The following is a 576,716-nucleotide window of genomic DNA, read 5'->3' on the forward strand; positions in this document are numbered from 1 at the left end:
AGAAAGGGATATCACGCCTTGTGAGCGTCTTCCCAAGAGAACCAATCGCGGTCGACTCCCGGCTCGCTTCTTAACAGATTAAGCCGTGAGTCAACTTATGATAGGCGCGTGTGCCGCCATGTTGTATCGCGTGATCGCTGAGGGCGCTGCGCGCGAGTCAGTTCGGTAGCCGACAGCTTTGTGTATAAACGTATGCGCGTATCCGACCCTACGACCGATCATAGCTTTGTTCAATTGTAACAGTTTTAGTATTTTAATGTGTAGTGGACTGTTGTATCGTAATCCGTGTACTTTAAGTTTAATAAACTGCTTTTAACTTCAGTGCCGACTATTACTATACCCACGCCCGCTATAGATTGGATTTTGTATGTAAGTGTGTGAGAAGTGCGACTGTGTGCACCTTTCCCCCCGCGAAAAATGGCAGAAAGATTTGTACGGTGAGATATCGCTTGGGCCCCTCCCTTCCGATGTGTCGGAAGCCGGTGTTGCTCGAAGGTAGACATAATTAAAGTCACGAAAGCTCAAGATCTGGCCAGGGACACCTAAAAAGGTTTCACAAAACGTCTCATCTGTCATAGCCTCCTAAGGCCCAAGTTCCTACCTATAGTACTTACCTATTCAGTTTGAGGAAATTTAAATCACATTCAATTGGAACAGAGTCGCATTTGTTTTTTTTTGTTCAATTTTCAAACAAAACCAAAATCAACTCTATTCCCTGCACTAAAGCACTAATTTCTTTGTAGTTTTACATGTATGTAAAATGTATAATTATTGATGCAATAAAGAATATTTACTTACTTACTTACTTACTTAAAGGTTCAAATTTCAGTGACAAATTCTGGATTTTTCATTTGTATGGCTGGGCCTTAGGAGGGTAAGTATAGGACCGCGAAATAGTTAGCTGCCTTAGCTGGACATTTGAAAGGAATCAGCCCAGGTCCAGCCTAAACTAGATGCTGGTTCAACCAGCCAGCGTAATGCGTGAGCCGGGTATAGACCCCGGGATACCCCGGCTCGCCGCATTTGTTTCCGAACGACACGACGCCTATCTGCGTCCAGCGCCCGTTCACTTGCAGCATCAGCGGGCCACCTGAGTCACCCTGGAATGGATAAAAAAGAAAAAAAAAATCACATTAAAAAAAACAGAAATCATTTAAGTTAAGTGTAGATATTCATTGTAATGTAATGCGCATATCAGATCAAACATGGAAATTGCAGCGGTCTACTACAGGCGACTTGACGGGACACTAGGCCAGGCCTCTCTGTTCAGCTATATAGCGAGTGGTGCTCCAATCGAAAACTGTTGCCACTAAGTTGAACTCACGGATATTTTGGAATAAGGACTAACCTGACACCCATCAACGCCGCTAATCGCATACCCAGCGCACAAGAACGCCTCAATGATGGGTTAGAAGTAGGTACGCCTTGTCGCAGTTCTCATTCCTACCTACTTTAACTTTCAGTCCTGTCGTAGTGAGTGGTGCCCTAACTGATGACTGCCACTGAGTCGAACTGTGAGACTGACGGATATTTTGAAATAAGAACTCACCTGACACGCATCAACGCCGCCTCTCGCATACCCAGCGCACAAGAACGCCTCAGTGATAGGTTGGAAGTACGCCTTGTCGCAATCTTCATTCCTCCACACAGGAAGCTTCGCTTCCAGCTGTCTCGAACTTTCTGTCCCGCCGTAGCGAGTGGTGCCCCAACCGACGACGGTCGCCACGGAACCATCGAACTGATGCCTGTATAGGTCGGCCGTGGGTAGGCAGATGGGAATCACGTATTTCGATTTTTGGACGTTTTCTGGAAATGAGAATTTATATGATTCATAGTAATCATGTAATCAAAACTACAATGTATACATTTTGTGTATTTAAAAATATTTGAACATCTTTGTTCAGTCAAATGACGAAAACTGGCAAACTGGATGTCTCATGTCTCAAGAGTGAACAGTGATAATGTCCAAAAATACCGCCCTTGGCTAACTGGAAAAACTTAATGACGAAGAGTACGATTAATGCGTAATTAATCACAAATCTTTGAGTTCATTTTCTGACCCACGACAACGGATCGGAAAGGCATTTTATCCTGGATAGCACCAACATCGAAATTCAAAGAACCTCCGTCTATTACTAGTACAATATTTGAGCGATAGAGTCGCATATAGACGAATTTTTAATCCCCTACACCTAATACATTATCAACTCACCGCCAAGCACGAGCACAGCGATGTCATTGTACTTAGTATACTCTAAAGAACTGCACGTGAGCACGTAGAGTCGCTGCCCTGGACGGCTCGTCTTCTCGGAACAGATCCACGTCTCCCAGGCGCACGCTGAACTGACGTGTAGTTACATCATGAACTTACCACCGAGAACCAGCACAGCGATGTCGTTGTAGTATCCCACTCTAGAGAACTGCTCGTGAGCCTTCACAGCTACCACGCGTAGAGTCGCCGGCCTGGACGGCTCATCATCTCGGGACAGGTCCACGTCTCCCAGGCGCACGCTGAATTGACGTGGTGGGAATCTGCAAATGATATTGGCACTTTTAAACCAATCATGTTGGTTTGCTGGCAAAATTATAGTTGGTGTCCAGAGTACTCCAGAGTACGGCACAACCTTTTGTGGCTTTTCAGTTCGTGTGGCAAAGGAAGTCTAATTATCTATCCAATGCCTAATTATGAATGGACCCACATTATAACGCCACAACCCACAGTTAAACTACCTAAGATTGTAGTGATTATTGATCGTTCAGAAAGGTGAGAATTACGTCTTCTGCTAAGTATCTAGTAAAATACACTGCTATAAGTAAGCTCATGTATTGTGCCAACAAGATACCCCCGCACAAGGATTCACTACTCTCAATGCGGTAGGAATGTTCCAACCACTCGCGCCTAAGCTCCTGACTGCGATTACTGATATTTATGGTCGGTTACATCAAACCGTTTGTCACCTTTAAAACGCTGAGTGGCGTTGATCAGTTTATCAATTGTGGTTGAATTGAAGTAACACTTATAAAGAATGGTAACACTTACGGTCTTTGCTTAGAGTCCCTGGTGCAATGAGCAGCTGTAAGCACATGCCTCGTGCCCACCAAAGTGCCTCCGCACCAGAACTCTCTCCGCTTATTCCCGTGAAGGTAGATGGCGACCATCCACGGCCAGGCACCGGGCGCAGACTCCGTGCCGCCCACTATGCGGCCGCCTTCATCTTCGCGCTGTCCGCACTCTGGAATGGACGTTGTGTTGGGGTTAGGAAGGTTTATAATTGAACTTAGACGTGCTGGATTGCGAGCAGATTGTTTATGTAGTTTATCATTATTGACAGTAGAGTCCGTCTACGATAAGTCTACACCAATTTTGATGTGTGTGTTTTTAAAGTAGTTACACTACTATATATACATTTATAAACTAAAATAGATGTCATACCTATACTAAAGAGAAAGTGACGATGCCCTCCAGTGGTGGAGGCCTGGAGGCCGGATTGGATCCGGCGGCGGCGTCTATAAGCTATCGCGGCTAACGCCAAGCACCCCAAGGCTACTTCGTCACGTACCAGTCACTTTAAGTATTCCTTTCTGAGGAGCTACCACGAACCACGTTCGACGTGTTGCCTCTCTGTCGCACTTGTAAATTCGTACGTAAATGTGACAGGGTGGCAACACGTCGAACGTCGTTTGCGGTAGGCCCTCTGATACCTAATGGTATATTTTTCCTTTAAAAACAAAATAAATTGACGAGAGACTTCAATACTAAGAAAAACACATTAAGTAAGTGTGTACTTAATTACCTCAAAGCTCAACAACGTAGGTAATGGCAGGTCATGGCACAATGGCACTAATATGACTAATTTTCTATTTGGGACTAGGTACATTTACCATTTAAGTGGTTAAAATACTTAAGATTACGAAAACAACACTTTGTCAAGATATTGCACCTAAGGATCATTACGAAGATATCAGCGTTACCTAACCTTATTTACCTACTTCGCCAGTCATCTATATAATCAAATTTTTTTTTAAACAACAAAATTGTCTTAACCATTTTTTATAAAATCCTAAATTTAACGAAATGTAACTTACCGCTTATATCAACAATGTTTGAGAAGTTAGCGATAACAGGAGGCGGTACTGTTGCGAACGTAGTCGAAGGCGGTCTAGCAGTCGTCACGCTCGTAGGCCTGTGCGTCGTCGCAGGCCGTGGCCGTTTCGTCGTCAACACAAGCACGGCCGATGGCCTCTTAGTCGTCGTCGGTTTGGACGGCCGAGGAGTAGTCACTGGAACTAGGTAAGTCGGCTTGCTAGTTGTCGCTACCACCGGTTTTTCGACTGCTGGCGTTGTCACTATAGCGTTTTTAGGACAGCAGACTCCAGGCACAAATAAGTCTTTGAAGCAGAGGGATTCACGAAGACTAATTAAGTTTAGAAGTAATTGAGGACAGTTACTCAAGTCCTCACATATTCCTGCTTCTCCTTCAGGCGTCGTACAGGATTTTGAGTCCTGCGTATCTCCTGTAGCAATTTTAGTTATTGGTGCATCAGGCAGGACTCTCGGTAGCGCCTTTTTAACTATAGGAGCTATTTTGTCTGTCACGTTTCTGCCAAGCACATTCTTGCTTATGGTGTACAAGGCTTGTGGAAGTTGTTTCAGATTGGGATCGCTTTCGTCTTTCTCTTCCTCATTCACCATGTCAACGAGGTAATGGCCTACTGTGTTTATGGCACCTAAAGTTTCTGATATCCTGGTGAAAGCAGAATCAGAGAGCAAACGTGGATCGCTTGGGTTGTCTCTGGTTTCTGAATTAATAAGGTCAATGGAACTTCTGCTTTGGTAATTATGAGGGCCTTGGTTCTGGTAACTTTGGTAGTTTGGTTGAAAATTTGGTGCGTTACCAAAGGGGCCATGGTTGTGTGTAGTTTGTGTGTTGTAGTATATTTGCATGGAGTCTGGGGACCTTTTTCTTGGTGTTGAGAACTGCCAGGGTGGGTTTCTGGGCTGGTGCGGATTGTGCCATTCAGCCGGGGTTTGCGCGAACGACACTGGAAAAGAAAAAAGTTATGGAGCCGTAGATAAGGATTTTGTAGGTTTATATTAAATTTTAAAGCACGCCTAAATAAAGAACAGATTAATATAAATCCCATAATAAAATAAAACAGGGTTAAGTGACAAATCTTTTAAAATATATGTACAGTTTAAACATGGACTGCAAAGTAAAAATTCGTACAAAAGTAAGGGAAAAAATTCTGGGTCTGAAGTAGACACATTTAGTAAGGTATCCTTATTTTAGCAACAAGAGAGACGGATTAGAAATTACAGCCTAAACACAGCATGTTTGATCATACATCATCTTCCAAAGATCTTATCTCGCTTTGCCATTAATATCAGTGTTAATTACTTAACATTATTAGCACGTTGACGTTATACCAGCCTGTAGGGATCATAATGTTGCCATCAGTAGTTTCCGATAAGCAAGGGGCTGGCAGGGGCTCTAAAAGTTCCAGGATAGTTACAATTTAATAGGTTTAGTTTCAGAGCCATAGCTAGAGCGTATCTAGGTTATTAGGCACTGCATGGGTATGTAATGTTGGTACATTAATGCTCGTTAAACATGTTGGGCCAAAGTAAGTCCATCTAAGGGACATCGTTCCGCATTAAGGGGTTGTTAGTTTTTTACATATACCTTTTTACAGGACACCTTCTGTTATAGTCGGACCAAGAAAAGTCTGCAGCGGATTTGATAGCCCACGCAGTGCAAGTATCATTTATACGTCATAATTTCATAGAAGTTTGACATTTAAAATAACACGTGCACTGCGTGGGCTATCAAATCCGCTGCAAACTTTTCATGGACTGACTCTGTCTATTTTTAACCGACTTCAATTTCATAGAAGGAGGAGGTTCTGTATTCGGTTGTGGCTATTTTTTTTTCTATGTACGTTCACCGATTACTCCGACATCCGTAGTCCGATTTGAGTAATTCTTTTTTTGTTTGAAAGGAGCTACCTCCGAGTTGGTCCCATTTTAATTTGGTTCTGTTCTGATGATGGGATCCATGAGGAATTGAGGGAACTCCTCAATTTTTAAAGGCACATGCATGGTGTTTTGGGCGTTTTCTTAAGCAACTCGAGCATTTTCTCCCGAAAACCACCAATTTGATGAAGTAGACCTGATGATGATGATTATTTTGATGATAATGATGATGATTTCTTTAAATGTAAGTATGTTCAGCGATTACTCCGGCACTTGTGATCCGATTTGAGTAATTCTTTTTTTGTTTGGAAGAAGTTACCTCCAAGGTGTTTCCGTATTATTTTTGGTTCTGGTCTGACGATGGAATCCATGAGGAATTGAGGGAACTCCTCAATTCTTAAAGGCACGTGTAAAGTGATTTCGGTGTTTTCTAAAGTAACTCGAGCATTTGCTTTCGAAAACCACCAATTTGATGTACTGCAACTGTAGCCTTACCACGAGTTTGACATTGACATATTTGCTAACGTCTTATGCATCTAAATGTAACTTTTTATGCATCTCGCTCACACTAAGGTTAGTACGAGCGAGATGCATAGGAACTAAGTTACATACATGCTAGCGAATATATCAATGTCAAACTCGTGGTAAGCTGGTAAGGCTACTGATCGGGGATTAGGGTTAGGAGTTAAGGGGTCAGGGATTAAGGGGTCGGGGAATGGCGGTTGAAGGGTTGCTGGTTCAGGATCGAGGGGTTCCTGGATCAGGGGTTGATGTGCTGTGAGGTTGAGTGATCGGGGGGCTGAGGGATTGGGTCAGTGGCGGGGCGGGCGGATGGATTTAGTTGACAGGAATTATAATTTCCCAGACGGACTCGAGAAAATTCCTGGTTCAGGGTCGAGGGGTTCCTGTATCAGGGGTTGATGCGCTGTGAGGTTGATTGATCGGGGCGTTGAGGGATTGGGTCAGTGGCGGGGCGGAGGATGGATTTAGTGTAGTAGTGAGTGTAGTGACATGAATTATAATTTCCCACAGGGATGTAACGGATGTGGTTTTATCGGAACCGAAAACGGAAACAGATGTTTTCAATTTAGTTTAACGGAACCGAAAACGGAGACATAACCGAAAACTGTAACGGAACCGAAAACGGACCGGAACCGAAAACGGTAACGGAACCGAAAACGGAAACGGAACCGGAACCAGAATCGGAGCCTGACTTTTTAACGATGTAGTCGTTTTCCCCTTTCTAGAATAAACCTTCAGACAAAGTTTACACTTAGCCGTGTCCCCACTAACTTCATCAAAATAGTTCAAAACCGAACTTGATTTCGGCTTCATTGTGCGTTTTTTTATCTGTGCTGATCGTAACAGACGCGTTTTGTTAGAGAGTGAGTCTTCAGTACCCAGTACTATTATTTATTCTGTGACACTACACACAGTCAGTAGTCAGTATACAACAGAACACATACGATTTTAATTTTAATAACACGAATAAAACAAAGTATACAAACAAACAACAAATTAGCGTAGCACGTGGCAAGCGGGGCGATGAGCGAATGACTGGTATGAACGTTTGTTTTTGATGTACGCCGCCGCCGCGCGAAGCATTGACATCCGTTATAACTTCCGTTTCAAACATAACGGAACCGGAACAGAAACGGATGTGTAATACCAAACGGAAGTTCCGCCTTAACGGAAACGGAACCGGAGCTCCGTAACATCCCTGATTTCCCAGACGGACTCGAGAAAATTCCTGATTACATAAATTTATTAAAGTAATAGGTACACGAATTTAGTGTTACACATGATCTTGTTTTTTATTCATGTGTCGCGCTCTTAACACTGCGTTAAAACTAAAAATGGAAAAATAAAAACTTTTTACAAAAAAAGCAAACCGACTTCAAAAAGGATGAAATAAAATACTTATTATCCTTTTTGAAGTCTATGCGTTACCAACTGATATGTTTGAAGTCGGTGCCAAGCCAAGTAGTAACAATACCAGTCAAAAATAATCAGCTTTATGGCTATAAATCCCATTAGAACTGTACTAATAACTATTAGAAATGTGTAAGTAATTCTGTCTGCCTCTTTGTCGCCTTTCCATGGCTAAACAACTGAACCGCTTTAGGTGAAATTTGGCAAGGTAAATTTCTAGAATTGTTTTATATTTTGAAATGTAGTCCTCTGGATAAGGGACGGGAAATTACTCAGTCCCAATCTCACACTTGCGTGCTATAGACTGTTCGAACATTAGTAAGAAATGCTCTTTAAAAAATATGACGGAAAAAAAATGCATTGGATTTCCACTAATGTGCCGACATACATGGTACAGACTGCGCCAAGAAGGTTTGATCGTATGTTCTGAGGTTCGTTCTTAGATACAATCGACGTCAAAGATATGTTTACAGTTACACTTTTGCACCTTACTCCTTTGTAATAAGGCGAAAAGTGTAAACATATTTTTAACGTCGACTGTACCTACAGAATGTACGTTCATTGTCGTCGTGTAAGGCAATCCAACGTAGGTACATCCTTATCGAATCGCACCAAAATCATGATATACTTCAAAATTTGGCTTGGCACCGACTTCAAACATATCAGTTGGTAACGCATAGACTTCAAAAAGGATAATAAGTATTTTATTTCATCCTTTTTGAAGTCGGTTTGCTTTTTTTGTAAAAAGTTTTTATTTGTTCTAAGATCTACATGATCGGCCCCTCTCAGCAGAATGTGTCCTACAAAAAGCGACATGTATTAAGTTTAAGAAAACAAGCGATATTGCTATCTCGATCCGATGCATAGATAGATGTGTTCCCTTTGTTGACTTATGTTGGCCTAATATCTGTACCGCGTATGTTACAGATACGGTACGTAATTAGCTATTGCCTGTACGGTTTATATTTACCTACTTATATGCCGGATTATTATGTAAAACTTGAAGCATTGATGCATACCTACCCGGGTGAAGAGCTGGATACTGGCATCTTATTTGGGCTAGGACATTTAGGAAACCTGAAACAATAGAAAAAGAGTCATTAGTCGTCTTGAAAAAAAGATTTACATAACATACTTAGATCATTTGATGGACCTCAAAGAACAATGGCAAAAAATTTTATTACATTCTAAAGTCACAGACTTGTGTTCTAAAGTGCACTTTAATAAATTAAGGACAACATTCAGATTCAGATTATTTATTTGCGTTAAGTACAAGTACAGGATGTATACATAATTATTCACAATATTTACATTACCTTAATGATTTTTTTATTCTATCCATCTAACAACCATAATTTTCATAGGATTTACGTAATCAATGACTTTGATTTTTTTACCAATGACTCATCCCAATTGCCGCAACAGCCCATAATTTTTTTCGACATCATACCCATAAAGGATCCTCTGAGAGAAATCTCTCCTTATCGGGAGATCGTTTGCCGAAATTAGAAACCCCAAGTCATGCTGCGTCCCACACGCTTCCTAATTGGTATATGATACCCAAAGTGTTTTTAACGTTGTGAACATAAACAGCCAAAGAAAGTAAACTGATATTTTAACCCGCGACGGAACGGAGAAGGTTTATCCGTTACATAAGTACCTACATCGTTTTTGTTTTAATTTGATAATGTAGGCATCCAGGGTCTCGAACTATTTTTTAAAGCCTCTATCAAACAAAAAGAGCAAAACAACAACATTCCCAAGTGAAGTAATAGCAAGGTCCGGTCTTGTGTAACTCGCGCATCGCTCTCACTGTTGACTCACTCTTACAATTATTACGTGCTTTCCAGTTATTTACAACTCTTGTTATCGGTTTCGGAATTGTATGTCAATTGTTTTAAAGTTTTTTGGTTGTTTTCAAACCGATTAACCCCCTCTACTCAAATTCTCTGCGTGCTCTAAAATATTTTTGTATGAGACCATGTTATGTGCAATCAAAACTTTAGATAACCATTCGTTGGAAACTTATTATTGTTACGACACATTACCATGATATAAAAAAAAGAAAAACACATCACACAAATTTTCGATACAAATTTTTATTGCAGACTGTACTTGTTTTTTGTCTTGTACTGGTCAAGACGAACGAATGAAACTCGATGATGTTTTATGATGATGATGTCGATCGATAACTTCGTTCTCAACACTCGACCGAGATAATAGACCAGTAAATGGCTGAATTAAAAATTCCTTTTTACCGAACACCGCGGAAACCGGTTCAAATCTTAAAATATTTAAACAAGCAAACATTGTGAGTTCTATTAAAGCTTGAATAAAACGAAAATTCTCTCATGGCCATGAAAATAAGAATACCGTCAACAAATTACGCACCCTAACCCAAAATCTACCACTTTTGTCAATAACGATAACGTTCTAATTCTTTCCCGCTTCGCCGAATACGAATACGCGTTGCATAATGCCAAGTGACCCAGATCGGTTCGGAAAATACGCCATTACCATACACTTCAGTGTCAGTGAGCATTGAAAAACGGCTCATTACTGATTCAGTGTTGGTAATCATTAATCACATTGTTTTGATTGGTTTGAGGATGGCAATGAACTCTTTTAGGCTTGGGGCTGATGTGAAGACGGGATTAGGTACCTCAGGGTTAAGACTGTCTGTCGGATGTTAAGTAAACTGCAAAACGTAATTCAAGACCAAAAAAAGTAAGACAATGTTGCCACTGCAATAATTTGTTTGTAAAATAGTGTGATAAATAATCACGCTAAGATAATTTATTTATTAGTAATTTTACTCCTACGATTTAAAAAAGTACTTTTATTTACTTATTATTACATCAATACAAGACGCGCTAGTAAAAAGTGGCAACATTTTCTTACCTTTTTTGGTCTTGAATTACGTTTTGCAGTATAGATACTTTTCCTTCCGATGTATTTTCTTAATAATTTGTGGGTAGGGTTTGCTTTTGTTGCGGTTCTAAAGACATCTATCTATCTTGTTTTGATGTAATTGTTATACGAAATATTTATAATCACTTCTTTGTTTGATTTTGGCGATTGCAACTTATAATATGTGTGTAGAGTAGATAAAGCAGTGTATTTATGTACTCGCTTTCAGCTCGTTTCGCACTCTTATTTTAATGCCTTTCATAATGTAGCAGTCACATAAACTACTATTTGATTGAGTCAGTACTGGACCCTAAAAGGAACGTAGTTTCATCAGAATCAATAATAATTAGCCCGGTTAGCCTACATATTTGAACTAGATACAGTTTGCCAATGGAGTAATAACTAGAAGTTCTGTAATACTTACGCTTCAAATACTACTACTACTACTACTCTACTTTCATACATAAATACTTACATTAAAAAATTATGCGGGCTGAGTGTACAGTCAGCAACAGAAGTAGCGGATCAGGCTACGGGTCAAAAGTATCTATCATTCTCTAATAGCTATGCATAATATGTCTCTGTATGTAGAGTAGGTTTCGTAAATACTTTTGAACGCGAACTGTAGAGATACTTATATATATTTGGAGAAGTATTCGCGGGTGACTTTTTTTGACCCTTATTGTTATTTAATCATATATACAAATGACCCGACCTGACCTTTACACACAATCCATTACAAATAACAATCAAAGGAACATCATCAGAGAGTCAGTAACAAACGCGAACAGCTGACATTCACCGTTGCGCAAGAGTGACATCACATCGCTTTCACTCGAACGTTTGCCGGTCAATGAGTCAGCCGATTGCGGTCAGATCCATTTAGATGTCATGGTTCGAATTTGACTGTGTGACGTCACGTTTTTTGCACGGTTTTACGTATTACGACCTTGTTCATGACGTGGTATATGAATTGTTTACTGTGTAGGTACTTGTAACACTCCTCTGCCTACGATTTAGATCGCGTAGGTAACTAAAAGTCATTAAATGTATTTGATCCCGCTTAATCTAGTACTAGCTCTTGTATGTACAAACTTTCTACCCCTATACCTGGTGTCTGAAATAAATATTTTAATTTTTTATCTTCCTTCAAAGATGAAATTCAGGATAAAATTATTGTTTGTTTTTATTCCAGTGGGCGCAGCACGGTTCCATTTTTATCGTCTATCACTATGCGCGTCCCTTTCGCACTTACGTACTTGTTAGAACGTGACAGGCATGGTGACAAGGGATAAAAACGCGACCGTGCTAAGCCGCCTGGTTATAATAGTTATTTTCACCACACCAGCTCGGAAAGGCTTACTTTGCACTTCAATAGTTATGTGTTTTACAAGGGGGCAAAGTTGTTGTTTAACCGCTAGTGCTAATATTGATACCCGAGCAAGCGAAAGATTCCAAAATCGAAAAACGGAATCTTAAGCGTTGCGAGGGTTTCAAAGCACGAGGGTTAAACAAAATTTGCCCCCGAGTGAAATACAAAATTTTTCACCACACCAACCCGAAGCAAATATTAAATGTAAAATATCAAACAAAATCAAATTCAAATGAATGTTATTAAATATTTATTATCCAAAATCATCATTTAAAAGTCAATTCTACCAGCAAACATAAGAAAACAACTCAAAATTTGTATTTGATTACTTTGCCTCACATGTGAATTACTGATAGCAAAGTGCAACTTTGCTATCCGTTTTTGAAGTGCAAAGTAAGCCTTTCCGAGCTGGTGTGGTGAAAACTATATTACCGTGCCAAATCATAACTGTTTTATCCAAATCCGTGATATCTGTGCTACAGTTATTGTGTAATTGAACACCAAACATCTAAACATGCGAACTGTCACATTAATAATATTAGTAGAATTTAAGCTATTCAGTACCTACTTCAGTAGATCAATTAAGCTTGTGCACTACATATTTTGCAGTTTAAAACATAAGAGACTCGCTTCATAAATTAAACTAATTTCAAAACAAAAATAAGTTTGCTCCCTAAGCCTAGTGGTCACAGCTAACGCTGCAATAGTTTCAGTTTTCATTTAGTCCCACCATGAAGCTTGCTCGTTGCCAAATAAGCCGTATTGTGTAATATGTTGTTAAGTTTTCCAACCCAGCAATCTCCCTGTTCGTGACAAGTTGTTATTGTTTCCTTACAGAGCATAAATATTGTCTCGTTACCTCTATATTGTGCAAGTGGATAATCCCATATGACTTGGACGAAAATTGCAACATTTTCACGAGATACAGCTCCATTTCTTAAGTGAAGTCTTAACAATTGATAATGGGCGCTCGCCTATTTCTCGTACGTTACAAGTCTTGTAATACAAGTGTGTATCTATGGTAACGCTTGTATTTCAATATTTTTACAAGTTTCCGTTTCACGTAAATGTATAATTGTTACAAGAGCGGGGATAAAAGAGTTTTCACAAGTGTTGTTGTTTCACAAGTTGACAAACACTAGTAGATATTATATACTAAAATAGTTATTTCGTTTCTCAAAAGCTGTACTTTACACTTGTAGCTTGTGACTTATCACGAAATAATGAGGAGTCTCTATAAACTGCTAATATGCGTTTTTGGTAAAAATCGATTAATAAATAAATGAAGATATTGCATTTTTAAGTTCTCAAACGTGTAAGTTTTGAATGCACTTCGTTAAAATCAGTAATATTATTAAAATTTAGCTTTTATTCTCCAAAAAAAAACAGTAAACTCATTCCTATGAAATTATTATAATTGGTAATTATTATAACCAGTAAATGACCAATAACATAATAATTTTGTAACGAATTCACCCGTAAGTATTATAAAAAAAACTGACGAAACTGAGTTTGATTTTACACTTGTAATTGATAATTTTGAGAAACGCTTTTCATTACTACTTGTATTATTATACGCTTGTATATTCCGAAAACACAAGTCAGCCATTTTATTTTCCTCTTATTAAGATTATGATGCATAACAGTGACATTGACATTAAGATAACATTTATAATGGCCATTGCGTTTCCTTTTTGCATAGTAAACAAACCTATTTTCTAACTTTAGACAGCCGCCTTCTAGCACTTGTAGTAATCATTCCTACGAGAAACAGAATGGGGTTGGCCGGTGGAAGTTTTAGCAGATGGCGCCATCATAGCTTGCCCCGTCAATCCCTAGAATTGTGTCAAATTTTTGTTTTTTTAATACCCTGGATGCCAGCTCTTTAAGCCAAATCTCATAGAAAAAGGGGCAAGCTATGATGGCGCCATCTAGGCAAACCTTTGACAGTTGCCAACCCCATTAAAACACGCTTGTACAATGAAATTTTAAATGTAAGCTTGTAGACTTGTGAACTTGTAACGTACGAGAAATAGGCCCCTAGTTCATATTTATTACTTAACTAGTGCAGTGACATGCAAGAATATCATGCACAGCAATACCTACGCTTTAGTAGATTGTTAACCAAGGGTTGAAAGGCACCTATTCCTGTCGAGGTAGTTTGGCGCTCGAACGCTGTGAGAGCGCCAATAGTCCGAGACGGAAATGGTGCCTTTCACCCGAGTTAAACACTCTACTTTTCAAATCGAATGCAAGGAAACCAAACAAGACAAGACAATTTCGCAAAATCAGTAATTGAAGTACCTACCTAATAGACCTACGGCCATGATTTATTTTCCTTAGGACTTACTTGCAATCGGAGACTTTACATGTGTGAAGATTAATAACCCCTAGCGAAAATCATTTAGATTGCAATATTCACGAAAACACACATTTTTTAACAAACTGCAGTAATTTTAAAATTATTTGTTCAATAAAGTATGAAAATCAGCGGGATTACCTCTTACTTTTTAATTTTATACTTTTTCGTTCTAAAAGCCGCAACAGACTACCGGACCGCACCGCGACATTGGTGCGCCGCACCACGAAATAACATAATAAAAGTATTTTAAATATTAAATAACAATTTAATTAATAATATAAGAAATGTTTATCTTGTATTTTATTTTATTTTCATGAATATAGTGCTAAATAACTTTAAAAACCAATTTATTATCGTACAAACGTTTAACTGTGGCTGTATAAGATTTTGCCTTTGCTCATTTACGCAAGTGTAAGGTTTAAAAAAATATTTTTGGTGCATTCCTTTAGGTTCCCGCCTTATGAAATCGAGTAAATAGAATTCAACGAAAGAAATCAAGAATAATTTGTTTTTAACAATTTACTTACATCATTTTTTATAAAAAAAGGATTAACGTGGGATTAGTAAAATTATACGATTACCAATTGTTCCAGGCGAGGAAAAAAGACACTATTTTTCCTTTTTGTTTCCACCCAGTTGTTCGTGGGACGGAGACGCAGAGGAGTACACCACTTTTCTGCGCTAGAGCATAAACGTATCACTTTCTGCGCACCTTTTAGAACAACAACGACCCACTTTCAGAGCATGAGATATGAAAACAAATATTTCACACACTCTTATTTTACAGAGCCGTCGTAAGAGCGTATCATGTAGGTACAATCACCTGCAATGATATTTTACTCTTCGAAAGCCGCAAAAATATGTGACACTCTCTTATGGCTCTACTACAAACAAGATCGTGTCAGATATTTTTGCGGCCTTCGTTGTGTTACATATTATTGCAGGTGACTGTACATATTTTTTTCTACGTCGATTTTAATGAATTAAGACTTTATAGAGCAATTCCATACTTTTAACTATGGAGCTCCCGATCCCAAGTCAACTATATGACACAACGAAACGATTTTGTGAACTAATATGACTTTGGCCAATCACGTGTACCGCGGCGGACTAAACTAAACCAAACCTTAGAATAAAAGACATCAACAGACGACGAACCATTAAACGCGCACTTCATTTTGACGATACTTCGTTTTTCAATTATTTCATGACACGACTTCACATTTTAACACATTTTACACATTTGTTAAGTTCAGAACCCCTAGTGTAAATTTTATTTGATAGCGTGAAGAGCGTTCGCGTTTGCGTTATGTCTATTTTTGTATAGGATTTTGTACAGCGCACCAAGCGGGACGTTTTGGAAACTCAAAATCCCATACAAAATGACACTTAACGCAAACGCGTACCTACGTCACGTCACGCTATCGAATGTACACTATAGTTCGTTTTTTTTAGCATTAGAAATAAGGTAAACAATCTTGATGTGTCTTTTAATTGAAAAACACATTTTAAAAATAAGTTACGGCAAATATGTAACAATTATGAATCTAATACGATCATTTATATCCTTCTGCTTTCATAAATAATAGTTACTGATTTTTAAAAAGCGTTTTTCTATTAAAAGACATGTCAAGATCGCTTACCTTCTTTCAAGTTCCTTGAATGCTAAAAAAAACGAACTATAGGGGTGCAGTATATTAAATAATAGCTGTAAAAGTTCACATTTCGCCATGACCATGATTGTCACTTTTACATAGTCTGAACTATGTGCATAGCTTAAACCATATCCATAGTCTAATAAAACATGGTCTTCCATTCCCAGAGTGACACGGGCCTACGTCACAACAACATGGCCGCTATATATAGCGCTATCGCATATTATCATATAGCGCTGTCGCATGATGACGTAGGCCCGTGTCAGTTAGGTGACCTAGAAAAGACGGGAATGGAGTACCAGGCGGAGTATATTATTATACCATGACCATATCCTTTCACATCAGGATATGGGTAGGAGGTTTGTAAACAAATTACACAATGAATGATGCACCGATGGATGTCACAGTGTCACAACCGGAGTCACAACCGTAATGAATGTGACACACTTGCTGTGACAACCGCTGAATTACATTAGCCTGTATGAGGTAACTTATGTTATTGTTACTAGTAGGTAAGCAGTTATGTAAGTTGGGGTTTTCTTGAATTAGATGTGGTTAAAATTTTGCGGTATCTAAAGTTATTTTACACGATTATGGCAAAGCTAAAAGAAGAGTTGTGTAAAGGTTTGAGTATGAAGGTTCGTTTTTGTTGGTATCCTTATTAATTAGGTTCCATCGTTATGTAAACTATTTTGATTATTGTGGGGTGATTTGACGGCCTCCTAGCTTAGTCGGTAGTAGCAGGAGGTCCCGGGCTTGAACCCTGGTAAGGGCATTTATTTATCGCTTCAGGCAAGATTCGAACTTGTGACCTTTTCGAACACCAGTAGAATCGCTCTCATCCAACTTTTGTTTACACGTCTTAGGGAGGCGCATAACGACACCCACCGTAAGAATGTTAGGGTTCCGTACCTCAAAAGGAAAAAACGGAACCCTTATAGGATCACTCGTGCGTCTGGCTGTCCGTCTGTCACAGCCTATTTTCTCCGAAACTACTGAACCAATTAAGTTGAAATTTAGTACCCATATGTAAGTCTGTGACCCAAAGACGGACATGTAACGTAAATTTAAATGAATTTTAAACATAGGGGACACTTTTGGGGAGTAAATGAGACATTTAAAAAACAAAGTTTTGCAAACTATGTACATATAAGTATCGTAACGTGTTATACATATATCAAATGAAAGAGCTCGTTTGTGAGAATCTCAAATATATTTTTTTATCATTAAAGCGGAACCCTAACATCACTTTTTTATCCTCTGCCGTATTTTTTATTTCGATTTTTCGTTAAAGTTCACTGACTCCAATTACGCTGGTGTTTCGACCCACGAAATACTGCTTTAAAAGTTTAAAACATAATTCCCGCTCATTTCGCTTAGTCTTATTTTATTTGCGATAATATCTGGGGTGCTGTTCCGAACGCTTACTGAAACCAAGGCTCGGGAATATGAATGTCATTCTGCAATTACGTGTTAGCAATTTGTTACTGATAATAATGATTATGTTGGTAGGTATAGTCCGACAAGAAATTGTAGAAAATAAATGAGAGTAACTTAAGCCACTTCCAACGTAACTGTCAAATCTTTGATGTAAAATGCTTAAAAATGCATTAGTATGGCAATATTTTAGTTCCATTTCATTTAATTTCTACTATTTTATGTCGCACTTACAGAGACTTTAATTCTCGGAGTTCTTAGCTTTAAGACTTGACTGTTTTTACCCCCTTTTTCATAAAACTTTACAAGCCTAAATTAATTACCTAATTTACGATTTATCCCTTTCTTACAAATATATAGAAAAGTCGATTAATAGCTATAGTTGGTCAAGCAGATCTTGCCAGTAGAAAAAGGCGGCAAATTTGAAAAAGGCGCGAAGGGATATGGTCTCATAGAAAATTTGAATTTCGCGCCTTTTTCTACTGACAAGATTTGCCTGACCATCTATAATTGATACTTGTAGCCACGTTTATGAATAACACCATTAGATTCTACTAGTAATTAGTCGGAACTTTGTGTTACGTTCTGTGCTTTTTGAATTGACAATCTTCTGAATAAAATATACCAAAGAAGGACTTGGTAATTTTTTTGAGTTGGGTTCTTTACATAAAATTTAGACTTTTAAGTCTTAAATTCTTACTAACTCCATTCACAGACTAGTTAACTACCGAGAGAGAAAAATTTCGCGCTCTTTCATATGTATTCGTGTGAAAGATGAAGATAACAACATTTTGATTTACGTTTTTCTCGGTAGGAGTTAGATCACTTAATAGACCAGGTTCCAGTGGTTACCCTGAGAACTGTCGTAACACTCGTAACTCGGGCGATTGCTTGTTCCCAGAGATAACTTACAATGTACTGGCCACTTAGGACGTGTGCACACGTTTATGGCGCGATTAATGTTGCCAGCCTAATTATGCGTCCTAAACTCACTGACTAAATGTTGTAAAATGTGATGTTTAACTACGCTGCTATCCTTTAGTATACGGGTGCTATAATTTTAATATTAAATTGCGTCTAGGTTAAATTAGGCTAAGTTGAGACAGGAATTCGTTTACATTTCGTAAAGAAACGAAAATATAGCAAGATTAGCGTGATACTAATTTATTTCCTATGAAACTATCTCATTTTACGTAAAATTTGGATTGTATTATACGGCCCGATTCGAACCATGCTTATAAGAAGTCACAGCGGTTCGATACCGATATGTCAGTGACAAAAGTGACGTTTTGGTTGAAGAAATAAAACCGTCACTTTTGACGCTAACATATCCGTTATTCATAAACGCCTCTCAAGTCTTACAGGCCCTTGATGATTGTTTGTCCATCCTTATATGTCATTTTAATATTTGTGTTCCCAAAGATGCCCTAAGTTTCATTGGACGACGTATAGCAAGCTATCGGATAAGTTTTGAGAATAGCCGCTAAAGTTTGATGACCGTTGAACCGGCTTTATGCATTTTGGGCAGCGTTGCGCGTGCAAGTTACTCATGCAAGAGGTGTGAGGGGCAGTCGTGGTCTTAAATATATTGAGGCGGCAGCCATTCTGATCAGGAGCCCGATTCTGATATGGTATTTTGTTACGGTTTTTATCTTATTCTGATACGACCTTGGAGATCGCTTACGCTGATTGGGGCACGCGTCATGGTCGTATCAAAACCAGTTCAAAACCAAAAGATTACATTTGAATTGATCTCCTTCTCGGAGCTGTGCTGTAAGGCAGAAGCCAGGTTCACTAACTTTCTATACCTACTTAGGTTTATTGCAAAAATAAAACAACTAATTAAGGGTAACGCGAAATGTAATCTTAGATCTTTGAAGATGCAGGCCATCAGCCGTAAAAGTGCATGGCGATTTTATCAATTGAATTCATTATTTTCATAATTCATAATTTCTCCATGCAATTTCGCTGCTCACTGTTAGGACTACTATGTAGGATGACTATCACTATCCACCATCAAAGCTAACCGTCATAAACAGTAACTACCTGTCATAATAATAGTCGTCAAAAAGCCGTAAACAACGTAATATGGGTAAGCAATGCTAAATCTCTTAAGTGATAAGCATTATGCTGACAAGCACGGGCCTCGAAAGCGTAGCTACTTGGAGGGAAGAATGGTGTAAGCGACATCAATGTTGGTATAAATGGGCCGATTTTTATATTGTTGTCGCGATTAATTTTTTGTCAGTTTTCGAATAAAATTGGTGGAAGCGCAATTTCACCGTAGATATTTATGTCCAAAAAATCTTCCACTGAGTTACGAAATTTTCGTGTCTCAATGGAAATTTACTTTTTTTTTGTCCCAAATTGGGATTTTGTATTTATTCCACCCAGAATGAGGAGCTCATCAAGCCAGCCAAATTTAATCCAAGTGTAACAAAAAAAATCGGCAAATGACACCTAGTACGATTTTTTCGAAAGTTAAACTAAGCTGAGGGCCTACCGTAATAATCTAAAATCGAACTTTCGTTATATTGGCTCTCTATGAAATTTGGAAGAGCGGTAGAGAGGCAGATAACGAAATTCTGTTCCCTCTGTTGTAATCCTCTAGCCACGCAATCAATATCTATACCCGAAAAAGAGAGGAAAGGACAGCTCCGGCAGTCTATAAATAGTTTGCGCTCTACTCTAAGGTAAACGGCCCCAAGTTCGTGTTAGTACGTTATTTCGTTAGTTTTGTTTCTGGCGCAAATAATAAGGAATTCAATTATTTTTTATTCTAATTATACATATGAAAAAAATCTGTATTATTTAATCTCTTCAATAAAGTAATAACCAATATTTTAGTAATTAAACTGAGAGTAATACGACGGTCGAAACTGTCAGAGGGCCGCGAACAGCTGTGTTGTATGCGTGCACTTTTTTTAGGCGTAAGGTGCGCGCTCTCACTTGTTAAGCTTATAGGAAGGAAAAGCTAAACCCATTCGAATAAAAGTTTTTGGGAGTGTTTCTGTGGGTTCCTTAGTAATTGATTTGATAAGAAAAAAGATTGAATATATGCATAGAAATAACTTAAAATTGCAATAAATCGACTCACGAAATAGCGGTCATTTTATTTTTCGTGTGTCTCCTATTTCGTGCCACTAACGAATCAAGGATTTTCTAGATACATTTTGAGTGCTTGTTTTTAAATATAACAACGAAGATAATTAAAAAAATAAATTAGTAAACAATTAATGTATTTCATGAAGTTTCGTATGAGCGAAATTCGGTATATGTTTTTTTCACTAGAATTCTCATAAAACGAGTTTGAATGTGACCCGAGTTAAAAATTTTAAGGTATATTCCACGTATATTCTCATATTAACTACTAGCACAATTTTATTTATTATTCAATTTATTTGATTTATTTTTGTGTAAGTATGTTTATATTTAACGTATAAGATAGTAAATTATTTTTTGTAAATAATTTTTATTTTTTTATTTATTTTAATTTTAATTTTAATTTAATTATTTAAATAGTTTGGCTCTTAATCACGTATTAAAGTACCCATATGGTTTACAAAGTCTTAATTCAACCATTAAAGACGACGAGTACAAAAAACTATAAGCTAGCTCTCAAATTATTATTTTTTTAATATTATTTTTAATTTGACCATATAATTATTCGTAAGTAGGTAAGACCGTTAAATATAAATGATTATCAGCAAATTATCACCAATTACTCTAAGAAAACTTTATGCCGAAACAGGGGACACGAATTCACGAACTTAGGAGCTGACCTAAATTTGTATCACGAAATGGGAGCCAAATAAGAGGTTCACGACAAAATCATATAAAATAAAGTTTCAACTAAAACCCTACAGTTTATACATTAAATTATCAACAAAGAACTAATATAACTTATTCAAAAGCTTTCAAGGTAATGATATGCTTAGTAATATTTAAAAAAATTATCAAACTCTCAACTCACTCTCAAGAGCCTTAACCTGCCGAAACAGGGGCCCTTTACCTTACCTATATAGTTTCCATATTTAGGATTTATCAATGAAGATTACAGTACCTACTTAGGGACTAAATAAAAAACCCAGGTTACTATCACGAATCACGTAAATTATATAATATATTTGATCTCCATTTTCAGAATTGCAATGGCAAATTTGACTAAATAAAGCATTTGGTTGTACTTAAATAAATAAAGACCAATTAGAATTTTGAAATGGAGGAGTATGTCAGTTGGCTAAATGTTTCTTAAGCTATTCTGCCACCACGTGCCCCGCGAAAGCTAATCCACAATTAAGTGAGTTACGTGCGTTTGTCTATCAGCGTTTGTTGTCCTAACCTTGTTCTCTAGTTTCTCTCTTTGCTCGAAAGGTTTGTTGTCTATGGAAAGTAGTGTGTACCAAGTTTCGCCAGTGTAACCTTATATGTAAAAGTACCATATTGGTTTATTTGTTTTTGCGATGTTTCCGCCATTCACGTATAAACTTTTAAATTTGCCTTGATTTTTTTCTTTTGCTTTTCTTAGAGTTTCTAATATTGGCAAAACCGGAATATTATAATTTTGCCATTGTGTTTTAATCCTCAATGTGTCAGGGAATAAATAAATAATGGTTATAGGATATTTTTACACAGATAACACAATAAGGCTTGTGTTGTGGATACTAGAGGACGATAGGTAAGTATATAGAATGTATAGTTATATATAAAAATCCATACCTCAGGAACAAATATTTGTGATATGCGGTTATGCGCACAAATAAATGCCCACCAGGTAACCTCTACGTCTCGAACGAATCATATTCAAAAGTTTACATTATCCGAAAAAATATTTAAAAAAACTCTAAATTTCCCAGACATCATAAATCTACGATCAGAAAGCGTGATATACCCACAGATTTGTGTGTGAGATACCACAATCTAAAGTCCCCAGACAAACTCCGTGCGACCGTTCGTTATCTGGTAGATGTCAACCAGTTACCTAACAGTGACAACTATTGCTAGTCACAATGGTCCTCGGATTTTTCTCTTAGAAACCTGATGTTTAATTACAATTAAGTTTCACCGCGTGCGACATAAACGTGGTGTTACTTGAAGCGGGGAGAATGTGTAAATAATAGGTACTTTTATAAAAAAGCAAATGACCGTTTTGGTAAACCCTTTTTTTGCTAGCTACGTCGTCAAGATTGCGATGATGGAATTCTAAAGGAATGGGGTTACTCCAATCTTCAAATTGAAATTGAACTTTATATATCAAAAAGTTTTCTTCAAATATTACCTTCTTCAACTGCGGAAGGATGACGATGATTGTTAAAAACTATCCTATTTATCTCATACCTTGGGCCTCAAACTATCTCCATACCAAATTTCATCTAAATCGGTTCAGCGGTTTGAGCGTGAAGTGGTTACAGACAGACAAACAGACATCATTACTTTCGCATTTATGATATTAGTAGGGAGTAAACTGTCAGTAACCTACTAATATAGCTTGTTCAATTTAACTTAACTTGTCTACAATGTCTATGGTTATGTCTTTAACTGACTAAACTATAAGTTACAAGTGGTTATAAAAACAAAACATCATCGTCCCCAACGAAAGAAAGTTTATCGTCGCCGTTGTACTTGACAAAGCCCTTTAAAAACAAAACACAACCGCTCGCAGTGCGCCGCGCCTAGACAATGGAAGCAAGAAAGAAAAGGTGGAAAGCGTTTCAAAACGCACTATGGAATGAAACTTTTTATACTTCGTTTTTTTTTAGGTTTAGGTTTAAGATGTTTATTTCTCAAAAGATTACAAGAATAATCACTTCATGAGAAATAAATGTTTACACCAACATAATACAAAGGAGATGGTAATTAATAATTATACAAAAAATACAAAGCAACTAAGTATACAACTATCTAAAACTATTCTATTACTTGTTAAAAATAAATGAAATCGTTTATTCACAATGAACATATGGTATTATAAGATCTTAAATTACAAGCATTGCGTCCTACATTAAGTCTAGGCAGACGTGTGAAAACAGTTGTCAGTGATTAGATCACTCTGTCATAATTTAAAGTTCATTATATTATATTTACAAGATTAATTATCATTTAGCATCAACTAACAATATTTAAAACATAAAGTTTAAAGCGGGTAGATACGTATAAGCAACGAGACAATTTTAGCACTTGAAAAAGGAGGGTAAATAAACTCGAACATTATTAAACGTTAAAATAGTACCTATTACTTATAAAAACAAAAGAATGTGTCCCCTAACTTTTGATCGGGTCCAATGGTAATAAAAATAACATGCGAAAATTAAAGTGCGGTAGGGTATCGACGAGTCCTCGTAAATATTTAACTTGCATTGTAACGCAGTGAATGTCTACTGTCTGTTCCATACTTAATTACTAATACTCTACGCGATAAAAAGATCAGGCACCATACAAAACGTAATTACGAGAATCCAATATGGCCGCCGACGGAACTAAACTGATTTCCAAGGGAAGGCTCCAAAGGTCGAAGCTAAGTGGGTTTTTATTGATTCTTTTCAGTTTCAGAGCTACACTTTGTAAATAGATCATGTCTCTGAGGGATAAAGGTGTATCCAGACTTTCAAAATAATAATTGATTTCAGTATTGAGTCATACATTGCCTTCATAGGTTATACATAGGAATAATGCTGTAATGAAATAAACGCCTTTGTACCTATTTGTATTTTGAATAACGAACAGCTATGAACAATTTAAGTGGGTGAAACACATTTCAGAAAAAGGTCAGTTCAGTGGACAAAACATTAAAAGTGAATAAACCCAGGTATATCGTTCACAGGTTTATCGTTTTTCTTATTTAAGTCTCAAGTACTAAAAATATATGCGGCCTTTACACCCTTCCGTCAAAAAAATGGCTTAACTTTGCGATGTCTACAGAAAAGACGCGAATGAGTTAAGCGTACGATAAAGGGTGTAATGTGTATGACCAATGGGCACTGCAACTTACAACACACACTACTTAACAACATTCAATTCTTGAGTAACTAACTAATAACTAATAACCAGTGGTCGGACAAATCATCGCAAAACCATCAAAAATCATTTATATCTCAAAATGGGACAAGAATTATTAAACTCATATGATGTACGCAGTATCTTTATAAAATTTCCAGATTATACTCAAAAACTGCAGTTCAAAATTGTTAAAAAAATTGTATCATGTTCCATACAATATTTACATTGCGAGAAATTGTCCGAACTCTGCTAATAACACCTATTTGATACTTCAAAAGTGATATCAATGTCGGTCCTAACCCTCGCTCGCACTTATATTATTGATATTGACGTGAACATAATTACAGATTAATATTAAGTCAATGGAATAACATAAATATGAATTATGAAACAACCTCCTTTAGCTACTACTCACTTCGACCCCCTCATTTTTGACGCTTTGTAAATTTCCATACAAATTGACCTTTTTAATTTCGCTTAAGTGTGCGCACGAGTCTGATTAGACAACACAATGTGCTTCACTCTCTAACGTAAACATGATCACTTCCCGCAAGAAAGGCTGGTTCAACGGCCGTCGCGACAACATAAATCAGAGCGAGGTGATGCGTGCGCGCATGTACACTCACACAAGGTAATGGAGATTGACTTCCAATAAAATATAAAGGGTCTCACTTTTCGAGTTCCCAAAAATTCTAAATTTAAATTGTTTTTCAAAGAAAACGTCGGTTCAACGGCCGTTGCGGGCGATATCGTAAATCAGCGGGATGCGTTGGCGCGTGTGCGAATTTCGTGTACACATAAAGACAATTCTTTTTTACATGGACGATGGCTAACAATCGCACGGCAAGCGGATACCGCAGTGGCATATGGTCGTTACCGTCTCTTATGTTTACTGATTCTTAGTTTTGACAGGTTACCAAGAATTTTACATGGCTAAAATAAATAAAGCCTCAGACTTAACGTAACTGTACCCTTCGGTAAGATCGTTAGGTATATCGCTTTTTATATAATATTTTTTTTATATTATCGCTTACAAGTTCATTTAAAAAGTCTTCACTCTGTTGTATTAAAATCGTGAATTCAAACCTCGGTCCTGCTATATAGAGTAACAATAATTCTTAAAAAAAAAAAGATAAAAAATAGCTGGTGTGATGAAAAAATATAAAATATCATATTGCGTACGATGTTTGTCCGCTTAAGTATCACCAACATTGCACGCGAGTGTACCATTGATGATGAACGTAAAACTTTTTGTGATAATTGGTAATACGTTACCTAATAACGCGTAACATAGTTTAATGCTTACGGGTTACGTGGGTTGTTTATTGGTTTAGATGAAATAGTATAAACAGGTAGTATTTTTTTAAACTTAATAGGCTGTAACGTAGGGGTTGGTAGAGCATATATGTTATTAGGCCTGATGTTTGTCTATTGTATTATTCTCAAAATCGTATAATTTAAAAATAATTTATTTATTTATTTGTTTATATCATCTTTATTGCACAATACATTATAGTACAAATGGCGGGCTTAAAGCTCCGAGGCATTCTCTACCAGTCAAGCAATGGTTTTCTGTTTCTGGTTTAGCAGAAAGCTTAAGTAGGTGCAGGGTTCCTGTAACCGGATTTCGATAAAGATGATACTTACAGGAAATACTTTTGATTACAATATTGTGAGCGCATCCGGACTGTAACGGATCAAAATACTATTTTTTGTCGTAAATATGAATAAAACCTGACAGTAAAAAATGAAAAAAGAATTCCAGAGAAGTCTATAAAAAATTCGATTCTACGCCAATTGGAAACAATGTGAGCCCACATGTAAATGGCGGGAATTCGATTGAATATATGAATAGGAACGGTTCCCTTGGTATCTTTGGCACTGGAGCATGTACAATATACCTACATATAAATAATAACAAAATATAAGTAGTTCGAAATTACAATATTCCGTATATTGCAATTTCCAATGAATAAAGGAGGCAATATTTTTATGGTGTTCTCATTTTGACGTGTGTATCTTAATGCGTAAGTCTTTCTATGCTATCGTAGCTTCCAAACGATTGAACCGATTTGAATGAATTGAGTGTGTCGGTTTTTTTATTTAAATTTATACATACTTTATATACTTAACAACAATTTACCCCTAGACGATTTCAAACTTGAAAAATGTATTAAAAAAAACACAAGCACGCACTAATAATGTGTATTTAATCTAATTACATAAGTTTAAATATAAGTTGAAAATTTTAATTACTTGTGCTGCTAAAATTAATTGAGTAATTATATTTAATTACTACGTGTCTTATTATAAAACCATCGACCATAAAATTACATAAAATAACAAACTCACCGATGACAGTAAGACACTGCGTTCCAAAACCGATTTCCGTCATGTCTGCTCCGACCGTAACGTTGCGTCACACCACTTTCACCTCAACATACTATAACACCCACAATTATGAAACGCTGCACTCCACATAAAGGTTAGCCGCTATTTGAAAATAAATTCAAAAACCTTTTTTAAAAAGTTGACTGTCTATGGTTTTTGGCGGGAGATTTGGACATTTAACTTTTTTAAATACGTGTGGCGCGCTCACTTTCGTGGGCTGTTGTGAGCGTGCGTCGTTCAGCCAAATGCTTTTACTTTCCTGGGCCAGTGGGGATTACGGATTTGGTGTAAGAGCTCCTTTGAGATCTGCCATTAGGATCGATGATCCACACTGATTATCTTCAAAGATGTAAGAGTTGCGATCTATACTCGCATGGTCTGTACATACATCTAAAATAACATAGGTCTTTGCAAGTAAGTAGGCGATACATAGGAAATCATTCACAAACTTATACACACTATTTATAAATAGGTACTATACTATAAACATATATATTTCAAGGTGTATATCTGCATGCTTCTAAAAAAAATCTGGAATTATTCTCTAATTTTTCTTGTTTTAATTAAATCGCATTTACTTACTTAAAATGGGTTTTACATATAGGTAAGTTCAATAAGTTAATCTTCTTATTTATTACTTCTATCCTGAAGGGTTTACTTACCTCAAAAGTAAGGTACCACCATCATCTGCCTTAGGTAACCTCCTGTCTGTAAGTATATAAGGAATTAAGGATCCTGACCGAATTTTTTTTAATCTGTTTTTTAAAGGATGGGGTTTAGTCACGCAGTGACGATGTCCCCCCAATCCAATTTTTTTAATTTTTACTGAGAAGAAATTTTCTACTCTATACAGCACAACCGAGGTTTTAACCCACGATTTTTGACCACTACACACATATGAAAGGTTAAATTAATTTGTTTACCCAGCAGAACACTCTGCATTTAGTCAGAGGACAAACCAAAATTATGAAACATCTCCGGTGTCCGTAGTTTTGCAACGTTTTCAAGAAATGGACATTTTGTGCAACACAGTTGTGGGGGTTTACATCTTGTGTTGGCCATAACGAACTTTATTTTCCCTAAACCTTGACCTCTATATTTTTTAATTTTTATGTGGGCAGTGGATTACTCATTGTGACATTGAGTCTTTCTAGAAATATATATCTGCGGGTTATTATTGTATGCATTATTACTTAAGGGGCCCGGCTCACTGATTACCAGTTCGCCGGACGATATCAGCGTGTCAGTTAAACGCAAAAGGTGACAGTTCCGAACAACTGACAGGCTGATATCGTCCGGCGGACTGGTAACATAGACCTATATAATAGGGACAAGACATATTGTTCTATACGTACAATTGCTTATAGAAATAGCACCCATTTTGACGGCACACACATAAATATATATCTATCTCGTTTTTACTCAGTACTGTAACCCATAGCAAAAAAAGGTGACAGTATTTCAGTACGGACATAAAGTGTTCCATGAAAATACGTAAATACCTAATGCGGCCGAAAATCCGCCATGTTTAGTCACCCAAATGTCATTGTCTGTCAGTTCAGCCGGTACTTGTCCTGTCAAAAAGTCGTGGTGAAAATTAAAATTATTAATTATCTTTCAATATTTTGCTTGTGATTGAAAATAATTGAAGCCAAATGTGAATAATTACGTCGCGAATATGCCAGTGTGTAGTGTATTAGGGTGCGGCATAAGAAAACCACCAAATCAGCCATCTTTAACCATACACAGGTACGCTATAATTTACATGAAAAATATTGGTTATTGTTAATGTTCCTGGGAAATTTAAGGATGTTTCACATTATAAATAGCAAGGTTCTTCTGTGCAGTTATAGATCATGAAGTGATTGGATTTATTTAACTATATTTTTACGCTTAAATAATGTAAACATTTCAGCTAGGGTTGTACTTTATTTATCGACTTTGATATCGATATATTATGATTGCCTATTTATATTTTCTTATTATATCATGCTACCCCTCTTCAAACCAACTAAATTATCTTAATTTAATAATTAAATCATTTTTATAGCTTACCAAGAAATGAACATAAAAAGAAAGAGCTGGAGATGGAGACCCTGACCGACTCTCGGGAGCACTCGGGTCCGTGGGGTCGTTACTCCACAAGCTGCCCTGCGGGCTTTTTTATATCATTATTAAAGTATTTTTATATAATTCGACATTAAGAGACCATATACATATAGTTGTAATTTATAAAATGGTTAATGTATTGTTATTATTTTTGCTTGTATGTAAATTCAATGTTGACGTATAAAAATGCCCTTGTGGCCTATTTGCTGAATAAATGTTGAAGAAGTTGAAGAGCGGAAGTCATTCCTTATTTTTGTAATAAAAAAATGTTCTGAAGGTGTTTTGTTTCTTTTCACCCGTCGCTTAATAAGCTTGAATTTTGTATCGCTCTCACTTATAGATACGGCGCACCAAGGTCGAGGTGCAGTGCGGTAGTGTGTTACAGACTTTAGGATTAGCAACACAACAAAATTGATTGTAATAGAGAGGTAAAGTCCAAGAAAAACACGTACACTTATTCTGACATCCAAAACAGATGGCGCTGTACTGCGCCATGTGTTTTGCGGTCACTGTTGTCAAACGTCAACTTTTGAAAATCAGTGTTACCGCAAAAATCGCAATATGTATTGAGTAGTACAGCGTCATCTCGTTTACCTGTCAAATTTGAAGCACGAAATTGTCCTAGACTCCACACATCTTACTCAATCAAAGTATCTTTTCACATAACAATATACTAATAAAGAATTTTTATTTATTTACTTACTTCCTATTAAAACATAAACTGCACAAATAATTACATACTTAGTATTTTAAATAAAATGAGCCGAGAACGTTAAAAAGGTATCGATGTATCGATAAAACCTAGTAACAGTAAAAATCTTCTGGGCAGCACTAAAACCGCCATGTTTAGTCCTAAGATGACGTCACAGTGGCACGCATTATTCGTTGACGTTTCACTTCCATAGGTTTCATATTTCAGTGACTGGTAATCAGTGGGCCCCTTTACTTCGGACTACCTAAAGTTTGCTTGAAACCTTATTTAATAGTACATAGGTCACTAGATAAGTTTTGCAATACACGAATATAAAACAAAGAGGTGTCCTATCATATCACATATACTATTTAAAAATATATTTCCATATACAATGTTTAGCGGGAAAATATTTACTTTCTTTTTAAATTTGCTTAAAAAAATAGTTTACCTATAAAAAATAGTTTATATGTATAAACTTTGTATGAAATGAAAGTATGTATTGTATAAAACATTTCGTAAGTCGTCTCTATCCCACTCTGATATTTTCTAAGTTTAAGGTCTCTAACGAGCGCTTTTTCAACGCGCGTTAAAAAAGAGCTTGATCCGTCCGCACGCATAATAACGCTTAAAGTCGCTATCGCCATCATGTGAATAAACACGATACCCATTTGTGTCATTCAAACGCTTTTTTAACGCGCGTTTAAAAGCGCTCCTGCGAATGAGACCTTAAAACTTTGAAAATGTGGGAGTGGGATAGAGACGACTTACGAATATTATATATGTTGTATAAAATATTTCATTTCATACAAAGTTTATACATACATATATAAACTATTTTTATAGGTAGTCTAATTTCAAAACTAAGATGAAATTTTATTTTGAGTTAAGAAACAAACTTGACTTAACTGAAGCGCGGCTGCCAAGACATACAAACAGATGCAAACTCACTTCGGAGCCATAAAAAATAGTGTATTTGCTGCCTACAATTAGAGTACATACGGTGCATACCCAATTAAAATGCTTTACGTACATTACTTATGTTAATTAACTATACGTAAAATAAATCAGTTATTTCCTTACTAACGAAATAACGTAACTAATGGTGCGCATTTTCTTCCTCGACTACTTACCCAATATCTTTACATTTTCGCCATGAATCTAGTATTTAACTGGATCAGGCATGAGTGGTGGGGGGAACTGACAGACCGGTATAGTCTTATGTATCTTTCAGTAGGAGTAGCAGCGAAAGCGCTATTATTGTTTGTCCTTGTCACAGACTCACTTTTTTTTTAATTCCCCACCGTAAATTTAGTATGTATGGTGGGCAACAAATAAATTCGACCAATCATATTGTCGCATTGCGTATGTTTTATCCCTCACGAAGGCACGCGTATAGCACTTCTATAGGATCCTACCTTCTATGAATTTCCCATTCTGTTCTAATTATATAATTACATAAATAAACCAGCAAAATTAAAAAATCATATTTTCACTAAACACCCTCTGTACGAACGTCACGCCTCTTATATGTTTGCAACACAATCACGTTTCACCCGCAAAGCGGCTGGAAATTTTATGCGAGCAATACTGCTATTCAGCACCTTACAATCTTTTGTGCAGGCGTCGAAATATGAATACTATATGAAAGGTTGAAGAGGAACGAGGCAATATGAGTGAAGCACCGATTTGCATTTTTATTCAAATTGCTTCGGTATTTACTTGCTTTCGATCTTAATATAAAAGGCGTGGAGGGTTTCTCAAGTACTGTTTGCTGCCAACTCTGTTTTTAAATGCCATCTTTTTGAAATGCGGTTAACTGTTGAAGTGTAATCTGAAATCTGAATGGAAAAGTCAATTTTGTTTTCGCGATCTTAGAGATTTTTAGGGGAACAAACAAAGCTTACCCGTGCTGTTTTATAGAATTTTATTTCACTTAAAATTTATATTTCGTAGTACCTACTTATGTACCTGAATTATTTTTATTTTTAATTACCTAACATCATTACAAATATTTGTAATGCATACCTTAATGAGTTGTCCTTGCACAACCTGAACCTAAACTACTTATTAGTACGATGACTTTAACCTAATGAATAACTTACGATTTCGAAGAAAAACAAACTTTTTGATTACTTCGGCCAAATAGTAGTACCTGTAGTAACCACCCCAATTATGGACAGATTAAAATGTCTATTAGTAGGTACGCTACGATATGATTAAGTACCCTACTATGCAATATACTTTATGGCTACGATACTTACCCATCAAAGTTGGAGCTTGTAATTAAACAACATATTTCTCTCGCCTATCAAATTTTTCACTCGCCTCCGAAAATCATATTTCAGCATTCCAATTTCAGTTTTAGGTGGTTAAATAATCTCTTGCCTTTAGCCAGGCAGAGGCAAGGCAACTCAATTTGCCGCCGGCGCCTCCTGACGCCGGCACGTGGCAACTTTTTGTAATTGAGCACGGCTGCCGCGTGCGAGAACTAAGGGGTTATATTTAAGTGACAAACTTAAACGGTTTTACAAATTACACAGATTACTTCAATCAGCGTTATATTACATAATATAGCGGTGGAACAGAATGAGGGACTTTTATGTACCGATATAGCTTTCAATACATTTTTGTCACCAAAAACGGTCTAGTAGGTACTGAAAGTTATCCCTTCTCAGTAAATAAATATACCCCCGCTGCAGCTTTCAATATTATCAATGCACCATTTCCCGCTTTTATATTATAACGTTGTGGTCAATAAAAGTTTTGATGTGATTAAATAAAATTCTACATGATTATGTCACACCTCTTACGCGGCATTACCTACAATATGGGACGTTATCGACATGTGTACTGTACAGTTGAGTACAGTCACCTGCAATAATATGTTACTCTTTGAAGGCCGCAAAAATATCTGACGCGATCTTATTTGTAGAGCCATAAGAGCGTGTCACATATTTTTGCGGTCTTCCAAAAGTAACATATTATTGCAGGTGACTGTACAGCTCTAAGCACAATTCCCGTGGGGTCATTTTTGAACTCTAATGATAGAGCTAGTAAGGTATCTCCGCTTGCGGCTATTTCTTGCACCGTACAGGCGAGTTTGTGTCGAACTCGTCACCATGCCACACCGCCTTTTACATACCGTGCTACACAGACTTTATATTATCCTACAAATACGTGCATCTGATAACATTTTACCTTTTCGTGTTAAAGGAAACTGGAAAATTCACCACACAGAGCGAGACTCCCACTTGTAACCTTTTGGTACATCTGTCCAACACAAAGCTACAGTAGTTTTTTCGTTGTTAGTACAGTTGGACTAGTATACAAAAAGGTCACAAGTACAAACTTCGTCGTTTTTATAGTATATGTATAAATATTTTAAGCCAACACCATCTCGAATACATAACTTTACTGTCAAATCGACTTCAGAGTTTCAGATTCCTTTAAAACTGTGTTTTAAACGCACAAAATAGCCAAGGATTTTACACCTTCATTTACGCTCAATTGTCCTAATGATTCTCGTGATAATTTGTCTGGAAGAAAAAATGCCTTTTGTTACGTTTATCCTGACCTACATTACGTAATGAAGGGTTAAATAATCACCCTCATATTTTTTAAGTCGGTTAATAAATGTTTCTCGTCAAGTCGTCACTGTCATCCGAAAACTGCAACTTTTTCAATTAGTAGGTACCATAAAGAGGAGCTCGATTCACATTTACCAACTTGTTACGGGTTTGATCTCATTTTGATAAGACTTTAAAGATTGCTAACGCTGATTGGTGGATGTGAGATGAAGGCGGTTATCAGTCGTCATTATCACACTCCTCCGCACTTCGGAGCGGCGTCCGGTGCTGCAATTTTTAACTTAGTACCTACTGTAGAATTTTGATTTGTATGCAAAATCCACATGGCATAACACACTGGCATCGCCTTTCCGTCCGAATGTGCGAATCGCACGACGGTTGGCGCTTTCGGACGTAGATGCTGTGCGCGCAGGGTATGCCACACCGAGCTTCGTAGTATCGTACGGATTTTTGTACTTACATAAACGCAGCTCTGGACGGAGATACGAAGCTGGCCCCGTAGACAAAATGCCAATCTGTCACTGTCACACTAATATGGAAGAGTGATAGAGAGACACAAAGCGATTCGATGGCGAAGCGCAAGCGATCGTCATTTCGCTAGGCCGCCAGTGGTGCGACGCGAATTCGTCGCTCCGTACGCCGTAACGAAATGCGGCGGCAGTGTGATAACCGCCAAAATGCAAAATGTGATAAACGCAAATAGCGATAGCGGTACAGCCTGAAATTCGAGAATCAGCTGCAAATGGTGTTAAAGGTATGAAAATCGGCACGATTAATCTGTAGGCCATTTGAATCAATTTGACCCGTAGCACCAAAAAAAAACACAAACGGAAAGGAGGATTACAAATTGTGAACTATCAATGTATCAATGAAACGGCCTCCTAGCCTAGTCGATAGTGACCCTGCCTATGAAGCAAGAGGTCCCAGGTTCGAATCCTGGTAAGGGTATTTATTTGTGTGTTCATCATCATCATCACACAAATAAATGCCCTTGCCAGGGCTTGTATATATGTGTATACGGGCATTTATTTGTGTGATGATGATGATGAACACACAAATAAATACCCTTACCAGGATTTGAACCTGGAACCTCCTGCTTCATAGGCAGGGTCACTATCTATCGACTAGGCTAGGAGGCCGTTTCATCGATAGATTGATAGATCACAATTTGTAATAATAAAAAAAATTAAAAAAAAAATTAAAACTAAATATTTTCGAAATTAATTTCTTGGTGTTAGATACGGGGATATTGGGTATTACTTGAGGTATATTTTACAAAAAATAATTCAACGGTTTCGTATCTGGAGGAGCCCAAACTTGGTATGTTTTGAAAATTATTTTAATTTTAATTGAATGCAAGTGACGGAAATATAATAATGTGATATATTTTTAGAACCGGCTCAAAATGCCCTTTCATTTAATACCACACACGATAGGTTTCTGAACAATTTTATTTTCCATACAAAAAAAAGATGACGTCATAAATCCTATCCGTTTGATTTTTTTTTTGGTGCTACGGGTCAAATTGATTCAAATGGCCTAAAGATTAATCGTACCGATTTTCATACCTTTAACACCATTTGCAGCTGATTTTGGTCAACCGCTAGTACTAAAAGATGCGCGTCTATCACCAAGACGATCGTCAAGGTCATATCAAAACCATCACAAATTGTTAAATTGGGATCGACACCTTCTCTGACACCGATTACAGCATGATTAAAGACTCGGGAAGCGATTAGGAAGTTTTGAGTGATTAAATGCCTTTCCGGGATAATGTAATAAAAATAACTAGGTTAATAGATTACTGAGATGGCTTCCGTTTTAATACCAACTTAAAAGGGGCTTATTAAAAAGTTTTAATTTTGATATCAGAGCCTGAGTGGTTTAGTCAAGAAAGTAAAGTTTCTATGTCTGCCGTTATAAGGTAACTAAGTAATTAGAATGAAGTAAAACTTAGCAATATCAAATTAAAATTTAATTATTTGGTCAGAAAAAAGATTTTGATAATTATAAAAAAACAACGGGTTGCACTCCGGGAGTGCCGGCAGAAGTGAAAACTCAATGACATTGTAACTCAAAATATTAATAACAGCGCCATCTAGTGCAAAATGTCTGCAGCACTATGTATAATTGAGGTTAACGCCATTTAGCGTTATTTCGTCGCATTACTTGAAACCCCTAAGCACATCACTGTGAGTACTAGAGTTATATTAGTACCAGTTTGAGGGAAACTCACTGATGGCATTTAAATCAAAAAAGAAAAACTCAATGACTTTGTAACAGTCTCCGTCACACGTGAAGCCACGTCTTACGTCTTACGCTCTCGCGAGTTTAACATTTTTCCCCCATCACAAAAAGTGCTCAGCGCCGCTAAAGAAGTTTTCACTTCAAAAAATAGTAATCTGGTCGGAAGAAAGGTTTAAAAAGGTTATACGTACGTACCTTACTTTGCAGATAAGAAATAGTTGAAAAACGAAACGGATAAACCGATTTTGATAAAACAAGTCCAAGAACTGCTGGTTCTTGGACTTGTTTTATCAAAATTGGTTTATCCGTTGGCTGGCTGATATCTTCCGGCAAACTGGTAATCTGTGGGCCCCTTAAGGGCATCCGCTACTGCAGGCTCTATGATTAATTTTTTTTATCGATTCGGTTTTTGGAAACTTTTCAAAATGGTGGGTGGAATGGTCGTGGTGGAATGACTGTGGACATTTTTTCAGTTTTAAGATATGCTCAGATCTCGCGAGCCACTGAGCCACTAGTAACATAGCGAAACGATCAACTGGTGGCAGTTTAAGTTTCCGTCAATCGCCTTGAGTCACGTAACTGCTCTTGACAATCGTTTTAATCGGGGTCGTAAACCAAGAACGGTAGTAAGATATTTCGAACGATGAAACGAAATCCCTGCCGAGGTTTTCACGACGGACTGCTGTATAGGGTTCTTATGACCAGTGTTGGCCGAACGTTAATGCAATTGACCATTAAAAATTTAAAACCATTGAAAAGGTTAATTGCCATTAACCATTAACCATTGAAGGAAAATTAATTATCAATTGCATTGAACATCAATTTGCATTAATATTAATTTATTTCGAACCACTAACAATTAAAAAGAATTAATGGTTATTGCTTTAAAAATGTGATTGATAATTAACAATTAACAAGAATAAATATCGTAATTTTATAAGGCGTCCAAGGGATCAAAGGTCTAGTGGACCTCAGGTTTGGTGCAACATAGGCACACGCTATTTTGGTCATCTGACTCGTCTTGATGAACACTTGGGAGAGCAGATTTAGATTAGACCAAAACGGCGTGTGTCTATGTTAAACCGACCTGGAGTTCCACTAGGTACCTACTGCCAGGGTTCAGGGTCATTTTGTTAAGTCTCATTTCAAAATATCACGATCTGATAATTCACTGAGCTTGTATTAACATGGTTATTTTTATTTATAATTTTAATAGTTCCAAGCAAAAGTAAAATTAATTATTAGTTTATGAAAAAAATATTTAATTCCATTAAACGTTAATGCAATTGAGAGTAATTCTAATTAATTTTTTGAAACGTTAATGCCATTAAATAGGCAATTAGATTGACAATCAATGTAATTAAACGTCTCAAAATTCAATTCTAACTAACTTTAATTAAATTGATGCGTAATTCAATCGATTATTTGCGGAATTCATGGTTAATGCAATTGATTAATTTTTAATTAGAATTAACCATTACGGCCAACACTGCTTATGACCCATACGGCCCGATTCGAACTTTAACATACGTCAGTTAATAGATCTAGAAACGATATGGATTAGAAATGTCAGTGTCATTCTTTTAAAATTATGGCTTCAGCTCAGTGGGGCTATTTCGCCAGTATCAAGGTCGTAGTAGCAAGGTAATACGATTGAAATTGTACGGTTAGTACAAGACAGTGTACGGTGATTATCATAAATTTACGTTTCTTCAAACAAAAACGTCACTTTTGATACTGACACATCTAATCTATATCGTTTCTAGATCTATTAATTGACGTATCTTAATGTTCGAATCGGGCAGATAGTATTTATTTTATAATTTATTTATATTCTATTGACAAACCTGTAGAATACTGAAACCCTCAGATAAGACGTAGTGTAGAAACAAATTAAAAATGGAAAAATTCACTGTCTTAGGTGGGACTTGAACCCACTAACACTGGTGCTCTGCCATCTGAGCTACCAGGACCGTACCCAATACAGCGAATATTTGCACCATATGTGACATTTGTCACCATGTGTGGCCATATATGGACTTGTGCATCCTACCAACATTCACATACGCCTGCCAGACGTGGAGTTTAACGAAAAAAACGCTCAAAAAATTTCGGTTTGTCAAAGGGCGAAGGAAAGAAGCCTACTCAATGTCAAGATTAAGGACAAGATCAAAAATAAGAACATTCGGGAAAAAACTAAAGTAATTGATGCATTACAATACGTCAAGAAAATGAAGTGGGCAGGACACATTGCACGCTACGATAACTCGAGGTGGGCGAAACGAGTGACAGAGTGCAGAGGACCAGGGAGTGGGAACAGACATGCGGGACACCCGCTCAAGCGCTGGGTGGATGACATCAAGAAAATTGCCGGCATGGGGTGGCCACAAGTGGCCCAAGACCGAGACAGGTGGCAAAAGCTGGAGGAGGTCTTTACCCAAGAGGGGATCCCAAAATAAATAATACTTAGGCTTAGGATACGAAAAAACATTATTTTCAATATGTTATTAAGGGATCACAAATAAAAGGCTTTTTATTTTTTTTATTTTATGATATTTGTATTGGCACTATTGGCATTTGTTTTTATGCTTAATAGCATCGTTCGCAGACGTGTTTCTGCTTGATACAAAATTAGTACGTAGGTAGTGTTTAGCGGATGGTGACTGTGTTGTACGGGATGTAATAAACCTGCAATTACCTACTAAAGGTCGTAGGTCAGACTTTTGTCATATTAGTTTTCGAACATTGCACGAGATACCTAACACGTGTACATTTGGCATTTACGCGTAAAGGTCATAGAGAGATGGGGATCCTGATATAATTGATTGTACAACATACCTTATACTATTGTACCGTTCCCCCACGTGTTACCTTTGTTTAGAAATTTTACTTTAAAAATGGCCGATTTTAAACAGATTGACCTCAAGTCCCACATTAAGCTCAATAAGGCGTACTAGACGACGATATATATAATTAATACATACTTATATGTATAGATAAGCGTTCATACAAAATAAGACATCCATTTCTCAGGAACAAATATTTGTGATAAATAAAATGCCTATCAAATTCAAATTCAAAATGATTTATTTCCTATGAGAAGTATTAGAACAAATTAAATTATTTTTAGATTCAATTAATTAAATATTTTAATTTGTTTTTATTTCAAGCTTTCTGCTGCTATATAAATTATAAACTGAAATAAATGCCCCAGGCTGGAATCGAACCAGCGTCCTCTGCTATCGCGGCAGGTGCCTGTGCCATTCGGCTACATTACATTCTTAGTACCTATATGACATTTATTTTCAGTTTATAAATATTTAAAATGCCTGTCTGTCTGTGAAGAGGTGACAGACAGACTGCTGTTAGTTACCTCTTCACGCAAAACCGCTTAACCGATTTAGATACAATTTGGTATGAGTTTGAGGCCCGAGGACATAAGATAGTTATTATCAATCATCATCATCGTCCTGCGCAGACGAAGTCGCGGGCAGAAGCTATGAGTACGAATCGGGATTTGAACCTTTGGCCATCCGTTTGAACGGCCGCGCGCCTTATAGCTGAACTACCACCTTCGTTTCATTTCTAAATTATTCATAACTCCGTGTAAATTTCATTGGATAACGTGACGTGCGTTCGCGTTAGCGTTATGTCCAGTTCTTGTATGGGATTTTGAACAGAGCGCCAAGCGCGACGTTTTGGAAACTGGACGTGGTGGAAAATCCCATACAAAATGACACTTAACGCAAACGCGTACCTACGTCACGTCACGTCACGCCTCCGTCGATATCCACGTCTATCTAATGAAATTTATACTACGGTACAGGTTGGCGCTGAAAAATGAAATTTTCTTATATTTTTCTCATCCCGGACCACGCTTAGCATTCAGCATCAAATTCAATTTATTTGATTACTTTTCTCCACGGGTTCTGTCTGGACCAGGCTTTGCAAGTTAATTCTGACCCACTTCCCCGGGAAAAATGCTCGTTATTATAATTTAATATTTTCGTTTCGACCGCGATATGTACTTATGTTATTAGTGGTCGGGAAACAGCAAACTCAGCCAAACTGGAGGCCAGTTTGAACTTGCATTTAGATAGGTATAATTTTGTTAACATTCTCGATTGCATTTGGCTCGTACCTACCTGTTCGTACATGTATTGGAGTGAGGCGCACGGATGAATTATATCAAATGAAATCATTTCGACATCTAATTGTGGTGCGCAACTTCGCGGAAGGATCGTGTAGGTATATAACGTTATGCGACATTCGCTAAATATATGTATAATATGTACATACAGGGTGATTCATGAGACGTGAGCAGGACTAATCCTGCACACTCATAACTGATAATTGATCGATCACCTTCGTATTTAGGTGAAACAACCACACATTTTCCTATGTTTTAACTTTTTGGTGAGGACAAGACCTAATTAATAGGTAAACATAAAACCTCTTTAACCGTAATGACAGCATTTTGATTACGAAGAAAATAAACTATCAATGCCGAGTATCAATGCGAATTTTCAAAAGTAACCAGACCGTGATGACAGTGATGACATTCAATTTGATACAGAATATCGGTAGTTTAGTATTCTAATTGTAGGGTGACCATGCATGTCGTAAATAAATTAATAACTTTTTTTTTCAACACGACTAAAAATTAACGTTAACCTCACTGATACGAAACAGTTGCTAATAATTTACGAAATGCGCAGTGTTAATCCTGGTCACGTCTCCTGAATCATTCTGTATATTGTATTTCCACACATGTTTGAGAAAACTTCTATGTATACTTCGGTGGAAACAGGTATTTTCTGACTCGGACCTTTTGCCCGGCCTCGGCCTGTAAACCGTGGCAAATAATCGTAGTACAGGAAGGAGGAATATGACTAGACGTGGTACACGTATTGTTCTTTACAGGGATCGGATACCGGTATTTTTTATATGGGAACGAAAACGGTATTTTTTCGTTCTTTGTTAATAAGTAAAACACAACTGAGTCCTATTTTCCGAGTATAAAATAAATTCAAAAAATATGGTTAAATACGGTTTTGCCAAAAACCGGTTCCGATCCCTGGTTTTTCCTTTTAATATAATCTGAGAAAATGCCTTAATTGCAACAAATTTTCTCAAGCAACTGTCAACTTAACCGTTCTCATTATGAATATTATTTCATTAACATTTAAAATTGCTCAATACATCATGGAGGATATAAAAGTAATCAGCTTTTAACATTGTTTAATGAGATATTTATACTAGTGCCATCCATCAAAAGGAGTCTCGGCGGCTGTCATCAATCTTACGCAGGAATTTTGGGCGAAAGTCTGCATTTATGATGCAAATTTACGTTGTCTCTATTTTAGTGTCAAATGTAACTGGCGGGAAAACATTAAATATTAAACTATTTCACTTCTTCTTCCTCGATTCCTCATGACTGGGGGTCGCGATCACATGAGGTCGTCATTTTGTGCACCAAGGCTCTCCATTCTGCACGATTTTCCGCGTTCCTAATAATAGGTGCCTGTATAGATCTCTAGCAGGCCTTCTTTACAGTGTCCACCCACTAAAATATAAAATAGTATTTCACTAAATACAAGTAAATTTACTTATTATTTTTTTAACGACATTGAACGTTTTTTGCTGCGAATTACCCAAATCTTCACAATATTAAGCTAATTTTACGGTTTAACTGGTGTATTTTTTTCCCTCGCGCGACATGTAACCGTAGAACTAACTTAATGTTAGTATGGCTTACGACAGTACGTTTAGGAATATTTTTTTATAAAATCAAGTTACACACATCTAAATATTCCATTTCCATAGGGTATCGCATCGTAATAAGAGGTCAGACACAAAACAACACATTGTGTATGGATATGAAACAGTTATAGCTATTCAATATGTTTAATTATTATCTTTAAACTTTTAAGCTGCGCGTGTAATCTATTCAATAAGCATTCATTTTATACGCCTCTTCTTAAATTTCGAGACGTCATAGCTGAGGCCTGTAACAACATTCTGGTGCCTAACGCTTTTCACTACCGATACCAATCTTATTGGCAAAGGTATATTAGAAAGAAATGCTAGTATTAAGTCATTAGATATTGTATAACTTTAATTGACGCAATTCACTTGAAAACAAACAAAGAAATCATTAATTTTACTTTTTTTAAATACCTCTTTTGTTTTATTGTTGTCTGTCTAGTCAATGCCTAATGATGTGCAAAAACGAGATCTAAAGAGTCTGCGCAGTGAATCTGAGTTCATATCTAGTACCAAATAGTGAGTTTAAGTGCCATTTTCAAACCTCATATATTTTTTAACTATTTCCCGATTAAAAAAGGTACACGCCTGAAAGCCTCAGTGGTCCATATGATCGTTTGATAGGTCTATTTATAGCTGGGTCCAGAGGCTGCGCGGATCAATACGCCATCCAGTACCGCGCCCGGGCCCGAGCGAGTGGCACGACACGGAACATGGGATTGGGATAAGGTGAGTCTATAACTTAAATAAAACCTTTTTTGGATAATTTTTAACTTAAATAATACTCCCATGTTTAATGTCTAGTGTGGAATTATAAAAAAGAGAGGGTAATTGTGATTAAAATGTGGTCTGAGGAATGACGAAGGATTTTTGGTCCTGTAATTTTTTTAGTCATGGACTAAATATCGATTAAATATTTATTAATTAAAAATTACAAAATAATTATAATATTATTTAAAAACATTATTAAATTAAACACCAATTTAAGTTGGAGGCGAAATGCAAACACAATATTAACGGTTTAAAATATTATTACTTATAAACGTTTGTGAGATTTGGCTCTCGAAATTATAACGAGTAACTTAATTTATTATAAGTTAATGCAATAAATGGATTATGAATTAAAAAGGGCTCTTTATAATATTTTCGATTTGTGAAAGAAAGCAGGCTAAAAAAATCCTTTCTTATAAAAGTTATAAATGTAATTCTGTAAATAAATTACTAAGCATTAACATACTATGAAGAACTACATCTGATTTTCTGATTTCATTTCATTTATTTCTTACAATCAAGGTGTTTACAGAATGATCATTTAACTACTTATTTTACGCGCGATTTTTGTTCTGTGAAACTGTGTCTAAAGGGGCCCACTGATTAACAGTCCGCCGGACGGTATCGGCCTGTCAGTTGTTCGAAACTGTCAAAATTTTGTTCTAACTGACAGGCCGATACCGTCCGGCGGACTGTTAATCAGTGGGCCACTTAAGGTTCTGACGAACTAACAGGCTGGCATCGTCCGGCGAACTGGTAATCGGTGGGCCCCTTTACTAGATGACGATACGAATGTTAGAATTCTATACAACGCCCTAAAGCTTGGGCCTCCGTTCTGACCTATGACATGATGGTTTGAAAGCCGTTGACAGTTGTATTCATATTTTATGGGTGTGTCAGAGGGGCTCTAGTCGATCATTCGTCTCTTTCTGTCAAGTATGCAAGACAGAGATGAATGCTTCATCTTGTTTACGGTTCGGTATTTAATATGCAACAACCAGAGCTTCACCACCTGCGTCAACGTTGGGTAAGATAATGCTTTTATGAAAAATTGAGACTTCTCGTTGGGACTGGCACTGACGGGTCGTTGATGGTGGACGCTGCAACTTTGATTGTATGGGAGCGGCTTTTTAGCAGCGGGTTCGTGCGATTCTTAATGCGTGATATTTGTGATAGGTTTTAATCGCGTTCGATACTACTACTCTTAAATACTACAAGCGTACATAGGATCCGTTGGCCGCTCACCATCACGTAAGTCCGTAAGCTTGTTTACCACCGCCGTGGTATAAAATAATGTAAGTTAAGTAACTCACTCTGAGTTAGTTAGAGCCCCATTTTCTTATTTGGGTACATACAAACGCTATAAGGGGTAAAGTTTTCAAACTGCTTAACTTAATTTACCGAAAAGAAGTTTATGAATTGTTAACGTCATTAGCAACGTTAATACATTACTTAAGGTGGTTCGCTTTCCATACAAAAAACAATTTCGTTATATTAAGCATCACGCAAAAAACGTTTTATTATTTATCAGTGCAATACCAAAATAACGTTTATGCGTGATTTATGTATAAAACAAAGTTTTACTATCAATTTAGCGCAAATAAACATTTGAAAGTAGATAGATGTGCACATATGTATGTAGTAAAAGTGTGTAATTACTTAATATAACGCAATTGTTTTTTGTATGGAAAGCGAACCACCTTAACCATTAATTCATAACATAAAAGCCAAAACTATGATTCATAAAGGCACTGCTACGAAACGCGTAGCGGCTACGAAAGGCTACGAGCAGAGGGGGGTCTGAAGTTAACTACCCCTCCACGCACGATATAATTCTGAAATATTATAGATACATATATTTCATGCAATATACCATGAGAATGATTACATACATAATTATACAAAATGTATGTGTATTTGTATCAACTATCATTTGCTGTGTTGGCTACTTTGTGACGTATCTGAAACGATTGTTAGCGCTCACACTTGACTCGTGAAGGATTGTGCCAATAACTCCGATATCGATACTTTTTTACTACATTCCTTACTTTGCATGAAAAATAATCGAGCTTATTTTCTTTAATGCAACTTTTTAGTTTTTCCTGTATTTATACAGTTTGTACTTTGTACAGTCGTCATCAGATATATCGGAGCGGCCAAGGTGTTCACAATATCACACGCACTCTAACGCCTTGACAATAGAGGCGTGTTCAGATATTTGTGACAGCCTTGACCGCTCCGATATATCTGATGGCGACTGTACTATAATTTGGCAAGCCATTTCCGTCGGTAGAATAAGACGGTAAATTAAAAAAAAATGTAGGCGCTTGAATTTCGCGCCTTTTTCTACTGACAAAGTTGTTTGACCGGCTATATAAATATAATTATTACATGTATAAAACAATATTTTAAAACTAAGCATGGCATTTGCAATGACAAAATTTGGTAATAATGTCATTATTACTATCAATTTTATATGAAAATATGACGTTTATAATGACCCCTCTCACTTCGTTCTCTTCAAGTCTGTGCAAAGTTAGCTTAGACGGACTCATACGAGATATCTTTTTAACTTAAAAAAAAGTACAAAATTTACATTGCGGATGCGCGAGAATTTTCTTCCTGCATCGGGCAAAGGTTGGTCCCATTCTGCCACCGGCGCTCCAACCAGTCCAACCGGCCAGTAACCAAACAGCCGCCACCGAGGCGGGTCGCCGCTGCCGTTCCATATTCAAACTTTACGAAAACTAAATACCATAGACAGTTTTGTTTTTAAATACCTGCTGTGGAGTTATTTGAGCTATTTATACGAGTGAATTTGGCACGCTCTTGAATTTTGTTTATTTATAAACGTAGTCGGGTTTAGTGCAGTTTTGAAGATATTTCACGTGTGTTAAATAGTTTTGGAGTTACGGTACAATAAAAGGTATGTTTTGCTTTTAAACTCCTAGCTATTCATTAAATATAATTATATTTTTGTTTTATTTTGTGGTTTAAAAAACATGAAACTGCAGTGCTACATAGGTACCTACATATTAAACTCAAACAAATTGTATGAGTTGCGTCAAAAAATGTTTCGTTGTCTTGTTTTTTGTCCTCAAAAAATGTGACGGAGTGGAGCCTTTTGTATGGGGTGAAATTCAGTTTTTAATTTTTTCTCAAGAGAATTATAATCCACAGCTAGTAAGACATGCAATAGCACTCAACTTTTTTTATTCATTTTATAAAAGACAAAAATAGAAATAGAAGCGTGACAGAGTGGTCAGAAACGAGACAGCGAAAATAATTTTGACCCGGTTAATGAACTTAAAAATGTATAATTACCTACTTTTAAAATTACGCAAACCGTTTTTTACATTGTTGCCAATTCTAACGTCACAATGGACGGCGTGGTGATTACCAGACAGTTAACTCTAGGCCGATAATTATCTACTCTGGCGGATTTCCAATCACAATGCATGTGGCTACTTGAACTATTTAAAGTCATGAATGTAGCTATTGTAAGTAGCTATTAAAAAATATCTTCTTCTTGTCCTTGCCCATATTCCCAGTTCATCTGGGGTCGGGCCTCCTTGTGCAGCGGCGCCAGGACCTTCTGTCCCGGGTTATCATTGGCGAAATGTCTTGGGCCTTTAGATCCCTCTCGACAGTTGACCACCACGTGGCTGGTGGCCTGCCTCTTCCCCTGGGCTGTGTTTTGATGTTGAGCACAGTCTTTACAGAGTAGCTCTCCTCCCTTCTCATTACGTGGCCATACCAGCGGAGTCTCCCTTCTTTCAGCTTGTCGATTATTGGGGCTACCTTAAAGGATCCTCTGACGTATTCATTTCGGATTTTATCCAAGCGTGTTACCCCACCTGCCCATCTCAGCATCTTCATCTCTGCCGTATGCACTTGTTGTTCGTGCTTCTTAAGTGCAGTCCAGCACTCCGAACCATACAACATTTTTCAAGTGAAGTGATGTTATCATTATGAACTGTTGTTTCTCCGACACATAAACCAGCTGTTGTTTTTTATATTTCTTCTTCGATTTAAGGTGCAGAAAAGTCAAATCTTTATACAATTCATTTTATGAAATAGTGTAAACGTATTGCGATGTCAACGGTAATGTTGCAATTTAAATTATTGTTTTAAAGCTTTTAGACAAAGCTATAAAAATATATTTAATGATAATCTTTACAAAGTGAGAAAGACTAGGCACTTGAACAGGAACTCAAATTACTGATCCGTATTGCACCTATTACTCTATTACCTTCAGCCCAAATGTAAGCTTTAGAGTAGGTATAGATAGGTAGGTACACAGTTTTTAGAAATATTATTATTAACTTATTTTTTACTAGCGCTAGTACAACATGTACTGTAAAATATGATAATAAAACCAAAGACATATGTAACTTCGTATAAGACGAATAAAGTCTAAGGAAAAAACGTGCCTCGGAATTCAAGTAAAAGTCATTCTCGAATAGATGCCGCACACACCTTTAGCCTATCCTCGGCTAGATGGCGTGACGACACCGTTTCATATTTAACAATTTTAACACATAGATATCAGTGAATGAACATGGATCAAAATGATATAAAAATAATAAAATCATTTATCCATATATATACATTTTTTGATAACTTTATACGTTTTCATTTTGAGTTTTAGTCGTGTGTCGATAGATGGCAGTAAATTTACAGTGACTACAAAATTTACAATGACAGGACCCCTCTATACCATCTATTCTTTTTGATAAAACTAATCAAAACTCCATAAAATTATGACCCATAAATTCAATTTTTAGCCATTTCTCATAGATATAGTTGGTCAAGCAGATCTTGTCAGTAGAAAAAGGCGGCAAATTTGAAAAATGTAGGCGCGAAGGGATATATCGTCTCATAGAAAATTTGAATTTCGCGCCTTTTTCTACTGACAAGATTTGCTTGACCATCTATAGTTAGAAATATTTATAAAATCACAATTCATGTTAAAACTAGGGCAGGACCAGTAAGTATTACAAATCGAGCCCGGAAACCAATTTTTAATCAGATCATAAATCAGCCATATCGTTAATGTAACACAAATATTCCACACAATATTTATATTTTTTATTAAGTCCATTAACCCAGTGTCCGCGCTGACGTATGACAAATGAGCCTATACGTTATTGATGTTAACATCAAAGTGTACGGTAAATAACCAATGTAGTAACGGTTAAATATCTGCATCTTCTGATATAAATGAATTAGTAAACAATAAATAAATACATATACATATGAAATATATGTACAAAATGTATTATTGTATTATCTAGTTATAAGTATAATGCTTTAAATGTAAATTTATAAACCGACTTTTAATGATGTTACTAATACATATTTTCTTTTCTTTTCTTCTGCTGGAAGTTACAAAACTTGCATTTATTGCTGAATATGATAACTGTGATTTCATATAACACGCCGATTTCCATATGTTTAAGCTTAAGCGCAACACAAGAAATAACAGTTTCGCTTTCGGTTTTGGTATAAAAATCATGTTTCGGTCGAAGACTAAGACCGGCAGAAACTAGAGCAAACCAAACCTTCGGTTTCGGTTTAAGCAAAAAATCCGGTTTTGGTCGGACACTACAAGTAGTAACAGTTTAGGCTTAAGTTACTCTACTTCTGTCTATCTATCAACTCTGTATATTATTATAATCTTAATTTCTAATTAGTCTCATTAAGCGTAGTTGCTGAAGGTTTCGAAGATACATTTATGCCGGCATAGACATGGACGTCTAAAAAGCTAATCAGGTCAACATGAATGCAAAGAGCTCTAGTGTTATAGTTAATTGGAACTAGTACATAATTTCATCATCATCACTAAATTATACTTTCTAGGAAATAACTCGTTAGGAGTTAAGTGTGGTAGGCGAGCGCCAATCCGCCTTCGTGAAGAAAAGGCAGTAACTTTGTATGCTTTTCATAATAGTTAGTATATTCTCAATTGAGTGACAACAATTGGTTCAATACTTTAAGTGCCGGGGACCGTAAGTGAACAATAAACGCTCGAACCTCTATAACACGAATCTCAAGGTAAACACTGATTTAAACTTTCATGATTTTTACTTATTTACGTCGGAGGTAAATTTAAAACTCAAGGAAAACGCCAAAAACTTGGTGTTAAAGAGGTTTCGAGTTACAGAGGTACAACGATTCGTATTGTAGAGGTAATTTAAGTAAACTCGTAAAATATCATTGCTCTCTTAGTTACAGAGGTTTGTTAGTAAGTACTTAAATAATCTCAAGATTATTGTCATTTTAAAGCATGTCATTGCATCTAAAACGTTTACATGACGTTTACTAAATAACTTGCGTTTTTACAAAAAAAATGCCTCATCAACGCTCCAGTTATCGAAGTTTCACTATAAAGTTAAAGCCAAATAAATCTAAAACAACCCTCGTTGACCATGGCAACATCTTTTTGTGTGTGTATATGATGCAACAGAGTATTATAAATATTATCATATCAACTATTTTCTCGCTCTAACTATTACTTAACTGCCCAACTCTAAAACAACATTCCAGCACCGTTACCAAAAACCCAGCAGCTGCAGGAACTTTTAAAAGCCCCTCGTTGTTTGCGCAGTTTCCCGGCAGGCGGCGCTAATGCGCTCGCTTCCGCTGCTATTTCCGGTGACATGGCGGTCCTGATTCAATTTTCGCGTGCTTCGGAGACTTAAGCTTACAAATATTTACGCGCTGTTGTTTAGTATGTTTAGTGCTTGTTAAGAAATGTGAGTCATTTTGTCATTTAGACCTGAAAAGGTTTTAGATTTAGAGAATCGAAAGGAGTTATTTTTAGACTCATTGGCCAAAGGAAATTACAGATTGAGATAAACAGGCCTAAATTATAGAGGAGTAAAAATAACTAATAAAGGTTGTCTGGATGAGAGACCGCCTGTTGTTACCTATTCATGTACTTATTATGTGTGTCTCTCTGTAAATGTATTTTTAGGGTTCCGTACCCAAAGCGTAAAACGGGACCCTATTACTAAGACTCCGCTGTCCGTCCGTTCGTCCGTCCGTCCGTCCGTCCGTCTGTCACCAGGTTGTATCTCGTGATCTGTGATAGCTATACAGCTGAAATTTGCACAGATGATGTATTTCTGTTGCCGCTATAACAACAAATGCTAAAAACAGAATAAAATAAAGATTTAAGTCGGGCTCCCATACAACAAACGTGATTTTTGACCGAAGTTAAGCAACGTTGGGCGGGGTCAGTACTTGGATGGGTGACCGTTTTTATAGATAATGGTACGGAACCCTTCATTTGCGAGTCCGACTCGCACTTGGCCCTTTTTATTATTATTTAAATTCAACCGCTGGATTTCGTGTTTTGCGTTCAGTAATATCTCCACTACCTAGGCATTTAAATTATATTATTAGAATTGAAAATGAGTGATCAATACCACTAGTATCTCAATTTCTATCGCTCGTTTTTCAAAAAATATCTTTTCGCCGTTTTCCACCGATTTTCGTGTGACAAAATCGAGCGATCGAAATTCAAAAATCGCCCCCTTGATCCTTTCGGACATTCTCGGCTCCGTTCGGCTCAGTTTTGCTACGAGCAATTATTAGGGTTGGCACATCTTGCCGTCGCTTTGCGTGCACACCTGCAAATAAGATTTTTGACAACCCTAATTATAATTAGTCGAAAGGGATAGTGCCATGCATTAGAAAGGGACAACATAATTCGTCCCAGAATCAAACTTCGGTTTCGTATTAGGAAGTGTCATTTCTGTCCTACTATTATTTATTCTGTGCTTAGGCCTCCACATTAAAGCATTTTGATCAACCCCCGGGCAATTAAAGTGGCTCATTAGTAAATATGCGACCTCTGTCAACGCTTGGTACCCTCATTTGGGGTAGTACCTAATATATTCCTTACAGTCTACTTAACCCAACCCAAATTAACACACTTGACCTAATTGGTTAAGTCATTATGAATTCTATTCATGCCTTTATTACATCTGATAATTGTAAACTATATGGAGTTATCTGACTTCATGTTCAACAAATTAATGTAGAAAGTGAACATTTACTTAAAAAGATCTTGCTGACGGAAACGGTTGCTACTGGGAACAGCTTTAATATCTTAAGTCTTCATACGAGGCTAACGCTATTACCTCTACGCCAGTACCTACTACGCCATTTTTTTTGGTGTTCGGCGGCACAGGACATATTCTTTATTCTTTAGTAAAATATATGCCATATATGGTATCTATTTCAGATTACAAAAATTCAGCTATAATATATTTATCTAACAAAACCTTGAAAGTAACGTATGTTACACTTGAGTTAATGCACTTCGTGAACATTTCAATCTTCTTCTTTATACCTATTTATGACAGACCAGTAGACAGGTCGACTGGCAGGTGTACTATTCAATATTCCTAAATACTTAAATAAATACCCTAAAAAGAATTTCGACCTGTTGTTCTTTAGCATTGTATCCCTTGTGGCACTCGCTGACACTAACACCACTAGACAGTTGGCACTTAGCACTTGGCACTTGACGCTTGGCACGCGCACCACTCATTCCCAGAGGATTTACAGTACTACAGAAAATAACTTCATAAAACGAATTAACTCGTTTCAAAATTTGCGATAAAAAGTGGAAATTGTTTGAATAGCTGAGTTGTTACAAGTTTTAATTAAAAATGTCGGGAAAATTACATATTTTATACATTCTTGCGTTTGGGTCGTTTCCTTGGCGCGTGCCGGGGGTGAAGTAAATTGTTTGTTAAAATTTCCATTCTAAAATAATTATCTGTATTTCCATAATACTGAATATAAGTAATAACACAAAATAAACAATGTTCAAGAATTTGTTAAACATATCAGTTGAAAAATTCCACGATGAAATATTAATGTAAGGTAAGTACCCCTATTAACCGAGGGGGTTAAGCAACTTTTACAAAGACAGCCAAAAATGAAACATAAGTTGGCTCTGTATGAACAAAGACATTTTTTTTATGATAGTTTGTACATCGAATTTTATATTTCATTCGTTTATGGACTTGTTTGGCCAGTTATACAGAAAAAAATAATTATTAAACCTAAAACGTCGAAATTGCCTATTACCGTGGTAATTGATCTTTGCTACCCAAATACCGCGGATAAGGGTTCCTTTTTACGAGGGTAAATAAACCCATCGCATTTTTAGTTCCTTCTTTATATACCTACTTATATGTATTTGACAGTAGTAGGTAGCTAAAAAAATAGTAGGTATTATATTTAATCAGATTTCCAATCATAAGATTCAATTAATTTTTTTTAGGTTTTTTTCTATAAGGAAAAATAAGAGGATTTCTAGTAAAACATAATCATGAAAGTGAATTCCTTTGAGTCTACATACACCTACTAACTACACTCAGATAATAATATATATGTGGTCGTATAAAAATACATGCTGTATACAAGTATCTACATAAAACAACATAAATAAATAAATATAAGGGGACATCTTACACAGATCGACATGGCCCCAAACTATGCAAAGCTTCTACTATGGATACTAGGCGACGATATACATACTTATATAGATAAATACAAATACATACTTATATACCTACATAGAAAAGACCCATGACTTAGGATCAAATAGGTACCTATCTGTGTTCATCACACAAATAAATGCCCATCAACATCAAATAGATCCAATGATACAAGGTATGTGTGAAATCAAATATTAAAATAAATGAATATTGGATGTACTGCATCTTTTATTAATAAGTAATAACACATAATCCAAACGTAATTTTAAATTAATTAAAAACTAATACTAATTGAATATAAATATAAACTAAATATGTATAAAATAAACAATCTACTAAAACCCGTCCCGGGCTGCCCCCGAAGCAAAGGCCCATCACGCTCGCTACCTGCGTTGCCGCGTTGGATTGCGATTGTATGTTGGTGTATTATTATGTTTGTGTATTATGGTTCTAATTAAAATAATACAATAGGTTTTATAATAATTATATTATGAACCTATTTATTTCCTACAAAAGGTGTAGGTGGGTCGGTATTGGGTACCCATACATCTTATTACCGAGTGATGTCTTTTGTAACCATCGCTAAACGGTTTAATTCACATTATTGTAAAACTCATTTACGAGTAATAAAAATAAATAAAGATCGCGTATATTTTGAACACTATCAAAACGGAAGATATTAAATATTACGAAACATTGTATAAAACAGACTTGACAGCCATGCTTTTGTTTTTATATCAATATTAAAACAAGATTCTCATATAATGGTTTCTAAGGAAACCTCCAGTTAAGTGCTTAAAACTATAGTCAAAATTAAGAGATCTTGAATAGATTTCATACCACGTTAATAGCTCTTTAGCTTTATAGATAGTTAAATATTTCAATAACATCAAGAGTTAAGGAAATATGAATTTACATATGAATATATAACCCTTCGAACTTAAAATACCGTGTCCGCTATTACCGAGTTATACCTCGAAATTAGGAACCACACCAAAAAATGGAACCCAACAACGAGGTTTTTAATTTCCTGTTTTTTTACTATTGGCAAGCAAATATTTACAAATTGAGGATTAGGGAACCATAAATATCATAATTAAGAATTGATATAAAGTCTTAGTCTTTCTATAATATTCACGATTACTATGAAAATCACTACATAAAATACGCGTTTGCTTACTTGAGGTGTTGCGCGTTAGTATGGAGCATTCAAATCCTGCGCCCCGATGAGTTAGTTTACGATTTTTCGAATGGTTTACTTTGTGTTTCTTTACTACTTTATAGAGAAGGCTTTATTTGTGTGTACTTCAATTTAAAAAAAGTCAATAGGCTTTCTTATAAAACGCCTTTTTGTACATACCGCGGTAATCAGTGCCGATTTTAATGGGCTCGTTAATAGGGGTACTTACCTTACCCTATCATTACATGTCCTATTCTTAAATATTCTATGACGAAATACAAATTGTAATCTAACCTAATCATAACTTATTATCTTCATGGAACCAACCATTTACAATGGTCCAGCCAAAATGCTTGAAAAAACACATCTCTAAGTTGGTTTTATTGCTGGTATCTTTTCTTATTACTTATTTTTTCAACATTTGGTTAACCCTTTGAACATTATTTTCGAAAAACACAGTCTTTATTAAACTTCCGTATATATAACCGTATAGGTAGGTAATCGTCTTAGGGCCACTTGCACCATCCCACTAACCCGGGGTTAACCAGTTAAACCAGGAGTTACCATGGTTACCAGTACAATTTGACACTGGGTTAACCCCGAGTTAGTGGGATGGTGCAAGTGGCCCTTAAGTGGGCATCCGGACGGAACAATCAAATTGCCAATTAGAACAAAAATTAAATTGACAATTTGATTGCCAGTCTCATCTAGCGTCCCGTACACAAGTTCAGAGTGGAATCGGCGAGCCAATATCTTTTAATTTCATTTTTGCGTCCATACCACACAATTTAAATTTAATCATAGTGTCCGAAAAATGACCATTCGACTCATTCAGCTCACCGCGATTCGCGCACGAGTGTGGAGCGGGCTTTTGCTTTATAGTCTAGCGTAACATTTAAAAAGTAAAATTATGGCAAAGGCATGTGTCATACAGCCGTATCGCGTGTTCAGCCCGAGCTCTAATTTGTGCAACTTCATCAAAACTAAACGATGCGTTTAGTTGAGATGGGGGGAAATAAGAAAGGGTTTCATAACAAAAGGCTTTTAAGAAAACATTAAGGCGAGAGTTTATAGGCGCTGAGCATGCTCAGTTTTATTTTCTTGTAAAAAAATCTGAAAAAGGTACAAAAAAAGACTAGAATATCCGGGCTAGTTATTAATCGGAGCGGATCTTATTATCTCTGTCTTCTTCTTTTTCAAAGTACGTCATTTTAGTCTGACAGAATTCTTAACCTTATAGGTATAGGTTTTTTAACAGATTCGTCATAATTTCATTTTTTATAAAATAAAACTATATAAATTCATTACTGGAATTCCGATATTTCGATATTGATCCTCTTATATTTCGGTATTGAAATATCGTAAAAATCGGTCCGATATCCCGGTATTTTGGGAATCCGGAATACTCAAGAGTGCCTTTTCTTGTAAATCTTTAGCTTTATAAAAAAAATAGGTTTATGACGGTAATTAACGTGTGGCTGCATTTGGGGAAACTTAGTAAAAAAACTTTTATTCGTACATTTCATAATATACCTACTGTTCAGCGTCTTCATATTTGTAATCTTTTGATATTTGTAATATTGTATATCTTTCTATGGACCCGATCCTGATTTAATTTGTTTTTGTCTTGTTTTGATACAACTATGAAGATCGCTCACGCTGATTGGTACGTACAAACAGCAACACTCCTAACTGTACATCGGTGGACCTTATTACAAAAGGCATAAGGTCCACCGATGTACAGTTAACAGTCTGGACGGTGGTACGAAATGAAGTGAAAGTCCTGTGCGTGAGATGCGCATCAATCACCAGGACTATTGTCAAGGCCGTGTCAAAACCAGATAAAAACCAACAAATTACTAAATCAAAATCGGCCTCTATGTCTGCTAATTGTTCAACAAAACAATTAGCTGAAAAAACAGGCGAGCCAACAATTTGTGGCAGTTTTAGCCTTTGCTTTAAATGGCGGCTGTTCATGCAATGACTTCTACAATACATGTCGTGACATGCTGTGATCACGATTAATTCCCAAGTGGGATCATTGTTTCAGTATGTGAGTCACGATTTCGCCTGTATAGGTACCGCCGACGAAACTGAATTACGCACGCCTACCATGAACTAAACCGAATTAAGCACGACATTTGAGTCGCTTAACTTCAAACTCGGGTAAATCCATCTGTCAAATTATGCAACTTTGGTATTAAGAAAAGTTAATAGGGTAGATATTTGCTGAGAGGGTCGAATGGATTTACCCGAGTTTGAAGTTAAGCGACACATTTACGCTAGCGACTGCGTGAACTCGGTCGCATTCCCTCGCGATCGCACCAATATACATAATATAAAAATAAAAAATAATTTAGCCTATATACGTCCCACTGCTGGGCACAGGCCTCCTCTCAAGCCCGAGAGGGTTTGGGCTATATTCCCCACGCTGGCCCTATGCGGGTTGGGGACTTCACATACACATACGGCTTCGTCTGAATATCAGGTTCTGAACATGTCTGCGGCGGCGGCGGTCATAGCCATTTTCTATTTATCACAACTTTAACACATTCACTGCCAGCGTCCCGCTAGGCCGGTTCTCCCTTCGTATAAGCGCTCTTCGCTACATACGCTTTCCCCATATTAACAACTACCTACACACCGCACGTAGCGCATAGCTCGCGCTGGCACTGATTGGGTTAATATGATTTTCAGTGTTTGCAGGTAATTACGCATGCATAAAACTGACATTTTATTTTTAATATAGAAATGATCTGCTACCAAGATATATATTTCCCTTATGCCAACGGCATAAAGGGAAAAGCTTAGACACGTGTATGATCGTAACTACACCTTTAATAACACTCTTATTAACGACCCAACTCTGCAATTAATGCCTTCGCCCTTGATATGACACAAATTTAAGTAACAAGGAATTACCCATATCTGTTTGATGGCACAAACACAACCTTAGTCATGTGTAATTACGGTGCATATTCGCGATGAAAATGGAAAAGAGCTATCACCCTACCCCTCGTTTTTTTTGATTAAAGGTACCTATATCATTCATAGCGTATTGTAAACAAGGTGGAATAATATTGTAAATGATGGCAGGTGGTCGAGGCAGTGACTAATGATCGCTCTGACATATAGATGTCGCTTTAATGATTCTTGGCAGTTGCATAATTGCTGCGGACATGTTGTTTATCATCAGTATAACTCTAGGACATATTTAGTACCTACTCTTTTACACGTTTAATTCAGAATGAATGAATTTATACGTCATTAGAGTTAGACCAAGATATAATAATAACTCTAGTTTGCACTGCATACGCTATAAAAATCATTGCATAATTTTTTTTGGTCTAACTCTATGAACAAGTTTTTAAATTCAACTTTAAAATGGCAATACTAATTTGACTGTTGCATACATTTTCCAGGATTCGATGTCAATTGTTTTCATCACCTCGCAGGACCGACCCAACACCCAACGTAAATGTATATCAGAAAAGGGTTACGTTATAGCCAGACCATTTAGAAGGTGAAATGATTTTTTCTTTGCCATAATTACTTTCACCTCCTATTACCTGTTAACCCTAATTCTTGGTACCCTCATCAGCAACTGGGTCGAAGCTCCGTCGCTACATTATAAATAAAGTGCAGCGGACATCGACACACGGTCAGCCTAGGCCTTATTCTCTACATCTATCAAAATGATAAAGAAATCGTATCGATTGCGACTATTGCGAGCGCTTGTTCCCTCTAAAGAATGATCATATGTGTTAGCGTGACACTGATATATTATGAATTGGAATGATATTGGTTTTCAATTTTCGTTTCTGAATTTGGTTTTTGGACCGGCGCCATAGGCGTGTTGTCTACGAGAGAAAACACGTGCAATTTCCTTGAAAACTATTTACTCGTACGAGACATAAGGAAAGTATCGGTTAGCAATGATTTGCACGCAATGACATTTCAAAGTTTTACCTGTACGTGTAATTACAGGCTTTTCTGAAAAATTCACAGATTTCGTGCCTCACACGACTATAGAGCACATTGGAAATGAATCTATGGAATTCGAAAAAATATTGTCGCTGAGCGACGAGAAAGTCTGGATAAGGAAAAAGCTACAAAATAAAACTACAACGTTGAATGATAATTATTTTATTCTTAAATTAACACAAGTATCCTGGACATAACGCATGTGAACAAACAAATTGCAAAATTTCCACACGCGTATCGAAGTTTGAATAATTGTCGCCGTGGCGCATAAGTATAGGTACATATTTCATTTTTCGATTAATAAGCAGGATATATTAATGTTCAAAGTACAAGAAAATTATTACACGGCAAATCCGTAGTCAACTCGAGAAGTGGTAGCCACATCGCCGTTATCGTCACTCGAGTCTTGATCGGCAGCGGCCCATTTGCTGCAAGATATGAAATTTTCTTGACAGCAGTTTGACGCGACGAGAGATGACCATAGCAGCGTTTGTCTATGTTGCACCAAACCTGAGTTCCGCTAGGTACAACCAGGGTTCAGCATCAGCTCTATCTTGGGTACTACTCTCCTAAGTGCTCATCAAGACGAGTCGGATGACCAAAACAGCGTGTGCAACCTGAGTTCCTTTAGGTACAGCCAGGGTTCAGCATCAGCTCTATCTTGGGTACTACTGTCCTAAGTGCTCATCGAGACGAGTCCGATGACCAAAACTGTGCTTATGTTGTATTAAACCCGAGCTCCACTAGGTACTGCCAGGGTTCAGCATCAGCTGTCTGCTAGCAGCCGCCAGCAACATGCTGAGGTGAGACCATTTCGTGGCACTTTCTCTTTTTAGGGTTCCGTACCCAAAAGGTAAAAGACCCTATTACTAAGACTTCGCTGTCCGTCCGTCCGTCTGTCTGTCACCAGGCTGTATCTCACGAACCGTGATAGCTAGACAGTTGAAATTTTCACAGATGATGTATTTCTGTTGCCGCTATAACAACAAATACTTATTTATTTATCGTATGGCAATAGGTACACACACTTATTAAATTTACACTTAACATCAAAATTTACAATTCCGCAGATACAAACTCGCGTTTATTGTCAGGTTTTTAAAATCCTCAACTGGGCCATTATATCTGGTAACAGGGCACTGAAATACCATGTGATGTATGGTCTGTTCTGGGTCTCCACACTCGCACGCCGCCGACTCGCTCCACCCCCACTTGTGCCAGAGGTACGCACAGTTGCCGATACCAGTCCTTAGACGGTTCAGTGCACACCATATTTGTCGGCTTTCGTTAAATCCTTTGGGCCGTTCCTGTGTGGTAAACTCAAAGATAGAGTTGTCTACATTGTGCTGCTGGGATTCCCAATCTTTTTCCCATGTTTGCCTATCATTCCATGCTAGGTCATGTGTATGGAAGGTTTTGGCTGGTGGATTTCGGGACTTGAGTCGGCTATTTTTTAGGTTGTCCAGGTCTTGATGGATGGGCAGCAATAAGTTTCCAGACATTTTGGTGATCTCTCTTGATAGGCATTTTTGTCTGCGTATTCCTGGTGGTGTAATGCTGCTTAGAGCCGGTAGCCAGAAAATAGGTGTTGGCATGATGCAGCCCGAGATGATTCTCATCGTATGGTTGAGCTCGACGTCAACTCTGGCCACGTGTGCACTGTTCATCCATATAGGTGCACAGTATTCTGCCGTCGAATAAACGAGGGCCATAGCAGTGGTTTTTAGGCAGGCAGCGCTGGCGCCCCATGACGTTCCTGTGAGCTTCTGGATGATGTTGTTCCTAGTCTTGAGCTTTCCAGACAACAAATACTAAAAACAGAATAAAATAAGGATTTAAATGGGGCTCCCATACAACAAACGTGATTTTTGACCAAAGTTAAGCAACGTCGGGCGTGGTCAGTACTTGGATGGGTGACCGTTTTTTTTTGCATTTTTTTACCGTTTTTTTTCTATTATGGTACGGAACCCTTCGTGCGCGAGTCCGACTCGCACTTGCCCGGTTTTTTATTTATGTTTCTCTGTATAAGTTTTTATTTTGTGTTTGTGCTCACGAATAAAATTATTTCTATTTCTATCTCTACCTCTACCTCTACCTCTACTTCTATCTCTATCTCTATTTCTATTTCCACCGCCACAAGAATGCATAGATTATCGAATAGTGAACACGTTATCTACGCCCGTCTCAAACAGGATAGATAGAGTTAGACCAAGAAAAATCTGCAGCGATTTTGATAGCCCAAGCAGTGCAAGTGTTATTCTGCCGTCATAATCCCGATAATTCACAACAAACACCGACAACGAACTCTGCGAAACATGAAGTCATAAATGTCATGTGAAAAATGTCGTTCTGACTTTTTGACTATTTTAAGGTTAGGCTACAGGGCAAACTCTTAACCCGATCGTCTTTGTTTTAGGCTCAAATTGTAGCTGACTAAATTGTCCAGAGCCGTTTTTCTCAAAATTTTGATATCATTCTTCGTTTCCAAATTATCGAGCACCAAAATCAAAAATTCAGAAAAAAATTAATTTTATTTTCACTATTTCGACCATAACTTTTTTCGTTTTTGACTTTCTCGAATAATTATTTTTGCACCTTACAGCTCTCGTGATTATGCGTCTTTTGAGGCTTTTTTTAATATCATATCTTCACAACTTTCCGAGATATAAGGGGATCGCACTTTTTCGTGAAATCGGACCCTATACTGGAGCGAACGAAAAGACATTTCCAATGTCAAAACCCAACATTGTACCTAGTCTTGAGAAAATCTCCGCAATGAAACCCCCGTTTTGTTTTGTCATTATTGTCATTCATATATTTGTGTAAATATAAAAAGGCGAGCTTTTATGGAAATTAGTTCTTTACTTTCTTGTATTCGTGCACTGTCCTTCATGTCAGGGGTCTCCAACTTTCCAATCGCTTCACACATCTTAATTAATTCAGAATCATAAACATGTAACCGCTTTTAGTATTTAAGAGTCTGACTGGAACTAGGAACAATTTTATTAGGTGATGCCTACTTATTAGTTAGGATATCAGTTAGGAATGTTAGGACGACTGAATCAAGTATATAAGGAGTGTGAATCGTTTTAGTATTGTGCCAAGAAAAATAAGCGAGAGAACCAATAAAAAATTTACGGAGCGGGCGCACCCACGCGGGTGCCATTGTAGGTAAAATCCGACGCACGCGTCCGCGTCAGAACCGCATTTTTTTTCGATAGCGTGACGGACGTACGCGTTTGCGTTAAGTCTCTTTTGTATAGGATTTTAAACAGCGCGCCAAGCTTGGAAACTGAAAATACGTTAGGTATTAGTAAGTCCCATACAATCTGAGACGTACCCAAACGCGTACGTCATGTCACGCCATCGACTGAAATTACATTATGGGTACAGTTAGCGTTGCTCATACTATTTTTCGTTAACACTTAGTAGTTGAGTCATAGTGTGGGTTGCTTGTTCCAGACGGAGGATGGACGTGTCGCGGCCATCATGCGCCGCCTTCTTCTGCCTGCTGCTCCTGTGCTTCACACAATTTGCAGAGTGAGTACCTACTACCTACATTGAGATAAAATTATAACATGTGAATATAATGAAATCTCAGTCGTCAAGAAATGACAAAATTCATTTTTTTTCTCCGTGGCTACCGTTCCTTAACCCACCTACGGTACGGCAGATAACTCGCACGAAGCTTCATTATATCTACAACTCCCTTATATGTCGCCCGGAAAATCAGTTGCTGCATTAGGGCTGACTAAAGGGGCCCACTGATTAACAGTCCGCCGGACGGTATCGGCCTGTCAGTTAGAACAAAATTTTGACAGTTCCAAACAACTGACAGGCCGATACCGTCCGGCGGACTGTTAATCAATGGGCCCCTTTAGTTTAGCCTGCAAATTCACTTTCGTCCCAAATAATAAAAGGAGATCGCGCATAGAAACGTTCTGATTTCATAAAACCTTGAGAAATTCGCCGACACGGATATTTTTATTACAAACACCAGTAGTGCGTGCGATACCATCGACTATTAGGGTTAATTCGGGGCACAATCAACCCTTTATTTTAGTTTCATGTTTAACAATCGGGTTTCCTTTCGTTGATGTAACCGTCGCGAACGAGGTGAACAATAGTTAACACATTCAACACCAAGAACCCGACTGTCGGGTACACTGTTCGTAGCGACTACGCGCTACATACGACGAAACCGTGGCTACGCGCTACGAGCGTAACCCGTAGCACTTAGTGGTATTGAATGTGTTAACTGGCGTTATTTGTATTTTAAGTTACTGAAAGCCATTTTAAATACACTTGAAATAGAGGAATTTTTTCTTAAGTTTCATCGCTTGTGGATTTGATAAGTGATAGTTTCTACGAAGATCAATTTTATAAAGTTATTCGTAATAACGAAAGTTGGCTTTTATAGATTTGTCCCAAATCTTATATCCGGGAATTAATTTGTACTTTAGTGTGTTTAATATTATTATTTATTACAATTTAAAATGAGACTTATGAACTAAGTAGGTACCTATGTTTAATGTTATTTAAATTCGGAAAAAGATAATTAAAACATGATAGTAAGATAATCGTTCAATTTAATTATTGCAATTACAAGCTTTAAATATTCAATAAATATAATATAATATAATAAATAAATATTGTGATAAAAATTCCGATGTGTCGGAAGCCGGTGTTGCTCGAAGGATAAAAACATCATTTTTAGGGTTCCGTACCCAAAGGGTAAAACGGGACCCTATTACTAAGACTCCGCTGTCCGTACGTCCGTACGTACGTCCGTCCGTCCGTCCGTCCGTCCGTCCGTCCGTCTGTCTGTCACCAGGCTGTATCTCACGAACCGTGATAGCTAGACAGTTGAAATTTTCACAGATGATGTATTTCTGTTGCCGCTATAACAACAAATACTAAAAACAGAATAAAGATATAAGTGGGGCTCCCATACAACAAACGTGATTTTTGACCGAAGATAAGCAACGTCGGGCGGGGTCAGTACTTGGATGGGTGACCGTTTTTTTCTGCCGTTTTTTGCATTATGGTACGGAACCCTTCGTGCGCGAGTCCGACTCGCACTTGCCCGGTTTTTGAAAAACCTACGTCAGTTTTTTAAATAAAAAATAACAAAAACTCTTAAACAAACAGTCAAATAAATCATATCACAAATTCCACGGCATCGTATACGAGTAGACTGCTCTCTCAATGTCATAAAATGTAAAAAATGTCGTTGAGGATTGTCTGGAAATTATCACAGGCCTAGACAAATGGCGGGAGCATGGGTTTGACGTTAAACTACAGACAATGTCGAGTGAGGACGCGACGGAATTCGACCACTAAACGCCGGATATATTGTGTTATCTTTGAATTTATACTGGTTATAGGTACCTAGTGGACGTAATAATGTGGTGTTGTTTGAAAGGTAATGCTAATGATTGAGATATATCTGTGGTTAGTTATGTAACACAACAAGATTTGTATTAACATTACAACTTTAGTGCAATGGAACCTAATTACCAATCAATGACGGTCGTTGATGTGACTTTCAAATTCTACCTAATACTTACTTATATCTAATTCTTCCAAAAAATGCATGAAACCGGTGTGAAAAGTATTGTTAGTAAAATCCATACTAATGCTATAAATGCGAAAGTATGTCTGTTACCTCTTCACGCTCAAACCGCTGAATGGATTTTGTTTAAATTTGGCATAGAGATATTTTGAGTCCCGGGAAAGGACATAGGATAGCTTTTATATCGGAAGTCAACCCTAATGAGGGTGAAAAGGGGGGTGGAAATGAGAAAATTAATGAATTGCTTGTTAATTGGTGTAAGCAATTAAGCATGTTATGCTCAAAATTATTGCCATTCGATTTTATCCAGGCGCTATACTTACCTACTCTAACTCTGGAACTAATTCCACGCAGACGAAGTCGCGGGCAAAAGCTAGTAAGATTATATTCGTAAATGTAAAACACGAATCCGAAAGCATAACATACAGCTACTATTTAATGTACTTGATACATATTTATAATGGTTGATAAATAGTCAAATGAAATACTAGGTACTGGTTTCTTGGGGAACGGTTCCGTAACCGTTCCCCAGGTTGTAGGACCGTTCCTACAACCGTAATTACTAGTTCTTTATTTCTGTCCGCGTAGTTAACACTCGTACCGCGTTTCAGTGGCTGAACTAGACAGCGTGCCAAAACATTTCCAACTATACTACATATTTATTGTTTCATCGTTTTGTTCTTCGCTCGTAACATAATTACAGTTTTGATTAAAAAAAGTTCATTGATCCAGCCTAAAATAGTCATGTATTTAACTTAATTAACTTTTGGTATACCAAAAGCTAATAAAGTTATAGTTATACTTTCAAGCATTTTATAGTGTTAATAATAAATAAGTTTTTGTATTACGTGCATCGTCTAGTAAAAACTAGTTTTCACTTAAATACATTTTTGAACAAGTAGTGAAAACTAGTTGTCGCAAATTGCGAAAACTACTTTCGACTGAATAATCATAGTTAAAAGTAGTTTTTACGGAGACGTAGTGAAAACTAGTTGTCACAGGCAAATTGCGAAAACTACTTCCGACTGAATAATCACAGTTAAAAGTAGTTTTTACGGAGACCTTACGGAAAACTAGTTTTAACTAGAGAAAACGCGTTTTCACTAAAAACGGGTTTTTACGGTACCACCTATAAGATTTAAGGAGTTCCTCGTGGATTCCATCATCAGAACTGGATTTTGACAAACAAAAAAATATTTTCCCAAATCTGTTCTCAAACGACGGAGTTCTGAGGTAACAACGTACAAAAACAATACAGTCGAGATGATATCCTCCTACCAGAACACACTTACGTGTGTAGTTTTTCCATCCTATTTCCTCACAAACGTCTCGTCTAGTTAAATCCTGGAGACATGAGATATTTTAATCAGGGGTAAAATAGAAAAAAAATTTTTGTAGTCATTTATCAGTCGTCACGGCGCCCACGATCGGCGGGCATTTCAGCTATTTCTATTTGTTACTGATATTTCATTATTTAACGTGCTTTTTGTAAAGGCATAGAGAAACAACAAAATCTGTACGAGATTAAAAATGAGAGATAAAAATTTATTTAGAACTTTATGGTTATCTTTTAAATTAATTTAAAAAATGTTTAAATGAGCTCCAAAAGTTCTCCCTTTTTTTGGTTCTGTGTCCAAACTAATGAGACTAATAAATCATAAGTTAGTGCAACTAAGTAATTTGTTTCCTTTATTTTGAGAGATTATTACAAATATCATACATATATTAATATATAAAACAACAAACACATTAACAGATGGTGGAACACGTAAACCATACCCTATTTATTGACCGAAGCGAAGCGAAGGTCTACGTTTTGACTCGGGCGTTTTGGTTTTGTATGTCCGAATGTTCTCTTCTACAGGTCGCAATTCTTAACCGATTCTCGTGAAATTTTGTAACCGAATTCTATGAACCGATAAAAAATTTTTGTCGAGCCGGATTTCAAAATTTTTCCAAATGGAAAAGTTGTGATAGCTCGCGCTTAAACAAATAGTCGTATCGGTATTATAAGAGTGTAATGTTTACAGATTAAATGGCCAAAAATTCAGAAATTTTATTTCGCTGGTTTTGGAGGTATTAAGATATTTAGTTTTTACTTGAGAATGAGTAGCTAAATTTCGTCACCTCATGTAAGAACTATCATGGTGTATTTTGCAAACGTTCGCTTTTTTTGTTTGCACGGAAGGTTTGGGTTCGATCCCCAGTAATTACATATATGCTGAGATATAAGTTTTTGTATTTTTTTACACTTAAATTTCATATCAATTGTTGTTTTTTATTTTATTTTTTTATTAAAAAAAATTAAAAACTTCGTATTTTTTATTTATCAAGCGCGGGCTAAGCGTATTGTAAGCAGGTTCGATAGATAAGGTTTTAATTGTCAAATTAGATTCTCTAAATTCTTCTAAACAACGGCGTCATACATTTACTCAGTTTTAAGCTCTGCTCGCGAGGTCTACAGCTCACAGAGCCACTAGTTAAGTTCGTCTCCTAAAAGAGTTAAAATCCTCTCTGTCCAACAGATGCGTGAACGCGAAGATAAACTTCAGGGAGAAGGAGAAACAGATCCTGGACCAGATCCTCGGGCCGGGGCGGTACGACGCGCGCATCCGGCCGTCCGGTATCAACGGGACTGGTAGGTGTCTTCTTGACTTACAAGATAACCTAAACTATCGGGCATAGCCAATTGGAGCACGCTTCAAACATTGTGCGCGAAACACGAGGGAAAGCTTCGGACGAACGCGAATCGTGAACCAATGAAAAGAACGGTGATAGTATAGTGTTTTTGCTTTCTTTGACACGGGATAAAAAAGGTACCTACCTACTAAAAAAGGGGACCAGGTCCACAATTTCGGTTTCACGCCGTGATTCACGCACGAATGTGGAGGGACTGTATAATCGTTTATAGGAAATGCCACTCGAAACTTAAATGATATATATTATGTAAAGACCACGACACATTTTGATTTACCCATCGATTGGACTGTGACTATAAACGATTGTCATTTTGGCTATGTGTCTTAATGCAACAAATGGGTGTCATTTCGAAAATTGTACCCGTTTTTTGCACTCGACTATTATAAACTATAATTAACAACTGTATACATACTTTTTCTATCATTTTAAGTCTTTAAATTAGAAATAGATATTCCAATCTCAGTTGACAGGCTTTATATCTTAAAATTGTATTGTTTGCAAAAGTTCTAAACTAAAAGGGCTTTAAACCGGCTGATATTGGGCACTGATAAATATTTAACTCTTCAATTACCTTGAAACTTATAGAGGTATATTTATAGACACTTGCTATTGCCCAACATCGGGAATAATAACTATTGTTGCTAGTCACTGTTCGTACGGGTTCCATATCGTAGGAGTAATTTAGGCATAAGTTACGACAACTAAAATAGATTACCTACCTACGGCAATATTTTTCTATAAATTACTTCTACTTAACTATTGTATATGTCGTATATCATATATGACTTACCATATATGAAAACCTACAAATATTTCCCGGCATGAAAGTGAAACTAATGCCTAAATATAAAATTACGTCGTTTACTTAATAGTTACCTAAATAAGAATCGATGACGAAAAAAGTTTGCATTAAATCGCGGTCATAGTCACAATATATTTTTAATCTTATGACATTTGTGATAAATATATACTCTTTTCAAAATATACGTAGGTACATTATTGTACATAATACCTTCCGTAATATATCGGCGCAAGAATCAAAGCTGAGAGGTGTCTTCCGCAATAACCTTTTAGTGGAAGCGACAGGAAGGTGCCGAGGGAAGGCATTACCTTAAGTACCTACGTGAAGGAACGCGGTGAAAAATGCCTTCCTCGTTCATTTTTTAGGAGGTGCGGCTTTCACGTGCGTGTATTGGCCCTTTTGATACAGTAAATAACTTAAATGGGAAGGTATATAATAGACTTTAAATACTTGATTTTTTTGTAGCTTACATGACTTTCGAATGTGAATTGAAAAATTCGAGGATTTGAATTTTCTTTTTATCCGAAATCTTAGCCTTTTCTCTTTTTACAATATTCGTGACGTTACTGACCTGGAACCAGGGAACAGTTAATATTTTTATTCAAATATTAATCGTACACGCACGACCTTGTTAATATCAAATTATATAGCCAAATAAATAAAGTAATACAAGTTAAACGACTATTTTGCTACTAAAATTCAACTAGTTGACGACAATTTATTACTCTTTAGATACAAAATAATAAACACCGTACAATATAAATGATAATTGATGAAATTCAACAGCAGACAATTTGTCACTTTAATAATATCGCAAAAAAGATTGTAAGAAACTTTTCACGGCTGAAGCGCTTTTCATAACTTAGTACTTATTTTCAGCCACGTCATGTACCGACAAAAGCATTCCTTTAAGCAAGAGCTCTTTAGACAGAACCGCCAGTCATGGCGTCTGGTTATTCTTAGATTAATATGAGAGTGTTAGAGGAAATCCTACACTTTACTTAAATAAAGGATGACAGGATGAATTGAAAAGATTTGTAGGTTGAAAACCTTTTTACGAGAAGCAACGGTTTCTATTTTGAATGGAAAATGGTGATTGTTTACACAATGTTTTGATAACCGACCACATACTAGCCAAAACATGAACCACGTAGAAAAAACAATAGACAGTCTGCCGAATCATTTATATTTTGAAGTCAACAAAAAAGTAATAAATTTGGTACCTATGTTATTTCTAAGTATATAAAATGGAATAGCGGTTAAGAAATTACTGGTAAAATTCAGTTCACCCGATTAATCACAAATGGGTTGATGTAAATTGATTCAGGTGGCCGTTTACTATTTACGCCAGTCTGGAACCATTTGTCACGTCGATGTCTTCATAATGCTCGCGTTTGGTGCGTATCGATCACTCTGCCTACCTTTTACTACAGAATTTATGACGAGACATTATTAGTTATGTTGTGGTATGGTTCCCTGTAAACGGTTTGTATATGCTTTGCAATTCTTGGCAATTGGCAGGTCTTGACTATTTACTTAATATGCTGATTAGACGGTACTAAGAAGTAAGTTTGCTGACTAACGTACTTGCTACTGCATATAACCTTTTACCAATCAATCAATAATGTGTCGAAAAAAAAGAGTCCTGTAATATAGCTGAGTTTAGCTATTAGAGTTTAAACCAGAGTCTCATAGTAAAAGCTTGGAGATGGCAATGTGTAGTACCTGACGGATCGCTCTAGGGTGGCGAGAGTGGTTCGCACTCTACGGCTACTGCTTAACGCATATTTCTGGCAACATACCATCGAACTCTCTCCATCCTAACATAATGGGCTGAAGCCGTCCTAGGTACTATTAATAAGGAGCATTCTCAAAATACATTTTGCTGTTGTACTATGTTTATCGCCAGATGGACCCGCTGTCGTTAACATAAATATCTTCGTACGAACAATTACTACCATAAGCGACATAAAGATGGTTAGTAAGACGACATCATCGTTGTTCGTAGTCGGTAGCGCTTCACGAGAACTCGATAAATTATCACCGAAACGTGATACATTCGGAAAGGATTTGTAAGGAAAATTTAATGTTTAGGTGATATTTTTTTGGAATTTTTCGAGTTTTTCGTGCCTTAGAATACGCACCGCTCCGGGCGAATGTCAGGGTGATTCAACCCAATAAGGACTGTTCAATAAATATTGACGAAAGGACTGGCCGGTCATGCTATTCAATCGCAAAAAAAGAACTATTCTGCGTTACAATTTTCTATCTGACGAGTAGACACTATTTAGTTTTTCGTAGTAGATCTAAGTACGAACACATTTTCAAGAAATAAAAATAAATACAGGTTACAAGTTGTGTTTTTCGTCAATATTGGGATGGTTAGGTGGGCGGTTGAACCACTCAAGCATTTCTCGCGACGTGCCGCCGGTTGTGGTTGCCGCTCGACGACAAACACAACTGACAATGAGTTTTGTAGTACGGGTTACGATTTTCTGTGTTTTTCATCTATTTTTGTGTGCTAGGTAACACAGACTTTCAAGATGAACGTTTTAAATATCCTCGCTTTTAAAATCATCTTGAGCGTCTGCCTACATGATGTTTTTTTTTGATATTAACATTAGTTTTCACATTTAGTCAGCCTGTGAGAACTCTTGTTACCTGTAATTAGAGATAAATAGGTATTTTGTATATTTTATGTTGCTACGAACCGCTCGAGTGCGGGCGAGCCTGAAACACCAAAGAGCAAAATTATCTTTTCATTAGATCGCGGCGTCTCGGTAAAAAAATATAAATATTTTAACGGATAACAATCGCTTCTTTTATTTTTCGTTCGAGTTTGCGGGCTTTTCTCTTCGCACAGTTTTTTGCACATTTCTAACCGGGGTTGTCAAACTTTATTTGATAAAAACAAAAAAGGCCGTTATATAAAAGGGTGTTGTATGATTTTTCCGTGGCATTTATAGGTAAATAACCTTTTTTTATAAACATACGCTTCATTGTTAGTTTTGGGTCCATGATCCGGTCTTTAAAGTGAAAATAAGTTATTTTTTATTAACCCCGACACTCCGACGCTAAAAAATACTTAAATATTACGCGAGCGTAAAATTAAATAATGTGTTTCGTGTAATCCGTTTAAAGATTTTTATTTAAGTGAGCCAATTATTGTACCAACGATGCCACACGCTGTTATTACGATCTATAAAGCGGAAGGAACCAGATTCAGATCTAACAATTTGTTATGGTTTTGAACTGGTTTTGATACGAGTTTAAAGAGCGCTTACGCTGATTGGTATTGGTACATACAAAATGAAGTGATAGTCTTGCGTCAGATGCGCGTCAATTTCGTATATGTGTCGCTTAACTTCAAACTCGGGTAAATCCATTCGACCCTCTCAGCAAATATCTACCCTATTACCTTTTCTTAGGACCGAAACCGCATAATCTGACAGATGGATTTACCCGAGTTTGAAATTAAGCTACTTATGTCGTTTTGGTCGTATCAAAACCAGTTCAAAACCATAAAAAATTGTTAAATTATAATCTACCTCAAGGTGTACTAATATCTACTTATTGTGCATCGTCTGTACATAATAATCTGATACTATATCATAATATTCATTTTCTCATAGTCTATTATTACAAAATACTTTATTTCTTTTTATGCAAATGTTTGAAAATGATTGTTGCAATTAAATGTCCATGTCCAAACACTATCTGCTTCAAAACGGTAAAAAATGCAGTGCTATTAAAAAATCGATGTCAGGTTGTAAACACGCGACTTTCATCAAGTTCTACTCACATGTAGGTCCCTGTCATGTCATGGGGTGATATTAATATTCAGAGGTTGCCCTTAAGTAGTGGAAAATGTCGGTTAATCCAGCCTGAGCCGTGTTATTCGTACTCGCACGGTACGGGAACAGTAATTTCCGTTTCATGTCAATCTAGTTCATATCCGGATTTCGTGGAGGAGTTTTCTTGACACGAGGCTTCGGATACATAACACGAAACAGCCAAACATAGGTATTTGTTTACTGAAATGGAGCCGGAACAGAAATGTGTTTGATGAAACTTTAAATGTAGCGCTTCCTCATTGCCTGATATTTTACCCGATAAGGCTTATTGTACCCTCAGAATTAGTAGGATTGTAGCGAATTGATTCGGTTAGCGTGTATAGCTTTTTAATCCCTTAAAAGCTTTTCGTGATGTAAATTTGCTACAGACAGCCCTACATTTTTCAATCTGAAGCCCGCGCACAGCTAAACTTGTGTAAATATGCCTCCGACAGCGCTCAGCTAGATGAAATTTTCTTTTCAATTTTAAGATTAAATTTCTGCTCTATTTATTACACTAACACAAATTCCTATAAACAAGCAAAGTCCGTCGATGGCTTCTTTAACCCCGGTGTCCATCCGTCCACGTCCTGTTTTGTTTCAATTCACAGATTGAGTTCCATTTCGATGTTTATTTTCCATCAGTTCTCCCGCACGCGCGGGTCCAGGTGAGTCGTTGCTAACATGTTATTTTCAGAGCGACATCACGCAGGGCACATAAAAATCATTATCGTTATATTTAGGGCTAGCTCCATTAGTCTGATAATTATTTATCAACCGATATATTTTGCTTGGTACTTAGATGGGCCTGCGGTTGTGAGCGTGAATATATTTGTCAGAAGTATATCAAAGATCGATGACGTCACGATGGTAAGTCTCCCGAGCGGACACACTCGTACTCGTATTTAGCCTAAGTACATACATTGAGTTACCGGGTCGCGAGGTTACAAGTCAAATGAATGGGCAACTCTCTCCGCTTGAGGAGAGGCTTACCCGCGTTATGTGTAATGTTCATTTTTATATTTATAATTTTTATTCTTCTAATGAATCCCGTTTGGTGTTAACGACCAAAATCGTTTTTTGACACGCGTTAACTGTTCCTGTGAACGGCTCCGTGGTCTCGGTCGAACGACCGGTCCGCTTTTCACCCTTGAGAGCATTGGAAGGGATTTTGTCTTCTAGAACATAGATTTTTTGTTTATTTTAGATTGGCTGGTTGTCCTTATGGTTTCATATCAAGAGGCATTTAGCTCGATGAAATGGACTGAATATGTTCGAAGTTAGAAGAATACGTTGGGTCCATTTTATGAAGGTGTAATGTAGCAGTTGGTTTTGAAGTAAACCTACTTATAAAATTTTTGTAAATACTTAAGTAACTACTATATTAATATTTTCTCCTAAAAAAATCGAACCATTATACATAACTTTGACTGAAACCACCTGGTAAGATTGCACCCAAAATTTTTAGCATCTGACATTAACTCATCACCCCTCAAAAACTTTTTTTCCTTGACTGGTAGCGTAGGCGCCTAGGGGCATACTACATGTCGCATCATGGCTAGGGCTAGGCTGACACAATCCTTATAAAGTCTAAGTTTGATATTTTTTGTCACTAAAGGCGAAGCTCCCACGTTAGTGCGAGTCAACCTGTATCTCCGATCCATCAGCAAAATAGATGATTATAAAATGGTGAGTGACTGCACATAACCAAACGATTTTAATACTGACACTTTTATTATTAACAAAGTCGACGGAAACGTCATCAGTGACTGAACCTCTGAACTGTAGAAAAAAAATTGAACACACTGCTTACAAACTAAATAGGTGTACAATAATGGTATCACGATAGGGATGGGTGACGATATTGTAACTTTGTTTATAATAAAACTGTAATGTTCTTTGGATATTTGGCAATTGCACTTTGCTGAACATTATCAAGCTACCGTGTTTGGATATGTGATTGTGTTTTGTTCCTTTATTTACTTTCTTTTATTTACTTATGTTTTCATGGATGTTTTGAGTTTTGCACTGTCTTTATGGTTTGAGACTATCATACTTTCCGTATTAACAAAGAAGCATTGATTGAACCTGCTAACGACTTTCTTGCGATTTTGTCCCCGAACTTTCGTAAATCGTGTTGAAGATCCCCGTCTGTAACCAGTACGTGTCGTGGTTTGGAAAGGGACCACTTTGTCATTGTCACTTACAGTTTTCTATTAAATAAAAGTCGTTGAAAGTTGTAAGCGAAGGATGGAGTGGCCAATTTTCTACCGACTCACCTACAGACCCTTCTCGATGTGAACTCTGAAATAACCAACATTTTATTTTGATTTCACGGTGCGGTGCCGTTCACCCTTTTGTTTATATCAAGTTACCTTCAAAACATTACTTAAATTCTTTCTAAACTCACGATCGGCTTTCAATACAAACTCCGTTTTAACTATTTTAGTTTGGTTATGTTTTTTATTAGATTTATTTTTAATTATTTCTTAGTCACATAGGAAAAGACACATGAATTCAAAATTTTGTAAAAACACAAACTGAGGGACAATTGGCACAGGTAGTGAGCACTGAGAGCTAAATTTTTATAATTAAATTTTGAATTGTGTAAGTTAAGGTTCGCACTTACCGGTTGGCAGGACCAATCCGGACCGCACCGAGGGCAGAGGGAGTAAAGTATGTAGTTCACGTTCATCCAGTCGGAAGACGGCACTTGCTCGCACGCGCCCTCTCTGGGCGGCGTAGTACTCGATCAGCACTTACCCACAGGCGAGACCTCCACCGGGAGCGACCCTCGAATCAATACACAGCTTGGAGAGCAACGCGGCCCGCACCTTTCATCTCATGCTTTTATTTCCCTTATATTACTTTCGTATCATGCTTTATTTAACACCTTTCTGTTGTCATGCATTTGAAGAGGATATAAAAACTATTTTGGTCGTATAATATGTACGTGCCGTTGTTACTATTGTCTTGTTCATGTGAATTTGTGTTGTGTAAAAATCGGGATGTACGCCGCGCCCGCACTCGGCAGCTTGTGTCGACCGTCCGACGCTATGTGACCCGCCCCCCCAACGACCGCTAGACGTATCGTAGCTCTAGTTAAGCTGGCAGATAACCTGCATGCAGGTAACACGATTGACAAGCATTCCATCGACGAGTGCTCGAGACGGTGAGTAGGTGCGCTTCGCTTCGTCGCACTACCGCCCACTAGCACACTACAAGCATTTTTCCTTAGCGAGGTCGATCTTTAGATTATTCCAGCGAGTTGTACAAGTGGGCACACTAAACACTCTCTTGCCTGCTCAATACTTCCAGCTTCTGCGCAGGAAAGTGTTTATTCTAGCTCACGATCGCTACTAGAACTTAGTAGACACTGGATCAATATCAACTTAACGGACTTACTAAAAAAAGGATTGCTATGCTTTTTAAAAAAGAACACTAATCTTTTAGTGTGCTACAGGGTAACTCTTACACCTCAGCACGCGGGCTGATCCGTCTTTTTTACACAAACTATACCCTCAATGTGCGAAAGGGATGCGATAAAACCGTGTGTTCGGTTTAAGAGCAAGCACGGCGGCTTTAATTGATCCGGAGTGGCACTTACAAACAACACAATGCACTCATAATACAATTACTTTGTGAAACACCAACAGTAGAGCTAATGGCACTAGAGAACTGCCTTCCTCATCAATTAAACGTTGGCTAAGATTCGAAACTAGATTGATTAGGCCACTTACCAAGTGATGCGTTTGCCATTTGCAAATGGGCAAATTTTGTATTTATCCATCCCATCTGGCAAATGGATCAAAGTAAACGAGGCATTACTAAAGATATAAATAAGTAGCTTTATGCGACATATAAGCAGTATTTATTTGAACGTTTCGATTCTTTTTTCGTGATCCTTGATTCGATTTTGTCAGGTCTAAACCCTCTTTTCTAGCTTGTATATACCGATATGGGAATTAATTTGTGCTGCAAAATCAGAATGAAGGAGCACCGCCTGCATAATGACGCGCCAGGTACAGCCGTGTCCGACAACTGTAGCCTGGTGGTCACCGCTAGCGTCGTAATGCACGGTATGAGCATGTGTTTGTGTGTGTATTGACAGTATAATGCCCTCGACCAGCCTTAGATTAGACGAAGGAAAAGGCGAACGTAAAGGCCCCGCTGGCAGCGCGCCAAATTGACTAATACATTCATGATCCCAAATTCATCAATGTCTACGATAGCATCGTCATGCCTCCTCCTTCCTATGAAAGCATAATCATCTACCTCCATTTGTTTACGCTGCTTGACCGACTTTTCTTTCTCAAGAACGAAAAGTGAGTCAAGTTTCGAGTAGAGCATGTCGTAGTCATTGATTTTGCAAGCTTGGTTTCGTTGTAAAACTAATTCATTTGACTTGCTCCTGACGTGAGGGACGTGTCCTTGACGTCAGACTAAATTGTTGAAATAACCTCCGGCATCCCTCCTCCCATTCTAGTGTCTGAAAATATGTGTTTATGTAATATTTGTGTCAATACGCGCCTCGCACTAAATTGTACATTCGCTATTAGGTGCGTTTACTCTAATAACACACGTTTTTGAGTGTCTAAATTAAATTGTAAATAGTATATTATTGAGAAACGCGCATAATAGTTGCACATATTAATTCATCTTAGATAACTTAGCTTGTCCATTGGCAACACGTTTTAGTAGGCATATTATTGGCACAAATAACATCACCAGTGAAAGCTTTGCGAAAATTGTACAAAAGTAGACATACATTTGGTATCTAATAGCTTTCTGCATAAACAACAATTAAAAAAAAAAAAAAAGATAAAAGCTTCTAGACATTTGCACAATAAAGCTGAGAGATAATAGCGTTTAGTAAAGAAGAATGACTTAAGAAGTAGGTCAACATAGATTTAGACGAAACGAGATATCTTCAAGGAGCGTTTTAAAGTCCATTTGCTATTCGCCTTGAGGGTATGTTGTTGTTTACTTTACAAAGAGCAACTGCTTTATCTGCTTGTAATGTTTTAGGAATACTCCGTTCAGCTGACGTTCAGAGAACAATGGTTAGACGAACGGTTGAAATTCAACAACTTGGGCGGTAAGTAATTCATTTAGTCTAGCTTGGTGTTTATTATTGATGGATCGTTTACAATATTGTATTTCCAAAGAGGATAATAAGATCTTGATATTTATTTTTAGCTTTTCATTGTTATCCCTGTTGAATATTTTTCACGATCTTTATTTGGTTAATTTAGGTTCTAATCTATGTCATTTTCTTTTGTTTTGTTGTGAATCACCCTTTTGCATACTCGTAGTTGGGATTATTTTTTGGAGTACCAACTTTATAATAGGTTGCTTTTTGAGAAGTTATTATGTTATTAACTTTTGACGGCTACTATGTAATTAGTAGTTACTGTGTGTACTTACGCTAGATAGTTACATAGTAGTAGCATCAATAGATCGAGAGAAGATTTTTGCCCAACCAGTAGTGGCTTCATCTTATCATTAGCTTATGTAAATAATCTAACGGAGTTTCCCACAGGCCGGCTCAAATACCTAACCCTCACGGAGGCCAACCGTGTGTGGATGCCGGACCTGTTCTTCTCGAACGAGAAAGAGGGCCACTTCCACAACATCATCATGCCGAACGTCTACATCCGGATCTTCCCCAACGGCAACGTGCTGTACAGCATCCGAATCTCGCTGACTCTGTCGTGCCCCATGAATCTGAAGCTGTACCCGCTGGACAAGCAGACTTGCTCACTCAGGATGGCCAGTTGTGAGTAAATGTGTTTATCTAGCTATGATTTAATGATTCCATTTTTGAAGTGAAAACTTCTTTAGCGGCGCTGAGCACTTTTTGAGGTGGAGAAAAAATGATAAACTCGGGACAGCGTAACGCGAAGGCGTCTCTCCTCTCTTTCTACCGCACGGCGAAAATGTATGCCTGAGCCGGCTGTTTCATGTAGGCGGCGCAGGGCACCTGCGTGACTTATGTCATGTGTGACGGACAATGTTATTCACCAAAGAACTTTAGTCATAACGTATCATAATCAGGTCAATTATTTAAAACTGGACTTTTATATTAAGCAATAAAGCTCAATGTTCTAATCTTGTACGGGCTGAAATACGAGGATCTCACAGTTACATTCTAACTTTATATCACTCCAATATAATTCAATAAAGTCTCATCTTGATGAAATCGCTAATAAAAGTGAACTCTAGTACTGGTTAATAAAACTCAAAATATCATGACCAAATATATTTAGATGCGAGGTCTGCAAGGTAACTTTACAATTTCTATTCGAATTTTAAACAATTAACGCTACAAATTTAAGTTCACTGGCCAGCAATTTCGGAACTAAAGTTTTTCAATAGAAAGGAGGATGGGTCAATTATACATAGTGCTGCAAACATTTTGGACTAGTTATTGAGTTTTCACTTCTGTCGGCACTCCCGGAGTGCAACCCGTTGTTTTTTTTCCATCTCAATCGGTCATAGGGAACCCATTTGAATATTCCTTTCAAGATTTTACATGAACAGTCTTCAAACAAACAATTATGAGCTAGGTAAATATAATCTTTTAAATTAGACTAGTTCTATTACAAAATACCTATTATAACACAGAACAAGTACATGCTTAGTAGCCGAAACCTCAAAACCTTCTTTCTAGAAATCTCCCATGTCGCATACGTTACAACATAATGTTGTTTCATTTATAAATTCATTTGCAGTACCTAAACTGATTTACCAAGGAATAATTTGTCAAATTTACCGGCCGTATTTTAAAATAAAACGTTAACGACATTGATGCCGTGAATGCCGTGATGCCATATGGTGTCAGTGCCAGCCATTCGTATCCTTTGATAAAATTTACGAGTTTATTACCCAGCAGTTATACAACGTTCGGTAATATACAAATTACCATTATACAATCGTAAAACAATGCAGTAAAAGGTATAGGACGTTTAACTATTTTTATATTACATGTATTTCTAAATTAAAAAAAAAACTTTGATTGCTTTATTTTTGTCTGTTAAATTGATAATACGAATAAATGAATTACATACCTATCGAAAGTATTGTCCCTATTTATAATTTGTTGACAATTTAGTTGGTTTAAGTTTAAAGATAAAGAAAAGAGAGAGAAAAAATAGATGAAAGAAAGAAGTGAGAGAACGCAGGTACATAGAATCTTGTCCTGAATTATACTTCTCTTGCAATTCTCTCTATTACTATTTTGATTGGAAACAAAACTCGCTTCGCATTAACTAGAAACACTTACATCATCAAGTAGTCGCTCTTATAAAAATAATGGCAAAAAATAAAAGAAACGCTCATCATATTCCAGACGGCTGGACGACAGATGACCTGGTGTTCCTATGGAAGGAAGGTGACCCAGTGCAAGTCGTCAAGAACCTACACCTACCGCGCTTCACGCTCGAGAAGTTCCTCACTGATTACTGCAACAGCAAGACTAATACTGGTAAGTCCTGTGACCAATTGTCTACAGTCTATATACTCGTAAATGTTCAAATGTGTGTGTTGTGTAATTGATCAAAGGCGCCTAGCCTTTCAAAGAAGCATATACTCAAGAATTTGGGACGGGTACCGCCTGGCCGGGTGGTCTAGCGGTCAAGACGTTAGCTGAAGATGGCGTTCTATTCTGGCGTCGGCCACTGGAGCGCTTGGTCACTTTTTCTTTAGTATATGACATATATTTCAGTTTATTAAATAAATGTTTTAACTTTAATGTTATTGAAATTAAATTAACTTTTTTCCTATAACGATTTACTGCAGAAACTTTACAGGATTTCCGAAACATCTTGTTAAGGTTTGGTTTCCTCTACATCCTTGCCATCTTAGATTAAAGGCTGCATTTAGAACCTCGCTTTACATAGTGTATGTATACTTTTAAAAACTAGAGAATTGTAGATTTACAGATTTCGGGTACGTCGTTTCCATAACCATGTGTCTTTTAAAACGGATTTTTCCTATTCTTCTTTATGTCTTGGTCCGCTATTCCAGGTGAATACAGTTGCCTGAAGGTAGACTTGCTGTTCAAGCGCGAGTTCAGTTACTACCTGATCCAGATCTATATCCCCTGCTGTATGCTGGTCATCGTGTCCTGGGTGTCCTTCTGGCTAGACCAGGGCGCGGTCCCAGCCAGGGTGTCGCTAGGTAAGTCACACCAGAGTCAGATCAGGCCTACTAACAGCGCTGCCTACTCGATGTTAACCGTTTTCCACCCCTCTACAACGGCCCAATGAAAGGAGCTTCTGCTAGTAATTACTTCCTAACCCTTTGTTACGAAAAATTCTCACTTTTTATTTTAAATTCTGCATTTACTGACTCTTTATGATTTCTCCTCGCTACAATCCTCTCCTTTGCCGCTAAAGTATTCGCGTTTGCAAATTTGAGTTGCATATTAAATGATATAAATATTTAACCTATAAGGAGTAACAACGCTCCTGACGATGGCGACCCAGTCGTCAGGGATCAACGCCTCCCTGCCTCCCGTCTCCTACACGAAGGCCATCGACGTGTGGACGGGCGTCTGTCTCACCTTCGTCTTCGGAGCGTTGCTAGAATTCGCTCTAGTGAACTATGCGTCCCGCTCCGATATGCACAGGTATGGTTTGGATGTAAAATGAACATATATTGTACAAACAGGAGTAACAACGCTCCTGACGATGGCCACCCAGACGTCAGGCATCAACGCGTCCCTGCCGCCCGTCTCCTACACCAAGGCCATCGACGTCTGGACCGGCGTCTGTCTGACATTCGTCTTCGGAGCGTTACTGGAGTTCGCTCTGGTCAACTATGCGTCTCGCTCCAACAAGCACAGGTATCGCTTGTACATATGAAATGACATGATAGTGCACTTAACGGGGGTGACAGCACTCCTTACGTTAGTGGCTCAGTTAGACGGCATCGGCATTAGCCTTCCCTCGTAGAAAACCATAGATGTCTGGATTAATGCAGAAAATTATTGGTGAAAATTCTTTTGATATCTAGATTATTCTACATTATTTTTTTCGAATTTATGGCGGTAGTTATTTAAAAAACATAAAGATAATTTTGTCGGCCCTAAGAAAATTGGCAAAGACAAGTTATCATTAGTCTAGATTGGAGCTTTTCGCAAACTTGGAACTATTCGTAATCATTAAACAAAAGCTGGCCTGAAGAAGGGATGCATGATTCAGATACTTAAGACAAAATTAAACAAGAATAAATAAATGCCCATTTTACGTGTCCCTTTATCAATCAGTTATTGCATCGAAAACGACACTCGAATTAGGATTCATTATTTATGCTGAAAATCAACGCATGATGTGACATTCTATAGATTTAGACTTAGAAGAGAATGACTAGACTAGAGATGCTGTGCCTTTAAACTGGTTTCTCATCATACCACAATAGTAGCATAGATTACATGAATTCATGGTGCAATCTTCCATTTGTAAAAAGTTCTTTATACTTTATAATACTTAGTCTCATGTAATCGCTAAAGCTGGTCATGGTATTGGTATAGGTACTGCATTTTCAATTTAGAATGCATTTCTTCCAAAAATCGTAGTGTATTCAGAATTTTTTAAATCTTATTTCACCTTTCAGACACTTTAATCTTCACAAAAATATTAGTTCTTCATATAAAAATCCATAAGGCCACCGCCTAGCGGTAAGAGCGTGCGACTTTCAATCCGGAGGTCGCGGGTTCAAACCCCGGCTCGTACCAATGAGTTTTTCGGAACTTATGTACGAAATATCATTTGATATTTACTGGTCGCTTTTCGGTGAAGGAAAACATCGTGAGGAAACCGGACCAATAAGGTCTAGTTTACCCACTGGGTTGGATGGTCAGATGGCAGTCGCTTCCGTAAAAACTAGTGCCTACGCCAATTCTCGGGATTAGTTGCCAAGCGGACCCCAGGCTCCCATGCGCCGTGGCAGAATGCCAGGATAACGCGAGGAAGATGATAAAAATCCATCAAACATTCGTTTTAGAAATTTGCGTTCAGTCTAATGATAAAAAAATATTGTCAAAATATTGAAGGTATGGTAACCAAAACTCATACGCATTTAAAAACGATGCTGGAAAGCTTCGTTGTATAGTTAAGTTCACAGGTAAGTTCATTCCTTTTAGTTAAATCGTATTTTCAAAGCTGTATGATAAAAATAAAATACATTCTGTCTAAGCTAGAGTTAGACCAAGAAAAGTCTGCAGAGATTTTGATAGCCCATGCAATGCAAGTGTTATTATAAACGTCAGACTTCTATGAAATTATTACGTATAAATAACACTTGCACTGCATGGGCTATCAAATCTGGGCTATCGCTGCAGACTTTTCTTGCTCTAACTCTATCTTCGATCTTCGCACCGATTTGAATAAAACAAAGTGAGGGAGTTTCATTCACATCGGTGCATAATAAATGACATATTTTGTATAATCTGACACTAACGATGACACTGCCACTTTTTCATTGCGAATGCCATGCATAGTTAGCTTATTGGTCCGAATCTAGTTTTGTACGTGACTTTTTCTACTTGTACCCTAACTTAAAAGTTTCCAAGTGGCGTTCGCAGACGTCTCTAAAAATCGATTTCATACTCAGAGACGAGTATTTCTAGAAGTCATTGAAGTTCTAAGAGAAATAATTAATGAACAATTGAAATAAGGCCATGGAGCCTCACCTTTCATGAGAATAAAATTGAGTGTTCATGAATAGTAATGCCATCCGTAGATCAAACAGCAGGCTTGTAAATTCAAAACGTATCGTATGTATATATGTAGATAAAAACGTATATATGTAGATAATAACGTTGTTTTTTCTTATTAGGCCTAAGAGAATAGTTACAAACATACAATTAAAGTGCTTTATAATGTAGATGAATTAACACATTGAGTGCCGGAAACTCGCTTAGGTTCTATATAGGTCTTCCCTCTACAAAGCGGGAAAACGCTGTGATCGGGCACGAGCGTAGCACTACGAAAACGTTGGCAGTGAATGTGTTAAGTAGCTATTTTCGGTGCCATCGAGCTCTATGACAATTACCCTAAGGTCATGTGGGGTAGGAGAAACATAGTTTATTTTGCTCGGGGCAAGAGGAACAGTGTCAGGATTAGAGATGCAACGGATACCGGATATTCGGCCTGATCATCGGCCGAATATTCGGAACTATACCTACATTTCGGTTTTTCAGGTGCGCATTGTGCAGGTTTTGAGCTGTTTCCTAGTGAACGTTGGCGTGGACTCATTTCTCGGTTCGAAATGAGTGCGCGTGCAAGTCAGTGGAATGTTTAAAATAATAAACGAGTACGATTATGACCGTGACTGTTTCTTAGATCCAATTTATTTACTTCGAAATCAAGCAATGTTACTATCCGGTATCCGGCCGGATAGTAGGTCACAATCCGGTATCCGGCCGGATATTAAAATAATGGTCAGATAGGCCGGATACCGGACAGTAACCGAATATCCAGTGCATCTTTAGTCAGGATCCCCTACAATGTGTTTCTCTTGCCCGAATGTTTTACCCCATCTAACCTTAACAACTTCTTTGCCGAAAATGTTTACGCCATAAGCACAATGTGAGATAAAATTTTACTTTTCAGGACTATTCCTGAATTTGGTAGTCTGTTTACCACCAACCACCTCCACCAATCACCAGAAATTTGGTAAACAGACGACCAAATTCAAGAAAAGTCCGGAATAGTGAAATTTTGCTAAAAGTTTTGCAAAGTTCCTTCAAAATCCTTCGTAAGCTATTTCGAAGCAACTAAAAATCAGGTCACAGATAGAATTTAAACTAGCAACATTATGTATAAGATAGTTCAGAATTTTTCCTCTAGAAATTTTAGTGGTTCATACACATATTTAAGGTTCTACTTTATCTATTTTTAATTGTTAGGACATGAGGAACATTTAATATACCCGCAATTCCGGTACAAACTAAATTAATATCTTGATTAATATATATTTAGATTTAAATTTTTAAAGTTCAGAGCCAATCATTCAGGCTCTCGTGTCCTAAACAGTTGAGATTAGAAGTTTTTTTTTTAACTTACGCCCTAGTTTTCAAAGAGTGCATGCTTATCTTTATCTGCCCTTGAACTACTTAGCTAGCTGCAATCATAGGACCTATGGTCCCGTAGTACGTTTGACTAACTATGTGCAGAGAGAACCTGAAGAAGACGCGCAGGGAGATGGAGGCGGCCACAGCGAACCTGGACGCCGCCTCGGACCTGCTGGACACAGACAGCAACGCCACCTTCGCGATGGTGAGATCGCATTTGATTTGGATACATAATTAATATCTACTGAGAGTCAGAGCGGTTAGTTTATGGAAATGCTTATGCCGTTCAAAGGCATAACATCAAGTTCAATGTGCTTATTCTTCAAACAGCTTTATCTTTACTTTGGCGCATTCTGACTCTCAGACCAGTTTATTTTATAGTATAATATATCTAAGTCTATACATATACAAATTAGTTATCGACATAACTAGAGACATGTTACATCTCATTTAGCTACGTATTTACTTTCCACATATGGGGTCATCCATTAATTACGTCACACGTTTAGGGGGAGGGAGGGGTCAAGAAAATGTGACATGTTGTGACATGGGGGAGGGGGGAGTCACAAACATTGTGACGTCACTTTAACTTCATCAGTAACCGAAAATTAATTTATATTTTTTTATTCGCTGTACAGTTAAATAATGAGTTTTTGGAAGTAATTTTCGTTCCTAATTGGTTTTGTGTTATAAAATTACCTTTTACCAAAAATATTTTTTCATTAAAAAAAATAATGCCGAGTTACTATTACCGATTTCGTTGAAAACAAAATTGCCTAAAATGTGACGTCACACCAGGTGGGGAGGGATTTGCAAAATGTGACCAAGTGTGACAAGGAGGGGGGAGGGGTCAAAAAACCTAGAAATTCGTGTGACGTAATTAATGGATGATACCTATGCCTACTGGTTAGTTTTTTTTCTAAATACTTAAATATCACATTTTGTTATATTTCTCAGAAATTATAATACTACATGACTAACATTGCGCAATAGATCCAAAACTACTACTACCTTGTAATGTTTATATACAAAACCCTACAATCATTAAATAAGTAGAAAACACTCTTTCGAAATCATAATTTTGTTTTTGCCTCTCCGCCATTATAAAGATGCCAATTACTTATTACTGATGGATTATTAGACGAGAAAACTTAGAAAGGTTATGCCTCATTATGATCTCTAATACTTGTATGCTTAATCAGCGATGAAACCATTTTTGATTGGCATCCAAAAACTAAAAATTTATTGCCATTTACCCCAAGCAAACTGTTGGGCTAGTTGCATCAAACACAATTGATGAACCTTGACGCCAATCTGCAGTCATCTATTACCTTCCTATACAATAAAATTTTGCGAACATTTAACTGTGACGAACGGTATGGTGCAACTGACCCTTAATGTCATAAGTAGTTCCTAACATACCGGTACCAAATGCACCCTGTCCGTCCTCCCTGACTGGTCTGCAACTGCAGAAACCGCTGCGCGGCGGCGAACCGAAGATGCGGCAGTGCGAGGTCCACATGAACCCCGCGCGCAAGAACTGCTGTCGCCTGTGGATGTCCAAGTTCCCCACCCGCTCTAAGAGGATAGACGTCATCTCAAGGATCACCTTCCCGCTGGTCTTCGCCCTCTTCAACCTGGCCTACTGGTAAGTCCTTTCACAGTTTTCACACTAGCTATCAGATCCTTGCTACAGCTGCGCCTACACCAAAACCAATGTCGTCGGTCGGTATTGTTACAATCTCTTGTACAGGTTATATTGATTCTCCAATAGTTCGATGTCACTATTTTACTTATAAGACAAAATTATAGTGCACCAAAAGTGTGAAGGTCAGTGCCAATGCTATAATATAGCAAAATTATTAACTATTTGCAACCGTTAGTAAAGTTATTTAGTTTAGATTACTCCTAACAAAGAGTAGAAGTAGTAGCAGTGGTGTAATTCTTTCCAAGGCTAAAGTTGATTCATTTATATGTAGCACCCAGCAGTCCAGTACCTGCTTTAACTTTTTGTAATTGAATGTATTTCCTCAGGTCAACTTACTTATTCCGCGACGAGGACGAAGAGAACTGATTCGCGCGCGACGCCGCCGCGGCCCCGCAGCACGGGCGGCTCGCCGTCGCCGTGCTCGCGCCCTACGCGCTCTTCGCGCTCGCCTACGCGCTCTTCCTCCGCCAACGGCCTCTCTCCGAAACGTTCTGTCCCTGCTACTGCCCTGGTACTTGTACGGATTGGCGGAGCAAGCGGGGGTCCTCTCCGGGCTCCAGTATTATGCTCACTGTTAGGATGGAGAACGATGAGCGAGGGCGCAGGTCTTAAGCCTTAAGGACTGTAGTTTATGACTTGCTGAACCACCGCCCTGGTTGCCCAGATTGGCGAAGTCAACGGCGGTTGTCTCCGGGCTCCAGTGCCATGTTTAGTTGCTCACTGAAGAAGCGCGGCATGAGGGCGCAGGTCCTAACGTTATTAGACTCGTGAAAGGCTTGTAGTTTGTGACTTGCTGGGAAATAAGAAATTTTTACAAGGTCAAATTAAAGTTCTCATGATCTTACTACAGCTACCTTTCTGTTCTGATTATTTGCACCTACTAGTAAAATGATTATAGTCGTATGAGCGAGCGAAAAAGTCATAATCACAGACTTTTGAGCTTTTCTTGTTTAACTGGAGCTGTGCCAATAGGTTTAACTATTCTAATATATCAGTCCAGTATCTACGACTCAGTACTTCGTAGCAAGAGCATAGGTACGAATTAATTGAGATTGAGGGACACAAGATTAGTTAGGTTAGGTTAGGGACAGTGGGACTAACAAGAGGCTACCATTAGTTGTTAGGTGGGAAAGAAATATTCAAAATCCTATGTTGAGAAGTTTCCAGGTTGATATGATAATAAAATCATGATAATTACGAGTAACCTAAGCAAGTCATAAACTAGACGATATGAAATATTTGTTGTGATAATAGTACCAATAACACCAACATTATTCGTTCTGTTATTCAAGAATCAAACAAGTTTCACACTTGAATATTCGTGTGAACTTTCCACGGCATAAATCGATGCAAATAAATCTTTGTCTTCATTTTGAGTCTGAAAAGCCATTCTGAAATTGGATGTAAATATGAAATATGACAAGCTTAAAACTAAGGCAGGCGTCAGGCGCGGGATAATATAGCCTAAACATAACCTCACGTTTACGATTTTGGTTCACTACGTTAGCGTTAGGTCACTTATACATTTACAATATGTATAAATAAGATAATAATATGTAGATAGAATTATAGATTAATCAAAGTAAAGGGAAGGGTATGTTCCCTTCGACGGCGGCGGAATGAGTGACATCTGAATTAGGTATAGGTACAAAACATTTTCGTTTCAGAAAAGTTTTCGATAATTTTACCAAAACTCCATGAACGGAGACTTACAGACGTAAGTAGGATATATGATTCGGTTTGCCAGATACACACGAGATTTGAATCCGTATCCCATTTGAAATACCGTTCAAAATCGTGTGACATACGGTAACCGCCCTATAAAAGCGTGCATGAATGTGTGAATGTAGGAGTATATTAAGGGTCAGTATATTAACTTATTGATACCCATTAAACTACAGTATGAACTCGACTCTATCTCTTCTAACATAGAGTCAAATATCCATCTCTTGGGAGTAGTCGGAAAACATATTATTATAAGAAGGCCTAGTAACGGTAGGTTTCATTCATAATCTATACTAAGTTCTCGTCTATAAGACAAAAGGAATTTATAAAACAATTTAATCATTACCTATAATATATAGAGCCTAGATAAATAAGGGTCATGCATTTCTTATTAAAACCTAAATCCGGCTCGAAGGACCATCGTTAAAATGAATATCATCTGAAGATGCCATTTTATTTTTTAGTAAGAAATGCAAGAGGTATGGTGTAAATAGTTGGGCCTACAAATTTCTACACCTGTGTCGCTCAGTGTACAGAACTCTGTTATCTAAGATGTTTATTAAATTACTAAAATACTCGTAAAATATGTTAAGGTATTTCGATATTAATTTATAATCATCTATACTTCGTGTCACTGTAAATAATTTAGACTACGTTAGCGACTCTACTCAATGTTTCCTACGTATCGATGTTTTAATTAAATACACTTCTTCACGTTTAAAATATAAACACACATTCTCACTTACAATATATTGTGAAAGTATCACTAAAGCTGTGTTCGTTCGATGTCGGCGTCGACGCCATTTTGATGCACCATCGTTTGCTTCCGCGATTCAGTCGCTTATGTTCCATTTACATAAATCGAATTACAGAATAAATATACTATTTGCTCATCTTTCTATTTCCGTCCCTTTTTATTTCCATGGGTCTTGAAGTTTGGGTTGTAACATGGTTATACTAGTTGATATAAGTAGTGAATACTGATAATCTAGCATGTATTCTTATTTACTTAGATATGTCCCTTATTAGATATTCTTGGCTGTGATGGCAACCTTAAAAGTTTCGATATACTTGCCTAATAAAAAACTTATGATTTTTATGGCCTGGCAACACAAGTTTTGATACCAATTTGAATTTATCCGTTAAGTCAATTAAAGTTTTCGAAAACACATCTACATATCGATACTACAAAGGAAAAAGGCAAAAATAAATCTACAGCTTGGCAAAAAAAGAGTAGAAATTAAAAAGTGGCAACATTGTAGTGTCGTCCCTTTCATACCAATTTATATAAGAAAACGGGACGACACTACAGTGTTGCCACTTTTTAATTTCTACTCTTTTTTGCCAAGCTGTAACCAAATATTAAATGTACAGGATAATAATTATGAATGAAATACCGGAACGTTAGTTAATATTTAATGGGCGAATACTTTAAATGATCATCACAAACAAATGCCAGGAAACAAATAAATTTACAAAACTTTAGTTTCTGTAGTAATTTATAAAGTCTGTGTTCTTTGAATTTTAAGTTTTAATCAATACCTAATAAACAATGTTTAGTGATGAAAAATATGAGTTTGCAACTGAGACAACGCTAGGAAGATGATGATGATGAAATAATAAAGATAATGAAAAACGGCCCACTTAAAAAATATGTATAATCAGCAAAATATAAACTTGAACTGCTACATAATGCAACGTGGTCATATTATACATACCTAATACATAAAAAAAGTATCTAGTATAAATATTACTTATAGATACAAAATATACAATATATTCTTTTATTTACCTTAAAATTCAGAGAACCAGACTATTCACAGAATTTTAGAACAAATGAGTTTTTAGTAAATTTTAAATAAAATGTCAAATGATGTAAAATGAAGTGCAACAAATATCCAGCCAATATCCGTTAAGTCATACGATTCGACCAATCAGCGACCGTAAAAATATCGTTGACCAATCATGATCGTCCAATGACTAGCACCTCAATTCACGTCACTTTGATGACCATAAATAATGGTATATTATCCTTGTATCTGTGGTAAGTAATAAATAATGGAAGACATAGGTTTTAGAAATATTAAAAAGTATATGTAAAAAAAATTAATTGAAAAGACAAAGCGCAGAATCCCTTGCTCTGTTTATAAAGAGAGTTATAGATATGTGCGAGAAAGATATGACAACAGATCCAATGGATAATATTCAAAATTAATTATTACTTTAGCCGTTTAGAACCCTTTAAGTTAAAAAGGACGGCATAATGAAATGCGAATTTCAAAAAGTGATTTTTAATAAATGTATACCCATCTAAAGTGTGTTTTACTTCTACTTGATAAACTACTTCTAGAACTATATAAATAACAGCGTGGGTCGTCGTGTTTTTGCGGGGCGTGGTCGAAGAGTTATTTTTGACAAGTTAGCATCCTCTCTGCTTCACTCTGAAAAAGATAAAAAAGTACAATTTAATAAATTATCATATGAAACACCAACACCTACGTTACGTCATGGGGTCCCTCGGTAATTTCATTCCGAGATAAGAGCAGAAGAAATAATCAAGTGCTAATTTCTTAGTTTAGTGAGCTATGGGTTCGTCCAGAAATCATGTGATCATATTTGGCCTACTTCTAACACGACGGTTAGTGGCGGATGTCTGCAAACATTATATGTATGCACCGTGTGAATTGATGTGATGCGCTCATAATATGCAGTTATCAGATGGACAGCTAGGCTACTACTAGGTAATATGCATGGCCCTTGCATCTATAGCTAGGTATAACTTTGAAGGTTGCAGTAGAAAAGGTGCCACAATTTCATCAATATATATATATAAATGTACGAGCGAATTGTGTAAGTGACGTCAAAATAGGATTCAATCTAAATTAAGAGAATAATAGACGACGGCTTCTCTATACAAACGTAACTCCATGTTCCTCTATGGATATTGACATAATGAAAGATATTTTTACACAATTTGATTTATTTTAGCCATACCTAACAGGGCACAGCTGAAGTAAGCTATACAAAGGGCCGATTCTATTGTCATAATTGTCATCCATTTTTGGTCCTTCGAACCGGATCAATATCCAAAAGTACAATGCTCAATGTTCACAAATTGTACAAGTTATAATATAATATAACATAAGGGAAGACTTGGAAGAGTGACTTATGAAACTGCTGTTTTAAAAGAGTCACTAGTGTCGCGGATGTTTCTAAATAAATTTAGTACCGTTTTATTTATTTTTTAAGTTGTCCATCATGCATTTATTTACTTAAAAGATATAGGGTAATTGCGCTAGTTTTCGTCCAGCTCTAGTTTTCGTCCACTTGACGAAATTTGAATATAAAACTACATTGCTGCACAAGTTTGGACATATGCCAAACTTAATGTGTAAACAATATAATCTATAAACATAAAATAATAAATATCTATCTACATAAAAATGATATTTCGGAAGTAGCAAATTAAAAATGTAAAATATTTTTTGCTAATCCGTCAGGCTGACGAAAACTAGAGCATGGACGGAAACTAGCGCAATGACCCTATACAGTGGTACTACTAAATTAATAACTAGCTTAAATCTAAAATAGGGGCCAATATTTGAGGCATTGTACCAAGGATGCTGGCGGCATTTCGTCGTAGTTTTGTATTTGCTAGTAGTTTAAAAAAAAATCTCTTTCATGCTACGTTTTCTGACAGATTTAGGACCGAATCAACTCAAACCATTAACAAATAGCCCTAATACGAGTACACCCACAAGGTAATTATTGAATTTGCCCTAGTAGCGCATTTTTAAGCGTTTTTTTTTTTTTTTTTTTCAAAATCAAATATTTTATTGCATTTCATGTGTACATTTGATGCTTATTTAAAAATAGCTTAAAGCTAAGTACAGTCTCAACATGAACCCTGAGAGGGTATAGCAACATTAAAAATATGAATAGACAATATCAACTAATTCAAATCTTAATAATAACAATAATTTTCACAATAATTATAGCGACTATCGACTTATACAACTGAATAATCTATTACTCGCTTAAGAATTCTTGTATGCTATAGTAGGATTTGCTGATTAAATATTGTTTTAGTTGTGTTTTAAATCTAAGGACGTTGGTTTCTACCTGTATCGACTTTGGAATTTTATTGTATATACTAACTGACATGGCAAATGGACCAGAGTGTATCATTTTCATATTTGAGTTAGGCCGTGCTAATCTGGTAAAAAGTAAAGCGTTAATGGTAAAAAGTAAAGTATTATTGATTGCACATATATTTCCTTACATAAAAATCATCGAAAAGCTACATATATAATTAGCGTTAAGCATGACTCGCGCTAGAACGGTCCGGGTCCGGGTCCGTTTCGACGCGTCCGACTCTTCGTTTTCTATAGAGAGCATCACATGATCACTTAAATATAGCAAAACTAATATTAATTTAGTAGCAAATTATGTGATTTTAATGATTAAATTAATGTCATATCTTTTACTGTACTAAATTGTTTCGTTTAGAATTGACATTTGTACCTAATGTAAGTACCTATTATTATTCTGATTTAATAATAATTATTCTACATGACATTAAAGCTCTCCAAGGGGCCTCTACGTGTTGGATCTATATCCCCACGCAAGCCTATCAAAAGACCGGGATTTATAGGCCCGTGAAATCCAAGGAGATACCTACAATATTACTAATTACTTTCAATATTTAGATACCTATATTTAAGTTATTTTTGTATGATTTTTTATATACCATTAACCTTTTGTATAAATAAATTATTTTTCTTTCACATCTATATTTAGTAGCTTTGTAATACAATCTTAGACTTAAAAGATTCAGCTAAGCACTGTAACTAGCATGTAAGATTTATTTGTATGCAATAGTATAAATTTTAAATTTTTCTATTTTTTTTTTACTTTAGCAATCACCCGTAATAGAAAACGCTGGCGGACGCTTCGACACCGACCCGGACTTTTCATGCTTTTTTAGGCGTTGCACATAGCACATTCACAATTCAAAAAAGACGATCATAAACCTACCTCAATCAGCTTATAGATGGCCAGTAACGTCTCCCCAGGTTTACATCCGTCGTCTCTTCCAACGGCCCTCTTTCCCCAGTTGGGCGTGAACGTCAACTGCGCCTGCGTCATGGCCAACATGGCCGCCAGCACCAATAGAAACACTCCGCGCATTCTACCAGAGACAATGACAAGTTTCCCGCGCGCTTACAGACTAGAGAACTTTTCACCGCTAGTCCAGACTTCGGAATGAGCGCTTTCAGCCACACGCGGGTTTTTATATGCCGAAGTGATCATGAAGTTTTTATCCGGCTTCGCAAATCAAGTGAAGCCTATGTCCAAGTTTTAATTGGGATGCAATATCGTGGGCAGTACGTTGTCGTAATTAGATTTCTTATTTAAGTCTTCAGCGGTTGAAGACTGGATGTGATAAATAATCATACCTCTACAAATTTTGGTAGGTAAAAAAAATCAAAACAATTCGTTTTCCTGTAATGATCAAAATTCTTAGTGGCACCTATTTTCTTTTGAGTAGTACAGTCAGCCAAGAAAGTGGTCTACCACTTTTCGACTCTATCATCTGATTGATAGTCGAAAAAAGTGGTCGACCACTTTGACTACTTTGACCACTTTGATGACCGTACCTATATAACGACTCGATCCTTGTGTTTTAATAATTTATATTTTGCATTTCAGTGCTTTAAGCATCTACAATACGTACACAAAAGGCTAAAAATATCGACGAGGTTAACATTGAGACACATATTTTTTGAATTTACTGTAGATTAGATATACTACAATAATATTTCGTCTGTTGTTATCCTTTCATCTCTATAAATATTATATTTACAATTCCAGAATCCAAATATCCAACACATTAGTTTTATTAAAGTAGCTTTGTAATGAAAACATATTTTATATGAGTGGGATGAACCTTTCTTCATAAAGTATTATACTTCCCAGTACCAATTTTCTCGACCTGGCGTATTTGATTTATCAGATATTTTCTTTTCGGTATCTAATTAATTAAGAACCAGGATTTCGTCGAGGAAGCTTCATAAAAAATAATCACCGATAATTTGACATGCGTAACATACTGATATTAGCCATTACATCTAATCAGGTCGATAAACTAGTGTACCCCCTAATTTTTGCTGTTATCAAGTTAGGTAATTGTCAAGGTCAGTTTCGGGAAATAGAATGAGAAAAAAACCGGTCAAGTGCGAGACGAACTCGCGTCCCAAGGGTTCCGTACTGCACAATTCGAACGAGCGAAGTTCATAAGTACATTCAACTGTTCATTCAATTTTTCCACACACGGCTGGCTATAATATCTTTAATTTTGTTCGAAGTTCGCAAATTGCTGACATCTCACTCTGTCACTCTAATTACGGTTTCATTGGAGTAAAAGAGAAATCCCCGCAATTTGCGAACTTCGGTGTTCGCGGTAAACCTTCTGATATACGGCAGTTCAGCCTTCTCATTTAGCAACTCGTACTTAAACCAATTATTTGTTCTGTTTGAGCACTAACTTCCTAAAACTCATCCTTCGACCGTGCGTGGAGGCGCACCTCTCTTGGATGCTTCAGGCCTTCGGCCCAACGCAGGGCTCGGCCTTCGACCTTCGCACTACCTGTCCACACCACGTTTCACGTAAATCAATTGCGGTTGTGGCCCTGATAGAGCTTATCCGCAATTCTTATTCTTAAATCCGGCTCACGCTTAATTGCAGATAATGGTCATGTTTTGCCTATTTTCTTAAATAACTTCAAAACTATTTCATATAAAATTATAAAGAAAATATATTTGAGATCCTCAAAATAAGCCCTTTCATTTAATATGTAACACGATATGGTTTGCAAAACTTTGTTTTTTAATTTTCCAAAAAAAAGAGCCCCCTATGCTTAAAATTCATTTGTTTTTATTACATGTCCGTCTTTGGGTCACAGACTTCCATATGTGTACCAAATTTCAACTTAATTGGTCCAGTAGTTTTGGAGCAAATAGGCTGTGACAGACGGACAGACAGACGCACGAGTGATCCTATACTATAAGTGTTCCGTTTTTTCCTTTTGAGTAACGGAACCCTAAAAAATGTAAGCTCTAAAGGGCAACTTTAAGACCGTCATCTAAAGGAACTAAATACCTATTATTTTTACAGACCGACTCTATAATTCTAAGCTCTCTACATATAATATAACTGTTGCTATCTAAGAAATAAATAATAATAATGATGATGCCTAAGGAGAACTTAGTTTTCCATTGTTTAAGTTATATTTATAATATACTTAGGTAACTATGGAAGACTACTGTATCAAAATAAGTTTTTGGCAAAAATTTCATTTTTGGTACAAGCTTTTATCGCTGACTGTACTTTTCTTACGACAGACAACTAATACTCATCGAGACAATTCTAAAAACCCCTAACACAATTAGGTTGCGTTGTTTCATCACAGAGTTCCTATGGCCACCTCCTGTCTCCATCATCAGATCAGTTAGACAGTACCATATTATTGTATTGTCATCAGAACTACATACAGCTGCCAATTTTCATGACGCTACGATCCTTGGAAGATGGTTAAATTAGTTACCGTAGATTCCATTACATAGTTAGTTACATACAGGTCGAGAGTTCCTATGGCCACCTCCTGTCTCCATCATCAGATCAGTTCGACAGTACCATATTATTGTATTGTCATCAGAACTAAGTACATACAGCTGCCAATTTTCATGACGCTACGATCCTCGGAAGATGGTTAAATTAGTTACCTTAGATTCCATTACATAGTAGCGCTACGTCGTAGCCGATAACATGGATTTCCAGGTATGTAGCGTAAATGCTTCGTAGAGGCAAAGCGACAACGTGCCGTGATTAAAATTAACTTAGGTACGAATGGCTGTTAAAATAGAGCCAAAGAAAGGTAAACAGAATTTATTTCAGCTCATCTTGTGTCGAGGATTTTTTAAGAAGCTGTTTTCGACTGGGTTTCATTTTATACACGCATCGCCTCTTGTTTCTTGGTCGTAGGGTGTAGGTACAAGTATGATACGAGTAAATTAAAGTTACGCGAATATTATATGCGTTAATTTTATCCCGTGACAGCTAATCACGCTGATATGTTATCATTATCATTATTATCCTGCACTAACTCCCTGACAGCTACTGATTAAGGAAGACTCACGCTAGACCGGGCCGGGCCGGGGCCGTAGCTTCAGGCGCTTCATATTCTATGGAAAGCACCACGTGAATACCGATCAGCCGTCATAGAAAATTACATGTCGGATCCTTTAACCAAAGCATGAGTGACCCATTCGATGAATTTTGTTTGGGCGACGAAGAGAACTTTGTAACATTGCTTTCGGTTTGGTCCCGAGACCTCCGTGCTTCAAATCGAACGTATGAATATCACTAATATCAGTTTTAAATGTAGAACTCGTGGTTAGCTCTATAAAACACAAGGAATGTACCATGCTCTTTATACGGTGAACCTATATGACTATATGTAGTTCAAGCATAAAATTATACCTGCAAAATGTTCTGTTCTTTACAAGGAAAAGAAATGCAGTAAGTAATGTAAGTACCTGTTAATTTAGGTACTTACAAAAATTTCCACGCGGAAAATCACATAGCTTTACTTACCTAAAAACCTACATCGGACCATTGCTTCAATCTCATTTCTCCCATCATTAATTGGCCACAATGTATGGCTTGACCATGCGTCACAGCCGCGTATATAACCCGTATCTCCCGTCGTCACTCCATCACAGTCACCCCATCGCTCCCGTGCCGCGGTCGTGCGCCATCTCGAAAAATGTACAAGTTTTGTCTACTGCTGGTGTTGGTGGCGTGCGCCCTGGTGCTCACGGAGGCGCAGCTAACGTTCACGTCGAGCTGGGGAGGCGGGAAGAGATCCTCCGCGCCGAACCCTTGCAGGAGTGATGATGCTGTTGGTCAGATTTATAGAATGATACAGGTAACAATAATAGTTTTATGCCCGAGGTTGTTCTTATAAGTATGTGAGTAGACTCAAATCATTTATTTACGTACAATATATATATATATACAGTGGTACTACTAAACGAAATTAATAACTAGCTTAAATCTAAAATAGGCCGCTGAGGCATTGTACCAAGGATGCTGGCGGCATTTCCTCGCTGTGAGTAGATTAATATGCGGATCATGTTAATCGTGTACATAATATAATGTAAAAATTATTTGCAAGCGCACATAAGTTGTTAGCCTGAGTCGGCTGAAAATGTATGTTATGGATCATCCAATATATTTCTATAATAATATAATTTTGACCTTAATAGTTATTTAGATACTTAGAATTGTTTGTTTTTCACTTTGAATACAAAAACAGCCTAATGGTAATATAAGTTAATAAGATAAACATAATAATTATGTTTGTATGCACTAGTAACTACATTCAATAAAGCTTATCCAGTTAATAAGTACCTAATAGTTTGTTTCAATATTAGCCGACTAAGTGCCAGTTGCACCAACCACATTTGACAGACTGATCAACATCAGCCGGCGCGCCCCGGCGCTTTATTATGAAACTTTCCATACATAAAATTTTAGCGAACTCTTTAACGATACGAACAGTTTGGTGCAACCGACCCTAAATATTACACGATAAACCATTGTTAAAGCATATTATCTTAATTACGTCGTAGGTATTTCTAATTTTTATTCACTAAATAGGTACCTACTTAGTAAGAAAAATATTTTAGGTCATGAAAGTGGGACTTGCAGAATGTATGGGCACGAATAAAATATTGTTTAAATTATTTATCTAAATTTTCTCCGATAAGCGATATAAAGTAGCTGTTCTACCTCGGACAGATTTTTCTTTTGTGAATTTTAGAAAAAAAACTAAAGGCTGCAGAATTATTGTTTATCCGATATTATAAGATACATTAATAAACTATCTAATACTATATAAAATTTAAAGATTAGTTTATTTATTTTGATGAGATACGTTGACGAAAAAAAAAGGGAAAAGTGTCCAAGGAACAACACTCCTGATGTACCTTGGTCATTTCCCGTTGGACCTCGGACATGATAATTTTAATTAATAAATTTATAATATAATCATAGAAATAATATTTATATATGAAATCACAGATATTTTTAGCATATTTACGCCATTGAATATATTTTTCTAGTACAATTTCCTTAGAAAAATATACTTTGCAATGGTCATTTTTTATTTTTGCCTAAAACATTTTAGGCATTATTTCTAAGATCGATTGCTTGATAACTTATAACGCAGATAACTAATAATTAGAAATACCGCAAATATGAAACATTAAGTATAAAAAAAATATTTACAGTAGTAGCAAGTACGGACCAAGGTACAACATATTTTCGGTGTCCGAGGTACAACAAAGCAACTTTTTGGACATGTAAGCTTCGTAATAACACTTTCAATTGAGATTAGGCTGAAATGATCCTACCATCAAGTAGCTAATTAACTTAACTTTAACTTATTGTATTACGTTTTATTATCTATTAGCAAAATATGAAATAATCATCCTTGACGTAAAGTTCGAAATACTGACTTTTCATAACACAGTTTATATTTTAATTTTTTTCTCCAGTTACCGGCCGCTCTCAAGTTTGGTTGATAGCTTGTTTTTTATACTTATATAATAATAACGTTTCAAATAATATAAATGAAATATTTCAATAACCGTGGCAATGTGGAAATATTGCCATTTGTTCGAGGTAAAACCATGTCCAAGGTACAACAGTTTCCCCTAACTAGTAAATAGAAAGCCTTACATAGTTCGTGATCAGCAAATTTATCTAAAACATTATAATAATAACATTAAGGACTAATTTTAGATATATATTTTTTCAAAAATATCTTTACAATTGTGATACAACAATACAATTAAATTAAATTCTAAATTAAATAAAAGCACGATTTAAAATAACACAACGCAACACTCGAGTGCTACGACGTAGGCCGTAGAGACATTTTCCCGCTACGTATCTTTAACACATTCACCGCTGAGCTACGGTCTACGACGTCGCAGCCGATAACATGGGTTTCCCGTATTGTAGCGAAAATGCTTCGTAGAGGCAAAACGGCAACGTGTCGTGATTAGCGCTGAATGGGTTAATTTTGATTCGTTAAATATCTATATAGAACTTTCACGAGACGACGGTTTGTTCGGGGATTTTACCCTACTGCGGAAACGAGAGAATTATGTTTTTGAATTAAAATTTGTTTTTTTTTTTTCAGGCGGAAGCAGAAAGACTACTCCTCTGTCAGAAGCCCTGAACACACATCTAACAAGGACCGCCAACTTAAACCTACTTTAAACCAGTATCTAGTTAAGTGTTTATACGAGCAGTTAGAGCCAAACTGTGTTCCTTACGCATGTTATTTTATATCACGTTTATAAATATATAATGTAGTTTTCGTTGTGTATGTTATTTGGAAACCCATAAATCCCATGATACAGTTAGTATAGGTCAAACATTGACACATCCAAATAATATCGAACGAGATATGAACCGTAATTACCTTTTGTATTGTTTTAGAGCTCCCGATATTTCGACGCAGTTACATCGGGTTGTGTTGTTCAAAACTGTTACATCCCAAAAAGGTCAATGCGACCAAATCAAATGTGAAAAAAACTCCGTACACGAAGCGCTTCTTTCAAACAATAATAGGTAGGTACACGATAAATAAATAATAAATTTGTGTATGGGATTTTATACAGCGCGCTAAGCTACGTTTTGGAAACTAAAAATCCCATACAAAATGACACTTATCGCGTACCTACGTCATTTCTGCTTCACAACGCATACTAACTATAGATGGTCAAGCAAATCTTGTCAGTAGAAAAAGGCGCGAAATTCAAATGTTCTATGACACGATATCCCTTCGCGCCTACATTTTTCAAATTTGTCGCCTTTTTCTACTGACAAGATCTGCTTGACCAACTATAGTTACCTACCGTGTAGAATGATGGCCTATGACAGTTTCTTCAAGTCTCTTCTGGTTGAGCTTAATTTAAAAAAAATAAGAATATTACTTAAATATGTTTTTACCAATCGTAATTTAATTTTACTTAATTATAAGTATAACAGTAACAGTTTAAAAATAAATGAATGTGCTAATCTTCCAAAAATGTCTACTATAGTTATTTGTACAACAAGAGATCAAAGTTTGATATTTTTTCGAGTGCTTATTTTGAGTCCCGTGCAAGCGAAAGATTCTATAATAGATTCACGAGCGTAGCGAGTGAATCTAATTTAGAATCTTGAGCGTAGTAAGGGATTCAAAAGCGCACGAGATGTAAATAACTTTGATCTCGTGTAGTACACAAAATTTTTCACCCTAAGCAGTGAGAACATACCTAGAGGGACAGAGATAATAGAACCCAAGTAATTCGAACTTGTATTAGACCCCGCATGTTGAAATGACATTTGACTATAAAGGTCACTTGAATGTCATTTTGTCTCACTCCTTGGATGGACGGATGTCCTTGATAGGGCCGCGTTAGAAAAACGAAAACACCTCAGGGAAATGCTAACTAGTGCACGAAAAGATGGGAAGTACGCGGTGATCAGGAATAATAAGCTTTACATAAACGGTTTGGAATACAAAAACGAAGGCAAAGCAAGAAAATCCTCACTAGAAAAGTCTAGCGCTCCACCAGCCTTTGTCAATACTCCTACCACGTCCGCATGTCGAGAGGAAAATGAATTACCCCCTATTACTGCGACTGCTGGTTTAAGCCCCAGCCCTAGCCACCGAAACTCGCCCATTGAAAACTCAGACCGGACATTTCGTTAACAAAGACATGATTATTTTCCAAAATATGCCAAGTATTTTTAACAAACGGGACATTTTACAGGCATTTCTAGAAGATCTACGCGAGCCCCTACTAGCCTTCTGTGTTTCGGAGACCTGGCTCACCCAGGCGAAAGCTGAACTCATTCACTTCGATAACTACCACATAGCAGCATCATTCCACCGAGAGACTCACAATGGAGGAGGCGTTTGCATATTACTACGCGATAACGTAAACTACATCGAGCGAAAGGAAATAATGTCCATGTCCGTAGAATACGTAATAGAAATTTGCGCGATAGAACTTCTTGATTTAAATCTTATATTAATTGTATTATATTGGAACAATAGAGAGAATGACATTTTTTATGCCCAATTTAAATCAATGTTGGAATACTTACAATCAAAATACTATAACAAAAAAATTATTATTGGCGGTGATTTAAATATTAACGTTTTAGAAAAATCGAGGCAAACAACTAACTTATTAGATTTAATGTTACAATATAATTTTAAACAATATATTACTGAACCCACGCGAATAAATAAGAATACTTCAAGTTGCCTAGATTTAATCTTTACAAACTTTACAGAAAATTTCGAAATTTCGATAACAGAACTGGGATTTTCTGATCATAGCTGCACTACTATCACTTTAGAAAACAAAAACACAAGTAACATGTGCAAAAAGTTTTGGTACCAAACAAAGCGTGTATACAACGAAAAAAATATAGAATCATTTAGAACAGAATTGGCGATGGTAGACTGGAATAACTACATTTCCTCAAACAAATCCGTAAACGAAAATTATAATTTACTAAATAAAAAGCTAGGAGAAATTTTAAATAAATCTATACCTAAACAACGCCTTAAAATAAAACCTCCGAAGACAAATCTTTGGCTAACGCGAGGCATAAAAACATCTTGTTTACACAAACGATTCTTACGGATCCATGTTATCTCGTCCAGAGATCAAACATTAGCAAAACATTACAAAACGTATGAAAAAATGTTAAAAAAGATTATCCAAAAATCGAAAAAATTACAATTCATTACAAAAATGCAAAAATCATCAAACAAAATAAAATGCATGTGGCAAATAATAAATCAAAATCTGACTAAAAAAGCTACACAAAATAAGGAAACTATACAATTACTTATCGACAACAAATTGACGTCCGATCCTATACTGGTCTCGAATGAATTCAATAACTTGTTTGCTATTGCCGGGCGGTCGCCGTCAGCGGCGGACGCCCGGGATGCACCGCGCGGCCGGCCCGTAATGCAACCTTCGGTAAATACAATGTTCCTGCGGCCGGTGGAACAACGCGAAATTTACTGCCTAATACGAAGTTTAAAGGCCAAATCGAGCTGCGGTATTGACGAGCTACCACCGATATTAGTAAGGGCTTGTGCATTGGAACTAACTTCACCGCTCACGTATATCATAAACCAATCTTTCTCCGAGGGTGTGTTCCCTGATTCGCTAAAACAAGCGGTAATAAAACCCATTCACAAAAAGAATATAAAAACTGACCCAAACAACTACCGCCCGATCGCCCTGTTGCCCGCGATATCTAAAGTTTTTGAAAAGGCAATGTGCAACCGGCTGTACTCGTTTTGTGAAAAATACAACATCTTTACGGATTCACAAAATGGTTTCCGGAAAAAACGGTCTACAACGCTAGCAGCCTATAAATACATAAATGACATTTTGGATATCTTAAATAATAAAGAGTATGCAATCGGAATTTTGTTCGACATGACAAAAGCGTATGAAAAGGTAAAATATAACATCCTACTTGAAAAATTATATGGTATCGGGGTGCGCGGAATAAGTTACAAATGGTTCCAGTCTTATTTAAGCAATAGAAAACAATACGTAGACATTGTGTATGCAAGTGAAAATTCAAGAGAAATGACGACTATCAGATCAGATGTTCAACCTGTTGTAGACTCAATCCCCCAGGGAAGTGTCATCGGATGCTTACTATTTATAATTTACATCAATGACCTCCCTATATCTATAAACGAGAAATGCGTCATGTTCGCGGACGACTTCTCCATTCTACTGTCGTGTGAAAATATTACAAACCTAGACGAAAAAATGTATCTAATTATTAAAAAAATTATAGACTGGTTAAACGATCACAATTTAGAAATTAATTTCACTAAGACTAAATTAATGCAATTTAGGCCTCACCAAAAAATAGAACTTGACATAAACTTTTCTTACAATGGAATTAAATTAGAATGCGTTTCATCTTTTTCACTCCTTGGCATAACTATTGATACCCATATAAATTGGAAAGACCATGTACAAAAAATAAAAACAAAACTTAGCCAATTTATTTTTGCCTTCAGACAACTGAAAAAAACTACCAACCTACAAACCGCATTATCGGCGTATTACGCATTTGCACACGCATGGCTTAGCTACGGTGTGACCCTATGGGGGAATAGCACAGATGTATCTGAGCTATTTATCCTGCAGAAGGATTGTGTCCGGATACTGTCAAACATCAGACGTCCAGCGAGCTGCCAAATGCACTTTAGAAACCTTGGTATCCTTACCTTGCCTTGCATCTATATCCTAGAGTCGTGTAAATTTATTAAAAATCATCCTGAATTGTATACTAGAATCGGAGATGTGCCCCGTCGATTTGAATCCCGCCAAAAAAATAATCTTATACAAATAACATCAAAGCTAGCAATAGATAAAAACGGACCTTATCCCTCGTCAATAAGGATTTTTAATAACCTGCCGGATCACATAAAAAACGAGCAAAATCAAAATAAATTTCAAAAAGTGTTGAAACAATATCTAGTAGAAAGAGCCTATTACTCGGTCGACGAATACCTACAGAATAATAATAACTAATTACACAAATAATATTCCGGAGAAATACAGGCATCTCTCTATCTTTCGTTCCTACTCCTATTCTGTAAATGTAAATTAATGTAAATTGACATATAATAAAAATTATAATATTGTAACGAAACAACTAGTTAATAAGTGACATATATATTTTGTTAATGCATGATAAATTGATGGCGACTGTACTATATCATTATTCATATCTATATATATTTTATCTGTAAGTGAATTGCAGTGCCCTCTCAGGGTTGTGTTGAGACATAATTTATTAATAAGACCTACTGTACACACAAAGCAAGGAAATAAATGAAATGAAATTTTGTCTCACTCAGTGAGCAAAATGCGATTTTGCTCACTGGGTGATACAAAATGACTCAGTGAGCAAAATCGCATTTTGCTCACTGTTTTTAAGAAGCAAAGTACCCTTGTTCGAGCTGCTGAGGTGAAAAACATATTACGTGACAGCTACTTCCTAAATTGCAATAAGATTCAAAATGAACATATAATTTGCCACTTCTTGTGTGGTCTCTCTACGGTTACTGAGTGCCGGCGAGTCGAGCGCTAAAATAAGGCGCGTTATCGGAGAGCGCACCTACACTTGTTTTTTTTAGGCATTGGACTAGCCCGCCCTCAGGTGCCAATTAGCATTTATACAATCCTTTTTTTGCAAAAAAAAGACAAAGGATTAGCCGTTCGGGGCCAGCCACAAATGTAACGACCATATATACTTAGGGCTTGTGCACAAATCACGCGAAATTCGATAGGGGGGGTTGGGGTCACGAAAAAATCACGACAGATCACGTTTCACGTGTATTTTTCTACAGTGAAAGAAACTAAGAAAAAATATCTACCACATGAGTAGATACTTTTTGTCGGTTTCGATAAACATAAATCTTCACTCCACACTTCAAATTTCAAAATAGCGAGTCTATTTTACGAAATTTTGGAGCGCGTGAAAAAAAATACACGTGAGGTTATGTTGGGGAGGGGGGTACCTAGCCAAAAACCTCACCAAATATCACCAAGGGGGAGAGGGGGTCTCGCGTGATTTGTACACAACCCCTTAACTGAAAGTGACGATCGAAAACCCATTCAATTGTTTACCGTTAGGTATCTCGCACAAAAAGTTCGAACTTTTTCAATGTCACTTACAGCTTTTATGTCAACATATTATTGCAGGTACATAGTCACTTAGCCACAGCGGGGATTGAAAGCAATTGCCATTAAATTTAACCCCTAGTGCGAAACATCGTTCACTTCGTGCTTCAGACAGGAATCAAAATGAATCCTAATAAGGAAGTTTATTTAACGCACTAACCATATAAAGACCAAAAGCCTACTCAAATTCTCAACACATTTTGGTTTTATTTCGACATAACTCATATTGGTGTAAGTACTCCCATTTTCCCCGCCCTTTGAGACCGTACCATTCACGAGGCGGGGAGAGATCGGAATGATTGTATAGTTTTTTTTAGTTGGTAATTCTAATTAAAGAAAACAAACTTGGTTTTAAGTGTTTTATTGATAAAACCATTTTTCTTCTGTCATGTTACATACCGAAAATAAAATATAAAAGAATAAGTCAATTCTATTTAGGTATATCTAACTCTAGTAAATATAGTAATTCATGAAGGTTCACCTACTTCAACCTACGTTTATATTAGGACAATACAAACAATTCTGTGCCCCTAGTGAATAAGGATCAAGTCTCAGCAGCGTAGGTGTAAAAGGGTGTAAGTTCCACGTAACACTTAAGCCCTTTTACACCTAAGCTGTGTGAGCCTTGTATCCTTTTTCAGTAGGTCTACAGAATTATGCTTAAGAATTAGGCTGACCATCATGAATGAACATATTTCTATGCCGTTGAATATTACAGTGGCAACATACAGCTGACAAATAAACCTGCTTTGTCATTTATAACTTAGATTTTTATTCTTAAGACCTTTAACCTTTCGACCGCCAAAGACGTCAACTGACAGGCGTGGCTACAGCCCAATATCAACGTTCGTGCATTCCGACAAGGCTCATGATGACGCGCCGCACACGGTAGGCGTGGCGTTCAAAAGGTTAAAGATTTTTGTTCTGTATTATACAACAGCATACCAAAATAAAATTCTATAATCTAAGAAGCGGAGGGTGAAAGGACTTGTGTCACTCCACTTGTATCTAGGGACATCCTCGTGTGTCCGGTGTACACCAAATCATCTTCATCCAGCGCCTCCCGCATCCGTCTCTTGTATATCTCACTGTCCGGATTGTTCTCTTCATTCCGACACCTGTCCAGCTTCTTGTCAATGATTCGCACGCGCTCCCGAGCTGGACTTTCCACCATTTTCACCATAGACCTTATTTTACGTACAGCTTCAATCAGGATAGCCAACTTATCTGGACCAGCATCTCGGAAAAGCATGTCTGTAACGTAACTGTCCAAGTTTTCTTGCTCCTTAGAGGCTGCGTGGAGTACTGCTGCTAATGCTATCTGAGACGGTGCATATAATAAACAAGCGTCAGTCAAAAACACTTTTTCTAAAAATTCATCAATACCGCTGCGAAGGCGCTCTGGATTAGCAAGGCTGCACCTTGTTTTAATGTCAATCAAGAACCCTTCCACTGGTCTGAACGGATTGTGTATGGTTAAATGATAGTTTAACTGCTGCATCAATAACAGTTCATTGTTTAAGATAATGTCTGATGCTTTATCCCTATCTCCTTTAATATTAGCCACAAATTGTCCGATAGAAACATTGAATTCTTCAACTTTGCACGATAAATACACGCAAGTGGCCAGGATTTCCTTAGGGTGGTAGTCCATCGCGGAATTGTAGAGGTAGAAACGTTTGAAGTAGTGGAATGCAGTGCCGACAACGCCTTTGGGCATTGGCGGGCTGAATCTTTTGCAGAACTCTTTCAGGTGCAACTCATACTGCCTAAGAAGCAGTCTTTCTTCTTCTGGGGACAGGAACACGTTGTACCGCTGGTATTCGTCTACATGGGCCCCGTGCTTTGCGATGAACTCCAAATTGTGCTTCTCCCGCAATTGTGCAAGCTCGTTCTCATCGTTGAACGTCCAAAATTTCCTTTGGGAACTCGTGGAAAACATTTTTATGTTAAATATTTGTCTTAAAACTAGTGAAGACAGTCAATATTTATATTTTAACGGCCAACAAGAGAAGCAAAGAAGAAACGCTTTCCTCGTATTTTTTTATGGAAGTGATGTGACAGCTGACTGACAAGACGAACTTTTTTGAGTGCGTTCGAATACAATACATATAGAAAGATTGGAGTTAGACCAAGAAAAGTCTGCAGCAATTTTGATAGCCCACGCAGTGTCAGTGTTATTTATACGTCTTAATTTTATAGAAGTTTGACGTTTAAAATAACACTTGCACTGCGTGGGCTATCAAAATCTCTGCAGACTTTTCTTGGTCTAACTTCTAAATGCTTTTAAAACACCAATTCTTTTTATTAATGTCACAGAGAAATCCTTGCTGATATTGTAATAGTTTTCACAACTTTTTTGGCCTTAAGCGGTATCCAGACGGGATGATCAAATCGACCGATTTTATCAGAAATGAAATTGGCGTCAATCTCCAATTTAATCACCAATTTTAGATTTATGGTGATATTAGAGCCCTCTAAATTGAAAAAATGCCCCAGAACGAAAATACTGGCGTCACAAATTGGTACTGTTGCGTCCGCACCTCATTTTATCGGTAATATCGGTCATTATCGGCGGTTGAATTCGGCGAGCCAAATTGGCGTTTGCGTCCGCACGTCCTAATTCGATCGAGCAATTTAATCAGATTGGCAAAAAATTTACTAAACACTGATTTAAACTTTCACGATTATTAAACATTATCAAACTCACACATCATTCACTAAACACTGATTTAAACTTTCACGATTATTAAACATTATCAAACTCGCGCGGCTAGAAGATGTTGATGTCAACTTGAGCCAGTCTTCTCCGAGACCACGAGGACAACGCCGTCCTCGAAACGTCGGAGGTAAATTTTAAAACTTAAATACGCGATTAAGTCCCGAGTGCAGTTTGATAAAAAAATTACTAGCCTGGATACGCTTTAAACAAGTGAACAAGCTTCACAAACTTGATTTATTTTTTAGGAGGTTCCGTAAATTGTATAACGTTTCAAGAGGGTTCCGTCAACAGAACAGGGTTAAGTTAGCTTATCTGTGTATCCCCCATGAACTGTCAAAAGTGTCAAATGTAGATTCGATTCTGTAGAGGAAGTTAGGTTATGTTATGAGATTGTTGTAGTGAAATAGAAAAGAAGAATAAAGTATACCTTTGGAAACCAACAGATTTAAAATGCTTCCCCACAATTCTCTTTTAAAACGTACACTTCCTGTAGTGGTTCAATGCGCAGGTGCTCACCGAAAACCCCGCTGGCTTCCTGTCGCAAAAAGCAAAATTTACCGAATCCCAAAGCACCCAGAATTATCAGAGGAGGAACGTATAGAGTTGCTACGAATCAACAACAATTATCACACACAAATGCGGGCTATACGGCGTTTTTATCATGAAGAAATGATTAAAGAGAAGTCCACATTAGAGAGTGCTAGTTCAGAGATGTCTATCAAAGTGGAGGCTGAGGAATGGGAGCGGTGCATCAAGGTGAACGAGGAGTGGAACGCGAAGGTAGCCGCGGAGCGCGAGGAGCGCCGCAAGCAGCAGCTGGCGGAGCGGGAAGAGTACATCCTGTCCCGAATGCAGAAAAAAGACGAGTTGATGAGGCAACGCATTGAAAAGGCGTCGCAGGAGATTAGAAAACAGAAGGTAATCATTCAGGATATATTAAATACTAACTTTAACAGAAAAGTTATACATTCTTTCCCAATATTGACTCTTAGGTGAAAGTAAGTCGATATAAACTATGATTAGACAGTGTATGCCCAAACCACATTAGCTTTGGTGCATTGGGCATGACTCCTCATCCATTTAGGTGAACAATAGATTAAGAAGATGACCATATTATTTATTTATGAGTCAAACTTTTCATCATCATCATCATCATTTCAGCCTATATACGTCCCACTGCTGGGCACAGGCCTGCACAGGCCTCCTCTCACGTGCGAGAGGGCTTGGGCTATAGTCCCCACGCTAGCCCAATGCGGATTGGGGACTTCACATACACCTTTGAATTTCTTCGCAGATGTTTGCAGGTTTCCTCACGATGTTTTCCTTCACCAAAAAGCTAGTGGTAAATATCAAATGATATTTCGTACATAAGTTTCCAAAAACTCAGACGAGCCAGGATTTGAACTTTTCATTTTTAAATATCAATGTTGAATTAAATAAGTGTAACAAACACAAATTCTAATCAACATACATCTTTTCCAGGAACTAAGTGCCACATTCATCACCCCAGAGACCCTGGACGAGGCCATCGAGAGAGCCCTGGCCAACCCTATTGACTACAACTTTGCCATCGACCCGCAGGGCAACCAGATACCCGGCAGAGAAACACCAGTGCCTACCAAGGAAAAAGCAAAAGCTGCTAGTACATCATAATAATGATCTTGTGTTCATTAATTCTTCAAATACCTATTTATATTGCAAAGTTAAAACAGTACTATTTTAGTGGAGACAAGTTCAAAATGCATTATTTTATCTTTTGCAAGTAATGTAATGTAATGGATGAATTTTATGAGATACATTGAGGTCATTCTCACATACACTAAAGACTTCAACAACCTGAATGTGTTGTGGAAAGCAGTTGAAACACTGTGACAATGAGCATTTAAATTCTGTGAAAAAATTCTTGAAGTGCATCCAGATCTAGTAAATGGACAAGTGTGCATGCATGTTTGCTGTAGATTATGCAAGTCTTGCCAGAGTGGCGTTAGAAATCGGAAGCAAACATGCTTGGCCCTGGACGCACCCTTAGGTTGGCAAGTATTTCCTATATTATCAACAATGCTCCAACATTAACACATTCAGCACCAAGAACCTGACACTGTTTGTAGCGACTACGCGCTCCATACAGCGAAGACGTGGCTACGAGCGTAACCCGTAGCACTTAGTGGCAATGAATGTGTTAATGTAATGAAAGTACCTTCTGCTTTGAAACCCCTTTTCTACATGTATTCCAAATATATTTTGAAACTAATCTGACATAAAATAGTTAACTGGTTACAAACATTAGGTTAAAGGAGTTAATAAAATATGTAAATAATAACTTAACATTTGTTTTATTATTCATACAAAAGTATCACTTACAACAACACTTAATTATATTTACATAGATAAACATGCTGTTTAACATTTATATTTACAGAATTTCTTTTTTCCCATAAAATGGACTCACAAGTTTAGTGACAATTTGTCAAAAATTTGTCTTGCTTTCTTTAAATAGTCAATGTAAAATAGCTATTCCATTTACATTACATGTAAAAAAATGCAAGTCTCGCAACACACTCGATACACATACATATAGGTAAATATATCTATAAGTAAGGTAAACTGTATGTGATTGCCAATTAAGTCATTCCATTTAATTTATATAGATTCATCATCATCAGAGCGACATCTGTTCGCCACGGGCACATTACACCTGCCAGGCCTGTGGACGGGTGTGCCGTTCCCGTATTGGCTTACACAGCCATCAAAAACGTTGTCGCCCTACCTGACACAGTTTATATAGTCTGTAATAGACTTTAAGGCCAATGTATGTTTTTTTAGCCACCTTATATGTAACACTATTTATGGTATAATTGTATTTGAACACTAGACAGGCATATCTTGGAACATGGCTTCCCAATCCGGCGTGAGATTGAGTTTGTGTTGTAGGGGTCCCAAAGAGATCATGTTCGCGGAGCGCGAGGAGTCGTCTGCGGCCACGGACACTGCTTCTTGGTAGAAGGCTGCCTTTGTACCGGTGCTGACCTGCAAATTATATTAAATGAGCTAAATGCTGCAAGCAGAGGCAACAGTATAGGAAATTTGTGAGTCGAAGCGTAAGAGAGAAGTAAGGTGAAGAGAGATGGGAATGATTCCTTAACTCACGCATAGATGGGAACAGAATAGACACATACAGACAAACATGACATACACAGATAGATGTTAATAGTTAAATTCCCAGTATAGGAAATTTGTGAGTTGAAGCGTAAGAGAGAAGTAAGGTGAAGAGAGATGGGAATGATTCCTTAACTCACGCATAGATGGGAACAGAATAGACACATACAGACAAACATGACATACAGAGATAGATGGGAATACTTAAATTCCAACTGTGACTGTGGGAACAAATGGGAATGAAACTATAGGTAGGTATACAATAACTTGTAACTAACCTCAAAAATGGTGTCCCCGAGAGCGAGCGTGACGCGGCCGGACGCGTGCACTCGTAGCTTGCCGATGCGGCCCTCCTCCAGGTCACTCAGGCGACACCTGCCCTCGGTCGGCTACAATAACAAGATATATTAAATTACCCCTTCACAGGTAAACATAAGTGCATGCTAGTAGAGGCTTGACCATTCATCTGTGCCCGCAAGTCAGTGTGACGAAGACTTTACAGGCAACGACCGCTTTACACAAAATCTACGAGTTGAGTTTATGGTAAAAATAATACACGTATACTCTGGCACACCCACTTTGTCAGTAGAATGGGCGGCATTTAAAAAAAAATTAGGCGTCGAGGGTTGATTTGAATTTCGCGCCTTTTTCTACAACTTTGTCTGTAGTTTCTACTCTTTGGGTGTGGCAGAGCATAGTGTTCATCATGAATAACCGCGTGAAAGAATAGAGACGGTAAACGAGCTCACCGGCCCTTCTTCCTTGTTGTCCCCCGCGGAGCCCGAGGTGGAGGGCTCCGGCTCGCCGCCGCCGCTGCCGCGCCCCGGCAGAGAGTCGGGTAACTGAGGGAAAGATATGGCTTCATTCATAAACGCGTTACTGGCCTGAATTACCTATAAATCGTTTGTCTTTATCTGTAATTTTGAGTTATGTATTTGTAAGAAAGGGAGACATAATTTAACTAAATCAGGCCCGTAAAGTTTTATGAATAAGGGGGTTATTCTTTTAGTTTTAAGTCACTTCGCGCAACTTGTTTCGGAGTCTTGGTTCTAAGCAAAGATAGCCTAACTAGGTGGGTTGGATCCCTACGCTACGAGCATATAGCGAACTGCGCGCCGAGCGGCAGTCCACGGTGCGCTGTTAACTAACATTTAAACGATATCTTGGCTATTACAGTTAGACCAAGCTAAGTTGGCAGTGATTTTGGTAGCCCAGACTGTGCAAGTGTTATTTTAAGCGTGACCTCTATGAAATTATGACGTTTAAATAACAGTTGCACAGTCTGGGCTATCAAAATCGCTGCCAACTTAGCTTGGTCTAACTCTATTTAGTTATCCAATATGCATGAAATTGTACAGGAGGATATGTAGTTCAGATAAATACAAATTTAAGTTGGAATAGGTCATGAGAACGATAGGCTTGGAGGTTATAGAATTAGAGGAACAAATATTTATTTCAAATCAAATCAAATGTAAATCGAATGTTACCAAATTAATCAAAACAAAACCTTAAATTATACATTAATAAAATATGTCTACAATTAATCCAAATAAAACGTAACCTACACTAAGCCTAACCAACCCTGCATCGTACCTGGCTAAAAGGTCCCCATAATGCCTGCAGCATTCCCCCGCTGAGCTGCTATGGAGACCTGTTGAATTTATTAAGACAATCCAGAGCGAGGATCACCACCAATCGCCGGCCAATTTCCCCAAAAAGTCGGGATTATACAATACACATCTCATTTTCATATTAAAAATAAAAGGTCAAAGCTAAATACCTGCAACAATATGAGCGTCGGTTGGTCATTCTTGAGCAGGTTGACCACGATCGGGGCGGGCACCGTCGCTACTGAAAATACGTTATTCTTATGAAACTCGAACTAGGAATGAGAAACTAGGTTCTAATAATTAGAAGCCCCCTTTATTCGCTACGTTAATAATAAAAATGTAGCTTTCCTTCAGAGCCGTCTCCTTAGGCCTCATGTGCATAAAGACATTTCCATCAGAAAGGGCTTATCCACATGGACTATAAGGACCTTTTCTGATAGATAGAAAGATAGAACCTTTGGTTGGTATTCCAGCTCTCCAATTTCTTGGTCCAATGTGCATTTCGACTCACTCTCTGACCAAAATGTGAGACGCAAATACACATTATAAAGATGGAATACCACCCTTATGGACATGAAGCATAAGGTCCCTTTTCGAATGGCTAGCCACAAATTATAACTAAGGAACGCGTCTATTACAATTACCGTTGCATCGAACTGCGTGTCAAGAACGAATGAAGAATGTTTAAAGTTAAATATCTTAGTTTGAACAACCTTAGTTTGAAATGGTAGCTAATATTGAGCAATTTTACGGTACGTTTAATCTAAATTTGTAAAAGAACCACCATAATAGGTATTTGAGGTAGATTCCCGCGCAGTGGTAAATGTAATACATGAAAGTAAGCAACTTATAAAACCAGGTTCCGAATACACAATGTAATGCATCGAAGGCCCCCTCTATTCCTATATGTTATTTTATTCTGCATCTGTTATAGCCGTTCCTGTCAGCCGACGCCATGTTGGATCCGGCCCTCCTAGGAACTGCAACGTTACGACCTACCGTTTAACTGAGAAGTAGGCAAATGCGCAAACTGGGTAGGGTTGATACAAGAACCAAATTATTCTCATCACGAAAAAAATAACGATTTTACAGAACTCGCTTGGTTAATTAATAACTTACTTACTTACTAACGGTGACGCAACGACCCAAAGTGAGTCCTGTGCCCTGTTTATCAAAAGCTTGTAACTTGTAATACAAGCGGAAGTCCCTTTCTAACAAAAGCTGTCAAAAAGGGACTTCCACTTGTATTACAAGTTACAAGCTTTTGATAAACAGGGTACTGGTCTCCAACACCACATTACGCCACCATGCCTCTCGATCTTGCGATAGTTCTCGCCAGTCGCCATGGCCGAGTTTGATCATTTAATTACATCTAATTAATAAAAAAAATATTAGTTGTACTTTTCCTCGCCCTGGTATACGCATTTACCCTAAGAAACCTCAGTCCGGCGGCCTAAATAGGGTTCTTACTGGTGCTCTCCGCGTCCTCGCCAGGCTCCGCCTTCACGACCACCTCCTGTTTTACCTGCACCGGCTTTGGGCGGTCCAATGCTATAAATATTCACGGTTAGGTTTAGATATGCCTAGGCGAGGGTTTGCAATCCGAATATTCCGATATTAAAAATATTCGAATATCCGCCAATAAATAATATTCGAATATCCGCAAATAATAATTTTCGAATTATAAAACTCAAAATATCCGAATAAACAGATATTTTAGATAACACAGAAATAACCTTTTTAACCCAACCAATTTCAAATGATTACTATAATAGCTTACATAATGTTATCTTAAAAACCTAGGGGTTGAACTATGAAACTAATGAAATAAACACATAGAAGTTTAATTATAAAATCTGATTAAGTACAACACCTAGCATTGATAATTCAGGCAGGATGTGCTGAACAAAATTCTGTTATTACATCTTTAATGTACCACATTCAAAGAAATAAATAAATGATTGATTGATTGATAATTTTTTTTATTCTTACCTCCGGTATCCATGGGCAGCTTGATGGGACCATCTTTTTCAGAAACCAGTTTGAAGTCCTCGTATTCCTCATCCTCGGGGCTGTCATGGCCCATGACTCTTCTTATTTTCTGGTCTTCCAGGTCTTTGTCAACCTGAAGGCTTACATTGGTTAAGAGATATATAGAATTTTTACTTTTTACTATACTATTTGATAATAAAATTGTTCTAATAAAGAAAAAGAGAGCAAGGCCTCTAGTGCCTAGGGCTTGGAATCTTCTGCATTTGCGGCAAGATTGGAGGCCTTGGTCACTTTTCTTTCATATATGATATCTATTTCAGTTTATAATTTATATAGTAGTGTTTATACTTAAAAGAACACACATCAAAGTATTTTCATAAAATAATTTGATATGTTTCCTAATAAAGTTGTTGTTATTTTTTTTTAATATTCTACTTAAAGTATGAATAAATAAATATGATTAATTCATAATAAAGTACTAAAGCTAGCAATGATACATACTTTGACAAAGTCTCTGACTCTAATGGTAGGTTTCTGAAGAGTAGCAGCGGGTGTGCCTCCACCATCCCGGTTGCCATAAGACCCGAAGCGTCCGGGCTGCCTCTCCACTGCCCCCAGTCCTGATTAGATTTAAAACAAATTTTGTTTAAATATATTCAACAACGTGATCATTTAACTGTAAAAAAAAAAGTTTATATTATGCTAACATATGGAATTGAAACAGAATTGAAGAATTATATGCTCTTAATAACCCTTTCCGCACACACACGTTGTGTGTGCGGTAATCAGACATACTACCTGTTCCTTTACATGCTACATCTAGGTAAATAAGGGTAATAATAATAGTAATAGTAATACCTTCAGAGAAGACCCCAGAAGATTTGATAACATTTGGTCCATTTTTAATGTTCCTGTTTTTATCGTTTTTACGGTCCCTCTTGCCTTTGTCGTCTCTTTTGTGGTCTCTAGCTGCGTTTAAGTTCGGTCTGTAAACATTCGAAACATTTAATCACACACAAACATTTGGTTCACAATAAAATGTTCATGTACACGCACAGTACCTACTTATTACGAACATATACACAAGTCTGTACGTTATGGACTCTTGAACACGTGTTATTTTATTAAAGTATTAACCACTTACCCCTTGTTTTTGTTCCTAGCCACGTTTAAATTCGGTGTGAACACTTTTTTGTTAGGTTTTACTCCGCCCAAGGTAAGGTCTCGGGTTGGTTTTAACGACGCCAGCCTCTGCTGCGGATCTGGAGCTAAGCCGTTTGATGTTGAAGACTTTTCTCCGTCATTAGACATTTTTGTAATTAAATAAATTAAAACTAAATATTTTTGAATCCAGCATGCACTAATGTTTAGAAAATGTATGTAGCTGTCACTGTCAAGTGTACCGTGTACCGCATAGAAGGTAGCATCCTATAGAAGTGGTATACGCGTGCCTCCGTGAGGGACAAAACATACGCAATGCGACAATATTAAAAACACGTTTTAACATTCCTGACAATATACCAAAAACAATCTACGTAATTCGGGCGGGTTATTTGTTGCCCACCATAAACCATACTAAATTTATGGTGGGGAACAAACAAAACGTGAGACTGTGACAAGGACAAGCTATTGCTTTATATTACCGCTTTCTCTGCTACTGCTACTGAAAGTTCCATAAGTGCATCTCATTTAGTCATTTGGCCCCTCCCCTGTTTCATCTCTATTAGAGATGCACCGGTGCATCTCTAGTCTTATGTATCTTTCAGTAGGAGTTGCAGCGAAAGCACTATTATTGTTTGTCCTTGTCACAGTCTCACTTTTTTTTTATTCCCCACCATACATTAGTATGGGTTATGGTGGGCAACAAATAAATTCGACCAATCATAGTGTCGCATTGCCTATGTTTTGTTCCTCACGGAGGCACGCGTATACCACTTCTATAGGATCCTACCTTCTATGATTTTTATACTTAGCCTGAGACTTTGTTAAAATAAGCCTTTAATTCGCAATTAGATTAAACGAAATTAACTGTTGTTTAAAATATACTTTATCTCAATATCTATACTATGGAAAAAAGCGGAAACTTGTTTAAAAGCCATAACACACTACCGCACTACACCGCGACCTTGGTGCGGTGCGGTAGTGTGTTATGGCTTTAAAAACAAAAAATCTATTAGTCTATGGAAATCAAACTGACAAATTTTGAAGTTGAATTTTGAATTAAATCAACGGCACAAGCAAAGCAAACTACTAGTGAGCGTTAAAGCAATCTATTACAATTTTCCAGTTTCCATTTCGATTAAATCGTTATTTTTGACAAAATTCATCATGTCTGAGTTATTCAACATCTTTGGAGACAGCCTGACGCGCCAGCCAACGAAAAATGTCGCGCGCCAACCGCTATTCAACATCGGTATGTTATCATTTTTATATTGTTAATATTTTATTTAATAATGTATGTTGTCAACGCTCGAATTCCCTCTGAATGTAATGTGTTTTTACAGAGAATATGGGCAAATCCGTTTCAACGGGCCCAATCAAGCCCAACGAGCCGTTGAAAAAGGGCGCCGAACCGAAGAAGACTTTCCTTTGTAACAAGGGGAAAGCCCTACAAAGCACGCCTATGCGGCAGGCATTCACGCCACGGGCGGTCAACGTCGGAGCCCTAATCTACAAGGACGCTGACGCCAAGTCTGACAATGCTGTAAACTTTGAAGAGTTGGAGTTCACTAAACCTGTTTACAAATATGGTAAGGAAAACCATTTTCATTTTAATGCAAACAAATCTGAACCATGATAGCAGATTCAGATGTTAGATTTTATTGACCTTAAAGGCAGGTTATACTAAGCATAATTAGCAGCATAGGATGAATTTTTTGGCTGAAAAACCTTAAAAGTGATAGTAATGAATCCTGTATCTTAAACACGTGTGACCCATATGGCCTATGATCGCACACTGTGGAGACGTAGCATACATGGTCGCTATTATTCACTAAACATCTTTCTTGTCATCTGTCTCACTAAAACTCACAATGTAGGAGGTATTATTTGCATATTTCAGACAATTACACTAAAGACTGGCTTGACTACCTACCCTTGCCAGAGCCCGAGCTGAAGCGGCTGTCGCTGACGCCGCCGCGCACGCCGGCGCCCGACACGCGCCGCACCAGCCTAGACTTTGACTGCTCCTATCAGGATGAATTCTTCACAGGTATGTTATTACAACTGAATTAAAAAGATACTAGTGGCTCTGTGAGCTGTAGACCTCGCGAGCATAGCTTATTGGGACCAATCGACGGTTTGATCAATCGACAATACAAAATTTTTAATTTATTAAAAAAAATACGAAGATTAAGTGAAAAAAAAAATACAAAAAGTTATGTCTTACTGGGGATCATACTTTCTGTGTGCAAAGAAAAAAAGCGAATGTTTGCAAAATGCACCATGATAGTTCTTAGCTAAGCTGATGAAATTCGGCTACTCATTCTCGAGTAAAAACTAAATATCTAAATACCGCCTAAACCAGCAATACAATTTTTCTGCATTTTTTGCCATTTACTATGTAAATATGTCTCAAAAAGAAAATACTCTTATGATATAGATACGACTATTTGTTTAAGCACGAGGTATCACGACTCCTCCATTTTAGAGAATTTCCAAAAACTGGATTGACAAAAAAAAATTTATTTAGTGGAAGCAGTTATGAAGTTAACCCAAATTTTTTTTATTAAGCTATGAGTTTCATCACATATGTTCCTTGAGTAAATTATAAGCATTTCAAGTCTGGGAGGCAATAAGAAATGTGCGTCTAGTCGGGGAGGGCGGGGTACAAAGATGGCCGCCACCCGTCATCTTTAAAAAAAATCTATTCTGGTCCTGGTGACCACTAGGGCAAGTTTGGTATCATTTTCGTATAAACCGGAGACGTAGAATTCATTGCCGATATTAGTTTTTTTCGGTTTCATAGTAATTTTACAAGAAAAACATCAAAAGGTGAAAATATTGGTTGGAGATTTTTGCTTTGAGAGCTAATAACTTTTGTATAGTGACCAAAAATATCATACAAAAAATACTATAATAAAGCGCAATTCATGCAGATTCTAAAACTATACACGTCTAATAATATCCTAATCCAAAAAGATGGTGAAAAATTATATTAAATGGCCACAGTGCGGGAAGCTGGACTCGCGCTAGGCGGCGTTTATCTTACAAAATGAGTATCTGCTTATATTTACTTTGTTAAATTTTATGGTTTCAATTAAAATACTTTCTATATACAGCAGGGCCTCTTTAATGCGAACACCCAAAATTTTTACCCTGTTCGGACTCACGGAGCGTTCGGATTATAGTATGCAGAAATTTTCATAGTAATTTTTGTTCAAGTGTTAGCGTCACATGTTTCTTTTTCTCGACGTCGAAGCCATGATGAAAATAACTATGTAATTCGATAACAAAATGCCTAACGGACGCGTTGCGGACGATAAAACAATACGTGTAACACCTAAAACGCACTTCGTGGCACTGCAAGTTAGGCTTGAGTGGGTCCTGAACTAAGAACTATTAAGAATGAAATCCCATCAAGGACCGAAAGGAACTAAATCTTTTTGCACGCTCTTAATCGGACTTTAGGTCCTTTAGTTCAGTAGGATTCGAGAGCGCTTGACTCAGTGAAACGTAAAATGGACGGAACGAAACGGTTGTCAATGTCGCTGGCACGAGTGTGAACGAGATGAAAGAACGACGTGACACTCCTAAGCCCGTAAAATATGAAGGAAAATCAAATATATTTCGACATATTTGATATTTTATTAATTATGTTAAGGTGTGTTAATGTTTAATACCGACACATCGTATCGTACAAGTTGAATTGGATTCAGTTACCAAAGATTGGAAAGAAACCAATGAAAAATCGACTCCTATTCATTCCCGGCTCTCAACGACCGAATTGAACTAAAGGAACTAAAAGACCGAACTAGTTCGATTGACCGAGAGCGGAGCGCTCTCTGTAGTGACCGAGCAGGCACAAGCCTACTGCAAGTCAGAACCTGAGCGAAATGGCGGTTGCGCGGGTGGAGAGGGGGGTCGTTCGGATTATAGAGGTGTTCGTATTAGCGTGGGTACGGATTAAAGAGGCTCTGCTGTATTTGTATAAAACAATTTCACACAATAATTTTCTTTTAATGCAGTTGCAACGATTTTTGCAACCTGTCTTGCAGCTGCAACAAGTGAGTTCCAGGCACACACTTGCGACATCGGGTAAATCTGACCAAACAGGAGTCCATTCACTGTCTTCCATTCTCCAGCCTCAAGAAGAAGGACTCTGAAGCTTTTGTGGAGGCACTAAGGCTTGTCCCCAGACATGGACGTACACAGAATTGTGTCTGTGTACCGGATATTGCGGTCATTAAATTGTTTTAAAAAAAATATAGAAAGTATTTTATTTGAAACCATAAAATTTAACAAAGTAAACATAAGCAGATACTCGTACTCGACCATTTTGTAAGATAAACGCCGCCTAGCGTGAGTCCAACTACCCGCGCTGCGGTCATTTAATATATTTTGTCACCATCTTTTTGCATCAGGATATTATTAGACGTGTATAGTTTTAGAATCTGCATGAATTGCCCTTTATTACAGTATTTTTTGTATGATATCTTTGGTCACTATAGAAAAGTTATTAGCTCTCAAAGCAAAAATCTCCAACCATATTTTTCACCTTTTGACGTTTTTCTTGTAAAATAACTATGAAATTGAAAAAAACTGATATCAGCAACGAATTCTACGTCTTCGATTTATACGAAAATGATACCAAACTTGCCCTATTAGCCACCAGCATGAGTGTAGATTTTTTTTAAAGATGACGGGTAGCGGCCATCTTTGTACCCCGCCCACCCCGACTAGACGCACATTTCTTATTGCCTCCCAGACTTATAATGCTTAGAATTACTCAAGGAACATATTATTTATTATTATTATTTTTATTTATTACGTGTAACACATGGACACAATTTTTATTAGTAATGCTTACAAACTAAGGGGTTAGTAGGTACAGGGTTATTTTTTAAAACAAAACAACACTGATGGGCGAATGCAATCCCTCACAGTGTAACAAGTAGGGACAGTCAACCCTATCCGCTATCATGCGAAGGAGGCTGTTGGGACTGCCAAGCACACGGCGCACCAGGGATGCTGCGCGTGCACGCATGGTAGTATAGAAACAATCCACGCGCGCCGCCGCGAACATCCCTGATGCGCTACAGAAACGAGGCAGTCCCATCAACACCCGGAACGCATTATTGTACTGGACCCTAAGGGCCCCATATGCCCGTTGCGTATACTCCGCCCACAGATTGCAGGTGTAGAGGGAAGTGCAAAACGCCTTAAACAAAGTGACCTTCACCTCTTTAGAGCACCTTGCAAATCTGCGGGCGATCATATTCGCCCTGACCGATAGGGCCCTTCGTTCCCTTTCCATGTCCAGGTCGTCTTTGAGGTCGGTCGCGATCACATGGCCTAAGTACTTAAAATGGTCCACTCTATCTATAGGGGTACCATTGAGGCAAATGGCAGGAACTTCCATTGTCTTCTTGCGACCGCACTCAAACACCATGAACTGGCTCTTGGTTGCGTTATATTTAAGTCCATGATCTGAGACATACGTTTCGCAGATTTTTAACAACTTGCGCAGCCCACACACCGACGCGCTCAGCAGCACCATGTCGTCTGCATAACTTATGTTGTTGACACAAACTCCATCCACATGACAGCCGACATGGGTTCTACTGAGCGCCTCGATTAGTCCGTTAACATACAGGTTAAAGAGCGTAGGTGAGGTCAACCCCCCCTGTCTCACCCCGCACTCCAACCTGTACTCATCAGATAGCACGTCTGACCATCTAACGCTGTTGACCTGGTTTCCATACCAATACTTAAATATTCGAATGGTTTCCTGCGGTAAACTGGTATTTTCCAGCTTCTTCCACAGTATGTCACAGTATGTGATGAAGCTCATAGCTTAATAAAAAAATTTTGGATTATGTATGGGAGCGATGCATAATTGCTTCCGGTATACAAATTACAGGTCCTTATAAAACAGCTCTTTGCATTACAAAAGTTTACAATGCTCCACTAGTCAATAAATGTTACCAGCAACTTATTAAAAATAAAACATTAAAAATTGGATTGCATACAAAAGCAGGAGAACAAAAATGTGTGTATTACTAAGTTAATTTAATTTTTTCTTCATTAGAACTTCTTTTTGTTACAGATGATTTCTCAAATGTGAGTATCCCAGATCCAAATGACAGTGACCTGGGCTTGCCGGACATTTATTGAGTTGATTTATTGTCTTAGTGTGTAATGTATAGTTTTAATAAGTATTGTTTACATTTTGGACACAGTATTAAACAAGTTTAGACATAAAGTAATAAGTTGTGGACTTTCTATACTAATTAATTTCAAGATTGCAATTTAATAATTTCTTGCCTGACTGAATAATTTTTACCTATATAATAAGATTGGTTTATAATATTACACAATACACAGTATAATTTTCTCAAAAATGGACGGCAAAGTCGACTTTGCCGTTTAAAAAATAGGTTGCGAAGCGCGTAGTTTATGGTCAGTCAAAAATTAAAAAGTTAAAAACATTGCAGTCTCGATTTTGGGACTGCAATGTTGCATACAAATTCCATTATTTGTCGAGTTCCAAACTTTTTAAAAGTTGAAATGGCCATATCAAATGAAGGCACAGGCCCATTAAACAGCCAAACAGATGATTAGTACCGCGACTATTTAGCTGTCTCAAATAGGTTGGCGTATTTTCGGCAGAAAAATACACTTCTATTGTATTATTAAAAAAATAAAAAGGCGGCAAAGCTAATTTTTTCAATTGTTTCTACTTTTTTCTGTGAAAATATATACGTAAGAAAGTTGCTTTTGTAAAATATTTCTATGATATTTATATTTCTTGCACCATTTTTGAGAAAAGCACTATATATGACTCGGCTGGAAGGCTACTTGCTGGCTTCGGATTCAATTAAACGGACTCCCAAGGTCGTCCGTTTAAAACGAATCCTCAGCCTGCAAGTAGCTACTTCCGAGCCTCGACAATAATGTACTATTATTTAACCAGTACAAGATTTCCTAAGTCTTGTAGTATTCCAATGGGAGATTGTAAAATGTAAATCTTTCTTATCGTATTGTTGCATATTTTTAATTAATTTCATTTGATTTAATTTCTATTCATATTCCTATTTTCTATAAAATACTTACAATTGTAAACTTGAAAGTAGTTAGTATATAGAAATGATACTGATATGCAAAAATTAATGGTTCTCCATCAAACACATTTTATGTCATGCATTGTTGCAGTTTAGAATATAATTGTTTTAAGGAAATTAATATAGAACTAGATGTATTGTGCATGTATTTTTCTAGCTTAGCTTGGATGAATATAATAGTATATTTAAGTGTTTTCTAATGACTTGTGATATTTATTACTAATTCTTTGAAATGAAAGTAATTTGTAATTAAGAAATGTCTTTAATTTTAATGTACATACATTTTTATTTACAGACTTAAAAAGAGTATACATTTTATAATATTAATAATCTATATAGGTTATATTAACTGAAGTTGCTTGTGTGCAGGGGCAAACATATTTACATTTTGCACAAGCATTTTACATAATGAACATGATAAGTGGTTTATGTTCAGTTTATATTGAAAGTAGTGATAGTTCCTCTGGAGAGAAATAGATACAAACCCTCATATTGGGCTTGACCCAATTACTATTTCCTTGATTTATTTATGAAGGTAAACAATGATTATCATTTCAACAGCAGAACCATTTACACCTTGCTCAGTAGAGAGTTAGCCTTACAAAGATGTTTCTGGTGTTAGCTATGGAATATTGGTCGATTGCATAAAAAAATCAAGCTCCGAGATATCTAGTGTGAACTGAAAACCTTCATATAAATATTGCTTAGCATTTGCCTTGCAGCATAGCCTTTCAACAATAAATTAACTAATAATATCAACACTTATGGACTATGTTAGATACTTCTTCCCTAAGAACTGGACCTTCTTGTCAAATGCAGGGAGTGTGATGGGCGTGTCCTCTTTATAGAATGGATTCAGCATCAGCTTGATGTACGCTTCATACACATCTGTGAAGAAATTCTTGATACCATCTTCATTTCGCGCATCATGGACCATTATGAAGCGCATCTGTTGAATAAGACATTTTTGTTATTAAATTAGGTATTATTAACAAAGACCAGATGAGCCTATATCAAAAGAAAGGGTTTACCTGACTAGCGGTGACAAAAGCAGACACAAACCACTGGTTGAACTTGTCCACAGACTTCAGGTAAGTGTTAGTGACCTTCCACATATGCTCATCTACGAGATCTAGCGCTGCGTGAGCAATAAACTGGTTCAAGTGCCTGTTGTCCTCTTTCTGGAAGAAATATTGGCAGTATGAAAAATACTTCACTAAATCGGTGTTATATATTTTTATGTAATAACCATTGAGATGAGTGACTATTTATAGTAAAGACTTTAGACTGCTTAGAAGCAGTATTTCAACAGAAAAATTAAAAAGTACCTTAACCTCCTTTGGAACAGGGATGAAATCTTTCTCAAAAATAGGATTGTCCGAATGACCTACAATTACAAAATAGTACGTCCCCGCCATTTCGGGTGGAAGACTTGTTTTGTTAACAAAATAGAAGTGAGATTTATGGCTCAATAAACGAGAAATCTAAATATTTACGCCTACAGAATGATGAGACTCGACTGACACAAATGTAACAAACATTCGGTAACCATACTAACCATATTTATGGAAACAGTAAAAACCTACATTCACATAATTGTAAGATTGTAATACAAATAGAACTTCTTGTTAGAAATTTTAGTAAATTTAATAAAAAATAATGTTTTACTACACTGTTTATGCTGAAGTAAGCATCATAATGAAAATTAATTATAAAATGTAGTAGATACGCATTTAGTTTTAGAACAGACTTGACACTTGCAAGAGCTGTCAACTTGTCAAGACATGGTTGACACGACTATAGTAGCGTTCAATTTAAACAATTATAGTTTGTCAAAGGACAGTCTCATTTTAATTATAGACAGAATGAAAGAAGTATACTATAGAAGTAGACGTATACTATCTTTGTCTTAAACTAGTACTAGCACCCAAAAGAAAAGCATGAGTATATTATAGTTTTCCTGGTTGTTACTGACTGACAAATTTGTTTGACCAACTATACATAACTCAATCGCTCAGTGACTTATTTGAATTACCTGAACGAGACCTGAACAGCTGTTTTAATGGATTGGTTCCTGGCTGAATCTGATGACAGCCCAAATGGGCTGGTATATGGCTGGTATCCTGAGCGGAACAATCAGATTTGAATTGGGAAATTTGGAAAATTTCGCAGTCAACCTCACTACATTAATAATTTTATGAATTGTATCGTTTTACCTATGGCGTTCATACTCATATAAAAAAATTAAATAACTTTTGGGCGGGAAAAAAGTAGAAAAAGTTTTATAAAACAAAAATGAAACAAAACTTGTAACAATCGTAACATTGAACTACTGCGTACTTAAAACTGCAGAACTTCCGTAAAATAATGGAAAGTAAGTAGAAAATGCTTTATAAATTAATATGTCAAGTCTCAATTAAATCCTTATAACAAAATTTTATATTTTTCAGATTCGTGGTCTACATCGATTGAAAAGTTGATGGTATGGCGGGCAGGTAGTTGGAATAAATACGATTCTAAAATTACGAAGTGGACACTGAGAATGGTCTACGATGTTCTTATAATTGCATCAAATACAAAAGTATATGAAACACTAAGCCTATACAATAAAATTAAAGGGTTTTATAAAGGCGACGTCTTGATACTAATTGTAAGCAATCCAGCTCAAGAGGTAAGTGCTTTATTAAAATAAATATTACTACATTATAATAATATTACTATACTAGTACTTAGGTAGGTATTAAGTTTATTAAAAGTATATTATATAATAATTGTCAATATGTTAAATATATGTTTTAATTAATAAAATAAAGGTAAGAAAGATTAAGTTTCAAATCAAAAGCGACGTTGCTGAAAGTCTGAAGAAACTTGGACAACATTTTCCAATTATTAGTCACAGTTCAACGACAAATGAAAAGGTATTTGAATCTCAGTATCGGAATATAGAAGAGGTGATGAAGAATGCTGTTGAAGCCATAGGTATGATAAGATTGATAAGTTCATTTGTTTATTGTTTGAACAGCGTTGTAATAATAATAATAACCAACCCATTTCTTTCACACGCAGGTAAAACCGGCACTCTCGACTTACCTACAGATTTCAATAGCTTCGTAAAGCTATGTCTCTTGGACCCAAAAATGCCTTTAATAATTAATGAAACGCAGAAAATTATAGAAGAATTAAAGAAAATTTAAAAGTTTTTAGATTATAGTTTTGATGATTTTGTTAAATTATTTGTATTTATGAACGCATCATTAAAGTTCTGGCTGTAAACTGTCAAACAACAAAACAAAGCTTGAAATTTGTAACTGCCGTTGGCGATATAAAGTGATTTGTGATTATTGTTTTATTGTCGAATTAGTTACAATTATTATAATATCTAAGTGAACAATAATTTATTATGATCCCTACAAGATTTGTCCCGGGGCAGGCTCCCCGAAAATCAAGGTAAGCTTACTCAAAACGTTCCATACAAATATATCTCGAGATTCACAGTAATTAACACCAGTTTTCTTTATATTTAATAAACTGATTAAGCAAAAAATATGTGAAAAAATGTTCGATAATACAGAATGGAAGGCAGACAATCGTTCTTGCCCCGTCGCCTTGGTTCTACCGACCGTCTGTCGGACTCGCGGCGGCCGAGCGGCACGGGGCCGCGGTCCAGCAGCGCCGAGCCGGGGCGCGCCTCGGTGGCCGTCAGCCGGCTGAGTCGCGAGGCTTCGGCTACCAAGCTGCCTGTCAATAGGGTAAGTAAAAAAAAAGCACTGCAGGTTTTTTTTTAATGATTAATATACTGCAGTTAGATTAATATACTGCAGTGCAAAGAAAAACAAAGTTGGATAGTCCTGTTCATTAAGTACTTGATCAAATTCTCCCATTCTTTTTCTCATCATGCTAAATTCATGTTTCCTCCTTGGCAATGTTTTTCAAATAGCTTAATTGCTTGATGTAACCGCAACCTAAATATTGAATGTTGATGTTGCTATGATATTAACATTTTCCAGCGGTCCCGCTCCCAGCAAGGAGACTCCCGCTATGGCCAGCCTACTACTACCCCACTCAGAAACAATCAATACTTGAGGCCTACTACTACACCTGTGGTATGACTGTAACACATACTATTTTAACATCTATGCTTTGAACATGCTATTTATAATCTTTACATTGTGATCATAATCAAGAGATGAGTATAAGACTGTCACCTAAGTCAGTCAACTATTCAACATATTTCTGCAAACCATTAAACCATATTTAAGTAAATCGTTAAGTGACAATCAAAATCAATTGCAAAAAAAAATTATTAAACAAAAATCAACCTTATTTTTGTATTTCCATAAGATCAATATGGCTCTGAAGTAGTAATTAGTTTTGTATGTCATCTGACAAACTGTAAAAATCTCAAACCCCCATCATACAAATACCTTAGAACACTAGACTTATATAGACTGGGACACAGCATAACTAATAGTACTACCATGCAGAAATGACACTTCCTACAAAACAGAAGTATGACAGCGATTCGGGGTTGAATCATGATATCCTTTTCTAACTTATGGCACTATCCCTTTTGACTATTAAATAAAATAAAATAAAAATCATTTATTGCAGATCAAAGATCCATCTATTTAGGGATGTCAAAATTCAAGTAATTATTTTATCTGTGGTCGTGCAGCAAAGAGACGTCAAGTTGAGTCAACCCTAATAATTGCTTGGAGCAAGGCTGAGCTGAACAGAGGCAAGCTAGCCTGAAGTCAGGAGTGTCTCCCCACTGACTGGGATATGGACAGTGATTACCTTTTTTAATGAAACTAACCGTGAATCATTCAAAACTGTTACCTCAGAACACTTCACTAAAATGCGCTTCTCATCACACGATTTTGTTATCTTCATTTACAGCGCACTCCATCAGGAGACAGATCCCGTGGCTGGGAAGCATCTCTTGACAGGGCTCTTGCTTGTGTAACTGTTAAGGATCAAAGGTAAGAATTATCATTTTTCAAATAAGAGTAAGTAAGATAAGAATCAAAACAGCTTTGTATTATTAGGTCTACTTACATTACTCTGGCTTAGACCAACTTTGTTATGATGCTCTTTAATTTTATTCTATTGTAACCTCTAGCAACCCACTATGTATATAAGAAAAACCGGCCAAGTGCGAGTCGGACTCGCGTACGAAGGGTTCCGTACCATTACGCAAAAAGAGGCAAAAAAATCACGTTTGTTGTATGGGAGTCCCACTTAAATATTTATTTTATTCTGTTTTTAGTATTTGTTTTTATAGCGGCAACAGAAATTTGTGATAATTGTAACTATCTAGCTAATTACGATTCATGAGATACAGCCTGGTGACAGACAGACAGACGTACGGACAGACGGACGGACAGTGGAGTCTTAGTATTAGGGTCTCGTTTTTACCCGTCGGGTACGGAACCCTAAAAACTGACAGTCAAACAACTAATCAGTGATCATTTAACAGACCAATCGCAAACATAGCGTGGCAGCGCGCGGAGCTCCTCCGCGTGCAGGAGGCGCTGGCGGCGCGCGGCGAGGCGGGCGCGGCGCTCGTGCGGCCGCTCACCATCGCGCGCTTCGTGGACGTCGCCGGCGCGCTGCTCACCGCCATCACCGGCGACGACAAGCTCAACAACGACAACTATGTCACGAAGGTAAACGACTAACCCTCATTCGATCAAAGTCGGTTCAGTTCCTCATTTAAAAAAAAAGAGGCAGAACAATGTATTAACTTCCTGTCATCTCTGATGAGGTGGTACACGACCTACTACAAATGAGACATTATAAGCTCTAATAAATAAATAAGTAGTTTTGAAAAGCATTTAACTTTTAAGGTATTAAAAAGAAAAAGTTTTTTATCTGAATTCACGGCTTGTTACAAAGTTATCTAAAATCTAGACGGATGAACTCAAAATTATACCATCTAGAATATGTATATAGTTACTAGGCGGGCCCGCGGCTCCGCTCGCGTAAATGAAATAAAGAGTTTGTCTTATGTTTATTTAAATATCGACATTAAATATTATGTATTCAACCCTGCCAGGGTTCATAACTCTGTGAAAGGGACTTCTTATTTGTAACCGTTATTTGGATAACTTAGTTCGCATATTTCTCAATAAATAATGTCATTTGAAAAAAGGCAAGATTGTATTTTTTTAAATTATTATTTATTTTTATAAGCTCATATCAGTCCAGTCACCAAAAACGTTCATTAGATTAATTTCCGCCTTAAGATGAATGTGGACGACCACCGCCCATAAATCGCCTTTTCATGCAAACGTAGGTAGTCCCCATTTACCATTCCGGATATTAATAATACTTACTACGGTGACGCAACGACCCAAAAAGAGTCCTGGCCTCTGACACCAGATCACGCCATGTTTCTCGGTCTTGCAATAGCTCTCGCCAGTCGCTATGGCCGAGGTTGAGCAGGTCTTGAGTAACGACGTCATTTCTGCGGTACCTAGGACGTCCAATCGGGTGTCTCTCATTTCGTTGTCCCAATTACGCTCTCTTCACGGCACGATCCTCTCCCATTCTCTCTGTGTCCGAGCCACGGAAGCTCAGCCGCTTTGGTCTCTCCAATACCCAAATATATCGCCAAATATATCGGAACACATCCTTATTTCTATGGCAACAAAGTTATATTACGATATATTTGGCTACTTTAGCCGTCACTATCTATTTCATACTGACTGTACATTTGCTTTATGAATGTGTAGTCGCCATTAGATATATATCGTAGCCACCAAGGTCGCTCAAAAATATCTGAACATGCACTTTAATTACATTATACATAATTTACATGGTTCAGATATTTGTGAATACCTCATCCGCTCCGATATATCTGATGGTGACTTTCAGCAAGAAGAAAAATCTTACCTGGTCGAGTCGTATCGTATTACGCGAGAAAACAGTTCCCGAATTGATTATATCTCTAAAGTCATCCCTTGAACTGATGGACTTCATATTAACGTATCAACTTTTTATTTTTTGGGCTTTCTCGGCAGCCCGTTCCCCGGACGAATGGCAATGGTTGCCGAAGCCGTAAAAGTCAATCTGAATAAGTATAAGTATGTTAGTGTGGGATGCTACCTGCGTAGACACACTGGCACCGTCCCACCTCCAACGGACTACTGTAAAAGCGGGCGGAGCGGCGGAAAGCGCCGAAATTCTAAAACGTAACAAATATAAGAGCCTCGGTAGAGAGTACCATTTTGTACCATTTGGAGTTGAAACTCTAGGTCCATGGGGTCCCAGCGCGCATAAGTTGTTCGCAGAAATCGCGAAGCGTCTGGTTGACGTAACTGGTGACCGAAGAGCTGGCGGCTACCTCGCACAACGTATCAGCATTGCGATACAGCGAGGAAATGCCGCCAGCATCCTTGGTACAGTCACCTGCAATAATATGTTACACAACGAAGGCCGCAAAAATATCTGATACGATCTTATTTGTAGAGCCATAAGAGCGTGTCACATATTTTTACGCCCTTCGAAGAGTAAAATATTATTGCAGGTGACTGTACCAAGGATGCTTACAATGCCTCAAGGGCCTATTTTAGATTTAAGCTAGTTATTAATTTCGTTTAGTAGTACCACTGTATATATATTGTATGTAAATATCTGAATAATATAACTCGAAAAGAAATTTAAAACAACGAAATGCAAATTATTAGTAATATATTAATACAAATATGATGTCATAAATATGACAGAAGTCACTCGTATGGGGGCATACATATACCAAGGTTGACATTGACAGCACTTTTTATTTTACTTCGAGTAAAAAAAGCCGAAATCACTGCATACCAACATAACAATAGTTATTTGTACAACAAGAGATCAAAGTTTGATATTTCTTCGAGTGCTTATTTTGAGTCCCGTGCAAGCGAAAGATTCTATAATAGATTCACGAGCGTAGCGAGTGAATCTAATTTAGAATCTTGAGCGTAGTAAGGGATTCAAAAGCGCACGAGATGTAAATAACTTTGATCTCGTGTAGTACACAAAATTTTTCACCCTAAGCAGTGAGAACATACCTAGAGGGACAGAGATAATAGAACCCAAGTATCGAACTTGTATTAGACCCCGCATGTTGAAATGACATTTGACTATAAAGGTCACTTGAATGTCATTTTGTCTCACTCAGTGAGCAAAATCGCATTTTGCTCACTGAATGAGACAACTCAGTGAGCAAAATGCGATTTTGCTCACTGAGTGAGACAAAATGACTCAGTGAGCAAAATCGCATTTTGCTCACTGTTTTTAAGAAGCAAAGTACCCTTGTTCGAGCTGCTGAGGTGAAAACATAATTTTGGTTATTTGAAGTTCGAAACGAAACCAACCGAGAGTTTCCGAAAATAGCCGATAGTCGTAAAATGAAGAATGTTATGAAAATTTATTTTGCTTATTGTAAATTAAATCAAAAGCGATAGTTATTATGCTCTAGTTCTATTCTCATATGTAGATAATAGATTAGAACAGTTTTTTCTTATCATACGTGCGTCTTATTCGTGAAACGTGTCAAAAACTTTTTTAGAAATTTGTTAGGCGTCATCTCTCTTCTTCCCTCGTTTTTTATCCCGTTCTGGTTTTTCGATTTTATATATATGATAGTCTGTCCGCTTTTCTAAGATCAAGTGCGCCATGGTAAATCTATGGCGAACTTGATCTTTGAAATCGGACAGGCTACATAAAAATTCATCATATTTTGAAACTGCTTTTTTCTTACAGCTGCCGCACATGTGCAAGCGCCTGCTGTACCCGGGCACGGTGTCCAAATCCTGGCTGAAGGCCGTCAACACACTGCACGCCTTCCCGCAGGCGTTGGCGCTCATCGCTTACCTGTTGGATCTTCTACGGCGGATTGTACGTATACTAAGCAGTGATTTTATTTCACTTGCCCTGTTGGTATGTTAGTGTGGGTCAAATCTTATAAGCTAAAAACCACTTTCCGATTTCCGATTGATCTGAAATTTTGCATACATATATGGTCTGCTGATGAAGACAGGAGGTGGCCATGGAAACTCTGTAATGAAGCAACGCAAAATAATTGTGTTTGGAGTTGTTAGAATTGTCTCTATGAGTATTAGTTGCATGTGGAATCAAAAGTACCTACAGCAGCATTAATATGATTTTTTTTCCAAAAACTTTTAGAGTATAAAATTATATGAATAGTAGGAAGTGACAAAAGGTTCACCGGGGTCGAACAAGCTTTGTGGTGAACCGCTTATGTAAATTAATGTTACCAAGTATCAATATCAATATTATCAATATTAAAGTGTCCCTCGGTTGACCGCAGGAAGCGCCAGTGAGCGACGAGTGGCTGTACGGGGACACCGACGATCTGAGCCAACTGAGGCGCGAGTACCTCCGCAAATGCTTCATCAGGTTCGTATATTATACAGGGTGAAATTTTATTCACCAGCCATACTCTGCTTCTAGTTGTTTACTCTATATTTATTTTTTGATAACTTTATTTAAAAAAAAAACAATTACTTTCACTTTTTGTCACGTAATATTTATGACACAGGTTCCAAATGCCGGATGCTGAATACGAAGATTTAACAGAGGAGTACCTCCAGCAACTGAAACAGCTGCTCGGCACCGATGATGAGAAAATACGAGAACTCGAAGAAGCTATCAAACGTGAGTATCTCACATAGGGTTGTAAAAAAACGGTTTTTTTTCTAACTTGAAAAAAAAACCGTTTTTTTTTCTGGAGTACGTTTTTTTTCAAAAGTATGAATACTCAAAATTTGCAAGGCAGTTAATACTTTTATACGGTTGTTTTACTTGTTTTAGACTTTATGTTAACCATTAAACCAATTTAATTTAACAACTTTGATTAATAACAACATAAATGAAATCTGTAGTGGTAGTTATCGCAATTTACTGTTGGCAACACCAACGCCTCTCGTCGCCGCATCGGGCCCATACAACCATTTCCAGTCGCCGTTACGACGCGGTGTTGACACATCTTGTGTCGACACCGTCTGTTTCGGTCACAATTCCAGTCGCAGAGTCGTCGCCGTGTCGACACAGTTACCAGAAATGGGGAAGGGTCGACACATGACATAAAGTGTGGTCGCCGTGTGCACACATTGTTTCGGGTTTGCGACTACTTTATGCCAAAATCATTCGTTCATTCGTTCATTTTGTTCCTGTCAAATGGAAACTGTCAGATGGAAAAATACTTAAATAAAAATAAGTGACATTAATACGCCATCTCTAAAACGGATTACAAGACGTAATTATATATTGTTTGCATTTATATTACAATAGGACTTAAATTATTATGGGGAATTAAACTGCTCGAGTGATTTGATAAACTAAGTGTAATATAATCAACGCGCCACCACATTGTTTTAGTTTAGCCGGAAATGAAATTGTTTACTTCTCAGTGCCTGTGTTCATAACTATATTATTTGAAGCATTTTTAGTACTTCGATGCGTATACTATACTTAAATAACAGAAATAACGCTTTACATACTACGAAACTTGTTAATTATGATGTATAAATATGGTTTAAGGCTGAGAAATATTGCAGTCACAAAGTAGTTGCAATGTTTCGACTTTGTGTCGACTCTGTGTTGACACATGACACGCGCTGTCAAAAGTAATAACAAAGTTACTGGTATGTTACTGGATTTGCAAAATGGCTCCTTGTGTTGATTTGTTTTCAGATATTCTCAAAGTGTAAAAATGCCGTGGTCAGAGATGGGCATTAATCGATTAACTGTTTATTCGACTAATTAATGGAATAAAAAAAGTTAATTCTCAAATTTTAATCGCGATTAGTTTAGTCGACCTAACATAGATTGAAATTGAATTAATCTGAATATTAATCGAATAAATTATCGATTAAATCTCGATTGAAAGTTGACAGGGGGCCATTTTTGTACGTAAAAATAATAGAAATGTCTTGCATGCAGATGGTAGCAAAACACTTTGTCATAAAAGTCGAGATGGGTGTCGATATATAGGTTTTAGGGAGTGCCGATTTCGAAAATAATGACCATTTTGGAATCCGAAATGGCGGCCATGCACTGTGTCATAAAAGTCGTCATGGGTGTCGTTTTATACGTTTTAGGGGGCCCCAATTTTGAAAATGATGACCATTTTGGAATCCAAAATGGCGGCCATGCACTATGCCATAAAAGTCGTCATGGGTGTCGTTTTATAGGTTTTAGGGGGCGCAGATTTCGAAAATGATGACCATTTTGGATTCCAAGATGGCGGCCATGCACTATGTCATAAAAGTCGTCATGGATGTCGTTTTATAGGTTTTAGAGGGCCCCGATTTAGAAAATGATGACCATTTTGAAATTCAAAATGGCGGCCATGCACTATGTCATAAAAGTCGTCATGGGTGTCGTTTTATAGGTTTTGGGGGGCGCAGATTTAGAAAATGATAACCATTTTGGATTCCAAAATGGCGGCCATGCACTATGTCATAAAAGTCGTCATGGGTGTCGTTTTATAGGTTTTAGGGGGCGCAGATTTCGAAAATGATGACCAATTTGGATTCCAAGATGGCGGCCATGCACTATGTCATAAAAGTCGTCATGGATGTCGTTTTATAGGTTTTAGGGGGCGCAGATGTCGAAAATGATAACATTTTCAATTTCAAAATGGCGGCAATGCACTATGTCATAAAAGTCGTCATGGATATCGTTTTATAGGTTTTAGGGGGCGCAGATTTCGAAAATGATGACTATTTTGGATTCCACTTTTATGACAAAATACGTAGCCGCCATCTTGGATTATAAAATGATCATCGTTTTCGAATTCTGCACTCCCTAAAACCTATAAATCGACATCCGTGACGACGCAAGTTATCTTTATTTTCAGATCTAACAAATTGCTACAGAATACAAAGGACAAAAAAGAAGCGAGGAGGTAATGAAACAAGCAAAAATACAGATGATTCCTCGACGCAATTGGGTGATTCTTAAATTGTGTCCAGATTTTTTTTGTCATAAAAGTTTTTATTTTTCACATATTACTCTCACAAGTTCCGTGACATTTCGACCTTGTAATTTTTTAAGTAAATGTTTTTGTTTATCTATGAGGATCTCACTAGAATAGTATAATCAAGGTATGTTTATATTTGATGAATGAAATAGTAACGCAAAAAAAAAATATATTTGTGTCTTATATTCCTGCCGAAGACTTTTATTTTACCTTTTCCTACTACACAAGTTTGGCCAAGTAATAAGAATTTAGGGCTCTCAATTTTATTTTGACTTCTACAACAGTAAAGCTACGAGGCCATGTTTGGTATCGTTTTCGTATAAATTCGCAGTACCAAATTTAGTTAAGGTATCACATTGACACCATTCCGAAGTAAAAACATATAAACTTATTAAAATACTTTCTTTTAAACTCCTCTTTACGCTTAAACTGCTGAACAGTTTTAATTTAAATTTGGTACACATATATTTTGAGTCCCGAGACAGGATATAATAAGTTATCTCAAAAATCATACTTTAAAGGTGTGAAATGAGGTGTAGGGGGGAATTCAGAATTGACTTCTTGAAGTTAATACTGTTTAAGTTTAGGTTTGAAGTCATGTTTTTTCATCATTTTTAACTAAATCAAAGATGTAGACCATCCCAAATTTCATATAAATCGGTTCAGCGGTTAAGCGTCAAGAAGAGTTTCAAAAAAACCGGCCAAGTGCGAGTCGGACTCGCGTATTAAGGGTTCCGTACATTAAGTCCGACTCGCGCTTGACTGCACATTTCTAATAGGTTTTCCTGTCATCTATAGGTAAAGAACTATTTTGTGTATTCAGACGGACATACATACAGACGCACGAGTGATCCTATAAGGGTTCCGTTTTTTCCTTTTGAGGAACGGAACCCTAAAAAGATTTATTTTTATTTTGTGGAATGGTGTCAATGTGATATCTTAAATGGATTCAGCACCCCAGATTTATACGAAAACGATACCAAACACGGCCTAGCACCTTCACTGATATAGATATATCAAGATAAAATTGAGAGCCCTAAATAAACTTTCAAGAGCGGATATCTCAAAAACTATTCAACATATCGAAAAACTTTACTGAATAAACTTGTAACAAATTAAATTAACTTTCATTTTGTATAAGTGGCCATGTCGCTGAGATGCATAGTTTCCGAGATATAATCGAAAAACGGGAAAATGGGACCTTCAAAGCCCCCTCTCTCCCCCCCCGCTCAAGGGCTACGGCCGGGGACTTTTGATATGTTCACCTCCTAACTTGTCAAACCGAGTTACGGAGTCAAAAATTGTGTTCCGAGCATTTCCCTCTACAACTTTTGGAGCATTCGTTGCCTGACCTAAGTAGCTTATTGAATTTCTTTAAAAACTTTTCTGTAAAAGGTTGACGGGTGTTGGGTGTTTATATGGTTTCGGTCGATTATTATCATTTGCATTGCCCATGATGACTTACTAGAATTACGAGCACACGAGACACTAATAGTAGTTTGACAAACCTTGGTTTTCAAGAGGTATTTTATATTGACATTTGCTGTCACAAATTTGCTGTCAGATTTAGTCGCAAACCGCACGCAAAGTGCACACAAATGTGTCGACACCTTGTTACGGAAAAGTGTAGACACTTTGTTTCGAAACAATTCTAGACACATTGTGTGGACTCTGTTACGACACATCTGACATTTAGTTACCACTTTGTGATTCTGCGACTGGAATGGTTATATGGGGGGAATTCAGGGATTCCCCAAAAATTACTTAGTTTTAAGTTTCTTATATAAATAAATCACGAAAGACCGTTATTGTGGCATATTTTTGTTTATCTGAAAAAAAACCTAATTTAGAAAAAAAACCATGGTGCCAGGTTTTTTTTCATAAATTTGAAAAAAAAACATTTGGTTTTTTTTTCTATTTGCAACCCTAATCTCACAACCTCCTCTCCTAATCTAAATAAATAAATATTAGGGGACATCTTACACAGATTAACCTAGCCCCAAACTAAGCAAAGCTTGTACTATGGGTGCTATAGGCGAAGATATACATACTTATATTTTTTTTTTTTTTTTTTTTATTATTTATTCAGAAACAAACAGTCATACATGGATTATGAACATATTTTAAAGACAATAAGAATAGACCTATAGTTTCATAACAGAAAAACATATAAATAGGTCCGTGGCTATTAACTATATAAGAGAAAGACTTAATTTGTATTATTGCAATTACTATATACTAGAAATTTGTAAATCTATGATTTGATACTTTGTCAAAAATACATTTTAAGTGCGTTAAGCAAGTTATAAATTTAGTTAAATTCAATATTTAAATGCATTCTTAAGTTGTGTTAGTGTACAGTGAAAGAAGTCTACATCATTAAGTTTAAGGTTTTCATTAAATAGTTTACATGCGCGTTTAATGAATACGTTTCTACCGTAGCCAGTCCTGCAGAATGGTATAGAAAATAAGTTTCTTTTACGACAACGGCGCTCTCGTCTTCGCGGAACTCTAAAACAGATTTTATGTAAAAGAATAGGGGCATCTAATTGTGAACGGAAAATTTTGAAGAGCAAAACGGAATCATTAGCATCACGACGGTCACTAAGAGTTTGTATATTTAGACGTTTACAAGTATCAGTATAGTCAGCGGTATAGGTTAGTCCAGTCCTGAAGGCCAGTGATTTAATAAATCTTTTCTGGAGTCGCTCAATTCTGTCAATGTGTACTTTGTAAAAAGGTTTCCATACTGAGCTACAAAATTCAAGGTGACTTCGAACAAAACTATTGTAAAGAATTTTATATGTTAGGCGGCTTTTAAATGGTTTGCCAACACGCATAATGAATCCTAACTGTTTGTATGATTTTGCTAGCATTTTGTCAATGTGTGGGATAAAAGTGAGTTTGCTATCCATAATCACACCGAGATCTCTGATTTCGGTTACTCTGTTTAAGGTTTTACCGGATAGAGTGTAGGAATAATTAATTACATTTTTCTTTTTTGAGAAAGTGATGACATTGCATTTATCTAAGTTAAGAAACAGGTTATTTATTTCACAGTAGCTAACTAAGTTGTTTAAATCATCTTGCAATTTTTCGCAATCGCTAATATTTTTAACTATCCTAAAAATCTTTGTGTCATCTGCGTAAAGTAATACTTTAGAGTTCTGGATGTGATTAGTCATGTCATTCACATAAAGAGTAAAAAGCAAACGACCTAAGTGAGAGCCCTGAGGCACTCCAGAACTGACAGACATCCATTGAGATTGATAGCCCAACAAGACAACCGCCTGACTCCTGTTTTCAACGTAGGATTTGATCCAGCGAAAGAGGTCGCCATGTATACCAAGCCTCCAAAGCTTAGACAATAGCGTATAGTGACAAATTTTGTCGAATGCCTTGGAAAAATCAGTATAAATAGCGTCCACACTATAACCATCATCCATTGCACTATAAATTTCATCAGTAAAGGTTAGTAAATTACTGTCAACAGATCTACCCTTATAAAAACCATGCTGATTTGGAACTATATGGCGACGTACAACATTAAATAATTGGTCAGTAACAATTTTTTCAAGTAACTTACCAAGAATACATAATTTAGAAATGGGAATAGGAGTGACCCATGCTTGTTTCCAAGTTTTGGGCACAACGCCGTCTTTAATTGACTTAGTATATAGTAAGGTGATAGGAGTTGCAAGGGTAGAACTGCAAGATTTGATTAGAAGCGGATGAATGCCATCGGGTCCAGCACCTTTATGGACATTAACTGTTTTTAAATATTGTAAAACTGTGTTGTAATTTATCTCTATGGTACCTAGATCGATAATAGAATCAGGCGCTGGACTATTTATTATGTCACCCAGGTCTAGATTAATAGGTTTTTCAAAAACTGATTGAAAATGACAATTGAAAAAATTACATATCTGTTCGCCGTCAGAACTAGTTATGCCTTTATAGTGCATTGATTGAGGTGGTTTATTTTTAGAGAATATAGACTTTACGTAAGACCAGAAAAAATTAGGATGACTTTTGATTTTACTTTCTGAATAAGATATATAATTATTATAACATTCCAGCTCTAATTTGTTGGCTCGTTTGCGCAGAGTACTAAAAGTCTGATAGTCTAAGGGGTTGCCGTATAATTTCCAACGTTTATGATATTTTCGTTTTTCTCTTAATATCTTACGTAGGGGTGAGCTATGCCAAACAGGGGCGGAACAAGTAGGCTGACGAACAATTCGTTGTGGAATATACTTGGAAATTAAAGTTTTAATCAAGTTATTAAATTTAGTTAGACAGTCATCTATATTCATGTTTTTAAAGAAATTAAACCAATTAATAACCGAAAGTTCAGCATTAATTATTTCAAAATTACCAGCATGAAAGTTATAAACGAAGTGAGGCGCCGGCTTTAAGTGAGATGAAGTATTAAATTTTAAGTCTAAACAAATAGCTCTGTGGTGTGCATCTTCCGGCGTGAGTGGTGAATCGCAAGCTGATAAGCGGCAGTCAGTGTTAGAAAAAATTAAATCTAATATTCGGCCATTGATATTAGTTACGGAGTTATACTGTTTAGTTCCCGTATATGATAAAAATTCATATATTAATTGAGTACCAAAACCACAACACACCGTCAGATCCATCCCAGATGTTGAATTCATAGCCCAGTTCGCCTCAGGTATATTGAAATCACCAGAAATTAAAAACAGGTCATCCGGCCGATCGACAATTATTTGACTAGCAAGGTCAACGAATGTGGTCAGTGCATCTCGGTAATTGGGTCCATTAGGAATATAAATACAGGCTATGTTAAGATAAGATTGTTTTTCATTATGATAAGGGAACGAAGATGTCATGTCGTGTTTATTACGTGCAATGGGAAGTGAAACCCATAAACATTCACAATGGGCGAGCGATGGAACAGGCCAGTCGCGGCGCAGTGGCTGGTACTCTGAGCGCACAGCAACCGCGACCCCTCCGCCCCGCGATGCACCACTCGCCTCACTCGCCTATATGCATAGGATATAAATTTGTATATGTAAATAAAATCTAGGTCAAGGATTACACTAGTTTTTGAGTATATTAAGTTAATTGGGATTGGTCAATAGTTTGTTTCACCATTAACATCAGTCTTAAATATTAATTTTCACTTCTCATGCTCAAAAAGTGCACCTTTATGTCGTGCGTAGACGACATAAAATCGCATTTTATGCTCTAGAGCATAAAGTAAAATCATCTATTACGACCCTTATTGACTTAGCAATAAAGTCCAAATTCTGCCATACAAACTGCCAGCCCTGCCGGCGCGCCCCCGACCGGCGCTCTCCCGATCGGCGCGCCCCGCGCCTCCGACCGGCCTAAGAACAATTTTCTTTAGTCTTGAATAATAGTACATTATTGTCGAGGCTCGGAAGTAGCTACTTGCAGGCTGAGGATTCGTTTTAAACGGACGACCTTGGGAGTCCGTTTAATTGAATCCGAAGCCAGCAAGTAGCCTTCCAGCCGAGTCATATATAGTGCTTTTCTCAAAAATGGTGCAAGAAATATAAATATCATAGAAATATTTTACAAAAGCAACGTTCTTACGTATATATTTTCACAGAAAAAAGTAGAAACAATTGAAAAAATTAGCTTTGCCGCCTTTTTATTTTTTTAAATAAAAAAAAAAAGAAGTGTATTTTTCTGCCGAAAATACGTCAACCTATTTGAGACAGCTAAATAGTCGCGGTACTAATCATCTGTTTGGATGTTTAATGGGCCTGTGCCTTCATTTGATATGACCATTTCAACTTTTAAAAAGTTTGGAACTCGACAAATAATGGAATTTGTATGCAACATTGCAGTCCCAAAATCGAGACTGCAATGTTTTTAACTTTTTAATTTTTGACTGACCATAAACTACGCGCTTCGCGACCTATTTTTTAAACGGCAAAGTCGACTTTGCCGTACATTTTTGAGAAATAGTACATTATTGTCGAGGCTCGGAAGTAGCTACTTGCAGGCTGAGGATTCGTTTTAAACGGACGACCTTGGGAGTCCATTTAATTGAATCCGAAGCCAGCAAGTAGCCTTCCAGCCGAGTCATATATAGTGCTTTTCTCAAAAATGGTGCAACAAATATAAATATAATAGGAATATTTTACAGAAGCAACGTTTTTACATATATATTTTCACAGAAAAAAGTAGAAACAATTGAAAACGTTTGCTTTGCTGCCTTTTTATTTTTTATATTTTAAAATAGAAGTGTATTTTTCTGCCGAAAATACGCCAAGCTATTTGAGGCAGCTAAATAGTCGCGATACCAACATTATAATAATTATTACTAATCATCTGTTTGGCTGTTTAATGGGCCTGTGCCTTCATTTGTTATGGCCATTTAAACTTTTAAAAAGTTTGGAACTCGACAAATAATGGAATTTGTATGCAACATTGCAGTCCCAAAATCGAGACTGCAATGTTTTTAACTTTTTAATTTTTGACTGACCATAAACTTCGCACTTCGCGACCAAATTTTTATACGGCAACGTCGACTTTGCCGTCCATTTTTGAGAAATAGTACATTATTGTCGAGGCTCGGAAGTAGCTACTTGCAGGCTGAGGATTCGTTTTAAACGGACGACCTTGGGAGTCCGTTTAATTGAATCCGAAGCCAGCAAGTAGCCTTCCAGCCGAGTCATATATAGTGCTTTTCTCAAAAATGGTGCAAGAAATATAAATATCATAGAAATATTTTACAAAAGCAACTTTCTTACGTATATATTTTCACAGAAAAAAGTAGAAACAATTGAAAAAATTAGCTTTGACGCCTTTTTATTTTTTTAATAAAAATAGAAGTGTATTTTTCTGCCGAAAATACGCCAACCTATTTGAGACACGAGAGTGAACAAGGTCGGCGTACCGCAGGGGAGTATCCTGGGTCCTCTGCTTTTTTTACTGTACATTAACGACCTACCGAATGCGATAAATTTTGACTGTATACTCTTCGCGTATGACCTATCGGTCGTCATACCATGTAGTGATGACAAAACGTATAATAGTGACATAAACAAAACAATCGCTGATGTAATAAACTGGTTGCATAGGAACAATCTTCAAGTAAATATATCAAAAACCACATTTGTCCAGTTTATAAATAGAAATGGCAAAAAGCAACAACTGACTGTAACTTTCGCAGATCAGGTAATAACGGAATCAAGTCAGACAATGTTTTTAGGCATTTGTTTAGATGACAGATGTTCTTGGGGTGAGCATATTAATAAATTGTGCAGTAAAATTAACACGTTTGCTTATGCGCTTTGGAAATTGGCTAAAATTAGCACCAAGCAGACCGCAATACAGGCCTATCACGGCTATGTTTGCTCACTCCTCAGATACGGCGTTCTCCTCTGGGGAAATTCAACCCATGCAAGACGCGCACTTTTAGCACAAAAACAGTGCATCAGGGCGATCTGTGACGTAGACGTCTTAACATCTTGTAGGCCGCTATTTATAGACCTGAATTTATTGACTGTGCCATGTATCTATATCTATGAAGTTTGTTTATTCGTTAAGGCCCACCCAGAACTCTTCAAAACTTTCAAAGATATATGCAACTTTCCTACAAGGTACCCAAATCGTCTGGCTGGTCCTGGCCGTAAGACACAATTGTACAGCAATAACGCATACTGTAAGTCCATTGACATATTAAATTGCCTACATGATGACATTAAAGATTTGCCTATCAGTTTATTTAATCGTAAACTTAAGAACTGGCTCATTCAAGAATGTTTTTACTCTGTTGAAGAATATTTTGATTACTTTAGACATCAAACTTGACATTTTATGATATAAGAAATTAGTTATTGAATCTGTATTGTAGTTATGACATTAGTAATTTAATTGTAATTTTGACATTTTAATAATACGCTAGATATAAGTGCACTAGATTGTTAGATTTAAGTACTCTAAGTACGTACCGTTGCATGCTTCTTTTTATATTTAGGTATTTTCTAGAATAGTTTTGCATGCCAGCTTTTGGTGGAATGTGTGTGACCACGATATACTTTTATAACATCTTTTTGTACCACATTTTAAAGCGAAATAAAGATATTTGTATTTGTATTTGTATTGACAGCTAAATAGTCGCGGTACTAATCATCTGTTTGGCTGTTTAATGGGCCTGTGCCTTCATTTGATATGGCCATTTCAACTTTTAAAAAGTTTGGAACTCGACAAATAATGGAATTTGTATGCAACATTGCAGTCCCAAAATCGAGACTGCAATGTTTTTAACTTTTTAATTTTTGACTGACCATAAACTACGCGCTTCGCAACCTATTTTTTAAACGGCAAAGTCGACTTTGCCGTCCATTTTTGAGAAAATACGTTAAAATAACCTTAAAATATTTGATATTTTGTATATTTTCCTCGCAATCGAAGTGAAAAGCAGAGTGTACAACAAGGGCATAAATGTCCATTTTTACCCTCGTCTACTATTTTGGTCTTCGCTTCGCTCAGACCAAAAAATTGCCTCGGGTAAAAATAGTTCACTTTATGCCCTTGTTGTACAATCTACTATTTCTCAAACATACTCCAAAATGTATGCGTTAATGTCACGAAATGAAGACACGAAGTTGCTCATTTATGGCCTCGGCCAAGAAGTAATGTAGGGAGTTAGTATGAAACGTACGTATTGTCCGCTGCTCTAACTTTTTAAATTTGCTCACTAAGATTAGACTGACGAAGGAAATATTACATACAGCCAACGACCACTCTCTCTGTTGCGACAAAAAAAAAACATTTTTATTTTAGGTTGTATTGTAGGCACAATTGCTTCATAAGTCAGAAACGCGCATGTGACACCCATAATATAGGAACATCCATAGACTAAAAAACCGCTTAGCGTTACTTGTTAGTCTCCATAGGTTACGGTGGCTAAAATCGAGAAAAAAACTGTTTAAAAATTGAATTTAGCGCGGAGCAAGTACCAGGGCCTCATGAGTTACGAGAAGGTGTCGTTGACCAATGCGCCGGGCGCGGCGGCCGGGACGCGTGCCAGTATGAAGGTATTGCGGCTGGTCGCGTATCTTAGCTGTATACTTTGGTTAGTTTACCTATATGATTCCACTAGTTTAAAGTATTATTATTACTTGATTAAATGATTACTTAGTATTTATTTTAATTATAATATTTTCTTACAATGTTTGAGAAAAACACTATACAAGCCTTGGCCGGAACAGGGAACGACTCGGCCGTCTACCGCAATCTCGTCCTGCAATCCCTTACTTCACGGCCTCTGCAGTAATGTGCTATTTTATTGAACAGAACAAGAGCAAGCCCTATCCGAAGAGATGGAGTCGTCAGCGTGCGCCCGCGCCAGCGAGGCCAGCCGCGCGGCGCGCCGCGACGCGCGGGCGGCGGCGCTGCGCGGCGCGCGCATGAACATACAGAACGGCCGAGCTATGCTGGAAGCGGCCCGAGCTGAGGCCAGGGACAAGGCCAATGAGATTAAGGCTGTGGACGTCGAAATTGCTCGTGCTACGTAAGCAAAAACACTTTTTCCATGTTAAAATCATGAATTGTCTTTTTAATGAAGTGTGTCCGAAATGAGCGACTGAAGACAGCTATTTCATGACAATGACAGTTCCATTGGGCTATGTAATACCTACCTTTCGAACTCCATGTCTGATGTAGTTGAAATAGTACATTATTGTCGAGGATTCGTTTTAAACGGACGACCTTGGGAGTCCGTTTAATTGAATCCGAAGCCAGCAAGTAGCCTTCCAGCCGAGTCATATATAGTGCTTTTCTCAAAAATGGTGCAAGAAATATAAATATCATAGAAATATTTTACAAAAGCAACGTTCTTACGTATATATTTTCACAGAAAAAAGTAGAAACAATTGAAAAAATTAGCTTTGCCGCCTTTTTATTTTTTTAATAAAAAAATAGAAGTGTATTTTTCTGCCGAAAATACGTCAACCTATTTGAGACAGCTAAATAGTCGCGGTACTAATCATCTGTTTGGCTGTTTAATGGGCCTGTGCCTTCATTTGATATGGCCATTTCAACTTTTAAAAAGTTTGGAACTCGACAAATAATGGAATTTGTATGCAACATTGCAGTCCCAAAATCGAGACTGCAATGTTTTTAACTTTTTAATTTTTGACTGACCATCAACTACGCGCTGCGCGACCTATTTTTTAAACAGCAAAGTCGACTTTGCCGTCCATTTTTGAGAAATAGTACATTATTGTCGAGGCTCGGAAGTAGCTACTTGCAGGCTGAGGATTCGTTTTAAACGGACGACCTTGGGAGTCCGTTTAATTGAATCCGAAGCCAGCAAGTAGCCTTCCAGCCGAGTCATATATAGTGCTTTTCTCAAAAATGGTGCAAGAAATATAAATATCATAGAAATATTTTACAAAAGCAACGTTCTTACGTATATATTTTCACAGAAAAAAGTAGAAACAATTGAAAAAATTAGCTATGCCGCCTTTTTATTTTTTTAATAAAAAAATAGAAGTGTATTTTTCTGCCGAAAATACGCCAACCTATTTGAGACAGCTAAATAGTCGCGGTACTAATCATCTGTTTGGCTGTTTAATGGGCCTGTGCCTTCATTTGATATGGCCATTTTAACTTTTAAAAAGTTTGGAACTCGACAAATAATGGAATTTGTATGCAACATTGCAGTCCCAAAATCGAGACTGCAATGTTTTTAACTTTTTAATTTTTGACTGACCATAAACTACGCGCTTCGCGACCTACTTTTTAAACGGCAAAGTCGACTTTGCCGTCCATTTTTGAGAAAAGGTATATTAAATGTTGTTAAGTACGGTCTGAGGGACAGAAATGTGTAATGTACTTAAACTAGATTTGGCTGTTTACTTTCTTTTAACTTTGTTAATTATGTCTGTTTTTATGGGGCGACATATAGCTAGTTTGTTAGTGCGCGACACCTTGCAATTTGTGACTATGCGCTGAAACTTGGCACAGTTGATTCTTAGCTGGTCATGAGCAGACACAGACCGGGAGACCTCGAGAGCCACGTCTCATTTAGTGGGAGGGGAGGGGGGGAAGTTCGACGCCGCCGCGCTTCACTTGGAGCAACATTTCTCTAAAACTGTACCTATTAGGGCATGTGATATATCATTTTCGGATAAATTAAGGATGAGGAATTTTTTTTTGGAACCAAAACAATGCACTTTCTAACAAAAAAAAAACATAAAGTAGAAAAGACAAAAAAACGTATCTTGGATTTTTTCATAATTCCCAATTTTTTTTAAAGTGTAGTAGGAATCTGAAAACAAAAAATATAGTTGTAAAGCTACACTTTATTACGTTTATGAAAATATATAGTTTATTATACAAAACTGTTGTTACATGGGAGATAAAAAATAATATTAAGCGTGGGCCAGAGTGATCTCAATACAAAATATTATTAATGTGGGAAAGTTACTTATAATTTGTTCTACAATCGTTTATTTTTTTAGTTTTTCGTAAATAGCTCGTAAACGGTAGCCCACAGCAAAAAAATATCTTGTACGTAAATAATCTGTTTCAGATTTCTTATAAAATAAGTACTACTGTTTTTCGCTACCATCAATATTAAAAAAAATATTGAAGGGAGAAAATAAATACTTAGGTCCCCTTTTTTAATCATTTGTAAATAACTCGTAAAGGATGGCCAATAGCAAAAAATATTTTAACACATGAATAATTAGCATAAAATTTCCTACAAAAAAGGTTATTCAAACTTTTTCGCTAGGATCAATATTTAAAAAGGGGACCTTAGAATTTATTTTCTCTCTTTAATATTGATCCTAGCGAAAAAGTTTGAATGACCTTTTTTGTAGGAAATTTTATGTAAATGATTCATGTTCTTAAAAATTTTTTGCTATTGGCCATCGTTTACGAGTTATTTACGAATGATTAAAAAAGGGGACCTAAGTATTTATTTTCTCCCTTCAATATTTTTTTGAATATTGATGGTAGCGAAAAACAGTAGTACTTATTTTATAAGAAATCTGAAACAGATTATTTACGTAAAAGATAATTTTTTGCTGTGGGCTACCGTTTACGAGTTATTTACGAAAAACAAGAAAAATAAACGATTGTAGAACAAATTATAAGTAACTTTCCCACATTCATAATATTTTGTATTGAGATCACTCTGACCCACGCTTAATATTATTTTTTATCTCCCATTTATCAACAGTTTTGTATATTAAACTATATATTTTCTTAAACGTAATAAGTGTAGCTTTACGACTGTAATTTTTGTTTTCAGATTCCTGCTACACTTAAAAAAAAAATTGGTAATTATGAATAAATCAAAAATACGTTTTTTAGTCTTTTCTACTTTATGCTTTTTTTTTGTTAGCAAGTTCATTGTTTTTGTTCCAAAACTAGATTCCTCATCCTTAATTTATCCGAAAATGATATATTACATGCCCTAATAGGTATAGTTTTAGAGAAATGTTGCTCCAAGTGAAGCGCGGCAGCGTCGAACTTTCCCCCTCCCCCCCCCACTAAATGAGAGGTGGCTCTCGACGGCTCCCGGTCTGTATCTGCTCAAGACCAGCTAACAATCAACTGTGCCAAGTTTCAGCGCATAGTCTCAAAGTGCAAGGTCCCCATACAACGGTGTGCAGTAACAAACCAGGCGATATTCGTTCAATCGAAAAAGCCCCTTAATAAAGAAAAAAAAAATTTCTTCAAAATTTATTCGTTCAGATTTTTTAGAACAGCCTAATTCTTAGTAAAATGTCTAAGGGAAGTCGCTGACCCACTGGGCTGAAATTCGGCGCTCATTGACATAGAAACCAAAGTTGTTATTTTTAATATTATTTGATTGAAATAGGTTTTGCCCAGCATTATTATGGGTAACTTTTGAATTTGGGACGATTTGGCATAAAGAGTGTCCACTTATGTCTTTTTTTTTTCAAAAAAAATATATGGAGCAGGCAAAGAAAATCTATTTATTTCAAAAACCGCAATGGATATTATTGATAGATACTACGAATTATTTGTGATTTTTTGGCATACTACATAATTGCGTTTTTTTTTAATACCGATAATTGTTTCTATGGAAAAATGGTTATATTGGGCCAACGGCCCCTGTAATATTGGGCCAGCGAAGATCTACAGTACTTTTTTTAAAGGCAACTCGTGTCATTTTCAGCGCTGAAACGGCGCAACTGAGAAAAGAGTTGGAGTCGCAGAGCATGTCGGTGGAGGAGCGAAGCCGTCTGTTGGACGAGGTGGACTACGCGGCGCGTGTGTACGAGTCCAAAAGAGTTCTGGCCGAACAAATTGCTAAGGTAAGATACAAACTGCAACACTCTTAACTGTCAATCGGTGGACATTATGCCTTTTGTAATAAGGTTTACGAACTGTCTGTTAAAAGTGTGGGACATGGTACCGTTCTAATAGGGAATATTACGCGAAACTCTGCGTAGGTAGCGCCACCACCACTGTCTGTCACAATCTGGGGGTCTACCGCGAAACATTCTTGTATCGCGGTAGATCTAACCTCTCTATCACTCTCGCATATTCGAGCGATAAAGAGGCAGATAACTAAATTTCGATTTTCGTGTTTACCGGTAGGCCCTTGTTAACAAACCGCATTGATGCATCAATGTCATATTTTATTGTCTGTGAAAAATTGTCAAAAATCAGTTTAAGGCACAGTATGTATAAAGTTAGTCTATGAATTTACTGGAGTCGGTAGTGCTGCACTCTGGCGTCAGAACATTGCAGTAATATCCCCTATTGGCTAATATTTACATGTAACAAAAATAGTGGGGCTCCCTTTAACCCATTCATGGCCACGAACCGCCGAGCGTACACAATACGCCAGGCCACCATACAAACCGTTTTTAGCTAAAACGTATGACTCAGCTTATGGGTCTCGAGCCTGGCGCGAACGGTAAATAAATCGCCGCTTATGAAGCCGGCCAGTTGGACAGCATTATGCAAAATTTTTACTAACCACCGATTTTCTGTGCCTATCAAAAAAGAAACTAATTATTGCAGTTTGTAGGAGTGAATATTTTTACTTTCTACAAGCTTTTAATGTCTGACCAAGCTAAGTTGGCAGCAATTTTTATAGCTCAGCCTGTGCAAGTGTTAAGTTAAACGTCATAATTTCATATAAGTTTGACATTTAAATTACACTTAGGTACTCAGCCTGTGCTATCAAAATCGCTGCCAACTTAGCTTGGTCTGATTCTATTTAACTTGCCGTGTTTTTTGTTGTTGTTTTTTGGGGCAAATCTTGGAAGTTAAATTAGACCCGTTTCCCGATATCCCGATCCAGTTCATAGCACAGTCGGTCAGGTTAGGCGGGTTCAAATTCCGGTAATCCATAGCCATGGTCACAAAATACGAAATCACTAAACAGCACAGGAGGAGTATGAAGTCGCCAACGAATAAATCGTGACTAAATAATATTTTCCATGTTACTCCAAAATACATCTCTAATGGGGGATGGGATGAATCACATCTTGAACTCTTGTGACAAATACCACATGAAAGATAATACCGCCGCCGCCGCTCGGATGCATTCCTTGTTTATTGTCCAAGTGTGTCCGATAAGCTTACACCTGGTTGGTCATGTATCTTTGTTTTGGTAAACGCCATTATATTAGTAATAATAGACAACTTAAAATTAGGGATGTACCGACTAGTCGCCGACTAGTCGGGAAAGCCGACTATCCGGCCACATTTGTAGTCGGCGATTAGTCGGCGACTAGTCGGCAAAAATGGCCGAAAAACCGGGCAAGTGCGAGTCGGACTCGCGCACGAAGGGTTCCGTACCATAATGCAAAAAAAAAAACAAAAAAAAGCAAAAAAAAAAACGGTCACCCATCCAAATACTGACCACTCCCGACGTTGCTTAACTTTGGTCAAAAATCACGTTTGTTGTATGGGAGCCCCATTTAAATCTTTATTTTATTCTGTTTTTAGTATTTGTTGTTATAGCGGCAACAGAAATACATCATCTGTGAAAATTTCAACTGTCTAGCTATCACGGTTCGTGAGATACAGCCTGGTGACAGACGGACGGACGGACGGACGGACGGACGGACGGACGGACGGACGGACGGACAGCGAAGTCTTAGTAATAGGGTCCCGTTTTACCCTTTGGGTACGGAACCCTAATTAGTCGGCATTTTATTGGTGAAAGAAAAACAGAAAAAAAAGAAATCAACAGTCAATATTTACCATATGTTTATGTTTATTTTACTAAAATACCTATTCAGGGTGTATACGAAAACTTTTGTTCATATACCTCTACTTAATTGACCGTTTGGTCGTTATCGTATGTTGGTGGGCTGGTGTTTTCCTCTATAGGTCGATCTCAACTGATTCTCGTGTAATTTCATGGCCAAGTTCGATAGTTATTTTTTTATTATTATTCAGTTTTTGTTTTTTTTTAATGGTGGAGCTATGAGGAACTATTAATGTTATTGCAAAATTTAGAGACTTAGTCAGGCCACGTTGCTCGTAAAGACGCTGGCCACAGACTACGTACGGGAAATAGAGCCTTGGAAATACCTCCTACAAGCTGTACTGACGGTCTGCTCGGGATCGAAAAATAAAAGAACTGAAGACAGAAATTGAACGAGGATTCTTGCGGTATATAACACATTTTAGCCAAGCTAAATTATAATGAATAGCGCAACCAAAGGAGCAAAACTATTGTTTTTCACTCGAAATTATACGAAACTAATGATCTGGCCGACTAGCCGACTAGTCGGCCGACTAATCGGCAATTCGAGCGCCGATTAGTCGGCTAGTCGGCCAAATCAATAGTCGGTACATCACTACTTAAAATGTATTATAGTACTTACTTTCTAATCTGCCGTAGAAACCACGATGTTTGAAAAAACTTGTAAATATTTGTCACAAACTATTTGTAATAATCAATCAATCAATCAATCAAAATATACTTTATTCATGTAGGCCTAGCAACAAGCTCTTATGAATCGTAATTAATCTTAATCTAATTATCAGAGCAATTTATTGATGTTAATATTATTCCATAATAAAATTGGATTATTATACATATCAAATTTAACACTAAAAATTTCACAAAAGGATCGTCAAACATTAAAAAGATTGTATAAAAAAATACTAGTCTAGAATTTCTAGAATAAAATCTAAATGTCAAAAAAAAAGCATAAGTAACAAAAGAAGTAGATAGTATTACATCGGAATATCCATTTCCTCATCATTAATCAAATATGCCTAATAAATAAATAATCATTTCGAATAACAATTAATCCCACGTTGTAATATCATTCATGTAGTCTTGTGTGGTATAATAAGCTTTAGAAATAAGTTTACGCTTTACATAATTCTTAAATTTATTAATAGATAATTCAGTAATATGGTTTGGAAGTTTATTATAAAATCTTACACAATTACCCATGAATGATTTTTTAATTTTATGGAGCCGAGTGAAGGGCACTGCGAGCTTATGTTTATTTCTAGTATTAATATTATGAATTTCACAATTTTTCCTAAAATTTACAATATTTTTATGTACATACAGAATATTCTCATAAATGTATTGACAGTGCACTGTCATTATGTCAATTTCCTTAAATTTATCTCTAAGTGAGTCTCTATGGTTCATTTTGTATATTGCTCGAATAGCCCTCTTCTGCAGAACAAAAATGGTATTTATCTCTGAAGCACCGCCCCACAGTAAAATACCATATGCCATAATGCTATGGAAGTAACTAAAATATACTAATCGAGCTGTTTTCACGTCAGTTAACTGACGGATTTTGCTCACTGCAAAAGCTGCAGAGCTCAGTCTATTCGAAAGAGTAGCAATATGGGGACCCCACTGGAGTTTAGAATCTAAAGTTATACCAAGAAAAACTGTACTATCAACTAATTCCAATTCCTCATCCTTCACAATGACACTTGTTTGCACATGCCTTACGTTACTACTAGTGACAAACTTAATACATTTAGTCTTTTTCTCATTTAACAATAAATTATTAACATTGAACCAATTTACTACTTTTGAAATGGCATTGTTTACATCATTGTAAGCTTGTTGCTGTCGTTTGACTTTGAAAATAAGTGAGGTGTCGTCTGCAAACAATACTATATCATGGTGGGTCTTAACAAGGAATGGCAAGTCATTTATGTAGATAAGGAACAGGAAAGGCCCCAATATTGACCCCTGTGGTACACCCATAGAGACCAATGACCCAGGTGATCGCTGTCCATTCACATCGACCCTTTGTATTCTACCATTTAAGTAGGACTTAAGTAAATTCAGTGCCGATCCTCTAACTCCGTAATAATGAAGTTTCCTGATTAATGTTTCATGACAAACACAGTCGAAGGCCTTAGATAAATCACAGAAGACACCTAAAGCATCTCGTGACTCCTCCCAGGCATCGAAAATATGCTTAATTAGCTCAACACCGGCATCGGTTGTTGAGCGACCCCGTGTAAAACCAAACTGCTTATTATGCATCAAATTATTAACGTTAAAATGTCGTACTAATTGAGAAAGAACTAATTTTTCAAAAATCTTGCTAAATGTTGGTAGCACAGATATCGGTCTAAAGTTAGTGGGGTCAGAGCTGCTACCAGATTTAAATAAAGGAATTACTTTACTATATTTCATTAGATCAGGAAACTCGCCGCAATCAACACTGTTGTTAAATATAACTACCAAGTCAGGCGCTACAATTTCTACTAAGGATTTGACAGCATGGACAGAGACTCCCCAGAGGTCATTAGTTTTTTTGACATTAATTGATTTAAACGCCTTTATTACATCTGAGGTACAAACATGTTCAAAATGAAGGTCTCCACAACACTCTGGAGCGTTATGTTTTAATAATGTAACAGCAGATGAGGGTGATGAATTTAAATCCTTAGTTGTGGATAATGGTACCTCGGTGAAAAATTTTTCAAATTCTGTAGCTACTTCTAAATTGGAATCTATAATTTTGTTATCAATGTTTAGTTTAAGCTCTTTAATTGTGTGTTTAGAGCGACCAGTCTCCACATTTATAACTTTCCAGGTTGCTTTAACAATGTCGGAACTACTTTTTATTTTCTGACTTAGATAATTTCGCTTAGCTATATGACAATCTACTTTAAACTTCTTCGAATACTCCTTCACATGTTCTTTAAATTCATCACTCTGATTAAACCGCCGTTCCTCATATAAGGCATACAGTTCACGTCTTCTTTGATGTAAGTCCGCAGTAGCCCACTCACTAAAAACTGATGCACCACTAACTACGACCGATTTTGAGGTGAATATCGCATTATAATGATCCATAAAAGTGTGAAAGAATGAATTATACATACTATTAGGACTCATATCGGAAGACAAAAAGGGTAGCGCCTGAACTAAACTTAGCTTCATTCTTTCCACGCGGTCCGAGGTTACTGGTACAAAAGTTATTTGTTTTCTCATGGTATTTTTCCTTAATGCCTCAAATACCATTAATTGACCTAAGTGGTCTGATTCTAAATTGCTGATAACTTTTTTAGCAATAGGAAAAATATCTGTGAAAATATTATCTATACAGGTTGCACTAGTAGCAGTCACTCTAGTGGGCTCCATAAACATGTGGTTGAGATTACAAGATTTAAAAAGATTCAATAATCTACAAGACATTGTTGAATTTTCCATAATATTTACATTAAAGTCGCCGCATATAAGCAATTTCTTACTAGAAGATGATATTTTACAATACATATTAGTTAGTGGTGACTGTTACAACCGCCTTGTTCTATATTGAAACGAAAAAAAATTAACCTTAACATCATTGTTAGTAGGTAATTGCCTAAGATACAATACAACGATCACCAAATATTATGACATAAAAGTACAGTGGGAGAAAATCCTCGTTGCCTTACCCCTCATACAAAACAAAATATTATTATACTACGGCTTGGTTCCTACAAATTGTTGCTTACCATCATCCAAACAGTAATCAGTTGTAAAATGGTACAATATCAAACAGCTTCAACATGAAATAAGCTTTAAAACCAGCCAATAAAGTTTATTTTAGCCTGCTACGGAAACATAAATATAGATCTTTCTGTTTTCTTGCATCGCATTATGTATCTAGAATTTCAGTATATTTACTATATTGCACTGATAGTAAATCAAACTTGAATATTCGAGACCCTGTTTTCATTTAAAAAAACGTGTTTATAATTTTTTATCCTAATATGCCTTATAGAAATGGTTGTTAGCTTATATGATACTTACGTTATTACATCAAATTACGTTTCGTTTAAGTTTAAATCAGAATTTATTCAGGACTCACATGTGAGTCACTGGCCCTGCGGAACTGTTTGAGCATGACCCATACGCTGAGTCGCTGGCCCTGAATGGGTTAAGGGCTTATTTGGTGTCGTATTCTCATTAGGAAAATGTAATGGATAATTTTTTTAAATTATAGTTTGGCTGCATGTTAAAACAATGCATATTAAATAAAGATTAATATGTTCACAGATGGTGCATAGCAGAGAAACGGAGCTGGCTCTGTGGCAGAAGAAAACTCTGGACAGTTGTGTGGAATACAAGCAGGGGCTCATCCATCTCAGCGCGCAGTTCCCGCAGGTAGCCGCGATGGCCGTCGACGAAACGTGAGTAAAAAAATAAAAATAGATCGTAAACGAACGTGAGTAAATAGATCTTGATAATCTTGATATAGAACCCTTTTCAAAAAAAAATACTTTAGAAAATAGAAAGACGATTGAAACGAATATTAATACAGGAGTAAAAAAATGGAAATACTTTAAAATAAAATGAATGATTGGATTTACTAAGAGACGGTTTCATGATGTATTTATGTATATACTTCACAACGCGTAACAATCGTCATAAAATATAGGTGACTATGTTTTAAAACCTTGTTCTACGCGCAAACTCCAGATGAGTTTGTAACTGTCGTAGATAAGCATTTTAAAGCGGGTGTTTCTATTTACAGCAAGCTGATGGATCCGTCCAGTTTATCAGCGGCCAGTTCAGCGCTAGAAGCCCTGAAACAGCTGTCTAGCCAACTCACACAACGCCGAGCCCAGCTCGCCAGGACTCGCTCCAACCTCGCCATGCAACGGCAGGCTAAACTGGTATGTTGAAGTGTCTTTTCTGAATACCAAAACCGCATAATCTGACAGATGGATTTACCCGAGTTTGAAGTTAAGCGACTCAATTTTCAACCGTAATACGGCTGGATTGCATTATAAAAGTACAAGCTAATATTATTTTGTATGTAAAATCACTAATAGTATTAGCTTGTATTTTATTATGCAATAGGCCCCAGCAAAGGAAAAGTCTTGGAGTCAAGTGTCTCTTAAAAGTGAATATTTGAATGTTCCAAATATCTTGACCTAGTTCTCGTAAAATTTATCAGAAATGTTCGGTTTAAAGATTCTTTATTCTCATAAGAATTTGTACAATTCACTTAAAATGAGAACTTAAATATATACATTTTATTTACATATTATGTCACAAAAGGAGCGACAGACATTGATTAAAATAACATTTTTCATTTAAAATTACACAAGCATTTTATTATATTGCCGGTAAGTATGATTACGTTTTTGTATTAGGAGATTTTGGATAATGTTGTGATAAGTATATATTAACTACAACTTGTAAGTTGTTGTTGTAACTTTTTGTCTATTTAAGTTACCATGGAAATCTATTTTTCATAGCATCTTCATGAAGTAACATTCTGTGCAGATTGAAAATTTAGCTTGTAATACAGTTATTTAAATTTAAACATATTTATTATTTACTTGTAATCTATTATAATTTGGTTTGATTTGCAGATTATGATATTGTAAATTGATATTTTTGATAGGGTCTTTATTCGAAATCATTAACATCAACTCCATAAATATTTAACCTTACAGGAAGAAGCCCGAGTTGCAATAGCAGACTTAAAAACAAAAATCCTCGCAGCGGAACAAGCTCGCGAGGCCGACACCACCGCCGAGGCCGCTGAAGAGGCCGCCGCGGCGCAATGTGAGGCCGAAGCCACCGCTAAGCTACAGGCCTATAAGGAAAAGGACGAGGAGTTCAGGAAGGTGCATGAGGAGATGGTGTTCTGGAAGAAACAGGATGAAGCGTAAGTATAGAATAAAGTACAATTATAAGACAAAGATGACCGAGGCCGCTGGAGAAGCCGCCGCGACGCAATACGAGGCCGAAGCCACTGTCAAATTACAGGCCTACAGAGAAAAATATGAGGAATTCAGGAAGGTGCATGGGTAAGTTGCACGCAGTTATGTCTCGTTTCAGTTTTAAAATTGTAAGTGTCATAGTTACAGATGTAGTGCATAATTGTTTTCCATCGTGTTTTCCATAGTGCATAATTGTTTTCTCGGAAACGATCGTATTTGTCATGCTATGATAGTTCAGTCAAAGTCAGTACTTTTTGTACCGAGACAGACTGAAATAGCAAGACACGTAAGTTTCCGTCAAAATACGACGGAATAAGTTGCTATGGCCGATGGCGGAGGGGAGGGGCAGCTGCCCTCTGGCGACGCCCATTAGCCCTCCTAATACTTTTATTTAGAAGATATAATTTATTTCCCAGTTGGAAGGCGAAGTTGTCGGCCATGCACGAATACATCCGCTCACTAAAGGAGACCCTGCCCACAGTGCTTCAGGAGGCCTACAAAGCGAGGGCCGAGCTGGTGGCCGAGAGCCTCGCACAGTGGAAAAACACCGCCGGCCTCGCCGAATAACCTATGTATATGCCTTAGTTATGTGTACTTGTATTGTATTTTTATTTAGGAATAGATTTGTGAATTTAAGAGTTATTTTATTCGATATCTGAAAAATATCTTTCGTTTATCAAATACTAAAATTTCTTCCTACTCTAATGCGTTAGTAAGACGTCTATATTTTCCTTTTCTACCCACTCCCATTTCTTCGGCATAAAATAACCTACAATTTTACTATGGGTGTGCTATGGGCTATGTGCGCGTATGATGATGGTGATTGTCCTTCCCCAGGCCTCAATCACTATCCATAGCAAATTTCGTTTTAATCAGTTCAGCGGTTTAAGTGTGAAGTGGTACCAGATAGAGAGACGGAGTAGGAATGTTAAGCGGCAAATAGAAGAATAGTATATATAGTATTTAGAAAAAAAAAAGTAAAATAACTAACATTCACATTTATTCACTAAACGTCCACAATCACCTTTTCTTCTTGAGCAATGCAAAGTCAACCTCATTCAAATTCACTTTGTTCTCAACATCTTCACACAGCTGTTTGAAGTCGTGCTGAGCCCACACGTGAGTGGGGGGCACTTTAGCTTTATTTCTGGGCTTGGGAGGGGGGATGGACGGTTTAAACGCCATTTGGGACCCGTCGTACTGTTCGAAGATGTGGACAGCCGAGCTGTAATCATAGAAACGGTTTGGTATGGACTTTTGTATGGATGTTATTTTGGTATTAGCCTTTCATATGTGTGGTGGTCAAAAATTGTGAGTTCAAACCACGGTTGACAGATTCAGATTTTTTTTTTAGAAATTGAAGTACAAAGGCGAACTTTAATTTTTTTTTATTCCTTTTTTTATTTGAAATTTTAGTTTATTTGTTGTTGCCGTATAGCGTCGATGTGAAGCGGTTTTTCGCAACAATGGCCTGTCTCTCGCGGTTCCTTCCCGCGGGCCAAAAGTAAGCTAATTTGGACCGCGGGTCGTAGTTTAGAGACCCCTAACAAAGAAAAACCTGCAAGAAGGTTTACAAACTTACAGTTTACTATCACTCTTGGTGACGGCCTGCTGCACGGCGGGATGGTAGTGGTGCTGCAGCACACACAGCTCGGTGAGCACGGCGGAGCGCGCGTGGCAGTGCGCCGGGGACTCGAGGGTCGGGTCGAAGTGCCCCGCGCCGGATTCTGGGTCGGGCTCGAACAGTGATTCCACGGCTTTGCTTTGCTGTAAATAAAAAAAAAACCGGCCAAGTGCGAGTCGGACTCGCACACGAAGGGTTGGGTTCCGTACCATTATCTTTATCTATAAAAACGGTCACCCATCCAAGTACTGACCCCACCCGACGTTGCTTAACTTCGGTCAAAAATCACGTTTGTTGTATGGGAGCCCCACTTAAATCTGTATTTTATTCTGGTTTTAGTATTTGTTGTTATAGCGGCAATAGAAATACATCATCTGTGAAAATTTCAGCTGTCTAGCTATCACAGATCACGAGATACAGCCTGGTGACAGACGGACGGACGGACGGACGGACGGACGGACGGACGGACGGACGGACGGACGGACGGACGGCGGAGTCTTAGTAATAGGGTCCCGTTTTACCCTTTGGGTACGGAACCCTAAAAATTAAGGACATTCATATTTGGGAATTACTATTATTTTTTCCAAGTGTAGTCGAGTTGTAAAATCCGCCATAGGGACCGTGCGCGCTGGAGGGTTTGCCATCTTGTGGCTCGAATCGGAAACATAAACTAAACATTGACAACGTCAATGCAAGTTTGGCCCTCTACAGGTCACGTATACGTTTTCTTGTGCATTGTAGGTTCTGCCATCTTGTGGGCTACATTGGAAGATTTGGAAGCTTAGACTTGACATTTACACTTCGCGCCAATAAACAGGGCTCCTGTGCTGCCTCCTACAGTTCATGCACGGCCCCTATTAAGCTAATAATTAAGTACATATAATTTTCATCTACCTGAGCCAATTGATGTAACAGCGTCAAACAGGCCAAAGCTCCATTATGTTGCAGTTGTAACGCGAGAGTGGCCAGGCGCTTGGCGAAGGCGGCCAGCTCGTCGGCCGACACGCGCCGCGCCCGCGCGCAGATCTGCGCCACGGATTCTAGCACGATCTTTGCGTCGTCGTGCGTTTTCCCTGGAATTGGTTTATTTGTCTATTTATTTAAAATTATATTGCACAAATAAACAAATGCATTCTCTGCCAGTCAAAGCCATTAAGGACCGATACAGACGGACTGCAAACTGCAACCCGACTGCAACTTGTATGGGAACTGCACGTCGACGTTGCAGTAAGCGTGCAGTCGGCGTGCAGCTCCTATACAAACTGCAGTCGGGTTGCAGTCCGTCTGTATCAGCCCTAAGTCAAATAGAAACATGAAAATTGGTGCAAGAAAGCTTCCATTTAATAAGTTTTCTAAATTTTTAAACGGACTTAAATATGAAAGCATTTTAGCCCATGAAGCAGAAATAGACGCTTCGCGCTCGCTCGGTCATTAACATACCAGCATGTACGGTGAGCATGGCGGCGTACAGCGCCGTGTGGAACCTGCCCGGGTCCACGTTGATGGCGTCGCCCGAGCCCGCCAGGATGGCGAGCACGCAGCGCACACACAGCAGGCGCTCGCGGGACCCGATCAGCTCGTCCTGGGTCAGCCGGGCCAAGATGGCGACGAGATCGGAGTAGTATTCGAGGTTGATTACGTGGGTGAATCTGGAAATATAAAAATATACACTCAGATCGTACAAAATGTTTGTCCCAACCACCTTAGATATATTTTTACTTTGATAGCGCGATTCTGAAAAGCAGCGCCACCTAGCGGTAACTGTTTGCCCAATCCAGTTGGATTGTCGTTAAATACAAAATCATACATATTGAAATAGTAGGCAATCAAACTATCATTTCAGGGTTAGGTTAGGTTAGGTTAGATTTTAATTTGTTCGTAAGGAATTTAAGTTTAGATTATTGTATATTTTTATTTTGTCATGGAACCTAATTATTTGTAAATTTGTCACTTCGTCTTCTATGGTGTAGCAGTAGCGTGCACAGAGATTTGGGACTGGCTAGGCAAAATTATATCAGAAAACCGGGCAAGTGCGAGTCGGACTCGCGCACGAAGGGTTCCGTACCATAATGCAAAAAAAGGCAAAAAAAAAAACGGTCACCCATCCAAGTACTGACCCCGCCCTACGTTGCTTAACTTCGGTCAAAAATCACGTTTGTTGTATGGGAGCCCCACTTAAATCTTTATTTTATTCTGTTTTTAGTGTTTGTTGTTATAGCGGCAACAGAAATACATCTGTGAAAATTTCAACTGTCTAGCTATCACGGTTCGTGAGATACAGCCTGATGACAGACGGACGGACGGAAGGACAGCAGAGTCTTAGTAATAGAGTCCCGTTTTACCCTTTGGGTACGGAACCTTAAAAAATGAGAGCTACTAACTCACCAAAAAAATTGCGTGATGGTTTTCATTTTGTTGTCAAGTCTTTTCAATTACTTCTTTTTTTGGCTAAACGAAAGCTTCGAAAACGCATCATTTTTAATAGTTTGCACACACACACACCCACACCCACAACTTTCACAGATAAAATTATCCATTTTTTCACTAATCGCACTTTATAATTTCCGGCAACTGTTAACTGTTATCTCATAAACTCACCAAAACAAACAAACAATGGCGACCGAATAAAAAATGTAAATAAACTTAACCAAATACTGTAAACGAATAAAAAAATAGTCTCGTTTTTGCACTAAATTACCATAGCAAATGCTACTTTTTAAAATAGTCACGTAAACATCGGAACTATTCGGAAACTTTCGGGCGTCATTCGTTTATGTTTGGTACGAAAGACACTGCCTATTGCGTCTAAATGTGTGCGTTACTTGTATAATTGTGTGCTCGTACTTATAGGAAGGTCCACTACACTGTAACCGCGTAACGACGACTCACGGGGAGGCACACATAGAAAGATTTAGACGGAAATGTTTTCTGTCTTTGCCGTGCAAGGCACGTAGCGGCGCTAGTGCCGCGTGGTGTAAACTTCGTCGCGTAGAATTATTATAGATGATGACTTGATGACAAAGCTTAACCGGTAGATGGAGCGCTTATTAATTTTTAGAATGTTTTAAGTTATATCGATTACTGATAGTACGATCAGGTATAAATTAAATTAAGTAGTTTAAGAGGATAGACATCGGAATTATAGTAGGGTAGGCAGTGCCTTTTTGCCTTTATGAAGTGCACGCCACTGTGGTGTAGTAAATGAAGTTTAGTCATTTCAGTATCTGGGATATAAAAACTAAGATTACTACTCACTTGGCTAGTCCGTCCAGCGCCGCACACAGCAGCTTAGATCTCGGCGCCGTCTTCAGCAACCGGAAGTAAATGTGGAACACGGTCTTGGTGACTTCCGTCAGCTGTTTCCGGCGGGAGACTTCGCTCTCTTGAGCTTCTGTCTCTAGAAGTTCTCGTTCTACTTCTTTGAGCTTTTTCGCTCGCTATAATAAACAAGATATAGTAAGTAAATAATAGGAATGTTGCCTGTACCGTGAACCAATAAACAAATTCCGACTAGACCTGCGCTAAGCGAGTGTAGGCTAATGAAGTGGTTCTATTGGTTCTCAACAAAGTAACAGACACATCCCTCGCTACGCATCCTAGCGCATCTTTGGTGGAAACGCAGCCTTAATCTAGAGATGAGATTAGGCCAAAATTTTCCACATAAATAACTCAGAAATTTACAAAAACTTTTCGACCTTTTTTGAAATTTTCTGCATACTGAAATTTTCTGTACAGTCAGCATAGAAAATAGCTAAGCAAGCCAGGTGTTTTGAAATGATCGAACTTGTGTTCAGATAATTTTAAACACCAGAACCACCCATATAACCATTCCAGTCGCAGAATCACAAAGTGGTAACTAAATGTCAGATGTGTCGTAACAGAGTCCACACAATGTGTCTAGAATTGTTTCGAAACAAAGTGTCGTCGCCGTGTCTACACTTTTCCGTAACAAGGTGTCGACACATTTGTGTGCACTTTGCGTGCGGTTTGCGACTAAATCTGACAGCAAATTTGTGACAGCAAATGTCAATATAAAATACCTCTTGAAAACCAAGGTTTGTCAAACTACTATTAGTGTCTCGTGTGCTCGTAATTCTAGTAAGTCATCATGGGCAATGCAAATGATAATAATCGACCGAAACCATATAAACACCCAACACCCGTCAACCTTTTACAGAAAAGTTTTTAAAGAAATTCAATAAGCTACTTAGCTCAGGCAACGAATGCTCCAAAAGTTGTAGAGGGAAATGCTCGGAACACAATTTTTGACTCCGTAACTCGGTTTGACAAGTTAGGAGGTGAACATATCAAAAGTCCCCGGCCGTAGCCCTTGAGCGGGGGGGGAGAGAGGGGGCTTTGAAGGTCCCATTTTCCCGTTTTTCGATTATATCTCGGAAACTATGCATCTCAGCGACATGGCCACTTATACAAAATGAAAGTTAATTTAATTTGTTACAAGTTTATTCCGTCAATTTTTTCGATATGTTGAATAGTTTTTGAGATATCCGCTCTTGAAAGTTTATTTAGGGCTCTCAATTTTATCTTGATATATCTATATCAGTGAAGGTGCTAGGCCGTGTTTGGTATCGTTTTCGTATAAATCTGGGGTGCTGAATCCATTTAAGATATCACATTGACACCATTCCACAAAATAAAAATAAATCTTTTTAGGGTTCCGTACCTCAAAAGGAAAAAACGAAACCCTTATAGGATCACTCGTGCGTCTGTATGTATGTCCGTCTGAATACACAAAATAGTTCTTTACCTATAGATGACAGGAAAACCTATTAGAAATGTGCAGTCAAGCGCGAGTCGGACTTAATGTACGGAACCCTTAATACGCGAGTCCGGCTCGCACTTGGCCGGTTTTTTTGAAACTCTTCTTGACGCTTAACCGCTGAACCGATTTCGTTGAAATTTGGTATAGAAATAGTTTGCGTCCCGGAACAGGACATAGGATAGATCTTATAACCAAAATCATCTTTTGAAGGTGTGAAAAGTGGCGTGGAAATTTGTACGGGAAATCAATAACCGCTGAACCGATTTATATGAAATTTGGGATGGTCTACATCTTTGATTTAGTTAAAAATGATGAAAAAACATGACTTCAAACCTAAACTTAAACAGTATTAACTTCAAGAAGTCAATTCTGAATTCCCCCCTACACCTCATTTCACACCTTTAAAGGGTGATTTTTGAGATAACTTATTATATCCTGTCTCGGGACTCAAAATATATGTGTACCAAATTTAAATTAAAACTGTTCAGCAGTTTAAGCGTGAAGAGGAGTTTAAAAGAAAGTATTTTAATAAGTTTATATGTTTTTACTTCGGAATGGTGTCAATGTGATACCTTAACTAAATTTGGTACTGCGAATTTATACGAAAACGATACCAAAACATGGCCTCGTAGCTTTACTGTTGTAGAAGTCAAAATAAAATTGAGTGCCCTAAATTCTTATTACTTGGCCAAACTTGTGTAGAAGGAAAAGGTAAAATAAAAGTCTTCGGCAGGAATATAAGACACAAATATATTTTTTTTTGCGTTACTATTTCATTCATCAAATATAAACATACCTTGATTATACTATTCTAGTGAGATCCTCATAGATAAACAAAAACATTTACTTAAAAAATTACAAGGTCGAAATGTCACGGAACTTTTTTTTTTTTTCCTTTATTAAGGGGCTTTTTCGATTGAACGAATATGTCACACCATAAAAAACAGACTTAATTAACAAAGTTAAAAGAAAGTAAATAGCTACATCTAGTTTAATTACATCCCACATTTCTGTCCCTCAGACCGCACTTAACAATATTTAGTACCTTTTCAACAACCTCAGACATGGGGTTCGAAAGGTAGGTATTACATAACCCAATGGAACTGTCATTGTCATGAAATATCTGTCTTCTAAGTCGCTCATTTCGGACACACTCCATTAAAATATGATACACATCCTCGACGCGATTACATAAGGTGCATAATTCCGAATTCACTTTACGCATGAGGTAGGCGAACTTATTCAATGGAATGTGTCCAGAGCGCAATCTCAATAATAAAACTAGATCCTGCCTACACAACACACTATTATCAATCCAAGGAGAATTAAAGGGTTGTGGCTGTATTGTCTTATACCAAATACCTTTGTCCCTAGATCTCTCGTCGAAATATTCCTTCCACAATTCGCGACACTTTAATTTGACTAAATGTAAACAGTCATTATTGCCCCCATATAATGTTTCAAGTGAAATTCAATGCCATCGCTGCATGCCTGTTTTGCTAATGCATCAGCTGTCTCATTGCCACTTATACCTACATGCGATGGAATCCATTGCAATATTATAACTTTTGCCATAGATTTAGTAATATGTGAAAAATATAAACTTTTATGACAAAAAAAATCTGGGCACAATTTAAGAATCACCCAATTGCGTCGAGGAATCATCTGTATTTTTGTTGCTTGTTTCATTACCTCCTCGCTTCTTTTTTGTCCTTTGTATTCTGTAGCAATTTGTTAGATCTGAAAATAAAGATAACTTGCGTCGTCACGGATGTCGATTTATAGGTTTTAGGGAGTGCAGAATTCGAAAACGATGATCATTTTATAATCCAAGATGGCGGCTACGTATTTTGTCATAAAAGTGGAATCCAAAATAGTCATCATTTTCGAAATCTGCGCCCCCTAAAACCTATAAAACGACATCCATGACGACTTTTATGACATAGTGCATGGCCGCCATCTTGGAATCCAAAATAGTCATCATTTTCGAAATCTGCGCCCCCTAAAACCTATAAAACGATATCCATGACGACTTTTATGACATAGTGCATTGCCGCCATTTTTAAATTGAAAATGTTATCATTTTCGAAATCTGCGCCCCCCAAAACCTATAAAACGACACCCATGACGACTTTTATGACATAGTGCATGGCCGCCATTTTGGATTCCAAAATGGTCATCATTTTCGAAAGCGGGGCCCCCTAAAACCTATAAAACGACATACATGACGACTTTTATGACATAGTGCATGGCCGCCATCTTGGAATCCAAAATGGTCATCATTTTCGAAATCTGCGCCCCCTAAAACCTATAAAACGACACCCATGACGACTTTTATGACATAGTGCATGGCCGCCATTTTGGAATCCAAAATGGTTATCATTTTCTAAATCTGCGCCCCCCAAAACCTATAAAACGACACCCATGACGACTTTTATGACATAGTGCATGGCCGCCATTTTGGATTTCAAAATGGTCATCATTTTCTAAATCGGGGCCCCCTAAAACCTATAAAACGACATCCATGACGACTTTTATGACATAGTGCATGGCCGCCATCTTGGAATCCAAAATGGTTATCATTTTCGAAATCTGCGCCCCCTTAAACCTATAAAACGACACCCATGACGACTTTTATGGCTTAGTGCATGGCCGCCATTTTGGATTCCAAAATGGTCATCATTTTCAAAATTGGGGCCCCCTAAAACGTATAAAACGACATCCATGACGACTTTTATGACACAGTGCATGGCCGCCATTTCGGATTCCAAAATGGTCATTATTTTCGAAATCGGCACTCCCTAAAACCTATATATCGACACCCATCTCGACTTTTATGACAAAGTGTTTTGCTACCATCTGCATGCAAGACATTTCTATTATTTTTACGTACAAAAATGGCCCCCTGTCAACTTTCAATCGAGATTTAATCGATAATTTATTCGATTAATATTCAGATTAATTCAATTTCAATCTATGTTAGGTCGACTAAACTAATCGCGATTAAAATTTGAGAATTAACTTTTTTTATTCCATTAATTAGTCGAATAAACAGTTAATCGATTAATGCCCATCTCTGACCACGGCATTTTTACACTTTGAGAATATCTGAAAACAAATCAACACAAGGAGCCATTTTGCAAATCCAGTAACATACCAGTAACTTTGTTATTACTTTTGACAGCGCGTGTCATGTGTCAACACAGAGTCGACACAAAGTCGAAACATTGCAACTACTTTGTGACTGCAATATTTCTCAGCCTTGAACCATATTTATACATCATAATTAACAAGTTTCGTAGTATGTAAAGCGTTATTTCTGTTATTTAAGTATAGTATACGCATCGAAGTACTAAAAATGCTTCAAATAATATAGTTATGAACACAGGCACTGAGAAGTAAACAATTTCATTTCCGGCTAAACTAAAACAATGTGGTGGCGCGTTGATTATATTACACTTAGTTTATCAAATCACTCGAGCAGTTTAATTCCCCATAATAATTTAAGTCATATTGTAATATAAATGCAAACAATATATAATTACGTCTTCTAATCCGTTTTAGAGATGGCGTATTAATGTCACTTATTTTTATTTAAGTATTTTTCCATCTGACAGTTTCCATTTGACAGGAACAAAATGAACGAATGATTTTGGCATAAAGTAGTCGCAAACCCGAAACAATGTGTGCACACGGCGACCACACTTTATGTCACTTTGTGTCATGTGTCGACCCTTCCCCATTTCTGGTAACTGTGTCGACACGGCGACGACTCTGCGACTGGAATTGTGACCGAAACAGACGGTGTCGACACAAGATGTGTCAACACCGCGTCGTAACGGCGACTGGAAATGGTTGTATGGGCACTGAACTACTTCTGTTTCTGACTGTAGGTAAATAGGTATTAAGGACAGACCATACCTTCTTCTCCTTCTTAGACAAGTTAACGATCCTCTTCTTGTGTTTCTCTTCCATTTTCTTCTTGTGTTTGACATCGGCCTCCGCGTCGAGGTCGACGTCCCTTATCTTGAGGCTCAGGAGGCAGCGCAAAGCGGTGGGCTTCAGGCGTTCCCCACGTCGCTTTACTAACTGGTTGATTAGTCGGACAATCTGAGAAAAATAGTAGTTTGTGTTACAAGGGACCAAAATGATCTATTTCCGTCAAGGGCGTACATTGAATCCTGAGCGTAATGAGAGATTCAAGTGTTAACGCCCAAGACGAAATAATTTTGATACCGTGTGACACATACTGCTTTTCACATCAACTATGAGGAAAATAAAAAAATCTTAGTGTTGACACAATCTGATGCTTAAACAGATTATTTAAGCTAAAAAAATAATAAGCAAAAAAATGAAATTATAGTGTGCTAGAAAAGAAAAGTGTTACTTTGATCCCTCCTAGCAGGGAAGAAAAGTGCCACTTTGATCCCCCCTAGCAGGGAAGAAAAGTGCCACTTTGATCCCTCCTAGCAGGGAAGAAAAAGCCCTTTTCCGAATAAGTGATGTGAAAAGATAATTTCAATGTAAACTCCTCGCACCTCGCAGGCAATTTTCGACCCCTGGAAGTTACAAGCTACGGTAAAATGTTGATAGCGCGATGCAGCGCAAGGAACAGCGCCATCTAGCATGAAATTGAATAAATCTACCGTTAGAGTGATTTCTCCTTTAGAATTTCGGAACACGGTGTGTGCGTGCTTGATAATATCGGCCATCTTAGTGTGCGACCTTTATACAACCTACAGAAAAATGTTGATATCGCGATGCAGCGCAAGGAGCAGCGCCATCTAGCATAAAATTGAGCAAACCTACCGTTAGAGTGATTTCTATTTTAGAATTTCGGAACACGGTGTGTGCGCACTGCTTGACAATATCGGCCATCTCAGTGTGCGACCTTTATAGAACCTACAGAAAAATGTTGATAGCGTAATGCAGCGCCGGGCACAGCACCATCTAGCGGACGATTGAGGAAACTCACCGTTAAAGTAATTTCCCCCTTATTATCCTCCTGGAACACGGTCTGTGCCCCCTGAAAGCTACAAGCTACGGAAAAATGTTGATAGCGCGATGCAGCGCAAGGAACAGCGCCATCTAGCATGAAATTGAATAAATCTACCGTTAGAGTGATTTCTCCTTTAGAATTTCGGAACACGGTGTATGCGCACTGCTTGATAATATCGGCCATCTTAGTGTGTGACCTTTATACAACCTACAGAAAAATGTTGATAGCGCAATGCACCGCCGGGCACAGCGCCATCTAGCATGAAATTGAACAAACCTACCGTTAGAGTGATTTCTCCTTTAGAATTTCCGAACACGGTGTGTGCGCACTGCTTGACAATATCGGCCATCTTAGTGTGTGACCTTTATACAACCTACAGAAAAATGTTGATAGCGCAATGCACCGCCGGGCACAGCGCCATCTAGCATGAAATTGAACAAACCTACCGTTAGAGTGATTTCTCCTTTAGAATTTCCGAACACGGTGTGTGCGCACTGCTTGACAATATCGGCCATCTTAGTGTGTGACCTTTATACAACCTACAGAAAAATGTTGATAGCGCAATGCACCGCCGGGCACAGCGCCATCTAGCATGAAATTGAACAAACCTACCGTTAGAGTGATTTCTCCTTTAGAATTTCCGAACACGGTGTGTGCGCACTGCTTGACAATATCGGCCATCTTAGTGTGTGACCTTTATACAACCTACAGAAAAATGTTGATAGCGCAATGCACCGCCGGGCACAGCGCCATCTAGCATGAAATTGAACAAACCTACCGTTAGAGTGATTTCTCCTTTAGAATTTCCGAACACGGTGTGTGCGCACTGCTTGACAATATCGGCCATCTTAGTGTGCGACCTTTATACAACCTACAGAAAAATGTTGATATCGCGATGCAGCGCAAGGAGCAGCGCCATCTAGTATAAAATTGAGCAAACCTACCGTTAGAGTGATTTCTATTTTAGAATTTCCGAACACGGTGTGTGCGCACTGCTTGACAATATCGGCCATCTCAGTGTGCGACCTTTATAGAACCTACAGAAAAATGTTGATAGCGTAATGCAGCGCCGGGCACAGCACCATCTAGCGGACGATTGAGGAAACTCACCGTTAAAGTAATTTCCCCCTTATTATCCTCCTGGAACACGGTCTGTGCGCACTCCGTGGCGATGTCGGCGGCGTCCGCGTTGCCGCAGTCCATGAAAGGCACGGTGGTCTGCGCGATGTTCGTGGCGTAGTTGAACTGTGGACGGGCCACTAGCAGGCCGCAGAGGCACCGGAGGGACACTAGGGCTAGACTGACGGCTGCTTGGTCTGGTTTTCTGTACATAAAAAAATTGTCATGGTACTTCAGTCAACCTCAGTACTTTTTGTACCGAGACTGACTGAAATAGCGAGACACGTTCGTACGTTTCCGTGAAAAAACGATGGAAAATAATTATGCACTACATCTGTATTAAGTAAGTACAGCTATCAGAAACAAGTGAATAGATACAGAGATTAAGGTATCTCGTGGATAAAAACCGGACAAGTGCGAGTCGGACTCGCCCACCGAGGGTTCCGTACTTTTTAGTATTTGTTGTTATAGCGGCAACAGAAATACATCATCTGTGAAAATTTCAACTGTTACTAGCTACTAGCTATCACGGTTCGTGAGATACAGCCTGGTGACAGACGGACGGACGGACAGCGGAGTCTTAGTAATAGGCTCCCGTTTTACCCTTTGGGTACGGAACCCTAATTAAAATTAGCCGGAAAAATACTTTAAGCAAATTTAAATAAATAAATATTATAGCACAATTTTTGACACAGATCGACTTAGACCCACAAAAAGCTCAATAAGGCATTAAGGGTTAAACATAGTAGTAGTAAAAGCCTTTATTTTATGTATTTTTTTCACAATTTCATTGGATTACAATTTATTACATTTATTTGCATGTCGCGAATGCGGAGAAGGCCTCCCCCAGTTTTTCTTATTCTGTGCTATTCTCCACCAGTATCTGTCGAAATTTCTTAGCTCATCTCTCCATCTTGTATTTGTTTTTATTTGTTTTCTCGGTGTGTCAGGTTAAGCATAACAAATTCTTGTTTCCTTATGATATTGTAATAACTCACCTTGTATCTCCTTTTTTGGGTCTTAGAACTGTACAAGCTTTTTCAAGCCTCTGTAGATATCTTTTGTAGAATTCTAGTAACTCCTTTTCGTATTTGTATAGAGATAACGTGTCTTTCTTTACTGTAATACAAATGAATAAAACAAAACATTAGTATATCCTCGTAAGGCCCAATGTGCATTACAATGTACACTCCGTTTCAATCTAATTAGAACCTTTCATAAACCAAATAAAGTAGCATTTCTTTTGTCTCATGGTTTTCTCAAACAAACGAAATTCACCCCAATTTACTATAGTACAAGAACAAGGTTCAAATTAAAAATAGTTTAATTAAGAATAAATCCCTATTATATGAGTCGCTTAACTTCAAACTCGGGTAAATCCATCTGTCAGATTATACAATTTTGGTATTAAGAAAAGGTAATAGGGTAGATATTTGCTGAAAGGGTCGAATGGATTTACCCGAGTTAGAAGTTAAGCGACACATATATGGTTTGGTAAATAAGTCCTGATTCGTCAAATACAGAAATAAGACAAGAATTGTTTAGCTTCCGTTATATCTATATAGTTCGTTTTTTTTAGCATTAGAAATAAGGTAAACGGTATGAGTCTAATACGATAATTTATATTCTTCTGCTTTCATAAGTAATAGTTACTGATTTTTAAAAAGCGTTTTCAATTTAAATACATGTTAAGATCGCTTACCTTCTTTCAAGTTCTTTCTAATGCTAAAAAAACGAACTATAAAATATTATGTTATTTTTCGAATTATATTTGGTAGGACTGGCAAAAATAACATACATTTAACATTGGAATAGTTTTGATGTCTGATCTGGTACTCAGGCAGTATGTCCTTCCTTGAACACCTTATAAGCGCCGCCTACAACTTATCTGCTTTGCCTAAAGGTTGACTGGTAGAGAATGCCTTATGGCATTAAGTTCGCCTTTTGTACAGTGTATTTTCTTATGTGCAATAAAGATTAACCCCCTTATTCATAAACATTTACTAAAGTTAACAAGCCGATAATAATCGTTTGTCCCTTTCCATCATACGTCGGAAAGGGACAAACGATTATTATCGGCTTGTCAACTTTAGTAAACGTTTATGAATAAGGGCGTTAGTTGGTAATGGTAATTGGTAACTTACATTTAATGTTCGAGTAGTCTTGGTGTCTGATCTGGTACTCTGGCAGTATGTCCTTGAACACCTCATAAGCTGACAGGGTGGCGATCTTGCGTACTGAGTGGAGGTTCAAGGTTTCGTCCTTTAGACGCTCCTCCATTAGGTACAGGATTGGGTACAGATTTTTTAGCTGAAAGGAATAGTTATCAAATTGTAATTGATAAGTATATTGATAAACTGCCAATATTTGTTAGTTTCTTTAGAAGACATCTTTCGAGCAGGAATTAAACCAGTTCCTGAAATTCCTGATATCCAACCTACTCGTGGAGGGGATTTCGCATACCTACACCAACATTGACAATGAAATCAAACTAATTCACTCGATTACCTTAGTGAAATAAACTTTGATAATATAATGTCACATACGGATCCACTATACATAGCTGTACACTTAATTAATAAACTTACGGAATCCTTGGAGATCGGTAAAACAAATAAAAATATCCCAAGAAATCTACGTGCAATTAAACCTTGGATTACACCAGGGATCCTTAGATGTATCAGAAATAGGAATGAGTTACAACGGAAAGCTAAATCGGATCTTGGCAATGAGATTCTGAAGGTCACATACAAAAGATACCGCAATTATTGTAATAATTTAATTAAAAAAATAAAACGGAAATATGACAGGGATCAACTTGAAGCAGTAGCTAAAAACCCCAAGGCCTTATGGAAAACTATTAAAAAGATCACCCACTACAAAGCCAAAGATAACAACAATAGTCTGGAACTACTCAATACTAAACCGTCTCCCCCTGAAGCTGCGAACCATATCAACCATTTCTTTGCAAACGTAGGGAAAGACCTGGCTGAAGCAATCTTAAAAAGCCATACAACTGACAAAAACACGGATGTCGTGACAATTGCATCAAACCCCTCTTCTTTCGTTCTATTGGATACAGACGCCGCGGAAGTGGATACCATTCTTATGAACCTGAAAAACGATAGTGCTCCGGGATGGGATGGAATCCCCACAAAGTTTCTGAAGCTTGCTAGAACAGTTATTGTCCCAATCGTAGCTCGACTGGCCAATCTGTGTTTTGCTACAGGAACATTTCCAGAACCTTTAAAACAGGCTATTGTAACACCTGTTTATAAGTCTGGGGAGACAGACAATGTTAATAACTACCGACCTATATCTGTGCTACCCTCTATCTCCAAAATAATAGAAAAACTGATAAATAACAGGCTTACTAATTATCTTCACAAATTCAATATTCTTTCAGAGTCTCAGTTTGGATTTAGAAAAGGAAAATCCACAGAAGATGCTGTCTTGGCTCTTACAACTGAAATAACACGACACATAGACAAAGTATTCATTGACCTACGGAAAGCTTTTGACACCGTCTCTCTTCCCTTACTCGTAAATAAACTGGAAAAAATAGGTATTCGGGGAAAGCCGCTAGATCTATTCAAAAGTTATGTACAAGGCCGTTCCCAAAGGGTAAAAATTGGTACGTTTTTGAGTGAGGAGAGCCACATTGCCTATGGCGTCCCCCAGGGAAGCGTCCTAGGCCCCACACTCTTCCTTACATATATTAATGACCTCACAAACCTCAAGGTTGACGGCGGATGCGTGTTCTCGTACGCCGATGACACAGTGGTAGTTTTCAACGGGAGCTCATGGGACGATGTGTATGAAAAAGCTAATAACGGACTGCACAGAATAGCTTCATGGCTGAATTGTAATCTGCTGACACTCAATAGCACTAAGACTAACTATATATGTTTTTCGAAGTACGAGAACACGCAACCACCACATTTTATTATATTTTTTATTTTATTTGAAAAATGTTTACATGACCTTACAGACAGATCCAATGCGCCATGAAACTTAACATTAACATATACCAAAGGTACATATAACAATCAGGTACAAACAAACACTTACAAATCACTAGGTCCTTATCACATCCACAATTATACCTTAACGGATGTAGGCCTCGCATCCATCACCTCACAGAATCTCATGCATTCATTTCTCACAGACACCCAACGCCACGCAAACAGGTCGCACTCGGGTACTGATGCCAAGAGTGCATTCAACTGTGTGAGGGCACGGAGCAGCGGAGAGTTCAGTCGTGACACGGTGCGTCCCGCTGGCAAAGCCAACAGATCGCGTCGCCGCGGTCTGAGGGCTATCCTGGGGATGTCTGGCACATGTAGTCGCACAAGTCGACTCACCAATTCTGGACAGTCCGAATCACCGCGCAGAGTCCGACACGCCAACGTCAATAAGCTTAGGTTACGTCTCACCTCCAAAGAGTTGTAACCTAAGGCCCCAAGGAGATACTTTGTCGGATAAAGAAACGGGTAATATCCAAACATTTTTTTGTATAAAAACCTTAAAAAGGCTTTTTGTACCTTTTCAAGAAGCAAACTGTAGGTAGATTCGTAGGGATGCCAAACGATCGATGATGTCTCAAGCTTGCTTCTTACAAGTGCATTATAGACAAGCCTGATAGCAACAGGATCGTTAAACTGACGAAGGTTGCGTGTAACGAAGCCCAGTCTTCGAAAGCAGTTGGCAGCAAGCGTCGAGATATGCTCATGATAAGTGAGCCGCGTATCGAAGACCACACCCAGATCTTTAATAGAACACACGCGGTTTATAGGCTCGGACCCCAGCACATATTGTGCATGCAACGGCATATGAGCACGGCTGAAAGTGCAGACGCAACACTTAGCCGGGTTGAACAGCAGCTTGTTTTCGGTGCTCCAGAGAAAAACCGAGTCGATGTCCCTTTGTTCAGTTCAGTTCAGTTCAGTTACTTTATTGGTAAAAATATTTTACAGGTCACACAGGTACATTTGAAATAAGATAATAAGAGAATAAGATAATTATTATAATTCTAGATAAAAAATACTACATCAGTCAAAGTTTACAAATCTCTAAATATGATAATAATGATCGTGCAATAATTGTTAATATAGTAAATTTTATAATAATTTATTTCATAAAGTCATCAACAGAATAACATGCTTGGTCTAGAAGTAAACATTTGAGTTTTTTATTGAATATTGAGTCGCTATCTGTAAATTTAATGTCATTAGGAATTTTGTTATATATTTTAGGCCCGATAATACTGAGAGACTTTCGGGCCTTCGCGAGTCGTTGCGTAGGAGCGACTAGCATGGGCAATCTGCGGCTGTTTGCGTCGCGGGTACAGGTTTTTGTGTATGTTTCAAGGTTTGCCCTAACGTATCTACATGCTTCTAATATATAAACGGCTGGTAGTGTTAGTATTTTATGGGTCTTAAATAGTTCTTTGGCAGGGTGATCAAACGGTTTGTTGGAAATTATGCGCAGAGCTCGTTTCTGTATTTTGAAAACCTTGTCGCGGTTTGCAGCCAGACCCCACATATCAACGCCTCGGATAAGGATGGAGTGGAAGTATCCGTAATAGGCCTTTTTCAGGTTACTTGTAGATAGGCTTGGAGCGAGTCTTGACAGGGCGAAACATGCTGACGAGAGTGAGTCACAAACATGGTCTATGTGTGAGGACCACGTTAACCCTGAGTCAATGACATATCCCAAGTACTTAGTTTGATCCACTTGTGGAACTAGAATATTATTTACTTTAATATTTAGGGGGGTTTTTTTGATGTTACGTAACTGAAAGTGAATAATGTTAGTTTTTTCTAAATTTAAAAGCATTCCATTTGCCAAAAACCATTTGTTGATTTCGACCATTGCTATATTAACTTTAGATTCAAGGCAATTATAATTTTCAGCTACTACTATTATGCAAGTATCATCAGCATAAATTACGTATTCTAATTCAGGGGATGCCGCAGTTACGTCATTTACGAGCATGAGAAAGAGGTTATTTCCCATGCTCGATCCCTGTGGTACGGCACAGTCTCCTATAGATTCTAGATCAGATCTAGCATTGAGGACGCAGGTAGTTTGTTTTCGGTTTTTTAGGAATGAGACAATGGTGCTGTAAAATTTGCCTTCAAAGCCATATCTCGCTAGCTTTTTCATTAAGAGGGAGTGATCTATCATTTCGAAGGCGCGGGACAAGTCACAAAAGATGGCTGCAACTTGCCGCCCGCCCTCGAGGTGCGTCAGTACACGCGAGATCACATCACGAGCTGCGGCAGTAGTAGATCGGCTAGGTTGGTACGCGTATTGTTGTTCGTTAAGCAGGTTATTACAGGTAATATGTCTCATTATTTTAGAACTCAGCATGTGTTCAAAAATCTTCGATATTATTGGGATCAGAGATATTGGACGAAAGTTTTTGGGCTCATTCATTTCGCCTTTGCCTTTGTATAGTGGTTGTATTTTAACTAATTTTAATATGTCCGGATAAATTCCCGCGTCGACACAACGATTGAATAACATAAGCAATAGCGATATTAGTGTCGGTGGTAGATAATCTAATATACGCGTTGACATATCGTTAATATCCTGCGAATCTTTACGTTTGATATTTTTACATGCTTTCACCATTTCACATAAGGTAAACTGTTCATAATGGAATATAGGCGGCTCCTGTAGCAAATATTTATCAAGATATTGTAGGGCGGTACGGCAGCACGGTGGCCTATTGTTATTATTTATGTCTATGTAGTAGTGGTTTAGGAGTGTAGCGGCGGCCGCGGCGCGAGTAGCATCGCAGTTACCAGACGTGTTGCTAGCGAGTATGTCGAGCGCTCTGTTTTTATTTTTATTATCACTGCACGTCTCGGATGATATTACGCGCCATACACTTCGGCACATGTTATCATTACAATTTTCAATCGCTTTGTTTACGTAGTGGCTGCGCGTATCTGCTAGTTTTGTCCAGTATAAGGGCTCGAGTTTTAGAAGTTCCGAACGTAACTCAGTATCATCTGGATTTAGTGATAGCTTACTTTTAATAGTTCTTATGCTGTTTCGTAATATTTTAACACTTTCATTTAGCCACGAACTCGCATTTGTTTTTAATGGTTGCTTTTTCACAGGAAAATGTACATCAAAATAGTGTTTAATCACATACAAAACTGATTCAAAGGTTTTATTGGGGCACTTATTTTTATGTAGTAAATTATCCCAATCATGAAATTCCAGACTTTGAGTGAAACTTAGCTTGTTGTTATTAGTAAATACACGCTTTAGGACATGTGTGGTTGAAGATTGATTTCTTTGTATCAGTATTGTAGTGCTCACACATAAGTGGTCGGAAATATGAAGATCAAGACAGGATACATTTTTTATGTTATGAGTTGGTAAATTAGTGTAAACATGGTCGATGCAAGTTTTTGTTGAGTTTGTAATTCTAGTTGCGGATTTGTTTACAGCTTTAAAACCATTTTGTCTAAGCAAATTTAATAAGTACGTAGTGTTGTTACATTTTGATAGTAAATCTATATTAATATCACCGACTAATACGACATTGTAGTTTTTATTAGCTTGTAAACTTAACATTTCGTTCATCTTTGAGAAAAACAGTGATATATCGCCACTGGGGGGTCTATAAACACACACAATTACAAGGTCCAGTCCGATACATTCCACGGCGCAGGATTCAAAGTGCATCTCCACCGATAGTCTTTTAAATTCGGTTCGCTCCATGGTGACTATGTTAGGCTTGACATATATGCAGGCACCACCGCCGCGGCGAGTAACGACTCACAGTCAGTACTTTGCTCCACTCCATACACCAACTTAAGGTCATCTGCATATAGAAGACACTGAGCCGATTGAAGGACTGAACTGAGGTCGTTTATCATGATGCCGAACAAGAAAGGACCTAATATGGAGCCTTGACTAACCCCAGACCGGGTATGGTATGGGGCCGAGACAAAACATCCATGCTTGACGTACTGCTGCCGATCGCGTAGATAACTAGCGAAGAAAGACAACAATGCGGGAGAAAAACCAATCCGATCTAGTTTCGCCAACAACACATCGTTATCCACGCGATCGAAAGCCTTACTGAAATCAAAATAAAGGACATCGACTTGGATACCTCTATCTAGGTGCTCAGATATGCTATCAGCCAAAATTAATAGGTTGGTGTTAACCGAGCGACTATGTCTGAATCCGTGTTGTGCGTCACATAAAAACGGTTTTACCTGTGCACATAGAGTTCGGTGGACTATTGACTCAAAGAGCTTGGCCAGAGTGGAAAGGACGGCAATGGGCCTATAGTTTTCCACGATTGTAGCGTCATTTGCCTTTGGTATAGGTCTCACCCTCGATAGTTTCCAGCGAAGAGGGTACGACCCAGTCCTCAGTGCCAAATTAAAGATGTAGTGTAAAGGGGCTTTAAGGCACATGACCTTACAATAAAAACACATGTATGTGACCTAGTCGACACACGCATCTGCCACTGCCAAACTATTGAAAAGGTTCCATTGGGCAAGTATCTGGGGGTTATTCTAGACCAGCGTCTCTCATGGCACAGACACATAGATTATCTAAATGGTCGAGTCCGAAAGCTCATATGGTTATTCAAAACTCTAAAGCATGCCGCTACTACAGAACTTCTCACTCAGATATACACGGCACTTGCCCAGTCCATCATGACATACTGTATTCCAATTTGGGGCGGAGCCAATAAAACCAAGTTTCTGGAAGTTGAAAGAGCACAAAGGTGTTTGCTAAAAGTTATGTTTTCTAAGCCCTATAGATACCCTACTGATGACTTATATAAAGAATGTAACTTACTATCTATAAGGAAACTATATGTATTGAGATGTATTACAAAACTGCATGTGTCAATTAAGTACATAACTACGTCTAGGATTAGAAGGCGAAAACCTAAAGCTGCACTAGTGCCAGCATTAAACTCAAAATTCGCAAAAAGACAGTTTCACTATCAATCACCTAAATTATATAATTCTATTAACGAACGACTAGATATATATCCTCTACAAATGCATGAATGTAAGATAAAGGTCATAGAATGGTTAAAAACCCTACACTATAACGAATTGGAAGCCATCGTATGATAAATAGAGAATATAAATATATACACACAAACACACATACACACACACACACACACACACACACACACACACACACACACACACACACACACACACACGCATACATACACGCGCGCGCTAGCTATAAATTAGGTTAAGTTAGTTAAATATGTAATATTATTAAGTATATTAAGTTCGAAATAATTTTATAGCATGTCTTATAGTAATTATAAGTAACATACTTTGTTGTAACATACTAAATTATATTATGGATTGTACCCTCTCAAATTATGGAAGAGCGGGGCCTTCTGCCACAAGTATATTTTATACTTAAAAGAAGGTTCCAACCTTATTACTATTGTAATGGAAATTGTAACCCTTAATAAACAATTTTTCATTTTCATTTTCATTTTCATAATTGAAGTTGAAGTTGTCAAAATCAGCTTGATGTTAAAAATGACTCAGATAAATTTTTCATTCCATAAAGAAAAACCGGCCAAATGCGAGTCGGACTCGCGTTCTAAGGGTTCCGTACATTACACTATTTTTAACAATGTATTTTTTTATGTGAAACGTGAATGAAATGTCTTTAAAAAACCCGTAAGGGTCAGATCAAAAACTAAGTAATGAAGTCCGACTCACACTTGACTACACATTTCTAATAGGTTTTCCTGTAATCTATAGGTAAATACCTATTTTGTGTATTTTTTTCAAAATTATAGACCCAGTAGTTTCGGAGATAAAGGGGGCGGAAAGGTAATTTTTTGCCTATTTTCTTGAATAATAACTTCTAATCTCTATATCTTAAAATTATGTTTAAAAAATATATTTCAGATTCTCACAATGAGCTCTTTTGATTTTGATATAATTTGCAAAACTTTGTTTTTTAACTGTCTCATTTACCCCCCAAAAGTGCCACCTATATTTAAAATTCATTTAATTACGTTACATGTCCGTCTTTGGGTCACAGACTTACCTATGTGTACCATATTTCAACTTAATTGGTTCAGTAGTTACGGAGAAAATAGGCTGTGGCTGTGACAGATGGACAGACAGACACATGAGTGATCCTATAAGCCTTATAGTATAAGGGTTCCGTTTTTTCCTTTTGAGGTACGGAACCCTAAAAAAGTCGCGTATACTTATTGCCAATTTTTTTATCCGATTTTTATTGATTATTGCTCTTTACAAAAATAAATAACAGACCTTTTTTTCCGGTTCCTCAAGCAGAGAAGAGCACAGAGCTCCAATCCGCAGCTTCTCATGATTCAGCCGGTCTCTCCTAGCAGCCATCAGCTCCACGGTACTGACCACCCCACCCTCAGGGGTCTCAGTTTCTTCTTCACCCGTTCCTTCCATGCCCGAGTCGGAGTCTGAGCCCTGGGGTTCTTCTTCTTTTGTTTGTACTTCTTTTTGAGGTTCTGGGTCATCCTCTCTTTCTGATTCTGTGTCTGTAATTATGAATAATAATGGATCTGGTAATTTAGAGATTACTTTTACTGGGGGTAAAACTGATAATTATTAGATGTAATTTTTTGGAAAGACACCAACTAATCCTCTATTAATATCTACCATTGAATTTATACAGTTTGAATGTAAAGTCAAAAATGGTGGATTGTATTGGATTGTGTTTTAAATAAGGCCTCGAATTGATTATTATTTTGGTGTTTAGGCAAAGATTTACTGACCATAGTGTTTTGTTAAACTAAAATTCAGAAACAGTAGAAGTAAGCTTAGCAAGTGAGCTGTTCAAAATGGTCAAGAATTAAGTTGTCTTCAGATTCTTTTAACACCTCATCCACTTAGCTACTTCTGCTGCTAATTGTACATGCAAACTGCTACAATACCTGCATACTCCTCAGTCCTCTCCATAAGCCCCTGTTTGGTCTTGATAGGCAGCAGTGCCCGCATCCTTTTTGCCGGTCTCTCTGCCATCTCCTGCTCATACTTTTCCTCAAAGTCGCTCTCAGATGCGGATTCACTCTCCGCACCACTGTCACTTCCTACTTGGGGCCTTTTCTTTGGAACTTTCTCTTTGTCAATTTTCCTGCGTTTTCTGTTTGATCTAATGGCAGTTGAAATTAGGATTAGTCACAGTCAGACAATCTGAATGTCTAAGTTAATTTTAGGGTAGGGTATCTTTTTCAGTAACTATTTAAACCTTTACATATCACAGTCTATAATATTATATAGCAAAAATAACAAACATAATAACATCATATTTTTGTAAAAATACAAAAAGATGATGTACAGTATAGATGTAGTGCATAATCCTTTGCCATAATATTTTTTTGGAAACATTCGTATTTAGCATGATAAATACAAGAATCCTTCAGTCAACCTCAGTACTTTTTGTACTCAGACTGACTGAAATAGCATAACCTGTTCACGCGTTTCCGTGAAAATACGATGGTAAAAGAATATGTACTAAATCTGTATAAGTTTCTTATCCAGACTTATTTGGACTATGGACTTCTAGGTGATTACAATGTTTAATTGTGGGTCTATTAAAGTGTTAATTTGTCAATAGACTTGTATTACAGGCTCATGGAAGTTTAAAGTATGAAATCAATTATAATTACAGCACACACAATGTGTCCAGCCCCAACTATGTAAAAATTTCTTCACTCACTTGTTCTCATCCTCTTGTTCCGGCACATCAGCCAGGAACCTCGGGTTCTTCGCCAGCCTCTTCATAATGTACGTTTTCTCCTCGTCATCCAACATATCGCCCCACTCGTCGGCCGACTCCTCGCTCTCACTGCTGTATTCGATCTCGGGCTTCGGCGGCGGCTGGTTCTGCTTCTGGAGCTTCGCGCGGTGCCGCTGCAGCTTCATCGTGCCCTGCTTCTTCATTCTGTTCGTGGTCTGGTTGTTTCGCTTCACCTTACTTACTTTTATTTTGCCTTTTTTCTGAAAAGCAAAGTATAATTTTTGTTTGGTTAGAAACTATTTCAACAGCGTAAGTTTTACGTTTAGTTTTATACTTACAGCCATGGTGTATATTTAAAGTAATTAGTACTGATTTATAAAGCTTCCGTAATTTATTTTGAGGAAATTAAAACAACGTGGATTTGACAAACGAAGCACGGTAAATAATTTTGAGAGATGAGATGACGGATCAGAGAAGTATATTTGCTGTTTAACCATCAACACAAAATATGCTTTAAATCAAATAAATTTTACCTTAGTTGCTATTGAGTGTTGTTGAGTGTATTATATTTTGGGGCTAGTTAAATTATTTGACTTATTTATTATTCTTAACAACGCCATTTTTTATTTCAAATTAAATAAAGTAACTTCAAATTAAAATACGCCTTTGTTTTTGGGTGCGTTCATATTTGCGATGAATTGATATAAATATAAAAAATAATATTTTAAAGCAGTAGTATAATATACTCACAATACAATGAGAGAAATATAGTAAAAAAATATTTACGAACTACTTGGGTTATATTCAGACGTCAGATTAACTTTAAAGAAGTTGCAGTTTTGTTGCAGTTGCAAGTCGGTTACAGTATTTAAAAAAAGCGAACGCACTCAAACTTTCTAAATGTCAGTTACGGCAAGACCTCGAAACTTTCTAGTTTTTCTAGTTTTCTTCTATGAAGTTTCGCCTGGGGCTATTAATTAGATCCCATATCCGGCGCGCGTTCTAATTCTTTTACAACTTACGATGAGTATTTAACAAAGCCAGTGTCAGTGAAAATGGTGCCCCAACAGCAAAGAAGAAGGAGGAGAAGGGCCGCTTTGGTTCGAACTTCGGAGCGTCGTGTTGTGGTCGCGAGAGGCCCTGGAGGGTTTGGGTTTACTATAGCGGGGCAGCGGCCTTGTGTAGTGTCTGCCGTAGCGGCTGGAGGGCCGGCGGAGCGGGCTGGTCTGCGCGCAGGGGACGCTTTGATTGCTGTGGACGGGGCGAACGTAGCGCGAGCTCCTCATGCCTCTGTGGCTCGGCTGGTGGCAGCAGCGCCGGGGGCGATCGCTTTGAGCGTGGCGCCGCGGGAGGCTCCGCCGACGGACACGGAGGATACTGAGCCAGATGAGCGGGCGCGGACTAGGCGGCGGCACCCACCGCCAAGGCGCCGCCCGCAGCCTACTATGCTACACCACCCAGGTCAGTTCATCAGGAAGGTCCCCATAGGATCGTTTAATTGACTTCCAAAATGATTTAACATGTATTGCGTTGTGTTTATGATAAAGTGAATTTGTTTTGTTGTTAAACAGATATATTGTTTATATCTGTTTAACAAGAATATTCATATATTGTTTTGTTTGCATTAGTCCTAAATACATTAGAATCAAGACGGGTTTTCCTACTTTTGCCCTCTTGCTTCTGTAAGTATAGTCTTTAATATTTTAAATTTCTAAATACTGATTGTGGTTTCCAATTTCTTTTACATTTACTTTCTCTACGGTGGTGGTCTTGCTTTGCAATAATGTATAAAATAGCCTAATCTTTATTGACAACCAATTTTCAGTTAAAATTTATTTTTGTTATTAAAATATAAAGTGCCTAGCATCTTAAAACCTTAATTTTTGCAATATATTTATCAACCTAAGTCTTGAACTTACAAATCAAGTAATCATTGGTTTACCATTTCCTTGTTAGTTAGAATGGCTGGTAGATATAGAACCGCAAGATGAGAAAAACCTCCTAAGTTCCTGAATTTTTACACAATGGCAGAAAAGACAAAAGAATAAGATTGCAGTAGACCTCTTGTGCAGTTGTCATCAGATATATCGGAGCAGCCAAGGTGTCTACAATATCTGAACACGCGCTCGAACACCTTGACAATAGAAGCGTGTTCAAATATTTCTGAGTGCCTTGGAAGCTCCGATATATTAGATGGCAACTGTGAATAGGACAGCATAAAACAATAATGGTTGTGTCTTTATTCCTTTTGCAGATGGCTAGTCAAGCTCCTTAATTGGTTAATGAATGACGAGTAAGTGCTGTGAAATATTCTTGCACTTATATGTGTTGTGTTTGCACTAATTTTGTATTCATCTTACATGTGTTGTCATTGTTTTATGTTTGTTATTTTTGTAACAAGGATAATTTTTTAATTGATAAAATAAAACACTGTTTAAGGTCTCACAAATATTGTATTCATGTGGTCCTTTTCCTGTTTATTTGGTGTGTAGTATAAATGTTATTCATCTATAAGTCACTTTAGATGATTAAGCGGTTTTTTAAATAACCCGTTAAAATAGTTTAATTTTATTTACAATTTTTACGTAAAACAACTAACCCAGAAGTTAAAATGCCTTGGTTCCTAATTTTTAAAGTTAATAATTAAGTCATATGCATGTTGAACTTACTTAACCCACAGTGCACATTTAATATTAATCATTGTATCCATAAAACCTTATATTACTTAATTTTTGCTAGTATTTATTGCCAATCTCACCATAGATGGACTGTTTGAAGCTCAGGTGTAATGCTAGACTTTGCTAGACTCAGACTGTCTGTAATATAATTATGTAATAAAAAATCTTTTCACACATGAAGTTGCTGTGGGGCCCGCACTTCTTCAGGTTGTCTTTCTATAGTCATCCTTATAAAATCTATCTGGAACATTCTATTAAAATGCTACTAATGTATGTTATGTAACCAATAATAAGTCCTGCTTTTTTAACATGCACTTGTTCTCTAATCAATTCAATAACACTACAAATATCAGTGTGATTTATGTACTCTTCCATTGTTTAACATATCTCTAATATGCTATCTTTTTTTAAATCATTTTTTTTAAGAATGGGGATTCGTCACACAGTGACGATGTCACCCCCGTAATAATATGCTATCTTACGTATTGCAATATTACATGTTCCACAATAGTCCCTAATTATCCATTATAATTTTCCAGCATGCCACGCTCCAAGCACATCCAACGACATCCTTCAACTCAGCCGCGCGCACCTCACGCCGGCCCAGGCCGCGCGCCTCGAGTGCCGCGCCGTCGTCGGCTACCTCGGCACCATCGAAACCCCCAGCGCCGCCGCCAGCACTGCCCCTGGCAACGTCCGCTCCGCTGTACGCAAGCTCAGACAGGAACGACGACCAGCCACACCTGTGTTATTATCTGTGTTACCTAACGCGTTGAATCTTAGACGCCCAGGCGGACAGATCCTTGCCCAATATCAAAGAGAAAGAATACTCTACGCTGGATGCGGCTCAGACGCTGACAGAAGATATTTTGGACTTGTAACGGCAGCGGAAACCGAAGAAAACCTCGAAGCGTCACATAGCTGCCATGTTTTTGCTGTAGACCCTAGAATGGCTGAGCATGAAGCGCATATACCTCGAGCTAGAGAGTTCCAACTAACTTGTACTAGAGATGCGGTAGCTGAGAGGTGTTTAGAGTTCCCACCGTCAGCGGAGTATGTAGTTGGAGTTGTCAAAGGAATGTACTCCTTACCGGCTGATGATAACAGCCCAAATCTCGCGCAGATATCTAAGCTAGCTATTAAAGGCGATAGTCCCGCGTTTGGTAACTTCTCTAGATGCAATAGAGCCGTTTTTAGAGTGCCCAGAGAAAGACGGCCGTGTAGGCACGATGATAGACTAGAAAGGCTTGAAGGTCAAGAATTCATCGCTAACTCTCCACAGCCAAGTAATCATAGCGAGATAACGACTACGTCTTCTAACAGTGATTCTGGTATAGGCTTTCATAATGACTGTAGGAATATTGCTGACCGGATATTGGTAGTTGATTTCGCTGGGCCACAACCTCCGGTGAACAGGTTTAGACAGGAGATGCCCAGGCGTCCTTTAGGGCTGGTTGGCTGTAGTTTCGAAGATGGTTCCTTCCTGTCTAACACAACTCCTGTAGTAGATGGCTTTGCCGGACAAGGCAGGCCGTTGAACTCGGATGATGTGCTTAACTCTGATCTCCAAGCGAGACACGTGAGCCCTAGAAGTGAGGAGGATAATTACAACTACAATGCGTATGGTGTTGCTTCAACTTCGGGCTCTAGGAGTTTCCAGAATGGAGTAGTGTATGATCAGGTATGTTTAGTTTAACTCTGAATTGCTCAAAAGACTAAAGAGATATACCTAACCTTGTCACTATGATTTCTTAATTCCTCAGGGTTTCCATATTGTTTGCGATCAAGGTTTGCAATTTGGTTACAAATTGTATGGAAGATCCAGATCTGATCAGACAATGAATAATTTCTCGATAATAGTAACGCAAGTCATAATACTCATAATTTAATTGCATGTTCCTTCTCTTCATGTTTCATCCTAATTTAAGTTTTAATGTATCTCTAAATAAGTGTTAAATCTTATCCCTAGATATATTTGACGCTTAAATTTGCATCATTAATTAAAGTAGTAATCATGTCTCGCGTTTTTCGTGTAATGACTGGCGGTTATGAGTAACATATGTGTTGCTTAACTTCAAACTCGGGTACATCCATTCGACCCTCTCAACAAATATCTACCCTATTACCTTTTCTTAATACCAAAATCGCATAACCTGACTGAAGGATTTACCCGAATTTGAAGTTAAGCGACTCATATGGGTCTTGCAAAACAATTTTGTCAATAGAAATAGTCGGTAAATCACAAATAGGTTTGCCAATCTGTAACTTCAATGTTTTCAACCAAAATTAAAAAAAAACTATTTCTCCACAGGTGTACACAGAACCAGAAACACACCACTACGAGCTCCCAGACATCCAACTAGTTCGCGTAGCCGAAGCTTTCAACTCTGTCGAAATATACGAAGAAAAAGACAAGCCTGCTTTCAACTCTGTTGAAATATATGAAGAGAATGTCTCCGACAAACCTTTCTATTCTGTTGAAACATATGAAGAGAAACATTCTGGGAATACTTTTAATTCAGTTGAGATATATGAGAAGTCAGTTTCCGACAAGGCTAGCATGGATAGCATGTCCATGTCGGAGGCGAGACCGATGGGGAGGAGACAGGCATCGTTGGATGATATACTTGTACTAGGCCGCCCGCCTAAGAATGATGATGATCATTTTGTGCATCCAGCGACTGTGAAAAGCAAGGTATGTATATTGTAGAAGTAGTTAACCATTTGTAAATATAATTTTAATTCGATAAGATTTATCAATGGTCAGCTAAAGTACGGACGCTTAGCACGAAGAATCGTACATTGACCCGCCTGTTCCTATCTCTATCGCACGCGCATATTTATATAGCTGTCCCGCCCATGACGCCGGCGGTCAATGCAGATTTTTTTTTTAAAGTGTTATTGTTATTGCTATAGTAGTATGGGATACAACATTCCTTCAAAAAACTTTGTTACTGTTGTCCCCTGGTTAACGGGACATGTGTAACAATTTGTAACAACAAACTTTTTCTTCCAGGTCCGCAAAATAAAACCCCTGAACCTACTCTCAAAAACGAAGCACATCCTCACTGGGCGAGAACGAGACAAAAAACTGGACAGAGAAAGAGCACGCGCGCTCAGCGCGAGTGCGGGCGACGTTGCCGCTCCGGGCGCCGCGCCGCACGAGCTGCCGGGCGCCGCTAGCGAGCCCGACTTGAGACAGGTCAGTGCCCACCATAGTTGTAGAAATAACCCTAGAAAATAACTACCATGAAATATTTCACATCGTAGATCATGGCTTCCATCTTTGATTTTACCTCATGATTTAATTTAAAAAAAACAGCGCAAATATGACATTAAGTCATTATTACATACAACGAAAAAACTAGATACGACGTACTAGTACTACAAGTATTTCGACTATATCGGCATCGGATGTTAGACCTGTTTATAAACTAGCTTTGAAATACCTGTTTTGTTAATCCTACCTGTCCTGTTTTCAGATTTCCTTTCCTTTCCAAGGAATTATTTCCTCATTGTAGAAGTCCCGTTCCTTTCCCGACTGCGTAGTGCTGAGCTGAAAGTAGAAAAAGTCTCGTCATCAGAAAAACCGGCTTCCGGCTATAGTTTGCTCTCTAGATCAGTGGATTTAGGGCTCGTGGTAGCCCTGCCGCCACGTACAAGTGTATGAGCAAAAGGAATTGATTGTTATAGAGAGGTAGTCTAAGAAAAAAAACGTGCCGCTTAGTTTGACGTCCTAAACAGATGGTGCTGTGCTGCGCCATCTGTTTTGCGGTCACTGAATTGTCAAACGCCAACTTTTGACAATCCAGGGTTGGGCAAAATACTGGCTTCCACGTATTTCAAATACAAATTACAAAATACATTTTTAAAAGTATTTGAAATACCAAATACCAACTACTTTGGTGACTGGTATTTGAAATACAAAATACAAATTACAGTGTTTAAAATAATGTATTTCAAATACAAAATACAAAATACTTTTCTTTTTTTTGTTTAATCGTTTAGTTTTTTTTAACGAATATCCTTTCCTAAAAACTTATAGGGTCATTGCGCTTGTTTTCGTTCTTCTCTAGTTTTCGTCCACTTGACGAAATTTGAATATAAACCTACATTGCTACACAAATTTGGACTGATTTCAATCCTTAGCTAAACAATATATCTGTCTACATATAAAACATATATTTCGCAAATAGTAAATTAAAAATGAAATATATTATATGCTAATCTGTCATGTGGTCGAAAACTAGAGCATGGACGGAAACTACTACAATGACTCTATCCCCTGGCTGTTGACGAAAAGTTCTGCGCAGAATAGCTCGCGCAATGTACCTATTTGCGCTCGTACAAGTCGTACATTATATTTAAAAAAATGTTCCATTTTAGGATCATAGAATTTAATAAAATGTATTTTGTAGAAATGTATTTTGAAGCTTGAAGTATTTGAAATACAAAATACAAAATACATGTGAGTGCAGTATTTGAAATACCAAATACAAAATACTTTTCCAGGTAGTATTTGAAATACAAATACAAAATACTAAAATGTATTTCAAATACGTATTTCAAATACATGTAATTGAAATACTGCCCAACCCTGTGACAATCAGAGTTACCGCAAAATGTATGCAGCTGTACAGCGTCATCTCGTTTACCTGTCAATTTTGAAGCACGAAATTGTCTTAGATTTATACGCATCTTACTCAATGTATCTTTGGTATGAGCAAGGTTTCTCTAACCAAACGTATAAGTCCACGTATGCCTGATATTTACATTTCTTATTTCTTAAACATATTTCTGACGCGCAATCGGGTCAGTCTACCCTTACAGTCGGTATTTCAGGAATTTAAGCTCCATTTTTAATAAACTAAAGAATGATGAATTTTGTAAACACTCCATTACTTAAACAATGTACACTAAACTTACAGTCCTACACAAGTATGAGACTTTAACACAAATGAACGTCTTTATTTCAATTACATAAGAGCTATATGATATATAGTTATAGATAAAGGACACAAATACGTACGATGTAGAGCGACTGTATGTTTGTATTCTTTGTATTAGTATAGCTATTAATAGTCTAGACATCGTCTAAAGTGTGTATTGTGCATACTTGCATAGTATACACAAGCTAAATAGTAGCTAAAAGCTATTATAAATGTTGTATGACTTAGTAAATTTGTGTAAGATTGTCCCCTAAAACTTTGCCATTGCATTGTGAGTAAGGTTATGAATTTATTTGCCATTTCGGGTTCATTTGGGTTCAAATTATTAACGAATATTTTTTTTTTACACTGACAACTTTTCATACTTGGCCATTTCTTTTGATAGTGAATATTGTGATTTGATTTAGTGAAGGAAAAAATCGCGAGAAAATCGGATTAATCCCAATAAGGCCTCGGGCCTCGTGTTGGTTTGGATAATTATTAGATGGCTTTCGTAAAAACTGGTGCCTGCTCCAATTCTTGGGATCAGTTGCTAAGCGAGCCCCAGGTTCACAGGACTCCAAGAACGAGTAGAAGAAGAATGAATATTGCGATTTCTGAAGTCGCAATGGCGTCGCAATATATATCTCCTTTTCATTCAGCTTAACTGCGTTTCGATTGAAATATTCATTTAATATTCTCAATTCTGGTAATGGGCTCGGTTTCTTTTTCCTCTTAACGAAATGCTATGACTGACACACGGTTTGGTGCATCCGGCCTTAAGTTGTGACTCGTCATAAGTAAACATTGCGTCCTACTAGTAGGAGTATGACAGTTGGAAGTGACCGATGAGTAATTGTCAATTGCATGTCTCATCAACTAGCAAGGCTAATGTAATCAATAATCATGTTACTATTAATAGTGTACTAACTAATGTCCTTTGAACACATTAACTAGGCTAGTAGAATACTAATAATAGAAGTATTACGTAGGGTTTCTAATCAATTATTAACTGAAATAGATGTCATATACTAAAGGAAAATTGATGCTGTAAATAACACATTAATTTGATTTATCCAATTGGTATTCTGACCGTTCAAATAAAGTAAATATAGTTCATATATATTTTGTGTTTATTAAGAGTATAGTGGACGACCGCCTCTCCATACAAACAGTCCCCATTTTCCTCCCAGGATATTGACATTATGGAGAATATTTTTACACAAGTTTTTGTACATTAACCCATTCGCATTAGCTATTTTGTCTTTTCTCGATTATATTGATTAGAGGTGACATATGTATCAGGTAAACTATTCTGTCAGATATCTTTATTCAGTGCAAATGAGCCCCTTCAGTCGTGAGCGGGCTTAAAAATCATAAAAAACATGGTTCAAATCAAATATCAAATCAAAGATTGTAACAACGTCAGTCGAGGGTGCGCCGACCCCCTTTGCCAATCAAGACTCGTTGAAATAATGACGGTATTCATTGTAGTTTATTATCCGTTAATAGGCTCTGAATGTATCCGGCTCGAAGGACCATTAATGGGTCTTGATTCTTGATAACTTGTATAATTTATTCCGATTGATTTTATCAAAGTTTGTCATGATTTTATGATCGAGGAAGAATTTTTTGTCTTATTTTTGCCCTAAATACACATACATATGTAAAAGACAAATACGGAAAGCTAATCTGACTTCCATGTTGCATACATAATTATGGATGGAGTAATTAGGTTTCTGGCAAAAAAACGCACACTAAATGATTGCCGACTGTACCTACGAAATGCCCTCAAAGAATTTCACTCCGTTAAAACTAATCATATGAGCCCAATCTCGAGGCCTTCGAAGGTAGTCTTACAAATTTTGTAAATTAATGTGAACATTTTTGTTTGGTTGTCAAACATCAACATTTATTCAGCAAATAAGCCACAAGGGCACTTTTACACGTCAATTACAACGTTGTTTGTTCCTCCCTCACTTAAAAACGTCTTACCGGAAGGGATTTTGATGATATTTGGTACCGACGAACTCCTAAAATAGTAACTTAGGAACGCGGACGAAGTCACGGGAAAATGCTAGTTCAATAGGAAAGCAGTTCCAACTTTGGTGCAAGAAAAGCTCACATTGAGCGGCGAGCGGTCATCGCGCCCGCACCAATAATTTACCTCTAATTGAGCGGCGTCTGCGCAAGTAGCGACGATGAGGATTGGCTCGTGGTAAAAAAAAGTTAGTAAATACATATGTTCATGTCAGTCAATGTTCGTTGCGCTTTGTTTTAATACAATGTAATACAAATACTCTATTGCACAATTTAATAGAAGAAAAATACAAAAGAAAATATAGCAACACAAGCAGATGCAGAGGTAAACAACTGGCGGTCTTATCGCTAAAAAGCGATCTAAGATGTTTTAATGACAGGCTTCTCTTTTTTTCGATCTCTCTCATCTTTTCATTGTTAATAATGTTATAACAGCCACTACAGACTTTAAGTCCAAACGTGAGCATGTTAAGCTGAGTTGACATCTGCCAAATACTATGAAATTTGGGCACGAGAGTATACATTTTTGCCACTTGCCAAGCAAATTGTACTAATCATAAACCAGCTGGACTCTCACGACTCACTCTGGATGGAAGTTCATTTTAATAAAAATGTTAATTCCTAATATATTTAGGCCCCTTCCCGCAGCCACGGTCCCTTTTGTTGTGTAGCAATTTTCTCCTAAGTCAAGTCTCGTAAAGACATCATCAGCTTCTCGTATGTCATGTCACAAAACAATAGGCTAAAAACAGCTGGTCCACGAGCCAATGTTAGCGGCGTGCACTACAGTGATCCCGTCGATTGATACCGGCGCGGGCGCTCCCAGTCTCGCGCGGGCGGTGCCCACTACCGTACCATAGACAAACAACAAACATACTTGTTTTGTGCAATAAAGTGTGTGTATTACTTATACTGGGTCAAGGAGATCTTGTCAGTAGAAAAAGGCGGCAAATTTGAAAAATGTAGGCGCGAAAGGATATCGTCCCATAGGAAATTTGAATTTCGCGCCTTTTTCTACTGACAAGATCTGCTTGATCATCTATACTCTTACTGCACACGAGAACCAATGTGAATAATTGGATTTCATAGAGAGGTTAGTTTCGCTGGGGGCCTAGCCAAAGTGACAATCGTTTGCAGAAAACGAAAAGAAACGTTATCAGTTCCATACATTATTTACGTTTCGTTTCGCTTTCTGCAAACGATTGTCATCTTGGCTAGGCCCCTGGTCTCATGTAGGGCCGGTCTTAAAGTGTCATTCTATGGAACTCGGTAACTATGTAAACAAACCGCCATATTGAAATTTTCTCCGAATGATGAATTTTACTAGTGACTTTTGTTTACATAGTTAGCAAGGTCCATAGAATTACACTTTAGAGTAGCGCACCTCTTATAAACTGGGCGAGTACCGAGTACCGTACCATAGACAAACCGTGTATAGGTACATGAAACATTGACAACAATTTCTTAAAAAAATACTTACACAAATTGTATCATTCGATATAAAATAATAGTAGATTTGTATGATTCAATTTGACTGAGTACTTAGTTATTAGGTAAATCACATTTTAAATTTTGTCCCCATTCACCCCAGCCATCCCTATTGAATTCACCCCTGTTGACGATATCTCGGTATATTAGTCTGTCATCAGTGTCATTACATGTCTCGTTTTATATCTGATCCGCTAATTAAATTATCTAAAAACGAATGAGGAAACACACAATAAAGTTAATTAGGATTGTTAAATTTAATTTGGGTCGGATAGTTCTGATCAGTTTAGCGAAACAGAAACTGTCACTTCCTAGGTTAAATATAGATTGTGGGAAAATTGAAATTGTTGTTTTTTAAACACATTCTATTATGTTAGTCTGTCTGTCAGTTTTATATCGTGTTTTACCTCCCATTAACCTTTTCGACGCCGTGTCAAACACCAAAGCTGTCACGCGGACGCCACGTCACCGAGGTGTCAAAACTGAAATGAACCTTATGCATATGCACGTAGGTCTATGTTGCTCTGTGGTCTGTGACCGATTAATCGGTCTTTGGCGTTGAACTTGCGGTGCGGATATATCGGTCATAATGGCGTCCAAAAGGTTAACCGTGTCGGGGTCCTATAGTCGCATTACATTAAGTGAAGTGGATAAATCAGCCGGGGAACTTTCTTTTACAGTTTAAATTCCGGTAAAGTTGTTTTATTTCATGAATAACTATCACGGTAAACGAAGACAATATTCGGGTTACTTTTTTTAACATTATTAGTGTTACTGCGCTACTAGATCGATCAAAGTTTGGTGTTACGATCGCGATCGACATAAAATCACCCTAATTGAACATTAGGACTTAGTAGGCTTAATAGTAAGGTCAGCTTGTGATTGTATATTGAATTCAATAGGGATAAGCCAGATAACCTACTTTGGAAATATGTCGAGGTAACGTTACTTTGATGCACGTAAAATATAGCATAAAACTGTCTCCGGTAACAGTTATTAATATTCTTTATGGTTATGTTACGACCATAGATAATAAATATGGCGGGGACGACGTAATTAAGTGTTAATTTTACTTTTATCCGCTGATGGCGCAGTCACGATCGGCCGGCACGTGTATAATCTGTGACGCCATTATGTTAAAATTAAAGGTTACGTTTTTGTTGTATACTTTTGTATTTAGTTTCTTTTACCACAAGTTGTAACCAGTTTTTAAATAAACATGAGATAAAATGATATATCCTTAGAGCTTACTTGCTCTGAAACTGCAGCTACTTTTCGCCAAGAAGAAGATGAAGATGGAAATGTTGCCGCGTGTAATTTTACATTTCCCTCGTCACCACTTTGATGGCTGGCAGTCCTCAACTGTGCTTTTCTCCAGAAACGTCCTGCCTCGCACAGCTAAACTGTGGAATGAACTGCCGCCCGCGTTATTTCGGACCGATACAGCCTTACACCTTCCTGAAAAGAGCGCACTCCCATCTTAAATTTCCGGCAACGCACTTGCAACCCGCTCTAGTGCTTACTACTAATAGTTGCTTACTTGGTGTCAAAAAGTTTTGAGACCCATGTCATAGATACCGACTTCGTTTTGTTTGGAAAATTTGCCCACGTCTCAAGGAAATATTGAACTGTTTTTTACAGTAGGTACATATTGGTCCTACTTTCCGTGCATAATGCATATGTTAAAAGTTTAAAGGGCCATACTTATGTACTGTAAAACGTTGTACGATACACGTGCGAATAAGTAATTCGCCACTCGTTTCGAATTTCCTCTTTTCCGCACTTGTATCGTAAATAACTACTTTTTAATTATTAATTAACAAAGAAGAGCCAGTTTTAAAATCGTTTTTCTAGAAACTGCTCGACGGATATCGCACGAAATCTTTAAAAAAAAAAAACGAAATACTGAGGTATAATAGAATTAAACAATACCTAATTATAAAAAGTTCCCGGAGTAATATCCTGCCTATTATTAATGGTCTAATATCTACTTTGCTTGAATACTCGATGAGGAACTGCGGCTAAACTCGCACGTCGCCGGAAAATGCGTCATTTCCTTTAGTTAGGTACATCTGATAATCTTTTAAGAAATAACTTGATGGACCACCGTAAAACCACCGAACGAGTCCAGTATTAAAACTATTGATCCACAAGTTCATTGCGTAATTTTAAGTATCAATACCAATCTTATTAAAACAGTGATATGTGAGTTTTTAGGGTTCCATACCCAAAGGGTAAAAACGGGACCCTATTACTAAGACTCCACTGTCCGTCTGTCTGTCACTAGGCTTCTCATGGACCGTGATAGCTAGACAGTTGAAATTTTCATAGATTATGTATTTCTGTTGCCGCTATAACAACAAAAGGGGCTGTCCATAAATTACGTCATCGATTTCCCCCCCCCCCCCCCCCCCCCTTCAAATCGTCCAAAAATCATGCTTCGAATGACCCCGTTTCCTCCTACGTCATGCTACCATCATCGGATGTCCAGACCCCCCCTCCCCTAATTTGAAATGACGTAATTTATGAATAGCCCCTAATACTAAAAAGTACGGAACCCTCGGTGGGACAACTAATCCCAAGAATTGGCGTAGGCACTAGTTATTATGAAAGCGACTGCCATCTGACCTTCCAACCCACAGGGTAAACTAGGCCTTATTGGGATTAGTCCGGTTTCCTTACGATGTTTTCGCTCACCGAAAAGCGACTGGTAAATATCAAATGATATTTCGTTCATAAGTTCCGAAAAACTCATTGGTACGAGTCGGGGTTTGAACCCGCGACCTCCAGATTGAAAGTCGCACGCTCTTACCGCTAGGCCACCAGCGCTCTTATATATCGGATTTTAGATGAAATTTGGTAGTTCACTGACTTCACTGTATTCAAAGTATTTCTTTACTGACTAACTAGCCTTCGATCGCGAATCGTCCGTGTATTAAATAAGTGGATGGGTCTCATTACATCATTTCTTATACTCTGTATCTTTAGGTATTTAAATAAAAGTAAACAAATTCTACTCTCAAATGACTCATTAAAGCCAGTTGAGGGTAGATGAAAACATTACACGATCAAATATTGTAGGTTAAAGTCAGGTCGTTCAGTGACTGTTCAGTGATACAGGCGATTTTGTACCTAATTGGTCGGTTAACCAATAAATGTTATAACTACTGGAAAATGTACAAATTATTTGTTTACTTTTATTTAACCCTTTACCAGGCTGAGGGATATATATTTCCCACATACGGCACTTCAAACATGTGTTCTATTTTTGATGAGTAAGACTGACATTCGATTGTCATTTTTGAAATGTCAGCCTGGTAAAGGGTTAAATACGTAAAGATACAGGCTATAGTTAAAGCCTGACCAGTAATAAATGATCATTGTCAAGAAAGGGCTGATTCTCATGTAAGGGGTGACAGTTCTGATGAAAAAATTAGATCAGCGAAATTCCGCAACATGGCGCGTGATTATAATCATATATTACTGGTCAGGCTTTAAGCTCGATAACGAGTAGTATCCTACTATCAACGAGTTCGGTTCTGCGTTGTTTGTCAATATAACGCGAGTAACGCGACTGATGAAACTACTTGAAATGTTACGAAAACTGAGACGTGTAAATGTATTAAATAGTCACTGCTCCACAAATTTAAGATAAATCTCGATTGTTTGCCATGATAACTCATATTTCAGTGCAAGAAACCTTTTATCTCTACAATTGCAACACTATTCTATTTTTGTACTGTCTGTATCGTTATCAGTTAATTCCAACAATGCTCAGGTAAGAGGGCACTAAAAATAGATTCCCTTAGTCACCAGAAGGACGTGTGTTTATAAAAGTTTGTTTATCTGTGATTTGGTTCAGAGAAATATTGTCTATGACAAAGAGGTTTTGATTATTTCGATTTGATTAGGATTCCTTGTTAGTTGTTTGCGTAGTTAGACTGGTAGAAATTAACGTAGACGTATGGCGTTAGAAGGATCTAGAGAAATATGGCGCTGTACTTTAAGAGGGGGCGTAATGCCAGGAAATAGGAAGGGAATAAAAAATGGCTAGATATACGAAACTTGCGACGGAAGATACGACCATCGCGCAGGTTTTAACTTATATACCTAGTGTTTCCGCCCGGGTGCCCCACATACGCTCTTCTCACAGCACGATCCTCCCCCATCCTATCCAGGTGACCAAGCCAGCGGAGTCGTGTGGCTTTGATCTCGCCAATTATATTGGGCATCGCAACCAGCTCCTCTAGCTCCCTATTTTTCCTTCGCCTCCAAGTTCCATCTTCCTCTCTGATAGGCCCCAGAATCTTCCGCCAGATTTTCCTCTCCGCCACTAAGAGCTTGCTCTCTTCTTTCTGAGTCAGCGTCCAAGCTTCACTCCCATACATCAAAATTGGTCTAATTACAGTCTTGTAGACTCGAATCTTGGTTTGTCTACTGATCAGCTTGGACACTTAAGACTCGATGGAGCGCTGCCGAGCATCTTAGGGAATAGAATAGAATAGAATAGAATAGAATTGATTTATTCGTAAGCACAAACAATCGGTACAATACATTACATTATATAAAAGAAAACATAAAATAAGATTAAAGTGCCACAAAATGGCAAGAACCAAATGGAAATGAAATGGAAGAATGGATGGATATATGAATGGAAATGGAGTAGGGCGTTTTGGATTCGAATATCTATCTCTTCCTCCCTTCGGTTGGTATCAGTTACTGTGCAACCAAGGTACCTAAAATGATCGACACCTTTGTAGGTGGTTGCTCCGACTACTAGGTCTTCTCTTTTCACTCTGGTCTTCTTGTACCTTTTCATTTGGAGATATTCTGTTTTCTGGTGGTTGATTCTGAGACCTATCTTCTCCCCTTCCTGCTCCACAATTCTAGCCATGGCCTCCAGGTCCCTTTTGTTTTGAGCCAATAGTCCCAGGTCATCAGCATAGCCAATGATCTTATGTCTGCCGTTCAACTCTACACCCCCATCATACATAAGCAATTTTCGGACGTCCGTCTGGGCGTCCCAGATACCGCTGGAGTGACGAAGCCCAAAAAGACCTGTCCGCCCTCGGAATACCCAACTGGCGCGAAGTGGCGCAGAATAGGGCAGAGTGGCGCTCTCTTGTGTCAGAGGCCAAGATCCTCTTTGGGTCACTGAGCCAGTGATGTATGTATGTATACCTAGTGTTTAAAATTTTGCTCGTCACGTCCCTCGTCTATATCACAAGTTATTTTATACTAAAACTAGTATAGCTTACAGACTAGCTATTATTAACTTTTTGATGTTACAAGTATCCCCGCTATCTCCACGATTCCCGATAATTTTTAATAAATAAAAATGTAGAAGTTCTTTTATACGTGTCCCAATTTCAATGAACTGGTGCAATGATATCGGATGCCATCTCTGGTTCTATTTCCGCGGCAATCGGGTCAGTGCGGCCTCGCTCCTATAACTCGTATTACTTACTCGACTTTACAGTTTATCTATCAATCATTTTAGACTTACATTTATTAACCGACTTCAAAAAGGAGGAGGTTCCTGTTTGATACGTTGGGAAGTGGGAACTTTGTGTATTTCCCGATTTCTCGAAGCCATGTCAGGATCATAGGGAACTCATGCATTGGCTTTAACAATTAAACTAGGCTTGTGCCTGCTCGGTCACTACAGAGAGCGCTCCGCTCTCGGTCAATCGGTCAAACGAACTAGTTCGGTCTTTTAGTTCCTTTAGTTCAGTTCGGTCTGAGAGCTGGGAATGTATGAATCGATTTTACCTTACTTTTTTTTCTAAATTTTTGGCAACTGAATTACGATTCAAGTTGTACGATACTATATGACGGTTAAACATCAAAAAGCTAGACACAATAAAATAAAATAAAAAATATAGAAAAAATATTTGATATTTTTTCATATTCTTGAGGTTTAGGACTGTTTGTCACTCTTTTATCTCGTTCGCACTCGTGCCAACGTCATTGTGAACCATTTATTTCAGTCTATTTTCTGTTTCACTCATGTCAAGCGCTCATCAATCCCACTGAACTAAAGGACCTAAAGACCGATTAAGAGCGTGCAAAAAGATTTAGTTCCTTTCGGTCCTTGACGGGATTTCATTCTTAAAAGTTCTTAGTTCATGACCGACACAAGCCTAAATTAAACATATAGTTTTACATTTTGTTGTTGTTGTGAATTTGTTGAAGTGAAACAGTGCTGATGAAAACCAAAAAATGATAACATAGTGAATAGAATCAGGCGTTACTTTGCGGAACTCCATATTAATTAAAACCAAAATATTACTTTGCTAATCCGCGAAAAGATAACGTAATAACGTGTTCTTTTGTTAAACTTTATTTCTTTGAAACTTAATGCCGTCCTTTATCTTTTCAATTGTGTGTATTCAATATTTGAAGCAGATGATTTGTTAGTATTTATTCAGCACTGAATCACTGAACCGTCCATTAGTAATCTATCAGTGAACCTAAGTAAACACATCTTGTTATTTGGACAATATATCATTCAACTTCAAAATTGACAGAATCTCGGGAGGGACAAAGGAACTGAAGATTCAGATGTTTTTATTTACCTATTATTTAATGAATATGCGCCTATAATTACTTTTTTTTTCACACATTTATAACTTTGACTGTGCCTACAAATTCTGAAATGTTTTTTGAAGTGAAAACTTCTTTAGCGGCGCTGAGCACTTTTTGAGGTGGGGAAAAAATGATAAACTCGGGACAGCGTAACGCGTAACGCGAAGGCGTCTCTCCTCTCTTTCTACTGAGCCGGCTGTTTCATGTAGGCGGCGCAGGGCGCTTGCGTGACTTATGTCATGTGTGACGGACAATGTTATTCACCAAAGAACTTTAGTCATAACGTATCATAATCAGGTCAATTATTTAAAACTGGACTTTTATATTAAGCAATAAAGCTCAATGTTCTAATCTTGTACGGGCTGAAATACGAGGCTCTCACAGTTACATTCTAACTTTATATCACTTCAATATAATTCAATAATTTCAATAAAGTCTCATCTTGATGAAATCGCTAATAAAAGTGAACTCTAGTACTGGTGAATAAAACTCAAAATATCATGACCAAATATATTTAGATGCGAGGTCTGCAAGGTAACTTTACAATTTCTATTCGAATTTTAAACAATTAACGCTACAAATTTAAGTTCACTGGCCAGCAATTTCGGAACTAAAGTTTTTCAATAGAAAGGAGGATGGGTCAATTATACATAGTGCTGCAAACATAGTTATTGAGTTTTGACTTCTGTCGGCACTCTCGGAGTGCAACCCGTTGTTTTTTTTTTAAGCAAAGTGGGCAAAGTGAACTTATTAATCATGTTGAAGAGCTATGTGCGCATTATACAAATACATTATTGTGGACGTGCACGGGACGTACCTAAATGTATAAAATGTCATAAAGTATGAACTAAAGCACATTGGATGGCAATGGCAACTCAGAAACATATTAGCCACACAGCAAAGTACCGGAGATAATGGTCATCAGTGGTCACTGGTCATCAGCCGGGTCGCGTGAAGGTCGGACCAATTTAGGAGTCCACCCACTGCTTGTTTGGCGATGAGTGGATGGTTTGGAAAATTGGAACTTCCTCGTTTTTTAGCCGATTGCGGCAAAAAGAAAGGGTTTTGTTTTAAAATTACCGTGTTCAAGTTACTGATGTGCCGTGCCGTGTGGGAACTTCTCATACTTTTGTATGGGAATCTAAATTCCATTTCATTAGTTAAAGTTTCCTTGCATGGTTACCTGTAAATTTTCCCTAACATTTCCGGAAATTTTGGGAACTTTTTGGAAACTTTCCGCAACAGATTTGCCAAAACAGAAACAGAGTCGCACTGTAAGGGTTTCTTTTTTACCTTTTTGGTACGGGACCGAAAACGAAAGAAATAGAAAAGACTTTAACAAAATAATTATAATGTATGGTGAACTGTCGGCATTATTATAATACTTATTGACACGTAGCGAAATCGGTATAATTTGCTCACTCCGGAAGGCGCTTCATAGGATAGGTTGTAGGTAGTCTGTTGTATATGGTTATCTTTTCCGTTATCTTCAATTTGTTAAGGCCGTAAACAAAAAAGGTACCTATAATTAGAAGCCTGGAATTTGAACTCACTTCAACGCTACCTGAGATTCGCGTTAACCTCTTCAACACTTGATTAAGACATTGCAGACGGCTAAATCCTTGGTCCAACTGCAGACAAGTGACGATAACCAGGTCGATCTTCGTAATTCAAATTTGGAACACCAATGAGGCGTATTTCCGCGTCCGAATGCTATACGCATCGGGATGTTAACCTCTTTACGGCGAGGTCGTGTTTGGTTATCGCAATGAATGACTCCTCTGTTGGCGGTTATCGGGTTTATTTTAGGTGACCTTTTTAATAATCCTTTTCTGATTTTTGTTACAAGATGATTTCATTATTAGGTGTTATTGCGACTTCTGAAGGATAGTTTAATATTGTGCGTAGTTATGTTTCATAACTTTCAAAGAAGGTATATGCATGAATGACCTACCACGTAGCTAAACTTGTAAAACCAGCCGACATGAAAGGTATAGGTACCTTTTATGTTAGATACTTATCCTAGAATGTTAACTTTCTTCAAATAACATTGTTATTTTAAATAGGTTATTTATACAGTAGCTCACTAATTAATTACACATCATGTTCGACGTTCGACGTTAGAAAATCATAACAGTGTATTCAAGAATCTTCATTATAGGTACTATCTCAACATATTCCCAATTTGTGGGTACGTCATAATGGCGTAAGTACCTTCCTATAGGCGCATGGCATTGTTTCAAGACCGGTGCAATATAGTTTTATATTGACATTCCCGTATGAGCGGTGGGAATAAGACGTAATCAGTCTCTCTCCGGCGTCCGTTCATGACTGACGTGAAGTTCGCTTCAATTACGCTGAAAACCATGTGATAATTAACCGTTTCGTAACTTGTTACGCCATTTGGATTCTTAACTATCTAACGCTACGATTCAAAATCAACTGTGCGTCGTTGAGTTAAGGTGTATTTGTGCAAGCACGTGTTTCATTAGTTCTGAATTTAAATTTGGAATGTGGGGGTTGTCAGGCGGGAAAATATAAACAGATGTGGTGTTTTGTTTAGTGTTTTTGTTTTCGGTGATCAACTAGAAATGGCCAACAGAGTCATGGGATACGTGATTTGTGGGTACAACTCCGTCGATAATCTGCTGGTGAGTTTCAAACTTAAGTAGGTACCTATTTATTAAGAAGAAAAGTGGCTGTAACTGAAAAATAATATAGGTCTTGTCGAAAGTCCTTGCGTTCCGTCGCGACCTGCCGCGAAAAACGAAAATCGAAATAAAGAAAACGACTTTAGTTTTCGCGGTAGGGCCTCTGGAACGACGAGGTAAATAAATGAATAACCACAAGTGTATAAGACCATAGACTTTGAGTCATGCGTTACTGTACACTCTATAGAATTATTTGCCATGTTAATAGCAGGCACCTATAGTTGGTCAAACCAATTTGTCAGTCAGTAAGAACCAGGAAAACTATACTCATCCTTTTCTTTTGGGTGCTAGTACTAGTGTAAGACAAAGACAAAGCGTCTATGATGATTGAAAATGAGACAGTCCTTTGACAAACTATACTAGAATTTCGTATCGTAATTCAATGGTCAGTAAGTAGGTTCTTTCTAGACTTCTTTTTTTTATACCTAATAAAAACATATATAATAGGTATTAACCCTTTACCAGGCTGACACTTCAAAAATGACTATCGAATGTCAGTCTTACTGATCGAAAATAGAACACATGTTTGCAGTGCCGTATGTGGGAAATATATGTCCCTTAGCCTGGTAAAGGGTTAATAAAGCAACTTTAGATGCGGTAGGTAGGCACGACGTGGTTTAATTTCTAAAGTCTCAAAAGTCTGTAAAAACAGATCACAGCTCAATATGATAGGTTAAAAAAAAAGCTGACATGTTTACTTAGCAGCAAGTCTGCGTTCTATTTTTGAATCTAACCAATCGTTTGTGGTTTAAAGCTTTGAAGGTAAAAATAACTATTATGCCTGTTGCTATACAATACATATTCTAATTAATTAATTAACTTCTTATGTTTCTTTGATCCTTGCAAGCAAAAGGCGTGTTGAGGAAAACGTTTACCTATAGCTTAGCTACTCTCAAGCAGTGTCGGTAATTTTTCAGTTATTGCAAGCATTTCCTGTTTCCTCTATTGTTTTCTGTTCAGCTGAATAATAAAATTAATTTAATAACTGCTTGTTTATGAAGGAAATTGTGGCGAAAACGCGTTCTTTGGCCAGTGCATTTGCACTTGCTTTTACATATTTTATGCTTAGTTTTTGGGTCGGGTGTTAGATATGAGCGCTTATATTTTTTATTTTATTTTTGTAATTATTTTTCGGTATCTCTTAGTCACAATCGCCAGTACTTTCGATACGGACACGAAAAAAAAATGTCTTAAAATGTATTTTCCTTCTCGTTTCATCAATTTTATTTATTTATTATTATCTATGTCGGATGCAGTCCGGCAACTAAATAATTAATAAAAAAGTTTTTACTTCCTACATTTTATATGAATTTTCCAGGGTTCGCTATTTAATAATGTTCAAAAAACGTTGGAAACTGTCCTAGACAATTGTTTTCATCGCCTCTCCGTATGAGTAATTCCTTGACATCATTTTACCCGCATGGTCCATGGGAACACGACACTGATGACACATCCAATTAAGCGACTCATGTTTTGATCCAATTTTATCCATAGATACGTTATATTGTCTGTCTGTTATCTGTCCAACATCAGGGATTCACCTCCCTTAAGTATTTAAAATAATATTCGCAATTCGCAATAATCGCATTTTTTCAAACTTACCTATATCGTTAATCTTACGAAGTATTCATGGCATAACTTGATTTGCATATTATAGCATGTAGTAAAGTATTTTAAAATCTAAAAAATATAGTCGAGCCAATTTTAATCGGCTACAAATATAATGACCACCAAAAAATACTTTGGTACCCTAAATAAAAAAATCATGCTTACCAAAAAAAATTAGTGAACACCAAAAAAATAAGGCCTAAAAATACAAAAGTACCACCACTTTAATTACGACTGCACTTCAAATTGTATTCAAATACCAAATATATTGAATGATCACCAAAAATCATTAATGATCACCAAATCTTGAAGACCAAATTAATGCGATATTTTCACATAAATAAACCACTATGATTACCAAAAAATTTATACATATTACCGAATAAAGTAAACTGATGCCGAAATTACTAGCCCCTCCCGCTCAACCCCCCGTAGCCCGCACCGCATACCTAACTAACCTAATCTACTTTTCTAGTAGCATTTCGTTATGCTACTAGAAAAGTAAGTTAAACTGCTATCAGTTAAGTAGGTTAGGTTAGGTTAGCACTGCGACCCTTACAGAAACGAAATGGTACTAGAAAAGTAGGTTAGGTTAAGTTTCAACTGCTACCCATACAGATACGAAACGCTACTAGAAAAGTGGGTTAGGTTATGTTTGAACTGCGACCCTTACAGAAAAGAAATGCTACTAGAAAAGTGGGTTAGGTTAGGTTTGAACTGCGACCCATACAGAAACGAAATGCTACTAGAAAAGTGGGTTAGGTTAGGTTTGAACTGCGACCCTTGCAGAAAAGAAATGCTACTAGAAAAGTGGGTTAGGTTAGGTTTGAACTGCGACCCTTACAGAAACAAAATGCTACTAGAAAAGTGGGTTAGGTTAGGTTAGAACTGCGACTGTTACAGAAATAAAATGCTACTAGAAAAAGATGACGAAGTGGATTAATTAATTTAATAGGATAACGATATATTCAATGATTGCACATTTTTAATTAAAATGTGGTTACAATTTTGTGATCATTTACTATTTTTGCGTTTACAATGATTATTTTGGAGCCATTTGCTTTAATAGGATAGCAAGATTTAAAAATTTGGTTATCATTTTACATTAAAATGGAGTTCTAATTTTGGCGGTCATTTACTATTTTTGGGTTTACAATGATTATTTTGGTGTCATTTTCTTTAATAGGATAGCAAGATGTAAAAATTTGGTTATCATTTCACATTAAAATGGGGATTGAAATTTGGTAATCATTGACTATTTTTGGGTTAATAATGATTATTTTGGTGTCATTTCCTTTAAAAGGATAGTAAAATGTAATAAAATTGGTAATCATTTCACATTAAAATGGTGTTATAATTTTGGTGATCATTCATGATTTTAGGGTGGTAAAATAGATTTTTTTGGTATTAAATTTTACTAAATCTGGTGATCAGTTAAATAGCAGCCATTTTAATCGATAATATACCGTGTTATAATTAATTGAATCCGGCAATTAACCAACAAAGAGTGTGCAATAATATAACTAATAGACGTTATTATTGTGATTGTCGTTGCGGCAATCTGAGGGCCTAGGGGTCATCCATTAATTACGTCACACGAATTTCAAGGTTTTTTGACCCCTCCCCCCCTCCTTGTCACACTTGGTCACATTTGACAAACCCCTCCCCCCCCTGATGTGACGTCACATTTTTTCAACGAAATCGGCAAATCGAATTAAGTATTATTAATTTTTTGTCAAAATATTAGTAAATTTATAACCCAAAACTGATTATGAAAAAAAAATTAAACTAATAAAAACGATTATCGTTCCAAAAACTTGTTTTTGAACTGTACAGTAAATAAAATGATTAAAATAGAATTTTGTTTACTGATGAAGTTAAAGTGACGTCACAAAGTTTGTGACTCCCCTCTCCCCCTTGTCACAACATGTCACATTTTCTTGACCCCCTCGCCCCCCTAAACGTGTGATGTAATTAATGGATGACCCCCTACCGCGAACACCGAAGTTCGCAAATTGCGGGCATTTTTCTATTTTACTCCAATTTTAGGCGGAATTAGAGTGACTGAGAAAGCCCTCTGCCACCGACCACCATTATATGCGCGTCACAGATGTCTACTGTTTTGTCAACACTCAACGCTTCGTTTCACTAACTAAGCTATGTTTTGAAAACTATATCGTAGCACAGGTCAAAGAGTAGTACATACAATATATGCACAGGTACACAGCTGAAAAATGATAAATAAAATGTTAACGACAGATACATTACAGCCAACATCATAATATCATAAACGATATTTTAAAAACAAAATAATAGAACGTAAATCTATGCTTTTTATTTTTTTAACCTTTCGTCGCGACATGGTATGTCAAGGAGCGTCTGGCTGAAAATACGATAATCCGGGTCCGAAATAGACGGCATGAATGAACGGGTCTATTTAAAGATGAATGAATGACTGAATGTACGCATTGTTGTGAACGCGGAAACGTTGTGCAAGTGAGATCACTGACTTTCACTGTGAAAAGGGTTGAACTCTGTAAAGTGTTGTATTGAAGATTAGAATATTACTTGATTTATTTGTTTATAATTGTCTTATTCATAATACAGTACATAATATAATGTTCTTGAATGTAAATAAATAAGCATTTTTATCTCGATTACAAAACCTTTTTCGATATACATACATATATTACCTACCTATGTAATTTATAATTCCTTCATTTTAATAAATAAATAAATAATAAATATTATAGGACATTATAACACAAATTGACTAAGCCCCGCGGTAAGCTCAATAAGGCTTGTGTTATGGGTATTTAGACAACGATATATGTATATATGTAATACATATAAGTATAAATGCCATGCTTCTTCGGCCATGTTTCTCGTCGTGGTAATAACTCCATAGAGCGTCTCGTAGTGCAGGGAAAGGTCGAAGGCACCAGGCCACGTGGTAGATCACCAATGAGATGGACAGACCAGATCAAGGCCGCAACTAAGTGCTCGGTTTACGAATGTACCCGGAAAGCTGCAGTCCGCGACGAATGGCGCCGTATTAGCAAGATCATCACTCATCGAGATTCACAATGATGACCACGACCACTCTGGCAAGAGTGTACCGACTAAGAAGAAGAATAAGTGTAAATACTTATACACATAGAAAACAACCATGACTAAGTATAGCTAACTCTTGAAATAAACGTCGTCATAAACATATTATGAAGAGCTGTCATTAGCACTTTCTTGTCAATTTACTGTGCTGTACATTGCTGGCAATTAAAGTTTTGTTAGAAAGTTAATAAAGTCTGAATTTTAGCTTAATTAATTAAATTAAGGTCGTGGTTAAGTTAAAAAACTATGTTACTTTACCCTATTTAAAAAAAAGCTCACTTGCCGGTAACAGACTGTATATAATAGGTAGATACATACATATTTATAAATACTTATATACATAGAAAACTCCCATGACTCAGGAACAAATATCTATGTTAATCACACAAATAAATGCCCTTCCCAGGATTCGAACCCAGGACCATCGGCTTCACAGGCAGGGTCACTACCCACTAAATATTAAATCGTCAATTGTAGGTAAATATTAGTGTTTCGTGAAAAACTTTGTTTACGTTGCACTTATTTTTATTTATCTTTACAATTTTGTGTTTCGTGCATTTTGCGTTTTGTGTTGTTGCCGTTTTTACTTCGTAAATGATATCATGTCCAATACCTGATAAAATACCCGCTACTCGTAGTTACCAGAGCTTGTAGATTGCATTGAAATAGACCAGATCTAAATGACTGCTTCAAATACTTTGCATTCCTCAGTTGCAGGTTTTGCGTAGTATTTTCCACGCACATTGGCCCGTTACGGACTTATTGATGTTTATTTTGTCTGTTTTCATAATCATAATGGTGACCAAACTACAAAGAGATCATTGGGGGACTGACGTGGTAGTATTTTCTTGCAAATACCAAAACAACTGATTGACGATCCCTCCATATCAATAATTCCTCGAGTTCAAAGTTGCCTAAAAAATTAAAAATACTAAAAAGGTTTTTATAATTACTGATTTTAATTCAAATGACATATATCATGGTAAAAATAACAACCTGTGGATGAGATTAGCTCAGGACCGGGACAAGTGGCTTACTAGAAAAGAGGCCAGGCCTATGCTCAGCAGTGGGCGATAAAGGGCTGATATGATGATGATGAAAATTATCAATTTATTTCATTATCACAAACCCGTTTTCCAAAGCAAAAAAGCACGTTTATAACGGTCACGTACGATGAAGAATTTAAACCCAAAAGACTATTTTTACCAATCAATTTCGACCATAGATAAGCTAGGTATATCGTGGGATTATTCCAACCACTGCTTTTACGTGTGTGTCTAATCTGCGTTTATCTGTTGCAGCGATGCACTACATTCGTTGTCCTGATCTCCGGTCATTCACACCAATCTTTTCCAGAATACCAACCTACAAAATTCACTCCACACATTTTATTGTTTTCTAAATCACGTTGGGCATCAATTGCGTTTAAAAAAGAAAAGGGTTAGCCAACTGTCAGACTATTGTACTGCAGTTTATTTTTAACAACCATTATTTTCAGCCAGCATTCTATGCATCACATTTGAATAAAAACTAAATTTATCGGTAAAGGTAGCTAAAGATGTATAATTTTAACATTATTTTAACGGTCTCATTTGAATAAAAACAAAGTGAGGCGATATTTTTGCGCGAATTCCACAACTAAGTCACTTATGAGAGTTATGAGTAGATATGAGACTGTTTTGTAATGAAATGAAACTTGTATTTGCAGCAAGTTTCAGCGCAAAATAAAACGCAAAATTATTTAATTAAATAGGTTTCATGGTCTAATAAAACATGGTCTTCCATTCCCAGAGTGACACGGGCCTACGTCACAATAACATTGCCACTTTATTTCAACATAACATGTTACATGGGTACATTATACCTATGGTTAATAAGTTAAAATATTTCTTTATAATTTTATAATTTTCATTTATATGTATTTTAGCTTAAATTTTACAATAACACGTCATTTTTAATTACTCGTTAGCAATATCTTCAGATTCACGAAAGAAATTTCAGACTTTCGGGTAATTCTGTTTATACTACTGGCAACACAGGATAGCGCTGTGCACATTTGACAATTCGGATCTAGATAACTTCATGCCCTGACCGTCATCCTTGTCGAACGCGTGTTAATTGTTATTTCCTTCTCGCTCAGTGTCAGCAGTCGCAGTGCTTTCCAAACTTTTCACGTCGTAAGCTTGGTAATTAATGTGTAACTGTGAATTAGTTTTTTAATCGTTTGTCTTGTATAGATAAATAAAGTTTAATTTAATACATTAGATTTGTTTTATTTTACTATGTTTCTACATGAATAACTTAAAATTAATGCCGTTAAAATAATTTTCACCGTTGGTTAAAATTCTCCCACATTTCAAAGTTTGAGAACCTGTAAACAGCATGATGACGTAGGCGCGTGTCAGTTAGGTCATACGCGAATCTCGGAATGGAGTACCAGGCGGAGTATATTATTATACCATGATAGGTTAGAATTGTAGCAAACTGGTTGGTAATTTAATGTTTCTTCCCTTTCCAATTTCCAATATGCAATAAATGCAAAATTTTGTTGTGTACGACAGCATATAATGAGTTTCGTGTCTTCGTAAACAAAGAAATAAATTACGTTGATTGTTTTCATATTAAATTACATTTTATTATAATTTTTTATGGCTCACATAAATGCTTAAATTTCAACTGTCTATCTTTAGGGTTCGTCAGTTACAGTCTGTTGACAGACCGAAAGACGCACAAGTGAAGGATAGTAATACTTCGGCTGCTTCGGCACCCTTCGGGAACTGAACCCTAAAAGTATTATTAAAGTTACAAAACATCAACGTTCACAAGTTTCGTTTGTACTACTTATTTGTGCATGTGGCCTAGATAAAAAGTTAGTATTTCTCAAAATGGCCAATGAAACAAGTCACTGTCAAGATAAAATTGTAATTAAAAAAAAAATATCTCGTCAGATAACATTTAAATAGTTTTTGGACTGATTTTGTACACCGAAACTAGGCTATCGGAATGCTAACAATTTACATAAAGTAGGTAACATAAATATTTTTACTTTGTCTAAAAATAACTACATAACGTCTTGTGGTTTTATTTGTTTACTTATTCCTACATTCTGTTAATTAATAATTTAAAAAAACGCTCTTTCACGCCTTACCCTCTAGACGGTCACAAACCAAAACCTACCATCAAGATAGCACTTACCAGTGCTATGTATCTTTATTAGTCTGAAAAAAAAAAACTAAATTCAATCAATGGAAGGGCGTTTATTTATAGTCGACCTGCAATTATTTAATGATAATAAGCTTTATCAGCATTATCTTAGCTCCCTGGTTCCAAGAATTGGCGCGTGCACATTTTTTTTACGAAATCCCGTTGAAATTGCAAAATAAAATGGCGACTGTCAAACGGGTTCACATTTATTATCTGTGATACCGTAACCACTGTATCGCACAGGGCAAAAAACGCAACGGTAAGCGGAAGTGGGATGGGCTGATCTGGTGTTGCAAGAGTGAGAGGGAGAGAGGGGATATTATCTCAACCTTCATTCTATAAGTTGGTGTCTCCCCATATGTGAAATAGTGAAGAAATGTGGATATGAACGACCATGGCCTTGTGTGCGGTATATGGTAGGTATATACGAGCATAGGCAGGGATCTAGGTAGGTACAGTCAGCATCAAAAGTAACGGATCCGACTACGCGTCAAAAGTATTTAGAGTTAGACCACGATAAGTCCGCAACGATGTTGATAGCACACCTAGTGTAAGTGTTATTTCTACGTCAGAAGTTTCAAATCAAATTGTCAAATTCAAATTGTCAAATCAAATTGTTGCAGACTTATTTTGGTCCAACTCTACCATTCTCTAATAGCTTAACAAAAAGAGAGTCTCTATACCGATGTAGAACAATTAGACTGTGAAAGATACCTAGAACACGAACTGTAGATATATATCTCTATTTGGAAAATATTTCCAGGGTGGCAGAATTGGCAGATACTTTTGGGGCGTTGTTCTATCCACCACTATTTACTTATATATTGATACTGTCTATCTATGTACCTTTAACTTGCTTAAGTTATAAGACGTTGTCAAAACATAGGTAGGGATACCGATTAGGAGAATTATTTTGACTTTACCAACCAAACACCAATAATATATGGCAATGCTTCATTTGCTGTATATCACCGACATAACACGTTTACTGCTACTAAACGGTTGTTTAATTGCCGCTCAGATACGACTTACGAGTACATAACAGACTAATAAATAATACCGACTGTAGGTTGTAGTCTTTAAAGACTTTTGACGACTGTAGTCCATAACAGACTGCAATGTTGTATCCGGCAGCACTTCGGGAGGGAAGCGTTAAGATTATAGATGTGCCGTTCTCGAAAAAATTCTCTATTTACTATGGGAAATAATATTATAGCGCGAACATTTCCCATACAAAAAGGAGAACGTTCTCGAGAACGGCACAGCTTTAGTTAAGATCCGGTTTTAGACGCAGTATTCGGAGATAACACGTTTGAATAATGTAGGACGATCAATCGATCCGAATATTCGGAGATGGAGAAACCAAAAAGCTGTTACATGAATTTGACCCATTAGTACGCTAAAATTGCCTTTTAAACTGGCTTGATCCTTCTCAATAATAATAAATTCGGTAGCTACCACGGTGTATAAAAGAAGACAATGCCTTTGCGTTTGAGTCGAAAAAATCATGTCGGAAAATTTCAACTACTAATATCTTACGCCACGCCACGCCATCTACAACTTCGATGACTTGACTTTGTAATCTTTGTATGTAGATTGTTAGTCATTCTTTTTAACTTGTCTCTGGTAATAGATACGGCGTGGGAACTGGGTCCAGAGACATGTGAACGATCCGATTAGATCGGTTGCTACAGACTTTTACATGGTAAGGGCCAGTTCTTGCAACGTAAAGCGCTCTAGAGATGAAACGATTTGATCGCCAATCTGCTGATGTTATGTTACAATGTGTACGAGATGGAGATAAAGCAGACTGCACTTTCTTGTTATTTCTTTATCTTTACTTTTTTACGCTGATATAATCCTATTCATGACTGTCGCGACAGTCCCCACAAATTAATTATACTCGACTTAAACACGGTCTCCCAACAGCCATCAACGCGATCCGACTCACAAATCAAGCAATTGAGTTTCGTCACGCCACCATGCTCAAACGGCGGCTTCCGGTCAACGATTTAATTTGTTTTTTTTTTCTGACTGTGGCGTTGTTTTGTGCCAGTGGGTTTGGGGAAAACAGCTGATTTTGCGATTGGGATATTGTTGAGATAACAATTGTTTTGAAGCTATAGTCTGGCAAACACAACTTGTCCGTCAGTAAATCTATACTCGTCCCTTTTTTTGGGTGCTAGTACTAGCGTAAGACAAAAACAGTATGATTGATTATCTCTGTCTATGTTTGAATTGAGACAGTCCTGGGCCAAACTATAACGTCAAAACCTAAATATTTGCCCTGGAGGGCAAATTTGCTCATTGGGAAATCATGGCATATAAATAACGGATAATTAATTATTAATTAATGTATTAAATATATTAAGAACGGGTCACTCACGTATTTTAAGACGAAAAACGCTCGACATATGTTTCACTCCGTACCGAGGAATATCATCAGGAGCTTGCGTTTTTCGACTTAAAAATACGTGTGTGACCCGTTCATTATAATATATATTTCATATGGCTGTGTCTCACGGAAGTTCTTTAAGTTGGTATTACCTACACTCCTTCAAACCCACTTTGTCAGTATAAAAAAGCGCGAAATTAAAATTTTGTGTGGAAGACCGACTGTTCGCGGCTACATTTTTCAATTTTGCCGCCATTTTCTACTGACGGAATTGGCTTTGCCAAACTATACTTAGGCACGAATCGACTGTCTATTAATAACAAACTTTTTTATTGTTACAGGTATGTATGTTTCAAGCAAAGTAGTTACAAGCAGTCATAGTAAAAGTTGTTATGAAACTTTTCCCGTGATTACAAGTAAGTACCATAAACAATAACGCGCATACAGTAATGCGCTTTTTAAAATCTTGAGAAACTGAAATGAACCTAATTTCATTAAGTATAAGGAAGTGTTTCATCTGACCGGTACTTCAGCGTGACAATATGTCAACGCGAAATCGCAATTAGCGTTCGATTAATCGAAAATAGATGCCAGACACATCTGCATGCTCTCGAATTAACATGCAACCCATGCTGTTGTGTGTTCCTATTGGCTGAACGACTGAGATTCTTGGTCAATCCAGGGTAACGTGACCTCGAGATGCGTAACAATAAAAAAGTAAACCAGAGGTCTGGGTTCCCTTTACCGCGTCCAGCTACTTATTGGATAAGTAGAAAATACGGGTTTACCGGAGGTGTAGGTATACACAATATTACCGTACATCTATCACTTTCTCACTCTCACTTTAGCGTAACATCCTCCTGCTTTTGCAGGACCGTGACGTGAGTTATTTAAGCTGGTTACAGATGTAGGTAGTGCAGAATTGTTTTCCATCGTATTTTCACGGAAGCGTACTGTAAAAGTAATAGTACTGAGGTTGAATGAAGTAGCATGACAAATACGAACGTTTCCGAGAAAATACGATGGAAAACAATTATGCACTACTTACATCTGAACCGATTTACCTGTTGTATGGCCACGCATGGCGCTCGCTCGGTAACCATCGGAATAGCAACCCAGCAGTCGAATTGCGCTTTATACAGTGTTCGTGACATTCGGTCGTGAATACTTTGATTAAACAACTGACTGTCGTGATTTTTAATGAAATGATACTTCATTAGCAACCGGTACCTAACTAAACTAACGAAACTAAAATAAAGACAACGATTTTCTAATGGTGGTCCCACAGTGGTTGTTATAAAATTTTATATATAACATTGTGTGACAGGGACACACAATGAAACATTATCAATACTGTCATGTTGTCTCTGTCACACAATGTTATATAACAGCCAGTGTGGGACCACCATAATAAACCCATTTCAATAGAGGAAACAGAGTCATTACATTAAGCGAAAATATTTAGTTTATATTTGTTTGCAAGAGTTTCTGTATACTTAAATACCAAAGAGATGCTGTTACAAACTTGCACCGGCAATTTTAATTAAAAAATGTAAAATTCAAAAATATATAGTATACTGGCAACATTGCTTTATCCCTCTCACACGCAACCAAAACTAGTGAGACAGGAACATACGGTCAATTTCTCTGTTGATGAGAGGCCATTTAGGCCCTATTAGCGGGTAAGTGCTTTAATTAAGGAAGCTGGAATGGACACAAACTCATTCAGTAAATTAACCGTTTAATTAACTTGAGGACTTTCTAATTAAATTAATTATAGTTTTGTACTATTTAGAATATTGTGGGTAGTACCTATTTTTACTATTTTACTACACTAAAGTCAGTAGGAAATGGCGGCAAATTCGAAAAATTTAGGCGCAAAGGTTTTCTCTCTCTTATAAATATTGTATTTTTCAAATCGGTTTGCCGGACTATTAAAATAAAGTAAATTAGAATTAATACTAATGATTATGAACTTTAATTCGTTATAGTCGAAATATTCTTGATAAATACATATTTACACTGCGTTTTTCATTTTAAGGAATGAAATGAATGAATCTGGGGGCACGGCAGTGCCCCCGCCAAGTCGAGCAAAATAAAGAGGCACGGCCGTACCATCCTTTTCCCGAAGCGATTCAGGCGATTTTCGACGTCCTGTGATTTTGTGCTGGCTGAAGATAGAACCCTGAATTTTCAGTGACATATATAGGACTTAACATGCTTTAGATATATTCTCAAAAACATTCAATTTGAACTTGTAGTTTAAGAATTATTGTACGTCAAAGTTACTTAATTTCGACACTGACACACTCACTCACTCACTCACGATCATCATAATTCTAAGGTACTTCGAGTATACCCACAAGCTTCAAATTTTAAACATAAGTAGTTTTCAGCTTATCAAGCCATAGAAAACCTTAAAATGTTGCAATATCACTCACGTTTTAAAGATTTAAGAACTGCATAAGTAAGTTTGTAGTCCCATATAAATATATGGTATTACAAAGTTACTGTTGCAGTACCAACAAATAGTAGGTAAAGTAAAGGTCTGTGATGTACGATGTGAGTATGAAGATGTGTATAGTACGAGTAGGTATGGTATGGCTATGAGTATGGTAAGGATATGAATATGGCATAGGTATGAGTGCGGTATGGTGTGGGAATTGTAGGATGGGTACTTGGGTATTGAGTATTGTATGATGAGTACAAGTATAGTTTGGTATGGCCATGAGTATTGTATAGCTTTGATAAAAGTGGTAGCTGACGTACAAGAAGTGGTACCCGAAAAGAAGGACTACCTACAAAAAGAGATGAGATCCCATCAAAAACATTACATGTAAAAAGATGCAAGTCTCGCAATGCAATTCTTCAACTACAAAAAAGTTTTGAGATTGTGAGTGTTAGGCCCTATCTTCATACATCGCAGCGGGGTGCGCAGGGGGGGGGAGAGTGGACTGTAGAAATTCTCGTAGGCGGCAGAGGATGGAGCAATAAAACAACGCAGCTGGCTTCTTCAGATGCAGGAGGGTCGAGGTTGGAGAGGTTTCTTCTTTTCCTTTTAGTTGTTTCCTAGTCGGCTGCTGGCTCTGGACTGACGCTGAGCGGGGCGACGTACCGGCTTTTATTACTGCCTATTTTATGTACCTCGTCCCCCGCTACCCGCGTGGCGCGCATGCGCGGATCGAGAGAGATCGGCGCATGCGCGCAGACTTCCTATCTCTTTCTAATAAGATACCTCTCTTTCTAATATGATACCTCTCTTTCTAATATGATACCTCTCTTTTCCTCGGCCCTCATGCTTTCTTTATTTAAATATTTATTAATTTACAAGTTTTATTTCTTATGCTATTCTACCTAACTTATTTTTCTAATTAGACTTTTTTCCTAATTAGCCTATTATCACATTCTTATTTGAAAGGCGCAAAGTGTGTGTCGCCGCCGGCGACCCACACTTTGCCCCTCCCGTTATGCAGAGTTACGTAATGAAACACAATAGGAGGATATTTTATTATTAACAAACTTTGGCTTATCTAAATTATATCTTAATTATTTTATTATCTAGTTACATCTTATTAATCTAAACGCGCGTCGTGTACATTTCTCCCGCCGTCGCTTCGCGAACCTACTGGTAGCACGACGATCTTCTTTGTCGGCCTCCTCAGCACGTGTCCCTTGCTCGTAGAGACGTCCACGACTCGAACCACGCCATCCTTGCCCGGGTACGTCTGCGTCACTATCCCCCGTGGCCATGTGTTACGGGGGAGGTTGGAGTCGCAGATGATGACGACGTCTCCGACGGCCGGGGCGACTCCTCCGTCGTAGGGCTCCCGCCGGTGTTGGAGTAGCGGCGCGTACTCGCGAACCCAGCGCTGCCAGAAGGTGTCGGCGAGCTGCTGGGCGCGCTTCCAGTGTTGTCGCGCGTTGGTGTCGCTCTCCTCGAAGGTGCCGGGTGCAGGTGAGTAGCAGTCCGGCCCCAGCAGGATCATGTTCGGGGTCAAGGCCGGCGGGTCCTCTGGATTCACGGCCACGTAGGTCAGCGGTCTTGAGTTGACGGTTGCCTCCGCCTCCGCCAGTAGGGTCTGCAGGGTCTCGTCGCTCGGGTACTTCTCGTGCAGCGTAGCCTTCATTGCTTCTTTGACGGTGCGCACCATACGTTCCCACACGCCCGCCATGAATGGGGCGGCGGGGGGAAGGAAACGCCAATTGATGCGGCGTGCGTGGGCGGCGTCTCTCATTGCTTCCGCCAGCTCTCGGTGTGCACCTCTGAAGGCAGTCCCGTTGTCACTCCACAGTTCGGTAGGGCACCCGCGCCGAGCGATAAAGCGGCGCAGTGCGTTGATGGCGGAGTCGGTGCTCAGTGAGGCAACCATCTCCAGGTGTACGGCCCTCGACGTCATACAGGTGAACAGTGCGACGTACCTTTTCTCTCTATGACGGCCCACTGTAACTTCTTGCGGCCCGTAGTAGTCCAGACCCGTGTATGTGAAGGGCCTAACGTGATGTGCTAGGCGCGCCGCTGGCAGGTCACCCGTAGATGGCGCCGCGGGCTTGGCGCGACGCAGGCGACACTTTGGGCACTGGGCGATCACTTGTTTCACTGTCGGTCTTATTTTCACTATATGCACACGCTGTCGCAGATCGTTAACCACTATTTCGGTGCCGCCGTGATGTAACTGTTCGTGAACGTGAGAAACATATAACTTTGTATAGTGATGTTTCCCGTGTAGCACTATAGGTCGCACTGTCTCTTCTTGTAAGTCGCCGGCCGCTATTCTGCCCCGCAGACGTATAATGTGGTCGCCGTCCATATAGACACTCAGCTTGGCCAGTCGGTCGTCCTTGTCTGGCGCGCGGCCGCTTGCTATGCGCCCTCTCTCTTTTTCGTAGCTATCTTCTTGTGAGGCGCGTACTAGTAGTTTCTCGGCGGCACTTAGGTATTTGGCTTCTAACACTAAGTACTTCTTATCTTCTTGTGGCGGCGTAGCGGCGATCTTGACAGGTGTGCGTGTGTGAGTGGCACGCTTGTTCCAGGCGCCGTCTTGTGTCTCGTTTGCGCGCGTTCGTTTGCGCCTGGCCGCCGCGATAAGTTGTGTCGCGGGCCGGGCGGGGTCACGGGGTCGAGGGCGCACGAGGTCGATGAACTGTAGCACACGTGCGGTCGCACGTAGTAGTCGCGTCCACTTTGAGAAGCGCTCGAACTTAGGTATGGCCGCGTGTTTATTTTCAGGCACGGCGGCTGTCGCAGCACACGTCTCTTTTTCTTCACCGGTCACGGGAACTTCGACTTTATTCTCACGGGGCCAAGTCGATTCTTCATTGTACAGGAATGACGGGCCAACGAACCATCTGTGGCTCGTATCGAAGTCAGCTGGTGTGGCGCGGGTCGCGTCGTCGGCTACGTTGTGTGCTGTCGGTACCCATCTCCACTCGTTTTTCTTAGTGTGATCTTCTATCTCGGCGAGTCTGTGGGCCACGAACGTCTTGAATGTACGGGGCTCGGCGCGTATCCATGCTAGCGCCGTGCGAGAGTCGCTCCAGTATATTTTTGAAGCGATCTCGAAGTCGTGCTCTTCTATCACTGTTCTTGCTAGCCGTACGCCTAGGACGGCCGCCTGCAGCTCCAGTCTAGGTATGGAGATAGGCTTCCTAGGTGTGACGCGACTCTTGGCGGCGGCCAGGGCTATTTTGACTGACCCGTCGGCTCGCGTCATCCTCCAGTACACGGCGGCGGCGTATGCTTCTTCACTAGCGTCGACGAAAGTGTGTAGCTCGCGCACGGCGGCAGGCGTTGCGTCGTAGCATCTAGGTATTTTTAGGGTACCTAGGTCTCGCAGTTGTTGTAGCCACTCGCTCCAGCGCTCCCGCAGATTTTCGGGTATAGCTTCGTCCCAGCTCGTGTTATGTTGCCACGTGTCTTGCATTATTCGCTTGGCCGGCGTAGTGATAGGTGAAATCAGGCCGAGCGGGTCAAATATTGACATTATGATGCTTAGGGCTTCTCTCTTCGTCGGAGGCCGGAGGTCATTGACCACCTCGGGCTGAGCTCTTCTAGTGTTGAGGCGAAACCGGATGCTATCTTCGTTTGTGTCCCACAGCAGGCCGAGCGTTTTTTCTATCTCGCTCCCGCCGATAGGGACAGTGTTTCCCTCTCGCTCTTCGCTGCCGACGACGTCTCTTATTGCTTCATATTCGTTCGTAGCCCACCCACGCAGCTGAAACTTGGCTTGTTGGTGTACATGATCGACGTCTCTTGTCACTTGTCTTGCCTCTTCTATTGTGTTGAAGCTCTGGAGATAGTCGTCCATGTAGTGGTTGCGCTCTATTGCTCGCGCAGCCTCCGGGTACTGTGTCGCGTGCTCTCGTGCGTTTCTATTTTTGATGTATAGAGCGGTGCACGGCGATGACGACGCGCCGAATATAACTGAAGTCATGCGGTATTCTTCTGGCTCTCCCTCGCGGCGATCGCCCCTCCATAGGAAGCGGAGTGCGTCCCTGTCCTCTTCGCGTATCTTGATCTGCATGAACATCTCTTTCAGATCAGCTGAGACTGCGATGCTGTGTTGACGAAACTTCATGATGACGCCGGGTAGTGATTGCAGGAAATCTGGACCCGTGTGCAGCATGTCGTTGAGGCTGCGGCCGTGTGAGGTGGCCGCAGCATCATGGACCAGTCTTATCTTCGGCTTCTCTGGGTTGCAGACGGCGAAGTGAGGTAGGTACCACGTCCTGCCGCTTGGTGGCGTGGCCGCGCGCTCGGCGTAGCTTGAGGTGAGTAGATTGTTGACGCGCTCGGTGTATTGTTGTTTCAGGTTTGCGTCTCGATCCAGCTTCCTCTCGAGCGTGTGTAGCCGCTTCAGTGCGTCGTTGCGATTGTTGGGTATTCTTTCTTCTTGGTTGCGCCACAGTAGCCCCGTCTCGAACCTGCCGTCGGGTAAGCGGCGGCTCTTTTCTTCTAATATGCGAAGCGCTTGTTGTTCGGGATCGCTGCTCGGTCGCCTCGGCTCGATTGATAGGGACTCGAGAGCGAAATATTTCTTCATTGTTTCTTCTATGTTTTCGTTCGACTTGGCCCGCGTGAGGTGCGCACAGCAGTACGCGATCGGCTCCGCTCTAGTGGTGCGGCAGCCGTGAAGTACCCATCCTAGTAGGGTTCTTGAAGCGACGAGTTGATCGCGCCGTCCTTTTCTTATTTCCCGCGACACGATTAGCTCCCAGTTGTCTTGACCGATGAGTATTTGTGGGGTTGCGCCTTGGTAGGTTAACTTGTGCTTGAGTCCTCTGAGATGTGTGCAGCCATCTATCTCGCTCGCACCTATGGATTGTGTGGTGAAGCCCAGACTGCCGACGGTGTGCGCGTTTGGTATGCGCTGCTCCTGCCCGCCGTACTTGTTGCGTATGTAGACCTCGACCCTCCTGCTCTGATTGTGCTCCATCTCTTTCCCGCCTATGCCCTGCACCCACATTGGTTCGGTGGGGCCGTTGAGCCCGAGTGTGTCCGCCAGCGCCGAGTCGATAATTGTCACGGTGCTGCCTTCATCTAGTAGAGCGAAAGTGTCTGCTTCCGCCCGCGGGCCGCGTAGTGTGACTGGTACTATCTTCAGGTAGGCGCGTCTTGTTTGTGCTGTCGCGCAGGCGATCTGGTTCACTGCCGAGGCCACGACTTCTTCTGGCTTGCGTGGTGAGGGTGGCTCGGCAGCGGCTGCAGCGGCGGCCGCGGGTGGCGACTTCTCGTGGTGTAGTAGGCGATGATGTTTCATGGGGCAGCCCTGCTGGCCACAAGGCTTGGCGCGGCAGGCGAAGCGTCGATGCTTGCTGACGAGGCATCGGTAGCAAATGTTGTTCTTCTTGGCCACTTCCCAGCGCTCGTTCGTGTCGATCTTCATAAACTGCGGGCACGACGGCAATTGGTGCGTAGCGTGCTCACATAACGGGCACGCCGGCTTCTCTTCTTTTGGCTTCTTATTGATTTCGACTGCGGCGGCGTAGGTTCGCTCGGGCTTCTTTCTTGCACTTCTTACTTCTTTATGTTCCGTTGTATTTTCAGGCGGAGCGTAAGGCGTGCACTTGTCGGCTTCATTATTCAAAAAGTCGGCAATCTTCTTAAGTTCGGGCGTCTCTTCTCTTGTAGCTGCGTAGTCGTACCACTTGTTGCGAATTATCGGCGATAACTTGTCAACTATCGACCGCAGTAACTCGGGGTTGTAGAGATACTGCGGCTTCTTCAATATCTCGATAGTCGTCACTGTGTTAGCGATCCGGCTGGCGAATATGCACAGGTCACGTGGGTTGTCGGTGAGGCGCGGCAGTCCCTTTAGCTTCTCCAGTTCGTTGACAAGTAGTGCGTCTGGCCTTCCGTATCTTCTTTCTAGTGCTTTGATGACGTCTTCTGGATGCGGCTGGCTGATGAGGAGGGCGCTGACGGCCTCCCAGGCGACACCTTTTAGACTTCTTCTTATACGGGCGACGTTTTCACTTGCGGAGAAACTGGGCGCGGACTCGTTGTACGCGGCCTTAAATTGTAGCCACTCGGTACACAGGCCACTAAACGTCGGCAGGTCAGGTATGTACTTCTTGTAAGACTTGCTGGCTTGAATGGCTTCTGTGAGGGCGGCGGTTAGCGACGACACGTCCATCGCACGAGCATCTTCGTATGTTTCCGGTCGCGCGCGTCGTCTAGTAGTGCGCGCGGCGGGCTCTTGCGTTTCTTCTATATGGGCGGCCTCTTCTAATGTTGTCGCTCGTTCGGGTCGGCGATTGAACCAGTCAGCGATGCGCTGTGGAGCGAGGTCCTCTTCCTCTTCTGACTCCTCTCTTGATGACGCCAGGTCTATTCTTTCTTGACGTATTTTCGCTAGCTCGGTTTCCGCTTGCACGCGCTTCAGTTCTAGCTCGGCTAACCTCTCCTTGGCCTCCAACTCCGCGAGGAGTCTCTTGCTGGAGGCCTTGGATCGGTGTGACCGAGCGGGCTTCGTCGGCGGTCTCGGTGGCGGCATCAGTTCGACGGGGTTGCGCTCGACGATCGTGGCGGCGAGGCTGGCCGCAGGTGTGGCCTTAATGCCCGACGTGTCAGCGGGGTGGACGGCGTTGCTCGGCCCGGGTAGGTCCTCTGGTGTGGGACGCGTCTTCCTGATGGCGCCCGTACCCGACGATGCAGCTGTGTCCAACGTCTTCGCTGAGTCCGACGTTGCGCCTGTGCCCGACGTAGTGCCTGTGCCCGACGTAGTGCCGGTGCCCGACGTAGTGCCGGTGCCCGACGTGGTGCCGGTACCCGACGTGGTGCCGGTGCCTGACGTGGTGCCGGTTTCCTCGGAGCTCGGAGATTTTGCGGTATTTTCTGACGACTCTTCATCTTCCTTGTTGTGGTTGTTTCTTGTTACTACCATCTTGCTGTGTTCTTGCTTCAGAGATCCGGCTTCGACGAGGACCAAACAATGTGAGTGTTAGGCCCTATCTTCATACATCGCAGCGGGGTGCGCAGGGGGGGGGAGAGTGGACTGTAGAAATTCTCGTAGGCGGCAGAGGATGGAGCAATAAAACAACGCAGCTGGCTTCTTCAGATGCAGGAGGGTCGAGGTTGGAGAGGTTTCTTCTTTTCCTTTTAGTTGTTTCCTAGTCGGCTGCTGGCTCTGGACTGACGCTGAGCGGGGCGACGTACCGGCTTTTATTACTGCCTATTTTATGTACCTCGTCCCCCGCTACCCGCGTGGCGCGCATGCGCGGATCGAGAGAGATCGGCGCATGCGCGCAGACTTCCTATCTCTTTCTAATAAGATACCTCTCTTTCTAATATGATACCTCTCTTTCTAATATGATACCTCTCTTTTCCTCGGCCCTCATGCTTTCTTTATTTAAATATTTATTAATTTACAAGTTTTATTTCTTATGCTATTCTACCTAACTTATTTTTCTAATTAGACTTTTTTCCTAATTAGCCTATTATCACATTCTTATTTGAAAGGCGCAAAGTGTGTGTCGCCGCCGGCGACCCACACTTTGCCCCTCCCGTTATGCAGAGTTACGTAATGAAACACAATAGGAGGATATTTTATTATTCACAAACTTTGGCTTATCTAAATTATATCTTAATTATTTTATTATCTAGTTACATCTTATTAATCTAAACGCGCGTCGTGTACAGAGATGTTATGTCAAACCAAGTCGGTTAGTCAGTGCCAGGGGGTGTTAAACCGTATCAATAAACGTTTTTGATAATTTGCATAAACATTAACCCCCTTATTCATAAACGCGCTACAAACCTCAATTAGCTAATAATCGTTTGTATTTATCTGTCATTTTGACTTATGTATTTTTAAGAAAGGGTTAAAACATAATTTAACTAAATCAGGCCCGTAAAGTTTTATGAATAAGTGGGTTAGACTTTTATCGGGTTGGCCGAGCCGAAGTAACGTCTTTTTCGCTCTTAGCCTAGACATAAAGCTTTTCTCCATCGGCTTTTGCCGATTCCGCGTCGATAGGAGTGGGGATACCCCTGGACACCATCGTCCATACTGTTAACTGACATTTCGTATAGGTACCTAAATGCAATCACATAAGGTTGCCGTGAAAAGTTGCACACGACATTATTTGTTTTTTTCAGTATTTTCCTTAAAGGGTATTTTAGTGTTCGTGTCATACAGATGACTTCATCAGTATGACCCAGTACACTAAACATTCCCCTTCAAGAATATTGCAATACAAGTTATTAAAACGTAATATCCGAAGGACATGTAGTATATATATACATATACTCGTATTATCAACAATTCACGTCGGAAAGGTTATCAGGTTAAAATATCAGAAAAAATATATCTTTAGTTATTAAGAATAAAGATAATAATATATAATTATAGGTACGTAAACTGCAATTTTCTGCTTATCGCTAATAGGGAGCTCAAACGGCAGAACATTATTTTAAACAGCGATTTACTTATATGTAGAAATAAGTAGTTCAAACACCGATGTGAAGTCATTTAAGGTTTTTTTTTGCACTCAAGTGCGACATAGGGTCAGCTACTGAAGCTCTAAGCTTCAGGGGAGACCGAACGCAGGGGGTATTTAGGTACATTATCCAAAGCGTAAGGGGATGAAATGGTTGTTCAAATTAAGAATAAGAGCACAAAGGTACAGTCAAAGAATTTAATTTCCTACCCATTGTGTACTTTGTCACAGTGACAATAATATGAGGTCTCTAGCGACTTTCATATTGATTGTCACTGTGACAAGGTACGAAATGGGTCGGATATTTAATTCTTTGACTGTACTAAGGGAGAAAGGTAACTTCGGACGAGGACACATGCAAAAGCTACTTAAAACTAGTACGAGTAATATACAACTAGTAACGCACCGTAGTTTTGGCTTGTGGCTTGCGTACGCGCAGCGACATGTATGCGCGATCCATAGCGGCGACTGCGCCGTTCGTCCCACACAACATGTTCAACATAAACCATACAACAAAGTTCAACACGAAACACTTGTGGTTAACATAAGGTACAACCAATAGTTCAATAATAGTTCACCGACATATAGTTCATTTTACACTATATCTACCATACTTTGATGGGAAACATATTCAAGAAATCATTGGTCTTATCGGCTGTGTTTTAACATTTACACACACATTAAAATAATGATCATCTAATTCAGCATATAAATGTCCAATCAAAACACTAGGGCTAACAAAAACTAAACTAATCCTAAGAAGAACCAACTTTCACGGCAGATTCGATAGTCAATCTCAAGATAAACCAATATCTAATGTAAACACAATCCAATTGTCAATGGACCATACAAACAATTCACACACAACGCATACCGCCCGAATTACGGTTCCTCAATGAATGACAACATTATAACTGTCAATAGTTCAATCACAGGGCACTCGAACGCGCACAATGCACACACGGTATACTACAAGAACGTGACACGAACGCAGTTGACAGCGCGCATGCGTCGGGAAGACTGCGCGCGCGATCCCCCCTACTACTATTTTCGGCATCCCCTCCATATATGCCGGTAATGTCGGTTTTTTTATTAGGGGTTAACGGACTTTATTGTCGTTTTATAATGTGTTGTTTTATTATAATGATCGAGATAATGATAAAGGGAGCGCTAGTTGTTTTAAAAACGCCGCGAGTTTGATAGGTGCGAAATACTTGTTTGTATGTACGTATTGTCGAATGAAAAACCAATACGTGCCAATACTATGTCACTGAAAATTTACATATTTTATTAGAAAATTATTTTTTAGGGCATGGGCAATCAAAATTTAAGCCAAACTTTTATTATACTCAGATGGCACATAGTTTTAGCGTTCGTTTTAAAAAAGTAATTAAATGCGTAATTAGGTAAATTGACTCATAAATTGCACTTTCCTTATTTTTAATTAGCAAGTACGTAGACCTTATGTCTTTTGTAATAAGATCCACCCATGTACAGTTAGGAGTGTTGCTAATGTACCATCTATTTAGGAGTAGGTCTTTCTCTATTAGTTATCCTATTATTTGACCAGTTTTGCTACAAACTATAAAATTCACTATAAGCACAGAATAAATAATAGTACTACCGTACAGAAAGGAAACTTCCTACAAAACCGAAGTTTGACAGCGGTTCAGGGTCGAATCATGCTATCCCTTTCTAATATATGGCACTATCCCTTTCGGCTATTTAGGGTTGTCAAAATTCAAGTGATTATCTTATCTGTGGTCGTGCACGCAGAAGGAAGTCAAGTGGTGCCAACCCTAATAATTGCTCGGAGCAATGCTGAGCCGAGCGGAGCCGAGTTTGACCGATCTCAGGAGTTTCGCACCCCTGCTATAAGCTATGTAGGCATTTCTAGAATATATTCTAATCGCTTACTACATCTTCCATTCCAACCGGTGTCAAATAACCAGATCCCAACTCGCTTGCCTTCCTAAGAAATCAGCACAGCAACATATAACTACCTAACCCAGTTTCCAGCTTTCTTACTACATAGGTAGTTGCGAGCTAGGTCACTGTATCTCACGTGTTTCCAGCATGCGTTATGTTTTCCGGTCTAAAGTGAGTATACAAACACATGATATGAACAAGACAGTACTACAATCTTTTCTTTGCGAATGACCACGTGAATTTGCACGAGACCGCGATACAATGCAATTTTGTTATTTTTGTTAACACCGTCCGTGTACTCTGCTGCAAATTGTGTCTGGTCTGCATAGGGTTGCCAGATGGTCGGAATTTGGCGGGATTCTCCCGATTTTTAGCATGTGTTCCCGATTCCCGACGAAGGGAAAATTGTCCCGAAAAATAGTTTCACGTTATAAAACAATAATTTAATGTTCCGAACTGTCGTCGAGCGAGCGAGCGACCCGCGTCGAGCGCGTAGCTAACTTACCTAGTGCCAATAATGTAAAATATAGTTGTTTTTAATACAATTACTTTAATTTGAATGTTTTTTTTCCCCGACTTAAGTCCTAAAATCCCAAAAAATATATATTTTTTCCCGATAATAGCGCCTTTTGATCTGGCAACCCTAGGTCTGCACCACAGGAGACATAGCCAAAATGTCTATCGTTGATAGAAAACGCCAATATGGAAAAAGCATCATGTTGGCTAGGCCCTCCAAATAAGTAGGTATGTAAATATACTTGGTCAAGCAGATCTTGTCAGTAGAAAAACGCGGCAAATTTGAAAAATGTAGGCGCGAAGGGATATCGTCCCATAGAAAATTTGAATTTCGCGCCTTTTTCTACTGACAAGATTTGCTTGACCATCTATAAATCTACACAATTTCCTTAACTTCACATCACACATTTAAGTCACAAGTGGTTTTCCCAAAATGACAAACACATAAACCACAGGGGCACAGGAAATTTCACTATCTGCCTTTTCTCGTCCAAATAAGTAAGAGCGATAGAGAGGCAAACAACGAAATTTCGATTTTGACATTCGCGACAGGTTCTCTGAAAGGGACTCCATAGACAAACGAGGACTTATAAGGCCCGAAGTCGAAGTACGGGCACAATTAGTAATAGTCGCAATAGTAGGAATCCATGAGTCATTACTTACGCATTGCATTCCTAAACGGTTGCCCTGTACAATTGTACATTGACAAGCAGCGTGATAGCTAAAGATACCGCCGGCGACCCACACTTTGCCCCTCCCGTTATGCAGAGTTACGTAATGAAACACAATAGGAGGATATTTTATTATTCACAAACTTTGGCTTATCTAAATTATATCTTAATTATTTTATTATCTAGTTACATCTTATTAATCTAAACGCGCGTCGTGTACAGAGATGTTATGTCAAACCAAGTCGGTTAGTCAGTGCCAGGGGGTGTTAAACCGTATCAATAAGATATCTTTAATTTTTAATACATATAATGACTTGGCAATCGCACATAATGCTTTACTCGTACCGTAATCGTAAATAATAAATAAATAAATAAATATTATAGGGACATTCTTACACAAATTGACTAAGCCCCACGGTAAGCTCAAGAAGGCTTGTGTTGTGGGTACTCAGGGTTGTGGGTGGGTTGTGGGTTGTGGGGTGGGGAAATATGTATTTATACTCAACATGCATGCGATTAGCGCGTTAGCGTTATGTTTAATTATTTTTATTAGTTGACGATGATCCTTGTGTCATTATGCAGCCGTGCGATGGCCAAGTCATTATACGTATTAAAAATTAAAGATATCTTATTGATACGGTTTAACACCCCCTGGCACTGACTAACCGACTTGGTTTCACTTCATCTCAAAACTTTTTTGTAGTTGAAGAATTGCATTGCGAGACTTGCATCTTTTTACATGTAATGTTTTTGATGGGTGTAATTAAAATGAAAACAAGGAAAAAGCTTTCTAGAAAAATCTGTAAAAATCTAGTTCTTTTCTTACTTCGTCTAGTTTTTTTTTTCGTAATTTAAAAAGTTGTCTAAATAGTCTATGGTATCTTTAGCTATCACGCTGCTTGTCAATGTACAATTGTACAGGGCAACCGTTTAGGAATGCAATGCGTAAGTAATGACTCATGGATTCCTACTATTGCGACTATTACTAATTGTGCCCGTACTTCGACTTCGGGCCTTATAAGTCCTCGTTTGTCTATGGAGTCCCTTTCAGAGAACCTGTCGCGAATGTCAAAATCGAAATTTCGTTGTTTGCCTCTCTATCGCTCTTACTTATTTGGACGAGAAAAGGCAGATAGTGAAATTTCCTGTGCCCCTGTGGTTTATGTGTTTGTCATTTTGGGAAAACCACTTGTGACTTAAATGTGTGATGTGAAGTTAAGGAAATTGTGTAGATTTATAGATGGTCAAGCAAATCTTGTCAGTAGAAAAAGGCGCGAAATTCAAATTTTCTATGGGACGATATCCCTTCGCGCCTACATTTTTCAAATTTGCCGCGTTTTTCTACTGACAAGATCTGCTTGACCAAGTATATTTACATACCTACTTATTTGGAGGGCCTAGCCAACATGATGCTTTTTCCATATTGGCGTTTTCTATCAACGATAGACATTTTGGCTATGTCTCCTGTGGTGCAGACCTAGGGTTGCCAGATCAAAAGGCGCTATTATCGGGAAAAAATATATATTTTTTGGGATTTTAGGACTTAAGTCGGGGAAAAAAAACATTCAAATTAAAGTAATTGTATTAAAAACAACTATATTTTACATTATTGGCACTAGGTAAGTTAGCTACGCGCTCGACGCGGGTCGCTCGCTCGCTCGACGACAGTTCGGAACATTAAATTATTGTTTTATAACGTGAAACTATTTTTCGGGACAATTTTCCCTTCGTCGGGAATCGGGAACACATGCTAAAAATCGGGAGAATCCCGCCAAATTCCGACCATCTGGCAACCCTATGCAGACCAGACACAATTTGCAGCAGAGTACACGGACGGTGTTAACAAAAATAACAAAATTGCATTGTATCGCGGTCTCGTGCAAATTCACGTGGTCATTCGCAAAGAAAAGATTGTAGTACTGTCTTGTTCATATCATGTGTTTGTATACTCACTTTAGACCGGAAAACATAACGCATGCTGGAAACACGTGAGATACAGTGACCTAGCTCGCAACTACCTATGTAGTAAGAAAGCTGGAAACTGGGTTAGGTAGTTATATGTTGCTGTGCTGATTTCTTAGGAAGGCAAGCGAGTTGGGATCTGGTTATTTGACACCGGTTGGAATGGAAGATGTAGTAAGCGATTAGAATATATTCTAGAAATGCCTACATAGCTTATAGCAGGGGTGCGAAACTCCTGAGATCGGTCAAACTCGGCTCCGCTCGGCTCAGCATTGCTCCGAGCAATTATTAGGGTTGGCACCACTTGACTTCCTTCTGCGTGCACGACCACAGATAAGATAATCACTTGAATTTTGACAACCCTAAATAGCCGAAAGGGATAGTGCCATATATTAGAAAGGGATAGCATGATTCGACCCTGAACCGCTGTCAAACTTCGGTTTTGTAGGAAGTTTCCTTTCTGTACGGTAGTACTATTATTTATTCTGTGCTTATAGTTAATTTTATAGTTTGTAGCAAAACTGGTCAAATAATAGGATAACTAATAGAGAAAGACCTACTCCTAAATAGATGGTACATTAGCAACACTCCTAACTGTACATGGGTGGATCTTATTACAAAAGACATAAGGTCTACGTACTTGCTAATTAAAAATAAGGAAAGTGCAATTTATGAGTCAATTTACCTAATTACGCATTTAATTACTTTTTTAAAACGAACGCTAAAACTATGTGCCATCTGAGTATAATAAAAGTTTGGCTTAAATTTTGATTGCCCATGCCCTAAAAAATAATTTTCTAATAAAATATGTAAATTTTCAGTGACATAGTATTGGCACGTATTGGTTTTTCATTCGACAATACGTACATACAAACAAGTATTTCGCACCTATCAAACTCGCGGCGTTTTTAAAACAACTAGCGCTCCCTTTATCATTATCTCGATCATTATAATAAAACAACACATTATAAAACGACAATAAAGTCCGTTAACCCCTAATAAAAAAACCGACATTACCGGCATATATGGAGGGGATGCCGAAAATAGTAGTAGGGGGGATCGCGCGCGCAGTCTTCCCGACGCATGCGCGCTGTCAACTGCGTTCGTGTCACGTTCTTGTAGTATACCGTGTGTGCATTGTGCGCGTTCGAGTGCCCTGTGATTGAACTATTGACAGTTATAATGTTGTCATTCATTGAGGAACCGTAATTCGGGCGGTATGCGTTGTGTGTGAATTGTTTGTATGGTCCATTGACAATTGGATTGTGTTTACATTAGATATTGGTTTATCTTGAGATTGACTATCGAATCTGCCGTGAAAGTTGGTTCTTCTTAGGATTAGTTTAGTTTTTGTTAGCCCTAGTGTTTTGATTGGACATTTATATGCTGAATTAGATGATCATTATTTTAATGTGTGTGTAAATGTTAAAACACAGCCGATAAGACCAATGATTTCTTGAATATGTTTCCCATCAAAGTATGGTAGATATAGTGTAAAATGAACTATATGTCGGTGAACTATTATTGAACTATTGGTTGTACCTTATGTTAACCACAAGTGTTTCGTGTTGAACTTTGTTGTATGGTTTATGTTGAACATGTTGTGTGGGACGAACGGCGCAGTCGCCGCTATGGATCGCGCATACATGTCGCTGCGCGTACGCAAGCCACAAGCCAAAACTACGGTGCGTTACTAGTTGTATATTACTCGTACTAGTTTTAAGTAGCTTTTGCATGTGTCCTCGTCCGAAGTTACCTTTCTCCCTTAGTACAGTCAAAGAATTAAATATCCGACCCATTTCGTACCTTGTCACAGTGACAATCAATATGAAAGTCGCTAGAGACCTCATATTATTGTCACTGTGACAAAGTACACAATGGGTAGGAAATTAAATTCTTTGACTGTACCTTTGTGCTCTTATTCTTAATTTGAACAACCATTTCATCCCCTTACGCTTTGGATAATGTACCTAAATACCCCCTGCGTTCGGTCTCCCCTGAAGCTTAGAGCTTCAGTAGCTGACCCTATGTCGCACTTGAGTGCAAAAAAAAACCTTAAATGACTTCACATCGGTGTTTGAACTACTTATTTCTACATATAAGTAAATCGCTGTTTAAAATAATGTTCTGCCGTTTGAGCTCCCTATTAGCGATAAGCAGAAAATTGCAGTTTACGTACCTATAATTATATATTATTATCTTTATTCTTAATAACTAAAGATATATTTTTTCTGATATTTTAACCTGATAACCTTTCCGACGTGAATTGTTGATAATACGAGTATATGTATATATATACTACATGTCCTTCGGATATTACGTTTTAATAACTTGTATTGCAATATTCTTGAAGGGGAATGTTTAGTGTACTGGGTCATACTGATGAAGTCATCTGTATGACACGAACACTAAAATACCCTTTAAGGAAAATACTGAAAAAAACAAATAATGTCGTGTGCAACTTTTCACGGCAACCTTATGTGATTGCATTTAGGTACCTATACGAAATGTCAGTTAACAGTATGGACGATGGTGTCCAGGGGTATCCCCACTCCTATCGACGCGGAATCGGCAAAAGCCGATGGAGAAAAGCTTTATGTCTAGGCTAAGAGCGAAAAAGACGTTACTTCGGCTCGGCCAACCCGATAAAAGTCTAACCCACTTATTCATAAAACTTTACGGGCCTGATTTAGTTAAATTATGTTTTAACCCTTTCTTAAAAATACATAAGTCAAAATGACAGATAAATACAAACGATTATTAGCTAATTGAGGTTTGTAGCGCGTTTATGAATAAGGGGGTTAATGTTTATGCAAATTATCAAAAACGTTTACAACCTTCTCGTGCAGTGCAAAAATTAACCCAACGACCCGATTTGTTATTGAACGGTCTGGTTTTGCAATAATTTGACCTTAGCTTTTTTAATCAATTTTAATTTCTAATAAGTAAATTAAATACTGGTTTCATTAGCATTCAAGTAACGGATTCTACTATGACTAATAAGTAAGGTATGTATGTGGAATGCTAAATCGTAGATGATTGAACAAATTTAATGATGCTAATTTAAGAAAAGGTATAGTCAACAAAACATACATACTCGTGTAGTTTAGCTAATATAGTTTTGCTGACTGTACCTAGTAAATATCATATTCTAGCAATCCATAAATTTTATGTTATAAGTATACCAACTAATATTTTATACAATTGATCAGATTGTCCTTAATATAAATATAAAAGGATTATGGTAAATTTTGTAAATTTGTGGAATATCTACATTACAAAGTGTCTAGAAATAAAGGACACTAAAATTATTACACTTTTTCTAAAGAAGGTTTTATATTAGTTGTTTTTAGGGTTCCGTACCTCAAAAGGAAAAAACGGAACCCTTATAGGATCACTCGTGCGTCTGTCTGTCTGTCTGTCTGTCCGTCTGTCACAGCCGATTTTCTCCGGAACTACTGGACCAATCAAGTTGAAATTTGGTACACATATGTAAGTTTGTGACCCGAATACGGACATGTAACGTAAACAAATGAATTTTAAACACGGGGGCCACTTTTGGGGGGTAAATGAAAAAATGAAAAAAAAAATTTTTTTTCAAACTATATTATGTTACATATCAAATGAAAGAGCTTATTGTAAGGATTTCAAATATTTTTTTTTTTATAATTGTCGAATCAACAGTTTAGAAGTTATTCAAGAAAATAGGCAAAAAATGACCATTCCCTCTCCTTATCTCCGAAACTACTAGGTCTAAAATTTTGAAAAAAATACATAAAATAGGTCTATACCTATAGATGACAGGAAAACCTATTAGAAATGTACAGTCAAGCGTGAGTCGGACTTAATTACAGTTTTTAATCCGGCCCCTACGGATTTTTTAAAGAGATTTCACTCACGTTTCACATAAAAAATACATTGTTAACAGTGCCGGATTACTTAGAGTAGTAGTTTTCTTAGAGTAATTGGTGATAATTTTCTGATAAGATAATCATTTTAAATATTTAACGGTCTTACCTACTTACGAGTAATTGTAAGGTCAAATTAAAAATAATGATTAAAAAAAAATGTTAAATTGAGAGCTAGCTTAAAGTTTTTTGTACTCGTCGACTTTAATGGTTGAATTAATAAAGACTTTGTAACCAATAAGCAAAACAAGCACGTGCTTAGGGCACCACGTTCAGGAGGGGCACCAAAATGCCAGGTTGAAAAAGGTGAACAAATTTTAAAATTAGGGACAGACACATTGTTTTTACCACACGATTTTTTTTAGCTGTCCAAAAGCTAATTTGCAAAAATAATGGCGCGTAATTCTTTGGGAAACAATCGGTAGCAGTAGAAGAGTCGTGATTACATGCATAGATTCGATTTCAACCCACTCTTTTGCGGTTCGGCGTTAGGTCTTATGCGAGGCCTTCTGCCTTAATTACACTTGGGCGTGGATCCAAATCCAAGCTTTCCTCTTTCGCAGCTAGGCCTACTGCCGTTCTCACACTTCGCCAATTCAATTCCAAGCTCTGCTTTCTTGCATATTTTATGCATGAAAACAACCTCGAATATCGAAGCCTAAGAAATATCGAGCCCTATGCGAAGCTAGGCTGATAGAAAACTGTCCCATCCCTTCTCTGTATGAAATCCTGGATTCGCGCCTGGTTGGGACTAAACGTAAAATTGCGTTTGTATATCGATTTTTTTTTTAAGGTATGATAAAGATGACATTCGGGTGGCGACTGCAGCAACATTACTCTGTTGCAACGTTACTGCTGCAGTACTGTCAACTTCCGTGATAAAATGATGTGACTGATTTCCATACTAAAAGTAAAAATTTACAACTGTCTATCATATTGCGTTTTTATATCGAAAAATTTCCGAGCTCGCTTCGCTCGCATTTCTATTAAGTACTTTCTAAGCTATGATAAAGGTGACATTCGGGTGGCGACTGCAAAAGCATTAGGTACTCTGTTGCAACATTACTGCTGCGGCACTGTCATTTTTCGTGATAAAATGATGTGACTGATTTCCATTCTCAGCTGTAACGCGCAATGAACTTCTCTCAATTTACCAAAAAATCAATGTAATCTTGATGACCCGAGGGAGAGGGGGCACCTAGAAATCCTTAGGGCATCAACATATCTTAATCCGGCACTGATTGTTAAAAATTGTGTAATATACGGAACCCTTGGAACGCGAGTCCGACTCGCACTTGGCCGGTTTTTAAATAAAATTAATGGCATTTATTTTAAGAAGTACATATTTCTGTATTACCATTACATTCTAAACGCTGAAAAATTGTCCCAATTTGACAATGAATTCAGTTTTTAGATTTGTTTAGATTCCGTTGTTTGCAAGGTCAAAAAACAAGGCAATAAGTGCATCGTCCAATGTCATATAATTTATTCAATTGAGCATCTGCCGGTGGACTCCCCCACGACTGATTTAGCATGTACATGTACAAATGTATCATATTTATTACGACTAGGTAACACGGTGTTCCTTATTAGTTTGTAAATGTCAACATTTGTGAGGTCACGACACTAATTATAGATTTAATTTTGACACTGTGTTTTTCGTTTACAGAAATGACTGTTGAGTTCATATAACCATTTTATTTATATTTCTACTTGATCATCACAATAAACGTTCAAATCACAAAAATATTTTCTGCATAGGTTCCTAATATTCGAGAAGTATCTATTTCATGCTTCCTTCGTTTAAATCGTGGCAATTTGTACAATAAGTCGCTTTAAACAATGGAATTGCTACAAATGTCATGCCGATCTAAATTGCATAATATTATCGTTAAATCTGAGTCGTTTGTAAATTGAAATGTAACGGAAAAGAAAACCACGATGGTATCAGATCAGTGGTTACAAATTACGATTGAACATTGAAGGAAATAACAGAGAAAGGATAATCATTGTTTTATTATTGTCTGTGGTATATTTTTAGAGCACCGTACAAAACTTTGTTCACGGTGCTCTTATGGGATCACTTCGGTCTTGCAAATCGGTTAAATGCGTTTTTCTCAAAGACCGTTTGATGTAGGTACCTGAAATTTGGAATAGTTTGGCAAGTACCATCACTAACACTGAATAAGTCGAAACTGCTTATTTTTTAATAGCCTACATTGTGTCCAAAGGCTTAAGTATGTCTAACTCCTTTGATTTCCGCCAGTCGTGCATGGTAAATACCTACTCTAAAATCTGAAAATAGAATCAAGTTTACATGAGCATATTAGTTCTCGTATGATTTTTAATTAAATTTGAGGCTAAGTTAGAAATCTTTAACAAGAGCACAGTCTGCTTAGTTTTTATAGTCTGGTAAAAACTATACTCATCCCTCTTTTTTGGGTGCTAGTACTAGCTATAAGACAGTATGATTTTCTCTGCCTATGTTTGAAATAAGACAGTCTCTGACCAAACTATACTGTCTAAAGAAATCGAAGAGCGATAAAGAATTTCCTGTCTCATTATATCACCAATCTGTAATGACTGGATGCCATTTTTAATTATGTTGTACACTATGCGTGCACCCTAGTTATCTGTTTCGCCCAAAAACCATGGCCATAGACAAAAAGGGTTACGTAAATCAACTACGAAACTTGTTATTTACACGTGAAAACGCGACTTTGTGAAGGTATACTGGGTCAAGCAGATCTTGTCAGTAGAAAAAGGCGGCAAATTTGAAAAATGTAGGCGCGAAAGGATATCGTCCCATAGAAAATTTGAATTTCGCCCCTTTTTCTACTGACAAGATTTGCTTGACCATCTATAATTTTATAGCGAATTTTACTTGACAATAACCAGACGACCCTGCATACTATTTTTCCCGCGCAATTTTAACTGTCCTCCAACTCGGACAGAGAGTCGTTAATTTTTTATTCGTTGTTATGGTGGGAGATCGTGCTTTTTTAGCGTTTAGTAAATAAACAGTGGTGTCGAAAACACCGGGCTTTTTGGTTTTACATCGTTTTTAAAACGAATTTAACGCAATGGAAAACGCAATACTTGATGTTACAGACAGTGTGTAAACAATCCTCCTACTAGTTTATGGGAAGTTGTTGACGTCTTTGATTGAAGGATGACTCACGCTAGACCGGGCCGGGGCCTGGCCGGAACTTCCGGCGTTTGGTTTTCTATGGAAAGCACCACGCGATCACCGTCGTAGAAAATTACATGTCGGACGCCTCGGCCCGGGCTCGGCCCGGTCTAGCGTGAGTCATTCTTGAAACTGTAATTTATTATTTACTGTTATGACCTATTATTCTTCCGAAGTAAGTCAAAGGCTGATACTCGGCTTCCTTCCGTGAATAATTTTTAATAGGTATTTTACCAAACACCTAAACATTATTTATATCCTGGGCTGGCCTATCAATTTCCGCTACTAAAAAGGCTAAATTAAAAAAAAGTACGAAGGTTCTGCGCTATTTCTAATGACCTACTTATAACTGATATAACTTGTTTTGCTTGTTAAAACGTTACTGTATGCTTACTGTCTGGAATATTTTAAAATGTGATCTATCATACCCTCACTCAATCATCTCATGTTTGTACGATAGTAAAAATAACACGCACGTCACCGTTGCGTGCTAAAAAGATCGTGAACTTGTTTGAGGTTAGGTACCAAAAGAAAATTAGATAATCTATGTATACCATTTGGTGTGTGGTGGTTTGACCTTGACACTGGACGCGTTTTACCTCATAATGGCCCTAAATAATAAATATACGGCGTACGAAGTATAAATAATAATAAATATCTTGCACATTATATGACAAAATCAAGGCAATACGTAAGCGGATATATTTTATGTATTAAAAAATGTATCTGTTGCAAAAATGAAAACTCGGCTGAAATTAAATATACCTCTCCTGTAATAAAATTCACGGATACTATAAAAATAGCTTTTTATTCGACACTGACTTCGAAAATAAACGTTGCTAACTCTCGTCTGTAGCAGCCAGTTCCAGATCGCGGCTTAAAAATCGAATGCAATTTTTTTTATTAAACCAAGTTCGCTCTAATGCGGGCTAAGGTTGTAAGGCCATACTGCCTTGCACTATTTTATCGTTATAAATAATGCATGGGTATCGTATCTGTGGCAGTCAGGTGTACACCACCTGCCGTACCGTCACGGCAGGTGAGCACCCCTGCTTTTGGCAGTTCGGCTTGCTACCCTTGGTCTCGCCTCGATAGTCTGCGATTCGAAATTTAAATTAGCGGGTGCGTAAAGGTTCGTTTACAATAAAACGATATGTAGATGCTAGGAAATGCATTAGTCCTAGGTTACAATATTATTAGTCTATTTTAAAGTCAGTTAAATCTAATCAAGTAATCACAGTCAATATAGCGCGCAAAATTCTTAATATTAGAGCTATTTTACATACAGTTGTATCTAATCACGTTATTTCTGTTTGTAAATTCCTATATAAAATCCTGCCATATTCAGTAGGGAGGGACCGTGCACAAGGACCCGATAACACCACTCCGCTGCACCGAAAATGCTATATGTAGAATGTACGATGTCTGTTTGTCAGACCGCGGCGAAGAGCCCGATTTTGTAAGTCATATATATCAGTCTACGGCGGTTAAAAGGTTAATACTCGTCCTCTCTAACGACACGATTGGCTGACCGTACTGTACGTTACAAACGTATAGGAAGCTTGAATGGAGCTAGAAAGCTCCAGCCCGTCCCATTCACGCTCCGGCAAAGGTCCGTTAACCTCATTGTTACGTGGTTAACTTTGTAACGTTTAGGGCCACCCCACACTAGCGTCTTTTGAGCGTCGGCGTCTAGTCACTTCAACCCTAAGGCCGCTACTCGACGCTACGTCGACGCAACTGCGCAGCGACGTCATTTTCCATAGCGCTGACTAGACGCCGCCGACGCTCAAAAGACGCTAGTGTGGGGTGGCACTTAGACCTTATGAGAGTGTTTCTGTTAGTATCACCGTTGATACATTTAACTGTCCATTTGTAAACCTTATTACAAAGAGATAAGGATTATGTATAGTTAGTTAAGTTAGTAGTAGCTAGAAGTTATATTCCAGGGTAATTAATGACAATACGCGTATATGAGTGTTAAAGAATGTTAACTTACGAGTGTGTCTGTGAATAACACAATAGGTTGTCAAAGGTCAAGTAATCTACTTTTTTTATGTAGGTGTGGTCATGTGGTGCACGCACAAACGTGTATCTGGCTTGAAATTTTTTCAATATTTCTCTTGCAAACAATTGTCTATATCTAATTCTTAGACAGCTATTTAACATTTTAAACTCTCGCGTTTTGTACACATATTTAATTACACAAACGGGTCTATCGCGATATAATTTCATTGTTTTTACCTTAAATTCCGACGTTTCACACACACCACCACAAACACCACACGCCACACCACAGCTGGTGCAACTCAGCTGAAACGTCGGAATTTAAGGTAAAAACTAAAAACAATGAAATTATATCGCGGTAGACCCTTTTGTGTAATTAATTTAGACAGCTGTTTGGCAGAAAATTTCTGCTTAGTCCAGGTAAGTTTAGCATGGTAACTATGGTAAGTTTTGTTGAGCAAGTTTAAGTTATCTACATATATTATTGAATCGTCAGGCCGCTTTGCCCTGAGATGCTCATTATTTTTTATTTCCTAAGATAAGCAGTATGAGTTTATCGACCCGTGATAAACCTCTCAACGGGCTAATGGTGCTAAGCAATATTACAGAAGTGTCATCGTAAAAACGTCAAGATTATCCTCGCTCACACATGTTTAGAGCAGAAACTGAATTTAGATTTTTGAAAATCTGTTTTTAGGGTTCCGTACCCAAAGGGTAAAAACGGGACCCTACTACTAAGACTCCACTGTCTGTCTGTCTGTCACCAGGCTGTATCTCATGAACCGCGATAGCTTAGGCAGTTGAAATTTTCACAAATGTCTGTTGCCGCTATAACAACAAATACTAAAACGTAGGTGCGGAAGTCTCGGTGGGCGAGTCCGACTCGCACTTGTCCGTTTTTTATTGGTACATGTGATATCCTATTGAGGTCAAAACCGTTCGGGAAGACTGGCGTCGTTTCACGATATTTTGACATAGGTATGACACACACACACAGACAAGACATCCTCCAGACTGAGCATAGTAGCTCTACCCCCTCTGCCACACAGAACAGAAAAACTCTGCCACAAATACGGTAGTTTTACTCCATTTTCGAGTCGATAGTGTCTTTGTGTGACGTCCGTGTCTTTGATTGGACCAATCACGGCACGGGACCTCGCTCACCTCGTCCCCCATTGGTTTTATGAAATAATTGCTCTAAACTCCATCTAGAGGATTCCCAGTCTATGCACACACATGACATTATGAACTGCCAACCATTTAAAGCGCATATTCTGGTTTTATTCTGGCTAAGAAAAAATTGAAAAAGAATAAGGAAATCTAATTTACATTGTGAATTAAACGGTTAATGGCGACGCACTAATTCGCGGAGTTAACTCTCTAAGGGTGGAGAGTCACTGACTCACTTCGTAAGCTATTTGAACAATGCGGCGTTCGTTATTCATATGTATAATACCCTGAATGTGAAGACGGCGCCAGTGAATAGACATCTAAATTAAGGATGTGTCTTGTCACACATGCTAACTTTTTGCTCGAACCATTAAGCTTGTGTAAACTCGTGTGTGTGTTTGTATTTCTTGAATAGTGTTGCAGAAATAAATAATAAATTTTAGGACGCGCCAACTAAGTGCACATTTTAATTACCTAAACATCGCAATCGCATGAACATTAAGCTACTTAGCCTCTGTAATATCGATATTTATTTAAAATGTTTTTTCATATTAAGCATAAACTTCACATTTACGCCTCGCGCCAAAAATCTGACGGCTCCTATGCTGCCCCCTATAGTTCATGCACGCTCCCTATAAGTTCTATTGTTTTTATTCTGTGGTTGTGGTTACATCGGGGGAAGTAACGGCTAACATTTTCAAGTTCGCGTTAACCCCTACCTAGAGGCGCCCTCTATAACCAGCTTCTACTTTTAACCTGACTGACAGTTTTTAACCTGAACGATGCAACAGACATACACAATCCGCAAAGTTGCATAAGACAAATGACGTAACCTATTATTCCTGTGAACTCAACGTCAAGGTTCTATTATATTCACGATTCCACGCGAAACTGATTCTTGTTTGTTTGATAATAAGGTCTTAAATACTTCTTGATTCACGATGATCCCTATTAATTTGTTAAACAGCTATTAAAGTATAATTGTTCTCATAAATAGTGTTAGTTTGACGCACGTACGTTTTGATAAATATTCAGCGTGTACGACCATGTGCTCGGGACCTTCGTTCATAAGTTGACCTGCGGGGCAATATATAGGTCATGCGGCACAGACGTATTAACTAGAAATAGGTATACCTAGGTACCCTAGATATATCTCATCATCAGTCATCTGGCCGAGTTAAAAAAAAACAGTGTAAAGGCAAACTTCCACTTTTTTTCACAGATTATTTTCTGCGCGAAAATAATGACATTTCCACATTATGGAAGTTGTTCATGTTTGCATGTAAATAAATAATACTTTTTATACCGCAATTAATTTTCTAAGGAGTAAAATGGGGAATAAAAGTTAGAAAGTAGGAAGCAATTATACTAGCGACTTTTAAATATACTGAGTTGTGTTAATGTTGGTGAAATGTTTTTTTTTCGTAAGACATGCAAAGGCTTAAAGCAGGATATCCTTATTATTTATTGTAATTTGATATCCTTTTTATGGTCCTCGAACGCTCTCTCAGAAACAAAATGGTAGAATCCCTATTCTGCTTTTAATTCATTCAAATGAACAAAACAGAAAAGACTCCTTTATATATTTACTATATGAATTCTTTATTTCACAACGATTAGAATTGTAGGGTTTCTTTAGGTAAATTGTACACGTGTGGGTTCATTGTAATTCTAATACGTTAGCGTTTTGTACCTACTTTTCTAAAGACCTCTCCCCCGGACCTCTGAACTCCGGATCGCTTGTTTTAAAATATTAGGAAATATAGTACTGTCTCCGTAAAAAACTATTTTTGTTCGAACAGTGTTCAGTTGAAGCTTCGCATAGCAACTCAACAGCATGTTTCTATGATATACTAGACGGGCCCGCAGCTCCACTCGCGTAAATGAAATAAAGAGTTTGTCGTATGTTTAGTTAAATACCGACATTATTATGTATTCAAGTGATAGGGATTTCTTATTTATAGCCGTTATTTGGATAACTTAATTCGCAAAGGCCATGGCAGGATAAGCTAAGTGAATCTGCCCCCAGCGAGTTTTGGCTTGTAATTTTTTTCGGTGATGTGGCTTTATATTGGTAACAAGTATGCAAAATTTGAGCCCCCAAAAGTTTATAGTTTTATAATAAAAAACGAAATATGATCTTTTCAATTTTTTTTTTCTAGCCAGCCGATTTTGACGTGCGTCGCGTATAATGTGCATATAGTAAAGACAATTATATGACATTAATTATAGGATATATTGCCATACAAAAAAGAAAAAAAATACAATTACTTTTTTCAACAAAAAAAAAATATTACTTTGACGAGTTTCACGTCAGCGACACCTCCAAATTTTTCACCAAAGCTAGCCTCTTTAATAAGTTACAAAATGAATGTATTTACTTAATATTATCTGTGGTAGAACAATGTGTTTTTTTTAATTGAATACACCACTCTACATTTTCTATACCCGCTCGTCAAAACTACTCGATTAAAAACTCTTTATAGAAACGTGCATGCTTATAATGATGAACACTGGCCACATATAAAATAAAAAATTAAAAAAAATGTCCCTCTGTGCCGGTTATTCACATGAACTTCGAATATTTATCGGATATTTTAATTTTTTATAAGTGGCCAGTGTTCTAGTCTGTAGCACCACCGAAACGAAACCAACCGAGAGTTGCCGAGAAATGGCCGATCGTCGTAAAATGAAGATTGTTATGAAAAATTCTTTTGCTTATTGTAAATTAAATACGCAGCGAAAGCGATAGTTTTTATGCTCTTGTTCTATTCTCATATTTAGATAATAGATTTAAACAGTTTTTTCCTATCATACGCGCGTCGTATTCGAGAAACGTGTCAAAAACTTTCTTAGAAATTTGTAAGGCGCCATCTCGCTTCTTCCCTCGTTTTTTATCCCGTTCTGGGAATCAATTTTATATATATAGAAGATTATTATGTAATACTGTTCGTAGACACACGTCATACGTAAATATATGTATTTATTATTGTTACAATTATCACTTAACCGGTTCAAGTATGTACGCAGTTCTTGGAAACCTGCGGTTTGGTGTAGCCTATTTTAAAATAAGCACACCTATTAAGTAACTGGACTAGAAGTCCTTATAGTTTTAGCTATAATAAATACTATATAGAAAATCATCTACTATATCATCATTTTCTATTACAAATAACTAAATAGGTTTGAATTAGACACAAACTTATGTTTACATAAAGTCCGCAAAGAGTCCGACTCGCCCTTAGCTGATTTTCCCAAGTAGGCTTCGATCTCCATAGTAACATACTGAAATTTGAATACAGTGATGTACTGTTCATAAATAAAGCATTGTTCGTTCAAACTGACCCGAAATTAACATAATCGTGATACATTACTGCGAAGACAATTAAGTTGTATACTTGGTCAAGCCGATCTTGTCAGTAGAAAAAGGCGGCTAATTTGAAAAATGTAGGTGCGAAGGGATATCATCCCATAGAAAATTTGAATTTCGCGCCTTTTTTTACTGACAAGATTTGCTTGACCAGCTATAAGTACAAAGTTACATTTGCTGCTCAATTGAGTGATGGTAACGCATAAAACAACATTTTTTTAAACTGGTAAAAATTTGACTGGGTGCTTAGTTTTAGGGGGTGGAGGAGGATAGGATAGGGGGTAATATGAAACCATTTTAGCCATGGTGTCGTATACTCCTGTACATATTTTAATTCTCGATTTTTCCACCTACTGAAATAAGTTTGCCGCGTTAAACTTGATAGGCGTTAAACACAACCGCTTTACAAACTTAGTTCTGCCGTCTTCCGAAGCGAAGCCCTACAGAAGGTACTTATTGTAAAGTTGATTCCAAGAGTTGACCGCCTACTAATATAACTTTGCAAAAGTTCTACAAACTTAACTATACCGTCTCCTGAAGCATCTACTATCGTAGAGCCCGATACAAGTTTTATAATGTTTATATTAGTTTTAAGAGTTGGCCGTCTGCTCCCATTATGTTTGTAATGTTAAACAATTGCACTTTGCAAATTTAAGTTTGCTGTCTAAAGCGGCGTTGTCATTGCAACGCTCAATAGAAGTTATATGTGACTTGATTAGTTAAATGGGTTTGCCGCCCACTTCCATAAGTTTGCACGCATTTGTATGCTAGAGTAGTCCGCAGTGACGCACGCGCTGCCTACGAGTTTCACACGCGGAAATAGATGACTATTTTTAATAAATTCCATAGTATTTTTAGGAAGCCAAAGTCAGATGTTATCTTTTCTCGGGGCTGATTTCGTTGGGTTGAGTATTTTCGAGACGATGTGCGTCATAATACAGCTTTGCTCGAAGCCCTAAAAGTTCAAAACATCAAAGCTTTTTATAAATATTATCTGCTAAAAATAGATCCAGTAGTTTCTTTCAGTACAAATATAATCTCCAATTACCAGTATCCTTAGTTATAAAAAAAATAGTTTAAGTTTTTGGTACCTACATATATTTTTGAGGGTTCCGTACCCAAAGGGTAAAACGGGACCCTATTACTAAGACTTCGCTGTCCGTCCGTCCGTCCGTCCGTCCGTCCGTCCGTCCGTCCGTCCGTCCGTCCGTCCGTCCGTCCGTCCGTCTGTCACCAGGCTGTATCTCACGAACCGTGATAGCTAGACAGTTGAAATTTTCACAGATGATGTATTTCTGTTGTCGCTATAACAACAAATACTAAAAACAGAATAAAATAAAGATTTAAATGGGGCTCCCATACAACAAACGTGATTTTTGACCAAAGTTAAGCAACGTCGGGAGTGGTCAGTACTTGGATGGGTGACCATTTTTTTTTTTGCTTTTTTTTCTTTTTTTTTTGTTTGCATTATGGTACGGAACCCTTCGTGCGCGAGTCCGACTCGCACTTGCCCGGTTTTTTTAAGTGACTTTATTAGGTACTTAATTAGAAATATAAACAAGCAGCAAAAAGCAGCAGCATACTTATTTTAATTTGTGTTTTTTTCTTGTTCACAGGTAATACACTTGATTGCTTTTACCATCACGGATTAATAATAACTCAATGGTATAGGTATGGAAGTACGCAGCTAAAAATAGATTTCTCATTAACCGCTAGAAAAGACGCACTGAAGTTGCAATTACTTTTTTCTCCTTTCACACACCATTCCTCGGCTCATCATTACACTAGTAATTGATAGTTACGTGGACAGTTTACATAATTACGCTTTTTGTTGTCGGTTAAGTATAAGTTGCGAGGTAATCGTCCAGTTCTCGTCCTTCGTCCTTGTGGGAACTGATTCAAGAATTTATGTATGGGACATTGATGTGTAGAAACTAGAACAGACAGCGGATAGGCTGCTGCTGCTGGATAAGCTGCTGCGTATTCAAACTTTCTTCTTCTTCCAACGCGGTCCCTCACTGCTGAGGATCGTGACTCCGCTTGCTAATTTTCCCTATGGCAGCTCTCCATTTCTCCCTGTCGGTTGCTTTGTGGAAAGCGTTGCTTAAGGTGATGTCCATCTGGGCGGATATTTGGTCACACCATCTCGTTGGACTTAGTCTTTTCGTAGCATCTGTCATCTCGACACATTTTTCTTTTCGTTTGGCTTTTGTCGATGTACCATTTGTCATCTTGGCTTGGCCCCCAAGGCGCTCGTGTCTCCAGGATGTCTATTCTAGTATTTCTAGTAATAAGACTTCAATGGTGAGAACAAAGTATTGATTGTGGAAGAATTACGGCCGGCCATCACGAAATCCAGTCGCGCGTATTGGCCAATTTGTCTCGAATGATTACTTTTTTTTCTGGCGTTTAGTTGGAAGAGATGCGGTCTTAATTGTGGATTGAAGAGGATTAATGAGCTGAGAATCTGAATTAACAATGTTTTATTTGCTTCTAAAAGACGTTTCACGTACAGTCGTAGGTACATATGATATCAATTATTCATGAAACCTTCCAACTAGTAACTAACTAAGTAACTAATATACACATTTTAATCGATAAATAATATATAGTTCGTTTTTTTTAGCATTAGAAAGAACTCCACAGAAGCAAGCGTGCAGTTTTTATCAGGCTCTTTAATTGTTAATAATTATTGAATTATCTAATGTAGCATGGTCAATACATATAATTTACTTCAAATTATTACCGCTAAAAGTGCTGGATTTGGAACCACAAGCTTACTTCTGCGAAGTTCTTTCTAATGCTAAAAAACGGACTATAGGTATAGACAAATGTGACGTCCCACGGGTAAAGGTACCATATGACGGTTGGCGCTTACGCTATTATTAACGCCACTCTAGTTATTGCGGTGCTATATGGTGCTGGTACGTAAGCGCCGGCCGCCATAAGCTACATTTTTCCGTGGAACGTCACAAATAATCACGATGTCCTAACAATTATGTGAATTGAAATTATAAATTGAGATGTTCTGGTTAACAAGTCAAAAAAAAAACTTTGAAAACTACATCAAACCATTTTTTCGAAGAATGCCTCTAGAAAATGGTGCCTGATTTTTGCGAAATCCAAGTCTAGTTTATATTTATGCTAATAATTTTGGGAATCGGACCGCCTATGTAAATGTTTACGAATTCTTCATTAGTAGGAACTAGCGTTAATAATGGCGTCAAAAGATCGTTACATGGAAATTTGTAAATGTAACTTCACGGAAATTTAACCGGCTTGAGATCGTACGAATGTGTGGTCGACGAATGTAATATGTGTAGGTATATTTTGAAATAGCACTATTGAATTATCTATACTTGAATTGCCAATTCAGTGTGAAATATACAATAGACAGCTTTTCACCGATTCCTTAAAAAACTTGTCTGGAGTCTCGAGTAATTGTTCCATCTTAGTATTCCAGCACATCGCTTAATTCTTGCACATTTAGCTTGTATCTATGTTGGTATACAAATATCCTATACTAGTGCAACTACAAGTCAACTAGGCTAGGTACAGCCATGGCTAGGTACAGCCAGCCATAATCTTGGTCAAAAATTCCATTTTAATTCAAAATTCCATTTGGATTTGATCCTTTATAAAGGCCTCAGGGACTCAGGAGGATAAAATTATGATAGCTCATGTTGAGCTTAATTCAGCATAGGACACAAGTGGTCTAAAACCAATCTATTAATTCTAACTACCTATTGCATAATTAGTGCACCTTGGTTTACCCCCCTTTCCCAGCCTCAGACAACCTCAGCCCCGAATCCTTTGTCTCCAATAAGGCTCCGTTGACGTCAGTGGACACAATGGGTCGTTACGCCCGATATGGGGCCCGCCAGCTCGACTGGTGTGAATGCCGGTAGTCACGTACGCTATTACGAGCTGCCGAAATGATGGATGTTTGTCATCTAATGTATAAAAATCTCCACATCGGAATATTCTTTGAGATAAAAATCAAAAGTTAATTAATTGCTCGTTATGCCCGAATTGGGCCTCGGGAATATAGGTAGATCGGCTCGGCGGATGTGAATGTATGTACTCATGTAAACTACACTACACGTCCGTCACGTACACGTCTTTGAAGTCGGACCCTCGTTGGTTTGCATGGGACGAAGCATGTTGCTGAAGTGGAGTCAAGACGGGACAATTTTTCGCCAATCTGATTAATTGTCCGATCAATTCAGGCCGTGGGGACGCAAACGCCAATTTGGCTCTCTGATTTTGATCGCCCATTACGACCAATATGACCAATAAAATAGAGGTGCGGACGCAAGTATACCAATTTGTGACTCTAGTATTCGCGTTTAGGGCATTTTTTTTAATTTAGTGCGCTCAAATATCACCAATAAACTAAAATTGGTGATTAAATTGGAGATTAAACCCAATTTCTTTCCTGGTCAAATCGGCCGATTTGATCATCATCTGGATTCCACTTAATTTCCATTTGTAGTCACCTGCGGAAGCCTGCGGCGTTACGGATATCTTTTATAAACCGGATTATTTTTAAGATCTTTGGTCATTATAATACAATAATTATTATTGTACTATGTAATATATATTAGTATACTTTTCTATAATCGCTGTCGCTCGCGATTAACTCGTATGACACGCTACATTATATTACATTATAAAGTACTCTGTCGTCTGTGCGATTGCGTGGGATTCTAATAGGTATTTCTAATAACCGATCGTCTCCGTCATCATTCCGGGAGCACGTGGGTGTGATTGCGTGCTCGTGTACGGTTTTACACTAATCTATATCCGTAGGTAACAAGTATTACGGAATAGATAACTAGTAAAATGTATGAAAATCTATGACACGACTTTAGGTTTTCAGTTAAAAATGACAAACTAGGGAATATTATACGCAAAACTCTGCATAGGGCCACTACCACTATCCATCACAATCTGGGGGTTTACCGCGAAACAAGAAAATCGAAATTTCGTGATAAAACCTCTCTATCACTCTTGCTCTTGCATATTCGAGCGATAAAGAGGCAGATAACTAAATTTCGATTTTCGCGTTTCCCGGTAGGCCCTTGTTAAGGGGCCGGTATATGACGTTTTCGATTTAGACCTCACTTTGTAACCATAATTTGTTCAATAAATGTTTAATAATTGCATTAAATTACACGTAAATTTGTTCACGAAGAAACCGTGTACCGACTCTTCATGCCATTGTATTTTTAATTTGCTGTTATTCTCTACAAATCGACACTAAAAGTATCAAAAAATCAAAATATGGAGTTCCGTTTGAGACGGAAGCAAAACAATTTTGTCTTTGACAGTAATTGAATTATTGTATGATTCTGAAAGCTAGATAATCCAGCTACCAATTTATTATCGATTTATATTTTTACTCACAAAGACAACACAGAAATTCAATCTCAAATGTAAACTTTCGAACAATTTCCATACATTGACGACATCACTCAAAATTCTTCTTCAAGTCAGATGCCCGTTGGGGCTACACCGGAGCACACGTGTACTTCTTCAAATGAAAATGACAGCTTGATTTTCTTGCTTTTGACAATTATATTGACATTAAATCATATACGCACACGAGAAAGTATACCAGTAGATAAATTGTATTTCAAAAAATAGGGTACATAAATATCAGCTCGCGTCTCATTTAAATTTGATTTGCTGTTATAATGGTTGAAAACCGCAGTAAACTATCTTAAAACAATACGATTACAGTCGAATTTAAGTATTATGTTCCTTCAAAACTCGCTTAAAATGAAAAAAGTTTAAAGACTCATCTTTACTGATTGGGATCAATTTTTATTATGCTGGTATCATTTTGCGTCAGTTTAAAAACGTATTTGACTTCTGTACGTCAATGAATTTTGATGACAATTGTAATCTTGTATTATATTATAGAACTTTTATCTTAAAATAATGCCTATTAACAGGAAGAGTTATGTAATTCGTATAAGTAATACCTGAAAGTCTTGTACCTAGATCTGTAATACCATGGATTGCGACGAATAAATGATAATGATTATGCGGTTCGTTCCGTCTATATGTATAATGCGTGTACGTGCTGTTCTCTGAAAATCTTCAAGAAAAAATAACGGCTAGACCAGCACTAAGTACTAGCGAGTTTTTGCGGCTTTGGAGACCGAGATGAAGCTTACAGGCCAATAGCGCTCTAGTTATTGTTATGTATACCTATGTATCGAATGTTTTATAAATTACCTATAAAAAGCAATGTTTTATTTCTATTAGGTCTACATTTTGTGCATATTGCATATCTGAAGTATTTTCGTACTAAACTTGAAACTTTCGTTGAAACTAAATAAAATAATTATTCCAAATGTACAGTCGCCTGCAATTTATGTTACACAATGAAGGCCGCAAAAATATCTGACACGATCTTATTTGTAGAACCATAAGACCATGTCACATATTTTTGCGGCCTTCGAAAAGTAGGTACCGTCATTATCACCAACTTTGCCCGCTTATTTTTTAAAACGAATTTCTCAAAAAACATCACATCATATGACTTTTTTTGCTCAGCACGTCCATTGTGATCAAACGCATCAGTTTATTTGAAAAAAAAAATATTTTTTATCGTGTTTTTACTAATTTTTTTGCGTTTTAGAGGGCGGGCAAAGATATCCGGGGTTTTCGCCAACATTGCCCACGTCAATTTGGTATTCAAATACAGCTCGTATGATGATGATGTCTAAGGATCACTTAAAGGTTTTGGGCAATCCTACCATTCCATGTTAATAACTTAGCGATAAGTGTAAAAACTTTAAAATAAATTTGCTGGGCAATGTTGCCTACCCGTTTTTGCCCATTTCCAAATAAGGCTCGCCTAAGCATTTTACAAAGGCTAGGATTGTCACTTTTGAGAAAATCTGTTACAATAGTTTAATGGCCAAAAATATGATTTTTGTTGTGTTTTTCATTCGTTAACGGGATAAAACATCTAAATAAAGGATAATAAGACAAATTAAATACAGTATATATTTATAAATTTATTTTAGTGTACAAACATAACCTTCTTTTACTTGCGAAGTTGGGTAAATTAGATGAAAGTGACAACCCTAATCCGTTTTTGGTGGTGGGCAATGTTGGTATAGATGCCAAATTACCGGATTACTTTGCCCACCGCTAAAACTTTTGTGTATTTAGGCCTTTTTAGTTTAAATCTCAATAGACATAATCTATGCTTCATGTGTTATAACTCAAACCCGGAAATATTTGTCAAAGGGTTCTCAATTTTTTCTACTTGCATTCATTATTTATCAATTTTTTGCCCGCCGAAATATACCCTATATTAGACAACTCGCTCAAACTCTAAATTCCCAAGTCAAGTTATGCACAAGTTTGGTATATAGTTTTGTCAGAAATATAACCTATTTTCTACTAAAAATAGCAGGGTGGCCATAACTATTATAATTTTTTCTACATTAACGAATTTGTTTAAAATTGTCGTTTTGGGCAAAGTTTCCCTGGAGGCAAAGTTGGCGCTAATGACGTAACATAATTATTATTGCAGGTGACTGTAAATAAATGTTTCGGTCGTTTTGAGATTATTTTTCAGGTTAGTTTACTAACAATCAAGTTATGCAGATACCGATTTCGTGAACGTATAAGTAGTAAGGTACCGCTATTGTTTAGCGATACCGATTATTTTTGAAGGCAAAACTATACCGTTGAAATATAAAGATATTAAAATTACAGCAGGGACAACCATTTTTTATAGGTGTACCTAAACCATCATTGGCCGAGCGTTAGCAAAGGTCTCCGTTTCAGCTTGGGCAAAAATGCTTTTGTATGTTCTCCTTTGCAGATCACATTTCTCAACTGATTCTCGTGAAAATTTGTAAGCAGGTTCGATAGAACTATTCTGTTTCGCTTTATCCGCCAAAATGGAATTGCCACCCTGCTGAAACTTTATTTATTTAAATTCCTATTGAATGGATTTTGCACCTTATGAAAAACCGTATAGAGTAGTAAATAACATTTTACATCTGACTTAATGACATCTTGTTTTATTCGCTTTAATTGTACAAAACGCGTATCTCGACAAAGCAATATTAGGTAGTAAAACAGTCAACAATCAAATTAATTAAATATGTAAGTACGTCACGCGTGACATGAACAGACAAGGAAAGCAAGATTAAATGCATTGTTTCTCTTTCATCTTTCAATGGAACGCTTTTACCCTCAAAGGAGGCTAGTGGTCAATACTAAACTAAAAGTCCAATCTTTAAAAAAAACATGATGGGTCACTGACCTGTCCCAGTAAAGTGAGGTAGTGTGCGTGATGTGCGCTTGTGTGTGAAATGGGGTAAATTGACAGAATCTGAAATTTTACCCACCGCTACCGTCGCCTTAACCAACCGCCTTCCTTGATGCATCAATGTTATATTTTATTGTCTGTGAAAACTTGTCAAAAAACCGTAAGGCACAGCATGTATAATTTACTCTTATGGTTTACTAGCTAGCTTAGTGCTGCACTCTGGCGGCAGAACATTGCAGTAATACCCCCTATTAGCGGATAATAGGCCTGAGATTGGATCAGTGGTTTTTTGACCTATGGTAAAACACACGACACAAACATATCTATACACATATCCACATACTCGTACAAAATATAGAATAGAATAGAATTTTCACGCCACTGTTCGGAAATGTGACAATAGATGGTCTAAAACCAAGCTGGAAAGTAGGCAATAGCTGTAGCACCTGAACCACCACTACTACAATATTTCATTGTTATCATCATCTGTCATTGGTGACAGTTCGCTACAGCAATTAATATAATTTAAAATATAAAAATCAATAAAAGGTCTTTTTTGGCGCAACTGTTTCCTTCAAAAATAAATTTAGGTTATTTATAGGACAAGAGTTTAAAAAAAAACGAAATGTCAAACTATTCATTCATTCAGTCAGTTCGGCGTTTTTTACTTTTGTAGCTGATTGTGGTTTTTTAGCAAAAACGCTTCTAAGTTTAGAGTCGGTTTGAAGCAAACAACAGAAAAACGCCTCTTAAATGTGATAAAAAAGTAAAAAAAGGCGTGATCGGAAAATTCTCACTGAATTGGATAGTACTATAAAATATAAGAAACACGTATCTACGCTCGCTATAAAAATGAGTTCTTCTAGTGAAGAAAATGATATTCTTACGCTGACGCCAAAAATTCAAGAGACAGCACAGGCAGTGGCTAGTAATTTGCTACCAGAGAAATCACGGGCTAGTACTTATAGTTATGCAAATGTTTTCTTATTTCCTCGCAGTAGTCGTGAAAAGCACTATGTAATGCCTCGGCCGGAAACGCTAAAGATGGACTCGTATTATTCGAGGGCCTCCACTAACGTGTCGGCCCACAAACTCACTCGTCCATCTTTTAGCGGTTTTCCGTCCTCTCCTACAATGTACTATAGTTTATTTGGTGTTGAATACAAGCTTAACCTATAATACAAAAAAACCGGGCAAGTGCGAGTCGGACTCGCGCACGAAGGGTTCCGTACCATAATGGAAAAAAAAACAAAAAAAAGCAAAAAAAAAACGGTCACCCATCCAAATACTGACCACTCCCGACGTTGCTTAACTTTGGTCAAAAATCACGTTTGTTGTATGGGAGCCCCATTTAAATCTTTATTTTATTCTGTTTTTAGTATTTGTTGTTATAGCGGCAACAGAAATACATCATCTGTGAAAATTTCAACTGTCTAGCTATCACGGTTCGTGAGATACAGCCTGGTGACAGACGGACGGACGGACGGACGGACGGACGGACGGACGGACGGACGGACGGACGGACGGACGGACGGACAGCGAAGTCTTAGTAATAGGGTCCCGTTTTACCCTTTGGGTACGGAACCCTAATATACAACCGAATTGATAACCTCCTTCTTTGAGATTTGGAAGTCGGTTAAAAATATATCTTATTCTAATACAAGACACCAAAATAAATGCCACTCAGCATATGATCAAACTTAACAGACGATATAGGTAACGAGATGTACCTATTGTATAGGCAATATATATTGTATATTGTATTGTATGTAGATGGAATGTAAATAAGTTGAGGACAAGCAATCTGCGACTAAATAGATAATATTAAAACTTTACTAGTACAAAATGACTAGACTTTCCATAATAGCTAAACTCGTGTCCAGGAAACAATGTTACAATATACATAATACCCATAATGGTCATGTCACTTTACATATAGTTCAACGATTTTCCTGTTAAAATGAAGAAAGGGTAACGATCTACATACTATGGCTATGCTATTCTATTAAAGGACTTACGTGAGTTTTCAACATAATTGACATAAATAATTGTAACCAACACAATATTATTATAAAAACATAATTATTATTTTGTAGTCTAACCATAACATTTTATTTATTTATTTGGAATACATGTCATTTTACAATAACCGACAAAAACAAACTCTTAAAAAATACTTTTTAATACAGTTGCTCAATAAGTGCTACTTTACGTAGCTGTTTAGCGTGCGGAAAGTTGGTTATCGCGAACTGTGCTTTTAACTTTTCCAATATTTTTTAAATTTATACTTGTTCCAATTCACGACTACTTATTGATGAGTGTTAATATTACTTTCCTTTAAACGTCGTAATCAACATAAAAACCTACTGTTAATGTAAGAATACGAAAAATATACATATTTCATATTTTATTACTTACCTCTTCATCAATAACACAACACGTTTATTTTTTAATATTGAATATTGAAAATTCCGTTCTTAATAAGTTGTGTGAATGGAACGAAATAGCTGCCAAACGTCTGTCAAAGAAGAGGCGTTTTTCTTAAGAGAAGGCAACATTCGATATTGTTTTTATTATACGATACACAAATAATCGTAAATAACGATACTTAGGTAATAATAATAAAATGTTTTATATTTATGTCTTATAGAACATGCATTTGAGGAAAAAATAAACTTTAATTGAAGTGGGTTCAATAGTCGAATAAAAGCTAAAAAAAAAACACCTCTTCATAATGTCAAAAATTTTCACTGCGAAAGATCGAACTTACAACGACTTTGTTTTCCAATCTTAAGTTTTCAATAAAAACTTTTTACAAAAAAAAGCAAACCGACTTCAAAAAGGATGAAATAAAATATTATCCTTTTTGAAGTCTATGCGTTACCAACTGATATGTTTGAAGTCGGTGCCAAGCCAAATTTTGAAGCATACCATGATTTTGGTGCGATTCGATAAGGATGTACCTACGTTGGATTGCCTTACACGACGACAATGAACGTACTTTCTGTAGGTACAGTCGACGTTAAAAATATGTTTACACTTTTCGCCTTATTACAAAGGAGTAAGGTGCAAAAGTGTAAATATATCTTTGACGTCGATTGTATCTAAGAACACCTCAGAACACACGATTAAACCTTCTTGGCGCAGTCTGTACCATGTCTGTCGGCACATTAGTGGAAATCCAATGCATTTTTTTTTCGTCGTATTATTTAAAGAGCATTTCTTACTAATGCTCGAACAGTCTATAGCACGCAAGTGTGAGATTGGGACTGAGTAATGTCCCGTCCCTTATCCAGAGGACTACATTTCAAAATATAAAACAATTTAAGAAATTTACCTTCTTGCCAAATTTCACCTAAAGCGGTTCAGTTGTTTAGCCATGAAAAGGCGACAAAGAGGCAGACAAAATTACTTACACATTTGTAATAGTTATTAGTGCAGTTCTAATGGGATTTATAGCTATAAAGCTGATTATTTTGACTGGTATTGTTACTACTTGGCTTGGCACCGACATATCAGTTGGTAACGCATAGACTTCAAAAAGGATAATATTTTATTTCATCCTTTTTGAAGTCGGTTTGCTTTTTTTTGTAAAAAGTTTTTATTTTTCCATTTTTAATTTTAACGCATTGTTAAGAGCGCGACGCATGAATGAAAAACAAGATCATGTTTAACACTAAATTCGTGTACCTATTACTTTAATAAATATGTATGTAATCAGGAATTTTCTCGAGTCCGTCTGGGAAATTATAATTCCTGTCACTACTACACTAAATCCATCCTCCGCCCCGCCACTGGCCCAATCCCTCAACGCCCCGATCACTTAACCTCACAGCGCATCAACCCCTGATCCAGGAACCCCTCGACCCTGAACCAGGAATTGTCTCGAGTCCGTCTGGGAAATTATAATTCCTGTCAACTAAATCCATCCGCCCGCCCCGCCACTGACCCAATCCCTCAGCCCCCCGATCACTCAACCTCACAGCACATCAACCCCTGATCCAGGAACCCCTCGATCCTGAACCAGCAACCCTTCAACCGCCATTCCCCGACCCGTTAATCTCTGACCCCTTAACTCCTAACCCTAACCCCCGATCAGTAGCCTTACCAGCTTACCACGAGTTTGACATTGATATATTCGCTAGCATGTGTGTAACTTTCTTCCCATGCATCTCGCTCGTACTAACCTTAGTGTGAGCGAGATGCATAAAAAGTTACATTTAGATGCATAGGACGTTAGCGAATATGTCAATGTCAAACTCGTGGTAAGGCTACAGTTGCAGTACATCAAATTGGTGGTTTTCGGAAGCAAATGCTCGAGTTACTTCAGAAAACCCCGAAATCACTTAACACGTGCCTTTAAAAATTGAGGAGTTCCCTCAATTCCTCATGGATTCCATCATCAGACCAGAACCAAAAATAATACGGAAACACCTTGGAGGTAACTTCTTCCAAACAAAAAAAGAATTACTCAAATCGGATCACAGGTGCCAGAGTAATCGCTGAACATACTTACATTTAAAGAAATCATCATCATTATCATCAAAATAATCATCATCATCAGGTCTATTTCATCAAATTAGTGGTTTTCGAGAGAAAATGCTCGAGTTGCTTAAGAAAACGCCCAAAACACCATGCATGTGCCTTTAAAAATTGAGGAGTTCCCTCAATTCCTCATGGATCCCATCATCAGAACAGAACCAAATTAAAATGGGACCAACTCGGAGGTAGCTCCTTTCAAACAAAAAAAGAATTACTCAAATCGGACTACGGATGTCGGAGTAATCGGTGAACGTACATAGAAAAAAAAAAAAAAAATAGCCACAACCGAATACAGAACCTCCTCCTTCTATGAAATTGAAGTCGGTTAAAAAGTTGCTTATAAAATGAGTGAATCAGAGTTTGGAATAGATTTTTAACACCGCCAGACATTTGTGAGAAGGCTGCAATTGCAAATGAGAGTGCTTTGCCTGAAAAATCTAAAAATAAGTAAGTTTAGAATTCCTTACTTGTTGTTTTTCTTATTTTTTCGCAACTGTATTATAAAACGTCGTTCGATACACGTGCGGAAATGTCATTCTTCGCACTAGCATCGAAATGTACTATTGTAGTCTTAGCATGAGAATTTCATTTCTTTTTGCGCGCTTCATTGTCCAATATATTATTTTATTGCAACTAGTACTTGTGCAATAACTTCAATATGCAAGTTTCGAATAGTTAGTGCTTATATTATATTTGTTTTGTTAAGCAAACATCTTGATCGGAAATGCCCATCAGCATAAACAAAGTCATATGTAAACACACAATGCATAATATTGCTAATGAATTAATGGGGTGGCAATTATTGAACGCCGCTCGATGTTAATATGTAGTTAGTATCATTATAAATTACGATACAAGTGTGAAAAGTAGGAAATTCGCAACGAGTGGCGATAAATTGAAACATGATCGAAGGGAGTGTTTTAAATCGACACGAGTTGTGAATTACCTTTTCGCATGTGTATTGGGCAACATTTTACACTTTACAGTAACAAACGGCCCTACATAGTCACGTAATGTGCTAATTATCGCACTAGTGCGGTAAAGTAGCGCTTTATGTACTGTAAAATAATACGCGAGTCAATGTACTTGTAAAATGTACACGAGTAGTATTATAGGATTTGTACCAAACATGCTATATATGAAATATTAAATATAATATAATATATGCCAGATATAACTAACGACTAACATGACATGGTCTAAAATAAACGCTACCTTTAGGTGCGTATGTTGTACGTGTTATTACTAGGTATATATAAACAATAAAGACAACGTGAGGTATAAATATAATTAGTTTTAAATTTTTTTAAAAGGCTTTGCTATGCTATCTCTCTCGCGCTTAAGAAAAAGAAAGAGCTGCACAAAGTACAGCTGCCCTAAGGCGTGTCATTTATCTCTTGACGTATCTTTATCAATTATATCAAAAAACATAAACCTCCGGCCGCACCTACAGTCATAACCACGCTCAAAAAATCTACACACATTTTCACTCAACTCCTAATAAAAGTGTTTACATGTTTATGACCACGTGATGTGGCTTTGGCGGAAAACTCGGACTTTTCCGACCGAACTTTTTGAAATTAGAACCTCAGTGTCAATTGCTCTGATTGGTCGGTCACGATCGTGGATCGGGATGGCCGCCAGTTAGCACCAATCACATAGAAGTATATTTTTTTATGAAATCACTTATGCGGCGCATGGGCTACGGTAAACAGTAAATAGTACCCCGGGCCCACTGGCTGGTCATAAAATAAAAATAAAAAAAGTGTTTTTAATGTTCTTGTTGGTAACGAGTTCATCAGGTTTTTGGGTACTGAAAATTAACTGTACATACCCTAGTCAACGAAGAGACTTTACAATAAAATCCAACACTCGTAGAGTCGGGCCAAGCCAACTCTGCATCTCTATTCTCTCTGTGTTCTGAAATTACAATGTTTGACGCCTTCGGCCTTATAGTTCTTCTTTTTTCCTACATTAATAAGTGCCTATTACTGTAGTTATCCTACAGGGGCCCATTTCTCGAGTCCACGTACTGTCAAGTCGTATGGGTTACCATGGCAACACTAGAATAATATTAGACTAATACCGTTCGAGAAATGGGCCCCGCAGGGCTAATATTTCAGGGGTAGTCCCGCGAGTCGAGTTTTTGTGTTGATTTTCAAAATCCACTCTAAATAGTTGCCAATTTACCAAAGTGTCAATTTGCTAACTCCTTCGACTGGGCTAACACTGACGTATGGAACCGTTTCTTTAGATGTTTCCACGATATGGAGCCAGTTCTGAGATCAGTTAGGCCGGTCATGGCCCGTTTTACCCTCCTTTAATTTTGCGTTATACACTTTTGGCGAAATACCCCTTAATGAGATTATGACTTTATAGAACCTCGCTCCTCCTAAGCCTTTTACTTACCTAAAGATAAACTTAAACCTAAAGATTTACTATAGAAACTTTTTGACCCCCCTTCCCCTTGGTGATTTTTAGTGAGGTTTTTAGCTTCTCTTTTCGTTTTTAGGGTTCCGTACCCAAAGGGTAAAACGGGACCCTATTACTAAGACTTCGCTGTCCGTCCGTCCGTCCGTCCGTCCGTCCGTCCGTCCGTCCGACCGACCGTCCGTCCGTCCGTCCGTCTGTCTGTCACCAGGCTGTATCTCACGAACCGTGATAGCTAGACAGTTGAAATTTTCACAGATGATGTATTTCTGTTGCCGCTATAACAACAAATACTAAAAACAGAATAAAATAAAGATTTAAATGGGGCTCCCATACAACAAACGTGATTTTTGACCAAAGTTAGGCAACGTCGGGAGTGGTCAGTACTTGGATGGGTGACCGTTTTTTTTGCTTTTTTTTCGTTTTTTTTTGCATTATGGTACGGAACCCTTCGTGCGCGAGTCCGACTCGCACTTGCCCGGTTTTTAAATTCATGACGCCATACAATTTTCAATTTGACAATATATTTTAGTTACCTATTTAGTAATTAGCTTATTACTGTTACTTGTTATTTGTCAACAAATACAGATAATTCATCTGGAATTAAATAATAAACAGTGTATTTGTAAATATTTGCAATCAATTCCAGCTCATTGATGAGACGGGAAATAATTAATGTAGCCGGAATAACAACGTTATATGGACCGATTTAGTTCTTGGAATTGCGATATAGGACATAGACATAACACAATTATTATGTATAGGTAGCAAATATAAGGAAAAAATTGTGCATCACCACAAAATACACTTAGCTTTAAGTTAATTATAAGTTAGGTCGCCACTGAAAATCAGCGCTGCGGCTTACCGTTATTAGCATTACGCTGAGTGGGGGTCCTTTTTAACGTCCATATGATCTGATCTGTTCAATAACAGTCATAGTCCTTTAATTTGTTTTAACAAGTGCGTAAGGTAAGGTGGGGTAAGACTAACATAGTTTATTTTGCTCGGGGCCAGACAAACATTATGGGGATTCCATACATGTGATAGTCTTACCCCGGTGATAGTCTTATCCCACCTTACCTTATAATTGAGATTTTTGAACATAAAATACGTCGGAGTTTTTTCCTCGGAACGTACGATAATATTACTTTGGTATTTGTAAAGAAGTATAATTATTGTCATTAAGCTGCTCTTAAGCTGCTATAAACTTTAACAATGCTTAAAATAGCTTTTTATTAAATGTGTCTTTCTTTTGTTGGCAGGTAAAACCCAAAATGCATTTGTTTGGTTCCGTCATCGCAGTAAGACTTAATTACTATGACTTTGGTTATGAAATTATGTAAAATAACTAGGTGGAAATGCGTGCAACTTTCAAACGGAGGTCGTCGGTTCGAACCTGGGCTCGTGCCAATGAGTTTCTTGGGACTTAAGTATGTGCGAAATAGTTCGACCAATCGTAAGAAAACGATCATATAAAATTTACAACTTAATAACTAAAGGAGCCCGGCAACCTAATCCCAAGAAATGGTGCAGGCACTAGGTTTTTCGAAAGTGAGTGCCTTTCGTAAAACCTGGTGCCTGTACCGTTTCTTGGGATAAGGTTGCCGGGCTCCTTTAGTTATTAACCTGTTAATTTTTGCACATAGTTTTACGTAAGAGTTCACGGCTAAGTCGGCGTAGCTAAAGAGATTATGACATGGTATATGAGTAACGAATCTGCAATTTTTGGGACTATAAGTATTTACCATATCGAACACTGCCCACTTAAACGGACTGACCGGCGTATATACTCGTATATGTATGTATATGCGTACACCATCTTCCTAGCCTTGTCGGCGTTGTATTTTTGCCACGGTTTTCTAAGAAAGCTTGGGGTCCACTCATTAACTTTATCTTGAGAGTTGTAGCTGCAATTATTTTTTACGAAAGCGATTAACATATTTCCTTTTATTGGGCTACTTCATTCCGATTTCCGAGACCAAGTCACCATAGATGTGTAATTATTTCGCACAAATATAATGTATAGCTAAAGTCTGTCAAGCCATTTCCGTCAGTAGAAAAAAGCGGCAAATTTAAAAAATGTAGGCTGAAGGGTAATCGGCCTCCAGAAAATATGAAATTCGCGCCTTTTTCTACTGACAAAAGTTACAAAGTTATTTGAACGGCTATATCTCGTAGAACTGTATTATTTTCGTTGTTGTAATTTCGGTCTTTAGTAGTTAGGTAGATATATGTTAAGTATGATACTCACAGTCAAGCTTATAGATACGCATTATTAATATTTTATTACATTTATTCAGCATAGCGTGGGCAGACTGAAGTGTCATATCATATCAAATATCGCTCTACCATTCAAATCTTATCACTGTGAGAAATTAATTTGCACATTTCTGACGTGCTGTCGACTCTTCCCTCTCGCTCACACTAACTGTACTAGAACAGGACGTCATTATCGAACGCACCGCAAGACTTCGGGTAATCGAATCCTTAGAATTTAACTCAGTATTGCTCAAGCATTCATATTGCACGGAAGCGCGAATGTTTTCTTAGATTTTTTTTTAATTTTGACTTGGACTAAAGTTTTGAGATGTGATCTTTAGTGTTGTCAGTTGACAATTAATTTTGAACAATTTTGTGAAGGATTTTAATAAAACCTATTATACAAAATTATAATTAGTATTTGTGTAGTGATTTAATTAGTTCGATACATTGACAGTGATAAAAAAGTGACATTCAAACACCATTGTGTGACAAAAACAGAGTGACCTTGTTCTAAACATATTGTGTGGGAGATGGCAATCATTAGGGATTAGGCTATCAGGTGCTTGACCTGGTGGAAGGGGACAGACATAGGAGGAGTGTGTGAGTGTGAACGAGATGGCGAGATTGGCCACGACAGCTGCACACCTCTGCCAGAGGCTACAGGAGATGTATCCTCAGAAGTTGCATTTGACGTATAAGCAGGTTCGTTTCTATTCTATTCTATATAGGAGGCAAACGAGCAGACGAATCGCCTGATGGTAAGCAATTACCGTTGCCCATGGACACCTGCAGCACCAGAGGGGTTGCAAATGCGTTGCCGAAATTTAAGATGGGAGTACGCTCTTTTCTTGGAGGTTTGAAGGTCGTGTTAGTTCAGTTCATTCCACAAGTTTTATGTAAATTTTATTACAACGTAACGGATCTTTCAAATGGGTAATTATTTAGGCATATCTTGTAAAAATAATTTGCATTTATCTACGACAACACAACTCAATATGATCAACATGACATGCATCTAACATCCAATAGGACATGTAGGTACTAAGAGTCATATTCTTTGAGGCAGAAGTGATAGCTTTCCTATTATAAAGATAGTTGTCAGTCACGTTTCAGAGTCAATCGGGCGATTGTGCACTACAATGAATTTTACTGTCCGGCAGTCCGAGTTTTTACGGTCTGATTTGGCACGCCATTAAATGTATATAGTAGCTTGTGCATTAGACGTAATTTTACCGTCCGACATTTTACTTTTCCCCATTCCGGACAGTTTTTTTCCGGTCCGAGATGACAGCTATGAAAAATGTGTTTATGCTTGTGCACTGCGTCTGGAATTAGTATTATTCATGACTTGGCCGGGCGGGGGCGGGCTAGGGGTTACCTCTCTTTTAGTAAAAAGACGGACAAGTGCACAAGCCAATCATCCGTTTTTTTCATGCCATATCGGACCATGAAAACTCGGACTGCCGGGCAGTAAAATTCATTGTAGTGCACAATCGCCCATCCTCGGGTAATTTACTGTAACATTTTGAATAATTTAAATAGTATATGAACAATGGTGCATCAACTCATGTTTAGACTTGTGAGCGCTATCTGCTGTTTGAACAGAAAGTTTACACTGCCATTCGTTTCTCCAATCAACAGATAACAACTTTCTTTACACGTTTTTCATTTACGTACGTACGACACGTATACGTACGTCTTGTATGCAGAGTTACTGTGACATTGAAAGTTTGGCTAACAGTCTATGTCAGCGGTCGACAACCTTTTAGCAGCCTAGGGCCAAATAGTAGTTACCGAAGTTGACGCGGGCCGCACTTTGTTAATATTTATGACTTTATCAGACATTGTCGTTTGTCAATATTACATACAAAACAGCCAGAGAGGCTCGCGGGCAGCTTGGTGCCGACCGCTGGTCTATGTTATTGGAGTAAAGGCACACAGAAATCACAGAATCTTACTAGGTATAATATCTTTTGGTACGCGGCTGAGATCGCCTTATTTCATTAGGAACAAGAAGTCTAAATGGACATTGGCAATGGCATACTAATTACTATGAATTGACTATTTCGATTTGACTATAATACTCGTATTTGCATTTACTTTACTTATATTATTAAATTTAACCTCATTACTTTATATGTGTACATATGTTTGTCGATTTGAGGTTCTCTCGACATGCCCTTTGTCCTTTTGTACAAATATTTAAAATCAATAGGTTATTGTTTATTCAAGATTATTATAACTCATAATATTTACCGTTGTACCTAGGTTAGGTATAATTAATTAATATATTAGAATTAGACACAATACCGAAAATGGTACCAATACTTAAATTACCTCAGTTAGGTAGGTACTAGAGATGTGCGCCGATGGCAAAATCATCGGCGGCGGCGTCCGATGATTTTTTGACCGGCGGCGGCGGCGTGATCGGCGTGAAATCGGCGTGGCATAATTTTTGATACTGCATGAGAACGTAGCTGTAGAAACTCTACATTAAAGCTTTCTGAGTATTTACTAGGCTATCCAAAACATATTATGAGTGTTTTCTAAATTATTGTCGAAAATTATATCCCATCACGTCACTTGGCATTTGGCAACCATTTCTTACTAACCTGACGGTTACCAACGGTATGTTTAAATATTAACATAAAAATAATATATATATATATGTACTTTAAAACGCTACCTTTTATGCAGTATAATGACTTTGTAAGCGGAATACAAATAAAACACAAAAATAATTATTTATAAGTTAAGTCGTAAATCTATATTGACTTTTCCCAGCCGCTGTCGCCTCACCTAGATTTTTTTACGAAATAATGATGAACTACTTTACATTTGTCTGAACTGAATTATCAGAAATGTATGTTAGAATAAATATGTCATCGTTTTCGAAAGTAAACGCCAGGTTGATTCGCTCAACAGAATGTCTTTGAAGTGTCCCGTGTCGCATGGCACTCGCAGGGGAAAACCCGCGTGTCTTCAGACCTACATACTGCGAGCCCACATGCTACCCAAAGATTTGAAAGACGAGCCCTCTAACGTAAAATAGCTTGAAAAACTTTTTATGAGATAATACATTGTATTTCATAAAAGAGTTTTATGGAATATTAAGGTCTACTTTGTTTTCTTTACTGGTAGCTTAGTGATGACCCTTGGTGATTTAAGTTCCTATAAGTGTAATTGCTTAACCTGACTATTATAATTTTGATTGAAATATATATTGTCAAGTAAAAGAAGCCGATAATCACGATAAAATGACTAAGAATTGATTGTGTGTTGATTGTTTTAAAATAAATGAAATTGTATAATTGCTTAACCTGACTTTTATAATTTTGATTGAAATATATATTGTTAAGTAAAAGACCTAGGACAAGTAGTCCAATTAGGTAGGTCCAACTTCGAGAAAGAGGTCAACCGCCGAATCCAACTCGGTTGGACAGCGTTCGGGAAACTTCGTATTGTCTTTTCGTCCGACATACCTCAGTGCCTCAAGACGAAAGTCTTTAATCAATGTGTGTTACCAGTGATGACTTACGGCTCCGAAACGTGGTCTTTCACTATTAGCCTCATCTCAAAACTCAAAGTCGCTCAACGAGCTAAGGAGAGGGCTATGCTCGGAGTTTTTTTGCGTGATCGAATCAGAAATGAGGAGATCCGTAGACGAACTAAGGTCACCGACATGACTCAAGTGGCAATGGGCGGGCCACATTGCACGCAGAGAAGATGGCCGATGGGGTCGAAAAGTGCTCGAGTGGAGACCACGGACTAGCAAGCGCAGCGTAGGACGTCCACCCACAAGATGGACAGACGACCTTGTTAAGGTCGCCGGAGGACGCTGGATGCGGGTCGCCTCCAACCGGTACGAATGGAGGTCCAAGGGGGAGGCCTATGTTCAGCAGTGGACGTCTTATGGCTGAGATTATGATGATGGTGATGAAGTAAAAGAAGCCGATAATCACGATAGAATGACTAAGAATTGATTGTGTGTTGATTGTTTTAAAATAAATGAAATTGTATATTATAGGATAAATATCTATCATATGATGACCCTTATGCGTGTCACCAGCATCATACGAGATATCATAAAATACGCAATTATAATCGTAGTGAAAGCTGGCTGGAGATTCTAAGAAGAAAATAGCATTTTTATGTCCTAGGATATGCATACCTGCAATTTTCTTGACTTTAGTTCACTTATTAAATTGACAATCAAGAGACTAAAACAAAATGCGTTCTACAAAAAAGCTGTGCGATAAAATATCAAATAATAACCTGTGATCCAGAAACTAGATCTTGTTTAAATTAACGCTAAATCGTTATCACAGCTAACAGCGCAACGACAAAAATGATGCTAATTTGGTTCACTGGCAAATAATAAGCGAAAAAGCATAAGGATCTTCAAATTATGTGTCTGATACTATCTACTCACTACGCAAAATGCGATAAGATACGTTAGGTATCAATATTTCCCACGCCGATTATACGCCGGTCAAATTTATCGGCGGCGGCGGCGTGGAAAAATCGTCGGCGGCGGCGGCGCGGCGGCGCGGCGCACATGTCTAGTAGGTACTTAATTTTACCAATATTTACACAAGACCATTAAAGACAAACAAACGAATATTCAAGCAAACATATTTAATAAGAAAAAAAGAAATCTACTTGTTTATTATCTAAGCTAACCCTCTTATTTGTAAACGCGCTACATACCTCAATCAGCTAATAATCGTTTGTCCTTATCTAACATAAAAATATAAAAAAAAAAAATATAAAACATAATTTAACTAAATCAGGCCCATAGAGTTTTCTGAATCAGGGGGTAAATCTGTTTAGATAAGCAACCTTTTAGCAGCCAAGGGCCACATAGTAGTTAAGGAAGTTAACGCGGGCCGCACTTTTGTTAATATGTGTGACTTTATCAGACATTGTTGTTTGACAATATTACATACAAAATAGCCAGGGGGGCTCGCGGGCCGCAAGTGAGAGGTTCGCGGGCCGCTTGTTGCCGACCGCTGATCTAAATAAACTTCTTAAATATGTTTTATTTGGTCTATACGAGTATGTATGTTATTTGACGGGATTACGCGCACCTACAATTTCAACTCGCATTTTTCTAGCCACGTTAAGGCTTGTCTAGAGGTCTAGACTACATATAGGTATGTCATTTAGTATCTAGGTAAAGTGTTCCGGGCAATTTATTTATGTACCAACTTTACGGTGCAGGCTAAGTTCCGGCACGCGAGAAAGATAATGACCGCAATATCATATGTAAACGTTTTCGTGTCAACGTAGGAATTAGGAAATGAAAACAATGGATTAACTGGCCTGTTCCTTGTGGCTTATCGAGACATTTGTTCCAAAGAGCAATAAGACTATCAGATTTGTAGCAAAACTATTAGCAAATGATTAAACGGTGTAACAAACTCCTTCATATTACGGGTGAAGACTGCTGCAACACGAGCAAATAATTAAGATGTAGATTGTATTCCTGAACGATGAAACTTTTGTTCAACAACTTCTAAAAACGATGAAATTAGATTTACTATTTTTCATAATCAATCCGTATTTGGAAGGGTTTACCGCTGACCAAAGTAATTTTTCATTGAACTAATGTTGTCACCAGCGTTAAGTCACCATTTATTTCGTTTCGAAAACAAACATCACGACCACATTGCGCGAACCTTTTGCGCTGTCAACCGTTTTTCCTGGAATCTGTGCAGCTGAATCCCGCGCCAATTATAACCGTTAAGTACCCTTCCAGGTATTATACATAATTATAACTACTTATTATTGTTTGACCTCGTGGTATTTGTGCACCGCCGCGTCGGCGTGGTATAATTTGAAGAAGCTGTAACCATTTCCTTACCTGACACAACTGATTCAAGTTTTGATTCATATTTTTTTTTGTATTTGGCCACTTTAGCCGTCAGTATCTATACTTAGTTGATGTTGACTGTACATATCAATTTATTATTTGAACTTTATATTGTACAATTAAAAATTATTTAAACGTTTTTATTTTAAGCAGTCAATCGAGTAATGTACCTATCATATCGTACGCACGTACATTAATATTAATGATAATGAATTAACTTGTTTTCTTTTTGTTAAATAATTACGACTATTACGAGTGCTTCTAGTTAGGTGAGATACTAAACCACTTCTTTATTTTGATTTCAACAGGTTTCCTGCGTGAGGTAACAATTGTTAGCAAACATTGTCAACTGTCAATCAATGGTACACAGTAGTTCAATCAACTTTTTCTTGTTCTTTCACGGTACAGTCTTAACAAAAAAGATACAGAAGTCTCGTATTCTAACTTAAAAATTACTTCAGTAGGAATGTACCTAATGTACTTGTGACGCGCGCACCGGCTAGACGTACTATCAACTGTGGTCAAATATGACGTCGCGGTGACGTCATATCCTTCAGTTCTCCTTTAAAATCATTTGTGGCTTTCCTTCAGAGAAGGGTACTTATATATGTTTCATGTGCAATAAGGACCTTTCTTACAGAATACTTGTTGGAATTTCATATAAAAATAATCTTTTTGCACTTGAAGCCTCCTGTGTAGGCCACATTTTTGTGTTTGTAATTTTGTATGTCACCGCTGGGCTTGGGCTTCTCCTTGGAAGCAAATTCCCGCCAATCCCATTGTTCCCATTAGAAAGCATGTTTGTAGGTCGTTGCCTGGTCTATGAAGGTTGTTCCACCATCTGTCCCTGATTGTCCTTGAAAGGATGAAGAATGAATGTATCGGTGGTCGCGGTACCATGGCAGAAATCAGTTACAAATATATTTTAAAATCATAACCCGACGACATTTCTTAGTATACGTACCAACGTAGCCTATGACTTTGGGACAGTAAAAAAATTGATTCGTCAATTTTTTTAACAGATTCGACGACGTTTTAAGAGGCATATATTTCATATATTTATTCATAACAATTCGTATTACATGTCACAATATTATTTACAAGAAATTATTTACAAAATAAGATTTGTAACATTTTACATAATAATATAATATACATCATCATCATCTTCCTCGCGTTGTCCCGGCATTTTGCCAATAATATAATAATATACAATTAAAATTAAATTATAATCTAAGTTTAGGTACTTAATTAAAATGCTAGTTAAATGTATTGTCACGCTATGTTAGATAAGTATGAAACACGAATGATATTAAAAATTATTTATAGAATAACAATTACTCATACTCATACCCTAATGCAATTCCTTTGAATATGTTAAAACAGCGGTCGGCAACCTTTTAGCAGCCAAGGGCCACATAGTAGTTAAGGAAATTGACGCGGGCCGCACTTTTGTTAATATGTGTGACTTTATCTGACATTGTTGTTTGACAATATTACATAATATATTTACTAAATTACCAGGGGGGCTCGCGGGCCGCAAGTGAGATGTTCGCGGGCCGCATTCGGCCCGCTGACCGCTTGTTGCCGACCGCTGCACACAACAACACATTGGTATTATTTGAACCTCTCGTGAGTCAACGGGAGTGGTTCTTGGAAACCTAATGTGATTTAAGTCTAACACCGAGCTTGGAGCAGGGCACGTAGGCCACGGGAAAATACCGACCTTATAGGCAGACTATGTATGTTAAACACTAAAGTATAGCCAACTATAGCTAAGTTAGACATAGGTAACAAACATTAGGCATACAAACAGTAAAAACCGGCCAATTGCGAGTCGGACTCGCGCACGAAGGGTTCCGTAGGTACCATTACGCAAAAAACGGCAAAAAAATCACGTTTGTTATATGGGAGCCCCACTTAAATATGTATTTTATTCCGTTTTTAGTATTTGTTGTTATAGCGGCAACAGAAATACATCATTTGTGAAAATTTCAACTACCTATCTATCACGGTTCATGAGACAGCCTGGTGACAGACAGACGGACAGCGGAGTCTTAGTAATAGGGTCCCGTTTTTACCCTTTGGGTACGGAACCCTAAAAGCTAAATTTTCAACAATCTTAGGTACTACTTAATTAGGTCACAGCGTCAGCGTCTGTCTAGTCAGCGCTATCTTAGACCAGTGGTGGGCAAAGTACGGCCCGCGGGCCAAGTGCGGCCCGCGAAAGGATCTATCTGGCCCGCCGCCGGTCATTTAAAAAAATGTATAATATGGCCAGCAATATAATAAAAATACATTTTTGCTGTAAATCTGGCCCTCCTCTGAAATTCCTTCAAGTTTTGGCCCCTCATGAAGAAAGTTTGCCCACCACTGTCTTAGACTAACACATGAAATAGAGGTGCGGATAAAAATTAAGCTAGATCCTTGACAGATCCTAATGAAGACGAGTGATATGATATCAAGTTCAATTTTCCCCTTAAGGGCCGATACAGACGGACTGCAACTCGACTGCAATTTGTATGGGAACTGCACGCCAACTGCAACGTCGGCGTGCAGTTCCCAGACAAGTTGCAGTCAACCTCCTAGAGTGCCGAGTCTCTTGTCATTCCTCTTGATCAGTTGATCCGGGGGAAAGGTAAGGGTTCTTGGACGGTGCGCCCCGGGGGCAACGGTAAGTAATCTCTTGGTTTTCAAGTAATTCCTTACCGGTGCTGCCAATGTCCTGTCGTGGGGGGTTGAGGGGGTTCCGCACAGGGTGTCCTCTCAATGAGGGAGAGTTCACCTGAGTGTGTGTGGAAGGGGGGCCATCGGGCCGGGCACCTTCGGGCGCGTGAGGGCACAGGAATGCCGCTGACCTGTATAAAACTGCGGTCTTCGTAACTGTCTAGGCAGAGGGCCTATCATGACGGCCGGGGGGGTTTCCACTGCTGGCCGGCGCCGGCGTGATGGCTACGAGGATGACCACCTCTATAAAAAAATCGCTAAGATATTCTGAGGGTGTGGAACCTGGGGTTTTCCATCTCCTCCCGGCGTGGAGGTTGTCATGAAAGACCAGTGTGTGGTGTCACCCTGCATACTACCTTCGAGAGGGGGAGCTTCGGCTCCAGGGCCTTCGGGTCCAAGGAGGGGACAGCCTCGGCTGTCGGCAGCAGGCAGTGTTCGCGGTGGAATGCTTACGCGTCCGTGTCACCGCCACCATTGCTGCGAGACGGGCATACCGAGGAGGGTTTAGTCGGTATTTGGCCCCTTGGCCACGAGTCCGACATATCCGTCCTAGTTCCCCGGCTAGGCGGAATGCCTAAATGCGTTACTCCACGTAAAAAAAAAACAACGGGTTGCACTCCGGGAGTGCCGACAGAAGTGAAAACTCAATACTAGTCCAAAATGACTGCAGCACTATGTATAATTGACCCATCCTCCTTTCTATTGCAAAACTTTAGTTCCGAAATTGCTGGCCAGTGAGCTTAAAATTGTAGCGTTAATTGTTTAAAATTCGAATAGAAATTGTAAAGTTACCTTGCAGACCTCGCATCTAAATATATTTGGTCATGATATTTTGAGTTTTATTCACCAGTACTAGTAGACTTCACTTTTATTAGCGATTTCATCAAGATGTAGCTTTATTGAATTATATTGGAGTGATATAAACTTTTGTAACTGTGAGATCCTCGTATTTCAGCCCGTACAAGATTAGAACATTGAGCTTTATTGCTTAATATAAAAGTCCAGTTTTAAATAATTGACCTGATTATGATGCGTTATGACTAAAGTTCTTTGGTGAATAACATTGTCCGTGACACATGACGTCACCGTTACGTTACGCGTCTGAATCGAGTTTATCATTTTTTCCCCACCTCAAAAAGTGCTCAGCGCCGCTAAAGAAGTTTTCACTTCAAAAAAGGTTGCAGTCTGTCTGTACCGGCCCTTAAATATGATAACACAGTTTTATTTGCAAATAACCTGCACAATCATTTAAGTCACAAAAAGTCATATTACTTATCATTTCGGTGATTGCTTGTTTCCTAAATATCTTTGTGTTAAGCATTAGTTAGTTTTACGACTTGTTAAAAATAGTTGATGTAACTGTCGTAAACTCGTATGTATTAAGGAAGATAGGGGAGGGTGTGGTGCCGAATGTATGTTTACATAAACATGACACGATATCTTATTTATTTTGCTAATTTATTTACTTAATGTTGATTGCGTTACTGTTTCACCTAGTTACTATAGAATTTGACATAAACTTAGACAGGTAGCCAAAGGAGCCTTATTATAAAAACAAAAACATACAATGAAATAGCCGCCAATGTCTAGTTCAAATATTTAACTTGAAATGGAAGTCACATGTTATCATTGTGATACCTTCGGTCCTATAAAGTCTGTATCTTTAGGTATTTAAATAAAAGTAAACAATTTGTACATTTTCGGGTAGTTATAAAATTTATTGGTTAACCGACCAAATACAAAATCGCCTGGATCAGTCACTGAACGACCTGACTTTAACCTACATTAGTTATTTGATCGTGTAATGTTTTCTTCTACACTCAACTGGCTTAAGGAGCCATTTGAGGGTAGATTTTGTTTACTTCAATTTAAATACCTAAAGATACAGAGTATAGTTCAAATATTGAACATGAAAAGGAAGTCACATGTTATTATTGTGATACCTTCGGTCCTGTCTAAGGCATGTGATGTGTGATCGTTTCATTTTTATCTGTATCAGACAGTAAATGTTTCTGCTTCATGGCCGAATTTAATTACTGACGTTGATATCTTCATTACGTACTAATTAACGAAAACCGGCCAAGGGCATGTCGGGTGCTCAGTCTAGGGTTCCGTAGTTGTCACAATAGTCTGATAGGGGGCTACTTACTAGTAAGTATCATGTACAGTCGACGTCAAAGATATGTTTACACTTTTTGCCTTATTACAAAGGAGTAAGGTGCAAAAGTGTAAACTAGTGATGTACCGACTACTGATTTGGCCGACTAGCCGACTAATCGGTAAGTCGGCCAGATCATTAGTTTCGTATAATTTCAGGTGAAAAACAATAGTTTTGCTCCTTTGGTTGCGCTATTCATCATATTAACTTGGCTAAAAGGTGTTCTCTACAGGTTCAAAGACCTATCACAAGAATCCTCGTTCAATTTCTGTCTTTCTTTTATTTTGCGATCCTGAGCAGACCGTCAGTACAACTTGTAGGAGGTATTTCTAAGGGGTTCCGTCTATTTGGCATAACTTCCGTGACCCGAAACGCATCTGGCATAACCTATTTGGCAGAAATATTTTTCGACGAATGTTAAATTTGCAGAAAGCTTCTGTTTGTATAATATGCATTAGCCCGAATGTTTCCAAGTCCGAATCTTAAATAGACTACTACTATCATGGCCGAATTTTGATACGAATAATTTTATTTTGCATTTGTTTAAATGTCCGAAATGTGATTTTCATAATCTGTTTAGCATAATAGGATTTAGGCGAATATTTACATCGAAAAAAACGTATTTAGATTATTTCTATTTGGTATAACTTGTATGACCTAAAACCCATCTGTCATAAGATACATTTGGCAGAATGTTTTTCGACGAATGTTAAAATTAAAGAAAGCGTCAGATTGTATAAAATCCAAGTCTAATTTATATTTAACAATGCATAAAACACCTAAATATGTAGCTGGCTGACTCATTAACGCAGAGCCGTAACTAAAAGCTCTGCCTACGGTTATAATTCGTAAAAAAAAAACATTATTATTGTATTGTATTGTAACTTTGGGTGGGAACATATTATTGGCATTTTGGATGTATACATATTTTTAGCTCACAAAACAAACGAAAACAAACTGTTGCCAGAAAAGTGGGTTAGGTTAGGTTAAAACTGCGTCCCCCAAGAAAACGAACTGTTGTCTGAAAAGTGGGTTAGGTTAGGTTAGAACTGCGACCCCCAAGAAAACGAACTGTTGCCAGAAAAGTGGGTTAGGTTAGGTTAGAACTGCGACCCCACGAAAACAAACTGTTGCCCGAAAAGTGGGTTAGGTTAGAACTGCGACCCCACGAAAACAAACTGTTGCCAGAAAAGTGGGTTAGGTTAGGTTAAAACTGCGTCCCCCAAGAAAACGAACTGTTGTCTGAAAAGTGGGTTAGGTTAGGTTAGAACAACTGCGACCCCACGAAAACAAACTGTTGCCTGAAAAGTGGGTTAGGTTAGGTTAGAACTGGAACCCCACGAAAACAATCTGTTGCCTGAAAAGTGGGTTAGGTTAGGTTAGAACTGTGACCCTACGAAAAAAAACTGTTGCCAGAAAAGTGGGTTAGGTTAGGTTAGAACTGCGACCCCACGAAAACAAACTGTTGTCAGAAAAGTGGGTTAGGTTAGGTTAGAACTGCGACCCCACGAAAACAAACTGTTGCCAGAAATGAAATTATGAGAAAATAATAGGGGCTGTCCATAAATTACGTCATCGATTTTTGACGATTTTGGACCCCCCCCCCCCTATAATCATCCAAAAATCATGCTTCAAATGACCCCATTTCCTCCTACTTCACGCTACCGTCATCCGATGTCCAGACCCCCCCCCCCCTAACTTGAAATGACGTAATTTATGAATAGCCCCATAGTTGCGAATTGGGAAAAATTTGGCGAATTAATTTCCGCCAAAAAATATTCGGCCTACAACATATATGATTCTTGCAAGTATGCAAAACATTTCTATGCCATAAGATTTTATGCTTGTAGTACTTTATGCTTAACGGCGAATTATGCAAAAACAAATTATTACAAATAAAATTATGCGAAATGAAACAGATACCAGGTCTCGATTCGGACATTAAATTTATGCCAAAAGATACTTCGATCAATAAAAATTATGCGTAGAGTATGTATGCGCAACAATCCAGTACCAAGTGAGTTTATGCTAACAGTATGTTATGCTTAAAGGTATTATGCACAATAGAATTATTACAAAAAAAATTATGCCAAAGATAGGGGAACCATTTCTAAGGCTCTATTTCCCGTACGTAGTCGCCAGTTAAGAACCTATCCCCTGTGTTCAGCGTCTTTACGAGCAATGTGCCCTGTTTATAAGTCTCTAAATATTGCAATAACATTAACAGTTCCCCATGGTTACACCATTAAAAAAAAAACGGAATAATAATAAAATCATTTAACTATAGAACTTGACCATGAAATTACACGAGAATCAGTTGAGATCGACCTGTAGAGGAAAACACCAGCCCACCAACTACGATAACGATCAAACGGTCAATTATATGAACAAAAGTTTTCGTCTGCACCCTGAATAGGTATTTTGGTAAAATAGACATAAAACATATGGCAAATATTGACTGTTTATTTTTTTCAGTTTTCGTACACTAATTAAGTGCCGACTAATCGGCCATTTTTGCCGACTAATCGGCCATTTTTGCCGACTAATCGGCCATTTTTGCCGACTAGTCGCCGACTAATCGTCGACTACAAATGTGGCCGGAGAGTCGGCTTCCCCGACTAGTCGGTACATCCCTAGTGTACCTAAACATATTTTTGACGTCGACTGTACCATCAGTCCCTCAGCCATAAAAGTGCATGGCGAATTCATCAATGAATTCATTTATTATTTTTCCATGCAATTTCACAGCTCACTGTACAAGTGTACATCACAAGCAAAAGGTACTCCCTTCGCAGCGCTTTACGATGTTTTTCTTATTTTTGGACCCATTGTTCAAAAGTTAGGGAGTCGCTTATGTCTCCATTCTTCAGAGTTCTTTCTATACCATTACTATACACATTTCGTAACAATATTGAAATCATGAAGAGCCACTGAGCCATTCAATAATCCGGAGCCGAGAACGTGCAATTTTCATATTCAATGAGCCTATTTTTAAATGGCATTCAAGCAATTGTTTACGTACTTGTAGAGTAGGCATGTATACGCGTATTATATAAGTAATAACGAAATAACGATAAAGTAACCGGGGGGGAACCCAAACAAAACTGCGTAATCACTATACTACACCTTATAAAACAAAGTCCCCCGCCGCGTTTGTCTGTATGTATGTATGTTCGCGGTAAACTCAAAAACTTCTGAATGGATTTTCATGCGGTTTTCATCTATCAATAGAGTGGTTCTTGAGGAAGGGTTAGGTGTATAATTTGCTAAGGTTTACGAAGCCGGGGCGCGCTAGTAATTAAATAAGTAACACTATTTTACTTTGATTTTCCATTCCATTTTAAATAGGTATCATTTGTCACTGAGCCAGATGTAGGTAAATAAAGACCCCTCCTGTGTCTATCATAAGACAGCTCCATGGTACCATAATATTACATCACCTAACTTACATATGTATCTGAAGTTTCAGCTCAATCGAATAATGGGAAGTGGGTTTTATTTAGTTTGCAAGATTTGAGCCTAACAAACATGCTTAATACATTGCAAGTTAAATAGAAGCTTGTAAAAATAGGACAATCAACAGCCCTAATAACTATGTACAATTTTAAAATGTTGATTCTAGAATTACTAGTTATACTTGCATCTAAAAACTTGCAAGTCATTAACATCGATACTGCAGCACACGTACCAGCCGGCCTAGCCAAGGTTACAATCGCTATCGCTTCGACAACGAAAAGCATTATGTCTCTCTATCACTCTTCCATATTAGTGTGACAGTGACAGTTGCGTTTCGATCGCTACGCAGCGTAAGCGATTGGCATCTTGGCTACGCGGCCTGAGCCTCTACCATCAGTTTTAACATTGACATAACGCTCACGTCTACGTAATTTACTTTCTGTACATCTCGCTTGCACTATTGCTCGCATATGCGAGTACGAGCGAGATGCATAGAAAGAAAATTACGTAGACGTGAGCGTATATGTCAATGTCAAAACTGATGGTAGACGCCCAAGTAGCATTGCAAGCTGTATATAAGCTGTATTAAAGTTTATTTGTATACTATAAGCTGTACAGTTAGGCTGTACAAAGGCTGTATAAGCGCTTATACAGCCCTTATAAGTAAAAAAAGGGCCCAAATTATACAGCCTTTGGCGTTATTAGAGCTGTAGAGTAGCTGTATAAGCAATACATAAGCTGCATAATAGCTGCATTACAGCTATATTTCGGTGTAACAGGAAACCTTAACACTACAGATAATCTCTTATAAGTACGATATAAGAATATAAGTTTTAAATGAGTTATAAGAAAGAATTACAAGAGAATAATAATCATTTAAGAAACTAAAATGTCTTAATCTTGTTCATTCGTAATATAGTAATGGCGACAATAAAGTGTTATAGTGGATGGTAAAAGTAAAAGTAAATATTATACAGGACTTGAATGGAATTTTACATTATTGGTAAGTGCGGATTATTATTTATTGTGAACCTGTGTATCTTTTCTGGCAAAATATTTACGCGCCTGCAAAATAACAAAGAGAAACCATAAGGAAAATATCAAAAATCGGTAAAGTTACTGTTTGTTTTTAAGGTTAGAGTATCAAAAATATTTATAAATATTAATTCTAAGGCTAAACAATTTATTTTAGCTGGTAATCATAACACGGCGTTAGTCTGCTAAATATTTGCAAGTATTTCTTTAATTATATTTACAAATACGTTTTTTTTTTTATTGTAAAATGGCGACAATTTTTAAACAGCCTACAGGATAGTTGGAGAGCATTATAATCTTAGTAGCTGTGCAGCACAGCACAGGCCCTGTGCTGTGTAATAAATGGAGTGTCTTTTACAGCTTTTGTAATTAAAACAGCTTTATAATAGAATATTTGTATTCGTTTGGCTGTATTTCGGTTCTACGTACATAAGTTATAATTCTCTTTAGAGATCCGTATAACAAATAAAAAACCTGTACTGTAACTGTCATTCATTAAAAACATTCGTAAAAACTAAAATAACTAAAACTAGTGCCTACGTCAAATCATGGGATTAGTTGTCAAGCGGACCCCAGGCTCTCATGAGCCGTGGCGAAATGCCGGGATAACGCGAGGAAGAAGAAGACTGTAACTGTCATATATTCCTTTAGTTTTATAATACACTTATTTTCAGAAATCATTACACTACTATACTTATACGAGTGTAAAATTACGCCGAAAGATTGTTATAAGCGACTCTATCAGTAATACAGAAAAAAGCTGTACTATAGCTGCCATTTATTCATTTGGTTTTATAATACCCTTACAGACAGAAGTTATACAACTACTATTCTTATAGGAGAGTAAGATTACGCCATAAGAAATAGCTTTAAAACGGGGTTGACAGATACATTTGTACAGCTACAAGTGCCAAGTGATACTACAATACAGCCTGTATACAGCTTTTACGATAAAATTAGCTTGTAGTGTTTCACAACACTTAATGTTTTAAAACGGAGTTGACAGATACTTTTGTACAGCTAAAAGTGCCAAGTGTTACTACAATACAGCCTGTATACAGCTTTTACGATAGAATTAGCTTGTAGTCTCTCACAACACTTTTAGTTTTATAGTAGATTTTTTATATTCTGATAAAGCACCCCATGCTTCCGCAGAATCCTTTATAATGATTTTATACAGCTTGAGCTGTATAATGTCTGTAAAGTACCTTTTATACAGCTTAAATCTTTTCTGACACTCTTATACGTCCCTTAAATCACTCTAAGTTCTTAATTGGCTGCTATATTGATGTTGCCGACACTTCCATGCTACTTGGGCGTACTGGTTTTAATTGTTTACAAAGCTTCTTTATATTTGTACTACGATTCTTAGCTTAGAAGATGTATGCAGATAGAGTGTACAGATATATTTTGTTGACATAAGGTTTTAGATACATATTATGAATTAAATTCTTATTAAGTTTATATTTAGTTTAATTAAGTAAATAATGCCTCGCACTAAGTGTTTAAAGAAAAATAAACATTTATATAAACATTGAAATAGAGGAATATTGTCAAAGTAAATTATGCAGTCACTTAGTACATTTACTGCCATCTTTCGACACAAATGATTAAAACTTTTAGAACGCCTTTGACTTTGATCCTTATTCTTTCACTGATATGTGTTAAATTTGTTAAGTGTCAAAAAGTATCGCCATCTACTCGAGGATAGGCCAAAGGTATGGCCTCCCCTCTGCCATATTTTCGAGCGATGGCGCCATACCTTTGGCCTACTGTCAAGTGTCAGGCGTGGCTCACTCCGCGATTTCGTCGCTTTGCTACAGGTAGCTAAAAGTACATCCGTTCCATTCCACACCAATTTTGGGGAAAGCCATAAGCCGCGCGTGGCGCTGTCGCCACCTAGCGGCCATATCTGTGCTGATCGTAACAGACGCGTTTTGTGGGTGTTGAGTCTTCTGTACCTAGTACTATTATTTATTCTGTGCTACTGTCTAAAATTTCTAAATTATCTTTGCAGTAAGATATAACACGGTGTCCACGTCCAGCCAGCTGTCCACTCGAAACTGCATACCTCTTGTGTTTATGTGTACCCAGGCATTTGTCAAGCACTCGTCAAATAACGGTATACATCAACAATGGAATGCACACACACACAGCTATCAGCAACATCTGTTCTAAGATGCATTGATAGCCACCAGGCGCCATGTCATATCAATTGTGCACGTATTTTTCCTTTAGCATTGTTGATGGTTACAAGTGTAAATTTTCCGTATGTGGAGCATTCCACCAGAATATACCTAATACCGAACATACTTACATCTTCCCTAACATCTTACTGAACATACAATGTTGCTTTTAGTTAGGTTAGAGTAATAATAAAGAGGCTGTACAATTATACAACTATAGCTTTACAAAAAGTGATATAAATAAATAAATGTTTTTTTTTTTTTTTTTTTTTTTTTTAATTTATTTAGGCAACAAACAGTCTTGTACAAAAATAATATAATAATATTATATGTGTTAATAGACCTTGAGTGCCCTACCTTAATAAAACCATTTTTAATCTAAGATAGCTGGTGTAGGAGCACGAGCATGTTATGGGACATTCTTACCAAAAATAACTAAGCCCGCTCAAGAAGGCTTGTGTTGTGAGTCCTTAGATAGCGAAATATACATACCACATAAATAATTAAATACATAGAAGAACAAATATCGGTTGTCAATTGCTCATCACACAAATGCCCTTACCGGGATTCGAACCCAGAGCAGTCGGTTTAATAAGCAGAGACTAAACTAAGTGGCGAGTCAGGCAATAATGCTATCTCCTTTACCCTTGTTAAGACCAACCAAGAGTGAAAGAGATGGCATTATGACCTGACTATAGAACTGAAGTATAGATCTCTAGGAACTAAAGTGATTAAATTAGGCGCACCTTTCCCTAGTCTTGAGTGTTTGTTCGCACGCAAGCCAATTTAAAGCGTAGCCAATGGTTACCAACTCACCATAAACTTGCGTACCTACCTACAGTTCCGGCAATTGGTGTATTTTATCCAAATTGGTTTGGAACTTACGAGTACAGTCAACATCGATGATAATGGATAAAACAAAGCGCCAAATATATGTGCTATGTGCCATGTGCCACCTCTTATTATAAATATGTTACAGTTGGCGTTCAAATGTACGGAGTGTACGGACCCGCCGCCAAAAAACCGCTCCCATACAATTAAAATTACGCTCTAATAAAATAAAATAAAAACTACATATTTTAAATTAGATGAAACTTGGCATGATCATTTATGTAACATGTACCTACTATTTATACATATGTCTAGTAGAGCGTTTCTTTTATTTCTTGCCATTTTCATATATAGTGACCTTTTTTGCCAATTTTGTGTTATTTCTAGTCAGGATCGCGAGCCCTTTTCATCCTTATAGGAGAAAAAAAGTGTTCAAAATTTCCATACTAATTATTTTGAAACTTTCCTTTTTGTTACCGCCATACAAAGTATATGGGGAAATGGTAACACAATAGGAAAACAACTGGGACATTTTTTTATCCCATTAGGATCGAAAGAGCCCGTGATTCTGAGTAGAAATAAGACAAAAGTGGCAAAAAAGGTTACACTATATAAGTATAAAAATGGCAAAAAATAAAAGAAACGCTCAGTATAGCCTGTCCGATTTCTAAGATCAAGTTCGCCATAGATTTACTATGGCGTAGGTACTTTATCTTAGAAAAGCGGACTATACAAGTTTTCGTTGCTATATACTATACAAGCGTTCGTTTTTTTAGCATTAGAAATAAGGTAAACAATCTTGATGTGTCTTTTAATTGAAAATCACATTTTAAAAATAAGTCACGGCAAATATGTAACAATTATGAATCTAATACGATCATTTATATTCTTCTGCTTTCATAAGTAATAGTTATTGATTTTTAAAAAGCGTTTTTCAATTAAAAGACATGTCAGGATCGCTTACCTTCTTTTAAGTTCTTTCTAATGCTAAAAAAACGAACTATAGGTGTTATAAATAATTATATGTCCGTGCTCCGTGTAATGCTTAGGGTGGTATTCCACCTGTCCAACTCTTGGTCCAATGTGTATTGCGTTTCACATTTTGCTTAATGAGAATAACGAGAGAGTGAGGCGCAATGACATTCGACAAAGAAATTGGACAGGTAGAATACCACCCTTAGTGACCTACTTCGCAAAATACAAAACTTTCACAACATAAATATCTTTGTAACGTTAACATATTGTTATTGTTTTTTTAACTATACCTATTCTCAACTCTAAAAATTAAAGAAAACCCCCATTGTCCTTCCAATGACGTAAATAAGGAGTCTACATTACTTGGTGTACACAATGCCTTATGTACTCAGCTGTCAAATGTCGGCGCGTGCGACTATTGTTTTCATAATTGAATCAAACACCAACTTATTTATGCCATCGGCAAATTGGAGTTTAGTAGAAGATCTCTTTTGGCCTTCCGTTTCGTGGCTGCAAAGCAAATTTGTTTAAGAGAGGGCGCTGAAATTTGCAACTAGTTTTGTTATGCGATTAATAAATTTGTGCAACAGCTGCTTTGACCCTTATGCTTTCACTATTAAAGGTTATAATGCAATTCAATAAACTTTGTTATGCGTTTGTATTTTTACAAAGTTATCAGTGCGGTTCAAAAATGCTGTTCTTTAATATAATTGTATTGAAATGTGGAAACACGTCCGCATAATCGCTGACAAGGTGCTGAAAGGTGCACAGCTGTGTTTTTCAATTGGTTTATTTGCATTGGTGGTGTTTACTCTTTTTGCGCGTAATTCGACGTAAATTATAAGTTGTGATAATGGAAAACCGCCATATCTTTTACGTTTTCGCTAAAATAGTAAACGCTGAACGCTCATGTCTATCAAAAATACTTACAATTTACGTACGTTTCTGCCAGTCAATTTACAATCAAACTAGCGGAACTGTATTACCAACTCACCTTCTGACTGGGAATTGGGTTTCTAAATAGTTGAAAGGTCAGATGGCCGCCGCTTTCGCAAATCCTAGAGCCTAAGCCAATTTTAGGGATTAGTTGCTTAGCGGACCCCAGGCTCTCATGACATGAGATATTTATATTTGTTCCTACATGAATTGTTTCTCTCCACACACACTTAAATACCTACTTGATAACCATCTCGTGTTTGCAAATTGACCGGCAGTTCTCTGAACAGTGGACGTCAATTGTCACACAATTAATAAACATCTAAATTACCACCAACTTACCAACAACACCTCATCAGAGCCTTCAATCTTTATAATACAGCCTATTTTACCTTGATTTATCTGAACTTGTTATTATCTATCCTCTTATTACAGCCTATAGCTTGATTAACATGTAATAGCTAAACGTTCCCAAAGGATTCCAAGAAGGAATCTTTATAATTGCTCACGCGCGAATCCTGCCGTTTTTTCTCCTTCAATTATTTCTATTTGCGTACTTTAATTAATAATTACTTCTCATTGTTTTGTGGGAACCAGAGATAGTCGGCCGGTTGCCGGTTGTCAGTCGGCCGTGTTCTGCCGAGTCTCGCGCTCGTGGGTGCGGCTACGTGAATGTGTCGTGACAACGGGGGATAGCAGCGTTTTTAGAGTGTAGTGAAAGTTATATGGAGTTTGTTTTGAATTGGTAAGATTGTAGCTCGTTTAAAAATGCAATGAAAATAATTTTTCGAAAATATGCATGAACATTATGAACATGTATTCGCACTTTTCTTAAGATTTCCTAGTTTTAGCTCATATAATCTTTGTATATGTTTATATCTTTAAATACATTTCAGTTAGTGCTAGTTACTAATATGAAGTACCTTAATCATGGAAACCATACTTATTTTAAGGCTTTAAGGCATACGGGCACATATATGCTACATCTACGCTATGGTTGTAGGCTTATAACCACTATCCAAAAGTTAAAAAGGAAAATTAGCTCCTACGAAAGTGCTCCTTATATAAAATTTAGGTATATCTGACGCATTAAGTACGTCATACTTTTACGTGGGTATGACGGTAAAGCCAGATTAGAGGTCAAAGAAAGCGAGGGTTCAAGGCTTCATACTAGAATTAGAAATAGAAGTCATTAAATATGTATTCGTTGTTGAACTTTATGCCAATGGGATAAGGTAGAAAGATGTGTACTTACTTACATAATTTGTGTGCATTTTGCATGACTTGGAACGAAGCCAGAAGTTTCCGGTGTTTTATCTGATAAGAGTCAAGCCTAAATAACACCTTATTTAATTTTCATGTTCAATGCTGTTTTTAAAGACTAATTTGTTGTTTTTTATACGTAAAATGTTATCGTTATTTAAGTTATTTTATTCGAATGTTAATGTACATGCCTACACATGGAATGAATACTACCTACTCAGCGTATGAATTTTTTACTAACAATAGGATTCAATCAATACACGTGAGGTCAATATGTACACATTGGTAATTCACTATAGCTCATTATATGACTATGATGTATTCAATCTAATATATTTTACTAAGTAAATAAGTATTCTAACAATTTGCGTAAGGCTTGTTTCAAGAGAAAGTACCACGTTTCGTTTCTCTCGAAAGCTAGCTATCACCTTATCTTTGCGCATTAACATTTCTTAACTCATCTATTTGCCTCAAACTTGAATATACCCATATAAATACACAAAATAATTCCTATTTCTTTCCTTATGTTGTGGTAAACTTTACCTATTTGTATGTGAACATATTTCAGTATACTTGCCTCATTTATTTGGGTATTCCTTAATCCTTATGTGTCATCTTCTCTTCTAGATGTGTTTGGCCACACAATGACCAATGAAAGATGATGAATGATGAATGATTTTTACCGTTGAAAACGTTACTGGTGCGCTATTTGGGGACTGATATAGTCAATCATCATATTAAACAGAAATGTACAAATGTTTTTATGGTGTGAAATTAATTTATCGTCTTACCAATTACATAAATGGTTGGTCAGACCATTCCACCATTACCTTTATTAATAAAATTGTCCGAAGTAACATCATTTGACTAAAACATTTGAGATATTTTTAAGGTAAGCTTGATTAGTACCCCAATAATTTTAAATACACACGAATAGGTTATGAATGTTAAGATTCCATAACGTTTGACCTATTTAAAACAACGTAAATAACGAGTAAACAAATAACAGTGAATGAACATTTGACTCAAACGGTTTCCCGAATGAAACAAAAGGTTACGATAAGACACTAACCACAAGCATATCAGACGTCGCTGAAATGTATCCTCCGACCACAACATTTCAGCTACACAGTAAAATGCACCTTATTGTTAGATACTGAAGTCCTGTAATGGTTTAAATAGACAGATTACAGCGTTTTTCAGCTGCATAGGAATATAGATCTTATTGTAGGGGATTTAAGTCTTGAAATGTCTCAGTTGGTAGTGGTATGTTGAAAATGTAAGTGTACACCGAGATAATGCTTACGTTCCTGTGATCTCACGTGTTAAGGAATGCGTTTAGGATATACTAAATGGGTCTATGAAATTAGAAATGGAGCCCGTTTCTGAAAAGCTTGTAACTCGTAATACAAGTCCCTTTCTAACAAAACCTGTCAAAAAGTGACATCCGCTTGTATTACAAGTTACAAGCTTTTGAGAAAAGGGCCCCTGAAGGCCTGACAAACGGCCATATGATACAGGTAAATTCACAAAAGCTGGTACGACTGGAACGAATGAGTGAATGAAAATATCTATGTGTGTATGATATTAACTAATAAAATTATTTAGTTCATTCCATTCGCGCCAGCTTTCGTAAAACGACCTGAGGTACGTTGGACCAAATTTAAGTAATGCCAAAACTGTGCCTTATGTTGAACTTAATGCACTAAGAACATTCAATGAGCTAGTTCGAAGCTTTAAACTCCTAACATTGAATATTGAAACTTTGAAAGCTTACTTATTACCGTTATCTCCTGGTCTTGGCATATACATATTGTATGGGAGTTATGACCGAAGGTGACATAGAAAATGGTCCGGTTTTATCGAGTGGCCACGTGGGCACCTTGACATAAATCTACAGTATTTGCCCTACTAATGAGCAACGAAACAGTCGTATTTGTACTTTATGAAGGTGTAGTTAGAACTGTTTTACAGTGAACGGTTTGTCAAATACAGTTAGTCATAAATTTATTATAGGGCTTAGAATATGTAGCTATAGATATCTACGAATATCATAATACGAAAAAACCGCAGACAAGAGAGATTCCACAACCACATTGAAGAATCTAACATAAGTACCTAATTCACTCTAAAATTAATAACATCAAAAACTTTCGACCTTAGTTTCATCCCCTATTGCATTTCAAAATAGTTATTTGTTTTACAAGGGGGCAAAGTTGTTGTTTAACCGCTCGTGCTAATATTGATACCCGAGCAAGCGAAAGATTCCAAAACTGAACCACGAGCGTAGCGAGGTTCGAAAAATGGAATCTTGAGCGTTGCGAGGGTTTCAAAGCACGAGGGTTAAACAAAATTTGCCCCCGAGTGAAACACAAAATTTTTCACCACACCAACCCGAACCAAATAGTAAATGTAAATATATAACAAAATCAAATCAAATTAAATCCAAATGAATGTTATTAAATATTTATCATCCAAAATCATCATTTAAAAGTCAATTCTACCAGCAAACATAAGAAAACAACTCAAAATTTGCATTTGATTACTTTGCCTCACATGTGAATAAATTGCAACTTTGCTATCAGTTTTTGAAGTGCAAAGTAAGCCTTTCCGAGCTGATGGTGTGGTGAAAAATAATTTCTTAGGAACTCTACAATATTTGAAGAATATATATTGTAAGGTCCTATTTTCAACGGTTTAAAACTGCGTTAAATTGTATATATACTTATATGACTGGCCTGTTTATTGATTATATACCGCAGATAAACAATAATTTCTTGTCTGAATACAATATTTGAACAATCATAGCTGAAAAACAAGATCATCGTGACTGATAAAAATAAATATCACTTTATAATATCAAAATACACACAGAATCTACTACTAAACTCCCTATTGCGAGAGGATAATCTTTGAGATAAAACTGCCTAGTAATAACCAAAATTACTATTTTGGTGGAATTGTGACGTCACAATACGCCAGATAAGCGTTCACCAAAACACTTGACAGTTATATCTCATTACTCTTTTATAATAGAGAACGGTATTAAATAAAGATTGGTATACTATAGTTTTAAATCATCGTGAAGAGGGTCGACAAAGAGCGTCCGCTAGCTGGCGCGGATGCACGGAGCGGGTGATCGGGTTAATCTTTTGAACGCCAGACGGCGAAGGAATTTGCCGTGCCCCGGACACCAGGCGATCGCGATTATTCAAGCGAAATTGAACACGGAATCACGCGTGACTTCCTATTGCATTGGCGAAGCTGACGGCTGTAGCCGTCCTTGGCAAGACTTTCCGATGACGGCCACTGCCGACTGTGGCTGTCAAAAGGTTAACGAAAAATATTATGATCGTTATGATCAACGCTAAGGCCCACTTGCATCATTCCACTAACCCGGGGATAAGCGGTTAAACCGTTAATGCCGTGTCAAATTGTACTGGTAACCATGGTAACTCCAGGTTTAACCGGTTAACCCGGGTTAGTGGAAGGGTGCAAGTGGGCCTTACTGGCGCGGACGCGTGCGACGGATTTTGCCTACAATCGCACCCGCGGCGCCTACTCCGTAGAAACTGAGACGCTGTAGACTTAGCACGGGAGCGCCGCCGTGACAGTCAGTATCTCGCCCGCGAGATTGGCTACCCGAATTTTTCTAACTGTATTAAAAAGAGAGAGGGACGGGACGAGTAGACTTATCTCCCGGGCGAGATACTGACGCGGCGCTCCTGTGCGAAGAGACGTAAAGACACAACAAGTTACGCGGTATTGCACTATCCCCGGCGATATGTATTTGACAGTCTTTATAGTGATTGATCTCTGCAAATACAAAGCATTACACGTCACGTGCTACTCTTCAAACAGGTTATGAACTAGACAGGTAGGGAGATAAAAGATATAGTGGGGCTAGGATTAGGGCTTTTAGGGTATTTTGTTTACCTTCGAGAGTGCACATGTACCAACAACAACTTAAGAAACTAACACTACGTCTTACGTAGGGTAGGCGAACAACACGCGAACGCGGCGCGGCGCGGCGCGGCGAGGAAGAAACAAAACGTTGATATACGTATAGGTGTGTCCTACTCACACATGAGCGATTTAGGGTCTCCCCAGATATACCGGCGCGCAATCGGCAAAAGCCGATAGGGAAAAGCTTTATGTCCGCGCAATAAGAGCGAAAAAGTCGTCGATCGGCTCGGCTCGCATCGGCCGGCGCCTGCCGACGCGTCTGCGGCTTTTTCGCTCTTATTGCGCAGACATAAAGCTTTTTCCTATCGGCTTTTGCCGATTTCGCGTCGATATATCTGGGGAGACCATTAGACGCGAAGCGGCGCGGCGCGGCATGCGCGGCGAGGAAGACACAAAACGTTGATACGTATAGATGTGTCCTACTCACACATGAGCGATTTAGATTTTAGGTTATTAATTTGCTTATTATTAGGTATTATTTACGTTTTGGCAGAAATTGACTTTACGACGGGATAGGGACTGGACAAGGATAGGGGTGGGGTCTGGGTATATAAAAAAATATTTTGTTCTTTTCAGTGGGTTGGGTTTTTGAAAGTACCTCAACAGGAAAAAACGGAACCCTTATAGGATCACTCGTGCGTCTGTCACAGCCTATTTTCTCGGAAACTACTGGACCAATTAAGTTGAAATTTGGTACACATATGTACATTAGTAACCTAAAGATGGACATGTTTTTTATATAATTTTAAAATACATAGGTTCAAAGTTATTTAAGAAAATAGCCAAAAAATGACCATTCCCCCCTTTATCTCCAAAATTACTGGGTCTAAAATTTTGATAAAAATATACAAAATAGTTCTTTACCTATAGATGACAGGAAAACCTATTAGAAATGTAAAGTCAAGCGTGAGTCGGAATTATGTACGGAACCCTAGAAACGCGAGTCTGACTCGCACTTGGCCGGTTTTATTAAAGAAATTATATTAAGTTATTTTGCTTTTATGTTATTTTATCTAAATTGATTTATTTATTTTTTTATTTCGTTTTATTTATTTTTGTTTCATTATGACGATCGGTTGATCTTGCTGCGCGCACGTAATGCAGGGACGCACTCCCACCCACTCCCACTCGCACTCGCACTCCCACTCGCACTCCCTCTCCCACTCGCACTCGCACTCGCTCTCTCAATCCCACTGAAAACCGCATCAAAATCACGGACAAACATACATACATACGGGTCAAACTGGGAACCTCCTTTTTTTAAGGCGGTTAAAAACGAAAGTAGTTGCTCTTTTCTGTGAGCTGTAAACTTCGCAATTAGCTTAAAAAAAATTAAAATAATTACTTTGCCGAATCTTTATTACAGCGAACTCAGAATATTCGTAAGTGCCATACACGCTACTGGAGTTAAGTCTTTTATGCCAATTTCCGCAAATTTGAATATTTTTTAGTTTTGTGCCTATAGATTACAGGAAAACCTAAAAAGAAATCAAACGGGAGTCGACTAATCAAATCAAAGCCGGTAATTCTATATACGCCACGCCACGCCTCTAGCCGCGTTATATTCGCGTCTAAAAATCAAATGGATTGATTGCGCCCGTTCCGCGCCGCGCCGCGCCGCTTCGCCATCGCGTCAAAATCGCTCACCTATAGTTCGTTTTTTTTAGCATTAGAAAGAACTTGAAAGAAGGTAAGCGATCTTGACATGTCTTTTTATTAAAATACGCTTTTTAAAAATCAGTAACTATAACTTATGAAAGCAGAAGAATATAAATGATCGTATTAGATACATAATTGTTACATATTGGCCGTAACTTATTTTTAAAATGTGTTTTTCAATTAAAAGACACATCAAGATTGTTTACCTTATTTCTAATGCTAAAAAAAACGAACTATAGGACACTTCCATATGCAACAACGGATTGTTTTCGTCGCGCCGCCCGACATTCGCTAGCAAATCGCGCCGCGCCGCGCCGCGTTTGCAACGAGATCGCTTACGTAGGACACTTCTATGGGCATCAAAGGATAGATTTTGCCGCGCCGCGCCGCGCCGCGTTCGCGCGTTGTTCGCCTACGTAAGACTAAGACGTAGCGTTAGCCAGGAAACAAGACGAAAACAAAAGATATGCCGCGCCGCGCATTTTTATCATTTTCCGGCGTAATATTATATGGCCAAACTTATGCGGTAACCATGAGCCCAACGTTAGTAGGTAACGAAAGGGTGGCCCTCTTAATCTTACCCCGTATTTTAGTCTAAAGTTGCGCAGTTGTCCCAAATGGGACCTTTCCCCCGACGGACCTTCCCCTTGAAAGCTAGGACAAAGGAAAATACCACACGCTATCACTATCCGTTGACTAGCTCTCAAGAATTTCAACTGTACAGTCGACGTCAAAGATATGTTTACATTTTCCGCCTTATTACAAAGGAGTAAGGTGCAAAAGTGTAAACATATCTTACAGTTCATGTCACGTCATTTCTGAAGAATTCCAAGATCGTCTGTAAACCCTCGTCAGGCAAGGTCTAGAGGCTAAACACATCCACTGTTATCTTTCCACTTGATTAATCTAGGAATATTTTCTTTAACTGTACAACGTGCAAAACCAAATAAAGGTCAGTTACATGAAATAAATCGTAGTTTCAGTAGACAAATACGCCTATTTGCAAGCAAGGTAAATATTTTATATAAAAGCAAGGTAAATACTTTCATGAAATCTTTACTATTATTCAATTTATTATTAACTGCTTATCGCTTAGAGCCTAGATCTAATGCCTATTACCTGTTTTTATGATTCACTCTTCTAAATCTATATTTAATCTGGGCCAGTGTTATTGCACCATTAAGATTCCAGTTCCAAGTGTTCCAACCCATTGTCTTAGTTTTAAAAAAACTAAACTGTGGCACACTCTTGGCCTATGAAAGGCCAAAATTTAAAAAAAGAGGAGCTTGGAACTTGATACTAATTGCTCTATTTCTGAAGAAGAACAAGTGCGTTTTTCTTTTTGCGACAAGTTTGTCGGTCAGATTAGTCAGATTATACCAGAAAATGCCGTATAATTTTATAGTACCGTAAATTTATAATGTCAAATCATTATGTTATTCGCTCGAGATAAGATTTGCGAACCTATATTTGTGGAATTTATGATTGGGATCGGTTTGTTTTTATTTGGCATTTGGTTCGTGGAATGTGTCATACCCTTAGAGCATTTCATTACCGGAGTCGCCTTTAAGAGCTTACCGCTCTGCCGTAAACCTTGCACTATTGTGCAAACTTTTGTATGGACTGATGATTATCTGACATGGCTATTTTGTACGTTACGTACAAATCATGTAGAAGTAGCCATAGATTTGACGTGCCCCTCCCCCGCAAAAATCTGCAGACTGTTTAGCTAGTACAGAAAATGACAGCCATGGCGTCTCCAGTTACTAAATAGGTACTCAAAGGTCATACCATTTATCATAGAATCAGAATTAGACGTTTATTGGCAAAAGCAATATTATTTTACATGTCAGAAGATAAGTAGGTACTTATACTTACATTTCGACTCATGTTTAAACTATTCCAAGCGTTGACAGTAGGCACTCGATAAAAGCTTGACTAGGCAAGTAGCACACTTTATCTAGTACAGACAATTCGTTTCAGAATACGATTGTTTTTAAATTGGCCCCAATTGGGGCAATAGACGGCTTTCGGGCCGTATTTGCGATGGTAATATTTCCCGATTGCTGGATCTTGCTATCATATTTCCATTTGAAAAATTGTGACTTGACATCATTCAAAGGATATCTTGACCTGAATGCAAGGAGGAAAACAATACGTTTTACCTAAATCCACTATGTATCCATATAAAACGCTCTGCGTGACGAATGAACTTTACTTTGTGTTACATTTCAGGTACCTAATAGTTTCATAAATAATAAATATAATATAAATATAATATGTAATAGTTTGGAATAAGCAGTAAGAAAAAATACTATTAAATTAATTTAATAATTTAAAATAAAATGGTGGACTCTATATATGAGTTCATTAATACCTTTACTTTTAACGTTTAATTTGGAAAAACAGCTCTACATTCATCTATAATATGTATTAAAAAAATACAACCGAATTGATAACCTCCTCCTTTTGAGATTTGGAAGTCGGTTAAAAATCAATCCCTATTTCGCTTGGTCACGGCATCATGCGATTCGTGCGTGAACGGGTTGACCATGGGTGGACCAATTTCGCTAATTCTTTTTTGTTGTGTTTGTTATTGTCAGGAGAAGGTTCTTATGAAAAGAGAAAATTAAGGCTGCAAAAAAAAATAGATATAGATGAAACGAAGTTCGCCGGGTCATCTAGTAAAATATATTTATGTATGATAAGACGGAATTGTATTTTTCCATTTTTTTAATGCGCAAAAATAAAACGCCGATATTGTTTCTGTACCTACGTATTATCGATTGATAAAAAAACTAATAAAAAGCAAATTATACGAGAGCCGGATGTGTCCACAGAACAGATTACCACAGATTATATATAATCGTTTTTTAATTTACTCTTCTGATTTAGTTTTTGCGACATAAGATGTTCATTAGCTACTATTAGCCGGTCAAACAACTTTGTCAGAAGAAAAAGGCGCGAAATTAATATTTTCTATGGGAGGATTACCGTCATTACCGTTCGTACTTACTTTTCTTAAATTTGCCGCTTTTTTTCTACTGACAGACTGGCTTGACAGACTTTTATTACAAAAAACAGTACCTTAAAACAATTTAATGTTTTTGCTAGTCTCTTTTGGAACATAAACTACATACATATTGTGACGTATGCACATTTATATAAAAACCGATGTAAGTTACATATTATTTAAAAAATAGAATAGAATAGAATAGAATATGTTTATTGACTAAAGAAAACGATCTTACATACACATGGACACAGGTGGATCCCAAACTAGGCTATGCCTGTGACTTGGGCTCCTAGAATATTAAAAAATATATTAAAAAATACATTCACATAAAATATAATGTTTATTCTATATAATATTGGTAGCTTACGTATTTTAGCTACAATAATCTCTATCTATAGTTATAAGAATTAATTTTATTTATGACTTAACTCCTTAAGACAACATTAATTAGCTTTCTCTAAAAATATATATAATCCCCAGTTGTAATTTAGTAAGATATTTTATCTCACTATCATAATCCCAGCTTCAGACACACCCATTCAAACAGCTACACCCACCATTATTTCATCCCACAGATCTAAAAACGAATTGACTAATTCAAGTTTTAGTTACTCGATCTGTTTCCGATATGATACTGATCTGTCAGTGTCAAAAGTGACGTTTTTGAGTATCATATCGGAAACAAATCGAATAACTAAAACTCGAATTGGCCTGGAAATCAAATCAAATATCGAATAACAAAGTACACGCTTCCCGCTCGTGGCGATAACAGATGCCAGATACGGCTGATAATGATAACAAATGTAATTAAGAAGTACCTAACAAGTAACAACCGAACCCCGCGGTGCCGCGGTGCGATACGCCCAGTATCATCGGAGACTCTACGCGAAACGCACGCGCCCAGTCGCCTATTATTCGCGAAGGAAATTTTTGTGTATTTTTATCTTCGTAATCTTTAATATTTATAGTGTTTTTGAGCTTTAAATTGAAGTTGAATTTGCAAATTAACGAATATTGGGTGTTGTGGCTTTCTTAGAAATGCCGTCGGTTAAGTTTGAGAAGTTTATGGCGAAGCTTTCGTTGTCTTTTATTGTAAGTTTTGTTTTTTATTTACTTTTTTTCAGCGTTTGTTACTGACTGTCTTTTAAAGTCTCTTTGTATAAGAGAGTTTGGATTAGGTATAGATATAGTTTTCAGACCAGCTCAATGCGGATTGGGAATTTCACACCATGAAATTTATTCTTAGTATGCATTATATATATTTTTAAATAGACTATTCCATCAAAAGATAAATATAGTATGCGTTTTATTTTACCTATAACCTGTCATATAAAAATACGAAACTACCTGCTCTAACTATTATAGTAAGCCCGCAAGAGTTGAACACCAATAAAATAAAATAGTAGAGACCGTTTTGAGATAGTACCTATACAAAACTAACTTTTTTGTATGTCAGTACCTGTCAAACGACAAAGCACAATAAATTATTGTTTTTTTTTGTGTTACGTACAGGCAGTATATAAAAAAAAAGAAATATTAAAGAGAGAGAATCCATGAGACTCACATATGTAAAGAAGGCTACTGTGTATACATATATATGTTGCGTTCAGGATGTTATATACATATGTAATGTAGTTATATTATGCAGATTACATGCGTGTTTGCGAAAGCTGTAGGATTACGGACGTCATGTTCATATTCTTTGTAGCCGTGGAGTAATGTAACAATAGGCAGTTACTGGTTAGAAATGTATAGTTTTCTGAATATTGTTTGAATGTGTATTATTTATGTTTATTAAACTTTTTTTTCATAAGTATAGCTTCTGCCCGCGACTTCGTCTACGTAGAATGATGATTTCTGTGATGAAAATAATCCTGTGTCTCAATCAAAATCAAGCCTCAAATTATCTCCATACCAATTTCATCTTACAGGTGACAGACAGATTTTACTTTCGCATTTATAATAATAGGAAGGATTTAAATAATATTACATACTATAAAAAATAATTTTGGCACACTTTTACAGCATAATAAGTATAATAACACTTCAAATGTATGTTACTATGCCGTTTAAAATGGTCATGTGCTAAAATAATTCCATCCACCGTGAATAACTGTAGTGAGGCGCTCAGTGAATGGGTCCGTAAATCGTTCAATCAAGCCCTATCAGCCAATGATTGACAAATTAGCCTATTAACACATGCTATTGCCTTTTATCTGTGCTCATTATTCAATTCGTTTCAACGAATGACTCATTTGTGTGTGAAAATAAACAATGTAAATGAATTGATTATAAACATTATCTAACAATGTATGTTTAAGATACAACTATCGGTGATGTTATCTGTGGATTAGGACAGGACTTTCTTTTTTTATCACATCAGTAATAAAAATACATTTATTATTAGCGTCCATGTTTGTTTGTAAATTCTAATGCAACTAAGTTTTAGTTACTTCAGTTATCTAAGAAGTTTCTCTCTCTCTAACTTAATGATTCTTAAACATTGAATCGACTTATTTTATTTTTACCACACAGAAAAAACAAAGAGTGACAAAATTAATATGAACTCTTCCATTAACTTGTTTACATATTATTCGATTCCTGAAACGCTACTATTACCTGTTGACCGATTTATTCCCCGTTTCCGAGTTGCATGACCCCGATGACAGACTCAGACTGGACGATCGCCAACCGCGATTGTTCGAGGTATGCCACTTCGGCGCCTGAGACACAAGCTGTAGCGGTTTAAAAAAAAATCTTATGCGGGACTTTCCTTTACTGTTTGTATTTCTAATATCTACTATAAAATAATAATAATAAAATGTACATTTTATCACTAAATCAGCCGTGACAAGATATAAATGTTCGGTTGCATTGCAAGTGAGAGTTTTCTACTTTTGACGCTGTTATTTATATTGAAGTACAAAAAAATACCAAAGATAGTAAAGATTAAGCAAAGTTTATCGTATAATATCTTATCTGTAGATACTTCAAGGCGATAAATATTACCATTATTTAATCTGTCAATCGGTTGTTATGCTGACTGATTACTTGCATGCCTTGAACATGCAATTCTGTCTGAAAAATGAGTCAGTCTGATTGATGCATGCTGTCTGTTTTGTGTATGTATTCATTATCTACACTATACCCTTATATTTTAAAACTCCGATAAGCGAGTTAAAATTAGCATATTTTTTTTAATAGGATGAGACTATGGTCACCATCAAATTTTTTAAATGAGACTTTATCATAATCGTTTAGACCTCAACAATCGCCCTACGCCGGAAACTCTACTGTTTCGTTAGCAATGTGTATTGTTATTATAATTTAGTATTGTCCCTCGGCGATGACTATAATGACTGACGTCTAAACGCTCAGTATGGAAAGAAGCATCGAGCGCGAAGCACATTTAATTAAAAATAATATTTAATTTTGCCTCTATAGCAAACTGGCAGCATTATCGCTTTACGTATTAAAAAAAAGAGTCGTTGTTTATGGTTCATACTTTTTATTTTATTTTACAGTTTCAAATCGTTCATTCAGTTAGTGATGGGAAAGTGATGTAATTTTTTTTCGATTAATTATTCTTATGGACCATTTGAATCGTTGTTGGTTGTGCATAGTGAAAATGGTTGTGTGGTACGACACCGAGGACTCGTTTGACGAGGTACTAATTAGATTTTAATTCGACATTTATAATTAGATTTAAAATTGATAATAGTGTTGTATACTTACCTGTCCGCATTTCCGAAGAAGAAAAAAAATGGTTGTCTGTAAAGTCGGTTTACGGACGATCATTTTGCGTGATAACGTCATAAGAAAAAATTACCATAACATTACGTAACGTTACCATGGAGATTTGTCCATAACGTTACCATGGAGATCTATCCACAACGTGACACTTTTTCGTGCATGCTACCGGTGTTCATCGATTTATAAGACGTTATCACGTCAAGAAAACTTTTAAAATTTTGCTTTGAAAGTAAATCTTAAAGCAAACAAATTTATAATTAATATGGACCATTTGATATGGTCCGAGCGTCATTTCCTTCCTCTGAGCAAATCAGAAGTTATTTTAATCAGTTTGTAAGTGAGATGAATAATAATGATTTCATAAGTTCCCGTAGGACGTCAATTACTCATACAGTTTTTATAAATTGTATTTCATATCTGTTCCGACAAACCGTTGTTATCTACATATAGTGTCCATCTATACAGATTTATTTGTTGTTTAAATGAAATGTAGGAACTAATTCAGTTTATAGTCTTCTGTGTCACATCCTTTTTTTAGATCTCATCATCTTGAGGTGTATGCGGTAATTTCTTTTCTTATCAAATTACATACTTGAACTAATTACAGTCGCCATCAGATATATCGGAGCGGTCAAGGCGCTCACAAATATCTGAACACGCCTCTATTGTCTAGGCGTTAGAGTGTTCAGATTTTGTGAACACCTTGGCCGCTCCGATATATCTGATGGCGACAGTGCATGAAGTTCAAAATTAATTAATAATTCAGTGCGTTTTTAATAAAAATCCCCGACTACACGTTCCTTTCATTGGAAGGTAATGAAAGGAACGTGTGGACGTGTCATCATAAGAGAAGGAAAATTCTTACAACTAATAACCGCCCGTGTGATCATGTGAATGGGATATTCCCAAACGTATCAATGATCATCACATGACCTAAGCAACTTGAACATCTTAGTATTCAAAATCAAGTACTATTGAAATATTGTCATTTTTTTTAGTTTGATTGATTTTTGACAATTTTGACGCACATTCTATATTTAAAATACACTTAACTAGACGCAATCGAAAATCCAAAAAAAAAAGAATGCAAGACCAAGTAAAATGTTTAGTTGTCTGTCTTTTTAAATGTCCCTAATCAATGGAATTTAGCGAATTAATCTTCTTGCATAAATTCTAATTTAGTTCCTTAATTCTTAGTGTCTTCTTAAATTGCAGTTTCACGCTATAGTGTATTATATATATATTTTCACCACACCAGCAGGTAAAGGCTCCCTTGATTGTTCGAAATATAATAAGAAAGTTGCATTTTATTCACAAAGTAATCAAATGCAAATTTTAAGTTGTTTTCTTATGTTTGCTGGTAGGATTGACTTTTAAATGATGGTTTTGAATGATGGTTTTGAATGATAAATATTTAATAACATTCATTTTGAATCGATTTGCTTTGATTTTGTTTGATATTATACAGTTAGTATTTCCCTTGTGTTGGCGTGGTGAAAAATGTTGTGTTTCACTCGGTGGCAATATTTGTTTAACCCTCGCAACGCTCAGGATTCCATTTTTCATTTTTTGTAATCTTTCGCTTGCTCGGGTACCAACATTAGTACGAGAGGTTAAACAACAACTTTGCCCCCTTGTAAAACAAATAACTATTAACGAATGATTGACACCGGTGAGGTCACCGGGTGCCTCTCTATTTGCGTAAACACTGCATTTTCTCTTGTTGAATTTCTCGTAATACCTACCAATTCTTTTAAGGCGTAAAACGAAATCGAAAACTTATAAATATTAAAATCACGGTTGTTGGCTCCCACGGTCTGATAACCGTACTAAACATATTCGAGTTGACTCATTTGGATTTCCCTTTCCTTACAATACCATCGTTGTGATAAGAGAACAATATAATATAAAGTATTTTATAATTAGCAGTATTGTTGCGTATGTGTAATTTTTTTATCGTTGGTAATAACGCACGCATAAAAAGTAAAAAATGTTAAAAATCCCAGTACCTATGTCATACCAATTATGTACCTATGTTTCCTCTATGTTTCATATGTATGTACCTATAATAATTTAGTCGAATCGAGGACGAAGTTTATGAACCTACCCCGGCTTGACGGGGGCTACTCGCAAACCTTTTTCATTTATTCTTATTAAAACTATTAATATAATTGATCGAGCGTCAGCGAAGGTCTCCGTTTCAGCCAGGGCAAAAGTGCTTTCGTATGTCCGGATGTTCTCCTCTATAGGTCGCAATTTATTCTGTAACCACGCGTGGGATGGTCTTAACTCTTAAAAAAATTGCGGTTGGTATTTAATGACCGTTTTCATTTCTTTGTTTGTTTTGATGAGATGTGGTTATATGCAAATATGATTAATGATTACACCTATTAACAAAATTAAGCCGGGAAATAAAAAGCCGATTAAATACAATAATAAAACGCCGGAAAATTACCACACGTCAATGAACTAGTAGTTGATAGTTTATCATACTATCCTATTTATTACAAGTAAATATTTGACTATTGTTATTCGTTCATGAAATCCATAAGTTTCCACATACTGATGTTTAATAGGTTGCCTATACACTGGAAAATGTAACCACAGGATAATATAAGCACCTACAAATTATTTGTACACTAAACCACAAATAAAGAGGTAAATAAATAGCTTAATGGAGCGAGAAATCGCTATGGTCACTTCTAACTATATACCATAAAACTATTAAAGGGTCCATCATTGGGTAGTTTACCCTACGTACAGTAGAGTAGGTACCTAACTATCTATTCACGTAGTACAACTGTACTTTTCAGTACATTGGAGGACAATTTCTCCCAATAGGTTGAGTTTGGCAGCAATAAAATACGTGTCTGTTATCAACCGACGAAAAAAAAAACGGAGGAGGTTCTCAAGTCGACGCGTATATATATTTTTTTTTAGACTACTGACTACTAATCAAATTGGAGCCGGACAGTTGGGTAGGTTTCCTTGTAAGCTTAGGTACTTTACTTCTGACATATCCTACCTACCACGGGAGCTGCGTTGCAATATTTTCTCTTTCAATCCCTGAAAGATCCCAGCTATCTAATCACGCTACTCCCAGAAGTCTAAAGCTAACCAAAGGACGACCTTGAAGTTTTTTAGAATGAACTTTGATTGTTTTTTGTTTAAAGATCTATTGTGTGCGTCATATTATGATTGTTAAACCTGTTGTTTTGTCAACAGAGCGAGCAGACGTCACCGTTCCGGCGCTGGACGACGGGCAGCGGCGCCGGCAGCTCCTACCGCCACCATCACGACCCGCGCGCCATGTATAATAAGGTAGGTCGCCATAACCCATGGTAGCTATAACCTCTTTTCTATTGTTTAGCGTGCTCGGCTCACGATTACCTACTCCGAGCAGTCGTTATGGCACAGTCTAGTTAGCAAAAATTCAAGTGACTGTGTCAATCATCGGTTTTATTAGTTATTAGATATTCTGTACGTAGTGCTATTAGGTAACTACCTATTCTGTGCCATAACCTTTTAAGGTGTGTCCAGATCTGTTAAATGAACCGTTATTGCACGAGACGCACGCGCTCTGAACATAGCTGTAATTTCTCCCAGACCCAAATTTCGCTGCATAATCTAGGTACTACTTGGGAGAAAAGATGATATACATATTTATATCGATTTGAATCTCAAACCCTAACTGTTTTAGGGTTATTGAGTAGTTGTTTTGATATAATTTAATTTAGACCCAGCTTCGTCCGTTTCGATCGCGATACAGAATACAAAAATTCTTCATTTCATAAGATGCAAAGGTTTAGGGATGCTGCCGCCTGTTAAGCCAAAAAACTAATTTTAGATTTATTTCTATTAATACATATTTCATGTTTTTTTGCAGCAAATAAGCGAGGGCGCCGCGCCAACGGTGCCTGGAGCGGGCGGCGTGGCGCGCTGGTCTTTAGGTCTTGAACAATTGCTGGCAGACCCAGCGGGTGCTGCGGCATTCGCGCATTTCCTGTCTAAAGAGTTCGCTGCTGAGAACATTAGGTGAGATTTTAATAATGGGAAGGGCTGCCCTTTAGGTCTTGAACAATTGCTGGCAGACCCAGGTCACCCAGGTGCTGCAGCATTCGCGCATTTCTTGTCTAAAGAGTTTGCAGCTGAGAACATCAGTTGAGTAAATTGAGTAATCGGTAAAGCTTTGGATCTAGCTTGTGTAGCATTCTGGCAAATTGACGAACTAAATCAGAACAGAAGAAAAATCCAGTTCATCCTTGCATCGCCAACTGTCATCCCACAGAGAACTGTCAAACTTTCAAGCAAATTTTAACGAACTTCGTTTACGTTGACAAGCAGTTTTAAAAGTACAACCGGCTTTTTCTGTAAAATTGATGATATGTTCTATTTGATTTTCTGTGTTTTAACCCTTTGAACGTCACGCCTATCGTGTGCGCGTGATCATAAACCTTGTCGGAATGCACGAAGGTTGATATTGGGCTGCCAAAGGCTTTGGCTTTAGCGGCCAAAGGGTTAACCTTAGAACATTTGCACATCCTACGTAAATACTGAAATTTTATTGTTCTCTAGATTCTGGTGGTCCTGCGAGCAATACGCCGCGGCCCCTGAGTCCGCGCGCGCGGCCCTCGCCCAAGAGATCTGGTCGCGACATCTCGCGGAAAAGGCCCCCGAACCCGTCAACGTGGACGCGGCTGCGAGGAGAGCCACTGAATTAAGGATGCACCAGGCTCCAGCACCTCAGGACCTGTTCCAGCAGGTGTGTATGAAGACAGGGGTCAGGAGATCTGGTCAATTAGCCCTGAGCTTGAATGTCGACCGGCCAAGCGAGTGCTAAACTTGGCTTAATCAATAGCATCAACGTTACCCCGGTATTCACAATACTTATAATAATATATAATAATAAATTTCTTTATTACAACACAACTAAAATAACAAGTAAAAGTTACATTTAAGGTAGGGAGGTACATACATCAGTCTGACTTAGGTACCTACGTAAAGACTAAATTTAGTTGCAAAGTTATACATTATATTATGAGAAGAATGAGTCCTTTACTCCCCGTACTAGTTAAAACTGTATCACGGTGAAGTAAGATTCGTCCCCCGCAAACATAATAATATTGCATAGAATTTATGTTAACAGTCGTTACCAAAATCTGAGAAAATAAGATTTGAATCGTATACATTTATGAGACGAACAAACAAAAACAGCTGATGGTAACTTGCATTCTTTCTAGCATGCGGCATAGTATAGTAGAGTATGCAAACAATACAGGTGCATTCCTTAATCATAATTGGATATTTATTTACTTAATAAAAATAATATTAACAGTTGAGTATGTACTGTGTATGTGGATGTATACGTATGTATATATGTGTGTGTGTGTGTTCGTGTGTATGGATAGGTAGGTATGTGTGTGTTGCCATTTATTTTAATAATGTTTCTGTGTCTTCGTAGCTAAGGGTATTCAGAAATGTGTCTAATAGTCTTTTACATTCATTAAAACTTCGGTCACGCAATTGGATGTGTTTACTTATTCTATTGTACTTTGTTATGATTTGCGATATTTACAAATCTTTCTGAGGAATTATACATCAATAAAAGTACTTAACGATGCAATTCAATAACCGTGAAGTGATTTGCGGTTTTGGAAAGTTGCATGGATAACCAAATAAACAATGTTATCAATAAAAAATACAATGGCTATATAACTCTCTTAAAACCTACAGTTTTGTTTAATGCCAATACTTCTGTTTTCTGATAACTATAAGAAGTGTTTCATTTTGTAAAACTTAATTCTAATTTAAAATTAACTTAATTATTTGTCCAACAGGCCCAAAAGCAGATCTTCAACGTGATGAAGTTCGACTCGTACCCTCGTTTTTTACGCTCCGGCGTACATGCGGAATGCGCAAGGGCAGATCTGCGTGGTTTGCCGGCTCCATACGCGCCGAGAGCGACGCAGCCTGACCCCCCAACTCCTACAAAGGTAAGGGTTTTTATATTTTTTATTCATTTTTCATTTAAGTTACGTCGTGAATGTCATGATAATGATCTCATCGGAAGATCAGCTCTGGAAGTCGTCATCAACATGCTGAGATGAGGCCATTTCGTGGCACTTTACACATTCTATGTTTTCCTTATATGTTAAATTGATTGTTTGTGTTTACGATTAAAAGTATTTCTATTTCTTTCATGATGGCCTACAGCCGAATACATATTTGAGGTATAAAGCTATATTAATGAAAATGCTAAAGCTATATTAAGTCATTTATTTCATTGAGATGTTTGCTGAGGTATTAACGCGGTTGTTTGATGGTAGCTTTAATAGTTTTTGGGAGTAAATTACATAGATATTTAATCATTATTTGCTCAGCACGAAATTAGCAAAAGAAATTAAGTTTTTTACTTGCTTTGCGCCTTATGCAATCCTTTTGATTAGTCGTAGATCCAGTTATAGTTACAAATCCGAATGATTACCAGTACTTAACACATTCACTGACAGCGACCCGCTAGGCTCTCTGCTCGTAGGCGCTTTTTGCTACAAAGCGGAAAAAATAAACCGGCTACAAACGAAGCACGTAGCTCGCGCTGACAGTGAATGCGTTATGTTTTCAACTACCCCACTTCTCACAGCCTCACTTCTCACCAGCACCTCGCACCCGTCCCATCCACCCAGCCGACCCCTAATAACAGTCCGTTGACAGTGTTTTGACGTTGAACAGCTGAAGAAGTCGGCCTCCAACGCGTCGGAGCGGCGCCGCAGCGGCGGCTCGCTGCTGCCGTGGCGCCTGCGCGCCGGCTCCCGGGACCGCGCTCCGGACCACAAGCCTATTACTGATGTGAGTCTACTTTTTGCCTTCCATATCATATCCTCGATAAAAAAAACAACGGGTTGCACTCCGGGAGTGCCGACAGAAGTGAAAACTCAATAACTAGTCCAAAATGTCTGCAACACTATGTATAATTGACCCATCCTCCTTTCTATTGAAAAACTTTAGTTCCGAAATTGCTGGCCAGTGAACTTAAATTTGTAGCGTTAATTGTTTAAAATTCGAATAGAAATTGTAAAGTTACCTTGCAGACCTCGCATCTAAATATATTTGGTCATGATATTTTGAGTTTTATTCACCAGTACTAGAGTTCACTTTTATTAGCGATTTCATCAAGATGTAGCTTTATTGAATTATATTGGAGTGATATAAAGTTAGAATGTAACTGTGAGATCCACGTATTTCAGCCCGTACAAGATTAGAACATTGAGCTTTATTGCTTAATATAAAAGCCCAGTTTTAAATAGTTGACCTGATTATGATATGTTATGACTAAAGTTCTTTCGTGAATAACATTGTCCGTCACACATAACATAAAGTCACGCAAGCGCCCTGCGCCGCCTACATGAAACAGCAGGCTCAGGCATACATTTTCGCCGTGCGGTAGAAAGAGAGGAGAGACGCCTTACGCGTTACGCTGTCTCGAGTTTATCATTTTTTCCCCACCTCAAAAGTGCTCAGCGCCGCTAAAGAAGTTTTCACTTCAAAAAAACAACGGGTCCGGGGGTGCCGGCAGAAGTGAAAACTCAATGACATTGTAACAGTTTTTCGATCAGGACACGTGTCCGTCATACGAAGCGTCTTACTTCTTACGCTGTCGCGAGTTTAACATTTTTTCCCCATCCCAAAAAGAGTGCACAGCGCCGCTAAAGAAGTTTTCACTTCAAAAAAATCGTTCTAATCTGAAATCTGCAGTGAAGGAAATATGGTTGAATATCTTTTATTTTGAAAATGAACGTGAAGTATAAAAAATATTGTATATATTAAATTTTAGTTACATATTTACACCTTCCTTCACTCTGGTTCACCAACAAACTTACATAAAGGGGGTGATATCTCAGTTCATTATCTAATTATTATAATTATTGCGAAATCAATGAACACGAGATGTGTACTAACATTAAACAGCCGTGGAAAATCACGATAACCAACACAAATATTTGCCTAACCACGTTTCCGCACGTGTACTAAATATAGAACGCGAAGAAAACTGGTGCCTAGCAGAAAATACACATGCAAACAACAATAACGTGGGATTATTGAGTTTAAAATAGATTTCTATAAGGACAATGATACTATAAATACAGTAGAATCCGTTTATTATGACTCCGCTTATACTGACCAACCGCTTACTATGACTTAATTACTGTGCGAAGTTTGGTTTTCATATAAAATTCTTAGTGACAAAGTCGGATAAGATGACTTCGCTTATAGTGACAAACCGCTTAATATGACCTATAAATCCTATTTTCATGAAAGTATGTCCGGTTATAATGACACATTTGCTGGTTTTCGTGGCCGTCCTCACTTCTTTCTCTGCGAGGACGTTTGGTGCGTGGGTGGCGTGTAAGTTGTTTTAGTTTTGATTCTCAGTGACAAGTTGATAATTGGTACAGGATAATAAAACTCATCTCTCACAAAGGAATTTGAGATTAATTTGGAAAAATTAACAGAAAATACGAAGTTAATCCACTATGCTTTATATGACATCCGCTTAGTATGACCTGTTTGTCTCTTCCCTTCGATGTCATTATAAGCGGATTCTACTGTATACCCACAATAAGACAGCCAGAACGAATTACACGGTGACTCATTATTATACATATTAGGTATATTAAGGGATTACGATATAAAAATCGTGGGTTCATACCTCGGTTGTGCTGCTGCTGTATGGAGCAGAAACATGCAAAAAATTACTAAAATGACTTTTTTGCTCTTTATTTCTTTTAAATCAACAACTTACATTAAACATGCGTTTCGTTTCGTTAGAAAATACTTAAATCAAATTGTTTTATTAGTTCATAATATCACATGTCTGCAACCCCTGAGGCGTAGTTCCTTAAAAGGCCTATCATAATGATAGTCAGTTTTCAGTGTGTGCACCTTACATCATCCATCCATCACCTTATCACAACCCATTGTCTGAACAATATGAACCGTAATCCCTTATGACAAGGCTCATAATCGCACTATTTATTTATACCATTTAACTTATATTTATAGATTGGTTAGCGAACTTTCATTAGATTTTTATTCGCTTGTTTTCTGGTTTTTACGTTTTCACGGAGCATTGTTTGCTTTATGAATTTACGTGTTTACGTTTATTTTTGGTACATGCTACTTTAATTGCCTAATTTTCCAGTCTAGTTAACAAGTTTTTTTTTTTATTGACATTGAGCCGGATTGGCTTTTTTTCCATTGTTATAACTGGTGTGCAGTTCCAACTAGATTTTTTAGTAAAGGGATATAATTTTAACTCCACTACATTTTGGTTAACCTCGTAAGTCCCTGCGTACTTGTACAAGTACAAATTAAATGCGAGTTATGAATATGAACTCTTATAGAAATAAAAGAAAGTTCCAAATTCAAAAGCGCAAAAATTGGCTTGGGTCTTAGATACGAGGTGTACTTACCCACCAAATACATGCCTGTTTTAGCCACTAGTTTTAAAAGTTATGGTATTTATATTGTCATATTACAACCGAGACTAGATGCCTTTGTAAGCTGTTTTGTCGAGTGGGCACTTAATTTTCAATAAATCCTTCTTTACTCCAGCTCGTAAAATCCAACATGTCCGGCCAATGCTCGCTCTGTCGGGTCGTCCTCCCCGACGGCGCGTCGTCGGTCGTCGGCGTCGACGCCGCGCTCACGGTGCGGCGGCTGGTCGAGAGGCTGCTGCAGCGGCTCAACCTGCCCTGCCCCAACTATGACGTCATCGTGAGAGACGATCAGGTATTATATCACATTGACATAACCTTATCTTTATATCCCAAATGCTCAATTAGAATTACAGTTCGTTTGTCTCCTAATTTGTCCAAGGGGCTGTCCATAAATTACGTCATCGATCCCCCCCCCCCCCCCCGCTCTAAAATCATCCAAAAATCATGCTTCGAATGACCCCGTTTCCTCCTACATCATGCTACCGTCATCCAATGTCCAGAGCCCCCCCCCCCCCCCTAATTTGAAATGACGTAATTTATGAATAGCCCCCAACCAATTTAACATTTTAGCACGAAATTGGTTCAAAATCAGGACGATTGAGTAATAAATTCGGCAAGCTGTCATTTTACTATATGCGACAACACAACACAGTTTAGTAACAGAAATTCATAATAAATATAACATTTGTAAACATCAACATCTCCATTTTGCCACAGTAGATTAACCCAGCGTAATGGTCTCATTGAGCGGGTGACACCTCAAAGACTCAAAAGTTTTCATGCGACATAGTTTGACAACTGGCTAAATCTTAATAGCACGAAACTAAATGAAATATATCTTTGTCTTCAGGGTGAATGCTCAACCATCGACCCCTCCCAACCGTCCACGGTCCTAAGCGGGCGCGAGGCCGTCGTTGAGCGACGCTGCGTCGTCCGCGTCGAGGTCGCGGGGAAGGTCGTCGCTGTGCGTTGTCGGCCTCAACGCCGCGCCGCGCACGTGTTGAGGCCGGTGTTGAGGAGATACCTGCCGAGGGCCTCGCGGTACAGACTGTTGAGGGACGCTGCGCCTTTACCACTGGATACACCTGTTCAGGTTAGCATCTTGAGTTTCTTTCTAATATGGTTACCCCTGTGATTTGTTAGGGAAATCTTTTAACGTGTAGGGGCCAATTTGAAATCATTAAAACTAAATAACAAAATAGTTATTTGTACAACAAGAGATCAAAGTTTGATATTTCTTCGAGTGCTTATTTTGAGTCCCGTGCAAGAGAAAGATTCTATAATAAAATTCTAATTTAGAATCTTGAGCGTAGTAAGGGATTCAAAAGCGCACGAGATGTAAATAACTTTGATCTCGTGTAGTACACAAAATTTTTCACCCTAAGCAGTGAGAACATACCTAGAGGGACAGAGATAATAGAACCCCAGTATATCGAACTTGTATTAGACCCCGCATGTTGAAATGACATTTGACTATAAAGGTAACTTGAATGTAATTTTGTCTCACTCAGTGAGCAAAATCGCATTTTGCTCACTGTTTTTAAGAAGCAAAGTACCCTTGTTCGAGCTGCTGAGGTGAAAAGAAATAATACATTGTTAGGAGCCGATTTTGTTACCTCCGTAGACCAGCTGGGGTAATAATACCTAGGTTGAAAACCCACTGCTAGTTTTATTTATGTCCGTTACTGTCTGTAAGCGGACCCTGGCGCTAGGCCGGGAAAACGCTAGGTTGAAGACTGTCTGTGCAAAGATAGTCTGACTCTAAACTTTCGAAGGTTTATTATATGTTAATATGTATTTAAAGTTTTATGTATTTCATTACATTGTTACAGGAGTTAGATGGTGCGCGACTCCTGATACTAGAAATACCGGGGGGTGAAGAAGTAACCGAGGTGGAGTGCGAGTTGAGTGCTGATGACGAGTTGGACTCGCTCAGCGAGTTGGCGCTGCGGCTGCACGATGATAACGCCGATGCTCAGGTAACATACTAGAAATACCGGGGGGCGAAGAAGTAACAGAGGTGGAGTGCGAGTTGAGTGCTGACGACGAGTTGGACTCGCTCAGCGAGTTGGCGCTGCGGCTGCACGATGATAACGCCGATGCTCAGGTAACATACTAGAAATACCGGGGGGCGAAGAAGTAACCGAGGTGGAGTGCGAGTTGAGTGCTGACGACGAGTTGGACTCGCTCAGCGAGTTGGCGCTGCGGCTGCACGATGATAACGCCGATGCTCAGGTAACATACTAGAAATACCGGGGGGCGAAGAAGTAACAGAGGTGGAGTGCGAGTTGAGTGCTGACGACGAGTTGGACTCGCTCAGCGAGTTGGCGCTGCGGCTGCACGATGATAACGCCGATGCTCAGGTAACATACTAGAAATACCGGGGGGCGAAGAAGTAACAGAGGTGGAGTGCGAGTTGAGTGCTGATGACGAGTTGGACTCGCTCAGCGAGATGGCGCTGCGGCTGCACGATGATAACGCCGATGCTCAGGTAACATACACTTAATATTGAACTTGCTAATGTCTGTGGGACGTTTAACGCATTCGCCAGTGTGAGCTACGACGTGTACACTTGTATTTAATAACGCGTTTTTCCGCTTTGTGTCGAGAAGCACTTATGAACAGAAAATTCGACTAGCGGGTCGCTCGCAGTCTACTCGTAATTGTTAAATATCTGGGAGACGAGCTGTGTTCTGAAAACCTATAAAAACTCAAAAATCCTCGTTTAGCCAGAGAAAAGACTTAGCTAGATCGATTTAACGCCCCCGAAAAGCGCGGAGCACGGGCGCGGGCAACCCCATTTCCCGCCGAGGTATGTATAGTGCTTTTCTCAAACATGCATTGAAATAAATAAAATAAAAAATCCACGATACCCAAGTTTTATTTATAGAAAAAACTAAAAGTAAAGTACACCCAAAATATAACCAACACGTACCTATATCATTATCACGCGTATGTTTTACACGAGTCGTGTATTTTTACTACCCGTATATTTTCATGTATCTTTGATTTTTTCGCCTTGTATCCGCCTGACTGTCGTTTTCGTCACATAAGTTTACATAGTCTTTCATGTTGATATCATGTTTCACATACATCGTTGCTTTATGCACGGAGTAAATAAGTATAATTTCCACAGTGTTCACGAATTTGTAGTTACATTCATTTAAAATATGCCACAAATTTCTAATAAACTGTAAGCCATTTTTCTTAGTTTCTCAAATAATAAAATTGCCATAAGCAACCATATACATACTTCGTCTTTAACTTGGCGGCAGAGGCAGCAAGTTATTAAAATCAATTCTGCTTACGCTGCCAATTCCAACGCCTACGATTACAATTAATATTAATTTCATTATTTCGTCGGAACTCATATTAAAGTCAAAAAATTAACAACGCATGAACGCACCATAAATCCAATAAAACAGAATGAATATTTTTCAACTTAATCAACTTTACCTCCATAACAATTTAAAAAATATAACTACGCGTGTTTGAGTAGACCTTTTTACCGCTAACGTTTAGATGAAATATTTTAAATGTTTTTATTTGTGTAGTTAAATTTATAATTTAAAATGTATTATTTATTAAGTTCATGTTGATTTTATACAAATAAAACTGCAAATTATATATGCTTGGTCAAGCAGATCTTGTCAGTAGAAAAAGGCGGCAAATTTAAAAATGTAGGCGCGAAGGGATATCGTCCCACAGAGAATTTGAATTTCGCGCCTTTTTTTACTGACAAGATTTGCTTGACCGTCTATAGCAAACATTGTTTTTTGTTTTTTTTATAGGCGTAGTGGCAGAGTGTCATTACGAACCATAAAGCAAATACTGCCTCTAGTTTTTTTTAATGGATGAATGCCACGATGCTGTGTCACAAATATCTGTGAAATGAAAATTAAAAAAGAGGACTTTGCCGGCCTAGGCCTGCAAGATGTGTATGAAATTCCATTAACGACCTTTTGTCCTAGCCGCACCTGAAACGTCATACTTCGCAGCCTATTATAAGGAACATAACATCAATATTTCATTGCATGTTTGAGAAAATTATGTATAACACCGTACCGTATGTTTCGTAGGTATTTAATAATGAATTTTCACATTTGATTAGAATGTAAAGTTGTATTGTCACAGAGCGGCGCGAGCAGCACGAGCCGCGGCGACGCGAGCGGCCGCGTGCGCGCCGCGCTGCGCCCCGGCCCGCCGCTGCACCACCACCCGCCCGGTATGTAGCCATCATACATAAGATAAGAGGTGTCAACTGTAACATAAACTTCATGCTTTGAATGTGACATGCGCTATGTGCATACATGAATTTGACTATTCAGTTTCCACTGGTTTCCACTAAGTATATTATGCTATACAGCGCCATCTAGTTCGGCTGTCTAACTCGAGGGCACGAATGTGTTTTTTTTTTCTCTAACAATATTATTCCATTCCAGATTTTCTAAATAACCTGCAAGCGGTACAACGGCTGCGGCTGCACAGCGGTAACGGAGCGGGTGCGAGTACAGGAGCGGCTCGCGAGCCGCCGCCGCTGCCGCCCAAGCCTTCTGCTCGCCCCGCCGCGCCCACACTCGTGTGAACACGGCGCTAGTGGAGGAGCCGACCAAGACCAGGTACAGTATCTACTACACAATCTTTTTTTTTCAATAATTTTCTTGGTAAACCCCTTCTTATTATGATTAAAATTGTAAACTGTTTTCGAAAAATAATGAGAGATTTAATTCCTTTGCGGGGGAAAAACCGGACAAGTGCGAGTCGAACTCGCCCACCGAGGGTTCCGTACTTTTTAGTATTTGTTGTTATAGCGGCAACAGAAATACATCATCTGTGAAAATTTCAACTGCCTAGCTATCACGGTTCATGAGATACAACCTGGTGACAGACGGACGGACGGACGGACGGACAGCGGAGTCTTAGTAATAGGGTTTTTACCCTTTGGGTACGGAACCCTAAAAATCGCTTCAGTGGCAAACGTTGCGTCGCGTACATACACTTTTAATTATTTTAAAGTCACAGAATAAAAGTGCCGATTTTATAACTCTTTTTATTAAACCTTATTCTGCTCCCTCGACGTCTTTGGTCTTACTTTAACGGACCTTATATGTACTTTACATAAAAATGTAACCTAATCTTAATTTTCTTCTTATTGCAGGAACTACGAAAATGTTCAGTCCAAAATTAAATATGGCGTACACTTCAATCAGAAGATATGACGTCAAACCGCAATTGCGGGTCGCCTTAGTGCAGACGAACTGTTGAAGATTTATTCTAATCAAAATAAAGTGTATATAGTGACTCTTCAACAAGATATGACGTCAAACCGCAAGGAGGTTGCGAGTCGCCGCATTGGAGAGAGATTTATCGTAATAAACATCTTGAAGTGTAAATGACGCTTCAATTAGAAGATATGACATCAATCCGCAAGGTTTGCGGGTCGCCTCAGAGCACACGAACTGTTGAAGATTAATTGTAATAAAAAAGTATATAGTTACTCGTCAATTAGAAAATGTGACGTCAAACCGCAAATCGATTGCGGGTCACCTCACTGTAGAGATTTGTTGATTTATTATAATAAAAATCTTGAAGTTTAAGTGACTCAATAAGAAGTTATGACGCCATCAACCGCAAAGTTTGTTGCAGAGACTGTTAAGATATCTTAAAGTGTATATTCTAGGGAACAAACGCTTAACTGCGAGTGAGTTTAAAATTAAAAATGTAAAATTACGCTTAATTTGACTTAGATGTAGCAATAATTTGAAAAGTAATAAAACAGGAACAGTACAACGATGTTCTTGAATAGTCATCGGTTATTTATCAAATTATCACCACTACTTTGACATCAGGTCAGATTTGACATGATCACAATTCTGAACCGAGTATATTTAGACACTTGTGTTTTTAGAAACATGACAAAAACACCGATTACTATTAAGAATTTGTTAGTATTCGTTATAATTATCCATTATAAATATTTTAAAATCCACACAAAGTCGTATAAAATATTGATATTAACCTACCTAAATAATATATTGTACAACTAAAATATTCCTAATAAGCACGAGTGTACAAATGCATGCCATGAAATCATTCCATTAGAATGATTGTAATCATCTGTACTATAAATCTCTCGTTATTTTATCGATGTCCAGAGTTGTACAAAAAAGTATTATAGTTGTAAATAGTTACTTAATAGTTACTAATATTTGGTGCCTTCCATAGACATAAGACTGCACTAACTAAATTACTTTTATCGAATTGTGGAGCGGACCCTAATATTATAGAACCTAATTTTAAGATCTGGTAACAGATTGTAAGTTTTGTATACATTTCACCACTCTTTTAAACTTTTTCTTTAAAAATCAGGTCATGAATAAATATATTCTTGTTATAAACATAAAGAACTTAGAAGTCTTTATTTTATTTTATTCTGGCAACCACTTATGTGGCAAAAAAGGTTGTATTTGACTTACATTACACAAAATTTTATACAGCACCCCTATGTGTAGCTATAGCATTTGATTTGTCGAATTTTGTGTTAAATTAGTCAATAGTAATTTATTATTAAAAATATTGTAAAGCAAATGATTTATGCTCGGAGAGTATATGAAATAAAATAGTGTTATTAACTTGTGTGGTTTTAGTTATTACTTCCATAAAAACAAAGAACTTGGAATTTGTTTTGGATGTTCGTTTCGAGACAAGAAGTTTGATGTTTGCAGCAGATGAAACATTTGATTTTCTACCTTATTGGAATAACCATAAAGTCAATACTACAAACATACAGCCGGCCTAGCCAAGGTGACAATCGCTATCGCTTCGACAACGAAACGCTTTGTCTCTCTATCACTCTTCCTTATAAGTGCGACAGTGACAGTTGCGTTTCGATCGCTACGGAGCGTTAGCGATTGGCACGTTGGCTACGCGGCCAGGGCAGTATGATGTATGATTGAAATATCGAATTTTTTTGCGTTAAGGCAAAAAAACAAGTTGATAAATATCGTTTGTTATTTGCCACTCTTGCCAGATTACAGACATATATATAAACTATACTTGGTCAAGCAGATCTTGTCAGTAGAAAAAGGCGCGAAATTCAAATTTTCTATGAGACGATATCCCTTCGCGCCTACATTTTTCAAATTTGCCGCCTTTTTCTACTGACAAGATCTGCTTGACCAAGTATAACTTGGAAGACTTGCCCATATACATTTTTAGGGGTTAATCATGGACAAGGTTCAGATCAGCTCATTTAATAAGATTATTTGGAGATATCGATGATAGACAAAAGTGAAAAAGGCTAAAGTAATCTTAGAACTATTTACCCGCGTTTAGAAACTCGCATATTTTTCTTTAATAAATGCAAATCATGTCTTAGGGTGGTATTCCACTTCATTTCGCGCCTTTTTACCAACGTTTTTTAACCATAGACAAATAACTTTTTCTAGGTCACTGGCAATAAAAAAAAAACAAAGTAATCTAACAACTATTTTATTGAATATAATTAATATAAATCACTTATTAGCTACAACCGCCGTCTCGCTTTCATTGGTTTCCGCTGGCAACGACACAATTTCTTCCTCCAACACCCTAGTAAGTTTCGAAGGTTCTTTAGGCGGCGTCCAATCTGGTATAATCTTGTGGTGAATCCTCCACGTCCCGTACATGTTGGAGAGATGCTTCTCGAACACGATGTACTCGAGCACGTCCTTGGCGAGGATCTCGCTGCCGTGTAACAGACGACCGAACCGGTCGTACACGGCGAGCTGTTGCTGGGTGTGGAAGCGGACTGTAACCTGCAAAAGATTAAGTATTGGTGCCATTTTAATAACAACACACAAAAAAAAACTCCTAGTGCGAATGTGCCAAATTGCAGCCGCAATTTAGATAGCTAAGTAGATGGCGCTATACTACTCTAGACATTACTAACAACTATAACTATGCTATGCTAATAAAATTTGAACCTATAATGTAGGAAATAGAGTTAAATTTGTTGTGTTTGAAATTTTAACATGATATCAATTTCATCGAACTGAATAAGCTAGGACCGCAAACCTTAGGAGCAGGGACCGGAACCGGTTACCTTAACCGGGGTTTTTCATAGGGTTATTTTAGAAGTGGTTATAAAAACCCCTACCATAACGGTAACCGTCTGATAAGGTAACACTTTGATTCGGTAACCGTATCAGATCGAGTTAACCTCGGTTACCGGTAACCGAAATAAAAACCCAGTCGATTCAGTTACCTCATAATAAGGTTTTGAACCAGTTCAAACGATTGTAATCTTTACGCACACTTTAATTGAACTTATTATTGAATAACCGTGGTTGGCATGGGCGGTCTATTAAGTCTCCAGCACAAACATGTTTCTTTGTCGGTAACTTCGCTTATTGTCAATTCAAACAATATTGTACTTTGACTCCTTAAGCTAAAATTGAAAACATTATTGGGCGATTACAGTATTATTTTGGAGCGACAGCCGCAGCGCGGCCATTCCTTTGTTTATCTTTATACTTTTATACCTGTGTGTTCCTATTGTTTTTGTTCATTTCGGAGCAATTCTAGTTTGGAATTTTTAGAAAAGGGCTTCCTGCAAGTAAACACCATCCTATCCTAGCAATATCTGTTATTGTTTAGTTATATTTTTAATGCTACTTAGATATTATTTTTCTATTTTCGGGTTCAAACTTGGTATGTACCTACAGATTAAAGACTGATTTAAGGAAAAAATTTAACCTAACTAGTAATTTTACTGGTAGTTATAGTTTATCTTTAGATAGAGTGATTAAAAAAATCACGTTGTGATAAAGATACATGCGTTAGCGGATTGTGGTAGTGTGGTAGATATTTAACCATTGTTGACAACTGACATAATACCTAGTTATTATGAGCTTATTTTATAATAAACAATTACTTTTAAACGTTTTCAGATGCGGTAAGTTGTGTCAGCTAAAAGTCGTAATTTACCTTGTTTTGCTTAATGCAGCGAGCAGAAAATATATATATTATCTATAGCAGTGATAACCTTATTTTAGTACTTCAAATCTTTCATTAATACCAGAATTCATTATATTTATTAAGTATCTGTAACATTGGAAAGGTGAAATAATTTTGATTAAATTAAATAGATACATACTTAGTAAGCAGTGTTGGGCATTCAAGAATAAAATCATTATTTGAATAAGAATTCCTAAGAATAAAATCATGTTGATTTATTCCCGTCAAAATTATTCAAATAAAAAATTTAATAAGAATAATCTCATTCTTAATCAAGTAAATGTAATCATGATTTTATATTCTTAATAATATTCCTGGATTAAAATGTAGTCTGGGTGCCGTATAGATAGAAGTAAATAATAATAGTTGTCTAATTTATACCTAATTTTATTCAATAAAATCTTAAGAATTTAATTTACTGCCGCATAGTCTTTGTATTGGTCGATACCCGTATTGCTTTTAATCTGATAACTAAATCAAATCATCAGGTACAATTCAGCTGATCTGCTCGGATGGTGGATAGCGAAACACTTCAATGGCTCAATGTGCCTAATTTAATGTAAAAAAATAAAATACCGGCCAAGTGAGTCGGACTCGCGCAGGAAGGGTTCTGTACCATTACGCAAAAAACAGCAAATAAATCATGTTTGTTGTATGGGAGCCCAACTTATATATTTATAATATTCTGTTTTTAGTATTTGTTGTAATAGGGGCAACAGCAATATATAATCTGTGAAAATGTCAACTGCCTAGCTATCACGCTTCTTGAGATACAGCTTAGTGACAGGCAGACGGACAGCCGAGCCTTAGTAATAGGATCCCGTTTTTACCCTTTGGGTACGGAACCCTAAAAAATATATTTTTAAAGGTATGATAAGGAATAGCTCGATATGGTGTATTCCTATTTCTCTCCGCCGGGCACAGATGGGAATAGGCACTTCATTTAAATCATTCCCATATGTCCCCACCTCATGTATCGCGGCGGTCACGTTGGGCAGGAACAAATGGGGAAAGTATTCATGATTTTTTGTTTTCGAATTATGTTTAGTATGTAGTTTCAGTGTCCGAGTTACTACCGAGACTCATTGTGTTTTTAAAAGTTCAGCTGATATTTAAAATTTGTACTCATTATTAGACGGAAATGAATAGGTATTAATATCGTTTGACACACCGCCTACCGCACGTGTTTAGCAAATGCTGACAAAAAATTCACCACGCCACGACTTAATCTTATTGTTATTGCCAATGAGTAATAAATGACGGTCTCAAGTGGAAACACAGCAAATAATACAATACAATTCATGCTGCGATCTGCGACATTCTGCAAATATAGTGATAAGCGTAGGACTATTTTCTGACCTGTTGTAATTTGCTATCTCATTCACTTTCCGTAGGTGTGAAAGAGATAGCATACGCAAAGACCTCAAGGCTGATAAGAATAATAAACAAAATACATACTTAATTGGCAAAGGAATATACATTGAACCATCATAATTATAATTTCGCAGTTTACATTATATGTAGTTTCATTATCAAATTATCATCGCCGTTTCGAAGGCTCCAAAAAAATGTACATATCTATCACAATATAATCTTTTACGTTAAAAAAAATTCAAATCAATCCGACCGTTGAAAAGAGGGATGAAATTCATTTTACTAACTTTATACATTGTACTACAAAAGTTAAATTAATTGAGTATAACATTCTAATTTAATAAGACGTTATTTAGAATAATCCTACATTAGGAATAAATATTCCGTTTTTTATTTTTCATTTAAATAAAAGTGACATGATTTATTAACTTACATTTTATTCTAAAATAACGAGTGCAAGAATTATTCTAATTCAAATCTATTGGATTAAGAATAAAATTTCTGTGTTTATTCTTCTTCGTATTCAAGTAAATTTTAGCCCAACTTAGTATGCTTTCTACATTCCAATAAAACTTTCTTCTACAATTCACGGGATTTTTTTAAAACCCGAAAGAGTAAAAGGAAATAGGTAGTAGTAGGTAGTAATGTATGTAGTATTTTTTTAGACTCTGCTGTCTGTCTGTCACCAGGCTGTATCTCATGAACCGTGATAGCTAGGCAGTTGAAATTTTCATAGATTATGTATTTCTGTTGCTGCTGTTACAACAAATACTAAAAACAGAATATAATAAATAAATTAAATTAAAAAATATATTTAAAAAAATAAAAAATTAAATAAACAAAATAAACAAAATAAACAAAATAGACAAAATAGACAAAATAGACAAAATAGACAAAATAGACAAAATAGACAAAATAGACAAAATAGACAAAATAGACAAAATAGACAAAATAGACAAAATAGACAAAATAGACAAAATAGACAAAATAGACAAAATAGACAAAATAGACAAAATAGACAAAATAGACAAAATAGACAAAATAAATAATGTAAATAACATTAATAAAATGAATATTATTAATCAAATAAACTACATTAATAAAATGAATATTATTGATAAAATAAATAATATTAATAAAATAAATGAATTATAGTAAATAAATAAAAAAGTAAAAAAAAACTAAATTAAGAAAATTAACAAAGTTAACAATTAATAAATTAACTATTTTTTTTGTATTTTACTGACGGCACATCACTAAATACGGATGTACCTAGCAAACCTATAAGCAACCGATAATAAAGGTTACCATAACTGAATAAAAACCTGTTAAAAACACCTAACAAAAACCCTATCGCGATGGGGTTTTGAGATTAACTCGGTTAAAGGTTAGGGTTACCGTTTCAATAAGCTTACCATTACAATCAGGTAACAGCATGATAGGGTTACCGAATGATACGGTAACCGAATCGATTGGGTTACCGAATGGATAGGATTAAGCGTAAAGAGGGGTTTTCCGGTCCTTGCTTAGGAGGTTATGTCACTAAAAGTTATTTTAACTGAAAGGATGCCAAATTTTGCAATAAAACTCCCCAGACAAACCAATCTACTGTACCACATGAATTTTCAGTCAGTCATTAAACACTAACTCAGTCTTAAAAATAAAAGATAATTTACCTGTCCAAATATATTCTCCTTGCTAACAACATCCGTACACCTTGCATGGCACACTCTCGGTGGCTCCAGCGACTGAAGAAACTTCCACCGTATCGTCTTCAAGTGTGAATTATGTCTGAACTCCCCATACGCCTTCTCCGTAACATATATCTGCAACGCCCTTTTATCATTATTAGCTAAAGCTTCATGGGCTTTTATATAAATGTCTTGTGCTTGTTGGCAGAAGATTTTGGACTCGAAATCTTCTTCAAAGGACTTTATTTTGCGGATGGCCATCATGGATTTGGATTTTTTCTCAAGGAGTTCGGCGGCCTGTTTGACGCGGGTTGTGGACGCGAGGGACGCCTTGCCGTCGCCTTCTGGGGGCACGTAGGGCTCGAAGGCACCGCCTGAAAAATGGAGTAAGTTTATGGGATGGAAATGTTTAATGTGTATGGCCCATAGGTAGGTTTAGTTATTCATCAACCAACAAACTAGTGTTTTCTTCCTCCAATAATAAAAACTTCTAATTATTGAATTACCTGCTAATATCATTCCATAACTGTTATATTATTTCGTTCATTCAATAACCACACTCACAAATTAAAAAACATTGCTTGCTCTCCTTACCGGTAAGAAGACGGAACGAAATTGTATGGTGTGCAGATAACAAAATAATACTGGTAAATCTCAGACGTTTAAAAGAGACAGCAATACTTATTTGTTCTATCTTGCTTTGATATAATCAATATAACTGGTTAATTTCGTTCCACACAAATAAAAGCCGGAAGGAATTAGGCATAAAATGGTATCTCAATAGAACAGTCCTTTAATCGGTAACCGCAAAGAAAACGAAATCCATTTCAATCCCGGGTCAATGAATTAAAAATAAAATGGTTTCCGAGTTTGATGCCTCAGTCTGTCTTGTCCATGGATACCCCATTAAATAGTTGTTCAAAAACACATGTTTATTGGACCAGAAAATTAAGTAAGCCATTAGAATTTAACTAATAAATTACATACAAACAAAACAAACAACACCATACAAAGTGAAGGAAATGATTCTTATTTAGAATCTTAAGCTTAGCAGATCTACTCAAAACGATGTGATTTTTTTTTGTCTCATGTTAAAAGTATTCTGACCCTTGCATAAACATTTCAAAATCACAAATTACAAAAGTAATACATTTAACAGTTATTGGCCTACACTATTGTTTATGAATGATAACTCTCTGACATATAATTAAATTTTAAACCTGATTTAATCACTCACAAGCCAGCTACTACATACTACTCCGAGGATAAAGGCCTGCGCAAACCGGCGAAGCGCAGCACAGATCACTTTGATAGAGTACACGCTGTGGTAGGCGGCGGTATGCCCCTGCATCCCCCGGCCTGCGCCAAAGTGCTCTCTGGTGTGTCGTGGTCGCGGTATCGCGGGGGATTTTACCTCGTCAGTGTGCGCTGCACGGAGTAAATCCTCCTAGGTGATCTGCGCTGGGCCACCGGTTTGCTCAGGTCTTTAAAGACTGGCGTCCACTAGACTCACCGAGGCGAATCGAATCAAATCGCAATAATTCGCCTCCTATATTTTCTATGCAACTGCGTCCATTGACGATTCGACTCTCCGCGCGTATTGCTCGTCAGGCGAATTTCTGCGGCTACGCGTTTCTCGACTCGGCGAGTCTAGTGGACGCCAGCCTTGAAAGATTTTGATATACCTGTAGCTGAGATGTAAAACGGGCGCTCGATCCACGGGCGCGGCGGCATGAGTCCGCGCTCCTTCATCTTTTGCCTCAGCTTCTCCTTGGGAAGCGCGTTCGTATCCTCATTATAATCCGGCAGTTCCACCTTCAGGTATTTCTCGCGGCGGAGCTTCTTGAATTTAGGGTTCCAGTGCTTGCTTGTCGTCGTGCGTGACGATTGCATCAGGATCGCGGCAGGGACTAATCGTAGGCTGCCCAACTGGAATGTTTAGTTTATGTAAGTATTTGGGAAGAGGGTGAACAATTGAGTGTAAATAAATAATGATAATAACATTAATAACGCGACTTACTTTGGACAGTACGCACTGTGCCATCTTATATTGAAATGAAACGTATGCTCATTAATTTAATTACTTCTACTTGAACTAAACAGCAAAAATTACAAATTTTATTTATTTCTATAACCTAAAAATCAGCTGGATGAAAGAACTGTCTGTCATTTCTGCGTTTGGTTATCTATATTTTATGATACAGCCGTACAATACAACTATGTCCAGTTGTAACAAAACGCAATTCGTACGCCTGGTTGACACGATGCGACAAGCTTAGAAAAAAATGTTAGCGTGTCATCTCAGCTTTAAAACAAACTTCAGGTCTATAGCCTGTTTATGGTATTTTGTTGGTTCTGCCATTTTTAGTCAAATATTTTCCGTTCATACATGTCTTTGTAATTTAGTGTTACAAATTCAATCAAATTTACTGTGTGGTCTTGTAAAATAAAATAATCCATATTAGTCCCTGACTGGGCTTATATACTGTGACTTGAGGTTTCTTTTAATTTGTTCTACGTAAACGTTCGATCGTGGTTGAACTATCTTTTGCAAATTTTATTTTCTACTCATCGCGTGTAGAATTATATTTTTATAACCGAAATCGTTGTACACTCTAGTAGAACATTATATTTAGGTCGCTTGTCAAAATTTGTTTCGCGCAGATTTGAATCGATCACAGCAGAATATTAGCGGATATCCGGCGCCTCCATACACGTTGTCTCTACCGCTCTAGGGAATAGAGCCCGTCGCAGCGTTTCTTTCTTTTCTGAACAGGCGCAGTCCGAGACAACTCGCAAAAGGAGTAGAAGGCTCCTACATAACCTGTCACTACGTAAGTATCAGTGCACACATAACTATCTACTCCGTGCTTTGTTCGATTGGGGTGTATCACGAGACTTTCGCCGAGTCATAAGGGCTAAGTGATATCGGGTCGCGTAACCGGGGTCAAAGGCGGCGTGGTGTGATTTCTTGGCAGTTTCCGTGTTCAGAGTAGTAAGTAGAGCGCGAGGGGCTCCGCCATGAGCGCTGGGGCGTCGGGGGTGTAAATTATGAGTGTGATTTCTGAATGGTGTGGCACGGCGGACGATGACCCCTCGGCCGCGAGCCCGCTGCCTTTCCCTCGCACCACTAATTGCCACGTGTGTTTCTGTTTCAGCAATAAATTGTATGAGTCAGAAGGTAGAAAAACCAGTATTATCGGGTCAACGGATCAAGACCAGAAAAAGAGGTGAGTTTTTGAACTTTTTCTTTTTAATTTTCTCCCATAAATGGCAATTATTGATTGAAAATGATGTCATTAAGATTTGACTTATCTACAGTTCACTGAACTGATTTGTATCCTAAAATGTGAAACTATCAATAATTGCTGGGGAATTTCATCATGTTTTCATTGTTATTATTATTCTGCAACAAAAACACAATTACCACACTTATAAAACTGAACAACCAAATGATTCATTGTGATACTTCTTTACTTGTTCCAAATAACATGACTCAATGCTTGTATTACTTAAAAATTATAACTCTAATAACTTATAACCAGGAAACTAATGAGTCCCTCCTTATGTTGAGGCTGAAAGAAAGAAAATTACATTATTATTTGTTTGCCTGTTTGAAAATAGGCCTAAAATACATGTTATGTTATGGTACATATTTACATAAATACGATAATTTATCAGTACAACTTCCATACCTATAAGGCTAAACTATTGGCCTGGTTTTTTAAATTTAAACACAGAAAAAGTGAGATTGCCCTTAATTTTTAACCGTCTTCAATTTCATAGAAGGAGAAGGTTCTGTATTCGGTTGTGGCTATTTTTTTTTTTATGTTAAAGTGATATCTTCAGTATTGGGAGGGGTAACAGAAATTAGGAATATAATTTTGCGCTTCAGGTATTTTTTCTCAAAATGGCAGAAAACTTCACTATATTGTAAATTTAGTCTTTTTTTATAATTTAGAGTTTCTTATCATCTAAATCAGTGTTTTTCAAACTTTTTCATTACAAGACCCCCTTAGTATGAACAAAATGTTTCACTTACGTATTGCTCTAAGGCTGGCAGGGGATTCGCGAGTTTGAAAAACACTGATCTAAATATAATAAGAAATCATATCATTTGTATGAAAGGACACAAACTGGGTAATTTTACATCATTTCAACATGTCCTTTCTACTTTGATATAAAAAACAGTATCACCTAATAGATAGTTTGTCGGAAGCTTCATAACATTACATAACCCTTGTTGACACTAACAGCCGTGACATTGAGTTTCTCTGGTGCTTCTCGTGAACAAGTAATCGTGTTCAAGGATGTCATCTCGTTAATTTTTTTGTTTGACAACTAGTTGTTTATTTATTAGGTCTGTTTAGGACATTATCACGAAGAATCTCTGTTGGGTTAATGTATATCACAACTCATTTTAATTTATAACAAGTTATAGCTGGCCTAACATGTATTAAAAACATTATTTCTTAAATACAGACTGATGTGGAGTAATATTAACATACATAATATTGATGTTGAGACATGATAAAAACACTTTAAATGTCTTTTTCTTCTTGTACTTGATGTTAATGTCAGAAGCATTTTTATTAATTCATTACATTTAGAACATTATAAAATATAAGTAGATATGTTTGTAATTTAATTTTACATTTGATATCTGGGTTTTCCAAATCCTAATGGAATTTAACTTAATTTCTGAAACAGTTTATGCAAATTTTTGTCTGTCATCACATCACCATCAGCCAGTCGGTGAAAGTTAAAATTGTCAAAGATTGAATACATTGTTTTCTGTATACTTTTAAGAAGACGACGGCTTCTTAAAATGTATAAATTGCTTTATGGGAACAGATAAATTAGATATCGGCACTACTTTGAAAAATTCTCGTATCTCACACTGCTACTCAAAGTTGGAAGGCAGTAAGTCTGTACGCATCCCATACATAGATATTCATACATTTTCCTTCTGATTAACAGAACAAGATACCTACGAGGATTTTTCAAAGTAGTGCGGATATGGCCTTGGGATAGTTCATATAGTTAATTATGTAAATGTATGCCAGCTTGGACTTTGAACACCAATGTTTGGTATCGTCTTGGGTCGTCCCATTCGGTTTTCGTCAAGTTCTTAAATGTATTCTGCTTTCGTCACTCATTCTACATTGAAAGCCACCGACGATTGTGACGAATGTAGAATAAGTGACGAAATCAGAATAGGACTAATTTAAGAACTTGACGAAAAACGAATGGGACGACCCAAGACGATACCCAACGTTTTTATACTGTCTTATTTTAGAATAAACACCCCAAAATTTTTTATCATGTCTTGAAATTGTGTTACATCAGTACATCACTTACTATTTGAACTGTTTTAAGTACAAAAAGAATGCTGTTATCAACATACAGATTCTCTCAGTTCACTATCTCGCCGCCGGTATGGCCAAGGTTAAGATTTAGCACGCGCGATTAGGTACAGTCGTGTACAGTTAGCAGATTAGCGACACACTTACAGACAAGTGGTGTGTCATTCGTTTTGGTCACATTTATAAAATAAAATAATAAAAAAGCCCTTTATTCATTGTAAAAACAGTTACATATAAATTTGATAATTAAAATAAAACTATTAAAACCGAGTATACGCGTATATTGAATTCATCCCGACGTTTCGAACCCTTTACAGCGTTCGTGGTCAACGGGTGACTGAGGAAAAACTACACTGTGCAAAAACCACCCTCTTACAAAATAATGAACCATCATAAACTATAAATTTTAAGGCCAGTTATACAACTTATACATGCAAAATTGGTTCATAAGGCTAGTTCTACATTACAACTATTTTCAAGTAAAGATAATTTTGGTCACATTTATCTGTTATTAATGTTTAAAATAGCATGATTAACCTTTTCATACCGTTTGTTGTACCATCTGTTTAAAGCCAAAATAATAACTAGTGCAAGAGGCCTTTAGGAACCTACTAAAGGCCTCTTGCACCATCCCACTAACCCGGGATCAAGCGGTTAAACCGTTAACCCAGTGTCAAATTGTACTATGGTAACTACAGGTTTAGAATAGAATTTAGTATTTATTTATCGGTTAACCCCGGGTTAGTGGGGGTCCCCAATCGCTTAAGAAGTACTTGGAGATCATTATGGACATGTCATTATGTAGTTACTTTAAACATTAAAACCATAATCATTTAACAATTAATAATAAATACAATCCCCAATCTGTAGTCCCAATACCACTTGGTGACTTAGTATGGTTATTTTTAAAGTAAATCTCAATTAAAAATTACTCATTCACTGCTCTATATTGCTGGTATGTCATTAAGTTATTATTGCATTGTTGGAACGTGGCAGTACCAATTCAGACCAGATTCTGCACATACGTGAGAATCTAGACGGCATAATTGGGACACGTACGCGTGATGTACTGACGTCAACGTTTGATTGTATTACAATTAATTGAAACGTAGGACATGTTGACACGTGAATTACGTCAATTTATAGCTTAGTATAGACTAAAACCAAGGTTACGTACAACACTTACTAAAGATGCGATGGATTTGTGAAAGAATATGTTGAGTTATCTGTATCCATTTTCATGAAATTTTGCAGTAAACGTCAGATATTTTGAGAGATAGGAGTTCAGCTGGCGCCAGCATATTTAAGGCTTGGGCAAAACTAGAAACAGGTGAAACCTGTGCTTCATGCTGCATGGCGCGCTCTGTAAAAACCTTTGGCAGTTGCCATCCTCATTCATTAGATATTACATATAAATAATGCTCTGGTTGAGGTCTCATAATTCATTCATTTATTGCATCCATGGTTGTTACATTTGGTGTTACATAGTAATAAATGTGCACTAATTAGAGCCAGGCCGCGTGCACTGCGCTGCTCGGTGTCGGAATGTGCGACAGTAACTGCGCGGGTCGTCTTTGTGGCGCGACTCTTGTCGTCTCACCGCGACCCGCTCAACAGTCTAAATCTATATAAAATTTGCATGAAATGTGAACTAACATTTTCCTTTGTAATAAATTCAGGTTGACGCTTATATTCCTATTTTAGCATTCATGGCATCAGCATCTGATAAAACGATGGATTTTAATTTCCAACTGCTAAATTGTGGTTTAAATGTAAAGATGATAGTGCGATTGCCTCGCCCAATAGGCATCTGGTTGCTGCTGTTAGGGCTGAACCCCTGGAGCCTGGCTCCCGCGGGCCGGACGCTTTGGGTGTCGACGGGCCGGGGTTTGGAGACCCCTGATCTAATTGATAAATTATGATACAAAATAGTCTGGATCAGTGGTACCCAAAGTTGACTCTGCTCTAACTCAACTAACAAATACTGCCAAATTCAGGGCCCACCTCTTGGCCGTCTTCAAAAGGGGGCATACAATATTATTGGTACAGGTTCCCTTAGTAGTTTCAGGGCCCACTCAATATGCGCTCGCGACCCACCAATGGGTCGCGAGTCGCGACCCTATAGTTAAGGAAATGCTGGTCTGGATGATAAATTATTAAATCTGACTGTCTTTTTAGTATCCGCGACATAAAAGCAGAGTTTAAACGTTCACATTCCTTATAAAGAATGCACATGATCGCTGGAATCGACTCATTATTAACTCACATATGACTCCTTACCACCACATATTAAACCTTACTCTTTTGTAAATAAAGTTGAAAATGGAATGGAACGAGCAGTGGTTTCTCATTGGATATGAAGCGATGATTACAGTAAGTTTGGCAAGCGGGTCGAGGGACCGTTAGGTGACCGTTATACCGAATGCTGATGTCACTTTATTATATGTATAGGGTGTTTTTCCGCGTTTAGCGGCACTGCGATGTGAACTGTGGGTCACACCATCCTAAAATCGCAAAAAAATTGTCGACATTTCATATAGTAGCTTCGCTCGGGTCATAGTGCGTTTTTTCGACATCAGTAGCAAACATCGTCATATTTCAACCAATTTACACAAAACCTTAACAAATTATACACCTAAACAGAGGCGTATTTTAAAGATTTAGCGTCCCGGGCAAGTTAGCTTCGCCGCCCCGATAAGAGATGATAATGTATCTCTTATAAGATATTAGGAATAAAACCCTGTTTTGCCGCCGGCCATGGCCCCCTTGGCCCTAGGGTAAATACGCTCCTAGGGTAAATACGCTCCTACACCTAAACCTTCCTCAAGAATCACTCAATTGTATGTATTGTAATTATGTATGGGAATCGAAAATTTCCATTACCAAAATAATAATTTCCTTTGATTCCTGTAAAATTTTCCTGAAATTTTCGAGAACTTTCCTACTTCTTGTGAACTTTTCGCAACTTCAACATCTGTCTGTATTAGTCAGTTAGTCACGGCCACGATGGACATAATAATAAAAGTGCGACCACCTTAGACTCGCCTCCCAGAAGCTGATCTATCAACTTATTTAAAAGAGATAAAAAACAATTATTTATGCACACAAGCGTCACATCGATCATCAACACCGCGTGAAAACAGGCTACTTAGAAAGTGAGTGTTATCACACGCACGCATCGCATTGGAGATACTGCACCGTATTGATAGCGAACGTCGAATGTGTGTCACTCCCTTGATGGTGACGAATGTGTGTCAGCGGCTGTGTGTGGGTAATTGACATTGCAATTAAGTCAAGGGAACTGAGAAAACATTGGAGTTTTATTTACAATATTTACCGTGTACGTAGTGTACGTTTATAAGGAATAAGGATTCAAAATATAGGTAGTGCGAGTTGTGCAAATGTCCCTTGGTTGGAAAAATCTTTGTTTCATTTTAATGCGCTATCTGTAGTTAATATAAGTTTAAAACAATATAACAAAATTTTCCTCCATTTAAATGCCTAAAATCTTATACCTTTAAACGAGCAATTCTTGTGTATATATGTATTTATATATTTCAGGGATCTCGGAAACGGATCTAACGATTTAGATGAAATTTGCTATATGTGGGTTTTTGGGGGCGAAAAATCGATCTAGCTACGCGCATTTTTTATTTTTTATGTTTTCCGAGCACAGCTCGGTCTCTCAGATATTAAAAACTTATGGCAGGATGTTTTGAATGTCTATTAGACGCGGTAAAAAAAATCAAGAAGCCTTAGTTTGATCGAGGATTCTTCTATTGAAAATCGCAAATAGTATTTGTTATTATGGCTCCACAATTAGCAGAATACATGCAAATGATCTATTTGCTTAAACAGTGTTTTCCCATTTTACACCTCGGTATGCTATGCTAATTGAACTACCATACTTCCCGATGGCTACTTAATTCAAACGCGACGAAGGTTAATTTGCATTTATTACTCTTAGGGCCGTGGTATCTATACATTTCCTAGATCATTAAAAGAGATATAGGTACATTATTTATTGGTTTACCTTCTAAAACCTCAGTCTACTCACGACTCAAGTGAGTTTTGCATCTATCATGATCCTACACTTCTTGACCTGAAGGTTAACTGATGGAGAACCTACAGCGAAAATTTTATTTTCTGTGGATTTGATTTCTTTCCAGTCCTTAAAAATGAAAAGTATATGGTTGAATACGTTTATTATGGGAGTCCATAAGTAGAAAATACAGGCACATTTAGCCTAAAAGTGGTCACTTCTCTAGTTCATTAATTCAGTTCAGATGTGGCAAATAGGGCCATCAATGCAACTCCAATTGACCACATCGAGCTCAATTAATGTGGAACGATTCGTGACATTCGACAATAAAATCTTTCATCTAGGTCCCTTACCTTTCAATAATTGATCACTGGAAGAAATATTGGCTTGTCAAATACGGATCGAAAAGTCGAACGTTGTGAAGGCGAATTAGTAACGGGCCGTGGAATGTAATATAGATTGTCGTACCGTTGCCAATAGTGATTCATGCTGAGTAAGCGTCTAAGGGTGGTATTCCATACGTCCAATATATTTGTCCAATGTGTATTGCGTCTCATATTTTGCTTAACGAGAGAGTGAGACGCAATGACATTGAACAAAGAAATTGTACTTACGTAAATAACAAAGTTACAACTGATAATATTGGGTTGATGTCACGGTCAGGTTATCATTTCGGCAATAATCACATTAACCCTAGTTAGGCAATCTTCTTCCGGTAAGTAAAGTTAAGATTGTAGACATATTTTTAAACCTTGCTCCATTTCACGAGCGCATAATAGCGCCAATCGCCAGACAGGTCAATTTTCCTAAGGAACTAGGCATAAATTTGACTTGTCGATAGATCTTGTACATTTGATTTGCGATATCCGCTTATATAGTATTAATATTTGACGTTATACTTAAATAAAAAACCGCCTTCATTTAAAAAAGCACACCTCAAATCATCTAGAAATTTCCACCACATGACGAGTAACGTAGCCCACACATGTGGTACGCTTACAACATGTCATTGCCATATGGCGACAACCAGTTAGCAACATCTTGTACTCGCGCGATTATTTCCTGCTTTAGATAAAATTACTATTCTTATTTATTCTTCGATACATGTTATCTAAATGGCATTGATGATAAATATCACAATGGTGTTGATTGTAAAAAACGCTTAAATAATGGCATTGTGGGTTAGGTTATATATAGGTTATCGCGGGCTTGTTTTCCGCAACTCGACGTCTATTATTGCGCCTATTTTGCGTGATGGGATGGCGGCACTATTCCTGCCAACCCAACTCCACCAAGAAGCCTAGCAGACCCTTTATGTTGCCGACGACTTCTGGGAGAGACCCCGGTGAGCCGAGGTGTTGTGCCCGGTATTTTGCCACCCCTGGGCATTCGAGAATGACGTGGGCGGCTGTCTCCTCTGCCTCCATGCATGCTCTGCAGAGGGGGCTATCTGTAACACGTAGGGTTAATAGGTGTTTGTTAAATGAGGCGTGTCCAGTTATTGCCCCAGCTAAAAGCCGGAGCTGTGGTCTCTTCAGCTGTCGAAGCCTCCGCGACAGATTGGGGTTGAGTGTCGGGAGGGCTTCCTTCGCCTGCCTGCATGTGCCTAGGTTAGACCAATATTGCTGGTGTTTTACCTTGGTGCTGTGTCGCAGCGTGTTCCGGAGCCAGGCATATGGCAGAGGTAGGATTGGCTCAGGTCCTGCCACCTTCAGTTCCGAGCCTCCTCTCGCCAGGATGTCGGCTGCATCGTTACCTCGTGAGTTGCTGTGTCCTTTGATCCACTGCAGAGTTATGCCATTGGTGGTACATACCTCTGACAGAGCTTTGTGACATTCGTAAATTAGCCCTGAAGTGAAAGTATAACTTTGTAGAGCTTGTAGTACTGACCGACTCGACTATCAGAGAGTATGCGGATGGGGTCCATTGCTTCCCTTGAGACGATTGCGTGTGCTGCCATTATAATGCCCATACATTCCGCCTGGAAGACTGTGTTATGGGCACCAAGTGGTGTCGAGATGTGTATGTTTAGGTCCTCTGAGAAAACCCCAGCGCCAGTGCCTGACCTTGTTTTTGATCCGTCCGTGAAGATTCTCAGCTCCCTTGGGTTGAGTCCTTCATGGGGTTCTTCGTGTAATTGTATTTTGTATTTTTTGTCGAAGACGAACTGCTTGGGTATCCTGTCAGTCACCGCTTCTATAAGCGGTTCCTTACCTATGGCCTCGTAGAGGATTTCGGTGTGTGGCACCCTGGGCGGTCTCCAGAGATTAGATTTTTTGAGACGTACCGCCGCAGCCAGCGCTTCTTGTTGTATGAAGAGGTGCAGCGGCGGCAGGCCCAGTAAGGCTTCCAGGGCCGCGGTTGGTGTTGTCCTCATGCAGCCCGTTGTCGCCATACAGGCCAACCTCTGGAGTCGTTGTAGTCTAGCCTCAACAGTGGATAGTTTGGTGCGTGGCCACCATACTATCGCGCCGTAGCTTATTATTGGTCTTATCACTGCCTGGTAAAGCCATAGAGTTAGCCTAGGAGTTAATCCCCAGGTTCTACCCACCATTCTACGACATTGCCAGAACGCGACTGTAGCTTTATCAATTTTGCCATTTAGGTGATTACTCCAATTCAGTTTGTTGTCAAGTATTACCCCTAGATACTTTACCTCTGCCGATAGTTGGAGTTCTGTATTGAACAGTTTGGGAAGGTGGTAGTTTCCCAAGTTGCGTTTGTTGGTGAACATTACCAGCTCCGTCTTGCGGGGATTGACTGTGAGTTCGTTGTTAACGCACCAGCGCTCCACGATGGCTAGTGCAGAGCGGGTAACATCGCATACCGTACCTGAGTGGTTGCCGCTTGTTAGTATCACTATGTCGTCAGCATAGCCGATTGTGTAATAGTGATTGTTGTTTAATGTTGTTATGAGGTCGTTCACCACTAGGTTCCATAGAAGTGGCGATAGAACTCCCCCTTGGGGGCATCCCTTTGCCACTACTGCCTGCTGTGTCTCGCCTGTCCCAAGTCTTATGACCCTCTGGCTCAACATGTTGTTTATCCATTTGGTCATGACTGCATTCGCACCATGTCTTACCAGTGCTGCTGCAATGCTGCTGAACCTAGTCCTGTCGAAGGCTCCTTCTATGTCTATAAAGGTTCCTAAGCACATGGACCTGTTTTTAATCGCTACCTCAATTTTGCTTACCACTGCATGAAGTGCCGATTCTGTAGACTTGCCAGGGCTGTAGGCATGTTGGTTGGGATGCAGGGGCACGTTACTCAGCACTCTCTCCCTCATCAAAGGCATTGTGGGTTGCTTTTAAATATTTTTTTTGCCAAAGATTGCTTATTAGGCCCACTTGCACCATTCCACTAACCCGGGGTTAACAGGTTAAATCTGGAGTTGCCATGGTTACCAGTACAATTTGACAATAGGTTAACGGTTTAACCGCTTAACCCCGGGTTAGTGGGTTGGTGCAAGTGGGCCTTAGTGTCTAGTTGTCTAAAGTTCTAAACTCTAAAATCGTAACAACATGGTGCACAGTACAAAACGCGGACTTATTTTAATTGTCAATTTATCGTTTTCTATACAATTAATAAATATCTGGGAGAGCGAAATTTGCTCGGAAAACATAAAAACTCGAAAATGCGCGTGTTTCCAGAGATAAAACCTAGCTAGATCGATTTTTCGCCCCCGAAAACCCCCATATAGCAAATTTCATCGAAATGTTTACAGCCGTTTCCGAGGTCCCCGAAATATATATATACATAAATATTATTGGTATACACAAGAATTGCTCGTGGAAAGGTATAAGATTTTAGTTTTAGGACGAATAAAATCAATGTTTTTGGGGTTCATCTGCCATGTAAAGGCGGGATTCCACCAGTGTGCGCTACAAGCATATTCAATACAAAAATGCTTGTGCCGCACACTGGTGTAATCCCACCTTAACGCTTTATCTCGACTATACATTAAATGGCATTGACAATGGCTCAGAGCGCGCATAGATAAGAACAAAAACCATTGTTTAGTTCTTACCTGAGTTTAGGGTATCGCTTTAATATTTCCCCCTGGCCCCTTCATATTTTCCCTTATTGTTAGAAATTGTAAAGAGACTACACTCTATAGAGTGTCACTCTACATATTTTAATTTTTACACGCCATGTTATGTTAAATGCAGAGTACTACAATAAACTCTTTGTTAATGTATGTATATTCAAACTGGAGCTAGTGTACAATTCGTCGTGTATTATCTTAAGCCAGTTATGATACTTATGATATAAACTTAAGCATTAATACAACACTAGGTATTTTTTTTTATTTTATTGGTGTTCAACTCTTGCGGGCTTACAGGTGGCCCCAAAACGCTCACAAGAAAGTACAACATAAAATCAATGTCAACTTACCTAATAAATAAATTGAATAACTTCATAAAAATTAATTTCATGATTCGAGGGTTGGCGTTAAGTTCAATATACTGATCTCTTTCTATTTAATTGTCCCACAGATGAGAAAGAGAAGTACGACCCAAACGGGTTCCGCGACGCGCTCGTGCAGGGTCTTGAGCGCGCGGGCGGCGACCTCGAGGCGGCGTACAAGTTTCTAGACGCCGCCGGCTCCAAGCTCGACTACCGTCGCTATGGCGAGGTCATCTTCGACGTGCTCATCGCCGGCGGCTTACTGCGTGAGTACACCCTCCGGCTACACCACCTCAACTAGACCTCGAGGCGGCGTACAAGTTGCTTAGACGACGGCTCCAAGCTCGACCACCGGCGCTATGGCGATTGGCGAGGTCACCTTCGACGTGCTCATCGCCGGCGGCTTCCTGCGTGAGTACACCCTCCGGCTACACCATTTCAACTTTAGACCTCGAGGCGGCGTACAAGTTGCTAGACGACGGCTCCAAGCTCGACTACCGGCGCTATGGCGAGGTCATCTTCGACGTGCTCATCGCCGGCGGCTTACTGCGTGAGTACACCCTCCGGCTACACCACCTCAACTGGACCTCGAGGCGGCGTACAAGTTGCTAGACGACGGCTCCAAGCTCGACTACCGGCGCTATGGCGAGGTCATCTTCGACGTGCTCATCGCCGGCGGCTTACTGCGTGAGTACACCCTTCGGCTACACCACCTCAACTGGACCTCGAGGCGGCGTACAAGTTGCTAGACGACGGCTCCAAGCTCGACTACCGGCGCTATGGCGAGGTCATCTTCGACGCGCTCATCGCCGGCCGCTTACTGCGTGAGTACACCCTCCGGCTACACCACCTCAACTAGACCTCGAGGCGGCGTACAAGTTGCTAGACGACGGCTCCAAGCTCGACTACCGGCGCTATGGCGAGGTCATCTTCGAAGTCCTCATCGCGGGCGGCTTGCTGCGTGAGTACACCCTCCGGCTACACCACCTCAACTAGACCTCGAGGCAACGTACAAGTTGCTAGACGACGGCTCCAAGCTCGACTACCGGCGCTATGGCGAGGTCATCTTCGACGTGCTTATCGCGGGCGGCTACCTGCATGAGTACATCCAACATACTAGCTAGAGTAGCTAGATGAAATAAAGATGAGGGCCCATATGCACTTGCGGTTGAAAAACACCGGGTTGAAAAAAGAAACACCTGATCTACACATGATAAACATATGTATACAATTGACGTTAGCCGCAATCTACGCAAGATTTCTTTGCTTATAAGATATAATCTAGAATGCACACCAGACTTAGTTTTCACTCGTGTATTACTAATAAGGTGACTTGAGTGACCTTTCTGTGAGCTGTCTAGACGGAATTATCTATTCCAAGTCTAGCCGTGCGAGATTAAACAGGACCCGATTAAATTCGGCTTAGGCGAGGATTTATTGAGAGCTCTTAGATCCTTATCTTATCATAGAATAATTATTTCATACAGAATGGACACGTTTACACACTGATCCGTGTGCAGGCATGTCGCACGCATATAGACACTAAATCATTTCTGTACTATGGCGTATCCGCCCTGTTTCCTCGTGTTGGTCAGCAATATTAGTATTTATGTGTTAGTTGTATCTAAAATGAGGGTTAACGAACCCCGATTTTTAAACCGGTTTACCCAAAGTTTCTTTGTAATATTGGACTTAAGTTGCATCATCCGAAATAAGACAAAATCTAGTCTTCAAGTTTTAATAATATTAACTAACGCAAGAAACAGATTTTGGGAGATAAAAGCTATAAAGAGCATTAAAGCATCTCTTTCTCCGAAGCGCGAAAAAATATCGGACATAATTATTTTTGTAGGTTTGTGGCTTCAGCCAGAAGAGCGATTCATATATATATATTGATGCGCATTGGTTGTGCTTGATATTATTGCAGATGAATCTACAAATGTAATGGACATTACAGGTAGAACCATCCAAGAATCACCACGTTAAAACAAGAACTGTAATGTGAATATGTTCAAATGATGAAACAACTGGCTAGAGATCTGAACAACTGTGTCGATAAACACATCTCGTTCGTTATATCTGACATCCCTCTCCCACCACCACCTCTCCCTCACCCCTCATCACAATTCTGATGTTGTATGTTTGCCTGTCAGTGCCCGGCGGTGGCGTGTCGATGGACGGCGAGAGTCCCAAGACGAACACTTGCATCTTCAACGCCAGTGAGGACATGGAATCCATGCGCAATTTCGAACAGGTAACTTCAAGTTAAACATATTTGAATCATATATTTACTATTTAGGGTTCCGTACCCAAAGGATAAAAACGGGACCCTATTACTAAGACTCCGCTGTACGTCTGTCTGTCACCAGGCTGTATCTCATGAACCGTGATAGCTAGACAGTTGAAATTTTCACAGATGATATATTTCTGTTGCCGCTATAACAACAAATACTAAAAAGTGCGGAACCCTTGGTGGGCGAGTCTGACTCGCATTCCTCCGGTTTTTGTTATTTGATGTGCTTTAATTTTACGTTAGTAACAAGCTCCTCGAGGATGCTGTGGAACTCATTGGTTCCAAAAAGTCTGGAAATTAGTTAGAGGTAACTACCCCCATAGAACTCTATATATAGTTACCTCCATAGATGGCATGTTTGCTAGAAAAAATGTGGAATTAATGCTTATTTAGTTTCTCGAATAGTTCTTTTGTAATGAAATATTTGACGCTTTAAATGATGAAAAACACGGCTAGAGTCCTGAACACAAGTGTTGAGAAACCCTTTCTCGTTCAATTACTTCTGAAGAAATTCATAACAATCTACAAGTTTCGCCTACGTGTGCCTTTGCTAACGTATTTTTTTTATATTTCAAGGTATTTGTGAAGCTGATGCGCCGATACAAATATCTGGAGAAAATGTTTGAAGAGGAGATGAAAAAGGTAAATAATGTTGTTTATACTGCCATAGTTCATTAAAAGCTCGAATTTTCACACGGAATTTTACATCGTTTTCAACAACAATAAATAGTGCATCCAGATCTGCTGAATCCGCAGATATTTGAAAAAGGATCGGTGATGTGCATTTCGAAGTACGGTTTGGAGTCCGCGAATGGTTCGCAAATAGTTGCGTCCGCGTCCACACAGAATGAGCTTTGTCGCGCGGAGTACCTTCTTCTGTGTAGATATGCCTCGTCCGAGGCTAACTAATGCGCGGTCACGATGCCTCGGGTGAGCCATTTCATATTGGGCTTTCTTCGCGCGGCATTTTTCTTACAAGGGAGCTTGTTTTGTGTAAAGAATAAGAAGAATAAGAATGAGAATCTTTTATTTGCGATAAACATTACCAGGTACATCGGTGTTCATGCGATAGGTGGTAGGTTTCATGTTTAACCATAAATGGTATGCAAAATATGTACAAAACTTAAAAACTATCATGCAAAACATATAAAATAATGTACATGTAAACTTTTGTGTGCGTCTAGTGCGACGCATCTGAACAGGCTTTAACCTTTTGAACGCCAAACGGCGCATCCATTTGACGTGCCACTGACGCCACGGGGGTAATATTTAGTTTTGTGAATAAATAATGCCAACCTAAAAGTGGGGTGTTTTTCAGTAGATTTTCATCCAGAAACGATCGACGTCAAATGCCGTCTTTGGCGTCGTTGTCACGATTTTGCGTTGACGTCAATTGCCGTCTGTGGCGTTCAAAAGGTTAAGGCGCCATACGCCTATTATTTACTATTGCCAGAAGCTTATATTGTATGTTGCTCGCAGGTGCTCGTGTACTTGAAGGGTTTCGAGCCAGCCCAGCGCATCAAGCTGGCCCGCATGACCGCGCTCTGGATCGGTATGTACCTGAACTGCTAATTTAAACTCGAAACTGGTTGTGATGAAATGCTGAAGTTGAGAAAATCGTGCTGTAAACACTTTCAAACGCAGCCCACAAACTTAGGAAAATTCTTTCGTCATTCCTCTTTAAAAAAACATTAATTGACTCTTTTATCCAGTTTTCGTAAACGACAATATGGTAGAATGTCCTTGTTGTTTTCATGGAACGATTTTTTCATTTAATCACAAATAGATGCACTAATTAGAGCCAGGCAACGCGTATTACGTTGCTCGGTGTCGGAATGTGCGAAATAATATGTGCGTGTGTTGTGTTGTGGCATCAAACTGGTTTTGTTACTACATATAATGTACGCTCGACAGTTATTTACTATTAAATTAATTATCATTTCCTAATAAATAAACCACCCACAAGGTGGACAAGGTCCACAAGATGGACTGACGACCTAGTAAATGTCGCGGGAGTCCGCTGGATGCGGGTGGCGCAGACCGGTCATTGTGGCACTCTTTGGGGGAGGCCTATGTCCAGCAGTGGACGTCCTCTGGCTGATATGATGATGATGAATAAATAAACAATTAAGACCAACAACGTCTATTTCTCTAAAATCGTTGAGCTATCATTACAGTAATGTACCATTTCGTACCCTATATGACATACTGACGAGGGATTGTTTAGTTCACTTGGCTGGCTAGGTTCCGAGAAATTCGGTTGTCATTTTACTTTACATAAGCATTTCTCGATAACATTACAATTTTTTCTTGTATGGGAAAGGTTCATAGTTCACTGCTGAGTGACGTTGATCAGTCCATCGAGTGTGATCGGTTTAACTGGCCCTAAATCTGTCTTAACCCTTTGTTCGCCACGTTTATCGTGTGCGGCGCGTCATTATGAATCTTGTCGGAATGCGCGAAGGTTGATATTAGGCTGCAGCCGCGCACGTCAGTTGACGTCTTTAGGCGGATCCACAGAGAGCGAACTGTCGGTGAAGACGTGCCTCGCCCGGTGCACGTCTACACAGAGCGAGCTGATTCGCGCGGCAATTTCCTCAAGAGGCGGCTCGTTTTGTGTGGACCCCCCTTTTGGCGTTCAAAAGGTTAATATGATGTTGATCTGTATTTTTTTAATATACATTGTTTATGATGTCAGGCAACGGGTGCGTGCCGCCGTCGGTGCTGCTCGTGATGCTGAACGAGCACATCGTGAAGGACAACCTCGCGCTCGACTTCGTGCTCGAGGTGTTCACCTGCGTGAAGCAGGAGCGCGGCACCGCCTCGCTCGTCACCGCGCTCAAGAAGGGCCAGCTCGAGGGCAGGTCGGTACCGTCGACCACAACTGTCCATCGGTGGACCTTGTGCCCTTTGTAATAAGGTCCACCGATGGACAGTTGAAACAGAAGAGGAAAGATGCTTGGACACCTGCTACGACACGACGAATTTATCAAAAATATCATTGAAGGGAGAGTTGAGGCAACGAGACGGAGGGGGAGGCCAAGGAGGACGGACATAGATCAAGTAAAGGAAAAGCTCAACGTCGTGTCGTATCAGGCTGTCAAGGAGAAGGCAGAGGACCGACATGCATGGAAATCGCTCCACCGACAAGAGTCTAAATCTTAAATAAATGATTATGTTGGATGGACAGTTAAGAGTGTTGCTGTTTGTACTCTGTACACATACACTACAGGTGACGGGTTCGTACCATATCGCTTTGTGTCGCCTACACTGTTAACTGTACATCGGTGGACCTTATGCCTTTTGTAATAAGGTCCACTGATGTATAGTCAGGAGTGTTGCTGTGTGTACATTTATGTGATGATTGGACAATGGATCCCATGGTATGAAACCAGGTTTTACACTGAGGTAAAATTTGTATGAAGCCATGGGAGATTACCGCGACATGTACTGGTTCTCTGCATTGTTGTGGCAGAATCATAAATGACGCTACATTTTATTAATTTCATTGTTGAAGAGAGCTTTTGCTCTCAGGTGTAAAATATTATCTTCATCTTCTCACTCATTTACATACTCGCCAATAGTCAGATTCATATTCATACAGAACCAACCGCCTCGCAACGAAATTGCCGCGCTCAAGGCATCGCGTTCGCGCGTGTTTGCCTCGGGTGAGACACGGCGAAACAAAATCTCATAGTAGTTTCCTCGCAAGGCGGCTCCTTCTGTGTGGACCAGTCTAAGTAGCGAACACTTTGTCAGGCAGTACTCAAATCCCTTAGTGAATCTTCCCCAAAGTAATTAGTGTGGTAATGAGTAGTGTGTTGCACTTGTAGGTTGCTGGAGTTCCTGCCCCTGAACCGGCGCACGGAGGAGGTGCTGGCGGCCGCCTTCGCGTCGCGCGGCCTCGCCGAGCTGCTGCGCCTGCACCGCGCGCAGGCCTCGCAGGTAGATATACTCCATATCATATAACTTGCCTCGACTTAGCTTACTTTATACTTTGCTCATACCGATGTATTGCACTTCGGGAAGAGCAACAGCGGTACAATCAGAAAAATATTTACATGTTGTCCCTGTGCTCTACCCTGCCACGATGGCTAACTATTAACGACGTATTACTCCGTGTGGCGTCCGTTGTGATGTCGCTATGAAATTAGATTTTGTCAAGCGATGTTTCTATAATGTCCCTGTAAACATAAACTACAAGGTATTTAAATTTGCAATAACCTTACCTCCACCCAAATTCCTCACAATGCCCCGAAATGATGAAACCCGATGACGAGTCGGAGCGGCGTTGCGTGAGCTGCGAGCGCGCGTCGAGTGAGTCTTTCACGAAACGCGACGCGACCAGCCTCCTCGCTTCGCTGCTTTGTCGACATGGCTATCTGATTATATTTCCCTCCAGTTCCCTTCTTCAATATAGGGAGCGTTCAAGTATTACGTAACGCAATTTTTGGAAAATTTTGACCCCCCCTCCCCCCATGTAACGCGCCGTAACGTTTTTTGTCCCCCCCCCCCTAGTAAAACGTTACGTAACCACCAAGTGACCATTTTTTTACCTAAAGGCCACAATTATGTGGCGTAAAGTACCGGAAAGTCGCTAAAATACCTTTGTTATTGTTTTAATCGCGTTAATATTGTTAATTAACATTTGAAATGTCTAAAATTTTGAGAAAAATCACGTTTTAAAAAATGCGTGAGAGAATCTCTCTACGCGACCGTTCTGAAGGGTTAAAAAACAATGTTACGTAACGCGTAGTTCAAACCCCCCCTCCCGCCCCTGTAACGCATCGTAACGTTTTACAAGACCCCCCTCCCCCCAAATTCGTTACGTAATACTTGAACGCTCCCATAGATAAAAATGACGAAAATTTCTGAATTAGATCTGTACGTTTTGTGGTAACTAGATTGTGCACGTTAGGTCGCGGATTGGACGCAAGCGGCGCGGCGAGCGGCAAATCGAGACCATTCATACATTTCGCTCGACCAAAATGTATGAACGGCGTTAATTTGCCGCGCGCCGCTCGCGTGCAGTCCGTGACATTAGCGTTTGATCTATTAGGCGTAGCACATGACTGGCGCGACAGTATCACATATTATTGACATAAAAAAGACGGGTAATCTATCTCGCTGCGAGATACTGTCGCGCCAATCATGTGCTAGCCCGGTAGGTACCGCCTAATGTAACAGGGTTGCACAGCACCACGTGCTTCAATGTTCAAATTTTGGTTCGCTTGCGACGTGTCGGTTCTTTTGTCTGTCCCAACTGTCCTCCATCCCGAATAACATCGGCAGCTACTACTACTACTAGACTTGATACTGAACCTCGTTTGTGTGTGTGTGCAGGAGGCGCGGCGGGAGCTGACGCGCGCGCTGGAGGACGAGCTGGCGGACGAGAAGCCGGTGCGGGACCTCATCCAGGAGCTGCGCGACATGGCCGTCAAGCACGCCATCCCCGACCACGAGGTCGTGGCCATCGTGAGTAAACACCTTATTCATATTGACGGATTTAACCTCTCGTGTGCCGGGACTTCTTTTCCTCAAAGTTACCTCGTACGCGTATTTGCGTTCCGGCATTCGATGGCTAAGGCAAAACTACTTCGATCCTGAAATTCTATGGACTATAAGGCCAGGGCCACTCGTGGTTTAGGGAGATGAATTGTAAAGCCTCGTAAATGTCAGCTGTTGCTCCATTGGGATCTCGAGAAACGGAAGTAAACAAAGGGATTAAACGAAATTATGTCCGATTAATCAATCTATTTGTATTATCAAACTACACAACGGGACTTAATCGCGTATTTAAGTTTTAAGATTTACCTCCGACGTTTCGAGGACGGCGTTGTCCCCGTGGTCTCGGAGAAGACTGGCTCAAGTTGACATCAACATCTTCTAGCCGCGCGAGTTTTTCGAACTACCCGCACTTGGTCTTGTTTATCAGTTTGAACGTTTTGCGCACTAGGGATGTTACTCTGTCGACACACAACACTAACGATATTCGATTTATCGACTGTCATCTATGAATATCGACAGTAAAACTTAAATACGCGATTAAGTCCCGTTGTGTAGTTTGATAATGTTTAATAATCGTGAAAGTTTAAATCAGTGTAATCTATTTGTTGTAATAGTTTATGAAAAATCCAAATAAGCTTTAATCAATGACACATCGTTGACTGAAATTGCAAACCTCGTAACCATTTGACACCATTCGAAAGAGATATATGACATACTTCACATGATGAAACTCGATGACGAGTCGGAGTAGCATTACAAAACGGCGCGAGCTCGTTACAATCGAGTCTTTCGAGCGTCTCGACGCTTTCGCCGCTAGTTTTACTACGTTGTCGACATGGCGGTCTGATCCAACCTAAAATCCACCTTAAACCCAACTGTATAAAGTTTAGTTTGTATCAAGTCGGTGTTTGTTGTCAGATTTGGACGTGCGTCATGAACCGCGGCGAATGGAACAAGAAGGAGGAGCTGCTGCCGGAGCAGGCGGCCAAGCACCTGCGGCACTACACGCCGCTGCTGGCCGCCTTCGCTCAGTCGGCCAAGGCGGAGATCGCGCTGCTCACCAAGGTGAGATATAAGCTTTTGTTTGTTTAATGGGGTTGGCCGGTCGAAGCAAATGGCGCCAGCATAGCTTGCCCTGTCAATCCCTAGAAGCCAGTCAGCCCTTTAAGCCAAATCTCATAGAAAAAGGGGCAAGCTATTATGGCGCCATCTATGAAAACCTTTGACAGTTGCCAACCCCATTGTTCACGTTGTATGTCTTTGATAAAGAAAGAATACAACTTGCAAGAAAACGAAAATAAAAATCTCTAAAGTAGGTACTTTTTTTGGATAGTATTCTTCAAATAGTCTTTTAAATTTGATGTCAGCTAAAATTTGACAAAATATTCATGCCTGTTTAAACGAATGAGTTAAAAAATATATTTAAAATGTAATAAATGAAAATAATACAAACGTAATACTTTACTACCTTATAAAAGGTTATTGTTGACCGTTAACTCATTACTTGAAAGAGTTCTTTCATTTTGCGAATGATATTAATACAAACTATGATAATCTTATGCAAAATTATAATTTTTGTGCTTACTGATTTATTTTAAGCACATATTTTTAGCTCTAGTTTTTGATATTGATGTTGACATTGACTTGATTGAGTCTGGTTAGATAAACCTAACTAGATTCTGATATGTATAGCTAGTCCAACCTAGTTATGAAAGGAATAGTCCTGAAATGATGAAACCTGATGACGAGTCGGAGCGGCGTTGCGTGAGCTGCGAGCGCGCGTCGAGTGAGTCTTTCACGAAACGCGATGCGACCAGCCTCCTCGCTTCGCTGCTTTGTCGACATGGCACTCTGATCTTACACTCTATTCCCTTTCCATAATACTACACATAAATAAGGAGACTACAAAACATATAGCCGTGAATTTGGCAATTGCAATAGATGGTGCCCTACGTTGGTAACTGCATTGTAGTGTCCGACCGAAGGTTCGGTTTCGGCCAGTTTCGGCCAAAAATCATGTTTCGGCTGTAGTTTCGGTTTCGGCCAAAAAACGGCCGAACCTTTCGGCCGGGCCGAAACTTACGAAATGGTACTTCGGACAAAGACCAAAAGTTCGGGAATAAGTAGGACAACAATATTAATACATATCTACATATACTGATTCATGTATAGGTACAGAAATTAATTGGTTTATTATAAAACACAATTCCACTAATGAGAGCGCCACTGGACGGTCGACGCAGTCTTAAGAGGCTGTCAATACCTATAACGCGCGCACTGTCTAATTGTATCGGAGTGAATGAGATAGCACTGTCGCACGTAGTATCAGCTCGGCCCGAGTCGAACGATGTTTTTTTCGCTCTTATTCAGTCATTTTTCTATCTACCTCTAATGGCAAATTTTATGCGAGGCTAAAGGCTACGCTCAACTAGGACCGCAAAGTTGATTTTATCAATAGTTAATATTTTGCGAAGCTGAACAGCTGACTATTGATTAAAACGAAGAAAAAACCCTTAAAAGTGTCCCCAGTACAGTTTTTCATACGAATGCTCGACCTTAGCCTCACTTTTTACCTCAATTTACCATTGGTTTGAGTTCCACATGTCCTCTACTTCAGCTTAGCCTTTGGCCTCGCTGCGCCATGCTCGGCCTGCGGCCTCGCTTTTTAATACAATGGACATTGGTTGGAGTCTGTGCTTAACTACTTATCCTGAAGCCTGAAGCACGGCTTTGACTTCGCATGAAAGTGCGCCTCAATGGGGCACTTCGGACCTTTAAGCCCAGGTGTAGATCGGTACCCGGCCTTGCGATATTGTTAACAAAAAAATTCGCGCTCTTGCGTTTTTGGTTGACCCTGTATCTACATGTTAGCTTGACTGGTGAATAAATAGATTGATTGTTTTTTTTAATTTGGTGAATGAATATGATTTTGATAGCATACGCAATGCTACTAGTGCAAATATTATTTATACGTCATAATTTCATAGAAGTTTTGTTGTGTTATCAAAATCGTTGCAGAATTATCTTGGTCTAACTATAGTAATTTTCTTAAAAAACTGCTAGTAACATCAATTTCAAGGACATTGGGTGTTGGGTGTTGACAGCCCCATAATATGTGTGTAAAAGCGGTTTTATGACATTTTTTCAACGATTTTAACAAGTCTACAAAAGTTTCGGTTTCGGTTTCGGCCGAAACTAGAGCCAAAGCCGAACATTCGGTTTCGGTTTCGGCAAAAAAACATGTTTCGGTCGGACACTACTGCATTGTTAAAAGTTAGTAAGTGCACCAACTATCTACGTCACCACACTAGCTTTATAGAAAATAGGATACGACTTGTAAGGTACAGTTGGTGCCCTAATATAAGTTAGAGCACCAACTGTACCTTACAACATAGTTACCTCAAACCATACCGAAAACCTTTAACATAACTTTGCCCACCGCGTCACAGTTCAGTAAAAGCGAAATATCTTAAAAGTAGTTAGATACACTTTCTTATCATATTTTTCTACTTTTATGTTATTTCGCTTTTACTGGACTGTGACGCGGTGGGCAAAGTTTTATACTTTTACGCTACAGTGTGATCTATTCAACTGTCAAATTTTCAGCTACTATGTATGCAGTTAAGTCCTCTTATTTATTTCAATAGAAACGATAAGATTATGCTAGATCTATAGACGTACTTTCCCAAAAATGTAATCCAATCTGTAAGTAAACTAATTTGTACTTCCATTTGTCCAGGTGCAAGAATACTGCTATGAGAACATGAGCTTTATGCGCGCGTTCAGCAAGCTGGTGCTGATGCTTTACAAGAGCAACGTGCTGTCCGAGGAGGCGATCCTCAAGTGGTACCGCGACCCCAACTCCAGCAAGGGCAAGCTCATGTTCCTCGACCAGATGAAGAAGTTCGTCGAGTGGCTGCAGAGCGCTGAGGAAGGTACGACTACGTTTAATATTCATAAACATGCCAACTTCGCCTGACGGACAAAATGGTTACATTTTTGAGCCGATTGCGTCGGAAATAGTCGCCATTTTGAACTTATGCATTTTTGGTCTGATTGTGTTGAGAACCAACAAGTGGCTCTAAGGGTGGTATTCCGCCTATCAAACTTTTTTGTCCAATGTTTATTGCGTCTCACATTTTGCTTTGATGAGAGAGTGAGACGCACTGACAACAAAGAAATTGGATAGGTGGAATACCACCCTAACCCATGACTAAGAATCTGCGGCTGGCACCGAGAAAGGTAAGAAGCAGCAAGCTCATAATGCTGATGCTGTAGAGTTGTAGAGCAACGAGCTCTCTGAAGATGCCATCCTCAAGTAGTACCATCACGTTCCGCGATTGTTTTGCCATTTAGGGTCCTAGCTAAATTGGTTGCTCTATACTTATGCTATGGAATGTCCAATTTAGCTAGAACTCTAAGGGCCACTTGCACCATCCTACTCACCCGGGGTTAACCGTTTATGCCTGGAGTTACCATGGTTAGAGAGATTGTGCAAGTGGCGCTAAATGGCATAACAATCGCGGAGCGTAACTGTACAATCTCGTTCTGACGTAAAGAACGCGGGACATTTTGTTCATCTACTGTAACTGTGCACTGTAATAAATGCAACACTGTAAGTCCCAAAGCGAATTATGCATTTTCATTAGTCTTATAAGCAGTTGTATCGTATACTATATTGTGTGTACTCTGTGACTAACTTTCCCCGATAGCGCCTAGTATCAGTTTTCTCATAATGAATTTGTTTGCAGAATCCGAGAGCGGTGAGGAAGAAGATTAGAGTAAGCGCAGCGTGAGACTGACTCCGACGCGCCGACCGGCGCACACAGATAATAAGCGTACTATGAATAATAACATATAATAATTAAACTAATTGTTGAACACCGGCAGTAGGGGACGATGTTTTCTACACTGTATATTCATTTCTAAAGTAACATGTTGAAATACAATATTTTTTATTCAATTTTTTTAGGAAAATTCCAATAAATGGTGGCAACACTCAGTTTTTGTTTTATTTATGCGTCGAATGATGGTCCCTAGACAGTTCCTTTTCATATGAATTTACTCTCACGTAATGGTCACGTAACACGTTCTAGTCCTTTTTTTTGAAGTTAAGCACATTAATTTATTTATAATTACGTTTCTACTACTACTACTTTAGTAATCAAATTACGGTAAAAACATATTTTATGAACTAAAAGAGACTTGAAGGAACTGTGATAGGGACCATCATTTGACGCGCGAGGTATAACGCATTCACTGCCAGAGGGCGTGGCCTAGGAACAAACTTGTATGACGGTGGACGCACATGTGCGTCGGGGGCAGTGATGTGATAAAAGATTACCGCCTGCATAAAAAAGGCACTTTTGCCTCTGGGATTAAAATCTAGATGGCATGTTCCGTGGCATTAAAATCCTGAATCGAGCTATCAGAGGCTGGTGAATAGAAAATCCCAACAAAAACATAAATGTGAAATGAGAGCCAAGTTCAATATTAAGAATATGTGTCGTTGTTGACTCGCTGACAAAAGAATTGAGATCTATATGGATGCCAAGTTCTGTGTTGTGTAGAAAATCCTGAAATTATAAAGGATTTGATATGGCTAGTTTTTACCAACAAACCAAATTTTAGAAAAGTAGCCTATACGTAAAAACTAGCCAAGACAAATCCTTTATAATTTCAGGATTTTCTACACAACACAGAACTTGGCATCCATATAGATCTCAATTCTTTTGTCAGCGAGTCAACAACGACACATATTCTTAATATTGAACTTGGCTCTCATTTCACATTTATGTTTTTGTTGGGATATCATTACTTTTTGTACAGAAATTACTATAGTAGGTATTCATCATAAAAGCAGTTTGCCTAAGCTGAAAAGGAGACCCTCGCTAACGCGCGGTCAATTGTTAAAAAGTTTCAGTTTTCAGATTTTTTTCTTTTTTATACGCCTAATAGTCTACCTTCATGCCAAATATCAAGTTTCTAAGTGATCTAGAAGTGGGTTAGGTTTTTGGTCTATAAGTATTAATTATTATTTTTCCATCGAAATATCAATAATTTCCAGTTTTCAGATTTTTCCCTCTATATACACATAATAGTCTACTTTGATGCCAAATATCAAGTTTCTAAGTGATCTTGAAGAGGGGTTAGGTTTTTGGTCTATAAGTATTAATTTTTTTTTTTTTCCATCGAAATATCAATAATTTCCAGTTTTCAGATTTTTCCCTCTATATATACCTAATAGTCTACCTTGATGACAAATATCAAGTTTCTAAGTCATCTAGAAGTGGGTTAGGTTTTTGGTCTATAAGTATTAATTATTTTTTTTCCATCAAAATATCAATAATTTCCAGTTTTCAGATTTTTCCCTCTATATACACCTAATAGTCTACCTTGATGCCAAATATCAAGTTTCTAAGTGATCTAGAAGTGGGGTTAGGTTTTTGGTCTATAAGTATTAATAATTTTTTTCCATCGAAATATCAATAATTTCCAGTTTTCAGATTTTTCCCTCTATATACACCTAATAGTCTACCTTGATGCCAAATATCAAGTTTCTAAGTCATCTAGAAGTGGGTTAGGTTTTTGGTCTATAAGTATTAATTATTTTTTTTCCATCGAAATATCAATAATTTCCAGTTTTCAGATTTTTCCCTCTATATATACCTAATAGTCTACCTTGATGACAAATATCAAGTTTCTAAGTCATCTAGAAGTGGGTTAGGTTTTTGGTCTATAAGTATTAATTATTTTTTTTCCATCAAAATATCAATAATTTCCAGTTTTCAGATTTTTCCCTCTATATACACCTAATAGTCTACCTTGATGCCAAATATCAAGTTTCTAAGTGATCTAGAAGTGGGGTTAGGTTTTTGGTCTATAAGTATTAATAATTTTTTTCCATCGAAATATCAATAATTTCCAGTTTTCAGATTTTTCCCTCTATATACACCTAATAGTCTACCTTGATGCCAAATATCAAGTTTCTAAGTGATCTAGAAGTGGGTTAGATTTTTGGTCTATAAGTATTAATTATTATTTTTTCCATCTAAATCTCAATAATTTCCAGTTTTCAGATTTTTTCCTCTATATACACCTTATAGTCTACCTTGATGCCAAATATCAAGTTTCTAAGTGATCTAGAAGTGGGTTAGGTTTTTGGTCTATAAGTATTAATTATTTTTTTTCCCTCGAAATATCAATAATTTCCAGTTTTCAGATTTTTTCCTCTATATACACCTAATAGTCTACCTTGGTGTCAAATATCAAGTTTCTAAGTGGTCTAGAAGTGGGTTAGGTTTTTGGTCTATAAGTATTAATTTTATTTTTTCCATCGAAATATCAATAATTTCCACATTTCAGATTTTTTCCTCTATATACACCTAATAGTCTACCTTGATGCCAAATTTCAAGTTTCTAGGTCATCTGGAAGTGGGTTAGGTTTATGATCGCGCCCTCCCGACTAACTCAGTCGTTGACGAGTTTGCTAAAGAATTGACCTTGAAATACGAGCTCTTATTAAAAAATAAGCGAACACTGTTTTATTCCGAGCAGATTCGTAACGACCCCAATAAATCAAAACGAATGTGGAAGGTCGTAAATGTAGAATTAGGTCGTAAGACCCGCGATCGTGTTGACTATACCGACCGCATAAGGGACCCAGATGGTAAACCTTTTTCATCTAAACAGGAATTAGTTAACGCACTGAATGTGGAGTTTATAACTGCGGCAAGCAAGTGCGGTGCCCCCCCGGCCAACCGGCCCCTCGCCGGCGGTGCGCTGGCAGCTAACGCGGGAGCGAGTGACGTGTCAATGTGGTTTACGCGGTTCAATCCCTCCGAAATAGTTAACATACTGAGATTCCATATAGCTTCAAAAACTAGCACCGACTACTACGGTCTTTCCGCAAGCTTACTTAAATTAATAGCAATACCAACTGCTACTACGATCTCGTGCATTTGTAACGCTAGCGTTCGCAAAGGGACCTACCCCTCTGCCCTTAAGAAGGTAAAAATCAGTCCGCTGTACAAGGGTAAAGGAAAACGATCTGAAGCTAAATCGTACAGACCGATTTCCCTTGTACCAGCAATCAGTAAAATATTAGAGGTAGGGCTGAATAAGAGATTGCTGAAATATGTACTGGATAGAAACATTTTATCGGATCGTCTATTCGCATACCGGGCAGGACGCGCGACCACTGACCTGGTTCGAGAAGTGGTGTGGCGCGTGCTGAGCGCGCGCGAGGCGGGCCTGCGCGTGGCGCTGCTGTGCTGCGACCTCTCGCGCGCGTTCGACACCGCAGACCATGGCCTCATCGCCGACAAGCTCCAGTTCCATGGGATTCGGGGTCCGGTCCTCTCCTTGCTCTCCTCATTTATGTCCAACAGGATCCAAGTGGTGGTGGGTGAGGGGGGACGTGTCACCTCCACGGAGCTGGAGAATGTCCTCGGGGTACCCCAGGGATCGTGTCTGTCGAATACGCTCTTCAGCCTCTTACTGAACGACCTTCCCGCGTCCATTAGAGGCGCCGAAATTTATATGTACGCAGATGATGTGGCTGCGGTAATTGAGGCTCCTTCGGACGCTATGCTCGAAACTAAAGTTAACCAAGTAGTCCATAAGCTCGAGGAGTGGTTTGCGTCGAACGGCCTCGCATTGAACAGGGACAAAACTTGCTTCCTGACATTCGATTTGAACGGTAAAGCTCAAAAGTCTCTCAATGTGAAGGCTGGCGACACGTTATTACAACAAGTACGGTCGACAAAGCTGCTGGGTTTTCTAGTCGATTCCTCTCTCACCTGGGACGGGCACATCGATGAGCTAAGCTCGAAACTTGGGCGGGCGTGTTTCGCATTGGGTAGGCTGGCCAACACCGCGTCACTGAACGTAGTGCGCTCCTGCTATTTTGCGACAGTGCATAGTCTACTCACATACGGGGCCGAGGTGTGGGCCCGCGCGGCTGATTCTCTGCGCATATTTCGAATGCAAAAGAAAGCATTACGTGCCATTATTAAAGCACCAACCGACACCTCATGCAGGAACCTCTTCGAGGACCTAGGGGTCTTGACATTGCCAGGCGAACTTGTGTACCAGGTGGCGCTATTCACTCACACTAACTTACACTTGTTCAAGATGCGCGGCACGAATGAGGGTCATGCGCTCCGTAGCAATAAATATAGTTACCGTCTTGTCACACCGAAACACAAGCTTTCGAAGTCAGAGCGTTCTCCATACATTATGGGTCCGTCCGTTTATAACAGACTACCCGCAGCGGTCAGAGATGCAGCCTCCACCGATGTATTTAAATGTAGACTGCGAAAGTGGCTACTAACCTTATCTTTGTATGACGTCGAGGAGTTTTTTAAATTACCATATACATAGGTAATAGGTTATAGGTTATAACTTATTAATACTCATACGTTGTATTAACATATACTTAATGTAATTATTGTTTTTATACGAAATGTAAATGATTAATTAATATAAATTAAATCTGTACTATATGAAATGATATACTGCGACATTGAAATTGTACCTATTTAGACATTTTGACCTGTAACTTTGGTGTTATTAATAAATATTTGTATTTGTATTTGTATTTGATCTATATGTCAGTCAGTCACAAAAATGCCGGTTTTTAAACGTTAATTTATCAGTAACTGTTTGAGCTACGTTTATGAAATTTTGTATTTTGGACAAGCTAAGGGGCTTGAATACATGTGCCAAATTTCATTAGTGTAGATTAAGTAGGTTTCAAGTTGTGAAGGGGTCAAAAGTAGCTCGAAATGGTTCGTGTAATATTACACACGGTTGCTGCGTCGCCAGTTCCTTTTTCTTTGAACTTGGCTGGACACGCTACCGCGTGTCTAGATACCAACAACCTGCATCTGTTGCTCTCTGGGAAGGCTACGAAGAAGTTAAATATAGATTGCGCCTGTAGATGATCGGGCCGCCAATGGCAAACTTTCGCTGTACTGTTTATAATACATCCTATACATTAACACTGAAAAAGCACAGGATATTTACATCAAAAAAAGTTCATAGGTCCGTCGCCTACATAAGATGCTGTTATTATAATTCTGTGAGACGATTGTTTTTTATTATACCACCGGTGTAAATAGCTGTAAAGTAACATGTAAAACAACTCTTCTTGTGGTGTTGTATAAAGGTTGTCTGTCTGCCTTTTCTATTTACTAGTCTCTGGCGTTATTAACATTTTTCTTGAAATAAATAATTTCTTTCACGTGCGGTTTTCTTCGTAACAGATACGCCATCTATTGATGTAATAAGTAAGTTGAGCTACCTACTCCTTCAACTAGATGTCGTTAGTGTTGGTATCTGCACCATGAATCTATGACATAGACCTGTATAATAGGGACAAGACATATTGTTCTATACGTACAATTGCTTATACAAATAGCACCCATTTTGACGGCACAAACATAAATCGTTTTTACTCAGCACTGTCACCCACAGCAAAAAAGGATGACAGTATTTCGGTACGTACATAAAGTGGTTCATGAAAATACGTAAATACCTAATGCGGCCGAAAATCCGCCATGTTTAGCGGCCTAAATGTCATTGTCAGTCAGTTCAGCCGGTACTTGTCCTGTCAAAAAGTCGTGGTGAAAATGAAAATTATTAATTATCTTTTAGTATTTTGCTTCTGTTTGAAAATAATTGAAGCCAAATGTGAACAATTACGTCGCGAATATGCCAGTGTGTAGTGTATTAGGGTGCTGCATAAGAAAACACCAAATCAGCCATCTTTAACCTTACACAGGTACGCTATAATTTACATTAAAAATATTGGTTATTGTTAATGTTCCTGGGAATTTTAAGGATGTTTGACATTATAAATAGCAAGGTTCTTATGTGCAGTTATAGATCATGAAGTGATTTGACTTATTTAACTAAATTTTTAAGCTTAAATAATGTAAACATTTCAGCTAGGGTTGTACTTTATTTATCGACTTTGATATCGATTTATTATGATTGTTTATTTATATTTTCTTATTTTATCATGCTACCCCGCTTAAAACCAACTAAATTATCTTAATTAAATAATTAAAACATGTTTTACAGGTTACCAAGAAATGAACATAAAAAGAAAAAGTGGTTGGAGACGGAGACCCTGACCGACTCTCGGGAGCACTCGGGTCCGTGGGGTCGTTACTCCACAAGCTGCCCTGCGGCCTTTTTTTATATTATTATTATAGTTTTTTTTCTGTAATTCGACATTAAGAGACCATATAGGTACATCAATAAGTAATTGTAATATGTTAGTGTGAACAGTGGCCTATTTTATAAAGCTACAAGTTACAATTTACAAGCGGAAGTCTTGTTCTAACACATAGGGTTAGAAAGAGACTTCCGCATGTAAATTGTAACTTTTAGCTTTATAAAATAGGCCACTGGTAGTTGCAGTTAGTTGTATTTTATAAAATTGTTGATGTATTGTTATTATTATTGCTTGTATGTAAATTCAATGTTGACGTGTACAAGTGCCCTTTTGGCCTATTTGCTAAATAAATGTTGAAGAAGTTGAAGTTGAAGAGCGGAAGTCATTCCTTATTTTTGTAATTAAATAAATGTTCTGAAGGTGTTTTGTTCTTTTTCACCCGTCGCTTGATAAGTTTGAATTTGCATCGCTCTCACTTATAGGTACGGCGCACCAAGGTTGAGGTGCGGTGCGGTAGTGTGTTACGGACTTTAGGGTTAACAACACAACAAAATTGATTGTAATAGAGAGGTAAAGTCTAAGAAAAACACGTACACTTATTCTGGCATCCAAAACAGATGGCGCTGTACTGCGCCATGTGCTTTGCGGTCACTGAGTTGTCAAACGTCAACTTTTGAAAATCAGAGTTACCGCAAAAATCGCAATATATATGGAGTTGAACAGCGTCATCTCGGTTTACCTGTTAAATTCGAAGCACGAAATTGTCTTAGATTTTACACATCTTACTCAATCAAAGTATCTTTTCACATAACAATATACTCATAAAGAATATTTACTTACTTACTTACTATTAAAATATAAATTCCACAAATAATTCATACATATTCATTATTCATTCATATTTCAAAAAAAATGAGCCGAAAACGTTCAAAAGTTATCGATGTATCGATAAAAACTAGTAACAGTAAAAATCTTTTGGGCAGCACTAAAACCGCCATGTTTAGCGGCCGGATGACGTCACACTGGCACGCATTTTTCGTTGACGTTTCACTTCCATAGGTTTCATATTTCAGTGATCTATGACCGCAGATTTGACAGCTAAATTAGATGGCGCTGTACTACGCCGTGCGGCGCCATGGATTATACTAGTGCTTAAACAACCTAAGTAGTTACATGGCATAGCAATATAATGTTGTACGTTTTTAAATTGAGGCTAGAATAGTTTGCACCCGTTTATCTGTATCCTAATATTCCATTGTCTATGTTTAAACTCGTGTATAAATAATGAATGCCACCAAAACAGTTCTACCAATTTTGCCACAAGAAGCAGGGAAATAAATTACGAGTTATTGGCAATAGTTTGCAGAAAATAAAACGGAACGCTCGTGTCTCTTTACCACTCTTCTTTATTAGTGCGATAGAGACAGATAGAGTTGTCCTGATATACGTATTTAAAAATCTTCTATTGAAAAATATAACATCGACATTAATAACCACGCTTTAACCACGTTGATATGTTAATTAATACGAACAGTCTATCCACTCTAAAAACTTATGCTCAACATAACATACCTGCATAAATTTCCTCTTTTGTTAATAAAGAAATATATCTGGAACCTACGCATGTGTGCATATAATATTAGGGACGATTAAAATTAAATTACCAACATAATACGCTCTAACGGTAAATCCTTTCGACATATGTAGTTAAGTACTTATGTTCATTGTTCATTAATCAATAGACTTCCCTAACACACATTTTAGACTAACTCCCCTTCTAATAACTTTGCTGGCTTCGCTTAGGGTGCCTGTATATGGGTACCTAGACGTCTGTGCCCCCAGACCGGCCCAATAACAAATAGGAAAATCGTTAAACCGCCGAGATTACCATTTCGCATAGGCTGGTATTCATATGCATAATAACTCGAATAAAATAAGCAAGGGGACCGTTTCCGGACCATTCATACTCGCTCAACGGCTGTCGGCATTATGCGAACCCCTCGCGGCTCAAGGACAAGCCAATCAAGGTCAAATCTGATCAGGTGCCCCAAATAAAATATCTAAACAACACGTGTTACCAAAATAACCGCCTAAAAATAAACGCTTTTTGAGGTTATGTCATTTCCAAATCATAGAGTTTCCCGCGCGACCGAACGTTTTTTAACTTTATAAATTCTTGACAGCTGTGCGGCGTAGGAAATCAGTGCCTACTTACTGAATGCCATTCGAAGATTTTTTTGAATACAAAAGTGCACACCTGCGTTATTGAATTTCACGCACACATAGGTACGTACCTACTCTTATTATCCTGGTTGAATACGACAACAGTACAGAAATACAAAGAGGGATATGGAATAAAGGTTCGTCTCGGTGTTAGTGATACCTGGCAAGCGCAAAAAATGTCGGGATGTGTCTTTGGTTCTCTCGGTGTATTTTTAAATGCTTGGATTTCAATAGAGGCTGTGTAGGTTATAATTTGGATACAATAAAGTAGCTGAGGGCTTGATTATGTAATGACTATGTGAACTTTGATACAATGTTCTTCATCACAGGATGAGAGGGATGAGACATTTATAAAAATGTAAACCTTTTCATACTTCCGATCCTTTAATACCATTTTAATAAAAAAAAAGTTCAAATGGCTTTTTAATTAGTGAGAGCGTCATCAGTGAGATATTTACAGACAAAAGCTTTCTCTAAGAAAGAGTTTTAATCATTTGCCTACTTATCTAGCTAGATTAGTATAGACGGAGTTACATATGTCTTTGGTATAGGGTAGGTATTTGACTGTGTTTAAAATAAATTATTTTACACCATGCATATAATAAAGCACCAGAAGATTAATAGAGAAACATAGATTGAAGTTATTATTAGACAACATTTATATTTTAAAAGCCGTATAAAACTATAAAGAGTAGGTAATTGGATCGTGACGTCACAAACTAGTGTTTCATAAATTCCATAGAAATCGTTTTGACAGTTCGAAAAAAGAAACTGATTTGACTAGTAGTGCTAGTAGTCAAATACACTGGCCTTACGGGCACTAAAAATGGTACTAGTTTAATTAGCGGTGTGTGTGGGTTTCCTTCGACACCCTTTTGAAGGGGTGTGAGCGGCCTTTTCCGCCTTTCAGCTGCGGAGGCTGTATCCAGTCGCGCCCCACCTTGTGGGGCGGTCGATCGCACGTCGTTTTGTGGACGGCTGTGTGTCTATTGCGGGCCAGCTTTTTCGCCACCGGCCGTTATCCAACCCCGCGACCCCTAGCCTGGTGATACCGTTTGAGCGGGGCCAGGCATCGGGGACGCAGAGAAGGCGACCGGCAGCTTAGGCTGGCGTGTGCATCGTGCCTATGTAGGCGACATCCGGTGTGGTGTGTGCGTGTCTTCTTCTTCGTCATCTTCTTCTGTGGTGTGTAAGAGGGCTCGGGGGAGATGCCGAGCCCAGTGTAGGTCCGGTGGCCGCGTGTAACTTTAGCGGTGTGACTCACGAATTCCAGCCATTCGTGCAGTCTAACGCAAGTAGTTGCGACCAATAGCGCGCGTGATGCGAACTCATCAACCAATCGCACGCGTGATGCGAACTCATCAACTGGTACCGGTGTCACACCGCTGTACTGTACTGGCCCCTGTCATGCCTCATTATTATTGTCCGTAAAGCCAGTCCCTGCCTATTATAGATATAAAGTATGAAGTTAATTAACACCTTTCCAGTAAGTACTACTTAGGCATAGGAATCTTATCTTATTCTCTGATATTTATTTAACGAGTTTACACAATTATAAATTATAATGAAACGAACTTGTTTATGGAACTTAACCGTAAATCTGCTGTCTATCTCACTATTATTCAACCATGGAATTTAAACAATCCATGGAGAAAGTCTTTCGCTTGTTTTCTCTTGTTTATGGTCGAAATGTTTTCTTAATGATTTGAGCTGTCAGTCACACTAAGGCATAGATTTGTTAATATATATTCTCAGTATAGGATGTATTAGGCCACACATAATTCACACGATTAGTAAATTTCATTTGTAGGTGGGTGTTTTATGTTTTTGGCAAAGCTTAAGACATAGCTTATTTGAGAAATTATTGAAATGAAAACTGTTTAATTACCTATTCATTAAAATTGAGCATGTGCGAAACTAAAAACGATGATCGCAATTGACATGGCAAAATTATAAACTTTAGAATGCAAACATTTTCAAAAAGTTAAGATTAATAGGAATGGCATAGAGTTTAGTCCCACCTAGGTCCCACCCCGCATTTCGTTGTGGAGCTCATAAGAACCGATTTTTTAAACCCACCCCGTAACGGCTTGATACAGGTAGAAGTTTTTAACGACTGTTAATTCGGATGCAATCACGGACGGAGACTAATTTAGCTAATAAAGTTATTAAATACCTACCAAGCAAATGAATAGAAATATCAGTAAGGCGAGCCATTAAACCAGTAACCCTACACCTGACCGTTACCGCTCCTCGTTATCGCGCGTCCTGTGGCCATTCCAAGCTTCATTATATGTTAAATACTTCACTAATGTGCTAGCATGTGCAAATAACTTTGGTACGCTAATAACGAACTACTCGAGTCGTAGGTATTTCCTGATTAATTATATCGCAGATTTTTTCATACGCGTTTATACCTTTTTTAGGGTTCCGTACCCACAGGGTAAAATACAAACGGGACCGTCTGTCTGTCTGTCACCAGGCTGTATCTCAGGAACCGTGATAACTAGGCAGTTGAAATTTTCACAAACGATGTTTTTCTGTTGCCGCTATAACAACAAATACTAAAAACAGAATAGGTAAGTACCTATAATAAATATTTAAGTGGGGCTCCCATACAAGAAACGTGATTCTTTAGCCGTTTTCTGCAGAACTGTTAGGTACGGAACCCTTCGTGCGCAACTCGCACTTGGCTGGTTTTTTTAAGTAGCATGTTCACATTTAGGCTGCCATTATGTCAGGACTTCCCCTGGTATGTCAGGGGGGATATATTTGGTCCTTCGTCAGGTTAGCGAGTGTCAGGTTTTTTTAGAAACCTCAACTTACCACTAGAAGTTAGCTAAAAGTTTGGAGTTGGCCAGAGGAAAGGGATGCTGTGGCTGCAGCATATGGTGGCGATTTTTGGACGAAAGGTTTTAGAATAAGGGATTTATTTTGGTTGAAAAGACCGCCCAAGTAATGTCAGGATTTTTAGGGTGATATATTGATATCAGCTGAAGCTTATAGTAGAGTTGTAATCCGATATTTTAACCACCCAGTCCATTTACTATATATGTTCCTGCAAAAACGGAATTTGCTATCAAAACTGATTAAAAGTTAACAAACTTCTTTCAACACATGATTGATTGTTTTATTTTCTCAGTAGTAGTAGTAGGTAGTAGGTAGTAGTAGGTAGGTACAATTCATACCGCTAATAAACATGGAAAATAAACACAATTAGCATACGAATTATTCATTTATGAATATAATAAAACTACAAATCACCAAATTATTAGAAATTTTGTGAATGAATTCATTGATAAAGTGTAAAACAAGCTTTCTATAAAAGCAAGTTATATTTGCAGTCGTATAGCAGTTAACATTGTTAATATTGTATCGTGTATTAAGTTTTGCGAGCGGCAATAATAAGTTTGTGAATGAATAGTTGAACGTGATATTTCAGATCGCGCGTGTTTTTCCATTCAGCAAATTATGCTTCAACTTACATTTCATTCACAGTCACACCATGCATTCGTTCGTGTAACATGTAACTCTTTAGGTGGCCATATTTCATAAAGTCTAAAAGAAAATATATACCTACTTAATGGGAAATAGAGCCCGAAAGACGATTATCTTTTTCTTCAAAAACTGATGTGAAATCGCATTATTACCTACATATAATATTATTTTAACAATGCCATAAGTTGGCCCCGAACTGAGAACTCGCATGAATCTACCTACTCTAATATCGTTTATGGTGATAAACGAGTAGGTAGATTCATAGACATCTATTTAATTTTCGACGCAAATGAATAAAAAGGTATGAAAATTCAAGATGGCTGCCGTTTTTTAAAATGTTGACTACGGATTTATGTAAAAGAACTTTTGAAATCCTCATATACATATCAATTTTTTTTTTTTTACAATTTTACTATTGCTGATGCTGCTGAGTTGCTGACTATACAGAGTACCTACCTTAAAGCCTTAAACGCGGAATGGTTTCAGATGGTTTTGCCACAGGGGTCGGAATCATGGGCAAATTGTATTTTATGAGGTACCTATTATGAATGACTTGAATGACAATGAACGAGTCGTGAATGAAACAGGTTTACGCGAATAGGTTAATCGTGCCCCTTCGGGTACCGTTGTCGACGATGTTGTCTATATTGATCATAGATCTATTAATGTACTATGAAACCACCCAACTATATATCGATACCCTAGTTCACACTCGTACTAATTACGAGGAAAATTTGGTTGTAAAATAGACCTTTTGTTTTGCGCAAACAAAATTATCGCCGTAATTAGTAAAAGTGTGAACTACTAGAGTTCGATATGTTTAGTCTAAATGCGCCCCGCTATACAAATAGCTGTCCAAACACATTGTATAGAGTCTGTGCGGAAAGAGAGTCGTGGAACGTAAGAGAGCCCATACCTACATTCTACGACTCTTCTCTATTCGCAGAGACTATAGATAATAAGGTAAATGCTAAATACACGTTACTTCAACAATAATTACGAATCTGAGCTGAAGAACCTACCGATTACAAATTTCTGTGACTAAATTAATTAATGCCAAGAAAAATGAAGACGCATAAAAAATCATAAATCAATTAAAATTCTCCACACACAGGCCTAAAAACAAGCTTTGTTACATCGCCTTTTCTATAATGAATTTGTTTACAGTTTGACAGTTAACCCACATACTTGAGTTTTGTTTATAGCGGGTCAGATGTCTAAGGAGCCGAAACAATGACGCTTATCTCGCCATCAGTTACGAGAGCTTCACTCGTAAATAACTTGAGAATATGAGAAGTTGTGACGTCACTGACGTGTGAGTAGTTTGAATTTGAATACTAGAGTATCCAATACACAAAAGTGCGTGTAAGAAGTAGGGTAAACTAACCCAAAGGTTGGTACTGGGAAGTAAAAGTACCAATCATTGGCACCCATTGGCACCTGTTTTTGTGGGAATATCACCTCAGCTGTCTTAAAATAAGGTTGAATGTTGAAGGCGCCGACAATGAGTTAGTTCTTTATTTTATTATTTGCTTTATTTTCCGTTTTTCCTTTAATTATAAAAAACGAGAGCTACATAATGCGTTAACAACATACATACGGCTTTGCTTACAGCAAAAATAAATATGTAATGAAATAATTATGGTTTGATTGTATAGGAGCCCCTTTTTGGCGGCGGGAAGTAGGGTAATTGCGTCAGTTTCCGTCCACTTGACGGATTAGTAAATAATACATTTCATTTATAATTTGCTACTTGCGAAATATTTTTTTTATGTAGATATATAAATTTAGATATTAAGGATGCAATAAGTCCAAATTTGTGCAGCAATGAAGTTTATATTCAAATTTCATCAAGTGGACGGAACCGGAAACTGACACCGGACGAAAACTAGCACAATGACCCTATTTTAAAGTCGAACTTACCTTTTTGTACGATATACGACTTTCTAGCAATAAAAGCTAATAACCAAAAACACCATGCCTACGATCCTCACTCATTAAAAGTTTATAGCAGATGGTTTTCCTTTAACAATTTTAGGCTTAGTACAAGAGGCACTAATACTACTCTACTACACTTCTACTAATAATAATAGAGCCTAAGAGTACCCGACTTGGGCACAAAAGGTACTGTTTCTACCTGAGGTTTAGGCTCATTGAGCCTTTTTCCTGGAGCGAATTGCTAAAAGGTTGTTAAGGGAGATTTGTGCATTTAACAATGCAAGTGCATTTGGTTGCGGAAAGGAGGGTTCCGTCAGTTACGTTACGCGTGTTATTAATGTTATCGATCGACTTTTAGGTTTCATGGTTCGATACCGGGAAGCGTCCTGGTAGAATGTTCGCGATCCCAGGACGCCTCCCCAAACGGCATATTATGGGAAACGCCGGGTTTAGTGGGTAGGCCCCTCCCCTCTTTTCACAATTGAAAAGAGCTGGGAAGTGAGAGTCCCATATACCCCCCCCCCCCCCATAATGGGCCCACCTCGGGGCCAGAAGGACGATGCGTAACAACTAACAGCATTCCCACATCGACAAAAAAAAAGGTTTCATGGTTCGATTGTAAGTATATATATAGTATAGTGTTATTTTCAGTTTTTATGTTTTTGCTTAAGACACTATTTTATCCACAGTCCATTCGGTTTTTTTGTAACAAAATTGGTAAAGTTTACTATGTCCTATGACTATATACCTACCGATTACCGACTCTACATTGGTAAACATGTAGAGTGGAATCATGGAATAGAATTTAATATACAATTAGACATTAAGGTAGGATACACCTAAGGTATGTAGGTGCCTATAAAGTAGGTAGGTACCTATCAAATAACTTACAAGAGACTCAGCCTAAATAAAGTAGGTATACCTACACATAGAAAATTAGCATGACGGACCGATCATTGACGGTCATATTTCACGCCTCAAACATGACTTTTACAACCATTTGTTTGGCTTAAGTCCTATGCTATCGGTCATCAATACACAGCCACGGAACCCTAAAAAATGTAACAGCACTCCCGGATACACAGGAACACAAAGCTCGAAATTACGTTCCAAGAACCTTCAGGTAAAAATGTACGGGTCGTTTATGATTTATATTATACCCTAGTTTGAGGGATGGGCTCGGAAGGGTGCTTTTGAGATGCCACGTGGTGTTTGTTTAATTCTTTGTAGTTACAGGAAAACTTGGTACAGTCGCTATCAAATGTATCGAAGCGGCCAAGGTGCTCACAAATATCTGAACACGCCTCTATTGTTAAAGGCGTTAAAGTGCGTGTTTAGATATTTGTGAACATCTTGGCCGCTCCGATATATCTGACGGCGACACGTGGGGTAATATGCTAATTTCAGGATATAAGTTGACTATGATTATGAATATGTACTATTAAAAAAAAAATACGTCATTGAAAAATTAACCAAGTTTTAGAGATATGTATGTACATACCTAATTCAATAGTTTTGCATGTTTTGTTAGTAGGTAATAGGTATATAATTAATCTATTAATTAGTATTAAATAGTATAGTACGTAAAGTTAGAAAATTACCTGGTGCAAAAGCTTCGAACTGAGTTGAGTGTGCCATTATAAGCGTTGTTGCACACCTGTGCATAAATAAAATATACCTACTCTAGTCCCGGGTGTTCACTTAATTATACGGCAAATGATGATGATGGAATTTCCTTTTGCAGAGTTGCTCCTTTTGAGTCACAGATTGATTTACGAAGGAGAGCTAAACGAATTTTTGATGTAAAATTTTTACTTAAAGGGGGGTGACCCCCGAAATTTTAAAAAAAAAAAGTTTTGCTATTTAGTCAAGTTTGGTATCATTTTCGTGTAACTCAAGGATGCTAAATTCGTTTCTGATATTTAATTTATACGGTTTCATATAAATAATTTGAAAAAAATGAAATATAAAAAAAATCTATTTTTTTTTTCGACAAAACCTATATTTTTCTTATTTTAATATGCACATAAAAAATAAAAATTACATGAAAAAGCCCTACTATTTCTCGTTATAAAAAGTATACATATGGCATATTTATTTTACATTAATGTGAACAAAAAAAATAAATGTAGACCTACTTTCGACTAATCATAGAACAAGATACAACGATGTGAGCTACAGCTAAGCAATTTACGGCGCTTGATGATGATGAGATCCCTTTTTATTATACATAGTGAGTCCTTAGAGCCCTTAGATCGTTTTGATTTTTGATACGGTCGGGATGAAAGGTGGGCATGCAGTACCGGTCCCGGTACCAAGGATTTAATTTCCCGGTTCTGGGCATGGCCGTAACCGGGATTCCCGGTTCTTCCCGGTTCTCAAGGCATCTTTTGATTACTTTTAAGAAATTGTTTGTGTTAGCGTACAAACTTTATGAATGACTTATTTTCATATAAATAATTGCATAAGAATTAATAAATGACTTATTTTATTATAAACAAGCACTTAATTGGCGTTCCAACCTATTTTACGAAATTAACCGGCACACTTTTCCTCCGCCTGGGCTAGGGTTGCCAACTTTTTTTTGGTAGAATATAGTATTTTCCAGAATAAGGCATCAAAAATATAGTACATTTCAAAAAAATATAGTATTTTTAGATAAAATACTAAACATGAGTGTAATATACGTTTAATCGGAAATAAAGTATTTTAGCGTACTATATATTTTTCCAAAAGTATATAGTACAAAGAGCCAAAATATAGTACAATACTATATAATATAGTACGGTTGGCAACCCTAGCCTGGGCCGAGCCACACGGCGCCGTAGCGTAGTCGATGCACTCAGCACTATGACGGCACGGCCTGCCTGCACGAATGCCTACTTTACTAGGTTAGTTTGTCGGGTTATTTGGGTCCCCCGTTTCATAGCACCATTATTAAATGTCCCGAGCTAAAGTACTTAAACATTACTACTATTGAAATGGGATAAAATAGTCATAAGATGAGAACCGGGAAGTACCGGTACCGGGACTTCAGTACCGGTACCGGGACTTCAGTACCGGTTCTTTTGACACTATATAATTCCCGGGAATTCCCGGGAATATGAGAACCGGGAATTCCCGGGAGCATGCCCTAGGTGGGGTGATGTGTCCCATACAATCATAAATTTATACAAGCACCTGTTTAGGTTTCTGCAATAAGTTTGGTGACATTTTCGAGTAAATTAGAAGACAGAAATAATTTAGGTAATTAAATATTCAAAATACAAATTAATAATGTAAATATGTATTGACTAATATTTAAGTAAATTATTTTCCTCCGTATAGCTACGTCCCTTAAATCGGATTACGCGTTGTGCATAAGCAATGTTAAAGAGTGTTTACAAATAAATATATAGGCAGTAAAATCTTTAAAATACGAAATAATGTAAATATTAGTCCATTTCTCTTTTTTTTCTTTTAATTTACTCGATAATGACACCAAACTAAATGCAGAAACCTAAACAGATGCTTTCATAAATTTCTGATTGTATGGGACAAATCATCCCCACCCTTTCAACCACACCGCACCAAAAATCAAGGTGGCTCCCGTTCCTAAAGTGATCTAAGGGTTCTATGGACTCACTATGCTAAAGGGTATCTCATCATCATCAAACGCCGTAATTTTCATAGCTGTAACTCATATCTTTGTATGCTGGTGGTCGAAAGTAGGTCTACATTTCATTTTTTTTCTCTATATTTTTAGACATAAATATGCAATGTGTATACTTCTTATAACGAGGAGTAGCAGGGCTTTTTCATGAAATTTTTATTTTTTGTGTATATATAAAAATAAGAAAATTTTTGGCATTTACTCGGAAAAAATAAAATAGAAAATTTTAATTTATAATTTTTTTTTAATTATTTATATGAAACCGTATAAATTAAATATCAGAAATGAATTTAGCATCCTTGTTTTACCCGAAAATGATACCAATCTTGCGCACATAGCCAAACATTTTTTTTTACAAATTTCGGGGTCAACCCCTTAGGTCAAATTTTTACATCAAAAATCCGGTTGGCTCCCCTTCCTAAATCAATCTGTGAGTCAAAAGGAGCAACTCTGCAAAAGGAAATTCCATCATCATCATTTGCCGTATATCACACTTTTTTGTCGTGAGCGCCACGGACTACTCGTATTTATGGTACCTACTTGCTTGCTTTGTTTAATCTACCTACTGTTGGTGTGTATTAAAAAAAATAAGACCCTGAAATAACTGACTCCATCAGCCATGATTCAGTTCCCGTAGTTTCATCTTGTTTTAGAGATAATTCTCTATTAAACAAATTGACAGTGTTGCCAGGGCTCTGGAGTCATAAGTTACGTTTCGTTTCCCTAAAAGTCACGTTTTTGCTGCTCAAGTCACATTTTTATATTATTGTATTGTATGGGTACGTAAATCGATTTTGTTAGAAGAAATTCAGAAAATAATATATTTCACAAAAAATCTACTAACCTTATATGATTTTTCCTCAAAAGGAAAAAACGGAACCATTATATGATCACTCGTGCGTCTGTCTGTCTGTCTGTCCGTCTGTCACAGCCTATTTTCACGGAAACTACTGGACCAACTAAGTTGAAATTTGGTACACATATGTAAATTAGTGACCCAAAGACGGACATGTAAGTCATGTTACGTAAACAAATGAATTTTAAGCTTGGGGGCTACTTTTGGGGGGTCAATGGGAAAGTTAAAAAATTAAGATTTTCAATAACCCAAGCAAATTAGAAAAATCTGCGGAAATAATTCGTGTAGTTTTCAAAATTGGTACAGGTATACCTTGTGGTGTCCAAATAAACATACTAAAAGTCCTCGAGGGTAGGGGGTGTGCTGAGGGTGCAGGGAGGGTTGAAGGTACCTTTTTTCATATCTCGAAAATATATGTAGGTACAAATAGCATTATAATTACTTCGGACAAAAGTTTTATCATAAAATTTCTTGGTTGTTTATTTTTACTCTACGATCAATACTTTAGGAGCTTCAGGCTTTTAAAGTTAAATTAGAGATAAAAAATAGACGATTTAAGAAAACGTCGTTTTTTCGTAATTGTTCATCATAAATAAAAAATTCAGTTTGGAGTAAGCAAGCCAAGTGACCTGCTGATAAAATATTAAAAAAAAACCGGCCAAGAGCATGTAGCGCCATGCTCAGTGTAGGGTTCCGTAGTTATCCGTCTGTCAAAATAGACTATTCGCAATAACTCAAAAACAGCTATACCGATTAGGTTCGCTATATTTTTCCTTGAAAGTCTTTACTAAGCTATGTTTTTATGATTTTTTCATATTTTTTGGACCCATGGTTCAAAAGTTAGGGGAACTAAAGGGGAAAACACAACTTTTTTTCTTTCAGATCGATTATTTCCGAAAATATTAAGTTGATCAAAAAATGGTTCTTGAAGACCCGTATTCGTTTTAAAAGACCTATCTAACGACATCCCACACTATAGGGTGGAAGCGATAAAAAATCATCCCCGCTTTAATGTAGCCACCATAAAAAAATAATTTTTCTAGTTTATATTATTAAATTTGGCATGAATATATAAATTTGTTACACTTACAAAGTCGTAAAATATAAACTAGAAAAAATATTTTTTTAGGGTGACTCCCCTACATTAAGTGGGGATGTTTTTTCTTTTGCTTTAACCCTATAGTGTAGGGTGTCTTGGATAGGTCTTTTAAAATGAATAAGGGTCTTTAAGGACCATTTTTGATCAACTTAATATTTTCGGAAATAATCGATCTGAAAAAAAAAAGTTGTGTTTTCCACTTTAGTTCCCCTAGCATTTTAACCATGGGTCCAAAAAATATTAAAAAAATCGTGAAAGTAAAACTTAGTAAAGACTTTCAAGGAAAAATATAGCGAACCTAATCGGTTTAGCAGTTTTTGAGTTTTTCCAAATAGTCTATTTTGACGGACGGCGGGTAACTACGGAACCCTAGACTGAGCATTTCCCGACATGCTCTTGGCCGGTTTTTTTTATATTATATCAGCAGGTCGCTTAGCTTGCTTATCCTAAACTATTTATTATTTATTTATGATGAACAATTACGAAAAAACGACGTTTTCTTAAACCGTCTATTTTTTATCTCTTATTTAACTTTAACAGCCTGTATGTTATGTTCATTTTTACTCTGCGATCAATACTTATAGGTATAAGTATTGATCGCAAAGTAAAAATGAACATAACCAAATTTGTAGAAAATTTTGTGATAAAACTTTTGTCCGAAGTAATTATAATGCTATTCGTACAGATATTCGAGATATGGGGTTAAAGAAAAGAATCATACACTAAAAAAATAACTACGAGTACTACTATCAAACTAAATGACACCGTCATGTCAAGGTAACAAGTCTCATCTTGCCACGACTATTATAATAAACATGATGGTGGATGTAAGGCCCCATTCGCAAGGGAGCTTTTTCAACGCGCGTTAAAAAAGCGTTTGAATGACACAAATGGATAACCATGTATGTATTCACACGACAGCGGTGGCGTTTTTTATCAAGCGTTGTTGGATTTTCGACTTTAAGCCTTGGTCGTTAAATCGAATTAAGAGCGCAGACAGATTCAAGCGCTTTTTTAACGCGCGTTGAAAAAGCTGCCGTGAGAATGGGGGCTAATGTCAAGGTGTCAGTGCAAGCGTCAACTTGGGTGCGTTCACCGCGTTCCTAAATAATACAAATTGCAGAACTAAACTTGTCCAAAATTCGACTAGCTTAAAAAGTCACAAAAATTGCCTCAAGATCGTAAGTCACGCACATGTCACACGAGAAGGCGAAAAGTCACGAAAAATGTGACTTTTGTGACCATCTGGCAACACTGCAAATTGATTCTTTTGAGATGCGTCGTGGTGTTTATTTAATTATTTGTAGTTACCTAATGAGATGACAATGATTAATAAGTAAATTAGATAAGTAGGTACACATTACTTGACTTATTCTAAATATGTAGTTTGTTAGAGTTACTTAAGTTATTTAATTCTAAAATATCTGGGAGAAAAATATAAAACTTTAAAAATGCGCGTTTTCCCAGAGATAAGCAAGACCTAGCTAGATCGAGTTTTCGCCTCCAAAAACCCCTAATATATTAAATATAGCAAATTTCATCGAAATCGTTAGAGCAGTTTCCGAGATCCCCGAAATATATACAAGAATTGCTCGTTTAAAGTTATTTGATTGATACAAATAAATAAATATTAAGTATAGGACATTTTTACACAAATTGACCCCCACGGTAAGCTCAGCAAGAAGGCTTGTGTTGTGGGTATTCAACTACTCAGACAACGATATATACCTATAATGAGTATATAAATATTCTAAATACAATCATGACTCAGGAACAAATATCTGTGCTAATTACACAAATAAATGCCCTTACCGGGATTCGAACCCGGGACCAATTGCTTCACAGGCAGGGTCACTACCCATAGGCCAGACCAGTCGTCAAAATCGTTAAAAATTGTTTAGGTATACCTACTAACTTTAAATAATCTAATCGGCACAGTATTCGGTAGCCTGCGCTGTTCACAAGCATCTCGGTCAGGAAGAACAGCTCAGGGATCAGCTCCTGAAGGAACATACAAGGCAGTCAATATTACCAGGCAGGCTTATTTCTTCTAATTTATTTATTTATTTTATTTTATTTTCTTTTCCTTTTGTAAGAATTTGATATGTTTTCTGAAAGAGCTACGTATTTGTATAAAGTTATGTACTCACTGAGTATAATTGCATGAATTCTATAGTAATTTAAATTGTATTTTTCTTAATTACTCGTAATGCATGTTAATTATAAGATGTAATAATGTTTTGAAAAGATGTGTCCCGCCGAGTTTGTTGCCGGTCCCATATTGGGATACCCTCCTCCAATTGAGGGGGGATTTAAATCTTCTCGGGGCAGAGGTGTACGGTTGGAGCCGGTAAAGGTTTATTTGACGTTCATAAGCGCATTGTAATATGCCTACTTGAATAAACTGTTTTTTATCTTTTATCTTAATCAGACCAAGCTAACCCGTGAGCGATTTTGATAGCACAAACCGTGCAAGTGTTCATCACTTACGGATAAATGTTCATTTAATGTTTCAAAAGAAATCTGACACAAAGTATTTAGTCAAAGGAACAAGCTAGAACAATAAGGTTTTATTATTCTTAGTACCTATTTACTTCGTAACTACCTGGACCATGGATCGCAATAAACGATTATTATTTTCAAATCACCGCACGCCTTGCCTATTGTTTCAACCCCCTACTCGCCGCTAGATGTCTCTTTCTAACGTATATAGACCTTAGGCGGTGAACCAAATCGTCATTCGGAAGCAAGCTACGGAACAGTAAAGGTATCGCTGCAAAGCTCTGACGAAATGTAAGCTAGACAACATAATGTATCTGCTACTTTCCATGTTGGGCTTGCCCCATCGCCATCGGCGGTTGGAGGCCAAAATCTCTTTGCTGAATTTCATTATGGGCTTGGGCTTACTCTTTCCTCGGCTGAAGGAACAGGACTTGCTCGCCATAACGCCTGACGAATTCTTCACTGCCTCACCAATGGCGAGAAACCTTCCATGGACACAGACTGAGAGTAACGGCTCCATCAAAGTTGACGCAGAAACGTTCCAAGTGAAAGACTCCGTCAAAGCACCCGACGGATTCATAGTCATGGAAGAAACAAAGCAAGCTAATGGTTACTCCTCTCAGTTTTCAAGCACGGCTCCAGAAGGCTGCAACTCGGAGGCAGACAAGTTCAGGCTGTCATCAGAAGGCGTCCCATCGATTCCGAAGAAGGAAACACCGGTGTCCATCTTCAGGCGTGGGCCAGGTCGGTGGGAAAATGAGGACTTGACAGCTCAGGAAAACCTCGATGACAGATAATGAAGGTTTTAGTCCAAGTCAAGGTCGTAAAACATCTTACGCTGGTTGAAAGAAAGCTATAGGACCCTGGTTGTGATGATGGATGGTAGGATATGTAGTTGTCATAAAATTAAGCGAAGTGGCTGGATCCATAAACTAATCTATGACAATTTTAATGTCAAAATATAAAATGACTGAATATTATTTTACAGCTCATAGGTATATATGTCATACAACTTTACAAGTAAGAACTACTACTTGTAAATTAGGTACTTACAAGTCCTAATGAAGTATAATAAAGACTGATTTTATGCTCACTCTCACACTCACATACTAGTAAAATAGGAACTGCAAATGTTAAGTTACGTTACTATAAGTCATCTTAATTTTTTAATCTTAAGGTTTTTTAATTTTTATTAAATACTATATCGCCTCCAATTAAATTCTTATGTATATTTGTCATTTTATATCTCATTACACTATTGCTAGCATACAAGTTTGTGATATTACATATAAAAACACTAAGTCTGTCAGTTGTACGTTGTCTGTCAGTTCATTAGCTATAACACAGAATATCTAATAGTACTACCGTACAGAAAATTCACTCCTTCACAAAAGTCAGATTTATGGTAACATTCCATTTCTAACCGCAGCTGCACTATCGGTACTGAACGCGTCGCTGTCATTGTCAATTTCCATAGTAAAATTGACAGTAATGCAGCTGCGGTTAGAAATGGAATGTTACCCTTAGGTATAAAATTATACCTATACTCGCTATATCTTCTTTGCGCGAGCGCCACGTGACACGACTATCGTGCGGTCGAGCGGCAGCCCACTGCCATACGCCTGCCCTACCCGGGAGGCCTGCCGGCCAAATGTACCTAAACTGCGTAGTGACACCCCCCTGGCTACAATATCTGGGAGACCGAGCTTTGCTCGGAAAACATATAATAACTGCGCGTTATCCCAGAGATAAGACCTAGCTGGAACGATTACTCGGCCCCGAAAACCCCCATATACCCAATTTCATCAAAATCGCTAAAAGCCGTTTCCGAGATCCCCGAAATTATATATAAATAAATATACATACAAGAATTGCTCGTTTAAAGGTATGAGATAAGGCGACTTGTATTTAGATGTGCCGTATGTAGCACCATCAGTGAACTGCCGCAGTGACCCGGTTGAACTGCGTTTGCGCATAACATAACGGACGCGCCCACGCATCGTGCTTGTTTAGTTTGCTTCAAAACAAAGGTTCCGCGCAATGTAGTAGGTCCGATTTAGTTCATTAACGCTTTAGGCCTTATATAACCTACTGTATATTCTAAGGTTCAATATATACCACCACCAAGCCAGTGGTTGATACTTAGGGCCGACCTATGATCATGAGTTATGCCTTCTTAAGGCAGAGGGAATATATTTCCCACCTGATTTTGAACTTTATTTCAAAGTGATAGGGTTCAATTTCACATAATTCCTGACACGCTTATGCCTTATATGTAATTATATTATAAAGGGTTACATTATTACTGTATAATGGTGTTTTAACTGAAGAACCGCCTTATAACCACTGGGTTATATTAAGAGTAGGTACTGACCTACTCTTTATTGCACACCTCACAAAGTTTACAAAAGTTCTCGTACCTACATGTACAGAATTTATACAGAAACATAATCAAATACATTTAAGTAGGTAGGCAGAGGTAACAGCAGGCGGTCTTATCGCTAAATAGACTGTAGATAGGTACACTATTTTTCAGGTTCTATTTCTCGGGCGGTGTAGTAAAAGCTAATAGGGCATTTAGGAAGTACTTACATGGAGGTAAGGGAGAGGCACGCTACACGAGTAGGTAACACGAGAAATAGGGCCCGAGAAACAGCAGGCTTTAGTATTAAATATATGTTATAACGCACTCATTCTGATAAATTAATTGATATACTAAACATAAAGTTTGATAGAGTTCCCTAGCCATTTAGTTAAATTGTGTGGCCAGTGTCTAAGGGAATGGTAATATAACGCATAGATAGCGTTAGTTTCATTTATTTGCTTGAGCCGTGCTTATTGCTCTGTGGCCGTGCTACTCAATTTACCACGTTCCCGAAGAATAGGTATTATGTTGTATTGACAGGGGCTACAACCGCGAACCACTCCACAATGTAGACGGAGATACAGACTCTACATCTGTTCGTTCATATCGCCTTTTATATCGCTCTTGCATATTCGACTCATATGATAGAGAGACAAACGCATATGCATTATTGGCATTATTGCATATATCCATTTACATATATTGTCTCAATCAAAATAATAAATTACATTACAAGGTGCGCGTCAAGGTGTCCTCATCCGGCAAGGTTTTATTTAACTGGGAATGAACATTTAAGGCCTTATTTTCCACGTAAACAAAATTACCTGCAAGTACTTACATAGAAGCCTACGTGTCTGCGGCGTCGACATCGGCACAAGATCGCCACAAATAAAAGAGGGATGAACGCAGGCGCAGCTGCGCGGCAGCTGTGCGCGCACGCGCACGCGCCTTAGCATCTGACGGTCCCACTCGGCGTCAACACAGAACTGTCAATCCTAGCGGGCACAAATGATTGTGATAATATTGATTGATCCCGGCCACTCGACGGTAAACACAGGAGCACAGAACGCACAGCCCTGGCCAGTGATACTTATGTACATATATGATCATGTCATGACAGTCGTCTATATCGAAAAATTAATACCTATTGTAACTCCGCTTTGTAAAATTAGGAAACGATTTTGTACAAGTTATGTAATACTGGCATCTGGCATGGCATCTAACGATGATCCCAGCGGAAAGGAGGGCCTTTGCCCAGCAGTGGGCTAGTAAAATAAAAAAAATGAAATGCGCTCCACGATGCGATTACGCGATTGATCCATAACGTAAACACAACTGTCAATCCTGGCGAGTGATAAGAATGATATAAATGATCAATAATCGTCGGGATGACAGTAGGTAGGTATTATATTCAATATAAAAAGCAGAAAGACTTAATAACTGCATTCCCGTTGCCAGGGAGGTTTTGGGATTATACTGAGCAACTTTTACTATGGAAGCAACCCCGATCCCGATAAAAAATTTGGCTGATTCATACATTTTGGCTGATCCATTTCTAAGGGAGGGTAAATTTTTTTCGCGATTGCGGCGTTGGTCCCATATTAAAAGTTGCTCATTATAATCCCAAAACCCTACGGGAATGCAGTAATTTTTTAGCCACTCTGTATAATTATACCTATACTGCAAAACGTAATTCAAGACCAAAAAAAGTACGACAATGTTGCCATTGCAATAATTTGTTTGTAAAATAGTGAATTCGTTTAGATAAATAATCACGCTAAGATAATTTATTCCTGAGTAATTTTACTTCTACTATTTAATAAAGTACTTTTATTTACTTATTTGTACATAAATACAAGACGCGCTTGTAAAAAAGTGGCAACATTTCTTACTTTTTTTGGTCTTGAATTACGTTTTGCAGTATAATAGAATAGTCTATTTATTTATTTATTTATTGTAAAATATTGACTCAATAAACCTCCTTCACCTTACCTGAAATATATAATTAAGTATATAGGGTAAAAACTGGAGAAATAGGCTTTGAATTGAATCATTTTATGATAATACTTTTTACCCTTTATACACTATAGTTCGTTTTTTTAAGCATTAGAAAGAACTTGAAAGAAGGTAAGCGATCTTGACAAGTCTTTTAATTGAAAAACGCTTTTTAAAAATCAGTAACTATTACTTATGAAAGCAGAAAAATATAAATGATCATATTAGATTCATAATCGTTACATATTTGCCGTAACGTATTTTTAAAATATGTTTTTCAATTAAAAGACACATCAAGATTGTTTACCTTATTTCTAATGCTAAAAAAAAACGAACTATAATCACGTCTGTAAGTCGAACGGTCAATGTCAACTTCACATCCAGGTAGAGCTTACCCTTCATCAATTGTTAATTGAATTATAATACCGACTTCCCAGCACCCCATAAGGCAATGGGTTACGGAGCGATGCACCCATAGACGTCCACCCACCTGACTACGCATTATGGGCCTCGGTTACGGCCACCCTACATTACTTAGGGCCACTTGCACCATCCCACTAACGCGGGGTGAACTGAATAAACCTGGAGTTACCTGGAGCGCCGGCGTTTATAGTCAGCGCCTATGGAAAAAGCCAACGTTGCGTCGAGCAGCAGCATAGAGTTGACTAGACGACGCTCGGGAGACGCTAGTGTGGAGTGGTCCTATAAAGCAGTGTTTCTTAACCTGTGGTCCGCGGACCCCTGGGGGTCCGCGAGTATATGTACGGGGGTCCGCCGCAGTCTCACCTATTCTCACCGGTCTGAAATATATTGCTGTTTTTTTTTTATTAAGGGGTCCTTGGACTTGTGCTAGATTTCCTAGGGGTCCGTGGATGGAAAAAGGTTAAGAACCGCTGCTATAAAGCGTTTACTAAGACTGCTATCTTGTGCCTTCGCCGCGTGGGCCGCGCGCATCGCTTAGTTGCATCTCTTGCATCATACAGCATTCGTTAAATTAATTATTGGATATTACGACGACCTATATTTACCTGCCAGTCAATAGGACATCAAAAAATAAGTGAAATGAGCGGTCGTAATGGGAAATTAAATATTATTGAGAAGACATTGAACCACGTAAACAAAGGTAAGTAATTTTAATTCGTAAAAGTATATAATTAAACTTAAATGTAACGATAATGCCAACGGCAATCTCGAAATTACCGTTAGAGGTGCTTTATTCAAGTTTAATGTGGGTCGAAAACTTAATCTAAAAATCATACTTTACATAATTAAGCACGAACATTTTTTTAAACAGTTTTGGTAGGTATCACTTCAATTTCGGAAACTACTGGATCAGACGGTGTTTCGTTAGCTGCGGCGCAAACGATTGGCATCTTGGCTAGGCTCCCCTAGGCTCCCAGTACTTGTATGCTTCATCTAGTATGTGATCTGTGATGCACCGGACGCTAGCGGCAGCGGGTCCAGACTCCAGATTTACATCTGTCCCCGTCAGATGGCGCGTCCACCTGCTCGGCCTTGTACTACTGTTTCATATGCCTACATACATTAATATGTATAATTATCGGGGTGATATCCGGCTACTAGGCTAGAGCGAAAAGGACAACTAGACTAAAGCAAGAAGAACAATGAGTTTTTGAGTACTGGGCTATTTTTACCCGACTACGGCAACGCAAAAGGAGGGTTATGATTTTGACCGGTATGTATGTGGGTATGTATGTATGTTCATTCTAATCTACATACATATCTCCATTCCGCCATATACCTAACTACATATATTAAAATCTAGACTCTTCTATACCACACCCAAGAAAAAGATATGTATGTATGTACCATATACTTACTTATGCTAATAAGAATAACGAAGGTGCTAATGTGTGTTTATTTTTACCGTTTTAAGCTGACGTTGACGAAAGCTTAATAAGACTTTTGTAGAGAGGTAGGTAGGAATAATACACCTCGTAGGTATAAAGAATGTCTCACGCTGTCACGCTAGACCGGGCCGGGGCCGGGCCGGAGCTTCCGGCATTTCGTTTTCTTTGGAAAGCATCACCACATGATTACCGATCAGCCGTCATAGAAAATTACATGTCGGACGCCTCGGCCCGGGCCCGGCCCGGGCTAGCGTGAGTCATCCTTAATAGGTAGGTCGAGTCTTAAAATAACCTCGATGTGACAATTAACATTGGACTTTATTAAGGTCCAAAAATATCCGATTGGGTGAAGCCGGAAATTGGAACTGTACATTTTAATCTCATTGTCAGATTTATTTATAAACACGAGTATATTATTATTTATTACATTAATATATAAATTACATAGTACATTATGTAAGACAACAATCAATTTTAATTCTTGAGGTTAAGTAGTTGCCAAGCGGAACCCAGGCTTCCATGAGCCGTGGCTAGGATTGACATATGAAAAACCGGGCAAGTGCGAGTCGGACTCGCGCACGAAGGGTTCCGTACAATAATGCAAAAAGCAACAGTACTGACCCCGCCCGACGTTGCTTAACTTCGGTCAAAAATCACATTTGTTGTATGGGAGCCCCACTTAAATCTTTATTTTATTCTGTTTTTACTTTTTAGTATTTGTTGTTATAGCGGCAACAGAAATACATCATCTGTGAAAATTTCAACTGTCTAGCTTTCACGGTTCGTGAGATACAGCCTGGTGATAGACGGACGGACGGACGGACGGACAGCGGAGTGTTAGTAATAGGGTCCCGTTTTACCCTTTGGATACGGAACCCTAAAAACGGAATATTCTGACAAAAGTTGGGACATCTCTTATGATAGCAATCCTGGACAAAAATGTTTAGCCTTTCAGCAATTCTTAAAAAAAAAGGTAAGTAAATGGCATGCAAATTAATTGGTCTTCTACCCTTCACTGAATTAAGGACGACTCACAGCAAATAAATTTCTATTTCTATTTCTATTTCACGCTAGACCGGGCCGGGGCCGGGCCGGAGCTTCCGGCACTTCGTTTTATATGGAAAGTACCACGTGATCACCGATCAGCCGTCATAGAAAATGACATGTCGGACGCCTCGGCACGGGCTCAGCCCGGTCTAGCGTGAGTCATTCTTTATCATACCGATTTTCCTTTCATTACATTACAAATAGGTACTAATAGCGTCATATGAATTTCCAATAAAACCTAAAACCTAACCTATAAGTACCATACGAAGCATCGTAAACACTGTTCACTCACCATCCATAACCCCTACTGCACCGTAATAAAGTCTACCACTGGTCATCTGTGTTGCTGTAAGTATACGGGTGTGGCCTGTAACACGAGCAAAGAATTAAAACATAGATTTTACTCCTCAAACGGTGACACTTTTGTTCAACAACTTTTAAAAATTATGAAGTATTTAGACTCCCTATTTTTCATACAAATTAAATATTATCTTCAATGGACGCCATCGCCACGCCATATCATTGTGATTGACGCATGAAGTTATAAGATGGAGTGAACTGTCACTTTTTTTGCCGTACTAAGTTTAACCTTATCACCGAGTCAGAAAGACGTTCTTACCAGACTAGAGAAAACGGTCCACTTGAGATAGCAAAGGTGGGTCGCGGTGTCTCACTCGCACATGTTGCCAATGTTAAAAATATACCATTGTGGTAGTATTTATATCAATATACTACTGAAATGAAATACCTTCTTATATTATTTAAGTGCTATATTTAGAGTAAGGTTCTGATATCTTTTAAGAAATTTGTAAATAATTATGATGTCAATATTATTAACTGATTTAACCAAGCATGTGCACAACATAAAAAAACATTAATTTTGATATGGTAGACATTGTAGTAACTTTGAATATTAATTTGTATCCCTAACGTGTGATGACATGTTATCAAAACACGTGAATGAAAATTTTCTTAAAAATGGTGAATAAATGTTGCGTTAAAGGTTGTAGGAGTGAAAGAATTTCTAATTGTGGAATAGTGTTTCACAAGGAAGCCACACTTATTACATTTTGCGATAAAAATACAAGTCAACATTGTCAAACTCATTAGAGTGACCATGATGTCGGCACGATGAGAATCAGTGTTACACAATTCTTATTACGTACTTAAAAGTAAGTTTATGTGAATAGGTATGTATTTATTTGGGCATGTTTAAATTGGTGAAATGAGAGCTAATACAGGATAAATAATTGCCAAAATTGAAATCCAAAGTCCTTAAACATTACAGACACATTTATACATTGTTATAATAATAATAAACACATTGATAATAAAAGAAAAATAGAACTTTATGGTAATTTACTGACTTTTGGGACGATACCAGAAACGTTACTGGGAATGTAACCTCTTTGGAAAATTTACTGGGAACGGCACATCACTAGTTTCTTTACATTTCACGACTCTTCTCTTTTCGCACAGCTGGCCTACCACCGTGAACACCGAGGTTCGCAAATTGCGGGCATCTTTCTCTTTTACTCCTATAAAGGAGTAATTACAGAGACAGAGAAAGATGCTCGTCAAACGATGCAAACTTCGGTGTCTATGCTCCAGTGATAAGCGTCGTCCTAGTTAAAAACTATAGCAAACGGGCGTAGCGGTGTCACGCGACCCTGTGGCAGTGGCGGATTTGCCCTAAGGCCGAGTAGGCCCGGGCCTAGGGTGGCCAGATATTTTAAGCGGCAGTCTATATGATGGGTGCTGAGAAAGGGGCGGCTAGTGCTTGCTATGAAGGGCCTGGGACCTAACGCGGCAAATACTGTAAAAAGCTCTCAGAGGAGCTACCGCGAAAACAGAAATTTGCAAATTGCGGGGATCTTTCTCTCTAACTCCAATGAAGGCGTAATTAGAGTGACAGAGAAAAATGTCCGCAATTGACGATTTTCGATTTTCACGGTAGCCGTCCAGGACAGTGGGGGTGTCCTGAGAGCCTACCCTGAGCCGCTTTCGACGTGTTGCCTCTTTGTAGCGCTTTCGTACGTAAGTGTGACAGAGGGGAGACACGTCGAACGCGGTTCGCGGTAGACCCTCTGGTTCTGTCAGCATATCTGTCTCTCTATCTCTCTCACTCATACCTGTATTCTTGACAGACGTTACGGCGGACCACCTTCCTGAGGATCGACCATGTTCATGGTCTAGCATCTACGCCTATTAATAACAGTTTTTAGAACAACTAAATTAAGTACCTAAGGTTGTGTGAAGCGTTGTACAGAAGAGTAAAAAAAACTGTATCCATCCCTTTTTAGGCCATAATACTAGTACAGCGAAAAGACAGTATGATTTTTTATAACTATGCACGAATAAGAAAAGATCCTGGCCGAACTATATATTCAATGTTATCCTAATATCCCACATACCTATGACTTATGGTTACCCTAATTAGAAAGAGATGCAACGGCCCACCTTGACTTCTCATGTGGACACACTTTTTGGCTAATGTACACTATCCGGTTTACTCTCTAGGTCCGTGGATTGACGTTGCTTGTCAGCTTGTCACGCCTTAAACATAACAAAATTCACAATACATTGCGTCTTAGAATAAACTTTAAAGTGTATTAAAAATCAAACCACAAGTTATTTTTAAAAGTCGCTGAACAAATGTTGGTCAGTATGAGTGAGGAGTACAGTTTAATGTTTTGCTCATGTTACAGGCCACACCCGGTATACCATAAACGTGTTAGTTTCCAATAAAATCATGAACGTGGGTAATTTGGTCGATGCAAGCATATGCGCGACAGGTAGACAGCTGCTTCTACATTTAAAAGGTAAAAAGGCTTAAGAACCCATATCATTTACATAGATTACTTAATATTGCAGTAGATACGCCACTCTAGTACCTAGAGAAACGGTACGGTACCCCCCTCTTGTAACCTGTCGAATATTCTGGAATGAAAATTTAATGTTACACTTGTTATTAAATGTATAAAGGCCAAACATCGCCTTTATATTGATTTTAGGCACACACATCATTTTAGGTACATACATGCATGCATCGGCAAATTAATATACACCTACCTACATAATATTTGTTTCAAATCTTGTAACTTATAAGTATATACATATAAGAAGCACTTCCTAGTATCTGATTCGGCTGAAATTTGGAGTACTTTAAATAATTAATAATGTATGTAATTTGGAGTTTCGGTTCATTAGAAAGGTCTCGAGAGGTACTTTACACATGCTATTGAAAAGTACAGTCGGCAAATACAAGTATTTGTGATCGGTCCGGCCACTAGGGTACTAACCCTGCCTATGAAGCCGATGGTCCTGGGTTCGAATCCCGGTAAGAGCATTTGAAAATTTGTTCCTGAGTCATAGATATTTTCCATGTATTTAAGTTCACCTATACCTATATCGGTGTCTGAGTACCCAACTACCCACAACGGGCCACAACCCACAACACAAGCCTTTACTTCTTGAGGTTACCGTGGGACCAATTTGTCTAAGAATGTCCTTATTGTGTTCGTACAGGTGCGTAATTGTATCATCTATACCACATATTTTTGCACCGCCTACAAACTTATCTGCTTTGCCTAAAGGCTGACTGGTAGAGAATGCCTTATGGCATTAAGTTCGCCTTTTGTACAGTGTGTTTTCTTATGTGCAATAAAGATTAAATAATTATTTATTTATTTAAAATAAATTGACAGCAATTTATTCTACTGACAAAATTGGCTTGCCAGAGTATATTCAGCATTGTGTGTCATTTGTATGTTATCTACACCTTAAAGTTAATGCCCTTTACTTGTGTTCGAAAGTTTATCAGTCTCAACTCAATAGAAGAACGTCGCATGTCCGAATGGCCGTTCTAGATTTTTGTTGCTTTTCGATAAAGTGACAGCTGTGCCGTCAGCTGCTGTGCTTGTACTTATCTTTAGCGGGTGAAATTGTAAATATGTAGGTACAGTATACGGTTTTGATTCATGGATGGCTCATGTTAGACCGGGCCGGAGCCGGGCCGGAGCTTCCGGCGCTTCGTTTTCTATGGAAAGCACCACGTGATCACCGATCAGCCGTCATAGAAAATGACGTGTCGGACGACTCGGCCCGGGCACGGGCCGGTCTAGCGTGAGTCATCCTTAAGATCAATTTTCAATGAACACTCACTTAACCCATATATTCGACTAGGTTATACTCATACATACATAAGGAGCACAAAAAATACTTCCATATTAATTTCAATACCTATTTAGCACCATTTGCACCATCCCACTAACCCGGCGGGGTTAACCGGTTAAACTGTTAATCCAGTGTCAAATTGCAGTGGTAACCATGGTAACTCCAAGTTTAACCGGTTAACCCCGGGTTAGTGAATGGTGCAAGTGGCCCTAGTATATTACCTACTTACCTACAAATATATCTGTTATTTTTGATAAATTTTCGCATTCCATTAATCTTTATCATACTCGTTGTTAAACATGTTCTTGTCTCTTTCTTTCGGTGAGTTTTCGTTAGCACGTACACATTTCTCGCTTGCCTAGGTACGACTAAAGGCAACTTGTACAATTTGTCACAAGGTAAGCGCTTCAATTTTGGAACGCCTATAACATATCTTGAGTTATAATAAATCATTGTATTCAACTTAAAATTTTCTCTGATCTGTTACGATATCAACCCGTGACACTCAATTATCTAACAATCTACCTACTACCGCTGTGGTCATTAATCATTATTAATCATTAATACAGATTATACGCCACGCTAGATAAGGTCATTGGGTCTCTGGCCCTATTCTATGTCCATTATGATTATAATTGTATAGAAAGGGTCAAAGATAAGATAAGCAAGAGAGTTTAGCATTATTGTTTAAAATTAAACATGTAATACAAGCGTGAAGAGGTCGCTAAGGACCTCATACTTTTGTCACTGTGACAAGGTACGAAATGGTAATGAAATTAAATAGGGAATATTAGGCAAAGCTCTGCGTAGGTGTCACCACTAGCACATACAGTAAACAAACCTCATTGACATCATCAATGACACATCATGCGTCACTAGGTCAATCACATGGCCTACCGTGAAACACGACAATCGAAAGTTCGGTTTCTGCCTCTCTATCACTCTGATAGAGAGGCAGAAACCGAAATAAAGAAATTTCAATTATCGCGTTTCGCGGTAGCCCACATGTAAACAAACCGCCTTGGTGCATCAATGTCATAGTGAAAACTTGTCAAAACAAAAAACTGTTTAAGGCCTAGTATGTATAAGTTACTCTATGGTTTACTAAACAAATTAGTGCTGCGCTCTGGCGGCAGAACATTGCAGTAATACTCCCTATTCCTTGACCGTAAAAGTGTTCATGCACTTAATATGGCAGTAGGCTCTTGTAAATCTGTCATAAATTAGCTTTAAAGAAACAATTAACTCCAGTGAGTTAAGTGAGTTTTAGCGCTTCAAGAGTCGCACGACACGAACCCACCACCAAGAGCTCCCATACTATCGAAGTTACACTCTCATTAAGAGCCCATCAACGTGTGCACGTTACCGCCACTGCAAAATAATCGTGATTATTTAAATTTAACGACATGTATTTAAAAAAGGGGGCCGCTATGTACTATATTTTGTATTTAAGTACGTTTTGAATACATCAAACTAGTTTTATGTTGCTGGATTCGTCAATCTATGATTCTATGCGTCCTAAAGTTAAAATGGCCATTTTCGTTTTGAGTTCATAGATCGACGAATGCAACATAAAAACTAGCTTGATGTACTCAAAAGGTACTTAAATACAAAATACAGTACATACCTACGTAGCGGCCACCTTTTTAAAATAATCACGATTATTTAGGAGTGGCGCTAGTGTGCACGTTGATGGGCTCTTAAGGCGACATGCGTAATTTTATTTACATGAAACTTGGTATGATCTTTACGTAACCTATATGTCTAAGTATATCTATACCAATTAAGACGAGTCAATGGTGAAATTAGGCTCATTATACAAGCTGTCCCTAAAACCAACGCCAAGACTTAAATGGCTTATAGAACAGCTGATGGGATGGGCTACCTACAAGATTAAGCCATTTTACCCTTAATGAAAATCTATTTTTTTTAGATATCGGCACTTTTATATAGCCCATCAGCTGTTATATAAGCCCTTTAAAGGATGACTCATATTAGACCGGGCCGTGTCCGGGCCGGAGCTTCCGGCGCATCGTTTTCTGTGGAAAGATCACCTGTCATGGCCTCATGGCATAGAAAAGTAAGCGCCGCGCGGAAGCTCCGGCCCGGACACGGCCCGGTCTAACGTGAGTCACCCTAAGTCTATGGCGTTGGTTCTAGATGGCCCTAGATATAAATAATAGAAAACTCTATCTACCGACCAAATTTTATCGAAATCTGACGAAACAAATCGACAGGAAATTAAAAATCGGCCCTAAAACCTTACAGCGCAGGTGGCATTTTGGAACCTAACTATCATCATATTAGGGGTAAAATTTTAGAAATCTCACCAAGTCCAGCGGTCACGCACCTTGCGATTTTTCTCCAGACTCGATATCGATAAATCGCGCCGCGGCACGTGGGTGAAGTAACGGTGCGACCGGTCGCTACCGCGAGCATTCCATGCACAGAATACCAGCCTCCGAGCTCCAGACCTGGCGCGGTCGAGTTTGTAATTGTATTTGATCTCATTCGAGCACGAAACTTATCAGATATCCATATTTAATCATTAATAAACATCATAAAATATACTAAGTCCTTACAAAAGTATAGTAATAGGTGTAAAATTAAGGGATCGAGTCTGAAACACCTCGCTGCACTCTAAGACTCAAATATAAATAGACGTAGCTTGGAAAGCGGCTAAGTTGAAATGGGACTGGGCTGGTCATGTCTGCCGAATGCCGGACGACTTGAGGGCCAAGTTAACCACGGAGTGGGAGTCGCGGGAGGGCGGAATAACTTGGACTCCTTTTTGAGAGGCTGGCCAGATATAGTACTAAACAGGGGGAGGCCTAGGCCTAGGCCTAGGGCAAAGCTTTGCCCAGCAGTGGGACACAGTGGGCTCTGAATAATAATAGTAAATAAAGTACAAAAGTCCACAGGTTAAAAATTGGCTCAGATCGCCGTCAACAGGCAAAGTGCCCAGAAGGCTAGCCATATTTCCTAACTAAATGGTGAATTGGAGATAACTTAATGGCTGTTCGAAATAGCGCTAGCCCTTTGAGGGCCTAGCCAAGGTGACAATCGTTTGCAGAAAACGAAACGAAACGCTATTGTCGCTCTATCACTCTTTCATATTATTGCGATAGAGACAGGTAGCGTTTCGTTTCGTTTTCTGCGAACGATTGTCATGTTGGCTAGGGCCTCTGGTCGTCAGAAGCTATTAGGCGCACCACCGACATTTTTTTATAAACCCGACACGCACTTGGCCCCCATGGCTCTAAACTTTAAAAGTACAAAATGCACTGCAAGTGATGTCAAGATGAGATCAAATTGTTGAAGTTCGAAAGAAGCTTCTGGAGCAAACTCAAAAATATGTTCACATCTTTCCTGTAGACATAGGTACCCAAAAACTAAGGTCTATAAAGGTTAATTTTCTTATTTTTAATCCTTATCAACACGAAAGTTCCAAGTTTCACATGCCAAATGGCAGAATATAGTATATAATATAATATAAATGCATGCGCTGTATATGTATTCAAGTGAATAAATCAATCATTCATTCATTTATTCATTCAAAGGGTACTTACTCCCGTTATTTGGGTACGGCCCACTTGCACCATCCCACTAACCCAGGGTTAGACGGTTAAACCGTTACCCCAGTGTCAAATTGTACTGGTAACCATGGTAACTCCAGGTTTAACCGGTTAATCCCGGGTTAATGATTGGTGCAAGTGGCTCTAAGTATGATATCACAGGCTATAATGTCAGCCTATCATATAAAATCGAGTTCAAAAAAAAAAGTGGGCAAAGTTGACTAGTTTCAAACTAAGTAGGTACATGACATGTTTCAAATGTTAAGGTTTTCCTGTAACGGTTTAGGATGTGCATTGTCTGCCAGTATGGCGATTTAGTATGTATGTACATGTACCTACATGTACAAGTATGAAAATCGTTTCTATGTCCGTTGTGAAGACTAGTTACCTATGCTGAGGCACGCAGCATTCATTGATCAATGTCACAGGATGTTTAGTCTCCCGAGTCGCCGAGTGCGCTATGATGCTATGCGCGAGAGTAGCCTACGTTGCAACTTTGCCTCCAACAGGGTGAGAGCGGGAAAAATTACACGCTTTTTATTTCATGTATTCAATAAGCGAAATCAGTACTAATCATAAAGTCGATAATGAATGAATATAATGATTTAATTGTCATTTTCGTTTATTATATTAACAAAGTTGTCTACAGTCACCTGGAATCATATGTTACACAACGAAGAACGCATAAATATCTGACACGACCTTATATGTAGAGACCTTGTATTTTCACTATGTTTTGACATTGGAAATGTCTTTTCGTTCGCTCCAGTATAGGGTCCGATTTCACGAAAAAGTGCGATCCCCTTATATCTCGGAAAGTTGTGAAGGTATGATATTAAAAAATAGGCTCAAAAGACGCATAATCACGAGAGCTGTAAGGTGCAAAAATAATTATTCGAGAAAGTCAAAAACGAAAAATGTTATGGTCGAAATAGTGAAAATAAAATTCAATTTTTTCCGAATTTTTGATTTTGGTGCTCGATAATTTGGAAACGAAGAATGATATCAAAAATTTGAGAAAAACGACTCTGGACAATTTAGTCAGCTACAATTTGAGCCTAAAACAAAGACGATCGGGTTAAGGGTTTGCCCTGTAGCCTAACCTTAAAATAGTCAAAAAGTCAGATTTGAGAAAAACGGCTCTAGACAATTTAGTCAGCTACAATTTGAGAATTGAGCCTAAAACAAAGACGATCGGGTTAAGGGTTTGCCCTGGGGGCCGATTTTTGAATTTCGATCGCTCGATTTCGTCACTCGAAAATCGGTGGAAAACGGCGAAATGCTAATTTTTGAAATACGAGCGATCGAAATTTGGAATCTAGTGGTATTGACCACTCGATTTCAATTCTATTAGTGGAATTTAAACGCCTAGTAGTGGAGATATCTTTTAACGAAATACACGAAAATGAGTGGAATTTCAAAAATCGGCCCCCTGTAGCCTAACCTTAAAATAGTAAAAAAGTCAGAACGCACTATTCGACAATCTATGCATTCTTGTGGTGGTGGAAATAGAAATAGAGATAGAGGTAGAGGTAGAGGTAGAGGTAGAAATAGAGGTAGAGGTAGAGGTAGAGGTAGAGGTAGATCTAGAGGTAGAGGTAGAGGTAGAGGTAGAGGCAGAGGCAGAGGCAGAGGCAGAGGCAGAGGTAGAGGTAGAGGTAGAGGTAGAGGTAGAGGTAGAGGTAGAGGTAGAGGTAGAGGTAGAGGTAGAGGTAGAGGTAGAGGTAGAGGTAGAGGTAGAGGTAGAGGTAGAGGTAGAGGTAGAGGTAGAGGTAGAGGTAGAGGTAGAGGTAGAGGTAGAGGTAGAGGTAGAGGTAGAGGTAGAGGTAGAGGTAGAGGTAGAGGTAGAGGTAGAGGTAGAGGTAGAGGTAGAGGTAGAGGTAGAGATAGAAATAGAAATAGAAATAATTTTATTCGTGAGCACAAACACAAAATAAAAACTTGGTCTCAATAAAAACACGAAATGGTCTCACCTCAGCATGTTGCTGGCGGCTGCTAGCAGATAGCTGATGCTGAACCCTGGCAGTAGGTACCTAGTGGAGCTCGGGTTTAATACAACATAAGCACACGCTGTTTTGGTCATCGGACTCGTCTCGATGAGCACTTAGGAGAGTAGTACCCAAGATAGAGCTGATGCTGAACCCTGGCTGTACCTAAAGGAACTCAGGTTTGTTGCAACATAGGCACGCGCTTCTTTTGGGCATCCGATTCGTCATGATGATCACATGGTAGAGCATTACCCAAGATAGCAGATGCTGAACCCTGGTAGTACCTATTGGAACTCAGGTTTGGTGCAACATAGACAAACGCTGTTATGGTCATCTCTCGTCGCGTCAAACTGCTGTCAAGAAAATTTCATATCTTGCAGCAAATGGGCCGCTGCCGATCAAGACTCGAGTGACGATAACGGCGATGTGGCTACCACTTTTCGAGTTGACTACGGATTTGCCGTGTAATAATTTTCTTGTTCTTTGAACATTAATATATCCTGCTTATTAATCGAAAAATGAAATATGTACCTATACTTTTGCGCCACGGCGACAATTATTCAAACTTCGATACGCGTGTGGAAATTTTGCAATTGGTTTGTTCACATGCGTTATGTCCAGGATACTTGTGTTAATCTAAGAATAAAATAATTATCATTCAACGTTGTAGTTTTATTTTGTAACTTTTTCCTTATCCAGACTTTCTCGTCGCTCAGCGACAATATTTTTTCGAATTCCGTAGATTCATTTCCAATGTGCTCGATAGTCGTGTGAGGCACGAAATCTGTGAATTTTTTCTATGTATGTCTGTTGTCTGTGTGTTTACGAATAAAAAACTATTCTATTCTATTCTATTCTATTCATAAGAGCGTGTTACATACAAATTATTGCGGCGTTCGAAAAGTAACATATTATTGCAGTTGACTGTACAGCGAGCTTCAAAAGTGCATAGGTAATTAGGTACCCACTTTATGAATGGTATGGAACGTGGGTATGCGCTTTTTCAGCTGGGTGTACCTAACTTACTTAAGTATACAAACTATGTTGTGTTTTAATTTTAATTTAATTTAAATTTAATTTTAATTGTGCCTCTTAACACAGGTATTTGTTACTTAAAAAGAGGCGCCAACACTTACAACTGTATAAGTAATTCTTAAACTGAATAAATATTTTTTCATTTCATATGTTTTTTTCACGCATTGGCACCCGCCCGGCCCTGTGGTCGGATTGACTTGGAATATGCTCGTGTAACGATGACAATGCATAATAAAGTACCGTTGGCAAGTTTGTTGGTCAATTTACTTTTTTTATAAGGTGTCTTTTTATAAATAAAGTGGTAGAGTCAGGCCAAGATAAATCTGCAGCGATTTTTGTAGGCACAGACGTGGAAGTGTTAAATTAAACTTCAAACTTCTGTGAAATTATGAGTATGACGTTTGGACAACACTTTGACGTCTGTGCTATAAAAATCGCTGTATAAATAAAAAAAAAACATAAAAAAATCATTTATTCAGGTGAAATAAACCCTATTTGTACCTACAGTTTTTTCTTCTGCCAAACTGCAGGATAGTTTGTTGGCAGAGGGATATAGTATCTTGGTATGACTCTAGTGTTGTTTGCTATAGCTGGTCAAGCAAATCTTGTCAGTAAAAAAAGGAGCGAAATTCAAATTTTCTATGGGACGTTATCACTTCGCACCTACATTTTTCAAATTTGCCGCCTTTTTCTACTGACAAGATCTGCTTGACCAAGTATATATTTTTCTTTTATTACCCTTTCATAATATGTTTGTGGTGGTCAAAAATCGTGGGTGAACCTCGGTTGTGCTGTACTGTATCGATAGAGCAGAAAAAAATCGTTCTAAAAAAAAATGCAAAAAGATGATAAAAGAATCAGTCACCGGATCCTTATCAATTACATACTCAGACAAGAGCAGTACCGTGTTTAGCATAAGGGCACACGGGGCCCGTGCCCAGGGCTCCCATCCTTAGTGGGCCTCGAAGGACAGACAGTAACATTATATTTGATTACCTATAAAAAAATAGAAGATCATAGTAGAAAAACCGGGCAAGTGCGAGTCGGACTCGCGCACGAAGGGTTCCGTACCATAATGCAAAAAACGGCAAAAAAAAAAACGGTCACCCATCCATTAAGTACTGACCCCGCCCGACGTTGCTTAACTTCGGTCAAAAATCACGTTTGTTGTATGGGAGCCCCACTTAAATCTTTATTTTATTCTGTTTTTAGTATTTGTTGTTAATGTAGTATACCCTATATGGACGTGGAACCGGTAACGGGACAAAAAACCACAATTCCTCTAAAATAAGTATCTAAAAGTAGTTTATAAACACCGGCTATATTTTATCATAAATAAGAGTCCTAGAGCTGCTTCAGTTTGAATTTTTAATAAATTCGGTTACTTTTTAAGAAATTGGCGTCAACCCAAAAGTTGTCGTGTCACTGAAAAAAAATACCACTAAGAATTCTTAACAACTTCGCTAAAAGAGGCGAGTTAATTTATTACATTTTAATCAATGAATACTTGATGAAAACTAGAATGTGTTTTGTTAAAAATTGCATTTACCGTGAGATAAGGTATACAACACACTATGTTGTGACTCCACAGATGTAAAAAAATAGTGGTTTTTGGCCCAATCCCATTAAAGGAGCTGTAAAACTGCATACCTCCTATGATGGGACAATTTACATAATGATGCTAGCCATGCCATAATTTCATGTTTAAACAATACAGAAGTAAAATGTAGTTACGAAATATGTCAACCAGGAGGTATGCTCGGACTTCGGATAAATTAATATCGTTTTTCCATACTTTTATTTAACTTGCCCTGTTAGTTAGTGTGGGTCAAATCTTGGTAGCTGAAATTGACCCACTTTCCGATTTCCGATTGAGTTGAAATTTTGTATACGTAATTAAGTATGCAAATCGGATGATAATGCAATATTATGATAACATGGACCTGATCTGATGATGGAGACAGGAGGTGGCAATGGGAACTCTTCGATAAACGCTAACTAATTGTGTTTGGGAAAATAATAATTGGCTGTGGAAAGAAAAATACATTCAGCAATAAAAGCTTATAACAATAATTGATTTTTTTGCCATAACTTATTCCCTATTTCAATATTTTATACTGATAGAGCAATGCCCATTATAGGGGGCCCATTACTGGATCCACGTCCATTACCGGGGTTCCATTACTGGAGCTTTGGTGTCCATGACTGGAGAAAAAAAACATAGTTTTAATTTGTTAAGTATGTGGAAACTCATTGCAGTATCTTTGATACACCACGCCTGAAACATGAAAGACGGATAGGACATTCATCTTGTAACACGCTAAGCGGTAGACCATTTACATGTATCAGGGAAATATCACAAATACTCCAAATTTCCTCTTAAATGTCCCATGACTGGTGCTGTCACCTTATAGCGGCAACAGAAATACATCATCTGTGAAAATATCAACTGTCTAGCTATCACGGTTCGTGAGATACAGCCTGGTGACAGACGGACGGACGGACGGACGGACGGACGGACAGCGGAGTCTTTAGTAATAGGGTCCCGTTTTACCCTTTGGGTACGGAACCCTAAAAATGTTAGTTTAATTCGCTTTCTTTACTTTCCATAAGGGCCCCAAATTCTTAAGTGCCCAAGGGCCCCAGTATATAGTTTAAGACGGCCCTGTGGACAAGAGGTTCAATAATAAGCCCGCAGTCCGAACTTCGAAGTAAATTGTTACATTTTAAAATTGTACGTGTTATAAAAACACCTAGGTGTCGTTTATACGTCTTATTTTTTAAATACAAACCGGGCCTACTTTATTACAAACCTATTTCAACAAAGGAAATGATCAAGTTAACTATTATTTCATTGTAAAACACAGTCTCCATTGATACCACAATGGCGCGAGATGTGCAAAAAATTTCAACGAACGCACACTTTTATATTTTCCAAGAAGTCTACCATGGTCATTTACCATTGAAACGATACAATCTAAATACAACTTTAATATGTAACACTCAAGGTTTAAAATAGTTTGAGAGGTTAGTTTGATCCGAGGTCGCTGCAAAAGTATCTCATTTACAAAACAAGCTGAAAACGACTTTATTGTTTTAAAGTTAAGGTATGATTTGCATAAAATGAGAAAGTTACGCGGTGTCTTAAAGGAAGCATCCTTTTGTTAAATTCGCCAAGATATTGGCAAAAAAATGGTCGCTCGGATCGGTATGGAGATTTTAGTTGGTCTAAATTTTGGTTATTGTCTTCGAAACGTGGTATTTTAAGGAAACAATATCAGTTGGGTTGTACCTGAGAAGTTGAGAACTGCATCAGGTATAGGGTCTTTTGTTAGGAATAGTAGGAAGTACAGACAAAAGACCTTATCAGCTGTAAGCTCTATTCTATTCAAAAGAAATAAATAGGTAGGTACCTAGAAATAAGCCTATTTACATTCTAGATTTGTTCTTCAGAAAAATTGTTAATGAATTAAAGGAAGAGGATTTTTTAATTATTACTTTGTGCTAAATTTATTTTACAATTCGTTTTGACTTAATACTTAACACGCCATAAAGTATAGGTATTATTTATGGCATTTCCTTTTGCGGCATAAATCTCCTTTAAGTCGAAATCACCCTTTGTCACTCAAGTGCCTTTTGGTTGAAGTTAAAACACTTAAAGTAAGTACGGACCTACCTACCTACTACTTACTCAATTTCTAGTGTAGTTCCGTAGTTCCGATAACAGAGGGACACGAACACGAACCAAGCCGCCGCCATCTCATTATAAAACGATATTCTGCACGGATATGATGGTCGTTCTTGTCTACGTGACAGCGTGATAAAACGGTATCCGTCACTATCTATTCCGCGGTGTTAAAAAGTGACAGTTATTTTATCACGTGGATAAACGTGGACAAAGCCATCTATAATAAGCCGGCTGAAATAGGTACCTATTTCAGCAAGAAAGCAGCAGCAGTAACTAACAAGAAATTTGACAAATGTGTCGCTTAACTTCAAACTCGGGCAAATCCATTCGAGCCTCTCAGCAAATATCGACCCTGTTACCTTTTCTTAATACCAAAATCGCATAATCTGACCAGATGGATTTACCCTTTATTTTATTTATGGAGTTTGAAGTTAAGCGACTCAAATGAACATTCAAGTAAGTGTTATATCTTGGACTTAAATATGTACTTACTATAAAATAAAGAATCCGTACACGGCGGGAAGAAGTTCATAACTGTCGAGAAAAAAAAGAACATTATGCACCTAATTTTATTATAAGTTCAAATTTCTTCATTAAAATATCTCGAGTTATAAACCTCTTCCCGTCGTGTAGGTACCGCATTAATCAGAGTGAGTAGGTACCTACTTACAATAGAAGTTTTTATATAAGCAACGAAAATTACCAGACATAGAGTTAGACCAAGCTAAGTTGGCAGCGATTTAGCTAGCCCAGACGGTGTAAGTGTTATTTTAAACGTCAAACTTCTATGAGATTGCACCGTAAAACACTTGCACCGTCTGGCCTGTCAAAATCGCTGCCAACTTAGCTTGGTCTATTGGGAGTAGGTAGCTTTTTGGCGGCGGTTTCGTGTGACTCTTAGGCCTACTTGCACCATTTCACTAACCTGGGGTTAACCGGTTAAACTTGGAGTTACCATGGTTACCAATACAATTTGACACTAGGTTAACGGTTTAACCGCTTAACTCCGGGTTAGAAGGATGGTGCAAGTGAACCTTAAGAAATTAATATAAAAACTCCTTTTCACTACTTTCTGAATTACCTAAATAATAAAATAATAATAATTCAGCCTATATACGTCCCACTGCTGGGCACAGGCCTCTTCCATGTACGAGAGGGCTTGGGCTATAGTCCCCACGCTAGCCCAATGCGGATTGGGGACTTCACATACACCTTTGAATTTTTCTGAATTACCTATATCACAAAAATCACAATATACATACTTAATATACCTACCTTCATGATTGTCTGAAGAGTATGTACCTAATAGGAGCTATAAAAGAAACGCATAAGTAACGTAACGGCGATAGTTGACGGTAAATGACGGTAAGTGGTCACCGTCGATAATGCTCGGGAAGCGTGGGAAAACTGCGTGCGCGCATACTGTCACATTACCATGCGTATTGACGATAGACGTATCTAAGTTCGTAACTACATAGGTAAGTTGATGCGCTCTTACATGTTGAAAACCGGACAAGTGCGAGTCGGGCTCGCCCACCGAGGGTTCCGTACTTTACGTATTTGTTGTTATAGCGGCAAGAGAAATACATCATCTGTGAAAATTTCATCCAACTGCCTAGCTATTACGGTTCATGAGATACAGCCTGGTGACAGACAGACGGACAGACGGATAGTCGGACAGACGGACAGCGGAGTCTTTAGTAATAGGGTCCCGTTTTTACCCTTTGGGTACGGGAACCCTAAAAAGGACCTCGCACCTTGCAACATATCGCCTGTGATTTGTTTTGTTACTAATAATTGTTAAACAAAGAAAGAGCGGGTAGCCTCAACATAAGTCAACAACCTACAAGATACATTGCCTTTATTATAACATCAAGTGAATCAACCGTTTATATATTTTATATTTTATAGATTCTACCGATAATTTTCTAAATTTAAACATCTGCCCCTCGAACTTCGTTCGATTTCACAATTGCACCGGGGAAATTCCACGATGAAATTTAAAAAAAACGACCCATATGTCACAATACAAAAAAGCGTGACGTCATTTACTTCCAATTGTGATAAATAACATTTATGACCACGTGGCTCGTGCGTGTTGTATATTTTGTCTGTGGATATTTTTTTATATTTTATCCCATCGCTCGATAATCTGTGGCTCGCAGGTAGGGCGCGGGATCGGTTTGAATGTCGAATATCGCGGGGCTGCCAGCTGAACGAAACTTTTGTCCCGATTAACGGTTTTCGGGATTTCAAGTCATTTGTATGTCATTGTTTTTGTTTTCATATAAAATCTTGACTTGATATGCATCAGTCGTCAGTCACCTTTTTATATAAACGAAATGCCAACATTGTTTCTATATGTATAGTGATCTGTTTACAGATTCTTACAGATTACAGATCACTGTTTTACCAATGTCTTGTTTCCATTGACCCAAACTGGCACGGTGACTTTTATAAGGTAAAACATAAGTGGTTCTAAAAAGTTGAATCACCACGAGGCAACTGTCTGTAGTCGTTAAAAAAAAGTTGATACAGATGTGATGTAACTATGAATATGGTAAATGGTATAAAACCATTACTGATATTGTGTTGAGAACCCACGTAGTAATGACTGAAATTCGGATAGACTGCTTCGAAACTTAAGACCACATTTAATTCCTATAACTATATTATGTACGTGAAACGTGCTATCATCAGTGGGGTGACACTTCTCCTTTCGGGCATTCTCGGCTCCGTTCGGCTCAACATTGCTCCGAGCAATTATTAGGGTTGGCACAACTTGACATCCCTTTGCGTGCACCACCACAGACAATATAATGACTTGAATTTTGACAAGCCTAAATAGCCGAAAGGGATAGTGTCACGCATTAGAAAGGGACTGCATGATTCATCCCTGAATGCTGTCAAACTTCGGTTTTGTAGGAAGTGTCCTTTCTGTACGGTAGTAGGTACTAATATTTATTCTGTGCTAACATATCTTAACAATAAGATATAGAGAATAAGAACTAAAAGTACGTAATCGACAAAAGACACAAAGTACCTAAATCAAGCAATTAAGTAGACATGTTTGGCATTTCATTTCATTATTTATTTGATTCATTCAATTATTAACATAACTCAACCTCTTGGCCGCCCACACTCGTCACATTCGACAGAACTCATTAAAAATCTCTTATTTTAATCGATCAATCGACCGGTTCCACAAATTAGGTCACCATTTAAATTTAAAATGAAAGTGTATGGGTAAACTACTTTATATGCGTTCACAGGATTCCAGTTCCGATAAAACACATTGTAAATTGTAATTTCAATCACCTTGATATCTGTATCAATGCTACACGACACGAGTAGCGATCACGCGAACGCGAACGACGTCATCGCCGGTCAAGGAGCGCAACTTTCAAAGTTTCCATTTTACCCGATTCTCGGGTAACGTGGAGGAGTCGGGTAATACAATCGGGAAGTTCAGGAACCACTTCCCAGAACGATAAAGGGCCGGCGGGGTGCGGGGCGCGCGGGCGGGGAGCGCGACAGCTGCGCTGGCGTCGCCTCCCCGCCGCCCGACACTCCGTCGCCGGCCGCCGCGCGCGCCGCACGCGCGCAAATCTTTCCAAAATACGCGGGTTCCGATACCGTTCAAAAAAGTGTGTGACTTTCACTAACGAAGATTTCCCGAGATCACGAAAGCTCCGGACGTCGAGAGAAGTTGGAAGATTGGTGTTCGTGAGCATCGGCGGCGTGTCTACAGACATGACATCCTTTGTCCGGGAGGCCCGTGTGGCTGGGCGGTGACTGGCGCTATATTCGGTTTCTGTGATATTGCACCAGTCCCGGCCTATCCAAGCGGGCCCGGTCGTCGAAGACCGCTACGCAGCATCCGCGGCGCGCGGTCCCGTTACCCGGTCCGGTCGTTCACTGCGGTGGCCACGCTTAGACCGTGATTCGGTGTAAAAGTTGTGTCTCCTATCAAATTGCACCAATCCCGGCCTGCATGTGGCCACTGACGTGGCGGGAAACCAGGTTTAAGTATGGATCTTGTCACTTGCTTTGTTCGAATTTCAAAATAACCGTTACAGTGCCCGTTCCTAATCGATAACCGTTATCGTTAAAACAATATTTAACCTGTGTTTAAACTCGGATATCTTGATATGTGTGGCTTTGTAAGAAAGTATAGGGTGACTGTATCGAAGTAGGTAGAGACCGGTTTGTGTGGTAAATCGTAACATACCTACCGCTCGGCGCATAGCGGTTTGACCGCTGCATTGCCGAATCCCCGGAATAACTTATAATAATGTAGGTACCTATTGTCGTTACGCTTCCAGCTGTTTCATTCATTGTAGTAACACGCTCTTGCGCATCAATTAAACCACAATCGGTATCTAAGTTTACGTGTAAGCGCAGTTTTTTTATCGAACTTTTTTATGGCTTGGCGGCAAAGGTCACCACGTGTAACTCGTGCAGGTCATACGGATGTGTCCCGACCGGGTCAGCCGTTTTGACCGGGTCTGCTGACCGATGTCGTTGACCTTCACTCAACACAAGATTGATCAGTGTCCGTTTGCTGACCGCGGCGCGGAGAAATTCTTTTATCACCATTTCACGATCTTTCACATGTTAAATTGGCCGCCCACCCACTTTAGTTTCTTGATAATAGGGTTTTATCTAGACAGTAAAGCGTTTAGAGTTAGACCAAGAAAAGTATGCAACGATTTTGATTATTTTTGATAGCAACGCAGGCAGTGCAAGTGTTACTTAATTTCATAGAAGTTTGCATTTTAAAATAACACTTGCACTGCGTATGCTATCAAAATCGTTGCAGACTTTTCTTGGGCTGACTCTATAACTTTTTGAATTTTGGCCACCTTTTGACTGGGAACAAAAATAAAAGGGGCGCGATGGCGCTTTGTGCGAAAATGACAGCTGCACTACCTATTTATGTAACGTCACTTCCTTCCTCCCTCTGACCATGAAATGAATGTAACTAGTTTTTGAACATACCTACCTAACGTGTCGTGAAATGTATTTGGTTCCCATACATTCCACGACTCTTCTCTTTCCGCGCAGACAACATATTTGTGTTTTAAAAAAATACCACCCGTGCATACGTGAGTTTGGACCTTTCCATCCTAGGTACTTCTATGGTTTAGGTATTTTGTTAGTTTTTTTCTACTATTACAAGTGGTACCTTGATGTACGATACGAGTAACTTGTTACATTCTGAAATTATTTTATTACCTATATGTAATACAAGACAGATAAAACGGTCGGTGGTTCTTGGGTTAAATTACCAATTCTTTGCATTATGTTAAAATGATGTAGGAACTTAATGTATTATTTTAGCATAAGAATATATTTTCAATAACATTCCAAAATAGGTACCTACCTATCATGTCACTGACATATTCGCTAGCGTGTGCGTAACTTACTTTCTATGAATCGTACTGGCATAGGTACTTATTAGTGCGAGCGAGATATACCTACACGGTGGCCTAAAAATAAAATAACTGCATTCCAGTTGCTAGGAAGGTTTTGGGATTATACTGAGCAACTTTTACTATGGCCCAACCCCGAAATCCCGAAAAAAAAAACATGGTTGTCTGTAAAGTCGGTTTACGGACGATAATTTTGCGTGATAACGTCATAAGAAAACGTGGCCGTAACGTTACCATGGAGATCCGTCCACAACGTTACCATGGAGATATGTCCACAACGTGACACTTTTTCGTGCATGCTACCGGTGTTCATCGATTTATAAGACGTTATCACGTCAAAATATTTACCCTCCCATAGAAAATGGACCGGCCAAAATGTATAAGACAGAGATTTTTTTTCTCAATTAGGGGTTGGGCCATAGTAAAAGTTGCTCAGTATACCTAATCCCTAAACCTCCCTGGCAACGGGAATGCAGTAATTTTTTGGCTACCCTGTATAGAAAGTACGTTAGCGAATATGTCAGTGTCAGGCAGTGACAAGCTTGTGGTAGCCGTAAAGAAAGAAACAATATCTTCACTGTTGTTTACTTCCAGTTGTATTGATACCTAAATGTATGTAAGTAGGTACCTAGACTGTGTTCATGTATTATTCAAATATTCATGTGTAACTGACCATACCCAAATAGGTACGATCTAGTCTAGTGACTTCAGTTATTCATGTTCAGTGACGGATAGGGAGACTAACATAACTTACATAACATGATAGGAGGCTGTGTTAATATTTCATTCAGTGTAACTTTTAACTTTCACTTGCACCATTCACTAACCCGGGGTTAACCCATAGATGTAAGTAAATTGAGGTAGATATGGTACCAGGCGCACGATTGTGAACCATTAAATATAGGTTCCGGAACCTATATTTAGTTAGGCGTATGGGTGACGCCAACCTGTCAAGCTGTCAAAATCGTTGGATCAATTTTTAATTTTGTCAACTATGAACGTCACACGTCTACATAAATAAAAGGTCATTGGGTTAACCGGTTAAACCTGTAGTTATCATGGTTACCAGCCAATTTGACACTGGGTTAACGGTTTAACCGGTTAAACCCGGGTTAGTGGGATAGTGCAAGTGGCGCATAAACTTAAGTATCTATTTCGACGTCTGGCTGTTTGCGTGTTTGTATGTTTGTTCGCGATAAACTCAAAAACTACTGAACGGATTTTCATGCGGTTTCCACCTATCAATAGAGTGATTCTTGAGGAAGGTTTAGGTGTATAATTTGTTAACCCGTGCGAAGCCGGGGCGGGTCGCTAGTTATAATTATAACTGTTACAAGATATCCAAAGTTACGCAAAAATCCAATTCCTTGACCCTAACCAACTATATTATATGCCTGTGTGGCATTCGACTGCGCAGTTTTCTAAATCAGCCTTACCTGTGCAGTTGAACTGTGCACTGTGCAGGCGTACCCTAATGTGTATGGCCAGCTTTACCTAGTGCTGGTTAAGCCCACCTACTAAGAAAAGATCATGTTCAAAACTGCGGAAATATCATGTAACATTGCCTACCTACAAAAGTACCTACACAAAAAAAGCTCGGTACCTACCTACCCACCTACAATTGAACCTTTTTAAGCCGTTTGGAAATGTATTGTTTGTCTGTAGGACTTTGAAGGTACGGCACCCATTGGGGTGGGTCTTATTACCTTCAGGTAGATGGCTGCACTCTGTTATACATCTCTGCACTAATCCGTATTGCTTTGTTGCGACGCGAACTTATTTTAATTTCTCTATAGAATCTCGCCAATGCTGAATCTCATCTTTCCTGATTGAAGATAAGGTAAAAGCTTATCTTTGATCAGAAAGTGCCAGGTCGTCTTTTGCGTACCTATCCGCATATGTAGTTTTTTAATAAATAATAAAATAATGATAAATATTTTATATTTTACATTATTGTAGTTAGACAGGAGGTCAGGTCAAGTTTATTTTATGGCTTTTCTAAAGCATATTTTCGTAAATGTCATGGTCACTCAAAAATACCTAGGTACTTAATTAGCATTTGACCGCAACAAACTAACAGACTGACTGCAATTTCAGTTGCATCAGCAGTTAATAGGTATCCGAATGTCACCTAAAGGTGACAGTCCATTTCCAACGACAGCAGCACTAACATTCATTTTACTATGGAAATTGACAATAAAGCCCTTGCTACACGGTCGCCGACAAGCCTTCTAACCGTCTGACCTTGGTCTGTCCTTGGTCAGTTTTGGTCAAATTTTGTTGGAAACAACTGTCTACACGGTCCGGGACAGACCAAGGCCACGCGGTCTGAAGGCTTGTTGGCGACAGTGTAGCAGGGGCTTAACACCGACGCGTTCGTACTAGTAGTGCAGCTGCGGTCAGAAATGGAATGTTACCCTAATGGCTCCTCTACACGATGGGCCAACGCCGGCCACTCCAAGGGACGCATTTATGCGTTAGAGGGAGCAAGTGATATTGCTATCTCATTCTACTGCATTGCTGCGTCCCTTGGAGTGGCCGGCGTTGGCCCATCGTGTAGAGGAGCCATAAGGTTCAACTCGGATGTCGACTGCAGCAGCGTTACTGCTAGCAACTTAAAAAGAAAAGGATGCACTCTATTTGGTTGAAAAAAAATATGTGGCAAGGCAAGGGCTTATAATTAGGTCTATAGAATTTATTTTACACAAGCTTGGTTACGGTGACAGCTGTCAGCTACATACAATTTATAACCAACGCATACAGTTACACCAAGTTAGCAGCGATTTTGATAGCCCAGGTGCAAGTGTCAATATCTAGGTCGAAATAAGTTAGTGTGCAAGTGTTACTTTAAACGCCAAACTTTTATGAAATGAAGTTTAAATAACACTTGCACAGTCTGGGCTATCAATATTGCTGCCAACTTAGCTTGTTCTAACTCTAAATACATAGGTAGTATTGAGAATATTGAGATGATGGCTGTCACCGTAACCTAGCTATGTGAAAAATACTAAAACTCATTTAAACCAGGTTTTTGAAAGTTACCTACTACCATGGCGACGAGTGTAAAAAAGTTGATTCACCCAGTTGCAATGCATTCTTTTTAATTCGGCACTTACGACGTAGTAAACATGAGATACGTCATTCCATAGTGCGCGGCGCGCCTTAGCGGAAATAGGCGTAGCATGTAAATGATGTAAAATTGTAAATGAAGGCTCGCCGTCACCCGGGTTTTCCCGGACGTATCCTTGCGCACCAGGTTAAGGTTTTTCCGGGGTTGTGTGTATTGGAACGTAAGAGCATTTTCTCATTGATGATTTTTTTATCATGATCTTCAGAAAACTAAAACATACAAAACAGCTCATACGAAAAGACGCTGCAGGCAAATAATTACGTGCTGCATAGTGTATACGCATCCAGTATAAAAGTTGTTCAGTATGACCTATAAAGTCACTACGCAGAGTATGGTTGGTGAATAAATTTCAACCTGTATGTATACTATCCGCAAACCAAACTGACGACCGGGGTCTTAAAACTTCTCATTTACACTTACGTGGTCGTGGCTAAAGTGAGAGAGATAGTGAGATGACCTCGGTTCCAAGTTTGGCGAATAGTATAGTATTATATATTATCTGTGGTCGTGCACGCAAAGGGACGTCAAGTTGTACCAACCCTAATTGCTCGGAGCAATGCTGAGCCGAACGGAGTCGAGAATGCCCGAAAGGAGGAGGGTCTCCCCACTGCAGCCGTGTTATTCCAATCGCATGCACATGTAATATGCATATTCGGTAAAGCTGCCCGCTTTTCAGTGAGCGTCGGGAACAATATTACAACGTCGGTGAATCAGACGGAAGATGAATCACTCGAGAGCCGCGGCCGTTATGATATAAAGTAATATAAACTGTTGTACTTACCCCGTCGGACAAACATCTTCATCTTATTATTTACACCTCTGCCCGTTACATCTGTAAAATCCCAGCCCCATTGAACTATAGTCGTATTAGGAATCGTGTCTTTGTGTGTACCAAAGACTGCATTTTTTACATCTTAATTTTAAGTAATTTTTATTATTTACTCATGGGCACATACGATAGATTTAGATAACGCAGGAAAAATTAGATTAAGAATGATAAATAAAAAGAAAATTTGCATTTACGTGATTACGTGTGTGTTTCAGCTGGAAGCGTGAGAGTTACTTTATTTATGTGATTTTTATGCAAAACTGTGTTTATATAGATAATCTTGTGAGGACGCGCGTTTTATACTGGTGTTTTCTGTCTTAGGTATGTCATTTAGTTTTGTCAAATTCCTAAATAATTTTTGCGATTCTTCGAAGAAAATAAAAATCTTTTTGTGTACCTTACTTACCTACCTTAGATTTTTATATCAATTTACCTTATTACCTATTCACTAGACTAGAGCCCGTTTAAGCTAATCGCACCGACTTGAACAGAATAAACAGAGGGAGTGGCATTATACATTTCATATAAATTTTACAATGATGACATTGTCCTCACATTGTCACACTTTCTCGCAATGCTACGCGCTACGCTAGAGAACCTGGTTCGACTCTAGCTCTAGTAAAGAAATGAAACTTGAGAAAAATATCTGATTGACCAGATAACTGATGAATAACTGACCAGAAATGTCGGCAACACAGGCGGATTATTAGCAAGTAACATCAAATTAAATTAGTTTATTTTTATTATAATGATAATGTATATGTAGTTAACAAGTAACTAATCATTCGAAATTTCCAATTTTCCACCACCATGCAAAGAAGGGTTAAAATTTCGGTTGGCGTTTTCTCTCAACGATTGTTATCTTGGCTAAGCCCCCAGGCCTTGGCCATCATCAGAAAGCCATACAGTTACTTCCGGTATGAGAAGTTACGAAATACTTAACGGGCATTGTACCGGTTTGCTGTTTATGGGTGTTTAATTAACTTAATCAGTTTACGGTAAAGCTGTGATATCACTAATTATATCAATTACGTATATTTGCTTAAGATTTTATACCGATATATACATACATGTATGTATATATCGGTATAAAATCTACATCGTATACAGTCACCATCAAAAACAGCGGATCAGGCTACGCGTCCAAAGTATGTACTATTCTATAAGCGCCATCTCACTAATCCGGGGTTAACCGGTAAAACCTGGAGTTACCATGGTTACCAGTACAATTTGGCGGTTGACGATTTGGTTAACGGTTTAACCGATTAATCCCGGGTTAGTGGGATGGTGCAAGTGGCGCTTAATGATTTTTGTTATAATATTATGTTTTAGGCATGTGCATATAATTGTGTGTCCAATAACATTTAAAATACTTAGGCCCACTTGATCGATTCACTAACCCGAGGTTAACCGGTTAAACCTGGAGCATAGAGAAATATAGTAAGACAAGAGTGCCCACTCCATACATCAGTTTTGGCACCAAAAATACTATTATTTTCGTAGTCGACATCTAGCATCGAGTAGCGAAATTATCAGTACTGCTACTTGACAATAGCACCGACCGGAAAGTCTTATGTTGTTGAGCATTAGATTTTCCGGTCCGTGCTACATCTATCCTTTTTGGTACCAAAACTGATGTATGGAGTGAGCAATCCATGTATTTTTTTCTCTATGCCTGGAGTTACCATGGCGACCAGTACAATTTGACACTGGGTTAACGGTTTAACCGGTTAACCCCGGGTTAGTAGGATGGTGAAAGCGGGTCTTATTTAAGTTTTGTTGTAAAGACTCGGTCAAAAGCTATCACCTCACCTGAGCAAACACCTAGTATCACTGGAACGGTACTCCACCGTTAGTCGTTTCGTCATTTAATTGTCGCAGGAAGTCGATGCCTTATGGCTTTTTCATGTTTAATGACCAAACGGACAACGGACTCGCCGGTCATAATGGACTTACATTGGATGTGGTGAACTTTGAATTAGTGGACGCTAATGAGGGCTTGTGCACAAATCACGCCAGGTTCGGGAGGGGGGGGGGGGGGTATTTTTTTTTACTGTGAACGAAAGTAAGAAAAAATACCTACCACATGAGTAGATACTTTGTCTCGGTTTCGTTAAACATAAATCTCCACTCCGAAGTCTCCGAACGTCAAAAAGTCGACGCATAAAGTAGCCGAAAACACCTCGCGTGATTTATGCACAACCCCTTATTTGGCACAATTTCGCTATGGTTTTAATATACAGGATGGACTCGCAAAAACGTTGACAAAAGATTTTTACTGCGGCATATTGTTGATAATTTTAACTAACGTTTGCGTTCATGTATCAAAGCATACTTTAAAATTAATACCTACTAATATGTATAAAGGTAGCTTTACTCCAAAGTCAGTCCAAACTGTTAAAACAATGTTCGGTAAAAAATACTAATTAATTTACAGGTATTATAAATAAAATTATTTTTTAAGACTGATATTTTATGTTTATGTGTTATATAATTAAGTTGTGTGTACACCTGTTTAATTTTATTATATTTGTATGTTGGTTTCGAATGTTTGTCTCATTTACTATTTTTCTTGTGTTTACTAGGTATTGTTTGAGTTTTTTTCCAGGCGAAAACTCTTTCAACTCATTCCTAAATTGAAAATATTTATTTCAGACACCGGTATCCATATTTTTGTCTATATACAAGACTATAAATTATTGTATTGTAATATTATTTTATTTTTCATCTAATATTGTAATTGTAATAATGTAATTGTAATATTGTAATGCTAATATTGTAACAACTTATTGTAACCCATATTCCGCAAATAAACAATCATTCATTCATTAATTCATTACTCATAGGAGATAGTTTTTCCCAGTGATTCTAGCGTTCGTGTCCGGTCCTTTCATATGTCATGCTTCAATCCGCAGCCACTGCAAGGCCTACAACAGTACGGGAAGCACCTATGCGGTGAAATGAGATGGATTCGTTTTACACTCTCCGATTTTTGTATACATGGTATGTATAACAGTCGCTTATTCCAACGATCCCATCAAACAGCTCAGAACTTCTTTACCAGCGTCTCAATAAACTTGTAAATTCAGGTAATTAAAATGTGTAGACCTGAAAACCATGCATAAAAATATGGGTATTCGGTTCGGCAGAGCAATTGCTTTAAAGTTAAAAAAAAATCTAAGTTGCTCGAAAAGATGGCGCCCTAACCTTTGGCCTATTATACTCGAGTAAATGGCGACACTTTTTTGATATTTATCAAATTTAACACATATCTGTGAATGAATAAGTTCTAAAAGTTTTAATCATGTGTAGAAAGATGGCATTAAATTTACTGTGACTACAAAATTTACTTTGTCTATACGCCTGTATATAAATTCTCTTTCATGCAGGCATTCCCATGTCTTACGATAGGTACCATTGTCGTAAGCACCCATAACAAAAAGCGTTTTTCGTTTATTCGCGCGTCTCATAAGAATAACGCAGTAACTGCTTACAATTTTTATAATTCTTTTAGCATAAACTCCATTGTTAGCTTCCGAATCGCCCTATAACCTTGCCCCTAATCTGGACTGGTCTAACGGGTTTTACTAGTTTAAAATGGTGGTTATTTTGCCCTTGAAAAGGACTGAACCAACTCCATTTTGGTAGTAACATGAGACCTTTAGAGCGTTTGCAGATTTTGTATGGCTGCATCGATCCTTCATAAAAGTGATGTAACTCAGGATAGGGTATTACAATGTGCGAAATCAAGGAATAAGAACTGAGAACACATTTGAATTCAGCAGCGACGGAATATAGGTGGGCGTTTTCTAAAATAAATATTGAAAACCTGATTCTTTCAAATCTGGACGTTCTTGGGTTCATTCTACTCAGAATCGACAGCATTCTCTATCACGCCATTAAAAAAAGATGTCCCAAAATGTCCATTCTATTACGTCACGTTTTAGTATGAAATTTTTTTTCACTTGTATGTGCGTGACGTAGTGGCACGTACAATTTTCATACAAATTTTTGGGACATTTTATTTTATCATCAGAATTGAATATGCTAGTGATTCTGAGTTGAAAGAACCCAAAAACACCAGGATCTGTGAGAATCAGGTTTTCGATATTTATTTTAGAAAACGCCCAGGTACAGTCACCAGCAGAAATTGATGAAAAAAATCATTTTTTGAAGTTTTTTTTATTCTCTGTTTCATACACATAATATTACATTTAGATGAACATCCAACATTCACATACATATATTATTTATATAGAATAAAGTGTATTTATCGTAAACATTTTATTAAGTTAACAATAACACTAACAACGTACACAACGGATGTGTAATGTTTAATATAATTATAAAAAATCTATCATACATTTGTTATAACGCCATTTGATATATTATTGTATGTTATAATGTAATTTTTATAATACGTTTCCTTTATTATATAGTGATTTCATCTAAACTGTCATTGATATAATGCCTAATGTAATATAATTTTCAAATAGTATATAGACATGTTTTATAATGACATTTGTTATATTATATTTTTGTATAACGTAATACTTCATACAATTTTATCAAGTATAAATACATATATCGTATAAATTTTTTTGTCATATTTCATTTAGTGATGACGTAAAGTTTTACATATTTTTTATAACTAGTACGTAGGCATACTGCTTTTGCTAGCTATTTTATTCTAGGGAGGTCGCAGTTCTAACCTAACCTAACCTACTTTTTCACGGTTTTCGTTCTGCGGGGGCCGCAGTTCAAACCTAACCTAAACCACTTTTTTGATAGAATATTTTATTTATACGGCGGGTCAAAGTTCTAACCTAACCTAACCCTCCTTTTGTTAGGTAGTTTAGTTATTCGTTTGTGCGGAGTCGCAGTTTCAACCTAACCTAACCCATTTATGTCATGCAACTATTATGCTACATAAATAATTATGTGATGTCACTTGTTATAACAAATAATATCCTTTAGAGTATGTAATAATTATGACAATGTATATTAGACGAAGTGTAAATATACCTTATGACCACTATACCAATAATAACATTATGTATACCGTTAATTAGGTATTACGGTAGTATGACATTTATTACGTTATTCAAAATAACGATATATCAAAAGTAATTATATGAAAAGTAATTATAACAAATGTAATGCACCCGTACACAACCGTTAAAATACTTAAAAATAATATTAATTCTTCCACGTATGTGGATATATGACATATCAAAATTAATTAGGGTGGTCATTTTCTGTTTGAAATATGTATAGAAAAATTAAAATATTTTATTTCAGACTATAAAAAATCCATAAATAGAGAAAATGATTTATATTTCATCCGTAGAGGAAATGTAAATAAATATTCATAAGTTTATATTTTAGATCATTCTAACCTAGATCTAAAGACAGTCATATTTTAGTACGTTAATTTGGTCACAATTACAAGTTTTTGAACTATAGGTACGTATTTCTAAATTCGGTAAATTGACGAACAAATGGGCACTCGGTATAAGCTCAATATAACATGGTACCTATAGGGTCTGCTGTAGGTTCCAAGAGTTCCAACACACACAACATCAAAGCGTCTACCTGTTGTATTTGTATTTATTGTATACAAATACAAGTACAGAACAGTTATGCATCAGAATAGGTACCTACATTGTGTTAAATATAATTTCTTAGTAATAGTACATGCTACCCTGGGCATTATAATGACTTATATTACTTATGTTATATTTTGTACATCTTGTTTTTATAATTTAACGAATTTATTTAATCGTATGGCGCATATACATAAACATTTTTACAATAGATAGCTACATAACTACAATTATAAGTCCACATTCAGGGACCCGATCCACGAGATTGCGTCGGATGTTAACTTGAACAGATCTTCCGGAGAGCCAGAGAAAGAGTGTAGAGGGCAACGCCGAATGATGTGCTCTATAGTCTGAGCTTCCTGACCGCAGTCACAGAGAGCAGAGTCTCGCCATCCCCACTTGTGTCGAAAGTAATAGCAGCGTCCATGGCCTGTCCTAAGTCTGTTGAGGCGACACCAGAGTTTTCGTGGGAGACTGAAACCGTCAGGTTTGGCTGTAGGATCTATGGCTTGCAGGACGGTGCCAGCAGTTAGTGTGTTCCACTCATCCTTCCAGCACTGATTGACCTCAAATTGAGACAGTGTTTGGGCCGCAACGCATACGGGGCGGCGAGACTTGAGACGTTGGGGTGGAGGATTGCAGAAGGACTGGTGACAAGGTAGGTACTGTTGCGATTTTATCTTCACTGCTTCTCTCAGCGCTTGCAGTCTGCGCAGGTGTGGTGGAGCAATATTACTAAGGACTGGGAGCCAGTGAAGCGGCGTTGACCTAATAGTGCCCGACACACATCTCATTGCTACATGCAACTTAGTGTCCACTTTTTGAGTGTGTGCGCTACCTAGCCACACTGGGGCACAGTATTCGGCCACCGAGAAAACCAATGCGGTAGCCGACGTGCGCAGGCAGTCAGCGGATGCACCCCATGTAGTGCCACAAAGTTTGTGGAGGATGTTATTTCGCGAGGCAACCTTCAAAGCCACCTTTTGGAGATGTTCCTTGTAAGTCAATGTCCTGTCCAATGTCACTCCGAGATACTTAGGGAACGGGTTGTGCTTTAGCAATTCTCCTTTGAGGAAGACGGTTGGTTGGTAGTAGGCAAGTCGGTTGTTAAGATGAAAACTTGCCACTTCCGTCTTGCTTGCGCTGGGTATTAGGCGCCACGCGTCGAAGTATTTATTGAGCACCACAAGGTCTGATGACAAAACTTCCTCACTCGACTTGAAATCTTTGCTTTGGTCCACGAGGGCTAATTTAACGAATCATTTCTCAGAAATTAGTTGGTGCCCCAATGCCTCCAATACAATAATGGATTAGATGTAGGTATTATTAAAGTTGTACAGGCTGATTTTGGTACGCCTAATCTGAGAAGTAAATATATAGGTCAGAGTAATTGTTGCCATACAAAGTGTGCCCTACAAGTTCCCTATAATTAAAGGGTTAAAGCAGGGACCGGAACCGGTTACCTTAACCGGGGTTTTTCATAGGGTTATATTAGAAGTGGTTATAAAAACCCCTACCATAACGGTAACCGTCTGATAAGGTAACACTTTGATTCGGTAACCGTATCAGATCGAGTTAACCTCTGTTACCGGTAACCGAAATAAAAACCCAGTCTATTCGGTTACCTCATTATAAGGTTTTTGACCAGTTCAAACGATTGTAATCTTTACGCACACTTAAATTCAACTTATTATTGAATAACCGAGGTTGGCATGGGCGGTCTATGAAGCCTCCAGCACAGATAAGTTTTTTGCCGTTCCTTTGTTTATCTTTATACCTATCTGTGTGGTGTGTTATTATTATAAATCTTATTATATTATTAATAAAATAATTTAAATAAATAAAGTATATAAAGTAAATGAAATAAAATAAATAAATGGCATAAATTAAATAAAAAAAATGAATTAAATTTAAGAAATAAAATAAAATAAATAAAAAATAAATAAATTAAACTGATTAAATAAAAAATTAAATAAATTTAATGAATTTAATACATTTAATAGATTAAATAAATAAAGTCAATAAAAGCATCAAAATATATATAAAATAAATTAAATAAACTATTTTTTTAGTTCTGACGGCACATCACTAGAACTACTTTAAATGTAGCAAACCAGTAAGCAACCGATAATAAAGGTTACCATAACTGAATGAAAACCTGTTAAAAACCCTTAACAAAAACCCTATCGCGATGGGGTTTTGAGATTAACTCGGTTAAAGGTTAGGGTTACCGTTTCAATAAGCTTACCATTACAATCAGGTAACAGTATGATAGGGTTACCGAATGATAAGGTAACCGAATCGATAGGGTTACCGAATTGATAGGATTAAGCGTAAAGAGGGGTTTTCCGGTCCTTGGGTTAAAGCTTTCATAAATCCGCCTTTTTATAAATCTTAGGTTCTGGTAGGTACTTCTGGTGTCATGAAGACACTAAGACCTAATTTAAATTTCATAAAACTAGCTGTTTTATAGCATTTTTAGGGTTCCGTACCTCAAAAGAAAAAAACGGAACTAAAATAGGATCACGTTGTTGTCCGTCCGTCCGTACGTCCGTCTGTCTGTCTGTCAAGGCCCGTCATCTCGGGAACGCGAGGAGAAACGAGTTGAAATTAAAACCATATACTCAGGTCTACAGTCCCTTGAAGCTGTAAAATAATCAACTTTTAAGTTAACGTAAAAATAAAGATTCGAATAAAAGAAAAAAAAACGTATATTTCGGCACTCAAGGGAATCAAAATTTATAGAGTAGGTACTTCCCGTTGACCTAGAACTTTGGCAATTAATATCGTCTTATGCTACAAGTACAGGAAACAAACTGAAAACTATGTATTTGTAAAAATTAAAAAATAAGTTTTTGAACGGAACCCTCTTGATTTTGATCTTTGTAATTTAAATCTAGTAAATCGTAAATCATTTGTCATAGCTGTGGTTGATGTTGATATACACCTCAAAACACATATCAAAATATTTTCAATAATATCCAAAGAGGAAAATGAGGAAATTTCGTCTGTAACTTTGGACAAGTAATCACTACCATAATAATATACAGTGGATATAAATGGACAGGTTCTTAGCTAAGTAAACATATCTAGAAACCTTACATTATATTTCAAATTTGGAATGTACTTACTTAGTTATATCCGAAAATTTCACTACTACATACCAAAGTGTTTTTTCACCTCAGCAGCTCGAATAAGGGTACTTTGCTTCTTAAAAACAGTGAGCAAAACGCGATTTTACTCACTGAGTCATTTTGTCTCACTCAGTGAGCAAAATGCGATTTTGCTCACTGAGTGAGACAAAATGACATTCAAGTGACCTTTATAGTCAAATGTCATTTCAACATGCGGGGTCTAATACAAGTTCGATATACTTGGGTTCTATTATCTCTGTCCCTCTAGGTATGTTCTCACTGCTTAGGGTGAAAAATTTTGTGTACTACACGAGATCAAAGTTATTTACATCTCGTGCGCTTTTGAATCCCTTACTACGCTCAAGATTCTAAATTAGATTCACTCGCTACGCTCGTGAATCTATTATAGAATCTTTCGCTTGCACGGGACTCAAAATAAGCACTCGAAGAAATATCAAACTTTGATCTCTTGTTGTACAAATAACTATTACCTAAAATTTAAAAACTTGCGGGAGTTTATACTCCGAGGCGCCCTCTACAATGAACTTGTGATAATTATCCTAATTTACACATAGGTAGACATCGTACAACATTAAACACTTGTATTATAATGACAGAAACAAACGATCTGTCATTTACATTTTTAGGTAGGTTAGGTACACACACAACGTCAAAAGTCTATTATACATTGTCTTAGCTTAACAAGAAGAGATATGAGTATACTAGCTGTTGCCCGCGACTTCGTCCGCGTGGAATCTCATCTACAACATTTTATTTTACATCTTTAGTACCTATAATTTTAATATCCAAGCAAGGTTGAAATTACTTTTCTTCTGTAGCAAGTTGTATGAAGTTTTAAGTCAAGTGGAATTTGATGTTGGTTGCTGAAATGACTTTTCTTGTATTCTAATAATAGGTATGCCCTTATACAAAGATTCAAGTTCCGCACTCACAAAATATCTGATCTCCATACAAACTTTCAACCCCTTTCTCACCACCTTGGGGGATGAATTTTCAAAAATGCTTTAAGTAATTCCTTTTCATGTTTTTTAATTTAATACCATTTTTTTCAAAAAGTTCAAGTTCCTAGCTTAAAATTAAATTTACACCCCAAGACGAACTTTCATCCCCTTTTTAACCCCCTTAGGGGCCTTAGGGCTTGTACTTCAAAAACCTTGCAATTACTTTTTTTATGTAATCGGCTATTATGCGTTTCTAAGAAGTTTCACAGCATTTGTACTGGGTTCAAACTTTGAACCCCATTTTAACCCTGTTAGGGGATGAATTTCACAAAACGCTGAAATTACTTTTATTGTCTTTTAATAATATCCCCAAATACAAAGATTCATGTCCCGCGCTCGAAAAAATGTTTGATATCCATACAAACTTTCAACCCCTTTCTCACCACCTTAGGGGATGAAATTTCTAAAAAGCTGAAATTAGCTTTCTTATATTTTAATTTAATACGTTTTTGTAAAGTTTCAAGTTCCTAGCTTAAAATAAAATTTGCACCCGAAGACGAACTTTCATCCCCTGTTTAACCCCCTTAGGGGTCGAATTTCCAAAAATGTTGCAATTTTTTTTTGTAATCGGCTTCATGACCTTTCTAAGAAGTTTCAAAGCATTTGTAATGTATTCAAATTTTCAACCCCTTTTTAACCCTGTTAGGGGATGAATTTTACAAAACGCTGATATTACTTTTTCTGTCTTCTAATAATATCCCTAAATACAAAGATTCAAGTCCACCACTCAAAAAAAAATTGATGTCCATACAAACTTTCAACCCCCTTTTCACCACCTTAGGGGATGAATTTTCAAAAACGCTGAAATCAGTTTTCTTGTATTTTAATAATTTATCTCTTTACGAAGTTTCAAATTCCTAGCTTAAAAGAAAACTAACCCCATACAAATTTTAACCCCCCCTTAGGGGTTGAATTTCTCAATCTCGCTTCTTATCTCTTGTACACTTTATAAATGTAATCTGGTGTGCAAATTTCAATTTTCTATCTTTTGTAGTTTCGGCTCTGCGTTGATGAATCAGTCAGTCAGTCAAGACACTTGCATTTATATATATAGAAAGATAGATGACTATTGACTATATTTAGAACCACTTTAGAACAGTCTCTTATGTCGTATGTATGTCTCAGTTCTTGATGTCGAAAGGTCCATGTAAGTACTTGTAGAACGCAACGGCAAACAGCGACATCTCCATGGAGCTCAAAAAGTTATGCCAGCGCAGAGACGCTTTCCTAGGTAAAATGACTCCGCCCGTGCCCGTAACGGGCGCGATAATGCCAATGAGTTCGAAATAATCCAGGATAACGCTTTGACATGACACAAACGACACTACGGCCGTTGAAAAGAACAGCAACCCCCTAGGCTCTGGTTCTAGATGCTTTCCGGCGAAGTTAACGAACGCGCACAGGCCGTACACATAGTATATAGTCGAGTCTAATAGGACTGCTACAGGGATGTAGTGTCTTACGGGGTCGTAATACAGCCCCTTTTTCTTTAAGTTGACCACATGGACGCCGCTTATGATCTTAGTCACAGGAAACTGTATCATTTGCAATACAAGGCTCTGATATAATATTTCTTCCTCTCCGCCACCATCAATTCCGCAAATTAGAAACAAATATAGGAACACCGCGCATGCTCCATGGTACAAATCACGTGCGATTAGATAAGCAAAGTTGTCGTCGTTCAACTCACGCTCGGTGGAGATACACGCTACAAATATTATATAATTGTAAGCAGCGTAAAAACATATTGAAAGAATTATGAACCTAATTAGTTCATAATTTTCATTACCATAAAAAATTAATGAGATGACGAATGTGATGACTATGACTACATTCACGGAAAACCAGCTCATTAAATCTAATATACCTCCATACGGTACTGTGTACAGTTCTGTTCTTGTGTTGTCTGTATTGTTAAAAGATTGCTCTTCAACCATCCTTACTGAACTGCCTTACAAGTTCGTAACAGCACTACTTGACGTATTTCTATTTATGACCCAATCGTCACTCTTAGAAGATGCACCCACTTTTAACTTTGGAACACAGATATATGCTCTGAGCTTTGGAACGTGTTTCGTTTAGTTTGTGATTTAAATCTCGTGTAAAGGCCGTGCCCAAAACAATAGATAATCGGGAACTTTGGAAAAGTCTAAACGTCATTCACTAATTTTCAATACGTCGTCTTATTAAAGTTCTTCGTCTTGCACAAAAGTTCACAAAAACCGCACTAAAAATAAATCCAAGCAGTTTTCTTCACTTCAAAGCTTAGTAGATTAGTAGGTAATGGATGTCTGCAGCCCCAAGTCGCCTAGATTACATTTTATTGCGAAATAGGTTTTAAAACGTCCAGAATCTATTTAGGTTCCAATTGCAAAGTATCAAAGTACCAATTCGCCGTTATACGCATGTCCTACAAGTCTAGGGTTGCAATACGCAGGGTTTCCCCTGAAATGTCTGGATTTTTGATCCTTTGTCATGGCCCCTCTACACGATGGGCCAGCGCCGGCCACTCCAAGGGACGCAGTTATGCGGTAGAATGAGATAGCAATATCACTTGCTCCCTCTAACGCATAAATGCGTCCCTTGGAGTGTCCGGCGCTGGCCCATCGTGTAGAGGAGCCATCAGATAGCGGGGGACTTGGCGAGTGTCAGGGTTTTTTTAGAAACCTCTACTAACTACTATAAGTAGTTCGTTTTTTTTAGAATTAGAAAAAACGTAAACTATCTTGACGTGTGTTTTTATTGAAAAATAAGTCACTGCAAATATGTCACAATTAGGTATGAAATTATCATATATGTATGATTATTTACATTCTTCTGCGTTCATTAGTAATTTATTAATTTGACTTATTTTTCAAGTGTTTTTCAATAAAGAGACACGTTAAGATCGCGTAGGTACCTAGAGTATTTTTCTAATGATAAAAAAACGAGCTAGGGTCATTGCGCTTTTTCGTCCCGTCCACTTGACGGAATAATGATAATGGAATGGCAGTACCAACAAACCTACCTTCAACTGAGCGACAAGTTCAACATTCGCCCTTAAAATGCAACCAGGAGAAAACACTAACATACAGTCAAGTAACTGCTGATCAGCAACAACATAAAGTTCAAGGAAGACCAAATAGACTGCCTGACACTAGCATACCTACCACGAAAAACGAATCGATCCCGAAATCTGGCGTGTTTACACAGCAAAGTATGGAAACTGGGGCGTGCAAGGACATAGGCAAGAAGGAAAGTAATAACGGAAACCTGGCAGGAGTGAAGAAAATTTCTCGACCTACGCGTGTCACTCGGGGTACAGCAGACGCGACTTTGATGCAACTCGAAGCCTCAGAATGGCTAAAATATATTCATGTGTTCTATCTGAAACTGGGCACCACAAGTGAACAAGTAAAAGCACATTTACAATATATTTATAATAGTATATTTAGTAGTGTCCGACCGAAGGTTCGGTTTCGGCCAGTTTCGGCCAAAAAATCATGTTTCGGCTGTAGTATCGGTTTCGGCCAAAAAACGGCCGAACCTTTCGGCCGGGCCGAAACTTACGAAATGGTACTTCGTACTATGAAACTAAACTATGTGACAAAGACCAAAAGTTGGGGAATAAGTAGGACAACAATATTTATTAAGATGTACCTTACATATACTGATTCATGTATAGGTACAGAAATTAATTGGTTTATTATAAAACACAATTCCACTAATGAGGGCGCCACTAGACGGTTGACGCAGACTTAAGAGGCTGTTAATACCTATAACGCGCACACTGTCTAATTGTATCGGAGTAAATGAGTTAGCACTGTCGCATGTTACTGGGCCTGGGCAAAGGAATAATAAGAAAACTCATCATCTTCCTCGCGTAGTCCCGGAATTTTTGGCACGGCTCATGGGAGCCTGGGGTCCAATTGACAACTAATCCCAAGAATTGTCGTAGGCACTAGTTTTTAAGAAAGCGACCGCCATCAGACTGATCTTCGAACCCAGAGAGTAAACTAGGCCTTATCGGGACTAGTCCGGCTTCCTCACGATGTTTTTCCTTCACCGAAATGCAAATAGTAGGTAAATATCAAAATTATATTTAGTATAAAAGTTCCGAAAAACTCATTGGTACGAGTACGTCAAGAGTACGTGGCCGGGGTTTGTACCTTGCGACCTTCGGATTGAAAGTCGCACCAGCGCTCAAGGAAATATCTCGCTTTTTAATACAATGGACATTGCTTGGAGTCTGTGCTCAACTACTTATCCTGAAGCCTGAAGCACGGCTTTGACTTCGCATGAAAGTTCGCCTCACTGGGGCACTTTGGACGTTTAGGCCCAGGTGAAGATCGGTACCCGGCCTTGCGATATGTCAACAAAAAAATTGCGCTCGCTGCGCTCGCGTTTTTGTTTCAACCTGTATCTACAATCATGTTGGCTTGACTGGTGAATGAATAGAGTTAGACCAAGAAAATTCTGCAATTATTTTGATAGCATACGCAGTGCAACTAGTGCAAATGTTATTTAAACGTCATAATTTCATAGAAGTTTTGGCGTTTAAAATAACACTTGCACTGCGTGTGTTATCAAAATCGTTGCAGAATTATCTTGGTCTAACTCTAGTAATTTTCTTAAAAAACTGCTTAAGTAACATCAATTTCAAGGGCATTGGGTGTTGACAGCCCCATAATATGTGTGTAAAAGCGGTTTTATGACATTTTTTCAACGATTTTAACAAGTCTACAAAAGGTTCGGTTTCGGTTTCGGTTTCGGCCGAAACTAGAGCCAAAGCCGAACATTCGGTTTCGGTTTCGGTTTCGGCAAAAATCCATGTTTCGGTCGGACACTAATATTTAGGTAGGAATTTATTAATATAAATTACTAAAAGACATAAACACGAATATAAAACTAAAACTAACTACAATTAAATTAACTAAAACTAAAAATTAAAAATACCTATCAAAATTTGGTGCCCTCGGGAGGGTGCCCAACACGCAGGCAGCGTTCCCGCGCTGGATTGCGATGGCAATTCTCTGCGCGAGAAAGCTGCCCGCGCGGGGGTCGCCCGTTGCCTCCCTCAGCCGTTTCCCGAGCGCCTTATGGAGCATCTGTGCACCTCTGCCCCACGAACCAAGCGTCTCGACGCCAAATGCGACGAATTCGTATTGAGCGCCGAGACAGCTGTATTTAGCTACCTTTTGACGCTCCCGAGTGTCCGCCGCCGCGCCAGCACGCCTGCTGGTCGATGGGACGTAGGACGCACATTTAAAAATGATTACTGGCACAGACCATTTCAAAGTGGAAAGTCTCAAATCTCGTGGGCAATATACGTCCTTTAAACTATCGGTACCATCTGATTTATATGACAAAGTTTTGGCTCCTGAAAGTTGGCCAACAAATGTGTGCGTTAAACCTTGGCAACAGTTTTTTCGTAAAAAAAGCGAGAAAGAAGCGTAACGATTGCAAGAAGGAATTGTCAATCTTCTATCAGAATGTTAGGGGGCTGCGGAGTAAAGTTGCAATGTTCTATACTAATGTACTTATGTGTAATTCTGACATCATCGCTCTTACAGAGACATTCCTCACTAGCTCCGTCTTGGACACTGAGCTCTTTCCGCCAGGGTATAAGATATTTCGGAAGGACCGAGCTGCCGATGCGGGGTGGGGAGGTGTACTTCTGGCCATCAAAGATATACACAATTCGTGCATTATTACCGAAGTAGACAACTTGTCCCCTGACATGGAAATTATTTTTGCAACAATCAGTCTGAAGCACGCAAAAATACTCGCATGTGTTGTTTATTTGCCACCAAGTTACACGGATGACCAATACTGCAATGTGCTAACGTGTATAGAAAACGCGATTTGCAAGTTCCCAAACCACCATTTAATAATTGTCGGAGATTTTAACCTGAACTCTTGTAGCCGTAGTGTTAAGGACCAATTTGAATGTTTTCTGGATTTTTGTGAATTAAAACAATGCAACAATGTACATAATGCATACGGTGGTGTTCTGGATCTTGTGCTCACAGGGCTTAGTAATGATGCGATAGACGTTGTTCACGACATAGACCAATTAGTACCTATAGATCCTTACCATCCGCCGCTTGAAGTAAATATGTCAATCCCATGTATGATTAGGACAACTATTGATGAGACAACTAATAACGATATTAAGGGGTATGCTAAGACTGATGCTCCTGCTTGGAACTTTAGAAAGGCTAATCTCCTTGCGCTATACCAGTCAGTGGCTACCGTCGACGGGGAGACGTTTATAAAGAAACAGATGTTGACCTCGCGGTACAGGCGTTCTATGAAAGACTCAATGCGGCAATTGATCTTGTAGTCCCTTTAAAAAAGTTACCAGCACGCCCGAATCGTTACGTCTACCCATCATGGTATACATCGGAGTTGATTGACTACATTAAATTAAAATATTATTACCTAAAGTCGTATAAGTCGTCCGGGTCATAACTTTATCAACAAACATATAGGAGTTACAGAACTCTAGTAAAAAAAACTATGATTTCGTGAGGTCTAAAAGGAAACACAAAGGCAATCGGCAAGAATATACATACGGGGGTAAAGTTATCACGGGCCAAGAGGCCGCTGATGCGTTTGCCGAGTACTCTGGGTCAGTTTTCCACAAAGAAATCCCAAAACTTGATCCAAGAGAAGCCGAGCAGTGCGTGGCTGGCAGTGGGAACGGTGCTAAGGACTCTTTTAGAGTTGAAATTCCATACATCGGTCTTACTGAGCTGCGCAAATCCGCAAAACGACTGAAAGCCTCATCGTCGTATGGACCGGATAATGTTCCTCCTTTTGTAGCTAAGGACTGCATGTCAATATTTGAGGAGCCATTGTTGTATATCTTTAACCTTTCGCTGAAGTCTGAAGTGTACCCGGCAAAATGGAAAGTCTCTAGAGTTACACCCATCCCCAAAGAGGCAAATTCAAATGACATTCTCACACATAGACCTATAGCTATTCTTTCCGTTTTTGGGAAACTTTTTGAAAGCGTGTTAAATTGTTGTCTTACAAAACAAATTAGCAATTACTTGAATGACGCTCAACATGGGTTCCGTATAGCCCGGTCCACTGCCACAAACCACATTTGCTTCTTTGATTACGTTTTGGAAGGTATGGACTCGCATCGCCAAGTAGAGGCGATATACTTCGACTTTAAAAAGGCGTTTGACTTGGTCGACAATGACGTGTTACTACAAAGATTTGCAGCCCTCGGCTTCACCCCAAAATTACTATCGTTCTTTGCTAATTACTTAAGAGATCGTAGCCAGTACGTGCAGATGTCCGCCTTCCGGTCTAAGGATTATTTTACGCGCTCGGGAGTTAGTCAGGGGAGTAACTTGGGTCCGACACAATTTCTCATTATGGTGAACGATCTTTGCAGTCACATTGGTGGGGCGCAGTTTCTTCTTTTTGCTGACGATCTCAAGTTAATGCTGCCGATAGATAATTCCTTGGACTGCGAGGCTCTTCAGCGAGTGGTGGATGCAGTGTCACGGTGGAGTACTAAGAGCAAACTGGAGCTTAACGCTAAGAAATGTAAGGCCATTACATTTACGAGGTCGAAGAACCCGATCACAGCGAGCTACCATCTCTCTGGCATTCCACTGGAGCGTGTTTCCGCAATCCAAGATCTAGGAGTTCGGTTCGATACCAGGCTTGACATGCACGATCACATCACAACCATTTGCAAAAAAGCTAACAAGACACTTGGGTTCATTATTCGAACAGCCGCACAATTTAGCGACGTGAAAATTGCCCTACTATTGTATAATGCCTACGTCAGAAGCAAATTGGAGTATAATGCAATCGTGTGGGATCCGTGCGAAAAGAAGTACGCGTTGATGGTAGAAAGGGTGCAACGCAAATTCGCACGGTTCCTTTACAAGCGGTACTACGGGTACTACCCAACTCTATTTCCATCGCTGTTCGTTAATGGTATGGTCGGTTTGGATACCCTCGAGCTACGCCGGAAAATTGCGATACTGTCCCATTACTGCTCGCTCTTGCGCCATAGGGTGGACAATCCGCTTGTTCTGAGTAGGCTAAGTTTATTTGTGCCCGATAACTTCACGAACGCGGTAGGCCGCAAAGGGAGACGCGCGCGAAATCTCTTTGCCATTGCAGCCGGTAAAACTCGAACCCGTCAAGCCTGCAACGCACCTACTGCCAGAGCTATTGCACTGGTGAATGAGTTTCTTGCACAGATCCAGGACGCTGATGTATTTGCCGATAACATGGCACTATTAAGGGGCTATTCATAAATTACGTCATTTCAAATTAGGGGGGGGGGGGTCTGGACATCGGATGACGGTAGCATGAAGTAGGAGAAAATGGGGTCATTTGAAGCATGATTTTTGGATGATTATAGGGGGGGGGGGGGTCCAAAATCGTCAAAAATCGATGACGTAATTTATGGACAGCCCCTAAGAACAAAAATGGTCCATTTTGCAAAACTTTTAGTCCGATAATTATGTACTTGCGTTGTTCTATTGACATTTATTTTAATTTAATTGTATAATTCAGTTTAATTTGACGTAATTCAATATTTATTCTTCTGTAATTTGACATAATTTAATTCAATTGTAATTTGGTGTAACTTAATTTAATTTAATTTAATTTTATATAATTGTGTTATTCAATTTATTTATAAGTTAAGTTGACATTGTTTGTATGGTAATTTTATGTTGTATTATCTTGTGAGCGTTTTGGGGTCACCTGTAAGCCCGCAAGAGTTGAACACCAATAAAATAAAATAAAAATAAAATAAATAGCAAATAATATATTTCATTTTTAATTTGCTACTTGCGAAATATCATTTTTATGTAGATATATATATATTCTTTTGACATTAAGGATTACAAACCTACAACGTATTGTGGTGAGTTAAGGGGTTACTTAATGGCCCACGAAAGGTTTTATGCCCATAAGGATTGGCAAAAAATGACAGGATTTTTAGGGTGATGTCCGGGCTTTTGTCAGGATATAAAAAAAATCATGTGCCAACCCTAGACACGCCAGTAAATTTTCGAGTGCATCTCCTGTACGGATATGATGGTCGCACTTTTGTATATGACAGCGTGATATCAGGTTCTGTCTCTCTCGATCGCGTGGCGTTGAAAAGTGACGTTTAGTTTAAAACGTGATACCGATAAATGCTATCCAGCATACGCCGACAAACTATTTTAAGTGCAGCCTCGGTAGACCAATCAATACTTGCTCCCCAGGAATCCTGTGACATTGAACCTAGTTTTCCTAGGTCATTCATTGATTTATCTAGCACTAGCATGCACTGTTTCACGCTCTGTTTTAGTGTAATATTACTAATACTTTATATATCAAATGTATTAAATTAAATTAATTATTAGTACCCAGATTTACCTGGATTCAGTTTATAATAGATCGATAAGTTCGATTTATTTAGGTATTTATTTTATTACTTATATATAAGTTATATACTGTATATTTAGGTACTTAATTTTAATAATAGTTTACATATATTATGTTTTGTTATTGTGTTTATATTTTATTCCGTAAATAAAGAACCATTAAGTTTCTGCTAATGAAAACGTTTGTAATATATGTAATTTATTTATAAGTAATACATATTTTAAATTAGTTCTACCTGTCCCGTTGTCTGTCTGTGTGTCGGGCTGTAATCAAATCTTGCAAGTTAAATTTGACCCACTTCCCGGTTTCCGACGAAGCTGAAAATTTGCATACATAGGTATGTAAGTCGGGCGACAGTGCAATATTATGCTACTATCGAGCTGAGCTGATGATGGAGACAGAGGTGGCCTTAAGGTTCCGTTACAGTGTCACACAGGCGCGTTTTCCAGGCGGGGCGTGAGCGTTATTATGTAAAAGCGGCGCGCCCCGTTAACGCGCCACTAGGGCTTCCAAATACCGGACTTCTCACAATACCGGTATTAATACCGAAACTGTCTTCATCAATACCGGGATCCCGGTATTGAATATGAATCACTTAAAAAAATATAGTTTTGTTAAAAAGGGGAATTAACAAGGGTTACTGTAACACAAGGTATGTCCTAAAAGCTTTTAGATTCAATGTCGCCATCTGCATTAATTTTATTTCACACTTTGGCAATAATTTTATCCAACTTGTTGACTTCACCAGTCTCAATTTTAGTCCAACAACCCACCAGCCAACTTTTTTTTCTAATTTCCGCCTAAATTAGTTTGCCATACTACAGGGGGGCAATTCCAGAAGGCACATTTGACGTTTCGTGGGAATATCCAGTTGACGCGGATAATTCGTCACTTGTCGAATTGCGTACACTTGCCATCTGTCAGTGAACTATATCCTCACTAGAGGTGGGGCGTTGTACTGAAATAGTTTTTGGGACAGGTTTTTCTTAATGGACGACTTTTTGTTTGTCGAGTATTTAAAAGCACGGACTTTAATTTTCAAAATATAACAAATATGAAGTTGCCAACACCTCGTACCTCCATTCTTACCTTTACTTTAAGTAAAATATTTTTTTGTTAACTGACAGTCGTACGGGTATCTGTTGGATCAAAAAATAATGGAAATAATTTTTACATTGTTAATATGTCATTTGATTAATGGCCTTGACTCAAAACGTCACGATACGTCGGATCCCTACTAATGAAAAGTCGATATTTGCATAAATAACCCTTATTTGTAAGACGCTTAAGTACGGTAAACACTTAAATTGCCTATTTGGGGTGGTACACGTAAAACTGGTATTTTCATAGAAACGTACTTTTGGTACGCATTTTGCCAACGTGTCCCAGCTCTAGTTAGGATCGCAATGGATCGCAAGTTGTTGCATTTGACAGCGTGCGATCGTAACTGTCAATGAAATCACATCATCACTAGACTTTTTTGTCGATGGGTATGGCCGCCATATTTGGATTTATGACATTCAAAAGGGGATCCTACGGCATAGAGTAAACTGCATTCTTATTTTTCTACAATATTTTGATTCTTCTACTGGACGCAAGATGGAGTTAGCATCTTGGCGTTATAAAAATAAACCGCAAGAACATGACATGCAGTTGCGTGTGGTTGCGTGGGTGTAGATCTATCATGAAAACGAACATGACTGTGACAATTGTCTATGATTAAAAAAATAATTGACAAATATCATAAAGCAATACATATACTCAAAAATGGCAAAAAGAAAACAGATTTATTATAAACATACTTACAAATGATATAGGTAAAAAGTTTGATTTGTAAACCAATGGTCGTGGGTCCTAACCCCGGCTATTATTAATTATCTTAACCGATTGCTTTTCGGTGAAGTAAAATATCACGAGGAAGACGGAGTAGCTACTATAAGGTATAATATATATTTTTCCCCTCTGGGTTAGATGTCAGGGAGATATAGTGAAGAATGCCTGAAAATAAGTATTTATTGTGTTGTTAGACTAGTTTTCTTTTATAAAAATTTTAATTGTCACAACAGCAAGCTAAAAGCCCTAAGCCATGAGCCAGGGTATGTTAGGTGCAGGCTTAGGGGCAAATCTCGAGGAAACCGGAGCTTCGGCGACTAGCTGCCAACTTTCCCAACTCACTTTTACATCAGCTCCTTTGATTAATAAATTCAGGTAAAATTCGTAAGAACTAGTGCCTGTGCCATACTCTACATTGGACGCTATCCCTAATTATTTGTTATTAATGTTGAATTTTCAATGGCATATAAGACACCGGTCGTATACCGACTTAGAAATTTGGATTTTCTCAGTTTGAATGAATAGCAAACTGGAGAGTTTTAGATTAATTTAAAACTTTACTTATTATTCATTTTAGGTATTTTGTGAAGAAAGGTCTTCACATACATTGACAGAAAATCGGGAAACACCGGCCAGGTGCGTCAGACCACGCAAAATGGAGGATTCCATGCCTACTTATTTTACCATGTATATCCATATATCATTAAAATACCGTTTCTTCGCAGCACTACACTTCAGTCCTTTTATTAGAAAAGTAATATGTTTACTTGTTTAGGTACCTATATGTAAGTAATTTTGTTCTGTGAAACTTATTGTTTGTGTTACGAGACTTACGAGTAGGTAACTTTGGCACAATAAAGCCTAGATCTCAATAAGGCCTAGTTTACCCTCTGGGTTGGAAGGTCAGAAGGCAGTCGCTTTCGTAAAAACTGGTGCCTACGCCCATTATTGGGATTAGTTGTCAAGTAGACCCCAGGCTCTCTCTCATGAACCGTGGCAATTATGCCGGGATAACACAATAAAGAATATTTGGCTAAATAGTTAAATCCTTATTTGATTAGACTCGTGTATTTAACCTACTCGTATTTTGCCACCTAGAAGGCTCGAATTGGTTGTTATTTGTGGCTTTCCATAAAATAAGGGCACGTCTTTATGCTTCAAGTGCAATAAGGACGTTTTCATCTGAAATTCCAATAGAAATTGGACTAAATTGAACCAAAAGCCACATTTTTACAAGTTTTTATGTAGTTTCACTTTCAGCTGTCCCGTTGTCTGTTTGTAACAATCAAACCTAAAGACCCAAGTAATCAAGTTTTCACAGATGTTCCGAATAAATATAGTTTTTTCAAAGGACTGTCTCATTTCAATCGTATACAGAGACAATCATAGGTACTATCTTTGTCTTACACATTACACTAGTACTAGCATCCAAAAGAAAAGGACGACTATAGTTTTCCCGGTTCTTACTGACTGATAAATTGGTTTGACCAACTATATAACATTGATGGATCAAGGCGGTTTGTTTACAGAGGGCTTGCGGCGAAACCCGAAAATCGAAATTTCGTTATCTGCCACTCTATCGCTCGGATATGCAAGAGTGATAGAGAGGCAGTTAACAAAATTTGGAATTTCGTGTTTCACGGTAGGCCCATTGTTTGTGGTATTTTTTCCGCAAAGACGAAGTACGCACGATAAACGCCAAAAAGTTAGTATTTAAATGTTTATGATATTCATTTAAATCGTCGTTGGTGGTTCTTGCTTGTGTGAGTTATAATGTCACTGTACCATCACCTGCGTACTCAACCTTCACGTTATAATTTTTATTTTTTTTAAATATTAACGCTGTCATAGTAACGAAAATAATAAACACGTCAATCGAAGTAAAGAATTTAATATCCAAGAAAAAAATGCTGAATATGTAAAGCATCATTTATTATAGAATTAAAATGATATACCAATTATACGGGTTACATCTTAAAAAAGATGATTATCTTGGAAAGGATACACAGGTGAACAAAGTTAAGGTAAAATAGGTAAGTACATAATTCACTCGGCTTGCCTGGCCCACGCATGCTGCACCTACCACGACCACAGCCCGTAGAAACGTGGGGGCCCGTAGAGGCAACGCGTGCTAGGCCCCTGGCGTGGCGGCCTAGCACGCGTTGCCTCTATGAGGAGCTGTCAAAGCGCCTTAAGGCCTGCGCAAACCGGCGGAGCGCAGCGCAGATCACTTTAAAATAAAATTATCAATGTATTTTCTTCCCTATTTCAATTACCTTCAGGTATAAATTTAAATGCTTGGAGACCGACTTCGGAGCATCACGGAGGATTGTTACTCCGTGGCATCGAGGAGCACGTTAGAGGATACCACGGCGGTAGGCGCCGGCATGCCGCGGCATCCCCCGGCATGCGCCGAGGCCTCCCGCGGCGTGCGCCGGAGTAGCGCCGGGACGACGGGGGAGAACTCGTGCACACTAGTCACTAATCCCTTGTGATAGAGTACACGCGGCGGCATGCCGCGGCATTTCCCGGCCTGCGCCAAAGTGCTCTCTGGTGCGCCGGCCGCCAGCGCTTGGGCTGTGCTAGGGCTTCCAAATACCGGACTTCTTTCAATACCGGTATTAATACCGAAACTGTCTTCATCAATACCGGGATCCCGGGATCCCGGTATTGACTATGAATCGCTTAAAATATTTGAGTTTTATTATAAAAAGGCTCACTGTAACACCAGATATGTATGTCTTTAGCTTAGGATATTAAACAATAATCGCCGTCTGCAATAATAGGGAATATTACGCAAAACTCTGCATAGAGGACGTCACTAACTCAATCACATGGGCTACCGTGAAACACTACAATCAAAAGTTCCGTTTCTACCTCTCTATCACTCTTGCTTATTCGATCGATAGAGAAACAGATAACGAAATTACGATTTTCGCGTTTCGCGGTAAGCCACCTGAAAACAAACCGCCTTGATGCATGAATGTCATAGTAAAACTTGTCAAAAAACTGGTTAAGGCGTAGTATGTATAAGTTACTCTATGGTTTACTAAACAACTTAGTGTTGCACTCTGGCGGTAGAACATTGCAGTAATACTAGGGAGTATTACTGCAATGTATTATCATTTCACCCTCCAGGTTGGCAATCATTTTATCGGCCTTGTTAACTTCACCAGTGTTACCAGTCACATTTTTAGTTCAACCTTATTAGGTTGGCTGATTTATTAACCAGCCAACTATATTCAAATTTGCCACTAAAAAATCGTTTGCCATACTACATTTCCTTGCTCATTAGTTTCCAATCTTAGATATAATTTTAAGAACTACATAACTATAATAATATCGTATCCTGAACATCAGAATTCATTACCAAATATTTATCTATGCATATGCACCGACCTTGGTCCAATTAAATGATCTTGTTTCATTAAATGGGCAAGTAATATTCTTGATACAGCCGAAGTTACTCATTTTAATGGATTTTAAACGGTATAATCGACACATTTTCCTTGTTTTTGAAAATACCGGGATCCCGGTATTGCATTAAAAAATACCGGTATTAAAAAATGCGTTTTCACAGACGGGATCCCGGTATTTCGGGATCCCGGGATCCCGGTATTGGAAGCCCTAGGCTGTGCGCGCTCGCGATATCGCGGGGGATTTCACCTCGCCGGTGTGCGCTGCGCGGCGTAAATCCTCCTCGGTAATCTGCGCTGCGCTCCGCCGGTTTGCGCTGGCCTTTATACCTATATGATTCTGGTAATGCTCTAGGTAATGGGACGAACATCCACTTTGGTGGACACGTTCAGAAAAAGGAGAATATTATACAATGAGCTTTATTTCCATATGACCCAAGACTCTTTCGAAGATTTCAGAAACCAATATCCAGCAAGCACCGTCTGGCTTTCCGCTTGGAAGATATGGAAATACAATGCACGTACCTACATATATAAATATGTGTAATCATGTGCCGAAGCATATTAAGTTATTAAGAGGAAAGGGGATGACCGGTTCTCCATACAAACGTAGTCCCCATTTTCCTCTCTGGATATTTATATTATGGAATATAGGTAGTTAGCCATCAACAAACTGTAGTGCCCAATGCATTTTGCTACATTGTACAAATTTAGATTTCAGCTTGTCAGGTTTTGGCATTATTTTCTTCCATCAATCCCACGTTCTTCAGTGTTCATGTTTACAGATTTTTTCAGTTTCAGGAACGCGTGAAAATCGAAAGTTTAAATAAAAGAGAAGAAATTTCCGATGGCTGTGGGAATGTAACAAAATTTTAAAGTAGCGATTTAAGATAATCAATCATCTACAAACACGTTTTCGGCCACAGCGAATACGTTCACCACTAAGAATGTCGGTGGTGCACTCTCAAAGTAAAAAAAATGAGTAAGTAAATATTAACTATTAAGCTCATTACACGAATTGTCTAACAGTTACAAAAAATAAACTACATACTTATTGGGAAAAATATTTTGTTTGTCGATAATAGGTAGTTGAAATTTACTAAGCACTGTAAGTTTAGGGTTCCGTAGCAATAATGGCAAAAACGGAACACTAACAGTTTCGTCATGCATCTGTCTGTCTGTCCATATGTCACAGCAATTTTACTCAAAACTATAAGATAATGAAGGTAAGGTCACTGTGGGCAAGTCCGTCTACAAGGCAAGCCCGGCAACATCAAAGAGATACCTAATCACTACGTTTTAAGAGACGGGACTTCCATACTAGCGACTGGAATCAGTTTTTGTCAGTCTGTGTGTGAGTTTGGTTCTCCAACCATACCAACATGTACGACAAAGAACTGTCAAAGAACAATAGTACCAACATAACAGAGTCCAGGGCTCGGAACCGGTATTGATATACCGGTTAATATCGTTCATAAACCGTTATATTATTTCGTTCATTAATAAACCGGTTAATTGATGGAACGCGAACTTTAAAATTTAGTTCTCTCTTCTAACCGGTTAGTTGAGAGAACCAAATGTTTTCGTTCTCGAGGAACGATATAATACCGGTTAATCTCAGCCGTCTACAATATTAATACATTATCCGGCTACCCGCTCTAAGTACTCGATCTCGATGTTGACTTGACGGTGCTGCTTGCTGACTGAATTGTTTATTTTTAGGGTTCCGTACCCAAAGGGTAAAACTATTACTAAGACTTCGCTGTCCGTCCGTCCGTCCGTCTGTCTGTCACCAGGCTGTATCTCACGAACCGTGATAGCTAGACAGTTGAAATTTTCACAGATGATGTATTTCTGTTGCCGCTATAACAACAAATACTAAAAACAGAATAAAATAAAGATTTAAATGGGGCTCCCATACAACAAACGTGATTTTTGACCAAAGTTAAGCAACGTCGGGCGTGGTCAGTACTTGGATGGGTGACCGTTTTTTTTTTGCATTTTTTTCCGTTTTTTTTTTTGCATTATGGTACGGAACCATTGGTGCGCGAGTCCGACTCGCACTTGCCCGGTTTTTCTTATTTATACTTTTTGGGCGTGTGAGTTTTGACTGTTGGTGTTGGTGGTGTTTTGTTACATTTAAAATGGATTCACAAAGTTGTAAATATATTCCGGACAGTCAACCATTTTTCAATGAAGAAGAGACCGATAATTTCGATTCTGACAACTGTAAGTAAAATAAGTGGGTACACATTTTTTTGATAATCCTAGTCTGAAAGGATATAACGCTCTGAATTGTATTAGCAGCTTCTCCTCCTCTCCTCCTTGCATTTTGTATGCAAATTAAAAAGAATATTAAATGTTGGTGGACGTAATTAAGCAAACAATGCTGACACGCTGGCGTGCAAATTATTTATTGTCTATAGATATTCATTTTGAATTTTGTTAATCCTTTTTAACCGAGTTCCAAATCCCAAAGGAGGAGGTTATCAATTCGATTGTATGTTTTTTTTTATGTTTGTTACTCCATATCTCCGTCATTAGTGTCATTACTTAATTACTGGACCGATTTTGAAAATTCTTTTATGATTTTACGTATATGCATACAGATTGGTCCCGTTTTTGTCAAAACCCAGTTCTGATGATGGGATCCATGAGGAATCGAGGGAACTCCTCAAATCTTAAGGGCATACATATAGCGATTTTTGGGTTTTTATCAACAAATTAAGCATATACATCCAAAAAAGTGACATTTGATGAAGTGGAACTGCTGATGATGATCAGAACGGAACTCTTCAACGACGCATAGTTCACGTTTGGCGATTTGTCGTCTTCGTTATGTTTGTTAAGCAAGTTAAGTTTTTAAGCCACATTTTTGTCAAGCTCGAGTTCTGATGACGGGATCCATGAGGAATCGAGGGAACTCCTCAAATCTTAAAGGCATGCGTATAGAGATTTTTGTATTTACATCAGAAAATCAAGCATTTTCATTAAAAACTGTCGCATTTGATGAAGTGGAACTGCTGATGATGACTAGAACAGAACTCTTTAACGACGCATAGTTCACGTTTGGTGATTTCGAATTTCGATTTTGACTTGGACTGCGACCCGGACGCGAAACCAGAACCGGACTCATACCCGGATCCGGTTCGGACCTGGACCCGGACCTGGACTCGGACCCGGATTTGGACCCGGACTCGGACCCCGGACTCGGACCCGGACTCGGACCCGGACACGGACCCGGAACCGGATTCGGACCCGAGCTCGGAACCGGACTCGGACCCGGACTCGGACCCGAACTCGGACCCGGACTCGGACTCGGACCCGGACTCGGACCCGGACTCGGACCCGGACTCGGACTCGGAACCGAACTCGGACCCGGACTCGGACCCGGACACGAACCCGGACTTGGAACCGAACTCGGACCCGGATTCGGAACCGGACTCGGACCCGGACTTGAACCCGGACTTGGACTCGGACTCGGACCCGGACCCGGACCCGGCCTCGGACTCGGACTCGGACCTGGACTCGGACCCGGACTCGGACTCGGACCCGGACTCGGACCCGGAACTTGACCCGGATAACCACTATGATACCTTAGGAAAATCTATTAGAAATGTGCAGTCCAGCGGGAGTCGGACTTAATTACTTCGTTTTTGATCCGACCCTACGGGTTTTTCACTCACGTTTCACATAAAAAATACATTGTTAAAAATTGTGTAATGTTACATTTCTAATGTACGAACGGAACCCTTGCAACGCGAGTCTGACTCGCACTTGGCCGGTTTTTTTTTTAAATTTTCAAGCAGATGGGCTAATTGATGGTGGCAAATATGAAACTGATTAGTTTTCTTGTATAAATAAATAATTGGTTGATTTTAATCAATAATAAAAATAATTAATAATACCTTCTTCTATAATCATTCTAAAGCTGCTATAAAAAAAATTATTAAATAAAATTATAAAATAAAACATCTGAAACTATTATTTATTAACAAACAGGAAAAACATGTAACAAACATACACTAATTAATTAATAAGTAGAAAAGTAATAAAAAAACAATAAACAAAAAACACATATTTCGGCGCACACGGCGTACTGCAGGACGCAAAAGGATTCCTACGCAGCGATACGCTTCGCTTTTTCGTGGAAAGCACTGATATTCTGCCGGTTACAAATAATAATACTCATTTTATCTTGCTGCGACGTTTTCAATTTAACCGGTTTATTTCGTTCCTCAAGAGAGCGTAATTGGTGTAAACCGTTATTTCAAAAGAACAGTTCTTTAACCGGTAACCGCAAACGGAAACGAAATCCATTTCGTTCCCGGGCAAATGAACGAAACCGGTTTGAGCGTTGAGAACGGTTTCCGAGCCCTGTAACAGACTTAAATAGTGTAGTATGCTACATGCTTGCGTATTTTATCGATATCGATAAATTGGGGAGGGTTGAAACATAGGCCTGGTTAGGCATAGGTTAGAATCGATCACTGCGCACGACGGCCTTTCAGTCCTGCTTGTGACCAGTTAGAACTGTTTGACGGGATGACGAATAGGAACAGATTTGCCGTGTGACCAATAGCTACAAAACTATGATGTGACTTAATGACTGACGCTGACGCTTTTGTGATGATGCTGATGATGTGACTTTTTTTTGAGAACTCAATTTACTTGTGAAGAATTGAAACAAATAATTTCGCTTTTGGCGGTGTGACAGGTTATAACAAAATTTTGGTGTGACGAGTTGATGCCTGAATCCTTTTCGCATGGTGTTAGGTACTTTATTAAATTTTGATCTCAGTAAATTAAAAGAAACGATTGAAATTCAGTTTAAATGACTATTGATCCTTTATTTCGGAAATCAAAAAAATAATTACCTACGTGTAATTATTTGCCAAAAAAGGTTTACCACCCCATTTTCGTAGTATATGGCCTATATGGGCGACTTGCCTTTGTATTAGAAAAATGGTGTTTATTTCTAATCTACACCCCATATTAACAAGTTTAAAGTACACTTTTCATTGTCTTGATTCGTTCCTTTTAGGAATTTGACTACGAACATAATATACGCACCCATAGATTGGCTGATATCATTACTAGACGGACTTCCCTTAAACTGCACGGGAAGTCCGTCTACTCGCCAAATTTAAAAAAAAAACTATTGTTTTTGCTTAATTTGTGTTTGAAATGATCTGTCACTAAAGCTAAACTATTAATCGAACGAGCGAGCGAAGCGAAGTACTTACATTCGACTTTGAACACGCGGCTGGCTAGGGGCACGTCCTGGCATTTCGATGTTTTTAAGCTGAACTGGCAGAAGATAGTTTGATACTCAATAACTTAAGTAAATTTGTTCTAATTTAAATGAAATTAGGTAAACGTGTAGTCGAGGGCATTATATTTTAGTCATTAAATTATGAGCAGGCCCGATCAAGGGGTTATTGAGCTAGAAGAGCTTAGAAGGCCAAAAAGCTGTTTGTAAGAGGTCTTGCTATTCTGGTCATTTTAATTGCAAGAAACATGGTCGAGTTTAGTATCAAATGAAAGTGCTTGGTTTACACTTTTATAATATCGTTTTTAAATTTACCATTTTGGAATAATTAGCAAGATAAAAATAAAATAAACATAAGTATTTGACATTTGACAGGAAATGTTTCAGGTTAGCACAGATACAGTTTATTTTTATCTCTATGGTGGTGACTTAAGTCCAGGGGAGGGACAGCCGTATACAAAGCCCTTTATTCGAAAAAATAGCGCCATCTATATTACTTAACGCTAAACTTTTTTTTGTTAATATGGCTTCACTTTATTTCGTCAGAACGTCTTAAAAGTCTTGTATCCAGGGCATGAAACAAACAAATAAACATCTGATAGAACAGATTATTTATCGCGTTGCCATACTTGCCATGGAGGCAATTGTCACAAAAAAACAACTTTGTCGAATAAAACTCAAAATATTATAACACCGTATTTATAGTCTGTACTACGACATAATTCATATAAATAAAAATACTTTCAGTTTTACAATGTTAAAAGAAACAAAGTTTTCATACGCCATCACAGTTGCTGAGAACTTTATTATCAGAAAATTCAGTAAAAATCAGGGCGGGTAGATTCACAACCTGTGCTGCGTTCAATTGTGTTTCGTGGTCAATTGTGTGTTATTCCAGCCGTGTATAATAGGTATTTTATTTACATCAACAGTCAAGTTAAAAGTACCTGTTTTCGTGTATTAATAAATATCCTGAAGCCTTTATTCAAAGTCGAAGTTTTTTACGTTCGCAACATAGGTCCTTAGACGCTATTTATGCCCCTTCACCCCTGATATTGACGTTGATGTTTCTGGTTAAGAATTACAGATGGCGCTTCAAAATTGATGCAAAAAAGTTCCACGAGAAGGTCTCTTTGTCCTATACAGGGTGTCCCTAGCCATTGGACAAAGCCGAAATGTACATATGCATCAGGGTATATAGAACCAGTATACAAAGTATCATAACAATCGGTGTAGCGGTTACGAATAAATTAACAAATTACAATTTTTTTACTTTGGAGCAACCTCTGTGTTAATAGCTCCTGAGGTAATAAATAGTATAAAACCTTCTTGGACCGTTTTGATTATCTTTTTTATTTATGACATTAATAAGATTCTGACTTTTGACAAATGTCATCATTGTCGCACATTTTCAAAAAAAATGCCAAAAGCACTGCCAATGATTAATAACAATTAACACGCGTTCGACAAGGATGACGGTCAGGGCATGAAGTTATCTAGATCCGAATTGTCAAATGTGACAGCGCTATCCTGTTTTGCCAGTAATGTAAACAGAATTACCCGAACGTCTGAAATTTCTTTCGTGAATCGGAAGATATTGCTAACGAATAATTAAAATTGACGTGTTATTGTAAAATTTAAGATAAAATACATTATAAATGAAAATTATAAAATTATAAAGAAATATTTTAACTTATTAACCATAGCTATAATGTACCCATGTAACATGTTATGTTGAAATAAAGTGGCAATGTTATTGTGACGTAGGCCCGTGTCACTCTGGGAATAGAAGACCATGTTTTATTAGACCATGATTAAAATAATAATAACCGTTAGAGCATTTCTGAGAAGTAACCCTACGTGGGATATCAGGGTTTGTCCAATGGCTAAGGTCACCCTGTATATAGATGGTCAAGCAAATCTTGTCAGTAGAAAAAGGCGTGAAATTCAAATTTTGTATCAGACGATATCCCTTCGCGCCTTAGAGGATATAACCAACGGAGACGCCATGTCTAAAATTTTCGGTACAAAATAGTCTGCCGTTTTTTGCGGGGGAGGGGCACATCAAATGTATAGGTACGTCATGTCAGATAAACGTCAGTCCATACATATGGTTGACAAGCTGTTGACCATTGGCCGCCTATTTTCGACAGAGGGGAACGCCTGTTAATGGCGGCTCCATTGTTAATTACTCCGAGCTTCGCGCCTACATTTTTCAAATTTTGTTCTATATATAGATGGTCAAGCAAATCTTGTCAGTAGAAAAAGGCGTGAAATTCAAATTTTGTATCGGACGATATCCCTTCGCGCCTACATTTTTCAAATTTGCCGCCTTTTTCTACTGACAAGATCTGCTTGACCAACTATATTATACATACTACTCTTTGCTTAAATCTGTCAGTTGCCGCCTATAGTGCGACATAAAATAGTAGAAATTAAATAAAATGGAACTCAAAAATGTCCATACTAAATTGTTGCCATGTGTAAGCATTTTACGTCAAAAATGTGACAGTTACGTAGAAACTGGCGCCCTCATTTATTTTCTATTATTTTATGTCACTATACGAGTACCTAAGTAGGTGCAACAAAGTCAATCGCTATATAATTTTTGGTTAACCGCGATTTCTCAGTTCGGGGCGAACTACTAGTTATTAAATACTTCATCGTATGCGATTACAAGCGTTAATGTAGGTTAATAATTAACGGAACTAGATCACTCCAAAGTGAAAAAAAAATATGCCGGTCTTGCCTACAGTGACCTTAAGTATATTTAATTTTGTAAACCTCTACTTAGGTTACAAGTTCAACCGGTTGGTGGTGGTGAACCGATTTGGAAAATTAGTTTTTTGTTTGGAAGTATATACATAGTTCCAAGTTGGTCCCGTTTTTATCCCAGTTCTGATGATGGGATCCATGAGGAATCCACGGAACTCTTCGAATCTTATAGGCATACATATAGCGTTTTTTGTGTTTTCATCAATAAAGCAAGTAGGTATTTACATTCAGTTTTTATTTATATCAGTTAAAGTGACAATTAACGAAATGGAACTGCTGACGATGATTAAAACGGAACTCTTTAACGATGCATAGTTCACTTTGGCGATTTGTACTCTTGGTTAAGTTTACTAAGCCCGTAAGATTTATAAAGAACATTTTTATCAAGGTTTAGTCTGATGATAGGTTCCATGAGGGATTGAGGGAACTCCTCAAACCTTATAAGCATACATACAGCGAGTTTTGTATTTTCATCAACTAAATAACTAAGCATTTACAGTTACAAAGTGCCATTTGATAAAGTGGAACTGCTGATGAAGGCTTGAAGTCGGTTTTACTTTTTTTAGGGTTCCGTACCCAAAGGGTAAAAACGTGACCCTTTACTAAGACTCCGCTGTCCGTCCGTCCGCCCGTCTGTCACCAGGCTGTATCTCATGAACCGTGATAGCTAGGCAGTTGAAATTTTCACAGATGATGTATTTCTGTTGCCGCTATAACAAGAAATACTAAAAAGTACGGAACCCTCGGTGGGCGAGTCCGACTCGCACTTGTCCGGTTTTTTCTTAATTATCTTAAGCCTTTTTACGTAATTATATACTTTTTTCGACTTTTAAATATTTGACGCTGTCATGTTTTTCGAATAGTAAAATAAACATGTCAAGAGAAAAAATAGTGATCTTATTTATAGAAAGCTACTAAAGTATGAATAAATACCTACGCAAGAGTAACATAACAACATAAAATGTACTAATTAAGGTATTTGCTTAAATATGATATGGTGTAGGTTGTTTGTGTTATCCGCCTGTATTTTAGGATTTCGTTATCTATCCAAAACATGCGCACCCAAGTTATTTCCATGTTTTTGTCCCCCAAAACCCTGATCGTGTGAAGAGATTTTATTTACTTTGACAAATAGAGCATTTGCATTAACTACAGATATGAAAAAACGGGATCCTTTAGGTATCACTTCGTTGTCCGTCCGCCTGTCGGTGGGTCTATCCGTCCGTCTATCCGTGTATCCGTCCGTCCGTCCGTCTGTCAAGACCCTTGATCTCGGGAACGGGTGGAGGTATCGAGTTGAAGAGGAATAAAGTAAATACGAGTATTATTATTTACTAGGTATACAGTATGTCCAAAGGAAGAGTGCTATGATAAGCAGAAGTAATTTTTTAGGGTCCGGTACCTCAAAAGGAAAAAACGGGACTCTTTAAGGATCAATTCGTTTTCCGTCCGTCCGTCTGTCCGTCTGTCCGTCTGTGAGTCCGTCCGTCCGTGTGTCTATCTGTCTTTCCGTCTGTCCATCCGTCCGTCTGTCCGTCCGTCCGTCTGTATGTCAAGACCCTTTATCTCGGGAAAGGGTGGAGGTATCGAGTTGAAGAGGAATAAAGTAAATACGATTATTATTTACTGTACAGTAGGTATGTCCAAAGATTTTCAAATCTTTTATATACAGGTACTTATAGTATATTTTTTCCACGACAAAGCATGGTTTCATGAAACATTTCCCGAAAACGCGTAAAGAGGCACAATCCACCTGATGATGCCGACATGGCATGGCTCCCAGCTTCAACTGCCACAAATGCGGTCGCAAATGCCGGTCCCGCATTGGCTTATACAGCCACGAGAGACGTTGTTCCTCGCTTACAGACGCTGCATAAATCATCTGTCAAGATGTTAAAGGCCTGAATGATGATAGTATTTTTTTTAAAAAGCTTTTATTAGGTCGACCTGTATGTAACTAACTATGTAATGGAATCTAAGGTAACTAATTTAACCATCTTCCAAGGATCGTAGCGTCATGAAAATTGGCAGCTGTATGTAGTTCTGATGACAATACAATAATATTATGGTACTGTCGAACTGATCTGATGATGGAGACAGCAGGTGGCCATAGGAACTCTGTGATGAAACAAAGCAACCTAATTGTGTGTGTAGGGAACTTGTCCATGACAAGTATTTAATAGGTGTTTGGGCTTAGGCTTTTAATTATTTATTATTTATATCCTCCCGGGTGGGGAGAGACGAAGGAAGAGACATTGACCAAATTCCACACGGGCAAAGCCTTGCCACAGCGAGTATATAATCACTCCACCTTATAAAACAAAGTCCCCCGCCGCGTCTGTTTGTGTGTCTGTTCGCGATAGACCCAAAAACTACGTATCGAATTTTCATGCGGTTTTCACCTATCAACGGAGTGATTCTTGAGGAAGATTTAGGTGTATAATTTGTTAAGGTATTGTGTAACCCGTGCGGAGCCGGGGCGGGACGCTAGTACCAAAAATGGCGTAGTTGGTGTCAATTTTACGTAGGTTTAGGTAGAGAATCTTCAAAAATAAAACAATAGATACCTACAAAGCAGTTGTTATTGGCCCGTCTTTATACAGCTGTATACAGTTATACATACACCATACGGAACATTTCATTTAATTGGATGGGTGATGGGAGGCATGTTTGACCTTATAAATGACTGTGCCCAAACATTTCCGAAACATATCGAACGTTTTAGTTGCAGTTTTCAGTAGTGTAAAATAATTGGTATATTTATAGTACCTCCTGTTATAAATGTAAATATAATATATTATTTTTTAAGGTTCAAGCACTGGTTTCACCAAGAACGATGAGCGAGAAGCGATTGGAGCTACAAAATAAGAAATTAGTTGGCGCGCGAGCAGCGAGAAGCGAGTATAGTTCTGGTACTTACTTCTGATAGTTTTGTCGCCCGGCTATAAAGCGAGTGGTCGAATACGAGTTTGACGTTTTAAACACTGTATTTAAGGTTAATAAGGTCTACAAGGAAATATCAGCCTTCGTGAATTAAGTATTGTAACCTTAGTCACAGAATAGAAGTACAATGGAACCTCGATAGCACGGATCTCAAGGGAAACGCCAAAAACTTCGTGTTAACGAGGTTTCGTCTTATAGAGGGCATCGACTTAGAGAGGTTCTTGTAGGTTTTTGTTCGTCTTAAAAACGCATTAAAAATTCGTGTTAGGCAGGTAATTATAGAAACGTAGAAATACAGTTTCTTTTTTTCGAGTTACAGAGGTTCGTTAGTAATATCGATATAGATGTGGTAAAACAATACGACTATTTTTTCTAGTTGCATGGTCTCTCCGACCGCCAAGCGAACATCGCTTCGCGAGAACCTACCGCTGAGCGATTTTATCGTTGACAGCTTTTATCGCTGCGAGTAAAGAGTGTAATAGTGCACTGCCTTATGGGAATTTAGTTCAGATTCGGAAACCGCTACCAACTTTTAGTATGTTGTTGGACATGGCATTGGGTCTCGAAAACTGCCGGGAAACAGCGGCGCCGACCATCTACTTCATTCAGCCTCGATTAGCCTTTTATAGAAGCAAATTTTAACTACGAGCGTAGCGAGTAGTTCGAAAAGTGGAATCTTGAGTGTTGCAAGGGCTTCAAGGCTGTGAAGGCTGGCAGTATTTTCCCTCTGATCCTCTGAAATACATACAGGTCAGCCCTCTGGTCATTTGAAACCTCCATAAGGCATCTTGCTAACTCATAGAGGCGACGCCCGCTAAGCCCCTAACAGTTACTCTATGGCCTGAGGGTTTCAATGTTAGAGAAATTATGTACTACCTACTGCTTTTTATTTCTCTTAGAGTCTGTGCGGAGAGAGACGACTCATAGAATGTATTGATTCCCTTATGTTCCACGACTCTTCTCTTTCCGCACAGAGTTTATAGTTTATATTTGTAGTGCCAGGCAATGATAATAAAGGTCTAATTAATTTTAATCTTTTGCTCGACTACGGCAGAATTTGCTCTCTATGCGTTTATAGTTTATATTTGTAGTGCCAGGCAATGATAATAAAGGTCTAATTAATTTTAATCTTTTGCTCGACTACGGCAGAATTTGCTCTCTATGCGTGCATGTACTGTTTACATGAAACTACTGAACTTATTTAATAAATGAGGTGTCAATTCATTCGTGTTTGTAGCCCAGGTGACAAAAGCCACATTTTAACCAACTATCAAAGGAGGAAGGTACAGTTCGTTTGCTTGTTTAACAAGCAAATTCAATTTATAAATTAAGATTCCAGTCGAAAATGTCGTTTTCATGTATTTTATGTAATGTCCTTTCATTTAATACTCGATAATTAGAACAATTCTTTGCATAATAAGAGCGCATTAAGATAGAATTGTACAAATACAAATACAAAAATAATATAATTGTTGGCGCGCTTTATTTTTTTTTCTACAACTTTCACAGTTTTTATCGGAAATTTAAAATTTAAATTGTAATGTATGTTGAATAACTGGTTTCTTTAATATTATACGCAACATTTTATTAACGTTTTTAGTTTAGCCACTTCGGCCAAACTCGGCTCCGCTCGGCTCAGCATTGCTCCGAGCAATTATTAGGGTTGGCACCACTTGACTTCCTTTTGCATGCACGACCACAGATAAGATAATCACTTGAATTTTGACAACCCTAAATAGCAGAAAGAGATAGTGCCATATATTAGAAAGGGATAGCATGATTCGACCCTGAACCGCTGTCAAACTTCGGTTTTGTAGAAAGTTTCCTTTCTGTACGATAGTACTATTATTTGAGTCGCTTAAGTTCAAACTCGGGTAAATCCATCTGTCAGATTATGCGATTTTGGTATTAAGAAAAGGTAATAGGGTAGATATTTGCTGAGAGGGTCGAATGGATTTACCCGAGTTTGAAGTTAAGCGACACATTTATTCTGTGGTTTAGCTATAAAATCGATATACACCTACTTTTTTCATAAAAAATGGTATTCCTGTGTTTATAGCTCTTAAACCATTTTTTTTTCTGCAAACAATGTTTAGGTGACTTATAATACATTTCATTTCATAATTTCCACATATTTGGTCAAATTTGGATTTTTTTGATATCAGTGTATGCCTTGAGATGTCATCTTTAATGTTGTGGTACATTTCTTTAACGTCCGACTTTTGGTTTGGTTATAAAATCCAAATAATCGAATATTTTTTATCTCATTTTGTTTATTTTGTAAATAGCTCTTAAACTGTTGTATATTTTGGTACACACTGTATAAATGAAGTATAGAATATTTCATTAGCTTTCATTTAATACCCCACACGTGTATGTGCCATGCATAGTTTGGGTGCAATATGCAATATTCGCAACGAGACGGGAGTCATTTTGATGATATCATTCCGCTGAAGGCCTGAAGTAGATGGCCGGCGCCGCTGTCTCCCGGCAGTTTTGGAGACCCAATACCATGCGCAACAACATACTAAAAGTTGGTAGCGGTTTCCGGATCTGAGCTATCTCTTCGACTGTTTCCCATAAGGCATAGTACTTTAAACAGAGTCCTCGTGCAATGTGAACAGCCAGCGATCAACTATTAATATACCTATCTATCTCTTTTACCGACACGGAATCTCTATCTTATCGCTTACGGGTCATTTTATTTAAAGTTGTCCCCTACACTTTTTTTTTAATATGGGAAATTTTATGTTATTTCTACTCAGAATCACCTTGAACTAGTGCATATCCATCCATACTAATATTATAAAGGCGAAAGTGTGGCTGTCTGTCTGTCTGTTACCTCTTCACGCTTAAGCCGCTGAACCGATTTATTTGAAATTTGGTATAGAGATTGTTTGAGTCCCGAGGAAGGACATAGGATAGTTTTTATTCCAGAAATCATCCCTTAAAGGGGTGGTGTTTTGTATGGGGACTTAACACCAACTGCACATCAAACTTTGTCAATAGGAACTGTCCCGCCCGCGCGGTGTAGTACCGGCGCTGGTGCACGATTTAGTTGGGTATAGAATAGGGTTTACTAACGAATGGGCCAAAAACGTTTCCCAAAGTATCACATCCCAAACTATGTTTCCCAAATTATCATTTCCCAAAAAAATGTTTGGCAAAATAACTTATCGCAATTTTTCAGTTAGCAATAGTCTTTTTTGGCAAGTTATTGTTTAGCAAATAATTACTTGGACAAGTTTCATTTTACCAAGTATTATTTAGTCAAATAAGCATAACATTGCATGGCATACAGTTTACATACCAATAGATATTTTTATTTTTGTTTTATTTGAAATACTTAATCCCGACCTTGGTATTTTTATCATTTTGGTTATGTTTTACGCATAGGGGGAAGCGGGGCAGATAGGCACAAGGGGCAGTTTTGAACACCCACACTAATTCCTTAACTAAAAACTTATGTTCACCTTCTGTAACACTAAAACGTGGCTTTGTATGTGTGATTGAGGTACCAGCTTCGGCACATCTCTCCTGCCAGCCGTTGCCGCTTAGTGCGTGAAAACGTGTTTCCGCGGTCGCATAGTAAATAAATTATGATTTTTTTATCGAGTTGTGGTGCGAAATTTTAGACTTTACCGGATGAACATCATAATGAGCGCTTAGTACGTTTATTCAGTAATAGAGTAAGCTTATTATTTTAAAGTACTTAATACTTAATAGTATATTTTTAATAAATTATTTTTCATTTATTTGACCATTGGGGTACTTTGGTACAATAAAGATTGGGGCAGTTTTGAACATGTCAAAGTGCCCCTCTAGTGTATCTAAGTGCCCCTGCCAGTTTTTTTGTTGTGAAATTTTTTTTACTGTATAGTGCGAACGTACAAAGAGAAAAAAAAATGACAAAGAAAAGTTAAAACAACCAAAGTAGCTTTTTGTGAAAAACTGACACTGATTTCATTTTTTTGTAGTTTTAGTGCACCTGCTTAATAACTGGTTGTCAGCACTTTTTATTTTACTTCGTGTAAAAAAACGCCGAAATAACTATATACCAACATGACAAACATAATTAACTTTAACTTACGAATGTAACATATTGAATATAAAATAACTTATTAAAACAAACTAAAACTACAAAGAAATTAAAATTAAAACTAAAATAAAAGAAACTTACCTATAAAATAAAAACCTAATTATAAATAGAATACCCCCTCTAGCAGGTCCGCCTGTGGCATGGTACCCATTACGCTGGCGGCGTTTCCTCGCTGAACCGCCAGGGCGATTCGTTGCGAGAAATACGCGCCAGCTCTGGGGTCCCCTGTGGCGTCAATCAGCCGCCCCGACAGGGCCCTCACAAAGGCCTGCATGTCGGCTGACCAAGGGCCCAGTGTTTCTACCGCGAGCGCCGCAAACTCGTAGTCCTTAAGTAAGGACGAATATTTGCGGCGCTTGAGAACCTGGGCCTGGTCAGCCGCGCCGCCGGCCTGGGTGCGGGTCGCCTGGATATGGGACTGTGCGAAGGTATCTACGCACGTTGCGTCCCACACCAGGGCCCTACCTAGTTCCACGGCACCAATGTGGCCCCGTCGGGGCGCCTGCCATCGTCCCTCGCCATGCCCGCGGGTTCGAGAATCGCAGGCACAGACGCGGTGGCAAGCGACCGACGGACCAAATCATTGATGGTACCGTGGCGAAATAGGCGGCCGGCGCTTTTGGGGCATGAAAGGCCATGTCGGCCCAGCTGATCGACGTTTTTGCCACAGGCGCAAGTGTGAGGGACACATATTTTGGACCCAAGCCTTAAGCATATAGCTATTCTCAAGTTACTTGGGTCAAAAACGAGGCCTATTTGACGGGAAGGGAGTGCTCGTAGCCAATGGCCCGACTCGGGGGCTGATACGGCTAGAATTCGGGCACGTTCGAAGTCGTCCGGACTATCCTGAAGAAGTGTGGTATGAGCTGCTTTTAAGGGAGGGGAGTCCCAAGCCCGCTGAATGTGACGGGCGACTGGGATGTCCTCACCCGGACACGACTCACACCAGGCCTCCCTGGCCTCACTTAGATTCGCTATCTCATCGTCAGGTATCTGAGGAAGGTTTAAAATAATACCGACGAGAGATAGCGAGCCGTATACTGAGGACAGGAACGCGGGTAGAGCCAAACTGGCCGAAGTGCGAACGCCCAGTCCACCCAGCCTTATGGGTAGAACCGCTTGGGTCCATGAACTATTGTCGAGATGAATGTTCAGTGTTTTGGAAAGGCTTGCCTGAAGGGAGGAGTCTATGGAAGACAGGATGGACGGAAATTTCCAAATTGGGCAACTGCGGAGTAAATACATAAATTTGGGTGTAAATAAGCAAAAACGAATGATGAAAAGAGCCATATGGGGATTTATTTTAAATAGGAGGTCTGATGTATTATTGAATAAATTTAATTTACAGTTAATGACGGGTGCGATTGATTCGTCAAAAATTGGTGAGCCTAAAAGGGTGAGGGATGTTTTTGAATGAACGGAAATATTAGGTAAAACTGCGTTAAAATTTGTTAGTATATCTATTTTTGTATTCAATGGAACGTGATCTGGAATAAAAATTTCGCATTTAGTGAAATTTAATGCAAGCCCGATTTTCGAAAATTTATCTATGATAGATTGTATATCTTGTAGTACGGTTAGTGCGTCTCCGCCAAGGGAGCCGTCATCTAAGTACCAACAATTGAATTTTGAATTTAGACTAGAGATGATGGGGTGAATGACCAAACTAAAAATGGCAGGCCCAAGCGGATCTCCCTGTTGGCAGCCCATACTTGACAAGATAATATCATTTCCAAAAAGTAATTTTGAAGGTGCTCCGTAGCATTGCCAAATGTATTTGTAAAGTTCTGGTAGCTCTTTTTTTACTTCTGCTAATAGAGCACCGCGGTCGACCGAATTAAATGCATTTTTGACATAACTGTAGTATGTTCTAATAGCACCGCACTTAATAGACGTTTTGTAATGTTTAAAAAGTTTACTACTGGTCAGCTAACTGAGTTGTTCTGTAAAGTGTGCTCTGCGGGGCAGTTTGAAACACTTACGGGGCACTTTGATTCACGTGCCAAAGTACCCCAAAACGATGTATCAAAGTGTCCCATGTAATGTATCAAAGTGTTTAGAGTTCATTTTGAGGCCTAAAATCGATTTCAGAAAAAGGTGTACCAAGCTGCCCCGCTTCCCCCTACGGATGTGATTAGTTGAACCATAAACATTATAATTTTTAAGAAAAAAAATACCGATTTCTATGGGGGCCGGTGAAAGATTATTGTAGATGGTGCACTATGTAGAAAAGGAGGTAAAACCACCCACTTTTCTAGTAGCATTTCGTTTCTGTAAGGGTCTTAGTTCTAGCCTAACCTAACCCACTTCTCTGATAGCAGTTCGGTTCTGTGAGGATCGCAGTTCGAACCTAAACAAACCCACTTTTCTAGTAGCATTTCGTTTCTGTAAACCTAACCTAACCCACTAGATGGCTTTTTTGGAATATAATATTAGCCAATAAAAATCGTTTGCTAAATAATTTTTTGTCCTAACAACATTTGACAAAGTAAAATCATGCCAAGTGATAATTTGACCAAATAAATTATATGCGAAGTGTAACTTTGCTAAAGGTTCCTTTGGGAAATGAAACTATTGCGATAAGTTTGTTGGGAAGTGAAATTTGGCAAAAGGTATTTGGCCCAAACGAAAGTACACCATAGAATAGAGATAGTTTGACTCCCGGGGAACGACAAAGGGTTATTTTCATTCAAGAAATCACCCTTTAACTGATTGAATAAAATAATAGCTACCTACCTAAATTAATAATTCCACGCTGACGAAGTCGCGGGCAAAAGCTAGTATATATATAACAGTAAGCTACAGAGATGAGCCACTGAAAATATCATTGATACACAATTAGACACCTAACCTATTTTTGTAAGGATATATTATTATCACTGCCAAAAGAAGGTTAAAGGTGCCCTCTAGCGTTCCGGGAGTGGGCAGTCAACGTGAAAAATGTTAAAATGCTGGAAAGTGCAGGGGTCAAAATGTCCATACGGAACCGGCTGTCTATGTGGCAAAAAGTAGGTAGGTTAGGTTCGTTAGGTAGCTTCAGATGCCCGAAGGGCAAACCGCCGAGAAATAGGAGCCCCGCGAAGCGGGGCTCCGTCTAGTTACGTCTAGTTGCATAGACAGCCGGTTCCGTATGGACATTTTGACCCCTGCACTTTCCAGCGTTTGAACATTTTTTAACGTTGACTGCCCACTCCCGGAATGCCCTCTAGTAGTAGAAGGTATTGTCATACAATGAATGGTATTATAATTTTTTTTTTCATATATATACTATGGACATTCCTCGATGGCATCAAGTTGCAACCGGAAAGCGATGATCACACGGCAAATCAAATCCTGAAGACTATAGCAGCCACGTCAAAGAAAGATATACCTATCTACCTACCTACCTACCTACTAGATATGAGCGCCGATAGGCATTTAGCCGGCGGCGGCGCGCCGGTCAAAATCGGTCGGCGGCGGCGGCGAATCGGCGGCGTGGCCTTGAAACACCTTTGATTAATGAAAAAATAATTAAAACCAAAATTTTACCGAATTTACACGTTTGTACTGTAAGAAAGTTATAAAATAAGTGCATTTTTGAATTGCAAGCAAAATTTATTGAATAAAGGTACGAAAAAAGTTTTATATAGTATAAACGGTATCGAGCGGCATCAGAGGCGGTCTTAATCTTGGCGAGGCCCTGGCCGGAAGATCTTTGCGAGGCCCTTATCTATTGTGCTAAGGGGTCATCCATTAATTACGTCACACGAATTTCTAGGTTTTTTTACCCCTCCCCCCTCCTTGTCACACTTGGTCACATTTGGCAAGCCCCTCCCCCCTAGTGTGACGTCACATTTCTTCAACGAAATCGGCAAATATTTATTTAATATTTTATCAAAATATTTTTGACAAAAGAAATATTAGTAATTTTATAACCCAAACTGATTAAGAAATAAAATTAAACGAATAAAAAAGATTCTCGTTTCAAAAACTTGTTATTTAAATGTATATTAGCGTATAAAATAATTTAAATAAATTTTCGATTACTGATGAAGTTAAAGTGACGTCACAAAGTTTGTGACTCCTCCTCCCCCTTGTCACACATGTCACATTTTGTTGACCCCCTCCCTCCCCCTAAACGTGTGATGTAATAAATGGATGACCCCTAAGTAAAAAGTAGCGGATTGACTGTATCAGGAAACATCTGGTCGACTGTCCAAAGAGCCGAAGTGAGGAAAATCAAGCTCCGTTATTAACCAATATCGACCCAACAAACCGGTTTATGTCAAAAAGTGAGGCCCAAGGACGAGCTCCACCTAACACCGAAGACCAGATTCGGACGCCTTCCCATCCGAGGCCAGAGGCTGAGCTGCAGGTAAGCATACAGCTTAGAATCGAACGCCAAGTGTGAGCTTGGCTGACGGCCGAATGCGCGGAGTGCTGATTACGGCGCGCTTCTGTGCGAGGACGAAGGCCAAGCTGCAAGAGGGCAGAGCTTGGAATTGGTCCAGTGTAAGCAAGACCGAAGGCCGATAAAGACCGTGGCCACAGTGTTAAAGACCTCTGGGGCTCTCCTGTAGCTGCATTCGTGGGAGGCCAAAGGCCGTGCTGCAGTGGAGCTCTAAGATTGGAGAAGAACCAAGCATTTTAAAGGCGAAGCCAAAAGTTACGCTCCAAACAGGGCCGAAAACTTGGAGGTTCAGATAGCGGCTTACTTCTATGCGAGCGATGCGAGGCCAAAGATTGGTCTGCGAGAGAGCAAAGCTTGAAATTTGAACAATGGCCAAGCTTAAAATGAGACCTGATTCCGTTTCCGATGCCTTCCGTGCAAAGCCAACGGCCGGACCTTTGGGCGTGAAAACGCTTAATATCTGAAATTAACCCCCTTTTACACCTTTTTAAGACATTTAAACCATGCTTGCAATAATTGAATTCGCGGTGAATGACGGATGAGCTAGCCAGCTGGCAAAATTAGTCATTTCGTTGCTCTAACACTAGTAGCGCGGTTACCAAACAGAAAAGTTTGAATTTACCATCGATATTTTAGAATTATATGGTCCTAAAATACCTTTTGAATGTCTATAAGCTATTCAGACTGGCGCCGTTAAAGATCTAAACTAGATAAAATATATATTATATGATTCTGAAAGTAGTAGTATCTAACAAGGTCACGCCGATGCCACGCCGATAGCGCAGCGTCGGCGGCGGCGGCGCGTAAATTTTGTCGGCGGCGGCGGCGCGCCGGCGCGGCGCTCATATCTACTACCTACCTATTAAAAAAAATGTTTATTCTTTCTCGTTTGATATGTAAGAATGTATGTCAATAAGATGTTATTAGTTAAGACTGCGTCGACCGTCCAATGGCACCCTCATTGGGGCAATTATGATTTCTAAAAAATACAAGGCAATTAATTAAACTATCATATAAATGATCATATTAATATAATATGGGATCCTATTTGAATTTACAATCATGATCATACACGCCATATTTGTTAAAATTGTTGTTATTTAATTACCCTATGATTAAAAATTAAATTAAATTGATTTAAGACCAACAAAGGATCAATTTCGTCATTTTAATTTTAATCTTTCAACGAATGTTAGTAGGCATACACACAAATTTATTAACTAACTACATATTTACAGATGATGGTGTAATAACAACAATTTTGTGTGGTACTATACAGCACGTCCACGGATGATTTTATTATTTCTTTTGCGGTACATATTCATGAAAAGAAATGTACTTTTATGTACTTATGTTTTAAAAAAATGTACTCGCACGGTTTTGGCATAGCGACATACAGGTCGTGGTCGTGCTGGGTAGATACTGCCTGGCACGACCACACTATATTTATGGTTAATTTAATGTCAAATGAATACAAAACAAATGTACTCAAATTGTACTATCTACAAGCACATCAAAATGTGACAGTCAATCTGCAAAAATCGCTGTCATGATTAAAAAAGGTGAACCTAAGGGCTGATTTAGACGGCGCGCGAACTCGCATGCGACTTTCATTATATTTTTTTTGATCGGCTGGTGGCATCGTTTCCGCCATTATAAACGATGCTCCGATACAAATACAACGCTGCTCGTCGCAGTGCGGCGTAAACGCCATCGACAATAAGGTCCCTTTACATTGATGATCCCACATTTAGACATTATGCGCGCGCGAACTCTCATGAGATTTTAGTTATTTCAACCAGCCGATCAAAAAAAATGTAATGAAAGTCGCATGCGAGTTCGCGCGCCGTCTAAATCAGCCCTTAGGTTCACCTTTTTAGAGCACCGTACAAAACTTTGTTCACGGTGCTCTTATTTAATCATGACAGCGATTTTTGCAGTATGACTGTCACATTTTGATGTGCTTGTACATAGTACAATTTGAGTACATTTGTTTTGTATTCATTTGACATTAAATTAACCATAAATATAGTGTGGTCGTGCCAGGCAGTATCTACCCAGCACGACCACGACATGTATGTCGCTATGCCAAAACCGTGCTAGTACATTTTTTAAAAACATAAGTACATAAAAGTACATTTCTTTTCATGAATATGTACCGCAAAAGAAATAACAAAATCATCCGTGGACGTGCTGTATAGTACCACACACAATTTTAACAAATTTGGCGTGTATGATCATAATTGTAGGATTGCTATCAAATAGGGTTCCATATATATGATCATTTCTATGATCTCATTGCGGCCTTTGTATTAGAACAATAATAATCCAACCTAAATTTCGGGTAGACTGTTGAGTCCAGGACTGCTGCCAAGAAACTTGATGTCCTAATATTTAAGGTGAGGCGGCACCAAGCATAGGTCCCTTCGTGCATGGAATACTGCTGCAACCTATGGGACGGTTCCGCCAAGTATCAGCTGGCAGCCCTGGACTCGATAGAGCGCCGGGCTCATATACTTTTTGGCGATGGCTGTCAAATCAAAGTTACAAAGTCTTGTTCATATCATCGCCGACGAGTTACATGTCTATCGGTGTTTCTAGGGAGTGCGCAAAAGAATTGCACGACCTGATCCCAGCTTTCCCTTTCCGGACGTCCAGGCGCGAGGAGCGAATGCACCCGTTCGTTGTTAATATTCCATTTGTCCGCACAAAACGATTTGCCTCATCTTTTTTGGTAAGGACGATTAAGGAATGGAATGCGCTTCCGTCATCTGTGTTTCCTGGGAAATTTGACCTCGGTCTCTTTAAAGCAAGAGTGAATAGGCTATTACTTACTGAGCCGGTAAGCTCCATCATCTTAGGCTCTGTTTTCACTTTCCATCAGGTGTGACTAGAGCCAATGCCCGTTCAGTTTATTATAAAAAATATATATACAAAGAGTACTATTGTATTATTTCAGTAGTTAGTGCCTTTGGGTATAGTGCGACATAAAATAGTAGAAATTAAATAAACTGGAACTATAAATATTCAATACTAAATTGTTGCCATGTTTAAGCATTTTACGTCAAAAAAGGGATAGTAACGTAGAAAGTGGCGCCCTCATTTATTTTCTACTGGTTTCTGTCGCACTGTAGTTTGAGGCAGGAAATAGGCAATATTACGCAAAACCCTGCGTAGAGGGCGTTACCGTCCGTGCATTACATGACATGCACCGTCAAACTATTTGTATTTGTGCATTACCTGTAATGCACGGACGTATCGGTCCATGTCAGTAGTGAAGGCGAGGGACAGTTAAAGTGTTAATAATAATAGCACAACCCAGGGCCTATCACTCTTGGCCATTCGATCGACAGAGAGGCAGACAACGAAATTTCGATTAACGCGTTTTGCGGTAGGCCATCTGTAAACATAGGTACTGTAAACAAATCACCTTGATGCATCAATATCATAGTGAAAATTGTGAAGAAACTCCGGGGGGTCAGGGCTTTGCACATAGCAAGACCGGGCCGGGCCCGCACCGTGCCATTCCCGAGCCCTGCATGGTGATGACATAACGCTTTGCATAGAAAACGAAGCTCCGGAAGCTCCGGCCCGGCCACAGCCCGGTCTAACATGAGTCATCCTAAACTGGAAAAAAACCGGAAAAACTAAATTTTGTGAAATGATCGATAAGCATTTGATTTTTTCCGGGATTTTCATCCCTAATTCCACCCAGTAATAAAAAACGGACTTTTCTAAATATGGTTAAAGTACAACTTGGTTTATGAACGTGAATAAGCATTTTTGAGCGTTCATAGGTGAATGTGTGGAGCGAGAATTATTTGACGTATAGGTGTGGGTTTAACAAAAAGAACGCTTGTCAATAAGGCGTTCGTGCTGTTAAAATTCAATTAATAATAGCCTTTATCGACCATCAACAGTGTAGTCCCCTTTTGATTGATGGAAATTGTCACGTATAGTTCCACTACTCGCCGCCGCACCGTGAATAGCGCGTTAGTTCATCTATCGCTCACAAGATGTCATTAATTCCTGTAAACGTATATACTGAAAAAAAAAGCTTTACTCTATGCTATAAAATACCCTTTCGCACGTCAAAAACTCCAAGATGGTGCCCAAGCCCATGGACAAAAAAGTCTAGCGATAGTATCCACACCTGTCAAAATTTGACATTAGCAATCCACAGTTAGGTGACAACGAAACCAAACCGACGTAACCGACATACCCCGAGTTCAAAGTTATTATAAACCGTATAGTAGTAATAAAACAAAGTTGATTTTTTCTTACTTATTTTTTCGATCGCATGTTTGCGATAGAATGCGATTCGACGAACATGCGATACAATCAACTGAGGATATGAAGTGGATTTCAAATGTCAGATAAGTACGTGTCGAATTAGGCCCCTGTTCCTTGTTCCTTGCTCTTTTCTTTAAAATTTTAAGAACTAACTATATTAATCTCACTGTCAGGATTCATCCACCACCAACCACCAAATATTTATCTGACGTTCAGGTAACGATCTTAGTTCAATAATAAAATAAGGGCTAGATGCAAGTTAGATGCGTCTGACGTGTAGTAAGCTTCTTAATACAGCCGAATATGACCATTCTAATGGATATAAATGGATTATACCGCAAATTTTCCTTGTTTTTGAAAATACCGGGATCCCGGTATTGCATTTAAAAATACCGGTATTGAAAAATACGTTTAAAAAGACGGGATCCCGGTATTTCGGGATCCCGGGATCCCGGTATTGGCAGCCCTACGCGCCACCCGCAAAGCGCGCCTGTGTGACGGAGCCTTTAGGAACTCAGTAATAATAAACCAACGCAACCAATCTAATTGTTGTGTTTGGGGTTCATAGAATTGTCTCGATGAGTATTAGTTACCAAAAATGCAAATAAATTCTTAAATGTTTAAAGAAAATTAGTGCAATGCAATAATTAAATAATTTGGATTTTGATTTAAGTAATATTATAATATGTATAGTAAATCAGTATTCAAATATTGAAAAATCATTTGCAATGTTTGGTACCTATTCTAAAATAAAATAATGGGCATTATTTTAATGCAGATACGGACAGGAAGAATGTACCTATACTAAGGTGAAGGTTTAGTTGAGGCACAGAATAAATAATAGTACTAGGTACAGAAGACTCTCTAACACAACGCGTCTGTCACGATCAGCACAGATATGGCCGCTAGGTGGCGACAGCGCCACGCGCGGCTTATGGCAAACCCCAAAATTGGGGTCGAACGGATGCACTTTTAGCTACCTGTAGCAAAGCGACGAAATCGCGGAGTGAGTCACGCCTGGTTGAGGGTAGGCAGGTAAGTATTACCCTACCATATTTTGGTTTAAGAAGGTATGGTGTAGGACTGTAGGCAACAGTTTGATAATTCAGAATGAATCAAACAAATGACGAATCATTTCGCCATATATCTATGACGAAACAGTTTTCCGTATATTCCCCGCTAGCGAATGGCCCGCCGTGCCTGTCGCACGTGGTTAATGATGTAGCAAATCACCACAAAAAGGTCCTAACAGACAACGAAGATAAACCAGGAATGTCAACTTTATGATAAGATGGATACGGTTCAATTTGCTAGGCGCGGATAATGAGATGAAACCTTTTTGCTTAGGTTATGTTAATCTTTTGTATCAAATAGTGACTTTAAAAAGGTCGAACGGAATTAGAACTCTACAGGGAATTTTGCCTTTATGATTAGAACGTTTAAGGCTCTTTTTGAAAGCAGTAGCTAACGCGATGTTACCTTTTAGCGTAAGTATAAGCCTTGTTGCAAATAGTAACCTGAAAAAGGCCCAACCGACACAGAAATTCAGAGAAATATCAACTTTATGTTAATATTTATAAGATACAATTTTGAAGAAGTACAGAAGGAATGTAATCTATTGTTCAGATGTATTTAGTGTTGCAACTTCGGAAGCCGTGGCGCCATCTCTGTTCGAATGTCAAGAAGGAAATGGCCTAAACCAACGTACTATGACCTAACAAAGTTCACTATTTATTGTGAACCTTATTGTTAAGAGGTAAGGACTAATAGTAGTCAGTTAAGTTCATGTTGTATAGTATAGTAAGTAGGTACATAGTGTACACATAGACTGACCCCGTGGCTCCGTCTTCAGCCTCAATATTATAGTCTTATGTGGTTGTCAGGTAACGGCAATCACTGTTGTAATACTTTATGGAATATAAAATGGTATTCTCTTTACATTTTCCTTGATAAATGCACTTTTTTTTCACCTAACTGACTTAGGAACTAGAGTTTAAAATATTGCCCCCTCTTCATACCGGCATTTTTCAAATTTAATAAAAAAAAACACTTTCAATGTGTCTGGGTTAGCGTTGTACACGACTATTTCAAATCGATAGCTTAAGTAAGTTCTCGAGATATTTAGCGATGTGACAGACAGACGGATGGACGGATAGAGTCGTACCATAAGGGTCTCCTTTGTACCTTTTTGGTACGGGACCCTAAAAATTGGATCTAGGGAGCAGATATTCACAGGCTAGGATTTAGAGACCTAGGGGCCCTAAAGTGGCCTAAAGGCACTTAGAATTTAGGTGGGCTCCCTTCTCCATTTCAAAACCATTGTTAGGTTGCCTGCATGGCCCCCTATAGGCCCGGGCAGGGCTTAGGTGGAAATCCGGCCCTGGATATTCAACTGACGTTTGTTACCTATTTCAGCGGTCGGTGCAAACTTAGCGCAGTCGTAGTCTAAACCACTTTAAAAGTTGAAACTGTCATAATTTTAAAAACAAAAGCTTTCAGTCCTAACGGAGTCCTGCCCGTCACGCTCGGTCCACTCCGGGAGGGGACGTGGGCCTTGACACGGAATCGCCAGACCGTGTACGATTGGCAGACAGTGTGATCCCTGCCTTTGGAAGAAACCAAAAAACAACAAACACAAATTACAAACAATAAAATTGTTCACGGAATCTATTCTCTTCAGTAAAACGTTCCCCGTCCGGGTGCCCCCAGCTTCCACTATATGGGTTCACAACTTCAAAGTGAATGCAGACTTGGACGTGTGATGTGACTTTGCCATATCATTTTTTATGTGAACAGTCACGGAGAACAATATAAACAATTGCATGAGTTTTCAAGTGTGATTACTGAATTTAGGGTTAGCACGGCAGTGTGTTAAGAGTATTTTAAGATACGTATACGTAACCTTAACTTCCAACCCTGAGGTCATGCTCATGCCTGAGATTTGCCATGTGAAACATTGGAATATCCTGACAAATGTTCGGACATCACTCTAAAAATCCTGACATTTCCTAGACGGTCGTTTCTCTAATAATTCGCCCAGCACCCAATTTGTCTCGTCATTCTTTGTTTACGCATAAATCATACTTTTGGCCTTAAAATTAAGATTGATACAGATTTTCTCAAGAGTGACAACCCTAAAACTTTTGAAAATGCTGTAGCTGTACCTATGCGACTTTTACAGAAAAGAGAAATTTTGCCCAAATAAAATCATACCTACGTAAGTATTATCTATCACAATGAATAGGTATGTAATAGGAAAGAAAAAATCTTAGCCTTTCATAGATTTTTTTACAAAATTGTGTGTTTCCGAAAAATCCAGGCAGAGTTGACTAGTTTGACGACACTTTTGATGCTGACTGGTCCTCATTCTAGGGCAGTGGTGGGCAAACTTTCTTCATGGGGGGCCAGAAAGTTTAGGAAATTTAAGTAGAGGGCCAGAATTGTAGCCAATTTTTTTTTAATTTGTGATAATCGTGAGCCAATGCCATATAGCCCATATACTAATTATTTCATAGGACCGGCGGCGGGCTGGATAAAATCCATTCGCGGGCCGCAGATGGCCCGCGGGCCGTACTTTGCCCACCACTGTTCTAGGGCTAGAAGCCCCAGACCAGACCATAAATCCTTCACGCACCGTCACAGTCTCTCAAATTTTAGTGTTATGTGGTTATGTGACAAACATTACTCTTTCTGTTTTTGCTATTCAATGATGTATGAAACATGCTTTTTGACGCGAGAAATTGTAATAAAAATTTATTTCTCAAATTTAAATGAATCCACGCGTGCTCCCAAACGGTACTACTATTCAATTTCTTGGCATTGACGAATTGAATGATTAAAATACCATGGCCTTGAATTCACCCCTACAGATGGCCACCCTTTAGACCACCATGAAAATCAAAAGGACCTAAGTAAGTACGTCAGAGACTTGTATGGAGACATGACGTTTTCGTTTAATAATAGGGTAGGTACATTCGCAGGGTCTTAGGCGTCATCAAATTTACAAAAACTGTCATTACAATTTTAATCTTCGTGTAGGTATAGAAAATAAAGTTGGTATTTTATTGGTTTATTGTGTAAAAATCTTTGTAAAATATTTCTGCAATCCTAACAAAAACTTGTTAAAGCATTCGTAAGAAGATACGACCACGGACCTAGAGAGTAAACCGGACAGAGTACATTAGCCAAAAAGTGTGTCCACATGAGAAGTCAAGGTGGGCCGTTGCATCTCTTTCTAATTAGGGTGACCATAAGTCATATGTATGTGGGATAATAGGATAACATTGAATATATAGTTTGGCCAGGATCTTTTCTTATTCGTGCATAGTTATAGAGAATCATACTGTATTTTCGCTGTACTAGTATTATGGTCTGAAAAGGGATGGATATAGTTTTTTCTCTTCTGTAAAACGCTTCACACAACCTTAGGCACTTAATTTAGTTGTTCTAAAAGCTGTTGCTAATAGGCGCACTGGACCACGAACATGGTGGATCGTCAGGAATGTGGTCCGCCGTAACGTCTGTCAAGAACACGGGTATGAGTGAGAGAGAGACAGATATGGTGACAGAACCAGAGGGTCTACCGCGAACCAAGTTCGACGTGTTGCCTCTCTGTCACACTTACGTACGAATTTACAAGTGCGACAGAGAGACAAAATGTCGAAAGTGGTTTGGGGTAGGCCCTCAGGGCAGTGGGGGATTTACAGTATTTGCCGTCCTAGGCCCCAGGCCCTGCAGCAAGCACTAGACGCCCCTTTCTCAGCACCCATCATATAGACTGCCACCGCCACTGCCTCAGGGTCGCGTGGATCCGCTACGCCCGTTTGTTATAGTTTTTAACTAGGACGCTTGTCACTGGAGCATAAATTAAATTAAAAAAATAAATATCATTTATTATCAGGCGACTAAGGCCCATAGATACATACCTTACAAACTAACATACGTACAATAGTAAAAATCTTACAAGCTAAAAATTATTTCGGCGTCACCGAAAACCATAAACACCGAAGTTCGCAAATTGCGAGCATCTTTCTCTGTCACTGTAATTACTCCTTTATAGGAGTAAAAGAGAAAGATGCCCGTAATTTGCGAACTTCGGTGTTCACGGTGGTAGGCCATCTGTGCGAAAAGAGAAGAGTCGTGAAATGTAAAGAAACTAGTGATGTGCCGTTCCCAGTAAATTTTCCAAAGAGGGTAAGCCCTCATTCGCACGAGCGCTTTTTCAACGCGCATTAAAAAAGCGCGTTAGAATGAAACAAATGGAAACATGTGTATTTGTTCACACGATGGTGGTGGCGCTTTTTATCAAGCCTTGTTTTTTTTCGACTTTAAGCGTTGGTCGTTAAATCGAATTTAGCGTGTGAACGGATTCAACCCCTTTTGTAACGCGCGTTGAAAAAGCGCTCGTGCTTATGAGGGCTAAATTCCCAGTAACGTTTCTGGTATCGTCCCAAAAGTCAGTAAATTACGATAAACTTCTATTTTTCTTTTATTATCTATGTGCTTTTTTATTATTATAACAATTTATAAATGTGTCTGTAATGTTTAAGGACTTTGGATTTCAATTTTTGCAATTATTTATTATGTATTGGCTCTCATTTCACCAATTTAAACATGCCGAAATAAATACATACCTATTTATGAAAACTTACGTTTAAGTACGTAATAAGAATTGTGTAAAACCATAAAGGAAGTGGTAAAACTGGTTCTCATCGTGCCGACATCATGGTTACCCTAATGAGTTTGACAATGTCTAACTTGTATTTTTATCGTAAAATGTAATAATTGTGGCTTCCTTGTGAAACGATATTACACAATAAGAAATTATTTCACTCCCACAACCTTTAACGCAACATTTCATCACCATTTTTAAGAAATTTTGCATTCACGTGTTTTGTAAATATGTCATCAGGTTAGGGATACCAATTAATATTCAAACTTACTACTACAATGTCTACCATATCAAAATTAGTGTTTTTTATTGTTGTGCACATGCTTGGTTAAATCAGTTAATAATATTGACATCATAATTATTTACAAATTTCCTAAAAGATATCAGAACCGTACTCTGAATATAGCACTTAAATAATATAAGAAGGTATTTAATTTCAGTAGTATATTGATATAAATACTACCACAATGGTATATTTTTAACATTGGCAACATGTGCGAGTGAGACACCGCGGCCCACCTTTGCTATCTCAAGTGGACCGTTTTCTCTGTACTGGTACGAACGTCTTTCTGGCTCTGTGATAAGGTTCAATTTAGTATGGCAAAAAAGTGACAGTTCACTCCTTCTTATAACTCCATGGATACGACATAATTGAATTAGGGTAGTGGAGCACGTAACTTATTGAAGATACGATATTTTTGAATTGGGGTAGTGGAGCGCGTAACTCATTTAAAATTTCAATGTCATTGGGGTTGGTTATATCATGATATTATATATATGCGATTTTATGTTAAATTTACACCCCTGCTATTTTGTCGAACTGCGCAATTGGACTATTGTATTTTGACCTTTACACGTGTAAAATAAACGGTTTGAATCCGGAGGTCAGAAATTCTAAGTACTTATCTTGGTAATTTTATTATTAGTTTAGCAGAAACCAAAAATTAAGTAGGTAGGTATTTTATTTTAAGATTAGTATTATCTATCCCACCAACAACATTCTGTAAAAACTAGCCAAGTCTCGATGGAGCTGCTTGTTTATCTCTAAAAAGTAATGAAATCTAGACAAAGTCGTGCCAAGTCTAAGGTTCCTTACTGCGATTTCTTTATTATTATAGGTAGTTAATGTTGTGTGACTTGGCCGTTGAAGGGTACACAAGGGTACAAAACCAGGTGCTCCATGACACCATTGCACCAATCTGTCGCCAGAACCGCTACCCATTGACGATGGAAAATTGCCACTTGGAAAACGTTGATTCAATAACCAGTCAATTGTAGGCTTGATAAAGCTGCGTATTTCAATAATACTTATGTTTAGGCGAGCCTGAAATAAACACTTCTTTTTGAAGTTTCAAATCGACCATCGATCTAACATAAAATAGACGTACAGACGGACTTCTATCAATGATTAGAAGTCCGTCTGTACTGGAAATATTTTTTTATACTGTATGTTTGGTGTCATGGAGCACCTGGTTTTGTACCCTTGTGTACCCTTCAACGGCCAAGTCACACAACATTAACTATAATAATAAAGAAATCGCAGTAAGGAACCTTAGACTTGGCACGACTTTGTCTAGATTTCATTACTTTTTAGAGATAAACAAGCAGCTCCATCGAGACTTGGCTAGTTTTTACAGAATGTTTTTGGTGGGATTTCACTTCTTTTTGTAGAAACCTGGGCATATTGATTTATTTTATTAGATTTTCTTATTTGACACATTTTTTTTCTTTTTAGGAGTAGTTTTTTTATTACCATATCTCTAAAGGCTCCGTCACACATGAGCGTTTTCAAAGCGCGGCGTGAGCGGGGCACGATGCGAGCGTGACGCGAGCGCGTGGCGCTCGCGATCTGCGCTTGGACGCAGCGGCCCGCCGGCGCGCTGCGCGCGCGACCCGCTTTGATCACGCCCGCGCAGTCACACACAACACAGCGCGTGTTGCGGGCGGTCACTCGATTACTGAACGTTGGACGTTGGAAAGCATGATCATGGACGTTGAATAGTTTCACGAGCGGTTTGTAGCCTGCAGCAGTATATTGCGACAATACTGCCGACTGCATTACTGCAGCAAATGTCAAATACGATGATGCTGACCGAATTTTTGATATTTACCTCAGTAATTCAGTCGGCAGTAGTGCATGCTGCAATCCTGCTGCAGTATAGCTGCCGACTGCATTACTGCCAAAAATGTCAAAGTTGATGTATTTTTAACCGCCTTAAAATAAAGGTTCTCAGTTTGACCCGTATGTATGTTTGTTCGCGATTATCTCGCGTTTGGCTGAACCGATTTTGATGCGGTTTTCAGAAAAGTGTTTGTTACATTCTGGTAAAGGTTTTAGTATACATAGATCTGAGCTGATGCTGAACCCTGGTTGTACCTAGTTGAACTCAGGTTTGGTGCAACTTAAGCCCACGCTATTTTGGTCATCCGTCACATCTTGATGAGCACTTGGGAGAGCAGTACCTTAGACAGAGCTGATGCTGAACCCTGGCTGTACCTAGTGGAACTCAGGTTTGGTACAACATAAGCCCACGCTATTTTGGTCATCCGTCACATCTTGATGAGCACTTGAGAGAGCAGTACCCAAGATAGAGCTGATGCTGAACCCTGGCTGTACCTAGTGGAACTCAGGTTTGGTGCAACATAGGCACACTTTGTTTTGGTTAACCGACTTGTCGTCGTGTGCCTGTTGCAGAGTTCCACTAGGCGGTCATCAAGATGTAACGGATGACCAAAATAGCGTGGGGCTATGTTGCACCAAACCTAAGTTCCACTAGGTACAGCCAGGGTTCAGCATCAGCTCTATTTCAGTTACTGCTCTCCCAAGTGCTCATCAAGATGTGATGGATGACCAAACTAGCGTTGGCCTATGTTACACCAAACCTAAGTTCCAGTAGGTACAGCCAAGGTTCAGCATTAGCTCTATCTTGGGTACTGCTCTCCCAAGTGCTCATAAAGATGTGACGGATGACCAAAATAGCGTTGGCCTATGTTGCACCAAACCTGAGTTCCACTAGGTACAGCTAGCGTTCAGCATCAGCTCTATTTCAGGTACTGCTCTCCCAAGTGCTCATCAAGATGTGACGGATGACCAAAATAGCGTGGGCCTATGTTGCACCAAACCTGAGTTCCAGTAGGTACAGCCAGGGTTCAGCATCAGCTCTATCTTGGGTACTGCGTTCCCAAGTGCTCATCAAGATGTAACGGATGACCAAAATAGCGTGGGCCTATGTTGCACCAAACCTGAGTTCCACTAGGTACAGCCAGGGTTCAGCATCAGCTCTATCTTGGGTACTGCTCTCCCAAGTGCTCATCAAGATGTGACGGATGACCAAAATAGCGTGGGCCTATGTTGCACCAAACCTGAGTTCCAGTAGGTACAGCCAGGGTTCAGCATCAGCTCTATCTTGGGTACTGCGTTCCCAAGTGCTCATCAAGATGTAACGGATGACCAAAATAGCGTGGGCCTATGTTGCACCAAACCTGAGTTCCACTAGGTACAGCCAGGGTTCAGCATCAGCTCTATCTTGGGTACTGCTCTCCCAAGTGCTCATCAAGATGTGACGGATGACCAAAATAGCGTGGGCGTATGTTGCACCAAACCTGAGTTCCACTAGGTACAGCCAGGGTTCAGCATCAGCTCCATCTTGGGTACTACTCTCCCAAAGGCTCATCAAGGCGTGTCGGATGACCAAAACAGTGTGTACATATGTTGCACCAAGCAAAACGCCTATGTCTGACGGAGCCTTAATACAGCTGAGACCAGCTGAGGGTTCTTCATCAGATACTTCAGACCTTCGATTTTTGACATCAAATGAAGCGGCCCACCAATTTGAATATTTTTTGCAAAGGCGGTATGTCGATCTCCAATAGTTTGGTTGGGCTCTTGTGTTTTCTAATCAGGGTCACCAGGTACTCCAGATCTTCGATTATCCTAGTTTTTATAGTTTTCCCTTTATGTGGCCATTAAACCCTAACTCTGTACCAAATTTCAGCTCTCTTAGTTTATGGGAAGTACTAGTTCTATTCTGATGATCATAAGTGAGTGAGTGTGTGTCATAAATGCGAAACTTTGCTTTCGCTTAACTTCGGAACTAAATGACCTACAGACTTGAAATTTTGGATTTTAAGTATGTGATTATAGCTTACTGGATGACAAAAATTTCTGCGTTCTGGTCTTATCCAGAGGTTCTTAAATAGGGACCTGAAAATGCGGCGAAATGGTTCCAGTAAAGGATGGTACGGCAGTGTTTGCTCCGCGCTCGACTTGGCGGGGGCACTGCCGTGCCCCCCGATTTATTTTTAGATTTAGGTTTTAAGTTTAATAGTTTAGTTATTTATTGAAAATCAATGATATTAATGATGTCACTGTAAATGTTGTTGGTAAGTATTGACTTGTGAAAGAGGCCTTGAGGCCTACTTGCATTATAATTTATTGAATTTTGTAGTACCTACCTAAACATTTTTATGTTACACTCGGGAGCCAAACTTGTATAAACCTCGTACCTTAAAACCCTCGCAACGCTCAGGTATCAACAACTTTGCCCCATCATGATCATACGAGGGGTTAAACAACAACTTTGCCCCGTTGTAAAACAAATAACTATTATTTACTATATATACCTATAGTTTCTCTACTATATTTTAAGTACCTACCTTACTAGCTATAAAGTGAACTTCAAATAATGAACGAATTTGCATTTCTCTCTCCTAAATTATATAACAAGTAAGTACTTATGTCCTTTAAATAAGTAGTACATACATATCTACTTACTGTTTCATTACATAAGTGCAGACAAATTCGGAGAATTCTTAATGTGCTGACTGCATCAGAGAATTTGGTTAAATCTAAACGTGTAAGTAAATGCACTAATTATATACAGAAATTTTACACAATTTTTTATTGGACTGTGCTGAATTTTAATATTTTAACTTTCTTTATTTTTGTCTCGAACTATGGTGGATATATGTCGGAATCTCAGAATATTGTCATCTTTGATATAGGTACCTAATTATGCCTAATCCTAGAATCGATTGGCATCAAACTCAAAATCGTTGCACTTAATAAAACACTCGCGTTTTGTACACATTCAATGAAATTTAATCGCGTTATACCCGTTAATGACATTAATTATTGCACCTAATCACCTATTAACCCCACAATTTCTCTGCTTTGCCTGAAGGTTGACTGGCAGAGAATGCCTTAATGCATTAAGCCCGCATTTTGTACCCTAAGGTTTTCTTTTGTACAATAAAGTAAACAAATAAATAAATAAGACACCTACACGATATTTTTAGTAACAATAAAAGATACCTAGAGTTAGACCAAGAAAAGTCTGCAACGATTTTGATAGCACCATGGTATAATAATATACTCCGCCTGGTACTCCACTCCCGTCTTTTCTAGGTCACCTAACTGACACAAGCCTACGTCATCATGCGACAGCGCTATATGATAATATGCGATAGCGCTATATATAGCGGCTATGTTATTGTGACGTAGGCCTGTGTCACTCTGGGAATAGAAGGCCATGTTTTATTAGACTATGGATAGCACCACACTCAGTAGGTACAAATGTTATTTTAAACGTCAAACTTCTATGAAATTACGACTTTTCTTGGTCTAACCTTAATACCTACCTATATAAAAATTTCACCACTACTTTTAAATACACTACATTTGACTTTTCTCGGTGCTAATTCTTCGCAAGACCCAAACGAAGCCACCTGCATATCACCCGTGCCACTTACGTCTCCCCACCCTTTCCCCCCTTCCTGTTAGACAGGGACGGAAGACGCAGGTGCGTTGCGTAAGAAGTAATAAAATTTATTAACCGTATTTTGTTTTTTATTTCGTTAAGGTGCTAAGTTTATGGGGGCATTTTGTGAGTTCAAATGTGTATCTTATTTCCGTGGGCGTAATTTTAACCCTTTGAAAGTCAATGACGGTTACAATGTTTGTCACAAGCATTCATTTAATTTAAACGTTTTGTATTTGCAAGAGCCTGTTTTATTTTTCAACTACGAAGGACCCTACCTAAGGACCCTAAGGTCAATGTGGCTAATTCCGTCATAAGGATATTCCGTCCACGAGCGTATATTTCTTTGATTTTCAATCGTAGGAAAAAAAAACATGCTTTTGATTGCTGAAACTAAAAGCAATCGTTGCTTTGTCGATGAAATTATTAATTTTGTTCGTAGTTCGAGAAAAACGCTAGTAGACGGAGTAGTCCCTATGACGGAATTAGCCACATTGACCTTATAGGTATAGTGCTAACTCCATACATCAGTTTTCTTAACAAAACGCGGGTTATTTCGTAGTGTAGTCGACATCTAGCGTCAAGTAGTGGATTTACCTACCAGTAAGTAGTAGGTAAGTACCACTATTTCACACTAGATGTTTACGAGTATTGCGACTGACGAAAAATGTATTGCTAAAACAATTTACAACTAACATTACAATTAGAATTGAAAATAGAGTTCCAGTTATAATACTACCTAGGGTGGTATTCCACCTATCCAATTTCTTTGTCCAATGTGTATTGCGTCTCACTCTCTCATTAAGCAAAATGTGAGTTGCAATACACATTCGATAAAGAAATTGGATAGGTGAATACCACTCTTAGCTGAAAATTGTTGAGCATTAGACTTTTCGTTCGTCGCGACATCTATCACTAGCAGTACCTACTGATAAATCGGCTAACAAAATTTTGGTGGTAACTACTGGGAAAAAAAAAACTTTTACCAGTGGTAAGTACTGGGATAATACCACCAACTCGGTTTGGTGGTAACTACTGGGATTTTTTATGTAATTCCAGATAAAGGAATTTCTGTTGGAATTTCAGATAATGCCCTTACTGCACTTGAGGCATAAGGAGCCTTCTGTGGTGGAAATCCACATTTTTATAGATCCTACCCAATAAACAATTTGTGGTTCTATAGTAGTCGATAGAACGTTTCCCAAATACCACCTAAGGTCCTATAAAAGACCTAAGAAGATTGTATAAAGCCGAAATGGCGCATCTTATGTGCCATTCAGTGATATAGTAGACCTGTAGCAGTGTCAGTCGTGACGTTTTAGGTCTATAAAAGTGATGTGATGATCACTTTTGTCCTAATTTGTTGTCAGTAACGCCATTATAGTGTTAATTTATACTATAGTAGCATTTGAGATTCCATTAAGTATAGTGCTTGTTTTATACTATAGTAGTATTTGAAATTCTATTATAGTGCTTTTTTATACTATTGTAGAATTCATAGTTCCTTTACTACGAAATTTGCTATCAAGTTTTCCATCAACTGTTGTGAGTGGTTTTGTTGTGTGTTTACTTCACAAAAACGGTACTAAGTAAAATGGTGATAAATAAAGACGTTATATTAATATGCGCCATTTAGATGTCGAATAATTCGGTCCTTAGTGCAAAAAGTATATGGGACGGAAGTTTTACCGTTAGAATAGTATTAGGTTAATGAGGAATTTTAAATGCCCCCTCGATTTATCTATGTTTTTAATAAAATATTTTAATAAAATATTATGATATTCACCATAGTTACTACTATACAGCCAAGAAGTAAATCCGACGCTTTTATAGGCTAACTATAGAACTTTCGACGAAATATTCACCGCCATCATGATTAAAATTAGGGTTCCAAAAGAATTTTGCTGTGACCCAGTTGCACCTACAAACTCTTTAGAAAGATATAGGATTTTTTTTAATTTAGATGTAGTCATTACTGTTGTTTCCTTTTTCAATGTGATTGGTAAAAAAAATGTGCTAATAATGGATGTCGATAAATATCTAAACCGTCACGATTTTATGCTTGTATTAAATCATTGATGATAAATCTCACCTACAATCAATAATATCACTGGGGTCTTTTTTATCAATTCATTAAAATATAAAAATATTTTGTACGGAACCACATTATGTGGCTTAGGCCTGAACTTATATAAGCAAGATATAAGTAGCCATTACAGATCAAATTGATCATTTACAAGTAGTCGTTTTCTACCTTTATGTATCTAACTCGGTTTATAAAAGACATAAAAACTCAGCTATAACGCTGTTGTCTTTTAAAAGAAAAAACAAAACCACTATACAACAGTTTTGTGATATAAAGAGTCATTGTGACGTTTACAGCGATGAGATATAATAGGGATTTAAAAACTACTAAAGCGCTTTTTAACGCTATAAATATGTCCCAAAAACGCTACTATAGAGCAAAACAGTTCTATAATAGTGTTCATATGACTACTAAAGTATTATGTACTATAGCAGTGATCTCTAAAGCTACTATATCCTATAATAGTAGTAGTAGTAGTAAACTCTTTATTGTACAAAAAGACATATCAAAAATAACATACAATTAGTAAGAAGTACAAAGGCGAACTTATCCCTTTGAGGGATCTCTTCCAGTTAACCTTTGAGTATCGTTGTATAGTTGGGTTTTTGTCACTGTTTAAACACAAAACTATAGCGGCTTGCAGGGAACCTTAATAGCGCAAACTACTAAAGTATTATGTACTATAGCAGTGATCTCTAAAGCCACTATATCCTAAAATAGTTGTATAGTTGGGTTTTTGTCACTGTTAAAACACAAAACTATAGCGGCTTGGCAGGGACCTATTATACAGTAATATTGCTCTATAGTGATTATATTTGAACCTGTTATAGTACACGCCTGTAACGGCTCTATAAAATGATGAAGTAAACCTTTACATCAATTGCTTATAGAATATATTAGCTGTATAAGCCTATAGAGCAAAAAGGTGTTGCCAAGCGCTTTTATACGACAGGTGGTCATCTCTGAAACCTTAATACGACGTCTATACAAGCTTTTGGCGATAAAAACTAAAATTATAGGACTAAAATGTTACTTGGGTATGGTTGGATGGAAGATACACTAAAGTGAAACAATAATTTCTCATGCCAATTTCGCTTTATAATAAATAAAAACCAAATAATAAAAACAAGACGAGCTTGTCTCCTCTAAAGTTACAAAATTTCATAATATTCATTAAATAACAATACTTAGCCTTTATTATATTTACAAAATAAATAAGTTATTGACTTGCTTTAAATAACGTTATAAATGTTATAATGCTTATTACTCGTAATATGAAAAAAAAAATCTTGAAAGTAACTGGAACAAAACCAAGATTATCATTATCACCTACCGCTGTAAGAAGTTATTGTTACAATATTTGGCTAAATATGTTAGATACAATTATTATTGGCAAATGTCAGTGGCAGAAGCTAAGAGGACCCAGGTGTTCTAATTTAGAACACAACCTATTAGAACTTCTAAATGATATACACACGCTCACTATTTCTCAACTTTAATGTTGTGTTTGTGTTCCGCCATCTTGGAATTGTCCACCATCTTTCATGAACCACGCTACCACAGAGTTAACAGTTGTGTTGTATAGCAGCGTCTTTTCGTTCAGGATTCGAATGCCTCGTAAGATGTCATAACATGGGCATTTTTATTATTTTATAACTTTGTTACATAGAATAAACACACAAAAACCGCAACTTAACTTCTTTATCTCGCATTTTCGACACCGAGATTCACATATCTCCTAGTAGTCCTCATTCTACCGGCTGCTACACTGTCAAACACCCACTTGGAGCTCACTTCGCCCTCCCCATTCCCCACGCAAACGTCAAAGTCAGCTGTTTGCGTTCCGCCATCTTGTAAACCGCCGCCATTTTGTACAACACCACCACAGAGTGTTAACAGTTGTTGTGCTGCGTCTTTTTGCTCAGTGTGAGGGGATACACGGACTCGCATGCCTCGGAAAATGTCGTAAGCGTAGTCGGAGCATGTTCGGCCGAGAGCGGAGCGTTCCACGCGAGCTTTCTGGAAAGAATATTTGACTGATTAGCAGAGATCGGCGGGGGTGAGCTGTACCTTATAATTTGACATGTCTTACGTCACATTATAAGGCAAATAGCTCACCCCCGCCGATCTTTGTTGGTTAGGTAATGTATGGGTATCATCAAAAGGATGGAATCTGAGTGCGTCTTGCTAGAGACCAGAGACCACAGACAAGACATCCTCCAGACTGAGCATAGTAGCTCTACCCCCTCTGCCACAAATACGGTAGTATTACTCCATTATCGAGTCGAAAGTGTCTTTGTGTGACGTCCGTGTCTTTGAACGACCAATCACGGCACGGGACCTCGCTCACCTCGTCCCCCGCACCTCCGGATTGAAAGTCGCACGCTCTTACCGCCAGGCCACCAGCGCTCGACACGTACATATATGAAATAAACTTCGACACATACATATATAAAATAAAATAAAAATTACCTGTGAAATCTTCCTCAAATGCGACAACTCGTACCCATGATGGTGCAACCATTTCTTCACCTCCACCGAATCCGTCACCCATTGCGAGTACACCACCCTACACCCCCTCGCCGCACCTAGTAACGCATTCAAAGTACGCGCCTTTTCCACCCCGCACCTCTGACTCATACTCGGTATTCCATACCTAGTATTAGTACTTGGTATTTCAGACCTAGTATCTGTACTTGGTATTTCTGACCTACTATTTGTACTAGGAATGTCTGACCTAGTATTTGTACTTGGTATTAGACACCTAGTATTTGTTGTTTTGGAACAGTGACTTTGGTCTAGCGGTTGTACGCCGGTGTGGTCGTTTCGGTCGGAGACGCAAGAGCCTAGTACAACGTGGGTGGTGCGGGGGTTGACTTGTTTCTGGACTCGTCCGTTGAGAGATTTGATGGCGGTTTGTGTGGCTTGACGCTCGGTGCGTGACATTCCTGTCAGTACCTGAAAATAGCATAGCATAAGCAACTAAGTAAGTGATGGATTTCATTCATAATGTGCCCATGCAATTTTGCTGTTCGCTACTATGGTCCAAACGGGGCAGTGAGAGAACATCAACTATAAGATACAGAAATCTGTCCTTAGGAGTCACGCCCACCACAGCTTTTAGAAAATCGAATTTAAACTGTAGATTAAGCTAATTTTACGGTTTAGTTCACGTGCTTTTAGTCACATACCATGCTCGCCGCCTGTCTAAATAAAATAAAAATCTCAAAGCTCTATCCTGGGAGAGATTTAGAGATTTATCTGATGATACCTCTACACTCTTACAGTACTTACAATTCTTGGAGCCTCGGTCTGAGACAATATCTGATGCGTGATTGTTTTGGCCGGTGTGGCAGGCTGGCAGCCCAGCTTGCGCCGCGCCATACGATCGGCGCGGGCGAGATTTTCACACTCATCGAGAGTTAGTTTTAAAGCGAGCTTCACAAAATAAGTAGAAACTACTGTTTCGGCTCCGGAAAGAGTTGATTTGAAACTAACTTGTGATCCATACTCGAGCGATTCTCAAAAAGTTTGTACATTTAACATTCCTTTTTTGTTACCAGATTTCCTTACACATTTGGTAACAAAAAAGGAATGTTTCTTAGAAACTTTCTGGGACATTTTGGGAAATGTGATAGAAGTTGTTCAGCTTCATGTACTTTACCAGCATACCAATTTTTATAGAAATCTAAGATGTGATCGAAATGTACAAACTTTTTGAGATTTGCTCACTTTCTAGCTTCTTTTCGACAGCTAGAAATACTTATACTTACAATTCTTGGAGCCTCGGTCTGAGACAATATCTGCTGCGTGATGGTTTTGGCCGGCGTGTGTGTGGTGTTGCCCAGCATGCGCCGCGCCATGCGTTCGGCGCGGGCGAGATCTTTACGCTCGCGGAGAGTTAGTTTCGACGGGGTGCGCTTTGGGACGGCGGGGGTGTCTGGAATTAGCACAAAATAAATATAAACAGTTATTAAAAAGTTTCACCTGGAGGATCCGGAAACATCCCGAGACAGAGCAGTTAGTGGCCGAACCCAATATCATCGGATCGGCGAAACGAAAGCCCACAGACTTCGCTGGTTCGGTCACCTATTAAGAATGGGAGATCGGGCTGTCAAGAGGGCGTTCTTGGGACGACCGACTGGTAGCCGTCCGGTGGGTCGGCCCATGTATCGCTGGGAAGACAGTGTGACGGCGGATCTGCTTCAGCTTCGCGTCAGTAACTGGCAGGAAGTTGCGCAGGATCGGGACAGGTGGCACGCTCTCGTTTCGGAGGCCAAGATTCTCTTTGGATCGCTAAGGCAACTTTTTAATAACTAATTATAGTTATTAAAAAGTTTAACACGTAATATTACTAAAAATATACAGGGACAGGACAGTTTTACATACATCAGGCTAGCTCCAAACTAAACAAAATATATGTATACTATACTATAGGTAACCGACGACGATATACATAGCATAATAGATAGCCTACATAATACATAGGTAAAGCACATCGATAACTCAGGAATAAATATTCGCTATAGACATAAATAAATGCATTTACCGGAAAGTACCCTATATTGAATCATTTTACCTTCGAGCAACACGGAAGGGAGGCGGCATTCGCACTATTTCCCCTCTGCCGAGGTACAAGATTAGCGCGTCAATCTAATCTAGCGCGGGTAATAAAACTAGTTGCACTTGGATTTTTCACTAGACCGAGTCCAGACGCGCGCGTGAACACTGCTGCACAAAAATTCCTGGTTGCTCGGTTTTTTGTTATAAAAAGAGGTCGGGGACATCAAATTTACAAAAAGAAAGTGTTACATTTCACATGTAATATTTTTTTTACATATCATACGTTTAATTACATTCAAACACAATTATTATATTTTAGTCTCATGTAATTGTTGGATTTATCGATTTTGCTCGCTCAGTATAAATTGCGGATCGGTCGAGCGACAAATCCGACTTCTCATCTCTCAGAATACAATAACATACTTCAACGAAAATGTGTTAGTGTGCGTGTTGTGACACTTGTCACTCGTCCGTACACAAATAGAGATCGAGGTTTGCAAGATTTGTCTTTGACGTGTGTCATTTTCTATGTATTTGTGTCGTCATTACAGATTGGATTCTGTATGTAAGTGTGTGAGAAGTGCGACTGTGTGCACCTTTCCCCCCGCGAAAAATGGCAGAAAGATTTGTACGGTGAGATATCGCTTGGGCCCCTCCCTTCCGATGTGTCGGAAGCCGGTGTTGCTCGAAGAATTTTACGGTTTAGACTCACTTGTTTTAAGTCACTCGCGCGTCTCACGTTTAGTATGTCTCGCAACAGTTTAAATTCGATTAAGTACCCCTAAGTAAGTAGTAGATTAAGTTTTTATTTTCAAACCCCCTTATTCATAAACGCGCACAAACCTCAATTAGCTAATAATCGTTTGTCCTTATTTGTCATTTTGACTTATGTGTTTGTAAGAAAGGGATAAAACATAATTTAACTAAATCAGATCCGTAAAGTTTTATGAATAAGGGGGGTAAGAGTTTTCCTTACCATCGTCATCATCAGTCAGGTCCTGCGCCTCCTTCTGCGTGAACAGTTTCCGCCGCGACTTGGGCGGCTGCGCCGGCGTCTCGGCCGCCATCTTTGCTGCCCCGCCGCGGGGCAACGTGTTCACACGGATTGTCGGGTCTGGAATATTACGACAAAAATATGAACACAAGAGAATATACCGTTGACACAGACCAGGGACCGGTCCGGTATAGGTTCTAAAACAATAAAGGCCTGTGCACACCGGCTTGCGTAATGCGTGACGTGCACGTGTGCGTGCGCTAAAATGTTGGAGCCGCACACGCACACGTCACGCAAGCGGTGTGCCGTCTCTCATAAGAATCTGTATACTACAACGCCGCACGCGCACGTACACGTCACGCACACGCAAGTCCCGCCGAGTTTCCTTGCGTCTTTCGTGAAGGTTAGGTTAGATTATTAAATTGTAAAACGGGACTTAATCGCGTATTTAAGTTTTAAAATTTATCTCCGACGTTTCGAGGACGGGACGGCGTTGTCTCTGTGGTCTCAGAGAAGCCTGGCTAAAGTTGACATCAACATCTAGCCGCGCGAGTTTTTCGAACTACCCGCACTTGGTCTTGTTTATCAACCTGAGCGTTTTGTGCACTAGGGATGTAAGGGATGATACTTTGTCGACACACAACTCCAGCTGGTTTGGAGGCGGGTCATTGCATTTTACGCCATGGCAATTCGGCGCTTGATCTCTGGGATTCAACTTCTAACACTGTTAATTTGTCAACCCAGGTATATTAGCTGGTCACTCTATCTATACTGGGTCAAGCAAATCTTGTCAGTAGAAAAAGGCGCGAAATTCAAATTTTCTATGAGACGATATCCCTTCGCGCCTAAATTTTTCAAATTTGCCGCCTTTTTCTACTGACAAGATCTGCTTGACCATCTATAGCTTCTTAGGCTAGCTTAGTCCGACTATAATTACCTGTGCTGTCCTTGGAGCGCTCATGCGACGTGTCCTTGTCGGTAGACGTGTCCCGATCCGTAGACGTGTCTGCTGTAGTATCGTGCTCCGTTTCACTCGATATCCTTAGTCTTTGCTCTTTGGGGTTGTTTGGTTCCTTGTTGAGTAGGTCTGCTAAAGGGATATTCTCTGCTTCGGCTCGTTTCTGAAATGATAATGGATTTATGTGAATCAGTGTAATATTGAGTTATGGTAAATTACGAGATTGAATTTTATATGATCTGCTGGCATCTTTCATAACACTTTATTTATTCGTTTGGCATTTACTGAGTCGCTAATTATCAATTACAATATTTACAATACGATATCTAAATTCTTCACGCATTGGGCAGCGTAAAGAATTTAGATATCGGCCTCTCCGATAAATTTCCCTATCGGGCAACTATGTATAGAATAATGTGGTGTATAGTCTAGTTGGGGCCCCGCAGTCGCATGCTGGTGAGTCTCACCAACCACACTTAAACAGGTAGTCCGCACAGCGTAACACTACGTCTACTAGAAGCGCAGGCCTCCACCAACAGCGGAGATACTATTTGACAGACTAACGCGGGTTTCAGATACCTGGTTTTCTTAGATCATAATGTAATAGTAACCATATAAAGATACATACCAGCATGATCCTTAATGCTCGAGGAGAGGGTAGATCACTAGGCCTCGCAGCAGCAGGAAAGGCAGCTTCGGTGACCCGACGTCCACAAGAGGCACAGGCCTCCACCCACAGCGGTGATACCAGACGACAGGCCAAGGCGCGGGCTTTGGCGCGAGTATCGCGGCAACCACCTTCAAATATTAGTTACTACATTAAATTGATTAAAGTTAAATCACTCAAATGGAGGTGGACAGGACATATGATCAGAGGCAAAGAGAAATGGAGCAAGAGAATTATATGGAGAATTATATCCTGAAAGATAGAAAAAGAAAACAAGCACCACCAAAAATGAGATGGGAAGACGAAATTGTAAAATTCGCAGGGAGACAGTGCACTAGACTGGCGAGAGACAGGGAAAAATGGAAATGGATGGAAGAGGCCTTTGCCAAACGGCATACAGACCAAACCGATGTTGTCTGAAATAGTAATAAGTTAAATTATATATTTTGATAAGTTATGTACAATCATAAGTAAACTCTTAAACTGTAAAATTTGTCTGAATAAAAGGCTTATATTATTATATTATTATTATTCTCCTTATTTATTTCTCCTCTTTAGTTAGGTTATTTATAATAATTATTTGTATGTCTTTCCCATCACGGAACAATGGTGTTCCGGACCTTTGGGAGGCGTGCGCGGAGCCGAAGCCAACACGTAGAGGCCCTTTTGACACTTTAATGAAATGTAAGGGGTACACCGAGCGGAGGCTGCCCTTGCCCGTGTCATGGGACGCACGCAGAGGCAGCACCCGCCAGGGTGTAAGGACTATTGAGAGTTGATGGAATCTAAAATGAACTAGGTTATTGGGTGAAAGCGATGGACTAAGAATTGAGCTATGGGGTAAAAAACCGGACGCCTGCCTAATAAAACGGTATGCAATTTTATATCCGGCAGACGGTGACTCGCCCTCACAAGATGGGCCCCCACAAAAAGCGACATCTAGGATGGCTCAAGGGCAACACCGGTGTGAGCGGCTCAGGGGTGTCGAGAGGTGTGCGCCGCTTTCTACCCAGTGGCTGTTAACAGCCACTGTGCCAACTCGCGTCTTATGCATATTTCACTTCCACCCCTGGAGCTTATAGCTCTAACGACTCCACTCTGGCCGGCCGGCTAAGGCAAGCCAGAGGCAGAGAATCCTGTCCCACCCACCCTCCTTGCGGGTAACAGAACTCTCCAGGAGCACTCGGGTACGTGAGGTCGCTAATCCCCAACAGCTCGCCACAAGCTGCCCTGCGTTGACTGATTGCACTGGTAAAACCAGCGGGCGATGGGGTCGTCACATCCCTACGCCTACTTACATCCCTACGCCTACTTAATAATTATTATTACATTAAATTGATGGATTTAAAATAAGAGTGTTAGTTTGCCCTTATAAAACTGTGGATTCCGGAGGTATTCCATGTAAAACATGCCATTTGGTAAGGCCGCCATTTGTAAATGTACATAGTTGTATTTGTGTATTCATGTTCAAAGTGTTTAAACTTCTATGCCTTTTTGATAATTCTATTAACATTTACCTGTGCTTTGAAACGACAATGGCGATTAAATGAGTGACACCTTGTTATAAAATTTTACCAAAATATTACCTTAATAAAGTTGCTCTTAAACATTATTTTTACTTATATTATAATACTCTTTTCATCCATCTATTTTATTAATCACTTGGAGCACCCAACTTTAATTCAACAACTCAAAATTTCATTTTCTTACACTTTGAAGTTAGATGTCAAGTTTGATATAAAACCAGTGTTGGCCGAAAGTTAATCCAAATTGAAAATGCTGGCCATTAACCATTATAAATTGAACCGTAAACTGTAATCGTCCATTACGGTTTAAGGTTCAATTTATAATGGTTAATGGCCAACATTTTCAATTCGCATTAACTTTCGGCCAACACTGTATAAAACCATAGCTAATTATTATTGTAACAAAGAAGGTTGCAAGTTCTATATGACCATAAGCTCATTTAAGCAGTCAATACAATAGTAGATTGTACAACAAGGGCATAAAGTGACCTATTTTTACCCGAGGCAATCTTTTGGTCTGAGCGAAGTGAAGACCAAAATAGTAGACGAGGGTAAAAATGGACATTTATGCCCTTGTTGTACACTCTGCTTTTCACTTCGATTGCGAGGAAAATATACAAAAAATGAAATATTTTAGGTTATTTTAACGTATTTATTCAAGACTAAAGAAAATTGTTCTTGGGCCGGTCGGAGGCGCGGGGCACGCCGGTCGGGGGCGCGCCGGCAGGGCTGGCAGTTTGACTTTATTGCTAAGTCAATAAGGGTCGTAATAGATGATTTTACTTTATGCTCTAGAGCATAAAATGCGATTTTATGTCGTCTACGCACGACATAAAGGTGCACTTTTTGAGCATGAGAAGTGAAAAAATTATACTTGCCCTGAGTCCACACAAGATGCGTCACAAAGGGGCTCCAAGCCGGCACCACCGTGGCTCCCAGCGCCATCAGAGCAGCCCTAAGAGCCAGTGCCCGAGTCTCCGTCCCCACATCAACTAGCGCCACCACCCCTGCGAGCGCATCCGCGCCCACATCCATGTTCCTATCTGATATTGGTAAATTTGTAATATTTTCATTCCGTTTCTTTAAAACTTTAGGATTCGTTTTGGTTTTAGTGAATTTAACTTTCTGGGCTACGAGCTTGCTGGCGCTTGTCACTGGCTTCTGTTGTTTTCGTATTATTTCTGGGATTCGATTGAGCTGTTTTTTTATCTCCTCGGGGCCTTTCAGCTCGGACCATTCTTCTCTTATCCGAATACGCGCTGCTATGGCTGAACGACGCTGGAAGATGAAATATTAAATAAATATAACTATTTTACACAAATCAACTGTAAATCCAAAAAGTCATGGCAAATAGATTGGTTCTTTAAATATTATAAGATTAGATGTAAAAAAAAAACACGATGTTTTAAATATCTGTTGCTCTAGTTCAGTGTTTTTCAAACATTTCCTAGAGGCAACCCTCTTAGTATGAACAATAAGTTTTGCTTATGTATTGTTTCAATACATAAGGCTGGCAGAGGCTTCTCGACTACCCACAGTTTGAAAACCACTGCTCTAGTTAATAGGTATAGGAATGTAAGGTAAAGCAAGATAATGAGCATGCATTGGCAGTTGAAATAATTCATAATAAATGATATTTCATACATCATATTGTTTCCCTAGCAGCATCCTTGAACCCACACATGCACAGAGCAAAAACTTGCACCAGCAATAGCGTTTTCTCTCTGCAACATGCAAATGTTTGAAATTTTAAAGTTATAATGTAATGAAGCTCCCAAGCCTGAAGAAATACAATATGTTGTATATGTTTGAAAACTTACCAGCCCTGCTGCACTTCTATTGTTCATTGTGATATTTTATTACCTTATTAACCACAAACACACAAGTTATTTTATAGTTCTTTGTAAGTAAAACAAATCAGTCATGTAGTGGAAATTTACATTGAGAAAGTCGTACATAGAAACACTAGCAAATAAACAGTTTTACAGATCCATAGTAATTTAATGATGCACTTCACAGTTCGAGTAAAAACAAATTAATGATATAAGACTAGCAAGTAGAACAAAATGTTTTAGGATTTGTTTCAGACTTTTCAGAGTCAATCTCAATCAAAACAAGCTGACTGGTTACAACTTGTCAGTCAAATGTCAAAAACTCGAAATGTCAAATGTATTTTGTTGCCATGTATAAAATCTGAAACTGGCCTTTAATGGAACTTGCTTACTCACTGGTACTCACGCACGGTTTATGTAGTCGATATATTATATATTATACTACTCTTTGATGTAGTCTACGTATAATATAGTACGTACGGCTGTTATGAGTTGTTATGGATTGTTTATTGTAATGTCCTAAACTGGAAAATAAGGTCAAATTTTATATGAAAAAACACAACGTAATAATATTGGTGTGATCTTGTGACTGGCGTGCCTCAAGGTGGAATTCTATCTCCGCTCCTTTTTTCCACTTTCATTAATTTCATCACACCTGTGGCCTATTTTATAAAGCTACAAGTTACAATTTACAAGCGGAAGTCTCTTTCTAACCCTATGTGTTAGAACGAGACTTCCGCTTGTAAATTGTAACTTGTAGCTTTATAAAATAGGCCACTGGTCTTCGTTGTTCCCACCACCTGTATGCCGATGATCTGCAGCTTTACGACCAGTGTGAAGTGACAAATCTGTCGCGATCCATTGGAAAGCTCAACCTGGACCTGGTGCACATCCAACAGTGGTCCGAGAAGTATGGGCTGTTTGTGAACCCGTCTAAATGCCAAGCCATTGTTATTGGTAGTTCTCGGCAGATTGCCAGTCTGGACCTTGACACGGTTGCCCCAGTAAACTTCAACGGTACACCAATAATACATTTCAGCCTGAGTGTTAAGGACCTAGGCATTTTTCTGGACAGTGTTATGAGCTGGAGAGCACAGGTTTCTGAGGTCAGCCGGAAGGTCATGGGCTCTCTTCATTCTCTTAACAAGCTTAAGCACTTTTTGCCCATTAAGACTAAAGTTCTTTTAATAAACACTCTTATTCTACCTATTATTGATTACGGTGATGTGTGTTATCCGGACCTAACCGAAGAACTTCTTGATAAATTGGATCGCCTTCTCAATAACTGTATTCGGTTCATTATTTGCCTCCGCAAATACGATTATATATATCTCTGCTTTTCGCTCTCAGCTTGGCTGGCTTCCCATCCGTCAACGACGTAGTGTCCGCTTGCTTTGTTCTTTATATTCGGTTCTAAATGATCCACTTTCTCCTGTGTATCTCAAGTCGCTCTTTCAGTTTTATGGTGTTTCTCGCGACCGCCAGCTCCGCTCTTCTGGCAATATGTCTTTGTCCATCCCCCTACCATCGATCTGGGTTCATGTCAAACTCGTTCTGCGTACAGGTGGCGCGCCTTTGGAACGTACTTCCCCTGAATATCAAAAATGCCCCAAATAAATTTGCGTTCAAGAAATCTGTTCGGTCTTTCTTTGCTGTTCGAATGAAAGATTCCTAGTAGTGTTAAATTAGTTTATATAGTTTATTTATTGTATGTATTATGTGTATTAAGTATATTATATTAATTGTATGTAGTATATTATGTAGGTATATATATACAGGGTGGTCCAGAAGTCCGTTAACATTTGAGAAGTCGTTTTGAATAATAAAACATGTGGATAGTATAAAAACGTTTATTTACTATGAAAGTACACAGATTGGGGTTTTACTTTTTAAAAATAACGCTATCTAAATGCAACCCTTTCCTGTCCTGGCATTCAATCAATCCAGATTGGAAATTTTTCATCACTGCCCGCAAAGTGTTCTGAGTAATTGCGAATATTTTCTTTTAATTCTTCTATGGTACTCGGGTTGCTGATATAAACTTTACTTTTGAGATATCCCCATAGATAAAAATCCATTGGGGATAAGTCTGGGCTTCGTGGTGGCCAATTTATGTTACCTCTTTTAGAGATCACTTTTTCTCCAAACAATTCCCGGACGGCGGCAAGAGCATCATTAGAGGTGTGACAAGTTGCACCATCTTGCTGAAACCAAGTCCGCTTGTTGAAGCCCTTAAAGTTTTGCAGTGCAGGAGCAAAAAAATTTTGCAGCATTTCAACATAACGCACTGTATTTACAGTTATGGGACGTTGTCGACAATCTTCATAAAAATAGGGACCAATTATTCCCGTGGCAGAAATTGCTGCCCACACAGTTACCTTGGGCGAGTGTAATGGCCTTTGATGCTTTAGTTGCGGGTTACTGTCACTCCAGTAGCTGCAGTTTTGCCTGTTGACGTGGCCATTAAGGTGAAAATGTGCCTCATCTGAGAAGAATATGTTGTTATACTCCCGAAACCTACCAAGCATTTCATCAGCAAAGGCGAGCCTTTTCTCAGAATCATCAGGCTTCAATTCCTGTATAATTTGTATTTTATACGGATGCAGGTGTAGATCATGGTGCAAAATTCTGTTTAAAGTCGATTTGGATACGTCTAAGACTGTAGAACGCTTCCGAGTTGAGAGATCAGGATGACCTTGAACTGACGCTCGAACACGCTCTACGGTTTCAGGGTCACGCGACGTTCTTGGCCGGCCGGATCTAGGCATATTTAATGTCGAACCCGTCGTTTCGAACTTCTGAACCCATTTTTTAACAGATGGGGCAAAATTATTATTGCGTACATTGTAATTATTGCAAAATTTTCTCTTGGCCACAGTTGCAGAATCGTGGTTTCGGTAATACTCGCGGACACAAAACGCACGTTGTTCTCCGGTAAAGGACGCCATCGTACTAAATTCCTAATGGCTGCTCTTTCATTTGACATATCCCGCACTCCCCTCCGCCCGCCAAAACTGACACAGCGGCAAATTCAAATGTTAACGGACTTCTGGACCACCCTGTATATGTAGGTATGTTAAATTTCAGATTAGCTTTAGTGATTAGTAGCACCGCCCACAATCTCTCTGCTTTGCCTTAAGGTTGACTGGTAGAGAATGCTTTTGGCATTAAGTCCGCCTTTTGTACGATAAGTTTTCTTTTGTGCAATAAAGTTTAAATAAATAAATAATAAGTCCATATAATTATAAATTTTTATGTATTAAATTTTATACAACGAGGCCATTCTAAGTATCATAACATAACCGACAAAATTGAACAGTTCTATGAAGAGCTGGTCTGAACTTCAAATAGACTTTTCAGCGTGAACCCCTCCTTCAAAGGCTCTATGGCCAGCCCGAGATATGCGCTGTAAACCGGCCGTATTTCATCATCAGGCTTGTTCTGGGCCAGCTGGGACGCGAGGTAGAGGTTGGGGCCCATCTCGCCACGTGGTTCGCCGATTTCCTGCAGCTCTTCGATGTCGTCTCTTGGCGGTTCTGAGGGTTGCTGCAAATAATACATGATCCAGTCCAGAGATTATAGCGGGTGATTTTATGGTTGAATCTTGTGATGGTGAATTTTGGGCGTGATCGTAGAAGATGGTCTATTGGGTGAGTTAGGTTAGTTTCGTAAAACCTGCGGGAGAAAACCTTAAACTGACTATTACATCCCTCTTTTTGGATATACACAGGAAAACATAGCTGCGTTTCAGTAAACGGCTGTGGGCTCCTTTAAGATAGCATTCGGCAAGACGCTGCCGCGACCCGGCTGCCGCGTCCGACCGCCGCCGCCGAACGCGACTGCTGGGCGGCACCGCCAGACGAATGCAAAAGGAATGCATCCATCGAAGAAGGATGTCGATGTGTTAAACACCTTGCCAACTTTTGTTAAGAGTGAAACGACAAGGAAAAGATCAACTCACCTCATTCCAGTTCATCTCAACTCCAAACACAGGTCTCTCGCTGTAAGCTCGGTGTAATTCCTTCAGCTCGTCTCTCAAAGAGTATAGTCTTTCCTTCGGGTCTGCCCGGAAGCCCAGAACGTAACCGCCGCTACTTTGACGCGCCGATATTACAAGAGCCTCGCCAAATTTTGAGTCGCGAGTTGAGATCTGAAATGCAGTTTTATGTGTGAGCAAGCCAAAAACAATAAACTTTCCATGGAATTAGACCCATTTTCAATGCTCTTGTCAGAGCATCCTGCGAGCAACTTGAAGTTAACTAATAAATAAATACCCGATTCAGATTAGAGTCTGTGCGTAAAGAGAAGAGTCGTAGAATGTATTGGGCCCATTGGGCCCCATACATTCCACGACTCTTCTCTTTCCGCACAGACTCTAACCAAATCTGACTTGCTGATATTTTGCTATAAGTACAACCTCAACCTCTTTATCGTCTGATGAAAAATATACTAAATCAGTAGCATTGTTGGTTGACTGTCAGTAAATAAGTCAAATTGTGATATTTTAGTTTTAATGGCATGTTTTTTAACATACAGAATATAACAAACACTGTAAGTTTTCAAATGAAGTATTTTTGGCGTGGTGTGAGAAAATTGCGTAGGTACCAAGTAGGTACCTATACTATTAAGTGTAATGTGAAATGTGTACGGTGTGATACCTAGACTTCAGAAATTAATGCTGTTGCAGGTTGCATGTAAGTTCATCTTCGTATGCTATATTATATCTGACGGAAAATATATGAATTATTAAAATTGTACAACGGGACTTAATCGCGTACAATTTGATAATGTGTAAAAATCGTGAAAGTTTAAATAAATATATGAATGCCTGGACCGAAGTGTACAGTCACCTGCAATAGTATGTTACTCTTCGAAGGCCGCAAAAATATGTGACACGCTCTTATGGATCTACAACTAAGATCGTGTCAGATATTTTTGCGGCCTTTGTTGTGTAACATATTATTGCAGGTGACTGTACATATGACGAAATTGCCAATGTGTGATAACCACCTAATACTCACGTTATCAATGGTTAAGTAGGGTAAGGATACGTTGAAGGAGTCGTTAATGTCCGCGTACCACACCACCCTTACGTTGGTGACCACCATAGTGCCGAGGTTGCCGGACTCGCTGGACAGGTTCCAGATGCTGTGCTCGTTCAGACAAATCTGGAAAATAATATTTTTGACAAACATTTAATTTTTGATACGAAAAAAGACAACCAAAAAGGTAAAAAGGAACCATTATCGTACGATTGTTCGTTTGTCTGTAAATATCTCGAGAACTACTTATTAGTATTAGGCGAACCGGGGAAGGGTTGATCCCTAGGGGACACTTGGTGACCGTGATTTCAAATTAAACCAAATGTGATGATGAGCGACTCTTTTTTCGCTAGCAAAACTCATTTATTCATATCTATTGGCCTGTCCAAACGTCACCGATAATAGACTGCGGCATTTGATAAGACTAGGAAAAGAGGCTGAGACGGGATGTGTAAGACTAGATCCAACGTCCAACAACATACTAAAGGCCGCAATTAGGGAACGTCCTAGGGCTCCCGATATCCGTGCTACACGCCAACCCGTGCGTCCGTGTTCTTAGCCCCGGCGGTGCTAAGCGTCCGAACTACATGAACCCGTCAAAGTCCGTGCCCGTGTTGTGCGTTCGGCTCCGGACCTAGTGTTTTCTGTTTTTAGGGTTCCGTACCTCAAAAGGAAAAAACGGAACCCTTATAGGATCACTCGTGCGTCTGTCTGTCTGTCTGTCTGTCTGTCTGTCTGTCCGTCTGTCACAGCCGATTTTCTCCGGAACTACTGGACCAATCAAGTTGAAATTTGGTACACATATGTAAGTTTGTGACCCGAATACGGACATGTAACGTAAACAAATGAATTTTAAACATGGGGGCCACTTTTGGGGGGTAAATGAAAAAATGAAAAAAAAATTTTTTCAAACTATATCATGTTACATATCAAATAAAAGAGCTTATTGTAAAGATTTCAAATAATTTTTTTTTATAATTTTCGAATCAACAGTTTAGAAGTTATTCAAGAAAATAGGCAAAAAATGACCATTCCCCCCCCCCTTATCTCCGAAACTACTAAGGCTTAAAATTTGAAAAAAATACATAAAATAGGTCTATACCTATAGATGACAGGAAAACCTATTAGAAATGTACAGTCAAGCGTGAGTCGGACTTAATTACAGTTTTTAATCCGACCCCTACGGATTTTTTAAAGAGGTCCCATCCCTTCTCTGTATGAAATCCTGGATTCGCGCCTGGTTGGGACTAAAAGTAAAATTGCGTTTGTATATCGAAAAATTTTCGCGCTCGCTTCGCTCGCGTTTTCAATAACTTTAGAAGGTATGATAAAAGTGACATTCGGGTGGCGACTGCAGCAACATTACTCTGTTGCAACGTTACTGCTGCAGTACTGTCAACTTCCGTGATAAAATGATGTGACTGATTTCCATACTAAAAGTAAAAATTTACAACTGTCTATCATATTGCGTTTTTATATCGAAAAATTTCCGCACTCGCTTCGCTCGCGTTTCTATTACTTTCTAAGCTATGATAAAGGTGACATTCGGGTGGCGACTGCAACAGCATTAGGTACTCTGTTGCAACATTACTGCTGCGGCACTGTCAATTTTCGTGATAAAATGATGTGACTGATTTCCATTCTCAGCTGTAACGCGGCAATGAACTTCTCTCAATTTACCAAAAAATCAATGTAATCTTGATGACCCGAGGGAGAGGGGGCACCTAGAAATCCTTAGGGCATCAACATATCTTAATCCGGCACTGATTGTTAAAAATTGTGTAATATACGGAATCCTTGGAACGCGAGTTCGACTCGCACTTGGCCGGTTTTTTTTAAAACGAATTTCTGAAAAAACTTTACATCATATGACTTTTTTTGCTCAGCACGTCCATTGTGATCAAACGCATCAGTTTATTTGAAAAAAACATATTTTTTATCGTGTTTTTACCCATTTTTTTGCGTTTTAGAGGGCGGGCAAAGATATCCGGGGTTTTTGCCAACATTGCCCACGTCAATTTGGTATTCAAATACAGCTCGTATGATGATGATGTCTAAGGATCACTTAAAGGTTTTGGGCAATCCTACCATTCCCTGTTAATAACTTAGCACATAAGTGTAAAAACTTTTAAATAAATTTGCTGGGCAAAGTTGCCTACCCGTTTTTGCCCATTTCCAAATAAGGCTCGCCTAAGCATTTTACAAAGGCTAGGGTTGTCACTTTTGAGAAAATCTGTTACAATAGTTTAATAATATGATTTTTGTTGTGTTTTTCATTCGTTAACGGGATAAAACATCTAAATAAAGGATAATAAGACAAATAAATACAGTATATATTTATAAACTTATTTAAGTGTACAAACATAACCTTCTTTTACTTGCGAAGTTGGGTAAATTAGATGAAAGTGACAACCCTAATCCGTTTTTGGTGGTGGGCAATGTTGGTATGGATGCCAAATTACCGGATTACTTTGCCCACCGCTAAAACTTTTGTGTATTTAGGCCTTTTTAGTTTAAATCTCAATAGACATAATCTATGCTTCATGTGTTATAACTCAAACCCGGAAATATTTGTCAAAGGGTTCTCAATTTTTTCTACTTGCATTCATTATTTATAATTTTTTTGCCCGCCGAAATATACCCTATATTAGGCAACTCGCTCAAACTCAAAATTCCCAAGTCAAGTTATGCACAAGTTTGGTATATAGTTTTGTCAGAAATATAACCTATTTTCTACTAAAAATAGCAGGGTGGCCATAACTATTATAATTTTTTCTACATTAACGAATTTGTTTAAAATTGTCGTTTTGGGCAAAGTTTCCCTGGAGGCAAAGTTGGCGATAATGACGTAACATATTATTGCAGGTGACTGTACATAAATGTTTCGGTGATTTTGAGATTATTTTCCAGGTTAGTTTACTAACAATCAAGTTATGCAGATACCGATTTCGTGAATGTATAAGTAGTTTAGTACCGCTATTGTTTACCCATATAACCATTCCAGTCGCAGAATCACAAAGTGGTAACTAAATGTCAGATGTGTCGTAACAGAGTCCACACAATGTGTCTAGAATTGTTTCGAAACAAAGTGTCGTCGCCGTGTCTACACTTTTCCGTAACAAGGTGTCGACACATTTGTGTGCACTTTGCGTGCGGTTTGCGACTAAATCTGACAGCAAATTTGTGACAGCAAATGTCAATATAAAATACCTCTTGAAAACCAAGGTTTGTCAAACTACTATTAGTGTCTCGTGTGCTCGTAATTCTAGTAAGTCATCATGGGCAATGCAAATGATAAAACCGGCCAAGTGCGAGTCGGACTCGCGTTCCAAGGATTCCGTATATTACACAATTTTTAACAATCAGTGCCGGATTAAGATATGTTGATGCCCTAAGGATTTCTAGGTGCCCCCTCTCCCTCGGGTCATCAAGATTACATTGATTTTTTGGTAAATTGAGAGAAGTTCATTGCCGCGTTACAGCTGAGAATGGAAATCAGTCACATCATTTTATCACGAAAATTGACAGTGCCGCAGCAGTAATGTTGCAACAGAGTACCTAATGCTGTTGCAGTCGCCACCCGAATGTCACCTTTATCATAGCTTAGAAAGTAATAGAAACGCGAGCGAAGCGAGTGCGGAAATTTTTCGATATAAAAACGCAATATGATAGACAGTTGTAAATTTTTACTTTTAGTATGGAAATCAGTCACATCATTTTATCACGGAAGTTGACAGTACTGCAGCAGTAACGTTGCAACAGAGTAATGTTGCTGCAGTCGCCACCCGAATGTCACTTTTATCATACCTTCTAAAGTTATTGAAAACGCGAGCGAAGCGAGCGCGAAAATTTTTCGATATACAAACGCAATTTTACTTTTAGTCCCAACCAGGCGCGAATCCAGGATTTCATACAGAGAAGGGATGGGACCTCTTTAAAAAATCCGTAGGGGTCGGATTAAAAACTGTAATTAAGTCCGACTCACGCTTGACTGTACATTTCTAATAGGTTTTCCTGTCATCTATAGGTATAGACCTATTTTATGTATTTTTTTCAAATTTTAAGCCTTAGTAGTTTCGGAGATAAGGGGGGGGGAATGGTCATTTTTTGCCTATTTTCTTGAATAACTTCTAAACTGTTGATTCGAAAATTATAAAAAAAAATTATTTGAAATCTTTACAATAAGCTCTTTTATTTGATATGTAACATGATATAGTTTGAAAAAATTTTTTTTTCATTTTTTCATTTACCCCCCAAAAGTGGCCCCCATGTTTAAAATTCATTTGTTTACGTTACATGTCCGTATTCGGGTCACAAACTTACATATGTGTACCAAATTTCAACTTGATTGGTCCAGTAGTTCCGGAGAAAATCGGCTGTGACAGACGGACAGACAGACAGACAGACAGACGCACGAGTGATCCTATAAGGGTTCCGTTTTTTCCTTTTGAGGTACGGAACCCTAAAAATCGACCGAAACCATATAAACACCCAACACCCGTCAACCTTTTACAGAAAAGTTTTTAAAGAAATTCAATAAGCTACTTAGGTCAGGCAACGAATGCTCTAAAAGTTGTAGAGGGAAATGCTCGGAACACAATTTTTGACTCCGTAACTCGGTTTGACAAGTTAGGAGGTGAACATATCAAAAGTCCCCGGCCGTAGCCCTTGAGCGGGGGGGAGAGAGGGGGCTTTGAAGGTCCCATTTTCCCGTTTTTCGATTATATCTCGGAAACTATGCATCTCAGCGACATGGCCACTTATACAAAATGAAAGTTAATTTAATTTGTTACAAGTTTATTCAGTCAATTTTTTCGATATGTTGAATAGTTTTTGAGATATCCGCTCTTGAAAGTTTATTTAGGGCTCTCAATTTTATCTTGATATACGAGGGGTGATCCAAAAGTAATGATAATCAGTATGAAAGACACATAAAATGTTAAATAAAATAATTTATTTTTCTACGTAATCTCCTTCCAAGTCTACACACTTAGACCATCGTTTCTCCAGACCACGAATTCCATTAAAAAAAAAATCTTTTTCTTGACCCTCCAAAAATGCCTCCACAGCGGCCATTACCTCGCCATCATTCAAAAATTTGTTGCCTCTAAGATCTTCCTTCAGCCGTGGAAAGAGATAAAAGTCGCTGGGGGCTAGGTCTGGCGAATATGGGGGGTGTTCCAGCAATTCGAACCCTGAATCACGGATGGCAGCCATCGCAACGCCGGCCTTGTGGGGTGGTGCGTTGTCCTGGTGGAACAGGATGCCAGCTCGAAGTTTACCCCGCCGCTTTTCTTTGATTGCCTCTCTCAATCTGCGTATTTGGTCAGCGTAGTAGGAGCCCGTAATAGTGGTTCCCTTTTCCAGGTATTCGATCATTATGACTCCCTCAGCATCCCAAAACACTGAAGCCATGACCTTACCAGCGGAGCTTGCTACCTTGAATTTCTTCGGTGTAGGGGAAGACGCTCGCTTCCAGGTCATGGATTGCTGTTTGGTCTCAGGATCGAAATGGTGGATCCAAGACTCGTCCATGGTTACAAACCGACGCAAAAATGTTTCGGGATCAGTTTGATATTTGTCAAGATTAGACTTCGAAATCTCACATCGTATCTTCTTTTGTTCAGCCGTTAAGAGCGCTATTACATTTCGGCGTTGAGCGAGTTTAGGTATTTTACGCGCTGCGGCAGGCCGTGCGAGCTCAGTACGCCGATCCCTTCTACCACACTCGCACTACAATGATGGATTAAACATTCTTGATCCTTCGCGAAGCATATTGAAATCAACCATAACAAAACTAACTGTACTTAACTTTTAAAGTTCTAAAACTGTTATTTGGTAAGTACGAAAATACTAAATGCAGTGCAAATGTACATAGGGGCTGTTCATAAATTACGTCATCTATTTTTGACGATTTTTGACCCCCCCCACCCCTCAAATCATCCAAAAATCAAGCTTCGGATGAATCTGTTTCCTCCTACGTCATGTTACCATCATCCGATGTCCAGACCCCCCCCCCCCCCCACTCCTCCCATTTGAAACGACGTAATTTATGAATAGCCCCATACTCGTACTTATGAAGGTATATTACTCGAAAGAAATTATAGGTACCTACTCGCTTATTTACATGTTTCGTCATTGCATTTGGTACCTATAGGTTGTAAAGTTTGTATCAACGAGGGTTTAAAAACGAACTGGTACTGAGGATCTGATGATGATTAAGGTGGTCACGGATACCAATCAACCATGTAGTAACATGATTAGGCTCGTTTGATTCGTCTCAACAAGATCTTTGACACTGAAGATACACAGGGTCTGATGATGGAGCTGGAAGGTGGCCACGGGTACCAGTCTATCATGTAACTAAACAACTTCGTGTTTGGGCTCGTTTGATTCGTCTCAACAAGATCTTTGACACAAGACAGTACTCAGGGTCTGATGATGGAGCTGGAAGGTACCATTACCAATCAACCATGCAACTAAACAACATCGTGTTTAGGATCGTTTGATTCGTCTCAACAAGATCTTTGACACTAGGTGATACTCAGAGTCTGATGATGGAGCTGGAAGGTGGTCACCGGTACCAATCAACCATGCAACTAAACCACTTCGTGTTTAGGCTCGTTTTATTCGTTTCAACAAGATCTTTGACACAAGATAGTACTCAGGGTCTGATGTTGGAGCCGGAAGGTGGTCACCGGTACCAATCAACCATGCAACTAAACCATTTCGTGTTTAGGCACGTTTTATTCATCTCAACAAGATCTTTGACACAAGGTAGTACTCAGGGTCTGATGATGGAGCGCGAAGGTGGCGACGGGTACCTGTCAATCATCATCAGCTGCATCATCAGACCCTGAGTAGTATCTTGTCTCAAACATCTTATTGCGAGGAATCAAACGAGCCCAAACACGAAGTGGTTCAGTTACATGGTAGACTGGTACCCGTGGCCACAGTCCAGCTCCATCATCAGACCCTGAGTACTAACTTGTGTCAAAGATCTTGTTGCGACGAATCGAACGAAGCCAAACACGAAGTGGTTTAGTTGCATGGTTGATTGGTACCGGTCACCACCTTCCGGATCCATCATCAGACCCTCAGTACTACCTTGTGTCAAAGATCTTGTTGCGACAAATCAAACGAGCCCAAACACGAAGTGGTTCAGTTACATGGTAGACTGTTACCCGTGGCCACCTTCCAGCTCCATCATCAGATCCTGAGTACTATCTTGTGTCTAAGGTCTTGTTGAGACGAATCAAACGAGCCTAAACACGAAGTGGTGTAGTTGCATGGTTGATTGGTACCGGTGACCACCTTCCGGCTCCAACATCAGACCCTGAGTACTATCTTGTGTCAAAGATCTTATAGAAACGAATAAAACGAGCCTAAACACGAAGTGGTTTAGTGGCATGGTTGATTGGTACCGGTGACCACCTGCCGGCTCCATCATCAGACCCTGAGTACTATCTTGTGTCAAAGATCTTGTTGAGACGAATCAAACGAGCCTAAACACGAAGTGGTTTAGTTGCATGGTTGATTGGTACCGGTGACCACCTTCCGGCTCCATCATCAGACCCTGAGTATTATCTTGTGCCAAAGATCTTGTTGAGACGAATCAAACGAGCCCAAACACGAAGTGGTTTAGTTGCATGGTTGATTGGTACCGGTGACCACCTTCCGGCTCCATCATCAGACCCTGAGTACTATCTTAAGTCAAAGATCTTGTTGAGACGAATAAAACGAGCCTAAACACGAAGTGGTTTAGTTGCATTGTTGATTGGTACTGGTGACCACCTTCCGGCTCCATCATCAGACCCTGAGTACTATCTTAAGTCAAAGATCTTGTTGAGCCGAATCAAACGAGCCCAAACACGAAGTGGTTTAGTTGCATGGTTGATTGGTACCGGTGACCACCTTCCGGCTCCATCATCAGACCCTGAGTACTATCTTGTGTCAAAGATCTTGTTGAGATGAATAAAACGAGCCTAAACACGAAGTGGTTTAGTTGCATGGTTGATTGGTACCGGTGACCACCTTCCGGCTCCATCATCAGACCCTGAGTACTATCTTGAGTCAAATAAATACATATAGAATGTCAGGTCGTTTCAAATATTTTTAATCCTGTCCGGTAGTTTATTAAACTGTACCATTATAAATTATAATACTATAAAAACAGTGCTAGGATCAAAGTCTCTCGTTGCGGTTTACACGCACACAGTATAGCGTTTTACACGGCGCCCGCCGCACACAATGATAAAAAACCTCGTCGTCGCCGTTGAAAATGTGCGGAGTCGACCGACACACGTCCTGCCTCTACAAGCTCTGCCGCGGCACTGAGCTGGCGCAGCGCGCGTCATCGGTAATATAGAGTAGTTTTCAAAAAATTGCCAAAAAATTATAGTAGAATTTCATAAACACTAATGTATACCAACAGTATAAGCAAACGTTGCAGATTACTTGAGTATGAAAATGACTTCGATATTAAGTAGATTTTCGTAGGAATTGACACTTGTTTCGGAGAGAAAATCGAGTTCGTTTTACTTTGATTTTCTCTTTCTCAAAGGTATGTAGGAAAAATATAGTTTGATATGCCTAAAGTACAGGGTATTAGTAATACAAAATAGCCAGGTTTAGCAGAGTAAAATTCTCAACATTTCCAAATAAGAGCTCGCCATTCAGTGCTTCACGGGGTTTTTCGGAAACGACCATCAGAAAAAAAATCATTACTAATTTAATAAGTCCTTTTTCTAATATTTACAACGATATTTATAAAGATAAGAAGACGCTTTTACTGGAACAAGTACTCATTGTTTCTAATAATGAGCGCAAAGTCCTGAATTTCGTCGACTAGTATCATCAATTTTGCATTATTTCGACTTTTCTTGTAAGAGCGCTCTTATAGGATCACTCGTGCGTCTGTATGTATGTCCGTCTGAATACACAAAATAGTTCTTTACCTATAGACGACAGGAAAACCTATTAGAAATGTGCAGTCAAGCGCGAGTCGGACTTAATGTACGGAACCCTTAATACGCGAGTCCGACTCGCACTTGGCCGGTTTTTTTTTGCTTGTTATTGGTAATGTGTTTTTGTTCGTTATAAACATTTCATTCTTCGCTCTTATAAAGAACGCGTCCGATCGTCACTATAGGTACGTAGAGAACGGTCCGGTCCGGACCCTTATGTAATTAATATCCGTGGATCCGGTCACACGGGTAACACGGGTACACGGACCTTAATCACACGGAACCTAATTACCCGTTCCGAACGGGCCACAAATCCGGTTCCGTATAACACGAGAACAGGGCCCCGGAGACGGGTACACAAAACCCGGACGCGAGGTGGGAGGGGAGGGGATGGGGTACAACATTGTGAAAAATGGGTCAGTTAGTATGGACATGTTAAAAATTGGCTCGATTGGTAGTCCTACCTTAGAAAATTTGTATTTCGCGCTTTTTTCTACTGTCAAAGTGAGTTTGCGTATAGCAAGACATACCCCCCAAGAGTGTATATAATCTGATGATGATGAAACGTACTTACCCTCTCTAACGGCAGTATGCTGAGCTGTTTATTGTGAATGATGGCACTGCGCAGTTTCAGGTCACGGTAAGGTCTTGAAGCTACATACGCCCTGCAAAAAAACGCTTTAAATATCAAGAACCGTTAACCCTTGGACCGCAACGGCCAAAAATATCGTGACATAACTCAATCAATTCACATACATATAAATGCCTTTTGAATCTCTTGTTAGTTTATAAGGAAATTCAGCGCTATTACAATATCTTAAGCAGAGTAAGTATAAGGTAAAAAATGATCCATGTTACAACGTAACTTTGAAAGTAATGGAATATTAACATAGTTAATGGAGTAAAGTAAACCAACCTTTTTAAGCATTTGCTTAAAATTCAGGCTAATAGACGATATCACTAATAAATATATCAACTAAAAAGTGCCCCAGTCAGTTTTAGCTTACAAATAACCTAGATCTAGATTCTAAGAGGAAACATCGTTACAATTGAAATTACCTCAAATAGTCCAATGATTATGTCTAATAAGCCATATATCTATGTAAACTGACATACTATGCATCTGACTGTCAGATGCAGAGATAAGATAACTGACCCCCTACAAACAAGTTTCTATGCAGGGGGTCAGGTATCTGCAGCTTACTGTACATAGTCTATTGATTGATACGCATACGGTTTAAAAATACTGATTTGTGGATAATATTGCAGGTAAAAGTAATAAAAAAGACTCACTACCGCCACTTGCACCATCGTACTAACCCGGGGTAACCTGTTAAACCTGGAGTTACCATGGTTACCAGTACAATTTGACATTGGGTTAACGGTTTAACCGGCTAACTCTGGATTAATGGGATGGTGCAAGTGGAGCTAAGTAAGGCTTTCTGGCTTGACGCAAACATACTTTTCTCTCTTCACTATTACAGACAAGCGCCTGTTGTGTTGCTTCCTACGTAAATGCTATGAAGTTTTGTGTAGGCGTCGTAATTTCTCTTTGGATGTGTTGTTTTATTTTATGTAAGCTAACTTTAACTTCTTAAGGTAGTTTAATAGGGTTTGCTATGTGGGTTAGAGCTAAATAAAGTTAAAATAAAAGGAGTTGTCGAGACGCTGAGTCAAGTGTAAATTTGCAAACAAAACACGAATAATACCTAATAAGTAGGTACCTACACACACGGCAAAGTACCTACATAAGTCAGCCAAGTTAGCAAAACAAAATATCTTTAACACAATACGATTAACCGTATAGTAAAATGAAAAGTTAACCGCCTACTATTCGTGTTTGTAACTGTACAGGGGGTAAATTCTTTGGTACCTAAAAAAGGTCCCTGTGAGTAGGCCACAAAAGCCGAGACATGTACTTATAGCTCTGCTTTTGACAGATTGTTTGTTTGACTTCACTACTCAAAGAATATCTGAAGAACGTCGTTTTCACTCGTCCTTAGCGATAATGCCGATTCCAATTTCAACGTCTTTTGTGTCTTTTTTGGGAATATTTTCCTTGTGGATTTTATCACGACCCTTTTGAAGATCTATACGAACTTTTTACATTAATAACTAGGAAACACAAACATGCCTATCTCTATTGTTTCCCAAATAGTTTTAAGTCATAATGTATTGTTTGTCCGAATTTTCGTTAGTCATAATTGGTTTTTCTCAGGAACGCGTAACTTTTCAGGATTGCCATAAAACAAACCTAACCTAACCTAACCTATCTATAGAATAACCTTACGAAAATTCTGAATAGGTAACGGTTTCAGTTTTATGAGTAACGATAATATGACAAACAATAAATTATGACTTAAAACTTTATGGGAAACAAACTTTGACCCAGATAGCCCACGCAGTGCAAGTGTTATTTTAAACGTCAAACTTCTATGAAATTATGACGTATAAATAACACTTGGATTGCGTGGGCTATCAAATCCGCTGCAGACTTTTCTTGGTCCGACTCTAGCCAAGCTCCTCTTAAAACCATAGACGCATAGCGTTTCATCGAGGTACGCTTTTGTGGCAGGCAAAGGCTGAGCTGACAGTCATCCATAACAGAGCTAAAATCAAATTAAAAGTTAAAAAGGTCTAATAGGAGAAGGAAGGCCTTACTTGTGTACACCTGCGACGGACGTGTAGTGCCTCACGCAGTTCGGAGCCAAGTTGGTGAAGATGAACTCGTAACGGCTGGATCTGTATAAAGAGTTTTTAAAAGTTTAAATTCGCTGAACGCGACTCAGTCTTAGCACACTGCGCTTTTAAAAACTTCAGAGTCTTTTGAGTCGTGAGTCGACATTGTATTCGAGTATTTTTGCGGCGCACGTCAATTTTGCCAAAAGAGTTTTAGCAGCTAAGTTTACACTGACTTGGCAAGCGACAAAATATTGAAGCATTAAATCAAAGCACCATCGTAAGCGCCCACCTAGTAGGTACCATTAGACCTGTTAGTGCACTTTTTCACTGCCAACTCGGTGTAAAGTAGCCTTAGATCTACTCTAGAGTCTGTCCTTGAATCCTAAAGACACTCTTACACTACCTGTATGCAGCGAGTAGATAAAGGGCTTGTGTGGTGCCGCGGAGACCGGAGTTTACCACTTTGGTGCTGGTGGAGATTATGCAGTTTAGACCCACAGCTGAAACCAATGCACACATGAACAATATAGAGGCCGACTTGGTAGCGGGCCGCTACCAAGCTACTAGCGACTAAACCTTAAGTATTCATAAACGCGCTACAAACCTCAATTAGCTAATAATCGATTGTCTTTATCTGTCATATTGACTTATGTATGTTTGAAAGGGATAAAACATAATTTAACTAAATCAGGCCCGTAAAGTTTTTATGAAAATGAATAAGGGGGTAAGTGTGGGAGCCTCGTTTTTACCTATTAGAGTGAGCCGCGGAACAATGATAAATCTTTTAACTGATAGTAATACGTACACAAATTGATCCTAGGGGATGATAAAGAATGCCAAATGAGTCGTAGATTGGTGAGCATCATACAGCCCTTGTTGTCTGTGGTGCCTTTTGGTATCATAACTCAATTCTGTCATAATTTTTATATTATCAGTTAATACTTACACAAATTGATCCTAGGGGATGATAAAGAATGCCAAATGAGTCGTAGATTGGTGACCACCATACGGCCCTTGGTGCCTGTATTGCCTTTAGTGTCCTCTACTGGCTCGATTCTGTCGAAGATCTTCTCGCCCGAACGCAGTTTTAGGTAGCTGCAACGCAAAGTTTAGCAAGATTTAAAACCTCTTGTTTATAAATTAAAAGTCTAGGGATTTTTTTATCTCATAATAGGACCTTCCCATTTCAATTTCTACGTAAATTATATTCCAAAGCGCAGACAATTATTAAGACAATTTTTTTGTGTCACACCTTTGTTATAAGTATAATAAAGAGTACTAACGTACAGTATGGACACTCCCTGCCTCCCGTTGAAAGTGCCGCCCACCCGCTCTCGGTTACCTCACAGTTACCGGCTGGCAAGGACGTGACGACGCGGTGCGCAGAGCGGAGGCCACGTAAAATATTCAAATATTAAACAAATATTTACAAAACCTATCAGTAACACTGAAAACAACACAATATATCTATATGAACAAAAAATCATGTTTTCAACTTACGTAATATTTTGGTGGCCTGAATTTCCTTACAAAAATTTTGTTACTTCGTTTATACTGATTCAAAATAGGAAATTATTGTATAAATCGAGCTAGAGCCCACCTTACAGCATAATACGATTCTTATTTCTTCCTAATACGCGCAATGAGTTTTGAGTCATTGAGGTCATCGAACTTGACAACAAAATGGCGGGAACCCTAGCACGCCTTATCTCACTCACACAAGCATGGTACGCGTTCACCTACACGAGCTTAGACTGTGTGCGTCGGAACGAGTTTGTTTCATACATTTGATCGTCAGTGTCCGAGGTGTGGTTTTACGAACTACTATAATAATATTGTCCTTTTGTCGGGTGGACAATAAATACTGATACATATAGAACATATAGTCTGTCAAGCTGTTTCCGTCAGTAGGAAAAAGAGGCAATTTAAAAAAAAAATAGGCGCGAAGGGTTATTGATTGCACAGACAAGACATCCTCCAAACTGAGCATAGTAGCTCTACCCCCTCTGCCACGCATACGGTAGTTTTACTCCATTTTCTAGTCGAAAGTGTCTTTGTGTGACGTCCGTGTCTTTGAACGGACCAATCACGGCACGGGACCTTGCTCACCTCGTCCCCCGTACCCCCGTATTTTTGGCAGCATCGGTTTCATGAAATAATTGCAATAAACTCCGTCTAGAGGATTCCTAGTCTATGGGTTATTGTCCCATAGAAAATTTGAATTTCGCGCCTTTTTTTACTGGCAAAGTTGTTTGACATACTATTTTTTTTCCATAGTTAGACTTAGAACTCACTCGAAAAACATATGCTATAAAAAAATATTTAATGAATAATTTATTTAATTGTATAAAAAAATATTAAGATTGTCGCATATCTGTCTAGACAATTTACTATAAATTATTAAACAGACTATTCAAATACCAAACTACAGGAATCTTAGATATTATCAAGAACAATTGATAATTTGTATCAATTTGGCAAACAATACCCATAGGCAAAACTTGGAAACAAGGGTTAGTGTTATATTGCATAGTTTGAAAAGTGAGCTAAAGTTTTGTCTATACAATAACGACGATTCCGAACTTCTGTTCCTGTGGCCAGAATAAAACCTCAGACAACCCTTCTCAAAATAAAACCTCAAAAAGTAATAGGGGGAAGCGGGGTAGATAGGCACAAGGGGCAGTTTTGAACACCCACACTAATTCCTTAACTAAAAACTTATGTTCACCTCCTGCAACACTAAAACGTGGCTTTGTATGTGTGAGTGAGGTACGAGCTTCGGCACAAGGGCACATCTCTCCTGACAACCGTTGCCGCTTGGTGCGTGAAAACGTGTTTCCGCGGTCGCATAGTAAATAAATTCTGATTTTTTTATCGAGTCGTGGTGCGAAATTTTAGACTTTACCGGATGAACATCATAATGAGCGCTTAGTGCGTTTATTCAGTAATAGGGTTAGCTTATTATTTTAAAGTAATACTAAATAGTATATTTTTAATAAATTATTTTTAAATTATTTGACCATTGGGGTACTTTGGTACAATAAAGATTGGGGCAGTTTTGGACATATCAAAGTGCCCCTCTAGTGTATCTAAGTGCCCCTGCCAGTTTTTTTGTTGTAATTTTTTTTTTCAAATCTTTTTACTGAATAGTGCGAACGTACAAAGAAAAAAAAATTGACAAAGAAAAGTTAAAATAACCAAAGTAGCTGTTTGTCAAAAACTGACACTGATTTCATTAAAAGTTGTTTTTTGTAGTATTAGTGCACCTGCTGCTTAATAACTGTAGTATGTTCTAATAACACTGCACTTAATAGAGGTTTTATAATGTTTTAAAAGTTTACTACTGGTCAGCTAACTGAGTTGATCTGTAAAGTGTGCTCTGGGGGGCAGTTCGAAACACTTACGAGGCACTTTGATTCACGTGCCAAAGTACCCCAAAATGATGTATCAAAGTGTCCCATGTAATGTATCAAAGTGCCCTGCAGATGGGGCACAATTGAACAAATCCCATTTTTTGTTAAAATCCATATATCTCTTTTACTTGCCATAAATTTAACAAAAAATTATATACTTTGTATACCTTAGTAAATTTGTCATCTACTAAGTATTAAAAAAATGTATTTGGAGTTCATTTTGGGGCCCAAAATCGATTTCAAAAAAAGGTGTACCAAGCTGCCCCGCTTCCCCCTACAAGTTGGCCCAAAAATACGGCATCTAGGTAATGTTGATAGTTTTAACAAACGTTTGCGTTTAAGTATCATAAGTTACAGGAGAAGATTTTGTAGATAATAAGTTTTTCTCAAACATGCAATGAAATGTCGTCACTCCGGGCGTTATATCAGGCTTCGAAGTATCACGTTTAGGGCGCAGCAACTCCAGAGAACTGTAAAGGAATTTCATACAAAATTTAAGGCCTAGGCCGGGAAGTAATTTTTTTTTTAATTTCTATTTCACAGATATGTGTGACACACCATCGTGGCATTCAGCCATTAAAGTGATAACACACTATCGCACCGCTTTAAAAAAAAACTATAGGCAGTTTATGCTTTATGGTTTATGGTACGATTTCTTTTTTTTTATCTTTATAGGGCTGTATCTCCTAAACCGTGCGTCGCAGCGCAAAAATAGTAAAATGTTCGTTCCTCTGTAAGAAACCCTTAATTAATATTAAAAACAAAACACACAAAAAAGAAAAAAAAAATAACAAAAAAAAACTTTATAATGCTGTATCTCCTAAACCGTGCGTCGTAGCGCAAAAATAATCAAATTTTCGTTCCCCTTTAGGAATCCCCTTAATAACATTTAAAAAAACACAAGAAAAGAAAAAAAAGGAAAAAGGCAAAAAACAATATTTATAGGGCTGTATCTCCTAAACCATGCGTCGTAGCGCAAAAATAATAAAATGTTCGTTCCTCTGCAAGAAACCTTTATTAATATTTTAAAAAAAAGCACAAAAAAGAAAAAAAATATAACAAAAAATACTTTATAAGCTGTCTGTATCTCCTAAACCGTACGTCGTAGCGCAAAAATAATCAAATGTTCGTTTCTCTGTAAGAAACCCTTAATTAATATTAAAAAAAAAACACAAAAAAGAAAAAATAAATAAAAAAAAACTTTATAATGCTGTATCACCTAAACCGTACGTCGTAGCGCAAAAATAATCAAATTTTCGTTCCCCTTTCGGAAACCTCTAATTATTTAAAAAAAACACAAGAAAAGAAAAAAAAAACAAATAAAAAAATTATAGGGCTGTATCTCCTAAACCATGCGTCGTAGCGCAAAAATAATAAAATGTTCGTTCCTCTGTAAGAAACCCCTAATTATTATTAAAAAAAGACTAAAAATACTTTATAATGCTCTTAAACCGTGCGTCGTAGCGCAAAAATAATAAAATTTTCGTTCCCCTTATGAACCCCACGCACTGAATAACCTATCACATTAGGACATGAAACAATCATCATCATCAATTTTTATTATTATTTCATTGCATGTTTAAGAAAAGCACTATACATACCTCGGCGTGAAAAGGGGTTGTCGGCCTTATAACTATCCGGCCTCACTACGTTCGGCCGTCTATATGCATTCGGCTGGCAACCCCTTACTTCCCAGCCTCTGTAGTAATGTACTATTGTTTTAATTCAATTATTGTAATAGCCCGATTCGAAGTTTAAGATACGTCGACCAAAAACGTCACTTTTGACACTGACATATCTAGTCCATAATATCGTATCTAGACTTAGAGGATGTAACTCATATGTGACGTCCCACGGTCAAAGGTACCTTATGGCGGGTATGGAGTTATGCATACCCCAGTAATCTACAATAAATAACCTATCGATAACACAAAAGATCAACCTTCTAGGTTGCGTAGTTACAGAGATATGATTTTTTGAAAATAATGTTGTGAAATGAGCAACTTTACGATAGAGAAGTTTTAAGTTTAGCCGCCTAAAAAACTATGTTCCTGAAGTAAGTTACATAGTTGACTACAAATAATAATGCCTTATATATCTGAGATTAAAAAAATATTGCGACTTGTTCTGTAATGCAAATAGAAACTTTTGATATCGACTGATTTATGTGTATACTAACCAATCTCTTGAAAATAAAGTTTTATTTCATTTTCACGATTGATTGCAATGAGCTCTCAAGATTTAAATTTTATCTATTAGAAAACGACACTGACAGACAGTTTAAGCAAAAAACAATACCGATTTAGAGGTGAAAATGTATTTTCTGACTTTTTCATATAAAATCACAAAATTGAATATTTTTACTTTTAATGTGACACACAATCAATTTTTCTGAGCACATATGAAAGAAATTCTGTCATTCAAATGAAATAAATCCTAAAACCCCAACTAAATACTATATTTAACCCCATATGCCACTTTAAACTTACATAATAATAACAGTATTTGCTCCATACATTTACGAAAAGGTACCTTATGGAAATAAATCTAATAATACTTCACTACAAAATATCAATCATATTATAGTTTATCTTTTATGAATAGAAAATATTAATTTACATTAAACTGCCCCCAATTTAATTAGTTCTTCGTCATAATAATCTTAAAAAAGACCCATAATTTGTATGTAATGAAAAGGTACCTTGTGGTCAAGTTACATGATGAGGCATGATGATGATGGAACAGTTAGGATAAACTAATAATATTTTGGGGTTAAGATGGTATAAATCGTCTATTTCTTATCAATAATATATTTCGGTTGCTATTGAAGATAAGCGGCATTGAGGTTCAATGACCTCAGATATTCCATAAGGTAATGCGTCGGGTATTGGCATTTTTCAGCAAACCAATGGCTGATTTACTGCATGCGACCAAACCAAATGAAGATTATTCTAGTTAAGAAAGACTTGACGAGAGTAACTTTGGTATAATAGCAGTCTACTTGGATTTGTGATGTCGGTCTATGTACGGTTATAATATTTGCGAGGCGCCCCAACCAGAACTGAAATTATCAAATTAGTTTTGCAGAATGCTAATACAGTTCTCTACCAAACTTCTTTTCCCGTATTGACTAGTTTTTTTGGGAATTTTCAATCTTTTTTCCATAAGGTACCTTTTCTACTAAACTCTGAGACGACATTACTAGGCTTATAACTAACTTATAACAAAAATAAAAACAGGTAAACAAACGTTACGCATTAAGGTTTCAGATCACACAATAAAAAAAAATTGAGCATTTTTTCACCTCTTTACAAAACATTTAATATCTCCGAAACTAGAAACCCTCATAAGGTACCTTTTCCCGTGGAACGTCACATATTATTATAACCAAACGGAGTAGCCATTAGCAGGCGTTTCCCTCTGTCGAAAATAGGCGGCCAATGGTCATACACATTGTATGGACTGACGTTTATCTTAACTGACATGGCTATTTCTACGTTCTACGTTACGTATACAATTTACATGCCCCTCCCCCGCAAAAATCGGCAGACTATTTTGTACCGAAAATTACAGACATGGCGCCTCCGTGGAAAATACGTGTAACTCAGCTTTTGAAATAGTTTATTTTGGTCACATATATCTAATAATACAGCCTTCAACACGGTACAAACAAACATAAACCATACAAAGAGACTTACGCGAAAGGCAAATCGAATAACACTTCCCTATCCTCCCACAGAGCCCCACTCTTAGTTTTACTCATGGTTAATTAGTGACAAAGCTACTAAATTAATAACACTGTTAAGGTTAAATAACATTCGTTTGTTTCGTTGTCCGTTGCCGTGGCAACGCGCTGTTTGAGTTAGCGTTTTCTGTGATGTGGATGTTGTGTGTTTTGAAACTGAAATAAGCATTATTTTAGTTAGAAGGTATTATTGTTAATCTTACATTTGACTGTAATTGCTACTACTTAACAATACCTAAGTCTTTGGGCTCAGTTTGGTGCGTGGTGCTTGTTATGTTATAGTAGAGAGTTAAGGATTGTGGTAGAGGTGTAATCTAAGAAAAAATCGGGCCGATAAGTTAAAAAGCGGTGCAACTTACCTTGTCTGGGAATGTAATTTTTAATAAGTGTCCGACCGAAGTATCGGTTTTGGCACGAAAATCATGTTTCGGCCGAAACCGAACCTTAGGCCAAAACTAAAAACCCTCCGTGTTCGAATTGTGGTCACTGAACTTTTAATGTAGACGGCTATAACAGTTATAATATGTTGCGTTTCAAAGATATCTTCAGACGCATTTAACACAAGAGACGCAGTTACCTCGGTTGACCTTAATACATATTTACATTACCTACGTACTGACATATTTTTTCATCATAAAAACCTAACGCATGCTATACAAGCTTTTTATTCATGTTGAAGTATTTTTCATTGTTTAGTTGTAGCAGGCTGAAGCATGCTTTGTTGAACGACAAAGGATGACAGAGCCAAACCTTCACATACCTATTCACGGCACGTTTTTATAAGCATTGTATTAAAATAAATTGCTTTTAAGCTTATGTCTTATACCTTTAAACGAGCAATTCTTGTACTTATATTTATTTATTTATTTATACATATATATATATATATATATATATATATATATATATATATATATATAACACTTTAAACTCTCGCGTTTTGTACACATATTTAATTACACAAACGGGTCTGTCTACGGGTCTAGCTGAAACGTCGGAATTAAAGGTAAAAATAATGAAATTATATCGCGGTAGACCCGTTTGTGTAATTAAATATGTATATATATATATATATATATATATATATTTCGGGGATCTCGGAAACGTCTCTAACAATTTCGATGGAATCTGCTATATGGAGGTTTACTGGGGCGAATAGATCTAGCTAGGCCTTATCTCTGGGAAAACGCGCATTTTTGAGTTTTTATATGTTTTCCGAGCAAAGCTCGGTCTCCCAGATATTTTAAGTTTACATTTAGTAAAGAAATCTTTAAAAACTCTAGAGAAATGTAGCCTGTAATATTGTTGTCTTTTTCTTATCGAAATTAAATTCCACAAACAAATTACATTTTAGCCATACTTCGCACTTACATATAAAGTTAAGAATATTTCATATTTCATTTTTCAAACGCGAAGTTCGGACCGTCACGATAAAAAAGTAACTTCTGAAAGGTTTTGTTAAAGTGCTTAATGTGCAAAAAATTGGCATGAAATTTTAAATCAAATAGTAGCAGTAGTAGTACGTAGTCGTAGTGTAGTAGTAGTAATTCGGCTTACAGTTTATTCTAAAATAGCAAGCTAACGTAAAATATTATTAGGTAGCAGTAGGGTATTTGACTACTAGTCAAAGAATATAATACTCACTAGGAGCTACTAGTCAAATCAGTTTCTTTATTCGAACTGTCAACACGATTTTGCTACTATGGAATTTATATTATACTAGACGGGCCCGCAGCTCCGCTCGCGTAAATGAAATAAAGAGTTTGTCTTATGTTTAGTTAAATACCGACATTATTATGTATCCCTGCCAGGGTTTATAACTGTGATAAGGATTTCTTATTTGTCAAGTAGGTAGCCGTTATTTGGATAACTTAATTCGAAAATTTGTTATAACGTACGTAGGTATTTATTTAAAACTTGTTTTAACATAAAATTATTACTTATTGTTGTAAGCCTAGTTGCAAAAACGTTCATTAGATTACTTATTTTCCGCTTTAAGCCACGAATATGGACGACCACCACCCATAAATCGCCTTTTCATATAAACGTAGGTAGTCCCCATTTCCCTTTCTGGATCTTAACATTACTACGGCTAAGGTGACGCAACGATCCAAAGGACTCACCTGGCCTCCGATACCAGATCACGTCATGTTTCTTGCGATCTTGCGATAGCTCTCGCCATCGGGCGTCTCCCATTTTGTTGTCCCAAGTACGCTCGTCTCCCATTCTATAACTTTGTATTTTTGGCTCATCTCGGTAGCCCTTTCCCTGGACGAATGACAATGTTTGCCGAGCCATGAAAATCAATCTGAATAATAATAACTCATAAAGAAATTTAAAACAATAAAATACAAATTATTAACACGATAACCATACGATAATATTAATTTGATTGATATGTCATAAATGGCATAATTATATGGGCTATGGACTAAGGTTGAGGTTGGCAGCACTTTTTATTTTACTTCGTGTAAAAAAACTCAGAAATACCTGTATACCAACATGACAAACATAATTTAGTTTACTTTAACTTACGGATTATTTGGTCTAATCTGTAGCACCGCCAAACGAAAGCAACCGAGAGTTCCCGAGAAATGATCGAAGTCGTCAAATGAAGATTGTTATGAAAATTTCTTTTCCTTATTGTAAATTTAATACGCATCGAAAGCGATAGTTTTTATGTTCTAGTTTTATTCTCATATGTAGATAATAGATTTAAACCGTTTTTTCTTAGCATACGTACCCAGGCCTATTGACTTCCTTGGAATGACGTGACCCTTCATAATTGTACATGTGTGCTCCGTTCCTAGAGCAAGATTGCCAGTAATTACCATAAAAATATTTTACTACAGCAACATTGGCTTTGTCTATACGATTTCTAGGAACAAATCCAATTAATTTTATCAAATATATTTTGATTCGTAATTCAAAGTCATATGTAAAGTATTATTTATTTTAAATATTATCTATTTCAGTTTGTCTTTGTCTATGTTCATAAAATCTATGAAGGGTAGACGTGCCTCTACCCTCCTTGATAAAATTAAAAAAAAATCTTTGTCAATAGGCCTCTTTGATTAGGCCTTGATTTGGGTCTGGCCGGTAAGAACATAGACAAGACAAAAGTCTGTAATGTCAATGCTGTCATTTAAGTCATTTAACGCAAAAATATCAATTTTCATATAAAACAATTTATTCACTTGAAATATTATATTTATTTACCTATTAATTTTATAAATAAAAACTATTCATATGTACGAGCAACATATCTAAATGCGTCTTCGCACAGACTTAGTTAGATTTAAACCGTTGTCTCTCTTCCTTCCTTGCTGTATGTATCCGGCAATGGCGACTTCATCAACAATTCTTATCCGGATTATGGAAAGCCCTAATGTGTGTGTGGAAACCGTAGTAGTAAACCAGAAACAGCGATAATTTCAAGGTAAGAAATATATTAATTTTTAAATAAAAATGAGCGTGCTAATTACCAAATTCAAATATAATAATTTAATCTTACTATCCCCGTAATTCCCGCGGACGCTATATCGCGTCCGAAATTATAATCAAAATTCAACATAGATGTAAAACCCCACATTGTTTAAGCTGGTAAATTTAGACCCTAGGAATTAGCGACGTTAGTAATTAGGAAGATAGATTATATTGTTTAATTTGTGACTATTTTGTTTTAGAAAGTGAATCAGCAGATGGCTTGAGCGTGAGATAATAATATAATCCTGGGCCGTCATATGATTTCTTGGAAAAAGCTCAGAAGGGCACGTATCTGCCGCATATCCAATCCAAACTAGTTTCCCGGTGACCAAGAACGCTGCGCGGAGCTGTGAAGCAAAAAATGTCCGATAACCGGATAGATGTAATAACAACTTGTAACCATTTGCCATATCAGTGTATGTATTCATATGTATTATGAAAATATTTATATCTTAATATTACGTAACTTTTTGTTACCTTTTATATTTCACGAATTTCTGAATATAGTACCTAATCATTATCTTTTAACGTATTTTTTTACTTATTTCTGAAATGCTAATTTAAGAGCCCAACAACGTGCACACTAGCGCCACTGCTAAATAATCGTGATTATTTAAATTTCACGACAGGTATTTAAAAAAGGGGCCGCTACGGACTGTATTGTGTATTTAGGTACCTTTTGAATACATCAAACTAGATTTTATGTTGCTGGATTCGTCGATCTATGAGCTCAAAACAAAAACGGCCGTTTTAACTTTGGACGGGTAGATTGACGAATCCAGTAACATAAAAACTAGTTTAATGTATTCAGCAGTGGCGCTAGTGTGCACGTTGATGGGCTCTTAAAAACCTGACCCCAACAAAAAAGAAAAAAATACAAAAAGAAATTCCCTCTCTGGGATTCGAACCCAGGACCATTAGCTTCCTGAACTGGATTACTGCCAATACCCGCTAGGCTAAACGGGCTGTCAATTCTAATTGCAATGGTATCCTACCAGAGCGCTAGTAGTATAAACGAACTTATGAAAGGGACATTTTTTTGTATGGAGTTATCGTTCTTCTCCTAGTGAGTATTATATTCTTTGATACGTACGTTGTATTCGAGATACGTGTCAAAAACTTTTTTAGAAATTTGTAAGGCGCCATCTCTCTTCTTCGCTCGTTTTTTATCCCGTTCTGGTTTTTCAATTTTATATATATGATGATGTATGAAACACTAGCATGTGACGTCACAATTAAATTAACTACTCTTTATAGTTTTATACGGATTTAAAAATATAAATTGTGTCTAAAACTAACTGCTGTCTACGTTGCGCAATTAATGAACTTTAAAAAGATAAATCGTCATTTTTCGTAAAAACAACTATCGCCAAACATCGGCGTTTTGTTTAAAAAAGGGCCGAGATCCGATTTTAATGGGTCCCTTCTTGTGCAAACATGGACGGGTATAAAATGGGGGGTAAAGGTTAGTTATGGGTCATTCGCTCTCCAGAGGTCACTGAGGTTACTATTGAACAGTTACAGCAAGAAAAAACCCTTGGACATGGATACCAGGCCAGAAGAAGCAGCTCAAGAGGTGGCACTGCTGCAAACAGGACTATGGCAGCATCAAGATGCTGAAAGATTTAACATAAGCGGTTTCCGAGTGCGTCGAGTCTTGCAGCGGTTCCAGGAGACTGGTGATTACATCAGAAAGTATGAATCTGGAAGATATCGCTGTTATTCCGCAAGAGACAACCGGTACATTCTATTGAACTCCTTGCAGAACCGTTTCTCCGACGCTGTTAAGCTGCAGCAGCAGCTTCAGGCAGCTCGAATAACAGCAGTAAGCATCTCTACGATCTGAAAAAGGCTGAAAGAGAAGAGGATGTTGCCCCGTAGTGCTGCTACAGGCCCCCAATTAAAGCCAGAGCATCGAATAGCCTGGAGGAAATTTCCCCGACTGCACGAAGATTGGACGTTTGCACAATAGAGGAATGTTCTCTGTTCCGACGAGACGAGGGTGTGCCTTTGCACCAACGACAGGTGCAGGAGGGTGTATAGGACGCAGGGAGAGCCAATTACGCAAGCCTGCACCGAAGAAACCGTCTGCTAAGGGCGCGGATCTCGCATGCTCTGGGACGGCATTTCGATCGACGGGAAAACTGATCTCGTGTGCTTTTCCCGCACTGAAGATGGTCACAGCCAGGGATCCCTGACTGCTCGGCGTTACATAACGGAGATCTTGGAGGAGCATGTGGTCCCATATGCTGGTTTTGTTGGACCCAACTTCCAGTTTATTCATGACAACGCCCGCTGCCACTCTACGTTGATTGTGCGAGACTACCTGCGTGAGATTGGGAACACCGTAATGGAGTGGCCAGCAAGGAACCCTGATCTGAACCCAATCGAACATCTCTGGGATCAGCTAAAACGGAGGGTGCGGTCGCATGATCTTGCTCCTGCCACTCTCGATAAGCTTCAAGACGCCATTATTGAGGAGTGGAATAACTTTCCTCAAAAACGCATCGTAGTACTCATGACAGTCATGACTGATCGCATGGAAGCTACTCGGAGGGCAAAAGGAGGCAGCACTAGGTTTTAAGTTTAGTTTTAAGTTTATTTTTTCTGTATCTGATGATTTTGTAGTGTTTTCTATTCTTTGTAATTTAACCTGAACACACGTTGATTCCTTTTTCCTGAAAAATTTCTTTTTTATGGGGTAGATCGTCAATTTTACAACATTTTCCAATAGAGGGTTTCATAACCTTTCAAATAAGGCCCCATAGTCTTATCTTGCCTTATATAATATAAGGTTTAAAACCTCTTGAAAGAAAAAAGTTAAGATGTGCGATTTTTTTGACGCTGAGTGTATTCTTCTGGTGCTTTATTTCATGCATGGTGTAAAATAATTTATTTTAAATACAGTCAAGTAGGTAGTACCCTATTATGGAATCCGCTTCGAGATGGACGTGACAACGTCAAATGCCAGCCACTAGCCATCCTTTAAGATTTTAAGTCGATTATCTTAATGGAGAGTGGGAAGTTAGACGCAGATGCGACCTTTTCAATTACTTTCATTAAGCCGATGATTTGTCAGTTATTTGTTTTACAAGCGGAAAAAGTTGTTGTTTAGACCTCTCGTGCTAATATTGATACCCGAGTAAGCGAAGAAAATTGTAAAAAATGATTTAAGTCGCCACTTCCTACGCACTTCCTACGTAACTGTTACATTTTTGACGTAAAATGCTTTTAGGCGACAATTTAATATGGAATTGTTCCATTTTATTTAATTTCTACTATTTTATGTCGCACTATAGTCAGGATATTCCATTATTTCGTATGGTAACCTTACCATCGCTGGATCTTATATATTTACAATAAAGGTGACGTTCCATTTCCATCGACAGCTCCAACTACCGTCGCGAAGTTACTGTCAATTGGGATTGTCATTCATTTTACTATGCAAATTGACAGTAACACCAACCAGTCGCCACGGCAGTGCAGCTGTCGTTGGAAACGGAACGTCACCTTAAGCCGCCGAGATGTTTTCGTCATGAATTCACCAATTATCTGCGAGCACTTAGCTTTTAATCTCTATCGTAACGAGGTTATGTCCGCCATCGCCTGTTTGGGCGGGTGTTTTAAGAGGCCTGTCAAAAGGCAGATTACTTAATGATGGAAGTAAGGTTGGTTGTGCACAAACTGTACAAAATTAAATTAAAAAAAAACACTGAATAGGTAGAAAGTACATAACCTGAATGTGGAAGAATCATCTGCTAAAACTTTCGAAGTCATACGATAATAAATAAATAAAACTTTCGGTTTAAAAAGATACTGTAAAAATATTTTTTGCGACAGACACTTTTATTGCTGACTGTACTTCTTGTCATTTGCATGTCTATCAAGAACTTCTTGAGACCTTTCTAATGAGTCTAAACTCGATATGTTACTGTTATTCCATCGCAGAGTTCAGTTGGATATCTTCCGACTGCATCATCAAATTATTTCCATATTAGCACTTATTAAAAGCATGTTTTAGATTAAGATTAAGATGAAGGTAATTATGACATTGCATGTGTAGGCATACAAGTGCCTATAGCTGTCTTAAAACGTTATTGGCATTTGAAACAAAAAAATAGTACATTATTGTCGAGGCTCGGAAGTAGCTACTTGCAGGCTGAGGATTCGTTTTAAACGGACGACCTTGGGAGTCCGTTTAATTGAATCCGAAGCCAGCAAGTAGCCTTCCAGCCGAGTCATATATAGTGCTTTTCTCAAAAATGGTGCAAGAAATATAAATATCATAGAAATATTTTACAAAAGCAACGTTCTTACAATACGTATATATTTTCACAGAAAAAAGTAGAAACAATAGAAAAAGTTTGCTTTGCCGCCTTTTTATTTTTAAAATTTTAAAATTGAAGTGTATTTATCTGCCGAAAATACGCCAACCTAATTGAGACAGCTAAATAGTCGCGATACCAACATAGTACTTATATTATATCATCTGTTTGGCTGTTTAATGGGTCTGTGCCTTCATTTGATGTGGCCATTTAAACTTTTAAAAAGTTTGGAACTCGACAAATAAAATTAATAATTTGTATGCAACATTTTTTTTTTTTTTTTTTTTTATGGCATCGCGCTCCTGGCGCATTCAGCCAGACGAGTAAAGCAGGGAAACGGAATTAAAGGATTACATTATAACGGGTAAGACGGAATTTTGGAAAAGGATCAGGAAAAGGTAAATTATAGGCAGTTAGAGTTTAATGTTATGACGTGAAATAAATGAATACAATGATTTAAATATATATGGAGAAGAATCATTAATATACAGGAGTGTTGTAATAGATGTGGGAAACGGAACTTTAAAATCTGACAGCTGTCTTAATAGTATAGAACGATCATAAAGGTTACATGCAAAGAATATATGGTTAAGATCAGCGGGATCAGCTCCACAAGTACATGCAGAACTGGCCACGCGATTTAGTAGTTTGAGGTGTTCCGGTGTACATACGTGACCCAATCTCATTCGAATTAACATACTAGTTGCAGGTTTTGGCAGAGAGATTTTAGCAAACCAAGGTTTGGCAGGAATTGATTTTTGAATGCTTCGATAATGTAACGCAGCAGCACCTGCACCAGATGTCCATAAATTCCTCCATTCCTTTCGTAGGTATAATTTAGGCAGTGCCAACAGGTCTTCAGACACATTCTTAAACGGAAACATGTCCCCACAACTAATGGCATCTCGAGCTAAATCATCCACCCTTTCATTACCTTTAATCCCTCTGTGTCCAGGGATCCAGGCAATGGAAACCGAATATCCTTTAATGTGACATTTTAACAATAGGCTACGGATTTGATAAATAATTGGGTTATTAGATTTAGATTTGAAAGGAAATTTACATATTGCCTGTAGTGAACTTAGGGAATCTGAGAAAATAATTGTTTTTTTGAGATGCATTATAATGATGAACTCTATTGCTTTCAGGATTCCAAAGCACTCACCACTGTACACAGAGGATTCTGGTGGCAACTTTATTTTTTGGTAAATATTAGATTGGGTGTGGAGAACACCAACGCCAACACAACCATTCTCTGACATCTTAGAAGCATCTGTGTACATATGATGAGCACCCAGGCCATCTGTTCCAATGAATCCCAGGAATTGTTGATTTTGTTCAACATCATTCTTGGAGACTCCAATATCGAGGAGAACTGGAGGAATAAGTGTCAGAGAATCATATTCATATTGGAAAATGGGAAGTGTTGAAGAGCTAACAGTGGGAGCTGATATAGATTTAAGTTTTTGAAAGCTTTTTACTAAACAAGGAGGACTTTTGTGTTTCCAATAGTTGGAAGTAGTTATTTGAAGCACAAGGTTAGACAGGATAATCCAGAGTTGGTGATTAGAGAATTGGGAACAACGGAAAATAAATCTATTACTAAGATATTGGCGTCGTAAATGAAGTGGAGGCTCAACACACTCAACTTGCATGGCATTGATAGGACTTGAATTCATGGCCCCACAAATCAATCTGAGTGCTTTGGATTGAATACGATCTAGTTTTTGGAAGCCAGCTACATATCCTGGCTCTAACAAAAATGTCCCATAATCTAAAATACTTCTTATCAAGGCATTATACATGAGTTTCATGCAAAAAGGATGTGAACCCCACCAAACTCCTGAAACGCACCTGAGGATATTAATATTTTTTTCACATTTAGAAACTATGTAATCACAATGTGGAAGACCCGTTAATTTATTATCTAAAATAACACCTAGGAATTTGGTTTTATCTTTAATGGAAATGGAGCAGTTATTAAATTGCACATTGATTGGAGGAGGAAACATTTTTCTAGTAAACAAAACTACAACACTTTTATGCACTGAAAGTTCCAGACCATTTGAATCTAACCATAACTTCAATAAGCCCAAAGAAGAAGTGACTGATCTACTGGCTTGTTCAATAGAAAGGTTTGGCGAATATAATAATAAATCATCAGCATATTGCAAGACTCTAACCGTGTCATTTAAAGATGATTCTAAATCAAATGTGTAGATATTATATATAGCAAAGGACTTAATACGGATCCTTGGGGAAGACCTCTCCACACTAAACGGGAAATCCTATTGTTGTCATCTATGAGAAGGCTAATGGACCTTTCTGATAAAAGGTTTATTATGAAATTGGTTAACATTACTGGTATAGCTAATTTGTGAAGTTTTGCTTGTAACACTGAGACTAAGACATTATCATAAGCGGCGCTTATGTCAAGAAAAGCAGCTACTATAGACTCATTTCTAGAAAATGACAATCGAATATCTGAAATTAAAATACCCAAGCTATCATAAGTAGACCTACCTTTTCGGAAGCCAAATTGACTATGAGAAAGTAATTGGTTTTTTTCTACAAAATATTCTAGTCTGTTTTTAACTAAATGTTCTGCTACTTTAACAAATACTGAGGAAAGGGCAATTGGACGATAAGAAGAAACATCTGACACTGGTTTGAACGGCTTTAAAATAGGAATAACTATTTGAGATCTCCAAGAATCAGGAATTTTACCAGACTGGATAACAGAATTTATTATATTTAGATAATAAGAAAGAATACCATCACTAGCATTTGCTAAAAAGGAATAAGGAACTCCATCTTCCCCAGGTGAAGTATCTTTTAAACCACTTAATACAGCTTTTAACTCCTCCATTTTAAAAGGCTCATTTAAAGTATTATAATAGCATGAGTCAAATGAAAAGGCAGCAGGGTGAAATACATATTCTTCGGGGACGGAAGCAGGTGCTAATCTATCCATAAACTGTGTAGCAAGGTTAGGAGGAAGGATCTGTCTAGAGGACTCATTGAAAGCATGTCTAAATCTTTTAATATTATTCCATACTATGGATGGTTTTACGCTAGGACTAAGAGACAAACAAAATCGCTTCCAGCCTTCGAACTTTTTCTTTCGCAACAATTTTTTTGTCTCACGAGCAACTTGCATGAATGTCTCAAAATTTTCATTTGTCATAAAATGACAATATTTTCTTTCAGCCTCCTTACGGTTTCTGATAGCTTGTGTGCAATCATCATCCCACCAAGGCGGAGAAGGTATTTTACCTGATGCACTGTTTTTAACCGGAAAAATTTCATCAGCTGCTTCAGTCATTATCTGAGCGAATGCAACTGAACAACTAACTACATTACTATCATCTATGGACGGTAAACACAACAATTTCTCCTCTACACGGGTTTTGAAAAGTTTCCAATCAACATTACTTAAATTATACTTAAGCCTAGGGCTAGGTTTCGGAGATGGCGGAATAGAAGATGGAAATGTAATAATGATAGGGTAGTGATCACTCCCATATGTTGATTCCAGAGTATGCCAAGTGAGAGAAGCCGCAAGATCAACTGAACAAATTGATAAATCAATAGCGCTAATTGACTCTGTTGGAGCTGTTCGGCGGGTTGGAGAACCGTTGTTTAAAACACAAAGATTGTGTTGGTCTATGATATGAATGAGGCGATCTCCATTATAATTAGACGATGAACTACCCCAAACCTGGTGATGTGAGTTAAAATCTCCTAAAATTAAAACGGGCCTAGGAAGAGAAGAAATTATTTGTTCAAGCTCAACAAAAATAGATGATGAGGGATGAGGAATATATACAGAAATAATACAGATGTTATTTACAATGGCAGCAACAATTGAAAAATCATCGCTATGGGATGGAAGATGAAAAGGTGAAAATGATATGGAATTCCTGACAAGTAGAGCTACTCCGCCCCATCCGCCAGGAGTGCCAGGTCGCGAAGGACGGTCCTCTCTGAGACATGAATATCCCGTGACTCTAAGAAGAGCCCCAGGCTTGAGCCATGTCTCAGAGAGGGCAAAAACAAATGGTTGAAATTTGTTTAATAAATGAATTAAATCTTGTTTTTTATTTATTACACTTCTGCAGTTCCACTGTATAATTTTGGCCATTATTTTTAATAGTTGAGACAAGTTCTTCAAGCATGGGGGCAACGTGGGACGGTATTCTTACATTAGGCTGAGATAAATGATCAATTAACGCTTGTATTTCCTCAGCTACTGAAACATTATCTTTAGGAGACTCTTGCTGTAGTGCACAGCCATTTTGAGGAGATGGAATGATATATTCTTTAACTAAAGCATTGTGAGCTGCTGCATCATACCCTGTTGTTATAAGTTTTTTAACTGTACGTGGTTTCAAAAAAGTTGTCTTTTTATAACTGTGTGACTGCATGGTTGTACCCGGGGCTGGATTATTGACACTGCGATGTAAATTTGGCTGAGACTGTGGCTGTTGGGGTGATTGTGTCAGAAGGACATCGGCAAATGATTTTGAAGCAGCTGGATGTAATTTAACAGCCTCACCATAAGAAATACAATTGTTAGCCATAGTTACTTTAATATCCTTCTGTCTCTTGTGTTCCGGGCAAGCCCTGTTCGTGGCGAAATGGAAACCATTGCAAAGGCAGCAAACAGCATCGTCCTCCTCCACTGAACAGGTATGACCGGAATGCAATTGACCACACTTAAAGCACTTGGGTTTAGATCTGCAATTAGTTTTCGTATGACCAAATTTAGTACAGTTGAAGCACTGGATTGTGGGAAAGATATACAGTTCGACAGGCAGTGAGTTGTAGCATGAGAATACCCGTTTTGGTAAAACTTGACCATCAAAAGTTAGGACAACTGTCTCAGAGGGTTGCCACGAAACGGCACCATTAACTGTAACTCTATGATTCAAACGCCGAACTTTAAGCACTTTTCCACACCCAGTGGGCACGGAAATGTTGGACACTATTTCCTCCTCGGACCACTGTGATGGAATACCACGGACTAGGCCCATGCGCGTTACTGTAAATGATGGTATGTATGCTGTTAAATTTTCGTTGTCAAGTTGAGGATTGGTTACAAACAAATTAGCATCGATATGATTTGCAAAAGCCATGGAAATTCTTGTCCTACCAATACGTTTCACGCTGCCATTTATAATATTTTTGAAGCCGTTTTTTACTAAGAACCTACCAAAAGACACCGGGTGCAGGGACGAGTTTGGATCACTTTGTTTTAATTGAACATGCACCGTAAACGGTGCAACATCAGCTGTTGAAAATAAATTTCTGCCAACTTTTGTTGTTTGAATATCAGAAACTACTTTATTTGTGTCAGTATTTGTTATAGAATGAGCTTGGGTCTTCTGTACAATTTCACACTCGCAAACATATTCCCCACCAGCATTTCGCTTTCTCTTTTTGTTACAATCTTTACACCTCTTATTTTTATATACTTTTCTTTTTAAATCATTTTTATTATTTACAGATGTATCAGTATCCATGCTAGACTCTATTTCAATATTTATACCAACCTGGAGGTTTTCTCCTATCTAAAATATATACAAATTACCAATTTCTTGATCTTAAATTGAATTAAATGTACGAGAAACCAAAACACACAACCGCCACGTTTCACGTTTCCCGCGCTTTTTTTTTCGTATGCAACATTGCAGTCCCAAAATCGAGACAGCAATGTTTTTAACTTTTTAATTTTTGACTGACCATAAATTCCGCACTCCACGACCTATTTTTTAAACGGCAAAGTCGACTTTGCCGTCCATTTTTGAGAAAAAGTCTTAAAAACACAAGATGACAATGCGATAACAGGCTATTTGACTACTAGTCAAATCAGTTTCTTTTTTCTAACTGTCAAAACGATTTTGCTACCATGATATTTATATGAAACACAAGCATATGTGACGTCATAATCAAATTACCTACTCTTAATTGTTTTATACTGAGAAGATACGGTAGAAATTGTATCGAAAATTATAACTGCTGTCTACGTTTCTTTATTAACCGCCTGGTTCTTTATTTCATGCATGGTGTAAAATAATTTATTTTAAATACAGTCAAATACCCTATTATAGAAAAAGGTATCCATGTAGTGTGAACAAGCCTTAAGGAAAATGGATGCAGACTGTGTTGATTAAAATTTTCCTTTAATTTGGAAGTAATTTTGGCATTAAGTCTTAGTTAATGTAAATTAGTGGACAGCTTAGGACATCTTGAACTTGACTCTTGACTCAGGAAAGACGACATCTGATATTTTAACAAGATTTTCAACAGGATCCTAAAACGAAGGTCTCTGAGGAAGCCTAAAATATTAAGTAGCGTAATGAGGTACTTAGGGTAATTCGCCCGTAAGGGGCTGTCCATAAATTACGTCATCGATTTTTGACGATTTTGGACCCCCCCCCTATAATCATCCAAAAATCATGCATCAAATGACCCCATTTCCTCCTACTTCAATGCTACCGTCATCCGATGTCCAGACCCCCCCCCCCCCCCCCTAATTTGAAATGACGTAATTTATGAATAGCCCCTAACTGGCCACCCTAAACTAAAAATGAATTCTATTACCCTATAAACAGAATTCATTTTAGTATAAGGTGGCTAGTTATTGAAGGCTGGCCAGTTATTGAAACCTTGTACTAAAATGAATTTTGTTTATATGTGAATATAATTAATTTTTAGTTTAGGGTGGCCAGTTATCGGCCGGTGGCCAGTTACTGGCGAATTACCCTACAAGGTAATCAAGATTATTTAAAACTACGTAGATATTTCTGTCTTTCGACTTTTGAGTTTGACTTCAGATCACAGACCATCCCTAGAAATGTAAAAAAGTTTACAGTAAGTACATCTGATGCTCCATTACGACACCCTGCACTATAATAAGCATATTACGTATCTGCATCGATTTTAAAGGGCCATATGTAGGTAAGTAACTGTAAAACGTTGTACGATACACGTGCGAATAGGTAATTCGCAACTCGTCGTATTTTAAAATTCGTCACTCGCTGCAAATTTCGCACTTGTATTGTAAATAACTAATATCGGTTCAGTAGCATATCTGTCAACGTAAAACAGATAGACCGACATACTAACAAAATTATTTTTGCACTCTTTTTGATGACGCTGATTGATACCATTCTTTATCCTTCCTCGGGCCTCAAACAATGTATCTTCATACCAAATTTTATCTATCGGTTTAAGCGTTAAGAGGTAATAGACACACATAGTTACTTTAACATTAAACTTTTATTTATATTCTCTGGCACTTATTATTTACTTCTTCTGGCATTAAGTATAAGTTAGTCACTACGCTCTAGTATAGTTAGTAATTTTAAGATCATATTGCATGCTCGAAATGGGCAACTGTTGATTCGATATCTCCTGTATTATGACATCTTATGCACAGTCAGCAGCAATAGTTGCTAAGCGGGCGAGGTGTTCAAAATGATCTTGATGCGACTTTATTGTTAAGGGAATAAGAGCGCGTCAAGGTGATTTTGAACACCTCGCTCGCTTAGCAACTTCTGCAGCTGACTGTACACAGTTTTTTTTTGTAGCCTACATTGTGTCCCACTGCTGGGCAAAGGCCTCCCCCGTCTTCCGCCACTCGTCACGGCTTTGTGCATGCTCCCGCCAGTCGCTACAGAATGAGTCCAGGTAGTTTCGCTCATTTTTGGTCTGCCTCTGCCTCGGGTGCCCATTTGGTCGCTATTTATTATTTTCGGTCGGTGGTTTTATTTATTTTTTATGTACACAGTTAACAATTAATAAATACTTTACTTTATATAAAATGGTGTAAAAAATGCCCCCGTAAATCCAAACCCGACCTCCAACCTTCAAGTATTGAATAAAAACATTCCAAAGAACCGGATATTACTTCACAAATCCCACGGCTTTGCTGGATGAACCCAAATCTTGGCCAATAACGTACATAATTGAAGAGTTTTGACTTGGAACGGACAAAGCTGTATCGGAAATTGCCATCGGGACCCCGGAAGTGGACACAGCGCCATTGCGGTAATTAAATAGACATATTGATTCTACGTACTTATGGGTGATTCTCCACAATTTTGCGTGTGATTTCGGTGGTTTTCAGCAGCGTAATATACTAGTCTGTATCTTTAGGAATTTAAATAAAAGTAAACAAAATCTACCCTCAAATGGCTCCTTAACCCAGTTGAGGGTAGATGAAAACATTACATGATCAAATAATGTAGGTTAAAGCATGTTAAAGGGGGTCCTTGCTAAATTGGAAATTTTATAGCGTAAGTATCGAACAACCAAGCCATTTAGGGTCCTAGCTAGGACCCTAAATGGCGCAAAAATCGCGGAGCGTGATGGTACAGTCAGCAGCAGAAGTTGTTAAGCGGGCCAGGTGTTCAAAATGATCTTGACGCGACTTAATTGTTAAGAGAATAAGAGCGTGTCAAGGTAATTTTGAACACCTCGCCCGCTTAGCAATTTCTGCTGCTGACTGTACCTACTTATTACAAGTTACTGTTACTTAACACATTCAGTGCCGGCGCGAGCTACACGCTACGAGCGTAGCCGATAACACAGGAAAAACCGTATGTAGCGAAAAGCGCCTACGAACAGATAACCCGCCTAGCGGGTCGCTGGCAGTGAACGTGTTAAGGTCCACATAAGATAGGTCTATGAATAACAATAACAAAATATTTAGTTCCAGTAAGTATTTATGTAAGTGAACCCCAAAAAGTTAGTTTAGTTGTAAAGTTATTACGCGGGGGTTAGTCTGTCCGCCTGTCGGACACGCTGATCCCCCGGCTTGGTCGGCCTCGGCCTAGTTCGGACAGCTCTTTACCAACTTTTACAGGCACTATTTTGCTATTACATACTAATAAGTAAGTAATTTGATATAGTAAATTGTTAACCAAGGGTGAAATGATGCCTTACACCCGAGTTAAACACTACTTTTCATTTAAAAATACGAGGAAAGTACCTAAAATGCATGTCATTAAAAAAATATAGGTATACTATTTGTTGAGGGTACTTTCAATTAACAATTTAGGTAAAAGTATCGTTATTTATGGAATGGGAAGTTAAATATCAGAACGGAAATTGTATGATAAAACCAATAAAAAGCAAATTTCAATTTTTTTTATCTTAAAATAATGAAAAACGTCGTATTTGGAAAGTATTTAAAATGCTCATAGTGCACAAACTTATCACTTTCTGCACACTTTTTAGAACAAGATTTACCCTCTTTCAGAGCATGAGAAATGGAATGGTTTTGGTTGTTTGTTGCATATTAGGTTTTATTAAAAAAAAAAATTGGTTGTATTTAAATATTGTAGAAGAAGCCTTGTAATAAATCGCATATACTCTGTACTTTAGGTATTTAAATAAAAGTAAACAAATAATTTGTACATATTTTCGGGTAGTTATAAGATTTATTGGTTAACCAACCAAATACAAAACCGCCTGGATCAGTCACTGAACGACCTGACTTTAAACTACATTATTTGATCATGTAATGTTTTCATCTACCCTCAACTGGCTTAAGGAGCCATTTGAGGGTAGATTTTGTTTACTTTTATATGCTTTTATTTAAATACCTAAAGATACAGAGTATAGGTAGGTAAGTCTCTTTTTATAATATCGTGAATTTTAAGAACTCTTATTATTTTACTTGTAAATTTTTTAACACTATTTTTCAACGACAATATAATTGATAACTATTAAATTTAAAATAAAAAAAACCTTATGTTAATCATGGTTATTTTAATTAAGGCATTTTATGCCAAAAATGTCTTACATCATTTTTGAAAAGACCTAATAGGTAGGTACTCTTCAAACTGCTGGATCGATTTTTATCAAAAATAGCTAAAGAACCACCGCAAGGAAACTCGCTATTACGTAAAAAACCGCATCGAAATCGGTCTGTACGTTTAAGAGCCACGATGCCACAGACAGACATTGGCGTCAAATGTATAACAACTAGTGATGTACCGACTATTGATTTGGCCGACTAGCCGACTAGCCGACTAATCGGCGCTCGAATGGCCGATTAGTCGGCCGACTAGTCGGCTAGTCGGCCAGATCATTAGTTTCGTATAATTTCAGGTGAAAAACAATAGTTTTGCTCCTTTGGTTGCGCTATTCATCATATTAGCTTGGCTAAAAGGTGTTCTCTACAGGTTCAAAGACCTATCACAAGAATCCTCGTGCAATTTCTGTCCTTCTTTTATTTTGCGATCCTGAGCAGACCGTGAGTACAACTTGTACTCACGGTCTGCTCAGGTTTTTTCTGCTCACTTTTCCAATATTTCTAAGGCTCTATTTCCCGTACGTAGTCGCCAGTTAAGAACCTATCCCCTGTGGTCAGCGTCTTTACGAAGCAACGTGCCCTGTTTCTAAATCTCTAAATTTTGCAATAACATTAACAGTTACCAATGGCGCCACCATTTAAAAAAAAACAAATACTGAATAATAATAAAATCACTATAGAACTTAGTCATGAAATTACACGAGAATCAGTTGGGATCGACCTGTAGAGGAAAACACCAGCCCACCAACATACGGTAACGATCAAACGGTCATTATATGAACAAAAGTCTTCGTCTGCACCCTGAATAGCTATTTTGGTAAAATATACATAAAGCATATGGCAAATATTGACTGTTGATTTCTTTTTTTTCTGTTTTCTTTCACTAATAAAGTGCCGACTAATCGGCCATTTTTGCCGACTAGTCGCCGACTAATCGCCGACTACAAATGTGGCCGGATAGTCGGCTTTCCCGACTAGTCGGCGACTAGTCGGTACATCCCTAATAACAACCCTCTTTTAGCGTCGGGGTTTAAAAATTAACAAAGGAAAGTCGCAGAGCGGCACACTGTCTAATTTATATCATTGTTGAGCAGAAAATGGCCTCTCCAACTCCGACCCAACAAAAGTTATAAATGCAAATTAAATTATCTCCAAAAATCTTTAATTAGACTATTCCCAACATCTGGCGTTTCACCTACTTAATAATAGAACGATTAACGCATTGTACCAACTTAAGTAGAAACTTATTTAATCTAAAATATGCCTTGTAGCATTTAAAATAAGGTGGTGTTGAAGTGAATGGGTTGAGTTGGTAAGTAGTTATCATTTAGTTAATTTGACTTGAACTGCCTTTTCTTATTGTGAGTGTTGGAATTAATTGAAACATTCGAGTTTTGATCTGAAGTTGGGATGGGGTTATTTATTTATGATGGAAGAATTTCGGTGTGATTATATTCAGATTTGTGTGTCGGAACTCTGAATTACGGCCCGATTCGATCTAGATACGCGTTAGATACGATATGGATTAGATATGTCAGTGTCAAAAGTTTTTGTTTGAAGAAACGTCACATTTGACACGGACATATCCGATTCATATCGTATATACATCAAATGTTTGACGTATCTTAAAGTTCGAATCGGGCCGTAAGTAATTAGAGTCTTTGGAAAACCCATCATTGGTAATGGTGATGGGACTGGCTGTTCTCCTTCTTCTTCCTCGCGTTGAATGTAAGCTAATAGTTTTGCTAACTACATTTAAATAAGTGGAGAAAATAACGCTACCTCGTTCAATTTGGGTTTGTTACTTGTAGAATTGATATCGATTTAAATTCGATTATTGAAAGAAAAACACTAGTAGTTTTGAGCTAAATACAAAATATACATTCACTAAAACAATTTCAATTTGAAAACATTACCCTCCTTTTCGGTGCAAACTTAGAAAGTCAAGTTTCCTAACAAGGTTTGCTTAAGTGATGCGCCACCGCTGGACCGAAAAACGAGCTTTAAGCTGGGAATCGAATCCCAACTCGAATCGAACTAATAAATAATTCTTGACCGCCGAACGAGTTACGAGTGCAAAACCTGTCTCTCTCGCTCTCGTTTAAACTGTCATTAGGCGTCCCTTACAATATCTAACAACGTTATAAGATGCTCGTAATTTTTCTGTAAGAAACGAGGAAAAGTGCGTTGGTTGAAAAGCTTGGAGGGTTCAGTTCGGCGAAAAATATGGCTTACCTAATGATTAAATATGTATTTCGCATACTTAGTTGCATTGGTGTCAACCTCATGTAGCGTCCACACATAGGTACCTACATAATTTCATTGTAGAATCCGGAAACCAATATTCCTTCAATTTAATTTTTGCGTCCACACGATTAAATTGACAATATAATCATATTGGGCGAAAAATTGTCCGGGCTAGCCTTTACGCGATTTATCACGCTGATGTAGATTGCGGATCCTGTGTGAGCAAGACAGCGCTGAGCACGTATATAATGATGTCTCGCTCGCCCATCTGAGCAGAGCGGTGTGATGATTCGCATTTAATGTGAAGACCGCCTTAGATAAGTCACATTATAGGGACCTTTCGGAGCGGCATACTGTTTCGCATCCAATGTGATGATCGCCTTAGATTAGTTTAAAGACCCCTAAAGATCCCTACGGATCCCTAAAAAAATTGACTCCCCTAAGGGGCGAAGTTCCAGCCAGATGGCGTGAGGCTATTCAAATTTTCTTGTTAAAATTTCCGTGTTTTAATAAAAGAAGTTGGGACACGGGATGGTTAGCAGTAAATAGGCCGTGATCGTTCGCCGTTTTTTATTTCGCCTTTGTATTTGGCTAATTAGACGTCTTTTTATTTATTTATTGTTCAGTTGTTAATAAAAAATATAGATGTTTTTATCTTTTTACTTTCGTTACAAATGAAATACATGGATCGAAAATTGGTATTGTAGTCGTGTTTAGCTTCGTCGAAATTATTTTCTCATCTAATATCTTCTAAGTTAGGTACGAGTTTATATATTTTTATGGTGCCATTATGGTGGTTCCACTATATAACATTGTGTGACAGGGACAACATAGAGGCTGTGTTCAGATATTTGTGAACACCTTGGCCGCTCCTATATATTCGATGGCGTCTTTACATGTCAACTGTACGGTCTATCTATGAAATTGTTCAATTTCAGTCGTACCATACCTCTCTTTTTAGGGTTCCGTACCCAAGGCCCCCAAGGGTAAAAACGGGACCCTATTAGGTAGGTACTAAGACTCCGCTGTCCATTTGTCTGTCTGTCATCAGGCTGTAACTCGAGGACCGTAATAGCTAGACAGTTGAAATTTTCACAGATGATGTATATGTTGCCGCTATAACAACAAATACTAAAAACAATATAAAATAAATATACAACAAACGTGATTTTTTTTGTCGTTTTTTGCGTAATGGTACGGAACCCTTCGTGCGCGAGTCCGACTCGCACTAGGCTGGTTTTTAGGGTTCCGTACCTCAAAAGGAAAAAACGGAACCCTTATAGGATCACTCGTGCGTCTGTCTGTCTGTCTGTCTGTCTGTCTGTCTGTCTGTCTGTCTGTCCGTCTGTCACAGCCGATTTTCTCCGGAACTACTGAACCAATCAAGTTGAAATTTGGTACACATATGTAAGTTTGTGACCCGAATACGGACATGTAACGTAAACAAATGAATTTTAAACATGGGGGCCACTTTTGGGGGGTAAATGAAAAAATTAAAAAAAAAATTTTTCAAACTATATCATGTTACATATCAAATGAAAGAGCTTATTGTAAGGATTTCAAATAATTTTTTTTTATAATTTTCGAATCAACAGATTAGAAGTTATTCAAGAAAATAGGCAAAAAATGACCATTCCCCCCCCCTTATCTCCGAAACTACTAGGTCTAAAATTTTGAAAAAAATACATAAAATAGGTCTATACCTATAGATGACAGGAAAACCTATTACAAATGTACAGTCAAGCGTGAGTCGGACTTAATTACAGTTTTTAATCCGACCCCTACGGATTTTTTAAAGAGATTTCACTCACGTTTCACATAAAAAATACATTGTTAACAGTGCCGGATTACTTAGGGGCTGTCCATAAATTACGTCATCGATTTTTGACGATTTTTGACCCCCCCCCCCCCCTATAATCATCCAAAAATCATGCTTCCAATGACCCCATTTCCTCCTACTTCATGCTACCGTCATCCGATGTCCAGACCCCCCCCCCCCTAATTTGAAATGACGTAATTTATGAATAGCCCCTTAGAGTAGTAGTTTTCTTAGAGTAATTGGTGATAATTTTCTGATAAGATAATCATTTTAAATATTTAACGGTCTTACCTACTTACGAGTAATTGTAAGGTCAAATTAAAAATAATGTTTAAAAAAAATGTTAAATTGAGAGCTAGCTTAAAGTTTTTTATACTCGTCGACTTTAATGGTTGAATTAATAAAGACTTTGTAACCAATAAGCAAAACAAGCACGTGCTTACGGCACCACGTTCAGGGAGGGCACCAAAATGCCAGGTTGAAAAAGGTGAACAAATTTTAAAATTAGGGACAGACACATCGTTTTTACCACACGATTTTTTTAGCTGTCCAAAAGCTAATTTGCAAAAATAATGGCGCGTAATTCTTTGGGAAACAATCGGTAGCAGTAGAAGAGTCGTGATTACATGCATAGATTCGATTTCAACCCACTCTTTTGCGGTTCGGCGTTAGGTCTTATGCGAGGCCTTCTGCCTTACGGCAAAGTTGATCTTCTGCCTTAATTACACTTGGGCGTGGATCCAAATCCAAGCTTTCCTCTTTCGCAGCTGGGCCTACTGCCTTTCTCACACTTCGCCTATTCAATTCCAAGCTCTCTGCTTTCTTGCATATTTTATGCATGAAAACAACCTCGCTGAGACCCTTAAATATCGAGCCCTATGCGAAGCTAGGCTGATAGAAAACTGTCCCATCCCTTCTCTGTATGAAATCCTGGATTCGCGCCTGGTTGGGACTAAAACTAAAATTGCGTTTTTATATCGAAAAATTTTCGCGCTCGCTTCGCTCGCGTTTTCAATTACTTTATGAGGTATGATAAAGGTGACATTCGGGTGGCGACTGCAGCAACATTACTCTGTTGCAACGTTACTGCTGCAGTACTGTCAACTTCCGTGATAAAATGATGTGACTGATTTCCATACTAAAAGTAAAAATGTACAACTGTCTATCATATTGCGTTTTTATATCGAAAAATTTCCGCGCTCGCTTCGCTCGCGTTTCTATTACTTTCTGCGCTATGATAAAGGTGACATTCGGGTGGCGACTGCCACAGCATTAGGTACTCTGTTGCAACATTACTGCTGCGGCACTGTCAATTTTCGTGATAAAATGATTTGACTGATTTCCATTCTCAGCTGTAATGCGGCAATGAACTTCTCTCAATTTACCAAAAAATCAATGTAATCTTGATGACCCTAGGGAGACGGGGCACCTAGAAATGCTTAGGGCATCAAAATATCTTAATCCGGCACTGATTGTTAAAAATTGTGTAATATACGGAACCCTTGGAACGCGAGTCCGACTCGCACTTGTTTAATTTTAGTTTAATTTCAGTACCAAGGTCTCGATTGCCCAGTTGCCTACCTAAAAGGCCTGTCACACCAATCAGTACCACTTTACCCGTCATTAGTTCACTTCCTACCCCTTCGGGTTGACTTTTCGGGGCTCATTGTCCGATAAATGAGTCTTCAGACAATCGGCCTGCGATCCCTTAATGATAATTTATTGACGTCTTTGGGGGCCATTATGAGCAGCAAGGAGGGGAGGTCGAAAGTTTTTATCAGAGTTTTGGACCGAGGTTACTAAGTTTGATTAGTTTGAGACTTCGAGAAAGGAGTGTTAGGATTGAGTTGGGGACATGATGAATTTTGTAACATTAGTAGTAGAGTAGACACAAAACTAGTTCAACACTAATCGCAACTTTTATTATTAAAGTAAGTAATATTTTTCGCAAAATCAACACAAATTCCCGACCCATATACATACCTATACAAACTACAAACCCGATAATAATTTAGTTAGCGAGATGTACGATTCGACGCGGCCGGTCCAGCGCCATCTATCGTGATATTTGGTAAACCTTTCTGTATGAAGTGAACTATACAAAAAGGTTTGCGAACAAATTAATATGCTTTCCACATGGTCCCTTCAAAATCTTAAACGGGCTTTGATTTTGATGTATACTCTCTATCTTTAGGTATTTAAATAAAAGTAAACAAATAATTTGTACATTTTCGGGTAGTTATAACATTTATTGGTTAACCAACCAAATACAAAACCACCTGAATCTGTCACTGAACGACCTAACTTTAACCTACCTTATCATGTAATGTATTCATCTACCTTCAACTGGCTTGGAGCCATTTGAGGGTAGATTTTGTTTACTTTTATTTAAATACAGACACTAATTAGATACAGACTATAGTTAAATATTGTCCTCTCGCTTATTTCTTTACCCCGTTCACAGTAAGTGGAATAGGAAAAATGCTCCAAGTTTCCACCGTCCTTTATAAGTGAAATTAATTGCGTAATTATGTTTAACAGAAAAATATTGTTGCTTAACGGGCAAGGGGTGAGCATTCGTCTAAATTAACCTGAAAATATGTCAGAATAAAAAATATATTCATTAAAAAGAGCGAGATTTAGAATCATTAAAATGAAACGATTGAATTAAATGGGGAATTACTTATATTTTTGGTGATATTTTCAGTATAAATGGTAGAAAGAAAGAAAATAGTAAATGTTGTCGTAAAAGAGAATTCCACCCGAGTGTTCCTTACGAGGGTCTCTTTGTTTCCCAAAAGGTTTTAAGTCATAATGTATGGTTTGTTCGCATTTTTGTTAGTCATAATTTGTTTTTTTCAGCAACGCGTAAGTTTTCAGAATTGCCATATAACAAACCTAACCTAAACTATCGGATCTATAGGATAACCTTACGAAAATGCTGAAAAGTTAACGGTTTCAGAATTATGACTAATGATAATATGACAAACAATACATTATGACTTAAAACTTTATGTCAAACAAAGGGACCCCTCCTTACGAACGCTGACCGGCTAGCATGAGTTGCGTTCTCGCGCGCGACGCCATACATCTAGCGCGACTTCAAGTATAGATTCGATGTTAAGTAACCAGATTCCATGACTTGTCATAAATATGCGGGCAGCGACTATGGTCTGTATCTTTAGGTATTGAAATAAAAATAAACAAACAATTTGTACATTTTCGGTTACAAAACCGCCTGGATCAGTCACTGAACGACCTGACTTTAACCTACATTATTTGATCGTGTAATGTTTTCATCTATCCTCAACTGGCTTAATGAGCCATTTGAGGGTAGATTTTGTTTACTTTTATTTAAATACCTAAAGATACAGAGTATAGATCCAAAAAAGGTAAGATAAATGTATAAATAGCCCCAAAGAAGACGGGCGAGTAAATATTTATCGGGAACATTGTTTTCCACCAGGAATTACCTGATTCTGCGGGAATAATCAATTAGATGAATACATCAGCCCCCTCGTTTTGGTGAGCTCCGGTAAAGGTTCCAGTATAGTCCGTGGTTTTATTTTTAACCGACCGTTCTGAAGTAGGTTCTCAATTCGTAGGGATCTTACTTTTTACAATCTTTTTATTAACTTACAATTTACAGTCACCTGCAATAATATGTTACTCTTCGAAGCCCGCAAAAATATGTGACACGCTCTTGTGGCTCTACAAATAAGATCGTGTCAAATAATTTTTGCGGCCTTCGTTATGTAAAATATTATTGCAGGTGACTGTACCTATGTACGTATTGTACTAAACTATACGGGTCAGATCTTTTAAGTTAAATTTGACCTACTTGCCGCGGCTTCCAATGAAGCTGAAAATTTGCAAGTATATTTAAGTACGGCGACAATGCAATATTTTGATACCATCGAGCTGATCTGATGACGGAGGTGGTCATAGGAACTCTGTGATAAAACAAAGAAAGCTAGAATTGAATTGAATTAGTTTTTAGAATTGTCTCGATGAGTATTAGTTGCATGTGGATTTTTTTATAATAACTCGTGATTGTTTAGGGTTCCGTACCCAAAGGGTAAAACGGGACCCTATTACTAAGACTTCGCTGTCCGTCCGTCCGTCCGTCCGTCCGTCTGTCTGTCACCAGGCTGTATCTCACGAACCGTGATAGCTAGACAGTTGAAATTTTCACAGATGATGTATTTCTGTTGCCGCTATAACAACAAATACTAAAAACTGAATAAAATAAAGATTTAAGTGGGGCTCCCATACAACAAACGTGATTTTTGACCAAAGTTAAGCAACGTCGGGCGTGGTCAGTACTTGGATGGGTGACCGTTTTTTTTTGCATGTTTTTTCCGTTTTTTTTGCATTGTGGTACGGAACCCTTCGTGCGCGAGTCCGACTCGCACTTGCCCGGTTTTTTCTTAAAAAGCACATCGTATTATGGAGCTGCTAGCCAAGATCATAAAAACTGGTATTTCAAACTGTTTTGTGAAGTCGGTTTTTTTTGTTAAGTTTTGTTAAGATGTTTAATGACAAAACTTTGCTACAATCTCTACGACGCCGTAGCCCGTAGCATCGTAGCAAGCCTTATACGAGCACCATATGATAGCTAAGGGCATTCCACCTCCAATTTCTTGGTCCAATGTCATTGCATCTCACTCTCTCATTAAGCAAAATGTGAGACGCAAATACACATTGGAAAAAGAAATTGGAGAGTTGGAATACCACCCTAATTCGAACTTACGTAGCCAACTTGTAAAAACCGGCCAAGTGCGAGTTGGACTCGCGCACGAAGGGTTTCGTACCATAACGCAAAAAACGGCATAATAATCACGTTTGTTGTAAGCCCCATTTAAATATTTATTTTATTTAGTTTTTAGTATTTCTTGATATAGCGGCAAGAGAAATACATCATCTGTGAAAATTTCAACTATCACGGATCATGAGTTACAGCCTGGTGACAGACAGACGGACAGACAGACGGACAGACGGACAGACGGACAGCGGACTCTTAGTAATAGGATCCCGTTTTTATCCTTTGGATACGGAACCCTAAAAACCGGCCAAGTGCGAGTCGGACTCGCAAACGAAGGGTTTCGTACCATTATCTATAAAAACGGTCACCCATCCAAGTACTGACCCCGCCCGACGTTGCTTAACTTCGGTCAAAAATCACGTTTGTTGTATGGGAGCCCCACTTAAATCTTTATTTTATTCTGTTTTTAGTATTTGTTGTTATAGCGGCAACAGAAATACATCATCTGTGAAAATTTCAACTGTCTAGCTAGCTATCAGGGTTCGTGAGATACAGCCTGGTGACAGACAGACGGACGGACGGACGGACGTACAGCGGAGTCTTAGTAATAGGGTCCCGTTTTTACCCTTTGGTTACGGAACCCTAAAAATGGACGCAAGAGACGCATTTTTACTGTATTTTTCCCGTAATCATTAAAGCCTATAGATATTATAGACATATTAGATATGGTGCGTTCACCGGCCGACAGATGGCGCGGTTGATTGATGGGCCTAAACTTAATTATCATACTTTGCGGGCGTATTCTTAAAATTACTTGCGGCCCAGTTTACACGCAACTCCTGGAGGCGTGTTCGGACTTCAAAATTCTGATCTTGTTTGAATATAAGGCCAATTCGATAGGCTGATCTTGTTTGAATATAAGGCCAATTCGATAGGCTGATCTTGTTTGAATATAAGGCCAATTCATCAGAATGATATTTGAATCTTGTTCTTTAATTATCGTGCGTCTTTCCCACACCAACACATACGAACAAGTATTTGGACCGAAATGCACACGATATCAGCAGCCGTATTCGAAGAATGAGATACGTCAAATAATAGATATTGAAACGATATGGATCGGATATGTCAGTGTCAAACAAGTGTCAAAAGGGACGTGACATATCCGATCCATATCGTTTCAATATCTAGTATTTGACGTATCTCATTGTTCGAATATGGCTGCAGGTATCAGACCTCGTTTACAAAATAACTACCCCCCCTCGGTGCACAATGTACTATAGTTGTTCGAAGTGATTATTTTCAAAAGTACTTATTCATTTAATCAAAAACCTTAAATTATTTTTAAATACCTATGAAATGAATAACCAAACGTTGATTGTTACAAATAACTTTTTTTATGGTAGGTACATGTATGGTGTGGCCCTCTTGCTCCATTCAGCGCTAATCACGACACGTTGTCAGTCTACGACGCATTTCCGCTACATACCGGGAAATCCATGTTATCGTCTACGACGTAGCGCTACGACCGTAGCTCAGCGGTGAATGTGTTAAAATATTTTTTCTTCAATTTTAACTCCTAAAATAAGTAGCAAGCAGCTCACAAAATGCACGTAGGTATGTTCAAAATTTAATTGAAATACTTATTTACCTTAAGGTGGCCACTGACGAGCCTTCCAACAGTCCAACTAGCGTGGCTGCAATCCAAAATCGGTCCGTGAATGTCAAAAACGTACAATGTTTAATATTAGGATGCCGTCCATTTGGATGAATCCATTGTAACTGCATCCATTTGGAAGGCTTGTCAGTGGCCTGCTTTAGAGTTTTCTAGTATAATATTTATCTGTGAGGTACATATTGATTGTAATGAAGATTATCTTACATAGATTAGTTACTTATTTAATTCTCTTTGCTTATACAAACATTTCAAGACGATTTATTAAGTAAATTGAGAACCTCCTTTACAAGTGGGTTAAATAAACGTAGGTAATGAATATTGGTGCATACAAAACTAGCTAACATTAAAACCCAACCTAAGTCAAGTCGAGCCGTTAGAAGTTGAAAATACAACTTCCGGTGAAAAAACCGCGGCGGAAACGGATGCCAGGAAGTAGTTTTTCAAACCTTTTCACTCGGCTGCAAATGCTAATCCCGCAGATATTTTTATAAAGTAGGCATCGCATGGCTGGTCTGGACAAAATCGCTGGGTGCCGTCGGGTTAACCTCACGTTTGTGTATGATAAGATTTAGACCTATTTTTTAGTCATCTTTAGCATTTTTTTCGCGAACATTTTTTTCAGCTCTATACGGCACGATACTCATACCAAAGAGAATAGACAGTATACAGGGGTCCTGTCATAGTAAATTTTGTAGTCACAGTAAATTTACTGCCATCTATCGACATACGACTAAAACTCAAAATGAAAACGTATAAATTTATCAAAAAAATGTATATACTTATATGGATAAATTATTTTATTATTTTTATATAATTTTGACACATGTTCATTCACTGATATCTATGTGTTAAAATTGTTAAATATGAAACGGTGTCGTCACGCCATCTAGCCGACCATAGGCCAAAGGTGTGTGCGCCATCTATCCGAGAATGACTTTTTGTTGATTTCCGAGGCACGTTTTTTCCTTAATAGACTTTATTCATCTTATACGAAGTTACATATGTCTTTGCTCATACTTATACTCGGCCGTAGATATATATGTAGATATAGGTTTGAATCCATTTCCACATACATACTTCTAAAACCTACTTTACTGTTGTTATGGGGGACTTCAACGCAAAGTTGGGCAAGAGAAGCGGGGATGAGTTGAGAGTGGGGCAATTTGGGTATGGGCAACGGAACCCTAGGGGTCAGAGGCTGGCCGACTTTCTGGAGAGAGAGGAACTCTTCATGATGAACTCTTTCTTCCAGAAGCCGCCTCACAGGAAATGGACCTGGATGAGTCCTGACGGTTCCACGAGAAACGAGATAGACTTCATCATGACCGACAAGAAACGGATATTCAGTGATGTCTCTGTGATCAACAGGGTAAAGACCGGTAGTGATCACCGAATCGTAAGAGGCACACTGAATATCAATATTAAACTTGAAAGGTCCAGCCTGATGAAGTCTACGCTCCGACCTACTCGAGCCTATGTTCAAAACCCCGAAAGCTTTCAACTCGAGCTCTCTAACCGCTTTGCTTGCCTAGAGAACTTGGCTTCAGTGGACGAAATCAACGACGGGCTAGTGGAAACTGTCCACACAGTAGGGTCTAAGTTTTTTAGATCCCGCCGTAAAGATAGACCTCAGAAATTGACCGAGCAAACCTTAAACCTCATGGCTGAACGACGCTCGCTACAGTTGCAGTCTCCCGATGACGCGGAGTCATATAGGCAGCTCAATAGACGTATATCTAAGTCCTTGCGACATGATCTGCGTCTCTTTAATACTAACCGTATTAAAGAGACTATTGAGCGAAACCAAGGCTCCAAAGTGTTCGCAAAGGACAAGTCTATTGGGCAAAGCCAGCTGACAAAGCTGAAACGGGAAGATGGCAGCATAGCGTCGAGCAAAGCGGAGGTTTTAGGTGAGATTGAGAGGTTCTATGGACAGTTATACACTTCGATCGCAAAGCCCGTTGACAGCTTGGTAGGAGATCCAAGAGCCAAGCTGTCCCGACATTATACCGAAGATATCCCGGACATCAGTCTGTACGAGATTAGGATGGCCCTGAAGCAGCTTAAGAACAACAAGGCGCCGGGCAAAGACGGAATCACTTCAGAGCTTCTGAGAGCGGGTGGAACACCGGTACTTAAAGTCCTCCAGAAGCTCTTTAATTCCGTCTTGTCCGAGGGCATAACGCCTGAAACATGGAATAGAGGCGAGGTGGTGCTGTTCTTCAAAAAAGGTGATAACAACCTATTGAAGAACTACAGACCCATCACGCTTCTGAGCCATGTCTATAAGCTGTTTTCAAGGGTCATCACGAACCGTCTCGAACACAGACTTGATGACTTCTAGCCTCCCGAACAAGCCGGTTTCCGAAAAGGCTATAGTACCATAGACCACATCCATACGCTGCGGCAAGTTATACAGAAGACCGAAGAGTATAACTTGCCATTATGCTTAGCGTTTGTGGACTATGAGAAAGCCTTCGATTCGGTGGAAACATGGGCGGTGCTTGAGTCTCTTCAGCGATGCCATATTGACTATCGGTACATCGAAGTGTTGAAGTGTTTGTATAGTAACGCCACCATGTCGGTCCGAGTACAGGAGCAGAGCACGAGGGCGATTCCATTGCGAAGAGGCGTAAGGCAGGGAGACGTTATCTCTCCGAAACTGTTTACTGCCGTAATGGAAGACGCCTTCAAGCTCCTGGAATGGGAAGGACTTGGCATCAACATCAACGGCGAATACATCACTCACCTTCGGTTTGCCGACGATATCGTAGTCATGGCAAAGTCGATGGAGGAACTCAGCATGATGCTCGATGATCTCAACCGAGTTTCACAACGGGTGGGCTTGAAAATGAACATGGACAAGACGAAACTTATGTCAAATGCCAATGTTGTGCCCATCCCAGTCTCTGTTGGGAACTCGGTACTCGAAGTTGTTGACTCGTACATCTACCTAGGACAAGTAGTCCAATTAGGTAGGTCCAACTTCGAGAAAGAGGTCAACCGCCGAATCCAACTCGGTTGGGCAGCGTTCGGGAAACTACGTAATGTCTTTTCGTCCGACATACCTCAGTGCCTCAAGACGAAAGTCTTTAATCAATGTGTGTTACCAGTGATGACTTACGGCTCCGAAACGTGGTCTTTCACTATCGGCCTCATCTCAAAACTTAAAGTCGCTCAACGAGCTATGGAGAGGGCTATGCTCGGAGTTTCTCTACGTGATCGAATCAGAAATGAGGAGATCCGTAGACGAACTAAAGTCACCGACATAGCCCACCGGATTAGCAAGCTGAAGTGGCAATGGGCAGGCCACATTGCACGCAGAGAAGATGGCCGATGGGGTCGAAAAGTGCTCGAGTGGAGACCACGGACTAGCAAGCGCAGCGTAGGACGTCCACCCACAAGATGGACAGACGATCTTGTTAAGGTCGCCGGAAGACGCTGGATGCGGGTCGCTTCCAACCGGCACGTATGGAGGTCCAAGGGGGAGGCCTATGTTCAGCAGTGGACGTCTTATGGCTGAGATGATGATGATGATGAGGTTTGAATCCATGATTTTAGAACGCAACACAGATACAAAGGGTTAAGGGATACTTAACTGATAAGGAAGCATACGATTTACTTCCTATGTAGATTTATTTGGAGGATGCCTATGTCCGTTACAGGGGTTTCAGGGATGACTAATATGGACACATATAATTATTTCACCGTTGTTATTTAATCTGCTTATTTTAGTTTATTGTAATTTGTAGGTAATTAAGGTTTAAAGATCAGACCCAGTCAAACTAAATTAGAAATAAATAATGACATAGAAATACTAAACTAAGGTATGTATAATTACCAAATCAATTCTTAATTCAACAACGTCAGCAACGTTCAAATTTGGATTCAACGTAAAACATGTCCTCTCAAAAGTGAAGTAGAAGCATTGCGTGGTCTACTATGATAAAAAATATATATCTACGACTGATCTGGATTCCAAAGTTGGCCGAAAAGTCCGCCATCTTTAATGTACAATTCTGCATTGGAAGTAGTCGTGACAAGTTTAGAATTTGTTTTTAGGGTGTCGATGTACATACTTAAGGGTCCGCAGCAAGCTCGGCCGAATTTCACCTTCCCATACAAACGGAGTTTCCTTCTCATTTTAAAACTACGTGTTGGATTGTAATTAAACTTTGCACATAAATAAAAATAATAAATAAATAAATAAAGCGTTTATTCACAAGCTTACTTACATTTAGATACAATACATTCTTCTGCCAAACCACATAGCCGTAGCCGTAGCCACATAGCGTAGCCGTTTGCATACAATGACATGAGGTATATCTATGCCTGTAATTAGTTTATATAGCTCCAGCTTATGAAACAAATGAAGTAAAGCAAAAACAAATTTCAATTCGCTGAATTTTTTTAACTATGGTATCTGAAGCTACATAAACTAATTTCAAACATAGATATACCCTATCCTATTTTAAGTACAAAGTTTCAGAGCAATTTACTTAGCCGTTTTAAAATGAGAGCGTAACTACGTTTGTATGGAGAACCGAGCTTGCTGCGGATTTTTAAATTAGCTAAACTATTGCTGGTATTATGGATTACATTAAATGGAAATAGTGAGATAAGTTCATCATTATAAACATTATGCCATTTAGATATGTTAGTTAAAACCAGTATTAATGAAATACACACTGAAACACAAACACAGGAAATCGTAATCCTTCATACTGAAAACAATATGCAGCAAATGGATTGGTTCCAAATGAATCCGCACTAGTGTTGTTCCGAATATTGCATCAATCGATACTTCATGTTTATTCTCATCACACTTGCCTTATTATACAGAGACAAGAGGTTAAATTGCTGAACCGATTTAGATATAATTTGGTATGGAGATAGTTTGAGGCACATAGGGTAGTTTTTATCATCATCATCATTACAGGCAGACGAAGTCGCGGGCAGAAGCCTATATGTATATAGTAAGATTTTTTTTGAATTGTAATAATAAACTTTATTGTATAAAAAATATGATTCAAATTATAATATGTATATAGTAGGTACATTCAGGTGGAGCGCTGGTGGCCTAGCGGTAAGAGCGTGCGACTTTCAATCTGGAGGTCGCGGGTTCGAACCCCGGCTCGTACCAATGAGTTTTTCGGAACTTATGTACGAAATATCATTTGATATTTACCAGTCGCTTTTCGGTGAAGGAAAACATCGTGAGGAAACCGGACTAATCCCGATAAGGCATAGTTTACCCTCTGGGTTGGAAGGTCAGATGGCAGTCGCTTTCGTAAAAACTAGTGCCTACGCCAATTCTTGGGATCAGTTGCCAAGCGGACCCTAGGCTCCCATGAGCCGTGGCAAAAATGCCGGGACAACGCGAGGAAGATGATGATATAGTAGGTACATTCGTTTATGGGTGAATCAACTTTTTCTTGTCACTAGTTGCCATGGTTACGGTCTCCTGGGTCACTTTTAAAAATACTACTTATTTCGTATTTAAATGAACCAAACTTGAACTTTTTGGTAGTTATAAGGCTTTTATATAATGGGATATCTACTAAGCACGTTTGTAGAACATGGTACAGCAGCTATTCTAAAAAACTATGCTACTATTGTCTCCTGCCTGATGGGACAGAATAACAACAAGAAATACTTAGTTGATCGACCCTTATAAAACAGAATCTAGTACATATCTGTGACATTTGGAATCGTAGATACACATAAACGTCGTCATTTATTATGGAATGACACAAAGAGCATACAGGACAAATTCTAGCTCTAGTCTAGCTAGGATCGCAAGTAATTTACTTTCCAAATGTTTCCCTAATATTTACAGTTAGTCTCTTAAATCTGTCTAGGTCACAGATAAAATCTGAAGGTCGTACCTAATTTTAAAAACAAGGTCCTAAAAATATTTTAAGTAATATAAATTATTGGATCAGAGTATCGTCACGGCGCAACCTTAGCGCGCTCTCGATTCGTCTCTGTTGACAAATATTTAAATGAGCGGTCCGTGTTGGCGATCGATCACTGGCGAAGTTTATCGATAGGCAAATACGGACAACCCTATTTATTGGTGAACAAGATTATTTCCTTGCAGTGGTTTATACCTATGTCGAGATTTTAGCTTTCTATGAATCTCATATTCAATTCGTTTCATTTGTAGGTATGAATGGCATTTCGCTCATTTCTTCCCAGAATGTGCAGAATGTGGAATTAGGCATCCAGTCCACTGGAGCGGAGCGAGGCAGCGGAGCGGTGAGCGAGATAAAAATCTACCAATAGAATCTCCGCTCCTCTTCGCTATTATTGGTGGATTTTAACCTAGCTCACGCTCCGCTCCAGTGGACAGGCTGCCTAATTTCATCTTGCTCCTGAGAAGCGGGTATTTAGGGTTCTCAAGGATCTTGCCGACCCTTGAGAACCCTCAAACATGGCTCGTGCGATGTTGCTTATGTCCATGGGCGACTGTGACCGCTTCCCATCAGGCGGCTTGTCTGCTAGTTTGCCGACTATCATGTAAAAAAAATCATGTAAATTTTGTTCGTTGTTCGAGCAAAACGCTAGTAGACGGAATAGCCCCTATAACGGAATTAGCCACATTGACCTTAATAAAAAGAAAAACATTTAATATTATTTGAAAACGGGATTTAATCGCATATACCTAATAAACCTTATTTATATGCGATTAAGTCCCGTTTTCGTAAATATGTGTAAAAATTGAAAAATTGTGAAAGCTTAAATCAGTGTTTTCAAATTATAAGTTTTATCTTGAGAAAATAAAGCAATCGTGATGGTAATATCACATTTTATAAAGACATTTTAAAGCCGTAATACAAATTGAAGCTGTTAGGAACGCCGCTATATTTCCACATTGTACACGTATGGCGGTACGAGTGTACGCGATCAAGTAGATTTTAAATGTGAAAATAGTAGGTAGAGTGGCCATCAGATATATCGGAGCGGCCAAGGTGTTCACAATATCTGAACACGCATTCTAACGCCTTGACAATAGAGGCGTGCTCAGATATTTGTGAGCGCCTTGACCGCTCCGATATATCTGATGGCGACTATACAAATGTACAAAAAACATCGTAATCGATAAAAGGAAATTCGCACTTTTACAATACTTTTGGCCCTTTAAATTTTCAACATAGGCGTATGTAAGGTGCTACGTTTACCTGCCTAACTTAATGAATGCATTATTCGTCATGGAATCCGCGTAAATTCATTTTAAATGATTGAAAAAAGTTTCGAGTTTATAAAACTTATTTGATTTTTTCTTCTTTATTTCTTGGCTTGGTTTATTCTAGACACAGGTTTCAACACATTGAAATAAAATAGATATATTTTCAAAATCGTGTCTATATGAGGAATTCGTTAGAGATTCCTTTCACTCGGGCCACACGCATTATCTGTACTTAGCGCAGGTGTAGATATAACTTAATATCTCAAAGTATATTCAGTGTATTTTGTGTTAAAACGCTTTTATTGTGGCCGCGCCTTCACAATCACGTTATGGTTGTGTATTAAGCTCAGGTGTGGACGTGGTTTAATATCTCAACAACCAACGTGTGTGCTATACTTTATGTTTTAAAAACGCTTACATTGTCACCGCGCCCAAACAATCACGTTATCATTGTATTGAACGCAGGTGTAGACGTGGCTTAATATTTCAACGTGTGTATTATTGCTTGTAATGTTGCGCGTATTTTTTTTAATATCAACATTTTGTAATCAGTGACAATATACTGTTTTGCGTTATTTCTACACATAGGTACACCTGATACACGTGTTTCTTTTTCTTTTGTTGTCATTTAAAGGTAACAGAAGGAAAATCGCTTTTTGGTGATATCATGTATAAAAATAAATACGCCCTAAATTGGTACGCCACGCTTGTCACGTACAGTTTTTTTAGGGTTCCGTGCCCAAAGGGTAAAAACGGGACCCTATTACTAAGACTCCGCTGTCCGTCCGTCTCTCTGTCACCAGGCTGTAACTCATGATACCTGATAGCTAGACAGTTGAAATTTTCACAGATGATGTATTTCTGTTGCCGCTATAACAACAAATACTAAAACCAGAATAAAATAAAGATTTAAGCGGGGCTCCCATACAACAAACGTGATTTTTGACCGAAGTTAAGCAACGTCGGGCGGGGTCAGTACTTGGATGGGTGACCGTTTTTAGGGTTCCGTACCCAAAGGGTAAAACGGGACCCTATGACTAAGACTTCGCTGTCCGTCCGTCTGTCACCAGGCTGTATCTCACGAACCGTGATAGCTAGACAGTTGAAATTTTCACAGATGATGTATTTCTGTTGCCGCTATAACAACAAATACAAAAAAAAAACAGAATAAAATAAAGATTTAAATGGGGCTCCCATACAACAAACGTGATTTTTGACCAAAGTTAAGCAACGTCGGGAGTGGTCAGTATTTGGATGGGTGACCGTTTTTTTTTTGCTTTTTTTTTGTTTTTTTTTTTTTGCATTATGGTACGGAACCCTTCGTGCGCGAGTCCGACTCGCACTTGCCCGGTTTTTATAGATAATGGTACGGAACCCTTCGTTTGCGAGTCCGACTCGCACTTGGCCGGTTTTTTTTATCTTTTTTTATATCTTTTGTTGTCATTTAAAGGTAACAGACGCAAAATCGCTTTTTGGTGATATCATCTATAAAAAGAAAAACGCCCTAAATTGGTATGCCACGCTTGTCACGTACAGTTTTTAATCTCACTACATGGTCCTAACATTTTTTTTGTTTAGGTACACATAAAACCTGTGTAATTAGTTATAGCTGACACATGGTAATCAAAATAAAATAAAAAGAATTAGCGTATCGCCGGTCAGTTTCCTAATTCGTCAATTTTGCTGATTCAACAGTTTAATGATTAGACTGTTTCTTAATTCGCCAATTTCCTTTTATGCCAGTTTCACTAAATTGTCAGAGCCCCTATTAAGCCAGTTTCTTGAGTCGCAAACTTCCTTATTCCTCAATTATCTTAAGTTGTCAGTTTTGCTATTTCGTCATTTTCCTAATCCGTTACTTTCCTTGTTCATCTGATAGTTTAGTTTCTCAGTTTTCCCATCACGTCATGTTTATGATTTGCTACTTTTTTGGGGTTCCGTAGTAAACTAGGAACCCAGCTGTTTTTAAGGCGATCTTAAGGCGATACAAGACATATTTTTGTACTCAGCTAAAAGTCACGAAATGTAAGTTTAATATTTTTAAACCACATTGCCGTATTCTTTTTAAAAAATATAGTCATGTCTTATTTTACACTAAAACTGATGGAATAATAAATAAATATTAAATATTATAGGACAATCTTTACACAAATCAACCTAGTCCCACGGTAAGCTCAATAAGGCTTGTGTTGAAATTATCTGGTGATACAATGCACTACGGTACGCGGGACACAATAATCCCAAGGTGTCGGACAACAAATAAAAAATTGTATATTTGATACACCGAAACAACTAGTGAAACTGGCGAATATAGAAACCGATTATCTAGGGGAAATGACCATTTGACCAAACTGACGAATAATTAAATTAGCACATAAGGAAACTAGCAAATTTACGAAACTGAAGCCTAGCAAAACTGGCGAAAGAGTAAACTGAAGGTTTAGGAAAATGACCCACTAGCGAAATTGTCAACCTAGTGAAAATGACCAGAAGGTAAACTGTTGAATCAGCAAAATTGACGAATTAGGAAACTGACCGGCGATACGCTAATTCAATAAAACACTTCATCGTTCAGACTATATTTTACTGGAATTTATTATTTATTTATTATTATGTTTATGTGGGCCTTTGACTGTCGCTTCGACCAAGCTGTGATCTATTGTGACGGCCCTTTAAAGTTCATTACTAATGCCCGTTGAATCCAGGAAATTCCAGATTCTTTGGGCCGTAATGCTCTGTACCTCATAGGGTTCCAGTATATGTCGCCCTAGGTAGGTACTTCTTTTGGACATTAGTGGTCCGCAGGAGCAGAGGATGTGCATAGCAGTCTCCTCTGACTCTTGGCAGAACCTGCATGTCGCATCTTGTTTTTTCCCTATTTGAAACATGTGTTTGTTCAACTTGCAGTGTCCAGTCAAAATTCTAGTCACCGCACAAGTTTTGTGTCTTTTGAGCCCTAGAAGCTCCTTAGCAGTTTTGCTGTTGAACCCTTTGATTAGAGCTTTCGAGTGTTCTTGTCCTTTTACGAACTTCCACCAATCGATTGCTCTCGTTTTTTCTATGTTGTTGAGCAGAGAATATGCATCCCGTTTTGTGGTTCCACAAAACGGTTCTGGGCCGACCAGGGGTGTGTCCGCGCCCTTTCTAGCAAGTTCATCCGCTTCTTCGTTTCCGTTAATGTCGGAGTGCCCTGGTACCCATCTAAGTATGACTTTGTTGGAATAAGCCAGTGCATTTAGGTTTGATTTACAGTTCTGGACTAGTTTTGAGTTTGACTCAAGAGATTCTAGTGCCAGCAGAGCAGCCTGGCTGTCTGAGTTGATGTAGATATGCTGGTGTCTTAGGTTTCTATCCAGGTTGATCTCCGCACATTTGTTGATGGCGAAGACTTCTGCCTGGAAGATTGAGGCCTGTGTGCCCATGCTGACGCTAGCTCTGAGCTTAGGTCTCTCACCATAGATCCCACATCCTACATCATTGCCTTTCTTGGAACCATCCGTATACCAAATAAGGCTTCCCTCTTCGACGAACATTTGGTCGTTAGTCCATTTGTCTCTAGGAGGTATTTCTACTGTGTACAGTTTAGTAAAGTGACATTGAGTGTGCGTGTCATCTGTGGGCATGCTAAGGGTTCTATTTGCAAAAACCCAGGCCTTTAGTTTGGTTAATGCTTGAGAGCGCCATTTTGGCCTGTTTAGCGTGCAGATTCTGTAGACGCACTGCTTGGCCTCCTTTTGCACCTGCAAGTGGAGTGGTATAATATCCAGCAGTGCATCTAGGGCCGCTCCCGGTGTCGAGGAGAAGGCGCCTGTTGCTGTTAAACAAGCCGTTTTTACTGGAATAGGTACTGTTATTAAAAACCAAAGGGTCTAGCAGGCTAAGCGAACAAGAAGTGCCCCTAACGACGATTTGGTCATTCTTTCAGGTGGTGTACTGGCAGGTCCTAAGAACACTCTATGCTTAATATCAGTCCTCGACCTTCTTTTGTTTTCGAGTTATTCAGGATAATGTAAAACCATCAGTGTATCATTGAAAGTGTCATATTTCATAAACTGTTCAAGTTAGATTAATGAAACAAAATTATATTTAACAACAATAAAATAGACTACAAAATGAATATGTTTAACCTGCATCATGTCCTTATACTTCATTATAAAAAAAACATTTTATTTTTCTTCTCATTATTTTTTATACTATTCGCGGAGGTACACCTACAAAAAAAATATGCATGAGTAGCCACTAATACCCACTACATACACATATAAAAATATTTGCATAGATCTTCGTGCGTCATGTCAAAAAAAAAACATTATCGAACAAGGATCTCAGAAACGGCTCTAAACATAAAAAAACTCAAAAATGCGCGTTTTCCCAGAGATAAGACCTAGCTAAATCAATTTATCGCCCCCGAAAACAACCATATAGCAAATTTCATCGAACTCGCTAGAGCCGTTTCCGAGATCTTTGTTCTATAATGTTTTTTTTGACATGACGCACGAAGATTTATGTAAATATTTTTATATGTGTATGTAGTGGGTATTAGTGGCTACTCATGCATATTTTTTTGTAGGTGTACCTCCGCGAATAGTATAAAAATAATGAGAAGAAAAATAAAATGTTTTTTTTTTTTTATAATCTATCTATACATATAATAAAGCTGAAGAGGGTCGAAAGTCTGTACATGGAAGATATTTGAAAAAAAGTTGGCTGGGGATACTTAGAATTGCTAACAGAACACGTTCCAACAGTTTTTAGAATTTTTGTCTGTTTGTCTGTTTATCTGTTTATCTGTTTGTCTGTTTATTTGAACGCGCATCACGTGAAAACGGCTGAACGGATTTTGATGAAAACTTTACTAATCTGTCGAGAAAATTCCCGGCCAGGTTATAGGCTATAAAAATTCAACCCCTAAAAGGGGGGGTAGCCACAACACTCGATTGACTTAAGTTTGCCCCTGAATCGTATGGCGCTACTTATGGAACGAGGGGCAAACTTTTTTCAAATATGTGCTAACAAGTACCTTGGTAAACTAACAGATGGCGCTGAATTTAATACGATGTGACATAAATAAGCCACCGAGGAAGGATTTTGCCAAATTAACTCTAAGTTTAAAAGACCCCTCTTCTAAAATTTCATTCAATCGTACGATATCAACAAATTTAATTGAATAATTGTGTTGATTTAATAATACAACAAAATTAAACGACAGTAAATTAATTGCCCCTCATTGCACAGTGCCATCTTTTGGGGAGCTGAGTAAACATTAAGTAACCAAGAAAACTAAAAATGAGTTTACATAGTTACGTAGTAGTGGTAAAATAAACACACATATCAACACGCGTATACATAAAATTATTTATTTACGCCGTCATGAATTATACCTAATCGTAATTATATCGCATCCATATCAAAGCCATATTCATACGTATCGCCTCCTTAAGCACTTAATAATGGCCACGAAGGTGGGTACTTAAGATGTTTATGATAAAGGTGACATTCGGGTGGCGACTGCAGCAGCATTAGGTACTCTGTTGCAACGTTACTGCTGCGGCACTGTCAAATTTCGTGATAAAATGATGTGACTGATTTCCATACTAAAAGTAAAAATGTACAACTGTCTATCAAAATGCGTTTTTTATATCGAAAAATTTTCGCGCTCGCTTCGATCGCATTTTAAATAACTTTCTAACATATGATAAAGGTGACATTCAATTTTCGTGATATAATGATGTGACTGATTTCCATACTAAAAGTAAAAATGTACAACTGTCTATTAAAATGCGTTTTTTACACCGAAAAATTTTCGCGCTCGCTTCGCTCGCGTTTTCAATAACTTTCTAACATATGATAAAGGTGACATTCAATTTTCGTGATATAATGATGTAACTGATTTCCACACTAAAAGTAAAATTGTACAACTGTCTATAGAATTGCGTTTTTTTATATCGAAAAATTGTCGCGCTCGCTTCGCTCGCGTTTTCAATAACTTTCTTAGATATGATAAAGGTGACATTCGGGTGGCGACTGCAGCAGCATTAGGTACTCTGTTGCAACGTTACTGCTGCGGCACTGTTAATTTTCGTGATAAAATGATGTGACTGATTTCCACACTAAAAGTAAAAACCGGCCAAGTGCGAGTCGGACTCGCGTTCCAAGGGTTCCGTATATTACACAATTTTTAACAATCAGTGCCGGATTAAGATATTTTGATGCCCTAAGCATTTCTAGGTGCCCCCTCTCCCTAGGGTCATCAAGATAACATTGATTTTTTGGTAAATTGAGAGAAGTTCATTGCCGCATTACAGCTGAGAATGGAAACCAGTCACATCATTTTATCACGAAAATTGACAGTGCCGCAGCAGTAATGTTGCAACAGAGTACCTAATGCTGTTGCAGTCGCCACCCGAATGTCACCTTTATCATAGCGTAGAAAGTAATACAAACGCGAGCGAAGCGAGCGCGGAAATTTTTCGATATAAAAACGCAATATGATAGACAGTTGTACATTTTTACTTTTAGTATGGAAATCAGTCACATCATTTTATCACGGAAGTTGACAGTACTGCAGCAGTAACGTTGCAACAGAGTAATGTTGCTGCAGTCGCCACCCGAATGTCACCTTTATCATAACTTATAAAGTAATTGGAAACGCGAGCGAAGCGAGCGCGAAAATTTTTCGATATAAAAACGCAATTTTAGTTTTAGACCCAACCAGGCGCGAATCCAGGATTTCATACAGAGAAGGGATGGGACAGTTTTCTATCAGCCTAGCTTCGCATAGGGCTCGATATTTAAGGGTCTCAGCGAGGTTGTTTTCATGCATAAAAAAATATGCAAGAAAGCAGAGAGCTTGGAATTGAATTGGCGAAGTGTGAGAAAGGCAGTAGGCCCAGCTGCGAAAGAGGAAAGCTTGGATTTGGATCCACGCCCAAGTGTAATTAAGGCAGAAGATCAACTTTGCCGTAAGGCAGAAGGCCTCGCATAAGACCTAACGCCGAACCGCAAAAGAGTGGGTTGAAATCGAATCTATGCATGTAATCACGACTCTTCTACTGCTACCGATTGTTTCCCAAAGAATTACGCGCCATTATTTTTGCAAATTAGCTTTTGGACAGCTAAAAAAATCGTGTGGTAAAAACGATGTGTCTGTCCCTAATTTTAAAATTTGTTCACCTTTTTCAACCTGGCATTTTGGTGCCCTCCCTGAACGTGGTGCCGTAAGCACGTGCTTGTTTTGCTTATTGGTTACAAAGTCTTTATTAATTCAACCATTAAAGTCGACGAGTACAAAAAACTTTAAGCTAGCTCTCAATTTAACATTTTTTTTAAACATTATTTTTAATTTGACCTTACAATTACTCGTAAGTAGGTAAGACCGTTAAATATTTAAAATGATTATCTTATCAGAAAATTATCACCAATTACTCTAAGAAAACTACTACTCTAAGTAATCCGGCACTGTTAACAATGTATTTTTTATGTGAAACGTGAGTGAAATCTCTTTAAAAAATCCGTAGGGGTCGGATTAAAAACTGTAATTAAGTCCGACTCACGCTTGACTGTACATTTCTAATAGGTTTTCCTGTCATCTATAGGTATAGACCTATTTTATGTATTTTTTTCAAAATTTTAGACCTAGTAGTTTCGGAGATAAGGGGGGGGGGGAATGGTCATTTTTTGCCTATTTTCTTGAATAACTTCTAAACTGTTGATTTGAAAATTATAAAAAAAAATATTTGAAATCCTTACAATAAGCTCTTTCATTTGATATGTAACATGATATAGTTTGAAAAAAAAATTTTTTTCATTTTTTCATTTACCCCCCAAAAGTGGCCTTCATGTTTAAAATTCATTTGTTTACGTTACATGTCCGTATTCGGGTCACAAACTTACATATGTGTACCAAATTTCAACTTGATTGGTCCAGTAGTTCCGGAGAAAATCGGCTGTGACAGACGGACAGACAGACAGACAGACAGACAGACAGACAGACAGACGCACGAGTGATCCTATAAGGGTTCCGTTTTTTCCTTTTGAGGTACGGAACCCTAAAAATGTACAACTGTCTATCAAATTGCGTTTTTTTGTATCGAAAAATTGTCGCGCTCGCTTCGCTCGCGTTTTCAATAACTTTTTAAGATATGATAAAGGTGACATTCGGGTGGCGACTGCAGCAGCATTAGGTACTCTGTTGCAACGTTACTGCTGCCGCACTGTCAATTTTCGTGATAAAATGATGTGACTGATTTCCACACTAAAAGTAAAAATGTACAACTGTCTATCAAAATGCGTTTTTTACACCGAAAAATTTTCGCGCTCGCTTCGCTCGCGTTTTAAATAACTTTCTAACATATGATAAAGGTGACATTCAATTTTCGTGATATAATGATGTGGCTGATTTCCGTACTAAAAGTAAAAATGTATAACTGTCTATCAAATTGCGTTTTTTTATATCGAAAAATTTTCGCGCTCGCTTCGCTCGCATCGCATATACCTTACTGTATCGTCCGATATTCACCTACTACTCTGTCATTTAAATCCTTAGAGAATATAACCAACGGAGACGCCATGTCTAGAATTTTCAGTACAAAATAGTCTGGTGTTTTTTGCGGGGAGGGGCACATCAAATGTGTACCTACGTAACGTAAACATAGCCATGTCAGATAAACGTCGGTTGACCATTGGCCGCCTATTTTCGACAGAGGGGAACGCCTGTTACGACCACTCTCTAAGTTTAAATCACGTGTAAAATTTGAATAAGATCGAATAAAACTATTGATTTTGGAGTGTAGTTTTATTTAGTGGTACCTAATGGTAAAATATTTTATCTGGACTTCAGTCCTCTAGCATATCCATATGTCAACTTTACTTCAAGTTCCGCCTCCAGGGGAGAGGGAGAGAAATAAGGATTAGAAATTAGCCGCTTACTGACACAGACCGAATTACACGCGGGCGGAGCCGCGGGCACAGCTAGTGAAGTATAAGGACATGATGCAGGTTAAACATATTCATTTTGTAGTCTATTTTATTGTTGTCAAATATAATTTTGATTGGTTAATCTAACTTGAACAGTTTACAAAATATGACACTTTCAATGATACACTGTTCTTAGGACCTGCCAGTACACCACCTGAAAGAATGACCAAATCCGTCGTTGGGGGCACTTCTTGTTTGCTTAGCCTGCTAGACCCTTTAAAATTTGCTCAGCAAAAACTGAGGTGTTCAAGAGAGTTAAAATATATATAGGTAGAACATTTTCTATATTTATAATTTCATCTTAAGATTAGCCTTAATGCTCACGCGTTTTCGGATTCAATTGTTCGTTATATTTCCTTAAGCTAACCTATAAATTCTAATCCGCTTGGGTGTTGTGAGTGCTGTCGCTACACAGTGTATACCCAGCAGCGGGCGCGTATCAGCGCAGGTGTGTACGCAGCATAATACCGAGCAAGCATAAACAGACCACAGATTGCTTTATGGTACCTGTACTAAGCTGGGACAGCCAATACGTGTTTCTCAACTTACTTACTACTTACTTGCTCTATAATTATACTTATCCATCTTAATCCAGTGAAATTGTAGAATTTTGTAACGTGGCTCTTCTGCGTCAAATCCGGTAGTTCTGATTTTTTGCAGACTTATTTATGATGTTGGCCCAATTAATAATCCAAGCTTGTGACCTTGAGCGCCGAACGCAACTTTGTCAAAAATCGAAAAACCTGCGAAAATTTCGGTTTTTATTTAGTTTTGGGCGATTCTAACCCTAAAGGACTAGATTTTGATAGTACCTTCCTTAGACGTTTTAAAGAAGACTAAATTTGCTACAATACGAGATTAGAATTCTCTCTGTAGATTGAATAGTTTCCGAGATAAAGGCTTTCAAAATTTAGTTTTTTTTTTAATTGAGCTCGTAAGCTAAGTGAGTGCAGTGAGTATGCACTTTTGACTCAGGCGATGCCGCTTGGCACGGTTGTTCCCAAGGTCAAACAAAGCTAATTTGGCCCAGTAGCTACGAGATCGTACCGTGCATACCCCCCAAAAAGGGAAGGGAAAGGTCGGATCCCCAGGTCCAATCTTTGTTACATTTCTTCCTACTCTTAGGAGCTAGGGGGCTGTCCATAAATTACGTCGTCGATTTTTGACGATTTTTGCCCCCCCCCCTATAATCATCCAAAAATCATGCTTCAAATGACCCCATTTCCTCCTACTTCATGCTACCGTCATCCGATGTCCAGACCCCCCCTAATTTGAAATGACGTAATTTATGAATAGCCCCTAGGGCACGTTATATATCATTGTCATATAATTTAGGGATGAAAACATTATATTCATACTTTTAAAACGCCAAGTTAAGTGTTTTTTTAAAGACTTTTAACTTTTGACTTTGGCCATAATTACATTTCTATGGAAATCGTCACTCAATCCGCTTCATATTTTTACAAAAAAAATTATGAATGCCTGCTTTGAAGTGATGCTTTATAGAATAAGGAAGCCCTAAATTATATGAAAATCATATATAACTTGCCCTAGTTGCTAAGAGCAGGATGAAATATAGCTTAGATTGGACCTGGGGATCCGACCCTTTCCCCTCCCATTTTGGGGGGTAGGCATGGTACGATATCGTGGCTACCGCGCCAAATCAGCTTTGTTTGATCTCAGGAACAATCGTGCCAAGCACATCGCCTGAGTCAAAAGTGCATACTCACTGCACTCACTTAGCTTACAAGCTCAATTTCAAAAAAATCTAAATTTTGAAAGCCTCGGAAACTATTCAATCTACAGAGACAATTCTAATCTCGTATTGTATCAAATTTAGTCTTCATAAAAAACGTCTAAGGAAGGTACTATCAAAAACTAGTCCTTTAGGGTTAGAATCGCCCAAAACTAAACATAAACCGAAATTTTCGCAGGTTTTTCGATTTTTGACAAAGTTGCGTTCGGCGCTCGAGGTCACCAACTTGGATTATTCATTGGACCAACATCATAAATAAGTCTGCAAAAAATCAGAACTACCGGATTTGACGCAAACGCAAAATGTATAATTTTACTGTATTATCTACATGTATGTATAGAATTCCGACATAAAATATCTACGTCAAACGGTCTCTGAGAAAAACGCATATAACTGATTTGCAAGACCGAAGTGATCCCATAAGTGTTCCGTGAACAAAGTTTTGCACGGAACACTAAAAATACAAAAAAAATCGGGCCAGTCACTACACATTGTTAAATAAAGAACGGATAATGTAATCATCGTAACAAGTTGTACTTTCCCGAAATCTTGCGGAGTTGCGGGCGCTGACGTCCGCAATTACTTTCCTTGTTCCGCAAATTAACTGCCCACGCTAATCGTAATTCTTTTCTTTCACAGACAAACGGGGAAAGTATGCCATGGATAAAACTCGACTTGTGGAAAATAAAGGTACCTATTTAAGTATTACAATCATGGACAGTTTTAGAAATATTTGGAAGTAAGGTGCATCAAGATAAGATCAAAACTGTAACAAAATGTTGAATCTGAATCGAGATCATTGTCTTTGTAGACTTAGACCAAGAAAAGTCTGCAGCGATTTTGATAGCCCACGCAGTGCAAGTGTTATTTATACGTCATTATTTTATAGAAGTTTGACGTTTAAAATAACACTTGCACTGCGTGGGCTATCAAAATCGCTGGAGATTTTTCTTGGTCTAACTCTAATACCATTGACAAGCATGTGGGTGATCTATAACCTAACGAATACTAGGAAAGTTCTCGAAAATCCTGAACCAGTATATGTACAAATTGCAGAACATTCTCAAAAAGCGGAAACGTTCTCGAGAATGTTCTCAGAACATTCCTGCAACATGGATTATTGTTCCACCATCTTGGATTTTTTCCAAAAAAAAATTTTTGTCATAGGAATCTAGAGGCCTCTATCTCCCGCCGTGCCAAAACTCAGCGCGCTCGGACCAACTTGAAATTTTTTAAAAACAAAGTCGGCCGTTTTGATTTTTTTTAATACAGTTTCTTTTGTCTCGGGGTCCTCTATGATATTTGGTCGATGACCCCCCCACCTAGGTCTGACCGTTTGGCCGGGCCGTCATACATTTTTCTGACCGGAAGCGGTAGACCAAAAGTCGGAATCTGGGGGTAAGGATACTACACCTAAACTATCGTGAATATTCATGGTATAAACTACGATAAATAAATAAATTCTCGTTCTCGAGAACATTCTCAGAAGTTACCGAGAAATTCTCATGTGGAAAGTTTCGCAACTTTGGAAAGTTCTCGTGAGTGCATTAATTGCTAAACCAGTATAAAAGGCACAAGATAGATAGATAAAAACTTTATTGCAAAACATTATCGTGACAAAAAAATAATATAACTTATAATAAAAATAAAACTAAAACTTATGGGTCAAACAGATCACTGTGTTATGTCTTTCCTGTAGACATACACGAGAGTTAAGGGCTATAAAGGCTAATTTTCTTATTTAACCCTTATCCACGTGAAAAGGTCCTCCTTTTATTTAAAGAACTATGATAAAATCATTACTTACACGTGTGTTCGCGCGAACACACTAGTTTTCTCTCCTGTGGGCAATAGTTAACAGCTTGTGGGCATGTAAGTAATGATTTTATCATAGTTCTTTAAATAAAAGGAGGACCTTTTCACGTGGATAAGGGTTAAATAAGAAAATTACCCTTTATAGCCCTTAACTCTCGTGTATGTCTACAGGAAAGACATAACACAGTGATCTGTTTGTCTAAGAACTATACTAAACTAATTACTAACTAACTACATAGGTCCTAAGATTTTTTAGAACTGTCATCAAAATTAAATCTAAATCTAAGTTTACGTACAAATTAAAACAAGTCTTATCTTTTTAGGGTTCCGTACCCAAAGGGTAATAACGGGACCCTATTACTAAGACTCCGCTGTCCGTCTGTTCGTCTGTCCGTCCGTCTGTCTGTCACCAGGCTGTATCTCATGAACCGTGATAGCTAGGCAGTTGACATTTTCCCAGATAATGTATTTCTGTTGCCGCTATAAGGACAAATACTAAAAACAGAATATAATAAATATTTAAGTGTGCCCATACAACAAACGTGATTTTTTTGCTGTTTTCTGCGTAATGGTACGGAACCCTGCGTGCGCGAGATCGACTCACACTTGGCCGGTTTTTTATTTCAATGTCACAATTGATACACCAACGAATTATCGACACAGCTCTGTCATTATCCGTAATTTCGTTTGATAATAGATAATTACTCGTGCTGCTTGTTATACGCGGAGGTTTCCCAAATTCGATATAATTTTATAATTGCATTGTAAGTATCGTCTATTTCATATTGTTTTTATAATTGTACAATTGTATGTCACAAAGAGATTTTATACGAATTTTATTTTGGCGTCATACAAAGATAAAGTTAATATGTTTTTGGCAAAAATTAAATTTTTGGTACTTGTACCAATTTTACCTGACTACGAAATAACTCGCGTTTTGGTTAGAAAACTGATGTATGGAGTTACCACTCTTTATTTACTTATATTATACTCTATGGACATATCGGAGCGGTCGAGGTGCTCACAAATATCTGAACACGCCTCTATCATCAAGGCGCTAGAGTGCGTGTTCAGATATTTTTGATCACCTCGGCCGCTCCGATATATCTGATGGCGACTGTATCGTCGGTGTTACTGATTGTGAACCTTAGGGCGTCGGTATAAGGTGTAACTATGGTCAGTGCAGTGCTGTTAGTACTCGCTGTACTAAAAACACCCGCTCGGGTTACTATCGGGTGTATGCATATTTGTACTGACTGGATTGATCGTTTTAATAGTACATTACTACAGAGGCCGGGACGAAAGGGGTTGCCGGCCGAAGACATATAGACGGCCGAGCGAAGCGAGGCCGGATAGGTCTGAGCGCGGGCAACCCCATTTCCCGCCGAGGTATGTATAGTGCTTTTCTCAAACATGCAATGAAATAAATAAAATAAAAAATCCACGAAACCCAAGTTATATTTATAGAAAAAACTAAAAGTAAACTACACCCAAAATATAACCAACACGTACCTATATCATTATCACGCGTATGTTTTACACGAGTCGTGTACTTTTACTACCCGTATATTTTCATGTATCTTTGATTTTTTCGCCTTGTATCCGTCTGACTGTCGTTTTCGTCACATAAGTTTACATAGTCTTTCATGTTGATATCATGTTTCACATACATAGTTGCTTTATGCATGGAGTAAATAAGTATAATTTCCACAGTGTTGACGAATTTGTAGTTAAATTCATTTAAAATATGCCACAAAACAGTTTCTAATAAACTGTAAGCCATTTTTCTTAGTTTCTCAAATAATAAAATTGCCATAAGCAACCATATACATACTTCGTCTTTGACTTGGCGGTAGAGGCAGCAAGTTATTAAAATCAATTCTGCTTACGCTGCCAATTCCAACACCTACGATTACAATTAATATTAATTTCATTATTTCGTCGAAACTCATATTAAAGTCAAAAAATCAACAACGCACCATAAATCCAATAAAACAGAATGAATATTTTTCAACTTTACCTCCATAACAATTTAAAAAATATAACTACGCGTGTTTGAGTAGACTTTTTTACCGCTAACGTTTAGATGAAATATTTTGAATGTTTTTATTTGTGTAGTTAAATTTAAAATTATAAAATTATAGAATGTATTATTTATTAAGTTCATGTTGATTTTATACAAATAAAACTGCAAATTATAGCAAACATTGTTTTTTGTTTTTTTTTTTATAGGCGTAGTAGCAGAGTGTCATTAGGTCATTACGAACCATAAAGCAAATACTGCCTCCAGTTTTTTTTAATGGATGAATGCCACGATGCTGTGTCACAAATATCTGTGAAATGAATATTAAAAAAGAGGACTTTGCCGGCTTAGGCCTGCAAGATGTGTATGAAATTCCATTAACGACCTTTTGTCCTAGCCGCACCTGAAACGTCATACTTCGCAGCCTATTATAAGGAACATAACATCAATATTTCATTGCATGTTTGAGAAAAAGTTATTTTACTCTAATACAAAGGGTTACAGGATTAATAGGTAAAAGGATCTTTAGTTTTAATCAACTTCAAAATAATAAATGAATAATATTATAGGACAATCTTATACGGATCGACCTAGTCCCAAAGTAAGGTTTTTAAGGATATCATTTAGTTTTTTATAATTAAATAACTAGTTTTTTAAAATCTAATTTGCTTATACATTTCATTTAATAAGCACTTAAGCATTTCTAGAACCTAGGGAACGTTTGTAAGCTTGCCTATTTGTATGTCTTTAGGTATCCGAATACTAGGACAGTCTAGATACCCGGCATGGCGGGTAACTGGCCCGCGGAGGGCAGCAACGTGTTAACTGCTAATTGGACGCTGTTGAACGAAACACCTAGCTAGAGTAACTACATCGTAATAAACACATAATAAATCTATTGTTTTTGCAGAATGGAAAGAGTTGTTTACTAAGTTTCTACTTGAGTTTGATTTGGTGCGTTGTTCCGAATTGAAAATTAGTTGTTGATTTAATATTAACTAGCGAGTAGCGACGCGCCCCGGCTTCGCGCAGGTAAACCTTAACAAATTATATACTAAAACATTCGTCAAAAATCTCTGTATTGATAGGTGAAAACCGCATGAAAATCTTGTGTTCTATTATATATTTACTCAGTCGGTACAAAGTTAGCTTAGGGCCGATACAGGCGGGTTGCAGTCCATCTGTACCGGCCCTCCTGCCGAATAACGGTAGGTATCTCAAAAACAAATGACGTTGAAGATGGAATTCTGAGATAAAGAATGTAAGGTACATATGTTTGCATTAAATTTTTATTTGAGATACCGCTAATTGGCTTACGCTGCGTCTTACGTAGGCGAACAACGCGCGAACGCGACCCGGCGCGGCGCGGCGCGGCGGGCCCAAGGCGTTCGCGTTCGCATCGCTTCGCTTCGCGTTCGCGTGTTGTTCGCCTACGTAGTACGCTGCGTTAGCAGGGCAGCCTGGACGTTACCTACTTTCTTTGACTTTTAGTATTTAAACACGCCCCAAAATATTTGCGCCTTTTAAGACAAGCCTGAGACATTATTTATTTTGCCCTTGAAACAGTCACACGCTCACCGTCGTTATCCAGCCAAGTAATTATGTTCTGCGTACAAACAGCACCCTTAACTGTCCGGTGGACCTTATGCATTTTGTAATAAGGTTTACGAACTGTCAGTTAACAGCGTGGAGTTGTGGACGATGGTACAGTACAATAAATCTTGGCCCGGAGATTAAAGCGCAACTTTTAATCTTGCCGCGACGTGACCGCGGGACGTGCGCTAACTTGGAGGCAAATTCAAACGTACCATCGGCTGCAAAAGTGGATGATGACTTAATTAATTAATTCATAATTTCTCCATGCAGTTTCGTAGCTCACTGTACAGCGAGATGCCTGTCCATACCCAATTTATTAATGAATTCCATTCATAAATGAGGACAAAATAAATGACATCAAAATTATGACATTTATGAAATCTTTGACCAAGCCTTAGACCAAGTCTTTAGAGTGAGCAGGGCTATAACCGCGAAAATCGAAGTTCGTAAATTGCGGGCATTTTTCTCTGTCACTCTAATTACGCCTTCATTGGAGTAAAAGAGAAAGATCCCCGCAATTTGCGAATTTCGGTTTTCGCGGTAGCCCCTCAGTACGCGCTCGCATCTCTTAATCCAGGGGTCAGCAAACTTTTTAGAAAAAGAGCCAAGCCATATCAGTGAAAGAACATATCTCAAAATCATATAAAAATTATAAATAAAAACAATACAAAAAACATTTATCCTTATTTATACAGGGTTACTTTTTTACCGGTACAATAAATTTTACCACATCATTGGTATCGATAATAGATCACATTGCACAAATAAAAAAAATTTTTTTTTTATTTCGCATCAATTAATTTATCCTTCACCAATTTAGTAACTTCTGGTTGCACTAATTACAAGGTGTCAACGGTATGAGGTAAAAGGGGCGGGGCGGGGCGAGCGGCCGGCGGAGCACGATTTGACAACTGTTGGAGACTAAGAACGCAACCTCATTAGATAGGTTTTATTTTTCTGTTCTTATTGACATGTGTTGTCACGTCACTTCTTGATTTCCTTCAAAAATACGTTTGTGTTATTTGTTCCCGTTTTATTTAACTCTCACTTATCTTACAAATAACCATCAACAACAAAGCATCCGGGAAACTGCGAATGCAAAGTGCAACCCTTTGACCGATAAGACAGTGCGTATGACGAAATTAAACGTGAAAATTACTTGGAAAGAATCGAAGCAAACGTACAAAAACGGGCACGGCTTTGTTTACAAAACCACGGACAGCATCTTGAACATTTACTTAAGTATGTGAATTAGTACGAGAAATGGACTCCATTAATTAGGTATGTAGGGTAGATTTCAATCATTGTACATAGTTGATTCCAATTTTTTTAATACGCCTCAATGAAAAATGTTGCAGACTTACTTCGTAATTTTATCAGATTTCGAGACCTTTTGTCATACTTCACACAAAGCAACATCTTCATTTTGACGGTCCTAAGCCCGTGCAAGTATGAAGGAAGAATTGGGATCAAGTAGTATTTTTTTATGTCAATACGTGTGCCGCCGCCGCTCGCTAAATCGCGCGCGATGACGTAAACAAACAGTTGCCAGTTCGTGCGTTTGCTAATTGATGCGTAAGGCATCCACATTTTCTAGTACTTTAGCGGATAAGTTCGGGCATTGGTATTTTTGTTTTTTTGTTCCCAAATAGTAGTAACAAAGAATGCTGGTATTTTTTATTATTGGCAACAATTACGTATGTTGATTTATTGTACTGGTAAAAAAGTAACCCTGTATATATTTTTTTTTATTTTTTTATTTTTATACATTTTCATTTTTAGTTTTAATCGTGTGTCGATAGATGGCAGTAAATTTACTGTGACTACAAAATTTACGATGACAGTAACCCTCTATCTATACCTACTATCTATTCGTGTTGCAATGCGTGTGCAATTTTACAAACCTAAATCTTTCAAGCCTAAAAAAATAACTGTAGGTAAAGGAGCATGGCGTTAGTTTATAACGAAAAACTTTTATATAAAACGTTTCATGTGGGAAATCTAAGTAAATGAGGAAAAAACTAGATATCCCAGAGTAGTTATGCGGTCCTATGACGGTGTGACCGCTCGTTTGGGGGATCTATCACCGCATATGTGTCGGCGATGGCCGATAGGAGTATGGCCGGATTTGGGCCCAGTCAGCGCGTGTTAGGGCTGTGTCCACAGCTCAAAATATATAACCGTATTGACTAGGCTTTTTTCAAAATATAATTGGTAAAAAACTTTTTGTCTCTGGCATTTTATGATAAAAATCGTTAGCTTTACTACCCCTAGTGTAAATTTCATTCGATAACGTGACGTGACGTACGCGTTTGCGTTAAGTGTCATTTTGTATGGGATTTTGAGCTTCCAAAACGTTCCGCTTGGTGCGTTGTTGAAAATCCCATACAAAAACGGACATAACGGCTAACGCGAACGTTCGTCACGCTATCGTATGAAACTTACACTAGGGATTCTGATCTAGGCAATAAAAAGTTTATTAATGGAGAATCAGTTCCCGATGCGTTATAGAAAAATGTAAAACGGACGTAAAAGAAAGAAAAAACCACGTATTATTTTGAAAACAGCCTTCCAGCTACAAACAGACGAAAAGTTCTCAAGGAACGTTTCCGCCCCCGGAATTCCACAAGAAATCAACCCCCGTAGCAACACCATTGAGGGCCGCCCTTGTATTCACTGGCTTTATGAAAATATATGATGATGATGATGAAAATATATAATAAACTAGCTTCTGCCCGCGACTTCATCTGCGTGGGATAATGATGACGATAATTGATAAAACTATTCTGTCTTTCCTCAGGCTTCAAACTATCGTATGGAGGCGCAGACCGCCTCTGCTGGCCGAGCCGCACGCGCGCACCGGATTGATGCGCACGGCCCGTTGGACGAGAGCCCTGCGCACATTTAACTAAGTTGCCAATCGAACTGACGAACTGACGTATTTAATTGTTCTGAGAGTGAATTTGTAAAGGTTACATTGTTTGTGTTGTGTTATTCTTATTCTTAGCTTAGTTATAGTACTTGTGGTATATACCTAATAATAGCCCATACAACCATTTCCAGTCGCCGTTACGACGCGGTGTTGACACATCTTGTGTCGACACCGTCTGTTTCGGTCACAATTCCAGTCGCAGAGTCGTCGCCGTGTCGACACAGTTACCAGAAATGGGGAAGGGTCGACACATAACACAAAGTGACATAAAGTGTGGTCGCCGTGTGCACACATTGTTTCGGGTTTGCGACTACTTTATGCCAAAATCATTCGTTCATTCGTTCATTTTGTTCCTGTCAAATGGAAACTGTCAGATGGAAAAATACTTAAATAAAAATAAGTGACATTAATACGCCATCTCTAAAACGGATTACAAGACGTAATTATATATTGTTTGCATTTATATTACAATAGGACTTAAATTATTATGGGGAATTAAACTGCTCGAGTGATTTGATAAACTAAGTGTAATATAATCAACGCGCCACCACATTGTTTTAGTTTAGCCGGAAATGAAATTGTTTACTTCTCAGTGCCTGTGTTCATAACTATATTATTTGAAGCATTTTTAGTACTTCGATGCGTATACTATACTTAAATAACAGAAATAACGCTTTACATACTACGAAACTTGTTAATTATGATGTATAAATATGGTTTAAGGCTGAGAAATATTGCAGTCACAAAGTAGTTGCAATGTTTCGACTTTGTGTCGACTCTGTGTTGACACATGACACGCGCTGTCAAAAGTAATAACAAAGTTACTGGTATGTTACTGGATTTGCAAAATGGCTCCTTGTGTTGATTTGTTTTCAGATATTCTCAAAGTGTAAAAATGCCGTGGTCAGAGATGGGCATTAATCGATTAACTGTTTATTCGACTAATTAATGGAATAAAAAAAGTTAATTCTCAAATTTTAATCGCGATTAGTTTAGTCGACCTAACATAGATTGAAATTGAATTAATCTGAATATTAATCGAATAAATTATCGATTAAATCTCGATTGAAAGTTGACAGGGGGCCATTTTTGTACGTAAAAATAATAGAAATGTCTTGCATGCAGATGGTAGCAAAACACTTTGTCATAAAAGTCGAGATGGGTGTCGATATATAGGTTTTAGGGAGTGCCGATTTCGAAAATAATGACCATTTTCGAATCCGAAATGGCGGCCATGCACTGTGTCATAAAAGTCGTCATGGATGTCGTTTTATACGTTTTAGGGGGCCCCAATTTTGAAAATGATGACCATTTTGGAATCCAAAATGGCGGCCATGCACTATGCCATAAAAGTCGTCATGGGTGTCGTTTTATAGGTTTTAGGGGGCGCAGATTTCGAAAATGATAACCATTTTGGATTCCAAGATGGCGGCCATGCACTATGTCATAAAAGTCGTCATGGATGTCGTTTTATAGGTTTTAGGGGGCCCCGATTTAGAAAATGATGACCATTTTGAAATCCAAAATGGCGGCCATGCACTATGTCATAAAAGTCGTCATGGGTGTCGTTTTATAGGTTTTGGGGGGCGCAGATTTAGAAAATGATAACCATTTTGGATTCCAAAATGGCGGCCATGCACTATGTCATAAAAGTCGTCATGGGTGTCGTTTTATAGGTTTTAGGGGGCGCAGATTTCGAAAATGATGACCATGTTGGATTCCAAGATGGCGGCCATGCACTATGTCATAAAAGTCGTCATGTATGTCGTTTTATAGGTTTTAGGGGGCCCCGCTTTCGAAAATGATGACCATTTTGGAATCCAAAATGGCGGCCATGCACTATGTCATAAAAGTCGTCATGGGTGTCGTTTTATAGGTTTTGGGGGCGCAGATTTCGAAAATGATAACATTTTCAATTTAAAAATGGCGGCAATGCACTATGTCATAAAAGTCGTCATGGATATCGTTTTATAGGTTTTAGGGGGCGCAGATTTCGAAAATGATGACTATTTTGGATTCCAAGATGGCGGCCATGCACTATGTCATAAAAGTCGTCATGGATGTCATTTTATAGGTTTTAGGGGGCGCAGATTTCGAAAATGATGACTATTTTGGATTCCACTTTTATGACAAAATACGTAGCCGCCATCTTGGATTATAAAATGATCATCGTTTTCGAATTCTGCACTCCCTAAAACCTATAAATCGACATCCGTGACGACGCAAGTTATCTTTATTTTCAGATCTAACAAATTGCTACAGAATACAAAGGACAAAAAAGAAGCGAGGAGGTAATGAAACAAGCAAAAATACAGATGATTCCTCGACGCAATTGGGTGATTCTTAAATTGTGTCCAGATTTTTTTTGTCATAAAAGTTTATATTTTTCACATATTACTCTCACAAGTTCCGTGACATTTCGACCTTGTAATTTTTTAAGTAAATGTTTTTGTTTATCTATGAGGATCTCACTAGAATAGTATAATCAAGGTATGTTTATATTTGATGAATGAAATAGTAACGCAAAAAAAATATATATTTGTGTCTTATATTCCTGCCGAAGACTTTTATTTTACCTTTTCCTTCTACACAAGTTTGGCCAAGTAATAAGAATTTAGGGCTCTCAATTTTATTTTGACTTCTACAACAGTAAAGCTACGAGGCCATGTTTTGGTATCGTTTTCGTATAAATTCGCAGTACCAAATTTAGTTAAGGTATCACATTGACACCATTCCGAAGTAAAAACATATAAACTTATTAAAATACTTTCTTTTAAACTCCTCTTCACGCTTAAACTGCTGAACAGTTTTAATTTAAATTTGGTACACATATATTTTGAGTCCCGAGACAGGATATAATAAGTTATCTCAAAAATCATCCTTTAAAGGTGTGAAATGAGGTGTAGGGGGGAATTCAGATTTGACTTCTTGAAGTTAATACTGTTTAAGTTTAGGTTTGAAGTCATGTTTTTTCATCATTTTTAACTAAATCAAAGATGTAGACCATCCCAAATTTCATATAAATCGGTTCAGCGGTTATTGATTTCCCGTACAAATTTCCACGCCACTTTTCACACCTTCAAAAGATGATTTTGGTTGTAAGATCTATCCTATGCCCTGTTCCGGGACGCAAACTATTTCTATACCAAATTTCAACGAAATCGGTTCAGCGGTTAAGCGTCAAGAAGAGTTTCAAAAAAATCGGCCAAGTGCGAGTCGGACTCGCGTATTAAGGGTTCCGTACATTAAGTCCGACTCGCGCTTGACTGCACATTTCTAATAGGTTTTCCTGTCATCTATAGGTAAAGAACTATTTTGTGTATTCAGACGGACATACATACAGACGCACGAGTGATCCTATAAGGGTTCCGTTTTTTCCTTTTGAGGTACGGAACCCTAAAAAGATTTATTTTTATTTTGTGGAATGGTGTCAATGTGATATCTTAAATGGATTCAGCACCCCAGATTTATACGAAAACGATACCAAACACGGCCTAGCACCTTCACTGATATAGATATATCAAGATAAAATTGAGAGCCCTAAATAAACTTTCAAGAGCGGATATCTCAAAAACTATTCAACATATCGAAAAAATTGACTGAATAAACTTGTAACAAATTAAATTAACTTTCATTTTGTATAAGTGGCCATGTCGCTGAGATGCATAGTTTCCGAGATATAATCGAAAAACGGGAAAATGGGACCTTCAAAGCCCCCTCTCTCCCCCCCGCTCAAGGGCTACGGCTGGGGACTTTTGATATGTTCACCTCCTAACTTGTCAAACCGAGTTACGGAGTCAAAAATTGTGTTCCGAGCATTTCCCTCTATAACTTTTGGAGCATTCGTTGCCTGACCTAAGTAGCTTATTGAATTTCTTTAAAAACTTTTCTGTAAAAGGTTGACGGGTGTTGGGTGTTTATATAGTTTCGGTCGATTATTATCATTTGCATTGCCCATGATGACTTACTAGAATTACGAGCACACGAGACACTAATAGTAGTTTGACAAACCTTGGTTTTCAAGAGGTATTTTATATTGACATTTGCTGTCACAAATTTGCTGTCAGATTTAGTCGCAAACCGCACGCAAAGTGCACACAAATGTGTCGACACCTTGTTACGGAAAAGTGTAGACACGGCGACGACACTTTGTTTCGAAACAATTCTAGACACATTGTGTGGACTCTGTTACGACACATCTGACATTTAGTTACCACTTTGTGATTCTGCGACTGGAATGGTTATATGGGAGCCTGCCTACACTATCGCATTGGGAAACTGTTATGATAGCTGTAAGATTTAATTAACTAGTAGTTCGCCCCAAACTGAGAACTCGCGGTTAACCAAAAATTATATAGCGATTGACTTTGTTGCACCTACTTAGGTTTAGGTACTCGTATAGTGCGACATAAAATAATAGAAAATAAATGAGGGCGCCACTTTCTACGTAACTGTCACATTTTTGACGTGAAATGCTTACACATGGCAACAATTTAATATGGACATTTTTGAGTTCCATTTTATTTAATTTCTACTATTTTATGTCGCTCTGTAGGCGGCAATGGATCAAAGATCGCGTGGATTTATTGCAAGGTCTGTGGAGCCCTTAACTGATAGATTTAAGCAAAGAGTAGTATGTATAATATAGTTGGCCAAGCAGATCTTGTCAGTAGAAAAAATGTAGGCGCGAAAGGATATGGTCTCATAGAAAATTTGAGTTTCGCGCCTTTTTCTACTGACAAGATTTGCTTTTTTGCATCAATTTTGAAGCGCCATTTACAAGTTTAGCGTTAAGTAATATAGATGGCGCTATTTTTTCGAATAAAGGGCTTCGTATACGGCTGTCCCTCCCCTGGATTTAAGTCACCACCATAGAGATTAAAATAAACTGTATCTGTGCTAGCCGAAATATTTCCTGTCAAATGTCAAATACATTTATTATGTTTATTCTATTTTATTTTTATCTTGCTAATTATTTCAAAATGGTAAATTTAAAAACGATATTATTAAAGTGTAAGTCGAGCACTTTCATTTGATACTAAACTCGACCATGTTTCTTGCAAAAAAATTACCAGAATAGCAAGACCACTCACAAACAGCTTTTTGGCTTTCTAAGCTCTTCTAGCTCAATAACCCCTTGATCGGGCCTGCTCATAATTTAATGACTAAAATATAATGCCCTCGACTACACGTTTACCCAATTTCATTTAAATTAGAACAAATTTACTTAAGTTATTGAGTATCAAACTATCTTCTGACAGTTCAGCTTAAAAACATCGAAATGCCGGGACGTGCCGCTAGCCAGCCGCGTGTTCAAAGTCGAATGTAAGAACTTCGCTTCGCTTCGCTCGCTCGTTCGATTAAATAAATAAAAAAAAATCTTCATACCAAATTTCGTCTAAATCGGTTCAGCGGTTTAAATCTGAAGAGGTAACAGACAGACAGAGTTACATTTGCATTTATAACTAGGGTTAGGTTAGATAAATAGTTTATACATATTCGATCCAGATTTTTAGTGTTCCGCACAATACTTTGTTCACGGAATACATATTTAATATCAATATTACAATTAATCAATAGTGAAACGTGTGAAAAAGTAGGTATCTGTGTTACAATTGTTTACATACTGATAAGCATGCACTTGGAAAAAAGTACCCTCCTGTTTTCGCTGCGGTAACAAACTAATAGTTTACTTACATACCAGTTTATTAAGAGAATTCCACAAACCCGGGACGCGGCACCCCTACAACCCGCCCTGTTATTTAGGGCCGGCTTTATGAAAGGATGTAACAAACGATTTGTAAGGATTTCATCAGTTTTCAGTTTGCGGGCTTCTCTCGGACGGACGGTTTGAGGGTACTCTGTTATTGTTTGTCTATCTGTGGTTTTTCAAGTCAGTTTTATTTATGTATAATTTTATTTCCAGGTTTTATTTATCCAAATGATTGCTAGTTTATTTAGGTAAAATATTGAACAAACACAGAGGCACAGTTCGAGTCTATCATGATATGTGACGTTCCACGGGAAAAGGTACCTTATGAGGGTTTCTAGTTTCGGAGATATGAAATGTTTTGTAAAGAGGTGAAAAAATGCTCAATTTTTTTTTATTGTGTGATCTGAAACCTTAATGCGTAACGTTTGTTTACCTGTTTTTATTTTTGTTATAAGTTAGTTATAAGCCTAGTAATGTCGTCTCAGAGTTTAGTAGAAAAGGTACCTTATGGAAAAAAGATTGAAAATTCCCAAAAAAACTAGTCAATACGGGAAAAGAAGGTTGGTAGAGAACTGTATTAGCATTCTGCAAAACTAATTTGATAATTTCAGTTCTGGTTGGGGCGCCTCGCAAATATTATAACCGTACATAGACCGACATCACAAATCCAAGTAGCCTGCTATTATACCAAAGTTACTCTCGTCAAGTCTTTCTTAACTAGAATAATCTTCATTTGGTTTGGTCGCATGCAATAAATCAGCCATTGGTTTGCTGAAAAATGCCAATACCCGACGCATTACCTTATGGAATATCTGAGGTCATTGAACCTCAATGCCGCTTATCTTCAATAGCAACCGAAATATATTATTGATAAGAAATAGACGATTTATACCATCTTAACCCCAAAATATTATTAGTTTATCCTAACTGTTCCATCATCATCATGCCTCATCATGTAACTTAATCACAAGGTACCTTTTCATTACATACAAATTATTGGTCTTTTTTAAGATTATTATGACGAAGAACTAATTAAATTTGGGGCAGTTTAATGTAAATTAATATTTTCTATTCATAAAAGATAAACTGTAATATGATTGATATTTTGTAGTGATGTATTATTAGATTTATTTCCATAAGGTACCTTTTCGTAAATGTATGGAGCAAATACTGTTATTGTTATGTAAGTTTAAAGTGGCATAAGGGGTTAAATATAGTATTTAGTTGGGGTTTTAGGATTTATTTCATTTGAATGACAGAATTTCTTTCATATGTGCTCAGAAAAATTGATTGTGTGTCACATTAAAAGTAAAAATATTCAATTTTGTGATTTTATATGAAAAAGTCAGAAAATACATTTTCACCTCTAAATCGGTATTGTTTTTTGCTTAAACTGTCTGTCAGTGTCGTTTTCTAATAGATAAAATTTAAATCTTGAGAGCTCATTGCAATCAATCGTGAAAATGAAATAAAACTTTATTTTCAAGAGATTGGTTAGTATACACATAAATCAGTCGATATCAAAAGTTTCTATTTGCATTACAGAACAAGTCGCAATATTTTTTTAATCTCAGATATATAAGGTATTATTATTTGTAGTCAACTATGTAACTTACTTCAGGAACATAGTTTTTTAGGCGGCTAAACTTAAAACGTCTCTATCGTAAAGTTGCTCATTTCACAACATTATTTTCAAAAAATCATATCTCTGTAACTACGCAACCTAGAAGGTTGATCTTTTGTGTTATCGATAGCTTATTTATTGCAGATTACTGGGGTATGCATAACTCCATACCCGCCATAAGGTACCTTTGACCGTGGGACGTCACATATAATTTCATAATTCATAAAAAACAAAAAATGAAGAAAACATTAGGTATAACGTGTCTCTACCCTCTCAACATAGATGAATAGGACGTATCGATTTGGGTATTTCTAACCTATGTCTCATTCCAAACGCCACAGTATTAACGGAGAAATTACTGATTTACGATTTAATTCTTCGGAACAGCCTGTATGTAGATACACGGTAATTAAAGATGTCATATCTTATCGTCACATGAACGACTGATACAGTATGCGCCTATTTATTGATGATATATTTGAATTAATTTAACTACTAAATTTTTTTTTATCTTCATCTAATCAAATAATTTACCTTATTAGAACATTCCTGAGAAGGAACTCTACTCGGGATCTCGGTCAATGCCCAGAGAGCAGAGACACGTTGTATAAGGTTAGGTACCTATATCTTCGAAATGTTTTCTCACATTTCCTGTGTAAATATTGACGACTTTCATTCATTACTTATCGCGACTTTACATACTTCCTATATTTTTAAACATATTGGTAGGCGAGTTACCAATGTATCCTTCTACCTACTCTTTCCTTTTTATGGCCCAAACTTGTGCCAAGTAGGTACATTATATCAGAATGTCGCCTCGGCAATCATCATAACTGAAGGTAATTAGCAGCAGGCAGATGAGCTTAGATTCTGGACTAGACCTTTCGATTTTGTATATATAAATAGTTAAGAGCGCGATGAGTTCTTAGGTACAGTCAGCAGTAGAAGTTGCTAAGCGGGCGAGGTGTTCAAAATTACCTTGACTCGCTATTATTCTCTTAATAATAAAGTCGCGTCAAGATCATTTTGAACACCTCGCCTGCTTAGCAACTTCTGCTGCTGACTGTACTGTACCTATCTGTCCAGAGTCCGTCTAAGCTAACTATTCACCGACTTGAGTACTTAGAACAAAGCGAGTTCATTGTCAGTGGCGGATTTATAGTCTTTGCCGCCCTAGGCCCCAGGCCCTATAGCCGCCCCTTTCGCAGCACCCATCATATTAACTACATTTTAAGTTATTTCTTGTTACCATCAGCGAAATTTATTTCACAATTTGCCGCTCCTAATTTATTGCCGCCCTAGGCCCGGGCCTACTGGGCCTTAGGGCAAATCCGCCACTGTTCATTATAATTGTCTTATTTACATAGAAATTCGACATTAATAATGACACGCCACACTTTGTCATTGCATGAAGAGTTAGCTAGGTTCGACTCTAATAGCAGGTACATTATGTCAGAATACACGGATGTCGCCTCGGCAATCATCATAACTGAAGGTAATTAGCAGCAGGCAGCTGATGACGAACAGATGATTTCCCCAACGTGCCTGATCCGCGACGATCACACGCCCCACTTGACGGGAGGTGCCAGTTATAAGCGAAACAGGTTTCAGGAAACCTTTTTCTTTATGTCTGACATATTGTGATTTTGCTCGTTTATCTGTCGGCGGCTGATCGTAAGATCAGGCAGATCGTGGAATTCCTAGGCATATCGTGAAACAATTTCAGTTTGGAATATGTCTTCGGGCATTTAAAGCAACCCAACGAACCTATCCGGCCTATGTATTGGTTTAAAGTGACTGCCGTCAAAACATTACACAGGAACATTACGATCTGCCTGATCTTTCGATCGGCCGCCGACAAATCTATTATATTTCTATGATTTAAGTACATTTTGTTATTAAATTCAACATGTGTCATCATCCCTATTACTATTTAGTAGACCTCTCGAGACTCGGTTCTTGAATCTATTACCGATTGTTACTATTATCTATGTACAATTGGCAATACTTCAATGTGTTTTTATTTCATTAAAAGGAAGAGATTCTTAATTCATTAAAAGGAAGAGATTCTTAATTAGTCAGAATGTGATCAGAATCTGATGACGGGACCCTGAACAAATTAAAAAACTCCTCAAATTTTATGGCTATCTATACATATAAAATTTGAATCTGAAATCACTATAGAGTGTTTTTTTTTATTGCCACACGTGCTCTCGAAAACTGTTATTTCGTGACTGTTAAGTAGACCTGCTGATTAAGGTTATTAAAATAGTATATTACTCGTAGCTACATACATAGGACAGTATAAAGTATGAAATGTCGATAAACATGTGATTTGAGGTTTTTATATTTACTGGCCATACTATTTTTGTGCTCGACGGAGTCGGAAAGCGGCAACTTCCTTTTGCCGCAGCGGGCCGAAAGTTGAAGCTTTCCAGCCGGAGAGTCGAAAATGAATTTTCCGTCGTATATGACTTGGCCCATCGCCGCCCGCCCGCGGCAGCAAACGCCGCGGTCGCTGTATGCACAATATAAATTAATTTAAATTTATTCACCCACCGGCGTTATGTATAAGAAAATATTTAAAAACGCGAACGGGGGCGCGCAGCGGCGAGTTTAATTGTTTGCTGTTTAGCTGTTTTGTGTTTTTAAAGCGGCTTTGCTTCTCAAATGATATAGTAGTATATTACCGGCAGTAAAGTAAGAAATTATTGGACTGCGCCTCGGCCGACAATTATCTACGTGTTATCTAAGGCTTTCTTATTTACTTGCCGAGGTTTACTCATCATCATCGTATCAGCCTTTTATCACCCACTGCTGAGCATAGGCCTCTCTTCGAGTACGCCACTTATCCCGGTCCCGAGCCAATCTCATTCAGTAGTGACCCGCAATCTTCCGAATGTCGTCCACCCAACGAGACAACGGACGCCAGGCACTCCTTTCGCCTGAAAGCGGTCACCATTCCGGTAACATTTTGGCCAAAGTATTTTGCTATTTTAAACACAATCGCCCTCCTGACCGGCTAGCATAAGTTGCGTTCTCGCGAGTCCATACTTGAATCCGCGCTAGATGTATTGTAGTCGCGCGCGAGAACGCAACTCATGCTATACTAGCAGGTCACATCAGTGTTCCAGTCAACACAAAGTTTAACTAGGACAAGAAGTAATTGCACAAACCTATAATACTTTTAGCAAAAAAAGAAAAGGGTGGAAAAAAGCATTTACCCAAACAACTGACCTACTCGTAACAATTAGATTTCGCAGAAAAAACAAGAGCGGCTTGAAAAAACCCTGAAAGGGTAAAAAGCACATGTTATTTCACGTAATTAGCTCAAAAGCGTAATTGCAAGGTGGATTCCGAAGTTTGCCGCCATTTTTAATTTCTCACGTTCCGTTCCACGGTTGTTAGCGAAGAAATGAGTTTAATTAAAGCGGGAAAAAGTTGGGGATGAATTGCGCGTTCCGTTATACGCTGTTCGAGTACTTTATTAGTGGGTTGACTAATGTTTCTCTTTTTGTTGTGTTTTGGGCGCTAATAGAAAAAAAGCTATTTGGCATTTCTTCTTAAACTAGCTGTAATTTACGGAAGAAGGTCTCCTGTGCCAATGGCGGGAATTGAGCCTGCGGTCTTCAGCATTCGGGACTGACGCCAGTGCCCTATCCCACAAAACTTTACAAGTGTACAATTCGACAAAATTGTTAAATTGTAAACAATAAAATGTACCACAATCATTACAAATATGTATTCGTTACAAGTCTGCAGTATACAAATATGTCATTTTTGTGAAAGCGTATCACAAAGAATAAAGGTATGTCACGACAGCTACATAATTGTAGAATTGTTGATTTGTAAATATACAATTCTAATGTTACAACTACAAATATGTAACAATTTATTTTGCTTCTTTAATGTTGAAGGTAGTTTCACTTTACTGATCTATCTACGAGCATTTACATACCAACTGACATTACAATGGATTTGCAAGCTAAACTGACCATTTTAAACCACTTGAAACACCATGAGCATCGCCAGTGACGTGATATTGGGATCCTGACCCCAACCATCTTAAAACAGTCAGTAACTGTGGTTTAGAATCAAGAGCATGATTTCTTCGTGTCGAATGTCTAAGGTTTCCACCAACAGTCTGTAGTAAATATTCGACGATAGATTTACTCACTCTGAACCGCTGATTAAATGTAAAATCAGTTATGGTCAAAGATAAATTTATACGTTCTCTATAAGGCCTAGGACGTCTTACAATTAATTCAAAATTCAAAAATTCAACATTTATTTAGCAACAAGGGCACTTTTACACGTCCACATTGAATTTACATACAACCAAAAATAATAACAATACATCAACAACTTTATAAAATACAACTAACTGCAATGCAACTACCAATTCAAACTAACGTTAATACAATTACTTAGAGATGTATATGGTCTCTTAATGTCGAATTATTCTATTATTCGTATAGTAGCAACTGTAGCAAGAGGGTGCGACACACGTTTAGAGAATTGTTAACTTGTAGGTACAATTCTACATATATGTATAATTATTACTACAATTTAATGTAGCACAAAACAATTGTCAGCTACAAATTTGTACATTTTCCGGAAAATACATGTAGCATATGTAAAGTTTTGTGATACAATAAATTGTAGACTTGTTGATACAATTTACATATTTGTCAGAATTTTCCACTACAAATTTGTTACTTGTATATTTTGTGGTACGCACATTTGTATTATTACAAACTTGTAACTTGACACTTGTAAAATTGTAATTGTAAGTTTTGTGGGATAGGCCACAGGACGCCTCTGCATTGTGTATGTACATATGTATTCCGAATATGAAATATTATAAATAGAATTTAAAGCGTTATTGCACACTTAAAAAATAAACAATTGTTGACTAATAATAGCATCAGACAACAGGCGGTATTCTAGCTAAAAAGGGACCTCTTCCAGACAACTTTTGGGCAGCGGAATCAGATAGTGAGAATTAAAAATAACACAAATGAAAATATTTATTATTTAATGTCTCAACGTGATTCGATTTACAGTTACACCAAGAATAGTATATATAGTATAGAATAGAACGTAAAGTACTTACCGATATGTTTTTTTTTTTAAATTTAAGGTACAGTAAGTTCAGGTCCTGAAGCGCTCCAGGATGGCCGTGCGTGCCCAGAATTACGGTAATAATTGTTATAGAATTCTTGTTTTTAGTTTTTTTTATTTAGTGAAAAAAAAATCATTGCAATTACAAACATTTTTGGAAGCATGTTTAATGTTGTACTATAATAATTACAAATGTTTAATAATGCGTTTTTGACTAATGTTCATGATTTCTGATTTCTTTCAAGCGAAAGTTGTTAGAATCAGGTTCTAATCGATGAAGTTACTAGAAAAAGGCCTCAAGATTGATATTCATATTTTTTGGCAACCGTATTCTTCTGGCTGAACCTACGGCACGGCATCTTGACATTTTTAACAAGCTTTTATTAGGTCGACCTGTATGTAACTAACTATGTAATGGAATCTAAGGTAACTAATTTAACCATCTTCCAAGGATCATAGCGTCATGAAAATTGGCAGCTGTATGTAGTTCTGATGACAATACTATGGTACTGTCGAACTGATCTGATGATGGAGACAGGAGGTGGCCATATAGGAACTCTGTGATGAAACAACGCAACCTAATTGTGTTAGGGGTTTTTAGAATTGTCTCGATGAGTATTAGTTGTCTGTCGTATGAAAAGTACAGTCAGCGATAAAAGCTTGTACCAAAAATGAAATTTTTGCCGAAAGCTTTTTTGTGTTTACTCTTTACAAATCCTCCGGACGATCAGATTTTTCGTCCTAACCGACATTACACTATAACAAAGCACAATCCTTTTAAATACCGACCAAAGGCGCATTTCCACCAAATAAATATCCAACTCAAATAACCTCGGTTACATTTTCCTTGATAGATTTTCAATCTTCGAGAAACCGAAAGATTATTTTGGGTGTATCGGAAGGATGGGGTTTATTGGGAGAAAGGAATTTTGGTGGATATACGACGCACGATGGTTCAGATAAACATGTTTTTTCACTTAAATATAGCTAAAACGCTAAGGGTTCCGGAAGAGTTTCTGTTTTTACGAGCTTTTACGATCTTGGAGAGCGGTTTGGAGTTTTAGATGCTGAAGTAAGGTGACGGTACCAATCATGGACATGTTAAGCACAGTAGTACCCAGTAATGGACAGCAAAGGTGTAATACCTTATAGCCCACCATTTTATGATCTTTACTAGTTATTATGTCGACCAGTTACCTGAACATAGTGTTGTTGGTAATTCTTATTCTTATGCATTTTTTGTGTAACACGTAAGAATAGCATGTATTTTTGTGAAAATAAGTAGACTCTATATCAATATACTTAGCAATTTACCTCTAGTTTTAGGTCAACCTAAATGTATTGTCCTAAGAGTATTAGAAACATATAAAAAAAAATTACAAGTGCGAAATGTCACGGACCGTGTAGTGTGACTTCCCCAGATTTTGTGATATTTGATTTTATTTGAAAAAATATGAAGTTATTTTGCAATAATTTATATCAAACATAAAACACTAATCCTTGTTCTACAACACTGTTTAAAAATAGTATGGATTTATAACGATTTTATATAATTTTGAACAACATACATTTTGTGATTAGTTTTCGCGTCACCGCGTGGTAATATAAACCTGCGGTACTCGGTAGAAAATTATCTTTACTACTGGCAACCTTATTAAAGTTTTTTTAGAATAGCAACACTGTGTTGTTTTCAGGTTTACAAATGGCTGAACGGAGAAGTTTTGTCGAAATTTATTTATTTGTGTTCATTTGAAAAAACGGTCAACCTTAACGCGTCACCGCCGTGTTAGAGTTTTAAAAGTAAGTTGCAGTTTCACGTTATTGTCTGTAACATAAGATATACCTCATACATTGCAGATTAAGCTAGATATTTAACATTTGCAAAATCAAAGGAAATGTTTATGTAATATCGAACATGTTCCAAATTATCACGACCGTGGCCTCAAAAATCTATCGCCGCCACGGACTTTTGAGTCCACGTTCGTGACATATAGACACGTGGTCGTGTCATTCTTAATTCGACTGATTAATTTGGAGGCACATGCACTTTTCAGAAATGCATGTCTATTAGCTACAGATCATTTGCTATTATTGCCCGACTGCCAAAGCAAAAAAAATGTTTTTCGCTTGTATGTATGTATGATTTGTATCGATTCTTTGTCACGCTCTACAGCCTTTATAGTTTGACGGATTTCAACGTCTGAGCTCTCATTAGGTTTGTCGTATTCATAGGAGTGACTTAGGCTATGTTAAAATAACTATATAAATCAAAATAGCCGAGTTGGCCACCAAAATGCCGAAATGTCACGACTGAGGGTCACTTTGTCACAACCGTGTTTATGTACCTACTCATTTTATTTACCTTTCCTGAGGGTATTAAGCTTGACCAAATGAATAAAAAGAATTGCTTTTTGTATGTACTTTTGATATATGTAATAATATGTAAAAAATAAAAACGTTTATGAAAAAAAAATCTAAGAATCACCCTGTTAGTTTAAAAATATAGTGTCTGTTTGTTAAAAATTGCGTTTACGCAAAAAAATATGTCTTGTCCATTACTGGTGCCGTCGCCCTAAATTCAGAAAAATCCCTAGTAATATTTATATTGATATGTAAATAAGCCTTGTCAGTCTGCCTGTCAGTCTGTTAGCTCTTCACGCTTAACCTTTCATAATGTGTGGATTGGTCAAAAATCGTTGGTTAAAACTCGGTTGTGCTGTAGTGTTATTTCAAAACGTCAAACTTCTAGGAAATTATGACGTTTACCCAACACTTGCACAGTCTTCGCTATCAAAATCGCTGCCAATTTAGCTTGAGCTGACTCTAAGAATTGTCAATTTAGCAAACGCAAGGTAGATGTTCCCCGGGTTTTTAACAAGCTTTTATTAGGTCGACCTGTATGTAACTAACTATGTAATGGAATCTAAGGTAACTAATTTAACCATCTTCCAAGGATCGTAGCGTCATGAAAATTGGTAGCTGTATGTAGTTCTGATGACAATACAATAATATGGTACTGTCGAACTGATCTGATGATGGACAGGAGGTGGCCATAGGAACTCTCGACCTGTATGTAACTAACTGTGTAATGGAATCTAAGGTAACTAATTTAACCATCTTCCAAGGATCGTAGCATCATGAAAATTGGTAGCTGTATGTGGTTCTGATGACAATACAATAATATGGGACTGTCGAACTGATCGGATGATGGAGACAGGAGGTGGCCATAGGAACTCTGTGATGAAACAACGCAACCTAATTGTGTTAGGGGTTTTTAGAATTGTCTCGATGAGTATTAGTTGTCTGTCGTAAGAAAAGTACAGTCAGCGATAAAAGCTTGTACCAAAAATGTATTTTTTGCCAAAAACTTATTAATACTGTGTTTATAACCGACCTTCCTCAAAGTCGACCAATTGGTTCATCTCACGAAATAGTTTAGGGTCCCCGACGACAAGTATTCCAATCCTATGTAGATCTGCTAAATGCTCGGCCGCTATTGACCGCTTTTCCTTTTTCATTTCCGTCCAACACTCGTACAAACAAATGCCTATTTGTGTGGTGCCAGTGTGAGAGTACCAATTGTTGGAAATATTTGGAATTGTTGGACGACCGGCTAGGGGGTAGTGCCCTGCCTATGAAACCGATGGTCCCGGGTTCGAATCCCGGTAAGGGCATTTATTTGCGCGATGAACACAGATATTTGTTCCTGGGTATTTTTTATGTCCTATGTATTAATCTATATACGTATGTATATCGTCGCCTAGTACTCATAGGTCTGTCCGTTTTTCGAAGATCAAGTATATATGTCATAGTAAATGTATGGCGAACTTGATATGAAACCGGACAGACTATACAAGCTTTGATTCGTTTGGGGCTAGGTCGGTCTGTGTAAGATTGCCCCCAAATATTTATTTATTTATTTTATTGAATATACTGATTCTAGAATCAGGAGTAAACTGACAGCAGTTTGAAATAGTAGGTAGAGTCTGTGCGGAAAGAGAAGAGTCGTGGAATGGAATGTATGGGGCCCAATACATTCCACGACTCTTCTATTTCCGAACAGACTCTACATTGGTCAGGGATGGTAAACGAACTCTGCAGATAGGTATTGTGTCTAGAAGGCCTGCTCGCATTTTGATATTGATATGACACTATCGCGTTGATTGGTGCGCGTGAAATTGCAATGCGGGTCTCGCTAAGTCGTCGAATCATAACAAAATCAAAACTTTTTCAAATTGCAAAATTAGAATAATGCTCCAAGTAGGTACCTAAGTAACCCGATTTTCACTCATACTTTTATAACTAACACGGGACTTAATCGCGTAAAACTTACGTTTATTTATGGCCTGACGTTTCGAACATGACGTTACTTTTGTGGTCACAGGCAGACGGGCGAGGAATTGTATCAACATCTTCTTGCTGCGCCTTGTTCTGCCTTCGTTGTTTGTTGTTGCTTGTTGCAGTCTGCCTGTGACCACGAACGTAACGTCACGTTCGAAACGTCAGGCCGTAAATAAACGTAAGTTTTACGCGATTAAATCCCGTGTCAGTAATAAAAGTATGACCTAAGTACCTAACCCTTTTTAGGGTTCCGTACCCAAAAGGTAAAACGGGACCCTATTACTAAGACTTCGCTGTCCGTCCGTCCGTCCGTCCGTCCGTCCGTCCGTCTGTCTGTCACCAGGCTGTATCTCACGAACCGTGATAGACAGTTGAAATTTTCACAGATGATGTATTTCTGTTGCCGCTATAACAACAAATACTAAAAACAGAATAAAATAAAGATTTAAATGGGGCTCCCATACAACAAACGTGATTTTTGACCAAAGTTAAGCAACGTCGGGCGTGGTCAGTACTTGGATGGGTGACCGTTTTTTTTGCATTTTTTTCCGTTTGTTTTTTCATTATGGTACGGAACCCTTCGTGCGCGAGTCCGACTCGCACTTGCCCGGTTTTTCAGTCCCGCTATCACTGAACCGCACCCTCGCTTACGAACCTTCAATTTCCTCCCACGACTATATGATATTGAATTGCCTTACAGCACATAATAGAGCTCGCGTATGTCGCCTATGTAATACGCTGCACAATTTCATAGCTATTGATATGAGGTGGTGTTTATGATAAATATCTATGTTTGTGAACATGTCGAACGCACGCGATCGCTATTTGATATGCGTTAAACAATTACAATTTGATACTGGGTTTAATGGTTTAACCGGTTAACCCCGGGTTAGTGGGATGGTGCAAGTTAATTTGTTAAGGATTTCGATCTGGTTTTGATACAACCCCGATGATAGCTCAGGCTGATTGGTGTGCGCGAATTGCATTCAGAGTTAATAGGCTACTCGTTCACACTTATAGGTACGCCTAAAATATCGGAATCCCATCAGGGCTATAACCGCGAAAATCGAAGTTCGCAAATTGCGGGCATTTTTCTCTGTCACTCTAATTACGCCTTCATTGGAGTAAAAGAGAAAGATCCCCGCAATTTGCGAATTTCGGTTTTCGCGGTAGCCCCTCAGTTACCTTTTATCGCGCGGGCGTCTCTCTCGCACTAATACTTGTGCGGGTAAGTCTGAGCGATATGAACGCGCGAATTAGAGCTAACTGATATGATTCAAATATCGGTTTGATGTCAGTGTACGTTCGAATTGACTTGGTACCAGAAACCATCGGTGGAAATGTTATTTTGATATAATTAGTACTGAAGCCATGTTTAGGGTTCTGTACCCAAAGGGTAAAAACGGGACCCTATTACTAAGACTCCACTGTCGGTCTGTCTGTCTATCTATCTGTCTGTCACCAGGCTGTAACTCATGATCCGTGATAGCTAGACAGTTGAAATTTTCACAAATGATGTATTTCTGTTGGCGCCATAAAAAAAAATACTAAAAACAGAATAAAATAAATACTGAAGTAGGGCGTTTGTTGTATGGAAATAAAACAAACGTGATTTTTTTGCTATTTGTTGCGTAATGGTGCGGAACCCTTCGTGCGCAAGTCCGACTCGCACTTGGCCGTTTTTATTATATTACTTTTTCATCATTTCGCTGTACAATGTTATCGTCAAATGACTTTGACCTAAGAAACGAAGCTCGGACGCTGTTACAAGGATAACAATAACAATAAAATTGTATGCTTTTATGCGTAAAGTCGAAATGTTATGGGTTACGATCAACGAGAACTTAGTATTTATTGTTACAACTGACCCCGAGATTTGTAAACATGCGGAAATTGAAATAAAAATTGTATTCACATTGATTATCCCGAAATCGATTTTTTTTTAAATAAAAAAATAGGGCCAAATATAAGATATCTATATACCTAACGGGACTGTTTATATGTATAGATATTTATGATTATTCTTGAATAAAATTAATTCGTAATTAAGTGATTAATATCCGGACTAATTAACTTTAAATGTAAGCCGCGTTGTAACTTATAGATAATTCCCTAAAAATCAATCGTAAGTAACCAAATCCGGGTTCGTTTGCCCGCTTTGCATACAAATTGAAATGTACACATTATGTTTGAAGATTTTCGAAGAATTTTCATTCGTAATAAAGTGATAAATATCCTCACTAATTAACTCCAAATGTAAGCACCTTTGAAACTTATAATTCCCTGAAAAATCAATCGTCAATAACCAAATCCGGATACGTTTGCCTGCTTTGCATATAAATTGAATTGTACATATTTTCGAAGAATATTTATTCCTTATAAAGTGATAAATACCTAATTAACTCCAAATGTAATTCACGTTGTAATTCATAATTCCCCGAAAAATCAATCGTATATAACCAAATCTGGGTTCGTTTGCCCGCTTTGCGTACAAATTGAATTGCCCGCATTATGTTTGAAGATTCTCGAAGAATTTTCATTCGTAATAAAGTGATAAATATCCTCACTAATTAACTCCAAATGTAAGCACCTTTGAAACTTATAATTCCCTGAAAAATCAATCGTCAATAACCAAATCCGGGTACGTTTGCCTGCTTTGCATATAAATTGAATTGTACATATTTTCGAAGAATATTTATTCCTTATAAAGTGATAAATACCTATCCGCACTAATTAACTCCAAATGTAAGCCGCGTTGTAACTTATAATTCCCCGAAAAATCAATCGTAAATAACCAAATCCGGGTACGTTTGCCCGCTTTGCATATAAATTGCCAGCGCACGCCGGCCGTAATTGCAGTGCAAAGGTGCCTTCATAAATATTGTTTATTACCGAATTTTGTATAATGCTAGTACTCGGAAATTTACTCCGTTTGTGGCGCTTTCCTGTTTCATCGGGTGCAATCCATGCAATGCCAAACCCAGGTAAAATGTAAATCTAGCGTTTTGAAGGTAACAGCAAACAGTGCTAAAGGATAAATAATAGAAGATTAAGAAAATGAGGAAATACTTATCTTTGCCCAGCGATGAGACAAATGCAAAAAAACCGGCCAAGTGCGAGTCGGACTCGCGTATGAAGAGTTCCGTACCATTACGCAAAAAACGGCAAAAAAAAACGCGCTTCTTGTATGGGAGCCCCACTTGAATATTTATTATATTCTGTTTTTAGTATTTGTTGTTATAGCGGCAACAGAAATACATCACCTGTGAAAATTTAAACTGCCTACCTCTCACGGTTCATGAGATACAGCCTGGTGACAGACAGACAGACGGACGGACAGACGGACATCGGAGTCTTATTAATAGGGTCCCGTTTTTACCCTTTGGGTACGGAACCCTAAAAATAATTACTAGTTTTGGTACTAGCACGGTTTACTATGACTCTTAACTTGTGATAGTAATTAGTAAGTTTTGGTTGTCACTTGATGAACTGCTTCTATTCTATTTTAGACGTCAAACTTCCTCATCCACCATTACCCAACCCCATCGATTCGTCTGTTTATTCCTCCGGTTTATAGCCCAAACTTGAGATTGATTTACATCGGGCCGGCTGTAAAACGCGGGCCTTGAATACAAATGTACTTTTAATTTTAGTTCGGAAGGTTGCGGGCTTAATCATAAAACAAGTTGATGAAAGGTAGATTTCTATCGTTTGGGAATAATCGAGTTTTCAAGATTTTTTTCCGATTTATTGTAGTTTTATACGGTATAGACGACTTGCGACAATTTTTTTTTGTATTTCAGTAGATGTTTTATAAAAAGAAGTATCCTTTATCTGGAGAAGGGGTCAATAATATAATTATGTCCTATAACATTAAGCTGTGGTTCACAGGAGTAACGTGAACCTTAATCCTGACCTATATTATATACATACATATATTATGTGTATAATGTACAGATGTAGTGCATAATTATTTTCCATTATATTTTCACGGAAACGTACGAATGTGTCTTGCTATTTCAGTCAGTCTCGGTACAAAAAGTACTGAGGTTGACCGAAGTAGCACGACAAATACGAACGATTCCAAGAAAATACGATGGAAAACAATTAAAGATGTAGTCTGTAATTCAATATGTCGTTTGAAAACATGTGGGCTTGTAATTGAGGCCCCGACATAGGAAATGTTATTATCGGAAACAACCATTAATTGCCACCAATCCATGTAGAATGTATAGAGTCGGTAGCGGTAATACTGGTAATCAAATCAATCAATCAAAACATTTATTGTGTGTTTGAGTTACAAATGTATTACCGTAAAATGGGGCCAATACAAATCGCGGGGTGGATTAAAAATATAAATTTTTAATATTTTCTCTGAAGTTGTTATATTCCATAACCTACACCACAATAATTAGAGTTTTGGGGATAATTTATTATTTAGAATATTCATGCTAAGAAAAATGCCTAAAAGTTATATTTTTTTTACTTTGAAGTAAGGCCTCGCCGGGGTTACAAATTTAGTCTGTCTTAAGGGCCCCACTGATTAACAGTCCGCCGGACGGGATCGGCCTGTCAGTTGTTCGGAACTGTCAAAATTTTGTTCTAACTGACAGGCCGATACCGTCCGGCGGACTGTTAATCAGTGGGCCCAAGACCTTTATATTTTAGTAGTAAATGTAGTGATAGATATATCTATCTCGCACGTGAGATACTGTCGCGGCACACTCGTGCTAATCCTCCTTAGATATATTTCCCAAGGATTACGAGTATTGATATCGTTTGGAAGTGGTAATTATTCGGTCAGCATATTGTATGACTGATTATTTGTTACGGTTTGAAACCCGAGTTCCGATGCCCCACTCGGCATATGTAGAAACTAAATCATCCTCTAATCACGGGGCAACCAAAATAGCCGCACGCATGGCTTAGGCCCAGGGTTGGCGCGGGCAAGTTTTGGTGGCGATTAGAAAGGTTCCGTGCCTCCGTGATAAAAACACAAATAAATGCCCTTACCAGGATTTGCACCAGGGACCTCCTGCTTCGTAGGCAGCGTCATTACCGACTAGGCTAGCAGGCCGTTTATTTGACATCAAATTGTATATTGTCCTATAAGTCCACCTTTCTAATCGCCACCAAAACTTTGCTTGCGCCAACCCTGGGCCTAAGCCATGCACATGGCTAACATACGTCTGCATTTATATACCTATTATGTAAATTGTTTTTCTTGGTGCACCATACTTTCGACTGCATTTTACTATCCATTCTTTTTTGTTCAAGTTTTCATTGTGGTATGAATTTTGGAGTGAAACAAGATCGGTGTGGGACAACCCTGTATCGTGTAGTTACTGCTATCGTGTTTAGTTCCGCGCGATAGACAAACGGCGTAAATAAACCAGCTTGCACACCTGCCGGGTACAAGTGTACACGCGCAGGGGGATGTGGCACTGATGAGCGATCGGTGTTTTCGACACTGAGTAATTTCCACATGGAAAAATTTCGAAAACTTCTCATATTTTTGTATGGAAATTTAAATTGTCGCAAATGAAAGTTTCCATTGTTTCCTGTGTTTTCTGAAATTTTCGTGCACTTTTCCAGCTGCTTGCGAAATTACATATCTTTAGGGTGTAATAGTAACAAGCGGGTAATGAGCAACAATACTTCTGGGTTTGTAAAACATATATGTACGATCTTAAAGCCTGATGTCGCACGTGTTAGGATTGTTCAGTAACTCTTTATGAATCTTCTTCTTCTATTATACGATCTACGCGGACATATACGGTGAAATTGCGTTAACTTATTTACTTGCGTTAACTTTTATATTGTACTGAATAGGGAACTCTACCTATCATCAAATTTTATCGAAAACCAGGAAAAATAGGTACATCAAAATAAAAATAGGCCCAAGTAGAACATAGCCCCTCATGGGTGTGCCTGTACTTAGTAATCGATCGGCTCATTCGGCCACCGGTAATCGCAGCATTTACCCCGCTCTGCATCAGCCTCACACTGAATTATTGGCCCTAAATTAGCCCGGTATTGCACAGCTCATTTTCGATCATCGGCGCGATTCGGGAAATGAATTAGAGATTAACTAGATACGATATAGTAAAAATATGTGACGTCCCACGGGTAAAGGTACCTTATGGCGGTTGACGCTTACGGTATTATAATCTCTAATTCATTTCCCGAATCGAGGCGCCAGCCGCACTTGTGGAACGTCACATATCTTTACTATATCGTATCTAGTTAATCTCTAATTCATTTCCCGAATCGAGCCGCATGTTTCGATTGCAATTCACGTCCACTGGCCACTAATGTCATAATCAATGTCAATTGTTATGACTAACAGGCCAATTTGTCTGTGCACCCAACATTCAAACGATATTTGAATAGAGGTAATAGTTATTAGAATCATATCAATCTGCTGTCATTCGCGAGGGCGTCTCGCTCATACTAATACATTACGCACAAGTCTGAGCGAAATGATGTGATTCCAATAGTTTATGAATTTGATCTGGATGGTTTTGATACGACCGTAACGATCGTCTTAGCCTCTTATTCATAAACGCGCTACAAACCTCAATTATATAATCGTTTAATAATCGTTTGTATCTGTCATTTTGACTTATGTATTTGTAAGAAAGGGATAAAACATAGGTAATTTAACTAAATCAGGCCCGTAAAGTTTTATGAATAAGGGAGTTAGTGATTGGTTGGCGCGCACCTCACGCACGTTATTTACTTCATTTTGTAAGTAGGTACGTTTCGAGTGTAAATATGTTTGTCCGATGTTTCATTAGACCAAATGCGTTTTATTCATAAAGCATTTCTATAATTTTGATAAAATACATCCTGTATAAGGGTTTGATTCTTCTGAAAATTCGACAGTGAAGGTTAGGTAAACGTAATATCGGACAAAAATGTTTCAAGGTTGCGATATTGACAGACCATTAAACTTCTTTTGGACTAATAAAAATGCCTGAGCCTGTTTAAGTTTAAGCCCCACCAGACTTTAAGCCCCCCTTTGAAGAAGGTACTTACTCAAGTCTAAAACTTTCTTTGTGGTTTACGTACCTTTAATTTGCCAGCACGACTTGCAGAACAATTTATTTCCACCACCTACGTATCAATTTGCCCGACTTGACGACGAGTTCCGAATTGTAATGAATTATTTGGCTTTGATCATCGTTTTTCCTTCAAGGCGTTCTAGTTTTGAAATAGGTCTAGCAGAAGTTATTTTAAATTGGGAGGTTACTTTCGCTCTAATCGGGTAAAGAAAAGCGTACGTTCTTGTAACTTAATCCGTTTTAACTGTAACTTTTAAACCGAAACTTCACGTCTCTGGCGTTACTAAAAACGTCTCTAGAATTACCAAGAAATCACGTTTTAGTTCCAATATTCTAAGTACGAGTAAATATTTATCATTCAGAATCAGCTTTTAAAAGTATATTCTACCAGACAACACGGTTTAACAACAACTCAAAATCTGTATCAAATTATTTAACCACTCTTGTGCATAAAATGCAACTTTTGTCAGTTTTTCAATAATAAAGAAAGCTTTTACGAGCTGGTGTATTGAACATTAAATTTTTGATCTCTCCCTCAGAACGCCGCCTGCAATGAAATAAAAATATTATTTCTTAGCTCAGCTAGTTTATTTTACTATCTCGATTGAGTTACGATCTGCGATACAATAAGGAATTTACCGCCCAAGCGTCCAAAAACCCATAAACTGTATCGAAACGGAAGCGAGAAACGAATTGACATATGCATCTCACATTGTTATTCTAACTTACGAGAAGTATTTTGAACTTTATGTTATTGCAATTAGGTTTTAATTTGATCAATGAGTTTTGATACTAACATTTTACTGTAATAAAAATCTAGTAAAAGTTACTGTATGGCATTGTCATTCGGTTCAAAATTGAGTGAAAACTCTCGGCAGTAACATATTACCTTTTAATATAGTTAAAAACGTGTTTTCATCGATTCTTTGCACTTCTAAGACTTTTCATCTCTCATATCTCGTTTTTAATTTCTATTGGAGTTTGAATCGCATCAGTTTATATTTAAGGTTGCTTTTGTTAGAACATGTTGGAGTAATTACGAGGTTTCTGAAGTAACATTTTGTTTGTTTATTCTCGAAGTTGGGTGTAATCGGGATGTATTGTTATGTTATGTCTAATTCTGTCATTGTTTGGGTGATGGGGGTATGGTGTGTCAAGAATAGTGTTATCTATCTTACATTCTTTTGGACTGTTGGTTTCCAAAATAAATACCAAAACACTTTTACACTGTCTGTCTGTCAATTCGTCCCGACATAGAGAAATATACCGAAAAAAATAATTTTCTACAATACTACCAGAACGTATAGTAATTAAAAATATAGTTATACCTACTAAAATCCGGTAGTAATAACAAAAAATGTTGTATCGTGTAAAACTTGTTTTTTAAACATCACTGTTTAATTCTATTAGTTAAATGCAATTTAGTACTGCTTACAATTTCGTTGTATATGTAAAGATGCAAGTGTTGTAAATATTAAACGTTTGTCTCGTTTAATATATGCATCGTAACACTTAACTATTGATATGTAAAAATAAAGATACGAGTGTACACGTTACAAGTTATTATGTTGTGGTTACTATAATGCATTGTAGTCTGAACGAATCAAACAGTTGTGCCAACACCACGGTGTATGCGGGGGTGGCGGGGGGCGGAGAAAGGAATTGCGCAATTCACAGAACGGCAGCCATTACGCCAGCGTCTTACGTTCCGGCCGGTCGATGTTTTATTTACGTAGATCCTGTCCATAATTTTATTGTAAACTAGTACAAGTGTATAGTATAAGTGCGTGTTGCTGACACAGTGAAATGTGCGGGCTCCGATTAAGGAAAAGTCCTCCCGCACCGATGTGGATAAGGAGGGATTCAAACTGGTGGAAAGGAAACGCAAGGCGCGCAGGGCGCCTCGTAAAACTCTGTGTGGCACTGCGGAGCCGGTTAATTCTGGCCTACGAGTTGCGACACCGAGTAAGGCGCTCTACGTGTCTCGCCTGCATTACTCCGCCGGGGCCGACGAGGTGGTGGAGTACGTCCGCCGGAAGACTGGCTACACGCTGAGGGTGCACCAGCTACAGTCGCGTCACTATGTGCACTTCAGTTCATTTGTAGTGCGCGTGCCGCGGCCTCTGCAGGACACCATCGCAAGCGCGGACTTCTGGCCGAAGGGTGTGGTGTTTCGGCGGTTCCGGGGCAACCTGCCGAATCCTACGCCGAGTCAGACGACGCTACGGAGCCACGCTGTTACGTCGTCGCCCAAATCCAATGTTTAATTTGTATGTCATTTTTGTGTCTATTGTTTTCTTTGTGGAGACAAAATGTTTTTTTCTTTTGTAGTGTCACAGTGCCTTGGTTTTACTGTAATGCTGTGTTACTTATTTGATCAATAAAATAAAATAAAACTAGTGGCTCTGTGAGCTGTAGACCTCGCGAGCAGAGCTTTAAATAACATGGTGCTAAGAGCTTTAAATATAGTAAATTAAAAAAAAAACAATACGAAATTTATGTGTAAAAAAATACAAAAGTTATAATATCCCAGCATACAATTACTGGGGATCGAACCCAGACCCTCTGTGCAAACAGAAAAAGCGAACGTTTACAAACTGAGCCAAATAGTTCTTAGATGGATTGACGAAATTTAGCTACTCCTTCTCAAATTAAAATTTGTTAAAATTAAATATCTCAATACCTCCGAAACCAGCGAAATAAATTTTCTGAATTTTTGGCCATTTAATCTATAAACATATCTCAAAAAGAAAACACTCGTATGGTACCGATACCACTATTTGTTTAGGCGCGAGCTATCACGACTCCGCCATTTTAAAAAAATTCAAAAAACCGGACGGACAAAAAAATTTTATTTAGACATAGAATCCAGTCCCAAAATTTCACGAGATTCGGTTAAGAATTGCGACCTGTAGAGGAGAACATCCGGACATACAAAAGCAAAATGCTCCAGTCGAAACGTAGACCTTCGCTACGCTCCGGTCAATAAGTGTGTAAAACTTGTCTGTATTTACTAGAAGAGCAGTGTACTGGTTATATATTGTTCACGTAACCAGAACCCACTGTGCTGAAGGGACTTCTAAACGGGCCATATGTTCACTGCAATATGTGGCCGGCAACTATTAGTGTCCCTCTCTAACATGTGAGTAAGAGGACACCAATAGTTGCCGGCCACATATTGCAGTGAACATATGGCTCACTTAGAAGCCCCATTAGCACAGTGCGTTCTGGTAACGTGAACAATATAAAACCAGTACACCGCACAAATCGTTCAGTTACATATACTGAATACCTTGTTATAACAACAGGACAGGAACGTATATGTTACTGTATTATTTAGTAACCATTAACAGACCTAGTGATGTGCCGAGAGTAAAATACTATTACCGGTATTTTACCATTTGGGAATATTACCAGTAAATTACCATTCTTCCCGGTAATATTCCCAAAAGCGGGTAATATACTCGTACTTGAACGCTTACGTTATAATTGAATTAATTTAATTAAACACGTAGATATGGCTTAATTATCTTTACGTCTTTTCCACTCGTAGCTTCAGCTATCTCTTTCACTCAATCTTAGCGGAGTTGCAAAGCAATGTAGTATTACGTTGTATCCCGTACTGGGCTATAACCGCAAAAATCTAAGTTCGTCAATTACGGAGGTTTTTTGTCACAAAAAAAAAGTGAATAAAGTGAATAAAGTGAATAAAGTGAATAAAGGAAATAAAATAAGAATATTATTATATCAATGTTATTAAGCTATAAAAAATTACCACTTAACATATAAAAACAATGTCATTGTACTACACCTTACCTACTCATAATAAAAATGTGATGATTATTATTAAATCAATGTGATTTTTACATTTTCGTTTTAGTTTTACTAAAATTCTGGTATTATTCATTGAGTGGTTTTGACTGGAACTAGTTTTGACTATGCCCACTTGCCCAGACAAGGCGAATATTTCCTAGTAATATTGGTAAAATACCGAGTAACATTGGGAAAATTACCAGTAGTATTGGGAATTTACTAGAAAAGTAAACCTATGTTGATTTTTTGCACTTCGTATGATGCATTTGTTGACAAGTAATGATTTAATGTAAAACAACTTATGTTGACATTTACTTAATTTGAATATTACCGTAAATTACTGATTCTGGGGAATCTTACCGGTAACATTACTGGGAATTTTCCCACCTTGGGTATTTTACCGGTAACGGCACATCACTAAACAGACCGGCTAGTTGGGTTTACTAAAAGTCTTATACCCACTACTATACACTTCATAGAATTAACAAATTTAATTTAACAAGAATGGTCTGGTTATGTTTACAAAGTGTCCTGTCGTCACATATACAACAAGACAATATAGTACAGCTAACCAGATTCTGGTTACCAGTACCAGGTTTTTTTTTCAGTGTAACTCAGCTTAGAATGCTTACTCCATACATAGTTAAAACCCATTTATAATCAATAATATATGTTTTAAGCGAGCTTTGCGAAAACTTATATATCTATCTATCTATCTAATACCTTTAAACGAGCAATTCTTGTTTGTTTATTTATTTATATTATATATATATATATATATATATATATATATTTTTTTTTTCGGGGTACTCGGAAACGGCTCTAACAATTTCAATGAAAATTGCTATATGGGGGTTTTCGGGGGCGATTAATCGATCTACCTAGGTCTTATCTCTGGGAAAATGCGCATTTTTGTGTTTTTATATGTTTTCCGAGCAAAGCTCGGCCCCCAGATATTAAGCTTTAAACGAGTTAACACCTCGATATGAATAAGTTATACAATATCGCATATACAACTTATTATTTATTAGTAAGGAAAGCCATCATGTATGGAATGGAGTCAGCAATATAAACTGTTTTTTTTTCTCTTCGTCTGCGTGGAATGATGATGATGATTGATAAGAACCTTCCTATTTATGTTAGTAGCCATAAGGTAGCTAATATGATAGTCAAGTCATCTTCTCTGTCTTATCCAAGTGAAATAGGCTCCTGTTGTTCAACATTCAGGACATTACGACATTGTCATATTAACTAAACTTTGACTTGCATGCGATTTGACTTCTTAATCTTTATATACTCACATGTCAATTCAAAACCAACCTAATTTCATACGTCATTAAGTCCACATTTCATATTCACGACAAACCTTTGACTCCTTACACATCTTTGATATGTTTAACTTCGATTCGTAGTTTACTACGACGCTGCATTGAAAAGTGAACTTTAAATTGATATTTAAAAGGTTGCTGTTACAATGATTCGCCTGGGAAGATACGACGTTAGGATAGTAATGTGATAGGCTGATTTCCATGAAATTTTGCATAGTTTTCCGTCTCGAAGCCTGAGGGAAATACGATCCACTGCCAACTATACCACAGATCAATGTTTCATCACTAGATACCGTGTAGGTAATAACAGCTGAATTACTTGTAAGTAGTAGTTTTTCTACTTCTCCAAAAATTCAATCCACTCCGCGCAGGACCGAGTAAAATGTGGCGTGCTCTTGTGTTGGAAGCCAAGACTCATTTTGGGTCACTGCGCCAAAATAGTAAGTAAGTAAGTATTTTTCCTACTCCAGGCGGCTTAGCACGGTCGCGTTTTTATCCCTTGTCACCATGCCTGTCACGTTCTAACAAGTATGTAAGTGCGAAAGGGACGCGCATAGTGATAGTCGATAAAAATGGAACCGTGCTGAGCCCGCAGCACGTCTATTTGTCAATTAAATGACTGCCAGTGATATCTAAAACTTCATTAGAAGCAAGCAAGTAAGAAGAAGACAGTACAACTGCTGTACTTTTCTTAATGCTAACGCCTGCAGCGGTCGGCAACCTTTTTTTGCGTAGTTTTAGTAGCGTAGTTAACGATGAGTAAGTTGACGCGGGCCGCACTTTGTTAATATTTATGACTTTATCAGACATTGTCGTTTCTCAATATTACATAGCCAGAGAGGCTAGCAGGCCGCAAGTGACAATTTCACGAGCCGCATGCGGCCCGCGGGCCGCAGGTTGCCGACCGCCGTACTAGGCAAAGATCTACAAACCAAATTGATTTACTCTTGTTTTTAAGCATAGATTCATAAAATGGCTTAGAGCATTTAATATCTGGAGTCGCCTTTAAGAGATTACCCCTCTGCCGAAAAACTTGCACAATTGTGCAAACTTTTGCATGGCTGGCTGTACATTACGCACAAATCATGTAGAAATAGAAATACATTTGACGTCCCTACCCCCACAAAACTCTGCAAACTGTTTCGTACAGAAATGACAGCCATGACGTCTCCGGTTACTAAATGCTCTAAGTAAAATGGGTATTATGAACATGAACTTGGCAGCTGGGAGTACAATGTACATTGTACATCCTCCATAGTGCGACATCTATCCGGAAGGCATCTATGATACCGGTTAGGATGTAAGTAATAATAAATAAACCTTATTGCTTGTTTATAAGGTCTATAATTGACCGTTTTCAAGTATTTAGTACACGTTTGTGTTAAAGACGGTTCACTTCTGGGACGGACTATTTGTAAAACTATTATTTCAGTATAAATCAGTTACCTAAATAGGAATTCATTTAAATTGGTTTCCAAAACATAAGGTAACTAATAAAATAACTTGGGTTTGTACGAAAGGGCAATATGAAAAGGTTTATATTATTCTCACGGGAATCCATTGTAGTATAGGGTAATTGCGTCAGTTTACCGTCCGGTGTCCGTTTCCTTCCACTTGACGAAGAGTGACTCGAATTGTCGACTGCCAGCGTCTTTCGGATCGGCTTGACCCTTGGCGCTGCGTAGAGATGTGGCCTCGCTCTGCATTTTCTATCGCATGTATAACGGGGAGTGCTCCGAGGAATTGTTCGGATTAATCCCTGCCGCTTCTTTTCGCCATCGCCCTACGCGACAACATGACCATCTTCACCACTTGGATGGTTGGCAGTCCTCAACTGTGCGTTTCTCCAGAAACTTCCTGCCTCGCACAGCCAAACTGTGGAATGAACTGTCGCCTGCGGCATTTCCGGACCGATACGACCTTCAAACCTTCAAGAAAAGAGCGTACTCCCATCTTAAAGGTCGGCAACGCACTTACAACCCCTTTGGTCTCCATGGGCGACGGTAATCGCTTACCATCAGGTGATCCGTCTGCTCGTTTGCCTCCTATTTCATACAAAAAAACACGCAGTCCACGAAGACGAAGTCGCGGGCGTAAGCTAGTGTCAAACAAAGTTGAAATGTTTAAGTCCTTAATAATATCTCATCATAAAAGAAAACTTAACGCCAACCCTGCTGATTGCTAATTATTTCCAACTTTGTATTTGAGCCTTTCTATAGGCCGTAAAACGATTTATAGAGGACGGCGACAATGTAGGTCATCCTTAGAGTTTAACTGCTCTAACTTATAACGACCCCCACATTGTATACTTTACGGCATAGGGCTGGGACTCTAGTTTTGATACCGGTATTTTTGTCATTTGTCATTTGATGAGTAAAGGTGACAGTCCATTTCCAACGACAGCAGCACTACCATTTGATTCATTTTACTGTGGAATTTGACAATAACACCGACGCGTTCGTACTAGTAGTGCAGCTGCGGTCAGAAATGGAATGTTACCCTTAAGGTGACGTTCGGATTGCGACTGCAACCGTGTTACTGCTGCAAGTGTGCACGGGGCATTGACGTATATTTCAGGACTGGCCTTACAATGGGGCATGAGTGGGGCCAGTACAGCAGCGTGACACCGCTACAACGCGATTGGTTGATGAGTTCGCACCACGCGCGCGATTGGTCGCAACTAAGTTGTGTTAGACTGCATGATTGGCTCGAATTCGTGAGTGCCACCGCTGAACTAGTACTATTTTTAGTGTCCGTAAGGCCCGTCCTGAGATATACGTCACGGCAGGGGGTCGATTTTTTATTTCGACCGCTCGATTTCGTTTATTTCGTTCAATAATAATATCTTCAGTACTAGGCATTTAAATTCTACTTATAGATTAGAAAACGAGTGGTCAATACCACTACTTAGATACCCAATTTATATCGCTCGTATTTAAAAAAATAGCATTTCGCTATTTTCCACCGATTTTCGAGTGACGAACTCAAAAATCGCCCCCTGAACAGCTGCGGCATCAGGAAATGGGCAATGTGATTGTCAATTTCCTTGACATTATTAATTCCTTGATATTTTTAGGTCATTTTTTCCATGGAATTTCTTTCTAAATAAGTGGTGTAATATTTCAAAAATAAATAGCTGTCAATGAGTTGTCATAACAAAACTAATTTAATAAGTGTCTTAGTAAGCTAATTAGGATACATCGGTATCAACAATATCAACATTCGTGTCACGTCATCCGCTAAGGGTAGCAGAAATAGCTCAATTAAAATTTGAATGCTAAATTTCGTGAATAATAAATGGGTGTTTACTCGTAGTTATTTCAAATTAATTTATTCAAACGTACGTCACAAATCGATGGAACATATTTGATTGGTCTATTAAGGTGGCCACTGACGAGCCTTCCAACAGTCCAAATAGCGTGGCTGCAATCCAAAATCGGTCCGTGAATGTCAAAAACGTACAATGTTTAATATTAGGATGCCGTCCATTTGGATGAATCCATTGTAACGGCATCCATTGGGAAGGCTCGTCAGGGGCCTGCTTTAGTAAGGTTTTTTTAGTAAGTTAAAATAAAACATTTATAAATGATTTAGAATACTAGTGGTAGGGTGACTGCTATAGTTATTGGCCACTACATAGTAATTGGCCACTCTTAACAATAAGGCTTCATTGGCTTGTTTTTTTCTGATTTGTTAGGAGTGGCCAATTACTATGTAGTGGCCAATAACTATAACTATAGAAATTTTCTTTTCTACGTATTTTTCCCCGCCATGTTTAACAACTTTAAGAATATTGGAAAACTAGTTTTCATTCGGAATTTATTTCGCGAGAATACGGTACAGAATTGAATGACCTATGCGGCGTCAGTGATTCTGATAATGAATTCGCATATAGGTAGAGTTAGACCAAGATATGTCTGCAGCGATTTTGATAGCACACGCAGTACAAGTGTTATTATAAACGTCAAACTTCTATGAAATTATGATGTATAAATAACACTTGCACTGCGTGTGCTATCAAAATCGTTGCAGACTTAACTTGTTCGAACTCTAAGTACTCTACTAACTACCATAATAGTTGCACACAAAAATTAACAGCTGTGTGTAAATATTGATTATATCACACAAGCTAATAGAGTAAGTACTCGTACTAGATTAAGCGAACTAAAGGTTTATTTATAGCTTTTAACTTTGGGCATGTCCACAGAAGAGACTATCAATGCCTGTGAATTACTTGTCATATACATTTTTAATACCGATAACAAAAATCGGTACGAGACCACCCCATCCCTAAGCTAGCGCTTTAAATGTATAAGGAAATAGCTCAATCTGGGCATTGGCCCGGTGCATTGAAAATTCCGGGCTTAACTACCACGGTACCTACCTACCGCCAATTTAGACATTAAGTGCTTCACTTAGTTACTGCTAGTTAGTAACTAACTATTTATAGGTATTATACCCGTATACTCTGGATCTTTAGGTATTTCAATAAAAGTAAACAAATAATTTGTAAATTTTCGGGTAGTTATAACATTTATTGGTTAACCAACCAAATACATAACCACCTGGATCTGTTACTGAACGCCCTGACTTTAACCTACATTATTTAATCATGTAATGTTTTCATCTACCCTCAACTGGCTTAAGAAGCCACTTGAGGGTAGATTTTGTTTACTCTTTTTTAAATACCCAAAGATACAGACTATAGTGTAAATTTCATTCGATAGCGTGACGTGACGTACGCGTTTGCGTTGTGTCATTTTGTATGGGAATTTGAGTATCCAAAACGTCCCGCTAGACGCGCTGTTCAAAACCCCATACAAAAATAGACATAATGCAAACATGAACGCATGAAATTTACACTAGGGGTTCCGGATCTCGGAGTTGGCCCAATAGTAAAAGTTGTTAAGAATGACCCCCATATTCACTCCTTAGAATATGGTCAGACATTCAAAATCACCCTGTAGATGCCCGACTACTACTACTACTAGTTTGGCGCAATGACCCAAAATGAGTCTTGCCCTCCAACACAAGAGCACGCCATTTTACTCCGTCCTGCGCGGATTCACGCAGATGCCCGAGCAAGCGAAAAATTCCAAAAGTGAAATATTGAGCGTTGCGAGGATTTCAGGGCACGAGAGTTATACAAACTTTGCCCCCGAGTGAGACAAAATTTTTCACCATACCAACGCGATGAAAATACCAACTGTAAAATATTACAAATGAAATTCGAATTAACGTTATTTAATATTTATCACTCAAAATTATCACTTAAAAGTAAATTTTTATAGCCAACATGAAGAAACAACTCAAAATTTTCATCAAATTTTTAAAAGCAACTTTCTCACCAGTTTTTGAAGTAGGTATTTAAAGCTTTTCCTCGCTGAAATTGCGCAGATAGAAAAAAATCGAGTCGCAGCAAAATGCGCGTTTGAACTGCGATGTAAAAAGATATATGAAGTTTGCATCTTTCAGTCTTTCTCAAAGACAGTTATAGCGATTGAGGTCCCTCATGCCTTCAAATTAGACGCTCCAAGCAACCTCGCCTTATAAACTTCATAAGATTTGTAATATAAACACCGATCTTATTAAGATCTCAAAGAAAACCAAAGAAAACTAAAGGACCTCCAGATTCAAAGCAACCTAACGAAGCGGAGAGTTTAAAATAACCCGGACAAATTCGAAATGTCGTCTTTTCAAGCAGTGGGCTAAGGCCGCGATATGATATAATTATGATGGGTAATACGAAAATTCCGTGCGTTCGAATACGAACAAGTTTGGGAGGCGGGAGAGAAAAGCGGACGGGAGAGGTACGGGCGCTGTGTCATTTGGTAGGGTTATACTACGGTAGCTGCGTAGTAGAAAATGAGCAGTACTTAAGTCAATATGAGAAGTGAAAAGGAAGCTGAATTTGAAAATGATATCAAGAGAAAAATAATTTTCTTTTACTACAATGACGGTGCAATGCAGAGCGGCATGTTTATCTATACTCGTAGATGTGCAGGTTGCGAAAACTTTTCAAAAACTTGAAAATGTTGTCGGGAATTTGAGGAAAATTTCACAGGAAATGAAGGAAGCTTTCATTTAGGGAATGTTTCATTTCAATCCTCATAGAAAAATATAAGAAATCCAAAATCTTACAACTATGGTTCAAAGCTAACTCTAATCTAATATTTCGTTTAGGTGTAAGTACGTATTGTACAACGTGCTTTCAAAGAAAAATATTTTAATAGATGGAAGAATATAATCTGACAAAACCGGAAAGAACATTAGTATTGGTATTTAATTACCTACGTATTAAACCTTAGGACCATAGTTATAGTATTGGATTATAGTTGGGTTTTTAATAAAAGTAACAAACATTTAGAACATTTTCGGGTATATAGTTATAACATTTATTGGTTAACCAACCAAATACAAAAGCGCCTGGATCAGTCCCTGAACGACCTGACTTTACGACCTACATTATTAATTTGATCATGTAATGTTTTCATCTACCCTCAACTGGCTTAAGGAGCCATTTGAGGGTAGATTTTCTTTACTTTTATTTAAATACCTAAAGATACAGAGTATAATAAAGGGATAACTAGCCACTTTGCAAAACTACGAAAACAATAAACCAGAAAATATAAAATTACGGCAGATAATTGCCTCCATTTCTCCCGTATATTTCTACTGTGGTCTCAGGCTGAGGTGAGACCGACCAGACCAGACCGAGATCAGTGCGCATCGGTCGGTCACGGGGGGCG

At 38.3% G+C, this 576,716-nt stretch overlaps 14 protein-coding genes and 3 long non-coding RNA genes across 32 annotated transcripts; 9 read left to right on the plus strand and 8 right to left on the minus strand.

The window, feature by feature from the left end:
* Positions 1–944: 944 nt before the first annotated feature.
* Positions 945–27,357, minus strand: LOC134789462 (proclotting enzyme). 2 transcript variants are annotated; one of them, XM_063760045.1, is made up of 7 exons: positions 26,991–27,357; positions 8,930–8,983; positions 4,087–5,043; positions 3,041–3,233; positions 2,372–2,532; positions 1,550–1,806; positions 945–1,100 (listed from the first exon to the last, which is right to left on the minus strand). In XM_063760045.1, the coding sequence occupies exons 1-7, from the start codon at positions 27,031–27,033 to the stop codon at positions 945–947; spliced, it is 1,821 nt and encodes a 606-aa protein (XP_063616115.1). In that variant the 5' UTR covers positions 27,034–27,357. The 2 variants fall into 2 exon arrangements, with proteins under 2 accessions (XP_063616115.1, XP_063616120.1); XM_063760050.1 differs by having other exon boundaries at positions 8,926–8,983; positions 26,991–27,045.
* A 14,729-nt stretch (positions 27,358–42,086) lies between these two features.
* On the plus strand, positions 42,087–87,625 carry LOC134789606 (glutamate-gated chloride channel). Of its 10 annotated transcripts, none has more exons than XM_063760209.1 (13): positions 42,087–42,161; positions 60,351–60,428; positions 64,989–65,101; positions 70,601–70,668; positions 74,827–74,896; positions 75,341–75,577; positions 77,150–77,284; positions 77,827–77,979; positions 78,256–78,430; positions 81,980–82,082; positions 83,350–83,525; positions 83,912–84,190; positions 84,333–87,625. In XM_063760209.1, the coding sequence occupies exons 2-12, from the start codon at positions 60,358–60,360 to the stop codon at positions 83,949–83,951; spliced, it is 1,341 nt and encodes a 446-aa protein (XP_063616279.1). In that variant the 5' UTR covers positions 42,087–42,161; positions 60,351–60,357; the 3' UTR covers positions 83,952–84,190; positions 84,333–87,625. The 10 variants fall into 10 exon arrangements, with proteins under 10 accessions (XP_063616279.1, XP_063616272.1, XP_063616264.1 ...); XM_063760202.1 differs by lacking the exon at positions 70,601–70,668 and adding an exon at positions 67,875–67,942 and having other exon boundaries at positions 42,088–42,161; XM_063760194.1 differs by lacking the exon at positions 78,256–78,430 and adding an exon at positions 78,472–78,646 and having other exon boundaries at positions 42,088–42,161.
* Positions 87,626–102,524: 14,899 nt separating this feature from the next.
* LOC134806739 (cyclin-H) lies at positions 102,525–104,218 on the minus strand. The gene has a single exon (XM_063780063.1). The coding sequence runs from the start codon at positions 104,119–104,121 to the stop codon at positions 103,144–103,146; it is 978 nt and encodes a 325-aa protein (XP_063636133.1). The 5' UTR covers positions 104,122–104,218; the 3' UTR covers positions 102,525–103,143.
* Positions 104,219–105,244: 1,026 nt separating this feature from the next.
* Positions 105,245–106,557, plus strand: LOC134806749 (small ribosomal subunit protein mS26). Its single transcript, XM_063780071.1, has 2 exons — positions 105,245–105,819; positions 106,384–106,557. The coding sequence occupies exons 1-2, from the start codon at positions 105,352–105,354 to the stop codon at positions 106,552–106,554; spliced, it is 639 nt and encodes a 212-aa protein (XP_063636141.1). The 5' UTR covers positions 105,245–105,351; the 3' UTR covers positions 106,555–106,557.
* A 1,064-nt stretch (positions 106,558–107,621) lies between these two features.
* On the minus strand, positions 107,622–113,033 carry LOC134794497 (DNA-directed RNA polymerase III subunit RPC4). Its single transcript, XM_063766311.1, has 9 exons — positions 112,804–113,033; positions 112,518–112,645; positions 112,161–112,279; positions 111,660–111,792; positions 111,126–111,218; positions 109,838–109,908; positions 108,807–108,899; positions 108,336–108,446; positions 107,622–107,928 (listed from the first exon to the last, which is right to left on the minus strand). The coding sequence occupies exons 1-9, from the start codon at positions 112,968–112,970 to the stop codon at positions 107,770–107,772; spliced, it is 1,074 nt and encodes a 357-aa protein (XP_063622381.1). The 5' UTR covers positions 112,971–113,033; the 3' UTR covers positions 107,622–107,769.
* Positions 113,034–113,886: 853 nt separating this feature from the next.
* LOC134806753 (uncharacterized) lies at positions 113,887–119,142 on the plus strand. Its single transcript, XM_063780074.1, has 4 exons — positions 113,887–114,072; positions 114,164–114,409; positions 114,721–114,870; positions 118,927–119,142. Exons 1-4 carry the CDS (start codon positions 113,988–113,990, stop codon positions 118,992–118,994), a joined length of 549 nt encoding a protein of 182 aa, XP_063636144.1. The 5' UTR covers positions 113,887–113,987; the 3' UTR covers positions 118,995–119,142.
* A 1,177-nt stretch (positions 119,143–120,319) lies between these two features.
* On the minus strand, positions 120,320–121,467 carry LOC134792395 (trafficking protein particle complex subunit 2). The gene is made up of 3 exons (XM_063763723.1): positions 121,270–121,467; positions 120,973–121,122; positions 120,320–120,890 (listed from the first exon to the last, which is right to left on the minus strand). Exons 1-3 carry the CDS (start codon positions 121,357–121,359, stop codon positions 120,711–120,713), a joined length of 420 nt encoding a protein of 139 aa, XP_063619793.1. The 5' UTR covers positions 121,360–121,467; the 3' UTR covers positions 120,320–120,710.
* An 809-nt stretch (positions 121,468–122,276) lies between these two features.
* LOC134789773 (uncharacterized) lies at positions 122,277–123,138 on the plus strand. Its single transcript, XR_010144118.1, has 3 exons — positions 122,277–122,315; positions 122,392–122,612; positions 123,008–123,138. It is a non-coding gene; the product is annotated as an uncharacterized LOC134789773 (long non-coding RNA).
* Positions 123,139–123,243: 105 nt separating this feature from the next.
* On the plus strand, positions 123,244–153,698 carry LOC134789436 (uncharacterized). Its single transcript, XM_063760032.1, has 14 exons — positions 123,244–123,388; positions 123,513–123,690; positions 123,949–124,044; positions 124,841–124,923; positions 125,421–125,610; positions 128,690–128,824; positions 129,258–129,346; positions 129,489–129,604; positions 141,240–141,456; positions 145,102–145,240; positions 151,432–151,565; positions 151,910–152,051; positions 152,841–153,055; positions 153,527–153,698. Exons 1-14 carry the CDS (start codon positions 123,342–123,344, stop codon positions 153,675–153,677), a joined length of 1,932 nt encoding a protein of 643 aa, XP_063616102.1. The 5' UTR covers positions 123,244–123,341; the 3' UTR covers positions 153,678–153,698.
* Positions 153,699–154,097: 399 nt separating this feature from the next.
* LOC134789391 (nucleolar complex protein 3 homolog) lies at positions 154,098–177,855 on the minus strand. The gene is made up of 13 exons (XM_063760023.1): positions 177,728–177,855; positions 177,369–177,649; positions 176,584–176,801; positions 175,943–176,187; positions 167,777–167,942; positions 166,631–166,751; positions 165,624–165,837; positions 163,436–163,624; positions 157,990–158,171; positions 156,175–156,383; positions 155,629–155,807; positions 154,693–154,877; positions 154,098–154,335 (listed from the first exon to the last, which is right to left on the minus strand). The coding sequence occupies exons 1-13, from the start codon at positions 177,731–177,733 to the stop codon at positions 154,131–154,133; spliced, it is 2,400 nt and encodes a 799-aa protein (XP_063616093.1). The 5' UTR covers positions 177,734–177,855; the 3' UTR covers positions 154,098–154,130.
* Positions 177,856–178,253: 398 nt separating this feature from the next.
* Positions 178,254–300,679, plus strand: LOC134806903 (regulator of G-protein signaling loco). 2 transcript variants are annotated; one of them, XM_063780330.1, is made up of 12 exons: positions 178,254–178,850; positions 180,607–181,748; positions 182,379–182,762; positions 183,084–183,269; positions 292,402–292,497; positions 293,063–293,211; positions 293,752–293,938; positions 295,014–295,169; positions 295,888–296,022; positions 298,789–298,965; positions 299,524–299,766; positions 300,506–300,679. In XM_063780330.1, exons 1-12 carry the CDS (start codon positions 178,445–178,447, stop codon positions 300,662–300,664), a joined length of 3,420 nt encoding a protein of 1,139 aa, XP_063636400.1. In that variant the 5' UTR covers positions 178,254–178,444; the 3' UTR covers positions 300,665–300,679. The 2 variants fall into 2 exon arrangements, with proteins under 2 accessions (XP_063636400.1, XP_063616073.1); XM_063760003.1 differs by having other exon boundaries at positions 178,255–178,850; positions 295,906–296,022.
* A 5,500-nt stretch (positions 300,680–306,179) lies between these two features.
* Positions 306,180–312,894, minus strand: LOC134806758 (large ribosomal subunit protein mL45). Its single transcript, XM_063780081.1, has 4 exons — positions 312,756–312,894; positions 312,421–312,664; positions 310,721–311,109; positions 306,180–306,469 (listed from the first exon to the last, which is right to left on the minus strand). Exons 1-4 carry the CDS (start codon positions 312,777–312,779, stop codon positions 306,188–306,190), a joined length of 939 nt encoding a protein of 312 aa, XP_063636151.1. The 5' UTR covers positions 312,780–312,894; the 3' UTR covers positions 306,180–306,187.
* Positions 312,895–313,289: 395 nt separating this feature from the next.
* Positions 313,290–337,353, plus strand: LOC134789661 (protein krasavietz). Of its 4 annotated transcripts, none has more exons than XM_063760258.1 (12): positions 313,290–313,569; positions 313,894–313,965; positions 324,640–324,816; positions 326,704–326,804; positions 327,420–327,485; positions 328,323–328,395; positions 329,542–329,707; positions 330,677–330,788; positions 332,187–332,318; positions 333,270–333,416; positions 336,091–336,286; positions 337,103–337,353. In XM_063760258.1, the coding sequence occupies exons 2-12, from the start codon at positions 313,905–313,907 to the stop codon at positions 337,129–337,131; spliced, it is 1,260 nt and encodes a 419-aa protein (XP_063616328.1). In that variant the 5' UTR covers positions 313,290–313,569; positions 313,894–313,904; the 3' UTR covers positions 337,132–337,353. The 4 variants fall into 4 exon arrangements, with proteins under 4 accessions (XP_063616328.1, XP_063616335.1, XP_063616351.1 ...); XM_063760265.1 differs by lacking the exon at positions 313,290–313,569 and adding an exon at positions 313,597–313,730; XM_063760281.1 differs by lacking the exons at positions 313,290–313,569; positions 313,894–313,965; positions 324,640–324,816 and adding an exon at positions 325,149–325,237.
* Positions 337,354–435,175: 97,822 nt separating this feature from the next.
* On the plus strand, positions 435,176–437,264 carry LOC134792505 (uncharacterized). Its single transcript, XR_010144445.1, has 2 exons — positions 435,176–435,220; positions 436,926–437,264. It is a non-coding gene; the product is annotated as an uncharacterized LOC134792505 (long non-coding RNA).
* A 15,990-nt stretch (positions 437,265–453,254) lies between these two features.
* Positions 453,255–463,038, minus strand: LOC134794507 (uncharacterized). Its single transcript, XM_063766321.1, has 9 exons — positions 462,662–463,038; positions 461,720–462,119; positions 459,277–459,446; positions 458,628–458,811; positions 457,673–457,810; positions 455,907–456,073; positions 455,428–455,571; positions 454,606–455,091; positions 453,255–454,152 (listed from the first exon to the last, which is right to left on the minus strand). Exons 1-9 carry the CDS (start codon positions 462,686–462,688, stop codon positions 453,835–453,837), a joined length of 2,034 nt encoding a protein of 677 aa, XP_063622391.1. The 5' UTR covers positions 462,689–463,038; the 3' UTR covers positions 453,255–453,834.
* Positions 463,039–465,968: 2,930 nt separating this feature from the next.
* On the minus strand, positions 465,969–486,625 carry LOC134789687 (Bardet-Biedl syndrome 5 protein homolog). 2 transcript variants are annotated; one of them, XM_063760293.1, is made up of 8 exons: positions 486,475–486,625; positions 480,310–480,458; positions 479,767–479,863; positions 479,343–479,423; positions 477,256–477,346; positions 467,695–467,841; positions 466,635–466,823; positions 465,969–466,219 (listed from the first exon to the last, which is right to left on the minus strand). In XM_063760293.1, the coding sequence occupies exons 1-8, from the start codon at positions 486,537–486,539 to the stop codon at positions 465,995–465,997; spliced, it is 1,044 nt and encodes a 347-aa protein (XP_063616363.1). In that variant the 5' UTR covers positions 486,540–486,625; the 3' UTR covers positions 465,969–465,994. The 2 variants fall into 2 exon arrangements, with proteins under 2 accessions (XP_063616363.1, XP_063616372.1); XM_063760302.1 differs by lacking the exons at positions 480,310–480,458; positions 486,475–486,625 and adding an exon at positions 480,169–480,252.
* An 8,233-nt stretch (positions 486,626–494,858) lies between these two features.
* Positions 494,859–496,195, plus strand: LOC134806765 (uncharacterized). Its single transcript, XR_010146554.1, has 2 exons — positions 494,859–495,071; positions 495,481–496,195. It is a non-coding gene; the product is annotated as an uncharacterized LOC134806765 (long non-coding RNA).
* Positions 496,196–576,716: the final 80,521 nt, after the last annotated feature.

This window comes from Cydia splendana, chromosome 1 (genome assembly GCF_910591565.1).
Source record: "Cydia splendana chromosome 1, ilCydSple1.2, whole genome shotgun sequence".
NCBI lineage: Eukaryota > Metazoa > Arthropoda > Insecta > Lepidoptera > Tortricidae > Cydia > Cydia splendana.

Excerpts from the sequence above, each read along its gene's own strand:
- LOC134794507 (XM_063766321.1), bottom strand. The coding sequence starts at position 462,688 with ATGAACAATAGAAGTGCAGCAGGGCTG. Across the intron at positions 462,120-462,661 it reads ATAGAAGTGCAGCAGGGCTG|CGTCGTTCAGCCATAGCAGC; the intron begins GTAAGTTTTCAA and ends TTCATCTTCCAG. Across the intron at positions 458,812-459,276 it reads GAGCATTAAGGATCATGCTG|AAACGAGCCGAAGCAGAGAA; the intron begins GTATGTATCTTT and ends TTATCATTTCAG.
- LOC134789661 (XM_063760258.1), top strand. The coding sequence starts at position 313,905 with ATGAGTCAGAAGGTAGAAAAACCAGTATTATCGGGTCAACGGATCAAG. Across the intron at positions 326,805-327,419 it reads CCATGCGCAATTTCGAACAG|GTATTTGTGAAGCTGATGCG; the intron begins GTAACTTCAAGT and ends TTATATTTCAAG. Across the intron at positions 327,486-328,322 it reads TTGAAGAGGAGATGAAAAAG|GTGCTCGTGTACTTGAAGGG; the intron begins GTAAATAATGTT and ends TGTTGCTCGCAG.
- LOC134789391 (XM_063760023.1), bottom strand. Across the intron at positions 163,625-165,623 it reads AGGGGGAAATTACTTTAACG|ATTGTCCGACTAATCAACCA; the intron begins GTGAGTTTCCTC and ends TATTTTTCTCAG. Across the intron at positions 158,172-163,435 it reads TGTCTAAGAAGGAGAAGAAG|CGAGCGAAAAAGCTCAAAGA; the intron begins GTATGGTCTGTC and ends TGTTTATTATAG.
- LOC134806739 (XM_063780063.1), bottom strand. The coding sequence starts at position 104,121 with ATGTTTTCCACGAGTTCCCAAAGGAAATTTTGGACGTTCAACGATGAG.
- LOC134806903 (XM_063780330.1), top strand. The coding sequence starts at position 178,445 with ATGGTGCCCCAACAGCAAAGAAGAAGGAGGAGAAGGGCCGCTTTGGTT. Across the intron at positions 178,851-180,606 it reads TACTATGCTACACCACCCAG|CATGCCACGCTCCAAGCACA; the intron begins GTCAGTTCATCA and ends ATAATTTTCCAG. Across the intron at positions 298,966-299,523 it reads TCATCGTGAGAGACGATCAG|GGTGAATGCTCAACCATCGA; the intron begins GTATTATATCAC and ends CTTTGTCTTCAG.
- LOC134789462 (XM_063760045.1), bottom strand. The coding sequence starts at position 27,033 with ATGACGGAAATCGGTTTTGGAACGCAGTGTCTTACTGTCATCG. Across the intron at positions 5,044-8,929 it reads GTATCCAGCTCTTCACCCGG|TGTCGTTCGCGCAAACCCCG; the intron begins GTAGGTATGCAT and ends TTTCTTTTCCAG. Across the intron at positions 1,101-1,549 it reads GCGGCGTTGATGCGTGTCAG|GGTGACTCAGGTGGCCCGCT; the intron begins GTGAGTTCTTAT and ends TATCCATTCCAG.
- LOC134806753 (XM_063780074.1), top strand. The coding sequence starts at position 113,988 with ATGTCTGAGTTATTCAACATCTTTGGAGACAGCCTGACGCGCCAGCCA. Across the intron at positions 114,410-114,720 it reads TAAACCTGTTTACAAATATG|ACAATTACACTAAAGACTGG; the intron begins GTAAGGAAAACC and ends TGCATATTTCAG. Across the intron at positions 114,871-118,926 it reads TCAGGATGAATTCTTCACAG|ATGATTTCTCAAATGTGAGT; the intron begins GTATGTTATTAC and ends TTTTTGTTACAG.
- LOC134806749 (XM_063780071.1), top strand. The coding sequence starts at position 105,352 with ATGCTTCCCCACAATTCTCTTTTAAAACGTACACTTCCTGTAGTGGTT. Across the intron at positions 105,820-106,383 it reads AGGAGATTAGAAAACAGAAG|GAACTAAGTGCCACATTCAT; the intron begins GTAATCATTCAG and ends CATCTTTTCCAG.
- LOC134794497 (XM_063766311.1), bottom strand. The coding sequence starts at position 112,970 with ATGTCTAATGACGGAGAAAAGTCTTCAACATCAAACGGCTTAGCTCCA. Across the intron at positions 112,646-112,803 it reads GCTAGGAACAAAAACAAGGG|ACCGAACTTAAACGCAGCTA; the intron begins GTAAGTGGTTAA and ends GAATGTTTACAG. Across the intron at positions 111,219-111,659 it reads GCTGCCCATGGATACCGGAG|CATTGGACCGCCCAAAGCCG; the intron begins GTAAGAATAAAA and ends GAATATTTATAG.
- LOC134792395 (XM_063763723.1), bottom strand. The coding sequence starts at position 121,359 with ATGGCGGGGACGTACTATTTTGTAATTGTAGGTCATTCGGACAATCCT. Across the intron at positions 121,123-121,269 it reads CTGTTCCAAAGGAGGTTAAG|AAAGAGGACAACAGGCACTT; the intron begins GTACTTTTTAAT and ends TATTTCTTCCAG. Across the intron at positions 120,891-120,972 it reads CTTTTGTCACCGCTAGTCAG|ATGCGCTTCATAATGGTCCA; the intron begins GTAAACCCTTTC and ends CTTATTCAACAG.
- LOC134789687 (XM_063760293.1), bottom strand. The coding sequence starts at position 486,539 with ATGAGTAAAACTAAGAGTGGGGCTCTGTGGGAGGATAGGGAAGTGTTA. Across the intron at positions 480,459-486,474 it reads TTATTCGATTTGCCTTTCGC|CTACCTAAAACTGCGTTCGG; the intron begins GTAAGTCTCTTT and ends TTTGCGTTGCAG. Across the intron at positions 477,347-479,342 it reads TCCGTCGCAGGTGTACACAA|GGCGTATGTAGCTTCAAGAC; the intron begins GTAAGGCCTTCC and ends GTTTTTTTGCAG.
- LOC134806758 (XM_063780081.1), bottom strand. The coding sequence starts at position 312,779 with ATGGCACAGTGCGTACTGTCCAAA. Across the intron at positions 311,110-312,420 it reads GTTTTACATCTCAGCTACAG|GCGGTGCCTTCGAGCCCTAC; the intron begins GTATATCAAAAT and ends TCCATTTTTCAG. Across the intron at positions 306,470-310,720 it reads AGGAGAATATATTTGGACAG|GTTACAGTCCGCTTCCACAC; the intron begins GTAAATTATCTT and ends AATCTTTTGCAG.
- LOC134789606 (XM_063760179.1), top strand. The coding sequence starts at position 60,358 with ATGGACGTGTCGCGGCCATCATGCGCCGCCTTCTTCTGCCTGCTGCTC. Across the intron at positions 65,102-71,416 it reads GTCCGGTATCAACGGGACTG|GCGAAGCTCCCACGTTAGTG; the intron begins GTAGGTGTCTTC and ends TTGTCACTAAAG. Across the intron at positions 71,488-74,826 it reads AAATAGATGATTATAAAATG|GAATACTCCGTTCAGCTGAC; the intron begins GTGAGTGACTGC and ends GTAATGTTTTAG.
- LOC134789436 (XM_063760032.1), top strand. The coding sequence starts at position 123,342 with ATGATCCCTACAAGATTTGTCCCGGGGCAGGCTCCCCGAAAATCAAG. Across the intron at positions 123,691-123,948 it reads CCAAGCTGCCTGTCAATAGG|CGGTCCCGCTCCCAGCAAGG; the intron begins GTAAGTAAAAAA and ends AACATTTTCCAG. Across the intron at positions 129,605-141,239 it reads ACTCGAAGAAGCTATCAAAC|AACAAGAGCAAGCCCTATCC; the intron begins GTGAGTATCTCA and ends TTTATTGAACAG.